Raw genomic sequence first — 496,381 nt, forward strand, 5'->3', positions numbered from 1 at the left:
TGTCCAATCTTCCTGGGTTGGGGGGAGAAGTGCTTTATCCTGATTAGGACTGGGCTGCTGCAACCTCAGTGGGGTGTAAGGGTTGGGGTTAAGTGGAAGTTCCTGGGGCAGGGGATCACGTTCTCCTGAGCCTTTTGTGATGGTGCTGAGCTTGACCAGCCCCAGAACCCTGACCAATTTCCTCTGTCCCCAAGAAATGGGAGTGTCCTCTCTCGCGGCACCCAGAAGGGGAGCCCGGTTTGCCTGGGTCTGAGCAATAACTTTGGGACGGAACAAGTGTTGTACCCAAGGGTTATCCATTTCTTTTTTCCCCGGGGTAGGCTGCCATGCTTAAATGAGCAACCTTTTTGATGGGTGGTCTTGTGATAGCCCTACCCCTTTTTCCTGAGCGGTCCTGGTTGTCGGGGTGGGTCCCCTGATGCTGGGGGTGTGGGGAAGGTTGGGCGTGCTGACTCTCCCTCCCAGGGCACCGCTCTTTCAGGGGATGCCCTGACAGCCCCCTTCTCCCTGGGGCAGGGTTCCCCCTTTCCGGCTGGGATCTGTTGATGTCCTTCTTGGCGTCGAGCCTTATGGTTATTCTGGTGCCCCCGAGGGGATGTGTCTTTGTTCATCGGGTGGTTTGTTCTTCCCTTGGACCTGGGACCCAGTGGGTGGGGTTTGGTAGCTAGGTTCTTGCTTGCTGTTTGTTTCTTACTCTTTAATCTTTTCTTAATTCTCTACGGGAGACCCTGGGTTTGAGGTTTGAGACCTAAGATTTCCTTGGACTGTGGTGCTCGATCCTCCTTATTGAATTGTAGCTGTACCAATGGTTGTCTGTTCTGTCCTGGGCCTGGAAGGGAGTTTTGATTGAGTTGTGGGTGTCAGTGTAATTCCCCCATAGCTCTGGGTTCCCAGGATTTTTTATTCTTTTTGAAGCTAATGCAATCCCAAACCAGACCCCAACAGGCTAGGATACTGGACAGAAACCCCAATATTTTAATTTTGTAAGACTGAGGAAAGGACACCTCGCTCCCGGAGAGATTACCTGCAAAAGAGGGATATGGTATATTAAAATAAACTTTATTACTTACACAGTATTAGAATATCGTTAACATCACACAAGAAAATACCCCTTCAATAATACTATTCAATTCAGTGAATACAATACCCTTAACTGCTATCTTTATTCCCACTCAAACAACAAGAAAAAATATCTCCGCTCTCAATCCACTTAAATATCATTGGCACAATCAAATATCTGCTTGACAGAGATGTGTTTTTGAGAAAGAAAGATCTTGTGCCACTGCTTTAAAGAAAAGATCTGACTCCTGTCAAACCCATGCAGAAACTCTGGCTGTATTTCTTCTGAAGAAGCTTCTCAGCTTGTTTGAGCTCACCTTGTTCTCAGACAAGTCTGCACTGCTCGGAAAGACTGTTAATCTCTTTTAACTGAACTCAGTGAGAGCAAACTGTTTGACGTCTGTCCACAGCTTCATCTAGAACTCCAGTGACCTGCTTTTCCTGAAAAATGCCTGACACCTTAGCTCCACTCATTAGCAGCATCATCTTACCAAGCTGAAATCTAATTAACCACAGGGAATCCCCCCAATCCAAACAAAACTGTTTTAGCCAAGTTTTTTTAATGATGGTTTAATTACACCCCGTCTCACAAAGCCTCTGTTGTTTTAAAAAACAGGATTCTTTTAAAACATGATTTCAACAGTCATTCACATACTAACACAGGCTTTTAACCCTTACTGCAGCAAATACATATAATACAATATATCTGAAATTCCTACATTGATCACAAAGCTATGGGTATGATATAACTCTGTCTTTCGCTGTATACAGCTTAGAATCATTGCATCCCTACAGTGCACGATTCGGCCCAACGGGTCTGCACTGACCCTTTGAATGTGCATTCTACCCACGTCCACTCGCCCTATCCCCATAACTCCGGAATCTAACCTGCACATCCTTCAACAGCAAGGGTCAATTTCGCATGGCCATTCCACCTGCCCTGAACATCTTTGGACTGTGGGAGGAAACCGGAGCACTCGGAGGAAACCCACGCACACACGGGGAGAACGTGCAGACTCCGCAAAGCCAGGGACCCAAGGCCGGAATTGAACCCGGATCCGTGGCGCTGTGAGGCAGCAGTGCTAAGCACTGAGCCACCGTGTCACACCACCCACTTGGTGCAGATGAATCTTTTATCTGTGGAGCGAACACGTTGGTGATTTAGTCCTTGTCTTATCTGTTCCTATGTTTTTGATTACTTCTGTTGTCTGCTGTACCTGTTTTGCATTGATACCAATGGCTTTTTTTCTCTATTTCCTTTGTTTTGATGCAACCCCTGTTAAAAGCTTGAAAACTTCAATAAAAATGCATTAAAATAGATTGGGGTAAGACCCTAATTAAAGGAGTGCAGAGATCTGAGAGTTGTGGGACTGAAGAAGTTTGCGGAGATAGGGATAGATGAGTCCATTGATGGATTTGAAAACCAGGATGAGAATTTTAAATTTGAGGTGTTGCCAGACCTATTGATAATAATGAAGGTGGCGGAGGGATCAGAGAAGCATATGTCACAATTTAGTTATAATGGGAGATTTATCCAAATGTAGGCTGGGAGAAGCAGGAGACGTCAAGTAGTATTGGCAATAAACACATTGTTATGACACCCTGGGCTAGTGCGCGGTCAATTCCAGTCCCCGGAGTCCCAACTTAAGTGAATTAACCAATAATTCATGTAAAATTTGTGGGAGTTTTGTCCCTCAACTGCTCCAATGACTTACAGGCACCAGATTTGTAAGTAAAACACAAAATAACTTTATTTATAACGATAAGAGTTAAACATGTAATGCGATAATAGAACAACGGTCTGCTAATCTAATTACTCCACAACCACCGTCCTGCCCTTCACCCACACACACAAGACAGATGCACAGTGGGGCAGGGATGGATGAAAATAATAGGGATTAAAAGGGCGTGAGAGATGAGCATTTTCGCTGCTGAGATTGTGGTCTTTGTAGTCGGCGATCTTGGGACGCAAAGTGTTGGAACGGACCTTCTACTTTGTGCCTTCAATTAGAACCTGCAGGCTGTGGAATGTTCTCTGGGAGTCACATTCACTTGACTGACCTCCAAATTGGTTCTCAGTCCCACTGAGACTATCTTAGAACTCGCTGCCTGAGAATTTGAAAGAGGGTTTACATTGCATTTACTCTGCCTCTCGAACGCGTGTCTGGCTTTTGTGCAAGTTTCTGGCTGCAGGGTAGAGTAAAAGGAAAGAGAAACCAAAGAGAAAATGCTGGAAAATCTCCTTAGGCAGGAAAGAGGTTCTTCTTCCAGACCCTCAGAGGTCTCAGGAGGGAGCTACAAGCGCCGTGCTTTCCTCAGCCTTTCAAACAGAGGTTAGGCTTTGGCAGACCTCGCCGCAGAGACTGCTTGCAGTCTTTTAATCAGAAGTTAAACGCCAGCCTCAGCTGATAGAGAGAGTCCAAACCTGCTCTCTCCTGGGCTACAACAGAACTGAACTCAAAATGGAGTCTGCCTTCTTTGCCAGACTGTTCTGGAACTCCTTCAATCGATCAGGATCGAAAACCAACAAGGCCCGGGATTCCAGAGGAGCCAATTGGCTGCTAACCACATCCTTCAAAATGTGACATCACTGGACTATGCCAAATAGCACTGATGGGGATCCTCGAACCAGTTCAAGTAGCACCTTGTACCGGGGGGTGTTTCAATTTATAACCTGCAGAATTATGGAATCCAGCATCAAGGAACATAAAGGGGATTACACCGGAAAGCCAGAAAGGGAATCAAGGTTTAAACATGAGGTTCCTTACAACATCAATGAGCGGAGTTAAAAAAGCTAATGACGAAAATAATGGCAGAGCTGCCAACTAGCACGGATTTTCCGTATTTCGCATGGAAATTCGATTTGCCACATTGAAATACGGAATTGGGGAAATTTACAGCAACCCAGTGGGGTGGGGGGGGGGGGGGAGATAGAGCTGCGTTATTTGCAACCATCATCCAAATTAATAAGCGAAGTGTTGTAGGAGAGGTAGAGTGTCTCCTGTCTAATTCTGACTGATCTTTCTTTTTTTTGGGGGGGGGAGGGGGCTCGCCGCACCACGGTGCCAGCGATGTTGGTCGGTTGCTCTGGAGAACAGGGTGTGGGGCAGGAGAGGCCTATCCGCGGGCACGGAGATGGGCAGGGAATATGTCAATGAGCTGGATGGGGGCGGTTCTCTGACCACATGGTGCGTGTGCTCCCATTTTCAGAGCCATTTGCAATGGGATCCAGTCCTAGTTCGTGGAGAGTGGGAGTGGGTTGGGAGAAGAGGAGGGGGTGGGGGCAACCAGAGATCTTCATTTTGTTTGATATTGGTTATATTCGACACAATTTGTTGCATTACAGAAGGGCTTACAGTGCAAAAGGAGGCCGCACAGTCCATCCTACAGAGCTGCCAGCTAGCACGGATTTAGAATACGGAAATATGATTTGTCATGTTGGAATACGTAATTGGGGAAATTTGCAGCAACCCAGTTACATGAACGTCCTGTGGAAAAGATAGCAGTACAACACCCAGTTATTGTAATCAAAAAATTCAAGTTGACGGTCTACACAATCACATGTAGTTACCTATTCCATATGTAAACATCACGCCTGCGTGTTGATATACTAAGCTAGTGTTACTGTCCGTAGGTGTAGATCTACATCACGAATGCCTGGACTGACAGCGTTGTCACGTTTGAGTGGTTGAGTGGAAGAAAGCCCATGCAATGTTGAGTAGCGATCAAGACTTTGTTATCTGGTGCTACATCTAGAAAACAGACTTTCAAGAAGGACTATAGATCAAGATGGTCCTTCATTGCACCATCGAGAAAGGGTGAATACACTGCGTGATGTAACGTCTGCTCATCGGACTTCAGCATCGCTCACGGAGGAGCAAATGACATACAGGCACATATGCGATCCAAGGAACATAGTGCTGTGGCACAAGTTTCTGAAAGCACCCGCGACGTCAAACCTTCCATGCAACAGAAAGGCAACTTAGTCGTACGAGCAGAAACTTTGATGACACATTTCGTGATTAAACACAATGTGGAGTTTTCTGCTGCCGATCATTTGACTCATCTTGTGAAAGTAATGTTTCTGGGCAGTTCGATTGCTTCTAAGTTTGCTTCACGCCGGACCAAGATAGCAGCAATTGCCAAGACTCAAGACCAAGAGACGGAAGGTGGCATCCTTGAGAAAATCAGGAAAATCCCGTTCTCCATATTATCCGATGGGAGTTTTGACCATGGTGTGGAGGAACAACTCGATCCTATCGTTCGGTTCTTTGACACAGATGTGGACAGGGTGATCAGTGAGCTGCTTGAAATAGCGACAACGAAAGAGAGATCAAGCGGCAAAATCTTCTGGACAATGTTCTTGAGAAAAACAACATTTCTTGGAGAAACTTGACATGCTTTTCCGCAGACAATGCAGCAGGAATGATGGGAGTCCACAATGGTGTCGCTTCCTTTGTGAAGAAAGAAAAGACGGATATTTCCATTTTTGGATGTCCGTGCCACCTTCTTCACCTGGCTGCAGAGAGAGGGGCAAGTCAGCTGCCATTCTCTCCAATGGACCTGCTTGTACTGGTCTATTACCACCTTGAGAAGTCTAGCAAGCACCACAAAGAGTTGAAGGAAATACAAATATTGTGCAATCTCGAAAATCACAGAATACATGTCTGCACAAGATGGTTGACCTTAGAAAGATCACCAGACAGAGTTCTGGAACAATGGTCTGCATTGCAATACTTCTTCCAAGAAGCAGAATCTGAGAAAGGAGGAAGGAAGAATGAAGGGGGCTTGAGAGACGCTGAACAACTGAAGGTTGACATTTCTGGAAAGACACCTACCAAGCCTCCAGCGGCAGAAACCATCACCAAGGAGAATGCTCAACCTCCACACACAAAGGGTAGTGTTACATTTAGCACATCCTCTACAACAAGAACATTGATTGCAGGAACATAAACCAGCGTTCATGTTGTGAAAGCAGAGTGTGGTTGCCTGGTTTTAGCTGCTGACAGGAAACAGGCCCCTGCAACAGTCAGACCCCAAAAGACCAGTGCAGGATTTTTTCAGAAAACTGCTGTTCTTGTGCATGGTACAAGACTGACAATGAAACAAAGATGGAAAAAGCGGCAGTTCAAGTGCTGGTAGCAAAAAGAAGTCTCCCACAGCTAGCAACCCTGTTGCTACTACAACACTACAGCCATCTCAAGGCAAAGCTTTGTCACAGAAGCAAGCAGCATTGTGCCTTTCTTCAATATACACTTCCTGTGTTCAACAGACTCACCTCGAGCTCCAAGAATAAGCTCCCAAGATACAAACTCTACATCAGAAGTTGCTTGACTTTCTTCAGGACCTGCTACTTCGCGTTGCCTGCTAGCTGCATGTACAAGGACAACTGTAATCAGAAGTCCAACGAATGGAAGTGGTATATCTAGACTTCCAGAAGGCGTTTGACAAGGTGCTGCGTAAAAGACTGATCCAGAAGGTGAGATCGCAGGGGATGGGGGTAGAGTATTAGATTGGATTGAGGATTGGCAGACTGACAGAAAGCAGAGGGTCGGGATAAATGGGTCCTTCTCTGGTTGGCAAGCTGTAACTAGCAGGCTGCCGCAGGGGTCAGTCCTCGGACCTCAACTGTTTACAATCTAAATAAATGATCTGCAAACAGGGACAGAGTGTAACAGAACAAAATTTGTGGATGATACTGTAGCCACCTGAGTTGGCCAAGTCCCGATTTAAAATGGAGAACAGCAAAGGCTGAAGGGAAATTCAGCCAACACAGGCAGAAACCAGCAGGTGCAGGTTTGCTTTGTATTTAACTCTGCAAAAGCCCAGACAGCATCGATACCAGCGACCATCAGCATAATAATGTAGCAGCCATCTACATACTAATGAGCAATCCCCGGGAACAATAGCAACATTTTGGACAAACAAAACTAAGCCAGACTCCCTGGCGCCAGCAGAAGCCAACACAAAAGAGGTTAACGGACACCTCAAGACCGCCCATCGATCAGGGAACCGCTCCAGTATTGGAGAAATTGAACCAAGCGATTGGAACGAAGTCCAATCACCTAGAACCAGGTACAGGGTCCGCCTCGAAAGGCGGGAAGCCCCTGGGGACTATAAAGTTAAGCCCCCAAGTTCAAATCGGCCCTCTTCTTCTTGACCGGGTCACCCAGCAACGCAAACCAACATTGACCGTGACCGGTCCAGCGGCCGCCGAGAGATCGTAAGTCGTAAGTCAACGCTCGCTACGAGATAGGCGCTCCTAGCTATCAATCCGTACCAACTTCGAATCCCGCAGACTCAGAACCCGAACAAAAGGCTATTTGTTCCCCTGACCTGGTGGGCCAGTCCGAAGTTAAGTACAGGCCTGTTAGTTGTACAAGTAGCTTAGACGTAGAATTTGTGCATGAGTCGCGATAACTGTGTATAATAAATGTGCTTTGATTTAAATCTTACTAATCAGAACATAGAACATAGAAAATACAGCACAGAACAGGCCCTTCGGCCCACGATGTTGTGCCGAACCTTTGTCCTAGATTAATCATAGATTATCATTGAATTTACAGTGCAGAAGGAGGCCATTCGGCCCATTGAGTCTGCACCGGCTCCCGGAAAGAGCACCCCACCCAAACTCAACACCTCCACCCAACACCAAGGGCAATTTTGGACATTAAGGGCAATTTATCATTGGCCAATTCACCTAACCCGCACATCTTTGGACTGTGGGAGGAAACCGGAGCACCCGGAGGAAACTCACGCAGACACGGGGAGGACGTGCAGACTCCGCACAGACAGTGACCCAAGCCGGAATCGAACCTGGGACCCTGGAGCTGTGAAGCAATTGTGCTATCCACAATGCTACCGTGCTGCCTTTAAGAACAAATAAATCTACACTATATCATTTTACCGTAATCAGTGTATTGAGTTATTGGTCATTACTCGAACTTGAACCTCGTGGCGGTATCATAAAGATACCTGGCGACTCGAGAGCAAAGGTTATAAAACGAGCTAAGTGAACCAACCAAAAGTTAGCAACATATTACTGGCGACATTCTGACGGGACCCGAACGAGAAGTGGCTTCACCACTCCGGGAGAACTCAAAAATTTGAATTAGAGATCCAATTGGGAACAGAAAACCACAAGTGTTCAAGCAGTTCTGACCAATCCTCATAATTCGGAAGTGTGTGTATGCGTAACTAACAGGGCTATAAGGTAAACTGATAGATTTATTGTTGCGACAAAACTGTCGGGAGTTTGTAGTCCGGAAAATAGCGAAAGCTGTACCCGTATTTACAGCACCGCCTTAGTACCCCTGTCCCAAATTTAAAAGATGCATTCGGACAAGAAAGATGGCAATGCAGCGCCTCATGAACCCACAGGAATTTGCGGTCGCAGCGACCAGCAGCAGTAGAGTAGGACAATGTCCCGTATGGGAGGAAGAAATCAGGAAGTACCTCAAAGGGAAAGGATGGCCCCTTTGGAGCGAATTCTGTAACAACGAGGAAACAGGTCCCGGGAGTATAGGACATACTTGGTGGGAGAACCTGAGCGAGATCCACAAGAAGAGCTTAGGGAAAGCTCGCAAGCCGATGGCAATCGTGTCCTGCTTGGCACAGTTGCGAGGCACAGAGGAGGTCGTTAGGACGCTCCGGAAAGAGGTATAAGGCATACATCGAATGAGTAATGTCGATGTAAGTGAGGTAGAAAGAGAGAATTTAGAGTTGAGGAGGAAGTTGGCGGCAAAAGATGGAGAGGTGGATGATGCCAAGGGGTCTCACCAGTCTTGTCTGGCACACTTAAGCAGCTTCCAGTCCCAGGATGAAAAGGCCTGTCAGGACACGCAACATGCAGTCCTGGTACGTGAAGAAACCGAGAAGCAGGTAGAAGCATTGCAGAGGCAGCGTAGTGACCTGAAGGCAGCGTTAAGAGCACTCCATGCTGCCACCACGGAGCAAAGACAAAGGTCACTAGACCACGCAAAGTGCTAGAAGCAGATTGCAGAGCTGCAATCGCTGCTTTCAGTCCAAAAAGGATTCCAGGAAACCTTTGGAACAAAATTAGATGAGGAAGACGGCCCTGATTGGGAAGAGTTAAACGAGACAGTGCAGAGAAATGTTCAGGGAACATGTGCGCAGGGAAAGCCCCAAAAGAGGAAAGCGCCCCAACCCCCCACAGAGCAGATAGTTCAGGCTCCAATGAACCCAGTCACCACCCACCGCACAGCCACATCAGACGACACGGAATTTTTGTATACCACCACCTTAACAGTGACCCAATTACGGGATGCGTGCGATAAAATCAAACCGTTCCTCCCCACCTCAGACCCCCACCATTTCTTTGCCAGAGTAAAGCAGCAGGTGACCATGTACGGCCTGGATGAGCGAGAGCATGTAAAGCTCACAGTTTTGAGTTTAGACCCTTCAGTCGTAGCAGCCCTTCCCGACTCACAGAATGTAGGAGGAGGCACCCTTGCAGAAATGCATACCGCGATCCTAGATGCGAAGGGGTATAACCGGGGTGACCCCGTAGATGGCCTCAATAAATGCAGGCAAAAGAAAATCGAGCGTTTGCTGGACGCCTGTGGATCCACTTTGCAGCAGTTTTTGGAGACTTAGACCACGCCCATTTGTCCCCAGACAACATGGCCAAATGGACCCGCACCCTTATCTCCCATGCCACAGAAACAGGACAGAAAGCGTGCGCGAATTATGATCCCTCAGAGGAGGCTCATAATGAAAAATTGGTAGTAAAAAGATTGTCCCGTGCCTGGGAGCAGTCTGTACAAAGCAAACCCGCAGTTAAAAATCCCGAAGAAAAGCAGGCAGGAGCAGACATACAAGCAGTTAAAACACACCAGAACCCCGCATGGGTAAATGAAGGAAAGAACAGCCCCCCACAAAAGTCACAGGAGTGTTACAACTGTGGACAATTGGGACACTTTGCAAGGGAGTGCAATGCCCCACGAAAGCCACAGAGAGCCCAGCAGACGGGCACTCTAAGTAGGAATAAGACAGAGCCCATTCATAGTGTTAGCACCCGTTCCGATCAGACGGACCTGACCGGAACGGACTGACGGTGTTCGGGCTCCCCCAGTTGGGTCTGCGACACCCTTTGGGATAGGTCCGGACGACCCGTAGTCGCAGCAAAGATACGGGGACAGCCCATCGAGTTTCTCTGGGACACACGAGGGTCCCGCACAACAATAAATTCCTCCACCCTGTTTCAAAAAGACACGTAGCCCACTACAGCCACTATCACCCTCAGCGGCTTCACAGGCCACTCACAGCAGGGACACATCACAGCCCCTGTACCCATTCAAATCGGAACCATCACCACCAAACACCCCGTGGTTTTAGTTGACCTGCCCCACACAGCAGAACACATTCTGGGAAACGATGTTATGAATTCCCACAACTTATCATTCGATCCAGTCAACCAATGTGTCTGGAAAATGGCAAAGTCTGCAAGAGCCCCTGCAACGCTCACCATAGGAGAATACGCCAACAAAATCAGCGCAGTAGGCAAATTTTGGTTTAACCCGACCACGCTTAGCACGGACAAGCAGGTTAGGGCAGTGTTACAAAAGAACAGGACAGCATTCGCGACCCACAAACACGACTGTGGCCGGATGGCTGGCTCCGTACAAATCACAGGACCTGACCCAAGACCCCCAAAACAGTATGGATTTCCCCAAGAGGCAGAGGGAGAAATCGCAAAAGTAATCGAAAGCTTATTAGAGCAGGGCGTACTTAGATCAGTCGCCTCTGTAGCCACGTAAAATGGCTGATTCCCGATTAGAATGGTCAAACCCCGATCCAAAATGGTGAACGGCAGAGGCTGATGGGAAAATCAGCCAACAGGACTCAAACGGACGGCTGCAGGTAAAACAGTGTATTCGCCTCTGAGGGAATCCAGACAGATCGATACCTGCAGCCATTAACATCACAACAACCCAGCCACCTGCATAGCAAACAGCCATCTCCGGGAACAATTGCTACAAATGAGCAATTGTAAAGCTACTCCAGACCTCTCGGCGCCAGGGAGGCTAACAAAGAAAGGTGGGCAACCACCCCCCCGATCAAGGAATCGCCCCATTATTGGAGCATATTGAACCGAGTGATTGGGACCAAGTCCAATCACTTGGAACCAGGGTCAAGGTCCGCCCCGAGAGGCGGGAAGCCCCTAGGAACTATAAAAATAGGGGCCAAGTTCAGATCGACCCTTCTCTTCCTGCTCGCAACCTTCGCAAGAACCTTCGACCAAGAAACAGTAAGTTTGACTCCAGCGATCGCTACCAGATAGACACTCCTAACCATCGACCTGTATCAGCCTTTGAATCCCGCGGGCTCAGGACCAATTCGAAAGACCATTCGTTTCCCTGACCTGGTGGGCCATTCCCAGAGTTAAGTATTGGCCTGTAGTGGTAGGTAGTAGTCTAGAAAGTAGGATTATTGTATAAGTATTTATTGCTGTATATAATAAATGATCGTTGATTTAACTCTTACTAAGCGGTGTGCTGCATTATTAATCATAACTTGAACTTGAACCACGTGGCGGTATCAGAAGATACCTGGCGACTCGTGAGCAAAGGTGACAGAATTAGAGCTAATAAAACTAAGGCTAATAAGAGCAACGCCTCCACTAATAATGCTCCGATTTGGCCAGTGAGAAAGCCCGATGGATCATGGCGACTGACCATCGATTACCGGGAACTCAACAAAATCACCCCGCAGCAGCCCCCACAGTAGCCACAAGTCCCGAGACCATGCTCAAGCAGGGACTCAATTCCCGATTCTTTACGGTTTTGGACATCAGTAATGGATTCTGGTCCATTCCATTGACAAAGGCGTGCCAGTACAAATTTGCCTTCACCTTTAAAAACCAACAGTACACGTGAACATGCCTTCCACAAGGATTCCACAACTCCCCCTCCATTTTCCACCGACAGCTGGCAAATGGCTTAGCCAAATTTTCTCGCCCCGAATGTCTGGTCCAGTATGTAGACGACCTACTACTGCAGACAGACACCAAGGAAGAGCACATTGAGCTTCTGTCCGAACTCCTGGAACTCTTACACTCAATTGGTTGTAAAGTTAACCCCAAAAAGGCCCAGATTCTGGAAGATAAGGTGATATATTTGGGTACAATTATCACACATGGTAAACGCGAGATCGAGCATAAAAGGATTGACTCGATTGCTAAATTGCCCCTTCCCCAGAACGTTTCAGCCCTCCGGTCGTTTTTAGGACTGGTTGGCTACTGCCGAAACCACATTGACGGTTTCGCCAGCAAGGCAGCACCCCTCTCAGACCTCCTAAAGAAAGGAGCCCCCTGGGAATGGCTTCCGCAGCATACGGATGCTGTGGATGCGTTGAAGCAAGCACTCATAGCAGCCCCCACACTACAAGTTTCAGACCCGCTTTCCCCCTACGCGATAGAGATAGCAAGCACAGACCGCACCCTTTCGGCCGTGCTCCTTTAGGAACGGCACGAACAGTTAAGGCCCGTGGCTTACGCCTCCAGAGTTTTAGATGCTGTGGAGCAGGGATTTTCAGTCTGTGAAAGGCACCTGCTCGCAGTATTCTGGGCAGTACAGTATTTTTCGTACATTCCCGGACTGAACCCCATCACCATCCTCACGGAACACACCCCCACCCAACTTTTACTGGACGGACGACTAAAGGACGGTACAGTTAGTCAGATAAAAGCAGCTAGATGGACCCTTCTTTTGCAGGGACGGGACATCACTGTTAAAAGGACAAAGACCCACACTTTTTTAGCCGATAACTTACAGTACCCCGGAACCCCCCATGAATGTGAACTTATCTCTCCACACCACAACACAGGCCCCTTTATTGCTAAAACACCCCCCAGAAAGATAGGTAGTTCAACCCAGAGCCCCAAGCACACAGACACGTGCGAACCCATAAAGATATATGTGGATGGATCTTCCACAATATTAGAAGGGAAGCGCATAACAGGATGAGGTATTTATGTCGAGGACGCGCAGGGACGCGCCCTAGAAGAAATAGCAATAAAACTTCCAGGACACTTAGGCGTGCAGGTGGCAGAACTTGCGGCCATCGCATACAGAGTGGAACACCCAGATTCCTTCCCCAGCCTAGCAGACATCTACTCGGACAGCCTCTATGTCTGCAACAGCCTTACGGAATTCCTACCCCTGTGGAAAGCAAGAGGATTTGTTTCCGCAGACGGAAAACCCCTCCCTTCAGCCCCATTGCTCCGTCACATCTTAGAGAGAGCACAGAACAGGACTTTGGGATAGTCAAAGTTTGTAGCCACCACCGTTCCTCCCCCCCTGGAAATGTAAAAGCTGACGCACTGGCAAAAGCAGGTTCCAGGCACAGATATTTTTGGACACCCCCCGAGAGCACACCAGTGAATGCAGTTCAGGTCTCGCAGACTAAGATCGAGGGTCTAGTGCAGGCCCAGAAGCAGGACAGCAATCTCAAGGAGATTTTCAAAGGAAACTGTCCAGCCCCCTATGATAGGTTTAGAAATGCACTGACCACACATGACGGTGTGGTGTTAAAAGACACCCTTTATGTGGTTCCTGAACAGGACAGGAATCAACTGATTTGTTTATTCCATGACGGTCATGGACATCAGGGAATCGATCCCACTACCACCCACTTCAGGCAGCTCTGCTGGTGGCCGAGTTTAAAAGAAGATGTTACTCACTACGTTGAGAATTGTCTTATCTGTGCCCAGAATAATCCGGACAGATATGCCAAGAAGGCTCAGCTCAGTCACACCCGACCCGTTAATGGCCCCTGGACTAACCTCCAGATTGATTTTATAGGACCATTGCCCCCTTGTAGGAATGGTTATAAGTATGTACTCGTGGTGATAGACACGTTTACCAAATGGGTGGAAGCATTCCCATCCAGAACTAACACGACAAAGACCACAGCCAAGATTTTAACCCACCACATCTTTACGAGATGGGGACTCCCCCGCAGCATTGAATCCGACCAAGGTTCCCATTTTACGGGACGTGTCATGAAGAAGGTCCTCACGATATTTGGCATTACCCAAAAATTCCACATAGCATACCACCCCCAGTCAAGTGGTATCGTGGAGCGCATGAATCGGACCCTAAAATCCACCCTCAGAAAAATAGTCCAGCAAAACAACACCACTTGGGACTCAGTCCTCCCTTTTGCGCTGATGTTTCTGCGAAATACAGTTTCCACATCCACCGGTTACACCCCACACACCCTCATGACCGGACGCCCTATGAAAGGCACAGAATTTTTATTAGGTTTAGATTTGACCAGCCCCGAAGTGCCGGCCCTCACACACGAGAAAGCAGTAGAACAATTGGTGGAGAATGTTAAAATGGCTCAGCTAGCAGCCGCAGTGAAATTGGGCTCAAGAAAGAAACAGGGCAAGGCTTGTTTCGATAAGACAGTGCATGCGACTGAGTTCAGTGTAGGACAGCAAGTCATGCTCTCCGTATACAACCCCAGCACATTCCTGTCACCAAAGTACTCGGGTCCGTACTCCATTGCGGACCAAGTAAGCCCTTCCGTCTACAAAATAAAGTACCCCAATGGAAAGACCGCGTGGTTCCATATCAACCAGCTGAAGGCATATGGAACACAGTCTAACCACGCACACCACGTCATTCTCGAAGCAGCAGACCACGCCCCGCCCACAGCCAACGTAACCCTACCATCCCCCAACACGTCCAGCCCAGCCACGGACTCAACCTCGACTCCACCCCCGAAATATACACTCCGCCCCGGAACGCCCACAGACAGCAGCAGCAGCGACTGTGACTCGGACAATAGCCACAGCACGCCTCCCTACTATCCCTATGCAATAGGACCCACACCCAGCGAATCTGACCACGATTCGAGTGATCCCTTCATGATCACTTTCCTAAACAAACCCCACCACCGACCATCGACCTACAATGACGACCCCGATTCCGTCCCCACAGAACTAGACACCACCTTTTGGCACCGAGATAATTCGTACAGACTCGTCCGGAATGACGAGACTGATCCCAAATCACACCAAGCAGCCCTATCAGCCCTGATACACTCGAGAGTTTGGCATCCGGGAGAAGATGACGACCTTGAGTCTGACTCCCAAAACGCGAACCCCTTTGCGACCCTGTTCGCAACCGATAACTGAGGTATCCAGATGATGTTTTAAAAGGAACCGTTTGGGAGAAAACGGTGTCGTATCTGATGGAACCTGCAGCATGTTTTATGTTGTTTGTACTTGTACTGTTAAATGTTGTATGTCAGACCGGAATTTTTTTTTCCACGGCCCCACGCCACCACCCCTCTGACGCCCACTGGCAGTCAGAGAAACTAGTTTGGCCAGACGCTAGTTCAGAGGAACTAGTTTGTCCGCAGAGACTTGTTAAGGTCCCAGACTCCAGTTCAGCGGAACTTGTCTGTCGACGGAAACACAGACCCCCGTTCGTAACTGCTCTTCTGGTTCGAGGAAGGAACCAATACGGCAGCCCCCCCCACGATGACTACATTTTTGCCCGTTCTTGTCGGTTGCTCAGGCAGTGGAGAAACAGCATTGGGACCCGCCCTGCCTGGAAACCCCCCCTCTGGTCAGCTACACTCGTGTAGGGCACACACGGCATTGGTCACCGTCCTACCCGGGGACTCCATCCAAATCTTACCCGTCGCGGCCCATACGCACCTCATTTTGGAAAATTTGGTTCAAAAAGTTTTGTTTTGTTTCAGATGACCCTTAGGTTGCCAACCCTCTGCTATTTACATCCTGAAACATTGGGATGGTGGACCGCACAGTCTGCGAGACGGCTCACACTGGTTCATTATCTGTATGTGTGTCTTGTCCTGAAATTCGGTTTTTGAAAAAAAATGAGGGAGTCACACATAGTGACCAATTCTAAAGGGAGTAATTAGCACTAAAGGACAGACAGGCTATCGTACGAGATATTAACACAAGATAGTTACTGACACTATGCTTGTTTCCACAGAACCCCAGAAGCTCCAGGACCAGAGAAGAGAAGAGAAAGAAGAAGAAGAACCATGAGGACATCCTCCGTGTTGCTCATCGCCCTAATGGACATTTGGTTGCGCGCGAACGCGAACCCCCTCACCCCAAACCCCCCCAGCCGTTAATGATTCACTTCCCCACAGTACCCAGAGCCCAGTCACAAGCAACACCACACCATCTTGGTGTGACAGGTTTATAACCTGGTACTCCCTATCCTACGTGATAGAATCCTTGTTGGTATTGGCGATACTCTGCTGCATCGTGCAGACTACTCGTCTGAGAAAATTGAGAAGGAGAGCGCACCGTGCTCGCACCCCGGTATATAGAATAAGACCCCCTATTTTCAGATACGACCAGACCCCCGACCCCCACGATCTATAATAAAGAGCATTCATTTGCGATTTGTTGTAAATAAAGAAATGTTCATGAGCAATTGTACGATCCTGAGCTTGACTGCTAAGGTAGGAAAATGTGTATAAAACTGCTATGATTTTGTTTCTATGATTGAGGAAGTTAGAGTGATGAAATATTTGAGTGAGTGTAGTTTATTAAGGATAGTTAGAGATTCCCATTTTCTTGTTTTGTAATGCATGTCCCTGTTTTGACATAGCGCCCCTCAGAATTGTTAGTTAAAATTTTTTTGCATAGTTATGGCCATCGAAGAGTGCTCGCCGGGTCAGGGAATGGAAAGCAACGCAGTTATGTGATCCTTCACGCTTCACGTTAGGATCACAAGGAGGGAGTGTAGCCACCTGAGTTGGCCAAGTCCCGATTTAAAATGGTGAACGGCAAAGGCTGAAGGGAAATTCAGCCAACACAGGCAGAAACCAGCAGGTGCAGGTTTGCTGTGTATTTAACTCTGCAAAAGCCCATACAGCATCGATACCAGTGACCATCAGCATAATAATGTAGCAGCCATCTACATACTAATGAGCTGTACTGCTGAACTACTGTACTGTGCTGTATCGTTCTATGTTCTATAGTGTAGGTTAGATGGCTTTTGTTTCGGTGCAACATCGTGGGCCGAAGGGCCTGTACTGCGCTGTATCGTTCTATGTTCTATGAGCAATCCCCGGGAACAATAGCAACATTTGGGACAAACAAAACTAAGCCAGACTCCCCGGCGCCAGCAGGAGTCAACACAAAAGAGGTTAACGGACACCTCAAGACTGCCCATCGATCAGGGAACCGCTCCAGTATTGGAGAAATCGAACCAAGCGATTGGAACAAAGTCCAATCACCTAGAACCAGGTACAGTGTCCGCCCCGAAAGGCGGGAAGCCCCTGGCGACTATAAAGTTAAGCCCCCAAGTTCAAATCGGCCCTCTTCTTCTTGACCGGGTCACCCAGCAACGCGAACCAACATTGACCGTGACCAGTCCAGCGGCCGCCGAGAGATCGTAAGTCTTAAGTCAACGCTCACTACGAGATAGGCACTCCTAGCTATCAAGTCGTAGAAGTAGCTTAGATGTAGAATTTGTGCATGAGTAGCGATTACTGTGTATAATAAATGTGCTTTGATTTAAATCTTACTAATCGGTGTATTGAGTTATTGGTCACTACTCAAACCTGAACCTCGTGGTGGTATCATAAAGATACCCGGCGACTCGAGAGCAAAGGTTATAAAACAGAGCTAAGTGAACCAACCAAAAGTTAGCAACAATACTAAAATAGGTGGGAAAGCAGGCAGGGAAGAGGAGATACAGATTTTACAGCTGGATATAGATAGGCTAGGAGATTGGGACAAAGTTTGGCAGACGGAGTTTAATGCGGATAAGTGTGAGGTTATCCATTTTGGCCGAAAGAATAGGCAAATTATTATCTAAATGGAAAGCAGATTCAAAATGCGTCTGGGCAGAGGAATCTGGGTGTCTTTGTTCATGAATCGCAGAAAGTTGGTATTCAGGTACAAAATGTAATAAGAAAGGTAAATGGAATGTTAGCGTTTATTGCAAAAGGACTGGAGTATAAAAGTCGAGAAGTGTTTTTGCAATTGTATAGGGTGTTGGTGAGACCACATCTGGAGCATTGTGTCCAGTTTTGGTCTCCTTATTTGAGGAAGGATGTGGTGGCATTGGAGGCAGTTCAGAGGAGAGTCACCAGATTGATTCCGGGGATGAAAGGATTGACGGATGAGGAGAGATTAAACAGTTTGGGTTTATACTCGCTGGAGTTTAGAAGGATGAGAGGGGATCTGATCGAGGTGTATAAAATACTCAGTGGAATTGATAAAGTAAACGTAGAACAAATGTTCCCCCCTGTGGGGCAATCTGGAATAAGAGGTCACGGAAGTAGGTTGAAAGGCAGTAGATTTAGAACTGAGATGAGGAGGAACTACTTCTCGCAGAGGGTGGTGAATTTGTGGAACTCACTGTCCCATAGTGCGGTGGAATCTGAATCATTAAATGTTTTCAAGAAAGAGATAGATATATTTCAGATATAAAAAAAACAGGTTAATGAGATATGAGCAACAGGCGGGGAGGTTGATTTGAGACCAGGAAGAGATCAGCCATGACCTGATTGAATGACAGAGCAGGCTCGAAGGGCTGAATTGCCGACTTTGGTTCCTAATTCCTACGTTCTTATGAAGACCTCATCATTGGTGGGCAAGCGAGGCAGTTTCTCAAGATGGGACACCTCACCTCGCAAGATAGGAGTAACTGTGACTCATCAGTACAAAAGTACCATGTTGCAGTGTGTGACCATGACTACCACCAGATTTCGCTTTCAAGACGAATTGCTGCTACATGCAAGAGTGGCAAATCGAAGGGGGGGGATGGAGGGAAACTTTACGTCAGTTTGTTACTTTGCAAAGCGATTCCATGTCATGGAAGATGTTCTGGATGATGTAGCAGTGGAATTTGCTCAATTCCAGGTTGACACATGGGAAGGTATTGCATTAGACAGGATGATCCGACAAGGTTTGGGTGGATATCTCCCAGCTGAGGGGAAAATCAATCGGTGTGAGCTGAAATATCGTCACTTTCCAAGAATCATGCTGGCGGTCTCGTCAATTACGCTCAAGGTGAACGAATCTTCAGTCTGGTCAGGAAGAACTCCACTGAGCTTCGTCCCAGTTTAGGAACCAAGACACTTGCTGACTGCCTCACTCACAAAGTCTCCGCTCAAGCCAAAGGACAGTGCTGTCACAAAATGCAATTCAATGCAAAACTGCTTGGTAAGTACAAAAGAGCTACATGTACATCTTTAAGCCTGAGGTAAACTCTGAAATTAAGATGCAGTGTAGCTTGAAGGACCATTCCACATGAGAGCAGGTGATTGTAAGACTGTTTGACAAATGCAAAAGAGCTGCATCAGTCAAGTTGAACTGAGCTCTGAGGACAGGTGTAAAGCCAATAAAATTAATTATGAAAGCAGGTGATTTTCTAAATGTAAGTAAATATTCAGACCCACTGCAGTCCATTTTTCAGATGCTTACATGTACATACCCTCTCCGCATCACTCAGGAAGACCGGCCAAATTGTCAACACAATTGCATATACAGGGCCTACTATAAACTACACGAGTCCTTGAATTGTCAGCAGATCAAGAATATTGTGTAACAAACTAACTTCCTTTAGCTCGATAATACCAGGAGAATTTCCTTACATTTTTTCAAGATGACAGTGAAGCGAATTCCATGTATCAGAACACCAGTTAACCCAAAATTGAGTAGATGCCAAAGTTTCACCAATGTAAATGTTTATGTTTGTTTGAATGGTCAGATCGCCATAACTTGTTAGTTGTTGACATCCGATACCCTATCACTGATTTTTTGTTTGTTTACATTTTTTTTCATTAAAGGGCAATTTAGCGTGTCCAATCCACCTAGCCCGCACGTCTTTGGGTTGTGGGGGTGAAACCCACGCAGACACGGGGAGAATGTGCAAACTCCACACGGACAGTGACCCAGAGCCGGGATCGAACCTGGGACCTCGGCGCCGTGAGGCAGCAGTGCTAACCCACTGCACCACCGTCCTGCCCCGTGAGGCAGCAGTGCTAACCACCACCCCACCGTCCTGCCATGATTTAATGTATGTTTGAAACTTAATTTGAAAACACACGCTCATGACGCTGTACATGTAAACACGTGAGGTTTACACAATCCATTCGTGTTTTGGAAAAGTTGATTGACCAATGATGTTTAAGACGTCCACTGTACAACAGGTTGTTTAATCTTATCATATGCAGGGTGCAAGGAAGCAGATTTGGAATATTTAAAATAATAAAATCAAAGACTTTGCTTCATCATCGCACGCATGGCTGAATGTGATTGGCCACTGATTTGTGCACTGAGCTGTACTGCAGACTGATGGGCACTTTTTCTTTGAAATGAAGATACTGAATTTACTGCCAAAGTACTATTTCTGGTAGCTACTGATGATTCCTGTTGGAAAAGGTTGGCAGCTCTGCAATAGGATTAAAGATGGACAGCTTTCCCAGACCTGATGAGTTCCAATCTAGGCCATTACAAGGCTATGGATCAAGTGCTGGAAAATGGGATTAGAATAGCTAGGTGCTTGATGGTCGACCCAACGCAATGGGCCGAAGGGCCTCTTTCTATGCTGTAAAACTCTGTGACACAAAGTGAGGTTATTGCCAAGCTCTCCAGATTCAGGAATTGTCCCTTCTGGTTTGGGAAATTGGATTTGGGAAGAGAATGTTCCATCTGATTAACCTAATTGATTTTTTAAAAAATAAGTTGTGAGGATTTTGGATCAGAGTGTGTGTATCAGCCATTGACAGCGCCCGTGATCCTGAATCCGAATGTAATGTCTTCCAGCCCCAACCACCAGCTGCTCACCGCTGCCCTCAAGTGGGCAGTGATGATACAGCAGGATGATTCATGGAATCCACAATTTCACCTCTCATCCAAGGGGAGGTCAATCAATTTAAAACCACTTAATGTGAATTTCTCAAAACAGCCAACTTGGACGGTGGAAGAAATGAAAGGCAGCCGATGCTGGAAGGCAGCAAGGAGGCAGAAATTGCTGCAGGCAGCATCACTGGGGCGAATAGATGGGTTGACCAACAGGATCATGTAATAATGGACAGGAACATTAATCTAATCACAAACACCATCATAAAATACTATCACTAACTCCAGAAAGAGTTGCATGAAAGCCTGTCATCACCTCAGTGTTTCACAACCAATGAAGTACTTTTGAATTGTACTCACTGTCTGTCTTTTTCAGGGTGGCAGCCGGTGACTAGTGGTGTGCCTCAGGGGTCTGTGCTGGGACCACAACTTTTCACAATATACATTAATGATCTGGAAGAAGGTACTGTTGCTAAGTTTGCAGATGATATAAAGATCTGTAGAGGGACAGGTAGCATTGAGGAAGCAGGGGGGCTGCAGAAGGACTTGGACAGGCTAGGAGAGCGGGCAATGAAGTGGCAGATGAAATACAATGTGGGAAAGTGTGAGGTTATGCACTTTGGAAGGAGGAATTTAGGCATAGACTATGTTCTAAATGGGGAAATGCTTCGGAAAGCAGAAGCACAAAGGGACTTGGGAGTCCTTGTTCACGATTCTCTTAAGGTTAACGGCACGTTCAGTCGGCAGTTAAGAAGGCAAATTCAATGTTAGCATTCATGTCTAGAGGACTAGAATACAAGACCAGGGATGTACTTTTGAGGCTGTATAAAGCTCTGGTCAGACCCCATTTGGAGTATTTTGAGCAGTTTTGGGCCCCGTATCTAAGGAAGGACGTGCTGGCCTTGGAAAGAGTCCAGAGGAGGTTCACAAGAATGATCCCTGGAATGAAGAACTTGTCGTATGCAGAACGTTTGAGGACTCTGGGTCTGTACTCGTTGGGGTTTAGAAGGATGAGAGGGGATCTTATTGAAACTTACAGGATACTGCGAGGCCTGGATAGAGTGGGCGTGGAGAGGATGTTTCCACTTGTAGGAAAAACTAGAAGCAGAGGACACAATCTCAGATTAAAGGGACGATCCTTTAAAACAGAGATGAGGAGGGTGCTGTACTTTTCTTTGTTCTTTTGTTCTTTGCACTCCCAGCAGGAGCACAAATAAGGTGCAATTCAGCTCCGCCAGGAGAACATAGGGCTGGATTCTCCGGTACCCACGCCGCATGTTCCACTCTGCAGCGCGCTGTTTGCTGGTGAGGAGATTCTCTCTTCCTGCTGCTTGTAAATGGGATTTCCCATTGAAGCCAGCCCACGCTACTGGGAAACCTGTTGTGTGATGCTGCTTCGGATAACACAGGCCGCTACTTGATGCAGTCTTAACTAAAGGATGCTCCAGACTCTGAAATGAGTTCAACGTGTTTATTGAACTATTAACACAGTTCTCAAATGAGTTCGACTCTCTGTAAATCTAACTGTAGTAACTCAGTCTAACTGTACCAGCCTGCTCTAAGCCAGGTGCTGGGGTGTGATGCTGCTGATCAACCCTGTCTAACTCTCTAGATGTCTGTCTGTGGAAAGAGGCAGGGTGTGAGTACCTCATCCCTTTTATAGCGTTTATGTCATGCCCCCTTGTGGTGATGCCACCTTTGAGCGTCCTGACTGCCCATTGGTTGTGTCCTATTCTGAGTGTTCATTGGTTGCATATTTGCCTATCATGCCAAAACCCATGGGTGGGGGGTGCTGGGAAAAGAGAATCCTGACTGCCAGAGAATCCTGGCCATAGTTTCCCAAATGGAGTATCCAGCCCGAATGTCACTCAGATAGAAATATCCAATATAGTATGCCTCTTTATATATTCAATATATAATTCTTTCACTCAATTAGTTTAATTCAAAATCCCTATATTCGTCAGACATTAGGATGATACTACAACATTTTTTTAAATTAATGCTATTGATTAGACCATTAAATTGTTCAAAGTGGGATCTGCGCATGTCAAGGAGAGAAAGCTGCACTGACTCGATATCTGATACAGAAGGAATGATGGTTGTTGGTGATTAATGATCACAGCACTTTTCAGCATGAATTTCTGAGGGCAGTGCCCCCACCCCAACCATCCTTAATTGACTGCTCGGTGACTCTCTAGATCCCAGCATGTTCACTGGGGATTCCAGTGTGCAACTCCATCATTTAACACCTCCCATAATGAAACCATCGATGCCAGTCCACAGAATAGTAACAAGTCTTACAACACCAGGTTCGAGTCTACAGAATGACATGTATAACACCGGGACTTAGGCTAAACGGCAACAATTGTGCCACTCGACTGGCAGGTAACGGCAGACTGTTAGGATCCCAAACAAGAACCCAACTATTTTCAATTTGTAAAACCGTGAGGGATTGTTACTGCACCATGGGAGTGATAACTATCCAATAGCTATCTTTCATGTCAAAACAAACTTTAATTTAATCACAGAATTTACCATTTTAGCAACAAAGAAATAGCTTTACAGTTAACAGTTACAACAGTTCTTCGGTAAAAGTAACTTATTTCCTAAACCTGCCACTATATTCCAATTAAGCAAACCAATATATATATGAAATATTACTCATGAATAAAGTTAACAACCAGGGTTTTACTTGCTTTTCTCTGTGCAGAATCTTTGGAGAGAGAACCTTTTAGGAGGTTCTCTCTCCCGGTGGGCAGCACGGTAGCATTGTGGATAGCACAATTGCTTCACAGCTCCAGGGTCCCAGGTTCGATTCCGGCTTGGGTCACTGTCTGTGCGGAGTCTGCACATCCTCCCCGTGTCTGCGTGGGTTTCCTCCGGGCGCTCCGGTTTCCTCCCACAGTCCAAAGATGTGCAGGTTAGGTGGATTGGCCATGATAAATTGCCCTTAGTGTCCAAAATTGCCCTTGGTGTTGGGTGGGGTTACTGGGTTATGGGGATTGGGCGGATGTGTTGACCTTGGGTAGGGTGCTCTTTCCAAGAGCCGGTGCAGACTCGATGGGCCGAATGGCCTCCTTCTGCACTGTAAATTCTATGATACATTCTATGAAAAAGGACCAAACTGAAATTCCTCTGTTCAAATTAGAGTTCTAGAACCCACTGTCTCTTCAGAGAGACCTGGCTCCTCCCATTAACTAGGGGGCTACCATCGTTGGGGGGGTGGGGGGGGGTGGGGGGGGGGGGGGAGTGGGGTTGTCCCCTAGTCCTGGGAAGGCGCAGAGCCCACAAGTCTGCCACGCCACCCCCAGATCATTTACACCCATTACAGAGGCAGCTCCATCTGCTGCCTGTCAATCCCACCGAACACTCCCGTGACAGAGCGCTGCCCGTGGTAATATGGTGATGGTCACTCCCACTGACCATGGTGGCCGCTGGTTACATAGCTGAAGGCTATCGCTAATGGGGAATTGGCAATTCTAGTCATGTGAGCACTTCACAGCTCCGAAAGGGATTCCTGTAGGTACACGTGCCGTAACGCAGGCGGTTCTTACTGCCAAACATCTCAATCAGGCTGTGAGGCCTGGACAATTCTCCTGAGCGCCAGAGGCACCAATACCACAGAAGCAGCAGGCAACATTAGAGCTGGCCCTCAGCACTGGGGACATCCCACGACCAGAGGGTGGGTGTGTGGACCGGGGAGGGAACCAGCAGCCAGCCCAGGTAGCTTTACCAGTGTGTGCCTGGGGTACAGGCCTGGTGCCTACGGTGCACCACTGCGGCCAGGGGTGCGTGTGCAGAGTGTGTTGGATGGCACCACGAGGGATGGGAAGGGATGCGATGGCGGGGACGCTTGGGAGATCCAAGGTACCAGAGAGGATGCTATATCTGATAGTCAGTCTCATACCCTCTCCACTTCCTTACAGATATTACACTCTGGATGATATCTTGAACCCCACGGAAGTTGCCCCCGTGGTATCGTTGGAAGGCCAGGTGGCCAGATGCCGGAAAAGGCGGCGACAGCAGCGTCGACAGAGGCTCGAGTCGACGGCTGCCCATGTGCCGGACCCCGCCCCACATCCTGAGGACCCGGCCGCCCATCAGGCCAAGGAGGGTCCCAGAGGGGGAGTCCCGCAACGGCCCAGGGTGCACAGGCATCGCTGGTCCTTCGAACAGATGATGGACAGCGTGTGTTGCAGGAGGCTTGGCCTCAACAAGGAGACGGTGTGTCACCTGTGCCATGTCCTTGCAGACTTGGCATCATGTGAAGGAGGAGGATACCCTCTCCCAGTGACCGTCAAGGTCATCGTACCCCTGATTTTCTGTGCCTCAGGATCATTCCAGGGCTCGAGCCCTCAAGCGCACCTGTGAGGTCACGGATGCCCTGTTTGCATGGACAGCTGAAAGAGCACCCTACTTAAGCCCACGCCTCTACCCTATCCCTTTAACCCCACCTAACCTTCTAGACACTAAGGGGCAATTTAGCATGTCTAATGTACCTAACCTGCACATCTTTGGACTGTGCCCTCCACAACGTGACACAGCAGCAGGGCACTATGGTGGAGGAGGAGGAGGAGGACAGGGACCTTCCCATGGCGCATTTGGGCTGGGGGCAGGTCGGGGATTGCTTTGGGGGCCTCGGAGATTGCGAGTGCCGGGAAACATGCGGCTAAACGTGCTCGCTATGGGACTTTGTTCCCATTTGGTTGAATCGATCCCTCAGAAATAGAAAACAAAATGATGCACAATATTCCAAGTGTGGCCTCACCAAACATTGCTTCTGCCCAGAGAACATATTCAAAGAAAACTCCTCTGCCACAATTAATTCCTCTGTTACACTTACGGCATTTTCCATTCTGTTTTTTTATGTTTAACCTCTATTTCTTTTGTACCTAAAATGGAAAGTATCCTATAACAATGATACTTTCACCATTGCGAGCATCAGTGTATTTCCCATTGATAATTTCCCCTGCCCTCCATCCCAGGTATTTGGAAGAAGAACTGGAATGCCGAGCAGTTCAGGCTGCGTGCGAAGACCCTCTGTGCTCACCACCACGTCCCTGACACATATCTGCAGACAGAAGTGGGCAAACGTCACTTTGGCAGGTAATTTGAATGTAAAATGGCTCGTATTCCTCAGAGCCGCTGATGCTGCAGACTTCACGGCACCACCTAGGAAAAACTAAAAGCGGAGGACACAATCTCAGACTAAAGGGACGATCCTTTAAAACAGTTTAAATGTAGCTCTGTGGGAGGCAGGTCAGGTACACAATTCCTGGAAGTTCACAGATACACTGGCAGGAGAGCCCCAGACTGAACCTAGAGATCGGAGAATTGCATTGAGTCACATTCCAGAAGAAGGGGTTTATCCCATCGAGAGGACTTCAATAGAATGCTCATTCCCTCCAGTAATTTACGATTTTAATCTCTCAAGTGAGTATTCTCTCAACTAACCTCCCACATTTAACTCCAAGGATTAGGCACAGAGGGTTCATACAACACAAGTTGAGGTAAACAGCTGCTAACAAAGCAAAGGTTTTGGAGAACAGTTCCGACAGAGACTAGCTCCGTGCCTGTCACAGTAAGCAGTCCTAATGTCTTTTCACCTGCAAGGGGAAGAAAATGTTTGTGGAGACTTCACTTTTTCATAGAATCCCTACAGTGTAGAATGAGGCCTTTCAGCCCATTGAGTCTGCACTGGCCCTTGGAAAGATCACTCGACTTTGACAAATTTCTATCAATCTCAGATTCCTGCACTCCTCAGATTTCAAACAGATGCCACTGTTAAATTCATCACTCTCGTCCTCTTCGAGGTCCTCCTCATCGAAGGAGACATACAGCTCCTCCATCTCATCATCTGGCAACTCCTCACTGTGGTGCCAATTCTTGGAGAATGTGGCAAATGTCGCCAGATCCCTTGATATGTAGAGCCATTGCGCCACTGGTTCTCACTCATTTGCAGAAAAGCAATGCAAGTTCTCTACACTCTGGGTCTTGTGAGCCACCTACGCACAGTGGGCGTGATTCTCCGTCCCGCTGCACCCGCTTTTGGGTACAGTGCGCCCCGGCTGGCAGCAGGATCCTCCATCCCAGAAGCCGGCAAATGGTGTTTCCCATTGTGGACACCCCACGGCATCGGGGAATCCACGGGCATGAGTGCGCTGTCGCCGACGGTGAATCCAGCCCAATGTCTGTGAGCCTTGTCCTCTGTGTCTGGAGGAGGCCCTCCTGGCCCTTGGTCTTCAGTGTTTTGCTCCTCTCTTTGGGGAGCCAGGCACAATGTTCTCTGCCTTCCCTCCGGTCTGTATGTGCAGGCAGTTATAATTCCAGGCTTCATCCTCCGATAACCTCCTCTCTGCAATATCAATGAGACCCGACAGTGGCTCAGATACTGGACAGAAACCCCAATATTTTATTTCAATTTTGTCAGACTGTGAGGTAAGGATTCTTCGCTCCAGGAGTGAGTTCACAAAGAAATAGGGATCTGGTTTATTAAAACAAACCTTATTACTAACACAGTGTTAAAATATCCTTAACGTCACACCAGAAAATAGCTTACCATTACCCTTAATACTACTCAACACAGTGAATACAATACCCTTCACTGCTATCTTTACTCTCACTTTAACAACAAGAAAGTAGACCATCTCAGCTCTCAATCCCCTTTGAATATCAATAGCACAGAGGAATACTTGCTTTACAGCATTATTCTTTGAGAAAGAGAGATCTCTTGACACTGATTTACAGAACAGATCTGACTCCGGTCCGAATTCCCTGCAGAAACTCTGGCTGGATATCTTAAAAAGCTGTTTTCAACTGGCTTGTTTCAACTCCCCCTTGTCCTCAGACAAGTCTGCACTGCTTTAAATACAGTTAATCTTGTTTAACTGATTTATGGTGAGAGCAAAACTGTTGCACAAAGCTTCAGTGAACTGAAACTGAAAAATGCTTTCTGAAAATGCCTGATGCCTTAGCTCCATCCAGCAATGTCATCATCTCACCAAGCTTAAAACGAATTAACTCCCCAGGGAATCCCCTTCATCAAAACAAAATTGCATCAGCCCAAGCTTTTATGATGGTTAATTGCACCTCCGGCTACTAAAAGCTTTGTTGTCTTTCAAACCAAGATTCTTTTAAAAACGTGACTGCAGCAGTCAAACACACTCTAACCCAGGCTTTTACCCCTCACTGGATCACATTCTTACAATCCAATATATCTAAAACCTTACATTTATCACACCGCCCGCACCCTCCACCCCCCCCCCCCCACCCTACAGTTAAGCCCTTGTCCTGTAGTCCATTAAAAGCCACCCCACCTTACTGCTGGTCTGGTTGGTCGAGACTTGCCTGCGACAACTCCTTGGAAGCGATGTGGACCTGCCTGCGAAGCCTGATGCAGATATCCATGAGTGCTGCGTGATGTCGTAGGCAAGGCAACCACAAAGTCCTGGGAAAAATGACAATTCATGTCGTTTGTTTACCGGTGTCATTCAAATTCCACTCTGACTTGCCCAGATGATCCAGCATTGGTGGGGGGGGGGGCAATTCCAGAGAGGAGTCTTTACAACGTGATGCAAATGTATTCATAGAATCATAGAATCCTTACAGTGCAGCAGGAGTCTGCGCAAACCCTCTGAAAGAGTATCCAAGCTCACTCCTCCACCCTAACCCATTAACCCCTTAATTTAACCGACACATCTTTTTGGACACTAAGGTAAATCGATACAGGCCGATCCACCTAACCTGAGCATCTTTGGACTGTGGGAGGAAACCGGAGCACCCGGAGGAAACCCACGCACACACGGGGAGAACGTGCAGACTCCACACAGTCACCCAAGGCTGGAATTGAACCCGGGTCCCTGGCGCTGTGAGGAGAGTGCTAACCACTGTGCCACCACAAATGAAATGATGTTCTCAAGGTGCCGCCAGTAACGTTGGAGCCTGCAATCGCAACCTGATTTTACAACACCATAACAACGGTTTTCACCTTCTCACCATATTTTCTACCGCGGCCCACCTGGAATGGGAGCATAACATCCCGGCCACATGTCAGTTGATTTGAAAATGTCAGACGTTGAGGTGTTTGGGTACTGTTAATTCTGATCTGATTTCTCATGTCCTTCCACACTCAGCTGCTGTCAGTGTTCTTAGTTCTGGCCAGAGGTTTAGCATCAAGTTGAGCATGCTGGAGAGGTGTCCCCACCAAACACATCCCATTCTTTCCAACCCATCTCAAACCCCCAGGCTTCTGGCCAGGAAAGTTTCACAATATAAATAGAGAAGTCGAGAGTCCAGAGAAATCACGTACTCTCTCTCATCTAACTCCTCCTCAATCCTGTTATTCGCCTCTGTCTTCGAAGCTTCGACTCATTCTGTGATACAGGCCCTGTCACATTGCCTGTCCCTGGTCCGGGAAGTCAATCTTGGTTTGTGAGATTCGGCAGTGAATGTCAGAAGGTTTTTTGACCACAGGAACCACCACAGCAGTGCCCAATCCTGTCATTGAGAGACCATCCATTAGCCCTACTTCTAACAACCCCCCCCCCGGACCCCCCCCAAAAGACTGCACCCCCCAGCACCCTCACACACAGTGCCCAAAGCCCCACAAAAACACTGTTAGGACGTATCAGGAAGTTCATTGGCCCCCAGTGAGGAGGGGAGAGTTGAATTATTATTTCCCATTTCAGGGACACTGGAATTGATTGTCACAATGACTGAACCAGCTGACCAAAGCAACGGCTGAAATCAACATGTGTTCCTGTCCACTGTTGCAAGTTGCATGTAGTGGGTTTGGTCTCATGAAAAGGTGCCGAGTCATATATAGTTTAACAGTCAGTGTTTATTCATGACTCTATACATATTTACAAATTGGATTGAATTTTTCAAGGTGGGGTTGAGGTGTGTAGATGAGGGCAGTGTAGTTGATGTAGTCTTCAAGGACTTCGGGAAGGCTTTTGACAAGGTCCTCGCATGGGAGCCTGATCAAGAAGATAAGAGCCCATGGTGTCCAGGGCAATTTGGTGGGTTGGATCCACAATTGGCTCGTGGCAGGAGGCAGAGGGTGGCATACCGCAGGCATCTTGCTGGGGTCCTTGCTGTTTGCCGTGTACATTAATGATCAAGGTGTGGAAGTAGTAGGTACGATCAGTAAGTTCGCAGATGACACGTAAATTAGGGGTGTGTTAATCAGAGAGTTAGAATTTACACTGCAGAAGGAGGCCATTCGGCCCATTGAGTCTGCAACAGCCCTTGGAAAGAGCACCCTACTAAAGCCCACACTTCCACCCTATCCCCATAACCCAGTAACCCCACCTAACCTTTTTGGACACTGAGGGCAATTTATCATGGCCAATCCACCTAACCTTTGGACTGTGGGAGGAAACCGGAGCACCCGGGGGAAACTCACGCAGACACGGGGAAAACGTGCAGACTCCGCACAGACAGTGACCCAAGCCGGGAATCGAACCTGGGACCCTGGAGCTGTGAAGCGACAGTGCTAACCACTGTGCTACGTGCTGCCCCCCTACCGTTAAATAGCGAGGAGGAAAGCCTTAGATTACAGGACAATATAGACGGGCTGGTCATTGGGCAGAAGAGTGGCAAATGGAATTTAACTCGGAAAAGTGTGAGGTGATGCATTTTGGGAGGACTGCCAAGGCTCGGGAATATCCAATAAATGGTAGGATGCTGGGAGGTACAGAGGATCAGAGAGACCTTGGAATACATGTCCAAAGATCTCTGAAGGCAGCAGGAGAGGTAGATAAGATGGTTCAGAAGGCATATGGGATACTTGCCTTTATTAACTGAGGCTTAGAATATAGGAGCGGGGAGGTTATGATGTATAAAACACTGGTTAGGCCACAGCTGGAGTGCTGTGTGCAGTTCTCGTCGCCACTCTATAGGAAGGATGTGATTGGACTGGGGAGGGTGCAGAGGAGATTCACCAGGATGTTGCCTGGTCTGGAGTGTCTCAGCTATGGGGAGTGGCTGGTTAGGCCGGGGTGCTCCTTGGAGCAGAGAAGGCTGAGGGGGGACCTGATTGAGGTGTACAGAAGTATGAGGGACATAGATAGAGTAGGTAGGAAGAAACTTTTCCCCTTAGTAGAGGGGACAATAACCAGGGGGGCAGAGATTTACGGTAACGGGCTGGAGATTTAGAGGGGATTTGGGGAAAAACGTTTTCATCCAGAGGGTGGTGGGAATCTGGAACTCGCTGCCTGAGAGGGTGGGAGAGGCGGGAACCCTCACAACATTGAAGAAGTATTTGGATGAGCATTTGAAATGCCACAGTGTACAAGGCTACGGACCAAGTGTTGGAAAATGGGATGAGAATGGATAGGTGCCTGATGGCCGGCACAGACAGGATGGGCCGAAGGGCCTGTTTCTGAGCTAACTCTATGACTTTCTGAATGTTAGCTCTCAGCTCGGTGTTGTCACCATGCTTGCCTCTGCACTCTTCCAGTACAAGACTGCCCTCTAGAATCGGGCCACGTGTTCCTTGACATTACATTGTGGCCAGTGCTGTACCCAGTCCCATGTTAACCCTTTCAATGCCAGACCATTATACTACATCCAGAAGGATCACTTGCTTTTGTCTGAGGGGCGACAGGGATGGGTGAACAGGTTTCGTCATTTCTCCAAAGAGCAATGCCACAAATTGCTGGTGAGTCCTTTAGAACAGTAAAACCTGCTTTACATGTTAACGTTGCAATTTATCAGATGTCAGATTAGGATGGATTCCTCGGCAGGTTCTCAGCCCTGTGCTGTGCTGTTTCACTGCACTGGATGGGGGAAGAGATTAATTTTTACACCGGTAGTTAATTCAAAATTTGTGGTGAATGGTGTCTCAATATCTCCAGCCAGCACTGCCTTCAATTTTGTCCATACATCACACATCCTACCTCCTGCAGCTGATCTTTTATATTCTTGCGCTATGCTTGAATCTACAGCACAGTGTTCACATTCCATCAGTGGGGATATATATTGGTAACTAACGGCAGGAATCTCTGAGCATTGTCTGCACATTGCTAGAGTGATGACCTCCAGTGAGAGTGAGAAAAATGTTTTCGAACAGTGAAACATGAATGGACAAAGTCTGTTAGTGAATGACTGTCAAGAGGATGATGGGGACAAAGAACAAAGAACAAAGAAAAGTACAGCACAGGAACAGGCCCTTCGGCCCTCCAAGCCCGTGCCGACCATGCTACCCATCTAAACGAAAATCTTCTACACTTCCGGGGTCCGTAGCCCTCTTTCCCATCCTATTCATGTATTTGTCAAGATGCCCCTTAAAAGTCACTTTTGGCCCTGCCTCCACCACCTCCTCCGGCAGCGAGTTCCAGGCACCCACTACCCTCTGTGTAAAAACCTTGCCTCGGACATCTCCTCTAAACCTTGCCCCTCGCACCTTAAACCTATGCCCCCTGGTAAGGGTCGCCCCTCAACCTCCTTGGTTCCAGTGAGAACTAACCAAGTTTATTCAACCTCGCCTCATAGCTAATGCCCTCTATACCAGGCAACACCCTGGTAAATCTCTTCTGCACCCTCTCTAAAACCTCCACATCTTCTGGTAGTGTGGCGACCAGAATTTAACACTATACTCCAAGCGTGGCCTAACTAAGGTTCTATACAGCTGCAACATGACTTGCCAATTTCTATACTCAATGCCCCGGCCAATGAAGGCAAGCATGCCGTATGCCTTCTTGACTACCTTCTCCACCTGTGTTGCCCCTTTCAGTTGCCTGTGGACCTGTACTCCTAGATCTCTCTGTCTTTCAATACTCTTGAGGGTTCTACCATTCACTGTTTATTCCCTATCTGTATTAGACCTTCCAAACTGCATTACCTCACATTTGTCCGGATTAAACTCCATCTGCCATCTCTCCGCCCACGTCTCCAAACAATCTAAATCCTGCTTTATCCTCTGACAGTCCTCATCGCTATCCGCAATTCCACCAACCTTTGTGTCGTCCGCAAACTTACTAATCAGACCAGTTACATTTTCCTCCAGATCATTTATATACACTACGAATAGCAAAGATCCCAGCATTGATCCCTGCAGAACACCACTAGTCACAGCCCTCCAATCAGAAAAGCACCCTTCCATTGCTACTCTCTGCCTTCTATGACCTAGCCAGTTCTGTATCCATCTTGCCAGCTCACCTCTGATCCCGTGTGACTTCACCTTTTGTACCAGTCTACCATGAGGGACCTTGTCAAAGGCCTTACTGAAGTCCATATAGACAACATCCACTGCCCTACCTGCATCAATCATCTTTGTGACCTCCTTGAAAAACTCAATCAAGTTAGACACGACCTCCCCTTCACAAAAGCATGCTGCCTCTCGCTAATACGTCCATTTGCTTCCAAATGGGAGTAGATCCTGTCTCGAAGAATTCTCTCCAGTAATTTCTCTACCACTGACGTAAGGCTCACTGGCCTGTAGTTCCCTGGATTATCCTTGCTCCCCTTCTTAAACAAAGGAATAACATTGGCTATTCTCCAGTCCTCCGGGACATCACCTGAAGACAGTGAGGATCCAAAGATTTCTGTCAAGGCCTCAGCAATTTCCTCTCTAGGATCCTTCAGTATTCTGGGGTAGATCCCATCAGGCCCTGGGGACTTATCTACCTTAATATTTTTCAAGACGTCCAACACCTCGTCTTTTTGGATCTCAGAGGAACTGGAGGAGTCCATTCAGCCCCTCAACCCTGTTACAGTATGCAATCAGATCACGGCTGATTTGCATCTTGGCTACATTTACCGACCTCTTCTCCAAATTCTTCCATCGATTGAAAGTTTCAATTCTTCACCCCCAGCATCCAGAGCCTTCTAAATCTGTCTCTTCAATTGCCTGATTCTAATTTTAAGGTATTTATTTTCCCTTTTGTTCTTTAATCCCCACCAGAGGAAATGGCTTCTCTGTATTTACAATGCCCTAATCATTTCAAACACTTTGATCACCACCCCCACCATCCCCGCAACTTCTATACTCAATAAAGTACAGGCTAAATTTAAGCAGCTTGTCTTTATAATTCAGGCCATGGTATCATTCTGGGGTCCTGTGCTGCTTTCTTTCTAAGGCCAATATCTCCTTACTGAGATGCGTGTCCAGAATGGGGCAACCTTTTATATCTGTGTGCACATCATTTTCCAGGCTTCTCTATATGGCTCTTTTTCCTAATAAAAGTCTATCAATCTCAGTCTTGAAAATTTTCAATTAACCCACAACATCTGCCAGGCTTGTTATGAGAGGAGCGGGTTCACTGACATTTGTTGTAACATTTATTGATTTCAGCCTATGAGCTGTCTCTGCTCCAAGTAGCAGCTGAACAAGGACATAAACTGTGATGCAGAGAATCCACCACCAGGACTGTGGGATGGAACACATGGGGCCAACGGACAATTATAGTAATTTTTATTATTGACACAAGTAGGCTGAGATTAACACTGCAATGAAGTTACTGTGAAAAGCCCCTAGTCGCCACATTCCAGCTCCTGTTCGGGTACACAGAGGTAGAATTCAGAATGTCCAATTCACCTAACAGCACGTCTTTCGGGGCTTGTGGGAGGAAACCGGAGCACCCGGAGGAAACCCAAGCAGACACGGGGAGAACATGTAGATTCCGCACAGACAGTGACCCAAGCCGGGAATCGAACCCGGGACCCGGCGCTGTGAAGCAACAGTGCTAACCACTGTGCTACCATGCCGCCCATATTGCGTGGCGGTGGGGAAAGAAATGTAAGTTCCCCCCCTTATTTGTGAGCATGTTGGCCACAGGGATACATCTGATCTGGCATCAGTTCAACGTGATTTCCTGCTCTGTGTGTTTAGTGGAAATGAGTGGAGTAAGTGAGTGTTTTGCACACTCAGTCCGCCTCTCTGAATGACAAGCTCTAGCTCACTACAAGTTGCACACAACTTTATAACAGCAGAAAAGAATGGATTGTCTCTGTTCATGAAGCAACCAGGCAGGCTCGAGACTTGTGTACAACACAGGCAGGAGAGGTGTCTTGTAACAGTGTGTCGGGGTGTGTAGAATTATCTGACGCGTTCATGACAGCCCCTATATATTAAATCCTTTGCTGAATCCCTGAGGAGATTTCAACAACTTTTACACTGTTGTCCTGCCCATTTATTTTAAAAAATGAAAGAAAGATGTTTTATGGCATTTTTAAGACAAGCTACCATGGAGTTTATTGTATTGCAGTTTCTTGCTACAGAGCACAGTGGGACTGTGAAATGTATTCATAGTGTGGGAGCCTTGGAAACTGAAAATTTATGGCATTTCATTTGGATTAGGCTTAATTCTGCTGTGAACATGAAGTTGATTGGACTCCAGAAGAGCCTTGGAGCCCTCTCACACTACAGCCTTTGATCCTTCACCCACCCACTGCCACTATCCACACCCTCCACAGCATTTAACCTTCTCGTCCAGCTAACATACACCCATGCCTTGGTCACTCACCGTCTCTCTCTCTCCATCTGTAACCCATTCATACATATGACACTCTCCTTCCCTCTCCCTGCATCTCATTCCAGCGACAGTTCCAGCAGTGTCCACACATTCTTCGTGTCCTACTGGACCTCATTCAGATAGCAAAAGAGATATTATTAGTGATGAAAGGGTTAAGCTAGAATCGGTTAGAGTAGTGGGGCTGGTTTAGCACAGTGGGCTAAATAGCTGGCTTGTAATGCAGAACAAGGCCAGCAGCGCGGGTTCAATTCCCGTGCCAGCCTCCCCGAACAGGTGCCGGAATGTGGCGACTAGGGGATTTTCACAGTCACTTCATTGAAGCCGACGTGTGACAATAAGCAATTATTATTATTATTATTAAACACTTGGGGAAGTGCCTGGAGTTTAGTAAGGGAAGCAGTGTGTAGAAGATGTGGGATATTCTGGGATAATCTGGAATGCTGAAGGCATGTACCCTCTTGTTATGCTGTGTGCCTTTTCAAGCACTCATTACTGACCTTTGTGACTTTCTTTGGAATTCTGTTTGTTTCAACGTAAAACGCGGGCGAAGAACTAAATCAAATTGAAAGGCAGCTTTATGGTTGAGAGGATTTTATTTCTCTCACTGTGGTTTTAACTCCACAGTAATTTCAATAGAATGTGCTGGTCATGAATAATTAAATAACAGACGCTCAGCCGATTCCTAGAAAGCGTTGATGTTTCCTGGTACAATTAACCAATGTACACGTGGGTGTGGGAGGAGAATGTCATTACCGTAATTCACGGCTTAGATGACTCTGCAAATACTGTACAAACAGATATCCAATCTGCAGAGGAAGGTTGTCTTTGCTTTTCCCTGATGCTCAGACTTTGGTAAATGATGAAAGTAGTAATTTCCGACCGTATTGTCCCCCTCTGAATGCTACAGTTATTATTATACCAGGTAATATAATGGGAGACAATATCAAGTGAACTCAACCTATCAGCTAGATTGGTTACTATCTACAGAGGCTGTCCTTGAGAAATACCACCCATCTCTCAGACCCCCTTCCTTTTCAATCTCACAGAATGGTCTCAGTGCAGAAGGAGACCATTCAGCCCATTGTGTCCATGCTCACCATTGAGTCCCATTCCCCACACCTTTCCCGCAGCCCTGCAAATGTTTTAGTTTCAGGTAATTATCAAATTCTCCTCCTGACTCTGCCTGCGCCACACTCTCAGGACAGCACACTCCAGATCCTAGCCACTCACTGCATGAAAATGTTTATCCACATGTCCCCATTGATTATTTTACTAATAATCTGCTGCTAATGGAAGGAGTTTTCCCCCATCTACTCTGTCCAGACCCCTCATGGTCCTGAACACCTCTATCAAATCACCTCTCAATCTTCGTCCCTCCAAGGGGAATAGCCCCAACTGAAGACCATAAAACATAGGAGCAGAATTAGGCCACTCGGCCCATCAAGTCTGCTCCGCTATTCAATCATGGCTGATAGGAATAACAGGAATGCGGAATATTTGGCTAATGGTAAAGTTCTTGAAAGTGTGGATGAGCAGAGGGATCTAGGTGTCCATGTACATAGATCCCTGAAAGTTGCCACCCAGGTTGATAGGGTTGTGAAGAAGGCCTATGGAGTGTTGGCCTTTATTGGTAGAGGGATTGAGTTCCGGAGTCGGGAGGTCATGTTGCAGCTGTACAGAACTCTGGTACGGCCGCATTTGGAGTATTGCGTACAGTTCTGGTCACCGCATTATAGGAAGGACGTGGAGGCTTTGGAGCGGGTGCAGAGGAGATTTACCAGGATGTTGCCTGGTATGGAGGGAAAATCTTATGAGGAAAGGCTGATGGACTTGAGGTTGTTTTCGTTGGAGAGAAGAAGGTTAAGAGGAGACTTAATAGAGGCATACAAAATGATCAGGGGGTTGGATAGGGTGGACAGTGAGAGCCTTCTCCCGCGGATGGATATGGCTGGCACGAGGGGACATAACTTTAAACTGAGGGGTAATAGATATAGGACAGAGGTCAGAGGTAGGTTCTTTACGCAAAGAGTAGTGAGGCCGTGGAATGCCCTACCTGCTACAGTGGTGAACTCGCCAACATTGAGGGCATTTAAAAGTTTATTGGATAAACATATGGATGATAATGGCATAGTGTAGGTTGGATGGCTTTTGTTTCGGTGCAACATCGTGGGCCGAAGGGCCTGTACTGCGCTGTATTGTTCTATGTTCTATGTTCTATATTCTCATCCCCATTCTCCTGCCTTCTCCCCGTAACCCCTGATCCCCTTATTAATCAAGAACCTATCTATCCCTGTCTTAAAGACACTCAGTGATTTGGCCTCCACAGCCTTCTGCGGCAAAGAGTTCCACAGATTCGCCACCCTCTGGCTAAAAATTCCTCCTCATCTCTGTTTTGAAGGATCGTCCCTTTAGTCTGAGATTCTACAGTCTATCCACATAACTGAAGTTCCTCTTCCCTGGACGCATTCCCATCAATCTTTTCTGCCTTCTCTCTATAGTCTCTATAATCCTTCCTAAAGTGTGATGCCCAGAACTGGATGGAATACGCTAGCTGGAGTCGAACTAGGGTTTTACATTGCCAGGAATAAGAGGTAGTTTTAAATTATCTATATTTGTATTTTTTGGTACTCGAAATAGTGTTTAGCTCCAGGTAAGTTAAATTTTTTGTTTCTGGATAAGAAAGGGTTGAAACTTCAGTTAATTCATGTTAATGTAAGATGCTTATATGTTTGTGGGGTTTGGTTTCATTTTAAACTGTACCTGCATTGTGAATAAATGCTTTACGATGTGAAAACAGTTTAAAGAAAGACTAAGCAGTTGCTTAGCAACCAGGGGCTCACACTGAAATACATAAGCACTTGTGGTTCAGTTGGAACCAGGTACCTGAGAAAAAGAAGCTCTCAGAGAAACTACCGACAGAGAGGGGGGACAACAGAGTTAGGGGAAGAAAGCAAGTCTCAGAAGGTAAAGAACAAATAATTCTAGAAACCACAGAATGAAAGAGAAATCCCAGGAAGACAAACAACACAGAGCTGACATCTGATAACGGTACTGTTCACTGAAATTACAGAAAGGGGCAAAGAGAGGCTGCCCATTAAAGATTAGTGGAGGAGATACTCCAGGTGGACAGGAGATACTTGGCGGCCCTGGATGTGGGGCTACTGAGGGATCGGCGGAGGTTACAGGCGGAGTTTGGGCTGTTGACCACCGGGAAAGCAGTGGAGCAGTTGAGGAAGACAAGGGGGGGGGCGATCTATGAGTACGGGGAAAAGGCAAGCAGAATGTTGACGCACTAGCTCAGGAAAAGGGAGGCGGCCAGGGAGATAGATAAAGTAAAGGGTAGAGACGGTAATACTGTCCTGGACCCAGCAGGGGTGAACGAGGTGTTTAAGGACTTTTATCGTAAATTCTATGAGTCGGAACCCCCGGCTGGGGTGGAGGGAATGAGGCAGTTTCTGGATCAGTTGGGGTTCCCGAGGGTGGAGGAGGACCTGGTGGAAGGGATGGGAGCCCCAATTGAGATTGAGGAAATAATCAAGGGCATGCAGTCGGGCAAGGCCCCGGGGCCTGACGGCTACCCGGTGGAATTCTATAAGAAATTTTCAAAGATATTGACTCCACTGCTGGTGAGGACATTTAACGAAGCAAGAGAGAAGGCAGTCCTCCCCCCAACAATGTCGCAGGCCTCGATTTCATTGATCCTGAAACGGGAGAAGGATCCGGAGCAATGCGGGTCATACAGGCCAATTTCTCGACTGAATGTGGATGCCAAACTGCTGGCTAAGATGCTGGCCACAAGGATAGAGGACTGTGTCCCAGGGATGATAGGGGAAGACCAGACAGGATTTGTTAAGGGCAGGCAACTCAAGGCCAATGTTCGAAGGATTCTAAATGTTATTATGATGCCCTCAGAAGGAGAGGGTGGAGGTGGTGGTAGCGATGGATGCGGAGAAGGCTTTTGATCGGGTGGAGTGGAATTACCTGTGGGAGGCGCTGGGAAGGTTTGGGTTTGGTGAGGGCTTTATTGACTGGGTGCGGTTGCTCTGTCAGGCACCAGTAGCGAGTGCGCGTACTGATGCTCGATCAATGACTCCAGAAGTGAGATTGGAGACAATTGAAGGCTTTATTGGACTAGATGTTTCCCCCAGCAGCGCAGGTACAGAATGCAGCTGCTAGGGAGACACAGGCTCTTATACTCCGCCTAACTGGGCGGAACCAGCAGGCAGGCTTCACCAATGATATTGCTGTCTCGGGTACCTCCCACACCAATGGTCTTACAGCATCAACCTGGGTACCGTAATACCCCTAATACCGACTACCACACGTACGAACCGGCTGAGGTCGGGGTATTTTGAACGACACCGAGGGATGAGGCAAGGATGCCCCCTCTCCCCGTTACTGTTTGCTCTGGCCATAGAGCCATTGGCCACGGCGTTAAGAGCCTCTAGGAACTGGAAAGGGCTGGTCCGGGGTGTGGGGGTGGGGGGGGGGGGCTGTTAGCACCAGGTCTCGCTCTATGCAGATGACCTGCTCTTGTACATTCCGGATCTGTTGGAGTGGATGGGGGAAATAATGCGAATCTTGGGGGAATTTGGCAATTTTTGGGGTGTAAATTGAACCTGGGGAAAAGCGAGATGTTTGCGATTCAGGCAAGAGGACAGGAGGAGAGACTGGGAGAGCTGCCGCTTAGAATGGTCGGGAAGAGCTTTCGGTATCTGGAAATCCAGAAGGCCCGGAAATGGGAGGTACTACACAAGTTAAACCTATCCCAGTTGGTAGAACAAATGGAAGGGGACTTTAAGAGATGGGACATGCTCCCGCTGTCACTGGCGGGGAGGGTACAGACTGTGAAAATGACGGTCCTCTCCAGATTTCTGTTTGTCTTTCAGTGCCTCCCCATCTTCACCCCGAGGGCCTTTTTCAAGCGGGTGAATAAGATTATTTTGGGCTTTGTGTGGCCGAATAAAACCCCGCGAGTGAAGAACGTGTTGCTGGAGGGCAGTCAGGGGGAGGGTGGGTTGGCACTGCCAAACGTCAGCAATTACTACTGGGCGGCTAATATAACCATGGTCAGGAAGTGGGTAGTGGGGGGGGAGTCGGCATGGAAGCGGATGGAGACGGCGTCATGTAAAGGCACCAGTCTGGGAGCATTGGTAACGGCACCTCTGCCGTTCTCGCCGGCCCGATACTCCACAAGTCCGGTGGTAGTGGCGGCTCTGAGGATCTGGGGGCAGTGGAGGAGATATTAAGAGAGTGGAGGGAGCATCGGTTTGTACCCTGATTTATAACAACCACAGGTTTGTACCGGGTAGGCTAGATGGCGGGTTCGGGAGGTGGCAGGGGCAGGAATCAGAAGGATTAGAAGGATCTATTTATAGACGGGAGCTTTCTCAGCTTGACAGCTTTGGAGGATAAATTTAAATTGCCAGCAGGGAATGGTTTTAGGTATTTGCAGGTGCGAAACTTCCTGAGAAAGCAGGTTCCGGCCTTTCCGCTGCTGCCTCCACGGGGGATACAGGATGGAGTAGTCTCCAGTACCTGGGTGGGAGAGGGGAAGGTATCGGATATTGACCAGGAGCTTTCGGAGGCAGAGGAAACTCCGGTGGAGGAGCTTCAGGGCAAGTGGGAGGACGAGCTTGGAGGAGAGATAGAGGCGGGTCTAAGGGCGGATGCCCTAGGCAAGGTTAATACCTCCTCATCTTGCGCCAGGCTTAGCCTGATACAATTTAAGGTAGTCCACCTGGCACAGATGACAGTGGCTAGGATGAGCAAGTTTTTTGTGGTTGAGGATAGGTGTGCGAGTGCGTGGGAAGCCCAGCAAATCATGTCCACATGTTTTGGGCATGCCTAAAGCTTCGAGGGTTTTGGTAGGGTTTTGCTAAGGCAATGTCCACGGTGCTGAAAACACGGGTGGTGCCGAGTCCGGAGGTGGCGACCTTTGGAGGGTCGGAAGATCCGGGAGTTCAGAGGGCGAAAGACGCCGACGTCTTGGCCGTTGCCTCCCTGGTAGCCCGGAGACGGATCCTTTTAATGTGGAGGGACTTGAAGTCCCCGAGTGTAGAGACCTGGGTTAGTGACGTGTCTGGGTTCCTCAGTCTCGAGAAAATAAAGTTTGCCTTAAGAGGGTCAATGGTCGGGTTCACCCGGAGGTGGCGGCCGTTCGTCGACTTTCTCGGGGGAAATTAAAAATGTCAGCAGATGCAGTAGTCCGGGGCGGGGGAGGGGAGGGGTGTGGGGGGGGGGAGGCAGATTGTTGTTGTATGGTTGAGGTGCGTGAAGATTGGGCTGGAGGGGGAAATGTTTATTTTACCATGTTGATGTCATTGTTTTTGTTACTGTTATAAACATTTTCAAATACCTTAATAAAATATTATTTAAAAAAAAGAAAAAGACACAGCTGAAAGGTGCGGCCTGGTGAAGTAGGCTAGCAAGAAGCCAGATATCAGAAGTAATCCTGAGGTTGGTGATGCTTCAATACAGTCTGCGAAGCAATGGTGTTCTGTTGGTGTGGCCGGGTACCTGAGAGATTGTGTGGAAGCTTGAATGCATGTAGTGAACAAGGCAGAGGAATACTGAAAGGAGGGTTTGAGATCCTGGAAGTGGATCCTTGGTGAAGGCGTTATGTGGGAGAAGATTGCAAGGTGTGTTTTTTGAGAGTGGAATTTGTAAACCCTCGTGTGGACATCAGAGTTCCAGAGAGACCAATCGGCTCGCAGTTTGAGGAGCACCTCGGGGGGGGGGGATTTGATGAGAAATCCACAGAGGTTGTATTTGGTGGAACATGTCACTTATAATAATAATCTTTATTAGTGTCACAAGTAGGCTTCCATTAACACTGCAATATAGTTACTGTGAAAATCCCCCAGTCGCCACATTCCGGCGCCTGTTCGGGTTCACAGAGGGAGAATTCACCTAACAGCACATCTTTCGGGACTTGTGGGAGGAAACCGGAGCATCCGGAGGAAACCCTCACCCCCCCCCACAGGCCGCCACCCGACCCTTATACGCCGAGGTCCCGCCGGCCCAGAGCAGGTTAGAACGGCGCCAGCGGGACCTCGGCGTGTAAGGGTTGGGTGGCGGCCTGTGGGGGGTGGACAGACCCCGTGGGGGCCACCGATGTGACCTGGCCCGCGATCGGGGCCCGCTGATTAGTGGGCCGGTCTCTGTGGCTGGGGGCCTCCTTTCCTACACGCCGCGCCCTGTAGTCCTGCGCCATGTTGGAGCGGGGCCGGCGCGTTGAAGGAGGTCACTGCGCATGCACGGATCCTGCCGCGCACAGGCCGCGCACCGGGACCAGCAGCTGGAGCGGCGCGAACCGCTCCAGCGCCGTGCTGGCCCCCTGTAGGGACCAGTATTAGTCCTGGGAGCAGCCCGGCGTTTACGACGGCGTGGACACTCTGCCGCGGGATTGGAGAATCCCACCCACTGACTCTCACTGGATACAGTTCCACACACACTGACTCTCACTGGGATACAGTTCCACACACACTGACTCTCACTGGGATACAGTTCCACACACACTGACTCTCACTGGGATACAGTTCCACACACACTGACTCTCACTGGGATACAGTTCCACACACATTGACTCTCACTGGGATACAGTTCCACACACACTGACTCTCACTGGGATACAGTTCTACACACACTGACTCGCACTGGGATACAGTTCTACACACACTGACTCTCACTGGGGTACAGTTCCACACACACTGACTCTCACTGGGGTACAGTTCCACACACACTGACTCTCACTGGGGGACAGTTCTACACACACTGACTCGCACTGGGATACAGTTCTACACACACTGACTCTCACTGGGATACAGTTCCACACACACTGACTCTCACTGGGGTACAGTTCCACACACACTGACTCTCACTGGGGTACAGTTCCACACACACTGACTCTCAATGGAGTACAGTTCCACACACACTGACCCTCACTGGGATACAGTTCCACACACATTGACTCTCACTGGGATACAGCTCCACACACACTGACTCTCACTGGGGTACAGTTCCACACACACTGACTCTCACTGGGATACAGTTCCACACACACTGACTCTCACTGGGGTACGGGTCCCACACACACTGACTCTCACTGGGATACAGTTCCACACACACTGACTCTCACTGGGATACAGTTCCACGCACACTGACTCTCACTGGGATACAGTTCCACACTCACTGACTCTCACTGGGATACAGTTCCACACACACTGAATCTAACTGGGATACAGTTCCACGCACACTAACCCTCACTGGAATACAGTTCCACAAACATTCTCACTGGGAAACAGTTACACACACACTGACTCTCACTGGGAGACAGTTCCACACACACTGACACTCACTGGGGTACAGTTCCCCACACACTGACTCTCACTGGGGCACAGTTCCCCACACACAGACTCTCACTGGGATACAGTTCCACACACACTGACTCTCACTGGGATACAGTTCCACACACACTGACTGTCACTGGGATACAGTTCCACACACACTGACTCTCACTGGGATTTAGTTCCACACACACACTGACACTCACTGGGATACTGTTCCACACACACTGACTCTCACTGGAGTACAGTTCCACACACACTGACTCTCACTGGGATACAGTTCCACACACACTGACTCTCACTGGGGTACAGTTCCACACACACTGATTCTCAGTGGGATACAGTTCCACACACACTGTCTCTCACTGGGATACACTTCCACACACACTGACTCTCACTGGGATACAGTTCCACGCACACTGACCCTCACTGGGATACAGTTCCACACACACTGACTCTCACTGGGTAACAGTTCCACACACACTGACTCTCACTGGGATACAGTTCCACACACACTGACTCTCACTGGGGTACAGTTCCACACACACTGACTCTCACTGGGGGACAGTTCCACACCCACTGACTCTCACTGGGAAACAGTTCCACAAACACTGACTCTCACTGGGATACAGTTCCACACACACTGACTCTCACTTGGGTACAGTTCCACACACACTGACTCTCACTGGGGGACAGTTCCACACACACTGACTCTCACTGGGAAACAGTTCCACAAACACTGGCTCTCACTGGGAAACAGTTCCACAAACACTGACTCTCACTGGGATACAATTCCACACACACTGACTCTCACTGGGATACAGTTCCACAAACATTGACTCTCACTGGGATGGAATTCCACACACACTGACTCTCACTGGGATTTAGTTCCACACACACACTGACTCTCACTGGGATACAATTTCACACACACTGACTCTCACTGGAGTACAGTTCCACACACACTGACTCTCACTGGGATACAGTTCCACACACACTGACTCTCACTGGGGTACAGTTCCACACAATCCGACTCTCACTAGGATAGAGTTCCACACACACTGACTCTCACTGGGATACAGTTCCACACACACTGACTCTCACTGGGATACAGTTCCACACACACTGACTCTCACTGGGATACAGTTCCACAGACACTGACTCTCACTGGGTACAACTCCACACACACTGACTCTCACTGAGATACAGTTCCCCACACACTGACTCTCACTGGGATACAGTTCCACGCACTGACTCTCGACTGGGATAGAGTTCCTCACACATTGACTCACTGGGATACAGTTCGACACACACTGACTCTCACTGGGATACAGTTCCACAGGCACTGACTCTCACTGGGTACAACTCCACACACACTGACTCACTGAGATACAGTTCCACACACACTGACTCTCACTGGGATACAGTTCCACGCACTGACTCTCGACTGGGATACAGTTCACACACTGACTCTCACTGGGATACAGTTCCACACACACTGACTCTCACTGGGATACAGTTCCCCACACACTGACCCTCACTGGGATACAGTTCCACACACACTGACACTCACTGGGAAACAGTTCCACACACACTGACTCTCACTGGGATACAGTTCCACACACACTGACTCTCACTGGGATACAGTTCCACACACACTGACTCTCACTGGGATACAGTTCCACACACACTGACTCTCACTGGGATTTAGTTCCACACACACTGACTCTCACTGGGATACAGTTCCACACACACTGACTCTCACTGGGATACAGTTCCACACACACTGACGCTCACTGGGATACAGTTCCACACACACTGACTCTCACTGGGATACAGTTCCACACACACTGACTCTCACTGAGATACAGTTCCACACACACTGACTCTCACTGGGATACAGTTCCACACACACTGACTCTCACTGGGATTTAGTTCCACACACACTGACTCTCACTGGGATACAGTTCCACACACACTGACTCTCACTGGGATACAGTTCCACACACACTGACGCTCACTGGGATACAGTTCCACACACACTGACTCTCACTCTGATACAGTTCCACACACACTGACGCTCACTGGGATACAGTTCCACACACACTGACGCTCATTGGGATACAGTTCCACACAATCTGACTCTCACTAGGATAGCGTTCCACACACACTGACTCTCACTGGGGTACAGTTCCACACACACTGACTCTCACTGGGGTACAGTTCCACACACACTGATTCTCAGTGGGATACAGTTCCACACACACTGACTCTCACTGGGATACAGTTCCACACACACTGACTCTCACTGGGATACAGTTCCACACACACTGACTCTCATAAGAACATAAGAACTAGGAGCAGGAATAGGCCATCTGGCCCCTCGAGCCTGCTCCGCCATTCAATGAGATCATGGCTGATCTTTTGTGGACTCAGCTCCACTTTCCGGCCCGAACATCATAACCCTTAATCCCTTTATTCTTCAAAAAACCATCTATCTTTATCTTAAAAACATTTAATGAAGGAGCCTCTACTGCTTCACTGGGCAAGGAATTCCATAGATTCACAACCCTTTGGGTGAAGACGTTCCTCCTGAACTCAGTCCTAAATCTACTTCCCCTTATTTTGAGGCTATGCCCCCTAGTTCTGCTTTCACCCGCCAGTGGAAACAACCTGCCCGCATCTATCCTATCTATTCCCTTCATAATTTTATATGTTTCTATAAGATCCCCCCTCATCCTTCTAAATTCCAACGAGTACAGTCCCAGTCTACTCAACCTCTCCTCGTAATCCAACCCCTTCAGCTCTGGGATTAACCTAGTGAATCTCCTCTGCACACCCTCCAGTGCCAGTACGTCCATTCTCAAGTAAGGAGACCAAAACTGAACACAATACTCCAGGCGTGGCCTCACTAACACCTTATACAATTGCAGCATAACCTCCCTAGTCTTAAACTCCATCCCTCTAGCAATGAAGGACAAAATTCCATTTGCCTTCTTAATCACCTGTTGCACCTGAAAACCAACTTTCTGCGACTCATGCACTAGCACACCCAGATCTCTCTGCACAGCAGCATGTTTTAATATTTTATCATTTAAATAATAATCCCTTTTGCCGTTATTCTTACCAAAATGGATAACCTCACATTTGTCAACATTGTATTCCATCTGCCAGACCCTAGCCCATTCACTTAGCCTGTCCAAATCCCTCTGCAGACTTCCAGTATCCTCTGCACTTTTTGCTTTACCACTTATCTTAGTGTCGTCTGCAAACCTGGACACATTGCCCTTGGTCCCCAACTCCAAATCATCTATGTAAATTGTGAACAGTTGTGGGCCCAACACTGATCCCTGAGGGACACCACTAGCTACTGATTGCCAACCAGAGAAACACCCATTAATCCCCACTCTTTGCTTTCTATTAATTAACCAATCCTCTATCCATGCTCCTACTTTCCCCTTAATGCCATGCATCTTTATCTTATGCAACAACCTTTTGTGTGGCACCTTGTCAAAGGCTTTCTGGAAATCCAGATATACCACATCCATTGGCTCCCCGTTATCTACCGCACTGTTAATGTCCTCAAAAAATTCCACTAAATTAGTTAGGCACGACCTGCCCTTTATGAACCCATGCTGCGTCTGTCCAATGGGACAATTTCCATCCAAATGCCTCGCTATTTCTTCCTTGATGATAGATTCCAGCATCTTCCCCACTACCGAAGTTAAGCTCACTGGCCTATAATTACCCACTTTCTGCCTACCTCCTTTTTAAAACAGTGGTGTCACGTTTGCTAATTTCCAATCCGCCGGGACCACCCCAGAGTCTAGTGAATTTTGGTAAATTACCACTCGTGCATTTGCAATTTCCCTAGCCATCTCTTTTAGCACTCTGGGATGCATTCCATCAGGTCCAGGAGACTTGTCTACCTTTAGCCCCATTAGCTTGCCCATCACTACCTCCTTGGTGATATCAATCCTCTCAAGGTCCTCACCTGTCATAGCCTCATTTCCATCAGTCACTGGCATTTTATTTGTGTCTTCCACTGTCAAGACCGACCCAAAAAACCTGTTCAGTTCCTCAGCCATTTCCTCATCTCCCATTATTAAATCTCCCTTCTCATCCTCTAAAGGACCAATATTTACCTTAGCCACTCTTTTTTGTTTTACATAGAACATAGAACATAGAAAATACAGCACAGAACAGGCCCTTCGGCCCACGATGTTGTGCCGAACCTTTGTCCTAGATTAATCATAGATTATCATTGAATTTACAGTGCAGAAGGAGGCCATTCGGCCCTTTGAGTCTGCACCAGCTCTTGGAAAGAGCACCCTACCCAAACTCAACACCTCCACCCAACACCAAGGGCAATTTGGACATTAAGGGCAATTTATCATTGGCCAATTCACCTAACCCGCACATCTTTGGACTGTGGGAGGAAACCGGAGCACCCGGAGGAAACCCACGCAGACACGGGGAGGACGTGCAGACTCCGCACAGACAATGACCCAAGCCGGAATCAAACCTGGGACCATGGATCTGTGAAGCAATTGTGCTATCCACAATGCTACCGTGCTGCCCTTAAGAACAAATAAATCTACACTGTATCATTTTCCCATAATCCATGTACCTATCCAACAGCTGCTTGAAGGTCCCTAATGTTTCCGACTCAACTACTTCCACAGGCAGTGCATTCCATGCCCCCACTACTCTCTGGGTAAAGAACCTACCTCTGATATCCCTCCTATATCTTCCACCTTTCACCTTAAATTTATGTCCCCTTGTAATGGTGTGTTCCACCTGGGGAAAAAGTATTTGACTGTCTACTCTATCTATTCCCCTGATCATCTTATAAACCTCTATCAAGTCGCCCCTCATCCTTCTCCGCTCTAATGAGAAAAGGCCTAGCACCCTCAACCTTTCCTCGTAAGACCTACTCTCCATTCCAGGCAACATCCTGGTAAATCTTCTTTGCACCTTTTCCAAAGCTTCCACATCCTTCCTAAAATGAGGCGACCAGAACTGTACACAGTACTCCAAATGTGGCCTTACCAAAGTTTTGTACAGCTGCATCATCACCTCACGGCTCTTAAATTCAATCCCTCTGTTAATGAACGCTAGCACACCATAGGCCTTCTTCACAGCTCTATCCACTTGAGTGGCAACTTTCAAAGATGTATGAACATAGACCCCAAGGTCTCTCTGCTCCTCCACAATGCCAAGAATCCTACCGTTAACCCTGTATTCCGCATTCATATTTGTCCTTCCAAAATGGACAACCTCACACTTTTCAGGGTTAAACTCCATCTGCCACTTCTCAGCCCAGCTCTGCATCCTATCTATGTCTCTTTGCAGCCGACAACAGCCCTCCTCACTATCCACAACTCCACCAATCTTCGTATCGTCTGCAAATTTACTGACCCACCCTTCAACTCCCTCATCCAAGTCATTAATGAAAATCACAAACAGCAGAGGACCCAGAACTGATCCCTGCGGTACACCACTGGTAACGGGGATCCAGGCTGAATATTTGCCATCCACCACCACTCTCTGACTTCTATCGGTTAGCCAGTTCGTTATCCAACTGGCCAAATTTCCCACTATCCCATGCCTCCTTACTTTGTGCAGAAGCCTACCATGGGGAACTTTATCAAATGCCTTACTAAAATCCATGTACACTACATCCACTGCTTTACCTTCATCCACATGCTTGGTCACCTCCTCAAAGAATTCAATAAGATTTGTAAGGCAAGACCTACCCCTCACAAATCCGTGCTGACTATCCCGAATCAAGCAGTGTCTTTCCAGATGCTCAGAAATCCTATCCTTCAGTACCCTTTCCATTACTTTGCCTACCACCGAAGTAAGACTAACTGGCCTGTAATTCCCAGGGTTATCCCTAGTTCCTTTTTTGAACAGGGGCACGACATTCGCCACTCTCCAATCCCCTGGTACCACCCCTGTTGACAGTGAGGACGAAAAGATCATTGCCAACGGCTCCGCAATTTCATCTCTTGCTTCCCATAGAATCCTTGGATATATCCCGTCAGGCCCGGGGGACTTGTTTATCCTCAAGTTTTTCAAAATGCCCAACACATCTTCCTTCCTAACAAGTATTTCCTCGAGCTTACCAATCTGTTTCACACTGTCCTCTCCAACAATATCGCCCCTCTCATTTGTAAATACAGAAGAAAAGTACTCATTCAAGACCTCTCCTATCTCTTCAGACTCAATACACAATCTCCCGCTACTATCCTTGATCGGACCTACCCTCGCTCTAGTCATTCTCATATTTCTCACATATGTGTAAAAGGCCTTGGGGTTTTCCTTGATCCTACCCACCAAAGATTGTTCATGCCCTCTCTTAGCTCTCCTAATCCCTTTCTTCAGTTCCCTCCTGGCTATCTTGTATCCCTCCAATGCCCTGTCTGAACCTTGTTTCTTCAGCCTTACATAAGTCACCTTTTTTCTCTTAACAAGACGTTCAACCTCTCTTGTCAACCATGGTTCCCTCACTCGACCATCTCTTCCCTGCCTGACAGGGACATACATATCAAGGACACGTAGCACCTGTTCCTTGAACAAGTTCCACATTTCACTTGTGTCCTTCCCTGCCAGCCTATGTTCCCAACTTATGCACTTCAATTCTTGTCTGACAACATCGTATTTACCCTTCCCCCAATTGTAAACCTTGCCCTGTTGCACGTACCTCTCCCTCTCCATTACTAAAGTGAAAGTCACAGAATTGTGGTCACTATCTCCAAAATGCTCCCCCACTAACAAATCTATCACTTGCCCTGGTTCATTACCCAGTACTAAATCCAATATTGCCCCTCCTCTGGTCGGACAATCTACATACTGTGTTAGAAAAGCTTCCTGGACACACTGCACAAACACCACCCCATCCAAACTATTTGATCTAAAGAGTTTCCACTCAATATTTGGGAAGTTAAAGTCGCCCATGACTACTACCCTATGACTTCTGCACCTTTCCAAAATCTGTTTCCCAATCTGTTCCTCCACATCTCTGCTACTATTGGGGGGCCTATAGAAAACTCCTAACAAGGTGACTGCTCCTTTCCTATTTCTGACTTCAACCCATACTACCTCAATAGGGTGATACTCCTCGAACTGCCTTTCTGCAGCTGTTATACTATCTCTAATTAATAATGCCACCCCCCCACCTCTTTTACCACCCTCCCTAATCTTACTGAAACATCTATAACCAGGGACCTCCAACAACCATTTCTGCCCCTCTTCTATCCAAGTTTCCGTGATGGCCACCACATCGTAGTCCCAAGTACCGATCCATGCCTTAAGTTCACCCACCTTATTCCTGATGCTTCTTGCGTTGAAGTATACACACTTCAACCCATCTCCGTGCCTGCAAATACTCTCCTTTGTCAGTGTTCCCTTCCCCACTGCCTCATTACATGCTTTGGCGTCCTGAATATCGGCTACCTTAGTTGCTGGACTACAAATCCAGTTCCCATTCCCCTGCCAAATTAGTTTAAACCCTCCCGAAGAGTACTAGCAAACCTCCCTCCCAGGATATTGGTGCCCCTCTGGTTCAGATGCAACCCGTCCTGCTTGTACAGGTCCCACCTTCCCCAGAATGCGCTCCAATTATCCAAATACCTGAAGCCCTCCCTCCTACACCATTCCTGCAGCCACGTGTTCAACTGCACTCTCTCCCTATTCCTAGCCTCGCTATCACGTGGCACCGGCAACAAACCAGAGATGACAACTCTGTCTGTCCTGGCTTTCAACTTCCAGCCTAACTCCCTAAACTTGTTTATTACCTCCACACCCCTTTTACTATCTGTTTTTATATTCTGAGCAAGTTTACTCTCATAATCTATCTTACTCTTCTTTATAGCTTTTTTAGTAGCTTTCTGTTGCCCCCTAAAGATTTCCCAGTCCTCTAGTCTCCCACTAATCTTTGCTACTTTGTATGTTTTTTCCTTCAATTTGATACTCTCCCTTATTTCCTTAGATATCCACGGTCGATTTTCCCTCTTTTTACCGTCCTTCCTTTTAGTTGGTATAAACCTTTGCTGGGCACTGTGAAAAATCACTTGGAAGGTTCTCCACTGTTCCTCAACTGTTTCACCATAAAGTCTTTGCTCCCAGTCTACCTTAGCTAGTTCTTCTCTCATCCCATTGTAATCTCCTTTGTTTAAGCACAAAACTCTAGTGCTTGATTTTACCTTCTCACCCTCCATCTGTATTTTAAATTCCACCATATTCTGATCGCTCCTTCCGAGAGGATCCCTAACTATGAGATCCTGAATCAATCCTGTCTCATTACACAGGACCAGATCTAGGACCGCTTGTTCCCTCGTAGGTTCCATTACATACTGTTCGAGGAAACTATCGCGGATACATTCTATAAACTCCTCCTCAAGGCTGCCTTGACCGACCTGGTTAAACCAATCAACATGTAGATTAAAATCCCCCATGATAACTGCTGTACCATTTCTACATGCATCTGCTATTTCTTTGTTTATTGCCTGCCCCACCATAATGTTACTATTTGGTGGCCTGTAGATTACTCCTATCAGTGACTTTTTCGCCTTACTATTCCTGATTTCCACCCAAATGGATTCAACCTTATCCTCCATAGCACCGATGTCATCCCTTACTGTTGCCCGGATGTCATCCTTAAATAACAGAGCTACACCACCTCCCTTACCATCCACTCTGTCCTTCCGAAAAGTTTGATACCCTCGGATATTTAACTCCCAGTCGTGACCATCCTTTAACCATGTTTCAGTAATGGCCACTAAATCATAGTCATTCACGATGATTTGCGCCATCAACTCATTTACCTTATTCCGAATACTACGAGCATTCAGGTAAAGTACACTTATGTTGGCTTTTTTACCTCTGTTCTGAATCTTAACACCTCGATCAGTAACCTCTCCTAAGTTATATTTCCTCTTAACCTTTCTCCTAATTTTCCTTGTCATCGAACCCACATCTTCCTGTAACAACCTGCCGCATCGCTTACCATTAATGTTTTCACTTCCCGTTTTATTTCTTTTAGTATTCCTGGTCCTATTCACTGAGCTCCCCTCAGTCACTGTACCTTGTACTGTCGCCCTTTTTTATTTTTGACTATGGCTTCTCTGCCTTACACTTTCCCCCTTACTGCCTTTTATTTCTGTCCCTGTTTTACTACCTTCCAACTTCCTGCATCGGTTCCCATCCCCCTGCCACATTAGTTTAAACTCTCCCCAACAGCTCTAGCAAACACCCCCCCTAGGACATCGGTTCCAGTCCTGCCCAGGTGCAGACCGTCCGGTTTGTACTGGTCCCACCTCCCCCAGAATCGGTTCCAATGTCCCAGGAATTTGAATCCCTCCCTCTTGCACCATCTCTCGAGCCACGTATTCATCCTCTCTATCCTGACATTCCTACTCTGACTAGCTCGTGGCACTGGTAGCAATCCTGAGATTAAAACCTTTGAGGTCCTACTTTTTAGTTTAACTCCTAGCTCCCTAAATTCAGCTTGTAGGACCTCGTCCCGTTTTTTACCGATATCGTTGGTGCCTATGTGCACCACGACAGCTGGCTGTTCACCCTCCCCCCCCCAGAATGTCCTGCAGCCGCTCCGAGACATCCTTGACCCTTGCACCAGGGAGGCAACATACCATCCTGGAGTCTCGATTTCGTCCGCAGAACCGCCTGTCTATTCCCCTTACAATTGAGTCCCCTATCACTATAGCCCTGCCATTCTTCTTCCTGCCCAGCTGCGCAGCAGAGCCAGCCACGGTGCCATGAACCTGGCTGCTGCTGCCTTCCCCTGGTGAGTCATCTCCCTCAACAGTATCCAAAGCGGTATATCTGTTTTGCAGGGAGATGACCGCAGAGGACACCTGCACTGCCTTCCTACTCTTGCTCTGTCTTTTGGTCACCCATTTACTATCTCCCTCAGTACCTTTCACCTGCGGTGTGACCAACTCGCTAAACGTGATATCCACGACGTCCTCAGCATCGCGGACGCTCCAAAGTGAGTCCATCCGCAGCTCCAGAGCCGTCAAGCGGTCTAACAGGAGCTGCAACTGGACACACTTCATGCACATGAAGGAGCCAGGGACAGTGGACGTGTCCCTGTGCTCCCACATCGCACACGAGGAGCATGACACGGGTCTGAGATCTCCTGCCATGTCTTAAACCTTCGGTATAGTGGTACAGTGACACAGTTCCACACACACTGACTCTCACTGGGGTACAGTTCCACACACACTGATTCTCAGTGGGATACAGTTCCACACACACTGACTCTCACTGGTATACAGTTCCACACACACTGACTCTCACTGGGTACAGCTCCACACACACTGACTCACACTGAGATACAGTTCCATACACACTGACTCTCACTGGGGGACAGTTCCACACACATTGACTCTCACTGGGATACAGTTCCACACACACAGACTCTCACTGGGATACAGTTCCACACACACTGACTCTCGACTGGGATACAGTTCCTCACACACTGACTCTCACTAGGATACCGTTCCACACACACTGACTCTCACTGGGATATAGTTCCACACACACTGACTCTCACTGGGATACAGTTCCACACACACTGACTCTCACTGGGATACAGTTCCACACACACTAACTCTCACTGGGATACAGTTCCTCACACACTGACTCTCACTGGGATACCGTTCCACACACACTGACTCTCACTGGGATATAGTTCCACACACACTGACTCACTGGGATACAGTTCACACACTGACTCTCACTGGGGTACAGTTCCACACACACTGACTCTCACTGGGGTACAGTTCCACACACACTGACTCTCACTGGGATACAGTTCCACACACACTGACTCTCACTGGGATACAGTTCCACACACACTGACTCTCACTGGGGTACAGTTCCACACACACTGACTCTCACTGGGATACAGTTCCACACACACTGACTCTCACTGGGATACAGTTCCACACACACTGACTCTCACTGAGATACAGTTCCACACACACTGACTCACTGGGATACAGTTCACACACTGACTCTCACTGGAATACAGTTCCACACACACTGACTCTCACTGGGATACAGTTCCACACACACTGACTCTCACTGGGATACAGTTCCACACACACTGACTCTCACTGGGATACAGTTCCACACACACTGACTCACTGGGATACAGTTCACACACTGACTCTCACTGGGATACAGTTCCACACACACTGACTCTCACTGGGGTACAGTTCCACACACACTGACTCTCACTGGGATACAGTTCCACACACACTGACTCTCACTGGGATACAGTTCCACACACACTGACTCACTGGGATACAGTTCACACACTGACTCTCACTGGGATACAGTTCCACACACACTGACTCTCACTGGGGTACAGTTCCACACACACTGACTCTCACTGGGATACAGTTCCACACACACTGACTCACTGGGATACAGTTCACACACTGACTCTCACTGGGATACAGTTCCACACACACTGACTCTCACTGGGGTACAGTTCCACACACACTGACTCACTGGGATACAGTTCCACACACACTGACTCTCACTGGGGTACAGTTCCACACACACTGACTCTCACTGGGATACAGTTCCACACACACTGACTCTCACTGGGGTACAGTTCCACACACACTGACTCTCACTCGGATACAGTTCCACACACACTGACTCTCACTCGGATACAGTTCCACACACACTGACTCTCACTGGGATACAGTTCCACACACACACTGACTCTCACTGGGGTACAGTTCACACACTGACTCACTGGGATACAGTTCACACACTGACTCTCACTGGGATACAGTTCCACACACACTGACTCTCACTGGGATACAGTTCCATACACACTGACTCTCACTGGGATACAGTTCCACACACACTGATCCCTCACTGGGATACAGTTCCACACACACTGACTCTCACTGGAGTACAGTTCACACACTGACTCACTGGGATCCAGTTCACACACTGACTCTCTCTGGGATACAGTTCCACACACACTGACTCTCACTGGGATACAGTTCCACACACACCGACTCTCACTGGGAGACAGTTCCACACACACTGACTCTCACTGGGATACAGTTCCACACACACTGACTCTCACTGGGATACAGTTCCACACACACTGACTCTCACTGGGATACAGTTCCACACACACTGACTCTCACTGGGATACAGTTCCACACACACTGACTCTCACTGGGATACAGTTCCACACACACTGACTCTCACTGGGATACAGTTCCACACACACTGACTCTCACTGGGATACAGTTCCACACACAATGACTCTCACTGGGATACAGTTCCACACACACTGACTCTCACTGGGATACAGTTCCACACACACTGACTCTCACTGGGATACAGTTCCACACACACTGACTCTCACAGGGGTGGAAACCAATAATCAAGCTTACTTTTGCTTCTTGCTGTTTAAGACAGTCATGTTTGCCATTCTGTGGGGATATGCAATGCAGCTGCATCGAGGGAAATGCACTTTGTACAATCTTAGAATTAAGAAACCAGAATGAGAAATGCATTGAGCAAATGCTCACTGCTTGTGATTTCGAGCTGTTGTGGAGGAGTAGACTTGCTGTGTCATTTTATCAACAGCAGGTAGCACTCCAGGGAGTATACAGGCCAGCGGATTGTACCCATTAAGTTACAGCACTCACTTTGCCTGGAGTTGCTGCCAAGTGCTGTTTACTAGTAGAGAACGAGTGGACTGCTTGTGAGGTGGAGGAGTTTTACTGCAGAAATACCAGGGTTTTAGAGCAAGTTTTCTTCACCAGCTCCCAGATGTTTGAGGTATTCACATTCAACTCTCTGAAATGCTGTGATTCTTGGCTTTGTAAAATATTTGTCGGACTCACGAGTTTCGTCATTGTGGTCAGTAACTGATAGATCTTTGCCTCAGTGTTAAACAAACCAGCAAGACAGCATTCTGCTGGCAATGAGAATAAAATATTAACAGAACAAATGTACAGCTGGAAAAGTAGCGCGATATTTGGCTGAATTGGTGACATATTGTGGACAAATGAAAAACTTTGAACCTGGTATTTATTTTATGGTGGGGCTGAAAAAATTACATTGCAACAGTTGTTAAAGGGGGCAGTAGTTTAATGTGTGAAGCATGAAAGGGATTGTGTATTCAGGGAGGAGAAGCTCTCAGCTGTGTGCACGAATCTTGAGTCCTGTTCCAAGGCCCCAGCTAAATTCATAAAATCTGAAGCTTGTGAAACACTCAGCTACACTTGTGAAAGGTGCCAGGCTCCATCTTGATCTGGGCAGATGCTGCAACTATGCTCTAGGCTAGAGAAAGGGAAGTAATCATTCGCCTCCCTGTTCAAAGGATCATACTCTTGTCATTTCTGCCAACTCCAGCATGCCACCTGAAGACACATCTTCTTCTCACCCCATACCCCTTACCCCCGTCAGCATTCCGCTGGTACCACTTCCTCCGTGTCACCCGGCTCCACTTCTCCATCATTCCCAATTCCCCATCCCCTTCCCACAGCACCTTCCCTTGCAATCCCAGAAGGTGCAACACCTGCCCCTTTACCTCATCATTCAAGGCCCCAAGCACTCCCTTCAGGTTAAGCAGCATTTCACTTACGCTGCTCCCAGGGCCGTCTCCTCTACACTGAGGAGACTAAACACAGGCTGGGTGTTTCTTGCCATTTTAACCCAGCACCTTGCTCTCATTCCCACATGTCTGTCCTTGGCCTGCTGCAAAGCTGCAGCGAAGTCCAGTGCGAGCTGGAGGAGCAGCATGCCATCTTCTGTTTATACAATTTACAGTGCAGAAGGAGGCCATTCGGCCCATCGGGTCTGCACCGACCCTTGGAAAAACACCCTATTTAAGCCCACACCTCCACCCTATCCCCGTAACCCAGTAACCCCACCTAACCTTTTGGACTCTAAGGGGCAATTTATCATGGCCAATCCACCTTTGGACTGTGGGAGGAAACCAGAGCACCCGGAGGAAACCCACGCAGATACGGGGAGAAAGTGCAAACTCCACACAGTCACCCGAGGCTGGAATCGAATCCGGGACCCTGGTGCTGTGAGGCAGCAGTGCTAACCATTGTGCCGCCTCAACGTTGAGCACGTTGTGACCCTCGGGATTCAGTGTTGAGTTCAAAAACTTTAGACTGTGAACTTCCTTCACCATCTTGACCCCTCTTTTTAATATCCCACACATTTTTGTCTCAATGAACAAGCAGTTTGCCGAGTGTGGCTCAAGGCCACTTGCAGGAGGAACTGGGGCATTTGGGTGGCCGTGAGGTTGATGCCAGCAAGTTGTTCAGGGAAGTAGAGGAGAAAGCTGGGTTTTGAGTATGGATTGGGATGGGATTGAATGTTGCACCCAGTCAAACTCCCGGGAGTGTCAGAGATGCCTGTCTGTGAACATAGGAGCAGCACATCCTCGAGGACTATGTAATTGGAACTATCAGCTGCCTAGAAAAACAGCACGGTGCAGCTACAAGTAAAAGCATTAAGAACTCGAGGACGGTGTAAAACTCACAGTTTGGCTGCAGAAGGGTTATTTCCACAGCACATTTCACAACTTCGGGACATTGTGAAGTGTCTTACAGCCAATTAGGCACTTCTGGAGTGAAGTCACTCAGTCACTGGGCCATTGTTTTAATGTAGGAAATGCAACAGCCAATTTATGCACAGGAAGATCCCACAAACAGCAACGTGATATTGACTAGATAATCCGCCTTTATGAAGTTCGTTAAGGAATAGATATTGGCCAGAAGACCGGGAAAAATACTGCTCTTCTTCAAATAGTGCCATTTGAACATTTACATCCAGCTGGAAGGGCAAATGCAGCCTCAGTTTAAACATTTCACTCAGAGTACAGATCTCTGACAATGCAACATTCCCATTGCAACATTCCCATTGCACTTTACTGAACTGTCAACTGGAATTTTGTGCTCAATTCTTTGGACTGGGAACTGAACTCACAACCTTCAGAATCAGAGAGAAGTGAGTGCTGGCCACGCACAGGCAGTGTTGCATTTATTTCCGTGAGGGAGTTCAGCCTCAACACAGCATCAACCACATATTAAGAAAAGTCAGTCCTGGGCATGATGCTGGTTGGGATACTTGACTTAAACTCGCCAGATTTAGAGACATTGGGAGGATCACAGTGCGAGCATCAACCTGTCAGGTCTGGAATGTGGCTGCACGTGTCTACAGGTATCTTGGGCAGGTTCTCTAATCCCGCGGCAGAGTGTCCACGCTGTCGTAAATGCCGTTGCGTTTTACGACGGCGAGAGCGGGCTGCTCCCAGGACTAATTGTGGCCCATACAGGGGGCCAGCACGGCGCTGGAGCGGTTCGCGTCGCTCCAGCTGCCGATCTCGGCGCAAATTGTGCGCCGCAGGATCCGCGCATGCGCAGTGGCCTCCTTCAACGCGCTGGCCCCAACGCAACATGACGCAGGGCAACAGGGGCCGGTGCGTAGAAAAGGAGGCCCCCAGCCAGAGAGGACAGCCTGCTGATCGGTGGGCCCCAATCGCGGGCCAGGCCACATCGGAGGCCCCCCTGGGGGTTGGACCCCCCCACAGGCCGGCACTCGACCCTTCAACGCCGAGGCCTGCTGGCTCAGAGCAGGTTAGAACGTGGTCGGCGGGACTCGGTTTTTTTCTCACGGCCACGCGGCCCATTCGGGCCGGAGAATTGTGGGGCAGCCGCGTAGAGCGGCCCACGACCGGCGCCGTGCCAACCACACCGGCGCCAATGGCACCAATTCTCTGCTCTGCGGAGAGTCGCGTGCCGACATCGGGGCGGTGTGGCCCGGTCGCGGGGATTCTCCGGCCCGGCCCAGGGCTGGGAGAATCCCGCCCCTTACACCTTGTTAATATAAACTCTGTGTTGTGTGATGCTGCTTCGGATAACACAGGGTGATACTTGATGCAGTCTTAACTAAAGGATGCTCCAGACTCTGAAATGAGTTCAACGTGTTTATTGAACTATTAACACAGTTCTCAAATGAGTTTGACTCTCTGCTAATCTAACTGCAGTAACTCAGTCTAACTGTACCAGCCTGCTCTAAGCCACGTGCTGGGGTGTGACGCTGCTGATCAACCCTGTCTAACTCTCTAGATGTCTGTCTGTGGAAAGAGGCAGGGTGTGAGTGCCTCATCCCTTTTATAGCTTTTATGTCATGCCCCCTTGTGGTAATGCCACCTCTGAGTGTCCTGACTGCCCATTGGCTGTGTCCTATTCTGAGTGTTCATTGGTTGCATGTTTGCATATCATGACAAAGGCCAATTTATCACGGCCAAACCACCTAACATGCACATCTTTGGACGGTGGGAGGAAACCGGAACACCCGGAGGAAACCCACGCAGACACTGGATGCTCCGGTTTCCTCCCACAGTCCAAAGATGTGCAGGTTAGGTAGATTGGCCATGATAAATTGTTCTTTTGTGTCCAGGGAAGTGTAGGTTAGGTGGGGTTACAGGGATATGGTGAGGGGCCTAGGTTAGGGTGCAGTTTTGGAGGGTCGGTGCAGACTCGATGGGCCGAATGGCCTCCTTTTGCACTGTAGGGATTCTGTGGACCATGGCTGAAAATCCACCTGAAAACCTTTCCCCACACTATTTCCATATCTATCATGTCATTGGCATTTAGAATTCTGTCAATCACTGCTTGAAGCATACTCAGTGACTGAGCTTCCACAGCCTCTGGGATAGAGAATTCCAAAGATTCGCATCCCTCTGAGTAAAATACATTCTCTTCATCTTGGTCCAAGGTAGCCTCCGCCTTATTCTGAAATTATGTCCCCTGGTTCTAGACTCTCCAACAGGGGGAACATCTTGCCTTCATCCATCCTGTCTCTGTCTTTAAGTATTTTGTAGGTTTCAAAAAGATCACCTCTCATTCTTCTAAACTCCAGAGGATACAGGCCCAATATCCTCAACCTCTCTTCATTAGACAGTCCTGCCATCCCTGGAACAAGACTGGTGAACCTTCGTTGCATTCCTGCTATGGCAGTAATATCCTTCCAAAGGTAAAGGGACCAAAACTGCACCCAGTATTCCTGGTGCAGTCTAACCAAGATTCAATACAACTGAAGCAAGATTTTGTTATACTCACACTCAAGCCCTTTAACGGTAAAGGCCAACAGACCATTAGCCTTCCTAATTGTCTGCTGCATCTGCACGTTAGTTTTCAGTGACTTAGGACATCCAAATCCTTTTGTACATCTACACTTTCTAATCGTTTACCATTTAAGAAATACTCTGACATCATGGGCAGCACGGTAGCACAGTGGGTAGCACTGTTGCTTCACAGCGCCAGGGTCCCAGGTTCAATTCCCCGCTGGGTCACTGTCTGTGCGGAGTCTACACGTTCTCCCCGTGTCTGCGTGGGTTTCCTCCGGGTGCTCCGGTTTCCTCCCACAAGTCCCGAAAGACGTGCAGGTTAGGTGGATTGGCCGTGATAAATTGCCCTTAGTGTCCAAAAAGGTTAGGAGGGGTTATTGGGTTACGGGGATAGGGTGGAAGTGAGGGCTTAAGTGGGCCGGTGCAGACTCGATGGGCCGAATAGCCTCCTTCTGCACTGTATGTTCTATGTTATCTTTGTTATCTGTTCCTCTTCCCAAAGTGGATAACGTCACAATTCTCCACATTATATTCCATCTGCCATGTTCTTGTTCACTCACTAATTCTGTCCAAATCGTCCTGTAGCTGCTCCTTACAACATTCGTCCGCTCCTAGCTTTGTGTCATCCACAAACCTGGAAATGTTATATTTGGTCCCACATCCAAATCATTGATATATCAATGAAGAGGGCGTGCCAGGAGCAGCACAAGGCATGTCGAAAAATGAGGTGTCAACCTGGTGAAGCTAAAACACCGGACTACCTGTGTGCCAAACAGCAGAAACAGCAAGTAACAGACGGAGCTCAGCCATTCCACAACAAATGCATCAGATCTGAGCTCTGTTGTCCTGCTACATCCAGCTGTGAATGGTGGTGGACAGTTAAACAACTCACTGGAGGAGGAGGCTCCACAAATATCCCCATCCTCAATGATGGAGGAACCCAGCACATCTGTGCAAAAGACAAGGCGGAGGCATTCGCAACAATCTTCAGCCAGAAGTGGCGAGTGGATGATCCATCTCGGTCTCCTCCGGGGGTCCCAGCATCACAGATGTCAGTCATCAGCCAATACGATTCACTCCCCCACCCGTGATACTAAGAAATGACTGAAGGCACTGGATACTGCAAAGGCTCTGGGCCCTGACAATATTCCGGCAATAGGACTGAGGACTTGCGATCCAGAACTTGCTGTGCCCCGAATCAAGTTGTTCCAGTACAGCTACAACACTGGCATCTACCCGGCAATGTGGAAAATTGCCCAGGAGTCCTGTACACAAGAAACAGGACAAATACAACCCGGCCAGTTACCGCCCCATAGTTCTGCTCTCAGTCATTAGTAAAGTGATGGGAGGAGTCATCAACAGTGCTAACAAGCGGCACTTACTCAGCAATAACCTGCTCACGGACGCTCAGTTTGGGTTCCGCCAGGGTCACTCAGCTCCTGATCTCATTGCAGCCTTGGTCCAAATATGGACAAAGAGCTGAATGCCAGAGGTGAGGTGAGAGTGACTGCCCTTTGACATCAAGGCAGCATTTTACCGAGTGTGGCATCAAGGAGCCCGAGCTAAACTGGAGTCAATGGGAATCAGGGGGAAAACTCTCCGCTGGTTGGAGTCAGACCCGGCACAAAGGAAGATGGTTGTGGTTATTGGAGGTCAACCATCTCAGTCCCAGGACATCACTTCAGGAGTTCCCTGGGCCCAACCATCTTCAGCTGCCTCATCAATGATCTTCCATCCAATGTAAGATCAGATATGGGGATGTTCACTGATGATTGTACAATGCTTAGCACCATTCATGATTCCTCAGATAATGAAGCAGTCCCTGTCCAAATGCAGCAAGACCTGGACAATATCCAGGCTTGGGCTGACAAATTACACGTAACATTCCCGCTACACAAGTGCCAGGCAATGTGCTGGCCTTGGAAAGGGTCCAGAGGAGGGTCACAAGAATGATCCCTGGAATGAAGAACTTGTTGTATGAGGAATGGTTGAGGATTCTGGGTCTGTACTCGTTGGAGTTTCGAAGGATGAGGGGGGATCTTATTGAAACTTACAGGATACTGCGTGGCCTGGATAGAGTGGATGTGGAGAGGATGTTTCCACTTGTAGGAAAAACTAGAAGCAGAGGAACCATCTCAGATTAAAGGGACGATCCTTTAAAACAGAGATGAGGAGGAATTTCTTCAGCCAGAGGGTGGTGAATCTGTGGAACACTTTGTCGCAGAAGGCTGTGGAGATCAATTCACTGAGTGTTTTTAAGACAGAGATAGAAAGGTTCTTGATTAATAAGGGGGTCAGGGGTTATGGGGAGAAGGCAGGAGAATGGGGATGGGAAAAATATCAGCCATGATTGAATGGTGGAGCAGGCTCGATGGGCCGAGTGGCCTGATTCTGCTCCTATGACTTATGATCTTATGGTCTTCCACAGACATTCACTTCTTCTACCACCGACGAACAGTAACTGCCGTGTAAACTCGCTACAAGATGCACTGCAGGAACTCACCACAGTTTCTTAGACAGCACCTTCCAAACCCACGACCTCTACCATCTAGAAGGACAAGAGCAGCAGATATCTGGGAACCCCACCACCTGGAGGTTCCCCTCCAAGTCATTCACCACCCTGACTTGGAAATATATCGCTGTTCCTTCACTGTCGCTGGGGCAACATCCTGGAACTCCCTCCCTAACAGCACAGTGGGTGTACCTACACCTCAGGGACTGCAGCGGTTCAAGAAGGCAGCTCACCACCACCTTCTGAAGGGCAACTGGGCATGGGCAATAAATGCTGTTCTAATCAGCGAAGCCCACGGCTTGTAATAATGAATTTTTAAAAACAGCTGAGGTCCGCGTACCGATTCCTGTGGTACCCTACTTGTCAGAGCCTGCCAGTGTGAGAATGGCCCATTTATTCCTACTCTCTCGTTTCTGCCAGTTATTCAACCCTTAATCCATGACAGTGTGTTGCTTCCTATCCAATGTGGTTTAACTTTGATAACCAACCTCCAGTGCAAACCTTGAACAAAAGCCTTTTGAAAATCTAAGTTACTACATCCATCGACTCCCCTTTATCAATTCTGCTAGTAAAATGCTCAAAGTACTCCCAACAAGTTTGTCAAACATGATTTCTCACTCATAAATCCATGCTGACCATGCCCAATCAGATCATTATAATCCAAGTGTCCTTTCATCACATCCTTTATAATAGATTGTAGCATTTTCCCTACCACTGATGTAAGGCTAACGGGCCTGTAGTTTCCTGGTTTCTCTCTCTCTTTCTCCCTTCTTAAATAGTGGGGTGACATTTGCTACCTTCCAATCTGCAGGAACCACTCCAGATTCTATGAAATTTTGGAAGATGATCACCATGCATCCACTAACTCCACAGCAACCTCTTTCAACATTCTGTGATGTCGATCATCACGCCTGGGGACGTATCAACCTTAAGTTCCATTGATTTCTCCAAATATAACTTTTTACCAATCCTATTTCTTTCAGTTCCTCATGATCCCTAGTTCCTTGGATCTCTACATCTAGAGGATGTCCTGTATCTTCCTCAGTGAAAACACACACAAAGTACCCATTTAGCTTCTCTGTCATTCCGCGTTATAAATCCTGCTGACTCACTGCTTGTGATGGACCCACATTTGTCTTCACCAAACCTTTCCTCTTTACATACCGATAGAAGCTTGAACATTCAAATTGTATTCTCCCTTTCATTAACAATTTCTTGGTCCTCCTTTCTTGTATTCTAAAATCCTCGCAAACTTCAGGGGCGAAATTCTCCCCAAACGGTGCGATGTCCGCCGACTGGCGCCCAAAACGGCGCCAATCAGACGGGCATCGCGCCGCCCCAAAGGTGCGGAATGCTCCGCATCTTTGGGGGCCGAGCCCCAACATTGAGGGGCTAGGCCGGCGGCGGAGGGATTTCCGCCCCGCCAGCTGGCGGAAACGGCGTTTGTTGCCCCACCAGGTGGCGCGGAAATGACATGTCGGGGCGGCGCATGCGCAGGAGCGTCAGCGGCCGCTGACTGTTTCCCACGCATGCGCAGTGGAGGGAGTCTCTTCCGCCTCCACCATGGTGGAGACCGTGGCGGAGGCGGAAGGGAAAGAGTGCCCCCACGGCACAGGCCCGCCCGCGGATCGGTGGGCCCCGATCGCGGGCCAGGCCACCGTGGGGGCACCCCCCGGGGTCAGATCGCCCCGCGCCCCCCCAGGACCCCGGAGCCCGCCCACGCCGCCTTGTCCCGCCGGTAAATAGGTGCTTTCATTTACGCCGGCGGGACAGGCAATTTATCGGCGGGACTTCGGCCCATCCGGGCCGGAGAATCGAGCGGGGGGGCCCGCCAACCGGCGCGGCCCGATTCCCGCCCCCGCCGAATATCCGGTACCGGAGACTTCGGCAACCGGCGGGGGCGGGATTCACGGCGGCCAACGGCCATTCTCCGACCTGCTGGGGGGGGTCGGAGAATGACGCCCCAGGTTTATTACTATTTCCAGCATCTTTTTCGGTCTTTTTTTTCAATCTTATATAATCCTTAACTTGTTTGTTAACCACAGTTGACTGGCTTAACTTTTTGTGTTTTTGTACCTTGAAGGAATGTATAGTTGCTGCAAACTATGTAATAATTCCCTAAAGACTATCCATTGCCTCTATCCATTTACACCATTCAATGTATTTTCCCAATTCAACTCAGCAGAATTGTCCCTCATAATCTCAGCTTTAACACCCTGGCTTCAGATTGAACTTCCTCACTTTCAAACATAATGTAAAGTTCTATCATATTATGGTCACTCATCCCTAAAGATTCTTCTGCAACAAGATTATTAATTAGCCTTTTACCGTAATATAATACTCAGGGAGGCGTTGGCATAGTGGTATTGTCACTAGACTGGTAGCCACAGCAGATGGTGGAATTTGAATTCAATAAAATTCTGGGATGAACATGAAATGGTTGTCGTAAAAACCCATGTTCATTAATGTCCTTTAGGGAAGGAAATCGGTCATCCCAGTCTGGCCTACATGTGACTCCCGTCTCCTGGCCCTCCATTCCTCTGCAATGGCCTACCCTAGGTCAGTTCAGAGCGCAATTAGGGATGGGCAATAAATGTTGGCCTAGCCTCAACACCTTCATCTCATGGAAACCATCCCTAACACACTCCAGAATATCCTCCTCCACAGCATTAGCGCTCATCAAGTTTATCCATGATTACTGTATTATCGAGATGCTTCTCTAACCCTTTGATTAATCCCATGCCCCACACTGTAAACTGTGGCCTGTAAGCAACTCCTTCCAATGTTTGCTGCCCCTTGCTGTTTCACAGATGCTGTCTGACCTGCTCAGTATTTCCAGCATTTTTGTTTTGATTTCATATAGCCTCCTACTGCTATTAATTTCTATTTAGTTCAGATGATGTTCATTGAATTTATTTTCAAGTTGTTTTATATTCCTGAGGTCGATCCTCTCATTGATCCTATGTTCTTTTCTCATCTGAACTCTCTTCCCTTTTATTTTGTTCTGGTCCAAGGTTTAGAGAATCCCAAAGTGTATCATGGAGTTTACCTGACCCACAACTTTTACTAGATTGTGGTATGGGGAGCACACGGCCCACTCTACAGGTGTGGGACAGCAGAAATGGAAAAGTATTTTTTAAACAAAACAATGTTTGTTCTATGAACTCAAGTTAACCTTTTTAAAACAAACAGTGAACATCTTAGCAACCATTAATTCAAATACAACCCCCAAAGACTTCAGAGCCTCTGAAAGAGCCATTGTCCACAACACACTCCCTACTTAAACTAGAATTCCACATCTGAAAAGCAACCACAATATGCTCACCCCTCACTGTCTTTAAGTTCACTAAGCCAATCCAATAGATAGACTTTTATCCCCCTCGAGCCCCCAATTTGTTCTGGGCCAGGGTTTAGAGAACCTCAAAGTGTATCATGGAGTTCACCTGACCCACAACTTTTAATATATTGTGGTTTGGGGAGCACACGGCCCACTCTACAGGTGTGGTACAGCAGAAATGGAAAAGTATTTTTTAAAGCAAAACAATGTTTATTCTATGAACTCAAGTTAACCTTTTCAAAACATTCAGTGAACATCTTAGCAGCCATCAATTCAAATACAACCCCCAAAGAATACAACACTAAGTAATCCTTAATAACTTCGCAAACAACATCCAGAAGACAGAAGAAACACCTTTCAACAGAAGCACATTAGGTTTACATTCACTACTGAGAACATTTATAATTCTGAATTCACCAAATGATCAAGAGATAGTCTTTTCATGGCAGAGAGAACAACAGTACACCTGCTCTGTCTGGCTTCAGCTCCAACACTGAAAACGAAACTAAAACACGCCATGCAGCAAACAGCCTAAAATGAAAGTAAAAAGCTGACAGACAGCTCAGCTCCACCTACTCTGACATCACTGCAGCAATACACACCCATTTCTTAAAGGTACTCTCACTGCAGATATTTATATACACACACATTTATAAACACCCATTTATTAAAGGTACTCTCACATGACAATTTCCCAAACTCAAAGCATCAAATCTACACTCTTCCCCTCACTTTTGTGAGGATCACGATTAATCCAGCACGAGTTTGTACAGTCAAACAGAAAGTTACTTTATTTATCACAATATGTACAAAGTACCAACAGTTCACGACTGGTTCCCTCTCTCGCCGGTACCACACTAGCCAGCTCTATTTATACAGCGGCACTGCTAATTATTGCACCCCCCCCACCCCCAACCACTTCATTGGGGGAGTTTGTATTCCTCAAGGAAGCAACTAATTGTCCCCAGCTAATCGGATCCGGGCAGGTTATAACACTCATTCTGCTGATTCTACGCTAACATCCCATCTCATACTCAATTCAATCTTTTCTGTGATTTTGGAGTTGTGGAACACTTCACTTCTCATGTTTTTTTCTTCCTTCCTACAATACACAGCTTTGTAAAATTCATGCCTGGCATCCCTTGCTGAATTTTCAGACTTGCCGCATTCTGCACCTTTGGCCTTGACCTGGACTTTGCAGTAAGTTCAGAAAGAGAGAATCCTGGGCTATATCAACAGATAAAACTCACCCACGAGGAACAGTAGCTGCTGCCAGTTTGTCCAGCATGGCAATGTGGTTCTTATTATATTTAGCATCGTTGTTCCAAAAATTATGGAAGTTTTCAAACAAAGGAGCGAGAATGCTGGAAATCTGGAATGAATTGGGAACAGTCCCAGTCAGCCTGCAAACTCCTGCTCATCCGTCATTCTGATTTTACACCTTGCTCTCACACTGACCTCTCTGTCCTTGGCCTCCTGCAATGTTACAAGTTCAAAAATAAGTTTAAAGAACAACACCTCTTGATTAAAAACTTCTCAGCCTTCCAGATTCAACGCCGAGTTCAACAATTTCAGATGGTATTCCCTTTTCCTTTTCCAGCTCCAGCGTTATTCTCGCTTTTCCCTTGTGGATTTTGCTTTTGGACGGCAGTTGTTTGTCAGTTTGGGAAGCACGACAGCACAGTGGTTAGCACTGTTGCTTCACAGCTCCAGGGTCCCAGGTTCGATTCCCGGCTTGGGTCGCTGTCTGTGCGGTGTCTGCACGTTCTCCCCGTGTCTGCGTGGGTTTCCTCCGGGTGCTCCGGTTTCTTCCCACAGTCCAAAGATGTGCAGGTTAGGTGGATTGGCCATAATGAACTGCCCTTAGTGTCCAAAATGGTTAAGTGGGGGTCACGGGTTATGGGGATTGGGTGGAGGTGTGGGGCTTCAGTAGGGTGCTCTTTCCAAGGGCCAGTGCAGACTCGATGGGCCGAATGGCCTCCTTCTGCCCTGTAAATTCTATGATTCGATGATCCTGCCATTCACACCTCCACTCGACTTATCTTTTTTTCTTTACTTCTTCCATTACCATTTACTTTAATCCTGCACAACTCTTGCTTCAGTTAATAGGACCATAAGGAACAGGGGGAGGCCATTCAGCCCTTCGGGCCTGCTCTAGCATTTAATAAGATTGTCGCTGATCTAACACTCAACTCCACTTTCCTGCCTTCTCTCCGTAACCCTCAATTCCCCAACTGATTAAAAACCTACCGATCTCAGCCTTGAGAATGTTCAAGGACTCGAGCCTCCACCGCTTCCTGGGTAAAGAATTCCAAAGATTCTCCACTCTGAGAGAAGAAATTCTTCCTCAAATCTGTCTTCAATGAGCTCCCCCTAATTCTGCGACTGAGCCCTGGTCCTGCATTCACCCAGGAGCGGAAACATCATCCCAACATTTACCCAGTCTAACCCCCTAAGGATCTTCTATGTTTCAATCCTGTCACCTCTCATTCTCCTGAATGGATTCCTGCATCTACCGGCCTCCCCAGGGAGACCCCAGCCGGACACCGTTCAGTACTGCTCCTCACAATGACCAGGTCGAATGGCACCCGGAGGACTCCCAGGTCATCAGAGGCCTTGTGTGGTCAGGGTCAGGGCAGAGTGACTCCCTGGCCCTCCCCCTTGCATGCGGGCAATTTGGCACTGCCAGTCTGGCACCTTTACACTGCCATCCAGGTACTGATGAGGTGCCCGGGTTTGGATTGGATGTTTTTATTGTCATGTGTACCGAGGTGACAAAGCTGGAAGAAGCACTGCCAGTGTGCCAGAGCGGCAGTGCCAGGGTGCCCGGGTGTCAGGGTGGCATGGCCAAGCAGCAGGGCCTGAGGGGGGCCATGCCCAGGAAAGGAGAATGGAGGGCGGGGTCTGAAGGGTGGGGCGGTGCAAGGCGGACATGAAGGAGCCTCTGGAATGTTGGGGGGTGAAGGCTGGGGGTCCTGGAAGGGGGTCTCAGAAAGGGGGGCCATCAGCGACCCCATAATCAATACTTGGGGGTGTGGGGTAGTGTGAGGGGCGACATTGCCCGTGGGTGGGGATGTGGGGGACCCTCAAACCCAGATCAAGATCAGGGCATCCTTTCATAATGGTGGCTCGACCTTTGAGGAGCCAGACTGGCCAGCGGGTTGAGCTCCCCAGAGATGGAAACAATTCCAAGTGTGGGCTTGACCAGGGAGAAACTCACCAGGGCCCAGAAAAGTGACTAAGTGATTAGAAAGCAGTGGGAAAGTCGTCGACAGAGCTGGGGAGAAACTCCCGCAAAACCTGCCACAAATTACACTTCGAAACTTTCCATTTGATCACGCCCAGAATATCTTTCCTTAAATAAGGCGACTAAAACTACACGGTATTCCAAATGTGGTCTCACTAGTACCTGGTACAGTTGCAGCAATACCTCTTTACTTTTACACTCCAACCATCTAACAAGAGAAGCCAGCTTTCCATTTCCTGATACCTTCTACACCTCTCTGCTATCTTTCTGGGTTTCATGAACAAGTCTCTTTGTGCTACAGCTTTCTGCAGTCTCTCTCAATTTAAATAATAATCCACCTTGGGCAAGATTTGCATTTGGCTGACGCTGAAATCGTGAAACGCGATTGGGCGGAGAATAGATTCTAATGCCAAAATCGTGGTGGGTGCCAATTTGACGCCAAATTGTAATTCTCCATCACCTCCACAGCGGCGTCAATGACGCCCGGAACACACGTACAGTAAACACCGTTTTCATTTCAGTAGCGGGCCTGACCCGGTATTCTCCGAGGCCTCCGCGATGCTCCGTTTCCGCTGGGCCGTGTTCCCGGTGGGACGGTTCATTTGTGCTTTTAAAAATCGTGAAACCGGTGTGGCGGCTGCTGAGGGAGAGAGAGGGGGTTCGGAAAGTGTCCAACATCACCATTGTTTGCTGACAGTTGCGCCGCTGACTGGGGGGCTTCTGTCAGGGCGGGGAGGGGGGTGGTGCTGGAGGGGGGGAGGGGGGGGGGGGAGGTGGTAGCGCGGGGTGGCCAGGAGGTGGGCTGTGGAGTCGGGGTGGACGGGCACGGAGCACCTTTGCTGCAGCCGGAAAGGCAGCCATGCAGCTGCGCACACCGCTGACAGCCCACTGGGAACTCAGGGCCACGGTTTACCCCCTAGGTGTCCACAGCAGGATGGGTGCGCTCCAGCACAGCCAGTGCCATCTTGTTGGCTGGGATGAGTGTGTGTGGGGAGTGTAACGTGTGTGTGCGGCTGGGATGAGTGTGTGTGGGGAGTGTAATGTGTGTGTGTGGCTGGGATGAGTGTGTGTGGGGAGTGTAATGTGTGTGTGCGGCTGGGATGAGTGTGTGTGGGGAGTGTAATGTGCATCTGCGGCTGGGATGAGTGTGTGTGGGGAGTGTAACGTGTGTGTGCGGCTGGGATGAGTGTGTGTGGGGAGTGTAATGTGTGTGTGCGGCTGGGATGAGCGTGTGTGGGGAGTGTAATGTGTGTGTGCGGCTGGGATGAGTGTGTGTGGGGAGTGTAACGTGTGTGTGCGGCTGGGATGAGTGTGTGTGGGGAGTGTAACGTGTGTGTGCGGCTGGGATGAGTGTGTGTGGGGAGTGTAATGTGTGTGTGCGGCTGGGATGAGTGTGTGTGGGGAGTGTAACGTGTGTGTGCGGCTGGGATGAGTGTGTGTGGGGAGTGTAACGTGTGTGTGCGCCTGGGATGAGTGTGTGTGGGGAGTGTAACGTGTGTGTGCGGCTGGGATGGGTGTGTGTGGCGAGTGTAATGTGTGTGTGCGGCTGGGATGAGTGTGTGTGGGGAGTGTAATGTGTGTGTGCGGCTGGGATGAGTGTGTGTGGGGAGTGTAATGTGTGTGTGCGGCTGGGATGAGTGTGCGTGGGGAGTGTAATGTGTGTGTGCGGCTGGGATGAGTATGTGTGGGGAGTGTAATGTGTGTGTGCGGCTGGGATGAGTGTGTGTGGGGAGTGTAATGTGTGTGTGCGACTGGGATGAGTGTGTGTGGGGAGTGTAATGTGTGTGTGCGGCTGGGATGAGTGTGTGTGGGGAGTGTAATGTGTGTGTGCGGCTGGGGTGAGTGTGTGGGGAGTGTAATGTGTGTGTGTGGCTGGGATGAGTGTGTGTGGGGAGTGTAATGTGTGTGTGCGGCTGGGATGAGTGTGTGTGGGGAGTGTAATGTGTGTGTGCGGCTGGGATGAGTGTGTGTGGGGAGTGTAATGTGTGTGTGCGGCTGGGATGAGTGTGTGTGGGGAGTGTAATGTGTGTGTGTGGCTGGGATGAGTGTGTGTGGGGAGTGTAATGTGCGTGTGTGGCTGGGATGAGTGTGTGTGGGGAGTGTAAAGTGTGTGTGGGGCTGGGATGAGTGTGTGTGGGGAGTGTAATGTGTGTGTGCGGCTGGGATGAGTGTGTGTGGGGAGTGTAATGTGTGTGTGCGGCTGGGATGAGTGTGTGTGGGGAATGTAATGTGTGTGTGCGGCTGGGATGAGTGTGTGGGGAGTGTAATGTGTGTGTGCGGCTGGGATGAGTGTGTGTGGGGAGTGTAATGTGTGTGTGCAGCTGGGATGAGTGTGTGTGGGGAGTGTAATGTGTGTGTGCGGCTGGGATGAGTGTGTGTGGGGAGTGTAATGTGTGTGTGGCTGGGATGAGTGTGTGTGGGGAGTGTAATGTGTGTGTGCGGCTGGGATGAGTGTGTGTGGGGAGTGTAATGTGTGTGTGCGGCTGGGATGAGTGTGTGTGGGGAGCGTAATGTGTGTGTGTGGCTGGGATGAGTGTGTGTGGGGGAGTGTAATGTGTGTGTGCAGCTGGGATGAGTGTGTGTGGGGAGTGTAATGTGTGTGTGAGGGTGGGATGAGTGTGTGTGGGGCGTGTAATGTGTGTGTGAGGCTGGGATGAGTGTGTGTGGGGAGTGTAATGTGTGTGTGCGGCTGGGATGAGTGTGTGTGGGGAGTGTAATGTGTGTGTGTGGCTGGGATGAGTGTGTGTGGGGAGTGTAATGTGTGTGTGCGGCTGGGATGAGTGTGTGTGGGGAGTGTAATGTGTGTGTGCGGCTGGGATGAGCGTGTGTGGGGAGTGTAATGTGTGTGTGCGGCTGGAATGAGTGTGTGTGGGGAGTGTAATGTGTGTGTGCAGCTGGGATGAGTGTGTGTGGGGAGTGTAATGTGTGTGTGCGGCTGGGATGAGTGTGTGTGGGGAGTGTAATGTGTGTGTGCGGCTGGGATGAGTGTGTGTGGGGAGTGTAATGTGTGTGTGCGGCTGGGATGAGTGTGTGTGGGGAGTGTAATGTGTGTGTGCGGCTGGGATGAGTGTGTGTGGGGAGTGTAACGTGTGTGTGCGGCTGGGATGAGTGTGTGTGGGGAGTGTAACGTGTGTGTGCGGCTGGGATGAGTGTGTGGCGAGTGTAATGTGTGTGTGCGGCTGGGATGAGTGTGTGTGGGGAGTGTAATGTGTGTGCGGCTGGAATGAGTGTGTGTGGGGAGTGTAATGTGTGTGTGCGGCTGGGATGAGTATGTGTGGGGAGTGTAATGTGTGTGTGCGGCTGGGATGAGTGTGTGTGGGGAGTGTAATGTGTGTGTGCGACTGGGATGAGTGTGTGTGGGGAGTGTAATGTGTGTGTGCGGCTGGGGTGAGTGTGTGTGGGGAGTGTAATGTGTGTGTGCGGCTGGGGTGAGTGTGTGGGGAGTGTAATGTGTGTGTGTGGCTGGGATGTGTGTGTGTGGGGAGTGTAATGTGTGTGTGCGGCTGGGATGAGTGTGTGTGGGGAGTGTAATGTGTGTGTGAGGCAGGGATGAGTGTGTGTGGGGAGTGTAATGTGTGTGTGCGGCTGGGATGAGTGTGTGTGGGGAGTGTAATGTGTGTGTGTAGCTGGGATGAGTGTGTGTGGGGAGTGTAAAGTGTGTGTGGGGCTGGGGTGAGTGTGTGTGGGGAGTGTAATGTGTGTGTGTGGCTGGGATGAGTGTGTGTGGGGAATGTAATGTGTGTGTGCGGCTGGGATGAGTGTGTGGGGAGTGTAATGTGTGTGTGCGGCTGGGATGAGTGTGTGTGGGGAGTGTAATGTGTACGCGGCTGGGATGAGTGTGTGTGGGGAGTGTAATGTGTGCGTGCGGCTGGGATGAGTGTGTGTGGGGAGTGTAATGTGTGTGTGCGGCTGGGATGAGTGTGTGTGGGGAGTGTAATGTGTGTGTGCGGCTGGGATGAGTGTGTGTGGGGGAGTGTAATGTGTGTGTGCGGCTGGGATGAGTGTGTGTGGGGAGTGTAATGTGTGTGTGTGGCTGGGATGAGTGTGTGTGGGGAGTGTAATGTGTGTCTGCGGCTGGGATGAGTGTGTGTGGGGAGTGTAATGTGTGTGTGCGGCTGGGATGAGTGTGTGTGGGGAGTGTAATGTGTGTGTGCGGCTGGGATGAGTGTGTGTGGGGAGTGTAATGTGTGTGTGCGGCTGGGATGAGTGTGTGTGGGGAGTGTAATGTGTGTGTGTGGCTGGGATGAGTGTGTGTGGGGAGTGTAATGTGTGTGTGCGGCTGGGATGAGTGTGTGTGGGGAGTGTAATGTGTGTGTGCGGCTGCAGCTTGTCAGCCTCCTTTGACAAGGTCCCTCATGGTAGACTAGTACAAAAGGTGAAGTCACACGGGATCAGGGGTGAACTGGCAAGGTGGATACAGAACTGGCTAGGCCATAGAAGGCAGAGGGTAGCAATGGAGGGATGCTTTTCTAATTGGAGGGCTGTGACCAGTGGTGTTCCACAGGGATCAGTGCTGGGACCTTTGCTCTTTGTAGTATATATAAATGATTTGGAGAAAAATGTAACTGGTCTGATTAGTAAGTTTGCAGACGACACAAAGGTTGGTGGAATTGCGGATAGCGATGAGGACTGTCTGAGGATACAGCAGGATTTAGATTGTCTGGAGACTTGGGCGGAGAGATGGCAGATGGAGTTTAATCCGGACAAATGTGAGGTAATGCATTTTGGAAGGTCTAATGCAGGTAGGGAATATACAGTGAATGGTAGAACCCTCAAGAGTATTGAAAGTCAAAGAGATCTAGGAGTACAGGTCCACAGGTCATTGAAAGGGGCAACACAGGTGGAGAAGGTAGTCAAGAAGGCATACGGCATGCTTGCCTTCATTGGCCGGGGCATTGAGTATTAGAATTGGCAAGTCATGTTGCAGCTGTATAGAACCTTAGTTAGGCCACACTTGGAGTATAGTGTTCAATTCTGGTCGCCACACTACCAGAAGGATGTGGAGGCTTTAGAGAGGGTGCAGAAGAGATTTACCAGAATGTTGCCTGGTATGGAGGGCATAAGCTATGAGGAGCAATTGAATAAACTCGGTTTGTCCTCACTGGAACGAAGGAGGTTGAGGGGCGACCTGATAGAGGTATACAAAATTATGAGGGGCAGAGACAGAGTGGATAGTCAGAGGCTTTTCCCCAGGGTAGAGGGGTCAATTACTAGGGGGCATAGGTTTAAGGTGAGAGGGGCAAGGTTTAGAGTAGATGTACGACGCAAGTTTTTTACGCAGAGGGTAGTGGGTGCCTGGAACTCACTACCGGAGGAGGTAGTGGAGGCAGGGACGATAGTGACATTTAAGGGGCATCTTGACAAATATATGAATAGGATGGGGATAGAAGGATACGGACCCAGGAAGTGTAGAAGATTGTAGTTTAGTCGGGCAGCATGGTCGGCACGGGTTTGGAGGGCCGAAGGGCCTGTTCCTGTGCTGTACATTTCTTTGTTCTTTGTTCTTTGAGTGTCGATCCCGGACCCGGCCAATCCCGCACCGTTTCCCATGGGAATCGATTGTGTTCCCCGCGGCTTTGGTGCTGCCCCTCAACGGTTGCTGAATCGGTTTAGGTTCAACATCAGTTTCGCTGTGGTGAAAGACCACGAATGTTGCGCCTGCGTCAACAGTTTGTCTCCGGAACGGGGAATCCCGCCCCTTCTCATTCTGTCTTCCAAGGTGAGCAATCTCACATTTTCCACATTTAATTCCATTTGCCAATTTTCTGCCCATTCACGTAACCTGTCAATATCTCTCTGTAAACTACTATACATCCTCCTGACATCCTGCCTTCCCTTTGTGTCATCCACAAATCTGGCCACAGTGCACTCTGCTCCTTCCTCCAAATCACTAATATATATTGTGAAGACTGTGGTCCCGGCACCGATTCCTGTGGCACTCCCCTGGTTACTGCCCTCTGACCTGAGAAAGACCCCTTATCACTGCTCACTGCTTTGTGTTCGTTATCGATCCTCTATTCATGCCAAAATATTACCTCCAGCACCATGAGCTCCTATCTTGCTTTTTGAAAATCCAAATATATACCATCGACTAGTTCTCCTCTATCTACTCTGGCTGATTCCTCCTCAAACACCTCTAGTAAATTTATCTGACATGGTTTCTCCTCCTTGAAACCGTGCTGACTCTGCTTGATCAGACTGTGACTTTCCAAATTTCTCCCTCCTTCCCTCCATTCACAGACTTTCCCAATTGTTCATTTTCGAACACTGCCCTTCCAATTGAACTTCGAACTTTCCCCAGTTATGGTGAAAGGTCATTGACGTGAAACAAAGGGAGAGACAGCTGAGTGGGGTCTCACGCGCTGCCTGGATAGCTGGTGAAAGCCCCACGTTCCCTCCTTGGGGAAGGGTCCAGCATTATTAACTGCCTCTCACACACATTATGAGCCTCGGCTGGCTTTTCCCAGGATTTCCAGGAGTGGAAATCCCATCACCCCTCAGGAGCTTCCAGCCAGTTAGAGATACCAAAATAATGGTGGAAGCTTCTGGAAATATACGCACCAGATGCCTAGGGTTGCCAAGCAATCCAGCCGACAGGCGAGGGAAGGCAGGATGGAGGTCTAGGGTAGGTGTCGCTGGCTGGGGATTGAATAGGGTCGGCAGCCATGACAGGCGGGTGACATCAGTAAGGCTCCTTCCTGATGCCATATCCCTCAATCAGGCACTGATCTACGAGGGATACCCTCCCGAGAGTCGCCCGCAAGTAACCCCAACAGGCTTCCCGACTGGCGACACCCCCATTGTTTGAATACCAGCTGTGATGGGATGAAGTTATTGAATGGGCATCAGTTGCCCGCTGAACGGCCTCGATTGGTGGTGGGGCAGGATGGCATCAATCGGCTTTCTCACGCACACTTAATTAAAGGTGAAACGGGAAGGCCGCTGCATTACCCACCAGCCCCTCCCCCTGATTTAATGATGCCTCTCCTGGCTCCAAACTCATCTTGGAGGAGGGAATTAACACCTGCCTGTTAAATCCAGTTCTCTCGCCACAGATGCTGCCTGCCCGGCTGAATAGTTTTAGCATTTCTATTTGTCTATTGCAAATGGAATCCCTCATTCAATTTGTTTTGTTTGTAGGAGAATGTGGAGAAGACACCAATCTGTAGGTTGCGGGAGTGGATTCGAGGTCAGCACCAGGTACTGTCCAGTGACACCACGACCAAACGCCAAGGTAGGAGAAACACCCTGAATTGCATCAAAAGTTGCCCATAACATTCTTTCCCCTTTAACCAAACTGTGGATTTGGTCACCACAATGAAATAAACCATTTCTGCTGTTGAGTTTGAAGATGTCATTTACAGTGTCGTGCGAGGTGTGACACATGTGTGATTGATGTGAGTCACACATCCAATCGGCCGACAGTAAGGCAATGCAGAAAATGAAAGTGAAGACGGAAATGGATTCTTCTTTGCTGAAGTTGTGTGAAGCAGCTGTACAACCTGAGCAGTTCATAAACTCGCCTGAACCACGTGACCATAACGCCTTCCTGCGTTTCAGTAATTCTCTATCCAAACCCCTCGATTGGATTGCAGTCTATAACATAGGAACAAAAGAAACAGGATGAGGCCATTTTAATAAGAATGCTCCAAACCGAGTAAAAATAAGAACAAAGTTTTATTTACATACAGTATATTTACCCTCCCCGGTAGACCCCTACCAGGTACTTCTCTGGGAGGGGCCTCACTGGTCGACCTTATATACTCTGGGTAATTGAGATACCCCTCCCCTAGCGGAGGAGTTTGTACTCCGCAAGGTGCACAGGGAAGACATGCATTCCCACACTGTAGGCCCCATGTGGGTATTACATTCCTCCATCACAAAGACAGAAGACCCCCTCTGCGAGTGATGAGACGGAGAAGGAGGGGAAGGGGGAGGGCGTTGGTGTCTCTTCGGCCCCAGTGAGTCCTCATGGAGCTGATGCACTGGGTCAGTCCGTGTATATATCGCGCCAGTGAACACCGTCAGCGACAGGAATGACATGGTGGACAATTATCAGGAGGCAGCTGAGCGGAGTCGGCGTCTGAAACCTCCGAGGTCTGCGTCTCCATCCCGGAATCGGATGGGACAATGTTGGCCACGTTGGCGTTGAGAGAGACTGGAAACGTCACAGCAGCCAGAGGATCCAGGGCAGGATTCTATCGGGGTACTTCCCGAGGGAGCAACCACCAAGAGCGAATGTGATCCAGGTGTCGTTTCATTAGTTGCCCCCGGACCCGAACTTGGTAAGAGATGGATCCCATTTGTTAGACAACAATCCCAGAGAGCCAGTGAGCACCGTCATTGACGTTACAAACGAACACCGCGTGGTCAAGTGTGAAGCGGCGAAGACGTTGACGTTGAATTGGGCAACGTGCTTGTGAATCTTGGTTACGGCGCACCTTTACACCGATGTCTGCCAGAACCAAACTCAGTCGTGTACGAAGTCCACCACCCATTAATGTCTCAGCGGGGGCTACCCCAGTCACTGTGTGTGGCAGGGTCTTGTATGAAAATAAAACTCTTGCCAGTCACGTGTCCATCAAGCTGGACATCTGTCAAACCATTCAATGGACGATGGTATGGGCGATGCAGACATGGTGAATTCCGGCGCTCTTCACAAAAGTGGCAAGTTCCTCAGTCATAAAGGAGGCCCCGTTTTCAGACACAAGTACCACTGGGATTCCATGGATGGAAAAGGAAATGCACAGTCGCTCTATGGTCACCTGGGAGGTGATCGTCACCATCTTGTGGACCTCCAGCCACTTCGAGTGGGTGCCCACCAGGATGGGGAACATAGTATTCAAGAAAGGACTGGCGAAATCGGAGTGGACACTGGCCCAAGGGCATTCCGGCCACTTCCACGGATGCAGGGCAGTCGCCACAGGAGCTCCTGGTAGATGGAGCACTGCGAGGGCAACGTCTCGATATCCGTGTCCAATCACGGCCTCCAGACATACCCTCTCGCCAGCATCTTCAGTTTGGACACTCCAGCATGTCCATTGTGAAGGTCCTTTAGCACGGCAGCATGTCCCTCTGCCGGGGCAACAGCCCTGGTGCCCCACAGTAGGATGCCGTCCTCCATGGTCAAATCCGACAATTGTGAGGCGAAAGCCTTCAGCTCCCCTGGTAGATGCCGATACTGCCCACCCGTACAGCACCAGATGCCACACCTTGGCAAAGATGGGGTCGGTCTGATTTCCAGTCACGAACATACAAGGCAGTGACAGGCAAGAAGCCTATGAGGTTCAGGACAGCAATCACTTTGTCCGCTGTAGGATTCAATCAGCATGCACAATCTGGGTCCTTGGGCGGTGATCGAAACAGTATTCGTAGGCAGCCAATAACAACCCAGTGACGAACTGTCGCAGACGGTATTGGCGGGACCGGCTTGTCCTCACGGAAGAGGCCTAGCAACGGCTTGTGATCAGTGATCGTAAAACAATGGCAGCCATCGACGTGTTGGTGAAATCGCTTTACCCCAAATACGACCGCCAGACCCTCTTTCTCGATCCGGGCATACTTTCTTCGGCCGCAGCCAGCGCCAGGGAGGCAAAAGCGATCGGACGGCCATGGCTGTCGTTCATTCTATTGCACAAAACTGCCCCAATGCCAGATGGAGAAGTATCGCCCGTGGTGTATGTAGCACAATCAATCACTCACGAGACGAGATGAGAAGAAGTCAATCAATGGCTTTATTACGCAGACTTGTTCCCCAGCAGCACAGTTACAGAATGCGGCTGCTGGGAGAACCCGGGCTCTTATACTCCGCCTTATTGGGTGGAGCCAGTAGGCGGCTGATCCAATCGGGACCTAGCGTCTATCCACCAATAGCCTCTCGGCATCACCGGGTACCGCAATACCCCTAATGCATACTAGCACAGTGTACAACGGCTTTGAGGAGTCAAAATATGTCAACCCCCCGAGGACGATACCCACCGCTTCCCCTTGTTAAACACCGTATCCTGGGCCTTGCCCCAATCCCAAGGCTGGTGCTTTTTCAGAAGCAAGTGGAGGGGGACGAGGACCGTAGCCAGATTCGGAATGAAGCGCCCATAATAATTCATTAACCAGGGAAAGAGCGAAGTTCTGTGGCATCTCGCGGAGTGAGGGCCATTTTGATTATACGTACCTTCTCGGTGACTGGGTGCAGGCCATCCCGGTCCACCCAATGTCCCAAATATTCCACTTCTTACGCACAGAACATACACTCCACGCAGCGCAGGTGGGCCCCATATTCAAAAAACCGTTTTGACACCGCCTCGAGGCTTTGCAAATGTTCTTGTTCCATGGCCCCTGTGACTAACACGTTGTCTAAGTAAACCCAACAGCGGCAATCCACGCAGGATGTTCTACACGATGCACTGGAAGACTGCGCCACGCTGAGGAGACTCCGAACGGAAGCCGTGTGCACTCAGAGAGTCCCTTGTCCGTACTAATGGTGATGTCCGTCCGTGAGGCCTTATCGAGCTCCAGCTGCAGATAAGCGTTGCTCCTGTCATAGTTTGAGGATAAGGGGTAAACATTTAGCACTGAGGTGAAGGAGAATCTGTGGAATTTGCTACCACAGGAAGTAGTTGAGGCCAAAACATTGTGGTAATTACAGCAGCATGCTGACACAGTGGTTAGCACTGCTGCCTCACAGCTCCAGTGACCCGGGGTGGCACAGTGGTTTGCACTGCTGCCTCACAGCTCCAAGGACCCGGACAGCACAGTGGCACAATGATTAGCACTGCTGCCTCACAGCTCCAGTGACCCGGGGTGGCACAGTGGTTTGCACTGCTGCCTCACAGCTCCAAGGACCCAGGTGACTGCCTGTGCAGAGTCTGCACGTTCTCCCCGTGTCTGCGTGGGTTTTCTCCGGATGCTCCGGTTTCCTCCCACAGTCCAAGATGTGCAGGTTAGGTGGATTGGCCATGGTAAATTGCCCCTTAGTGTTCAAAAGGTTAGGTGGGGTTATTGGGTTACGGGGATAGGGTGGAGGTATGGGCTTAAGTAGGGGCTATTTCCAAAGGCCGGTGCAGACTCGGTGGGCCAAATGGCCTCCTTCTGCGCTGAAAATTCCATGAAGAAAGAATTAGATACAGCTCTTGGGGCTAAAGGGATAGCGGGATATGGGGGGAAGGCGGGATCAGGGTATTGAACTTGATGATCAGCCATGATCATAATGAATGGCAGAGCAGGCTCGAAGGGCCGAATGGCCTCCTCCTGCTTCTATGTATGTTTCTGTGTCTATCCAATTTTGTGAATGCACTGCCACCAGCCAATGTTGCATACAAATCCTCGATGCGAGGTAAAGGGTGACAGTCTAACCTCGAAGCCGTGTTCACTGTCAATTTATCGTCTCCGCAGAGGCGGACTGACTTAACTGGCTTCATTACGGGGACCACTGGCGTTGCCCAATCAGTGAACTGCACTGACAGAATAATGCCCAAACTTTCCAAACACTGAAGGTCGGTCTCAACCTACTGCACTACAGCATAGGGACCGGCCGGGCACAGAAATATCAGGATAGGGCGCCCGGATCCACCTGGATTATCCATCACCCCAAACTTCCAATGGCAATACTGTTGCTCAATCACCCACCATCAACATCCTGAGGATTGCCATTGATCAGAAATTCAACTGGACCAGCCATATAAATACTGGGGCTCCTAGAACATATCGGAGGCTGGGAATCCTGAGGCAAGTAACTCGCCTCCTGACTCCCTAAAGCCTGTCCAACAAGGCACAAGTCAGGAGTGTGATGGAATACTCTCCACTTGCCTGGCTGAGTGCAGCTCCAACAACTCTCAAGGCGCTCGACACCATCCAGGACAAAGCAGCCCCGCTTGATCTGCACACGATCCACCATCTGAAACATTCACCCTTTCCACCACCAACACACCGTGGCAGCAGTGTGCCATCTACAGGATGCACTGCAGCAACTCACCAAAGATCACTGAAAGCACCTTCCAAACTCGTGAACTCTACTGCTAAGAAGGGCAAGGGTAGAGTATAACTGGGACCCCCACCACCTTCCAATTCCCCTCCATCCTGACTTGGAAATATATCAGTCGTTCCTTCACTGTCGCTGCGTCAAAATCCTGGAACTCCTTCCCTAACAGCACAGTGGGTGTACCTACACCACATGGACTGCAGCGGTTCAAGAAGGCAGCTCACCACCACCTTCTCAAGGGTAATTAGGATGGACAACAAATGCTGGTTTTCCCAGCAACACCCACATGGCGTGAAAAATTAAAAAAATAAACACAGAACTTTCTCTGTGACTTTTTCTATCAGGGCAGATTTGTTGCTGGAGATCTGTGCAAGGCTAGGTAAATACTGTCCAGTATTTGGTACCAGCTCTGATGGGAACAGGGCCTGCAGGTGATAGTCAGATAGTTCCTTTCCTCTCACTGTGGACTCACAAGTCTTGGGAGTTACCACTCTCAGGTCAAAGTCTGGGGATTTTGCTGTGGGTAACTCACCTCCAGACTCCCTAAAGCTATTCAGTCACCTCCAAGGCACAAGTCAGGAGTGTGAGAATCTCAGCACGGAATTTGAAATTGTGATAGAGTTAGGTTTTTAAACTTGGAAGAGAAGTGGAGAGGGAGAGTATAATTGCCCATTGGCAGGTTTCTTCCAGCCTACCCTTTAGCAGCTTGCATTGTGTTTTAAAAGACATTCAGAAATGCCAAGAGTAACTCACCTCCTGACTCTCCAAACCCTGCCCAACACCAACAAGGCACAAGTCAGGAGTGCGATGGAATACTCCCCACTTGCCTGGATGAGAGCAGCTCCAACAACACTCGAGAAGCTCAACACCATCCAGGACAAAGCAGCCCCGCTTGATTGCTCCCCTTCCACAAACATTCACTCCCTCCCCCACCGACACACAGTGGCGGCAGTGTCGCTGGATCAAGATCCTGCAACTCCCTCCCTAACAGCACAGTGGGTGTACCTACATCATATGGACTGCGGCGGTTCAAGAAGGCAGCTCACCACCACATTCTCAAGGGCAATTAGGGATGGTCAGTAAATTCTGGACGAGTCAACGAAGCCCACATCCCATGGATGAATACATGAGACATGTTCAGCATTTGTTTTATTGCTCACAGGTGCAGTGTATTTAGTATCAGTCCCTAGTCCCTTACCCCGCTGGGTGAAATGCTATGAGATAAGGAATTACTGCCAATGATGCAGCATGACTTGACGGAAAGGAACATTGTTACTCTCAACATTTGTCCCCTGTATTGGCTCAAACTTTCTTCAGGTTACTGATTCATGCAAACAGAAACCGCCAGACACAAAAGTCCTTTTAACAACAGAAGTGTGGCTCATTTACTGCCAAACAACATCACTCAAATCTTTGCTGGGTGGCACATTACCATGGAAACAAAAGTTAATTTAAGTGCTGACATTTCCACGGTTGACATTCACTGCTCAAGAATCACAAACCGAGAACACTGCCCAAGAACGGGCAGTTTGGATTGGATTTGTCACGGGTTGGATCGGATTGGATTGGATTTGTTTATTGTCAGGTGTACCGAGGGACAGTGAAAAGTATTTTTCTGCGAGCAGCTCAACACATCATTTAGTTCATGGGAAAAAAAGGGAATAAAAGAAAATACATAATAGGGCAACACAAGGTATACAATGTAACTACATAAGCACCGGCATCGGGTGAAGCATACAGGGTGCAGTGTTAATGAGGTCAGTCCATAAGAGGGTCATTTAGGAGTCTGGTAACAGTGGGGAAGAAGCTGTTTTTGAGTCTGTTCGTGCGTGTTCTCAGACTTCTGTATCTCCTTCCCGATGGAAGAAGTTGGAAGAGTGAGTAAGCCGGGTGGGAGGGGGTCTTTGATTATGCTGCCCGCTTTCCCCAGGCAGCGGGAGGTGTAGATGGAGTCAATGGATGGGAGGCAGGTTCGTGTGATGGACTGGGCGGTGTTCACGACTCTCTGAAGTTTCTTGCGGTCCTGGGCCAAGCAGTTGCCATACCAGGCTGTGATGCAGCCAGATAAGGGGCGCGATTCTCTGCTCCCGCGCCGTTTCAGAGAATTGCCTGGGTCACCAAATTTTCCCGCGACGCCGGTCCGACGCCCTCCCGCAATTCACGGAAGCGGCCAGATAAGCACAATCGCGTTTTGCGCGCCGCGGTCCAGTGAATCGCCCGAGACAGCCGAAATGGCGATTCACCGGTACCCCCGCCATTCTCAGTGCCGGATGGGCCGAGCGGCCTGCCCAAAACGGCGGGTTCCCCCCGGCGCCGTCCACACCTGGTCACTGCCGGCGGGAACAGCGCGGGAATGCTGGGGGAGCGGCCTGCGGGGGGGCGGGGGGGCGGGGGGGTGGGAGGGGGGGATCCTGCACCGGGGGGGGCCTCAAATGGGGTCTGGCCCGCGATTGGTGCCCACCGATCGTCGGGCCGGCCTCTCTGAAGGAGGACCTCCTTTCTTCCGCAGTCTCGCAAGATCCGTCGGACATCTTCTTGCGGGGCGGACTCGGGGAGGACGGCAACCACGTATGCGCAGGTGACGCTGAGTTATGCGGCGCTGGCCACGTCATGTATGTGGCGCCGCTCCTAGCCCATTTTCGGGCCCTGAATCGGTCGGGATAGGGGCCGTTTCGCGCCGTCGTGAACCTCAACGCTGTTCACGACGGCGCGAACACTCTGCCTCCATTTCAGAGAATCACGCCCAAGGTGCTTTCTATGGTGCATCTGTAAAAGTTGGTCAGGGTTAATGTGGACATGCCGAATTTCCTTAGTTTCCTGAGGAAGTATAGGCGCTGTTGTGCTTTCTTGGTGGTAGCGTCGACGTGGGTGGACCAGGACAGATTTTTGGAGATGTGCACCCCTAGGAATTTGAAACTGCTAACCATCTCCACCTCGGCCCCGTTGATGCTGACAGGGGTGTGTACAGTACTTTGCTTCCTGAAGTCAATGACCAGCTCTTTAGTTTTGCTGGCATTGAGGGAGAGATTGTTGTCGCTACACCACTCCACTAGGTTCTCTATCTCCCTCCTGTATTCGGACTCATCGTTATTCGAGATCCGGCCCACTATGGTCGTATCGTCAGCAAACTTGTAGAGTTGGAACCAAGTTTTGCCACGCAGTCGTGTGTGTACAGGGAGTAGAGTAGGGGGCTAAGTACGCAGCCTTGTGGAGCCCCGGTGTTGAGGACTATTGTGGAGGAGGTGTTGTTGTTCATTCTTACTGATTGTGGTCTGTTGGCCAGAAAATTGAGGATCCAGTTGCAGAGTGGGGAGCCAAGTCCTAGGTTTTGGAGCTTTGTTATGAGCTTGGCTGGGATTATTGAAGGCGAAGCTGTAGTCAATAAATAGGAGTCTGATGTAGGAGTCCTTGTTGTTGTGATGCTCTAGGGATGAGTGTAGGGCCAGGGAAATGGCGTCTGCTGTGGACCGGTTGCGACGGTATGCGAATTGCAGTGGATCAAGGCGTTCTGGGAGTATGGAGGTGATGCGCTTCATGATCAACCTCTCGAAGCACTTCATAACGACTGAAGTCAGGGCCACTGGTCGGTAGTCATTGAGGCACGTTGCCTGGTTCTTCTTTGGTACCGGTATGATGGTGGTCTTCTTGAAGCAGGTGGGGACCTCGGAGTGGAGTAGGGACCGGTTAAAGATGTCCGCGAATATCTCTGCCTGCTGGTCCGCGCAGGCTCTGAGTGCACGACCAGGGATCCCGTCCGGGCCCGTCGCCTTCCGAGGGTTCACTTTCAGGAAGGCCGATCTGACTTCGGAAGCTGTGATGGTGGGTATGGGTGAATTATGGGCTGCTGGGGCACTCGACAGCGGATTGTTGGTTACCTGCTCGAACCGAGCATAGAATGCATTGAGTTCATCGGGGAGGGGTGAGCTGCTGCCAGAGATACTGCTCGGCTTCGCTTTGTAGCCCGTTATGTTGTTTAGTCCTTGCCACAACCGCCGAGAGTCTGTCTGTGACTCTAGCTTGGTTTGATATTCTCTCTTGGCATCTCGGATGGCTTTGCGGAGGTCGTACCTGGATTTCTTGTATAGGTCAGGATCGTCTGTCTTGAACGCCTCAGATCTGTCCTTCAGTAGGGAGTCAATCTCGTGATTGAGCCATGGTTTCCGGTTGGGGAACGTACGTACTGCTTTCTTTGGCACGCAGTCGTCCACACATTTACTGATGAAGTCTGTGACGGTGGTGGCATACTCATTTAAGTTGTTGCTGAGTTCTTAAATATGGACCAGTCCACTGACTCTAAGCAGTCACATAAGAGCTCTTCTGTCTCCTCGGACCAGCACTGCACAACCTTCTTAGCTAGATTCTCCCGCTCGAGTTTCTGCTTGTATGCCGGGAGAAGGAGCACCGTCTTATGGTCTGATTTCCCAAAGTGCGGTCGGGGGATGGAACGGTAGTCGCCCTTGATTTTTGAGTAGCAGTGGTCAAGAGTGATGCTGCCCCTGGTGGGACAGGAGATGTGCTGGTGGAATTTTGGCAGTACACTCTTGAGGTTGGCCTTGTTGAAGTCTCCGGCCACGATGAACAAGGCCTCTGGGTGTTCTGTTTTGTAGTTTTTATAACTGTGTATAGTTGGTTCAGAGCCTTCCTCACTTCTGCCTGGGGTGGGATGTAGACCGCTGTGATAATGGCTGAAGTGAACTCACGTGGAAGAGAGGACGGGCGGCACTTCATGGTCAGGTATTCCAGGTCTGGGGAGCAGCAAGTCGCCAGGGTCGCCACATCCAAGCACCAGGAGGAGTTGATGAGGAGGCAAACCCCTCCACCCTTCGCTTTGCCTGATGATGCCGTGCGGTCCGCCCGGTGAATTGAGAAGCCTTCAGGTTGTATGGCACAGTCCGGTGAGGCGGGGGTGAGCCATGTCTCTGTGAAACAGAGCACACAGTAGCCTCTTACTTCCCTTTGAGAGTCAAGTCTGGCGTTAAGTTCATCCAGCTTGTTTTCGATCGCTTGGACGTTTGCCAGGAGTATGCTGCAGAGAGGGGTCTTGAAACCGCGTTGCTTCAGTCTAACCTGCAGACCGCCGCGTTCCCCTCGCTTCCTCGGTCGGCGGCTGCTGCTGGATGATCCTGGGATCCGATGGGAGATGTCTGATCTTGTGGAAAGTAGGTGGTTGCGTCTGGCGGGGTCCAGGGTGCTGGCGGGGACCAGGGTGCTGGTTACATTTCCGGGGTCGCGTCTGGCAGGGTCCCAGGTGCTGGTTGAGGTAGAGGGGTTGCTAGGGGGGCATGTTTGTGATCAATTTAATTGCTTTCAGACTGAGCTCTGAATTAAAAGCTAGCCAGAATGTGTTCAGGTGTTTTAAACCTGACTCATTCCATTCAGAGGTGGGGTAGTATTGGCTGTGAGACTCTGTAAAGCAGGCAAACCATAAGGCTGGGTTTGAGGATTGCCATCCGGATTAACTCTTTGTAACTATGTATCAGGGTGATCCATCGTCAGGACGAAAAGCTCAGACAGAATCAGAGTTCCTTGTTGCTCACGGCCGGTTGCCTCGGAGATTGTGGTGTGGGCAAGGCAAATCCCTGGGGCAGTAAGTGTCAGTTTGGAAATAAGCCAATATTGTGTCAGCATCTCAAAACAACCAAGACTGATCATGTCAGCTCTCATATGCAGTTGTACCTGCAACGTTCCAAATAAAATAATAAGGAAGCACCTTTAATAAGCTCGTTTTTCCACAGATAAAAGTTCAGTGTAGACAAACACCCTTCCTACAGGAGACACAATTATGGTCTGAGTGTAAGGCTGTCTTATCTCTAGCGGATAGATCAATGTCCTCGAGCAGAAGGATATGTTCTGTTTGTGTCTTTCACTCAATGGATGAAGGTGCGAGTCAATTTGTGGTGGTTTTATTTCTCACAGTTAGAAGGAGTTTCTTTGACTACCTTTTGCATTTTTGGGACAGGGCGAATGGACATTTTGACCCAGGATCTGTTATTATGATCCTGGAACAACATTTGATAAAATACCAGACAAGAACCCCAATCAGTTCAGCTTCCAGCAAAACGAATTCACAACCGACTGCAACAGACATGGCTCCTCCCATTAATTACATCACCTTCATTCCACTCCAATCCCATGACCTACTTACTAAATTTAAACACACTCCCCATGCAATCCCCAGAACTCATAACCAAAACCCACTCGGCATCTCTTTTTAAACATATACAAGGTTGGAAAGAAAGATCATCTCACATCTATGACATCTTAATTGCACCTTCTGCAGCCACCAAGTCTGTCTTTCTTTTAAACCAGGATTTTAATTTAAAATGAATACTACTGCAGATATATACACATCCTAACCCAGGCTTTTACAATCATCACTACACCAGATACATACAATACAATATATATACCAATTTCGTACATTCCTCACACTACAGTTATGAAGGAATTAAGAGCCGATTGAAAAAGACTTACTTCGCTGTGACTAATATTACATAACCAGGTTTCACCCAGTTGCTATTGGTTTGCTCAAGAATTAACACACGGCAACACTCACATTGATCTGACTTGATTCCAAACCTCTGCTTCACTATCCAACAGTCAGCTTAAACAGCTACTGATGCCAAAGCAAAAGCATCACGTCCTCAATGTAGACACCCCAAATCCTATGAAATATTATTAAAACTGTACAAATAACAAATCTCTTGGCAAACTTCACCTCTGAGCTCAGACCTCCTGTCTGTAATTCCCAGTTCTGAGTGATTAAAGTGAGTTCCCCCAGTTCTGGAACTGTAGACCTGGTGAATGATCATCTTCTCAACCACCGTTACAGTCGATCTGTCGCATCCTCCACGCCAGACAGTGAAAACCTAAAGCACCAAACAGAAGGAGCTGATGAACGGCTGAAGTAAATGAAATCAGATCAGATGGAGGATAGCTGTGATTTTTGTAAGGATCCTCCAGTTAATCCCTGTCTGTCCCTTGTTTTTCCCTTTTTATTTCCGTTATTCTGCTATTTCAATTTTTGTACCTGGACAATTAATGGGACCTAAGATGGACCTCACCTTTAATTAAAAAAAGACCTCCAGCAGAATGTGCTGTTTGGTCTGATATTAGTGATGATACATCCTGATGGACTTGGCTGGCAGCCAATGAGCTGTTTCAGTGAGATTGCCAGGGCTTAGCTGATTATGCTGATTGGTGCTGACCGTTATGAAATGTTCCTTCCTCTGTGAGACTGTGGTTCCAAGGTTTAAATTTCATTTTGAACTCAGAGCTGAAGGAGGCTCTTTTGAATCTCTCTCTCCCTGAAAGGTTAAATCGCTCTCAAACACTCAGCTGGAGACTCCTTGTTTTCTCCTTGGTGAAGCTGGAGGGTCACAGCCCTGATATCTCTATCACTTAATGGATTCTGTCTAAAGATCCAAAGTAAAGACCTTTCTCTGCTCAGCCAGATTGAACTGCAGGGAGATCCACTCCAGCAGCAGCTGCAAGCGGGTCAATTGTTTAAAACCTCTTTGAAACTCTCGTGTGCAGAACTCAGTTCTTATCTCAGACAAGCTGTTGGTCCTTCTGGTGAAGTTTGAAACAAATACGAATTACACAGGCCTGAGACTGTTCTTTTGTGTGAATGCCCAGGTTAATAAATGTGAAAGTGACTCCCCAGAGGAAAGCCTACAGCCTGGGAGTTCTGACTGAATGCAGCCACCTGAGGATCCTCGTTAACAATCCAATTGGCGGTTTCAAACACTCCACGTCTGGGAGTATAGCCGGCTGCATTGCCTTCAATATCAGCAACAAGAACACTCATCTCTCCTTCCCATTTTACCCCTGTCCCTTCCTCTGTGTGTGTCTGTCCTGAATGTGTTTGGTTAGAGGATGGTAAAAGGGGGGAGTAGTAGATTAGTGGCTGCTGTTTCATTACAGTTATGGCATGCTTCAATTTTGTTCCTGTTATAAATAAACAGTTTTGTGTTCAATTTTCAAACCTGGTGGCTATGCCTTATTGAATAGTCAGGGCGCCAAAGATTGCGCAAATTCTATACAAATTATTGGCTTATTCACTTGTTTTGGGACTATTGGGGTCTGTGGGGCCGGAATTGACCGTGCACTAGCCCAGGGTGTTGTTAGACTTTACATAGTCTTTCTTTGTGTTTACCGAGAGCAACAAATTAACAAATGAAGACAGAACATGCTGAAAATACACAGCAGCTTATCATTAACTCAGAGAGGAAAGGACAGGCTGATGTTTAGGCTGAGATCAGGTCAGTCACACACCCGAGGCAGCAATCTATCTTTCCCCTTTCACACTAATGATGCACGTTCCAGTGTGTCAGTGGATGTTGATTTGTAAATGAGAATTTAAATAATTTATTATTCTGCAAATTTAATTCCCATAAAATAAATCAGTAGCATGACCGTGCAATTCCATAAATGGTAGCTTGTTGGGTTATTGGTAATTCATTTGCTCGTTCAGAGGTTTAGCTGCCCAGGTTTTCCTTATCTCCAGAACACCACAACACAGAACTGAATTTGAATAAGAACTAACAGACAAGTACAGGCAATGTCTGAAGCTCTTAAACCATACCAATAGTCGGGTCAGGAATAGGCTATTCAACCCTTTCAGCCTGTATCAGCATTCACCAAGATCAGGGTTGATCCTCCACGTTCCTGCATTATCTCCATAACCCTGAGTGTCTAAAGATCTATCAATTCCTATCTCGAGCGAGGCGAGGAGGAATGACTTTTGGATTTCGTACTGGGATCCAATCACTGGCAGAGAGCAGGATGCAGAGGTGGGCATTGCTCTTGTCACTACACACATACACGATCAAGTCTCGTCAATCAAACCTTGATGGGAATGCAGATGGACTCTCCCGACTACCCTTACCAAATAGTTTGTCGATAAGCAGTTTGTGGAAACATTTTCTACTCTTGGAGCAAGTAACCGCAGGTCAAATGGTGAAGCATGCCAGAAATGATCGAGTACTCTCAGAGGTGATGGACATGGTGCTTCAAGGCAAGACTTCAGAAGCAAACCCTGAGTTAAAGTCAGATTCCACTCGAAGACTTGAGTTATCCATACGGGCAAATTGTCTCCTCTGGGAATGAGAGTCATCATTCCACCAGCATTAAGAATACACGTATTAAGCCAATTACAGAAAGGCCACTGTGGTATTGTCAGGATGACGGAGGTAACTAGGAGTTATTTTTGGTGGCCGGGCCAAATACCGAAATCGAGGAGAAGGCAGGAATGTGTTAGTCCTGTGCAAAAGTGTGGAACCTGCCGCCATTAGCCCTGTTGCACCATGGGAATGGCCAGAAGACGCTGGGCAACGGGTACCTGTGGATTACAGCAGACTGTTTGAAGGCCGCATGTTTCTCAATCTAGTCGCTGCTCCCTCAAAATGGCCTGAAGTCAATGACATCAGAAAAATCAGAGATTGGGTGAAATCTTCAGCAGATTCAGTTACCCTGGATAACTGGTGAGCGATAATGGACAATAGTTCATTTTATTTTTAAAAAATTTTTTATTGAAGTTTTCACAAAATATCAGCAACAAAATGAAAAAGGAACCCAATAGAATTAAATACAAAACAAACTAAAACAACCCCCGTGCCCCCCTCCCCCCATACATAAATAATAAATTAACACCCCGAATTAACACTTAGCAAACATAGAAAATATATACACCCCCTCAGACCCCCCCAGTGTAGACAAACAAAAATAAAATAGAACCCCCCCCCGGGTTGCTGCTGCTGACCATTGTCTACCGTTCTGCCAGGAAGTCCAAGAACGGTTGCCACCGCCTGAAATATTGCGAGCCCCCAGCTTGGTTTGACCCTGGATCCTACCACCCTCAACACCGTCCTTGCTACGCCCTTCCAAAACTCCTCCAGCGCTGGGCATGCCCAGAATATATGGGTGTGGTTTGCTGGGCTCCCTGAGCACCTAACACACCTGTCCTCACCCCCAAAATACCGGCACATCCTTGTTCCGGCCTTGTGCGCCCTGTGCAGCACCTTAAACTGTATGAGGCTGAGCCTCGCGCACGAAGAGGAAAGGTTCACCCTCCCAAGGGCATCTGCCCACGTCCCCTCCTCGATCTCCTCCCCCAACTCCTCCTCCCACTTACCTTTCAACTTCACCACCGAGGCCTACTCCTCCTCTTGCATCACCTGGTATGTTGCCAAGATCTTCCCCTCTCCAACCCACCCCTCCCCCGAGAGCACCCTGTCCTGTACCGTGCGTGGTGGCAGCAGCGGGAATTCCATCACTTGCCGCCTGGCAAACGCTCTTACCTGTAGATACCTAAAGGTGTTCCCCAGGGGGAGCCCATACTTCTGCTCCAGCTCACCTAGGCTCGCAAACTTCCCATCCACAAACAGGTCCCCCAACCTTCTTATCCCTGCCCCGTGCCACCCCGAAAACCCTCCATCTATTCTCCCTGGGACAAACCGTTTGTTCCCCGGTATTGGGGTCCACACCGAGGCATATAGCAGCAGGTCGTCCGCATAGAGCGACACCTATGCTCTTCCCCACCCCGCACCAACCCCCTCCAGTTCCTCGACTCCCTCAGTGCCATAGCCAAGGGTTCAATTGCCAGTGCGAAGAGCAGGGGGGACAGGGGACACCCCTGCCTCGTCCCTCGATGCAACCGAAAGTACTCAGACCTCCTCTTGTTCGTGGCCACACTCGCCAGCGGGACCTCGTACAACAGCCTAACCCACCTGACGAACCCCTCCCCAAACCCGAACCTCTTCAGCACCTCCCACAACTACCCCCACTCTACCCTATCAAAGTCCTTCTCAGCGTCCATCGCCACCACTATCTCCGCCTCCCCCTCCCTCGCCGGCATCATAATAACGTTCAGGAGCATCCGCACATTCGCGTTCAACTGCCTCCCCTTCACGAACCCCGTCTGGTCTTCGTGGATCACCTGCGGCACCCAATCCTCCATTCTCGTGGCTAAGACCTTCGCCAGCACCTTGGCATCTACGTTTAACAACGAAATCTGCCTGTAAGACCCACACTGCAGGGGATCCTTGTCCCGCTTCAGGATCAAGGAGATCAGTGCCCGGGACATCGTCGGGGGCAAAGCCCCCCCCTCCCTTGCCTCATTGAAGGTCCTAACCAGCAACGGGCCCAACAGGTGCCCATATTCTTTGTAGAATTCGACCGGGAAACCATCCGGCCCCAGTGCCTGCCCCGCCTGCATGCTCCCTATCCCTTTGGTCAGCTCCTCCAGCCCAATCGGGGCCCCCAATCCCGCCACCAGTCCCTCTTCCACCTTCGGGAACCTCAATTAGTCCAGAAAGCAGCCCATCCCTCCCTCCTCCAGTGGGGGCTCGGACCGATACAGTTCCTCATAAAAGTCCCTGAAGACCCCATTGATGCCAACCCCACTCCGCACCACACTCCTTCCCCTATCCTTAACTCCCCCGATCTCCCTAGCTGCGTCCCGCTTCCGAAGCTGATGCGCCAGCATCTGACTTGCCTTTTTCCCATATTCATAAATCACCCCCTGGGCCTTCCTCCACTGCACCTCCGCCTTCCTGGTGGTCAACAGGTCGAATTCGGCCTGGAGGCTACGCCTCTCTCTCAACAGTCTCTCCTCAGGCACCTCCGCATACCTCCTGTCTACCCTCACCATTGTGGGCCCTTATGGAGATCAGCTCTCCCCTAACCACCGCCTTCAGGGCCTCCCAGACCATCCCCACTCGGACCTCCCCATTATCGTTGGCCTCCAGATATCTCTCTATGCTTCCTCGGACCTGCTCACTCACCTCCTCGTCCGCCAACAGCCCCACCTCCAAGCGCCACAACGGGCGCTGGTCCCTCTCCTCCCCCAGCTCTAGGTCTACCCAATGCGGGGCGTGATCCGAAATGGCTATCGCCGAGTACTCGGTATCCTCTACTCTCGCTATCAGCGCCCTGCTCATAATAAAAAAGTCGATCCGGGAATAGGCCTTATGAGTTTGCGAGAAGAAAGAAAATTCCCTAGCCCCCGGCCTCGCAAATCTCCAAGGGTCCACCCCTCCCATCTGGTCCATAAACCCCCTCAGCACTTTAGCCGCCGCCGGCTTCCTACCCATCCTAGACTTGGAGCGATCCAGTGCCAGATCCAGCACCGTGTTAAAGTCCCCCCCCCATTATCAGGCCCCCCACTTCCAAGTCCGGGATCCGACCCAACATGCGCCGCATAAAACCCGCATCGTCCCAGTTCGGAGCATACACGTTGACCAGCACCACCCTCTCCCCTTGCAGCTTAACACTTACCATTACGTACCTGCCGCCATTATCTGTCACAATGCTTGACGCCTCGAACGTCACCCTCTTTCCCACCAAGATCGCCACCCCCCCCGATTTTTGGCATCCAGCCCCGAATGAAACACCTGACCTACCGACCCCTTCCTCAGTCTTACCTGGTCTGCCACCTTCAGGTGTGTCTCCTGGAGCATGACCACATCCGCCTTCAGCCCCTTCAGGTGCGCGAACAACCGGGCCCACTTAACCGGCCCATTCAGTCCCCTTACATTCCAGGTTATCAGCCGGATCAGGAGGCTACCCGCCCCCCTCCCCCGCCGACTAGCCATAACCCCTCCTTGGCCAGCCACGTGCCCGCACCCCACGCCCGGCCCGTTCCCCACGGTGGTAGACCCCCGTCCCAACCCCCTCTACTCGCTCCAGCTCCCCCTTGACCACACCAGCAACAAACCCCCCCCCCCGGCTAGGACCCCTCCTAGCTGCTTTGCTCCCCCCATTGCACTCCCGCAAGTCAGCTGACTCCTGCTAACCCCGGCCACTCCCGCCTCTCCTTCGACTCTTCCCATTGTGGGACATATCCTCCTCCTCCATTACCCATCAGCAGGCTCTCCGCCTCCCCCTTCCATCCCAAGTGCGGGAAACAACCCTCACTTCCCCGCCCAGGCCCCGCCCCCTCCAGCCTTCAGCGCGGGAAAAAGCCCGCGCTTTCCACCTGCCCGGCCTCGCCACCCCTGAAGCAGCTCCTTTTACAGGCCCAGTCCCCTCACCCCCGACTCGGGCCTCACCCTCCCCTGCGGGGCCCCATCCCCCCTACCAGCCATTCACCCCTACTCCATTTACTTACCCCCCTCCAAGAGCCCACCCGACAGACCCAACCAAAACAGTGCCCAACCCACCCTAACCACCCACCCCGAACCAAAAAGAAACAAGAGCAAAGAACCCCCTCAAAATGTAACACACCAACAGCAATCCCCGACCACCCATCCCGACCCTCAGTTTGTGTCCAGCTTCTCGGCCTGAACAAAGGCACACGGCTCCTCCGGGGACTCAAAATAATGGTGCCGGTCCTTGTAGGTGACCCACAGTCGCGCCGGCTGCAGCATGCCAAACTTCACCCCCTTCCTGTGCAGCACCGCCTTCGCCCGGTTGTACCTGTCATAATATACACCAGTATATCAGGGTGCAGACACACACTGATGGACACACAGTGGGACCAATCAACATACACAACACCGCAGCCAATCACCAGTGAGAGCACACGCACTATAAAGACAGGGGACATCAAAGTTCCCCCTCATTCGAGTAGCAGCTAGTTAGGAGCACAGAGCTCACAGCCTGCAACACAGACATTCACCATGTGCTGAGTGCATCGACTGATTAGGACAAGGCAGAGGTCTTTAGTGAAAGTCAGTATCGTATTTACCCACAGTTCAAGTATGTTTAAATAGTTAACCTTTTAATAAAATAGTGTTGCACTACTTCAAGTGTTGGCGACCTGTGTGTGATCCAGAACACCCAATACATCAGTACCTGGCCCTCTTCTTCGCCACCTCCGCGCTCCAGTCCTGATATATTTGAACCTCCGCGTTCTCCCACCTGCTGCTCCTCTCTTTCTTGGCCCATCTGAGCATACACTCCCGATCAGCGAACCGATGAAACCGCACCAGCACCGCCCGCAGCGGCTCGTTAGCCTTGGGCCTCCTCGCCAGCACTCTATGGGCCCCTTCCAGCTCCAGGGGCCCCTGGAAGGACCCCACTCCCATCAGCGAGTTTAACATGGTGACCACATAGGCCCCCACGTCCGACCCCTCCAGCCCCTCCAGGAGGCCCAGGATCCGCAGGTTCTTCCGCCTCGACCGATTCTCCATCTCCTCGAACCGCTCCTGCCATTTCTTGTGGAGCGCCTCATGCGCCTCCACCTTTACCGCTAGGCCCAAGATCTCGTCCTCGTTGTCGGAGATCTTTTGTTGGACCTCACGGATTGCCACCCCCTGGGCCGTCTGGGTCTCCAGCAGCTTATCGATAGAAGCCTTCATCGGCTCCAGCAGGTCCGCTCTGAGCTCCCTGAAGCAGTGCTGGATACCCTCCTGCTGCTCCTGCGCCCACTGCATCCACGCTGCCTGGTCCCCGCCCGCCGCCATCTTGCTCTTCTTCCCTCGCACTTTCTTTGGGTTCACCACCACTTTTTTAGTCGCCCCGTTCCTGGCCCAAGCCATACACTGTTGGGGGAATGTTGCAGTCTTCTTCCCACACCGGGAAATGTTGAAAAAATTCCGTTGGGGGCCCTAAAAAGAGCCCAAAAGTCCGTTCCAAGCGGGAGCTGCCGAACGTGCGACTCAGCTCTGCATAGCCGCACCCGGAAGTCAATGGACAATAGTTCATATATATCAAGAGCTCAGGAACTACTTGAAGGAGAACGGAATTCAACACATCCGATCCACTCCTCATCACCCTGCTGCAAATGGGCTGGCAGAACATTTTGTACAAACAATGAAACATTCATTGAAGGTAACTAAAGAAAAGGTTCATTATCTAAATGCTTGAGTCAATTCCTGCTCACGTACGGGAATACTGAGCAATCAACAACCCAAGTATCTCCGGCATTGCTAATAGTTAAACGTCAACCAGGCACAGCATTCAATTTGCTTAAACCACCCGGACAAAAGAAATTCATGAGAAAAAGTAGCAGGATCAGACCATCTGGCGAGAGAACAAGGCAAAACTTTGTGTTTCCCACTGGGGCCAAGAGGTTCTGGCAAGAAATGATCCCACAAGTGAAAAGTCAACTCCTGCCACCATCCTCGCACAGACAGGACCGGTCTCCACACCGTACACACCCGAGACAGGACCGGTCTGCTACACCGTACACACCCGAGACAGGACCGGTCTCCACACCGTACACACCCGAGACAGGACCGGTCTCCACACCGTACACACCCGAGACAGGACCGGTCTGCTACACCGTACACACCCGAGACAGGACCGGTCTCCACACCGTACACACCCGAGACAGGACCGGTCTCCACACCGTACACACCCGAGACAGGACCGGTCTCCACACCGTACACACCCGAGACAGGACCGGTCTGTTACACCGTACACACCCGAGACAGGACCGGTCTCCACACCGTACACACCCGAGACAGGACCGGTCTCCACACCGTACACACCCGAGACAGGACCGGTCTGTTACACCGTACACACCCGAGACAGGACCGGTCTCCACACCGTACACACCCGGGACAGGACCGGTCTCCACACCGTACACACCCGAGACAGGACCGGTCTGCTACACCGTACACACCCGAGACAGGACCGGTCTGTTACACCGTACACACCCGAGACAGGACCGGTCTGTTACACTGTACACACCCGAGACAGGACCGGTCTGCTACACCGTACACACCCGAGACAGGACCGGTCTCCACACCGTACACACCCGAGACAGGACCGGTCTCCACACCGTACACACCCGAGACAGGACCGGTCTGCTACACCGTACAGACCCGAGACAGGACCGGTCTCCACACCGTACACACCCGAGACAGGACCGGTCTCCACACCGTACACACCCGAGACAGGACCGGTCTCCTACACCGTACACACCCGAGACAGGACCGGTCTGCTACACCGTACACACCCGAGACAGGACCGGTCTGCTACACCGTACACACCCGAGACAGGACCGGTCTCCACACCGTACACACCCGAGACAGGACCGGTCTCCACACCGTACACACCCGACACAGGACCGGTCTCCACACCGTACACACCCGAGACAGGACCGGTCTCCACACCGTACACACCCGAGACAGGACCGGTCTGCTACACCGTACACACCCGAGACAGGACCGGTCTGCTACACCGTACACACCCGAGACAGGACCGGTCTGCTACACCGTACACACCCGAGACAGGACCGGTCTCCACACCGTACACACCCGAGACAGGACCGGTCTCCACACCGTACACACCCGAGACAGGACCGGTCTCCACACCGTACACACCCGAGACAGGACCGGTCTCCACACCGTACACACCCGAGACAGGACCGGTCTCCACACCGTACACACCTGAGACAGGACCGGTCTCCACACCGTACACACCCGAGACAGGACCGGTCTGCTACACCGTACACACCCGAGACAGGACCGGTCTGTTACACCGTACACACCCGAGACAGGACCGGTCTGCTACACCGTACACACCCGAGACAGGACCGGTCTCCACACCGTACACACCCGAGACAGGACCGGTCTGCTACACCGTACACACCCGAGACAGGACCGGTCTGTTACACCGTACACACCCGAGACAGGACCGGTCTGTTACACTGTACACACCCGAGACAGGACCGGTCTGCTACACCGTACACACCCGAGACAGGACCGGTCTCCTACACCGTACACACCCGAGACAGGACCGGTCTGCTACACCGTACACACCCGAGACAGGACCGGTCTGTTACACCGTACACACCCGAGACAGGACCGGTCTCCACACCGTACACACCCGAGACAGGACCGGTCTCCACACCGTACACACCCGAGACAGGACCGGTCTGCTACACCGTACACACCCGAGACAGGACCGGTCTGCTACACCGTACACACCCGAGACAGGACCGGTCTGCTACACCGTACACACCCGAGACAGGACCGGTCTCCACACCGTACACACCCGAGACAGGACCGGTCTGTTACACCGTACACACCCGAGACAGGACCGGTCTGCTACACCGTACACACCCGAGACAGGACCGGTCTGCTACACCGTACACACCCGAGACAGGACCGGTCTGCTACACCGTACACACCCGAGACAGGACCGGTCTCCACACCGTACACACCCGAGACAGGACCGGTCTGCTACACCGTACACACCCGAGACAGGACCGGTCTCCACACCGTACACACCCGAGACAGGACCGGTCTGCTACACCGTACACACCCGAGACAGGACCGGTCTCCTACACCGTACACACCCGAGACAGGACCGGTCTGCTACACCGTACACACCCGAGACAGGACCGGTCTGCTACACCGTACACACCCGAGACAGGACCGGTCTCCACACCGTACACACCCGAGACAGGACCGGTCTGCTACACCGTACACACCCGAGACAGGACCGGTCTGCTACACCGTACACACCCGAGACAGGACCGGTCTCCACACCGTACACACCCGAGACAGGACCGGTCTGCTACACCGTACACACCCGAGACAGGACCGGTCTCCACACCGTACACACCCGAGACAGGACCGGTCTCCACACCGTACACACCCGAGACAGGACCGGTCTCCACACCGCACACACCCGAGACAGGAACGGTCTGTTACACAGTACACTCCCGAGACAGGACCGGTCTGTTACACCGTACACACCCGAGACAGGACCGGTCTGCTACACCGTACACACCCGAGACAGGACCGGTCTCCACACCGTACACACCCGAGACAGGACCGGTCTGCTACACCGTACACACCCGAGACAGGACCGGTCTGCTACACTGTACACACCCGAGACAGGACCGGTCTCCACACCGTACACACCCGAGACAGGACCGGTCTACTACACCGTACACACCCGAGACAGGACCGGTCTGCTACACCGTACACGCCCGAGACAGGACCGGTCTCCACACCGTACACACCCGAGACAGGACCGGTCTACTACACCGTACACACCCGAGACAGGACCGGTCTGCTACACTGTACACACCCGAGACAGAACCGGTCTGCTACACCGTACACACCCGACACAGGACCGGTCTACTACACCGTACACACCCGAGACAGGACCGGTCTGCTACACCGTACACACCCGAGACCGGACCGGTCTCCACACCGTACACACCCGAGACAGGACCGGTCTACTACACCGTACACACCCGAGACAGGACCGGTCTGCTACACCGTACACACCCGAGACAGGACCAATCTGCTACACCGTACACACCCGAGACAGGACCAGACTGCTACACCGTACACACCCGAGACAGGACCGGTCTGCTACACCGTACACACCCGAGACAGGACCGGTCTGCTACACTGTACACACCTGAGACAGGACCGGTCTCCACACCGTACACACCCGAGACAGGACCGGTCTACTACACCGTACACACCCGAGACAGGACCGGTCTGCTACACCGTACACAGCCGAGACAGGATCCGTCTGCTACACCGTACACACCTGAGACAGGACCAGACTGCTACACCGTACACACCCGAGACAGGACCGGTCTCCACACCGTACACACCCGAGACAGAACCGGTCTACTACACCGTACACACCCGAGACAGGACCGGTCTGCTACACCGTACACAGCCGAGACAGGATCCGTCTGCTACACCGTACACACCTGAGACAGGACCAATCTGCTACACCGTACACACCCGAGACAGGACCAGTCTCCACACCGTACACACCCGAGACAGGACCGGTCTCCACACCGTACACACCCGAGACAGGACCGGTCTGCTACACCGTACACACCCGAGACAGGACCGGTCTGCTACACCGTACACACCCGAGACAGGACCGGTCGCCCACACTGTACACACTCGAGACAGGACCGGTCTCCACACCGTACACACCCGGGACAAGACCGGTCTGCTACACCGTACACACCCGAGACAGGACCGGTCTCCTACACCGTACACACCCGGGACAAGACCAGTCTGCTACACTGTACACACCCGAGACAGGACCGGTCTGTTACACCGTACACACCCGAGACAGGACCGGTCTGCTACAACGTACACACCCGAGACAGGACCGGTCTCCACACCGTACACACCCGAGACAGGACCGGTCTGCTACACCGTACACACCCGAGACAGGACCGGTCTGCTACACCGTACACACCCGAGACAGGACCGGTCTCCACACCGTACACACCCGGGACAAGACCGGACTGCTACACCGTACACACCCGAGACCGGACCGTCTGCTACACCGTACACACCCGAGACAGGATCGGTCTGCTACACAGTACACACCCGAGACAGGACCGGTCTCCTACACCGTACACACCCGAGACAGGACCGATCTGCTACACTGTACACACCCGAGACAGGACCGGTCTGCTACACCGTACACACCCGAGACAGGACCGATCTGCTACACTGTACACACCCGAGACAGGACCGGTCTGCTACACTGTACACACCCGAGACAGGACCGGTCTGCTACAACGTACACACCCGAGACAGGACCGGTCTCCTACACCGTACACACCCGGGACAAGACCGGTCTGCTACACCGTACACACCCGAGACAAGACCGGTCTCCTACACCGTACACACCCGAGACAGGACCGGTCTCCACACCGTACACACCCGAGACAGGACCGGTCTGCTACACCATACACACCCGAGACAGGACCGGTCTCCACACCGTACACACCCGAGACAGGACCGGTCTCCTACACCGTACACACTCGAGACAAGACCAGACTGCTACACCGTACACACCCGAGACAGGACCGGTCTGCTGCACCGTACACACCCGGGACAAGACCAGACTGCTACACCGTACACACCCGAGACAGGACCGGTCTGTTACACCGTACACACCCGGGACAAGACCAGACTGCTACACCGTACACACTCGAGACAGGACCGGTCTCCTACACCGTACACACCCGAGACAGGACCGGTCTGCTATACCGTACACACCCGAGACAGGATCGGTCTGCTACACTGTACACACCCGAGACAGGACCGGTCTCCTACACCGTACACACCCGAGACAGGACCGATCTGCTACACTGTACACACCCGAGACAGGACCGGTCTGCTACACCGTACACACCCGAGACAGGACCGGTCTCCTACACCGTACACACCCGGGACAAGACCGGTCTGCTACACCGTACACACCCGAGACAGGACCGGTCTGCTACACCATACACACCCGAGACAGGACCGGTCTCCACACCGTACACACCCGAGACAGGACCGGTCTACACACCGTACACACCCGAGACAGGACCGGTCTCCACACCGTACACACCCGAGACAGGACCGGTCTCCACACCGTACACACCCGAGACAGGACCGGTCTCCACACCGTACACACCCGAGACAGGACCGGTCTGCTACACCGTACACACCGAGACAGGACTGGTCTGCTACACTGTACACACCCGAGACAGGACCGGTCTGCTACACCGTACACACCCGAGACAGGATCGGTCTGCTACACCGTACACACCCGAGACAGGACCGGTCTGTTACACCGTACACACCCGAGACAGGATCGGTCTGCTACACTGTACACACCCGAGACAGAACCGGTCTCCTACACCGTACACACCCGAGACAGGACCGGTCTGCTACACCGTACACACCCGAGACAGGATCGGTCTCCTACACCGTACACACCCGAGACAGGTCTGGTCTGCTACACCGTACACACCCGAGACAGGACCAGTCTGCTACACTGTACACACCCGAGACAGGACCGGTCTGCTACACCGTACACACCCGAGACAGGACCGGTCTCCTACTCAGTTGTTTCACCACCCAGGGCGAGTGTGCGGTCAATTCCAGCTCCATGTGTCCCAGAGTCACAACATAAGTGAATTCTCCAATCATTTATCAAAAATACCCAAAGTTTTTGGCCCTTGGCTGCCCAATAACCAGTCACCAGGTTTGTAAGTTTAAACGCAATTACTGTTTATTTATACCAGGAACTATTATAAAACGTTCTGACAGTACAACTGGATAGCAACAAGCTAATACCTACTGACCCCTTTAACTGTCGCACCCTGTTCTCACACACACAAGACAAACAAACACAGAGGTGTTGAAAGGTGTAAAGATAATAAGTCGATAAAAGACTGTGCACCAGATGGTGGTTCTTTAGCACACTTTCTTCCCAGCATGCTTGCTGATTAAAGTCTCTGGTTTACAGCCAGCAAGGGTCTTCTTTGTAGAGTCATTCATTCAGGGTCCCCACAGGTCAGAAAATACAGCACTGACAGACAGCAGGCTTTCTGGAAGAATACCGTGGGTGAGATTCGGCGTTTGGGAGGCTATGAGCAGGATTCCCGATCTGCCGACGACGAAATCGAGAAAGGCGATTAGGCAGAGAATTGATTTTGATGGCAAAATCATGCCGGCCACTGGGTTCATGCCAAATCACAATTCTCGATCGCCTCGACAGCGGCAACAATGCGCTCCACTCTGCACATACAGTAAACACTATTTGCATATGATTAGTGGGCCAGACCCGGTTGTCTCCGGGGCCTCCGCGTTTCTCCAGCCCTGCTGGGGGGCATTCCCAATGGCGAGGGCCACATGTGCTTTTAAAAATTGAGAAACAGGGGCCTTGGCAGATGAAGGAGAGAGAGGAGGTAGGACCCAGGCTGGCTGGGAAGGGGGCTTCTGCCAGGGCCAGGGGGGGTGGGGGGGGATGTTGATGGGGGAATGGGCTCTGAGGCCGGGGTGATCCCTCACAGGTCTGGGGCGGTGCCCAGCCACGGGCCACCATTGCCGCGGCCCGCAAGGTGGCCATCTTGCAGCACACCCCACTGACCACCCACCTGGGCCCCTGGTTCTACAGAGTGCCACCGGCCATATGGGTGTCCCCACTCTACCACTCCAGCCTCCATGCTCTCACCCACCCTCTGTCATGCCACCTCCCCCCCCCCCCCCACACCCTTCTAGGTGAGTCGAGACTTTGGGGAGGGTGTTTGGGGTCCCGTCTGGAGTCCCGGTGAGCAGAGCAGGAACAGGACTAAATGCAGCCTCATCGGGGAATTCCCCTCTGAGGCCCCAAATCTACCCAAATGGGAACAGAGTCTCATCAGATAGCAACGTTCCGTTCATTATTGGACTCTGTTCCCATTGTGTAGATCGCGTTCTTCATTTTAAAACCACCACACCTTATTCTAAGATTGTGACCCTGTGTTCTGGATTCCCCCGCCATGGGAAACAATATCCCCACCTCCACCAACCCTGTCAAGGCCCAATGTGGTTACCTCTACCCAATATCGCCTCATAGGACAACTCTCTCACCCCAGGAAACCTTTGTTGTACTTCTGTAGGTAAGAGAAACCAAACTATATATAGTTCTCCGGATGTGACCTTATATAATAAACCCTATACCGCGCTCCAGCTGTGACGTTATATAATAAGTTAAGTGCTGTCAATTTCTAGCTCAGCACTTCAAAATCACACAAGTGTGAAGGGGGTGGGGGGGTGATTGGAATGCACTTAACTCTCTTTGAAGCGGTTGATGTTTGTAAACATTGTGGTTGCAGCACTTCTGACTTAGCTCCTCCTGTCTGGGGGTTCTCTGGGGGATATCCCTATCCAGGGGATCGCTGTGTGGGATCTCCCTATCTAGGGGGTCTTGAGGAGTCTCCCTATCCAGTGGTTCTCTGGGGGTGTCTCCCATTTTAGGGGGTCTTGGGGGGGGGGGTGGTGGGGGAGTCTGGTAGGGGAGCTTTGGGCAGGTTGTGCATTGCGAGTGGGAGAGTGGCCCTCTGGTATACTTTGGGTCACTCCCTTAAGGGGTTACCCCCTTGGCTCCCGTGAGGTCCACCGTATCAGGGCCGTGCTGGTAAATACCAGTAGTGATCCCCGCCCAAGTGATTCCTGGTCCAGGGGACTGGAGAGTCACGAGGGTCCAGAGAGTTTGGTGCTGGACCCGCTAAGTTTGTGCAAATGGGGCATTCGGACCCATTCGCATCCTCCCACTCGGCACAGGCGTCAACCCTGATCCCGCCAACAGCGGGGAGCCGCAGCATAGCGGTTGGTATGGTGCCGAACACAAACCTCGATTGGACGCATGATTCTCCACCCAATCATAATCCGTTTTGCTGGCATCGCGGGGCGGAGAATCCAGACCATAAAGTAGATCAGGAGGCCTATTTCATTTCCATGTTTCATTGGTATGATTATCATCAGCAAGGCAAACGCCTACAAACTCTCTCTCCCTTGAGTTATGACAGTCCTGATAGTGTAACTTCCCAGAATTCCTTTTCGACCAACTAACCAATAAAACCCAGGTTAATGGTTTGGCCGCTTCCAGGAGGAGATCAGCTCTTTGGCTTTCTGAACAATTCACACATTACCAGATAATAAGGAAAGGAAATGGAATGTTGGCTTTTAGCAAAAGGAATTGAGTATAAAGGTAAGGAAGTGTTTCAACTGTACAAGGCATTGGTAAGACAGCACCTGGAGTATTGGGCACAGTTTTGGTCTCCTTATTTGAGGAAAGATGCAGTGGCATTGGAGGCAGTTCAGAGGAGGGTCACTAGATTGATTCCGGGGATGGTGGGCTGGATTCTCCGATCCTGGGGCGATGTCCCGGCGCCGGTACGGGAACGGCCAGAAGAAATGGTGTAAAACGCCCACCGATTCCCCGTGTTGCTGGGGGCCAGCATGCCGGCAGTGCCGAGCACCCGGCTCCAGCTGCCGATACGGCCTGGAGAATTGCCGGGTCCGTGGCCGCGCACGGCAGCGGCCTACAGCAGCTGCACTGTGCCACATGGCGGAGGCCGCTCTTGGACCAGGCCCGCGAAATAGTGCCCCATCCCTTTAGCCGGCTCGCTTGCCCCGGATCAGCCGTAGGCAGCACGGTAGCACGGTGGTTAGCACTGTTGCTTCACAGCTTCAGGGTCCCAGGTTCGATTCCCGGCTTGGGTCACTGTCTGTGCGGAGTCTGCACGTTCTCCCCGTGTCTGCGTGGGTTTCCTCCGGGTGCTCCGGTTTCCTCCCACAGTCCAAAGATGTGCGGGTTTGGTGGATTGGCCAATGATAAATTGCCCTTAGCGTCCAAAAAGGTTAATTGGGGTTACTGCATTAAGGGGATGGGGTGGAGGAGGAGTGTGCTTGGGTGGGGTGCTCTTTCAAAGAGCTGGTGCAGACTCAATGGGCCGAATGGCCTCCTTCTCCACTGTAAATTCTATGAATTTATGAACCCCTCACAGTGCCCCAAGCCCCCCTAATAAAGTACCCCCCTGCCCGCGGATCGCCCCTCCCCCGACTGTGGTAACGCTGGACTGAGTCCGCAGCTGCCAGGCTGAGTTCCCGACGGATAAGACCACATGTGACAGATTCCGTCGGGAACTCGGCCAGTCGGGGGCGGAGCGTCGGGGGGGGGGCGTGCCTCAGGCAATGACCTGAGGCCGTCGATGCGTGGCGCGGCTTACTTGCCGCATACACCGCTTTGGAGGGGGCGGAGCATCACGAAAGCGGCGCCGCCCCTGATTTGTTAGGGAACTGTGATTGTCCGGCCGATCGCTGAACGTGGTTTTGCCGTCAGTGACCGGGGAATCCAGACCATGGGGTTTGTCGTTTGAGGAGAGATTGAACAGTTTAGGCCGATACTCTCTGGAGTTTAGAAGAATGAGGGGAGATCAAATTGAGGTATACAAGATGCTACAAGGTTTGGATAAATAAACATGGAGCGGGTGCTTCCTCTCGTGGGGCAATCTGGAATGAGAGGTCACTGTCTCAGGATAAGAGAGAGTAAATTCAAAACAGATTTGAGGAGAAACTACTTCTCCCAAAGGGTCCTGAATCTGTGGAATTCGCTACCCCGGAGTGCGGTGGATGCTGGGACAGTGAGTCAATTTAAGGAGGAGTTGGACAGATTTTTAATTGGTAATGGGTTGAAGGGTTATGGAGAACGGGCAGGACGGTGGAGTTAAGGCCAGGATGGGGTCAGCCACGATCGAATGGCGGAGCAGACTCGATGGGCCGAATGGCCTCATTCTGCTCCTATATCTAATGAACTTATGAACATTTTCAACTTTTTTCGCCAACTCTCGCAATACATCCAAGAGCTCCTGTCTCCTTTTCATCCAAACAGAAGATGCAGACTTCTTCCCCAGAGTGAGTTACCTTTTCTCCTCACAAATATTCCGTGTGTTCCTGTTTATGTCTCTGACTGCTTTCTCTTTCAGTCTCCAAACATGCCTTCATCCTCCAGCTACTTTGCATATAGCTGTCCTTTGGGTCTGTCGCTGTCCTTTGGGTGTGTAGCTGTCCTTTGGGTCTGTAGCTCTCCTTTGAGTCTGTAGCTGTCCTTTGGGTCTGTAGCTGTCCTTTGGGTCTGTCGCTCCCCTTTGAGTCTGTAGCTGTCCTTTGGGTCTGTCGCTGTCCTTTGGGTCTGTCGCTCCCCTTTGGGTCTGTAGCTCTCCTTTGAGTCTGTAGCTGTCCTTTGGGTCTGTCGCTGTCCTTTGGGTCTGTCGCTCCCCTTTGAGTCTGTAGCTGTCCTTTGGGTCTGTAGCTGTCCTTTGAGTCTGTAGCTGTCCTTTGGGTCTGTAGCTCTCCTTTGAGTCTGTAGCTGTCCTTTGGGTCTGTAGCTGTCCTTTGGGTCTGTCGCTCTCCTTTGGGTCTGTCGCTCTCCTTTGGGTCTGTCGCTGTCCTTTGAGTCTGTAGCTGTCCTTTGGGTCTGTCGCTCTCCTTTGGGTCTGTAGCTGTCCTTTGGGTCTGTCGCTGTCCTTTGGGTCTGTCGCTCCCCTTTGAGTCTGTAGCTGTCCTTTGGGTCTGTCGCTGTCCTTTGGGTCTGTCGCTGTCCTTTGGGTCTGTCGCTGTCCTTTGGGTCTGTAGCTCTCCTTTGGGTCTGTCGCTCTCCTTTGGGTCTGTCGCTGTCCTTTGGGTCTGTCGCTGTCCTTTGAGTCTGTAGCTGTCCTTTGGGTCTGTCGCTCTCCTTTGGGTCTGTAGCTGTCCTTTGGGTCTGCCAGACCGCGGCACTGGAGGCTGCACTGGCAGCGGCACTGGAGGCTGCACTGGCAGCGGCACTGGAGGCTGCACTGGCAGCGGCACTGGAGACTGCACTGGCAGCGGCACTGGAAGCTGCACTGGCAGCGGCACTGGAGGCTGCACTGGCAGCGGCACTGGAGACTGCACTGGCAGCGGCACTGGAGGCTGCACTGGCAGCGGCACTGGAGGCTGCACTGGCAGCGGCACTGGAGGCTGCACTGGCAGCGGCACTGTAGGCTGCACTGGCAGCGGCACTGGAGGCTGCACTGGCAGCGGCACTGGAGGCTGCCTGCTGTCCCAGTTGCTGTGATGACCTTGACGGTTGACCTCTGGCCGCTGCAGAATGAACAGGCTCCATCTGGGAGGGTGCGTCCAGCACGATGGTCAGGTACACCTCAGTCGCCACGGCAACATCAGATGCTACAGCCACTGGCAGAGGGGCTGGTGCTCCCAATTCGGAGCCCTCTGTGAGGGGCCATGGAGATGACAGGCAGCCCGTCTGCCCGCGTGAGGTACATTTGGACCTTCCTGCTCACCATTGATGGACGGGCGCCCTGCCGAGAGACTAAGTGCCTCACCCAGCACTCACACTGGCATCCTTACCCACTTTAGGCCTATACGTGATCCCAGTCCCACACTGATTGACTGTTAAGTGGCCTAACATGTTACCCATATTGCAGCAAACCATTTGAAGGACAACTAATTTGCCACATCTCTGGAATTATCTTTTTAAAAAACACAAATCACCACAAGGTCAGTTTCATTTTTTAAGTTACAAGAATGAGAAGCGCGCAGATTGTGAACTCATTCCGCTGCTGTTTTCTGTCCTTTAATCGGCAGTTCTGGCCCTGCACATTGTGTGAGGAACCAGAGACTGTGACATCTATGTTCTAACCAGGTCAATGCCATGCGTGCCTGCACTCCATGCTACTTTTCTTTAATGAAAGTTTGTAGTTCTTGTGCCAAACATTTCCTGTTGAAGGAGCAGTATTGATGGAGAGGAGTTTTTGGAGATCTTTACTTGTGAGTTTTAATTTGGAGTTAAGATGGAAATGTGTTGTGTATTCCCTGGTTTGCTGGTGGATTTATCACGGTTAAAGACACGGGTGGAATCAGAGGGAGTTTCTCGTCTCCGTTTGAAGTTTCACTGCAGTCCCTCACTGAGCTCACTGTACAATCACAGAGCCAAACAAACAATAGGGAGGCAAGCTTAGCCCTTCCAGTGCCAATGCGGCTTCAACCTCCGATTGGACCAAAGTGGGGAGGAGAGTCGATGGGCTTAATATTTTGCAGAGAGCAATGTCTCACTAACGCTGTGTGAATTATTTTATAATCAAACTCCTTGTCATTTTTAAAAAATTGAAACATTTCTTCTCAGTCAGTCCTGGTCTGCGATCACTGTCCCAATCAAGGTCTCACCTTGGAAACATCAGAGTGCAAAATCGGACAACCTTCTGAGGCACTTCACTGAAATCCGCTGCATTGGACAAATGAGAATCTTCAAGGACTGGGAGCAGAATTTCATTTTGCAATTAACAGGAATGTGAATGACAAACTACACTCACACATTCACACTCATTTACACACTCATACTCACACATACACACTCCCTTACACACCCACACATACACACCCCCTTGCACACTCATACTCACACATTCACACTCATTTACACACTCATACTCACACATACACACTCCCTTACACACCCACACATACACACACCCTTACACACTCATACGCACACATTCACACTCATTTGCACACTCATACTCACACATACGCACTCCCTTACACACCCACACATACACATCCCCTTACACACTCATACTCACACATTCACACTCATTTGCACACACATCCACACTCATTTACACACCCACACATACACACCCCCTTACACACTCATACTCACACATTCACACTCATTTACACACCCATACTCACACATACACACTCCCTTACACAGATACTCACGCATTCACACTCATTTACACACTCACACATACACACTCCCGTACACACTCATACTCACACATTCACACTCATTTACACACTCATACTCACACACACATGCTCCCTTACACACATACTCGCACATTCACACTCATTTACACACTCACACATACACATCCCCTTACACACTCATACTCACACATTCACACTCATTTACACACTCATACTCACACACACATGCTCCCTTACACACATACTCACACATTCACATTCATTTACACACTCACACATACACACTCCCGTACACACTCATACTCACACATTCACACTCATTTACACACACCTTACACACTCATACTCACACATTCACACTCATTTACACACCCATACTCACACATACACACTCCCTTACACACATACTCACACATTCACACTCATTTACACACTCACACATACACACTCCCGTACACACTCATACTCACACATTCACACTCATTTACACACTCACACATACACATCCCCTTACACACTCATACTCACACATTCACTCATTTACACACCCATACTCACACATACACACTCCCTTACACACATACTCACACATTCACATTCATTTACACACTCACACATACACACTCCCGTACACATTCATACTCACACATTCACACTCATTTACACACCCGCACATACACACACCCTTACACACTCATACTCACACATTCACACCCATTTACACACTCACACATACACACTCCCGTACACACTCATACTCACACATTCACACTCTTTGCACACTCATACTCACACATACACACTCCCTTACACACATACTCATGCAGGCACACTCATTTACACATTCACACATACACACTCCCTTACACACTCATACGCACACATTCACACTCATTTACACACCCATACTCACACATACACACTCCCTTACACACATACTCACACATTCACACTCATGTACACACTCACACATACACACTCCCATACACACTCATACTCACACATTCAACCTCATTTGCACACTCATACTCACACATACACACTCCCTTACACACATACTCACACATTCCCGCTCATTTACACTCACACATACACACTCCCTTACACACTCATACTCACACATTCACACTCATTTACACACCCATACTCACACATACACACTCCCTTACACGCATACTCACACATGCACACTCATTTACACACTCACACAATCACCCCCGTACATACCCATACTCACCCATTCACGCTTATTTACACACTCATACGCACACATACACACTCCCTTACACACACTCACACATTCACACTCATTTACACACTCATGCTCACGCATACACACTCATTTACACACACACTCACACATACACACGCCTTTAACACTCATACTCACACATAAACACTCACCTGCACACTCATACTCACACATCCACACTCCTTTACACACTCATTTTCAAACATACACACTCATTCACACACTCATACTCACACATACACACTCATACTCATGCTCTCACACATCCTCTCCCACTCATACTCACACATAAACACTCCCTTACACAGTCATACTCACATTTTCATACCCTCTCACACTCATATTCATACATTCACACTGCCTAACACACTCGTACTCACACATACACACTCCCTTATACTCACATATAACACCCTCTCCCTCTCATACTCACACCCACACTCATTTACACACTCATACTCACACATTCACACTCATTCACACACTCATACTCACATATACACACCCTCTCACACTCATATTCATACATTCACACTGCCTAACACACTCATACTCACACATACCTACTCATTTACACACTCATACTCACACATCCACACTCCTTTACACACTCAAACTCGCGCATTCACACTCATTCACACACTCATACTCACACATTCACACTCCCTTACACACTCATACTCACATATACACATCTCTCACACTGGTACGCATGCATACACACTCCCTGACACTCTCATAGTCACGTATACAGGCCTTCTCACATTCATACTCACAAATCAAAACGCCCTTGAACACTCATCCCATGCATATGTTCTCCCTTACACACACATACACACATATACTCACACATATACACTTCCTTACATACACTCCAACCAGCAGGTGGCAGTACAGGCACACCATGGGGTTTCGAGACCAAGGTCATGCGACCTGTGACTCCGATATAAGGGGAGACACATCCGGCCATCTTCAGAAGAAGATTAAGAGGGTAATAAGACATACATGTGAATGGTCAGTGCCAGGTGCAAGTTCCACAGGACTAGTTAGCAGACTCCATGATAAGATGCTCTGTATCATAGAATTAGAATTTACAGTGCAGAAGGAGGCCATTCGGCCCATCGAGTCTGCACCGGCTCTTGGAAAGAGCACCCTACCCAAGGTCAACATCTCCACCCTATCCCCATAACCCAGTAACCCCACCCAACACTAAGGGTAATTTTGGACACTAAGGGCAATTTAGCATGGCCAATCCACCTAACCTGCACATCTTTGGACTGTGGGAGGAAACCGGAGCACCCGGAGGAAACCCACACACACACGAGGAGGATGTGCAGACTCCGCACAGACAGTGACCCAAGCCGGAATCGAACCTGGGACCCTGGAGCTGTGAAGCAATTGTGCTATCCACAAGGCTACCGTGCTGCCCAGATTGCTATCTTACCACACGAGACCCAATAAAAGATTCTGGTTTGGACAAGTCGCAGTGTTTGGTGGATTCCTTCGTAAAGCACTTGGTGATGCCGGTTTCTTACATAATGAGCACTGTCCTGGGCTATTTTGGCTGTGGGACATGGCTGTGTATCACCACCAGTTTGTAGTGGTCAAGTGTGGTCTGGATCCTGACCATTTGGCCAGATACTAAAGGGCAGAGTGTTCTAGCATTGCGACCGTAATAGCTCTTTCCCCTTCGACACCACTTCATGAGGGTGGCATTCACGTTGGTTTCTTTGTTGGGCCCTGGTGGGTCTGGAGAACATTTGCTGTGTTAACAATGACAGACTCTGTCTCTGCACATTCGGCAAGCCGAGGAGTGCCACATAGACATCTTGGGCACATTTCTCAAGAAGGTGCTTGGCTGAGTGCCAGACCATTGGATTGGGTTATAGGGAGCTACTTGGAATGTGCTAAAGTCCCATGTCTGTGCAAAGTCCTTGAACGCGCTGGAGAGGAACTAACGAGAGTTGTCCATCATTATCTTCTTGAGGGATGCCACGTATGGCAAAGTGGCCAATCAGCTTGCCTATGACTGTGTTGCTCTTCATGCCTCGCAGATAATCGATTTTGAACCACCCAGAGTAGGAGACAATCAGGACAAAGTGCTTTATTTCATTCCTTTCAAAAATATCAACCATTGTGATTGGCCATGGGTGATCCGGGACCTCATGTAGGTGCAGTGGCGTTTTGGCTGATGTGGCTTAATCATGTTACATGGTGCAACCTGGAAGGGCGAATCGCTGGCCTCGCAGTATCAGCCCGTCTCCCACAGAGAAGGGCGAATCGCTGGCCTCGCAGTATCAGCCCGTCTCTCACAGAGAAGATTGTGTGGAGTTTGGGGGGAAGCTCCTCTGAAGACTCGGGCCAGCCTTTCAGAATGACATCAGGGAGCTGCCTGCATGCGAGATCCTCAACTTCCTCCATTCAACAAGACAAAAGTACCAGTAAGGTCAGGCTGTCAATGTCCTCTCCACACTCTTAGCATTGTTGCTTCACAGCTCCAGGGTCCCAGGTTCGATTCCGGCTTGGGTCACTGTCTGTGCGGAGTCTGCACATCCTCCGCGTGGGTTTCCTCCGGGTGCTCCGGTTTCCTCCCACAGTCCAAAGATATGCGGGTTAGGTGGATTGGCCATGATCAAAAAGTTAGACAGGATTATGGGGCTAGGGTGGCTATGTGGGCTTAGATAGGTTGATCTTTCCATGGGCCGGTGCAGACTCGATGGGCCGAATGGCCTACTTCTGCACTGTAAATACTATGATCTATGAATCTGCGCACGGTGGATCTCAGTGTCAGTGAGGGCCTTTAATGCGAAGGCTGCTGGTCTGCCATTCTCGATGTAGACTGCGCAGACTCTGTGCTCGGAAGCACCTGCTGATAGGACTACAGCCCCTCGAATGTTGAAATATTGTAGCACTGGAGGGTCTGGGAGTGCCTGCTTGAGCTGGTTAAACCCATTATTATGGTGGTCCTGCCAACACCATTCGCCATCTTGCTGGAGGAGTAGGCAAAGTGGCCCAGTGACCCCACTGTCACAAGCAATGAACTTGGAAAGATAATTTGTCACACCAAGGAAGCACTGCAGGGTGTGCTTGAGCACGGGAGTGGATATCTGTCATACAGCCGTTATCTTGTCTGGATCGGGCTTCACACCATCAGTTGTGAGCAGATGACCCATGTGAGGGACCCAGTTTACCGTGAATTTGTATTTAGCAGGACTGAACTTTACCTGTATGGTCCTTGTTCTGTCAAGGATGAAACAAAGACGTGCATCATGTTGTTGCAGTGTATGAGCCCAGACCAGAATGCCATTGACAATGATTTTGGGTTTTCCTCCAAAGCGTTGCCCCATGCACCGTTGGAAGACCTCACTGCAGCTACCATTGCTGAAACGCACTCTGGAGCCTCATCTATGGCAGCAATGACACGCAGTCTTGTCATCTGGTCCAACTCATCGACTCCTTTCTGCCGCACCTCCAGGAGACCCCTCTTCGAAGCACTGACCACGGGTGGTAATGAGTCATCCAGCCTCATCTGGTATATTGCAGGTAGCCGCCCAATGATATTGCCACTGAATAGATCTTTGTACACCAGCATTTCTGGAGTCCGGTGCTGCAGGGGGTGTCTATCTGGACTCACTCCAGCGTGTTGTTGTCCTGAAGGCCCAAGAGCGGCTTTACGTTTTGGTCAAAGACGATGGTGTCAGCGTTAGATTTTTATCGCAAAGAAGCTGCTTGTGGACAGCATCATTGTGGATCCCACAGACGATACGATCTCTCACAAGTTTGTGCTGAATGTGTATTGTTTTGCTCGGATCGTTAAGAGTTGCGATGAACAATTGAATCGATGGCATCAAGTTTCTGGATGGGAGTACTGAATGTGTGTCTATCCAATATAATGTTCTTTATTGCCATGCATATATGCAAATATTGGCAATATTTTGGGGTGTCCCTTCTCTTCCTCCGTTTGAAAAACAAAAGACAGCTTCTCTATCACTCGGGACCTGCTGCGTTTAAGAGAGTGATGCCTGTACCTTCTTCCATTGTCTGATTGGTCTGCACCGCAGAAGATGCACTATTCCTTCGCAAAGTTAGTCCAATTGTCTGAGATGTTTTAATCAAACGCAAGCAGGTTCCTGTAGTGAAGTCCCTGCCTCATCTCAGCCAGCTCCTAATAGTGCTCCCTCAGCATTGACCCTCTGACAGTGCGGCACTCCCTCAGTACTGACCCTCTGACAGTGTAGCACTCCCTCAGTAATGTCCCTCTGACAGTGCGGCACTCCCTCAGTACTGACCCTCTGACAGTGTAGCACTCCCTCAGTACTGACCCTCTGACAGTGTAGCACTCCCTCAGTACTGACCCTCTGACAGTGCAGCACTCCCTCAGCATTGACCCTCTGACAGTGCGGCACTCCCTCAGTACTGACCCTCTGACAGTGCGGCACTCCCTCAGTACTGACCCTCTGACAGTGCGGCACTCCCTCAGCATTGACCCTCTGACAGTGCGGCACTCCCTCAGTACTGACCCTCTGACAGTGCGGCACTCCCTCAGTACTGACCCTCTGACAGTGCGGCACTCCCTCAGTACTGACCCTCTGACAGTGCGGCACTCCCTCAGTACTGACCCTCTGACAGTGCGGCACTCCCTCAGTACTGACCCTCTGACAGTGCAGCTCTCCCTCAGTACTGACCCTCTCACAGTGCAGCACTCCCTCAGTACTGACCCTCTGACAGTGTAGCACTCCCTCAGCATTGACCCTCTGACAGTGCGGCACTCCCTCAGTACTGACCCTCTGACAGTGCAGCTCTCCCTCAGTACTGACTCTCTGACAGTGCAGCACTCCCTCAGCATTGACCTTCTGACAGTGCAGCACTCCCTCAGTACTGACCCTCTGACAGTGCAGCACTCCCTCAGTACTGACCCTCTGACAGTGCAGCACTCCCTCAGTACTGATCATCTGACAGTGCAGCACTCCCTCAGTGCTGACCCTCTGACAGTGCAGCACTCCCTCAGTACTGACCCTCTGACAGTGCAGCACCCCCTCAGTACTGATCCTCTGACAGTGCAGCACTCCCTCAGTAGTGACCCTCTGACAGTGCGGCACTCCCTCAGTACTGACCCTCTGACAGTGCGGCACTCCCTCAGTACTGACCCTCTGACAGTGCGGCACTCCCTCAGTACTGACCCTCTGACAGTGCAGCACTCCCTCAGTACTGACCCACTGACAGTACAGCACTCCCTCAGTACTGACCCTCTGACAGTGCGGGACTCCCTCAATACTGACTCTCTGACAGTGCGGCACTCCCTCAGTACTGACCCTCTGACAGTGCGGCACTCCCTCAGTACTGACCCTCTGACAGTGCGGCACTCCCTCAGTACTAACCCTCTGACAGTGCGGCACTCCCTCAGTACTGACCCTCTGACAGTGCGGCACTCCCTCAGTACTGACCCTCTGACAGTGCAGCACTCCCTCAGTACTGACCCTCTGACAATGCAGCATCATCTCAGTACTGACCCTCTGACAGTGCAGCACTCCCTCAGTACTAACTCTCTGACAGTGCAGCACTCCCTCAGTACTGACCCTCTGACAGTGCAGCACTCCCTCAGTACTGACCCTCTGACAGTGCAACATCATCTCAGTACGCACCCTCTGACAGTGCAGCACACCCACAGAACGCACCCTTTGACAGTGCAGCACTCCCTCAGTACTGACCCTCTGACAGTGCAGCACTCCCTCAGTACTGACTCTGACAATGCAGCACTCCCTCAGTACTGACCCTCTGACAGTGCGGCACTCCCTCAGTACTGACCCTCTGACAGTGCGGCACTCCCTCAGTACTGAGCCTCTGACAATGCAGCACTCCCTCAGTACTGACCCTCTGACAGTGCAGCACTCACTCAGTACGCACCCTCTGACAGTGCAGCACTCCCTCAGTACTGACTCTCTGACAATGCAGCACTCCCTCAGTACTAACTCTCTGACAGTGCAGCACTCCCTCAGTACTGACTCTCTGACAATGCAGCACTCCCTCAGTACTGACCCTCTGACAGTGCAGCACTCACTCAGTACGCACCCTCTGACAGTGCAGCACTCCCTCAGTACTGACCCTCTGACAGTGCAGCACTCCCTCAGTACTGACTCTCTGACAGTGCAGCACTCCCTCAGTACTGACCCTCTGACAGTGCAGCATCATCTCAGTACGCACCCTCTGACACTGCGGCACTCCCTCAGCACGCACCCTCTGACAGTGCAGCACTCCCTCAGTACTGACCCTCTGACAGTGCGGCACTCCTTCAGTACTGACCCTCTGACAGTGCGGCACTCCCTCAGTACTGACCCTCTGACAGTGCGGCACTCCCTCAGTACTGACCCTCTGACAGTACGGCACTCCCTCGCAGTACTGACCCTCTGACAGTGCGGCACTCCCTCAGTACTGACCCTCTGACAGTGCAGCTCTCCCTCAGTACTGACCCTCTCACAGTGCAGCACTCCCTCAGTACTGACCCTCTGACAGTGTAGCACTCCCTCAGCATTGACCCTCTGACAGTGCGGCACTCCCTCAGTACTGACCCTCTGACAGTGCGGCACTCCCTCAGTAGTGACCCTCTGACAGTGCGGCACTCCCTCAGTACTGACCCTCTGACAGTGCGGCACTCCCTCAGTACTGACCCTCTGACAGTGCGGCACTCCCTCAGTACTGACCCTCTGACAGTGCGGCACTCCCTCAGTACTGACCCTCTGACAGTGCAGCACTCCCTCAGTACTGACCCTCTGACAGTGCGGCACTCCCTCTCAGTACTACACTGGAGTGTGAGACTGGTATATGCTGAAACTCTAGAGTGTGACTTGATTGTGTAACATTCTGAGTTCGAGGTGTGGGTGCTGCCCACTGTCACTGAGAATGAATGCTGCCATTCTGGTTTTGAATGTTTTGCCGTTCTGGTTAGGGGCAGCACGGTCGCCTTGTGGATAGCACAATTGCTTCACAGCTCCAGGGTCCCAGGTTCGATTCTGGCTTGGGTCACTGTCTGTGCGGAGTCTGCACATCCTCCCCGTGTGTGCGTGGGTTTCCTCCGGGTGCTCCGGTTTCCTCCCACAGTCCAAAGATGTGCAGGTTAGGTGGATTGGCCATGATAAATTGCCCTTAGTGTCCAAAATTGCCCTTAGTATTGTGTGGGGTTACTGGGTTTTGGGGATAGGGTGGAGGTGTGGTCTTGGGTAGGGTGCTCTTTCCAAGAGCTGGTGCAGACTTGATGGGCCGAATGGCCTCCTTCTGCACTGTAAATTCTATGATATCAGCATTTCCATGATGTTAATATGAAATTTAATTGTACAAGTTTGAACTTACCAACATAACTCCTTACAGTTATTAACAAATTCACTGTACATATTATATATGTTGAATGAGGAGCTGATTTTAAAAGTTTGTCCCCTGTTTACTGACTGGGCAATAAGTAATAGATTGAGAAAGAAATATTCAGTCTGGGTCAAACCTGTCGATATAAATAGGTCCGTTACAAATCTTTGTACCGCAGGCTGTTTAATCATTCATTTTAGCAAGACAACTAAACTCCGACTCTCAACACACGCCATTGAATTTCTGAACAATATCGGGGTGAGGCCTGAATCACAGGGATGTTATGGAGCAAAGCTGGTTCTGGCAGCAGGAATCTGGGTGCAAGTGAAGAGAAGGAGCTTTGACTGTCAAAATCCTGCCTTTCAATTCACTGTGGCTTGATGCAAAACGGACCTTAATCCAGCTTTGGAGGACATATTCTAGAACAATCTCGTTGTTGTGTTAATACTATATTGGACCGGGCATACAAGTACTGTGGCTACAAGAGCAGGTCAGAGGCTGGGAATCCTGCGGAGAGTAACTCACCTCCTGACCCCCCCAAAGCCTGTCCACCATCTACAATGATCTACAATGACCATCTACAAGGCACAGGTCAGGAGTGTGATGGAATACTCTCCACTTGCCTGGATGAGCGCAGCTCCAACAACACTGAAGAAGCTCGACACCATCCAGGACAAAGCCTTGGTGAGTTGATGCAGTGCATCTTTCACAGGGTCAGTGCAGACTCGATCAGCACTGTAGGAACTCTATGATTCAGCAATGGTAATGCCACTGAATGTCAAGTGGCAATGATTAGATTCTATTTTGTTGGACATGGTCATTGCCTGGCACGTGTGTGGCATGAATGTAACTTGCCACTTGTCAGCCCGAGCCTGGATATTGTCCAGGTCTTGCTGCATTTGCAGATGGACTGGCTGCTTCAGTTTGAGGTGTGGCGAATGGTGCTGAACATTGTGCTATCATCCGCAAACATCCCCACTTCTGACCTTATGGTGGAAGGGAGGTCATTGATGAAGCAGCTGAAGATGGTTGGGTCTAGGACACTATCCTGAGGAACTCCTGCAGTGATGTCCTGGAGCTGAGATGATTGACCTCCAACCACCACAACCACCTTCCTTTGTGCCGGGTATGACTCCGACCAGCAGAGAGATTTCCCCCTGATTCCATTGACTCCAGTTTAGCTCCGTCTCCTTGATGCCACACTCGGTCAAATGCTGCCTTGATGTCAAGGGCAGTCACAATTACCACCCCCGGACCAGACCCCCAACAGTGGCTCAGATACTGGACAGAAACCCCAATATTTTATTTTAATTTTGTGAGACTGTGAGGAAAGGATGCCTCGCTCCAGGAGTGAGTTCTTGCAAAATAGGATACTATTTTAGAGAGGCTGATGTAGCACAGTGGGCTGAACAGCTGGTTCTAAGACAGAACAAGGCCAGCAGCGCGGGTTCAATTCCCATACCAGCCTCCCTGAACAGGCACCGGAATGTGGCGACTAGGGGCTTTTCACAGTAACTTCATTGAAGCCTACTCGTGACAATAAGCTATTATTATTATTTAACAAATATTAAAATATCTTTCACACCACACAAGAAAATAGCTTATAATTACCTCTTAAACAATTCTAATCAATACAGTGACAAAAGGCCCTTAACTGCTATCTTTATTCCCACTCAAACAACAAACCATCTCAGCTCTCAATCCACTTTTAAATACAATTAGCAGGCCCAAGCATAATTGCTTTTCAGATGTTCTTTGAGACTGTTTTAAAGAAAAGACCTGAACACCGTCAGAACCATGCAGAAACTCTGGCTGTATTGCTTCAGAAGCTGCTTCTCAGCTTGTTTCAGCTCACCGTCCAGCCACACAATTCTGAACTGTTTGGAAAGTAACTGCTGATCTGCCTGCAGACCTACCTATCTTTAACTGAACTACAGTGAAACCAGGTGCTTAACTTCTGCTAACATCCCAATCTAAAACTCAACTAAACTGCTTTCCTTCATAATTCCTCGTGCTGTAACTCCTCCCATTAATTGCATAATTTTACCAAGCTGAAATAACAATCTGTGGGATTCTCCATCGCGAGATCCTCCGCCCCGCCTGCAGCGTACCCACGCCTGCACTTTTCCCGATGGTGTGGGGTGGGATACAATGTGAAACCCCATTGGCCGACTGCAGGAGGGAGAATCTTGCTGCCAACAGGGGTGCACCACACCGGAAAACAGGGGTAGTGGATGTATCTAATTAACTCCACAGGGAACCATTTGCCTAAGCTTTTACCATGCCTTAATTGCACCTCTGGCTCTCAAAATCTTTCAAACCATAATTCTTTAAAACACTACTGCAGCAATCATACACATAGTAACCCAGGCCTATGACCATTTCTGCACCAAATACATATAATACAGGGGGCGGGATTCTCTGACCCCCTGCCGGGGGGGAGAATCGCCGGGGGTCGGCGTGAATCCCGCCCCCGCCGTCCTCCCAATTCTCCCGCCCCCCCCCAAAAAAACTGGCGTGGCAGAAATCGCACCGCCCACCTCGGAGAATGGCGGGGTCCGGCGCGACTCATTGGGCCCCGGGGCTGTCCGGATTTTCCGGCCCGCGATGGGCCGAAGTCCCGCCCGTTCTATGCTGGTCCAGCCGGCGTAAATTAGTGTAGGTCCCCTACCGGCAGGACCTGTCGGCGCGGGCGGGCGGGTTCTTAGGGGGTGGCGGGGGATCTCGCCTGGGGAGGTGCCCCCACGGTGGCCTGGCCCGCGGTCGGGCCTGTGCTGTGAGCGCACTCTATTCCTTCCGCACCGGAGGCCGTGGTCATCCGCTATTCCCGGTGCTGAAGTGACTCCATGTGCGCATGCGCGGGGATGACGGCAGCAAGCGCTGGCGCTGCCCGCATGCGCCGACTCGCGCCACCGGCGGAGGCCTTTCGCCGCCGGTTGGCATGGCGCAGGCCTCTATCCCGCTGGCCGGCGGGGTGCCAACTACTCCGGGGCGGGCCTAGCCCCTGAAGGTGCAGAGGTTCCGCACCTGTGGGGCGGCCCGACGCCGGATTGGTTCACGCCACTCCGTCACACCGGGATGCCCCGCCGGGTACGGGAAAATCCCGCCCAATATATCTGAAAGACTGACATTCATCACATCACTCTCACCTCATCTCTTTTCTTCATGTTTTAACTCAGGAGTGAAGTGATGAAGTCAGGAGTTGAGTGGCCCTGCGGAACCCAAACTGAGTGTCCATTTGTTGAAGCGATCAGTTCCTAGAGAGGCTGATTACAGGACTCAGAATATGGGACGTAGTCTGTGCTTATCTCATCTCAATTTGGAAATGGCATTTGCCTTCAGCGAGTTAGCAGGGGTGTGGGAAGGAATTCTCTAGAATATGGGGAAAGGAGGATTGTGGGAGGAACATTGGCCATGGTTTGGAAATTGGAATCTTCTTTACGGCGACCCTATAAAGACATTTTCTGAATTTTTAAGTGACCTATTGGTTCACTGTCCAGTTTTCACTTTTAGAGAGCAAATCACCACAGATAAGGGGCAGGATTCTCCAGTCCCATCGCTGCGCCTTTTTCAGCGGCGCACCATTCGCTGGCGGTGGGATTCTATCCTCTCGCTGCTTGTCCCATTGAAACCACCCCACGGGGGTGCACTGCCGGTGGGAAAAGTGAATCACAACAAACGGAGAATTTCGGCCGAGTTTACATATCTGTGAAGAAGCAGCAGTCTCTTGGGTGGAGTGGGTTTAGCTTTGTTGAAAATCCCTCGGGTAGTTCAGGGTTTGCAGCTCAAGCACTGACAGCTCATGAGGGCAGTGGCAATGCAATTGGGTAGTTCATGCACAGAAACCAGCCTGACCAGTACAACTGGTTCCTCACTGGGCCCTGCCAACCTCACCACCTCTCATTACTTTCAGTAAGTCACACATGCCTAAGTTACATCACTATGGACGACCATAGACTCAACCCTCAACAGGTTGTGCAAAGAGACAATAGAGGCATTATGAATGTTGGCTGCAATACAATCGTCCCATCAAGAAATGAACAACTTAAACTAGAAGAGGAAAATTTGTTCTACTCTCGGAAACATTGCACACCACTTCACAAGCAATTAATTGCAGACCCTAAGGGCCGAATAGCCTCTTCCTGCATTGTAGGGATTCTATTTTTTATGCTTGTTTCTGTGTCAGGTGGATGTAGTTTTAAACTTCAGGATTTGCAGTCATATGGCTGATATCCCAATGCAGTGCCGGAGGAATATTGCTGAGTCAGAGCTGCACAACTTTCTTGTCCCTTTACCGGGTTTAAAATTCCAATGCACCATTGGCTGAAGAACTGGGAGTGGGCCAAGAACTGGGAGTGTTTGATGTGTGTATGATGGGGACAGTGTAGAGGGCTCCTTAGGGAAGGAAGAGATCGGGGTGCCGTTTTTAAATGGCCCTAATTTACCTCTCAGCAGTTCCTCAAGCCCTCCCGCACCCCACCTTTCAAGGGCAGGGCCTGATCCCTGGCACGGGCGACCTGACAGCCTGACACCAGGCCTTAAGAGAATCGGGCAGCGACATATTTAAATGAGTCGACTTTCTCACTTAAATATCTAAATCTGGATCTGGATCTTGCCCAGCAAGGGCAAGGAGGAAGAAACACGCTAAGGGGAGGACGAGGCCACTGTGGCTGACAAGGGAAGACAAGGACAGCATAAAAGCAAAAGAACAAGGTGGTGAAGATTAGTGGGAAGCCAGAAGATTGGGAAGCCTTTACATGTGATCAGAGGAGGACAACTAAAAAAGCAACGGGGAGTTGGGGGAGTTGGGGGGGGGGCTGCAATATGGTGTAAGCTAGCTAGTAATATAGAAGATAGCAAGAGTTTTTTTCAATATATAAAATGTAAGAGAGAGGCAAAAATAGACATTGGACCACTGAAAAATTAGGCTGGAGAAGTAATAATAGGAAACAAAGACATGGCAGAGGAACTGAATAGTTACTGCGCATCAATCTTCACGGTGCAGAAACACCAGTGGAATACCAGAACTTCAGGAGAACCAGGGGGCTGAGGTGAGTGCAATGGCCTTCACTAAGGAGAAGGTCCCGGGGAAACTGAAAGATCTGAAGGTGGTAAGTCACTTGGACCAGATGGACTACACCCCAGGGTTCTAAAGGAAGAGCTGAGGAGATTGTGGAGGCATTGGTGGTGATCTTTCAGGAATCACTAGAGGCAGGAAGGGGCCCAGACGTCTGGAAAATGGCTAATATACCACCGCTGTTTAAGAAGGGAGGGAGGCAGAAGATGGGAAGACAGAGAGTGGGGATAAAGGGGTCTTTTTCAGGATGGCAGCTGGTGACTAGTGGTGTGTGTTACGTTGTGGTGCTTGGCCGGTAGGAATCATGCACTAGAGAACGTCTGGTTCTTGACTAGTTAAATGTTTATTGTAAAACAATTACGTGGGTTCGATAAACATGAGAAAAATATCAAAAACTACTAACTATAATAAATTATCTAAGAGCAACTACAAATATGACTATCCACTATGATGACTATCTCCAGACTCCCTGAGGTAACAGAGTCACGTGGTTGTTCTCTACTTGGTTGGAGATTGTATACATTACTATTTACATGATTGCTTATGCATATAATCACATCCCCTTTCCTTTGGAAATGTAAAATATTTACATAAATGTTTTCAATTTACTACACAATACACATAATGCTTTTGATTATTGACATGTTTACAGTACATCACAAATTCAATCTGCCTGGCTTTCTTCTGTGTCTTGTCGACATTCTGAGCATTGGGTGAACTTGTGAGTTTGCTTGACTTTCTGTTGTTGAAGATGGTTCCTGCTGTGTTTCTGGGTTCTGTACACTTTCCGCTTGTTCTGTTTCTGTGTGCTGAGGTAGCATTTGTTCAGTTGTCCTGAGGTAGCTTTCCACATCATCCTGTGGTTCTGAAACAATGGGTTACTGAACCTTCAGCAAGACTCTCCTGTTTCTTCGCAGAACTGTCCCGTCATCGGTGACGATGATATGTGACTGAGGACCTGATTGTTGTATTACCTTTGCAAACTTCAACCATCCACATCCATCAGGATCTTCTCCCTGACGGTGCCATCCTTTACTAATGGTTGCAACCTTTTTGTGGATTTGTCATAATATCTCTTCTGACTCCTCTTTGGAAATGTGAGTTTCCCCACAAGTTTTCAATCCTTTGGTTCCTTTGGGACGTATGGCAAGGTTGTTCTGAGCTGTCGATTCATCAACAATTGTGATGGTGATAGTTCATTCATCAATGGTGCTGCTCTATAGCTAAGTAACTCGAGATATGGATCTTCCTGGCTGTCCTTAGCGTTTTTGAGTAGCTGCTTCACAATGTGAACACCTTTTTCAGCCTTTCCATTGGATTGCGGATACAGCCGACAAGAAGGAACATGTTGAAAATCATAGCTCTGTGCAAACTCTGTCCATTTGTGACTATTAAAACATGGGCCATTGTCGCTCATGACAATTTGTGGTATTCCATTGTGAGCACCAATGCCTTTGGTATTTTTGATAACACACCTAGCCAATGAGTTTGCTAACTGTACCACTTTTGGCAGGTTGGAGAAATAGTCAATCACTAACAGGTATTCTATTCCTGCCAGGGAGAACAGATCCATCCCCACTTTCTGCCATGGAATCGTTATTGTTTCACACATTTGCATTGGTTCTTTCTCCTGTTTGTACTGAAATTTCTGACAAGTTGCACAGTTTTCTACCATGACTTGAATATTTGATTGCTGCCTGGCTGTATACCGTTTCCCTGGCTCTACGCTTACATTTTTCTATGCCTAAGTGCCCTTCATGAATCTTTTTTAGAATCATTGATCGTAAAGATTGCGGATCAGCAAAGATCGATTGGCTGCACTCAGCTCTGCTCTAATTTTATAATATTTGGAACAGGATCCTTTTACCATCCCTCACTGGGATATTTTATTATCATCTGTAAGATTTCATCTTTGATGGTATCGTCTCTGATTAGTTTTAACGTCCTCATCAAATACTGGAAAGGATTCTGTTACAAGATTCACGTGTGCTTGCACATCTTCATCCATATGTTGTTCTCCCTTCATGTCCGTAGCACGAAGTAGTGCGTCAGCCACTACGAGATGTTGACCTGGCATGCAGAGATCGAAATCGTACCTTTGTAACTTCATCATCGTACATTGTATTCTTGGTGACATCTCATTTAGATTTTTCATTATTATCGCCACAAAGTGGTCTATGGTCAGTTTCCACTAAGAATGTTGGTAGGCCACATACATAATCATGGAATTTGGTTAATCCATTTATCCAGCCCAAGCATTCTTTTTCTATTTGAGCCTATCTGCGCTCTGTGCCAATCACTGACCTTGAGGATTAGGCAATTGGAAGCCAATTTTCACCATTGTTTTGTTGCAATAACGCTGTTCCCACCCATCTTTCAACGCATCTGCCGATATTTTTGTCTTCTTTGTAAGGTCCAAAATGTTCAGCACTGGAGCTGATGTCAATGCTTCCTGTAACACTCATGTCCATGTCTGTTAGACCACTGGAAAATACCGGGCCGGATTCTCCGTTTCTGTGACCAAGTGCTGACGTCAACGGAGAATCCGTGGACTTTCACCACACCTGGCGACACACCTGCACTGATTCTGTTATTGGTGAGGGGCTAGCACCGGCGGCACGTGGAACACCATCAAACCCACAAAAAACGTTGCGGGAATCGCCGGGTCCGTGATGGACACTCGCAGGGCTGACAAGCTGCAGCCGCTCTTAAACTATACACCCCCCACACACACTGATCGGGGCTGAAAAGATGGGACAGATTGTGCTGGAGCGCCCACACAACTGATGGGTCAGCTGGGGCCAGAGGGCACGGGGGGGGGTCACCTATACGACCCAGGGCACCAGGTTTATAGCGGACTGTCAGCGGCATGCGCAGCTGCATGGCTGCCCTGCCGGAGGTGGTAATGGTGTTGCGTACCCGTCTACCCCAACCCCACAGGTCACCTCCTGGCCACTCCCCACTACTCCCACCAGCCCTGGCAGAAGCCCCCGGCCAGCGGCATGACTGTGGCGGTGCCGGACATTGTCCGTACGCCCTCTCTCTCACAGTAGCCGCCACGCCAAATTCACGATTTGTGAGAACACACGTGGACTGCGCCGTCGGGAACTCGGCCCATCGGAGGCGGAGAATCGCAGGTGAGCCCGCTAATCATATGAAAACAGTGTTTCAACTATGCATGGCATGTGTCACATTGACCCCGTTTTCAGGGAGGCAGAGCATCGCGATTCGGCGTCAAACTGGCGCCCTCCGCGATTTCAGCGTCGGGAGCTATTCTCCGCCCGATCACACGCCCCAATTTTGGTGTCTGCCGATGGAAAATCCCGCCCACTATCTTTCTTGATGATTTCACCCAAGCATGTCGTTCTTGCTGTGAAATTAGGAATACATTTTCCTGCGAAATTTACCATACCTAGTATCCTGAGGACTCATTTCTCATCTGTAGGACGTGGCATATTTAATATCGCCGTTATCTTCTCTTGGTCAGGTTGTTTACCTTTTGCAGAATGTTTGTCTCCCAAGAATGTAATTTTGTCAACACCAAACTGACATTCGGCTTTATTCAGTTTCAATCCAGACTTTTTGATGTTTCTCAGCATTTTGATGAGCCTTTCTTATACAAAACATACAAAGTGGCAAAGATCAGTGGGAGACTAGAGGACTGGGAAATCTTTAGGGGGCAACAGAAAGCTACTAAAAAAGCTATAAAGAAGAGTAAGATAGATTATGAGAGTAAACTTGCTCAGAATATAAAAACAGATAGTAAAAGCTTCTACAAATATATAAAACAAAAAAGAGTGGCTGAGGTACATATTGGTCCTTTAGAGGATGAGAAGGGAGATTTAATAATGGGAGATGAGGAAATGGCTGAGGAACTGAACAGGTTTTTTGGGTCGGTCTTCACAGTGGAAGACACAAATAACATGCCAGTGACTGATGGAAATGAGGCTATGACAGGTGAGGACCTTGAGATGATTGTTAAGCAAAGAGAACAAAGAAAATTACAGCACAGGAACAGGCCCTTCGGCCCGCCCAGCCTGCGCCGATCCAGATCCTTTATCTAAACCTGTTGCCTATTTTCCAAGGATCTACGACCCTCTGTTCCCCGCCCGTTCATATATCTGTCTAGCTACATCTTAAATGATGCTATCGTGCCCGTCTCTACCACCTCCGCTGGCAAAGCGTTCCAGGTTATCGCTAAAGAGGTAGTGATGGGCAAGCTAATGGAGCTAAAGGTAGACAAGTCTCCTGGCCCTGATGGAATGCATCCCAGGGTATTAAAAGAGATGGCGAGGGAAATTGCAAATGCACTCATGATAATTTACCAAAATTCACTAGACTCTGGGGTGGGGTCCCGGCGGATTGGAAATTAGCAAACGTGACACCACTGTTTAAAAAAGGAGTTAGGCAGAAAGCAGGTAATTATAGGCCAGTAAGCTTAACTTCGGTAGTAGGAAAGATGCTGGAATCTATCATCAAGGAAGAAATAGCGAGTCATCTGCATGGAAGTTGTCCCCTTGGGCAGACGCAGCATGGGTTCATAAAGGGCAGGTCATGCCTAACTAATTTAGTGGAATTTTTTGAGGACATTAACAGTGCGGTAGATAACGGGGAGCCAATGGATGTGGTATATCTGGATTTCCAGAAAGCCTTTGACAAGGTGCCACACAAAAGATTGCTGCATAAGATAAAGATGCATGGCATTAAGGGGAAAGTAGTAGCATGGATAGAGGATTGGTTAATTAATAGAAAGCAAAGAGTGGGGATTAATGGGTGTTTCTCTGGTTGGCAATCAGTAGCTAGTGGTGTCCCTCAGGGATCAGTGTTGGGCCCACAACTGTTCACAATTTACATAGATGATTTGGAGTTGGGGACCAAGGGCAATGTGTCCAGGTTTGCAGACGACACTAAGATAAGTGGGAAAGCAAAAAGTGCAGAGGATACTGGTGGTGAGATTCTCCGACCCCGCGCCGGCACGCGATTCTCCGCAGAGCGGAGCGCCATTGGCACCGGCGTGGTTGGCGTGGTGCCGGTCGCGGGCTGCTCTACGCGGCCGGCCCACCGATTCTCCGGACCGGATGGGCCGAGCGGCCAGAAGAAAAGAGCCGAGTCCCGCCGGCGCCGTTCTAACCTGCTTTGGGCCGGCGGGACCGCGGCGTGGAAGGGTCGGGTGGCGGCCTTTGGGAGGTAGGGGGGGTCCGACCCTGGGGGGGCCTTCCAATGTGGCCTGGCCCGCGATCGGGGCCCACCGATCGGTGGGCCGGCCTCTGTGGTTGGGGGCCTCCTTTCCTATGTGCCGGCCCCGTAATCCTGCACCATGTTGCGTCGGGGCCAGCGTGTTGAAGGAGGCCACTGCGCATGCGCGGATCCCGCGGCGCACAGTTCCCGCTGGGATCTGCAGCTGGAGCGGCGCAAACCGCTGGCCCCCTGGAGGGGCCAGCATTAGTCATGGGAGCGGCCCATTCACGCAATCGTAAAACGCGACGACATGGACACTCTGCCGCGGGATTGGAGAATCCCGCCCTGGAAGTCTGCAGAGGGATTTGGACAGGCTAAGTGAATGGGCTAGGGTCTGGCAGATGGAATACAATGTTGACAAATGTGAGGTTATCCATTTTGGTAGGAATAACTGAAAGAGGGATTATTATTTAAATGATAAAATATTAAAACATGCTGCTGTGCAGAGGGACCTGGGTGTCCTAGTGCCTGAGTCGCAAAAAGGTGGTTTACAGGTGCAACAGGTTATTAAGAAGGCAAATGGAATTTTGTCCTTGATTGCTAGAGGGATGGAGTTTAAGACTAGGGAGGTTATGCTGCAAATGTATAAGGTATGATTGAGGCCACACCTGGAGTATTGTGTTCAGTTTTGGTCTCCTTACTTGAGAAAGGACGTACTGGCACTGGAGGGTGTGCAGAGGAGATTCACTAGGTTAATCCCAGAGTTGAGGGGGTTGGTTTACGAGGAGAGGTTGAGTAGACTGGGACTGTATTCATTGGACTTTAGAAGGATGAGGGGGGATCTTATAGAAACATATAAAATTATGAAGGGAATAGATAGGATAGATGCGGGCAGGTTGTTTCCACTGGCGGGTGAAAGCAGAACTAGGGGGCATAGCCTCAAAATGAGGGGAAGTAGATTTAGGACTGAGCTTAGGAGGAACTTCTTCACCCAAAGGGTTGTGAATCTATGGAATTCCTTGCTCAGTGAAGCAGTTGAGGCTCCTTCATTAAATGTTTTTAAGATAAAGATAGATAGTTTTTTGGAGAATAAAGGAATAAAGGGTTATGGTGTTCGGGCCGGAAAGTGGAGCTGAGTCCACAAAAGATCAGCCATGATCTCATTGAATGGCGGAGCAGGCTCGAGGGGCCAGATGGCCTACTCCTGATCCTAGTTCTTATGTTCTTATGTACACTCTGACGCCTGGAATTCCTCTTGATGTTCTCTCTTGATGTTCCAATAGAGATCTTTGGGATCCATTCTCAGGTCATTATTTCTTTTCTTTACGCAGAACATAGAGTTCGCCCAATCCATTGGTTCTTCAATTCGTTTTATCAACCCCAGATTTGACATTCTGTCAAGCTCATTTTTCTTGAGCAAAGTAAAGACTGACGGACTGGCTTGATAGACGTCTTTCAGATTATGAAAGAGTTTGATAGTTTAAACACTGACAAAGGGTTTCCACTTGTGGGGAACATCAGAATTAGAGACCATCCGTATAAAATATCTGCTAATAAATCCATCAATACAAGATAAAGACAATGGGGAATTCAGGAAAAACTTCTTTACCCAGAGAATGGCGAGTGAATGGAACTCACGACCACAGGAAGTGGATGAGCTGAATAAAGGTGTTGAAGGGGAAGCTGGATAAACCCACGAGAGAGAAGGGAATAGAAGTACATTCCGAGACAGTGATTGGGAGAAGGTAGGAGGGTGCTTGTGTGGAGCATCAACACCAGCATTGATCAGAGAGGCTGAATGGCCAGATCCTGTGCAATTCTCTGATTAAATGTAAGCTCGTTGTCATCTATGTTCGTCCAAACCCCCAATTCTATCTGTGAAAACATAGCCCCAGGTAGTGGGATCACTAGAGAGGTGTTCAGCAGAGGATCGCGAGTCCTCACTATGACTGCATTACAGCAAATGATGTTAGAGTGAGTTGACCTTTGCAGGTGATAGGATAGTGACAACAGAGAGCTTTAAAAACAGCTGTTGGTGTCAGCTGTTTGCTGGGTGATTTCTGTGCCTGTGCAAACACACTCCCGCTCCCTCCCGTGCCTGCCAGGTGGCTTTGTGATTTGCATCGTGACTCATTCAGGTAACCTGGCTCTCTGCCATTTTCCTGCTCTTAAGCGTCACTCCAGAAACACCTGAAACTCTGTAATGACATGGGCGCCAGTCTTGTCCACTAACACAACAACTGCCAAAGAAACAGGTAAACTTCAAACAGATTCTCGATTCTGTTTTTCTATTTAAGCTCAGTACTTGAAGTTGTATTATGCTTGGAGCCCATAGGGTTTAATTAGTGTTTAGTTGTGGTTTACCTGAATTGAATATTAACCTTTAAAACTTTTAACCTTTATTGTTTTACATCCGGCTAAATCCTTTCTAGTTGCTGTGAAGGCACTTAAAGCACCGAGTTTCATATTGGAATCCTTTGCACAAAATGTCTCTCATTAATAAACAGAGCAGTCACTATTCACACTTACTGATGTGTCAAATGTGCAATATTAGGGGCTGTACTGGTACTGGGATGGAATTGATATTTTAATGAATTGCTGAAGATTTGGAGCAGAATCATATATCCCTTTTAGGCAGCACTTTATCTCTCTCGCAGACGTATGTGGCCTGGACGAGTAGGTTGAGATCGGAGGAAGATTTTGGCCACGATCTGAGTTTACTTCTTCCCTTTCAGATGCTGACCTACCTGTTGTGTGGATCCAACACTTTCAATTTGTTCTGATGTCATTATTTCAGATTCTTAGTTTACTGAGAATTTTATTAACAATCATGAGTTCAGTATTATTAAAAGCGCTGATAAAATTGTTAGTATAATTAGTATCACTGCCTATTCTAGCTCACCAACTAAAGTTCCTCAAACTTTGAGCAAGGTCCCTTGCATCAAGAATTGTGATTGGATTTCTGCCTATTTGTAATTTGTATTTCTCACCCAGGGGGTGAGAATGGTTATCTTCCCTGTGGCCTGTGCTGAGTACCAGCTCTCCGTTAGGGGCAGGGAATTTCTATTAACCTCTGTATTAAACGTCCAGTAAGGCACCGGGTTGGGATGTACTGGGCTCTGTGTATATTGTGCTGTAAATAAAACCTTTGGGTGCGATTCCCTGGCCGCGTTGAGCTCGAGCGAGTACACAACGGGATCGGAGAATCTTGGCAGAGCCTCAGCAGGATTCTCGGCAGCCTCCAGCGGGACATTGGAGTCGGAAGTCCACCCAAAAGGGCCGAGACCAAACTGTGCTCCCGGAAGTAGGTCTTAAACCTACTTAAGACCTACTTACCCGAGATCCACCGGCCTCCATTGATTTACCGGCCTCCCCCAGAGAGGCTGCAGCCGGGCGCCAATCAGTACTGGTCCACAAGAACGTGGACCAGTCACAACGGCACCCAGGGGGTCTCCTGGGCCATCGGAGACCCCTGGGTGGTCAGGGTCAGTGCAAGGAAACACCCTGGCCCTCCCCCTTGAATGTGGGCACTGTGGCATTACCCAGCTGGCTAGAGCACTGCCAGGGTGCCGCTGCCAAGGGCCAAGGGGAGCCATGCCCATGAAAGAAGGGTGGAGGGGGGTTGAAGGGTGGAGGTGTGCAGGGCAGGTATGTAGGGGCTGCAGGAGGTTGGGGGGGATGACAGGTATGGGTCCTATAAGGGAGAGGGTGCTGTAAGGGGACTGTGGAGGGGCCTGAAGAGGGTCAGCCACAGGGCAGCCAGTGCTGCCTGGGACGAGGGCACGGCAACCGTGAGCTCCAGGGGTGTGGCCAGGAGGACTGACCTGCAGTGCCGAAAATAGGTCAACGACGTACACCGGGCAGCAAGGGTGAGTAGACACCAATGCCCCCAACCCCCTCCAAGGGAGCATCCACCCCCATCGCACCCTCAACCCCCTCCTCCTTCAACCTCCCAACCCTCCCTCCACTCCCTCCTCCCACACTTTGAACCACACGTGTGAGAGGGCCCAGACTGGTGGTGGGAGCCAGACTTAAGAATCCTCACCCCTTTTGAGGAGCGGGCCCTGGAGGTGACCTGTGTGGCCGAGAACAGAGCGGTCACCAACGCGGAGGTGGGCGGGCGCCGCAGAGGTGAGGGACCACAAGGCTCCACTGGAGGACCTGTCAAACGTGAGTTCTTATTGCCGAACTGACTGGCCCATCCCTCCCACTGACCACATGTCCATTCTCCCGCAGGTCCTCCAGCCGACGGCACCGGCCCATCCCGGGCGGCCCCTCTCCTGCCTCCCAGGGGAACACGTCGCAGGGGAGCTCCCAGGATGCGCTGATCGGAGCGTCAGAGCTGTCACCCCCACCCTCCCCCAGCGCAGAGACACACACCTCGGTGGGACATGTCAGTGGACAGGCTCCTGGGGCACAGTCTGAGCACCACACAGCTGCTGATGCACATCAGGTGGAGGCAGGAACCCCCCCAGGCGGGACAGCAGTGGGAGAGCTGCTGGTCCCAGGACCCAGCTGGGTCCCAGCCTGATGCTGAGCCTCTGGAACAGGGTTACCCGGAGCTGATAGAGACAGAGGGACATGTCAGCGTCACTCCAGCAGATCCATGGCTGATTGGAGGAGTCCCAGAGGCTACGGGCACAGGAGATGTCGCCGGCAATGAGTGGCAACGAGGCCAACACTGCGAGGGTGGCGACCGCAGTGGAGAGCCTGGTGCACGATGTCGGCACCGTGAGTGAAGGTGTCCAAGACGTCGCGCAGTCGGTGACGGTCACAGCTGAGGGTCTCGGCAGAATGTCCGACTCACTGGGGGATGTCACCCAGTACCAGGCCGACCTTGATGAGGCTCAGGGGCATGTCCGGATCTCACATGGGAATGGCCGAGGCGCTACGGAGCTTGTCCCAGTCGCAGGTGGGCATTGCCGAGGACGTCAACACGGTGGTGCAGACCATGGGGAGCCGCCAGGACTGGCAGAGTGGACGATGCAGGGCAGTCGGGGCTCAAACCAGCTTCCCCACCGTCCCAAGGTGAACCCCACGGCCCTATGGACACTGACCGGGAGGAGGAGGCGCTGATTGCCAGCATAAACTCCATCCATGGAGTAGCGACGGTGCCATCAGCTCCCCCGAGTTCCACCCCTCTGGTCAGGCGGCGTCTCGCAGTCAGCACAAGGGGCCGGGTGGCCACTATTCACCGGCCTCATTTCGCTTGAGTGAGAGCGTAACGATGCCGGGAATCGCACCCTAAATATGGGCTAAACAGGTGAGGAACTCCCCAGGGTCCAAAAAAGCGACTAAGTGTCATTGAATAGCAGTGGGGAACTCGCTGGCAGAGCGGCGGGTGGGGAACTCGCTGGCAGAGCGGCGGGTGAGGATCTCGCTGGCAGAGCGGCGGGTGAGGATCTCGCTGGCAGAGCGGCGGGTGGGGAACTCGCTGGCAGAGCGGCGGGTGAGGAACTCACTGGCAGAGCGGCGGGTGGGGAACTCGCTGGCAGGGCGGCGGGTGGGGAACACACTGGCAGAGCGGCGGGTGGGGATCTCGCTGGCAGAGCGGCGGGTGGGGAACTCGCTGGCAGAGCGGCGGGTGGGGAACTCGCTGGCAGGGCGGCGGGTGGGGAACACACTGGCAGAGCGGCGGGTGGGGATCTCGCTGGCAGAGCGGCGGGTGGGGAACTCGCTGGCAGAGCGGCGGGTGGGGATCTCGCTGGCAGAGCGGCGGGTGGGGAACTCGCTGGCAGGGCGGCGGGTGGGGAACTCGCTGGCAGAGCGGCGGGTGAGGAACTCGCTGGCAGAGCGGCGGGTGAGGAACTCGCTGGCAGAGCGGTGGGTGGGGAACTCGCTGGCAGAGCGGCGAGTGGGGAACTCGCTGGCAGAGCGGTGGGTGGGGAACTCGCTGGCAGAGCGGTGGGTGGGGAACTCGCTGGCAGAGCGGCGGGTGAGGAACTCGCTGGCAGAGCGGCGGGTGAGGAACTCGCTGGCAGAGCGGCGGGTGGGGATCTCGCTGGCAGAGCGGCGGGTGAGGAACTCGCTGGCAGAGCGGTGGGTGGGGAACTCGCTGGCAGAGCGGCGAGTGAGGAACTCGCTGGCAGAGCGGCGGGTGGGGAACTCGCTGGCAGAGCGGTGGGTGGGGAACTCGCTGGCAGAGCGGCGAGTGGGGAACTCGCTGGCAGAGCGGCGGGTGAGGAACTCGCTGGCAGAGCGGCGGGTGGGGATCTCGCTGGCAGAGCGGCGGGTGAGGAACTCGCTGGCAGAGCGGCGGGTGGGGAACTCGCTGGCAGAGCGGCGGGTGGGGAACACGCTGGCAGAGCGGCGGGTGGGGAACTCGCTGGCAGAGCGGCGGGTGGGGATCTCGCTGGCAGAGCGGCGGGTGAGGAACTCGCTGGCAGAGCGGCGGGTGAGGAACTCGCTGGCAGAGCGGCGGGTGGGGAACTCGCTGGCAGAGCGGCGGGTGAGGAACTCGCTGGCAGAGCGGCGGGTGGGGATCTCGCTGGCAGAGCGGCGGGTGGGGAACTCGCTGGCAGAGCGGCGGGTGGGGATCTCGCTGGCAGAGCGGCGGGTGAGGAACTCGCTGGCAGAGCGGCGGGTGGGGAACTCGCTGGCAGAGCGGCGGGTGGGGAACTCGCTGGCAGAGCGGCGGGTGGGGATCTCGCTGGCAGAGCGGCGGGTGAGGAACTCGCTGGCAGAGCGGCGGGTGAGGAACTCGCTGGCAGAGCGGCGGGTGGGGAACTCGCTGGCAGAGCGGCGGGTGGGGAACTCGCTGGCAGAGCGGCGAGTGGGGATCTCGCTGGCAGAGCGGCGGGTGGGGATCTCGCTGGCAGAGCGGCGGGTGGGGAACACACTGGCAGAGCGGCGGGTGGGGAACTCAAAGAACAAAGAACAAAGAACAAAGAAATGTACAGCACAGGAACAGGCCCTTCGGCCCTCCAAGCCCGTGCCGACCATACTGCCCGACTAAACTACAATCTTCTACACTTCCTGGGTCCGTATCCTTCTATTCCCATCCTATTCATATATTTGTCAAGATGCCCCTTAAATGTCCCTATCGTCCCTGCCTCCACTACCTCCTCCGGTAGTGAGTTCCAGGCACCCACTACCCTCTGCGTAAAAAACTTGCCTCGTACATCTACTCTAAACTTTGCCCCTCTCACCTTAAACCTATGCCCCCTAGTAATTGACCCCTCTACCCTGGGGAAAAGCCTCTGACTATCCACTCTGTCTATGCCCCTCATAATTTTGTATACCTCTATCAGGTCGCCCCTCAACCTCCTTCGTTCCAGTGAGAACAAACCGAGTTTATTCAATCGCTCCTCATAGCTTATGCCCTCCATACCAGGCAACATTCTGGTAAATCTCTTCTGCACCCTCTCTAAAGCCTCCACATCCTTCTGGTAGTGTGGCGACCAGAATTGAACACTATACTCCAAGTGTGGCCTAACTAAGGTTCTATACAGCTGCAACATGACTTGCCAATTCTTATACTCAATGCCCCGGCCAATGAAGGCAAGCATGCCGTATGCCTTCTTGACTACCTTCTCCACCTGTGTAGCCCCTTTCAGTGATCTGTGGACCTGTACTCCTAGATCTCTTTGACTTTCAATACTCTTGAGGGTTCTACCATTCACTGTATATTCCCTACCTGCATTAGCCCTTCCAAAATGCATTACCTCACATTTGTCCAGGTTAAACTCCATCTGCCATCTCTCCGCCCAAGTCTCCAGACAATCTAAATCCTGCTGTATCCTCAGACAGTCCTCATCGCTATCCGCAATTCCACCAACCTTTGTGTCGTCTGCAAACTTACTAATCAGACCAGTTACATTTTCCTCCAAATCATTTATATATACTACAAAGAGCAAAGGTCCCAGCACTGATCCCTGTGGAACACCACTGGTCACAGCCCTCCAATTAGAAAAGCATCCCTCCATTGCTACCCTCTGCCTTCTATGGCCTAGCCAGTTCTGTATCCACCTTGCCAGTTCACCCCTGATCCCGTGTGACTTCACCTTTTGTACTAGTCTACCATGAGGGACCTTGTCAAAGGCCTTACTGAAGTCCATATAGACAACATCTACTGCCCTACCTGCATCAATCATCTTAGTGACCTCCTCGAAAAACTCTATCAAGTTAGTGAGACACGACCTCCCCTTCACAAAACCGTGCTGCCTCTCACTAATACGTCCATTTGCTTCCAAATGGGAGTAGATCCTGTCTCGAAGAATTCTCTCCAGTAATTTCCCTACCACTGAAGTAAGGCTCACCGGCCTGTAGTTCCCGGGATTATCCCTGCCACCCTTCTTAAACAGAGGAACAACATTGGCTATTCTCCAGTCCTCCGGGACATCCCCTGAAGACAGCGAGGATCCAAAGATTTCTGTCAAGGCCTCAGCAATTTCCTCTCCAGCCTCCTTCAGTATTCTGGGGTAGATCCCATCCGGCCCTGGGGACTTATCTACCTTAATATTTTTTAAGACACCCAACACCTCGTCTTTTTGGATCACAATGTGACCCAGGCTATCTACACCCCCTTCTCCAGACTCAACATCTACCAATTCCTTCTCTTTGGTGAATACTGATGCAAAGTATTCATTTAGTACCTCGCCCATTTCCTCTGGCTCCACACATAGATTCCCTTGCCTATCCTTCAGTGGGCCAACCCTTTCCCTGGCTACCCTCTTGCTTTTTATGTAAGTGTAAAAAGCCTTGGGATTTTCCTTAACCCTATTTGCCAATGACTTTTCATGACCCCTTCTAGCCCTCCTGACTCCCTGCTTAAGTTCCTTCCTACTTTCCTTATATGCCACACAGGCTTCGTCTGTTCCCAGCCTTTTAGCCCTGACAAATGCCTCCTTTTTCTTTTTGACGAGGCCTACAATATCATTCGTCATCCAAGGTTCCCGAAAATTGCCGTATTTGTCTTTCTTCCTCACAGGAACATGCCTGTCCTGTATTCCTATCAACTGACACTTGAAAGCCTCCCACATGTCAGATGTTGATTTGCCCTCAAACATCCGCCCCCAATCTATGCTCTTCAGTTCCCGCCTAATATTGTTATAATTAGCCTTCCCCCAATTTAGCACATTCATCCTCGGACCACTCTTATCCTTGTCCACCAGTACTTTAAAACTTACTGAATTGTGGTCACTGTTACCGAAATGCTCCCCTACTGAAACATCTACCACCTGGCCGGGCTCATTCCCCAATACCAGGTCCAGTACCGCCTCTTCCCTAGTTGGACTGTTTACATATTGTTTTAAGAAGCCCTCCTGGATGCTCCTTACAAACTCTGCCCCGTCTAAGCCCCTGGCACTAAGTGAGTCCCAGTCAATATTGGGGAAGTTGAAGTCTCCCATCACCACAACCCTGTTGTTTTTACTCTTTTCCAAAATCTGTCTACCTATCTGCTCCTCTATCTCCCGCTGGCTGTTGGGAGGCCTGTAGTATACCCCCAACATTGTGACTGCACCCTTCTTATTCCTGATCTCTACCCATATAGCCTCACTGCCCTCTGAGGTGTCCTCTCGCTGTATAGCGGTGATACTCTCCTGAACAAGTAGCGCAACTCCGCCTCCCCTTTTACATCCCCCTCTATCCCGCCTGAAACATCTAAAACCTGGAACGTTTAGCTGCCAATCCTGCCCTTCCCTCAACCAGGTCTCTGTAATGGCAACAACATCATAGTTCCAAGTAGTAATCCAAGCTCTTAGTTCATCTGCCTTACCCGTAATGCTCCTTGCATTAAAACATATGCACTTCAGGCCACCAGACCCGCTGTGTTCAGCAACTTCTCCCCGTCTGCTCTGCCTCAGAGCCACACTGTCCATATTCCCTAGTTCTCCCTCAACGCTCTCACCTTCTGACCTATTGCTCCCGTGCCCACCCCCCTGCCATACTGCCATACTCGCTGGCAGAGCGGCGGGTGGGGAACACGCTGGCAGAGCGGCGGGTGGGGAACTCGCTGGCAGAGCGGCGGGTGGGGAACTGGCAGGCAGAGCGGCGGGTGGGGAACTCGCTGGCAGAGCGGCGGGTGGGGATCTCGCTGGCAGAGCGGCGGGTGGGGATCTCGCTGGCAGAGCGGCGGGTGGGGAACTCGCTGGCAGAGCGGCGGGTGGGGAACTCGCTGGCAGAGCGACGAGTGGGGAACTCGCTGGCAGAGCGGCGGGTGGGGATCTCGCTGGCAGAGCGGCGGGTGGGGAACTCGCTGGCAGAGCGGCGGGTGGGGAACACACTGGCAGAGCGGCGGGTGGGGATCTCGCTGGCAGAGCGGCGGGTGGGGAACTCGCTGGCAGAGCGGCGGGTGGGGAACTCGCTGGCAGAGCGGCGGGTGGGGAACTCGCTGGCAGAGCGGCGGGTGGGGAACACACTGGCAGAGCGGCGGGTGGGGATCTCGCTGGCAGAGCGGCGGGTGGGGAACACACTGGCAGAGCGGCGGGTGAGGATCTCGCTGGCAGAGCGGCGGGTGGGGAACACACTGGCAGAGCGGCGGGTGAGGATCTCGCTGGCAGAGCGGCGGGTGAGGAACTCGCTGGCAGAGCGGCGGGTGGGGAACTCGCTGGCAGAGCGGCGGGTGGGGAACTGGCTGGCAGAGCGGCGGGTGGGGAACACACTGGCAGAGCGGCGGGTGAGGAACTCGCTGGCAGAGCGGCGGGTGGGGAACACGCTGGCAGAGCGGCGGGTGAGGAACACACTTGCAGAGCGGCGGGTGGGGAACTCGCTGGCAGAGCGGCGGGTGAGGAACTCGCTGGCAGAGCGGCGGGTGGGGAACACGCTGGCAGAGCGGCGGGTGAGGAACACACTTGCAGAGCGGCGGGTGGGGAACTCGCTGGCAGAGCGGCGGGTGGGGAACTCGCTGGCAGAGCGGCGGGTGGGGAACTCGCTGGCAGAGCGGCGGGTGGGGAATTCGCTGGCAGAGCGGCGGGTGGGGATCTCGCTGGCAGAGCGGCGGGTGGGGATCTCGCTGGCAGAGCGGCGGGTGGGGAACACACTGGCAGAGCGGCGGGTGAGGAACTCGCTGGCAGAGCGGCGGGTGGGGAACACGCTGGCAGAGCGGTGGGTGGGGAACTCGCTGGCAGAGCGGCGGGTGGGGAACTCGCGGGCAGAGCGGTGGGTGGGGAACTCGCTGGCAGAGCGGCGGGTGGGGAACTCGCTGGCAGAGCGGCGGGTGGGGAACTCGCTGGCAGAGCGGCGGGTGGGGAACTCGCTGGCAGAGCGGCGGGTGGGGAACTCGCTGGCAGAGCGGCGGGTGGGGAACACACTGGCAGAGCGGCGGGTGGGGAACTCGCTGGCAGAGCGGCGGGTGGGGATCTCGCTGGCAGAGCGGCGGGTGGGGAACTCGCTGGCAGAGCGGCGGGTGGGGATCTCGCTGGCAGAGCGGCGGGTGGGGAACTCGCTGGCAGAGCGGCGGGTGGGGAACTCGCTGGCAGAGCGGCGGGTGGGGATCTCGCTGGCAGAGCGGCGGGTGAGGAACTCGCTGGCAGAGCGGCGGGTGGGGAACATGCTGGCAGAGCGGCGGGTGGGGAACTCGCTGGCAGAGCGGCGGGTGGGGAACTCGCTGGCAGAGCGGCGGGTGGGGAACTCGCTGGCAGAGCGGCGGGTGGGGATCTCGCTGGCAGAGCGGCGGGTGGGGATCTCGCTGGCAGAGCGGCGGGTGGGGAACTCGCTGGCAGAGCGGCGGGTGGGGAACTCGCTGGCAGAGCGGCGGGTGAGGAACTCGCTGGCAGAGCGGCGGGTGGGGAACTCGCTGGCAGAGCGGCGGGTGGGGAACTCGCTGGCAGAGCGGCGGGTGGGGAACTCGCTGGCAGAGCGGCGGGTGAGGATCTCGCTGGCAGGGCGGCGGGTGGGGAACTCGCTGGCAGAGCGGCGGGTGGGGATCTCGCTGGCAGGGCGGCGGGTGGGGAACTCGCTGGCAGAGCGGCGGGTGGGGATCTCGCTGGCAGAGCGGCGGGTGGGGAACACACTGGCAGAGCGGCGGGTGGGGAACACACTGGCAGAGCGGCGGGTGGGGAACTCGCTGGCAGAGCGGCGGGTGGGGATCTCGCTGGCAGAGCGGCGGGTGGGGATCTCGCTGGCAGAGCGGCGGGTGGGGAACTCGCTGGCAGAGCGGCGGGTGGGGAACTCGCTGGCAGAGCGGCGGGTGGGGATCTCGCTGGCAGAGCGGCGGGTGGGGAACTCGCTGGGAGAGCGGCGGGTGGGGAACTCGCTGGCAGAGCGGCGGGTGGGGAACTCGCTGGCAGAGCGGCGAGTGGGGAACTCGCTGGCAGAGCGGCGGGTGGGGAACTCGCTGGCAGAGCGGCGGGTGGGGAACTCGCTGGCAGAGCGGCGAGTGGGGAACTCGCTGGCAGAGCGGCGGGTGGGGAACTCGCTGGCAGAGCGGCGGGTGGGGAACTCGCTGGCAGAGCGGCGGGTGGGGAACTCGCTGGCAGAGCGGCGGGTGAGGAACTCGCTGGCAGAGCGGCGGGTGGGGAACTCGCTGGCAGAACGGCGGGTGGGGAACTCGCTGGCAGAGCGGCGGGTGGGGATCTCGCTGGCAGAGCGGCGGGTGGGGAACTCGCTGGCAGAGCGGCGGGTGGGGAACTCGCTGGCAGAGCGGCGGGTGGGGAACTCGCTGGCAGAGCGGCGGGTGGGGAACTCGCTGGCAGAGCGGCGGGTGGGGAACTCGCTGGCAGAGCGGCGGGTGGGGATCTCGCTGGCAGAGCGGCGGGTGGGGAACACGCTGGCAGAGCGGCGGGTGGGGATCTCGCTGGCAGAGCGGCGGGTGGGGAACACACTGGCAGAGCGGCGGGTGGGGAACACGCTGGCAGAGCGGCGGGTGAGGATCTCGCTGGCAGAGCGGCGGGTGGGGAACTCGCTGGCAGAGCGGCGGGTGGGGAACTCGCTGGCAGAGCGGCGGGTGGGGAACTCGCTGGCAGAGCGGCGGGTGGGGAACACACTGGCAGAGCGGCGAGTGGGGAACTCGCTGGCAGAGCGGCGGGTGGGGAACTCGCTGGCAGAGCGGCGGGTGGGGAACTCGCTGGCAGAGCGGCGGGTGGGAAACTCGCTGGCAGAGCGGCGGGTGAGGAACTCGCTGGCAGAGCGGCGGGTGGGGAACTCGCTGGCAGAGCGGCGGGTGGGGAACTCGCTGGCAGAGCGGCGGGTGGGGAACTCGCTGGCAGAGCGGCGGGTGGGGAACTCGCTGGCAGAGCGGCGGGTGGGGAACTCGCTGGCAGAGCGGCGGGTGGGGAACTCGCTGGCAGAGCGGCGGGTGGGGAACTCGCTGGCAGAGCGGCGGGTGGGGTACTCGCTGGCAGAGCGGCGGGTGGGGAACTCGCTGGCAGAGCGGCGGGTGGGGAACACGCTGGCAGAGCGGCGGGTGGGGAACTCGCTGGCAGAGCGGCGGGTGGGGAACTCGCTGGCAGAGCGGCGGGTGGGGAACTCGCTGGCAGAGCGGCGGGTGGGGAACTCGCTGGCAGAGCGGCGAGTGGGGAACTCGCTGGCAGAGCGGCGGGTGGGGAACTCGCTGGCAGAGCGGCGGGTGGGGAACTCGCTGGCAGAGCGGCGGGTGGGGAACACACTGGCAGAGCGGTGGCAAACTGCCTGAAAAACACGCCGCAAATTAACTCAGAGATTTTTTGGGAGAATTTGTTTCCTTTGTTTCCTTATTTTACTCAGTGGAGACTCCCAATATTCTTATTAAACTATTGTTCACTGACAGCTTTCTGCCATTATTAATATTTAACGGAATTTATTTAAAATATTCAGAACAGTTGCTTTGTTACAGGGAATGGTGGAAAATATGAGATAGAATGACCCTGAGCCATCTCCATCACTAAGATTGCCTACTTCCATCTCCAGAGCATCACCTGACTTCACTCCTGCCTAATTTCAGCTGCTGCTGAAAGCTTGTTACCTCTCCACTGTTACCTCTCCACTGTTACCTCTCCACTTGCCTATTCCTGACTGGCTTTCCATATTATAAACTGGAGCTCCTCCAATTTGCAGTGGAAACTGAAGTTGGAAGCTGTATATGAAACATTCACAATGCAGACTGAGTGGACGTTATGTGACAATTCTTTGTAAAATAAAATGAGGATAAAAGGAAATAACTTGCATTTATTTGGCCCCTTTCACAACCTCAGGACATTGCAAAGTGTTTCATAACCAATTAAGTGCTTTTAGAAATGTTGCCACTGTTGTAATAAAAGGAGCTGGATAATAACGAGTAGCAAGGAGAATTAATGTTTGTGAATGTTGGAATTTGAGCTCCCGTGCACATTGACATAATCCAGAGTTGTCTCGGGCAGCCAGTGCAAAGAGGAAGTTTACAAAGACAGGAGGCAGCTGTTACCTTAAGTTTATGGAATAACTGACCCAAGCAGAACAGTCCTTGGCAAAGAGTTTCTATCTTTATCAGGATGCACCATGCTAATCCAGGACTGAAAACTCAGGACTGAGTACCCAGATGAATACACCGGGAATAATCGCAACAACTCTGTTATAGCCTGAGTAACAGAATCACAGTGACACCAGGAGCTACCACACGCCGATGCTGCATCTGCCGAGATTTCTCTCACTGTTCAATAAACTGATGTCTGCTTGAGAATGGCTCAACTCCCCAGTCTCCACCTCCCAGCCTCGACCAACCACAATGCAGCTCCACTGGCAGGATCTATCGCCAACCAGTCTATCTGGCCGGGAAACAGAGAGAGAAGAAGTGTGGGGAAGAGAGATGGAGATAGAGAGAGACAAGAGAGAGTTGGGGTAGGGAGGGAGAGTGGGGAATGGAGTGGGGGAGAGGGGAATGGAGTGGGGGAGAGGGGTAGGGAGGGGGGAGAGGGGGACGGAGTGGGGGAGAGGGGGATGGAGTGGCAGAAAGGGGGAGGGAGAGGGGGATGGAGTGGGGGAGAGGGGAGGGGAGTGGGGGAGAGGGGGACAGAGTGGGGGAGAGGGGAATGGAGTGGGGGAGCGGGGGAGAGGGGGAGGAAGTGGGGGAGAGGGAGGGAGAGGGGGAGGGAGAGGGGGAGGGAGAGGGGGATGGAGTGGGGGAGAGGGGAAGGGAGTGGGGGAGAGGGGAGGGAGAGGGGAAGGGAGTGGGGGAGAGGGGGATGGAGTGGGGGAGAGGGGAAGGCAGTGGCGGAGAGGGGAAGGGAGTGGGGGAGAGGGGGACGGAGTGGGGGAGAGGGGGACAGAGTGGGGGAGAGGGGAAGGGAGTGGGGGAGAGGGGAAGGGAGTGGGGGAGAGGGGGACGGAGTGGGGGAGAGGGGGACGAAGTGGGGGAGAGGGGGACGAAGTGGGGGAGAGGGGGACGGAGTGGGGGAGAGGGGGACGGAGTGGGGGAGAGGGGGACGGAGTGGGGGAGAGGGGGACGGAGTGGGGGAGAGGGGGACGGAGTGGGGGAGAGGGGGACGGAGTGGGGGAGAGGGGGACGGAGTGGGGGAGAGGGGTAGAGGAGTGGGGAAGAGGGGAACGGAGTGGGGGAGAGGGGAACGGACTGGGGGAGAGGGGGAGGGAGTGGGGAGAGGGGGAGGGAGTGGGGGAGAGGGGGAGGGAGTGGGGGAGAGGGGGAGGGAGTGGGGGAGAGGGGGACGGAGTGGGGGAGAGGGGGACGGAGTGGGGGAGAGGGGAATGGAGTGGGGGACAGGGGGAGGGAGTGGGGGAGAGGGGAATGGAGTGGGGGAGAGGGGAATGGAGTGGGGGAGAGGGAAATGGAGTGGGGGAGAGGGTGAGGGAGTGGGGGAGAGGGGGAGGGAGTGGGGGGGAGGGGGACGGAGTGGGGGAGAGGGGAATGGAGTGGGGGAGAGGGGAGGGAGTGGGGGAGAGGGGTAGGGTGTGGGGGAGAGGGGGACGGAGTGGGGGAGAGGGGAACGGAGTGGGGGAGAGGGGGAGGGAGTGGGGGAGAGGGGGACGGAGTGGGGGAGAGGGGGAGGGTGTGGGGAGAGGGGAATGGAGTGGGGGAGAGGGGAACGGAGTGGGGGAGAGGGGAATGGAGAGGGGAATGGAGTGGGGGAGAGGGGAATGGAGTGGGGGAGAGGGGGTGGGGGAGAGGGGGAGGGAGAGGGGGAGAGGGGAATGCAGTGGGGGAGAGGGGGAGGGAGTGGGGGAGAGGGGAACGGAGTGGGGGAGAGGAGGAGGGAGTGGGGGAGAGGGGGACGGAGTGGGGGAGAGGGGGACGGAGTGGGGGAGAGGGGAAGGGAGTGGGGGAGAGGGGGATGGAGTGGGGGAGAGGGGGAGGGAGTGGGGGAGAGGGGAAGGGAGTGGGGGAGAGGGGGATGGAGTGGGGGAGAGGGGAAGGGAGTGGGGGAGAGGGGGATGGAGTGGGGGAGAGGGGGAGGGAGTGGGGGAGAGGGGGAGGGAGTGGGGGAGAGGGGGAGGGAGTGGGAGAGAGGGGGAGGGAGTGGGGGAGAGGGGGACGGAGTGGGGTAGGGGGGGAGGGAGTGGGGGAAGAGGGGTTGGGAGTGGGGGAGAGGGGGACGGAGTGGGGGAGAGGGGTAGGGAGTGGGGGAGAGGGGGAGGGAGAGGGGGAGGGAGTGTGGGAGAGGGGGAGGGAGTGGGGGAGAGGGGGACGGAGTGGGGGAGAGGGGGAGGGAGTGGGGGAGAGGGGGACGGAGTGGGGGAGAGGGGGAGGGAGTGGGGGAGAGGGGGACAGAGTGGGGGAGAGGGGAACGGAGTGGGGGAGCGGGGGAGAGGGGGAGGAAGTGGGGGAGAGGGAGGGAGAGGGGGAGGGAGAGGGGGAGGGAGAGGGGGATGGAGTGGGGGAGAGGGGAAGGGAGTGGGGGAGAGGGGAGGGAGAGGGGAAGGGAGTGGGGGAGAGGGGGATGGAGTGGGGGAGAGGGGAAGGCAGTGGCGGAGAGGGGAAGGGAGTGGGGGAGAGGGGGACGGAGTGGGGGAGAGGGGGACAGAGTGGGGGAGAGGGGAAGGGAGTGGGGGAGAGGGGAAGGGAGTGGGGGAGAGGGGGACGGAGTGGGGGAGAGGGGGACGAAGTGGGGGAGAGGGGGACGAAGTGGGGGAGAGGGGGACGGAGTGGGGGAGAGGGGGACGGAGTGGGGGAGAGGGGGACGGAGTGGGGGAGAGGGGGACGGAGTGGGGGAGAGGGGGACGGAGTGGGGGAGAGGGGGACGGAGTGGGGGAGAGGGGGACGGAGTGGGGGAGAGGGGTAGAGGAGTGGGGAAGAGGGGAACGGAGTGGGGGAGAGGGGAACGGACTGGGGGAGAGGGGGAGGGAGTGGGGAGAGGGGGAGGGAGTGGGGGAGAGGGGGAGGGAGTGGGGGAGAGGGGGAGGGAGTGGGGGAGAGGGGGACGGAGTGGGGGAGAGGGGAATGGAGTGGGGGACAGGGGGAGGGAGTGGGGGAGAGGGGAATGGAGTGGGGGAGAGGGGAATGGAGTGGGGGAGAGGGAAATGGAGTGGGGGAGAGGGTGAGGGAGTGGGGGAGAGGGGGAGGGAGTGGGGGGGAGGGGGACGGAGTGGGGGAGAGGGGAATGGAGTGGGGGAGAGGGGAGGGAGTGGGGGAGAGGGGTAGGGTGTGGGGGAGAGGGGGACGGAGTGGGGGAGAGGGGAACGGAGTGGGGGAGAGGGGGAGGGAGTGGGGGAGAGGGGGACGGAGTGGGGGAGAGGGGGAGGGTGTGGGGAGAGGGGAATGGAGTGGGGGAGAGGGGAACGGAGTGGGGGAGAGGGGAATGGAGAGGGGAATGGAGTGGGGGAGAGGGGAATGGAGTGGGGGAGAGGGGGTGGGGGAGAGGGGGAGGGAGAGGGGGAGAGGGGAATGCAGTGGGGGAGAGGGGGAGGGAGTGGGGGAGAGGGGGAGGGAGTGGGGGAGAGGGGAACGGAGTGGGGGAGAGGAGGAGGGAGTGGGGGAGAGGGGGACGGAGTGGGGGAGAGGGGGACGGAGTGGGGGAGAGGGGAAGGGAGTGGGGGAGAGGGGGATGGAGTGGGGGAGAGGGGGAGGGAGTGGGGGAGAGGGGAAGGGAGTGGGGGAGAGGGGGATGGAGTGGGAGAGAGGGGAAGGGAGTGGGGGAGAGGGGGATGGAGTGGGGGAGAGGGGGAGGGAGTGGGGGAGAGGGGGAGGGAGTGGGGGAGAGGGGGAGGGAGTGGGAGAGAGGGGGAGGGAGTGGGGGAGAGGGGGACGGAGTGGGGTAGAGGGGGAGGGAGTGGGGGAAGAGGGGTTGGGAGTGGGGGAGAGGGGGACGGAGTGGGGGAGAGGGGTAGGGAGTGGGGGAGAGGGGGAGGGAGAGGGGGAGGGAGTGTGGGAGAGGGGGAGGGAGTGGGGGAGAGGGGGACGGAGTGGGGGAGAGGGGGAGGGAGTGGGGGAGAGGGGGAGGGAGTGGGGGAGAGGGGGACGGAGTGGGGGAGAGGGGGAGAGAGTGGGGGAAGAGGGGTAGGGAGTGGGGGAGAGGGGGACGGAGTGGGGGAGAGGGGAAGGGAGTGGGGGAGAGGGGAATGGAGTGGGGGAGAGGAGGACAGAGTGGGGGAGAGGGGAACGGAGTGGGGGAGAGGGGGTGGGAGTGGGGGAGAGGGGGACGGAGAGTGGGAGGGAGTGGGGGAGAGGGGAATGGAGTGGGGGAGAGGGGGACGGAGTGGGGGAGAGGGGAAGGGAGTGGGGGAGAGGGGGAGGGAGTGGGGGAGAGGGGGAGGGAGTGGGGGAGAGGGGGAGGGAGTGGGGGAGAGGGGGAGGGAGTGGGGGGAGAGGGGTAGGATGTGGGGGAGAGGGGGGCGGAGTGGGGGAGAGGGGAATGGAGTGGGGGAGAGGGGGACGGAGTGGGGGAGAGGGGAATGGAGTGGGGGAGAGGAGGACAGAGTGGGGGAGAGGGGGACGGAGTGGGGAGAGGGGGGTGAGAGTGGGGTAGAGGGGGACGGAGTGGGGGAGAGGGGAATGGAGAGGGTGAGAGGGGGACGGAGTGGGGGAGAGGGGGACGGAGTGGGGGAGAGGGGAATGGAGTGGGGGAGAGGGGGACGGAGTGGGGGAGAGGGGGACGGAGTGGGGGAGAGGGGGACGGAGTGGGGTGAGGGGTAGGGAGTGGGGGAGAGGGGAATGGAGTGGGGGAGAGGAGGACAGAGTGGGGGAGAGGGGGACGGAGTGGGGGAGAGGGGGTGGGAGAGGGGGACGGAGTGGGGGAGAGGGGAATGGAGTGGGGGAGAGGGGGACGGAGTGGGGGAGAGGGGTAGGGAGTGGGGGAGAGGGGGACGGAGTGGGGGAGAGGGGAATGGAGTGGGGGAGAGGGGGACGGAGTGGGGGAGTGGGGAATGGAGTGGGGGAGAGGGGGACGGAGTGGGGTAGAGGGGGAGGGAGTGGGGGAGAGGGGGACGGAGAGGGGGAGGGAGTGGGGGAGAGGGGGAGGGAGTGGGGGAGAGGGAATGGAGAGGGGGAGGGAGAGGGGGAGGGAGTGGGGAGAGGGGTAGGGAGTGGGGGAGAGGGGGACGGAGTGGGGGAGAGGGGAATGGTGTGGGGGGAGGGGGAGGGAGTGGGGGAGAGGGGGAGGGAGTGGGGGAGAGGGGGACGGAGTGGGGGAGAGGGGAATGGAGTGGGGGAGGGGGAGGGAGTGGGGGAGAGGGGTAGGGAGTGGGGGAGTGGGGGGAGGGGAACGGAGTGGGGGGAGGGGGAGGGAGAGGGGGAGGGAGTGGGGGAGAGGTGGACGGAGAGGGGGAGGGAGTGGGGGTGGGGGAGGGAGTGGGGGAGAGGGGGACGGAGTGGGGGAGAGGGGAATGGAGTGGGGGAGGGGGAGGGAGTGGGGGAGAGAGGGATGGAGTGGGGGAGAGGGGGACGGAGTGGGGGAGAGGGGGACGGAGTGGGGGAGAGGGGGAGGGAGTGGGGGAGAGGGGATGGGAGTGGGTGAGAGGGGGAGGGAGTGGGGGAGAGGGGGAGGGAGTGGGGGAGAGGGGGAGGGAGTGGGGGAGGGGGAGGGAGTGGGGGAGAGGGGATGGGAGTGGGTGAGAGGGGGAGGGAGTGGGGGAGAGGGGAATGGAGTGGGGGAGGGGGAGGGAGTGGGGGAGAGAGGGATGGAGTGGGGGAGAGGGGGACGGAGTGGGGGAGAGGGGGACGGAGTGGGGGAGGGGGGAGGGAGTGGGTGAGAGGGGGAGGGAGTGGGGGAGAGGGGGAGGGAGTGGGGGAGAGGGGGAGGGAGTGGGGGAGAGGGGGACGGAGTGGGGGAGGGGGGAGGGAGTGGGTGAGAGGGGGAGGGAGTGGGGGGAGGGGGAGGGAGTGGGGGAGGGGGGAGGGAGTGGGTGAGAGGGGGAGGGAGTGGGGGAGAGGGAGAGGGGGAGGGAGTGGGGGAGAGGGGGAGGGAGTGGGGGAGAGGGGGAGGGAGTGGGGGAGAGGGGGACGGAGTGGGGGAGGGGGGAGGGAGTGGGTGAGAGGGGGAGGGAGTGGGGGGAGGGGGAGGGAGTGGGGGAGGGGGGAGGGAGTGGGTGAGAGGGGGAGGGAGAGGGGGAGGGAGTGGGGGAGAGGGGGAGGGAGTGGGGGGAGGGGGAGGGAGTGGGGGAGAGGGGGACGGAGTGGGGAGAGGGGGACGGAGTGGGGGAGAGGGGGAGGGAGTGGGGGAGAGGGGGAGGGAGTGGGGGAGAGGGGGACGAGTGGGGGAGGGGGGAGGGAGTGGGTGAGAGGGGGAGGGAGTGGGGGGAGGGGGAGGGAGTGGGGGAGGGGGGAGGGAGTGGGTGAGAGGGGGAGGGAGTGGGGGAGAGGGGGAGGGAGTGGGGGAGAGGGGGAGGGAGTGGGGGAGAGGGGGAGGGAGTGGGGGAGAGGGGGACGGAGTGGGGGAGGGGGGAGGGAGTGGGTGAGAGGGGGAGGGAGTGGGGGAGGGGGAGGGAGTGGGGGAGGGGGGAGGGAGTGGGTGAGAGGGGGAGGGAGTGGGGGAGAGGGGGAGGGAGTGGGGGAGAGGGGGAGGGAGTGGGGGGAGGGGGAGGGAGTGGGGGAGTAAGCAAGATTGGGCATTTCAGCAGCACCGGTTCTCCACAATCAGTGACCAGGGGAATTATGGGTTCAGCCAGTAGAGTTAAGACAAGAGATAAATTAAAAAACAAAAACTTTGAGGGCAGGGGTGGTAATGTAGGGTGGGCAATGTAGGGGTGGGCAATGTAGGGTGGGTAATGTAGGGTGGGCAATGTAGGGTGGGCAATGTAGGGTGGGTAATGTAGGGTGGGTAATGTAGGGTGGGTAATGTAGGGTGGGCAATGTAGGGGTGGGCAATGTAGGGTGGGTAATGTAGGGTGGGCAATGTAGGGTGGGCAATGTAGGGTGGGCAATGTAGGGTGGGTAATGTAGGGGTGGGCAATGTAGGGTGGGTAATGTAGGGGTGGCAATGTAGGGTGGGTAATGTAGGGTGGGCAATGTAGGGTGGGTAATGTAGGGTGGGTAATGTAGGGGTGGGCAATGTAGGGTGGGTAATGTAGGGTGGGTAATGTAGGGTGGGCAATGTAGGGTGGGTAATGTAGGGTGGGCAATGTAGGGTGGGTAATGTAGGGGTGGCAATGTAGGGTGGGTAATGTAGGGTGGGCAATGTAGGGTGGGTAATGTAGGGTGGGTAATGTAGGGGTGGGCAATGTAGGGTGGGTAATGTAGGGTGGGTAATGTAGGGTGGGCAATGTAGGGTGGGTAATGTAGGGAGGGTAATGTAGGGGTGGGTAATGTAGAGTGGGCAATGTAGGGTGGGCAATGTAGGGTGGGTAATGTAGGGGTGGGCAATGTAGGGTGGGTAATGTAGGGCGGGCAATGTAGGGTGGGCAATGTAGGGTGGGTAATGTAGGGGTGGGCAATGTAGGGTGGGTAATGTAGGGGTGGGCAATGTAGGGTGGGTAATGTAGGGCGGGCAATGTAGGTGTGGGCGATGTAGGGCGGGCAATGTAGGGTGGGTAATGTAGGGTGGGCAATGTAGGGTGGGTAATGTAGGGTGGGTAATGTAGGGTGGGTAATGTAGGGTGGGTAATGTAGGGCGGGCAATGTAGGGTGGGTAATGTAGGGTGGGTAATGTAGGGTGGGCAATGTAGGGTGGGTAATGTAGGGAGGGTAATGTAGGGGTGGGTAATGTAGGGTGGGCAATGTAGGGTGGGCAATGTAGGGGTGGGCAATGTAGGGTGGGCAATGTAGGGTGGGTAATGTAGGGGTGGGCAATGTAGGGTGGGTAATGTAGGGTGGATAATGTAGGGTGGGCAATGTAGGGGTGGCAATGTAGGGTGGGTAATGTAGGGTGGGCAATGTAGGGGTGGGCAATGTAGGGTGGGCAATGTAGGGTGGGTAATGTAGGGGTGGGCAATGTAGGGTGGACAATGTAGGGGTGGGCAATGTAGGGTGGGTAATGTAGGGGTGGGCAATGTAGGGTGGGCAATGTAGGGTGGGCAATGTAGGGTGGGCAATGTAGGGTGGGTAATGTGGGCACTGACGTCTGTCAGTAAGAGCTGCCTGAGGCATTGTAGAAACATATTGTGATGTCATTCAGCAGTGTAGCCCAGAACCCCAATTTACCAGCAGGAAAGGCTCGATGGATAGGCCACATCTGGAATAAAGAGGGTTGGTGATGAATGGTGAGACAGCAGATATTACATGAAGACTTTCTTTTGGAGGGTGAAATTGTTGTAGACAATTTGAGGCAGTGATTAGACATAAAAATTAGAGCTTCAGAATAATCCGGAAACAACGCCGCAACTCATTCCTCTAAAAAGAATGTTTTTTTTTTAATTTAGAAAACCCAACTCATTTTCTCCAATTAAGGGGCAACTTAGCGTGGCCAATCCACCTGCCCGGCACATCTTTGGGTTGTGGGGGTGAAACCCACGCAGACACGGGGAGAATGTGCAAACTCCACACGGACAGTGACCCGGGGCCGGGATCGAACCTGGGACCTCGGCGCGTGCTAACCACTGCGCCACCGTGCGGCCCGACTCATTCTGAACAGATTAACTAACATAACTAACATAACATAACGGTCAAAACACAGCAGTGTGGTTGTGTCTTCAGGTTTGAGATCACCTCAGTTTTTGGGCAGTCCACTGATGCATGAACTAACAAGCCCCTGTTATGTACATTGTTCAGCTGTTAGCTAGGATGGAACAAGCAGCCACTCACCTCCCAGGTTTGGACAGCTTATTAAATCCATATCAGAAACTTGAGCACATAATCCAGGCTGATGCTCTAGGTGCAGCACTGAGAGCGTTAAACTGAGACATCACCGACCCTCGCTGGATGTGAAAGGTCTCATGGACTTTTCCACATAGAGCATTGTGTCCTGGGGACAGTATTTATATAACATTATTGAAAAATCTGATCTGGTCATTAGTCACATTGCTTTTTGTGGGATTTTACTTGTGTGCAAATTAACTGCTGCATTTCCTGCATTATTACACTGATAGAGTTAACATTTCTATATTAATGCAAGTTCTTCCTTTTTATTGCAGTGAAGTTAAAATCAAATTGTTTGGAAGTTCTGGACTACAAGCCTCCTTGTCCACAATGTGAGTAGTGAGTGTTGGTGAGAAATGTCAATGCTATGACTGGTCCTGGGTTTGTAAAGAATGTTGATATTGTAACAAGCCTTGATGTTGTAATGACTCTGTGTTACAATATGTGTCAGTGTCATAACTAATGTTAACACATGTCAGTGCCACGCGTATCGGTGTAACGTATGTCAGTGTAACACATGTTGATGCAATGAATGTTTGTCTTCTAACAAGCATTGACATTTGAAAGTTTAAACTCTATTAATTCAGTGAGGTATATTAAGTTAGTTTTTGACTGCAAATAGTTTTTTGATAACTGTAAACAACCACTCAAATTCATGGAATCATAGAATTTACAGTACCGAAGGAGGCCATTCGGCCCATCGAGTCTGCACCGGCCCTTGGAAAGAGCACCTACTTAAACCCACGCCTCCACCCTATTCCTACAACCCAGTAACCCCAGCTAACCTTTTGGACACTAAGGGGCAATTTGGCGTGACCAATCCACCTAACCCGCACATCTTTGGACTGTCGGAGGAAACCGGAACACCCGGAGGAAACCCATGCAGACGCAAGGAGGAAGTGCACAGACAGTCAACCGAGGCCGGAATTGAACCCGGGACCCTGGCGCTGTAAGGCAGCAGTGCTAACCACTGCGCCATCGTGCCGCCTGGGTTCCTGGTGCTGTAAGGCAGCAGTGCTAACCACTGTGTCACCGCGCCGCCCGGGTTCCTGGCATTGTAAGGCAGCAGTGCTAACCACTGCGCCACCGTGCCGCCCGGGTTCCTGGCATTGTAAGGCAGCAGTGCTAACCACTGCGCCACCGTGCCGCCCGGGTTCCTGGCGCTGTTAAGCAGCAGTGCTAACCACTGCGCCACCCGGGTTTCCCACATTACAGCAATGACCACACGTCGGAAACACCTCACTGGCTGTAAAGTGCTTTGAGGCACCCTGCCAATGTGAAAGGTGCTCCAGATTGCAAGTGTTTTGTCAAATTGGAAGCATTGGCTGACACCCCGGACCCAGAAACATTGAAATATAGAAATAGCAGCAGGACAGGCTGTTTGGCCCTTTGAGCCCGCTCTACCATTCATTATGATCATCCAGCTCAGTAGCCTAATCCTGCCTTTCCCCACATATCCTTTGATCCCCTTCACCCTAAGTGCTGTATCTAACTGCTTCTTGAAAACAGTGTTTTAGCCTCAGCTGCTTTCTGTGGTAACAAATTCCACTGACTCCCCCCTCTCTGGGTGAAGAAGGCGTATGGGCTGCGTTGTGAGTTTGCTAGTTTTGTTTCACCCCAGCAGGTTCATGCACATTCTGTTAGAATTCTTTTATTACACTCCTGTATTATCTTAATATGCTTCGGAGTGTAATATGTGTTACTCAAACCTTGGTTACTGATGAGGTCTTCTGAATCTCGATGAAGAAGACTCGAACTCGTCCAGTGGTAACAAAAGGTTTATTGAGTAACTATAACAATAATTGTGTGAGTTCTTTACTTTAACATTGACACTAGTGATAAGGTTAACAAGATCTAACTGCAGTAACTGACTCCACTAACTATCTGAGCTAATCTGATGCTCCTGTCCTGGTCACAGTCCATCCAAAAGAGAGCGAGACCCAGCGGCGGGATTCTCCGATATTGAGGCAGGGTGTCCGCGCCGTCGTGAACCCCGTCGCATTTCACGATGGGGCGAAACGGCCGTGGGCACGATCGATTCAGGCCCCGAAAAGGGGCCAGCAGCAGGGCCGCGGGAAACGCGGTGGGCGTGGTGCCAGAGTGATCTCGAGACGCTGCTGGACGCTGTAGAAGAGCGCAGGGCCATCTTGTGCCCAAGACGTGAAGCGCGGCTGGTGTGAAGTGGGCATCACCGGCAGCGCAGTGGGGCACTTCCCCCGCTCTGGAGACCAGCGGCGAAAGAAGCACCATGACCGCACGAGGGCTGCCAGGGTAAGTACCCCGAGAGTTCCCCCGGGCCCCCCCCCCCCCCGTCCACCATGTCTTGCGGGACCCGTCCGTCCGTCCACGCAGGAGGGGGCGGGGTACCATACACCATATTGTACCCGACCCACATGGGCAACACAACCCCCTTGAGAGCTGCCATGGCATGGTGCCCAGTGTCCCCCACCCAGTCATAATGTTGCCAACATCTGCGCGTCTTGATGCTGACCGCCTAAATCTGCTGCCCCCTCCCCCCCCCCGCCCCGCAGGATAAGACTGCTCACAACCAATGTGAGCGTACAAGAACTGGAGGGGGATCACCTGTGCTGCACCCCCTCACCGTCCATGAGCAGAGGGCTCTGGACCTCGCTGGGAGAGCAGCCACCCGGAGGCAGAGCCATGCCAGATCGGAGGTGCAGGACCAAGTGAGACTCCCCTGCCTGGCTACAACCCCTCACCCCGTCAGCTCCCCCCCCCTCACACTGCACCCCATACCACTGCCCCCAAGCATCCCCCCTTTCAACCCACCCCGTGACACATACCCCTTCACCCTCTAACCCCTCCCGACACTCCTCCCCCTCACACTGCCCCCTCCACCCCCTCACACCCGACTCCGTGTGTCTAACGATACATGCCTCATTGTCTTTGTGATGAGTGATATCTGAACACACATACCTTGAATGCAGAGGCCCCTTTAAGACTGGGTTTGGAACCCTGGGGACTCCGCCTCCGGCTCCGCCCCCAGGGAACTGTATATAAGGTTACGTTCAGTGGGCAGCGTGCAGTGAGCACACTTCTCGGCAGCTGTCTGGTTCTCTGGTAATTAAAGCCTTTAAATTATCAATCTTCTCTCCTGAGCCGTAATTGAGGGTATCTCAGTCTTCCCCAGGGCCAGGAGCCAATCGTCCAGGGACATCTCGGACAAGACCCCGCCGTCCAACTGCAAGCTTATCCGCCCCCACGGACGCACGGCAGAGGGGGGAAGGAAGACGGACAGGAGGGCCCTCCCCTGAGGCGGTGGCACTGGAGGGGGACGCACAGCCACGACACGGACGAACACAGGACGGACAGTCAGGATACTGATGGCCGTGAGCCGGATGAGGCGAGGGCTGTGAGCCAGGACAGTGGCGGAGAGAGGACAGGGACTCTGGCCAGTGACGCACAGAGGACGGACAGACAGTCGACGGACACACCGGACATGGCACCAAACCTGGGTCGCGGACTAGTTGCATCGGTCCAAGGATCAACACAGGAGACCGCACACCTGGGGACAGATGAGGAGCTCGAGTTTGGGTCACTTCTGTCACCCACAACATCCACCATCGCAGATTCACTCACCTCGGTTGGGCACATTAGTGATGAGGCTTCGGGGACACTGACTGGTGCGCAGCACACAGTCGACCCGGTGCAGCAGGTGGAGGTCGGAGCAGCCGAGGGGCTGGACGGTCGGAGGGCAGCCCAGGCCCAGCACCCAGACGGTTCCCGGGTTCCTGGACTTACTACACCCACCCACAGACCCGATGCACTTGGAAACCTAGGGAGTGGACAACAGGATGACGGTCGCCTTCCAGCATCTGCAGAGGCAGTTGGAGGAGTCCATCCGCGTCCAGGAGCAGGGAGTGGTGCTGGTCATGTTTGCCACCCAGGCCGACACCGCACGGTTGGCGTCCGCGGTGGAGGCAATGGGGGCAACGGTTTCGGCCATGGGTCAGGCTCTGCAAGGCGTGGGGCTTGATGTGCACACGTCATGCGTGGCCCACGACAGGGCTGCCCTCTCACAGGCAGCCATGCACCAGAGCTAGCTGGACATTGCCGCCGCACTCTGGGATCTGGCCCAGTCTCAGCAGGCCATGGACCAGTCCCAGCAGGCCATAGCCTAGTCTCTGCAGGCCATGGCCCAGTCCCAGCAGGCCATGGCCCAGTCCCAGCAGGCCATGGCCCAGTCTCTGCAGGCCATGGCCCAGTCTCAGCAGGCCATGGCCCAGTCCCAGCAGGCCATGGCCCAGTCTCAGCAGGCCATGGCCCAGTCTCAGCAGGCCATGGCCCAGTCTCTGCAGGCCATGGCCCAGTCCCAGCAGGCCATGGCCCAGTCTCAGCAGGCCATGGCCCAGTCCCAGCAGGCCATGGCCCAGTCCCAGCAGGCCATGGCCCAGTCCCAGCAGGCCATGGCACAGTCCCAGCAGGCCATGGCCCAGTCTCAGCAGGCCATGGCCCAGTCTCAGCAGGCCATGGCCCAGTCTCTGCAGGCCATGGCCCAGTCCCAGCAGGCCATGGCCCAGTCTCAGCAGGCCATGGCCCAGTCCCAGCAGGCCATCGCTAAGAGCATCGGCGGCCTTGCCCACGTGTTGGATGGCGTCGCAGAATCCCAGCGGGAGGTTGAGCGGTCCTGGACAGGGATGGCACACTCCCTGAGCTCCATCGCCGGGAAGATTCAGATCCTGGTCGGTTCCACAGCGGGCCTCCAGGACTGGCAGCGCCAGGTGTCGGTGGTGCCACGGCGCATGTCTTCACGGGCACCACTATCCCACAGTGAGGCCCGGGCTCCCCGAGGGAGGAGGAGGTTCTGGTGCCCGTCCCGGTTACACCAGCAAGGGAGGTCCTGGAGCACTCGGACTCCCCCCGTTCCATCCCTGGTGCATCTGGTGGGCAGCGGGCAGTGCAGGGTGGCACCACGCCATCCAGCACGCCCGCCGAGCAGCCTGGCCCATCCAAGCCGGGCCGCCCCAGCAAGCGCGCGCCGACGGGGAACAACGTGGCAGGGCAGGAGTCTCAGCAGTCCCCACTCCTGCTGTACCGCCTGGGGAAACACCAAGGCGGAGTGGTAGGGCCCATAAGGCCAAGAAGTTAGACACGTAGTAAGTTGGCACGGGTGCAGGGCACAGCTTAGTTGTAGGGCTAGGGCACTTGTATGTGAATGTCACGATTAAAGTCACTATTACACCAAACCTAGATGCGTCTGTGCTATGTCCAGTGCCTGAGGGGTCGTGAAGGGGACCGAGTGACGCTGAGGGTCGAAGTTCTGTACAACGGTGAGGCCGGGTGTGTGTTTCTCCCCCCCCACCCCCCCCCCCCCCCCAAACACCCCGTCGCCCTCAGCTCACCAACGCCAGCTGCCCCACATGGTCATGTGGTGGAGTGTCCGTGACGCATACAGGGACCACCGAAGTGGAGGGTTCAGATATGGCCATGAGTCAGACATTGTCTAGCGATCCGGAGCTCACAGCTCATCGCAGAGCGGGTTGTCATCATTCAACATGGCACTGATCACACCCGCTAGCACAAGCAACTGTGTTAAAACATTCACGATGTGCCGTAGGTGTAAGGTGCTGTGAAAGTGGTGGTGTGGGCGGTAGGGATGTGCGATGGTGCGGGAAGTGGGGGGTGCTGGGTGGTGCGGTTGTGCGCGATCCGTGGTGCAAGTGCCTTGCTCAGCGATGCCCTCCCCCTAGTTAGTGAAACATGCGGCGATCAACGCCTCGCGTGCTCGCTCTCCTAGCCGGTGTCGTCGTGCGGCATCCCGGCCATATCCCGCACCCAGGTCGTATCTGTGCTCACCCCCCCTCCCCCTTCCCCATCCTCCTACTCCTCCTCCTCATGTGCAGAGGCATCGCCCTCATCGGGCTCCCCCTGTGCATCCTCCTCCAGGACATCGCCCCTCTGTTGGGCAATGTTGTGCAACACACAGCAGACCACAACTATGTGCCCGCCCCTGTCGGGGTGGTACTGCAGGGCCCCTGCAGAGCGGTCCAGGCACCGGACTCTCATCTTCAGGAGGCCAAAGCACCTCTCCACAACACCCCTGGTTGCTGCATGGGCCTCATTATAGCGGGTCTCTGCGTTGGTCTGTGGCCTCCGGATAGGCGTCATCAGCAACGGGTAACCCCTGTCGCCCAGCAACCAGCCCCTCAGCCGGGGGGGGTGTCCCTCGAAAATAGCGGGGATGAAAGAATGAGCCAGTATGAAAGCATCATGCACGCTGCCAGGGTATTGGGCGCACACGTGCATAATCTTCATGCGATGGTCGCAGACCACCTGAATGTTCATCGAGTAGTTCCCCTTCCTGTTCAGGAAAACGTCCCTGTTATCCGAGGGTGGACGCATGCCGCCGTGCACCCCATCAATCACCCCCTGAAGCAACGGCATCCCGGCCACGGAGGACAATCCCGCTGCCCGGTCAGCCTGGTGTGCGCGGTCCACCTGGAAATTTATGTATCTGTTGGCAATGTCACACAGGGCGCGGTGACGGCCCGGGTGCACCGGTGCACCGCTGCCTGCGAGATTCCAGACAGGTCCCCGCTCGGCGCCTGGAAGGACCCCATGGCGAAGAAATTGAGGGCAACCGTGACCTTCACGGTCACCGGGATAGCATGTCCTCCCCCCGTTCCACGTGGTGCCAGATGCGCCATGAGGTGGCATCTATGTGCCCCGGTCTCCCGACTCAATCGGAGTCTCCTCCTGCATGCCGTATCCGGAAGCTCCTGGAACGACATGCGGTCCCGGTACACTCGAGGCCGCATGGGGCGCCTCCGGTGCCTTGGCACCACCACCTGCTCCTGCCCCTCCCCCTGCGCCCCATCAGGATCCAAATCCTCGTCCTCCGCATGCCCGACGATGTGGTGGTCATTGTCACCCTCCGCCTCCTCTTGCACCTGTCGGGCGGGAGGGCCTGCAGCCTGAGCGGGTGGCACGGGGCCCTCTGCAGCCGGTCCCTCAGCTGCACCCGCTGCTCCAGCAGCTGCTCTGAGCCGCCTGCATCGGCGGCACCGAATGGCTACCAGCAGGGCAGCAGCTCCCGCCACGGCGGCAAACACAGCTGGCTGGTGCGCAAACAAGACGAACTACACGAAGGTGGGGGGTGGGGTTTGGGAAGGAGAGACAACAACATGTTTAACGATGGCACTTTGACACCTCGACAGCCAGGGCCCATGGGATACATGGGGGCCCCGGCTGCCTGGTTTCGCTTCAGACACACATCCAACCCTCGCCCTGCCCACCGCCCACTTCACCCCGTCCCTCCTCATTGCGGCACCACTGGCCTCAGCCCATCACCATGACCTGCACTTGGAAGCTTGTCTTCGCCACCGTCCTGCTATGGCAGGCAGGCTGGCATGTCGCTCCCGCAGGTAACCTTGCCCCCCCCAGCATGGCGGCATCATTTCCTCCACCCCCTCCTCATTCCTCCCCCCATCCTTTCCCCACCCCCTCCTCCTTTCCCCACCCCCTCTCCTTACCCCACCCCCTCCTCATTCCTCCAGCCCCTCCTCCTTTCCCCTCCCCCTCCTCCTTCCTCCATCCCCTCCTCATTCCTCCAGCCCCTCCTCCATTCCCTGCCATAATATACACATGTATATGATGGTGCAGAGACACACACTGACTGACACACTGCAAGACCAATCAACACACACAATATAGCAGCCATTCACCAGTTAGGGCACGGTCACTATAAAGACCGAGGGCACTAGTTTTCCCGCTCATTCGGGATGCAGCCTCTGAGACAGACAGAGCCCGCAGTCAGTAGCACAAACATCCACCATGTGCCAGCAGTATAGGCTGGTCAGGTTAGGCATAGGTCTTCAGTCAATCTAACATAGTGTCGACCCACAGTGCAAGTATGTTTAACAGCTCTTAGTTAAATAAAATAGAGTTGTACTATTACAAATGTTGGTAGCCTGTCTATGTTACTCCTAAGGTAACCGCAGTCTCCACAGATCCAGAGTACCCAACACATCATTCCCCACCCCCTCCTCCTTTCCCCACCCCCTCCTCCTCCCTCCTCCCTCCTCCCCCCCCCCCCCCAGCATTGCGGCATCCTTCTCCGAGAACCCTCCCCCCGCCCCCAGCATTGCGGCATCCTTCTCCGAGAACCCTCCCCCCGCCCCCAGCACCGGCCGTGGACGCCACTTCTTGCTGCCTACGGTGAGGCCGGCCACTCCCCTCCTTCCTCCACATCGTCAGCAGCATGACTGGCCGACAAGTTTATTGAGCAGGGGAGAACGGCGACAGCATGACCTGTGGTCACGCCATCGGGACTTCGGCCCATATGGGCCGCTGAATAGTGGGGGTTCCGGAGAATCGCCGTACTTAGTACCTCGGGCGATTCTCCGGCAGGCGTGGCGCCAACCTCGATGACGCCATTCTCGCCGGTTGGGAGAATGGCGGAACGGCGTTAGACCGGCGCCGCGGGAAACATTGGCGCAAACGGCGATTCTCCCATCAGGGACAATCCCGCCCAATATGTGGTCTCTTTAATACCCCTGTTGGTCCCGCCCTCCGGTGATCATGTGGTGCTACTGATTACACATTAACCCCTTGTGTACATGCACAGACAGAGATCACTACAAGAATCTTAGATTTTAAACTGATAACTGCGTTCAGTAAATGTATAACAAAGCTTGACTTGTGCAGGTGTGAAAAAGCTTGAGGAGCCAGTTTTTCATGTGCGATCAGTGTCAGATCTTTGCAGATAAACTTGTTTTGTGTGAAATCACACTAACAGAATCAGAATGAGCTGAGAAAAATGTAAACAAGCAGAATCTAGGCTGGTGGGTGTGAGTGTCAGAAAGCTGCAGCCAGTCTATGCTGCTGACTTTACAGAATTCCCGTTTAGACGTTGCTCCTCAAGCCACAGGTTATGTTTAGAGTCAGCTCCTCAGTCTCTTGGCCATTCCTCAGATATAATTTCAGCGTTATATCATTGAATCACTCACCTCAAACATCCATTACGGACAAAGCACTGTCTTGCAGGCAGTCACTCTCCCATCTCCATTCAGTAGCCTAGGTTGCTGAGCAATGGTATGTCCGTGCAATTTAAAGAACGACTTGCATTTATGTAGTTGTGGGACCAAAGTGCGTCCCAAAGCACTTTACAGTCAGTGAAATTAAAGCAAAATACTGCAGATGCTGGAAATCTGAAATAAAAACAGGAAATGTTGGATAAACTCAGCAGGTTCGGTAGGATGTGCGGAGAGAGGTACACAGTTAACGTTCCAGATCCAAATGAACTTTTCTTCAGTTATTCGGACTCGAAACTTTAACTCTGGGCGCGAACCAGTGGGCCTGCTGCGGTGGAAAAGCAGCTCGCTACGGCGCAGCGTGCACGATGAAAGCTTGGAGAACCCGCTCCTGGGATCTACCCAACTCGCAACACCTCACGAGATTCAGCGCGATCTTGCGATGTAAATCCCGTCCACAAAGGACGGGATCACTTTTTCCCAAATCTGCATATCAGAACGCATTCACCCTCCGCAGGGCCTCAGCCCACGTCCCGGCCTCCACCTCCCCTCCCAGCTCCTCCTCCCACTTGCGCTTTATATCCCCCACCAGGGTGCCCTCCCCAGCTCCTCGTAGACCTCGGGCACCTTCCCCATCCTATCTCGTCCTTCGACAATACCTTATCCTGCAACCCCAAGGAAGGTAACCCAGGAAAGGACGGCACCACTGCCTCACGAAATCCCAAACCGGCAGGTACCTAAAACCATTCCCCCTCGGCAGCTCATACTCTGCCTCCAGCTCCTTCCATTTTGCGAAACTTCCCCTGATCAACAGGTCTCCAAATCGCAGAAACCTTGCCAGCCCCCATCCCCGAAACCTCGTACCCAGCTCCCCTCTCCCCCCATCCCCGAAACCTCGTATCCAGCCCCCCTCTTCCCCCCCATCCCCGAAACCTCGTATCCAGCCCCCCTCTCCCCCCATCCCCGAAACCTCGTATCCAGCCCCCCCTCCCCCATCCCCGAAACCTCGTATTCAGCCCCCCTCTCCCCCCATCCCCGAAACCTCGTATCCAGCCCCCCCTCTCCCCCCATCCCCGAAACCTCGTATCCAGCCCCCCCTCTCACCCCACCATCCCGAAACCTCGTATCCAGCCCCCCCTCTCCCCATCCCCGAAACCTCGTATCCAGCCCCCCCTCTCCCCATCCCCGAAACCTCGTATCCAGCCCCCCCAACCCCCATCCCCGAAACCTCGTATCCAGCCCCTCCTATCCCCCCCACCACCCCATCCCAGAAACCTCGTAACCAGCCCCCCCATCCCCGAAACCTCGTATCCAGCCCCTCTCTCCCCCCACCCCTACACCATCTCTGAAACCTCGTAACCAGCCCCCTCCATCACCGAAACCTCGTATCCAGCCCCCCTCTCCCCCCACACCCCCACCATCCCCAAAACCTCGTATCCAGTCCCCCCATCCCCGAAACCTTGTATCCAGCCCCCCCTCTCCCCCCACCCCCATCCCGAAACCTCGTATCCAGTCCCCCCATCCCCGAAACCTTGTATCCAGCCCCCCCTCTCCCCCCACCCCCATCCCCGAAACCTCGTATCCAGCCCCACCATCCCCGAAACCTCATATCCAGTCCGCCTCTCCCCCCACCATCCTGAAACCTCGTATCCAGCCCCCCCTCTCCCCCACCATCCTGAAACCTCGTATCCAGCCCCCCCTCTCCCTCCCATCCACGAAACCTCGTATCCAGCCCCCCTCTCCCCCTATCCCCGAAACTTCATATCCAGCCCCCCCTCTCCCCCATCCCCGAAACCTTGTATCCAGTCCCCCTCTCCCCCCACCATCCTGAAACCTCGTATCCAGCCCCCCCTCTCACCCCCATCCCCGAAACCTTGTATCCAGCCCCCCTCTCCCCCCACCATCCTGAAACCTCGTATCCAGCCCCCCCTCTCCCCCTCATCCCCGAAACCCCGTATCCAGCCCCCCTCTCCCCCTATCCCCGAAACCTCGTATCCAGCCCCCCCTCTCCCCATCACTGAAACCTCGTATCCAGTCCCCCTCTCCCCCCACCATCCTGAAACCTCGTATCCAGCCCCCCCTCTCCCCATCCCCGAAACCTCGTATCCAGCCCCCCCAACCCCCATCCCCGAAACCTCGTATCCAGCCCCTCCTATCCCCCCCACCACCCCATCCCAGAAACCTCGTAACCAGCCCCCCCATCCCCGAAACCTCGTATCCAGCCCCTCTCTCCCCCCACCCCTACACCATCTCTGAAACCTCGTAACCAGCCCCCTCCATCACCGAAACCTCGTATCCAGCCCCCCTCTCCCCCCACACCCCCACCATCCCCAAAACCTCGTATCCTGTCCCCCCATCCCCGAAACCTTGTATCCAGCCCCCCCTCTCCCCCCACCCCCATCCCGAAACCTCGTATCCAGTCCCCCCATCCCCGAAACCTTGTATCCAGACCCCCCTCTCCCCCCACCCCCATCCCCGAAACCTCGTATCCAGCCCCACCATCCCCGAAACCTCATATCCAGTCCGCCTCTCCCCCCACCATCCTGAAACCTCGTATCCAGCCCCCCCTCTCACCCCCATCCCCTAAACCTTGTATCCAGCCCCCCCTCTCCCCCATCCCCGAAACCTCGTATCCAGCCCCTCTCTCCCCCCACCCCTACACCATCTCTGAAACCTCGTAACCAGCCCCCTCCATCACCGAAACCTCGTATCCAGCCCCCCTCTCCCCCCACACCCCCACCATCCCCAAAACCTCGTATCCAGTCCCCCCATCCCCGAAACCTTGTATCCAGCCCCCCCTCTCCCCCCACCCCCATCCCGAAACCTCGTATCCAGTCCCCCCATCCCCGAAACCTTGTATCCAGCCCCCCCTCTCCCCCCACCCCCATCCCCGAAACCTCGTATCCAGCCCCACCATCCCCGAAACCTCATATCCAGTCCGCCTCTCCCCCCACCATCCTGAAACCTCGTATCCAGCCCCCCCTCTCACCCCCATCCCCGAAACCTTGTATCCAGCCCCCCCTCTCCCCCATCCCCGAAACCTCGTATCCAGCCCCCCTCTCCCCCCACCATCCTGAAACCTCGTATCCAGCCCCCCCTCTCCCCCTCATCCCCGAAACCCCGTATCCAGCCCCCCTCTCCCCCATCCCCGAAACCTCGTATCCAGTCCGCCTCTCCCCCCACCATCCTGAAACCTCGTATCCAGCCCCCCCTCTCACCCCCATCCCCGAAACCTTGTATCCAGCCCCCCCTCTCCCCCATCCCCGAAACCTCGTATCCAGCCCCCCTCTCCCCCCACCATCCTGAAACCTCGTATCCAGCCCCCCCTCTCCCCCTCATCCCCGAAACCCCGTATCCAGCCCCCCTCTCCCCCTATCCCCGAAACCTCGTATCCAGCCCCCCCTCTCCCCCATCCCTGAAACCTCGTATCCAGTCCCCCTCTCCCCCCACCATCCTGAAACCTCGTATCCAGCCCCCCTCTCCCCATCCCCGAAACCTCGTATCCAGCCCCCCCAACCCCCATCCCCGAAACCTCGTATCCAGCCCCTCCTATCCCCCCCTCCACCCCATCCCAGAAACCTCGTAACCAGCCCCCCCATCCCCGAAACCTCGTATCCAGCCCCTCTCTCCCCCCACCCCTACACCATCTCTGAAACCTCGTAACCAGCCCCCTCCATCACCGAAACCTCGTATCCAGCCCCCCCCATCCCCGAAACCTCGTATCCAGCCCCCCTCTCCCCCCACACCCCCACCATCCCCAAAACCTCGTATCCAGCCCCCCCTCTCCTTCCACCCCCCATCCCAAAACCTCGTATCCAGTCCCCCCATCCCCGAAACCTTGTATCCAGCCCCCCCTCTCCCCCCACCCCCATCCCGAAACCTCGTATCCAGTCCCCCCATCCCCGAAACCTTGTATCCAGCCCCCCCTCTCCCCCCACCCCCATCCCCGAAACCTCGTATCCAGCCCCACCATCCCCGAAACCTCATATCCAGTCCGCCTCTCCCCCCACCATCCTGAAACCTCGTATCCAGCCCCCCCTCTCACCCCCATCCCCGAAACCTTGTATCCAGCCCCCCCTCTCCCCCATCCCCGAAACCTCGTATCCAGCCCCCCTCTCCCCCCACCATCCTGAAACCTCGTATCCAGCCCCCCCTCTCCCCCTCATCCCCGAAACCCCGTATCCAGCCCCCCTCTCCCCCATCCCCGAAACCTCGTATCCAGTCCGCCTCTCCCCCCACCATCCTGAAACCTCGTATCCAGCCCCCCCTCTCACCCCCATCCCCGAAACCTTGTATCCAGCCCCCCCTCTCCCCCATCCCCGAAACCTCGTATCCAGCCCCCCTCTCCCCCCACCATCCTGAAACCTCGTATCCAGCCCCCCCTCTCCCCCTCATCCCCGAAACCCCGTATCCAGCCCCCCTCTCCCCCTATCCCCGAAACCTCGTATCCAGCCCCCCCTCTCCCCATCCCTGAAACCTCGTATCCAGTCCCCCTCTCCCCCCACCATCCTGAAACCTCGTATCCAGCCCCCCCTCTCCCCATCCCCGAAACCTCGTATCCAGCCCCCCCAACCCCCATCCCCGAAACCTCGTATCCAGCCCCTCCTATCCCCCCCACCACCCCATCCCAGAAACCTCGTATCCAGCCCCCCCATCCCCGAAACCTCGTATCCAGCCCCCCTCTCCCCCCACCCCCCCACCATCCCTGAAACCTCGTAACCAGCCCCCTCCATCACCGAAACCTCGTATCCAGCCCCCCCAGTCCCCGAAACCTCGTATCCAGCCCCCCTCTCCCCCCACACCCCCACCATCCCCAAAACCTCGTATCCAGCCCCCCCTCTCCCTCCACCCCCCATCCCAAAACCTCGTATCCAGTCCCCCCATCCCCGAAACCTTGTATCCAGCCCCCCCTCTCCCCCCACCCCCATCCCGAAACCTCGTATCCAGCCCCCCCATCCCCGAAACCTCGTATCCAGCCCCCCCCTCTCCCCCCACCCCCATCCCGAAACCTCGTATCCAGCTCCCCCATCCCCGAAACCTCGTATCCAGCCCCCCCATCCCCGAAACCTCGTATCCAGCCCCCCCCTCTCCCCCCACCCCCATCCCGAAACCTCGTATCCAGCCCCACCATCCCCGAAACCTCATATCCAGTCCTCCCCACCCCCCATCCCCGAAACCTCGTATCCAGCCCCCCCTCTCCCCTCACCCCTCTATCCCCGGAATCTCGTATCCAGCCCCCCCTCTCCCCCCACCCCCCACCCCGGAATCTCGATCCAGCCCCCCCCCGTCCCCGAAACCTTGTATCCAGCCCCCTGCCCCCGCCATCCCCGAAACCTTGTATCCAGCTCCCCCTACCCCCCCAACCCCGAAACCTCGTATCCAGCCCCCCGTCCCCGAAACCTCGTATCCAGCCCCCCCCGTTCCCGAAACCTCGTATCCAGGCCCCCCCATCCCCGAAACCTTGTAACCAGCCCCCGCCCCCCCCATCCCCGAAACCTTGTATCCAGCCCCCGCCCCCACCATCCCCGTAACCTTGTATCCAGCCCGCCCCTCTCTCCCACCCCCCCAACCCCGAAACCTCCTATTCAGCCCCCCCCCATCCTCGTATCCAGCCCCCCCTCTCCCCCATCCCCCGAAACCTCGTATCACAGTCAGTGAAATAGGTGTCACTTAGGCCCCCCCCCCCCCCCGCCCAGGAGGCGGGGTATAAATATGCGTGGCCTCCAGCTCGCAGCCATTTCGTCAGCTGCTGTGGGAGGCCACACTTCAGATACTAATAAAGTCTCAGTTTGAATTTAACTTCGTCTCCAGTCAAATTGATCGTGCCTCACCCCCCACCTAACGACAGGTCCATATTGGACCCAGCGCACAACGCGTTCCCACCACCACCCACTGAAAGACCCAACCAGCAGATGTGTTACATGCTGGGCCCCAGCGTAATACCACGTTAACAACGCAATCGCGGCGGGAGCAGGTTTCACATCCACTCCCATCTGCCCTGACCTCAGACGTGCCGTGACTTGAAACAAAACCCCAAATGGTGCCATGTCTAAGGTCAGCTCCGTTGACTTGGAGCTAGCAGAGGGGCCTGGCTGTTCTGAGTCACAGAGAAGCTAGGGATAAGTGAACACATTAGCTGTGTTTCAGTCTTTCAGTTCCCTGTCTTCAGAATATGCTGAGGTCACACACCTTTCACTGATGCATTTTGAGTGCATTGGTGATTCTCTATTTTGCTGCAGTCACCTTCACTGAGCAGAGACGTGTCCGTCTGCTGTGTGATTAAAATGAGGGTGAAAATCACCTCCATTCTTTTGACACTTGGCAGGATTATAGATTTTGGACGCGCTAGGAGATAAAGGAATAATCATAAAACAGCATATTGTTATCTCCAGAACTTTACTTCATCTCCTCACAACGTAACCCATTCCCAGTGCCCTCCAGCCGGGCCCAGTGCCCTCCAGCCGGGCCCAGTGCCCTCCAGCCGGGCCCAGTGCCCTCCAGCCGGGCCCAGTGCCCTCCAGCCAGGCCCAGTGCCCCCAGCCGGGCCCAGTGCCCTCCAGCCGGGCCCGATGCCCTCCAGCCAGGCCCGATGCCCTCCAGCCGGGCCCAGTGCCCTCCAGCCGGGCCCAGTGCCCTCCAGCCAGGCCCGATGCCCTCCAGCCGGGCCCAGTGCCCTCCAGCCGGGCCCAGTGCCCTCCAGCCAGGCCCGATGCCCTCCAGCCGGGCCCAGTGACCTCCAGCCGGGCCCAGCGCCCTCCAGCCAGGCCCGATGCCCTCCAGCCGGGCCCAGTGACCTCCAGCCGGGCCCGATGCCCTCCAGCCAGGCCCAGTGACCTCCAGCCGGGCCCAGCGCCCTCCAGCCGGCCCGATGCCCTCCAGCCGGGCCCAGTGACCTCCAGCCGGGCCCAGTGCCCTCCAGCCAGGCCCGATGCCCTCCAGCCGGGCCCAGTGACCTCCAGCCGGGCCCAGTGCCCTCCAGCGGGGCCCGATGCCCTCCAGCCAGGCCCAGTGACCTCCAGCCGGGCCCAGTGCCCTCCAGCGGGGCCCGATGCCCTCCAGCCGGGCCCAGTGACCTCCAGCCGGGCCCAGTGCCCTCCAGCGGGGCCCGATGCCCTCCAGCCGGGCCCAGTGCCCTCCAGCCAGGCCCGATGCTCTCCAGCCGGGCCCTGTGACCTCCAGCCGGGCCCAGTGACCTCCAGCCGGGCCCAGTGACCTCCAGCCAGGCCCAGTGCCCTCCAGCCAGGCCCGATGCCCTCCAGCCGGGCCCAGTGCCCTCCAGCCGGGCCCAGTGACCTCCAGCCGGGCCCAGTGACCTCCAGCCGGGCCCAGTGACCTCCAGCCGGGCCCAGTGCCCTCCAGCCGGGCCCGATGCCCTCCAGCCGGGCCCAGTGCCCTCCAGCCGGGCCCAGTGCCATCCAGCGGGGCCCGATGCCCTCCAGCCGGCCCGATGCCCTCCAGCCGGGCCCGATGCCCTCCAGCCATGTCCAGCGCCCTCCAGCCGGGCCCAGTAACTTCCAGCCGGGCTCACACACACAGACACACACACTCACACACACTCTCACACACACACATTCTTACACTTTCACACTCACACACCCACTCTCAGACACACACACACTCTCACTCTCACACACACTCTCACTCACACACACTCTCACTCACACACACTCTCACTCACACACACTCACACTCTCACTCACACACACTCTCACTCACACACACTCTCACTCACACACACAGACACACACACTCACACACACTCTCACACACACACATTCTCACACTTTCACACTCACACACACACTCTCAGACACACACACACTCTCACTCTCACACACACTCTCACTCACACACACTCTCACTCACACACACTCTCACTCACACACACTCACACTCTCACTCACACACACTCTCACTCACACACACTCTCACTCACACACTCTCACTCACACACACTCTCACTCACACACACTCTCACTCACACACACACTCACACACACTCACTCACACACACTCTCACACACTCTCACACACTCTCACACACTCACACACACTCACACACACTCTCACACTCTCTCTCACTCTCACACACACACTCTCATGCACACACTCATACACACACTCTCACTCACTCACACACATACTCACTCTTACTCTCGCACTCTCATTCACACACACTCACTCTCACTTACACACACACTCACTCTTACTCTCACGCTAACTCACACACGCTCACTCTTACTCTCACACACACACACACGCACATCCTCACACACACACACTCACTCTTATGCACACACTCACTCTCACACTTGCACTCACATATTCACTCTTACTCTCACACTCAATCTCACACTCATTCTCAATCTAACTCTCACACTCACTCACTCTCGTATTCACTCACGCTCAGCTGCATTCTCAGCCTCATGCTCACTCTCACATTTACATTCACTTACTCTCGCACTCACTCACTCTTGCTATCACTCTCACACTCACTCTCACACGCTCGATATCTATGCATCCCTCTCACTTTACATCCAGTTTACTCTCATACTCACGCGCTCACTCCCGCGCTCACTCTCGCACTGACTCACTCTTGCACTACCTAACAACTAAGTACCCATCTTCTGTACACAGCCCTGTCTAATACATCCTTTTTGTTACCCAATCTTGTCCAGTAATCAGATCCTCCCATTTGCTATCTAATCTCATCTACCAATAGGATCACTGGATAATCTGACTCCACCATCGGGGGAATCTGAAACAGAAAATGCTGGATAAATTCAGCAGGTCTGGCAGCACCCGTGGAGGTAGAAACGAGGACACTGAGCCACAAGGAGACCAAAATCTCAATTTAAGAAGTAGGTTTTAAAGAGATTCATAAAGGAGCGAGAAGTGGAGAGGTTTCGGGAGGGAAGCTTAGGGCCCCGACAGCTTAAGGCACGGATACGAGTGGTGGAATGAAGGAAGCTGGGGACTGGGATTCGTCAAGAGGCCAGAATTGGAGTGCAGAGATGTGGGAGTTTAACTGCTGCCTGTGAGATCTCTCCTGGATAATTGAAACTTTCCTCCTTGTCTATAGAATTAAGCGAAACATAAACTTACTTCTCACTTCCTGTAGCAGCGCTGCTGAGGGGCACGGCAGAGCTTCAAAAAGCTCTGGGTTTGTCTGTTGCTCGCTGAGCACTCTTTCTGCAGATCACATATGAGGAGGTATCCATGTTACAGATGTTTCCAGATGTCACCACCTGACAACAGTGTCACCTTTTATGTATCCATGATGACAGGAGAGCTCAAAAAATCTATTTCTTTTGACTTGCTGCCGCTATTGTGTTTTAGGCAAATAAGAAGAGTGAGCTTCAAGTTGCAATGAAGTCACCACTTTGGAAAGCAGTGAAGATGACTTTCCGTGGGGGTGGGGGGGGGGGGGGGGGAGGAGGAAGGAGCAGGAGGTGAACAACCTGCCATGGACGGTGCCAGCATTCCCCCACTCTTCTCTGTAAGTCAGGAAACATTTCTCTTCCCGTCACTCGACCTGCCCAGCTGCCAGGGGGGAAAGTGAGGGATGACTTTGCCAGTGGAGTTGGTTCAAGAAAAGACCATTGGGATTAAATTCCTGCAGGATTACTCCCAAGAATCCTATATTTTCCAGTCTAATCACCAATCTTTCATGAAAATCCCACTGGCCGACTGAGAGGACAGCTTGTTAGGGTTGAACTGCAAATTGTTTGTGTCTTCAGAGTTTTCCAGATTTTCCATTTATTGGCAGCTGCAGATGTTTCTCTTGGCCTTTATTGCCAGGTTAACCTCACCAACAGCAGGAAATGGCAAAGGTTTAATGGAACTCCTGCAATTGGTTAATACTCACAGATTTAACATGCTTTAAAATTTCAGGGTCCGTCATTATTTTGATTTTAAAATTCCAGCATTGGGATGTGTTGAAACAGATTAGATTCTGGCAGGTCGCTGAAGGCTGACAAGCTTGTTTAAACTGATGGTGTTGGACAAACTCCAACCACACAAAGAAGTACAAATACTTCAACTCTTTCAAATATGTTAAAGAAAAAAGACTTTGGGTACAAAGTTTTCTGATTCATAAACCACTTCTGGGCTCTGGTTGGTGAGTTAGTTGATCATTGGGCCCTGTGGAATGGAACCTCCCGTTCTCACTTTCTATACCCACAGCAAGATTATACAAACAAACTTGTTGCTGGTGATGGTGGGGGGCCATTGTCCAGGACACTGGGAAAACATTCTTCAACTTTAACATTCAATTGTTCTTGTAGATAATACACGGGTTAACCTCTCATCTCGAACAGTGCAGTGCTCCCTCAGTACTGACCCTCTGACAGTGCAGCACTCCCTCAGTACTGACCCTCTGACAGTGCAGCACTCCCTCAGTACTGACCCTCTGACAGTGCGGCGCTCCCTCAGTACTGACCCTCTGACAGTGCAGCGCTCCCTCAGTACTGACCCTCTGACATTGCAGCACTCCCTCAGTACTGACCCTCTGACAGTGCGGCACTCCCTCAGTACTGACCCTCTGACAGTGCAGCGCTCCCTCGGTACTGACCCTCTGACAGTGCGGCACTCCCTCAATACTGACCCTCTGACAGTGCAGCACTCCCTCAATACTGACCCTCTGACAGCGCAGCACTCCCTCAGTACTGACCCTCTGACAGTGCAGCACTCCCTCAGTACTGACCCTCTGACAGTGCAGCACTCCCTCTGTACTGACCCTCTGACAGTGCGGCACTCCCTCAGTACTGACCCTCTGACAGTGCAGCACTCCCTCAGTACTGACCCTCTGACATTGCAGCACTCCCTCAGTACTGAGCCTCTGACAGTGCGGCACTCCCTCAGTACTGAGCCTCTGACAGTGCAGCACTCCCTCAATACTGACCCTCTGACAGCGCAGCACTCCCTCAGTACTGACCCTCTGACAGTGCAGCACTCCCTCAGTACTGACCCTCTGACAGTGCAGCACTCCCTCTGTACTGACCCTCTGACATTGCGGCACTCCCTCAGTACTGAGCCTCTGACAGTACAGCACTCCCTCAGTACTGACCCTCTGACAGCGCAGCACTCCCTCAGTACTGACCCTCTGACAGTGCAGCACTCCCTCAGTACTGACCCTCTGACATTGCGGCACTCCCTCAGTACTGAGCCTCTGACAGTACAGCACTCCCTCAGTACTGACCCTCTGACAGCGCAGCACTCCCTCAGTACTGACCCTCTGACAGTGCAGCACTCCCTCAATACTGACCCTCTGACAGCGCAGCACTCCCTCAGTACTGACCCTCTGACAGTGCAGCACTCCCTCAGTACTGACCCTCTGACAGTGCAGCACTCCCTCAATACTGACCCTCTGACAGCGCAGCACTCCCTCAGTACTGACCCTCTGACAGTGCAGCACTCCCTCAGTACTGACCCTCTGACAGTGCAGCACTCCCTCTGTACTGACCCTCTGACAGTGCGGCACTCCCTCAGTACTGACCCTCTGACAGTGCAGCACTCCCTCAGTACTGACCCTCTGACATTGCAGCACTCCCTCAGTACTGAGCCTCTGACAGTGCGGCACTCCCTCAGTACTGAGCCTCTGACAGTGCAGCACTCCCTCAGTACTGATCCTCTGACAGTGCGTACTCCCTCAGTACTGACCCTCTGACAGTGCAGCACTCCCTCAGTACTGACCCTCTGACATTGCGGCACTCCCTCAGTACTGAGCCTCTGACAGTACAGCACTCCCTCAGTACTGACCCTCTGACAGTGCAGCACTCCCTCAATACTGACCCTCTGACAGCGCAGCACTCCCTCAATACTGACCCTCTGACAGCGCAGCACTCCCTCAGTACTGACCCTCTGACAGTGCAGCACACCCTCAGTATTGACCCTCTGACAGTGCAGCACTCCCTCAGTACTGACTATCTGACAGTGCGGCACTCCCTCAGTATTGACCCTCTGACAGTGCAGCACTCCCTCAGTACTGACTATCTGACAGTGCGGCACTCCCTCAGTACTGATCCTCTGACAGTGCAGCACTCCATCAGAACTGACCCGCTGACAGTGCAGCACTCCCTCAGTACTGACCCTCTGACAGTGCAGCACTCCCTCAGTACTGACCCTCTGACAGTGCGGCACTCCCTCAGTACTGACCCTCTGACAGTGAAGCACTCCCTCAGTACTGATTCTCTGACAGTGCAGCACTCCCTCAGTACTGATCCTCTGACAGTGCAGCACTCCCTCAGTACTGACCCTCTGACAGTGCTGCACTCCCTCAGTACTGACCCTCTGACAGTGCAGCACCCCCTCAGTGCTGACCGTCTGTCAGTGCGGCACCCCCTCTGTACTGACTCTCTGACAGTGCGGCACTCCCTCAGTACTGAACCTCTGACAGTGCGGCACTCCCTCAGTACTGATACTCTGACAGTGCAGCACTCCCTCAGTACTGACCCTCGGACAGTGCAGCACTACCTCAGTACTGACCCTCTGACAGTGCAGCACTCCCTCAGTACTGACCCTCTGACAGTGCAGCACTCCGTCAGTACTGACCCTCTGACAGTGCAGCATTCCCTCAGTACTGACCCTCTGACAATGCAGCACACCCTCAGTACCAACCCTCTGACAGTGCGGCACTCCCTCAGTACTGACCCTCTGACAGTGCGGCACTCCCTCAGTACTGAACCTCTGACAGTGCGGCACTCCCTCAGTACTGATCCTCTGACAGTGCGACACTCCCTCAGTACTGACCCTCTGACAGTGCAGCAGTCCCTCAGTACTGACCCTCTCACAGTGCAGCACTCCCTCAGTACTGATCCTCTGACAGTGCGGCATTCCCTCAGTACTGACCCTCTGACAGTGCGGCACTCCCTCATCACTGACCCTCTGACAGTGCGGCACTCCCTCAGTACTGACTCTCTGACAGTGCGGCACTCCCTCAGTACTGACCCTCTGACAGTGCAGCACTCCCTCAGTACTGACCCTCTGACAGTGCAGCACTCCCTCGGTACTGACCCTCTGACAGTGCAGCACTTCCTCAGTACTGACCCTCTGACAGTGCGGCACTCCCTCAGCACTGACCCTCTGACAGTGCAGCACCCCCTCTGTACTGACTCTCTGACAGTGCGGCACTCCCTCAGTACTGAACCTCTGACAGTGCGGCACTCCCTCAGTACTGATACTCTGACAGTGCAGCACTCCCTCAGTACTGACCCTCGGACAGTGCAGCACTACCTCAGTACTGACCCTCTGACAGTGCAGCACTCCCTCAGTACTGACCCTCTGACAGTGCAGCACTCCGTCAGTACTGACCCTCTGACAGTGCAGCATTCCCTCAGTACTGACCCTCTGACAATGCAGCACACCCTCAGTACCAACCCTCTGACAGTGCGGCACTCCCTCAGCACTGACCCTCTGACAGTGCAGCACTCCCTCAGTACTGACCCTCTGACAGTGCAGCACACCCTCAGTACTGACCCTCTGACAGTGCGGCACTCCCTCAGTACTGACCCTCTGACAATGCAGCACACCCTCAGTACCAACCCTCTGACAGTGCGGCACTCCCTCAGCACTGACCCTCTGACAGTGCAGCACTCCCTCAGTACTGACCCTCTGACAGTGCAGCACACCCTCAGTACTGACCCTCTGACAGTGCGGCACTCCCTCAGTACTGAACCTCTGACAGTGCGGCACTCCCTCAGTACTGATCCTCTGACAGTGCGACACTCCCTCAGTACTGACCCTCTGACAGTGCAGCAGTCCCTCAGTACTGACCCTCTCACAGTGCAGCACTCCCTCAGTACTGATCCTCTGACAGTGCGGCATTCCCTCAGTACTGACACTCTGACAGTGCAGCACTCCCTCTGTACTGACCCTCTGACTGTGCGGCACTCCCTCAGTACTGACCCTCTGACAGTGCGGCACTCCCTCATCACTGACCCTCTGACAGTGCGGCACTCCCTCAGTACTGACTCTCTGACAGTGCGGCACTCCCTCAGTACTGACCCTCTGACAGTGCAGCACTCCCTCAGTACTGACCCTCTGACAGTGCAGCACTCCCTCGGTACTGACCCTCTGACAGTGCAGCACTTCCTCAGTACTGACCCTCTGACAGTGCGGCACTCCCTCAGCACTGACCCTCTGACAGTGCAGCACTCCCTCAGTACTGACCCTCTGACAGTGCAGCACTCCCTCGGTACTGACCCTCTGACAGTGCGGCACTCCCTCAGCACTGGCCCTCTGACAGTGCAGCACTCCCTCGGTACTGACCCTCTGACAGTGCAGCACTCCCTCAGTACTGACCCTCTGACAGTGCAGCGCTCCCTCAGCACCGACCCTCTGTTACCTTGGATTTTCTGCTCAAATGCTGTAGTGAGGCTTGACCTCAGGCCTGTGTCTAACGTGACAGTGCTTTCTATGTATTATTTGGGATGGTTGTTCTCCAGTATCAGACGGTGATGAGTGTAAACTAGACATTCAGTGAGATCATTTCAAAATTGCTCAAAAAGATCAAATTCCACCAGGAAGACTAATAAACGTCAGCGCAATTCTTATCCTGAGAATTACTGTCAAGTTTAAATATCCTTGACAAGCCGGGATATCGAGCTGATTAGAACGCCTTGTCCCATTGCAATTGTCTTCCTAACTTACTGGACTGCATATCAAGAATACATCTGACACCAAAACTGTTACGTGGTTTTGTTAAAAGTAGTAATGTGTTTTCAGTCTACAAAAAAGTCACAAATAAGTGATTAGGCTGGCTTCCAATCTTGGCAACTTTTCTAAAATGTTTGAAGTGTTGTTACCTGCACCCATGTTACAAAAGAATCGGCTGCTACAATTCTGAAAGCAATAACCTGCTGGTAAAACTCTGCGGGTTGAGGCTAAAGTTCCTCAAGTCTCACCACCTCCCAGTCCCATCACATAGTGTCCCAATTGACCTGCCGTGTAACTAATTGGGGCGATGGGTGGCTTAAATTCAGGTCCCATCATTCAGTTTTGCCGTCACCTATGATGAAAGATTCTCTACTCCTGGCCTCACAACTTCGCTGATTCCCCACCCCTCGCGATAGAGGCATCTGCTCTGTTATGTTTTGGTTGTTTCTCTGACCCTCTGCTTTGGGGTTGGGCAGTGTGATGTAGTATTTGTTCAGTAAAATTTTTCTCCTGCTTCGAATCATACCCCCGAGGCCATTCACCCGGTTCAATTCAACAATGTCTTAAGTTTCTAAATACGGTAACTCCTCATCGCATCTCCCATCATCAGGGAATCGCAGCAAACGTGGCAACTATTTTACACACAGCAAGATCCCACACAACAGGAAAGTGATGAATAGCTCACTGTTTCATTGGCGGAGATAGAAACATTGCTCAGGACATAGGGGAGCACGGCCATGCTCGTCCATGGGAACTTTTTCACCCAGGAATTAAAATATTTTTAGACACTGGGCGGGATTCTCCGCCCCGCCGCGCCACATTTCTGCCCCGACTGACCGGCGGGATTCTCCGTTACGCCGTCCGGTCAACGGGGTTTCCCAGTGTGGTACACCGTCGGGAAACCCCCGGGCGCTGGCACAACGGAGAATCACGCCGGCGGAGAATCCCGGCCAGTGGGTTGTTTGGGTATGGGGAACAGAATGCAGAGGACATTGTCTCAGTGGATAAGTTTGCTTGGGGTACAAGTACCTTTATTCAGGTGTTGTTTGCTTGCCGAACCTTTCCCCTCGGTTATTTCTATGATTCTGAAAGATCCTTAGTCCTCTCAGCAGACTTGAAGCTTCAGCATTCTCTTTCTGAGTCTGTTTCAAAGCAGAATGTCGCTGCAGTTCCACTGCAGTCTTCTCCCATTTCCCAAAATGAGGGACAAGAAAAGTCCCTGAAGAATTTCAGAGCTTCCTTGAAGAATTCCCTTCGGCGAAGCACATTTAACTCCAAGTTTAAGTTTGTTAATCAGCCCGGGAATCCTCACACTGTTCGACACAGAACAACATGAGAAATGATATTGAAGGAAAATAACTTCTAATTAACCACAGACAGGTGCAAACGCACAAGGAATAATTCTGTGAAGCACAGTGTTGTTAGACGGGGTTGGTGGAGTTGTGGAGAGTGCAGGTTCCACGGGGTGGGTGGAGTTGTGGAGAGTGCAGGTTCCAGTGTAGCAGCCTTATCCTGAAACCTTCGCTCCCTGTACTGATGGCGAGATTCCCCTGACACCTGCCACTCCTGGACAGGCAGAAACCCACATATTAATCTCAAACAGATTAAAGTCTGCAGGAAATAAAGAGGAATACTGTGCCAGCAGAAAGAGAGAAATTCTGCTGCAGTTAATCATTTTACGGGTGAGTTTGATGATTTCAGTGCAAGCCATTTAATTTTTAACGTGTTTATCATGTTTGTTTTTCTGTCTTTATATTCATTTAATTTTATATTTAAATATTTACCTGACTCAGGAATCAGGATAAGAATATGAGTCGACCGATGTGATTAGTTTAGTTTGCAGGATTTCATTGGTTGTGTTTCTGCAGAGCGTTCCTGATCTTTATTTCACCAGTTCCATTGGGTAAGTTCTGAGCAGCCACACAACTGTTTGCTATTTGATTCTTTTTTTTGTTTGATTTGACGTGGCTCCGTGTCCATTCATTGTGTAGCCCGTTATATACAAGACTTCTAATTATTTTTTAAATGAATTTATGGGATGTGGGCGTCGCTGGTTAGGCCCAGCATTTATTGCCCATCCCTAATTGCCCCTTGAGAAGGTGGTGGTGAGCTGCCTTCTTGAACCGCTGCAGTCCGTGTGGTGTAGGTACACCCACTGTGCTGTTAGGAAGGGAGTCCCAGGATTCTGACCCAGCGACAGTGAAGGAACGGCCGATATGTTTCCCAGTCGGGGTGGTCAAGAGTTGGAGGGGACCCTCCAGGTGGTGGGGTTCCCAGGTATCTGCTGCTCTTGTCCTTCTAGATGGTGGTGGTTGTGGGTTTGGAAGGTGCTGTCTGAGGAGCCTTGGTGAGTTTCTGCAGTGCATCTTGTAGATGGTACACACGGCTGCCACTGTGCATCAGTGGTGGTGATAATTATACTATTTTATCATTAAATCCTCCTGTGCAGCTTCGTACTCCTTGAGGTTTTCCTGCTTTAAACTATTTATGGTGTAGCCGTTTTTGATCAACTATTTCTGGGATTTTAATCTCCCTGTGAGCTATTTTTACTGCTCTGGTGAACACATCTGTGTTCAATTCCCGTCTGGGCTATTTTAATGTTACAGCCTTTGGGGGAACCGTTATCTTTCTGCGGTCCAGTGTCTGCTCGGAACGTGTATTACAAAACTGCACCATCCTGGTCCACAGATTTTCTCTTTCTTAAAATAACTGGCAGAATTCTGCGGCCTGTGTATCTGAGAGTTTACAAGTTATGTCCCCGATGTGAGTCAGAATGAGAAGATTGCAAAGCTGCTGAGAGGTGTGGTCTGGCGAATCTCCGTCTGCTCCTCCTCTCAATGTCCTTGTGCAACTTATTTGTCTGTTGTGTCAGTTGCTACCCTGCAGTGGGCCAGTCTATTCACATACAGCTCAGCGTTTTTTCCTGCCATCTATTAACCCTTCATTATCTGATTCTCTTTTTACTTTAACATTGATGCTTAATATCCTCACATCAACATTAAATAGAACTACTGCTCGATTTGCTCAATGACTGTGGCTCTTTGAACAAATATCACCTTCCTCCTCAACTAGGTCATAGAGGCAAAGAGTAGCAATGGAAGGATGCTTTTCTGATTGGAGGGCTGTGACTAATGGTGTTCCGCAGGGACCAGTGCTGGGGCCTTTGCTGTTCGTAGTATATATCAATGATTTGGAGGAAAATGTAACTGGTCTGATTAGTAAGTTTGCGGACGACACAAAGGTTGGTGGAATTGCGGATAGCGATGAGGACTGTCAGAGGATACAGCAGGATTGAGATTGTTTGGAGACTTGGGCGGCGAGATGGCAGATGGAGTTAAATCGGACAAATGTGAGGTTATGCATTTTGGAAGGTTTAATACAAGTAGGGAATATACAGTGAATGGTAGAACCCTCAAGAGTATTGAAAGTCAGAGAGATCTAGGTGTACAGGTCCACAGGTCACTGAAAGCGGCAACACAGGTGGAGAAGGTAGTTAAGAAGGCATACGGCATGCTTGCCTTCATTGGCCGGGGCATTGAGTATAAAAATTGGCAAGTCATGTTTTCATAGAATTTACAGTGCAGAAGGAGGCCATTCGGCCCATCGAGTCTGCACCGGCTCTTGGAAAGAGCACCCTACCGAGGCCCACACCTCCACCCTATCCCCATAACCCCTTAACCCAGTAACCATACCCAACACTAAGGGCACTTTTGGACACCAAGGGCAATTTAGCATGGCCAATCCACCTAACCTGCACATCTTTGGACTGTGGGAGGAAACCGGAGCACCCGGAGGAAACCCACGCACACACGGGGAGAACGTGCAGACAGACAGTGACCCAAGCCGGAATTGAACCTGGGACCCTGGAGCTGTGAAGCAATTGTGCTGACCACCATGCTACTGTGCTGCCCATGTGTTGCAGCTGTATAAAACCTTAGTTAGGCCACACTTGGAGTATAGTGTTCAATTCTGGTCGCTACACTACCAGAAGGATGTGGAGGCTTTGGAGAGGGTGCAGAAGAGATTTACCAGGATGTTGCCTGGTATGGAGGGCATTAGCTATGAGGAGAGGTTGAATAAACTCGGTTTGTTCTCACTGGAACGAAGGAGGTTGAGGGGCGACTTGATAGAGATCTACAAAATTATGAGGGGTATAGACAGAGTGGATAGTCAGAGACTTTTCCCCAGGGTAGAGGGGTCAATTACTAGGGGGCATAGGTTTAAGGTGCGAGGGGCAAGGTTTAGAGGAGATGTACGAGGCAAGTTTTTTACGCAGAGGGTAGTGGGTGCCTGGAACTCGCTACCGGAGGAGGTGGTGGAAGCAGGGACGATAGTGACATTTAAGGGGCATCTTGACAAATACATGAATAGGAAATGGAATAGAGGGATACGGACCCCGGAAGTGTAGAAGATTTTAGTTTAGACAGGCAGCATGACCGGCACAGGCTTGGAGGGCCGAAGGGCCTGTTCCTGTGCTGTACTTTTCTTTGTTCTTTAACCATGTGTTAACTTAAAACCTGAACATTCTCCTTCTGAACCTGAAATCAAATGAGAAAGTTCTGGACGTGTTCAGCTGTTTCGTGAGAATGTGACAGAAGAGTGAGATTGGTACATGATGTGATTCTGATGTAAGATCCAATTGAGATTTGATTAGTTTTCACTGTCCAGGGCCAGGATACAGGGACAGTGATGCCTAAAACCACCTGGCTGGGCCTAGCTGCAGTTTCCACAATGTCCACATTGTTTGAGATTTCTACAAGGTCCCCATTTAGACACCTCCTCATTTCCTCGGAATTTTCAGTCACTCAATCTCGGGATGTTGTGAACATTGTGTTGGATCCGACCAGAGTGACCACAAGGAAACGATAGATAGGAATAATAAACAAAGATTTAATGAAACATACAATTACTCTACTCCAACCCCCGAAGGGTTCTCCTGCCCTGACCTTCGCTTTGGCTGGGGTTTTTATACTAGACAGGCTCTCCTTGTTAAGGAGAAGACCTGCATCATCAACGGGGAAGTTCATACTCTGCTGAGGGGAACCTGATATCCATATCCTCTGACCTCCGTGAGGATTGTAACACATAGGAAAAAGAAAAGGTTTGTATTTCTATAGAACAGGACATCTCAAAGTGTTTTGCAGCAATAACGTGCTTTCGAAGTATATTGACTGTTGTTGTGCAGGAGCAGTCAATTTGCACACAGCAAGTTTAAGCTCTGAGTGAGGTTGTGCCTTTGACTTTCAATTAGCTTTGTGCCTCTTTGACATCAGTAATAAAGATCAGGGATTGCTCTGTGTGATAGTCCAAATAACCATGGGGAAAATTGAGGCTGTGATGATAACTCATAAAAAGGAGACAGATACAAAGTCAAGCAGCAGAAATCACTGGAATTATATCTTAGAAGCAGTGATTTAGACACTGACACAGCGATGGTTAAGAGGATGATCTAGAATCAAATTATAGATTGCTGTGTTGAGGTGCGTTTGAACAAACAAAATGATGGACAGAAGAATATCACCAGTTGTGTCAGTGTTGAAATGGGCCTGTAAGGCAGGCTTTTCTTTCCAAGAAGCCTTGTTAAGAGGGTCGAATGACATGTTTCCCTCTGATCATAACTTGAGTTTCACAGGATCTCGTCGAACATCTTCCAGACGGCCAATAGGCCGCTGAGAGTTACGTTGATGCGTCATTTTGATAGGCCCTGCTTCCTCACTTCTCAATCATCCTCATTTTGAAAATCGAACTACATGAGATAGATTCCAGCCCTGTGGGGGCTAGCCCTAACTCAATTCAACCTATTCAGAGCACCTGTCCCAGCTCCTTAAACACCCCCGGATCCATGTCACCTGGACCTGCAGATCCCCATGTTCTGTTCAAGTCGATTAGCGCGATTCTCCGGAACGATTTCTAAATGTGGCAGCGAGCGGGAATTGCCGTGAGCTTCCCGCCGATTGCCACAGTGAGGACGGCAACGCTCTTCAACATTAATTGGTCCACTTAACGAGACCCCACGGGCTTCTCGCCGCAAATGAAGGCTCGCCAGCCGATGTGCCGGCACCGCGCTCGCCAACCCCCCACTAACAAGGTCGAGCAGCACTTGCACAGCCAACCCCACTCAGTGAGGGTGAGCCACAGGGCAGCCAGTGCTGCCTGGGACCAGGTGGCGGTGGCTTTAAGCTCCGGGAGTGTGTCCAGGAGGACTGGCCTCCAGTACCGAAAAACAACGACCCACACCGGGCAGCATGAGTGAGGAGATACCAAGGCCCCCTCCCCCCCCCCGGCCAACCCCCCCACCCCCCCCCCCCACCCCCCACCAGAGTCCTTTCCAACCCCCCACGAGCATCCAGCCCCCAACTCTCCATGCAGCTCCCAACCCTCCTTTCAAACCCCTCAACCTTTCCAACAACCCCCCCCCCCCCACCACTGTGAACCATGCATGTGGCTAACGATGCCCTCTCTGTGTCTGGGGGGGACACTGAACGACGGGAGGCCGTTGGTTATGGGTGGCTCTCATTAATTGTGTGGAAATGGGGCTTAAGTGGTGATAATTGTTTTCTCGCCACGCTACGGCGAGATCCCGATTTCGCCAATGGGAGCGGCTGGTTGTATCTCGAGCTGTTTGCCGCCTAGCGCGGTTCTCGATTTCGGCATCTTCGAGCGAGAGCGCAATGAGGCCGGGAAATCAAGCCCAATATCTCTATCTACGTCTGCCTGAAAATAGTGAAAACCTTTGCTCACTCAGCCAATCAGACAGAACCACAAACTCAGAGTGAGTGATAGAAACCAAAAGAGCAAGACGGAGAGATTCTTTAAATTCAAAGTCTCAATGAAATACGGACTATTGCACCCTAAATGACCACAGCACTTCAGGGCGATTAAGTAACTAATTCAAGTATAAATATCAAAAAGAGAAGTTTTGAAAAACAGGTTGATGTAGCTGGGGGTCTTGTCAAAACAATAGGGAATGATTGGAATCCCATTCTGCTGTCACCTGTCTAAGCAAAAAGAGGTTTGAGGAGGGCAGGACAGTGTTAACATTTTTCCTTATGCCCCGAGCAAACATCATTCCCACGGTGTTTGACTCCATGCCAAGAACAACATTTCATCATAGGATCATGTTGGCGTGTCTACTATGAATAGGCCACATAGATTTGAAAATATGTGGTGCAACTCACATGATATGAATGTAATTAAAGAGAATGTCATTTTACACTCCCTCTGTCAGAGCAGTCAGACTTTGCAATAAGCTCAAAAAAGCACAATTATCTCCAGCGAGCTGGTGGTTTGCAGTGTCCTGGGTCCCTAATCCTCCCTCTCCGGGATGGCCAATGTCGCTCAGCATTGAGAACTGTTTGTCTTCACGTTCTGGAAGAGCGAGTGGGGTGGAAGGGGGTAAGACAGGGAGTTTGGGGGGTGCAGTTGTAGATGTTTGGGTGTCAGTGGCCCCTCTGACTTTAGCACCATCTCCCTCACAGAGGATAGAATTGTAGCCCCTGTGAAGCATCCATGTGGGAGGGAGCGAGACGAGGAGAGTGCGAGGAGTTTCTGTTACTTGACGTTGTAATTGCTTCCTTTGAGTGAGTGACCAGCGCAGCCAGAATAGTACTCAATATTCCCCATGGTTGCTTAATTGGATGATCTCACAGCAGGTTGTTGGTTTCAGCTGCTCAGGAGAGCTTAAACGTATCAAAAGGGAGAAGAGAGATGATAATGGAGTGGTGATATCACTTCTCTAGTAATCTCGAGGTCCAGGCCAATGGTCTGGGCAAAACAGGTTCACATCCCACCAGCTGGTCATGAACACCCATCTGGTTCACCAATGTCCTTTAGGGAAGGAAATCTGCTGTCCTTACCCGGTCTGGCCTACACGTGACTCCAGGCCCACAGCAATGTGGTTGACTCTGAAATGCCCTTGGAAATGGTCTATCAAACCAGATTAAGGGCAATTGGGGATGGATAACAAAGGACCACCGTGGCCAGTGTTGCCCAGCACCCAGTAAAGAATGAAAACAGAGATTGACACCAGCTGAGAGCTGATTAGGGCCTGATGTCACCTGTATATTCTGATGACCCGAGGACACTACTCTGTTCACTCCTTATGCCAAAAGCTTCATATCTGAAGCTTCAACACACTCCCTGGTTTCAATCAGCTGTCATGGGAGATGACACAACATCCCTGTGGGAAGAATTAAATGCATTTCTTAAAATAGAAGTTCCTATAAACAAAACTCAGCTTGGCCTTCTACAAGTTGCTGTAGTTGTTACCAGACCTGTTTGACTTCCTAATATCTATAAATATAGGTATTCAGAATAAACTTGTCATAGTGTTCAATAGCATCCAGTTCCTTGCTGCAACCCCTGTGCAGACCCCAGTGCAACCCCTGCGCAGTCCCCCTGCGCATCCCCCAGTGATGCCCCTGTGCAGTCCCTCAGTGCAACCCCTGCACAGTTCCCCAGCAGTGCCCCTGCGCATCCCCCAGAGCAACCCCTGTGCAGTCCCCCTGCGCATCCCCCAGAGCAACCCCTGTGCAGTCCCCCTGCGCATCCCCCAGTGATGCCCCTGTGCAGTCCCTCAGTGCAACCCCTGTGCAGTCCCCCTGCGCATCCCCCAGTGGTGCCCATGCGCATTCCCTCAGTGCAACCCCTGTGCAGTCCCCCTGCGCATCCCCCAGTGGTGCCCCTGCGCATCCCCCAGAGCAACCCCTGTGCAGTCCCCCTGCGCATCCCCCAGTGGTGCCCCTGCGCATCCCCCAGAGCAACCCCTGTGCAGTCCCCCTGCGCATCGCCCAGTGGTGCCCCTGCGCATTCCCTCAGTGCAACCCCTGTGCAGTCCGCCTGCGCAGTCCCACAGTGGTGCACCTGTGCAGTCCCCCAAACCTCCCCCTGCGCAGTCCCTCAGTGGTACACCTGTGCAGTCCCCTAATGCAGCCCAGTGCAGCAACTCACATGATATGAATGTTTAGACTGTAATTAAAGAGAATGTCATTTTACACTCCCTCTGTCAGAGCGGTCAGCCTTTGCAATAAGCTCAAGAAAGCACAATTATCTCCAGCGAGCTGGTGGTTTGCAGTGTCCTGGGTCCCTAATCCTCCCTCTCCGGGATGGCCAATGTCGCTCAGCATTGAGAACTGTTTGTCTTCACGTTCTGGAAGAGCGAGTGGGGTGGAAGGGGGTAAGACAGGGAGTTTGGGGGTGAAGTTGTAGATGTTTGGGTGTCAGTGGCCCCTCTGACTTTAGCACCATCTCCCTCACAGAGGATAGAATTGTAGCCCCTGTGAAGCATCCACGTGGGAGGGAGCGAGACGAGGAGAGTGCGAGGAGTTTCTGCTACTTGACGTTGTACCTACTTCGTCTTCTACTAAGGCCCCTGGACAGGCTCACAGTGCGGCCCCTATGTGGTCTCCCAGTGCCAGCCACCAGTGCACCCTGCTTGGCCCCCCAGTGCCACCCCCCAGTGCCACACCCCTGTGCCACCCCCAGTGTGGCCGCCATGCGGTTCCCCACTGCGGCACCTGCACAGTCTCCCAGTGCGCCCCTGCACAGTCTCCCAGTGCGCCCCTGCACAGTCTCCCAGTGCGCCCCTGCACAGTCTCCCAGTGCGCCACTGCACAGTCTCCCAGTGCGCCCCTGCACAGTCTCCCCGTGCGCCCCTGCACAGTCTCCCAGTGCGCCCTGCACAGTCTCCCAGTGCGCCCCTGCACAGTCTCCCAGTGCACCCCTGCACAGTCTCCCAGTGCGCCCCTGCAGAGTCACGCAGTGCGCCCCTGCACAGTCCCCCAGTGCGCCCCTGCACAGTCTCCCCGTGCGCCCCGCACTGTCTCCCCGTGCGCCCTGCACAGTCTCCCCGTGCGCCCTGCACAGTCTCCCCGTGCGCCCCTGCACAGTCCCCCAGTGCGCCCCTGCACAGTCTCCCCGTGCACCCCGCACTGTCTCCCAGTGCGCCCCTGCACAGTCTCCCAGTGCGCCCCTGCACAGTCTCCCCGTGCGCCCCTGCACAGTCCCCCAGTGCGCCCCTGCACAGTCTCCCCGTGCACCCCGCACTGTCTCCCAGTGCGCCCCTGCACAGTCTCCCAGTGCGCCCCTGCACAGTCTCCCAGTGCGCCCCTGCAGTCTCCCAGTGTGTCCCTGCACAGTCTCCCAGTGCGCCCCTGCAGTCCCCCAGTGCGCCCCTGCACAGTCCCCCAGTGCGCCCCTGCACTGTCTCCCAGTGCGCCTCTGCACAGTCTCCCAGTGCGCCTCTGCACAGTCTCCCAGTGCGCCCCTGCACAGTCTCCCAGTGTGTCCCCTGCACAGTCTCCCCGTGCGCCCCGCACAGTCTCCCAGGGCGCCCCTGCACAGTCTCCCAGTGTGTCCCCTGCACAGTCTCCCCGTGCGCCCCTGCACAGTCTCCCAGTGTGTCCCCTGCACAGTCTCCCCGTGCGCCCCGCACAGTCTCCCAGGGCGCCCCTGCACAGTCTCCCCGTGCGCCCCTGCACAGTCTCCCAGGGTGCCCCTGCACAGTCTCCCAGTGTGTCCCCTGCACAGTCTCCCAGTGTGTCCCCTGCATAGTCTCCCCGTGCGCCCCTGCACAGTCTCCCAGGGCGCCCCTGCACAGTCTCCCAGGGCGCCCCTGCACAGTCTCCCAGTGTGTCCCCTGCACAGTCTCCCCGTGCGCCCCGCACAGTTTCCCAGTGTGTCCCCTGCACAGTCTCCCAGTGTGTCCCCTGCACAGTCTCCCCGTACGCCCCGCACAGTTTACCAGTGTGCCCCTGCACAGTCTCCCCATGCGCCCCGCACAGTCTCCCAGGGCGCCCCTGCACAGTCTCCCAGTGTGTCCCCTGCACAGTCTCCCCGTGCGCCGCTGCACAGTCTCCCCGTGCGCCGCTGCACAGTCTCCACGTGCGCCCCTGCAGTCTCCCAGTGTGTCCCCTGCACAGTCTCCCCGTGCGCCCCGCACAGTTTCCCAGTGTGCCCCTGCACAGTCTCCCAGGGTGCCCCTGCACAGTCTCCCAGTGTGTCCCCTGCACAGTCTCCCCGTGCGCCCCGCACAGTTTCCCAGTGTGCCCCTGCAGTCTCCACGTGCGCCCCTGCAGTCTCCCAGTGTGTCCCCTGCACAGTCTCCCCGTGCGCCCCTGCACAGTCTCCCAGGGTGCCCCTGCACAGTCTCCCAGTGTGTCCCCTGCACAGTCTCCCCGTGCGCCCCGCACAGTTTCCCAGTGCGCCCCTGCACAGTCTCCCCGTGCACCCCGCACAGTCTCCCAGTGTGTCCCCTGCACAGTCTCCCAGTGTGTCCCTGCACAGTCTCCCCGTGCGCCCCGCACAGTCTCCCAGGGCGCCCCTGCACAGTGTCCCCGTGCGCCCCGCACAGTCTCCCAGGGTGCCCCTGCACAGTCTCCCAGTGTGTCCCCTGCACAGACTCCCCGTGTGTCCCCTGCACAGTCTCCCAGTGTGCCCCTGCACAGTCTCCCAGTGTGTCCCCTGCACAGTCTCCCCGTGCGCCCCGCACAGTCTCCCAGTGTGTCCCCTGCACAGTCTCCACGTGCGCCCCTGCACAGTCTCCCCGTGCGCCCCGCACAGTCTCCCAGTGTGTCCCCTGCACAGTCTCCCAGTGTGTCCCCTGCACAGTCTCCACGTGCGCCCCTGCACAGTCTCCCAGTGCGCCCCGCACAGTCTCCCAGTGTGTCCCCTGCACAGTCTCCCAGTGCGCCCCTGCACAGTTATGAACATATGAATAGGAGCAGGAGAAGGTCACATGGCCCCTTCTTGGCGATTCAATAAAATCCTGGTTACTCGTTGATCTCAACTCCACCTTCCCATCTAATCCCGTTATTCCTTACTTCCCCTGGAACAGCGGTTCCCAACCTGTGGCCCGCGAGAGTACTGCAGGTTGTCCGTCGAAAAAAAAATACAATTACGAGTGAGCATCAGAAACTATCAGAAACAGCTGCACTTTTAATACCCGTTGATATATGTTTCACTCCCGTCAGCTGTAAACTATGTAAAAAAACATGTTTAAAACGGTTTGTGGATCCTGTGGTCCGCAAAAGCTTTTGATGACAATCTATGGTCTGCATAAAGATAAAGGTTTGGAACCGTCGCCCGAATCAGAATCCTGAATGTGTCAATGATGCCACCTCTCAAACTTCTAAACTCCATTTTCCTCAATCTCCCCTCACAGGGCAATCCTGCAATCCCAAGAATCAATCGATTGAATCATTGCCAGGTGTAGACTCACTGAGATTTCCTTACATTTGTAGGCCAACCCCCTGCAGTAAAGGCCAAAAACCACTTGCTTTCCTAATTGTTTGATGTACCTGCAAATTAACTTTCTGTACTTCATGTATGCTGTCACCTCAATCCACTGCCAACTTTTAATAGCTTTTCACCATTTTCAAGGTCTGTATTTCCATTCTTCCTACCTCACATTTTAGCACGTTACATTCCATCCATCACCTTGCTGCCCGCTCGGGCAGCACGGTAGCACAGTGGTTATCACTGCTGCTTCACAGCTCCAGGGTCCCAGGTTCGATTCCCAGCCTGGGTCACTGTCTGTGCGGAGTCTGCACGTTCTCCCCGTGTGTGCGTGGGTTTACTCAGGGTGCTCCGGTTTCTTCCCACAGTCCAAAGATGTGCAGGTTAGGTGGATTGGCCATGCTAAATTGCCCTTAGTGTCCAAGAAAAGGTTAGATGGAGTTACTGGGTTATGGAGATAGGGTGGAGGTGTGGGCTTAATTAGGGTGCCTTTCCAAGGGCCGGTACAGACTCGATGGGCCGAATGGCCTCTTTCTGAACTATAAATTCTATGATTCTATGTCTTCAATTTTTTGCAAATTATTTCTGTCTTCCCACCTAGTTTTGTATTGTCAACAAACCTGGATGTATTACACTCAGACTCCTCAACTAAGTCATTCTTCCAAACTGTACAGAGCTGAGGCTTGTAGCACTCCACTAGTCACGGCCTTCCAACCTGAAAATAACCTGCTTATTCCCACTGCCTACTTCCTGTCCATTAACCAATCCTTTCTCAATGCTAATAAACTACCCCTGACTCCACCAGCACTTATCTTGTCCAACAACTTTGGTGTGGTATGCTGAAAATCAAAATATGCAACATCCACTGTTTCCCATTTATCTGCCCACTTAGTCACATCCGCACAAGAGATAACAGGTTTGTCAATCACCATCTCTGTTTTAGAAAACCATGCTGCCTAATTGTATTGTGATTATCTCAGTGTCCCTGTTGACACAGCCTTAATAATGGATTCCAACATTTTCCAAATGGCTGATTTCAGGCTAACTGAAATGAAATGAAAGAAAATGGCTTATTGTCACAAGTAGGCTTCAATGAAGTTACTGTGAAAAGCCCCTAGTCGCCACATTCCGGCGCCTGTTCGGGGAGGCTGGTACAGGAATTGAACCGTGCTGCTGGCCTGCCTGGGTCTGCTTTAAAAGCCAGCGATTTAGCCCAGTGTGCTAAACTGGCCTATAGTTCCCTGTTTTCTCTCTCTCTCCTTTCCTGAATTCCGTTGTTACATTTTCTACCTTTCAATTCATGAGGATCATCCCAGAAACTAGGGAATTTTGTAAAATCACAAGCAGTGTATCCATTGTATCCACAACCACCTCTTTCAGAACTCTGGGATGTAAGCCATCAGTTCCAGCTTTTAGTCACAAATTTCTCCAGGAATATTAAGACCATAAGACATAGGAGTGGAAGTAAGGCCATTCGGCCCATCGAGTCCACTCCACCATTCAATCATGGCTGATTTCAACTCCATTTACCCGCTCTCTCTCCATAGCCCTTAACCTTGAGAAACAAGAATTTATCAACTTCTGTCTTAAAGACACTCAACGTCCCGGCCTCCACCGCCCTCTGTGGCAATGAATTCCACAGACCCACCACTCTCTGGCTGAAGAAATTTCTCCTCATCTCTGTTCTAAAGTGACTTCCTTTTATTCTAAGGCTGTGTCCCCGGGTCCTAGTCTCCCCTGCTAATGGAAACAACTTCCCTACATCCACCCTATCTAAGCCATTCATTATCTTGTAAGTTTCTATTAGATCTCCCCTCAACCTCCTAAACTCCAATGAATATAATCCCAGGATCCTCAGATGCTCATCGTATGTTAGGCCTACCATTCCTGGGATCATCCGTGTGAATCTCTGCTGGACCCGCTCCAGTGCCAGTATGTCCTTCCTGAGGTGTGGGGCCCAACATTGCTCACAGTATTCTAAATGGGGCCTAACTAATGCTTTATAAAGCTTCAGAAGTACATCCCTGCTTTTATATTCCAAGCCTCTTGAGATAAATGACAACATTGCATTTGCTTTCTTAATTACGGACTCAACCTGCAAGTTTACCTTTAGAGAATCCTGGACTAGGACTCCGAAGTCCCTTTGCACTTCAACATTATGAATTTTGTCACCGTTTAGAAAATAGTCCATGCCTCTATTCTTTTTTCCAAAGTGCAAGACCTCGCACTTGCCCACGTTGAATTTCATCAGCCATTTCTTGGACCACTCTCCTAAACTGTCTAAATCTTTCTGCAGCCTCCCCACCTCCTCCATACTACCTGCCCCTCCACCTATCTTTGTATCATTGGCAAACTTAGCCAGAATGCCCCCAGTCCCATCATCTAGATCGTTAATATATAAAGAGAACAGCTGTGGCCCCAACACTGAACCCTGCGGGACACCACTCGTCACCGGTTGCCATTCCGAAAAAGAACCTTAATTGAAGTTCCGCGCTCTCATTGCCCTTTCATTTTCCTTTATTTCTGATACGTTTTTGTGCTGTGAAGTCAGGCAGAAAATACTTGTTTACGATCTCTCCCATTTCTTTAATCATTTTTATCATTTCTCCTGTCTCAAAACTCATGTTTATTTTCATTACTCTATTCCTGTTCACAAACTATAATCTGTTTTGGGTTTGTCATTAGTTTAATCTCATATTCTCTTTTCTCCTTTATCAAACTTTTGGTCATTCTTTGTCGGTATCTAAATCTCTCCCAGTCATCGGACTTATTTACTTTTCTTGGCAATATTATAGCCCACTTATTTTATTCTAATACCATCTTTAACTTCTTTACATAGTCATGGATCATGAGTGGATGGCAAGGTGGTGCAGTGGTTAGCACTTCTGCGCTGAGGATCCGGGTTCGATCCTGGCTCTGGGTCACTGTCCGTGTGGAGTTTGCATATTCTCCCCATGTCTGCGTGGGTTTCGCCCCCACAACACAAAGATGTGCAGGGTAGGTGGATTGGCCTCGCTAAATTTCCCCTTAATTGGAAAAAGATAATTGGGTAGTATAAATTAATTTTAAAAAACATAGTCGTGAATGGATTTCTAATGGAATTTCTATTTCTCGAGGGAATATATATCTGATGACAATTCTGAATTATTTGATTCAACGTTTACCATTTCCCATCTACCATCACGCAGGGCAGGGGTGGAGAGGGCAATGTGATGGAGGTCTCAGAGATGGTGTGGATATGTGGTCAAAACTTCACCTTGAGCTAAAATATTACACCAAATTTGTGATTAGTCTGATTCAGCCCCAGAGGCGAAGTGAGTGGCTGAAGAAAGGAATTTGTGTCAGTAACCAAACACCTTTGGTCTTCCCAATATTTAGTCGAAGGGAATTTCTGCTCATCCAATCCAGGATGTTAGATGGGGAGTCTGATAAATCAGAGAGAGTGGAGGGGTCAAGACAGGCAGGTGGAGGTGAGATTGGGCTGTGTATCGACAGCATATACGTGGAAACTTATGTAGGGGACAATTTTGCACCTGCATTAGCTGTTGGTGAGATCTCGTTTTCTATATATCCCCATCCCCCACCAGTGACATAACTAGGTTCCTGCCCTCTCATTTCAATAATTTTGATACAATTGGTGGGCTTCCCTGCCTTAACATCCTCCACATTTAGAATTCCCCTCTCGTCAAAGAAATGTCACGTCGTCGAGGGTTACAACAGCTTTTCACAAACGTGAAGCAGTCACGGGAACCCACTACAGACACACATACGTACAGCCCCTAGGGGGGAGGGACATGTCTGCACAGTGCCCTTAAGGGCCCTCTGGGGAGCTGCATAGGGGAGTGTCTCCCTCGGGTCTGGGGGGGGGGGGTTGCCCTGGTGATGGTGATTGGCATGTATCCGTGGCGGGGGATGCATTTTTTAAGCGCAGATCAAGGCTCCCTTTAGAAATGGTGACCCAAACTCTGGGGAGCCAGTGTTGCTGATTCCATCTGACTCCCCCCCCCACACCCACCCTTCCCCCACCCAGCCCCACCCCTCCCCACCCTTCCCCCCTCCCCCTTCACCCACCCACCCCCACCCCTCCCCACCACAACCCCTCCCCCACCCCCACCCCTCCCCCCACCCCCTGGGATTACACACTGGATGCTGGGATTACACACTGGATGCTGGGATTACCCACTGGATGCTGGGTTTACACACTGGATGCTGGGTTTACACACTGGATGCTGGGTTTACACACTGGATGCTGGGATTACACACTGGATGCTGGGTTTACGCACTGGATGCTGGGATTACGCACTGGATGCTGGTATTACACACTGGATGCTGGGATTACACACTGGATGCTGGGATTACACACTGGATGCTGGGTTTACGCACTGGATGCTGGGATTACACACTGGATGCTGGGATTACACACTGGATGCTGGGATTACACACTGGATGCTGGGATTACACACTGGATGATGGGATTACACACTGGAGGCTGGGTTTACACACTGGATGCTGGGTTTACACACGATGCTGGGTTTAACACTGGATGCTGGGATTACACACTGGATGCTGGGTTTACATGCTGGAGGCTGGGATTACACACTGGATGCTGGGTTTGAACACTGGATGCTGGGATTACACACTGGATGGTGGGACTACACACTGGATGCTGGGTTTACACACTGGATGCTGGGTTTAACACTGGATGCTGGGATTACACACTGTATGCTGGGTTTACATGCTGGAGGCTGGGTTTACACACTGGAGGCTGGGTTTACACACTGGATGCTGGGTTTACACACTGGATGCTGGGTTTAACACTGGATGCTGGGATTACACACTGGATGCTGGGTTTACATGCTGGAGGCTAGGTTTACACACTGGATGGTGGGATTACACACTGGTTGCTGGGTTTACACACTGGATGCTGGGTTTACACACTGGATGCTGGGATTACACACTGGATGCTGGGATTCAACACTGGATGGTGGGATTACACACTGGATGCTGGGTTTACACACTGGATGCTGGTATTACACACTGGATGCTGGGTTTACACACTGGATGCTGGTATTACACACAGGATGCTGGGACTGCACACTGGATGCTGGGTTTACACACTGGATGCTGGGTTTACACACTGGATGCTGGGATTACACACTGGATGCTGGGATTACACACTGGATGCTGGGGTTGAACACTGGATGGTGGGATTACACACTGGATGGTGGGATTACACACTGGATGCTGGGTTTACACACTGGATGCTGGGTTTACACAGTGGATGCTGGGATTACACACTTGATGCTGGGATTACACACTGGATGCTGGGTTTACACACTGGATGCTGGGTTTACACACTGGATGCTGGGTTTACACACTGGATGCTGGGTTTACACAGTGGATGCTGGGATTACACACTGGATGCTGGGATTACACACTGGATGCTGGGTTTACACACTGGATGCTGGGTTTACACACTGGATGCTGGGTTTACACACTGGATGATAGGTTTAAACACTGGATGCTGGGTTTACACACTTGATGCTGGGATTACACACTGGATGCTGGGTTTACACACTGGATGCTGGGTTTACACACTGGATGCTGGGTTTACACAGTGGATGCTGGGATTACACACTTGATGCTGGGATTACACACTGGATGCTGGGATTACACACTGGATGCTGGGATTACACACTGGATGCTGGGATTACACACTGGATGTTGGGATTACACACTGGATGCTGGGATTACACACTGGATGCTGGGTTTACACACTGGATGCTGGGATTACACACTGGATGCTGGTATTACACACTGGATGATGTGTTTCCACACTGGATGCTGGGATTACACACTGGATGCTGGGATTACACACTGGATGCTGGGTTTACACACGTTGCTGGGATTACACACTGGATGCTGCTATTACACACTGGATGCTGGGTTTGCACACTGGATGGTGGGTTTACACACTGGATGCTGGGATTACACACTGTATGATGGGATTACATACTGGATGCTGGGTTTACACACTGGATGCTGGGTTTACACAGTGGATGCTGGGATTACACACTGGATGCTGGGATTACACACTGGATGATGTGTTTACACACTGGATGTGGGGTTTACACACTGGATGCTGGGATTACACACTGGATGCTGGGATTACACACTGGATGCTGGGATTACACGCACTGGATGTGGGGTTTACACACTGGATGCTGGGATTACACACTGTATGATGGGATTACACACTGGATGCTGGGTTTACACACGTTGCTGGGATTACACACTGGATGCTGCTATTACACACTGGATGCTGGGTTTGCACACTGGATGGTGGGTTTACACACTGGATGCTGGGATTACACACTGTATGATGGGATTACATACTGGATGCTGGGTTTACACACTGGATGCTGGGTTTACACAGTGGATGCTGGGATTACACACTGGATGCTGGGATTACACACTGGATGATGTGTTTACACACTGGATGTGGGGTTTACACACTGGATGCTGGGATTACACACTGGATGCTGGGATTACATGCTGGATGCTGGGATTACACACTGGATGCTGGGTTTACACACTGGATGCTGGGATTACACACTGGATGCTGGGTTTACGCACTGGATGCTGGGATTACACACTGGATGCTGGGTTTACGCACTGGATGCTGGGTTTACGCACTGGATGCTGGGATTACACACTGGATGCTGGGTTTACACACAATGCTGTATTTACACACTGGATGCTGGGATTCAACACTGGATGGTGGGATTACACACTGGATGCTGGTGCTGGGTTTACACGCTGGAGGCTGGGTTTACACACTGGAGGATGGGTTTACACACTGGATGCTGGGATTACACACTGGATGCTGGGATTACACACTGGATGCTGGGTTTACGCACTGGATGCTGGGATTACACACTGGATGCTGGGTTTACGCACTGGATGCTGGGTTTACGCACTGGATGCTGGGATTACACACTGGATGCTGGGTTTACACACAATGCTGTATTTACACACTGGATGCTGGGATTCAACACTGGATGGTGGGATTACACACTGGATGCTGGTGCTGGGTTTACACGCTGGAGGCTGGGTTTACACACTGGAGGATGGGTTTACACACTGGATGCTGGGATTACACACTGGATGCTGGGATTACACACTGGATGATGGGTTTACACACTGGATGCTGGGTTTACACACTGGATGCTGGGATTGAACACTGGATGCTGGGTTTACACACTGGATGCTGGGATTACACACTGGATGGTGGGATTACACACTGGATGATGGGTTTACACACTGGATGCTGGGTTTACACACTGGATGCTGGGATTGAACACTGGATGCTGGGTTTACACACTGGATGCTGCGATTACACACTGGATGCTGGGATTACACACTGGATGCTGGGTTTACACACTGGTTGCTGGGATTACACACTGGATGCTGGTATTACACACTGGATGGTGGGATTACACACTGGATGATGGGTTTACACACTGGATGCTGGGTTTACACACTGGATGCTGGGATTGAACACGATGCTGGGTTTACACACTGGATGCTGCGATTACACACTGGATGCTGGGATTACACACTGGATGCTGGGATTACACAGTGGATGCTGGGATTACACACTGAATGGTGGGATTACACACTGGATGCTGGGTTTACACACTGGATGCTTGGTTTACACACTGGATGCTGGGATTACACACTGGATGCTGGGATTGAACACTGGATGGTGGGATTACACACTGGATGCTGGGTTTACACACTGGATGCTGGGTTTACACACTGGATGCTGGGTTTACACACTGGATGCTGGTATTACACACTGGATGCTGGGATTACGCACTGGATGCTGGGTTTACACACTGGATGCTGGGATTATACACTGGATGCTGGTATAACACACTGGATGCTGGGTTTACACACGTTGCTGGGATTACACACTGGATGCTGGGACTGGATGCTGGGTTTACACACTTGATGCTGGGTTTACACACTAGATGCTGGGATTACACACTGGATACCGGGATTACACACTGGATGCTGGGATTACCCACTGGATGCTGGGATTAAACACTGGATGCTGGGATTACACACTGGATGCTGGGATTACACACTGGATACCGGGATTACACACTGGATGCTGGGATTACCCACTGGATGCTGGGATTAAACACTGGATGCTGGGATTACACACTGGATGCTGGGATTACACACTAGATGCTGGGATTACACACTGGATACCGGGATTACACACTGGATGCTGGGATTACCCACTGGATGCTGGGATTAAACACTGGATGCTGGGATTACACACTGGATGCTGGGATTACACACTGGATGCTGGGATTACAAACTGGATGCTGGGGTTACACACTGGATGCTGGGATTACACACTGGATGATGGGATTACACACTGGATGATGTGTTTCCACACTGGATGCTGGGATTACACACTGGATGCTGGGATTACACACTGGATGTGGGGTTTACACACAGGATGCTGGGATTACATGCTGGATGCTGGGATTACACACTGGATGCTGGGATTACACACTGGATGCTGGGTTTACACACTGGATGCTTGGATTACACACTGGATGCTGGGATCGCACACTGGATGATGGGATTACACACTGGATGCTGGGATTGAGCACTGGATGCTGGGATTACACACTGGATGCTGGGATTACACACTGGATGCTGGGTTTACACACTGGATGCTGGGTTTACACACTGGAAGCTGGGATTACACACTGGATGCTGGGTTTACGCACTGGATGCTGGATTTACGCACTGGATGCTGGGATTACACACTGGATGCTGGGTTTACACACAATGCTGGGTTTACACACTGGATGCTGGGATTACACACTGGATGCTGGGTTTGAACACTGGATGCTGGGATTACAAACTGGATGGTGGGACTACCCACTGGATGCTGGCTTTACACACTGGATGCTGGGTTTAACACTGGATGCTGGGATTACACACTGGATGCTGGGTTTACACGCTGGAGGCTGGGTTTACACACTGGAGGCTGGGTTTCACACTGGATGCTGGGATTACACACTGGATGCTGGGATTACACGCTGGATGGTGGGATTACACACTGGATGCTGGGTTTACACACTGGATGCTGGGTTTACACACTGGATGCTGGGATTGAGCACTGGATGCTGGGATTAAACACTGGATGCTGGGTTCACACACTGGATGCTGGGTTTACACACTGGATGCTGGGATTACACACTGGATGCTGGGATTACACACTGGATGGTGGGATTAAACACTGGATGCTGGGTTCACACACTGGATGCTGGGTTTACACACTGGATGCTGGGATTACACACTGGATGCTGGGATTACACACTGGATGCTGGGTTTACACAGTGGATGCTCGGATTACACACTGGATGCTGGGATTACACACTGGATGCTGGGATTACACACTGGATGCTGGGATTACATACAGTTAGAGTTGTGGGGTGAGGTGGTAACTGTTGTGTTACGTTACTTCGTGTAACACAGGCTGCTACTTGATGCAGTCTTAACTAAAGGATGCTCCAGACTTTGAAATGAGTTCAACGTGTTTATTGAACTATTAACACAGTTCTCAAATGAGTTTGACTCTCTGCTAATCTAACTGTAGTAACTCAGTGTAACTGTAGCAGCCTGCTCTAAGCCACGTGCTGGGGTGTGATGCTGCTGATCAACCCTGATGTACTCTCCAGATGTCTGTCTGTGGGAAGGGGCAGAGCATGTGTGCCCTGTCCTTTTATATGGGTCGTGTAGTGCCCCCTTGTGGTAATGCCACCTCTGAGTGTCCTGATTACCCATTGGTTGTGTCCTGTTGTAATAACCCATTGGCTGTATGTCTGCATGTCATAATATCTCTGGTGTTCCCTCTAGTGGTTAATTAATTGTAGTGCACTTACATTAACCTCTTGTGTATATACAGTGATGCATATCAGTACAGTAACAAGGCTGCAAACCCTAACATGAGGGCATCACTGGTACAGGTTGGTCTGTGCTTGAAGCTGAATGTGAGAAGTATTCCAACCCCCTGGATTTTATGATTGAGATGGAGCCGGGCACAGCAGGCTCTGCACCAACACGCAATGGTGCTGTGCCAGGCTCTGCGCCAACACGCAATGGTGCTGTGCCAGGCTCTGCGCCAACACGCAATGGTGCTGTGCCAGGCTCTGCACCAACACGCAATGGTGCTGTGCCAGGCTCTGCGCCAACACGCAATGGTGCTGTGCCAGGCTCTACACCAACACGCAATGGTGCTGTGCCAGGCTCTGCGCCAACACGCAATGGTGCTGTGCCAGGCTCTGCGCCAACACGCAATGGTGCTGTGCCAGTTTACGGTTAAATTGAAACATTGAAGGCAAAGAGCAAAGTTCGAGTCTGTGCTTCTCGCAAATCCAACCACAAAGTCCATTGTTGCTGCTCACTCCTCGCTGAATAACTTTCCTGCTGTTGTAATTAATCAAGCTCTTTTATTGTACTGTGTGTGCTAAATGCTCTGAGGCTGGTCGAGGTGTGAGGTCCAGAACAATGAGTTGGAACGTCACCGCTCAGCACTGCTGCCAGCTCACCTGACCGCAGCTCCGTTTCCCACCTCAGAGCAAAGTCTTTACCCTACTTTGTTCTTCCGTCCATTTTGGGGTGATAATGATAAAATATTCCCTAATTAATCAAATAGGGAATTCAGGAGAAACTTCTTTTACTCCGAGAGTGGTTAGAATTAGAAAGTCACTACTGCAGAGAGTAGTTATGGGGAATATTGTAGATGCATTTAGGAAGAAGCTAGATAAGGTCTGGAGGGAGAAAGGTACAGATAGGGTGAGATGAACGCTATTGGGTTGGATTTGATTTATTGTCACGTGTACCAAGGTACAGTGAAAAGTATTGTTCTGCGTACAGTCCAGGCAGATCGTTCTGTACATGAAAAACATACATTGGGCAAACATAAGTACACAATGTAAATACATCGACACAGACATCGGGTGAAGCATACAGAGTGTAGTACTACTCAGTAGGGAAGATGTGTGAAGAGCTGAGATTAGTCCACAAGAGGGACATTCAGAAGTCTGGTAACAGTGGGGGAGAAGCTGTTTTGAATCTGTCAGTGCGTGTTCTCAGACTTTTGTATCTCGATGGTGTCTGTGGTGGTATGTGAATTGCAGTGGATCAAGTCATTCTGGGAATATGGAGTTCATGTGGCTCATGACCAATCTCTCGAAGCACTTCATTACGATCGATGTCAGGGACACTAGTCATTGAGGCACTGTGGTGGTATGTATCAGGGGTATTAAGGTACCCTGGGATGCCGAGAGGCTATTGGTGGATAGACACTGGATCCCGATTGGATCAGCCACCTGCTGGCTCCACCCAGTAAGGCGGAGTATAAGAGCCCGGGTTCTCCCAGCAGCCGCATTCTGTAACTGTGCTGCTGGGGAACAAGTCTGCGTAATAAAGCCATCGTTTGACTCCTTCTCATCTCGTGAATGATTGATTGTGCTACAGGCACGTTGCCTGGTTCTTCTTTGGCACCGATATGATGGTGGTCTTCTTGAAGCAGGTGGGTACCTTGGAACGGAATATGGAGACGTTTTGATTGGTTGGGTTGAACTGTGTGTTTCTGTGTTCTCTGCGCAGCTCCTGTTTCTACATCACCGCCCCTTAGGAAGACTGTCCATTGTACTCACGGCTCCTCCATCATTTACCATTTCCCTGTCACCAGCCAGCCCGGAATGAGTGCTCACAGACATTAGGATCCACACTCCGACCACAATGAAACTCGGATTTGCACTAAGAATGTCACTGAGGCGGAGTTTAAAGTTCAGTGTAGAACATCCTCAGGAGTTAAGTAGCTAATCACTGCAGCTGTAAATTCACCAAATCTTATTTATTTGAAACTTTTGTTTGTTGAAAGAAACACTTGGTGTTTTTGGCATTCCCCACACACTGCACATTGCGCTCTTAGCGAACAAAGATTAATTTTCTTTTAATAAACACGGAAAATACTGGAAACACTCAACAGGTCTGACAACATCTGTTCAGAGAAAGAGAGTTAATGTTTCAGGCTTTCTGCCTAACCTGCTGAGTATTTCCAGCATTTTCTCTTTTTATTTCCGATTTCCAGGTGCGCAGTATTTTGCTTTTGTCCAGCTTCCTTTCAAAATGCGCTGTCAAACTATCACTTCTCAGTCAGCTGTCTCATCCTCTGTGGTTCTAAAGCATCTCTAACGGTGTCACACTCTACCCAACTTCACTGCTTACACAGAGTGAAACCATTGGCATTTTATAATAATAATCGTCATTAGTGTCACAAGTGGGCTTACATTAACACTGCAATGAAGTTACTGTGAAAATCCCCTAGTCGCCACACTCCGGCGCCTGTTCGGGTACACAGAGGGAGAATTAGGAATGTCCAATTCACCTAACAGCACGTCTTTCGGGACTTGTGGGAGGAAACCAGAGCACCCGGAGGAAACCCACGCAGACACGGGGAGAACGTGCAGACTCCGCGCAGACAGTGACCCGAGCCGGGAATGGAACCCGGGACCCTGGCGCTGTGAAGCAACAGTGCTAACCACTGTGCTACCGTGCCTCCCCCACTGTTTCATCATTTTCTTGTTTTGAGAGTGGCCTCACACCTATAGAATAGACAAAAAGTTTTCCGCTTTCCGACCAGCACTGCCCTTAGTGCAGTGGCACTGACAGTTTCAACCAACCACATCTCTGCTGCCTGGCTTTGGAACATGATGCCCTTCTGTCCAATTTGCCCAGGATTACTTGCACACACCCAGCGTAATGAGATCCCAAGGTCCCCAGTCCTGAACGTGTGCACTCAAAGGGACTTGTAAAGTGAGTACGGAATGTCATTAGCACCATCCGATTTCCCCAAATCTGCGTGGTAAAACCGGGCCTCAAACGTTGTCCATAATCTCCAGCACTGCCAATCAGCCACTGCTATTCAACCTGGAAACCAAGACAACTATCAACATGCTATCTGAACCAGCCAAATCTGTGCCATTTAACACATTTTAGCCCAAGAAAGGGACTGGAATGTAGCAAACCCATTGAGTCCTAGTTGGACACCTAATTCAATGTGATGATAGATCTCAGCACAGAGCAGTGTCAAGGCTGCCAAGAAGAATTGAAGAACATTCACTCCCAGTACCGTTGACATATTTTCTGTGTGTGTCGAATGTGAGTTTAAAAGCCATTGATTGACATTCTCCATTCTTTGATTGGATTGGATTTGTTTATTGTCACGTGTACCGAGGTACAGTGAAAAGTATTTTTCTGCGAGCAGCTCAAGAGATCATTAAGTACATGAGAAGAAAAGGAAATAAAAGAAAATACATAATAGGGCAACACAAGGTACACAATGTAACTACAGAAGCACTGGCATCGGATGAAGCATACAGGGTGTAGTGTTAATGAGGTCAGTCCATAAGAGGGTCTTTTAGGAGTCTGGTACCAGTGGGGTAGAAGCTTTTTTGAGTCTGTTCGTGCGTGTTCTCAGACTTCTGTATCTCCTGCCCGATGGAAGAAGTTAGAAGAGTGAGTAAGCCGGGTGGGAGGTGTCTTTGATTATACTGCCCGCTTTCCCCAGGCAGCGAGAGGTGTAGATGGAGTCAATGGATGGGAGGCAGGTTTGTGTGATGGACTGGGCAGTGTTCACAATTCTCTGAAGTTTCTTGCGGTCCTGGGCCGGGCAGTTGCCATACCAGGCTGTGATGCAGCCCGATAGGATGCTTTCTATGGTGCATCTGTAAAAGTTGGTAAGAGTTAATGTGGACATGCTGAATTTCCTTAGTTTCCTGAGGAAGTATAGGCGCTGTTGTGCTTTCTTGGTGGTGGTGTCGACGTGAGTGGACCAGGACAGATTTTTGGAGATGTGCACCCCTAGGAATTTGAAACTGCTAACCATTAGGGGTTGTTTAGCACAGGGCTAAATCGCTGGCTTTGAAAGCAGACCAAGGCAGGCCAGCAGCACGGTTCAATTCCCGTAACAGCCTCCCTGAACAGGCGCCGGAATGTGGCGACTAGGGGCTTTTCACAGTAACTTCATTTGAAGCCTACTTGTGACAATAAGTGATTTTCATTTTTCATTTTCATCTCCACCTCGGCCCCGTTGATACTGACAGGGGTGTGTACAGTACTTTGCTTCCTGAAGTCATGACCAGCTCTTTAGTTTTGCTGGCATTGAGGGAGAGATTGTTGTCGCTACACCACTCCACTAGGTTCTCTATCTCCCTCCTGTATTCGGACTCGTCGTTATTTGAGATCCAGCCCACTATGCTCGTATCGTCAGCAAACTTGCAGATGGAGTTGGAACCAAATTTTGCCACTCAGTCGTGTTTGTACAGGGAGTAGAGTAGGGGGCTAAGTACGCAGCCTTGCGGGGCCCCGGTGTTGAGGACTATTGTGGAGGAGGTGTTGTTGTTCATTCTTACTGATTGTGGTCTGTGGGTTAGAAAGTCGAGGATCCAGTTGCAGAGTGGGGAGCCAAGTCCTAGGTTTTGGAGCTTTGATATGAGCTTGGCTGGGATTATGGTGTTGAAGGCGGAGCTGTAGTCAATAAATAGGAGTCTGATGTAAGAGTCCTTGTTGTCGAGATGCTCTAGGGATGAGTGTAGGGCCAGGGAAATGGCGTCTGCTGTGGACCGGTTGCGACGGTATGCGAGTTGCAGTGGATCAAGGCGTTCTGGGAGTATGGAGGTGATGCGCTTCATGATCAACCTCTCGAAGCACTTCATTACGACTGAAGTCAGGGCCACTGGACGTCTACCCAGTAAGTGCTAGGGCAATCCTTCATATCTCCCTCCTCTTCTTCTCCCTCCTCTCCTTTTCCTCACTTCCCCCTTCTCCTTTCCCCTTCCCACCCTCCTCTCCTCACCTCTTTCCTCTTTTCTGTCTCTGATGGCATTTGATTTTTTTTTCTCACTACTTTGTGAAATGGAATTTCCCCCACTGCTGGTTCCAAGGTGGATAAGCATTGACCTCCCAGGGCTACTGTGGATTTGGAGAGTTTTAGCTGATGATCTCCACACATTACTGAGTGCACCGTGGAATGGTTATATTTGGGGCAGCGCGACGTCTGCCATCAATTCCAATTTTCCCTTTTAAAATCTTTAAGGAACCCATGAGAACCCTTCAATGCGGACCTTTTAGTGTCACACATATTTTATATTTTTAAGTTGATTAGTTATCTGAATCTGCTGAGAGTTCCCGGGAGATGATACATTCCTGTGACAGTAAAATGGAGTGAGCCCTGACACCAAAGCATCTTCTTTCAATGTCTAGAGATTGATTTGTGACCTTTGATCAGTGCGTAACACTGAATGTTAAAACTCTTAATACAGTTATAGAAAAGCAAATATACATATTTAATAACATAAACACATTCTTTGGGTCTTCCACATAGAATAACCTCTTTGTTTTCAGTTATCTGATACCTGATTGACTCGGTCTAACTTGAAAAATAATTGGCTGATTGGAATGTGGGTCAACTAACACTGTTGCTGGGACAATGTCCTGCTTTGTGCTGGTGTCTCACACAAACAGGCTTTTCCTCACCTGTACAGCTGATATTCAGCATTCAGGAACCACCGCACACCAGGCCTCAGCATTGCAGCTGCCACCACAACAGGTGTTGATAGTTCCTTTGAAGATCTTCCCTTGGGACCTGTTTTAAGGGTCCTTCCTGTTTATTTCCTGTTTGTTCCCTTATTTTCCCTTTTCTTTTATTTTGCTGTTACATTTTTGATGTGCCTTTAAGTCAAGCAGAAGAATTACGTCGGTGCCAGCCCTGAATTGTGGAAACCACCGTTTTGTGGCGGGAGTTTTGGATTCGACTTGGGGGGGACGAAGGGTTAGAGCGGTTTGGTGACTTGTTTGTCGGTGGTAAGTTTGCGAGTTCTGAGGAGTGGCTGGTGAAGTACAAGCTTCCAAGAGGTAATCAGTTTCGGCGGGTGCGAGACTTTGTGCGCAAGGAGGTCACTTCCCTCTCTTTGGCCTTCCCCGCCCTCATTGATTGACATACTTCAGTCCATGGTTGGCATGGTGAGGGGAGGGTGTCGGGGATCTATGGTCAGCTGGTGGCGATGGAGCATGTGCTGTTGGATGACAATAAAGGAAATGTGAGGAGGAGTTGTGCCTGGAGTTTGAGGGAGGGGTGTGGAGCGAGGTTCTATATAGAGTCAACTCTACCTCCTCATGCGCCAGGCTCATAGTACATAGAACATACAGTGCAGAAGGAGGCCATTCGGCCCATCGAGTCTGCACCGACCCACTTAAGCCCTCACTTCCACCCTGATGCACGATCAATTACGCTCAAGACAAAGTGATTTCATAACTGAAGGCTTTAATCGACTAGAACTTGTTCCCCAGCAGCTTCGGTACAGAAAGTGAAGGCTGCTGGGACGGCACCGGTTCTTATACTCTGCCTGTCAGGGCGGAGCTACGTATCAACAGCCAATGGTAGACTCCTGGGTTTAACCAATGGTCATCAGCCTCTTAGGTACCGCAATACCTGGTAATACCACACACCCTATCCCCGTTACTCAATGACCCCTCCTAACCTTTTTGGACACTAAGGGCAATTTACCATGGCCAATGCACCTAACCTGCACGTCTTTGGTCTGTGGGAGGAAACCGGAGCACCCGGAGGAAACCCACGCAGGCGCGGGGAAAGCGTGCAGACTCCGCACAGACAGTGACCCAGCGGGGAATCGAACCCGATCCCTGGCGCTGTGAAGCCACAGTGCTAACCACTGTGCTACCGTTCTGCCGTGAACCTGATTGAATTGAAGCTGGTGCATTCGGCACATTTGACTTGGGAATGAATAAGTGGTTTTTTTTCGGATGTAGAGAACAAAGAACAAAGAAAAGTACAGCACAGGAACAGGCCCTTCGGCCCTCCAAGCCCGTGCCGACCATGCTGCCCGTCTAAACTACAATCTTCTACACTTCCTGGCTCCGTATCCCTCTATTCCCATCCTATTCATGTATTTGTCAAGATGCCCCTTAAATGTCACTATCGTCCCTGCTTCCACCACCTCCTCCGGCAGCGAGTTCCAGGCACCCACTACCCTCTGCGTAAAAAACTTGCCTCGTACATCTCCTCTAAACCTTGCCCCTCTCACCTTAAACCTATGCCCCCTAGTAATTGACCCCTCTACCCCGGGGAAAAGCCTCTGACTATCCACTCTGTCTATGCCCCTTATAATTTTGTAGACCTCTATCAGATCGCCCCTCAACCTACAGATAGATGCGGGCGGTGCTGCCTGGCACATCACACACACAGATTCTGTTCAGTACTAAGCTCGTAAGCTCTGGTTCTCATTCTTCAGCCCCATGTCAGGAATTTTGGGGCTTGATTTGGAACGCTGCCCTTTGGTGGCTATTTTGGGGATCTTCGACTTACGGGAGTTGCGGACAGAGCGGAGGCGGATGCTCTTTCCTCCGCCTCCTTAACAGCTCGAATGCGGGTTTTGTTTGACGGGATGTCTCCTGCCCCGCCCAGTCCCACAGTGTGGTTAAACAACCTCATCGAGATTTTGTACTCGGAAAAAATCAAGTCTGTAATGTGAAGGTCGACTGAAAGGTTCTAGCTGAGGAGGCAGCTGTTTATTTCCTAGTTCAGGGAGTTAGTCACGTCAGATGTTGGAGGAAGTGGGGTAGAGGGGATTGGTTGTTGTTTTTTTGGGTTGGTGATGGGGGTAGATAGGGTTGGAATATTGTGAACTTTTGTTTGTATATGGATGGAAAGATATGGGCGGGTCTCCGCTGGCCGATGTCGAAATCGGGAAATGCAATTGGGCGGAATATCGGTTCCGACATCAAAATCACGACAGGTGCTGATTTGACGCCAAATCACAATTTTCCATCACCTTGACAGCGGCGCCAGTGCGTTCCGGAACGCACCTACAGTAAACACCGTTTGCATATCATTAGCGGGCCTGAGCCGGTATTCTCCGGGGCCTCCGCGATTCTCCGCCTCCGATGGGCCGAGTTCCCGATGGCGCGGTTCACTTGTGAAACCGTCATCGTGGCCAGAGAGGAGCGACTGTGGGCTGCCGGGCCAGACGCTGGCTGGCTGGGTGGTGGCCCTGCCACGGCCCAGAGGAGGGGGGGGGGGGGGGTGACGGGGGAACGGGCCGTGAGGCTGGGGTGAACCCCCAAGGGACTGGGGCAGTGCCCGGGCATGGACCGCCATTGCCGCAGCCTGCAAGGTGGCCATCTTGCTGCGCACCCCACTGACCACCCACCTGGGCCCCTGGTTCTGCAGAGCGCCACCGACTATATAATAATAATAATCACTTATTGTCACAAGTAGGCTTCAATGAAGTTACTGTGAAAAGCTCCTAGTCGCCACATTCCGGTGCCTGTTCGGGGAGGCTGGAACAGGAATTGAACCCGCGCTGCTGGCATTGTTCTGCATTACAAGCCAGCTGTCTTAGCCCACTGTGCTAAACCAGCCCCTAATGGGTGACCCCCCCCCCCAGACGCCACGGAGTGGACCTCCGGCATGGGTAGCGCCAGCTGACGGTACTCCTGGCAGCAGGGACGGGTGTCAGGACCAGACGCACCAAGTTGCTAGGCATTGATGGGGCCGGGGTGCGGGGATGGAAGAGGGGGTGCAGTACCAAGACCACCATGTAGCCCGGTGGACCTGCTTGGACACGGGGGTACGCGCCATGCTAACATGTCGGCTTTTCACTCCCTGCAGACAATGGATATTGGAATACAGCCAGCAATGGGGGCCTTCCTGCTGGTCGCCGCGGCCCTGGGGGATGCCCTGCGGCTGTACGAGCTGGAGCTGCTCGAGGAGCAGGAGGAAGCTGCAGCAGCGGAGTGTGCCCCACAGGAATAGGAGGCAGCCACCCAGCTTGGAGAGCCGGCTGCCCAGCGGGCCGAGGAGGAGGAGGTGCCAAGGAGGCGCCGCATGAGGCCCCGTGAGTACCGGCAGCGCCTGTCATTCGAGGACCTGCCGGACAGGGTATGCCATCGGAGACTCCGGCTGAGCAGGGAGATAGTGCGACAAATGTGCTGGATCGTGGCACACCTGGCACCGCGGGGGTATGGGGGAGGACACCCGCTCCCGCTGGCCGTCAAGGTGACGGACCCCTGAACTTTTACGTGAGAGGGTCCTTCCAGGCGCCGAGTGGGGACCTGTCCGGGATCTCACAGAGCTCGGTGCACAGGTGCATCTGCACTGTCACGGAGGCCCTATATGCCCAGTCGGCACAATACATCCATCTCAATGTGGACCGAGCCCACCAGGATGCCCGGGCAGTGGGTTCATCGCCATCACCGGGATGCCCCGGGTCCAGGGGGTGATCAACGGGATGCATGTCCCCCCACGGGCACCTGCAGATGACAGGCCGCTCGACACCAACCAAAAGGGTTCCACTCGATAAACCTGCAGCTGATATGTGGTCATCAGATGCGCATCATGCACATCTGCACCGATAGCCGGGCAGTGTGTCCAATGCCTTCATCCTGGCACACTCGACAATTCCCGGACTCTTTGAGGTGCGCCCCCGGCTGCGGTGTTGGCTCCTGGGCGACAGGGGTTATCCACTGTGGTCGTGGCTGGTGATACCTATCTAGAGGCCATAGACCGACACGGAGAACCGCTACAACGACACTGATGAAGCGATCATGGGAATGATCGAGCAGTGCTTCAACCTCCTGAAGATGCGGTTCAGGTGCCTGGACCACTCTGGAGGGGCCCTCCAGTACAGCACTGGGAGGGCCGCCCGCATTGATGCGGCCTGCTGCATCCTCCACAACATCACACAGTAGAGGGACGACGTGCTGGAGCAGGAGCATGAATGCCAGGCCTTGTCCGATGAGGAAGATGCGGGGAAGGGGGAGAATGGGCAGGACGTGAGGCCCAGGCAGGCGGAGGCCGCACGACACACGTGCCAGGGCCAATGTGCACAGGATGGACTGATCACCTCCAGATTCACTGACTTGTGAAGGGGGGGTGCGCAGGGCACCCCCCCCCCCCTCCTGCCTGCAACTCCCTCCGTGACACACACCTGCCGCACTACAGGGTGGGGGCCCTGGGTTGGCAGTAACATGGGGTCTGGTCCATGGGATGGAGGATGATGACAACGCGCTCTGCGATGAGCTCCGATGTTCCACATCGTTTGACAATGTCTGACTCCGCCCCACGGTAGCACCTTCCACCTGAGTGATCCCTGCATGCGAGCTGGCCATTCCATCACACGGTCCTGTCGAATCTCTGGGGTAAAGGTGGTGAGAACGGTCGGGAGGAGGATGGGGAGCCCAGCCCACCCACAACGTACACCCAGTTCCTCCCCAACACCCCTTCTCTGGCCAGACCAGATCCAGCCCACCCCTCATACCCATCTGACAGAGCACTGAGACAGTTGTAACAGTGTGAACAGGTGTTTAATGTGCACAAATATATATAGGTTTGTGCCCTAACCCCTATCACTAAACTGTGCCCTGCACCCGTGCCAACTTAACTGGTGTCTGAATTTCTGACCTTATGGTGGATCCCCAGATGGTACAGCACGAGTGGAGGCGGCCTGCTCTGATTCCCACCCTGTGACCTGGGTCCCCTTCTGGGCCAAATGGGCTTGGATGGGCCCGGCTGCTGCTCGGGTGTCCCAAGTGGCATGCTGCCACCCTCTCTGCCTGCTGCACACCAGATGTGCCACGTCAGGAAGGGGGGGGGGGGGGGGGTCTCTCCAGAAAGCTGCTGCTACTCTCTCCAGAAGGCTGCGGTGAGGGCTGTCTCTCTTTCCAGAAAGCCTGCGGATGTTGGATTCATGGAACTAAAGAAGCCTGAAGACAAACCGTGAACTGAATGCAACGTTTGATGAAATAAAGACTCTGCCTTTCAAGGAAGGTTATGAGTACAGTATTTTAAAATTACAGAAAAGACCAGTACAGGCTGCAAAACAAAGACTGTAATCTACAAGCTCACTGTGAAGAGATCAGGCTGAGAATCATCATCTGAGGCAAAGGCTCCTTTCTCTTTCACATGGTTTTTTCCCCCCCTTTCCACCCCTCTGTGTTTTTCTGTTTTGTGTGTGTACAAGGTGGGCTGCAAGTTAATGTGGGAGTTAGGTTAGTGAATAGGTAACCAACGGTATCTGCTGCGTATTTGATTATTGTTCTTGTTATAAAATAAACAGTGGGTAGCTAATGTAATTCCACTATTTAAAAAGGGAGGTAGTGAAAAAACAGGGAATTATAGACCAGTAAGTCTGGCATCAGTAGTGGGGAAAATTCTAGAATCCATTATCAAAGATTTTCTTGCGGAGCACTTAGAAAACAGTGACAGGATCGGGAAGAGTCAGCATGGATGTATGAAGGGAAAATCATGCTTGCCAAATCTCCTGGACATCTTTGAGGATGTAACTAGTAGAGTTGATAAGGGGGAGCCAGTGGATGTGGTATATTTGGATTTGCAGAAGGCTTTTGACAAAGTCCCGCATGAGAGTTTATGTAAAATTAAAGCGCATGGGATTGGGGTTAGTGTATAGAGATGGATAGAAAACTAATTGGCAGACAGGGCTGTGACTAGTGGGTACCACAGGGATCGGTGCTGGGAATCCAGCTATTCACAATATATATTAATGATTTAGATGAGGGAACTCAATGTAATATCTTCAAATTTGCAGATGACACCAAGTTGGGTGGGAGGGTGAGCTGTGAGGAGGATGCAGAGATCCTGCAGTGTGATTTGGACAAGTTGAGTGAGTGGGCAAATGAATGGCAGATGCAGGATAATTTAGATAACTGTGAAGTTATCCACTTTGGTAGCAAAATCGAGAAGGCAGATTATTTTATGAATGGCCATAAATTAGGAGAGGGGAATGTGCAACGAGACCTGGGTGTCCTTGTGCACCAGTCACTGAAGGTAAGCAGGCAGGTGGAGCAGGCGGTTAGGAAGGCAAATGGTATGCTGGCCTTCATAGCGAGAGGATTCGAGTGCAGGAGCAGGGATGTGTTGCTGCAATTGTACAGGAGCCTTGGTGAGGCCACACCTGGAATATTGTGTGCAGTTTTGGTCTCCTTATCTGAGGAAGGATGTTCCTGGTCTGGAGGGAGTGCAGCGAAGGTTTACCAGGCTGATTCCTGGGATGGCAGGACTGACGAATGAGGAGAGATTGAATCGGTTAGGATTGTTCTCGCTGGAGTTCAGAAGAATGAGACTTATAAAATTCCAACAGGACTGGACAGGGTAGATGCAGGAAGGATGTTCCTGTTGGTGGGGGTGTCCAGAACCAGGGGTCACAGTCTGAGAATATGGGGTAGGCCATTTAGGACAGAGATGAGGGGACATTTCTTCATCCAGTGAGGGGTCGGCCTGTGGAATTTGTTACCACAGGAAGTAGTTGAGGCCAAAACATTGAAGTTGTGATCGTATGGCCATGCTGCACTCGGAAAGCAGCTCGTTCGCCGATAGAAGACCCCGCACCCGGGATCTCGCAAGACAGCTCGTCTCACTTTAATATACAGTTTCCCATTGGACATCCTCCCCGTGTCTGCGTGGGTCTCACCCCGAAAGATATGCAGGGTAGGTGGATTGGCCACGCTAAATTCCCCCTTAGAAAGAAAATAATTGGAGACTCTGAATGTATTTTGAAAAAAGTTTAAAATAATAACAATAATAACATGCAGTTTCGTGAGGCACCCGAGGCGTTGGGATCTGTCCCCTTCGGCTCGGAGACCTCGGGCGACCGCCGTTCAGTACTCCACAAACGGGACCAAATGGAATAGCACTGGGGGTGGGGGTGAGACCTCCAAGGGATCGGAGGCCCCGACGTGCATGTCCTTTGGGTGGGGTGGTATCCTGGCACTGCTGAAGCTACCTGGGTGCCAACCTGGCACTACCAAGGTGCCCAGGTGGCACTGCCAAGGTGCCAGCCTGGCACTGCCAAGGTGCCCAGGTGGCACTGCCAAGGTGCCCAGGTGGCACTGCCAAGGTTGCCAAGGTGCCCAGGTGGCACTGCCAAGGTGCCCAGGTGGTACTGCCAAGGTGCCCAGGTGGCACTGCCAAGGTGCCCAGGTGGCACTGCCAAGGCACCCAGGTGGCACTGGCAGGTGGCAGGGGCACTACCTGGGGACACATTTGGGACTGTCAAGGTGCCAAGCTGCTGTTTTTCACGCGGTGGCAATCAGGCCGGGTGTGCCCTGTGCGGGAGGAGCGGGGTGGCCCAGGGCCCCCTCATAGTGAGTTGGGGCTTTGGGGGGCGGGGGAGTCAGGGGTTGCGTCGGAGACTCCAGCGATCGGGAGGCCATTTAAAAATGACGTCTCGATCTCTGACTACACTGAGGAGTTCCTGCGAGCGGAGCTCTCAGTGCAGAAAAGGAGGCTGTGCGCAGCCTGGGCAGCGCATTCCCCACTGAGGCCCCGATCAAACCCGAGTGACAGAAATAGCCTCGTGATCCTCGGCACTGTGAGCGCCAGGAAGCATGCAGCGAAACGTGCTCAGCGTGGGGCCCTGTTCCCATTTCGTTAAATCGTGCCCTGTATGTTTTCAAGAAACAATTCGATTTAGCACTTGGGGAGAATGGGATCAAAGGATAAGGGGGAAAGCGGGATCAGGGTATTGAGTTGGATGATCAGCCATGATCATACTGAATAGTGGAGCAGCCTCGAAGGGCCGAAGGGCCTCCTCCTGCTCCTCTTTTCTATGTTCCGAAATGGCTCGGCAGTGCCCAGACCACAAAACCAGAAGACGTAGGAGCAGAAGTCGGCCATTCGGCCCATCGAGTCTACTCCGCTGTTCAATGAGACCATGACTGATGTGATAATCCTTCATCTCACCCGGGGGGCCGGGTGGCCTCCTTCTGCACTGTAGATTCAATGATAATCTATGATTAATCTAGGACAAAGGTTCGGCACAACATCGTGGGCCGAAGGGCCTGTTCTGTGCTGTATTTTCTATGTTCTATGTTCTATCTACTTTCCCGCCTTATCCCCACAACCCTTGAATCCCTTACGGATTAAAAATCCGTCTATCTCCTCAGAAAAGAAACGTAGAATGAATATCTGTGGAAAGATTTTAAAAAGAGGCCCTTCAGTGTCCAGCAAATGGATGCTCTGTGCAGAGATGCATTGAGAAACACAGATTTGAAACATCGCAAAGTAGATTCCTAACTATTGCTAAGTTAGCCAATTGGAAAGCAGTGGAAAGGCTGCAGTGGGATAGAGAGTCTTTGGATTAAAGGCAAGAGGCACGGTTTATCAGTGCATCTGGTGTGTACTGTTTGTACGGACTTGAGGACTGACAGGAGTGAATTCTGATTCATCCCACAGGCTAGACGTACAGCAGCAGCCACCCTGCAGTCTCTATAGACACAGATAAAGTACCGAACAGTGCCATTGTCTGTGGAACTAGACAGCAGTGAGAATCATCACCCTCAGCAGCACAAACACAGGAGGAAACAGACAGTCAGTGTAAACACAGATGGATAAATTTGTGATTCAGTGGGAATCAAAGCGATATGTGCTTGGTGTCTGGGCAAAGAGTAGCTGATAGATCTGAGCCAGGCGATATGTGAAGCTCACCCTGATGTATGTTTCTCATTTCCTTTAGTCCGGCTGAAGCGAGTGCTCAAACTCCAGTTCAGATTTTCAGCTGTTCAATAATTGTCCTACGCAGAGTGGGACTGTCATCTTCTGAGGCTTTCGATATCTCGCCAGATGGATGAGATTCTTGATTAGAAAGTTGATTAATTATCTGTCATTCTATCTGCTAGATGCTGATATGGACTTTATGGCGTTGAAGCAGAATGTGAGCACCAGACTGGACAATTTATACCAAATGGAGAATCTGCAGAAGGATGTAGCACCCAATTTACCCAATGGTCACATGGCCTCAAGCCAACCTGGACCTCGGCCCACACTGCTGCCTCAGAGGTCGAAGCCTGTTCACATACAAACAAAAAGGTAACCGAAAGCAATCTCAGCCCACGCGAACTCTCCCACCTTCACAGAATGCGAGCATAAATTCAAATGAAAATGGCCGATGCGGTTTTAAAAAGCTGTACGTAAACATCAACCATCAGCCCAATTGTAAAGCTGGACAGTGATGGAGGAGTGAGAATAGGGAAGAGGTGATGCAAGTTTTATTTACCTCAGTTAATGGACCTGATTTACCCGAGTTGGGCCATTAAGGAGAGAGGTGTCTTTGTTTTAGGATTCGGTTTTGGAAGGTCGGTGAGGGAGATTCCAATGGAGTTTGAAGACAATCTTATTCTAAACTCTTCTCAAATTCCCAAATCTGAACTGTCTTTGATTTTAGCCGAAGATCACCAACCTGCTTTAATACTTTTTGTACTGATGGGTTTTTAATTTATTACAGACAGCTGAAGGAGGAAGAGCTTCAAACAACATCACTCCCAATCATCCCAAATCCTTTCCCTGAACTCTCCACTCTGCCCAGTTCTCCAACTTTCTGCGATGCCTCCAAGGCTCCGGCAAGTAAAGGCATACATGTAAGTACGAAAGCCCGAGTGGATTATTTATCACCCACTGCCCCCTCTTCTCGGCATCACCTGGCAAATCAGAGGGATGGTGCAAAGCTGAGGGGAGAGGGATGCACCTTAGAGGGTAGTGAGGGAGCGAGGGAAGAGAGGTGAGCGGAAGTTAGGCATCGTGTGGGAGGGTCCTATGTGCCACTAAGACATTAACATGACTGTACTGTGCATCGGTGATGGAGGGTTTGAATGTTTGTGGAAGGGGGAGCAATCAAGCGGCTGCTTTGTCCTGGATGGTGTTGAGCTTCTTGAGTGTTGTTGGAGCTGCACTCATCCAGGCAAATGGAGAGTATTCCATCACACTCCTGATTGCGCCTTGTAGAGGGTGGACAGGCTTTGGGGGGTCAGGAGGTGAGTTACTCGCCAGGATTCCTAGCCTTTCACCTGATCTTGTAGCCACAGTATTAATGTGGCTGGGTCCAGTTCAGTTTCTGATCAATGGTAATCCCCAGGATGTTGACAGTGGGAGATTCAGCGATGGTAATGCCATTGAATGTCATGGGGCTGGTTGTTAGATCCTCTCTTGCAGGAGATGGCCATTGCCTGGCACTTGTGTGGTGCGAATGTAACTTGTCCCTTGTCAGCCCGAGCCTGGATATTGTCCAGGTCTTGCTGCATTTGGACAGAGACTGCTTCATTATCTGAGGAGTCGCGAATGGTGCTGAACATCCACAGTTCTGACCTTATGATGCAAGGGGGCTCCCTGAAGATGGTTGGGCCGAGGACACTACCATGAGGAACTCCTGCAGTGATGTTCTGGAGCTGAGATGATTGACCTCCAACCACCACAACAATCTTCCTTTGTGCCGGGTATGACCGCAACCAGCGGATAGTTTTCCCCCTGATTCCCATTGGCTCCAGTTTAGCTCGGGCTCCTTGATGCCACACTCGGTCACATGCTGCCTTGATGTCCAGGGCAGTCACTCTCACCTCACCTCTGGCATTCACCTCTTTTGTCCATGTTTGAACCAAAGCTGTAATGAGGTCAGGAGCTGAGTGACCCTGGCGGAACCCAAACTGAGTGTGACATTGAATGACATTGCAAAGATTTCATTTAACACCTGTTTTTAAAAAATGCAGGATCCAGGCTGACTTTGGTGTCAGGTTGCACAGTTCAGAATCCAGTTAAAGTTGTTGTAAATATTGACTCAAGGGGTTTACAAGGGCCTGTGTCTGAGCAGATCTGTGATCTGAAGCAGTCGGATGATTGTGATCATTTCCACGGTGGCTGGTAGACACTCATACCCCACCTGGGAAAGATTAGGGACAACCACCCCAGGAGTTGTGAGCACGTTTCATAGTCCAAGTTTCAAAACTTCATCAACTTGTACCCTCTGTTATCTCTCTCGCATTCATTTTCTACAACAGCAACTGCATTTGAAAATATTGAATTAGGTTTGATAGATCCATGGGCACCACGGTGGTTAGCACTGCTGTTTCACAGCGGCGAGGTCCCAGGTTCGATCCCAGCTGTGGGACATGTCCATGTGGAGTTTGCACATTCTCCTCCGTGTTTGCTTGGGTTTTGCCCCCAAAACTCAAAGATGTGCAGGGTAGGGTGATTGGCCACGTGAAATTGCCCCCTAATTGGAAAAAAAAATGAATTGGGTACTCTAAATCTATTTTTAAAAAAGGTTTGGAACATCCTGTGGTTGTAAAGACTTTCCTTTCGTACTGTTTTTACACCCGCATTGATTAGTAATTACGATGTAATAATCAGGTCAGTTTCTCCACTGTTACAACCCCCATGGAGGTCTCATGGTGCGGGCCATCAGGTTCCCCGTGACCTCTGCTGTGTGTGAACTTCCCCGGTAACGGAGCAGGGCTTCCCCTTAACGAGGAGAGCCTGTGCAGTAATAACACCCCGACCTGAGTGAAGGTCTGGGTGGGAGAACCCTCCGGGGAGAGGAGCCTAATTTACGTATGTCAATAAACCCAGTTTTTGCATCCTACCCATCGTTTGCTTGTGGTCACTCTGTGCGATTCTGCACACACCTACACTGACAACACGCAGCTCGCTCGCCATCTCTCCATTGCCTTCAAATTATCAAATTGTTTTGTTGGATGCACAGAAATTTCAGACTGAAGCCATTGTGTGGTTTTTAATGGAGGTCCTCGTCCTCTGGCTGGAGAGCTGGTGAGAATCCCGCATCACCTCTTCCTGGGAAGGCCCACTGTATTCAGTGCCAATCGGGCACTTCCCTGGGATCACGACCTGTAGGGCTGGAAATCCCGCCCCTTGAGAGCTGCCAACCAATCGCTGTTGGATCCCAACCCAGACACGTGATAGTGAGATAGGGAGGGGGGTCACTGGCTGCGATTGAGGAGGGGGTTTGCAGTTTGGCAGTAAGGGCGGGGGCCAGTGGGGTGGTCTCAGCACCCCCACCTTTCCTGATGCCAGATGCCTCAATCAGCAGAGAGGTTGCACCGTCCTTTAGCACCCACGGGATTCCAGAGATGATTGTCACTGACAATGGGACCCACTTTACCGGTGAGGAAGCTCAAGGGTTTATGCACACTAATGGGGTGAAACACACCCAAACCACCCCATGTCACCCATCTTCCAACGGCCTGGCAGAACGGGCAGTCCAGACAATTAAACAGGGCATGAAGAAAACCGACTGCAGGGTCAGTGGATGCAAAGCTGGCACGGTTCCTGGTTACTTACTGGCCCACACCACGCTCTACCACCAGGGTACCACTGGCAGGTTTGCTGATGGGCCGACACCTCGGGATCCGCTTGAACCTTGGCGGGAAGGTTGAAAAGAAGCGGGGCCTCCGGAAGAAATACTGCAATCATCGAATGTGCCACAGAGGGTTTAAACCAGGGGACATGGTCCATGTTCGGAATTTCTGGGATGGCGTCCAGTGGATCCTCGGTGAAGAGAATAGAGTCAATCTCTTAGATGGTCAAGACTGAGATAGAAATCAGACCAGTTGAATCGGTCTCTTGACGCCCCCCTCCCCGCCCACCCCCCCCTCAAATCTGCCATCCTCAAACCAGAGACCTGTACCCAGGCCAGCAGGAAGTGGATAACCGAGCATCTGATATGGACACGGAATCCTCAGCACTTTCTGAGGAATTACGGTCGGATACGGACCTCCGACAGGACCCTCTCAATGCTCGGCGTGAATAATGTGCCCCCCAACACGATACACGCCCCCACCACCCAGCCCCACAGTTGCAAGAAGCACATCCATGGGCAAAATGGCAAAGGAGACAGCCCTGTGCAACCAGCTACCGAGGATCATTTGAACTTTGGGGGGAGGGATGTAATAACCTACAGAAGACCCACGGGGACACCGTAATAGATCTCCCCATCGGACTCATGGAAACAAAGCACCAACACCCACACCCCCCCCTCCTACCCCACCCCCCGCTGGTGGGCGGTGGCCCATTGGCTGGGGCCATTGAAATCGCCTTATAAAAGCCGGCCCGCATTGGGACCGGCTGTAATGGAAGAGGCACCAATAGTCCCGGGTCACTGGGAGAGGGAAGGACCCTTAATTCTTCATGATTCTCAGTGGCTCTGTCAAAGAAAATGACATCAAGGGGATGTTGTTCAGGGCAGTCAAAGGTCCAAGTGAGAGCATTCCATTTCCTACTCTCCAACCTGACTTCATCAAACGGTCTGCTGCTTGTACAAAATCCCAGCAGCCCTGTGCTGCTCACCCACAGGTCTGGCAAAGTTTCAACGGTCGTCCTGTTTGGAGCTGTAAGCCACAATGCAGCCTTTACGTTTGTTGTTGAATTAAACCTCTTGTGGGATGTACCCTCTCAGGCCTCCTGAACTTCCATACAGCTGAGTTTTATCTTTGTTGCCTCGAGACTCGACTATTCCAATGTGCTCCTGCCCAGCCTCCCACACTCTACCCAAAAATAAGCTCATCCCAAACTCTGCTGCCTATGTCCCAACTCGGACAAAGTCCCGTTTCCCCTATCACCTCGGTGCTCGCTGACTCCCAGTTAAACAACTCCTTGATTTTAAACGTCTCATCCTCATTTTCCAATCATTCCATGATCTCACCCTTCCTAATCCCTGATAGCTTTGTCAGTCCCACAACGCTCTGAAACATCTGTCCTCATCCAATACCCCTGTTACTCCTCTCCAGGATAAATCAAGACTTTGCCAGACCTGTGAGGAGTGAGCACAGGGCTGGTGGGATTTTGTACAAGCAGCAGACCGTTTGATGAAGTCAGGTTGGAGAGTAGGAGTTGGAATGCTCCAACCTGGACCTTTGACTGAACAACATTCCCTTGATGTAATTTTCTTTGACAGAGCCACTGAAGAATCCTGAAGAATTAAGGGTCCTTCCCTCTCCCAGTGACTCAGGACTAATGGTGCCTCTTCCGGTTACCTGGCCCCTGACCCCCAGCTTTTAGGCCAGGGTGGAAGATGTAGCAGGGCAGATGGGAAACTCCTGACATCACTAATAGCTCACAGTCGGCGGTTATGAAAAATTGGTAGATTTTTAACTACATAAATGACACAAAAGTTTTCAAGTACTGGGCCACCTTGATACCAAGGCGGAGGCACGACACCACAGCCTGCTATTGAGTTCAGTTTCAACAGTGATAAAACCACAACGTGGTGGAACTGACTCTAGCTGCGGGACATTGTGGGTTTATAATTAGCGTGTCAGTCAGAAGTGGGAGCATTAAAACATCGGCTCACACATTCCAGGTGTGGATATATGTCCCTGCACAGTTTCCCCAATCAGACGTGTCAGTGCTTCTTGTCATTGCGTGGGTGTGATTGAGTGATGCTCCTGTGTACAGAGCACCGCTGTCAGCACTGACAGCACACTCTGCATTTCCATCCACCACAACCTTAATCCGATTAGTTACACTCAGCAGAAAGCAATGAAATTTCCTTCTCACTACACCTCTCCTCCTTTAAGATGCTCCTTAAAATCGACTTTGCCATGTGTCCCAACATCGATCTCTGGTTTGGTGCCAAATTTTGTTGGGACAGATCGTAAGATCATTAGACACAGGAGCAGAATTAGGCCATTCAGCCCATCGAGTCTGCTCCGCCATTCAATCATGGCTGACATGTTCCTCATCCCCATTCTCCTGCCTTTTCCCCATAATCCCTAATCCCCTCATTAATCAAGAACACCAGATTTGTGCTGGAGGTGCTGTTACCCACAGGGCTACAGACCAAGAGCTGGAAGGTGGAATTGGACAGAACATTGCCAGGCCAAGGTGAATGTTGGGTTGCGGCACGTGGAAATGTTGGGCATCATCTGCCACATGCAATTTTCAGAGAGGGCCACACCTGTGGTCCCAGTGATGATGCCAGGCAGGTCTGTCCGCCTCTGTGGGGATGATAAACTAACTGTAAACATGGGCAGCACGGTAGTATGGTGGTTAGCACAATTGCTTCACAGCTCCAGGGTCCCAGGTTCGATTCCCGGCTTGGGTCACTGTCTGTGCGGAGTCTGCACGTTCTCCCCGTGTGTGCGTGGGTTTCCTCCGGGTGCTCCGGTTTCCTCCCACAGTCCAAAGATGTGCAGGTTAGGTGGATTGGCCGTGATAAATTGCCCTTAGTGTCCAAAATAGCCCTTAGTGTTGGGTCGGGTTACTGGGTTATGGGGATAGTGTGGAGGTGTGGGCTTGGGTAGGGTGCTCTTTCAAAAAAAAAGAGTCGGTGCAGACTCGATGGGCCGAATAGCCTCCTTCTGCACTGTAAATTCTATGATTCTATGACATCGTGCCTGGACTGTTCCCCTATGCCTCGTGTGGAGGGTGTGTGTGAAAAACCGGCTGAAGGATACTTGTTCACCAAACTGGACATGAACCACACATATCTGCAGTTAGACCTGTACAACACATCGCGGAAGTACGTGACTATAAATACCTCACCTCTCTTCAGCCCCTGCAATCTTTCAAAGGGAGAGAGAAGGAATCCTCTGGGGACTACCCAAAGTGACAATGTATTAGATGAGCGGTTTATTACGGGAGCCACCGTGGATGATCCAGGGGTGGTCCTCAGACGATTCTCCCAGGTAGGCGCCCGCCTGAAGTGAGGCAAGTGCCATTTGCGAGCAAAGGCTGTGACATTTTGAGGTATTGGGTGGGTAAAGACGACGGCACCGTGTGGAGGAGAAGGTTCAGCCACGAGAGGGGCCCCGACTCCGCAGAATGCCACGGAATTAAGATCATTTCTCGGATTTGTAAATTATTCCGGGGAAGTTCATTCCAAACATGGCCACCTGCCAGCACTCCTTCGCATCTTGTTAAGGAAGAACCAGAAGTGGGACTGGGGAACTTCACAGGAGGAGGTATTCGCAGGAGTGAAGATGGGGATGTCACCCTCCCAGCTGCTCATCTGCTATGATCCATCCTGGCCGGTCGTACTCACTTGTGACGCATCTCCATATGGCATGGGGGCGGTGCTGTCCAATAGATGGAACAATGGCACAGAGCGCCCATAACATTCACATCCAGAACTCTGACAGACGCAGAGTGCTGCTCTGCCCAGGTAGAAAAAGAAGGCTTGTCAGTGATATTCACCATGAAAATATTTCATCAGTATGTTTACGGGCGAATCTTCTTCATAATCGTCTTGGGCTTAAATGGGGTGCTCTTTCCAAGGGCCGGTGCAGACTCAATGGGCCGAATGGCCTCCTTCTGCACTGTAAATTCTATGATTCTATGATTTATAATCACTGACCACAAGCCACTGCAGGGTCTCTTTCAGGAGGCCAAGGGAATTCTCCCCATAACCTTGGCCCTAATTCAGAGGGGGCCTCGATTACTGGCAGTGTGTGAATACACCTTTCAACATCGACCAGGGACCAGATAGCCCACGCTGATGCCCTCAGTGTCTTCCGTTGTCCGTGAGCCCCCCGTCTACCCTAGTCGTGGATGATGTCATGGCAACTTTGAACTTTATGGACATTCTGCCGGTGATGGCCGTACAGATACGAGAATGGGCACAGAACGATCCCAAATAGGCAAAGCTCCACCACATGCTATTCTATGGCGGATTACAGAGGAACCCCACCCCAGTAGCCCCACAGCCCTATATCCAAAAGAAGCAGTAACTGAGTGTTGAAGATGGCATGCTTGCAGAGGGGAAAGTTCGGACCCGAGGGGGGGGAGGGTGTAATAACCCCCACGAGGCTGACGGGGAAACTATAATTATTCTCCCATGGGGTCCGTGGAATCAGAGCCTCCTCGGTGCTGGCCCGAGGCCCACCCAGCCGGGTTTGTAAGATCAGGCACAAAACCGGCCTGAGCAGGGACCGGCAGGTTGGTTGTCCCAACGGGGAATGCAAAGTATAAATAGTTACTGCCGTGGGCAGACTTTGTGTAACTGTAATTAAAATCTATCTTCTTCCCACCACCAGCAGCCTGCTCATTAAAATCGAGGAGTTTTGTTTCGGCAACATTCAAGGACAGGTTTAGTCTTTACCACAAAGAATTGAAGAGACCCAGGGTGTAGAGTGGACGATACTACAACCACCCAAACTGTAGGTCATGTATTTCCACGGTGGGCAGGTTAGTTTTGGTACAGATGCAACTGAAGCTAAAGATTTTTCCCTCCAGACCGTATTTGACGCTGACACCAGAGGGCGATTGATTGTTTTTGAGGTGAATGGTCATTGTCCAGTAGATTGTAAATGGCGTGGTGGCTTGAGGGAGGGCGGCGGAGGGGGCCCAGCCTTGCTTGACCTTGGTCTGAATTTTTAAGGTGTCGCATTAAGATATTTGCAATCAAAGGGCGGCACAGTGGCACAGTGGTTAGCACTGCTCCTTCACGGCACCAAGGTTCCAGGTTCGATCCCGGCTCTGGGTCACGGACATTCTCCCCGTGTCTGCGTGGGTTTCACTCCCACAACCCAAAGATGTGCAGGGTAGGTGAATTGGCCACGCTAAATTGTCTCTTAATTGGACAAAAGTAATTGGATACTCTAAATTTAAAAAAAGATATTTGCAATCATATCATCATGAAGCAATTATCTTAATAATATTATGTTAAAGGTGCTATATAGTACAAGTTGTTTTTTACTTGGAAGAAGGAAAAAGGTGCCATGGGGAAGGGGGAGGGGCAGATGTTCGGGCCTTTGATTCTTGTGCGTCTTGGAACTGATATCGCTGGGCGTGGAGTCAGAGGCAGGTCCCCATGTCGCTGGGCGTGGAGTCAGAGGCAGGTCTCCATGTCGCTGGGCGTGGAGTCAGAGGCAGGTCCCCATGTCGCTGGGCGTGGAGTCAGAGGCACAGTTTTCCTGAGGGTTAACAGGGATGGGAAGGCTCCCAACCCCACCCTAAGGTCAAAGGTGGGTGAAAGTCAGACCCTTGGACCCAATTCCCAGAAAGAAGTTAATAACTCAGAATCATTGGGCAAACGAATTGAGGGGGAGTGCAGAGTTCCTCTGTATTGAGGCGGGCCAAAGGGCCTTTGTTATTCGTGAGGATCATGTGATCACATGGGTTACTGCTTGTATCAGGTTGAGCTGCCTATTATACGCCTTCTCCAATAACACTCTCAATAGTGGCAGTGGAACGATAGTGGAGACGGCTGTGTACATTTGACGATTCAGATCCGTTTTACATTATTGTCAATTGTCAAGGAGCCCGGTGTGTTAAAGTCCTGGCTCTTTGTCAGTGATGTCACCGTCTTAATAGCTGCCAAAGTTATGCCTGAAAGGTCAAATCCAGACCTACGATTTGCAGCCTGTTTGTGGTTGCCTAGTGACATTAAATATGTCTAGACACAGGTCATGCGCCATGATTTATGGCCACTATAAATAGGTTTAGTGCTGAGGTAAGAGAACCTAATGTAAACAGCTCACTGCTTAACCCAATGTCTCAAAGTTACAGTCCTTACTCTGGCCCTCTGGCAGGTTTGAGTGGAGTGAGGGAGAGACATGAGGCTGTGTCCTTTCTGTACAGTTTTGTAATATTTCCTGGCCAGCGAAGCACTGGCACATGGCAGCTACGAAAACAGCTATTACCCTACATGTGCCAGGTATGTGCTGCAGCAATCAACACCTGGGAACAACACTCACCTGGCCACTGCTGAACTTTGGACATCTTGATAATTAAGTTTCTGTTCACCCTTAGATTATGTCGATTTATTCAGCCTGAGCACTATCATTTGAATCAGAAGTGAATGTCAGTCTATTTCACTGTGTGAGAGGCAGGAGCAGGTACAGTATAGGGTCTGCTCTATTCGGGAGGTCCTTAGATTTTGCACTGTTTGCATTTCTTATGCTAAGGCCTGATGTTGTAACCTCCAGATATGCAGTACCTGTACCCAGGACTGGTCTCGATGTAGCAGCCCCCCACAATATTAGGTTAAACCTCAAGATTGAATTTATATTTTTGCAGATAACGTGGGCAGGAGCACAGTTTTACAGATTCTATTCTCCCCTCTCCTCTCCAGTCTGTCTGTATTTAACAAGTACATAGGCCCCAGTCGGCTGTTGCCAACCCTCCATGATTGAATCTCCAAACGTTGAGGATTAATCTCCAAAATTAATCCCCAGGATTAAACCCGAGAATTCTGCAGAGAACAAAGGCCAAAGAGAATGACCATTGGACCTTTCAAAAACAGTGGTTGTGATTTTCTGGTGCCGTGTGTGGTGGGTTTTGCCGCAGTGGATGAGGCGAGCCAGTGGCCACCAATGGGATCTTGCTCTCTCGACAAAGTCTATGAGCTTTTGTGTGGCTAACCCACTCCACCAGCGGGGAACCCACTGCAAAGAGTCGCCTTTGGCAGGACTGGAACATTCCGCTGTCGGGAAGGGCTAGAAAATCACACCCATTGTTCTTTTTCAATTTTCTTTGAATACTCTCATTCATTAAAAAAATAAAGTTTGGAAAAGCAGGAAAGAATCATTCAATAGGATTATTGGGACAGGCTCTGGGGAGGTGGTGTACAGTTCTTGTCGGATGGCCTGATTTATTACAAGAACACTTGTAGCTAAAGCTATAAACGATTTGTTGACATTAACTGTGGGTCAAATATATACAAAACAACAGATGAATAACAGTATGAACATGCACAAGCAACCTCTCTCACAGCTCCCTAGTCAGACTGAGGTCACCTGACTCTAACATTCACTGATATATTAATGAGACTCTTAGTGGCCAGTCAGTGAATTACAACACAACCATGATATCACTGCAGGCGGGACCTGTACAAGCTGCATGGGTTACACCTGGGCAGGACTGGGACCGATGTCCTTTGGGGTGGCGGGGGGGGGGGGAGCGCGGAGAGACTTGCTAGAGTGTTTGGGGAGGGTTTAGACTAATATAGCAGGGTGATGGGAACCTATGTAAGGACTCAGAGCAACGGGAATCAAGAACACGAGAAAACGATAATAAGGCTAATCAGCAAAGTGGTCGACAGAGATATCAAGGGCCTGTAACACATGATGACACTGTATAACATAGTAGGGACAGGACAAGGAACGTTAAAAGGACTAACCTTAAGGTTTTGTACCTGTACGCACGAAGCATTGAAATAAAATGGATGAATTAGTTGCGCAGGTAGATGCAAAGAGGTATGATATCGTTGGGATTACGGAGACATGGCACCAAGGTGACCAAGGATGGGAACTAAACATTGAGGCTATTCAGTTTTTAGGAAGGACAGACAGAAAGGAAAAGGTGGTGGAGTTGCATTGTCGATTAAAGAAGATATTGATACAATATTGAGGAAATATATTAGTTCAGATTATGTGAAATTTGTCTGGGTCGAGTTAAGAAACACCAAGGGGCAAAATACATTCGTAGGGGTTGTATACAGACCCCCAAACTGCAGTGGCAATGTTGGGAGTATCATTACACAGGAAATCAGGGATGAATGGGATAAAAGAACATCTGTGATTATGGGTGACTTTAATCTATATACAGATTTGGTGAGTCAAATTAGTCACAGTACATTAGAGGAGGAATCTCTGGAGTGTGTGCAGGATGGTTTTCTGGGCCAATACATTGAGGAACCAACAAGGGAACAGGCCATCTTGGACTGGGTATTGTGCGATGAGAAAGGATTAGTTAGCAATCTAGTTGTGAGAGAACCCTTGGGGATGAGTGATCATAATATGGTAGAATTCTTTATCAAGGTGGATAGTGAGGTAGTTCAGGGTCCTGAACCTCAATAAAGGTAACTATGATGGTATGAGGTATGAGCTGGCTATGGTGGACTGGGAAACATTACTGAAAGGAAGGACAACGGGCAGGCAATGGCAAGCATTCAAGGAACGAATAGGTGAACTCCAATAGTTTTTTATTCTTATTTGGTGCAAGAGTAGAAAGGGAACTGTGTCCAAGCCACAAGGCTCACAAGGAAAATTAGAGATAGTATTAGATTCAAAGAAGAGGCATACAAATTAGCAAGAAAAGCAATAGACCTGAGCATTGGGGACAGTTTAAATTCAGCAAAGACAGACCAAGGGTTTGATTAAGAAGGAGGAAAATACAATATGAAAGTAAGCTAGCGGGGAACATAAAAACTGACTGTAAAAGTTTCTGTAGGTATATAAAGAGAAAAATATTGATTAAAAATTGATGTAGACCCCCTTACAGTTAGATTTAGATTTATTGTCACGTGGACCGAGGTACAGTGAAAAGTATTGTTCTGCGTACAGTCCAGGCAGATCGTTCCATACATGGAAAAACATAGCACATACGATAAACACACAATGTAAATACGTAGACTCAGACGACAGGTGAAGCATACGGAGCGTAGTACTACTCAGTAGAGAAGATGTGTGGAGAGATCAGTTCAGTCCATAAGAGGGTCATTCAGGAGTCTGGTAACAGCGGGGAAGAAGCTGTTTTTGAGTCTGTTCGTGCGTGTTCTCAGACTTTTGTGTCTTCTGCCCGATGGAAGAGGTTGGAAAAGAGAATAACCCGGGTGGGAGGGGTTATTGATTATGCCTGATTTCCCAAGGCAGTGGGAGGTGTAGATGGAGTCAATGGATGGGAGGCAGGTTCGTGTGATGGACTGGGTGGTGTTCACGACTCTCTGAAGTTTCTTGCGGTCCTGGGCCTAGCAGTTGCCATACCAGGCTGTGATGCAGCCCAATAGGATGCTTTCTATGGTGCATCTGTAAAAATTGGTAAGAGTCAATGTGGACATGCCAAATTTCCTTAGTTCCCTGAGGAAGTAAAGGTACTGTTGTGCTTTCTTGGTCGTAATGTCGACGTGAATGGACCAGGACAGATTTTTGGTGATATGCACACCTAGGAATTTGAAACTGCTAACCATCTCCACCTCGGCCCCGATGATGCAGACAGGGGTGTGTACAGTACTTTGCTTCCTGAACTCAATGACCAGCTCTTTAGTTTTGCTGACACAGAGGGAGAGATTGTTATCATTACAACACGCCACTAGCCTCCCTCCTGTATTCTGACTCATTGTTGTTCGAGATCCGACCCACTGTGGTTGTGTTATCAGCAAACTTGTAGATGAAGTTGGAGCTGCATTTTGCCACGCAGTCATGTGTGTACAGGGAGTATAATAGGGGGCTAAGTACGCAGCCTTATGGGGCCCCGGTATTGAGACTATGATGGAGGTGGTGTTGTTGTTTATCTTTACTGATTGTGGTCTGTGGGTCAGGAAGTCGAGCATCCAGTTGCAGAGGAGGAGCCAAGTCCTAGGTTTTGGAGTTTGATATGAGTTTGGCTGGAAACTAGCGAAATCATAAAGCGGAACAAAGAAATAGCTGAGGAACTAAATTCGGACTTTGCTTCTGTCTTCGCAAAGGAAGACATGAATACTGTACCGGAAATTCTGAGAAACACAAGTTTCAGTGAGGAGCTGAAGGAAATTAGTACTAGTAAAGAAATGGTTTTGGGGAAATTAATGAGATTGAAGGTGGATAAATCTCCAGGGCCCAATAATCTTCATCCCGGAGTACTTCAGGAAGTGGCCCTGGAAATAGTAGATCAATTGGTGGTCATTTAAAAAAATTCTTTGGACTCTGGAATGATTCCTACAGTTGGAGGGTAGCGAATATAACCCCGCTATTCAAAAAGGGAGGTAGAGAGAAAACAGGAAAGTACAGGCCAGTGAGCCTAACGTCGGTAGTAGGGAAGTTGCTGGAGTCCATTATCAAGGATTTCATAGCACAGCATTTGGAAAGCAGGGGTGTAATCAGACAACGTCAGCATGGATTTACAAAAGGAAAATCATGCTCGACAAATCAACTAGAATTCTTTGAAGATGTAACCAGTAGAGTTGACCAGGGAGAACTGGTGGATGTGGTTTATTTAGACTTTCAGAAGGCTTTCGACGAGGCCTCACATGGCAGATTACAATGTAAAGTTAAAGCACATGGGATTGTGGGTAATGTCTTGAGATGGAATGAAAGCGGGTTAGTAGATAGGATGCAAAAAGTTGGAATAAGTGGGTCTTTTTCTGATTAGCAGGCAGTGATTAGTGGGTACCACAGGGATCTATGCTAAGGCCCCAACTGTTCACATTATATATTAATGACTTGGACAAGAGAACTAAATGTATTCGGCTGGATCCTCCAATTTTGGGGCTATGTCCACAGGATCCGTCTGGTTTTACGACCAGAACGTCGGACCCATCCCCGCACCGATCCTCTGGGGTCCGGTGGGTCCAAGCAGCCGCACAGCGTAAAGCCCCCGGCTTGACCTGCGGACACAGCTGCAGAATGGTCGGGTCCGTGGCCACAAATGTGCACGGCAGCGGCCTGCCAAAAACTGCCCCCCTGTAACCCCCCTCGCCACCCCCGGACCACCTCCCACCAGTCTCCCCAGCCCCCGCCGAAGCCCCCCTGCCAGCGGAATTGCTCCCCACGACTGTGGTGGCGCTGGACGCAGTCTGCAGCCGCCATGCGAGGTCCCCGAACGGCCCATTAGGGGCAGAGCATCGGGGGACGGCCTCAGGTGTGGACCTGAGGCCGTCCATACGGCATGCTCCCCGACTACGCTGTTTTTGAGGGGCGAAGCATCGGAAAACAGCCCCGCCCCCGATTCCAGCGTAAACGGGGAGTCTCCGGCCGATCGCCGAACACAATTTTGGCGTCAGTGATCGGAGAATCCCGCCCATTATCTCCAAATTTTCAGATGATAGAAAGTTGGTTGGGAGGGTGAGCTGTGAGGAGGATGCAGAATGGCTTCAGCGGCATTTGACAGGCTGAGGGGTGGAGATGAGGAGGAATTTCTTCACCCAGAGAGTGGTGAATCTGTGGAATTCACTGTCACAGAAAATAGTTGTGTAATTTCAAGAAGGAATTTGATACAGCTCTTGGGGCTAAAGGGTATCAGGAGGATACCCTTTAGCCCCAAGGGGGGGAGGATCAGGGTATTGAACTTGATGATCAGCCATGATCATAATGAATAGCGGAGCAGGCTCGAAGGGCCAAATGGCCTCCTCCTGCTTCTATTTTCTATGTATATTTCTATGTATAATGTTTGCCTTCCAATTGGTTAGGGGCAACGGGGGACTGTCTGGATGGGTGTTTCAGGCATTTGATTGTAGCATTGTAGCAGTGTAAATAGGCTATTGGAGGCAGGAAGTGACTCACTGAAACCTTGAGGACTATGGGACTATGTGCAACCAGAATTTCAACTCTACCCCATCCCTTGTATCGATTACTGTAATTATAAGGAGCATTTCACTTCAGGGAGTCAAGTCATGGAAAACCCTCGCTTAGTGACCAGAGTCCTGGTGACAAGCAGTCGGAAAGGGTGTGGAAAAATCAGGGAACGAAAGCAATGACCATATGGCATCAAAGAGAGCCTGTGGGAAGGATAACACCAGTCGTCCTTGGACCAACGCTATTCAACTGATCCAGTGTGTGGAAGGGGCTGCCAGTCACAAATCAGCATCTACAACCACAACAGACAACATTCAATACAAAGGTTACATACACCCTTGGCACAGTTCATCATCTGTCGAAACAGATGGAGCTTTACTACAGGGATCGAGGAAGATTGTCCTCAAGATGATGCTGGCAAGGCCAGCGTTCATTGCATCTTGCTTATCCCACACTTAGTAGACGGTGACCCACTCTCATCTCCATATTAGAAAATCCATTTAGAGATAGGGGGACTGGAGAAGGTGGAAATAATATTTACCAGAACAGTATTGGAACTGCAAGCTTGTATCTATCTGAGAAAGAGTGGGGTTCTTCCCGCCACAAGAAACGAGAGGGTTAAGGGTTGACTTGAAAGAGACCTTTGAAAGGGTTTTGACTGAGTGGACAAGGAGAAGATTTTCCACCAGTAAGGGGAAATCAGAATTAGGGATCATCAAAATCAGACAATCACTAATAAATTCAATAGGGAATTCCGGAGGAAAATATTTACCCAGAGAATGATGAGAATGTGGCAAATGGCACTGGGAGTGGGTGAAGTGAATAGCATATTGATAGGTTTAAGGGAAAGCTGTCCATGTACACAAGGAGGAAGAAATAAAAGGACCTGCTGATAGGGTGAGGTGAAGAGACGTCGGAGGAGGCTTGTATAGAACACAAGCACTGACGTGGAGCAGGTGGGGCAGCACAGTAGCACAGTGGTTAGCACAGTTGCTTCACAGCCCCAGGGTCCCAGGTTCGATTCCCGGCTTAGGTCACTGTCTGTGCGGAGTCTGCACATTTTCCCCGTGTCTGCGTGGGTTTCCTCCGGGTGCTCCGGTTTTCTCCCACAGTCCAAAGATGTACGGGTTAGGTGGATTGGCCATGCTAAATTGCCCTTAGTGTTCAACTAAAAAGGTTGGGTGGGTTGATGGGTTACGGGGAGGTTGGGGGTGTGGGCTTCGGTAGGGTGCTCTTTCCAAGGGCCGGTGCAGACCCGATGGGCCGAATGGCCTCCTTCTGCACTGTAAATTCTATGAAATCTATGAATGGCCTGTTTCTGTGTGTAAATTCTTTGGAATTAATTTCCACATTGCCTCTGCTGATCAGCCACTGAGAGTGGAAAGTCTGTAACGTGAGCTACCTAACAATGTGAAACTGCTCTCTGATCAACAATTCGTTTCATGGCCTCTATCTGCACAGAAACACAATCTGGCTCTTGTACAGACTCATCTGTCAGTGTCTGCTTCAGTGTGACAAAGGCACAGCCATGGTCTGTGCGTCTGATAACAATCGTTACGGCTGACGTGTTTCACCTGCCTAAGGTACACCAAGCTGTCTCGTCTCCGCGGTTACAGTGATGCTGTGAATTTTTTAAAATAAATTTAGAGTATCCAATTATATATATTTTTCCAAATAAGGGGCAATTTAGCGTGGCCAATCCACCTACCCTGCGCATCTTTGGGTTGTGGGGGCGAAACCCACGCAGACACGGGGAGAATGTGCAAACTCCACACGGACAGTGACCCGGGGCCGGGATCGAACCCGGGTCCTCGGCGCCATGAACGCTGTGAATTCTGATGAGTGGACCCCAGATTTCTTTTAAAAGTTAAAATATTATATACACACACAACCCATGCACAGAATCAAAGACAAATACATCCGTCAAAGTCAAATCTCCACAGCTTTGACAATGAGTCACCCAGACTCGAAACGTTCGCTCCCTTCTCTCTCTCCAGACACTGTCAGACCTGCTGAGATTGTCCAGTATTTGCTGTTTTTGCTCCACATTTATGGCTCTTGGATTGTAATGTGTCAGACAATACATCAAAGTTTCTCTTCATTCTTTCGTCAGCCCCTTAGCCACACATCTTTAATGTCTGTATGTTAACAAGGAGACAATTGTAATGTGAAAACTCTCCTTGGCAAGCTGCCAACAGGAGTGGATTGGCAACAAGGGCCATGTACAGGTTGGATGAGAGCATGTGGAGAGAAACACAAAGCTGCAGAGGTAAAAATCAGGCCCAATGTTCCTCCGTGAGTGGAGCTTGCACCTGAAAACTCCTGCCCAAGGCTGATGTCACTCAAATTTCAGAAAAATCCTGTTAGACTTCTCCATTCTCTCGCTATCCTTCTATTCTCTCTCTCTCTTTAACACAGGTTATTACTATCTTCAGTGAAGATGGAATGAAGAAGTCACTTGAAATCACGGCTGCAGTAAAAGCTCAGGACATTTGCCACTTGCTAGTGGAGACGAATCGCTGTCTCGATGAGGAGAACTGGACCATAGTGGAGGTTCACTCCAACACTGCACTAGGTAACCACAGCAACTGGGTAACCACAGCAACTGGGTAACCACAGCAACTGGGTAGACCTCATCCCTCATCCTCACCTTCGCCCCTCACATCCTCACTTTATTCTTTCATGGGGATCTGGGCATCGCTGTCAAGGTCAGCATTTGTTGCCCGTCCCTAATTGTGCTTGAACCAAGTGGTTTCTAGGCCATTTCAGTGGGCAGTTCAGAGTCAACCACATTGCTGTGGTTCGGGAATTGTATGTAGGCCAGACCAGACCAGGTAGAAGGCAGATTTCCCTCCCTACAATGGTCACCGTTACTGAGACGAGCTTTTATATTCCAGGTTTATGAATTGAATTTAAATTCCACCATCGGCCATGCTGGCAATTGAACTCATGTTGCCAGAGCGTTAGCCTGGCCCTCCAGGTTACTGGGCCAGTGACATTACCAGTATGAGACCATTAACCGCCCCCTCCCCCCACCTAAATAAAGCTGGGACAAATAATAATAATAATTGCTTATTGTCACAAGTAGGCTTCAATGAAGTTACTGTGAAAAGCCCCTAGTCGCCACATTCCGGCGCCTGTTCGGGGAGGCTGTTACGGGAAGGGTTGTATTCCACCTGTGCTCCTGCTCAGCTGCATTTGAAATAAAAGTACAGCGGTGATGACCCACATGACTGAATATCCTGATACGACTCGGCCTCTGTCTCAGACATGGGACAGACAGTACACAGGATTCCAGTGCCAGTCTGAGATTGTGCCCTCAGAAAGTGAGTGTGGGCATAAACACACAAACATTCTCACCCCAGACTCTGCACAAACACAGTTGTCTCACAGTATCTCCCCAGGATTTTGTTTCAAGGACAACCTAGATTTTCTTTTCCCCAGCTAAGAATAAATCATGTTGCTCAGTGGAACCGAGTACAGGCCTCACATTCCCATTTAGTATCGAATGAAGAAATTTCTCTAAATAAACCTGCATTCGCCTTTCCCTACACCTCTGCTCAAATGGATTGTTCAATGAAACTGTGAGGATGCAAACTTTGTATTTGTTGACAAACTGTTTGGGTCCCTTGGTGGGCAGGAGTTGTAGGATTTATTTGGAGGGTGAGGTGATGCTGGCTAACTCCCTCCTTGCTTTTCACCCCATGACTAATACATGCAACCTGTTTCTGACTCTCTGTCTGTCCCAGAAAGATGTCTAGAGGACCATGAGTCATTGATAGAGGTGCAGGAAACCTGGCCAGTTAACAGTGGAAGCAGATTCATCTTCAGAAAGCATTACGCAAAGTACGAATTCTTCAGGAATCCTGAGGTAAGATCTGTTTGAAAGTTACTGAGATCGGGTTTGTTTTTAACCTGGACTCTCAAAATCAGTGCTTTGTTAGTATGGGTACGGGACCACTTTCATATCATCATTGAGGTCAACATTTCTTAAAGACCGAGTGCGAGTGTGGGATATTTCAGCCACTGACAACAAAGCACCCAGTCAGTGGCGATCTTTTCAAAACTTAGGCAACTTCTAATTAAATCCTTAGCTGTTTGAAGTTGTGGCCCCAATTGCAACAGGGAGAGGATTTGATTGCAAATTGCTGCTAAGTTTGAAAAAAATCTGACTCTTTAAATAAATGTTATGCCTGATTTCTGTAGAACACAAACACCAGGAGGAGGTTTCTACAGAACACAAACACCAGAAGGAGGTTTATACAGAACACAAACACCAGGAGGAGGTTTCTGTAGAACACAAACACCAGGAGGAGGTTTCTGTAGAACACAAACACCAGGAGGAGGTTTCTGTAGAACACAAACACTAAGAGGAGGTTTCTGTAGAACACAAACACCAGGAGGAGATTTATACAGAACTCAAACACTAGGAGGAGGTTTCTACAGAACACAAACACTGGGAGGAGGTTTCTGTAGAACACAAACACTAGGAGGAGGTTTCTGTACAACACAGACACTAGGAGGTGGTTTCTGTAGAACACAGACACTAGGAGGTGGTTACTACAGAACACAAACACCAGGAGGAGGTTTCTGTAGAACACAGACACTAGGAGGTGGTTTCTGTCGAACACAAACACCAGGAGGAGGTTACTACAGAACACAAACACCAGGAGGAGGTTTCTGTAGAACACAGACACTAGGAGGTGGTTACTACAGAACACAAACACCAGGAGGAGGTTTCTGTAGAACACAAACACCAGGAGGAGGTTTCTGTACAACACAGACACTAGGAGGTGGTTTCTGTGGAACACAAACACCAGGAGGAGGTTTCTACAGAACACAAACACTGGGAGGAGGTTTCTGTAGAACACAAACACCAGGAGGAGGTTTCTGTAGAACACAAACACCAGGAGGAGGTTTCTGTAGAACACAAACACCAGGAGGAGGTTTCTGTAGAACATAAACACTGAGAGGAGGTTTCTGTAGAACACAAACACCAGGAGGAGATTTATACAGAACACAAACACTAGGAGGAGGTTTCTGTAGAACACAAACACTAGGAGGAGGTTTCTGTACAACACAGACACTAGGAGGTGGTTTCTGTCGAACACAAACACCAGGAGGAGGTTACTACAGAACACAAACACCAGGAGGAGGTTTCTTTACAACACAGACACTAGGAGGTGGTTTCTGTCGAACACAAACACCAGGAGGAGGTTTCTGTAGAACACAAACACCAGGAGGAGGTTTATACAGAACACAAACACCAGGAGGAGGTTTCTGTAGAACACAAACACCAGGAGGAGGTTTCTGTGGAACACAAACACTAGGAGGAGGTTTCTGTAGAACACAAACACCAGGAGGAGGTTTCTGTGGAACACAAACACCAGGAGGAGGTTTATACAGAACACAAACACCAGGAGGAGGTTACTACAGAACACAAACACCAGGAGGAGGTTTCTGTAGAACACAAACACCAGGAGGAGGTTTCTGTGGAACACAAACACTAGGAGGAGGTTTCTACAGAACACAAACACTAGGAGGAGGTTTCTGTAGAACACAAACACCAGGAGGAGGTTTCTGTGGAACACAAACACCAGGAGGAGATTTATACAGAACACAAACACTAGGAGGAGGTTTCTACAGAACACAAACACTGGGAGGTGGTTTCTACAGAACACAAACACTAGGAGGAGGTTTCTGTGGAACACAAACACCAGGAGGAGGTTTCTACAGAACACAAACACCAGGAGGAGGTTTCTGTAGAACACAAACACCAGGAGGAGATTTATACAGAACACAAACACTAGGAGGAGGTTTCTACAGAACACAAACACTGGGAGGAGGTTTCTGTAGAACACAAACACTAGGAGGAGGTTTCTGTACAACACAGGCACTAGGAGGTGGTTTCTGTGGAACACAAACACCAGGAGGAGGTTTCTGTAGAACACACACACCAGGAGGAGGTTTCTGTAGAACACAACACCAGGAGGAGGTTTCTGTAGAACACAACACCAGGAGGAGGTTTCTGTGGAACACAAACACGAGCAAAGACCTGTTGGGCTGTAAATTGTATTTAATTCCTTTTTGACTTCTCATTGGATAAAACATTTATCAGTTCTTGAAGCTCGCTATGTGCCTAAGCTGTATATCCTATAGCTCTCTACCCTATAGCTGTATATCCTATAGCTCTCTACCCTATAGCTGTATATCCTATAGCTCTCTACCCTATAGCTGTATATCCTATAGCTCTCTACCCTATAGCTGTGTATCCTATCGTATATACCCTATAGCTGTATATCCTACAGTTCTATATGCTATAGCTCTGTATCCGAGAGCTATATATCCTAGTTTTCTCCCCAGCTGTGTGCTGCATCTGAACAGCTTAATTAGGAGGAGGCCATTCGGCCCCTCGAGCCTGCTCTGCCATTCAACAAGATTGTGGTTGATCTGATTTCAACCTGAACTGTACCTTCCACCGACACCCGATAACCTTTCACTCTGAACTGTACCTTCCACCGACACCCGATAACCTTTCACTGCCTTGTTAGTCAGGAATATATCTACATCTGCCTTAAAAATATTTAAGCACACTGCCTTCACCGCTTTCCAGAGACGAGAGTTCCAAAGGTTTACGAGCCAGCGAGAGAAGAACATGTCCTCTCATCTCCATCTTAAATAGGGGACCCTGGATTTGTAAACTGTGTCCCCCTAATTCTAGTTCCTCCCACAAGGGGAAACATCCTCTCAGAATCCACCCCGTCAAATCCCTTCCGGATCTTACATGTTTCAATAAGATCACCCCTCAGTCTTCTAAACTCCTGTACACACAGGCCCAGCCTGTCCAAACTTTCCTCGTAAGATATAAGCCCTTCATTTTGGGAATGAGTTGAGTGAACCTTCTGTGAACTGCTTCTAATGGATTTACATATTCTTCCAAATAAGGAGACCAAATCCATACACTGTACGCTAGATGCGGGGCAGGATTCTCTGTTTGGGAGCCTAACTGCTGTCGGCGGGAGTGAATAGCGTGCGGTTCACATTCCCGCTGGGGGGCTATTCGGTAAGTGAGTCAGGACATGCTGATAGGCCAGCACTCTGCCAGCAACAACTCAGAGCAATTCCTGGCCGGGTGCTGTACCCCTGGGGCCAGAGTTAGCACCAAAGAGCCTGACAGCTGGAACTGGTTTAAAGCGCCCCACTTACCGCACACTCACTGCAGCCACCAAGATGGCTCACAGAAGACCTGTCCCCTGAGGTGGACCCACAGCCCCAGGCCAGCGGAGAGACACCCTCTTCCCCAGGGTGGGGCACAGACTCAAGCCCATCCTCCTGGTGCCAGAGGCAGTCAGTGCTGCCAGCCTCACCAGGAGAGGACAGCTGGTGATCCTAGGGGGTGGGGGTCAGTGGTGAGGCCAGTGCCCAGAGTCAGGCAGAGAACCAGGGAGGGTTCCAAAGGCCCTGGTGCAGGTGTGGGTTTGGGGTGAGCTCTGCTGGTGCCCTGCTTCCTCTGCAGCGGGGCAGCGCTTCTGAGGAGTGCCAACACCTGGTGAGCCCCTAGTTCAACTTGGCCATGCCCCATCACCAGCGGGTCCTGCAAGACACAAGACAAGACACATGATTAGACAGTGGGTCAGGGGGAGTGTCGTGGTGGGTTTCCGGGTGGTGTGGGGAGGAGGGTGAGAGTCGAGTGGGAGTTGGTGAGGGTGAGGGTGGTGTGGGGAGGAGGGTGAGGGTGGTGTGGGGAGGAGGGTGAGGGTGGTGTGGGGAGGAGGGTGAGGGTGGTGTGGGGAGGAGGGTGAGAGTCGAGTGGGAGTTGGTGAGGGTGAGGGTGGTGTGGGGAGGAGGGTGAGAGTCAAGTGGGAGTTGGTGAGGGTGAGGGTGGTGTGGGGAGGAGGGTGAGAGTCGAGTGGGAGTTGGTGAGGGTGAGGGTGGTGTGGGGAGGAGGGTGAGAGTCGAGTGGGAGTTGGTGAGGGTGAGGGTGGTGTGGGGGGTTTGATATATGTGTCACGTGTAACCGCAACTCATCAGGGTCTCAGTTCCTTGTCCGCGGCCGACCTCCACCCCGGCAACCTCCCTTTCCTCCGCGCTGCCAACCACATTCAGGACCCTCTGCCCTGCTGAAGGTCCGCCGGTCCCCTTCCAGTTTTCTCCTGTTCCCGATGGTTATGAGTGGCCCCCTCCTTGGCGGCCGGTATGGGTGCCAGCATGCGGTGCAGGGTGGGTGTTCGGCCACCCTCCGGGTTGGGGGGGGGGGGGGTTGGTGCCAGAGGCACAGTGCTGCCTACTCACCCTGGCTGCCCTGAGGAGGGCGTGCAGTTTTCTTCGGCACTGTGGCCGGTCCGGACGGAGCTGACCACCTCTGCCACCTGCGTCCAGGAAGGGTGACTGGCAGCAGCTGGCAATCATGTCCCAGGCTGGGGCGCAGGGTCAACCGCCTCTCCTCCACCGCATCCGGGAGGGATCCAGCTCGACACGGTGAATCTCGGGGCCGCTCTCCTCGCTGCCATCGTGTTGGCTGGGATGGAGTATGTGGGGAATGAAGTGTGTCCCTGCGGCTGCAGCTTGTCAGCCTCCTGAGTGCCAATCTCGGACCCGGCCAATCCCGCACCGTTTCCCATTGGAATCGATTGTGTTCCAGGTGCGGTTTCAACGCTTAGGTCTGGATTCTCCGATTTCGAGGCTGTGTCCGGAGCTATGTCTAGTCTTACGCACAAAAGGTCGGCGCCACCCCTGCACCCATGCTCCGCCTGGTGGGGGTTTAGCAGCTGCGTCGCGTAAACCCCCCGACTTCACCGCAGATACGGACGCAGATACGTACAACATGGCGCTGGCCGCGTGCAGACCCCACCTGCCAGATTGTGCCCCCCTGTAAACCCCCCTTGCCACCCCCGGACCACCCCTCCATCAGTCCCCCCAGCTCCCGCCGAAGTGTCCCCCCCCCCCAGCCGACTGTGGCGATGCTGGACACAGTCCGCAGCCGCCACGTGAGGTTGACGCACCCACAGACCACAAGTGACCCACGCCTCAGGATGTCTGCCCATCGGGGGCGGTGCATCGGGGGCGCTGCATCGGGGGCGCTGCATCGGGGGCGCTGCATCGGGGGCGGTGCATCGGGGGCGGTGCATCGGGGGCGGTGCATCGGGGGCGCTGCATCGGGGGCGGTGCATCGGGGGCGGTGCATCGGGGGCGCTGCATCGGGGGCGGTGCATCGGGGGCGGTGCATCGGGGGCGCTGCATCGGGGGCGGTGCATCGGGGGCGGAGCATCGGGGGCGGTGCATCGGGGGCGCTGCATCGGGGGCGCTGCATCGGGGGCGGTGCATCGGGGGCGGTGCATCGGGGGCGGTGCATCGGGGGCGGTGCATCGGGGGCGCTGCATCGGGGGCGGTGCATCGGGGGCGGTGCATCGGGGGCGGTGCATCGGGTGCGCTGCATCGGGGGCGGTGCATCGGGGGCGGTGCATCGGGGGCGGTGCATCGGGGGCGGTGCATCGGGGGCGGTGCATCGGGGGCGGTGCATCGGGGGCGGTGCATCGGGGGCGCTGCATCGGGGGCGCTGCATCGGGGGCGGTGCATCGGGGGCGGTGCATCGGGGGCGGTGCATCGGGGGCGCTGCATCGGGGGCGCTGCATCGGGGGCGCTGCATCGGGGGCGGTGCATCGGGGGCGCTGCATCGGGGGCGGTGCATCGGGGGCGCTGCATCGGGGGCGGTGCATCGGGGGCGCTGCATCGGGGGTGGTGCATCGAGGGCGGTGCATCGGGGGCGGTGCATCGGGGGCGGTGCATCGGGGGCGGTGCATCGGGGGCGGTGCATCGGGGGAGGGTCTTCAGGTGACGTCCTGAGGCCGTCCCAACGGCGTGCGGCGTACTCAGCGCTGACGGCGTTTTGGAGGGGGCGGAGCATCCAAAAAACAGCGCCACCCCCGATTTCGCCGTCAAAACAGATTCTCCAGCCAATCGATGAATGCGATTTCGCCGTCGGCAATCGGAGAATCCCGCCCTTAGTCTCAGAAACGGAGAATCCAGAACTTTATTTCTTGTCAGATTGGGCCTTCAGCTCGAGGTTCACATTCTGGACGACATCTTTCTGGAGGGGCACTTTATTTCACATCAAACTTTGCTTTCAGTTCATGGTTTGACTTCAGGGGCGAGATTCTCCGACCCCCCGCCGGGTCGGAGAATCGCCAGGGGCTGGCGTGAATCCCGCCCCCGCCGGTTGCAGAATTCTCCGGCACCGGAGATTTGGCAGGGGCAGGAATCGCGCCGCGCCGGTTGGCGGGCCCCCCTCCCCCCGTGATTCTCCGGCCTGGATGGGCCGAAGTCCGGCTGCTGGAATGCCTGTCCCGCCGGCGTGGATTAAACCACCTCTCTTACCGGCGGGACAAGGCGGCGCGGGCGGGCTCCGGGGTCCTGGGGGGGGGGCGCAGGGCAATCTGGCCCCGTGGGGTGCCCCCACAGTGGCCTGGCCCGCGATCGGGACCCACCAATCCGTGGGCAGGCCTGTGCTGTAGGGGCACTCTTTCCCTTCCGCCTTCGCCACGGTCTCCACCATGGCGGAGGCAGAAGAGACCCCCTCCACAGCGCATGCGCGGGGATGCCGTGAGCGGCCGCTGACGCTCCCGTGCATGCGCCGCCCGGCAATGTCATTTCCGCGGCAGCTGGCGGGGCACCAAAGGCCTTTCCCGCCAGCTGGCGGGGCGGAAATCAGTCCGGCACGGGCCTAGCCCCTCAAGGTTAGGGCTCGGTCGGTCAAGATGCGGAGGATTCCGCACCTTTGGGGCGGCGCGATGCCGGACTGATTTGCACCGTTTTTGGCGCCGGTCGGCAGACATCGCGCCGATTATGGAGAATTTTGCCCCGGTATCTTCTGTTTGAATTAAAGGCACAGGACACTGCTTGGTTTGCTTGAATTAAAGAAACAGGCGGCCTTAAAGACACATGTCCATAAATCATCCATGGATCAAAAATGTAATGGCAAAAATAAAAAAAAGGGGAAATATGGGAATAAACAGAGAATGAACAAGAGCTTACTGGGAGGACCCTTACTGGGAGGACCCTTGCTGGGAGGACCCTTACTTGGAGGACCCTTACAATTTGTATGCTAACATTTTGTGATTTATGTGCAAAGACACCCAGATCCCTCTGTACCTCAGAGTTTGCAATCTCTCGCCATGTAAATAATTTGCTGCTTTTCTATTCTTCTTGCCGAAGTGGACAGGCTACATGTTCCCACATTATACTCCATCTGCTAAATTTCTGCCCACTCTCTGTCCATTTGCAATCTCCTTTTGTCCTCTTCACAATTTTCTTTCTCCCTTTCTTTGTATCATCAGCAAATTTAGCAACTATACATTTGGTCCCACCATTCAAGTCATTGATGTAAATTGTAAATAATTGAGGCCCCAGCACTGATCCACTCATCAGTCTTGCCAACACAAGAACCACCCATTTATGCCTACTCTCTGTTTCCTGTTAGCTAACCAATCCTCTGTCCATGGCTAATATGTTACCCCCTACACCATGATCTCTTATTCTGCACATTAGCCTCTGATGTGACACCTTTTCAAATACTTCCTAGAAATCTAAGTACATCCACAGGCTCCTCAAAGAACTCCAACAGTGGTTAGCACTGTTGCTTCACAGTACCAGGGACCCGGGTACAATTCCCGGTTTGGGTCACTGTGCGGAATCTGCATGTTCTCCCCGTGTCTACGCAGTTTCCTCCGGGTGCTCCAGTTTCCTCCCACAAGTCCCATAAGCCCACACCTTCACCCTTTCACCCGCAACCTCGTAATCCGACCTAACTTTTTGGACACTAAGGGGCAATTTAACATGGCCAATCCATCTAACCTGCACATCTTTGGGCTGTGGGAGGAAACCGGAGCAGACACGGGGAGGAAGTACAAACTCCACACTGACAGTCACCTGAGGGGGGAATTGAACCCAGGTCCCTGGCGATGTGAGGCAGCAGTGCTAACCACAATGCTACCGTGCCACCTAAACAGATTCTACACCTTGATCTCCAGAACTAAAGTAATCACTTTCCATTGTACCAATTTCATCCTTACTTAACAGAGCTGCCCCTCCACCTATACCTAACTTCCTGTCCTTCCTAATCCCATGTACCTTTGAATTTTCAGGTCCCAGCCTTTGTCAACCTACAGCCATATTACATTCCATCTGTGTGCTGTAGAGCTATACATTCCGTCTGTGCGCTGTATAGCTATACATTCCGTCTGTGTGCTGTATAGCTATACATTCCGTCTGTGTGCTGTATAGCTGTACATTCTGTCTGTGCGCTGTATAGCTATACATTCCGTCTGTGCGCTGTATAGCTATACATTCCGTCTGTGTGCTGTATAGCTATATATTCCGTCTGTGTGCTGGAGAGCTATCCATTCTGTTTCTGTGCTGTATAGCTATACATTCTTTCTGTGTGCTGTAGAGCTATACATTCTGTGTGCTGTATAACTATACATTCTGTCTGTGCTGTATAACTATACATTCTGTCTGTGTGCTGTATAGCTATACATTCCGTCTGTGCGCTGTATTGCTATACATTCCGTCTGTGTGCTGTAGAGCTATGCATTCTGTCTGTGTGCTGTATAGCTATACATTCCGTCTGTGTGCTGTAGAGCTATCCATTCTGTTTCTGTGCTGTATAGCTAAACATTCTACCTGTGTGCTACATCGCTATACATTCTGTTTGTGTGCTGTAGGGCTATCCATTCTGTCTGTGCGCTGTATAGCTATACATTCTGTCTGTGCTGTATAACTATACATTCTGTCTGTGTGCTGTATAGCAATATATTCTGTCTGTGTGCTGTGTACACTATCTGTGTTGACCCTATTGTAGGAGGGGAATTTCAAATCTAGGATGAGGGTGTGGGGTAGGAAATGTATCAGAACAAAGAAACTCAATGAGAAAAACCAGCCACAGGTCAAACTCGGGGATTTTCACAGTAACGTCATTGCAGTGTTAATATAAGCCTACTTGTGACACTAGTAAAAATTATCATTCTTAGCTTTACCAAACTTTTCCTTTGACAGGAATCAGCCAGGTAAAGTTACACAGCGAAAGTATTTGCCGTTAGGTAGGGATAGAGAAAAAGTTGGTTGCCTGTTTCCCGCCAGGTCCACATTCAGGAATTACAGACACAGATAGCCACATGGGACAGTGATGTTGGGATTACAATGGAGGCCTGGCTAAAAGAAGGGCAGGGCTGAATATTAAATATTCCTGGATACAGGAGGGTATTGAAAAGGAGCAACGTGCAGGGCTACGGGGAGAATGCAGGGGAATGATACTTGGTAAATGGTTCTAATAGAGAGCTAGCACAGACACAATGGCCTGAATGGTCTTCTGTGAATCTGTGCACCAGAGCGCCTGGCGAGACGGAGATTTGTCAAACGGGATGATTGATCACATTTCTCTTCCTTGAACAGCTATTTTTCCCGGTGCAGTTGGTGTCAGCAAGCCTGGATGTGAATGCAGGAATACAACACTCACAGCTGATACAGGTGAGTCACATTCTGACACACTCACAGCTGATACAGGTGAGTCACACTCTGACACACTCACAGCTCACACAGGTGAGTCACACTCTGACACACTCACAGCTGATACAGGTGAGTCACACTCTGACACACTCACAGCTCACACAGGTAAGTCATACTCTGACACACTCACAGCTGATACAGGTGAGTCACACTCTGACACACTCACAGCTGATACAGGTGAGTCACACTCTGACACACTCACAGCTCACACAGGTGAGTCACACTCTGACACACTCACAGCTGATACAGGTGAGTCACACTCTCACACACTCACAGCTGATACAGGTGAGTCACACTCTGACACACTCACAGCTGATACAGGTGAGTCACACTCTGACACACTCACAGCTGATACAGATGAGTCACACTCTGACACACTCACAGCTGATACAGGTGAGTCACACTGTGACACACTCACAGCTCACACAGGTGAGTCACACTCTGACACACTCACAGCTGATACAGGTGAGTCACACTCTGGCACACTCACAGCTCACACAGGTGAGTCATACTCTGACACACTCACAGCTGATACAGGTGAGTCACACTCTGACACACTCACAGCTCACACAGGTGAGTCACACTCTGACACACTCACAGCTGATACAGGTGAGTCACACTCTGACACACTCACAGCTCACACAGGTGAGTCACACTCTGACACACTCACAGCTGATACAGGTGAGTCACACTCTGACACACTCACAGCTGATACAGGTGAGTCACACTCTGACACACTCACAGCTGATACAGGTGAGTCACACTCTGACACACTCACAGCTCACACAGGCGAGTCACACTCTGACACTCACAGCTGATACAGGTGAGTCACACTCTGACACACTCACAGCTGATACAGGTGAGTCACACTCTGACACACTCACAGCTGATACAGGTGAGTCACACTCTGACACACTCACAGCTCACACAGGTGAGTCACACTCTGACACACTCACAGCTGATACAGGTGAGTCACACTCTGACACACTCACAGCTGATACAGGTGAGTCACACTCTGACACACTCATAGCTGATACAGGTGAGTCACACTCTGACACACTCACAGCTGATACAGATGAGTCACACTCTGACACACTCACAGCTGATACAGGTGAGTCACACTCTGACACACTCACAGCTGATACAGGTGAGTCACACTCTGACACACTCACAGCTGATACAGGTGAGTCACACTCTGACACACTCACAGCTCACACAGGTGAGTCACACTCTGACACACTCACAGCTGATACAGGTGAGTCACACTCTGACACACTCACAGCTCACACAGGTGAGTCACACTCTGACACACTCACAGCTGATACAGGTGAGTCACACTCTGACACACTCACAGCTGATACAGGTGAGTCACACTCTGACACACTCACAGCTCACACAGGTGAGTCACACTCTGACACACTCACAGCTGATACAGGTGAGTCACACTCTGACACACTCACAGCTCACACAGGTGAGTCACACTCTGACACACTCACAGCTGATACAGGTGAGTCACACTCTGACACACTCACAGCTCACACAGGTAAGTCATACTCTGACACACTCACAGCTGATACAGGTGAGTCACACTCTGACACACTCACAGCTGATACAGGTGAGTCACACTCTGACACACAGCTCACAAAGGTGAGTCACACTCTCACACACTCACAGCTGATACAGGTGAGTCACACTCTGACACACTCACAGCTGATACAGGTGAGTCACACTCTGACACACTCACAGCTGATACAGATGAGTCACACTCTGACACACTCACAGCTGATACAGGTGAGTCACACTCTGACACACTCACAGCTCACACAGGTGAGTCACACTCTGACACACTCACAGCTGATACAGGTGAGTCACACTCTGGCACACTCACAGCTCACACAGGTGAGTCATACTCTGACACACTCACAGCTGATACAGGTGAGTCACACTCTGACACACTCACAGCTCACACAGGTGAGTCACACTCTGACACACTCACAGCTGATACAGGTGAGTCACACTCTGACACACTCACAGCTCACACAGGTGAGTCACACTCTGACACACTCACAGCTGATACAGGTGAGTCACACTCTGACACACTCACAGCTGATACAGGTGAGTCACACTCTGACACACTCACAGCTCACACAGGCGAGTCACACTCTGACACTCACAGCTGATACAGGTGAGTCACACTCTGACACACTCACAGCTGATACAGGCGAGTCACACTCTGACACACTCACAGCTGATACAGGTGAGTCACACTCTGACACACTCACAGCTCACACAGGTGAGTCACACTCTGACACACTCACAGCTGATACAGGTGAGTCACACTCTGACACACTCACAGCTGATACAGGTGAGTCACACTCTGACACACTCATAGCTGATACAGGTGAGTCACACTCTGACACACTCACAGCTGATACAGATGAGTCACACTCTGACACACTCACAGCTGATACAGGTGAGTCACACTCTGACACACTCACAGCTGATACAGGTGAGTCACACTCTGACACACTCACAGCTGATACAGGTGAGTCACACTCTGACACACTCACAGCTCACACAGGTGAGTCACACTCTGACACACTCACAGCTGATACAGGTGAGTCACACTCTGACACACTCACAGCTCACACAGGTGAGTCACACTCTGACACACTCACAGCTGATACAGGTGAGTCACAATCTGACACACTCACAGCTGATACAGGTGAGTCACACTCTGACACACTCACAGCTCACACAGGTGAGTCACACTCTGACACACTCACAGCTGATACAGGTGAGTCACACTCTGACACACTCACAGCTCACACAGGTGAGTCACACTCTGACACACTCACAGCTGATACAGGTGAGTCACACTCTGACACACTCACAGCTCACACAGGTGAGTCACACTCTGACACACTCACAGCTGATACAGGCGAGTCACACTCTGACACACTCACAGCTGATACAGGTGAGTCACACTCTGACACACTCACAGCTCACACAGGTGAGTCACACTCTGACACACTCACAGCTGATACAGGTGAGTCACACTCTGACACACTCACAGCTCACACAGGTAAGTCATACTCTGACACACTCACAGCTGATACAGGTGAGTCACACTCTGACACACTCACAGCTGATACAGATGAGTCACACTCTGACACACAGCTCACAAAGGTGAGTCACACTCTGACACACTCACAGCTGATACAGGTGAGTCACACTCTGAGCTGATACAGGTGAGTCACACTCTGACACACTCACAGCTGATACAGGTGAGTCACACTCTGACACACTCACAGCTGATACAGATGAGTCACACTCTGACACACTCACAGCTGATACAGGTGAGTCACACTCTGACACACTCACAGCTCACACAGGTGAGTCACACTCTGACACACTCACAGCTGATACAGGTGAGTCACATTCTGACACACTCACAGCTCACACAGGTGAGTCATACTCTGGCACACTCACAGCTGATACAGGTGAGTCACACTCTGACACACTCACAGCTCACACAGGTGAGTCACACTCTGACACACTCACAGCTGATACAGGTGAGTCACACTCTGACACACTCACAGCTCACACAGGTGAGTCACACTGACACACACAGCTGATACAGGTGAGTCACACTCTGACACACTCACAGCTCACACAGGTGAGTCACACTCTGACACACTCACAGCTGATACAGGTGAGTCACACTCTGACACACTCACAGCTCACACAGGTGAGTCACACTCTGACACACTCACAGCTGATACAGGTGAGTCACACTCTGACACACTCACAGCTGATACAGGTGAGTCACACTCTGACACACTCACAGCTGATACAGGTGAGTCACACTCTGACACACTCACAGCTGATACAGGTGAATCACACTCTGACACACTCACATCTGATACAGGTGAGTCACACTCTGACACACTCACAGCTCACACAGGTGAGCCGTACTCTGACACACTCTGACACACTCACAGCTGATACAGGTGAGTCACACTCTGACACACTCACAGCTCACACAGGTAAGTCATACTCTGACACACTCTGACACACTCACAGGTCACACAGGTGAGCCGTACTCTGACACACTCTGACACACTCACAGGTCACACAGGTGAGCCGTACTCCGGCACACTCTGACACGCTCACAGCTGATACAGGTGAGTCACACTCTGACACACTCACAGCTCACACAGGTGAATCATACTCTGACACACTCTGACACACACAGCTGATACAGGTGAGACACACTCTGACACACTCACAGCTGATACAGATGAGCCACACTCTGACACACTCACAGCTGATACAGGTGAGTCACACCCTGGCACACTTACAGCCGATACAGGTGAGACACACCCTGACACACTCACAGCTGATACAGGTGAGACACACTCTGACACACTCACAGCTCACACAGGTGAATCATACTCTGACACACTCACAGCTGATACAGGTGAGACACACTCTGACACACTCACAGCTCACACAGGTGAATCATACTCTGACACACTCACAGCTGATACAGGTGAGTCACACTCTGACACACTCACAGCTCACACAGGTGAGTCACACTCTGACACACTCACAGCTGATACAGGTGAGTCACACTCTGACACACTCACAGCTGATACAGGTGAGTCACACTCTGACACACTCACAGCTCACACAGGTGAGTCACACTCTGACACACTCACAGCTGATACAGGTGAGTCACACTCTGACACACTCACAGCTCACACAGGTGAGTCACACTCTGACACACTCACAGCTGATACAGGTGAGTCACACTCTGACACACTCACAGCTCACACAGGTGAGTCACACTCTGACACACTCACAGCTGATACAGGCGAGTCACACTCTGACACACTCACAGCTGATACAGGTGAGTCACACTCTGACACACTCACAGCTCACACAGGTGAGTCACACTCTGACACACTCACAGCTGATACAGGTGAGTCACACTCTGACACACTCACAGCTCACACAGGTAAGTCATACTCTGACACACTCACAGCTGATACAGGTGAGTCACACTCTGACACACTCACAGCTGATACAGATGAGTCACACTCTGACACACAGCTCACAAAGGTGAGTCACACTCTGACACACTCACAGCTGATACAGGTGAGTCACACTCTGAGCTGATACAGGTGAGTCACACTCTGACACACTCACAGCTGATACAGGTGAGTCACACTCTGACACACTCACAGCTGATACAGATGAGTCACACTCTGACACACTCACAGCTGATACAGGTGAGTCACACTCTGACACACTCACAGCTCACACAGGTGAGTCACACTCTGACACACTCACAGCTGATACAGGTGAGTCACATTCTGACACACTCACAGCTCACACAGGTGAGTCATACTCTGGCACACTCACAGCTGATACAGGTGAGTCACACTCTGACACACTCACAGCTCACACAGGTGAGTCACACTCTGACACACTCACAGCTGATACAGGTGAGTCACACTCTGACACACTCACAGCTCACACAGGTGAGTCACACTGACACACACAGCTGATACAGGTGAGTCACACTCTGACACACTCACAGCTCACACAGGTGAGTCACACTCTGACACACTCACAGCTGATACAGGTGAGTCACACTCTGACACACTCACAGCTCACACAGGTGAGTCACACTCTGACACACTCACAGCTGATACAGGTGAGTCACACTCTGACACACTCACAGCTGATACAGGTGAGTCACACTCTGACACACTCACAGCTGATACAGGTGAGTCACACTCTGACACACTCACAGCTGATACAGGTGAATCACACTCTGACACACTCACATCTGATACAGGTGAGTCACACTCTGACACACTCACAGCTCACACAGGTGAGCCGTACTCTGACACACTCTGACACACTCACAGCTGATACAGGTGAGTCACACTCTGACACACTCACAGCTCACACAGGTAAGTCATACTCTGACACACTCTGACACACTCACAGGTCACACAGGTGAGCCGTACTCTGACACACTCTGACACACTCACAGGTCACACAGGTGAGCCGTACTCCGGCACACTCTGACACGCTCACAGCTGATACAGGTGAGTCACACTCTGACACACTCACAGCTCACACAGGTGAATCATACTCTGACACACTCTGACACACACAGCTGATACAGGTGAGACACACTCTGACACACTCACAGCTGATACAGATGAGCCACACTCTGACACACTCACAGCTGATACAGGTGAGTCACACCCTGGCACACTTACAGCCGATACAGGTGAGACACACCCTGACACACTCACAGCTGATACAGGTGAGACACACTCTGACACACTCACAGCTCACACAGGTGAATCATACTCTGACACACTCTGACACACACAGCTGATACAGGTGAGACACACTCTGACACACTCACAGCTGATACAGATGAGTCACACTCTGACACACTCACAGCTGATACAGGTGAGTCACACTCTGACACACTCACAGCTGATACAGGTGAGTCACACTCTGACACACTCACAGCTGATACAGGTGAATCACACTCTGACACACTCACATCTGATACAGGTGAGACACACTCTGACACACTCTTGCACACTCTGAAATACTGTGACACACTCACAGCTCATAAGAACATAAGAACTAGGAGCAGGAGTCGGCCATCTGGCCCCTCGAGCCTGCTCCGCCATTCAATGAGATCATGGCTGATCTTTTGTGGACTCAGCTCAACTTTCCGGCCCGAACACCATAACCCTTAATCCCTTTATTCTTCAAAAAACTATCCATCTTTATCTTAAAAACATTCAATGAAGGAGCCTCTACTGCTTCACTGGGCAAGGAATTCCATAGATTCACCACCCTTTGGGTGAAGAAGTTCCTCCTACACTCCGTCCTAAATCTACTTCCCCTTATTTTGAGGCTATGCCCCCTAGTTCTGCTTTCACCCGCCAGTGAAACAACCTGCCCGCATCTATCCTATCTATTCCCTTCATAATCTTATATGTTTCTATAAGATCCCCCCTCATCCTTCTAAATTCCAACGAGTACAGTCCCAGTCTACTCAACCTCTCCTCGTAATCCAAGCCCTTCAGCTCTGGGATTAACCTAGTGAATCTCCTCTGCACACCCTCCAGTGCCAGTACGTCCTTTCTCAAGTAAGGAGACCAAAACTGAACACAATACTCCAGGTGTGGCCTCACTAACACCGTATACAATTGCAGCATAACCTCCCTAGTCTTAAACTCCATCCCTCTAGCAATGAAGGACAAAATTCCATTCGCCTTCTTAATCACCTGTTGCACATTGTATTCCATCTGCCAGACCCTAGCCCATTCACCTAACCTACCCAAATCCCTCTGCAGACTTCCGGTATCCTCTGCACTTTTTGCTTTACCACTTATCTTCGTGTCGTCTGCAAACTTGGACACATTGCCCTTGGTCCCCAACTCTAAATCATCAAACACTCTGACACACTCTTACACACTCTGAAATACTCTGACACATTCACAGCTCATACAGGTGAGACACAACCTGACACACTCTTACACACTCTGAAATAGTCTGACACACCCACAGCTCATACAGATGAGTCACACCCTGACACACTCACAGCTGACACAGGTGAGACACACTCTGACACACTGACACATTCTGACACACTCACAGCTCATACGGTGGAGCAGTAGCGCAGATGGGGGTGGGGCATCTGACTGATGAACCCAGGTGGACTGATTGGCAGGACCACACAATGGATACAAAATATCTCCGAATGTAGAGAGAAACTCAGAATAATTTTAGGGCAAGTAGCTCTTTGCATATTTAAAGGTTGAAGAGCAGCTACCTCTATTCACAAAGAAAACATTTTCTTTCTTGCAGAATTTCCTCAATACTCGCAACTATCCTGAGATACAAGGTTTACTCCACATTAAAGATAAAGGAAAGAAAACATGGAGGCGCCTGTATTTCTTCCTGAGGAGGTCTGGCTTCTATTATTCCACAAAAGGGACATCCAAGGTGAGTGAGTATTCCTGGCATCATTTCTGTCCTTTATATTCAACAAGGTCTTGTTTCACATCACCAGAAACGTGTCATGTGATACTATTTGCCGTAACATAGTGTGACACTTTAAAATCTTACATAGCGACTAAAGAATAAAAATCTGGTTGAACAGGGAGACAAAAGCTGCTGAAGTTTTTCATCGTGCATTCATCAGGACAAAAACAAGGGGCGGGATTCTCCGACCCCACGCCGGGTCGGGGAATCGCCGGGGGGGCGGCGTGAATCCCGCCCCCGCCGGCCGTCGAATTCTCCGGCACCGAAAATTCGGCAGGGGAGGGAATCGCGCCGTGCCGGTCGGCGGGCCCCCCCCAGCGATTCTCCGGCCCGCGATGGGCCGCAGTCCCGCTGCTGTCATGCCAGTCCCGCCGGCGTGAATCAAACCACCTATCTTCCTGGCGGGGCGGGTGGGCTCCGGGGTCCTGTGGGGGGAGCGCGAGGCGATCTGGCCCCGGGGGATGCCCCCACGGTGGCCTGACCCGCGATCGGGGCCCACCGATCCGCGGGCGGGCCTATGCCGTGGGGGCACTCTTTTCCTTCCGCCTCGGCCATCACCTCTGCGATGGCCGATGCAGAAGTGACCCCCCCCCCCCCGCGCATGCGTGAACTTCCGCCGCGGAGACCCTTCGCCCCGGCTGCTGTGGCGCCAAAGGCCTTTCCCGCCGGCCGGCAGCGCGCCAACCACTCCGGCGCGGGCCTAGCCCCTCACGGTGAGGGCTTGGCCCCTAAAGGTGCGGAGAAATCCCCACCTTTGGGGTGGCCCGACGCTGGAATGGTTCCCGCCACTCCATCCCGCCGGGGCCCCCCACCGGGTAGGGGAGAATCCCGGCCAAGAGTACCAAATTTCAAATGATCGCAACTGACTGCCCTTGACATCAAGGCAGCATTTAACCAGGTGTGGCATCACGGAGCCCAAGCTAAACGAGAGTCAAAGGGAATGGGGCGAATCCTCTCCGCTGGTCAGGGGTACACCTGGCACAAAGGAAGGTGCCAGTGCTGGTTGGAGGTCAATCATTTCGCTGCATAATCATTTACAACTCCTCACACACTGAAGGAGTCCCTGTCCAAATGCAGAAAGACCAGGATGATATTCAGGCTTGGGCTGGCAAATGGCAAGTAACATTCGCGTCACACAAGTGCCAGGCAATGACCATCCCAAACAAGAGAGGATATAACCACCGTCCCTTATCACTCCATGGCATTACCATCGCAGAATCCCCCACTATCAACATCCTGAGGGTTACAATTGATCGGAAACCAAACTGGACTAGCCGCTTAATACTGTGGCTACAAGAGCAGGTCAGAGGAATCCTGCACTGAGTAATTCACCTCCTGACTCCCCAAAGCCTGTCCAACATCTACAAGGCTCAAGTCAGGAGTATGATGGAATACTCTCCTCTTGCCTGGATGATTTCAGTTCCAGCAACACTCAAGAAATTCAACATCCAGGACAAAGCAGCCCGTGTGATTGCTACCCAGTCTACAAACATTCACTCCCTCCACAGTAGCAGCCGTGTGCACCATCTACAAGATGCACTGCAGGAACTCGCCAAGGCTCCTTAGACAGCACCTTCCAAACCTACGACCACTGCCATCTGAAAGGACATGAGCAGCAGATACCTGGGAACCCCACCACCTGGAGGTTCCCCTCCAAGTCACTCACCACCCTGACTTAGATCGTCGTTCCTTCACTGTCACTGGGTCAGAATCCTGGAACTCCCTCCCTAACAGCACTGTGGGTGTACCTACACCTCAGGGACTGCAGCGGTTCAAGAAGGCAGCTCACCCCCACCTCCTGAAGGGCAACTAGGGATGGGCAATAAATGCTGGCCTAACCAGCGAAGCTCAACTCCCATAAAAAAATTTTTTTTAAAGTTTATAACACAGAAGAAAAAGGTGCTAATTGGTTAGAATATCGACCCTGGCAAAGAAAAAGCACTGGGGAACCATAGACTCCCCAAGATCTCGAATAACTCAAAAAGGTGCAAGGCTTGAATAAATGCCTTTTATTCACAGAGAACACGTTCCTGCTATAAATGTATGTCCCTTCTGGCAAGTGTAACTGAACCGCGTTGTGAGTTCCACTGATTATCTTGCCAGCAGCTAGAAAATGATTTGGCACCAGAAGCACGTGCAGGCAGGGCGCTTGACAGCGAGTGTACGTGCAGGGTGCGTGACGTGCTCGCTGCTGCCGCCTATGGCCAGAAGAAGCCTGATTTTGTTTTCCTTTAAAAGGGGGCAGCCGGTAGTGGCGTGGGCGCTTCTCCTGCCACCGCGGCATCGCCACGGCCAGACCGATTGCTCCATGACCCACCCGACACCCGCCCACCACTCACCCACGGGTTGTTACCTGCACTTTGAAAAAACCTGTTCTAGTTTATTGCTGGCCTGTTGAAAATCTAGATTTATTACATCTACTGAATTACCCTTATCTGCGCTTTCCATTACTTCTTTAAAGAATTTAGTAAGTTAAATCACGAATGACCTATTTCAGAATCAGTCCTGACCATTCTTTATTATATCTTTGATTTCTCTATTTTTTATATTGCAGCTTTGAGTAAAGATTCCATTATCTTTCTTACTTTGACTTTAAGCTAATGAATCTACAGTTTCCAAGACTTGTTCTCTCTCTTCTTAAACACAAGAGTAACATTAAATGTCCACCAATCCTCAGGCATGATTTCCTTTTTTAATGAATGTTTATGTCTGTAAAAATACTCTGCTATCCCCTCCCTATCTTCCTTTCAAATCTATGATGCAATCCATATTGGCCAGGCATTTTTATCCTCTCAAAGTTTGACTAGTTTACTCCTTGTCTCTCTCCCATTCCCCATCATACCCCGCCTGCAACTTTCTGATTTAAATGCCTTGATCTTTAATCATAGAATTTACAGTGCAGAAGGAGGCCATTCGGCACATCGAGTCTGCACCGGCTCTTGGAAAGAGCACCCTACCCAAGGTCAACACCACCCACCCTATCCCCATAACCCAGTAACCCCACCCAACACTAAGGGCAATTTTGGACACTAAGGGCAATTTATCATGGCCAATCCACCTAACCTGCACATCTTTGGACTGTGGGAGGAAACCGGAGCACCCGGAGGAAACCCACGCACACACGGGGAGGATGTGCAGTCTCCGCACAGACAGTGACCCAAGCCGGAATCGAACCTGGGACCCTGGAGCTGTGAAGCAATTGTGCTATCCACAAGGCTACCGTGCTGCCCCTGTATTCTTCTCCTGTGACGTTCACCGTGTTACGTTCATCCTGTTAGCCTCCTTGATAATCGTGTTGCTCTGTATTTATGGGGTGTCAAACTGAACATTCCCCAGTCTGTTTCAGCTCCATTGATGTAGTGTGAAGTCTTCCAATAGACAACACTTAATATTTGGCTAGAGTAAATTCCATTTGCCATCGGTCTGCTCTCTCAGACTTGTTTTTCAATCCGTGTTGGCTGTTGTTTTAAATTATAGTTGTACAGATGATGCTCAAGGTTACTCCTGATAACCAATTCCACCAATTTACATGGAATGAATGAATCTGCAGTTACCCGGATCTAATACAAACCACTCATTTCAATCTGTGCATCCACTACATTCTCAACAACTAATCTCACAAGTTAATTATGACGAAAGAGGAAACTCGAGCTGTTCCATGAGCCGGGAATCTGCCAAATTCAACCCTGAAATTAACGTTAATGACAGGGATAAGAACTAAAGCAGCTTTCAAACACACACAAGAAAATAAAGACCGATGATTCCTTTCCACGTGTCTGCTTCAAAAATCTTGAAAGGCTTTTGAGAGATTAAAGAATCATTCAGTTGTTGTTTCTCTTCTTGTTGATCTGTTGAAGTGAATGATGGGGGAATTGTGGTCAGGGGCGAGATTCTCCGACCCCCCGTCGGGTTGCCGGTTGCTGAATTCACCGGCACCGGAGATTCGGCAGGGGCGGGAATCGCGCCGCGCCGGTTGGCGGCCCCCCCCGCGATTCTCCGGCCCGGATGGGCCGAAGTCCCGCTGCTAGGATGCCTGTCCCGCCAGCGTGGATTGAACCACCTACCTTACCGGCGGGACAAGGCGGCGCGGGCGGGCTCTGGGGTCCTGGGGGGAGCGCGGGGCGATCTGGCCCTGGGGGGTACCCCCACAGTGGCCTGGCCCGTGATCGGGGCCCACCGATCTGCGGGCGGACCTGTGTCGTGGGGGCACTCTTTTCCTTCCGCCTTCGCCACGGTCTCCACCATGGCGGAGGCGGAAGAGACTCCCTCCACAGCGCATGCGCGGGGATGCCGTGAGCGGCCGCTAACGCTCCCGCGCATGCGCCGCCCGGCAATGTCATTTCCGCGCCAGCTGGCGGGGCACCAAAGGCCTTTTCCACCAGCTGGCGGGGCGGAAATCAGTCCTGCGCAGGCCTATCCCCTCAAGGTTAGGGCTCGGCCGCTCAAGATGCGGAGGATTCCGCACCTTTGGGGCGGCGCGATGCCCGACTGATTTGCGCCGTTTTTGGCGCCGTTCGGCGGACATCGCGCCGATACCGGAGAATTTCGCCCCTGTATCCCATTGCTGACACACACAATCACAACACTCAAGTGTTCATTTAGTGCACGTTGTTCTAATTGACAAGACTAATTAAAATTAGCAAAGCAGAATATTTTTTTTAAATGTTGAGACTGGGAAATGTTGTTATTCAGAGGAAACTCGGGTGACCATTTACACAAATCACAAAGTTAAGTTGCAGATACAGCGAGCAATTAGGAAATAAAACGTTGGGCTGGATTTACTGACCACCCCGCTGCGTGTTTTTCGGCGTGGGAGGTAACCCGCCAGTGGGATCTACCGGTCCTGCCATTGTCAACGGGACTTCCCGGTGACAGCAACCCATGCCGCCAGGAAAGCCGCGCGCCGGCTTGGCACCGGAATTTCACGCTGGCATGAAGAGCCGGAAAATCCCACCTGTTGTGTTACCCTTTATGACAAAGGGATTGGAGAATAAGAATAGAGAAATCCTACTGCAATTATACAGAGCATTAGCGAGACCACACCTGGAGGGCAGTTTCCCTCCTGGTGGAGTCTGGAAGTAGAGGGTGCTGTTTAACATGAGTGCAACTCCAACAACACTCAAGAAGCTCGTCAACATCCAGGACAAAACAGCCCCACTTGATTGGCATCCCTTCTACAAACATTCAGTCCCTCCACCATCAGCAGTGGCAGTGTGTGTACCATTTACAAGATGCACTTCAGAAACTCACCAACAGCCCTGAGACAGTACCTTCCAAACCCACGACCACTACCATCTAGAAGGACGAGAGCAGCAGATACCTGGGAACCCCACCCCCTGGAGGTTCCCCTCCAACTCACTCACCACCCTGACTTGGAAATATATCGCCGTTCCTTCACTGTCGCTGGGTCAACATCCTGGTACCCCGTTCCTAACAGCACAGTGGGTGTACTGTTGCTCGTTTTAGCTTAGTTTATTTGCTCTAATTCTGTCACCTTTGCTCTTGAGTCGCCAGGTATCTTTCTGATACCGCCACGTGGTTCAAGTCCGAGTAATGATTAATAATCCAACACACCGTTTAGTAAGAGTTAAATCAACGCTCATTTATTATATACAGCAATTAATACTTATACATCAATTCTACTTCTAGGCTACTTCCTACTACTAACAGGCCAATACTTAACTTTGGAAATGGCCCACCAGGTCAAGGAAACAAATGGCCTTTCGAATGGGTTCTGGGCCTGCGGGATTCAAAGCTGGTACTGGTCGATAGTCAGGAGTGCCTATCTGGTAGCGATCGTTGGAGTAAAGCTTACGTTCTCTTGCAGAAGGGTCTCGAAATGTGCGGAGAGGAGAAGAAGGGTCGATTTGAACTTGGACCCTATTCTTATAGTCCCCAGGGGCTTCCCGCCTCTCTGGGCGGACCTTGTACCTGGTTCCAAGTGATTGGACTTGGTTCCAATCACTTGGTTCGATATTCTCCAATGCTGGAGCGATTCCTTGATCGAGGGGTGGTCGTTTACCTCTCTTTGTGCCAGCTCCTGCTGGTGCCTAAAGGTCTGGGTTGGCTTTGTGTGTCTATTTTGTATCAATTGTTCCCGGGGATGGCTGATTAAAATGCAGATGGCTGGGTTGTTGTGATGTTGATGGCTGCAGGTATCGGTCTGGACTGGCTTCCCCAGAGCCGAATACACTGTTTTACCTGCAGCTGTCTGTTTGAGCCCTGTTGGCTAATTTTCCCATCAGCCTCTTCCGTTCGCCATTTTAAATCGCGGTTTGGCCATTCTAATCGGGAGTCAGCCATTTTACATGGCTACAGTACCTACACCACATGGACTGGAGCGGTTCAAGAAGGCAGCTCACCACCACCTTCTGAAGGGCAACTAGGGATGGGCAATAAATGCTGGCCTAACCAGCGACTCCCACGTCCCGGAAATTAATAAAAATAATTATCATAACCTCCCTCCTTTTGAACTCTAAAAGCTGCTGTTTATAAAATGAAGGATCCTGTCTGTTTTTTTAACAACCTTCTCAACTTAATAATAATAATAATAATCGCTTATTGTCACAAGTCGGCTTCAATGAAGTTACTGTGAAAAGCCCCTAGTCGCCACATTCCAGCACCTGTTCGGGGCCTGTCCTGCCAACTGAAATATTTGTGTACATACAACCCCAGCTCGCCCTCTTTCTGCATATCTCCAAAGATGTACCGTTCAGTTGGCACTGCCTCTCCTCATTGATCCGACTAGAATGTGTCACTTCACGTTGCTCTGCTACACCTTTCAGCTGATGGTTCTGTCCATTTCACCACTCTGTCTGTTACTATCCTCACACTTGCTACTTTTCCCAGTTTTGTGCTATCTGCAACCTTTGAAATGATGCTCTCTATATCCAGCAGAGGCCATGAATTTATATCAAGAACAGCAATGATCCCAATGCTGAGCCCTAGCGAACACCATTCAAAGCCTCACTCCAGTCTGAATGGCTCTGTGCTTACTGTCCCTTCGTCAAATCTGCATCCATTCTGCCACAGTCCTTTCAATTCCATGGAGTTTAATTTTGCTATCTATTGTGGTCTATTGTGTCTGAAATACAATTAGAGAACACTGGAATCATCATGTGAAGGCAGCTGTCTCCAAAGGAAGAACAGGTGGGCTCCACCACTGAGGGTTCAATCTTCCTCCTTCGGGTCTAATCAGGAGGCAGGAGAGTCAGTATCCCGATAACACAGAGTTAAGACAATTGGTGAAAGGTCTAGTGAAAAGGTGAGGAGAATGCTTTTACTTAGCAAGCTGTTGTAATCCGTTATGCACTCGATGGTGAACACCATAAGCAATAGGAACAGGGGGAGGCCATTCAGCCCTTCGGGCCTGCTCTAGCATTTAATAAGATTGTCGCTGATCTAACACTCAACTCCACTTTCCTGCCTTCTCGCTGTAACCCTCAATTCCCCAACTGATTAAAAACCTACCGATCTCAGCCTTGAGAATGTTCAAGGACTCGAGCCTCCACCGCTTCCTGGGTAAAGAATTCCAAAGATTCTCCACTCTGAGAGAATAAATTCTTCCTCAAAACTGTCTTCAATGAGCTCCCCCTAATTCTGCGACTGAGCCCTGGTCCTGCATTCACCCAGGAGCGGAAACATCCTCCCAACATTTACCCAGTCTAACCCCCTAAGGATCTTCTATGTTTCAATCCTGTCACCTCTCATTCTCCTGAACTCTGAGCAGTGCAGACCCAACCTGTTTAATCTTTCCTCATTTGGCAGTCTCTACATTCCTAGGATCACCCTGGTAAACATCCTCTGTACTGCCTCCAGTGGCAATATATCTGTACTTAGAATCCCTACAGTACAAAAGGTGGACATTCAGCCCATCGAGCCTGCACCGAACCTTAGAAAGAGTACTCCCCATGTCCACTCCCCCGTCCACCACACCATATCCCCAGAGCCCAAATTGAACATCCATGGACACTAAGGGGTAATTTATCATGGCTAATCCACCTAACCCGCACATCTTTGGACTGTGGGAGGAAACCGGAGCACCCGGAGGAAACCCACGCAGACACGGGGAGAACGTGCAGACTCCGCACAGACAGTGACCCAATGCCAGAATTGAACCCGGGTCCCTGGCACTGTGAGGTAGCAGTGCTAACCACTGTGCCACCGTGCCGCCCCTTTCCTTAAATAAGGGAACCAAAACAGCTGCAACGTATCCTAAATTGGCCTCACTAGTACCTTGTACAGTTGCAGCAACATCTCTTTACCTTTATGCTCCAGCCCCCTTGAAATAAAAGCCAGAGTTTGATTTGCCTTCCCTTTTACCTCCTGCACCTAGATGCTCGCTTTCTGGGTTTCAGCAATGACAACCTTGTGTTCTCCATTTAAATAATAATCCACCTTCTCATTCTTTAAAAAAAATAAATTTAGAGTACCCAATTATTATTTTTCTCCAATTAAGGGGCAATTTAGCGCGGCCAATCCACCTACCCGGCACATCTTTGGGTTGTGGGGGCGAAACCCACGCAGACATGGGGAGAATGTGCAAACTCCACACAGACAGTGACCCAGAGCTGGGATCGAACCTGGGACCTCAGCGCCGTGAGGCAGCAGTGCTAACCACTGCGCCACCTTGCTGCCCTCACCTTCTCATTCTTTGCTCCAAAATTAACAATCTCACATTTTCCACATTAAATTCCATTTGCCAATTTTCTGCCCATTCACGTAACCTGTCAATATCTCTCTGTAAACTACTATACATCCTCCTGACATCCTGCCTTCCCTTTGTATCATCCACAAATCTGGCCACAGTGCACTCTGCTCCTTCCTCCAAATCACTAATATATATTGTGAAGACTGTGGCCCCAGCACTGATCCCTGTGGCACTCCCCTGGTTACTGCCCTCTGACCTGAGAAAGACCCCTTATCCTGTCAGTTATCGATCCTCTATTCATGCCAAAATATTACCTCCAGCACCATGAGCTCCTATCTTGCTTAGTAATTTTTTGTGTGGCATCTTATCAAATGCCTTTTGAAAATCCAAATATATAACATTGATTGGTTCTCCTCTATCTACTCTGGCTGACTCCTCCTCAACAAGCTCTAGTAAACTTGTCAGCATTACTTCTCCTCCATGAAACCGTGCTGACTCTGCTTGATCAGATTCTGACTTTCCAAATGCATTGCTATTCTCTCCTTCATAATCAATTCTAATATTTTACTGATAACTGAAGTTAGACTAACGCCTCTGCCATTTCTTTGTTCTACATAATTACTTCCCAGTTTCATTCTCTAAGGGGCCAATGCTTTATTTTTCTTCTCTCTCCCTTTTATTGTCTGTTTTATGTTTCTTGCCACTTTGCCCTCTGTCATGTGAGAGCACCTTTTAAGAAATGGAGGTTTATTGATTAGCTGTACTGGGTGTACCTTTAAGAAATGGGTGTTTATTAGCGAGCTGCAGTGATGTCAGAGAGTGGGTGGAGCTGGGCTGGGCTTTACTTTCGTTTTTTGAGCAGGCTGCTATAGAGTGAGTTTTTAGTTTTGTTTTCAGAGAGAAGAGATGCAGTGAAAGGCAGCAGATGTGCATGGATCTCTCTGCAAACTAAAGACTGTCTCCAAATCAATTGGGTGATTTCAAAGTCCTGACTGCTCTCAATGATGAATTTAAACCAGGGGCGAAATTCTCTGGTATCGGCGCGATGTCCGCCGACTGGCGCCCAAAACGGCGCAAATCAGTCGGGCATCGCGCGCCCCAAAGGTGCGGAAGGCTCCGCATCTTTGGGGGCCGAGCCCCAACCTTAAGGGGCTAGGCCCGCGCCGGACGAATTTCCGCCCGCCAGCTGGCGGAAAAGGCCTTTGGTGCCCCGCCAGCTGCCGCGGAAATGACATCTCAGGGCGGCGCATGCGCGGGAGCGTTAGCGGCCGCTGACGGCATTCCCGCACATGCGCAGTGGAGGGAGTCTCTTCCGCCTCCGCCATGGCGGAGACCGTGGCGAAGGCGGAAGGAAAAGAGTGCCCCCACGGCACAGGCCCGCCCGCGGATCGGTGGGCCCCGATCGCAGGCCAGGCCACCATGGGGGCACCCCCCGGGGCCAGATCGCCCCGCGCCCCCCCCAGGACCCCGGAGCCCACCCGCGCCGCCTTGTCCCGCCGGTAAAGTAGGTGGTTTAATCTACGCCGGCGGGACACGCATTTTAGCGGCAAGACATCGGCCCATGCGGGCCGGTGAATCGCGGGGGGGGGGGGGGCCGCCAACCGGCGCAGCGCGATTCCTGCCCCCGCCAAATCTCCGGTGCCGGCGAATTCGGCAATCGGCGGGGGCGGGATTCACGCCAGCCCCCGCCGATGGGGTCGGAGAATCTCGCCCCATATCTCTGTTAAAAAGGGTCTTTTGTCTTCCGGATGTTGTTTGGAAATTTATTAAGGGTTATCTGTCGAGTACTGTATTCTTTGGGGATTTATTGGTGTTGATAGTTGTTAAGATGTTTCCTGTGCAGAGGAAACCCGTGTGTTCCCCATAACCACTATTAAAAGTTGTGGGTCAGATGAACTCCATGATACCCTTTGGGGTTCTCTAAACCCTGGCCCATAACACCCTCAAAGCTTATTTTATCCTTCCTGAGTATTTTTTGAGTCCAGCTTTGTTGCATTCGCTCCTCTGACAGGCATTTATTATTTCTTGACTTAAACTCTTTCCTGCAATGCGGCTACCTTTTGGGGGCTGACACAATCCTCCTTCAACCACTTTCCTCCTTCCTTTGGTATGTGTCACTTCCACCCAAATCGACTCCATATCCTCTGAGCCTAGATTGACGCTCAGAACTGTACTTATTTCCTCTTATTAGCAGCGCTACCCCACCATCTTTTCCTTCCCATCTATCCTTCCTAAAAGTCAAAAAACCCTGAATATCAAATACCCAGCTTTGATCTCATTACAACTTTCAAAATAGAATTTGGTGAATGCGGCCCAGGACTGCAGTATTCCTCTACTGGGAGCATCTGGGGTGGAGTTTGAATCTTGTCCCGTCAGAATCAGAGCCACAAATAGAAAGACCAATCAATGATTTGCTTCAGTGCCCAGGTAAGACAGAATTAACTCTGTGCTCTGACACTGCCTTTGCCCCGGAGATTATTCCATTTTTGCTGCCTCCTGCAGAAGACACATGTTATGGGTTTACAGAACCCCAAAGTGTTTCATGGAGTTCAACCGACCCACAACTTTTCATAGATTATGGTGTGGGAAGCACACGGCGTACTCTCCAGGTGTGATACAGCAGAAATGGACAAATAGTTTTAAAAACAAAACAATGTTTATTCTATGAACTCAATTTAACGTTTTAAAAACAAACATTGAATATCTTAACACCCATTACTTCAAAGATAACCCCAAAAGACTACAACACTAAATAATCATTCAAACTGTTGCTTTAAACATCCAAAAGACTTCAAACCTTCAAAAACAGATATGAGGTTACATTCAATATATTTATAGTCTTTGGATTTGCAGACATCAACAGACCAGTTCTGTGTTTTCCTGCAGCTCACAGCAAAATACACAGACACTCCCAGCTGCCTCCTCAAACTGAAACCAAAAGCAGAAGTGAGCTCAGCTCCCCCCACCCTCTGACATCACTTCAGTAATATGATCAGCTCCATTTCTTAAAGGTACATTGTTTAAACATCCATTTCTTAAAGGTACTCTCACATGACACACACCAGCGAAATATCAACTTCCAACGCACTTGGGATTGCCCAGAGCCGAGGATCCGGCACTGGATGAGACATCAAACCAAGGTCCCATCTGCCTCTCGGAGTAAGTGCAAATAAGCCCATGGCACGAAAGGTATCCAGGGAGCTTGGGATGGGTGTATAGTGTTTATGGGGATTTTATAGATTTTGGACCCTGGGCTGGGGATCGGGGGATAGAATAACTGAATCCAGGTTGATTTATATCCCAAGCTTGACAGGGAAAGGAAGGGATGAGGAGCAGACCAGACCAGCCTCCACCGTTAATCCCGGATGGAAAGAGCACGGGATCAGATCGCTGTGACTCAGATGTAACAGAGAGCAACGCCTGATGGAGATTGTGTTTCCAGAGGAGGATCGGATTTTCAGGCTCTGTCTGGAATTGGGATGCTGGATAAGGAATCCAGGACCTGTATTTTCAAGAAGAGCAGGGAGTCACCCCCGTGTCCTGGCCAGTGAACATCACTGAAACAGATTGTCTGCTCCTTATCACAATGCTGTGTGGGGGATTTTGCCGTGCGCAAATTGGCTGCTGAGTTTCCTACTTTACAACAGTGACCACACTTCAAAAATACGTAAGTGGCAGAAAAACATATTGGGATGGCCAACGGTTTGAAAAGTACAGCAGAAACCACGGGCGGGATTGTCTGGTCGGCAACGGCAAAATCACTTTCACCGATCGGCTGGAGAATCAACAGTCACGCCGAAATTGGGGGCGGCGCTGCTTTCGCGATGCTCCGCCCCCTTATTTGTCGGGAAGTCGGTGTGGCGGGTGCGGACTGACTCCAGCGCCGCATGTGCAAGCGCGGCTACGGACACGGCAATTCTCCGGCCATATCCACAGCTGGATCCGGGGGCTCTTCGCTGCGTGCCTGCTAGCCCCGCACCAGACGGAGGATCGGTGACTATTTTGTGCCGTTTTTTTGGTCATAAAAGGCCACCTTTCCCACGCCGGCATGGGGACATAGTCTCAGAATCGGGGAATCCAGCCCCATGTTCTGGGTTTTTTAGCCCTGCTAACCGCACTAACTCTGACAGACCCGATGCCATTAACCCTCTAACCCTTGGATTGGCAGAATGTCTGCCGCTTGTACCTGCATGGACCAGAAGGGGTAAAAGTCTCCAACCTTTTTCAGGAGAGCCTGGGCACGATTAAAGGGGCAGTGCCCAGGATTAGTGTTGATCCATTGCTGCCACTGCACTATTTCCATGCTGGGCCTCAGACCGGACCAATCTACAAAGTGTAAGCACAAGGTGGTGAATTGAATCCACCCCCCCCCCCCAATCTTTCATCCACTACCCCCTCCTCGAACTTTCATCCACTGCCCCCCTCCCCCTCCTCCCCCTCGAACTTTCATCCACTGCCCCCCTCCCTCCCTCGAACTTTCATCCACTGCCCCCCTCCCCCTCCTCCCCCCTCTAACTTTCATCCACTGCCCCCCTCCCCCTCCTCCCCCCCTCAAACTTTCATCCACTGCCCCCCTCCCCCCCCTTTAACTTTCATCCACTGCCCCCCTCCCCCTCCTCCCCCCCCCCCTCTAACTTTCATCCACTGCCCCCTCCCCGATCTTCCATCCACCGCCAGTCTAAACATTCGGACGGGATGGGAAACGACCCAGAAATGGCCATTCACTGGCCACTTCAGGGCTTCAATTGGGATAAGGGTGGGCCTCTCTGGCTGAGACCCTGCCGCCCCCACGGAAAATCGCTAAGAGGCTGGGGCGGATGGCAACCTGGATATGTATATATGAATATATAAAGGATTAATGACTACATTATAGTGTAAGACAACCACTAGATGGCAGCAGTAGATCCATGTATAAATATAATGAACTCCGAGGATCTTGCTCTCTTCGAACCAGGAGTGAATAGACAACAGTGTGTTGGAGAGATAGATAATAGCATAGTTAGCACATGTAGTTAAATATAGTTAATACTTATTCTCAATTACTTTATCACCAGTTATAGTTCTGTAAGAGTGAACAAACTCATCTCAATATTATTTAATTCTTTATTCAATTAAACCTATTTGCTTTAAGTTGAAGATTGCTAGTTTCTTTTGAATCTAACCATCAGACCATTCTGGAAGTGTAAAGCAAAGAGTAACAACATATTACAAACAGGTAATATAACACCATCCATGCAATTGCACGCTCCCCGCCATCTCGGAACTAACCGGGGGGAGTGGGGGGGGAGCATTACATTCTGCCCATGAATTTCGTTATTTTTGTAATTCAGCTCTGCCAATTGCCCGTCTGTATATTCCTGTTCATTTTTCTTCTTTTATTTTGCTCATCAGGAACCAAGGCACCTTCAGTATTTCGCTGATGTGAAAGAGAGTGACATTTACACAGTAACAAACAGAAAGATGTACAACTCACCAACAGATTTTGGGTTCTGTATTAAGGTATACGTGTGTGCGTTGGTATTACAGACCCTGACCACTGGATGGTAGTATTTGCTGCATGTTTTATTTGGCGTGTTTAAACTTTGGCATTCTCAGGGTTGATTCTGCATCTGAAAGGTGATAAATGTCTGATACTCATCCAGTTCCATCACATCACCCAGAAATCAAAACTTCCTCTGGGATAACTTTGAAATTAACCATTATGCTCAGCACCAGTGTGTTCAATTATCCAGTGTGCCTGCACCCCAACACACTTCTGCGTGTGGGCCTCTGTACGAGTCTCTGTGTGGGTCTGTCTGTCTGGGTGTTTCTCTGTGGGTGCCTCTCTGCGGGATCTGTCCTCAACTCTGTTTAACTTGTGCTAAAGTCTCCATCTCAGGTCAGACTAAACTGAAACCAAGATCAAGCTATCCCACTCCCTGTCATTCTGGTGAGCTCCATGTGACTATCCAAAAAACGCTTGAAAGTTCCTAAAGTGTCCGACTCCACTATCACAGCAGGCAGTCCATTCCACACCCTAACCACTCTCTGAGTAAAGAACCTACCTTGGACATCCCTCCTATATCTCCCACCCTGAACCTTATAGTTATGCCCCCTTGTAACAGCTACAGCCACCCGAGGAAATAGTCTCTGATCATCCACTCTATCTATCCCCCTCATTATCTTATAAACCTCTATTAAGTCGCCTCTCATCCTCCTCCGCTCCAAAGGGAAAAGCCCTAGCTCCCTCAACCTTTCCTCATAAGACCTATCCTGCAAACCAGGCAGCATCCTGGTAAATCTCCTTTGCACCCTTTCCAATGCTTCCACATCCTTCCTATAATGACGGACAATGCTCGGCACAACATCGAGGGCCTAAGGGCCTGTTCTGTGCTGTAATGTTCTATGCAGACCCTGCCCCAGTCTCTGGCTTGGCTGTGTCTCTAGAAATCAGCATTCTGAATGGACCTCATTACCTCAGGCAGTGCTCCCCTCGTTAAATCATCACCTCAACCCACTTCAACCTGTTCACAATACCCTCGCCCACTGAACACTCCAAATCTGTCACCCTGAAGCGCTTTGTCCCAAACCAATTGGCTCTCTGGCTCATCAAACTAAACTCATCATATTAAACTCCTCTGATTGTTCGATTTTTCAGCTCGCTCACACTGCCACTCGGTAACCCCCCCCCCCCCCCCCCCACCCCCCATTAATGAGCAATTTAGTGTGGCCAATCCACCTAGCCTGCACATCTTTGGGTTGTGGGGGCGAAACCCACGCAAACACAGGGAGAATGTACAAACTCCACACGGACAGTGACCCAGAGCCCGGATCGAACCTGGGACCTCGGCACCGTGAGGCAGCAGTGCTAACCACTGTGCCAGCGTGCACCGTGCTTATTTATTGCCCAAAGAACTCTAATAAATTATTTGAACACAATTTTCCTTTTACAGAGCCATGTTGGCTCTGTCTGGCCACATTGTGATTTTCTAAGTTTCCTGCTGTAACTTCCTTGATAATGGATTTGACCAAGTTCCCTATGACAGATGTTAGGCTAACTGGCCGAGCGTTTCCTACTTTCTGTTTCCCTCCTTTCTTGAATAAAGGAATTTGCTATTTTCTAATCTGTTGAGACCCTTCCAGAATCTAAGGTATTTTGTAAGATTGTAACCAATGCCTTCACTGTCTCTGGAGCCACTTATTTTAAGATCCCAAGATTCAGGCCATCTGGTCCTGGGGACTTGACAGCCTTTAGAGCTGATAGCTTGCCCCAGCACCTTTACCCTGGTGATGGTGATTGCTTTAAGTTCCTCCTTCCCTATCACCTATTGATTTTCAAGTATCTTTGGGAAGTTTTCTAAGTTCTCTTCATAAAGACAGACACATTGGGATGGATTCTCCGCCGTCAGGATTCACTGTTTCGCCGGCGTGGGGCTTCCCACAATGGGAAAGCCTATTGGCCGGGATGCAAGGTGGAGAATCCCGCCCAATATATCTGCTCAATGCCTCTGCTTTTTCCTTGTTTTCCATTAATAATTTCCCAGACTCACTCTCTCGAGGAATTACATTACCTTCCGTTATCGATTTAAAATTTAGGTGCTAGCTTTCTGTCCCACTCTACTTTCTTCCTCTTTTTTTTTCGCCATTCTTTGCTGGTTCTTCAATCTGGCCGATCCTCTGACTCACTGTAATCTTCACAGATTGGTAGTGTTTCTTTCAATTTGATTCAATCCTTAACTTCCTTATTCAGCCATGGATGATGCATCCTTCTCTTTTTTTCAACAAACATTTTATTTAGGCATTTATGGTTTTATAACAACAAAAGATACGAATACAAATGTAAACATAATTTAGTGCAAAACACCCCCCCCCCCACAATCTCCCACTGTTCCCGCCTAAGCTAGACAAAAGTAGCCTAACTCCCCCTACCCCCTTACTCCCTAACCCCCCCCCCCCCCTCTTATTGAATCTGCTAACAGTTTTGTTTTCTCCGAGGAAGTTGATAAACGGCTGCCACCTCCGGACGAACCCTAACGTTGACGCTCTCAGGGCAAAATTAATTTTCTCAAGACTGAGAAACCCAGCTATGTCGCTAACCTAAATCCCCGATTTGGGGGCTTCGAGTCCCTCCACGCTAGTAAGATCCGCCTCCGGGCTACCAAGGAGGCAAAGGCTAAAACATCGGCCTCTCTCGTCCCCTGGACTCCAGGTTCTCCCGACACTCCAAAATCGGCATCTCTGGACTCGGTGCCACCCTCGTTTTTAGCACCGTGGACATGAGATCCGCAAATCCCTGCCAAAATCCCCTGAGCTTCGGACATGCCCAGAACATGTGGACATGGTTTGCAGGCCCCCCTGCACACCTCACACACCTGTCCTCCACCCCCAAAAACCTGCTCATTCCGGCCACCGTCATGTGTGCCCAGGGAACCACCGTGAATTGTATCAGGCTGAGCCTGGCACATGATGAGGGCGAGTTGACTCTACTCAGAGCATCCTCCCACAGACACGCCTCTACCTCCTTACCCAGCTCATCTTCCCATTTACACTTTAGCTCACCTATCTGAGTTTCCTCCCACTCCATAAGTTCTTTATAGATTTCCGATACCTTCCCCTCCCCACCCCCCGTTCTAGAAACTACCTTGTCAGATGATGCATCCTTCTCAAAGACTCTTTATTTCTCACTACATTTTTGCTATGGGTTATTAAATATTTCCTTGAACATCAGCATCTCTGCTCTCGTCCCTTTTAACCTAATTTCCCAGTCCAGTTAATCAGGTCTGTCTTCATCTCTTTACAGTTACTTTCATGTAGGTTTAACATAGAAACAGCAGGAGGCCATTCGGCCCTTCGAGCCCGCTCCGCCATTCATTACGATCTTGGCTGATCATCCAACTCAATACCCTAATCCCACTTTCTCCCATATCCTCTGGTCACCTTCACCTCAAGTGCTATATCTAACTGCTTTGTGAAAACATTTGGCCTCAATTACTTCCTGTGGCAATGAATTCCACAGGCTCACCACTCTCTGGGTGACAAAATTGATATTCATCTCTGTCCTAAACGATCTACCGTGCATTCTCAGACTATGGCCCCTGATTCCGGACCCACCATCCTTCCGGCATCTACCCTGTCCAGTCCTGTTAGAATTTCATAGGTTTCTATGAGATCCCCCCTCATTCCTCTAAACTCCAGCAAATATAATCCTAACCGACTCAATCTCTCCTCATTCGTCAGTCCTGCCATCCCAGGAATCAGCCTGGTAAACCTTCGCTGCACTCCCTCCAGACCAGGAACATCCTTCCTCAGATAAGGAGACCAAAACTGCCCACAATATTCCAGGTGTGGCCTCACCAAGGCTCCTGTACAATTGCAGCAACACATCCCTGCTCCTGCACTCGAATCCTCTCGCTATGAAGGCCAGCGTACCATTTGCCTTCCTAACCGCCGGCTCCACCTGCATGCTTACCTTCAGCGACTGTTGCACGAGGACAACCAGGTCTCGTTGCACATTCCCCTCTCCTAATTTATGGCCATTCAGATAATAGTCTGCTGTCCCCTTTCTGCTACCAAAGTGGATAACCTCACATTTCTCCAAATTATACAGCATCTGCCACACATTTGCCCACTCACTCAACTTGTCCAAATCACACTGAAGGATCGCTGCATCCTCCTCACAGCTCACCCTCCCACCCAACTTGGTGTCATCTGCAAATTTGGAGATATGACATTTTGTTCTCTCCAAATCATTAATGTGTATTGTGAATAGCTGTGGTCCCAGCACGAGTCACTGCCTGCCAATTTGAAAAACTTTTAGGCTCTTACTGGGGTGAAGTATTGCATATAAGGTGACCCTTTTAAATCGGCCACTTGGGCATCTGTCAGCCCCACTCGCTGCCTTCAAATTCCTCCCTGGGTCGATGGCCTGATTGCAGACTGATCCCAAGAATGAAAATTCTAATATTTTCCTGACACTTTCTCCCAAAGCAGGCAGGTCATGCTGGGAATTTTCCCAACTCCCATTACCCATCTCAAGGATGCAAACCCAGCCCTAAATCTCTCCTGATGTTAATCCAGCTCCCTCACACTGTCACTCGGTAACCCCTCTCCCCCAGCACCCTGTGTTACTGACTGTATCTCTACTGATGTTAATCCAGCTGCCTCACACTGTCACTCAGTAACCCCTCTCCCCCAGCACCCTGTGTTACTGACTGTATCTCTACTGATGTTAATCCAGCTCCCTCACACTGTCACTCAGTAACCCCTCTCCCCCAGCACCCTGTGTTACTGACTGTATCTCTACTGATGTTAATCCAGCTCCCTCACACTGTCACCCAGTAACCCCTCTCCCTCAGCACCCTGTGTTACTGACTGTATCTCTACTGATGTTAATCCAGCTCCCTCACACTGTCACTCAATAACCCCTCTCCCCCAGCACCCTGTGTTACTGACTGTATCTCTACTGATGTTAATCCAGCTCCCTCACACTGTCACTCAGTAACCCCTCTCCCCCAGCACCCTGTGTTACTGACTGTATCTCTACTGATGTTAATCCAGCTCCCTCACACTGTCACTCAGTAACCCCTCTCCCCCAGCACCCTGTGTTACTGACTGTATCTCTACTGATGTTAATCCAGCTCCCTCACACTGTCACTCAGTTACCCCACCCCTATGTGTCTCTGCTTTTAACAATGTTCTTCCCTGTACACAGCTCCACACGGTGGGCAATGGCGGGAATGATGTTGGAGTGCTGTGTTCCGAGGACGAGCAGAGTCGAACATGCTGGATGACAGCGTTCCGTCTCTTCAAGGTTAGTCTGACTGATGGAAATGAATGAACAAATTGCTGATGAAGAGAGTGAGTATGATCGGGTGGGTCATGGATCCAGACAGGATCCATGGGCAAGGGGCATTAATAGTCTTGGGTGGAGGGGGGAGCGGTTTTTGGGGTGGTTTTTGTACGAGGTGTGTGGGGAAGGGGTCTTAACAGACCATCTGTATGCGGGGGTAAATTACTCTTTAAAATCAGGATTTCATACTCATGAATCCAGGACCCCAGCACCTCTGGGACCCCAGCACCTCTGGGACCCCCGTGCCTCTGGGACCCCAGTGCCTCTGGGACCCCCGTGCCTCTGGGACCCCAGCGCCTCTGGGACCCCAGCACCGCTGGGACCCCAGCACCTCTGGGACCCCCGTGCCTCTGGGACCCCCGTGCCTCTGGGACCCCAGCACCTCTGGGACCCTGATCCAAATTGGACAAATACACCAAGAAGGAAAATGCATTTTTCGGAGGTTAGACCAAGAAGGTGGGATGACTGGTTCAAAGTGCCGGGAGTGACATGATGGACTCGATAGCTCCCTTTTGCACTGGATGTTTCGATGATCTCCCCAATTCTATTTGTGCCTATCTGTGGTGAATGTATAGTGCTAATAATTCACCAGTGCATTTGTATCATGTCCTGCTGTGTTATGTTGTTAACCCTGTGGGCTCCACCTATGGGCCATTGTGTGGCTTCACCCACAGGGGGATATGTTGGGGCAAATACGGGCTCCGCCCCTGGCTCCTCCCCTTTAGAGGAAGTATAAGAGCTGCTGTCCTGCAGGCAGTTCCCAGTATTGTACCAGTAGCAGGCAGGCACTGTTCTAAGCTGATTAAAACCACGGTTTACTTCTCCACGTGTCTTTGAGTGAATTGATGGTCGCTGTCATGATATTCAAACACACACATCATGATGGACACACTAACAGGCAAATCAGAGTACACAACACCACAACCAATCACAGACAAGAACACCAACCACATAAAAAGCACGAGCACGACACCTGGAGGTCAGTAGGTCTGGGGAGAAGGAAGCATGAAAGAGCTGTTGAAACACCACAAGCAGGGAGCCCCCCACGTGCAGAGTGCAAAGACCAAGTTGTAAATAGTGAGTTTAAATAAACAAGTGTTGTACCATATGCAACTGTGTTGGCTCTTCTGTGTGTTAGAACACCCAACACCACATGGTACAGGAGTGGATCGATACCTGCCTACCAACCTGCCATTCTGGACATGGACCACACCGGCAAACCGCAGCCGATGCAAGTCACGGGGAACCTAGGCACCAACTGGAAGCTCTACAGGCAGCGATTTGACCTGTACATCCGTGCCACCGAAAAACAGAATGTCTCGGATGATTCGAAGATTGCAATGCTCCTCTTCTACGCAGGCCCCCACCCAAATGATGTCTTTAATTCACTGGTGTTCGAGGAAGGCGAAAACCAGGCCAAATATGACACGGTCATCCTCAAAATGGACCAGCACTTTCAAACTGAAGTAAACGAAACTTTCGAAAGATACATCTTTCAGCAACGCCTGCAAGGTAAGGAGGAGCTTTTTCAACCCTTTTTGACGCACCTCCGGATTCTAGCGCAGTCCTGCGGTTACGGCACCACCACAGAGTCCATGATCAGGGACCAGATTGTTTTTGGCGTTGCCTCCAGTGGCCTACGCCAGCAGCTTCTTAAAATAAAGAGCCTCACCTTAGCGTCTGCTGTGGAAGCCTGTGTCCTCCATGAAAATGCGACCTGCCGTTTTGCCCGATTCCAGGCGTCCGAGTTGGCACGGAGGGGGTCCCCAGCCGTCGAATCGGCAAGCCAGGCCGCCCACGACGTTGAACGCATCCAGGCCGTCGATTTCTTCCCGCCCCACGGCCCGGACGACAGCGGCCGCTTCCCGCGCTTTTCGCGGTCTCCCGCGCAGGTGCGCGCCAAGAATAACGGCCACAACGAGGGACGCACTGCGCAGGCGCGCCCACCGCAAGATCGCACTGCGCATGCGCAGTGGCGCAACGAACGCCGTGACGTCATGACGTGCAGCAAGTGTGGAGGTCTACACTTAAAAGGGCAATGTCCTGCAAAATACCAACAGTGCAACAGATGTGCCATGATAGGCCACTACGCAGCCCGCTGTCGTGCGGCTCAACCCATGGATCCGGCGCATCCTCGACAACCTCGCACACGAGTCAGGACCGTCCAGCCCACGCATCAAGACTTCCAGTTAAGTGATGCAGATGACCAGGATGACTTCAGAGTTGCCGTCATTGATGTCAACAAGGTCAATGCCATCAATCCAGACGATGAGTGGTGTGCCACCCTGACGGTCAACCGATCGCGCGTCGCCTTCCGTCTGGACACCGGCGCATCCGCCAACCTGATTGCTTACTCTGCAGTCCAGGCCATGAAGGTCAAACCACTCATCACACCATCCCGGCTTAAGATGGTTGACTATAACGGGAACGTTATCCCGTCCGTAGGATCTTGCCAGCTACAGGTGACTCACAAGGGGTACACGGCCACACTCCCCTTCGAAGTTGTGGGCTCATCAAAGGACTCGTTACTGGGCGCACAAGCGTGTAAGGTCCTTCACCTGGTACAGCGCATCATGTCTCTCTCTCCAGATGAGATATCCGACTTCCCGGATGCTGAGTTCCACGCGAATCTCCATTCCCTCCTCGCTCACAACCAGGAGGTTTTTGAAGGCATGGGGACATTGCCACACACGTACAAGATTCGACTCAGACCGGACGCCATCCCTGTCGTTCACGCACCTCGCAGGGTTCCTGCGCCTCTCAAAGACCGCCTCAAGGCACAACTGCAGATTCTTCAGGACCAAGGGGTCCTATCCAAGGTCACGGAGCCCACGCCATGGGTCAGCTCCATGGTCTGTGTAAAGAAGCCCTCTGGCGAGCTCCGTATATGTATAGATCCAAAAGATCTGAACAACAACATCATGCGGGAACACTATCCCATCCCAAAACGAGAAGACCTCACCAGCGAGATGGCGCGAGCCAACATATTCACTAAATTGGATGCGTCCAAAGGATTCTGGCAGATCCAACTGGACCCGGCCAGCCGAAGACTATGCACATTCAACACCCCTTTTGGCAGATTCTGCTACAACCGGATGCCATTCGGCATCATTTCGGCATCTGAAGTATTCCACCGCATTATGGAGCAGATGATGGAAGGCATCGAAGGGGTACGTGTATATGTGGACGATATCATCATTTGGTCCACCACTCCGCAGGAACACATGCATCGTCTTCGACGTGTCTTCACCCGCATACGGCAAAATGGCCTGCGTCTCAACCGTGCGAAGTGTGCTTTCGGCCAGACGGAGCTGAAATTCCTCGGGGACCACATCTCAAGGTCCGGGGTCCGTCCCGATGCAGACAAGGTTAGCGCCATCACAGCCATGCCACGACCGGCTGACAAGAAGGCTGTCTTAAGATTCCTGGGCATGGTCAACTTCCTTGGGAAGTTCATTCCCAACCTGGCTTCTCATACAACAAACATGCGCCATCTCGTAAAAAAATCGACGGAATTCAACTGGCACCAGTCGCATCAGCAGGAATGGGAGGAGCTCAAGCACAAACTGGTCACGGCACCAGTGCTGGCCTTCTTTGACGCGACTCGCCCTACAAAGATCTCAACAGACGCCAGCCAATCTGGTATTGGAGCGGTACTCCTGCAAAAAGACAGCACGTCATCATGGGCCCCGGTTGCGTATGCCTCACGAGCCATGACCCCTACCGAACAGCGCTACGCGCAAATCGAAAAAGAATGCCTGGGCTTGTTAACTGGACTGGACAAGTTCCACGACTATGTGTATGGCCTGCCACGATTCACGGTCGAAACTGACCACCGCCCCCTGGTCAACATCATTAACAAAGACCTGAACGACATGACTCCTCGCCTCCAGCGCATCTTACTCAAACTCAGGAGGTACGATTTTGAACTGATCTACACTCCGGGGAAGGAACTCATAGTGGCGGACACTCTTTCCCGAGCAGTGAGCACACCACCAGATGCGGAGGGGTTCGTGCGTCAAATTGAGGCACACGTGACTCTGACAGCAGCAAATATGCCAGCTGATGATCCTTGTCTGGCCCACATACGCGCAGAGACGGCGACTGACCCTCTGCTGCAGCGAGTGATGCGCCACATGACGGAAGGGTGGCTAAAAGGGCAGTGCCCCCAGTTTTACAATGTGCGAGATGATCTCACCAATATAGACGGGGTCCTTATGAAATCGCATAGGATCGTCATTCCACACAGTGTGCGCCAGATGATTCTTCGTCAACTACACGAAGGCCACTTGGGTGTCGAAAAATGCAGACGAAGGGCCCGGGCGGCGGTATATTGGCCGGGTATTAATGAAGACATAGCCAACATGGTGCTCAACTGCACAACCTGTCAGAGGTTTCAGCCGGCGCAACCTCCGGAAACACTTCTACCACACGAGATGGTGACGTCCCCCTGGGCGAAGGTGGGTGTTGACCTATTTCACGCGCTCGGCAGAGATTACATTGTTATTATAGACTACTTCTCAAACTACCCGGAAGTCATGCCTCTCCATGATCTGACGTCGTCCGCAGTCATTGGGGCCTGCAAGGAAACGTTTGCTCGCCATGGCATTCCAAGGACTGTCATGTCAGACAATGGACCTTGTTTTGCCAGCCGTGAATGGTCGTCCTTTGCCGCAGCATATGGTTTCACTCATGTGACATCCAGCCCTCTGCATCCACAATCGAACGGGAAGGCTGAAAAGGGTGTCCACATCGCAAAGCGGCTCCTGTGCAAGGCGGCTGATGCCGGATCGGACTTTAACCTTGCCTTGCTGGCCTATCGATCGGCCCCGTTATCCACGGGCCTCTCGCCAGCGCAGCTACTAATGGGTCGCTCCCTCAGGACGACGGTACCTTCCGTCCTGGCACCGACAACAGACCATGAGGCGGTTCTTCGGGACATGCAACTGCAGCGTGATCGCCAGAAAGGTCGGTACGACACACGAGCGACGGACCTGCCCCCCCTGTCCTCCGGAGACAAAGTACGCGTCCATCAACCGTATGGTGGCTGGTCAGCACCGGCCGAAGTCCTCCGACAAGTGGCTCCCCGCTCGTTCCTGGTTCGCATGCCGGATGGTTCCGTGCGTCGCCGCAATCGGCGCGCCCTTCGCCGACTTCCACGTTCACAGCCACACAACACGCCAGATCCTCAACAGGCTTCCGAGGATGACTTTGTGGAGCTGCCGCACATCACGCCCTTTCCATCGCCACCCATGGCCATGCCTGCACAGCAGCCGGTGGTTCTTGATCCACCCTTAAGGCGGTCAACCCGAATTCGTCGCAAACCCATTAGAATGGACTTATAATACAGTTCATATGTTTAATAAGTTGGACAATTTTACATGATAACCTGTTGTTGTTTATCGTTCCAGATGTCGTCTGACTGGACAACTGTTCAAAATTTTTTTTCTTCTTCTCTCGTTCGCATTTCTGTTATGTTATGGTACAACTGGATTCATGTGACGCACTCGACATCGCCCCATGTACATAGTTCCGTCATAGACACATGCTGCACACGACACACACACACTCTTAGATGCACTCACGTCACGATCATATTTATTACCACGTAGGCACATATCTTTGTAAAAAGGGGGGATGTCATGATATTCAAACACACACATCATGATGGACACACTAACAGGCAAATCAGAGTACACAACACCACAACCAATCACAGACAAGAACACCAACCACATAAAAAGCACGAGCACGACACCTGGAGGTCAGTAGGTCTGGGGAGAAGGAAGCATGAAAGAGCTGTTGAAACACCACAAGCAGGGAGCCCCCCACGTGCAGAGTGCAAAGACCAAGTTGTAAATAGTGAGTTTAAATAAACAAGTGTTGTACCATATGCAACTGTGTTGGCTCTTCTGTGTGTTAGAACACCCAACACCACAGTCGCATCACTATCCTTGCTGGGATTCTCGGTGGTAACAATGTTAATTTCTTCCCCAGCTGGGTGAGCAACTCTGCCTCAACTATCAGATAGCAGAACAGAAGAAGAAACAGCAATCCTGGATCCAGCCATCCTTTGTGGTCAGTCTTCACCTACAACCCCCTCTCTCCCTTTCCCCCTCTCCCCCTCTCCACCCTTTTCCCCACTCCCCCCTCGTCTACCCTCTCCTCCCTCTACCCAGGTACCCCTACTACCCTGGACACACATCAGTGATTCCATCCAGCCCCTGTACCTCAGACACAGCCCCTAACCCCAGACACAGCCCCTAAACCCCAGACAGAGCCCCTAACCCCAGACAGAGCCCCGAACCCCAGACACAGCCCCTAAACCCCAGACAGAGCCCCTAACCCCAGACACAGACCCTAAACCCCAGACACAGCCCCTAAACCCCAGACAGAGCCCCTAACCCCAGACACAGTCCCTAAACCCCAGACACAGTCCCTAAACCCCAGACACAGCCCCTAAACCCCAGACACAGCCCCTGTACCCCAGACAAAGCCCCTAACCTCAGACACAGCCCCTAAACCCCAGACACAGCCCCTAACCCCAGACACATCCCCTAACCCCAGACACATCCCCTAACCCCAGACACATCCCCTAACCCCAGACACATCCCCTAACCCCAGACACAGCCTCTGTACCTCAGACACAGCCCCTGTACCTCAGACAGAGCCCCTGTACCTCAGACACAGCCCCTGTACCCCAGACACAGCCCCTGTACCCCAGACACAGCCCCTAACCCGACACATCCCCTAACCCCAGACACAGCCCCTAACCCCAGACACAGCCCCTAACCCCAGACACATCCCCTAACCCCAGACACATCCCCTAACCCCAGACACATCCCCTAACCCCAGACACATCCCCTAACCCCAGACACAGCCCCTGTACCTCAGACACAGCCCCTGTACCTCAGACACAGCCCCTGTACCCCAGACACAGCCCCTGTACCCCAGACACAGCCCCTAACCCGACACATCCCCTAACCCCAGACACAGCCCCTAACCCCAGACAGAGCCCCTAAACCCCAGACACAGCCCCTAACCCCAGACACATCCCGTAACCCCAGACACATCCCCTAACCCCAGACACAGCCCCTGTACCTCAGATACAGCCCCTAACCCCAGACACAGCCCCTAAACCCCAGACACAGCCCCTAAACCCCAGACACATCCCCTAACCCCAGACACATCCCCTAACCCCAGACACATCCCCTAACCCCAGACACAGCCCCTGTACCTCAGACACAGCCCCTATCCCCAGACACAGCCCGTAACCCCAGACACAGCCCGTAACCCCAGACACAGCCCGTAACCCCAGACACAGCCCGTAACCGCAGACACAGCCCGTAACCCCAGACACAGCCCGTAACCCCAGACACAGCCCGTAACCCCAGACACAGCCCCTAACCCCAGACACAGCCCCTAACCCCAGACACAGCCCCTAAACCCCAGACACAGCCCCTAAACCCCAGACACAGCCCCTAAACCCCAGACACAGCCCCTAAACCCCAGACACAGCCCCTAAACCCCAGACACAGCCCCTAACCCCAGACACAGCCCCTAACCCCAGACACAGCCCCTAAACCCCAGACACAGCCCCTAAACCCCAGACACAGCCCCTAAACCCCAGACACAGCCCCTAAACCCCAGACACAGCCCCTAAACTCCAGACACAGCCCCTAAACCCCAGACACAGCCCCTAAACCCCAGACACAGCCCCTAACCCCAGAAACAGCCCCTAACCCCAGAAACAGCCCCTAACCCCAGACACAGCCCCTAACCCCAGACACAGCCCCTAACCCCAGACACAGCCCCTAACCCCAGACACAGCCCCTAACCTCAGACACAGCCCCTAACCCCAGACACAGCCCCTAACCCCAGGCACAGCCCCTAAACCCCAGGCACAGCCCCTAAACCCCAGGCACAGCCCCTAAACCCCGGACACAGCCCCTAAACCCCGGACACAGCCCCTAAACCCCTGGCACAGCCCCTAACCCCAGACACAGCCCCTAACCCCAGACACAGCCCCTAACCCCAGACACAGCCCCTAACCCCAGACACAGCCCCTAACACCAGACACAGCCCCTAACACCAGACACAGCCCCTAACCCCAGACACAGCCCCTAACCCCAGACACAGCCCCTAACCCCAGACACAGCCCCTAACCCCAGACACAGCCCCTAAACCCCAGACACAGCCCCTAAACCCCAGACACAGCCCCTAAACCCCAGACACAGCCCCTAAACTCCAGACACAGCCCCTAACCCCAGACACAGCCCCTAACCCCAGACACAGCCCCTAACCCCAGACACAGCCCCTAACCCCAGACACAGCCCCTAACCCCAGACACAGCCCCTAACCCCAGACACAGCCCCTAACCCCAGACACAGCCCCTAACCCCAGACACAGCCTCTAACCCCAGACACAGCCCCTAAACCCCAGACACAGCCCCTAAACCCCAGACACAGCCCCAACCCCAGACACAGCCCCTAACCCCAGACACAGCCCCTAACCCCAGACACAGCCCCTAACCCCAGACACAGCCCCTAACCTCAGACACAGCCCCTAACCCCAGACACAGCCCCTAACCCCAGGCACAGCCCCTAAACCCCAGGCACAGCCCCTAAACCCCAGGCACAGCCCCTAAACCCCGGACACAGCCCCTAAACCCCGGACACAGCCCCTAAACCCCTGGCACAGCCCCTAACCCCAGACACAGCCCCTAACCCCAGACACAGCCCCTAACCCCAGACACAGCCCCTAACCCCAGACACAGCCCCTAACACCAGACACAGCCCCTAACACCAGACACAGCCCCTAACCCCAGACACAGCCCCTAACCCCAGACACAGCCCCTAACCCCAGACACAGCCCCTAACCCCAGACACAGCCCCTAAACCCCAGACACAGCCCCTAAACCCCAGACACAGCCCCTAAACCCCAGACACAGCCCCTAAACTCCAGACACAGCCCCTAACCCCAGACACAGCCCCTAACCCCAGACACAGCCCCTAACCCCAGACACAGCCCCTAACCCCAGACACAGCCCCTAACCCCAGACACAGCTCCTAACCCCAGACACAGCCCCTAACCCCAGACACAGCCCCTAACCCCAGACACAGCCTCTAACCCCAGACACAGCCCCTAAACCCCAGACACAGCCCCTAAACCCCAGACACAGCCCCAACCCCAGACACAGCCCCTAACCCCAGACACAGCCCCTAACCCCAGACACAGCCCCTAACCCCAGACACAGCCCCTAAACCCCAGACACAGCCCCTAAACCCCAGACACAGCCCCTAAACCCCAGACACAGCCCCTAAACCCCAGACACAGCCCCTAAACCCCAGACACAGCCCCTAAACCCCAGACACAGCCCCTAAACCCCAGACACAGCCCCTAAACCCCAGACACAGCCCCTAAACTCCAGACACAGCCCCTAAACTCCAGACACAGCCCCTAAACCCCAGACACAGCCCCTAACCCCAGACACAGCCCCTAACCCCAGACACAGCCCCTAACCTCAGACACAGCCCCTAACCCCAGACACAGCCCCTAACCCCAGACACAGCCCCTAACCCCAGACACAGCCCCTAACCCCAGACACAGCCCCTAACCCCAGACACAGCCCCTAACCCCAGACACAGCCCCTAAACCCCAGACACAGCCCCTAACCCCAGACACAGCCCCTAACCCCAGACACAGCCCCTAACCCCAGACACAGCCCCTAACCCCAGACACAGCCCCTAACCCCAGACACAGCCCCTAACCCCAGACACAGCCCCTAACCCCAGACACAGCCCCTAACCCCAGACACAGCCCCTAACCCCAGACACAGCCCCTAACCCCAGACACAGCCCCTAACCCCAGACACAGCCCCTAACCCCAGACACAGCCCCTAACCCCAGACACAGCCCCTAAACCCCAGACACAGCCCCTAAACCCCAGACACAGCCCCTAAACCCCAGACACAGCCCCTAAACCCCAGACACAGCCCCTAAACCCCAGACACAGCCCCTAAACCCCGGACACAGCCCCTAAACCCCAGACACAGCCCCTAAACCCCAGACCCAGACCCTAACCCCAAGACACAACCCCTAAACCACAGACACGGCCCCTAAACCCCAGGCACAGCCCCTAACCCCCAGACAAAACCCCTATACCCCAGACACAACCCCTATACCCCAGACACAGCCCCTAAACCCCAGGCACAGCCCCTAAACCCCAGACACAGCCCCTAACCCCAGACACAGCCCCTAACCCCAGACACAGCCCCTAACCCCAGACACAGCCCCTAACCCCAGACACAGCCCCTAACCCCAGACACAGCCCCTAACCCCAGACACAGCCCCTAACCCCAGACACAGCCCCTAACCCCAGACACAGCCCCTAACCCCAGACACAGCCCCTAACCCCAGACACAGCCCCTAAACCCCAGACACAGCCCCTAAACCCCAGACACAGCCCCTAAACCCCAGACACAGCCCCTAAACCCCAGACACAGCCCCTAAACCCCAGACACAGCCCCTAAACCCCGGACACAGCCCCTAAACCCCAGACACAGCCCCTAAACCCCAGACCCAGACCCTAACCCCAAGACACAACCCCTAAACCACAGACACGGCCCCTAAACCCCAGGCACAGCCCCTAACCCCCAGACAAAACCCCTATACCCCAGACACAACCCCTATACCCCAGACACAGCCCCTAAACCCCAGGCACAGCCCCTAACCCCCAGACAAAACCCCTAACCCCCAGACAAAACCCCTAAACCCCAGACACAGCCCCTAAACCCCAGACACAGCCCCTAAACCCCAGACCCAAACCCTAAACCCCAGACACAACCCCGAAACCCCAGACACGGCCCCTAAACCCCAGACACAGCCATTAAACTCCAGACACAGCCCCTAAACCCAAGACACAGCCCCTAAACCCCAGACACAGCCCCTAAACCCTGCCCGCATTCCCTGACCTTCGCCCGCAGTCCCTGATCCCTGCCCACAGTGCTTGAACCCCGGACACATCCGATGCAGCTGTCAACACACAACCTGATTATTTAATAATTTCCAGAATCATTTGATTATTGAAAAACCGTTTTCTGTTTTTATGCTTTCTCAGTTTCACTTCTGACAGTTGTGTGAATTTGGCGGAACATCACGTTTTACATTTATTACATTTCAGAAATGACGGGTAATTTAAAATCTCTCTGATCTCAGCAATTTCTCAGCAGCAGAAATCCTCCATTTCACTCCAGTAAGCAAACTGCGGCAGTGGCTCAGTGATGGGACCTGAGGCTGAGACACACAGACTGGCTGAAATCTCTCACTGGAGCTGAGCTATAGCGGGGTTCTGGGACGTGGGTCGAGCGTCTGTTATTATGGGGGGTGGATGTGGGGGCGGGGGTGGTGAGGGGAATGGTGGTATCAATGAACTGGTCGAGGGAGCAGAAACCAATCACTGTCTCAACACCCATCACTGCTCAGTGTGTGTGTGTGTGAGGGAGTCACGAGGAATGGGGGCTGGGATGTTGGAGGAGGACAGAAGTGGGTTCTCTGTGATGCTCCTATTGTTGAATAGCCTGTCAATTCACTCTGAGAGACAGTCTTGGGCCAAAGCACCGAACATTAAACTTCAACTCAAAGTAAAATTGGATAGGGCTAAATATGATTGGGGTCAAAGGGGGCTGGGGCAAACCAGGGAGTAAACTGGGAAATGATAAAGAAGTTGAGTGTAGATCAGATGGAGATAAATCTGGTGCAAGTTAAATTGCGCAGGGATTGAATCAGGCGGGGTCAAATTGAACGGGGGTTAGATTGGACAGGAGGTTAAATCGGGACAGGGTAAATAAGCATTCAGTCAAACAGTGGATAAATTGGGGGTAAGTTAGAGGGGGGGAAATGTGGGGAAATAGTACACTCACTATCTTGTTATCCTGTCCTGTGTGTTCAGACATGAGGGTGACAGTCGGGATGGTTTGGACTGAGCTGAGAGTGAATGCTGTCACTGAACACCTGATTGACAATGTTCCCATTTCCCTTTCACCTTGGTCACAGAGAAATGTCCCGGAGAATTGCCTGGTTCCCATGGATTTCTCCGGATGCACGGGCAGAGTGATCGAGAATGCGAAGGAAGCGTCGCTGGTCGCTGAGGAAGAGGCTCATGCTTGGAGGGTACGGATCCCAGTGCCCGGGCCTGTGAGCGCTGCTCCTGTTTGGCAGATATTTGGGATGGGGGGAGAATGGTGCAGGAGGCGAGTGGATCCTGCGTTATCCAAGTGATCCTCTCTGTAACCGCGTGTTCCTCATCATTCCCCACACCCTGAAAATGCTTTCCAATTATTATTGATCTTTGTGAAATTTGCCGTTGAATCTGATTTCACTGTCCTTCCAGACGGCACAACGCAGATCACAACAACTGGCTGAGTAAAACATATTTCCCTCAGTTCCTCTCAGTTCTTTTACCGATGATCTTAAATCTGAATCCTCTGCTGGCCAACCCTTCAGCCACTAGAAACCATGGGCGCAGTTTGATGGACACGATTCCCGTTCTGGGCAGCAGGGTGTTTCCTGGCGCTTGCAAAGCCGGGAACGACCCACTATTGAACGGAACTCTGCTTCATTTCTCGGCCTGAGCGGGTAACGCTCTGCTGAGGCCGCGCTTGGCCTCATTTCCTGCACCAATGACCCCAGCTCGCCATTTAAAAATGGTGCCCCGATCTCTGGACCCCCAACGCCCCAACTTACCAATTAGGGGGTCCTCGAACCCCCTGCACCCTCTTCTGCAGGGCTGGGCACCCCTGGTCCTGCCCACTGTCAGCCAGGTACCCGACAGTGCCACCCTGCCAGTGCCACTTGGACACCCTGGCATTGCCACAGTGCCCACGTGGCATTAAGAATGCCAGGGTACCACCCTGCCCAGAGCACAGGGCAGGGTAACACCCAGGGCCCCCTGATCCCCCAAGTGCCAGTACACCTGGTTCACGTTTGTGGAGACCAGTGTCAAAGGGCACCTGCTCAGGGTCTCCGAGGCGAGGCCATTATCCGAGGGTAACTCCGAGCCTAACTGCTCACCTGAATGTTCAAATATGAACCACGCCCATTGAGGGCGAGATGTAGATTATGATGACCCACGGGATCTCATTAGATCTCGTGAGGCGTAACGAGTGTTTTACAAGATTTACTGGCCTTGTCACGTCCAGAGTCTGGCGATACGAGACCGTTAGATTGCGCCCCATTTCTCCATATTTACTCTATCAAAGCTATTCATGATTTTGATAGCTCTATTAAGCCTCTTCTTAACCTTCTTCACTCAAAGGAGAACAAGGCTGGTTTCTGCAATCTCATCGCTGCTACCACTACAGTAAATCTCTCCAGAGCACTAACATCCTGCTTAAAGTGTGCTGCTCAGAACTGGACAAGGTACCCCAGGCCGGTGCTCTGTGTCTCTGTTTATAAAGCCATGGATCCCCTCTGCTTTTTAACAGGCTTTTCAACCTGTCACCATCAATGATTTGTGTACTAAGCCCCCCCCCCCCGTCTCTCTGTGCCTGCATCCCCTGTAACATCGTCTATTTCACCAACAGACAAGTATTCTCAGCAACTTGCATTTATAAAGCACCTGTAATGTAGTTAAATGTCATAAACCGCTTTCAGGAGCGATTATCAAAATAAATTGACGGTGAAGGACTTAAAGAGATATTAGCACAGGTGATCAAAACGCAGTCAAAGAGGTGGATTTTTTAGAAGCAGTCTGTGTCCATAGCAAGATCTGGGACAACATTCAGGATTGATCTGATAATTGGCAAGTAACATTGCACCACACAAGTGTGAGGTGAGAGGGAATCTAACCATCTCCCCTCGATGCACACTGGCATTTCCATTGCTGAATCCCTTACTATTAACATCCTGGGGGTTACCATTAAGCAGAAACTGAACTGAACCAGCCACATAAATACTGTGGCTACACTGAGGCTTCGGAATCCTGCAGCGATTCCCAAAGCCTGTGCACCATCAACAAGGCACAGGTCAGGAGTGTGATGGAAGACTCCCCACTTGCCTGGATGAGAGCAGCTCCAACAACACTCGAGAAGCTCATCACCATCCAGGACAAAGCAGCCCCGCTTGATTGCTCCTCCTTCCACAAACATTCAAACCCTCCCCCACCGACGCACAGTGGCAGCCGTGTGTACCGTCTACAAGATGCACTGCAGCAACTCACCAAGGTTCCTTAGAAAGCACCTTCCAAACCCACGACCACTACCATCTAGGAGGACAAGAGCAGCAGATACCTGGGAACCCCACCACCTGGAGGTTCCCCTCCGAGTCACTCACCATCCTGACTTGGAAATATATCGCCGTTCCTTCACTGTCGCTGGGGCAAATTGCTGGAACTCACTCTCTAACAGCACTATGGGTGTACCTACACCACATGGACTGCAGCGGTTCAAGAAGGACTGCAAGTGGTCAAAAACTTGTCAGGATCAATTAGGGTTGGGGCAATAAATACTGGCCCAGCCAGTGACTACCCAGAGTAATATATATTTTTTAAATTAAGCAGTGTTTTAACAGACAAGAGAGGGGTGGATTGCAGACGGCACGGTGGTGCAGTGGTTAGCACTGATGCCTCACGGCAACGAGGACCCGGGTTTGATCCCGGCCCCGGGTCACTGTCCGTGTGGAGTTTGCACATTCACCCCATGTCTACGTGGGTCTCACCCCAACAACCCAAAGATGTGCAGGTTAGGTGGATTGGCCACGCTAAATTGCCCCTTAAGTGAAAAAATTAACAAAAGAGAGAGAGGTAGATTTAGGGATAAAATGACAGACTTGTGTCCCAGACAACTGAAGACACAGTGCCATGTTTGGAGGGATGAAAATTGGGAATGTGCAGCTGGCCAGAAATGGAGAAGTGGGAGATCGCAGGGGGTTGGATGAAGGATGAAGGGTGATTGAAGAGGATAGCGTGGTCATTCATGTCGAAGACTGCAGGGAAGTCAAGTAGAATGGAGAACTCGCCGCAGTTACAGAGGATGTCGTTTGTGACTTTGATTCATGCTGTTTTATCTCACCAGCTGGCACTCATGTATTCAGTGTGTGTGAAAGCAACCTCTCAGCTGATCAGCTGACTGGGGAAAGGCAGGCACGATATACATGAGCATCAGGAGTGGGATTGAATTTGCTGTAATGCCTGTAGCTTAGTGTCTGGGCCCCTACAGGAAATGCAATCACTAATGTATACAGGCATGACTCAGTGGGCACACACCTACAGTCCTCTCCTGATTACTTAGGCGTTGAACCCCTTCAGGTTATTACCAAACCTAGCAGGAACTGAACGTGAGACTATCAGTATTAAGCTGCATCAACACAGTGTTACACTGCATAAATACAGTGTTACACTGCAGCAATAGAGTTATGCTGAATCAATACAGAGTTACACTGCATCAATAACGAGTTATGCTGCATCAATACAGTTCCACTGCATCAATACAGAGTTATGCTGCACCAATACAGAGTTACACTGCACCAATACAGTGTTACACTGCATCTATACACAGTTATGCTGCATCAATACAGAGTTACACTGCATCAATACAGTGTTACACTGCATCAATACACAGTTATGCTGCATCAATACAGAGTTATGCTGCATCAATACAGTGTTACACTGCATCAGTACAGAGTTACATAGCATCAATACACAGTTACACAGCAGCAATACAGTGTTACACTGCATCAATACAGAGTTACACTGCATCAGTACAGAGTTATGCTGCATCAATACATAGTTACACTGTATCAATACAGAGTTACACCACATCAATACAGAGTTACACTGCATCAATACAGAGTTACACTGCATCAATACAGAGTTACACTGTATCAATACAGAGTTACACTGCATCAATACAGAGTTATGCTGCATCAATACACAGTTACACTGTATCAATACAGAGTTACACTGCATCAATACAGAGTTACACAGCATCAATACAGAATTACACAGCATCAATACAGTTATGCTGCATCAATACAGAGTTACACTGCATCAATACAGTGTTACACTGCATCAATACACAGTTATGCTGCATCAATACAGCGTTACACTGCATCAATACAGAGTTACGCTGCATCAATACACAGTTCCACTGCATCAATACAGTGTTACACTGCATCAATACAGAGTTATGCTGCATCAATACAGAGTTACACAGCATCAATACAGAATTACACTGCATCAATACACAGTTATGCTGCATCAATACACAGTTACACTGTATCAATACAGAGTTACACCACATCAATACAGAGTTACACTATCAATACAGAGTTACACTGCATCAATACAGAGTTATGCTGCATCAATACACAGTTACACTGTATCAATACAGAGTTACACTGCATCAATACAGAGTTACACAGCATCAATACAGAATTACACAGCATCAATAGAGTGTTACACTGCATCAATACAGAATTACACAGCATCAATACAGTGTTACACTGCATCAATACACAGTTACACTGCATCAATACAGAGTTACACTGCATCAATACAGAGTTACACAGCATCAATACAGAATTACACTGCATCAATACAGAGTAATGCTGCATCAATACAGAGTTACACTGCATCAATACAGAGTTACACCACATCAATACAGAGTTACACTGCATCAATGCAGTTACACCACATCAATACAGAGTTACACTGCATCAATACACAGTTACACTGCATCAATACAGAGTTACACTGCATCAATACACAGTTACACTGCATCAATACACAGTTACACTGCATCAATACACAGTTACACTGCATCAATACACAGTTACACTGCATCAATACACAGTTACACTGCATCAATACAGAGTTACACTGCATCAATACAGAGTTACACTGCATCAATACACAGTTACACTGCATCAATAGAGAGTTACACTGCATCAATACACAGTTACACTGCATCAATACACAGTTACGCTGCATCAATACAGAGTTACACTGCATCAATACACAGTTACACTGCATCAATACAGAGTTACACTGCATCAATACACAGTTACACTGCATCAATACAGTGTTAAGCTGCATCAATACAGAGTTACACTGCATCAATACAGTGTTACACTGAATCAATACAGTGTTACACTGAATCAATACAGAGTTACACTGCATCAATACAGTGTTACACTGAATCAATACAGAGTTACACTGCATCAATACAGTGTTACACTGCATCAGTACACAGTTACACTGCATCAATACACAGTTACACTGCATCAATACACAGTTACACTGCATCAATACAGAGTTACACTGCATCAATACAGAGTTACACTGCATCAATACAGTGTTACACTTCATCAGTACACAGTTACACAACATCAATACTGAGTTACACTGCATCAGTACAGAGTTACACTTCATAAATACAGAGTTACACTGAATCAATACAGAGTTACACAGCATCAATACAGAGTTACACTGCATCAATACAGAGTTACACAGCATCAATACAGAATTACACTGCATCAATACAGAGTAATGCTGCATCAATACAGAGTTACACTGCATCAATACAGAGTTACACCACATCAATACAGAGTTACACTGCATCAATACAGTGTTAAGCTGCATCAATACAGAGTTACACTGAATCAATACAGTGTTACACTGAATCAATACAGAGTTACACTGCATCAATACAGTGTTACACTGAATCAATACAGTGTTACACTAAATCAATACAGAGTTACACTGCATCAATACAGTGTTACACTGAATCAATACAGAGTTACACTGCATCAATACAGTGTTACACTGCATCAGTACACAGTTACACAGCATCAATACAGAGTTACACTGCATCAATACAGAGTTACACTGAATCAATACAGAGTTACGCAGCATCAATACAGAGTTACACTGCATCAATACAGAGTTACACTGCATCAATACAGTGTTACACTGAATCAATACAGAGTTACACTGCATCAATACAGTGTAACACTTCATCAGTACACAGTTACACAGCATCAATACTGAGTTACACTGCATCAGTACAGAGTTACACTGCATCAATACAGAATTACACTGAATCAATACAGAGTTACACAGCATCAATACAGTGTTACACTGCATCAATACAGTGTTACACTGCATCGATACAGAGTTACACTGCATCAATACAGAGTTACACAGCATCAATACAGTGTTATACAGAATCAATAAAGAGTTACACTGCATCAATACAGAGTTACACTGCATCAGTACAGTGTTACACTGCATCAATACAGAGTTACACTGCATCAATACAGAGTTACACTGCATCAATACAGAGTTACACAGCATCAATACAGAATTACACTGCATCAATACAGAGTTACATTGCATCAATACAGAGTTACACCACATCAATACAGAGTAACACTGCATCAATACAGAGTAATGCTGCATCAATACAGAGTTACACTGCATCAATACAGAGTAATGCTGCATCAATACAGAGTTACACTGCATCAATACAGAGTTACACTTCATCAATACAGAGTTACACTGCATCAATGCAGTTACACCACATCAATACAGAGTTACACTGCATCAATACACAGTTACACTGCATCAATACAGAGTTACACTGCATCAATACAGAGTTACACTGCATCAATACAGAGTTACACTGCATCAATACACAGTTACACTGCATCAATACACAGTTACACTGCATCAATACACAGTTACACTGCATCAATACACAGTTACACTGCATCAATACAGAGTTACACTGCATCAATACAGAGTTACACTGCATCAATACACAGTTACACTGCATCAATAGAGAGTTACACTGCATCAATACACAGTTACACTGCATCAATACAGTTACGCTGCATCAATACAGAGTTACACTGCATCAATACACAGTTACACTGCATCAGTACAGAGTTACGCTGCATCAATACACAGTTACACTGCATCAATACAGTGTTAAGCTGCATCAATACAGAGTTACACTGCATCAATACAGTGTTACACTGAATCAATACAGTGTTACACTGAATCAATACAGAGTTACACTGCATCAATACAGTGTTACACTGAATCAATACAGAGTTACACTGCATCAATACAGTGTTACACTGCATCAGTACACAGTTACACTGCATCAATACACAGTTACACTGCATCAATACAGTGTTAAGCTGCATCAATACAGAGTTACACTGCATCAATACAGTGTTACACTGCATCAGTACACAGTTAAACACCATCAATACAGAGTTACACTGCATCAGTACTGAGTTACACTGCATCAATACAGAGTTACACTGAATCAATACAGAGTTACACAGCATCAATACAGAGTTACACGGCATCAATACAGAGTTACACTGCATCAATACAGTGTTACACTGAATCAATACAGAGTTACACTGCATCAATACAGCGTGACACTTCATCAGTACACAGTTACACAGCATCAATACTGAGTTACACTGCATCAATACAGTGTTAAGCTGCATCAATACAGAGTTACACTGCATCAATACAGAGTTACACTGCATCAATACACAGTTACACTGCATCAATACAGTGTTAAGCTGCATCAATACAGAGTTACACTGAATCAATACAGTGTTACACTGAATCAATACAGAGTTACACTGCATCAATACAGTGTTACACTGAATCAATACAGTGCTACACTAAATCAATACAGAGTTACACTGCATCAATACGGTGTTACACTGAATCAATACAGAGTTACACTGCATCAATACAGTGTTACACTGCATCAGTACACAGTTACACAGCATCAATACAGAGTTACACTGCATCAATACAGAGTTACACTGAATCAATACAGAGTTACACAGCATCAATACAGAGTTACACTGCATCAATACAGAGTTACACTGCATCAATACTGTGTTACACTGAATCAATACAGAGTTACACTGCATCAATACAGTGTAACACTTCATCAGTACACAGTTACACAGCATCAATACTGAGTTACACTGCATCAGTACAGAGTTACACTGCATCAATACAGAGTTACACTGAATCAATACAGAGTTACACAGCATCAATACAGAGTTACACTGCATCAATACAGTGTTACACTGCATCAATACAGAGTTACACTGCATCAATACAGAGTTACACAGCATCAATACAGTGTTATACAGAATCAATACAGAGTTACACTGCATCAATACAGAGTTACACTGCATCAATACAGAGTTACACTGCATCAATACAGAGTTACACTCCATCAGTACAGTGTTACACTGCATCAATACAGAGTTACACTGCATCAATACAGAGTTACACTGCATCAATACAGAGTTACACAGCATCAATACAGAATTACACTGCATCAATACAGAGTAATGCTGCATCAATACAGAGTTACACTGCTTCAATACAGAGTTACACCACATCAATACAGAGTAACACTGCATCAATACAGAGTAATGCTGCATCAATACAGAGTTACACTGCATCAATACAGAGTTACACCACATCAATACAGAGTTACACTGCACCAATACAGTTACACCGCATCAATACAGAGTTACACTGCATCAATACAGAGTAATGCTGCATGAATACAGAGTTACACTACATTAATACAGAGTTACACCATATCAATACAGAGTTACACTGCATCAATACAGAGTTACACTGCATCAATACAGAGTTACACTGCATCAATACAGAGTTACACTGCATCAATACACAGTTACACTGCATCAATACAGAGTTACACTGCATCAATACAGAGTTACACTGCATCAATACACAGTTACACTGCATCAATACACAGTTACGCTGCATCAATACAGAGTTACACTGCATCAATACACAGTTACACTGCATCATTACAGAGTTACACTGCATCAATACACAGTTACACTGCATCAATACAGTGTTAAGCTGCATCAATACAGAGTTACACTGAATCAATACAGTGTTGCACTGAATCAATACAGAGTTATACTGCATCAATACAGTGTTACACTGAATCAATACAGTGTTACACTGAATCAATACAGAGTTACACTGCATCAATACAGTGTTACACTGAATCAATACAGAGTTACACTGCATCAATACAGTGTTACACTGCATCAGTACACAGTTACACTGCATCAATACACAGTTACACTGCATCAATACAGTGTTAAGCTGCATCAATACAGAGTTACACTGCATCAATACAGTGTTACACTGCATCAGTACACAATTACACAGCATCAATACAGAGTTACACTGCATCAGTACTGAGTTACACTGCATCAATACAGAGTTACACTGAATCAATACAGAGTTACACAGCATCAATACAGAGTTACACTGCATCAATACAGAGTTACACTGCATCAATACAGTGTTACACTGAATCAATACAGAGTTACACTGCATCAATACAGCGTTACACTTCATCAGTACACAGTTACGCTGCATCAATACAGAGTTACACTGCATCAATACACAGTTACACTGCATCAATACAGAGTTACACTGCATCAATACTGAGTTACACTGCATCAGTACAGAGTTACACTGCATCAATACAGAGTTACACTGAATCAGTACAGTGTTATACAGCATCAATACAGAGTTACACTGCATCAATACACAGTTACGCTGCATCAATACAGAGTTACACTGCATCAATACACAGTTACACTGCATCAATACAGAGTTACACTGCATCAATACACAGTTACGCTGCATCAATACAGAGTTACACTGCATCAATACACAGTTACACTGCATCAATACAGAGTTACACTGCATCAATACACAGTTACACTGCATCAATACAGTGTTAAGCTGCATCAATACAGAGTTACACTGAATCAATACAGTGTTGCACTGAATCAATACAGAGTTACACTGCATCAATACAGTGTTACACTGAATCAATACAGTATTACACTGAATCAATACAGAGTTACACTGCATCAATACAGTGTTACACTGAATCAATACAGAGTTACACTGCATCAATACAGTGTTACACTGCATCAATACACAGTTACACTGCATCAATACAGTGTTAAGCTGCATCAATACAGCGTTACACTGCATCAATACAGTGTTACACTGCATCAGTACACAGTTACACAGCATCAATACAGAGTTACACTGCATCAGTACACAGTTACACAGCATCAATACAGAGTTACACTGAATCAATACAGAGTTACACAGCATCAATACAGAGTTACACGGCATCAATACAGAGTTACACTGCATCAATACAGTGTTACACTGAATCAATACTGAGTTACACTGCATCAGTACAGAGTTACACAGCATCAATACAGAGTTACACTGCATCAATACAGTGTTATACAGCATCAATACAGAGTTACACTGCATCAATACACAGTTACGCTGCATCAATACAGAGTTACACTGCATCAAACACAGTAACACTGCATCAATACAGAGTTACACTGCATCAATACACAGTTACACTGCATCAATACAGTGTTAAGCTGCATCAATACAGAGTTACACTGAATCAATACAGTGTTGCACTGAATCAATACAGAGTTACACTGCATCAATACAGTGTTACACTGAATCAATACAGTGTTACACTGAATCAATACAGAGTTACACTGAATCAATACAGTGTTACACTGCATCAATACAGAGTTACACTGCATCAATACAGAGTTACACTGCATCAATACAGAGTTACACTGCATCAATACAGAGTTACACTGAATCAATACAGAGTTACACTGCATCAATACAATGTTACACTGCATCAGTACACAGTTACACTGCATCAATACACAGTTACACTGCATCAATACAGTGTTAAGCTGCATCAATACAGAGTTACACTGCATCAATACAGAGTTACACTGCATCAATACACAGTTACACTGCATCAATACAGTGTTAAGCTGCATCAATACAGAGTTACACTGAATCAATACAGTGTTACACTGAATCAATACAGAGTTACACTGCATCAATACAGTGTTACACTGAATCAATACAGTGTTACACTGAATCAATACAGAGTTACACTGCATCAATACAGTGTTACACTGAATCAATACAGAGTTACACTGCATCAATACAGTGTTACACTGCATCAGTACACAGTTACACAGCATCAATACAGAGTTACACAGCATCAATACAGAGTTACACTGCATCAATACAGAGTTACACTGCATCAATACAGTGTTACACTGAATCAATACAGAGTTACACTGCATCAATACAGTGTTACACTTCATCAGTACACAGTTACACAACATCAATACTGAGTTACACTGCATCAGTACAGAGTTACACTGCATCAATACAGAGTTACACTGAATCAATACAGAGTTACACAGCATCAATACAGAGTTACACTGCATCAATACAGTGTTATACAGCATCAATACAGAGTTACACTGCATCAATACAGAGTTACACTGAATCAATACAGAGTTACATTGCATCAGTACAGTGTTACACTGCATCAATACAGAGTTACACTGAATCAATACAGTGTTACACTGCATCAGTACAGTGTTACACTGCATCAATACAGAGTTACACTGCATCAGTACAGAGTTACACTGCATCAGTACAGAGTTACACTGCATCAATACAGTGTTACACTGCATCAATACAGTGTTACACTGAATCAATACAGAGTTACATTGCATCAATACAGTGTTACACTGCATCAGTACAGAGTTACACTGCATCAATACAGAGTTACATTGCATCAGTACAGTGTTACACTGCATCAATACAGAGTTACACTGAATCAATACAGTGTTACACTGCATCAGTACAGTGTTACACTGCATCAATACAGAGTTACACTGCATCAGTACAGAGTTGCACTGAATCAGTACAGAGTTACACTGCATCAATACAGTGTTACACTGCATCAGTACAGAGTTACACTGAATCAATACAGTGTTACACTGCATCAGTACAGTGTTAAGCTGCATCAATACAGAGTTACACTGAATCAATACAGAGTTACACTGCATCAGTACAGTGTTACGCTGCAAAAAATACAGTGTTACACTGTATTAACATAGTTACACTGCATCAATACAGTGTTAAGCTGCATCAATACAGAGTTACACTGAATCAATACAGTGTTGCACTGAATCAATACAGAGTTACACTGCATCAATACAGTGTTACACTGAATCAATACAGTGTTACACTGAATCAATACAGAGTTACACTGCATCAATACAGTGTTACACTGAATCAATACAGTGTTACACTGCATCAATACAGTGTTACACTGCATCAGTACACAGTTACACTGCATCAATACACAGTTACACTGCATCAATACAGTGTTAAGCTGCATCAATACAGAGTTACACTGCATCAATACACAGTTACGCTGCATCAATACAGAGTTACACTGCATCAATACACAGTTACACTGCATCAATACACAGTTACACTGCATCAATACAGAGTTACACTGCATCAATACACAGTTACACTGCATCAATACAGTGTTAAGCTGCGTCAATACAGAGTTACACTGAATCAATACAGTGTTACACTGAATCAATACAGAGTTACACTGCATCAATACAGTGTTACACTGAATCAATACAGTGTTACACTGAATCAATACAGAGTTACACTGCATCAATACAGTGTTACACTGAATCAATACAGAGTTACACTGCATCAATACAGTGTTACACTGCATCAGTACACAGTTACACTGCATCAATACACAGTTACACTGCATCAATACAGTGTTAAGCTGCATCAATACAGAGTTACACTGCATCAATACAGAGTTACACTGCATCAATACACAGTTACACTGCATCAATACAGTGTTACGCTGCATCAATACAGAGTTACACTGAATCAATACAGTGTTACACTGAATCAATACAGAGTTACACTGCATCAATACAGTGTTACACTGAATCAATACAGTGTTACACTGAATCAATACAGAGTTACACTGCATCAATACAGTGTTACACTGAATCAATACAGAGTTACACTGCATCAATACAGTGTTACACTGCATCAGTACACAGTTACACAGCATCAATACAGAGTTACACAGCATCAATACAGAGTTACACTGCATCAATACAGAGTTACACTGCATCAATACAGTGTTACACTGAATCAATACAGAGTTACACTGCATCAATACAGTGTTACACTTCATCAGTACACAGTTACACAACATCAATACTGAGTTACACTGCATCAGTACAGAGTTACACTGCATAAATACAGAGTTACACTGAATCAATACAGAGTTACACAGCATCAATACAGAGTTACACTGCATCAATACAGTGTTATACAGCATCAATACAGAGTTACACTGCATCAATACAGAGTTACACTGCATCAATACAGAGTTACACTGCATCAATACAGAGTTACACTGCATCAATACAGAGTTACACTGAATCAATACAGAGTTACATTGCATCAGTACAGTGTTACACTGCATCAATACAGAGTTACACTGAATCAATACAGTGTTACACTGCATCAGTACAGTGTTACACTGCATCAATACAGAGTTACACTGCATCAGTACAGAGTTACACTGCATCAGTACAGAGTTACACTGCATCAATACAGTGTTACACTGCATCAATACAGTGTTACACTGAATCAATACAGAGTTACATTGCATCAATACAGTGTTACACTGCATCAGTACAGAGTTACACTGCATCAATACAGAGTTACATTGCATCAGTACAGTGTTACACTGCATCAATACAGAGTTACACTGAATCAATACAGTGTTACACTGCATCAGTACAGTGTTACACTGCATCAATACAGAGTTACACTGCATCAGTACAGAGTTGCACTGAATCAGTACAGAGTTACACTGCATCAATACAGTGTTACACTGCATCAGTACAGAGTTACACTGAATCAATACAGTGTTACACTGCATCAGTACAGTGTTAAGCTGCATCAATACAGAGTTACACTGCATCAATACAGAGTTACACTGCATCAATACACAGTTACACTGCATCAATACAGTGTTAAGCTGCATCAATACAGAGTTACACTGCATCAATACAGTGTTACACTGAATCAATACAGTGTTACACTGAATCAATACAGAGTTACACTGCATCAATACAGTGTTACACTGAATCAATACAGAGTTACACTGCATCAATACAGTGTTACACTGCATCAGTACACAGTTACACTGCATCAATACACAGTTACACTGCATCAATACAGTGTTAAGCTGCATCAATACAGAGTTACACTGCATCAATACAGAGTTACACTGCATCAATACACAGTTACACTGCATCAATACAGTGTTAAGCTGCATCAATACAGAGTTACACTGAATCAATACAGTGTTACACTGAATCAATACAGAGTTACACTGCATCAATACAGTGTTACACTGAATCAATACAGTGTTACACTGAATCAATACAGAGTTACACTGCATCAATACAGTGTTACACTGAATCAATACAGAGTTACACTGCATCAATACAGTGTTACACTGCATCAGTACACAGTTACACAGCATCAATACAGAGTTACACAGCATCAATACAGAGTTACACTGCATCAATACAGAGTTACACTGCATCAATACAGTGTTACACTGAATCAATACAGAGTTACACTGCATCAATACAGTGTTACACTTCATCAGTACACAGTTACACAACATCAATACTGAGTTACACTGCATCAGTACAGAGTTACACTGCATAAATACAGAGTTACACTGAATCAATACAGAGTTACACAGCATCAATACAGAGTTACACTGCATCAATACAGTGTTATACAGCATCAATACAGAGTTACACTGCATCAATACAGAGTTACACTGCATCAATACAGAGTTACACTGCATCAATACAGAGTTACACTGCATCAATACAGAGTTACACTGAATCAATACAGAGTTACATTGCATCAGTACCGTGTTACACTGCATCAATACAGAGTTACACTGAATCAATACAGTGTTACACTGCATCAGTACAGTGTTACACTGCATCAATACAGAGTTACACTGCATCAGTACAGAGTTACACTGCATCAGTACAGAGTTACACTGCATCAATACAGTGTTACACTGCATCAATACAGTGTTACACTGAATCAATACAGAGTTACATTGCATCAATACAGTGTTACACTGCATCAGTACAGAGTTACACTGCATCAATACAGAGTTACATTGCATCAGTACAGTGTTACACTGCATCAATACAGAGTTACACTGAATCAATACAGTGTTACACTGCATCAGTACAGTGTTACACTGCATCAATACAGAGTTACACTGCATCAGTACAGAGTTGCACTGAATCAGTACAGAGTTACACTGCATCAATACAGTGTTACACTGCATCAGTACAGAGTTACACTGAATCAATACAGTGTTACACTGCATCAGTACAGTGTTAAGCTGCATCAATACAGTGTTACGCTGCAAAAAATACAGTGTTACACTGTATTAACACAGTTACACTACATCAATACAGTGTTAAGCTGCATCAATACAGAGTTACACTGAATCAATACAGTGTTACACTGAATCAATACAGAGTTACACTGCATCAGTACAGTGACACTGCATCAATACAGTGTTACGCTGTATCAATACAGAGTTACACTGAATCAGTACAGAGTTACACTGCATCAGTACAGAGTTACACTGCATCAGTACAGTTACACTGCATCAATACAATTACACTGCATCAATACAGAGTTACACTGTATCAATACAGAGTTACACTGCATCAATACAGAGTTACACTGAATCAATACAGAGTTACACTGAATCAATACAGAGTTACACTGCATCAATACAGTGTTATACAGCATCAATACAGAGTTACACTGCATCAATACAGAGTTACACTGCATCAATACAGAGTTACACTGCATCAATACAGTGTTACACTGAATCAATACAGAGTTACACTGCATCAGTACAGAGTTGCACTGAATCAGTACAGAGTTACACTGCATCAATACAGTGTTACACTGCATCAGTACAGAGTTACACTGAATCAATACAGTGTTACACTGCATCAGTACAGTGTTAAGCTGCATCAATACAGAGTTACACTGAATCAATACAGAGTTACACTGCATCAGTACAGTGTTACGCTGCAAAAAATACAGTGTTACACTGTATTAACACAGTTACACTACATCAATACAGTGTTAAGCTGCATCAATACAGAGTTACACTGAATCAATACAGTGTTACACTGAATCAATACAGAGTTACACTGCATCAGTACAGTTACACTGCATCAGTACAGTGTTACGCTGTATCAATACAGAGTTACACTGCATCAGTACAGTTACACTGTATCAATACAGAGTTACACTGCATCAATACAGAGTTACACTGAATCAATACAGAGTTACACTGAATCAATACAGAGTTACACTGCATCAATACAGAGTTACACTGCATCAATACAGAGTTACACTGCATCAATACAGTGTTACACTGAATCAATACAGAGTTACACTGCATCAGTACAGAGTTGCACTGAATCAGTACAGAGTTACACTGCATCAATACAGAGTTACACTGCATCAGTACAGAGTTACACTGCATCAATACAGTTACACTGCATCAATACAGAGTTACACTGTATCAATACAGAGTTACACTGCATCAATACAGAGTTACACTGAATCAATACAGAGTTACACTGAATCAATACAGAGTTACACTGCATCAATACAGTGTTATACAGCATCAATACAGAGTTACACTGCATCAATACAGAGTTACACTGCATCAATACAGAGTTACACTGCATCAATACAGAGTTACACTGCATCAATACAGTGTTATACAGCATCAATACAGAGTTACACTGCATCAATACAGAGTTACACTGCATCAATACAGAGTTACACTGCATCAATACAGTGTTACACTGAATCAATACACAGTTACACTGCATCAATACAGAGTTACACTGCATCAATACAGAGTTACACTGTATCTATACAGAGTTACACTGCATCAATACAGAGTTACACTGCATCAATACAGAGTTACACTGCATCAATACAGTGTTACACTGAATCAATACACAGTTACACTGCATCAATACAGTGTTACACTGCATCAATACAGAGTTACACTGCATCAATACAGAGTTACACTGTATCTGTACAGTGTTACCCTTAACTCTGCATCCATGTGAAGGAATATTCACCCCAGTTTAGGTCCAAATCAAGTTTTTATTTTACATGTCTGCGACCAAATGTATCTTTTTGCAAACTTTGTTCTTTGTTTGTGCAGATGAAGGGAGCCCAGAGACACAGCTTGCCTAGCCCCTGCCAAGGCTCAGTACTCAGTGCAGGTGAGTTGCATCAATACAGAGTTACACTGCATCGATACAGTGTTATGGAAGGAGGTATAACATTCCAGAGTGGTAAAAATAGATTGAATGAATGAGAAAACTGGCAAATAGATTTCAATGTAGAGAAGTGTGAGGTATCCTGCTCTGAACTATAGGGATAAAACAGGACTTCTTAAATGGGGAAAAGTTAGAAACAGTGAGATCCAAAGAGGCTTACATCTCGGTCCTTTACCAACTCATTGTCTGTGGAACATGTTTCGTATTTCCTCTACAAAACCCTTCATGATTTTCAACACATGTTTAAATCGTCCAAAGATGTACAGGTTGGGTGGATTGGCCACGCTAAATTGCCCTTAGTGTCCAAAATTGCCCTTAGTGTTGGGTGGGGTTACTGGGTTATGGGGATAGGGTGGAGGTGTGGGCTTTGGTAGGGTGTTCTTTCCAAGGGCCGGTGCAGACTCGATGGGCCGAATGGCCTCCTTCTGCACTGTAAATTCTATGATTCTATGATTCTTAACTTTCGCTGCTCTAAGGCGAACAATCCCAGCTGCCCCAGTATCTCCACATTAACTAAAGTTTCCCATGCCTTGTACCATTCCAGTAAATCACGTCTGCATCCTCTCTGAGCATGTCATTTTATTTAATAAATTGATATTGAAGTTCTGAGAAATTAAGTTGAGTCTTTCCGATGATTCGTGCGAAATGAAGCGGCAACAACAAAATGTGATTTCCATGGGTGTGAAAACTGCAAACTAGCTGCCAGCCAGTTGTCCCAGGCTGCAAAAACACACTCGTTCATTCAAATCATAAACCTCAAAGAGTTAGAATCAAAACTTCCAAAACTAAGCCTTTCCATAGGAGCCGGAGGAAGCCATTCAACCCCTATTCAAACCTGGCCCTCCATTCAGTTAGATCGTGGCTGACCTGTACCTGACCTCCCTATAACCAGCTGGGATCCATAACAGATACCAACAAATAATCTGTCCGGTTCGGTGTTGACATTTTCAATTGATTCACAGACTCACCAGGTTTTATGGGGTGAGGGATGATGCTGAATGACACCAGAAACATTGGGCTTTATATTTCACTCTCCCCTTCTCAACATTAATCTGTTTAATAGGCGAGTTCAGGTCTCCATTGTCATTTTGAACAGAAAGTTATCAGCGTCGGGAAGGCCGGGTGCCTGAGTCCAAAAGGAACGGCAAAGTGCCGATAAACAACAGGGTGATTCTCAACACTGTAGCCACCAAGAAAAACCATGCCAAACGCGCCCAAAACCAAACATTTCCATTCAATCGCACCCTCTGTGTCTCCCTTTTTTGCCTTCTGTCATTGTCTCTCTCCCCCTCTGTCTGTCTCTCTTTCTTTCTCTCTCTCTCTGTCTCTCCCTCTCCCTCTCCCTGTTCCCCACTCCCTTTCCCTTTCTTTCTCTCTGTCTCTTTTTCTCCCTCTTTGTGTCTTTTTCTGTCTCTGTCTATTTCTCACTCTCTATCTCTCCATCTCATTGAATCTTCAACTGCCTCTCCCTGTCTGTCTTCTCACATTCCCTCACTCTCTGCTGTCTTTCTATCTCCCTATCTCTACCCCCTCTCTCTCTACCTCCCTCATTCCCTCTTTCTCCCCCTCTCTCTCCCTCTCTGAGTCTTTGCCTCTTACTGTCACTGCCTCTGTCTTTGTCTGCTTGTCTGTCTCTCCCTCTCTTTCACTCTCTCTCTATTCCTCATTTTCTGTCACAGCCCGCGTGTCTCTCTTTTTCTGTCTTTCTGTCACTCTGTCTGTCTCCCTGCCTCTATTTTCTGTCTTTGACCCTATCCCTCTGTCTGTCCCTCTCTCTCCTGTCTCTCGTTTCTGTTTCTCTGTTTTTTGTCTTTCTCTCTCTCTTACTCTCTACTAGTGCTTATCACGGAGGTTTTTCCCCCACCTACTCTCAAGATTACACAGATCACTTTGTTAGTGGAGAAACAGTAAGAGGTGGTGCTGCATTTGTCTCTGTTTTTTAACCATGATGTGGAGATGCCGGCGTTGGACTGGGGTGAGCACAGTAAGAAGTCTTACAACACCAGGTTAAAGTCCAACAGGTTTGTTTTGATGTCACTAGCTTTCAGAGCGAAAGCTAGTGACATCGAAACAAACCTGTTGGACTTTAACCTGGTGTTGTAAGACTTCTTACTATTCTGTTTTTTAAATATTATAATCAGTGTTGCAGCAGACAGGAACCCTCAGAGACGCCATTGTGAGTACTGAGGGCACAACGGGAACAGGCATCATAAAACATAGAACATAGAAAAATACAGCACAGAACAGGCCCTTCGGCCCACGATGTTGTGCCGAACCTTTGTACTAGATTAAGAACAAATAAATCTACACTATATCATTCTACCATAATCCATGTACCGATCCGATTGCCGCTTGAAGGTCCCTAATGTTTCCGACTCAACTACTTCCACAGGCAGTGCATTCCATGCCCCCACTACTCTCTGGGTAAAGAACCTACTTCTGACATCCCCCCTATATCTTCCACCATTCACCTTAAATTTATGTCCCCTTGTAATGGTTTGTTCCACCCGGGAAAAAGTCTCTGACTGTCTACTCTATCTATTCCCCTGATCATCTTATAAACCTCTATCAAGTCGCCCCTCATCCTCCTCCGTTCTAATGAGAAAAGGCCTAGCACCCTCAACCTTTCCTCGTAAGACCTACTCTCCATTCCAGGCAACATCCTGGTAAATCTCCTTTGCACCTTTTCCAAAGCTTCCACATCCTTCCTAAAATGAGGCGACCAGAACTGTACACAGTACTCCAAATGTGGCCTTACCAAAGTTTTGTACAGCTGCATCATCACCTCACGGCTCTTAAATTCAATCCCTCTGTTAATGAACGCTAGCACACCATAGGCCTTCTTCACAGCTCTATCCACTTGAGTGGCAACTTTCAAAGATCTATGAGCATAGACCCCAAGATCTCTCTGCTCCTCCACATTGCCAAGAACCCTACCGTTAACCCTGTATTCCGCATTCATATTTGTCCTTCCAAAATGGAAAACCTCACACTTTTCAGGGTTAAACTCCATCTGCCACTTCTCAGCCCAGCTCTGCATCCTATCTATGTCTCTTTGCAGCCGACAACAGCCCTCCTCACTGTCCACAACTCCACCAATCTTCGTATCGTCTGCAAATTTACTGACCCACCCTTCAACTCCCTCATCCAAGTCATTAATGAAAATCACAAACAGCAGAGGACCCAGAACTGATCCCTGCGGTATGCCACTGGTAACTGGGCTCCAGGCTGAATATTTGCCATCCACCACCACCCTCTGACTTCTATCGGTTAGCCAGTTCGTTATCCAACTGGCCAAATTTCCCACTATCCCATGTCTCCTTACTTTCTGCATAAGCCTACCATGGGGAACCTTATCAAATGCCTTACTAAAATCCATGTACACTACATCCACTGCTTTACCTTCATCCACATGCTTGGTCACCTCCTCAAAGAATTCAATAAGACTTGTGAGGCAAGACCTACCCCTCACAAATCCGTGCTGACTATCCCTAATCAAGCAGTGTCTTTCCAGATGCTCAGAAATCCTATCCTTCAGTACCCTTTCCATTACTTTGCCCACCAGCGAAGTAAAACTAACTGGCCTGTAATTCCCAGGGTTATCCCTATTCCCTTTTTTGAAGAGGGGCACGACATTCGCCACTCTCCAATCTCCTGGTACCACCCCTGTTGACAGTGACAACGAAAAGATCATTGCCAACGGCTCTGCAATTTCATCTCTTGCTTCCCATAGAATCCTTGGATATATCCCGTCAGGCCCGGGGGGACTTGTCTATCCTCAAGTTTTTCAAAATGCCCAACACATCTTCTTTCCTAACAAGTATCTCCTCGAGCTCACTAGTCTGTTTCACACTGTCCTCTCCAACAATATGGCTCCTCTCATTCGTAAATAATGAAGAAAAGTACTCGTTCAAGACCTCTCCTATCTCTTCAGACTCAGTACACAATCTCCCGCTACTGTCCTTGATCAGACCTACCCTCGCTCTAGTCATTCTCATATTTCTCACATATGTGCAAAAGGCCTTGGGGTTTTCATTGATCCTATCCGCCAAAGATTTTTCTTTGGGTTCTTAGCTCTCCTAATCCCTTTCTTCAGTTCTCTCCTGGCTATCTTGTATCCCCCAGCACCCTGTCTGAACCTTGTTTCCTCAGCCTTACTTGAGGATCCTTCTTCCTCTTAACAAGACATTCAACCTCTCTTGTCAACCATGGTTCCCTCACTCGACCATCTCTTCCCTACCTGACAGGGACATACATATCAAGGACACATAGTATCTGCTCCTTGAACAAGTTCCACATTTCACTTGTGTCCTTCCCTGACACCTATGGTCCCAACGTATGCACTTCAGTTCTTGTCTGACAGCATCGTATTTACCCTCCCCCCAATTGTAAACCTTGCCCTGTTGCACTCACCTATCCCTCTCCATTACTAAAGTGAAAGTCACAGAATTGTGGTCACTATCTCCAAAATGCTCCCCCACTAACAAATCTATCACTTGCCCTGGTTCATTACCAAGTTCTAAATCCAATATGGCCTCCCCTCTGGTCGGACAATCTACACACTGTGTTAGAAAAGCTTCCTGGACACACTGCACAAACTCCACCCCATCCAAACTATTTGATCTAAAGAGTTTCCACTCAACATTTGGGAAGTTTAAGTCACCCATGACTACTACCCTGTGACTTCTGCACCTTTCCAAAATCTGTTTCCCAATCTGTTCCTCCACATCTCTGCTGCTATTTGGGGGCCTATAGAAAACTCCTAACAAGGTGACTGCTCCTTTCCTATTTCTGACATCAACCCATACTACCTCAGTAGGCAGATCCTCCTCGAACTGCCTTTCTGCAGCTGTTATACTATCTCTAATTAACAATGCCACCCCCCCCACCTCTTTTACCATCCTCCCTAATCTTATTGAAACATCTATAACCAGGGACCCCCAAAACCATTTCTGCCCCTCTTCTATCCAAGTTTCCGTGATGGCCACTGCATTGTAGTCCCAAGTACCGATCCATACCTTAAGTTCACCCACCTTATTCCTGATGCTTCTTGCGTTGAAGTATACACACTTCAACCCATCTCCGTGCCTGCAAGTACTCTCCTTTGTCAGTGTTCCCTTCCCCACTGCCTCACTACACGCTTTTTTAAATTTTTTTATTTTTTATTAAAGTTTTTCGATCAAACTAAAACAAAAATTTCCCATTTTACAACTTTGTAATAATATATACATTGATCGTTTTTTAAATAAATAATATGCTAACTAACGGCAACTGCCAACAACAAAATAAGAAACAACAGAAATAGTAACTAAAATAGTAACTTCGTAAAATCTAATATAAATAACTAATATATAAACACACACATAAAACCCCATAGGACCCAAATGAGTCCTCCCCCCCCCCCCCCCCCCTCCCCCCTGGGCTGCTGCTGCTACCTTTCCTATTTTCCCTTATCGCTCTGCGAGATAGTCGAACGGTTGCCACCGCCTGGTGAACCCTTGAGCCGAACCTCTTAGTGCGTACTTTATCCGCTCCAATTTTATGAACCCTGCCATGTCATTGATCCAGGCCTCCACACCCGGGGGCTTAGCTTCTTTCCACATAAGTAGAATCCTTCGCCGGGCTACTAGGGACGCAAAGGCCAAAACATCGGCCTCTCTTGCCTCCTGCACTCCCGGCTCATCTGCAACCCCAAATATAGCCAACCCCCAGCCTGGTTCGACCCGGAACCCCACCACCTTTGAAATCACTTTTGCCACACCCACCCAGAACCAATGCAATACCGGACATGACCAAAACATGTGGGTGTGGTTCGCCGGGCTTCCCGCGCATCTCCCGCACCTATCCTCCACTCCAAAAAATCTACTCAGCCTTGCTCCAGTCATATGCGCCCTGTGTAGAACCTTAAATTGTATCAGGCTGAGCCTGGCACATGAGGACGAAGAGTTTACCCTACTTAGGGCATCTGCCCACAGCCCCTCCTCTATCTCTTCCCCCAGTTCCTCATCCCATTTTCCCTTCAGCTCCTCCACCATCGTCTCCCCCTCGTCTCTCATTTCCCTATATATATCTGACACCCTGCCATCACCCACCCATGCCCCCGAAATCACTCTGTCCTGGATCTCTTGCACCGGGAGCTGCGGAAATTCCCTCACCTGTTGCCTCACAAATGCCCTCACTTGCATATAGCGAAATGCATTCCCAGGTGGCAGCCCATATTTTTCTGTCAGTGCTCCCAGACTCGCGAACGTCCCGTCTAAGAACAAGTCCTTCAATTTCGCGATTCCTGCTCGCTGCCAAGATTTAAATCCCCCATCTATCCTTCCCGGGACGAACCTATGATTGTTCCTTATCGGGGACCACACTGAGGCACCCGTCACTCCCTTATGTCGTCTCCACTGCCCCCAAATTTTCAGCGTTGCCACCACCACTGGGTTTGTGGTGTATTTTTTCGGGGAGAACGGTAACGGCGCCGTCGCCAGTGCTTTTAGACTAGTTCCCCTACAGGACGCCATCTCCAGCCTTTTCCACGCCGCTCCTTCCCCTTCCCTCATCCACTTACATATCATTGACACGTTGGCGGCCCAATAATAATCACTTAGACTCGGCAGTGCCAGTCCCCCTCTGTCCCTACTGCGCTGCAGGAACCCCCTCTTTACTCTTGGGGTCTTTCCAGCCCACACAAAGCTCATAATACTCTTGTCCACCTTCTTAAAAAAGGCCTTTGTAATCAGTACAGGGAGGCACTGGAACACAAAAAGAAACCTCGGAAGGACCACCATTTTAACCGCCTGCACCCTGCCCGCCATTGACAGGGGCGCCATGTCCCACCTCCTAAAGTCCTCTTCCATCTGCTCTACCAGTCGTGCCAAGTTAAGTTTATGCAAGGTTCCCCAGTTCCTGGCCACCTGGATCCCTAAATACTGGAAATCCCTTGTTATCCTCCTCAACGGTAAATCGTCTATTCCCCTGCCCTGTTCCCCGGGGTGCATCACAAACAGTTCACTCTTCCCCATATTCAATTTATATCCTGAAAATTCTCCAAACTCCCTGAGTGTCTGCATTATCTCAGGCATCCCCTCCACTGGGTCCGCGACATACAACAACAAATCATCCGCGTATAATGACACCCGATGCTCTTCTCCTCCTCTGAGCACCCCCCTCCACTTCCTGGAGCCCCTCAGCGCTATGGCCAGTGGCTCAATTGCCAACGCAAACAGTAACGGGGACAGGGGACATCCCTGTCTTGTGCCCCTATATAGTCGGAAGTGGTCAGATCGTTGCCTATTTGTAATCACACTTACCACCGGGGCCCTGTACAGGAGCTGAACCCATCTAATGAACCCCTCTCCAAATCCAAATCTCCTCAGTACTTCCCACAGGTAGTCCCACTCCACTCTATCAAATGCTTTCTCTGCATCCATCGCCACCACTATCTCTGCCTCCCCCTCCGGCGGGGGCATCATCATCACCCCCAGCAGCCTCCGTATATTAGCATTCAATTGCCTCCCTTTAACAAACCCCGTTTGATCATCATGCACCACCCCAGGGACACAGTCCTCTATCCTCGTCGCCATCACCTTGGCCAAAAGCTTGGCATCTACATTCAAGAGGGAAATAGGCCTGTATGACCCGCACTGCAGCGGGTCTTTGTCTCTTTTCAAGATCAGCGATATCGTCGCCTCCGACATCGTCGGGGGTAGTGTCCCCCTTTCCCTAGCCTCATTAAAGGTTCTCGTCAGAAGTGGGGCCAGCAGGTCCACGTATTTCCTATAGAACTCTACCGGGAACCCATCCGGTCCCGGGGCCTTCCCTGCCTGCATGTTCCCAATTCCTTTTACCACCTCCTCCACCTCAATCTGCGCTCCCAGTCCTATCATCTCCTGTTCCTCAACCTTCGGGAACTCCAGCTGGTCTAGGAAACGCATCATTCCCTCTTTCCCTTCCGGGGGTTGAGCCTTATATAGCCTCTCGTAAAATACCTTAAACACCCCGTTCACCCTCTCCGCTCCCCGTTCCATCTTACCCTCCTCATCTCTAACCCCTCCGATCTCTCTCGCGGCCCCCCTCTTCCTAAGTTGTTGGGCCAGCAGCCGGCTCGCCTTCTCTCCATATTCATACTGCACTCCCTGTGCCTTCCTCCATTGTGCCTCCGCCTTACCCGTGGTCACCAAGTCCGTGTGCAATCTCCGTCTTTCCCTGTATAGCCCTTCATCTGGAGCCTCCGCATATTGCCTATCCACCCTCAAAATCTCCCTCAACAATCTCTCCCTTTCTTCACCCTCTTGTTTCCCCTTATGGGCCCTTATGGAGATCAGCTCCCCTCTAACCACCGCCTTCAGCGTCTCCCAGACCACTCCCACCTGGACCTCTCCGTCATCATTAATCTCTAGGTACCTTTCAATACATCCCCTCACCCTTACACATACCCCCTCGTCCGCCAACAGTCCCATATCTAATCTCCAGAGTGGGCGCTGTTCCTTTTCCTCTCCTACTTCCAGATCTACCCAATGTGGGGCATGATCTGAAATGTCTATAGCCGAATACTGCGTTCCTGCCACCTTCGGGATCAGCGCCCTTCCCAGGACAAAGAAGTCTATCCGGGGGTACACTTTGTGGACATGGGAGAAGAAGGAAAACTCTTTACTCCTTGGCCGAGTAAATCTCCAGGGATCCACTCCTCCCATCTGCTCCATAAAGCCCTTAAGCAGCTTGGCCGCTGCCGGCCTCCTCCCGGTCCTAGATCTGGACCGGTCCAGCCCTGGGTCCAGCACCGTGTTGAAGTCCCCCCCCCCCCCCCCCATTACCAACTTTCCCATCTCCAGGTCCGGGATGCGCCCCAACATACGCTTCATAAAGTTCGCGTCATCCCAGTTCGGGGCATATACATTCACCAGCACCACCGCCTCACCTTGCAGTCTGCCACTCACCATCACGTATCTACCCCCACTGTCCGCCACTATGGTCTTCGCCTCAAACAATACCCGTTTCCCCACCAGTATTGCCACCCCTCTATTTTTCGCATCCAAGCCCGAGTGGAATACCTGTCCCACCCATCCTTTCCTTAATCTGACCTGATCCGCCAGTTTCAGGTGCGTCTCCTGAAGCATGACCACGTCTGCCTTTAGCTTCTTTAGGTGCGCAAGTACCCTTGCCCTCTTAATCGGCCCGTTCAACCCTCTCACGTTCCACGTGATCAACCGGTTTGGGGGGCTCTTTACCCCCCCCCCCTCGTCGACTAGCCATCCCCTTTTTTAGACCAGCTCCTCACCCGGTTCCCACGCACCCGCTTTTCCCCCCGACGGCGCCCTCCCGTCCCGACCATCCCATCCCCTTAGGGATAGCTCCCCCTTCCCCTTAGCAGCAGCAACCCAGTTAACCGCCCCCCCCTCCCCCCCCCCCGCTAGATCCCTCTCTAGCTTAGTTGCTCCCCCCATATTGCTTCCGGAAGTCAGCAAACTCTGGCTGACCTCGGCTTCCCCCGTTTATCCTTAGCCTCCCATCATGTGAGGCCCCTCCTTCCTGCGCCCCCTTTTCCCGCCACAATTTCCATAGCGCGGGGACAAAGCCTGCGCTTCCCTCTCGGCCCCGCCCCTGATGGCGCAGCTCCCTCTCTCCTTCCCCCTCCCCTTCCCCACCGGCGCCCACATTTCTTCGTGTGTCCCCCCTTTGAGGGGAAAGAAATCCCTTCCCCTTCCCCCCCCCCATCTGATTCACAGTCCCTTGCCACCACCTCACTACTTCATTTCAACCACTCTTTCTCCAATCTAGTCCAACTTCTCCTCTTCAATAAATGTCCACGCCTCTTCTGCCGTTTCGAAGTAGTGGTGTTTACCCTGGTGTGTAACCCACAGTCTTGCCGGCTGCAACATTCCGAACTTCACTTTCCTCTTGTGGAGCACCGCCTTGGCCCGATTGAAACTCGCCCTCCTTCTCGCCACCTCCGCACTCCAATCCTGATACACGCGGATCACTGCGTTCTCCCACCTGCTGCTCCGAGTCTTTTTCGCCCATCTCAGGACCATCTCCCTGTCCTTGTAGCGGTGGAACCTCACCACTATTGCTCGAGGTGTTTCCCCTGCCTTTGGTCTTCTCACGAGGACTCGGTACGCTCCCTCCACTTCCAGGGGGCCCGTCGGGGCCTCAGCTCCCATTAAGGTATGAAGCATCATGCTCACATACGCCCCAACGTCCGCTCCCTCTGCCCCTTCGGGAAGACCCAAGATTCTTAAGTTCTTCCTCCTCGAGCTATTTTCCAGGGCTTCCAGTCTCTCCATACACCACTTATGCAGTGCCTCGTGCGTCTCCGTCTTCACCACCAAGCCCTGTACCTCGTCCTCATTTTCGGCAGCTTTTGCCTTCACTCCACGGAGCTCCATCTCTTGGGTCTTCTGCGTCTCCATTAACCCCTCAATCGCCTGCAGCATCGGCGCCAGCACCTCCTTCTTGAGCTCCTCCACACATCGCCGGAGGAACTCCTGCTGTTCCAGGCCCCATACCAACTGGCCTCCCTCCGCCGCCATCTTGCTTCTCACTTCCCTTCTTTGCCGCTGCTCCAGAGGATCCTCCGCAATCTGGCCACTATTATCTCTTCTGTCCATTCACATCCGGGGGGACTCCCTTCTATGTCGTCTCACAGTGGGTTTAGCCTTCGAAAATTGCCATTGGGGCTCCCGATAAGAGCCCAAAAGTCCGTTAAAATGGGAGGTGCCGAAACGTGCGACTTAGCTGGTCATCGCCGCACCCGGAAGTCCTCACTACATACTTTGACGTCCTGAACATCGGCTACATTAGTTGCTGGACTACAAATCCGGTTCCCATTCCCCTGCCAAATTAGTTTAAACCCTCCCGAAGAGTACTAGAAAACCTCCCTCCCAGGATATTGGTGCCCCTCTGGTTCGGATGCAACCCTTCCTGCTTGTATAGGTCCCACCTTCCCCAGAATGCGCTCCAATTATCCAAATACCTGAAGCCCTCCCTCCTACACCATTCCTGCAGCCACGTGTTCAGCTGTACTCTCTCCCTATTCCTCGCCTCGCTATCACGTGGCACCGGCAACAAACCAGAGATGACAACTCTGTCTGTCCTGGCTTTTAACTTCCAGCCTAACTCCCTCAACTTGTTTAGTACATCCACACCCCTTTTCCTACCTACATCGTTGGTACCAATGTGCACCACGACTTCTGGCTGCTCCCCCTCCCCCTTAAGGATCCTGAAGACACGATCCGAGACATCCCTGGCCCTGGCACCCGGGAGGCAACATACCTTCCGGGAGTCTCGATCGCGACCACAGAATCTCCTATCTATTCCCCTAACCATTGAATCTCCTACAACTATTGCTTTTCTATTCTCCCCCCTTCCCTTCTGAGCCCCAGAGCCAGACTCAGTGCCAGAGACCTGGCCGCTAGGGCCTTCCCCCGGGAGGTCATCCCCCCCAACAGCATCCAAAACGGTATACTTGTTTTGAAGGGGAATGGCCACGAGGGATCCCTGCACTGTCTGCCCGTTCGTTTTCCTTCACCTGACTGTTACCCTGCTACGCTTGTCCTGTACTTTGGGTGTGGTTACCTCCCTGTAATTCTTGTCTATTACCCCCTCTGCCTTCCGGATGATCCGAAGTTCATCCAGCTCAGCTCCAGTTCCCTAACACGGTCTCTGAGGAGCTGGAGTTGGGTGCACTTCCCGCAGGTATAGTCAGCGGGGACACCGGTGGTATCCCTCACCACCCACATCCTACAGGAGGAGCATGCAACTGGCCTAGCCTCCATCCCCTCTTACCTTACAGAATATAGCTGCCCTGTGGACCAACTGGATCTCCGTCCTCCGACTCTGCTCCCAGTCAGCTGCACTCTCTGTAAACTCCCGGCTCCCTTCACGCTCTTTGAGGAAATGTACGAAATGAAATGAAAGGAGCACCTTCCTCCCTCCTCACCTAACTCCCTCAGTCACCAAACTCTCACTATAGCACTCAAATGCACCCAAATTCAGTACTCCCTCAGTCACCAAACTCTCACTATAACACTCAAATGCACCCAAATTCAGTACTCCCTCAGTCACCAAACTCTCACTATAGCACTCAAATGCACCCAAATTCAGTACTCCCTCAGTCACCAAACTCTCACTATAACACTCAAATGCACCCAAATTAAGCACTCAGTGCAAACAAAGTCAGCACTGTAGCTAGATAGTGTGAATCTAGCCTCCCACAATCTGATGCATTCGGCAGGAATTCAGGTTCCACAAGGGGCAGTCGGGTCTCTATTTAAACATAAGGGATAATCCAGGTAGAGATGGGGAGAGTGGATCTTCGCGGTCACTGCCATAGGCTCAGTGCGGGCGTAATGTGCAGATGTTTTTAGCCCAATGCCAGCTGTTGCAACAGATAGATTCCTGCGATAAATATGGGTGGGGAGAAGAGTGTGAGGGGTAACAACTACAATAACAGTTTTGTTTATCATGAATCCAGCAATACACAGGAGTCAGCCCTGGTTTCATGGACGGATCTCGAGAGAGGAAGCGCACAGACTGATTATCCAACATGGCCACATTGATGGGTGAGAACACAGCACTGGGACTAAGTTACAACCTGGGGGGCGTTTAAATAGTTTAATTTCAGAAGAATTTTGCAAGTGAGCAGTGATTGAGAGGGAACAAGGAAATCACTGACTACAAATAAACACAGAAACAGCGAACCAGCTTGGAGCCCCCGGGTGAGTGAGTGAGTTGGGGAGGCATCACAATCCCAGGTAAAGCAGTAATGGCCTGCGAGTTAGGTGAAATAGCCTCCTTACACCATTACCAGTAGTGTATGTGAGTCACTGACTGCAGGATCGGGGGGGTCAGAGCTGACAGCAGCATTGCCTCAGATCCTCATATCCAACTGAAGGGATGAAGACAGTTTGCTGAGAAACCGATCCCCCAGGTCCAGACTCGGGGCAAGCAAATTAACTGAGGCTACTGGGGGGTCACTCCGACTGCACAAGGACCGATTGGGGCTGTAACTAACCACCAAAATCATCCACATCTTTTAACATGAAATGCACGGTCCCATCTCACTGACTGTCTATCGATTCTGCACACTACGGGTGCTCTTCCAGCCAGTTTTGTGTCACCAACCCTCTGTAAACATTGTCACAATGAGTGAGTTCAGCCAAACCTCTGCCACCCAAATCCTAAATGACAGCAAGTCCTCTTTCCATATCACGCCGTTACTCACTGATTTACATTAACAACTCAACTTTAAAATTCTCATCCATGTTCCCTGTGTGGCTTTGTGATTCCCTATCCCCGTAACCTCCCCCAGCCCGACAACCTTCCCTTCCCTCTCTCTGAAATACCATCCTGCCCCACAATACTCCTTATCGCTGTAACTTGTACAAGAAGGGCAGGTTGCACCTGAACTGGACGGGCACCAATATCCTGGGCAGGAGGTTTGCTAGTGCTGTTCGGGAGGGTTTAAACTAGTGTGGCGGGGGTTAGGACCCAGAGCAGCAGGACAGTGAGTGTAGAGACTGGGGAACAGTGAGACTGCGATAATCATGGCGCAGAGTAAGCGCAGGCGGAGGGACACATGGCTCAGCGGGACTGGACGTCTGGAGTGCGTTTGCTTCAATGCAACAAGTATAAAATGTAAAACAGACAGACTGAGAGCCTGGATCACTGCATGGAACTATGATGTAATTGCAATTACGGAGACACGGTTAAAGGAGGGACAGGACTGGCAGCTTAACGTTCCGTGATATCGGTGTTTTAGACGGGACAGAAGGGGAAACGAAGGAGGTGGGGGAGTGGGATTGCTGATTAGGGAGCAGATCACAGCTGTGTTGAGTGAGGACACATTGGAGGGATCTTGTAGTGAGGCATTATGGGTGGAGCTCAGGAATAAGAAGGGTGAAGTCACAATGTTGGGAGTGTGCAATAGACCTCCCAACAGCCCTCAGGAGACAGAGGAGCAGTTGTGTAGTCAGATACTGGGTAGTTGTGATGGGCGACTTTAACTCCCCCCATATTGACTGGGAATCCCTCACAGCCAGGAACTCGGATGGAGAGCAATTTGTTAGATGTGTCCAGGAGGGCTTTTTGATCCAGTGTGATGACAATCCAGCCAGGGAAGAGGCCATACTAGACTTGGTATTGGGGAGTGAGCCAGGCCAGGTGATTGATGTTTCTGTGGGGGAGCATTTTGGGCTTAGTGACCATAATTCCATAAGATTTTGAGGAATCATGGATAAGGACAAGAGTGGCCCGCGGGTGAGGGTGCTGAATTGGGCGAGGGCCAATTACATCTAATTTAGACAGAAACTGGGCAATGTGGGTGGGAGCGGCTACTTGAGGGCAAATCCACGTGTGACATGTGGGAGGCTTTAAAAGGCCAGTTCATTGAAGTGCAGGCCAGGCATGTCCCCGCAAAAATGAAGGATAGAAATGGCAGGATTCGGGAACCATGGGTGACAAATGAAATTGTAAACTTAGTCAAAAGGAAAAAGGAAGCATACGATCGGCCTAGGCATCGAAAAACTGACGCAGATCTTGAGGAGTACAGTGAAAGTAGGAAGGAACTTAAATTTGGAATTAGAAGGGCTAAAGGGACCATGAAATGTCTTTAACGAACATGGTCAAGGAGAATCCCAAGGCTTTTTATGCATATATTAGGAGCAAGAGGGTAGCAAGAGAAAGAGTAGGCCCACTCGAGGACAATGGAGGGAAGTTATACGTGGAACCACAGGAAGTGGGTGAAATCCTTTGCATTGGTATTCACCAGAGAGAAGGACATGACGGAGGCTGAGCTCAGGGATGGGTGTGTGAATGCTCTTCAGAACTCAATATATCAAAGGAGGAAGTGTTGAGTATCCTGAATTGCATTAAGATAGACAAGTCCCCGGGGGCCGGATGGGATCTATCCCAGGTTACTGCGGGAGGCAAGGGGAGAAATAGCTGGGGCCTTAACAGATATCTTCACATCCTCTTTGACCACAGGCGAGGTTCCAGAGGACTGGAGAATAGCCAATGTTATTCCCTTGTTTAAGAAAGGAAGCAGGGACAATCCAGCAAATTATAGGCCGGTGAACCTGGCATCAGTGGTGGGGAAGCTTTTGGAAAAGATACTGAGGGACAGGATATATGCACATTTGGAGGAAACTGGACTAGTTAGTGACAGGCAGCATGGTTTTGTACGGGGAAGGTCATGTCTCACCAACTTGATTGAGTTTTTTGAAGAGGTGACAAAGAAAATTGATGTGGGAAGGGCTGTGGGTGTGGTTTCTATGGACTTCAGTAAGGCATTTGGCAAGGTTGCACATGGCAGACTGGTACAAAACCTAAAATCACATGGGATTCGGGGTTGGGCTGGCTATATGGATACTGAACTAGCTCGGTTGTAGAAAACAGGGAGTAGCGGTGGAAGGGTGTTTTTCTGAATGGAGATCTGTAGCTAGTGGTGTTTGCAGGGATCAGTGCAGGGACCTCTGTTGTTTGTAGTAAATATAAATGATTTGGAGGAAAATGTGGGTGGTCTGATTGGTAAGTTTGTGGATGACGCGAAGATTGGTGGAGTTGCTGATAGTGCCGAGGATTGTCAGAGGATACAACGGGATATAGATAAATTGGAGTCTTGGGCACAGAAATGGCAGATGGAGTTTAATCCAGACAAATGCGAGGTGGTGGATTTTGGAGGATCAAATCTAGGTATGAATTATATTGTAAATGGCAGAACTCTTGGGAACATTAACATACAGAGGGATCTGGGCGTGCAGGTCCACAGTTCCATAAAAGTGGAAACCCAGGTGGCTAAGGTGATTAAGAAGGCATGTGGCACGCTTGCCTTCATCAGCCGGGCATTGAGTACAGGAGTTGGGAACTCATGTTGCAGCTATATAAAATGCTATATAAAACCTTGGTTAGGCCGCATTTTGGAGTGTTGCGCGCAGTTTTGGTCACATTGTCAGAAGGATGTGGAAGCTGGAGAGAGTGCAAAGAAGGTTCACCAGGATGTTGCCTGGTCTCGAGGGTGTCGGCTATGAGGAGAGGTTGAATAAACCAGGATTGTTTTCACTGGAAAGACAGAGGCTGAGTGAGACCGGATAGAGGGCTATAAAATTATGAGAGGCATAGACAGGGTGGATAGTCAGAGGCTTTTTCCAAGGGTGGAAGTGTCAATTACACAGGGGGCACAGGTTCACGGTGAGAGGGGGAAAGTTTAAGGGATTTGTGCGGGGTATGTTTTTCACAGTGTTAGGTGCCTGGAACGCACGGCCAGAGGATGTGGTGGAAGCAGCACATTAGCAACATTTAAGAGGCATCTGGACGGGTCCATGAATAGGGAGGAAATAGAGGGTCAAGGACCGAGTAAGGGCAGGTTTGTTTTTTAGTGAGGGCATCATGGTCTGCACAGGCTTGGAGGGCCGAAGGGCCTGTTCCTGTGCTGTAATGGGCTTTGTTCTTTCACTCCATAACCCCCCCTATCTCTGTAACCTCCTCCAGCCTCACAACCCTCACTATCTCTGTAACCTCCTCCAGCCTCACAACCCTCACTATCTCTGTAACCTCCTCCAGCCTCACAGCCTCCCTATCTCTGTAACCTCCTCCAGCCCCTACAACCCTCCCTATCTCTGTAACCTCCCCCAGCCTCACAACCCTCCCTATCTCTGTAACTGTCTCCAGCCTCACAAACCTCCCTATCTCTGTAACCTCCCCCAGCCTCACAACCCTCACTATCTCTGTAACCTCCCCCAGCCTCACAACCCTCACTATCTCTGTAACCTCCCCCAGCCTCACAACCCTCACTATCTCTGTAACCTCCCCCAGCCTCACAACCCTCCCTATCTCTGTAACTGTCTCCAGCCTCACAACCCTCCCTATCTCTGTAACCTCCTCCAGCCTCACAACCCTCCCTATCTCTGTAACCTCCCCCAGCCTCACAACCCTCCCTATCTCTGTAACTGTCTCCAGCCTCACAACCCTCACTATCTCTGTAACCTCCTCCAGCCTCACAACCCTCCCTATCTCTGTAACCTCCTCCAGCCTCACAACCCTCCCTATCTCTGTAACCTCCCCCAGCCTCACAACCCTCCCTATCTCTGTAACCTCCTCCAGCCTCACAACCCTCCCTATCTCTGTAACCTCCTCCAGCCTCACAACCCTCACTATCTCTGTAACCTCCCCCAGCCTCACAACCCTCCCTATCTCTGTAACCTCCTCCAGCCTCACAACCCTCCCTATCTCTGTAACCTCCCCCAGCCTCACAACCCTCCCTATCTCTGTAACTGTCTCCAGCCTCACAACCCTCCCTATCTCTGTAACCTCCTCCAGCCTCACAACCCTCCCTATCTCTGTAACCTCCCCCAGCCTCACAACCCTCCCTATCTCTGTAACTGTCTCCAGCCTCACAAACCTCCCTATCTCTGTAACCTCCCCCAGCCTCACAACCCTCACTATCTCTGTAACCTCCCCCAGCCTCACAACCCTCACTATCTCTGTAACCTCCCCCAGCCTCACAACCCTCACTATCTCTGTAACCTCCCCCAGCCTCACAACCCTCCCTATCTCTGTAACTGTCTCCAGCCTCACAACCCTCCCTATCTCTGTAACCTCCTCCAGCCTCACAACCCTCCCTATCTCTGTAACCTCCCCCAGCCTCACAACCCTCCCTATCTCTGTAACTGTCTCCAGCCTCACAACCCTCACTATCTCTGTAACCTCCTCCAGCCTCACAACCCTCCCTATCTCTGTAACCTCCTCCAGCCTCACAACCCTCCCTATCTCTGTAACCTCCCCCAGCCTCACAACCCTCCCTATCTCTGTAACCTCCTCCAGCCTCACAACCCTCCCTATCTCTGTAACCTCCTCCAGCCTCACAACCCTCACTATCTCTGTAACCTCCCCCAGCCTCACAACCCTCCCTATCTCTGTAACCTCCTCCAGCCTCACAACCCTCCCTATCTCTGTAACCTCCCCCAGCCTCACAACCCTCCCTATCTCTGTAACTGTCTCCAGCCTCACAACCCTCCCTATCTCTGTAACCTCCCCCAGCCTCACAACCCTCCCTATCTCTGTAACCTCCTCCAGCCCCTACAACCCTCCCTATCTCTGTAACCTCCCCCAGCCTCACAACCCTCCCTATCTCTGTAACTGTCTCCAGCTTCACAACCCTCACTATCTCTGTAACCTCCTCCAGCCTCACAACCCTCCCTATCTCTGTAAACTCCCCCAGCCTCACAACCCTCCCTATCTCTGTAACCTCCTCCAGCCTCACAACCCTCCCTATCTCTGTAACCTCCTCCAGCCTCACAACCCTCCCTATCTCTGTAAACTCCCCCAGCCTCACAACCCTCCCTATCTCTGTAACCTCCTCCAGCCTCACAACCCTCCCTATCTCTGTAAACTCCCCCAGCCTCACAACCCTCCCTATCTCTGTAACCTCCCCCAGCCTCACAACCCTCCCTATCTCTGTAACCTCCCCCAGCCTCACAACCCTCACTATCTCTGTAACCTCCCCCAGCCTCACAACCCTCCCTATCTCTGTAACCTCCCCCAGCCTCACAACCCTCCCTATCTCTGTAACCTCCCCCAGCCTCACAACCCTCACTATCTCTGTAACCTCCCCCAGCCTCACAACCCTCCCTATCTCTGTAACCTCCCCCAGCCTCACAACCCTCCCTATCTCTGTAACCTCCCCCAGCCTCACAACCCTCACTATCTCTGTAACCTCCCCCAGCCTCACAACCCTCCCTATCTCAGTAACCTCCTCCAGCCTCACAACCCTCCCTATCTCTGTAACCTCCCCCAGCCTCACAACCCTCACTATCTCTGTAACCTCCCCCAGCCTCACAACCCTCCCTATCTCTGTAACCTCCTCCAGCCTCACAACCCTCACTATCTCTGTAACCTCCTCCAGCCTCACAACCCTCACTATCTCTGTAACCTCCCCCAGCCTCACAACCCTCCCTATCTCTGTAACCTCCTCCAGCCTCACAACCCTCCCTATCTCTGTAACCTCCCCCAGCCTCACAACCCTCACTATCTCTGTAACCTCCCCCAGCCTCACAACCCTCCCTATCTCTGTAACCTCCTCCAGCCTCACAACCCTCACTATCTCTGTAACCTCCTCCAGCCTCACAACCCTCCCTATCTCTGTAACCTCCTCCAGCCTCACAACCCTCCCTATCTCTGTAACCTCCCCCAGCCTCACAACCCTCCCTATCTCTGTAACCTCCCCCAGCCTCACAACCCTCCCTATCTCTGTAACCTCCCCCAGCCTCACAACCCTCACTATCTCTGTAACCTCCTCCAGCCTCACAGCCTCCCTATCTCTGTAACCTCCTCCAGCCCCTACAACCCTCCCTATCTCTGTAACCTCCCCCAGCCTCACAACCCTCCCTATCTCTGTAACCTCCCCCAGCCTCACAACCCTCCCTATCTCTGTAACCTCCCCCAGCCTCACAACCCTCCCTATCTCTGTAACTGTCTCCAGCCTCACAACCCTCCCTATCTCTGTAACCTCCCCCAGCCTCACAACCCTCACTATCTCTGTAACCTCCTCCAGCCTCACAGCCTCCCTATCTCTGTAACCTCCTCCAGCCCCTACACCCCTCCCTATCTCTGTAACCTCCTCCAGCCCCTACAACCCTCCCTATCTCTGTAACCTCCCCCAGCCTCACAACCCTCCCTATCTCTGTAACCTCCCCCAGCCTCACAACCCTCCCTATCTCTGTAACCTCCTCCAGTCCCTACAACCCTCCCTATCTCTGTAACCTCCCCCAGCCTCACAACCCTCCCTATCTCTGTAACCTCCTCCAGCCTCACAACCCTCCCTATCTCTGTAACCTCCTCCAGCTTCACAACCCTCACTATCTCTGTAACTGTCTCCAGCCTCACAACCCTCCCTATCTCTGTAACCTCCTCCAGCTTCACAACCCTCACTATCTCTGTAACTGTCTCCAGCCTCACAACCCTCCCTATCTCTGTAACCTCCCCCAGCCTCACAACCCTCCCTATCTCTGTAACCTCCTCCAGCCTCACAACCCTCCCTATCTCTGTAACCTCCCCCAGCCTCACAACCCTCCCTATCTCTGTAACCTCCCCAGCCTCACAACCCTCCCTATCTCTGTAACCTCCCCCAGCCTCACAACCCTCCCTATCTCTGTAACCTCCTCCAGCTTCACAACCCTCCCTATCTCTGTAACCTCCCCCAGCCTCACAACCCTCCCTATCTCTGTAACCTCCCCCAGCCTCACAACCCTCCCTATCTCTGTAACCTCCCCCAGCCTCACAACCCTCCCTATCTCTGTAACCTCCCCCAGCCTCACAACCCTCACTATCTCTGTAACCTCCTCCAGCCTCACAACCCTCCCTATCTCTGTAACCTCCCCCAGCCTCACAACCCTCCCTATCTCTGTAACCTCCCCCAGCCTCACAACCCTCCCTATCTCTGTAACCTCCCCCAGCCTCACAACCCTCCCTATCTCTGTAACCTCCTCCAGCTTCACAACCCTCCCTATCTCTGTAACCTCCCCCAGCCTCACAACCCTCCCTATCTCTGTAACCTCCCCCAGCCTCACAACCCTCACTATCTCTGTAACCTCCTCCAGCCTCACAACCCTCCCTATCTCTGTAACCTCCCCCAGCCTCACAACCCTCCCTATCTCTGTAACCTCCCCCAGCCTCACAACCCTCACTATCTCTGTAACCTCCTCCAGCCTCACAACCCTCACTATCTCTGTAACCTCCCCCAGCCTCACAACCCTCACTATCTCTGTAACCTCCTCCAGCTTCACAACCCTCCCTATCTCTGTAACCTCCCCCAGCCTCACAACCCTCCCTATCTCTGTAACCTCCTCCAGCCTCACAGCCTCCCTATCTCTGTAACCTCCCCCAGCCTCACAACCCTCACTATCTCTGTAACCTCCTCCAGCCTCACAACCCTCCCTATCTCTGTAACCTCCTCCAGCCTCACAACCCTCCCTATCTCTGTAACCTCCTCCAGCCTCACAACCCTCACTATCTCTGTAACCTCCTCCAGCCTCACAACCCTCCCTATCTCTGTAACCTCCCCCAGCCTCACAACCCTCACTATCTCTGTAACCTCCTCCAGCCTCACAACCCTCCCTATCTCTGTAACCTCCTCCAGCCTCACAACCCTCCCTATCTCTGTAACCTCCTCCAGCCTCACAACCCTCACTATCTCTGTAACCTCCCCCAGCCTCACAACCCTCCCTATCTCTGTAACCTCCTCCAGCCTCACAACCCTCACTATCTCTGTAACCTCCCCCAGCCTCACAACCCTCACTATCTCTGTAACCTCCCCCAGCCTCACAACCCTCACTATCTCTGTAACCTCCCCCAGCCTCACAACCCTCACTATCTCTGTAACCTCCTCCAGCCTCACAACCCTCCCTATCTCTGTAACCTCCCCCAGCCTCACAACCCTCCCTATCTCTGTAACCTCCTCCAGCCTCACAACCCTCACTATCTCTGTAACCTCCCCCAGCCTCACAACCCTCACTATCTCTGTAACCTCCCCCAGCCTCACAACCCTCACTATCTCTGTAACCTCCCCCAGCCTCACAACCCTCACTATCTCTGTAACCTCCTCCAGCCTCACAACCCTCCCTATCTCTGTAACCTCCCCCAGCTTCACAACACTCCCTATCTCTGTAACCTCCCCCAGCCTCACAACCCTCCCTATCTCTGTAACCTCCTCCAGCCTCACAACCCTCCCTATCTCTGTAACCTCCTCCAGCCTCACAACCCTCACTATCTCTGTAACCTCCCCCAGCCTCACAACCCTCCCTATCTCTGTAACCTCCCCCAGCCTCACAACCCTCCCTATCTCTGTAACCTCCCCCAGCCTCACAACCCTCCCTATCTCTGTAACCTCCCCCAGCCTCACAACCCTCCCTATCTCTGTAACTGTCTCCAGCCTCACAACCCTCCCTATCTCTGTAACCTCCTCCAGCCTCACAACCCTCCCTATCTCTGTAACCTCCTCCAGCCTCACAACCCTCACTATCTCTGTAACCTCCCCCAGCCTCACAACCCTCCCTATCTCTGTAACCTCCCCCAGCCTCACAACCCTCCCTATCTCTGTAACCTCCTCCAGCCTCACAACCCTCCCTATCTCTGTAACCTCCCCCAGCCTCACAACCCTCCCTATCTCTGTAACCTCCTCCAGCCTCACAACCCTCACTATCTCTGTAACCTCCCCCAGCCTCACAACCCTCACTATCTCTGTAACCTCCCCCAGCCTCACAACCCTCCCTATCTCTGTAACCTCCCCCAGCCTCACAACCCTCCCTATCTCTGTAACTGTCTCCAGCCTCACAACCCTCCCTATCTCTGTAACCTCCTCCAGCCTCACAACCCTCCCTATCTCTGTAACCTCCTCCAGCCTCACAACCCTCACTATCTCTGTAACCTCCCCCAGCCTCACAACCCTCCCTATCTCTGTAACCTCCCCCAGCCTCACAACCCTCCCTATCTCTGTAACCTCCTCCAGCCTCACAACCCTCCCTATCTCTGTAACCTCCCCCAGCCTCACAACCCTCCCTATCTCTGTAACCTCCCCCAGCCTCACAACCCTCACTATCTCTGTAACCTCCCCCAGCCTCACAACCCTCCCTATCTCTGTAACCTCCTCCAGCCTCACAACCCTCCCTATCTCTGTAACCTCCTCCAGCCTCACAACCCTCACTATCTCTGTAACCTCCCCCAGCCTCACAACCCTCACTATCTCTGTAACCTCCCCCAGCCTCACAACCCTCACTATCTCTGTAACCTCCCCCAGCCTCACAACCCTCCCTATCTCTGTAACCTCCCCCAGCCTCACAACCCTCACTATCTCTGTAACCTCCCCCAGCCTCACAACCCTCCCTATCTCTGTAACCTCCTCCAGCTTCACAGCCCGAGGGGAAGGGATTTAAATCCCAAAGCCTCAGATACCTCGGGAATCTGCACATTAGAGTGAGGCTTTGCCAAAACGTGATCCCGCCCGTTGTGGACGGGAATGATCTTGCAACGCCTCATGAGATTGTGTTGAATCTCGCTAGCCGTTGCGAGCCGGGTGGAGCGGGGGTCTCCTGGCTTTCACCAGCCAGGCTGCACCGGGGCGAGCTGCTTTTCGGCGCAGTGTGCCCGGAGGATCCCGCCCTGAGTCTCAGAAACAATAAAATCCCGCCGTACTTCTTTGACCGGTCTCCTTTCCTATTATCTCCTTGCAGAGTTCAGTATTATAGTTTCCAGCCTCCTCTGTTCATTCAATACTGTTGCCAATGTCCAATCAGCATTTGAAATCTCAGAGAACAATCACCATTTGGCTGGGATATAAAGAGGCTCACTGCGCACCACAAACACAATTCTAACCCATATTTACCACTGGCTGTACATTATCGCAAAGATTCCAGCGGTGATGGTGGTCAGAGATTGAACAGACACACAACGGGATTAACGGCATGACTGAATGAGAATTGACTTGGGTTTCGGTATAGTTCTGATTGCGAGATATTTATTTATGTCCTTTTCTCTTGATACAGTGTTTTTCTGATTAGGGAGAGTCAGAGGACACCTAAAGGGTTTGTGCTGACACTCAGCCATCATCACAAGACCAAGCACTTCCTGGTTGTTCCGGTAATTTCCTTCTGTAGAATTATTCGGTCATATTCGGTTAAAGATTTCTCCTGCTCGTCACTGATCACAATCCCCAAAAACCAAACACACCGCAGACTGAACAAATTATGCAACCGGCATTTTATAAACACAATAAGTCTCCACTCTGGCTGGACATAAGAAGTACGCATTTACATAATAATATAAGGCAACAGCAGCCAGAGCTGCTCGGGGGGAGTTGTGTGGAACTGTATCCCAGTGAGAGTCAGTGTGTGTGGAACTGTATCCCAGTGAGAGTCAGTGTGTGTGGAATTGTATCCCAGTGAGAGTCATTGTGTGTGGAACTGTATCCCAGTGAGAGTCAGTGTGTGTGGAACTGTATCCCAGTGAGAGTCAGTGTGTGTGGAACTGTATCCCAGTGAGAGTCAGTGTGTGTGGAACTGTACCCCAGTGAGAGTCAGTGTGTGTGGAACTGTATCCCAGTGAGAGTCAGTGTGTGTGGAACTGTATCCCAGTGAGAGTCAGTGTGTGTGGAACTGTACCCCAGTGAGAGTCAGTGTATGTGGAACTGTATCCCAGTGAGAGTCAGTGTGTGTGGAGCTGTATCCCAGTGACAGTCAGTGTGTGTGGAACTGTATCCCAGTGAGAGTCAGTGTGTGTGGAATTGTATCCCAGTGAGAGTCATTGTGTGTGGAACTGTATCCCAGTGAGAGTCAGTGTGTGTGGAACTGTACCCCAGTGAGAGTCAGTGTGTGTGGAACTGTATCCCAGTGAGAGTCAGTGTGTGTGGAACTGTATCCCAGTGAGAGTCAGTGTGTGTGGAACTGTATCCCAGTGAGAGTCAGTGTGTGTGGAACTGTATCCCAGTGAGAGTCAGTGTGTGTGGAACTGTACCCCAGTGAGAGTCAGTGTGTGTGGAACTGTATCCCAGTGAGAGTCAGTGTGTGTGGAACTGTATCCCAGTGAGAGTCAGTGTGTGTGGAACTGTACCCCAGTGAGAGTCAGTGTATGTGGAACTGTATCCCAGTGAGAGTAAGTGTGTGTGGAGCTGTATCCCAGTGACAGTCAGTGTGTGTGGAACTGTATCCCAGTGAGAGTCAGTGTGTGTGGAACTGTATCCCAGTGAGAGTCAGTGTGTGTGGAACTGTATCCCAGTGAGAGTCAGTGTGTGTGGAACTGTATCCCAGTGAGAGTCAGTGTGTGTGGAACTGTACCCCAGTGAGAGTCACTGTGTGTGGAACTGTATCCCAGTGAGAGTCAGTGTGTGTGGAACTGTACCCCAGTGAGAGTCACTGTGTGTGGAACTGTATCCCAGTGAGAGTCAGTGTGTGTGGAACTGTATCCCAGTGAGAGTCAGTGTGTGTGGAACTGTATCCCAGTGAGAGTCAGTGTGTGTGGAACTGTACCCCAGTGAGAGTCAGTGTGTGTGGAACTGTATCCCAGTGAGAGTCAGTGTGTGTGGAACTGTATCCCAGTGAGAGTCAGTGTGTGTGGAACTGTATCCCAGTGAGAGTCAGTGTGTGTGGAACTGTATCCCAGTGAGAGTCAGTGTGTGTGGAACTGTACCCCAGTGAGAGTCAGTGTGTGTGGAACTGTATCCCAGTGAGAGTCAGTGTGTGTGGAACTGTATCCCAGTGAGAGTCAGTGTGTGTGGAACTGTATCCCAGTGAGAGTCAGTGTGTGTGGAACTGTATCCCAGTGAGAGTCAGTGTGTGTGGAACTGTATCCCAGTGAGAGTCAGTGTGTGTGGAACTGTACCCCAGTGAGAGTCACTGTGTGTGGAACTGTATCCCAGTGAGAGTCAGTGTGTGTGGAACTGTACCCCAGTGAGAGTCACTGTGTGGAACTGTATCCCAGTGAGAGTCAGTGTGTGTGGAACTGTATCCCAGTGAGAGTCAGTGTGTGTAGAACTGTATCCCAGTGAGGGTCAGTGTGTGTGGAACTGTACCCCAGTGAGAGTCAGTGTGTGTGGAACTGTATCCCAGTGAGAGTCAGTGTGTGTGGAACTGTATCCCAGTAGGGCAGTAGATGTTGTCTATATGGACTTCAGTAAGGCCTTTGACAAGGTCCCACATGGTAGACTAGTACAAAAGGTGAAGTCACACGGGATCAGGGGTGAGCTGGCAAGGTGGATACAGAACTGGCTAGGACATAGAAGGCAGAGAGTAGCAATGGAGGGATGCTTTTCTAATTGGAGGGCTGTGACCAGTGGTGTTCCACAGGGATCAGTGATGGGACCTTTGCTCTTTGTAGTATATATAAATGATTTGGAGGAAAATGTAACTGGTCTGATTAGTAAGTTTGCAGACGACACAAAGGTTGGTGGAATTGCGGATAGCGATGAGGACAGTCGGAGGATACAGCAGGATTTAGATTGTCTGGAGACTTGGGCGGAGAGATGGCAGAGGGAGTTTAATCCGGACAAATGTGAGGTAATGCATTTTGGAAGGTCTAATGCAGGTAGGGAATATACAGTGAATGCTAGAACCCTCAAGAGTATTGAAAGTCAAAGAGATCTAGGAGTACAGGTCCACAGGTCATTGAAAGGGGCAACACAGGTGGAGTAGGTAGTCAAGAAGGCATACGGCATGCTTGCCTTCATTGGCCGGGGCATTGAGTATAAGAATTGGCAAGTCATGTTGCAGCTGTATAGAACCTTAGTTAGGCCACACTTGGAGTATAGTGTTCAATTCTGGTCGCCACACTACCAGAAGGATGTGGAGTCTTTAGAGAGGGTGCAGAAGAGATTTACCAGAATGTTGCCTGGTATGGAGGGCATTAGCTATGAGAAGCGATTGAATAAGCTCGGTTTGTTCTCACTGGAACGAAGGAGGTTGAGGGGAGACCTGATAGAGGTCTACAAAATTATGAAGGGCATAGACAGAGGGGATAGTCAGAGGCTTTTCCCCAGGGTAGAGGGGTCAATTACTAGGGGGCATAGGTTTAAGGTGAGAGGGGCAAGGTTTAGAGTAGATGTACGAGGCAAGTTTTTTACGCAGAGTGCAGTGGGTGCCTGGAACTCACTACCGGAGGAGGTAGTGGAAGCAGGGACGGTAGGGACATTTAAGGGGCATCTTGACAAATATATGAATAGGATGGGAATAGAAGGATACGGACCCAGGAAGTGTAGAAGATTGTAGTTTAGTCGGGCAGCATGGTCGGCACGGGCTTGGAGGGCCGAAGGGCCTGTTCCTGTGCTGTACATTTCTTTGTTCTTTGTTGTTCTTTGAGTCAGTGTGTGTGGAACTGTATCCCAGTGAGAGTCAGTGTGTGTGGAACTGTATCCCAGTGAGAGTCAGTGTGTGTGGAACTGTATCCCAGTGAGAGTCAGTGTGTGTGGAACTGTATCCCAGTGAGAGTCAGTGTGTGTGGAACTGTATCCCAGAGAGAGCCAGAGTGTGTGGAACTGTATCCCAGTGAGAGTCAGTGTGTGTGGAACTGTACCCCAGTGAGAGTCAGTGTGTGTGGAACTGTACGCCAGTGAGTGTCAGTGTGTGTGGAACTGTATCCCAGTGAGAGTCAGTGTGTGTGGAACTGTATCCCAGTGAGAGTCAGTGTGTGTGGAACTGTATCCCAGTGAGAGTCAGTGTGTGTGGAACTGTATCCCAGTGAGAGTCAGTGTGTGTGGAACTGTATCCCAGTGAGAGTCAGTGTGTGTGGAACTGTATCCCAGTGAGAGTCAGTGTGTGTGGAACTGTATCCCAGTGAGAGTCAGTGTGTGTGGAACTGTATCCCAGTGAGAGTCAGTGTGTGTGGAACTGTATCCCAGTGAGAGTCAGTGTGTGTGGAACTGTTTCCCAGTGAGAGTCAGTGTGTGTGGAACTGTACCCCAGTGAGTCAGTGTGTGTGGAACTGTACCCCAGTGAGAGTCAGTGTGTGTGGAACTGTATCCCAGTGAGAGTCAGTGTGTGTGGAACTGTATCCCAGTGAGAGTCAGTGTGTGTGGAACTGTATCCCAGTGAGGGTCAGTGTGTGTGGAACTAAATCCCAGTGAGAGTCAGTGTGTGTGGAACTGTATCCCAGTGAGAGTCTGTGTGTGTGGAACTGTATCCCAGTGAGAGTCAGTGTGTGTGGAACTGTACCCCAGTGAGAGTCAGTGTGTGTGGAACTGTATCCCAGAGAGAGTCAGTGTGTGTGGAACTGTATCCCAGTGAGAGTCAGTGTGTGTGGAACTGTATCCCAGTGAGAGTCAGTGTGTGTGGAACTGTATCCCAGTGAGAGTCAGTGTGTGTGGAACTGTATCCCAGTGAGAGTCAGTGTGTGTGGAACTGTATCCCAGTGAGTGTCAGTGTGTGTGGAACTGTACCCCAGTGAGAGTCAGTGTGTGTGGAACTGTATCCCAGTGAGAGTCAGTGTGTGTGGAACTGTATCCCAGTGAGAGTCAGTGTGTGTGGAACTGTACCCCAGTGAGAGTCAGTGTGTGTGGAACTGTACCCCAGTGAGAGTCAGTGTGTGTGGAACTGTATCCCAGAGAGAGTCAGTGTGTGTGGAACTGTATCCCAGTGAGAGTCAGTGTGTGTGGAACTGTATCCCCGTGAGAGTCAGTGTGTGTGGAACTGTATCCCAGTGAGAGTCAGTGTGTGTGGAACTGTATCCCCGTGAGAGTCAGTGTGTGTGGAACTGTATCCCAGTGAGAGTCAGTGTGTGTGGAACTGTATCCCAGTGAGAGTCAGTGTGTGTGGAACTGTATCCCAGTGAGAGTCAGTGTGTGTGGAACTGTATCCCAGTGAGAGTCAGTGTGTGTGGAACTGTATCCCAGAGAGAGCCAGAGTGTGTGGAACTGTATCCCAGAGAGAGTCAGTGTGTGTGGAACTGTACCCCAGTGAGAGTCAGTGTGTGTGGAACTGTACGCCAGTGAGTGTCAGTGTGTGTGGAACTGTATCCCAGTGAGAGTCAGTGTGTGTGGAACTGTATCCCAGTGAGAGTCAGTGTGTGTGGAACTGTATCCCAGTGAGAGTCAGTGTGTGTGGAACTGTATCCCAGTGAGAGTCAGTGTGTGTGGAACTGTATCCCAGTGAGAGTCAGTGTGTGTGGAACTGTATCCCAGTGAGAGTCAGTGTGTGTGGAACTGTATCCCAGTGAGAGTCAGTGTGTGTGGAACTGTATCCCAGTGAGAGTCAGTGTGTGTGGAACTGTATCCCAGTGAGAGTCAGTGTGTGTGGAACTGTATCCCAGTGAGAGTCAGTGTGTGTGGAACTGTACCCCAGTAAGTCAGTGTGTGTGGAACTGTACCCCAGTGAGAGTCAGTGTGTGTGGAACTGTATCCCAGTGAGAGTCAGTGTGTGTGGAACTGTATCCCAGTGAGAGTCAGTGTGTGTGGAACTGTATCCCAGTGAGAGTCTGTGTGTGTGGAACTGTATCCCAGTGAGAGTCAGTGTGTGTGGAACTGTACCCCAGTGAGAGTCAGTGTGTGTGGAACTGTATCCCAGAGAGAGTCAGTGTGTGTGGAACTGTATCCCAGTGAGAGTCAGTGTGTGTGGAACTGTATCCCAGTGAGAGTCAGTGTGTGTGGAACTGTATCCCAGTGAGAGTCAGTGTGTGTGGAACTGTATCCCAGTGAGAGTCAGTGTGTGTGGAACTGTATCCCAGTGAGTGTCAGTGTGTGTGGAACTGTACCCCAGTGAGAGTCAGTGTGTGTGGAACTGTATCCCAGTGAGAGTCAGTGTGTGTGGAACTGTATCCCAGTGAGAGTCAGTGTGTGTGGAACTGTACCCCAGTGAGAGTCAGTGAGTGTGGAACTGTACCCCAGTGAGAGTCAGTGTGTGTGGAACAGTATCCCAGAGAGAGTCAGTGTGTGTGGAACTGTATCCCAGTGAGAGTCAGTGTGTGTGGAACTGTATCCCCGTGAGAGTCAGTGTGTGTGGAACTGTATCCCAGTGAGAGTCAGTGTGTGTGGAACTGTATCCCCGTGAGAGTCAGTGTGTGTGGAACTGTATCCCAGTGAGAGTCAGTGTGTGTGGAACTGTATCCCAGTGAGAGTCAGTGTGTGTGGAACTGGATCCCAGTGAGAGTCAGTGTGTGTGGAACTGTATCCCAGTGAGAGTCAGTGTGTGTGGAACTGTATCCCCGTGAGAGTCAGTGTGTGTGGAACTGTATCCCAGTGAGAGTCAGTGTGTGTGGAACTGTATCCCAGTGAGAGTCAGTGTGTGTGGAACTGTATCCCAGTGAGAGTCACTGTGTGTGGAACTGTATCCCAGTGAGAGTCAGTGTGTGTGGAACTGTATCCCAGTGAGTGTCAGTGTGTGTGGGACTGTATCCCAGAGAGAGTCAGTGTGTGTGGAACTGTATCCCAGTGAGTGTCAGTGTGTGTGGGAGTGTATCCCAGAGAGAGTCACTGTGTGTGGAACTGTATCCCAGTGAGAGTCAGTGTGTGTGGAACTGTATCCCAGTGAGTGTCAGTGTGTGTGGGACTGTATCCCAGAGAGAGTCAGTGTGTGTGGAACTGTATCCCAGTGAGTGTCAGTGTGTGTGGGACTGTATCCCAGAGAGAGTCACTGTGTGTGGAACTGTATCCCAGTGAGAGTCAGTGTGTGTGGAACTGTATCCCAATGAGAGTCAGTGTGTGTGGAACTGTATCCCAATGAGAGTCAGTGTGTGTGGAACTGTACCCCAGTGAGAGTCAGTGTGTGTGGAACTGTATCTCAGTGAGAGTCAGTATGTGTGGAACTGTATCCCAGTGAAAGTCAGTGTGTGTGGAACTGTATCCCAGTGAGAGTCAGTGTGTGTGGAACTGTATCCCAGTGAGAGTCAGTGTGTGTGGAACTGTACCCCAGTGAGAGTCAGTGTGTGTGGAACTGTATCTCAGTGAGAGTCAGTGTGTGTGGAACTGTATCCCAGTGAGAGTCAGTGTGTGTGGAACTGTATCCCAGTGAGAGTCAGTGTGTGTGGAACTGTATCCCAGTGAGAGTCAGTGTGTGTGGAACTGTATCCCAGTGAGAGTCAGTGTGTGTGGAACTGTACCCCAGTGAGAGTCAGTGTGTGTGGAACTGTATCTCAGTGAGAGTCAGTGTGTGTGGAACTGTATCCCAGTGAAAGTCAGTGTCTTTGGTAATGGCGCATATAATCTACGATGGTCAGTATTGTGGAATGGGGATGGGTGGTTGGGATTAAATATTGAATATGTGGGAATTAAATTACATTGTTTTCACATATGTGAATCCTTCCTGTTGGTTCTGTGCTGCGAGTGATTGATTTTGTGAGCATGTGTTGGGCGTTTGTTCCAGGGCAGGGTTGGTGGGGAGGAGGGGTTCCAGTCAATCAGTCCTGGCTTTATCGGCAACCCTAGCCTGATCGGAGCTTCAATAGATCCCAACCAGGATTTGCAATTGGTCAAGGGTGAGGCAATGAAAACAACGAATAACATTGTGGATACCAAGCTTTTTTTGGAGTAGATTTTAAATGTGTGTTTTCTCTCCCTGAGGCAGTGCGAGGAAGATGGTCAAACATACTTCACTGTGGACACTGGCCAGACTAAATTCATTGACCTCATTCAGCTGGTGGACTTCTATCAGATCAACAGAGGTGTGCTGCCGTGCAGCCTGAAACATTACTGTACCCGCCTGCCACTCTAACCAGGGCATTTGCACATCAGACATCAAGCACTGCCTTGCACACCTGCCTTATTTATGCCCTTGCTACGCACTGCTGTTTTCTTCCGCCGTGCTCTCAGTGATCCACTCGCTAATCTGCAGAGTTGACCCAGCGTGCAGGTACAGCGGATGTGAAGGAGCGTCTCGTTCCCAACTCCTATTCGACTTTTAAACAACCTGCTGAGGAATTTCGCTCTATTTTCTGAATGGATTCAGACCTCACGTCCGGGCATTTCCTCAATCTGGAGACTGTGGCAGTAACAGGGATTCGTCCTTTCTGAAAGGCCCCAAGTGATTCAGGGTCACTGCGTCACTGCTTTTAGAGTAGGAATGTAAATCATGTGATCATTAGGGATATTATTTAATCAGGGGACTGTGTGCTGGTGTGGAAGGTGAGAAGATATTCGGAGCCGACCGCCCCAAGGCAGAGATAGCAGCCGTGATAACAGCACCACATGTGTGGACAATTACTGTCATGGCAAGGACACAACAATTGGCCAGTAACAACTCAGCCTTTCCCAAGATGTGTCCCGAAGACAACAGGAATACAACTCTCTATTTCACACACAGGCTACCAGGCCGGACTGGAGTGTTCCGGTGTTACTCTTACTTGTAAATGGATTTTAGTTTAGTCAGCATTCAGAAATCAGAACTGCTGTAAAGAGTTTGTGGATCGCTCTCTCTCTGGCACATTAACATAACCGGCTCCTCATTAACATAACCGGCTCCTCATTAACAGAACCGTCTCCTCATTAACAGAACCGTCTCCTCATTAACACAACTGGCTCCTCATTAACGTAACCGGTTCCTCATTAACGTAACCGGTTCCTCATTAACATAACCGGCTCCTCATTAACGTAACCGGCTCCTCATTAACAGAACCGTCTCCTCATTAACATAACCGGCTCCTCATTAACACAACTGGCTCCTCATTAACGTAACCGGTTCCTCATTAACATAACCAGCTCCTGATTAACATAACCGGCTCCTCATTAACGTAACCGGCTCCTCATTAACATAACCGTCTCCTCATTAACACAACTGGCTCCTCATTAACGTAACCGGTTCCTCATTAACATAACCAGCTCCTGATTAACATAACCGGCTCCTCATTAACATAACCGTTCCCCATTCACGTAACCAACTCCTCATTAACATAACCAGCTCATTAACATAACTATCTGCTCATTAAGATATACCGCTCCTCGGTAACATAAACCACTCCTCATTAACATAACTGGCTCCTCATTAACATAACTGGCTCCTCATTAACATAAACCACTACTCATTAACATAACTGGCTCCTCATTAACATAACTGGCTCCTCATTAACATAGACCACTCCTCATTAACATAAACCGCTCCTGTGAACAGACTGACTCCAGAGTTAATGAAATCGATCAGTAATTAGCCATTCAGTGAAGAGTTACCACAGCAACAGAGAATGAATATTCACCAATTCCCATCTTTACAAGGGGAGAGTGACCGAACGGGGGGAGGGGGTGTTTCGAGAGTGACTGGGGGGCTAGGGGAGAGTGAGCGATGAGCGGGAGTGAGCGAGAGTGAGCAAGGAGCAAGAGGGAGCAAGAGTGTGCGAGGAGCGAGAGTGAGCGAGGAGCGAGAGTGGGCAAGGAGCGAGAGTGAGCGAGGGGTGAGAGTGAGCAAGGAGCAAGAGTGCCATGGACACTGAGGGTGGGTCAGTGCTGTGAACACTGAGGGTGGGTCAGTGCTGTGGGTACTGAGGGTGGGTCAGTGCTGTGGGTACTGAGGGTGGGCCAGTGCTGTGGGTACTGAGGGTGGGTCAGTGCTGAGGGTGGGTCAGTGCTGTGGACACACAGGGTGGGTCAGTGCAGTGCACAATGAGGGTGGGTCAGTGCTGTGGGTGCTGAGGATGGGTCAGTGCTGTGGGCACTGAGGGTGGGTATGTGCTGTGGGTACTGAGGTGGGTCAGTGCTGTGGACACTGAGGGTGGGTCAGTGCTGTGAACACTGAGGGTGGGCCAGTGCTGTGGGTACTGAGGGTGGGTCAGTGCTGAGGGTGGGTCAGTGCTGTGGACACACAGGGTGGGTCAGTGCAGTGCACAATGAGGGTGGGTCAGTGCTGTGGGTGCTGAGGATGGGTCAGTGCTGTGGGCACTGAGGGTGGGTCAGTGCTGTGGGTGCTGAGGTTGGTCAGTGCTGTGGACACAGGGTGGGTCAGTGCTGTGGGTGCTGAGGGTGGGTCAGTGCTGTGGGTGCTGAGGTTGGGTCAGTGCTGTGGGTGCTGAGGGTGGGTCAGTGCTGTGGGCACTGAGGGTGGGTCAGTCCTCTGGGTACTGATGGTGGGTCAGTGCTGTGGGTGCTGAGGGTGGGTCAGTGCTGAGGGTGGGTCAGTGCTGTGGGTGCTGAGGTTGGTCAGTGCTGTGGACACAGGGTGGGTCAGTGCTGTGGTTGCTAAGTGTGGGTCAGTGCTGTGGGTGCTGAGGTTGGGTCAGTGCTGAGGGTGTGTCAGTGCTGTGGGTGCTGAGGGTGGGTCAGTGCTGTGGACACTGAGGGTGGGTCAGTCCTCTGGGTACTGATGGTGGGTCAGTGCTGTGGGTGCTGAGGGTGGGTCAGTGCTGAGGGTGGGTCAGTGCTGTGGGTGCTGAGGTTGGGTCAGTGCTGTGAGTGGTGAGGGTGGGTCAGTGCTATGGGTGCTGAGGGTGGGTCAGTGCTGTGGGTGCTGAGGGTGGATCAGTGCTGTGGGCACTGAGGGTGAGTCAGTGCTGTGGGTGCTGAGGGTGGGTCAGTGCTGAGGGTGGGTCAGTGCTGTGGACACTGAGGGTGGGCCAGTGCTGTGGTGACTGAGGGTGGGTCAATGCTGTGGACACTGAGGGTGGGTCAGTGCTGTGGGTGCTGAGGGTGGGTCAGTGCTGTGGGCACTGAGGGTGGGTCAGTGCTGTGGACACTGAGGGTGTGTCAGTGCTGTGGACACTGAGGGTGGGTCAGTGCGGTGGACACTGACGGTGGGTCAGTGCTGTGGACACTGAGGGTGGGTCAGTGCGGTGGACACTGAGTGTGGGTCAGTGCTGTGGATGCTGAGGGTGGGTCAGTGCTGTGGTTGCTGAGGGTGAGTCAGTGCTGTAGGTACTGAGGGTGGGTCAGTGCTGTGGACACTGAGGGTGGGCCAGTGCTGTGGTGACTGAGGGTGGGTCAATGCTGTGGACACTGAGGGTGGGTCAGTGCTGTGGGTGCTGAGGGTGGGTCAGTGCTGTGGGCACTGAGGGTGGGTCAGTGCTGTGGACACTGAGGGTGTGTCAGTGCTGTGGACACTGAGGGTGGGTCAGTGCGGTGGACACTGACGGTGGGTCAGTGCTGTGGACACTGAGGGTGGGTCAGTGCGGTGGACACTGAGTGTGGGTCAGTGCTGTGGATGCTGAGGGTGGGTCAGTGCTGTGGTTGCTGAGGGTGAGTCAGTGCTGTAGGTACTGAGGGTGGGTCAGTGCTGTGGACACTGAGGGTGGGTCAGTGCTGTGGGTGCTGAGGGTGGGTCAGTGCTGTGGGTGCTGAGTGTGGGTCAGTGCTGTGGGTGCTGAGTGTGGGTCAGTGCTTTGGGTGCTGGGGGTGTGTCACTGCTGTGGGTGCTGAGGGTAGGTCAGTGCTGTGGGTGCTAACGGTGGGTCAGTGCTGTGGGTGCTGTGGGTGGGTCAGTGCTGTGGACACTGAGGGTGGGTCAGTGTTGTGGACACTGAGGGCGGGTCAGTGCTGTGGGCACTGAGGGTGGGTCAGTGCTGTGGGTGCTGAGGGTGGGTCAGTGCTGTGGGTGCTGAGGGTGGGTCAGTGCTGTGGGTGCTGAGGGTGGGTCAGTGCTGTGGACAGTGAGGGTGAGTCAGTGCTGTGGACACTGAGGGTGGGTCAGTGCTGTGGGTGCTGAGTGTGAGTCAGTGCTGTGGGTACTGAGGGCGGGTCAGTGCTGTGGACACTGAGGGTGGGTCAGTGCTGTGGACACTGAGGGTGGGTCAGTGCTGTGGATGTTGAGGGTGGGTCAGTGCTGTGGGTGCTGAGGGTGGGTCAGTGCTGTGGACACTGAGGGTGGGTCAGTGCTGTGGGTGCTGAGGGTGGGTCAGTGCTGTGGGCACTGAGGGTGGGTATGTGCTGTGGACACTGAGGGTGGGTCAGTGCTGTGGACAATAAGGGTGGGTCAGTGCTGTGGGCACTGAGGGTGGGTCAGTGCTGTGGGAGCTGAGGGTGGGTCAGTGCTGTGGGTGAGTCAGTGCCGTGGGTGCTGAGGATGGGTCAGTGCTGTGGGTGCCGAGGGTGGGTCAGTGCTGTGGGTGCTGAGGTTGGGTCAGTGCTGTGGGTGCTGAGGGTGGGTCAGTGCTGTGGGCACTGAGGGTGGGTCAGTCCTCTGGGTACTGATGGTGGGTCAGTGCTGTGGGTGCTGAGGGTGGGTCAGTGCTGAGGGTGGGTCAGTGCTGTGGGTGCTGAGGTTGGTCAGTGCTGTGGACACAGGGTGGGTCAGTGCTGTGGGTGCTGAGGTTGGGTCAGTGCTGAGGGTGTGTCAGTGCTGTGGGTGCTGAGGGTGGGTCAGTGCTGTGGACACTGAGGGTGGGTCAGTCCTCTGGGTACTGATGGTGGGTCAGTGCTGTGGGTGCTGAGGGTGGGTCAGTGCTGAGGGTGGGTCAGTGCTGTGGGTGCTGAGGTTGGGTCAGTGCTGTGAGTGGTGAGGGTGGGTCAGTGCTATGGGTGCTGAGGGTGGGTCAGTGCTGTGGGTGCTAAGGGTGGATCAGTGCTGTGGGCACTGAGGGTGAGTCAGTGCTGTGGGTGCTGAGGGTGGGTCAGTGCTGAGGGTGGGTCAGTGCTGTGGACACTGAGGGTGGGCCAGTGCTGTGGTGACTGAGGGTGGGTCAATGCTGTGGACACTGAGGGTGGGTCAGTGCTGTGGGTGCTGAGGGTGGGTCAGTGCTGTGGGCACTGAGGGTGGGTCAGTGCTGTGGACACTGAGGGTGTGTCAGTGCTGTGGACACTGAGGGTGTGTCAGTGCTGTGGACACTGAGGGTGGGTCAGTGCGGTGGACACTGACGGTGGGTCAGTGCTGTGGACACTGAGGGTGGGTCAGTGCGGTGAACACTGAGTGTGGGTCAGTGCTGTGGATGCTGAGGGTGGGTCAGTGCTGTGGTTGCTGAGGGTGAGTCAGTGCTGTAGGTACTGAGGGTGGGTCAGTGCTGTGGACACTGAGGGTGGGTCAGTGCTGTGGGTGCTGAGGGTGGGTCAGTGCTGTGGGTGCTGAGTGTGGGTCAGTGCTGTGGGTGCTGAGTGTGGGTCAGTGCTTTGGGTGCTGTGGGTGTGTCACTGCTGTGGGTGCTGAGGGTAGGTCAGTGCTGTGGGTGCTAACGGTGGGTCAGTGCTGTGGGTGCTGTGGGTGGGTCAGTGCTGTGGACACTGAGGGTGGGTCAGTGTTGTGGACACTGAGGGCGGGTCAGTGCTGTGGGCACTGAGGGTGGGTCAGTGCTGTGGGTGCTGAGGGTGGGTCAGTGCTGTGGGTGCTGAGGGTGGGTCAGTGCTGTGGGTGCTGAGGGTGGGTCAGTGCTGTGGACAGTGAGGGTGAGTCAGTGCTGTGGACACTGAGGGTGGGTCAGTGCTGTGGGTGCTGAGTGTGAGTCAGTGCTGTGGGTACTGAGGGCGGGTCAGTGCTGTGGACACTGAGGGTGGGTCAGTGCTGTGGACACTGAGGGTGGGTCAGTGCTGTGGATGTTGAGGGTGGGTCAGTGCTGTGGGTGCTGAGGGTGGGTCAGTGCTGTGGACACTGAGGGTGGGTCAGTGCTGTGGGTGCTGAGGGTGGGTCAGTGCTGTGGGCACTGAGGGTGGGTATGTGCTGTGGACACTGAGGGTGGGTCAGTGCTGTGGACACTAAGGGTGGGTCAGTGCTGTGGGCACTGAGGGTGGGTCAGTGCTGTGGGAGCTGAGGGTGGGTCAGTGCTGTGGGTGAGTCAGTGCCGTGGGTGCTGAGGATGGGTCAGTGCTGTGGGTGCCGAGGGTGGGTCAGTGCTGTGGGTGCTGGGGGTGGGTCAGTGCTGTAGGTACTGAGGTTGGGTCAGTGCTGTGGACACTGAGGGTGGGTCAGTGCTGAAGGTGGGTCAGTGCTGTGGGTGCTGAGGGTGGGTCAGTGCTGTGGACACTGAGGGTGGGTCAGTGCTGTGGACACTGAGGGTGGGTCAGTGTTGTGGACACTGAGGGCGGGTCAGTGCTGTGGGCACTGAGGGTGGGTCAGTGCTGTGGGTGCTGAGGGTGGGTCAGTGCTGTGGGTGCTGAGGGTGGGTCAGTGCTGTGGGTGCTGAGGGTGGGTCAGTGCTGTGGACAGTGAGGGTGAGTCAGTGCTGTGGACACTGAGGGTGGGTCAGTGCTGTGGGTGCTGAGTGTGAGTCAGTGCTGTGGGTACTGAGGGCGGGTCAGTGCTGTGGACACTGAGGGTGGGTCAGTGCTGTGGACACTGAGGGTGGGTCAGTGCTGTGGATGTTGAGGGTGGGTCAGTGCTGTGGGTGCTGAGGGTGGGTCAGTGCTGTGGACACTGAGGGTGGGTCAGTGCTGTGGGTGTGTCAGTGCCGTGGGTGCTGAGGATGGGTCAGTGCTGTGGGTGCCGAGGGTGGGTCAGTGCTGTGGGTGCTGGGGGTGGGTCAGTGCTGTAGGTACTGAGGTTGGGTCAGTGCTGTGGACACTGAGGGTGGGTCAGTGCTGAAGGTGGGTCAGTGCTGTGGGTGCTGAGGGTGGGTCAGTGCTGTGGACACTGAGGGTGGGTCAGTGCTGTGGACACTGAGGGTGGGTCAGTGCTGTGGGTGCTGAGGTTGGGTCAGTGCTGTGGACACTGAGGGTGGGTCAGTGCTGAAGGTGGGTCAGTGCTGTGGGTGCTGAGGGTGGGTCAGTGCTGTGGACACTGAGGGTGGGTCAGTGCTGTGGGTGAGTCAGTGCCGTGGGTGCTGAGGATGGGTCAGTGCTGTGGGTGCCGAGGGTGGGTCAGTGCTGTGGGTGCTGGGGGTGGGTCAGTGCTGTAGGTACTGAGGTTGGGTCAGTGCTGTGGACACTGAGGGTGGGTCAGTGCTGAAGGTGGGTCAGTGCTGTGGGTGCTGAGGGTGGGTCAGTGCTGTGGACACTGAGGGTGGGTCAGTGCTGTGGACACTGAGGGTGGGTCAGTGCTGTGGGTGCTGAGGTTGGGTCAGTGCTGTGGACACTGAGGGTGGGTCAGTGCTGAAGGTGGGTCAGTGCTGTGGGTGCTGAGGGTGGGTCAGTGCTGTGGACACTGAGGGTGGGTCAGTGCTGTGGACACTGAGGGTGGGTCAGTGTTGTGGACACTGAGGGCGGGTCAGTGCTGTGGGCACTGAGGGTGGGTCAGTGCTGTGGGTGCTGAGGGTGGGTCAGTGCTGTGGGTGCTGAGGGTGGGTCAGTGCTGTGGGTGCTGAGGGTGGGTCAGTGCTGTGGACAGTGAGGGTGAGTCAGTGCTGTGGACACTGAGGGTGGGTCAGTGCTGTGGGTGCTGAGTGTGAGTCAGTGCTGTGGGTACTGAGGGCGGGTCAGTGCTGTGGACACTGAGGGTGGGTCAGTGCTGTGGACACTGAGGGTGGGTCAGTGCTGTGGGTGCTGAGGGTGGGTCAGTGCTGTGGGTGCTGAGGTTGGGTCAGTGCTGAGGGTGGGTCAGGGCTGTGGGCACTGAGGGTGGGTCAGTCCTCTGGGTACTGATGGTGGGTCAGTGCTGTGGGTGCTGAGGGTGGGTCAGTGCTGAGGGTGGGTCAGTGCTGTGGGTGCTGAGGTTGGTCAGTGCTGTGGACACAGGGTGGGTCAGTGCTGTGGTTGCTAAGTGTGGGTCAGTGCTGTGGCTGCTGAGGTTGGGTCAGTGCTGAGGGTGTGTCAGTGCTGTGGGTGCTGAGGGTGGGTCAGTGCTGTGGACACTGAGGGTGGGTCAGTCCTCTGGGTACTGATGGTGGGTCAGTGCTGTGGGTGCTGAGGGTGGGTCAGTGCTGAGGGTGGGTCAGTGCTGTGGGTGCTGAGGTTGGGTCAGTGCTGTGAGTGGTGAGGGTGGGTCAGTGCTATGGGTGCTGAGGGTGGGTCAGTGCTGTGGGTGCTGAGGGTGGATCAGTGCTGTGGGCACTGAGGGTGAGTCAGTGCTGTGGGTGCTGAGGGTGGGTCAGTGCTGAGGGTGGGTCAGTGCTGTGGACACTGAGGGTGGGCCAGTGCTGTGGTGACTGAGGGTGGGTCAATGCTGTGGACACTGAGGGTGGGTCAGTGCTGTGGGTGCTGAGGGTGGGTCAGTGCTGTGGGCACTGAGGGTGGGTCAGTGCTGTGGACACTGAGGGTGTGTCAGTGCTGTGGACACTGAGGGTGGGTCAGTGCGGTGGACACTGAGGGTGGGTCAGTGCTGTGGACACTGAGGGTGGGTCAGTGCGGTGGACACTGAGTGTGGGTCAGTGCTGTGGATGCTGAGGGTGGGTTAGTGCTGTGGTTGCTGAGGGTGAGTCAGTGCTGTAGGTACTGAGGGTGGGTCAGTGCTGTGGACACTGAGGGTGGGTCAGTGCTGTGGGTGCTGAGGGTGGGTCAGTGCTGTGGGTGCTGAGTGTGGGTCAGTGCTGTGGGTGCTGAGTGTGGGTCAGTGCTTTGGGTGCTGTGGGTGTGTCACTGCTGTGGGTGCTGAGGGTAGGTCAGTGCTGTGGGTGCTAACGGTGGGTCAGTGCTGTGGGTGCTGTGGGTGGGTCAGTGCTGTGGACACTGAGGGTGGGTCAGTGTTGTGGACACTGAGGGCGGGTCAGTGCTGTGGGCACTGAGGGTGGGTCAGTGCTGTGGGTGCTGAGGGTGGGTCAGTGCTGAGGGTGCTGAGGGTGGGTCAGTGCTGTGAGTGCTGAGGGTGGGTCAGTGCTGTGGACAGTGAGGGTGAGTCAGTGCTGTGGACACTGAGGGTGGGTCAGTGCTGTGGGTGCTGAGTGTGAGTCAGTGCTGTGGGTACTGAGGGCGGGTCAGTGCTGTGGACACTGAGGGTGGGTCAGTGCTGTGGACACTGAGGGTGGGTCAGTGCTGTGGATGTTGAGGGTGGGTCAGTGCTGTGGGTGCTGAGGGTGGGTCAGTGCTGTGGACACTGGGGGTGGGTCAGTGCTGTGGGTGCTGAGGGTGGGTCAGTGCTGTGGGCACTGAGGGTGGGTATGTGCTGTGGACACTGAGGGTGGGTCAGTGCTGTGGACACTAAGGGTGGGTCAGTGCTGTGGGCACTGAGGGTGGGTATGTGCTGTGGACACTGAGGGTGGGTCAGTGCTGTGGGAGCTGAGGGTGGGTCAGTGCTGTGGGTGAGTCAGTGCCGTGGGTGCTGAGGATGGGTCAGTGCTGTGGGTGCCGAGGGTGGGTCAGTGCTGTGGGTGCTGGGGGTGGGTCAGAGCTGTAGGTACTGAGGTTGGGTCAGTGCTGTGGACACTGAGGGTGGGTCAGTGCTGAAGGTGGGTCAGTGCTGTGGGTGCTGAGGGTGGGTCAGTGCTGTGGACACTGAGGGTGGGTCAGTGCTGTGGACACTGAGGGTGGGTCAGTGTTGTGGACACTGAGGGCGGGTCAGTGCTGTGGGCACTGAGGGTGGGTCAGTGCTGTGGGTGCTGAGGGTGGGTCAGTGCTGTGGGTGCTGAGGGTGGGTCAGTGCTGTGGGTGCTGAGGGTGGGTCAGTGCTGTGGACAGTGAGGGTGAGTCAGTGCTGTGGACACTGAGGGTGGGTCAGTGCTGTGGGTGCTGAGTGTGAGTCAGTGCTGTGGGTACTGAGGGCGGGTCAGTGCTGTGGACACTGAGGGTGGGTCAGTGCTGTGGACACTGAGGGTGGGTCAGTGCTGTGGATGTTGAGGGTGGGTCAGTGCTGTGGGTGCTGAGGGTGGGTCAGTGCTGTGGACACTGAGGGTGGGTCAGTGCTGTGGGTGCTGAGGGTGGGTCAGTGCTGTGGGCACTGAGGGTGGGTCAGTGCTGTGGACACTGAGGGTGGGTCAGTGCTGTGGGCACTGAGGGTGGGTATGTGCTGTGAACACTGAGGGTGGGTCAGTGCTGTGGGAGATGAGGGTGGGTCAGTGCTGTGGGTGAGTCAGTGCCGTGGGTGCTGAGGATGGGTCAGTGCTGTGGGTGCCGAGGGTGGGTCAGTGCTGTGGGTGCTGGGGGTGGGTCAGTGCTGTAGGTACTGAGGTTGGGTCAGTGCTGTGGACACTGAGGGTGGGTCAGTGCTGAAGGTGGGTCAGTGCTGTGGGTGCTGAGGGTGGGTCAGTGCTGTGGACACTGAGGGTGGGTCAGTGCTGTGGACACTGAGGGTGGGTCAGTGCTGTGGGTGCTGAGGTTGGGTCAGTGCTGTGGACACTGAGGGTGGGTCAGTGCTGAAGGTGGGTCAGTGCTGTGGGTGCTGAGGGTGGGTCAGTGCTGTGGACACTGAGGGTGGGTCAGTGTTGTGGACACTGAGGGCGGGTCAGTGCTGTGGGCACTGAGGGTGGGTCAGTGCTGTGGGTGCTGAGGGTGGGTCAGTGCTGTGGGTGCTGAGGGTGGGTCAGTGCTGTGGGTGCTGAGGGTGGGTCAGTGCTGTGGACAGTGAGGGTGAGTCAGTGCTGTGGACACTGAGGGTGGGTCAGTGCTGTGGGTGCTGAGTGTGAGTCAGTGCTGTGGGTACTGAGGGCGGGTCAGTGCTGTGGACACTGAGGGTGGGTCAGTGCTGTGGACACTGAGGGTGGGTCAGTGCTGTGGATGTTGAGGGTGGGTCAGTGCTGTGGGTGCTGAGGGTGGGTCAGTGCTGTGGACTCTGAGGGTGGGTCAGTGCTGTGGGTGCTGAGGGTGGGTCAGTGCTGTGGGCACTGAGGGTGGGTCAGTGCTGTGGACACTGAGGGTTGGTCAGTGCTGTGGGCACTGAGGGTGGGTATGTGCTGTGGACACTGAGGGTGGGTCAGTGCTGTGGGAGCTGAGGGTGGGTCAGTGCTGTGGGTGAGTCAGTGCCGTGGGTGCTGAGGATGGGTCAGTACTGTGGGTGCCGAGGGTGGGTCAGTGCTGTGGGTGCTGGGGGTGGGTCTGTGCTGTAGGTACTGAGGTTGGGTCAGTGCTGTGGACACTGAGGGTGGGTCAGTGCTGAAGGTGGGTCAGTGCTGTGGGTGCTGAGGGTGGGTCAGTGCTGTGGACACTGAGGGTGGGTCAGTGCTGTGGACACTGAGGGTGGGTCAGTGCTGTGGGTGCTGAGGGTGGGTCAGTGCTGTGGTCATTGAGGGTGGGTCAGTGCTGTGGGCACTGAGGGTGGGTATGTGCTGTGGACACTGAGGGTGGGTCAGTGCTGTGGATGTTGAGGGTGGGTCAGTGCTGTGGGTGCTGAGGGTGGGTCAGTGCTGTGGACACTGAGGGTGGGTCAGTGCTGTGGGTGCTGAGGGTGGGTCAGTGCTGTGGGCACTGAGGGTGGGTATGTGCTGTGGACACTGAGGGTGGGTCAGTGCTGTGGATGTTGAGGGTGGGTCAGTGCTGTGGGTGCTGAGGGTGGGTCAGTGCTGTGGACACTGAGGGTGGTCAGTGCTGTGGACACTGAGGGTGGGTCAGTGCTGTGGACACTGAGGGTGGGTCAGTGCTGTGGACACTGAGGGTGGGTCTGTGCTGTGGGTGCCGAGGGTGGGTCAGTGCTGTGGGTGCTGAGGGTGGCTCAGTGCTGTGGGTGCTGAGGGTGGGTCAGTGCTGTGGGTACTGAGGGTGGGTCAGTGCTGTGGGTGCTGAGGGTGGGTCAGTGCTGTGGACACTGAGGGTGGGTCAGTGCTGTGGGTGCTGAGGGTGGGCCAGTGCTGTGTACACTGAGGGTGGTCAGTGCTGTGGGTGCTGAGGGTGGGTCAGTGCTGTGGACACTGAGGGTGGGTCAGTGCTGTGGGTGTTGAGGGTGGGTCAGTGCTGTGGGCACTGAGGGTGGGTCAGTGCTGTGGGTGCTGAGGGTGGGTCAGTGCTGTGGGTGCTGAGGGTGGGTCAGTGCTGTGGACATTGAGGGTGGGTCAGTGCTGTGGACACTGAGGGTGCGTCAGTGCTGTGGACACTGAGGGTGGGTCTGTGCTGTGGGTGCTGAGGGTGGGTCAGTGCTGTGGGTGCTGAGGTCAGGACAGTGCTGTGGGTGCTGAGGGTGGGTCAGTGCTGTGGGTGCTGAGGGTGGGTCAGTGCTGTGGGTACTGAGCTTGGGTCAGTGCTGTGGACACTGAGGGTGGGTCAGTGCTGTGGGTGCTGAGGGTGGGTCAGTGCTGTGGGTGCTGAGGGTGGGTCAGTGCTGTGGGTGCTGAGGGTGGGTCAGTGCTGTGGATACTGAGGGTGGGTCAGTGCTGTGGGTGCTGAGGGTGGGTCAGTGCTGTCGACACTGAGGGTGGGTCAGTGCTGTGGGTACTGAGGTGGGTCAGTGCTGTGGTTGGGTCAGTGCTGTGGGTGCTAAGGGTGGGTCAGTGCTGTGGGTGCTGAGGGTGGGTCAGTGCTGTGGGTACTGAGGTGGGTTAGTGCTGTGGGTACTGAGGGTGGGTCAGTGCTGTGGACACTGAGGGTGGGTCAGTGCTGTGGGTACTGAGGTGGGTCAGTGCTGTGGGTGCTGAGGGTGGGTCAGCGCTGTGGACACTGAGGGTGGGTCAGTGCTGTGGGTACTGAGGTGGGTTAGTGCTGTGGGTACTGAGGGTGGGTCAGTGCTGTGGATACTGAGGGTGGGTCAATGCTGTGGACACTGAGGGTGGGTCTGTGCTGTGGGTGCTGAGGGTGGGTCAGTGCTGTGGGTGCTGAGGTCGGGACAGTGCTGTGGGTGCTGAGGGTGGGTCAGTGCTGTGGGTGCTGAGGTTGGGTCAGTGCTGTGGACACTGAGGGTGGGTCAGTGCTGAAGGTGGGTCAGTGCTGTGGGTGCTGAGGGTGGGTCAGTGCTGTGGACACTGAGGGTGGGTCAGTGCTGTGGACACTGAGGGTGGGTCAGTGTTGTGGACACTGAGGGCGGGTCAGTGCTGTAGGTGCTGAGGGTGGGTCAGTGCTGTGGGTGCTGAGGGTGGGTCAGTGCTGTGGGTGCTGAGGGTGGGTCAGTGCTGTGGACAGTGAGGGTGAGTCAGTGCTGTGGACACTGAGGGTGGGTCAGTGCTGTGGGTGCTGAGTGTGAGTCAGTGCTGTGGGTACTGAGGGCGGGTCAGTGCTGTGGACACTGAGGGTGGGTCAGTGCTGTGGACACTGAGGGTGGGTCAGTGCTGTGGATGTTGAGGGTGGGTCAGTGCTGTGGGTGCTGAGGGTGGGTCAGTGCTGTGGACACTGAGGGTGGGTCAGTGCTGTGGGTGCTGAGGGTGGGTCAGTGCTGTGGGCACTGAGGGTGGGTCAGTGCTGTGGACACTGAGGGTGGGTCAGTGCTGTGGGCACTGAGGGTGGGTATGTGCTGTGGACACTGAGGGTGGGTCAGTGCTGTGGGAGCTGAGGCTGGGTCAGTGCTGTGGGTGAGTCAGTGCCGTGGGTGCTGAGGATGGGTCAGTGCTGTGGGTGCCGAGGGTGGGTCAGTGCTGTGGGTGCTGGGGGTGGGTCAGTGCTGTAGGTACTGAGGTTGGGTCAGTGCTGTGGACACTGAGGGTGGGTCAGTGCTGAAGGTGGGTCAGTGCTGTGGGTGCTGAGGGTGGGTCAGTGCTGTGGACACTGAGGGTGGGTCAGTGCTGTGGACACTGAGGGTGGGTCAGTGCTGTGGGTGCTGAGGGTGGGTCAGTGCTGTGGTCATTGAGGGTGGGTCAGTGCTGTGGGCACTGAGGGTGGGTATGTGCTGTGGACACTGCGGGTGGGACAGTGCTGTGGATGTTGAGGGTGGGTCAGTGCTGTGGGTGCTGAGGGTGGGTCAGTGCTGTGGACACTGAGGGTGGGTCAGTGCTGTGGGTGCTGAGGGTGGGTCAGTGCTGTGGGCACTGAGGGTGGGTATGTACTGTGGACACTGAGGGTGGGTCAGTGCTGTGGATGTTGAGGGTGGGTCAGTGCTGTGGGTGCTGAGGGTGGGTCAGTGCTGTGGACACTGAGGGTGGTCAGTGCTGTGGACACTGAGGGTGAGTCAGTGCTGTGGACACTGAGGGTGGGTCAGTGCTGTGGACACTGAGGGTGGGTCTGTGCTGTGGGTGCCGAGGGTGGGTCAGTGCTGTGGGTGCTGAGGGTGGCTCAGTGCTGTGGGTGCTGAGGGTGGGTCAGTGCTGTGGGTACTGAGGGTGGGTCAGTGCTGTGGGTGCTGAGGGTGGGTCAGTGCTGTGGACACTGAGGGTGGGTCAGTGCTGTGGGTGCTGAGGGTGGGCCAGTGCTGTGTACACTGAGGGTGGTCAGTGCTGTGGGTGCTGAGGGTGGGTCAGTGCTGTGGACACTGAGGGTGGGTCAGTGCTGTGGGTGTTGAGGGTGGGTCAGTGCTGTGGGCACTGAGGGTGGTTCAGTGCTGTGGGTGCTGAGGGTGGGTCAGTGCTGTGGGTGCTGTGGGTGGGTCAGTGCTGTGGACATTGAGGGTGGGTCAGTGCTGTGGACACTGAGGGTGCGTCAGTGCTGTGGACACTGAGGGTGGGTCTGTGCTGTGGGTGCTGAGGGTGGGTCAGTGCTGTGGGTGCTGAGGTCAGGACAGTGCTGTGGGTGCTGAGGGTGGGTCAGTGCTGTGGGTGCTGAGGGTGGGACAGTGCTGTGGGTACTGAGCTTGGGTCAGTGCTGTGGACACTGAGGGTGGGTCAGTGCTGTGGGTGCTGAGGGTGGGTCAGTGTTGTGGGTGCTGAGGGTGGGTCAGTGCTGTGGGTGCTGAGGGTGGGTCAGTGCTGTGGACACTGAGGGTGGGTCAGTGCTGTGGGTGCTGAGGGTGGGTCAGTGCTGTGGACACTGAGGGTGGGTCAGTGCTGTGGGTACTGAGGTGGGTCAGTGCTGTGGGTGGGTCAGTGCTGTGGGTGCTAAGGGTGGGTCAGTGCTGTGGGTGCTGAGGGTGGGTCAGTGCTGTGGGTACTGAGGTCGGTTAGTGCTGTGGGTACTGAGGGTGGGTCAGTGCTGTGGACACTGAGGGTGGGTCAGTGCTGTGGGTACTGAGGTGGGTCAGTGCTGTGGGTGCTGAGGGTGGGTCAGCGCTGTGGACACTGAGGGTGGGTCAGTGCTGTGGGTACTGAGGTGGGTTAGTGCTGTGGGTACTGAGGGTGGGTCAGTGCTGTGGATACTGAGGGTGGGTCAATGCTGTGGACACTGAGGGTGGGTCTGTGCTGTGGGTGCTTAGGGTGGGTCAGTGCTGTGGGTGCTGAGGTCGGGACAGTGCTGTGGGTGGGTCAGTGCTGTGGGTGCTGAGGGTGGGACAGTGCTGTGTGTACTGAGCTTGGGTCAGTGCTGTGGACACTGAGGGTGGGTCAGTGCTGTGGGTGCTGATGGTGGGTCAGTGCTGTGGACACTGAGGCTGGGTCTGTGCTGTGGGTGCTGAGGGTGGGTCAGTGCTGTGGGTGCTGAGGGTGGGTCAGTACTGTGGGTGCTGAGGGTGGGTCAGTGCTGTGGGTGCTGAGGGTGGGTCAGTGCTGTGGACACTGAGGGTGGGTCAGTGCTGTGGGTGCTGAGGATGGGTCAGTGCTGTGGACACTGAGGGTGGGTCAGTGCTGTGGGTACTGAGGTGGGTCAGTGCTGTGGGTGGGTCAGTGCTGTGAGTGCTAAAGGTGGGTCAGTGCTGTGGGTGCTGAGGGTGGGTCAGTGCTGTGGACACTGAGGGTGGGTCAGTGCTGTGGGTGCTGAGGGTGGGTCAGTGCTGTGGACACTGAGGGTGGGTCAGTGCTGTGGGTACTGAGGTGGGTCAGTGCTGTGGGTGCTGAGGGTGGGTCAGTGCTGAGGGTGGGTCAGCGCTGAGGGTGGGTCAGTGCTGTGGACACTGAGGGTGGGTCAGTGCTGTGGGTGCTGAGGGTGGGTCAGTGCTGTGGACACTGAGGGTGGGTCAGTGCTGTGGGTACTGAGGTGGGTCAGTGCTGTGGGTGCTGAGGGTGGGTCAGTGCTGAGGGTGGGTCAGCGCTGAGGGTGGGTCAGCGCTGTGGACACTGAGGGTGGGTCAGTGCTGTGGGTACTGAGGGTGGGTCAGTGCTGTGGATACTGATGGTGGGTCAGTGCTGTGGATACTGAGGGTGGGTCAGTGCTGTGGGTACTGATGTGAGTCAGTGCTGTGGACACTGAGGGTGGGTCAGTGCTGTGGGTACTGAGGTGGGTCAGTGCTGTGGATACTGAGGGTGGGTCAGTGCTGTGGATACTGAGGGTGGGTCAGTGCTGTGGATACTGAGGGTGGGTCAGTGCTGTGGGTGCTGAGGGTGGGTCAGCGCTGTGGACACTGAGGGTGGGTCAGTGCTGTGGGTACTGATGTGAGTCAGTGCTGTGGACACTGAGGGTGGGTCAGTGCTGTGGGTACTGAGGTGGGTCAGTGCTGTGGGTACTGAGGTGGGTCAGTGCTGTGGGTGCTGAGTGTGTGGTCAGTGCTGTCGACATAGTCTGTGACAGAAAGTTTGATGAACAATTGTAAATGTCAAAGGAAACTGTGTTATTGGCACTCAGAATGCAACTCGTTCTTTTAAACTTAGTGTTTATTTTGCAGTCTGTTTGCATGTGTCGCTCGACCCTCTTTGCTCGGCTGGGGTCCTGAACCAATGTGCCTGTTGATGCCCCACATTAGTGATGGCAAGAATGATTTCCAGGGCCGTTAATAGGAAGGATGATTGCCATTTCTTTTACTTTGTTATTTCTTAGTCATAATGAAGGGTTTTGTGTCTCCGCAGCATCAGTGAGATCTGCATTGCCTCTCACCCAGAACCCCACATTCATCTGCTTGACATTTGGAATAGTCACATTTCCGACAAAGATAGTCTGTTGCAATAGACTAATGGGGCAAAGTTCTCCCTAATTAACAACTTGAATGAAATCCAGAGAACAGATAATTGATAAAGAGTAAAAATTATCAGAGAAGAACAAGCAAGAAAGGAGTTTTAGAATTTGATACTCGACCACATCACGTGATCTCCACAATCGAATGCTGGAACTCAGCCTGACTAAATCAAGTACAACAGCAGACACGGTACATGCTCAATCAGATAGCTACCATCTCAAGAATGACTGCCTTGAAATGCAGTCTCGTAGACAGACGAGCAAATAGCTGCTCCTCACATGGTTTTTCAGTGAGGAATGAATGTCAAGGATCGAGTCCAACACGGATCAAGGTTAGCCAGCGGGAGCACAGGAGGTTGAGCAAGTTACTGTCAGAACTATTCTCAAGGTTTTTTTTGTTCATGGGATGTGGGTGTCGCTGACTAGACCGGCATTTATAGCCCATCAATCATTGCCCTTTAGAAGGTGGTGGTGAACTGCCTCCTGAACTGCTGCAGCCCCTGAGGTGTAAATACACCCACTGTGCTGTTAGGGAGGGAGTTCCAGGATGTGAGGCGAGATACCGCCGGGTCGGAGAATTGCCGGGGGCTGGCGTGAATCCCGCCCCCGCCGGTTGCCGAATTCTCCGGCACCGGAGATTCGGCGGGGGCGGGAATCGCGCCGCACCGGTTGGCGGGCCCCCCCCCCCCGGCGATTCTCCGGCCCGGATGGGCCGAAGTCCCGCTGCTAGGATGCCTGTCCCGCCGGCGTGGATTAAACCACCTCTCTTACCGGCGGGACAAGGCGGCGCGGGCGGGCTCCGGGGTCCTGGGGGGGGGCGCGGGGCGATCTGATCCCGGGGGGTGCCCCCACGGTGGCGTGGCCCGCGATCGGGGCCCACCGATCCGCAGGCGGGCCTGTGCCGTGGGGGCACTCTTTCCCTTCTGCCTTCGCCACGGTTTCCACCATGGCGGAGGCGGAAGAGACCCCCTCAACTGTGCATGCGCGGGGATGCCGTGAGCGGCCGCTGACGCTCCCGCGCATGCGCCGCCCGGCAATGTCATTTCCGCGCCAGCTGGCGGGGCACCAAAGGCCTTTCCCACCAGCTGGCGGGGCGGAAATCAGTCCGGCGCGGGCCTAGCGCCTCAAGGTTAGGGCTCGGCCGCTCAAGATGCGGAGGATTCCGCACCTTTGGGGCGGCGCGATGCCCGACTGATTTGCTCCGTTTTTGGCGCCGGTCGGCGGTCATCGCGCCGATTACGGAGAATTTCGCCCATGGTCCCAGCGACAGTGAAGGAACGGCGATATATTTCCAAGTAAGGATGGTGAGTGACTTGGAAGGGAACCTCCAGAGGGTGGTGTTCCCAGGTCGCTGCTACTCTTGTCCTTCTAGATGATAGTGGTCCCGGATGTGGATGGTGCTGTCTGCGGAGGTTTGATGAGTTCCTGCAACGCATCTTGTAGATGTTGCCACTGTGCACCAGTGGTGGAGGGAGTGAATGTTTAAGGTGCTGAATGGGGTGTTGATGAGCGAGCTGCTTTATCCTAGATTTTGCAAGTGTCTTGAGTGTTGGAGCTGCACTCATCCAGGCAAGTGGAGATTATTCCATCACACTCCTGACTTGTGCCTTGTAGATGGTGGACTGGCTTTGTGGGGTCAGGAGGTGAGTTACTCCCCGCAGAGTTCCCAGCCACTGACTTGCTCTGTAGCCACAGGATTTATATGGCTGGGTTTCTGGTCAATGGTAACCCCCCCAGGATGTTGATGGTGAGGGATTCCGGAATGGAGAATTTGGTATTGCTGATTGGTTAAGCACCGTAGTCTATATCCAGCCTGGAGATTGGGGGAGGGGCAACTGAGAGTTCCCCAAATCAAACACATCCGACCATTTTATGCTCAGTGAGGTTTCCACAAAAGTTGACTGACATTATCAAACCCGTCCTGTAATTACACTGCGCAAGCAGCAGCTGAACATATCACATTCAGAATGGTCCAAGCAAAAACTATTGTACAATTTGAAAAGATCCTCTGCAATTCAGAAACAGTTCTGACTTCCAGAGACATGTGGCCCAGTACTGGGAGGCAGAAAAAAGTTTAGAATGAAACTTAATAAAACAGAACTTTTGAAAAGATTAAGTATGAAGATTTCACTTTCACTTCAAACATTAGAGATTTCTTCAGTGAACAAGTTTGAAGATTTTATTGGGGATAATATTTAGTGTTTAAAATAAATGGAAAAGTGAATTACCTCGGCTCAGTGTGATATTATTACTGTAATGATGCATTTACTTCAATGGTTTTGCCACGGTATCCAATTTTCTCATTCCCGCTTATTCTCTTTTCAGGATTTGTGGAATAAAATACATTTTACTGATAATTTCACTTCCAATTACATCATTTCCTTTGACGGTAATGCTGTTTCCTGTTCTCTTATTTCCTGGTACAGTGTATATTCTCAAGGCCAGTGAACGGTTAATGTATTTTTCTACAAAAGATTGGTTTGTGTTTAAAATGATTTTAAATAAACTTCCTTTGCTACTGTTACAGCATGCATACCAGTGTTTTACTGTTACCGCATGCATACCAGTGTTTTACTGTTACCGCATGCGTATCAGTGTTTTACTGTTCCCGCATGCGTACCAGTGTTTTACTGTTACAGCATGCGTATCAGTGTTTTACTGTTACCGCATGCGTATCAGTGTTTTACTGTTACCGCATGCGTACCAGTGTTTTACTGTTACAGCATGCGTATCAGTGTTTTACTGTTACCGCATGCGTATCAGTGTTTTACTGTTACAGCATGCGTATCAGTGTTTTACTGGTACAGCAAGCGTATCAGTGTTTTACCGTTACAGCAAGCGTATCAGTGTTTTACTGTTACAGCAAGCGTATCAGTGTTTTACTGTTACAGCATGCGTATCAGTGTTTTACTGTTACAGCATGCGTATCAGTGTTTTACTGTTACCGCATGCGTATCAGTGTTTTACTGTTAACGCATGCGTATTAGTGTTTTACTGTTACAGCGTGCATACCAGTGTTTTACTGTTACCGCATGCGTATCAGTATTTTACTGTTACAGCATGCGTATCAGTGTTTTACTGTTACAGCATGCGTATCAGTGTTTTACTGTTACCGCATGCGTATCAGTGTTTTACTGTTAACGCATGCGTATTAGTGTTTTACTGTTACAGCGTGCGTACCAGTGTTTTACTGTTACCGCATGCGTATCAGTGTTTTACTGTTACAGCATGCGTATCAGTGTTTTACTGTTACCGCATGCGTATCAGTGTTTTACTGTTAACGCATGCGTATTAGTGTTTTACTGTTACAGCGTGCGTACCAGTGTTTTACTGTTACAGCGTGCGTATCAGTGTTTTACTGTTACCGCATGCGTATCAGTGTTTTACTGTTACAGCAAGCGTATCAGTGTTTTACTGTTACAGCAAGCGTATCAGTGTTTTACTGTTACCGCATGCGTATCAGTGTTTTACTGTTACAGCAAGCGTATCAGTGTTTTACTGTTACAGCATGCGTATCAGTGTTTCACTGTTACAGCAAGCGTACCAGTGTTTTACTGTTACAGCATGCGTACCAGTGTTTTACTGTTACAGCATGCGTATCAGTGTTTTACTGTTACAGCGTGCGTATCAGTGTTTTACTGTTACAGCAAGCGTATCACTGTTTTACTGTTACAGCATGCATACCAGTGTTTTACTGTTACAGCATGCATACCAGTGTTTTACTGTTACAGCATGCGTATCAGAGTTTTACTGTGACAGCAAGCGTATCAGTGTTTTACTGTTACAGCATGCGTATCAGTGTTTTACTGTTACAGCATGCGTATCAGTGTTTTACTGTTACAGCAAGCGTATCAGTGTTTTACTGTTACAGCATGCGTACCAGTGTTTTACTGTTACAGGATGCGTATCAGTGTTTTACTGTTACAGCAAGCGTACCAGTGTTTTACTGTTACAGCATGCGTATCAGTGTTTTACCGTTACAGCATGCGTATCAGTGTTTTACTGTTACAGCATGTGTACCAGTGTTTTACTGTTACAGCGTGCGTATCAGTGTTTTACTGTTACCGCCTGCGTATCAGTGTTTTACTGTTACAGCAAGCGTATCAGTGTTTTACCGTTAGAGCATGCGTATCAGTATTTTACTGTTACCGCATGCGTATCAGTGTTTTACTGTTACCGCATGCGTATCAGTGTTTTACTGTTACCGCATGCATACCAGTGTTTTACTGTTACAGCATGCGTATCAATGTTTTACTGTTACAGCATGCGTATCAGTGTTTTACTGTTACCGCATGCGTACCAGTGTTTTACTGTTACAGCAAGCGTACCAGTGTTTTACTGTTACAGCAAGTGTATCAGTGTTTTACTGTTACAGCATGCGTATCAGTGTTTTACTGTTACAGCATGCGTATCAGTGTTTTACTGTTACAGCGTGCGTATCAGTGTTTTACTGTTACAGCGTGCGTATCAGTGTTTTACTGTTACAGCATGCGTATCAGTGTTTTACTGTTACAGCAAGCGTACCAGTGTTTTACTGTTACGGCATGCGTATCAGTGTTTTACTGTTACCGCATGCGTATCAGTGTTTTACTGTTACAGCATGCGTATCAGTGTTTTACTGGTACAGCAAGCGTATCAGTGTTTTACCGTTACAGCAAGCGTATCAGTGTTTTACTGTTACAGCGTGCGTATCAGTGTTTTACTGTTACAGCAAGCGTATCAGTGTTTTACTGTTACAGCATGCGTATCAGTGTTTTACTGTTACAGCGTGCGTATCAGTGTTTTACTGTTACAGCATGCGTATCAGTGTTTTACTGTTACAGCATGCGTATCAGTGTTTTACTGTTACCGCAAGCGTATCAGTGTTTTACTGTTACAGCAAGCGTATCAGTGTTTTACTGTTACAGCAAGCGTATCAGTGTTTTACTGTTACAGCATGCGTATCAGTGTTTTACAGTTACAGCAAACGTATCAGTGTTTTACTGTTACAGCGTGCGTATCAGTGTTTTACTGTTACAGCATGCGTATCAGTGTTTTACTGTTACAGCGTGCGTATCAGTGTTTTACTGTTACCGCATGCGTATCAGTGTTTTACTGTTACAGCAAGCGTATCAGTGTTTTACTGTTACAGCATGCGTATCAGTGTTTCACTGTTACAGCAAGCGTACCAGTGTTTTACTGTTACAGCATGCGTACCAGTGTTTTACTGTTACAGCATGCGAATCAGTGTTTTACTGTTACAGCGTGCGTATCAGTGTTTTACTGTTACAGCAAGCGTATCACTGTTTTACTGTTACAGCATGCATACCAGTGTTTTACTGTTACAGCATGCATACCAGTGTTTTACTGTTACAGCATGCGTATCAGAGTTTTACTGTGACAGCAAGCGTATCAGTGTTTTACTGTTACAGCATGCGTATCAGTGTTTTACTATTACAGCATGCGTATCAGTGTTTTACTGTTACAGCAAGCGTATCAGTGTTTTACTGTTACAGCAAGCGTATCAGTGTTTTACTGTTACCGCATGCGTACCAGTGTTTTACTGTTACAGCAAGCGTAACAGTGTTTTACTGTTACAGCGTGCGTACCAGTGTTTTACTGTTACAGCATGCGTATCAGTGTTTTACTGTTACCGCATGCGTACCAGTGTTTTACTGTTACAGGATGCGTATCAGTGTTTTACTGTTACAGCAAGCGTACCAGTGTTTTACTGTTACAGCATGCGTATCAGTGTTTTACCGTTACAGCGTGCGTATCAGTGTTTTACTGTTACAGCAAGCGTATCAGTGTTTTACTGTTACAGCATGCATACCAGTGTTTTACTGTTACAGCATGCGTATCAGAGTTTTACTGTGACAGCAAGCGTATCAGTGTTTTACTGTTACAGCATGCGTATCAGTGTTTTACTGTTACAGCATGCGTATCAGTGTTTTACTGTTACAGCAAGCGTATCAGTGTTTTACTGTTACCGCATGCGTACCAGTGTTTTACTGTTACAGGATGCGTATCAGTGTTTTACTGTTACAGCAAGCGTACCAGTGTTTTACTGTTACAGCATGCGCATCAGTGTTTTACCGTTACAGCGTGCGTATCAGTGTTTTACCGTTACAGCAAGTGTATCAGTGTTTTACTGTTAGAGCAAGCGTATCAGTGTTTTACTGTTTCAGCAAGCGTATCAGTGTTTTCCTGTTTCAGCAAGCGTCTCAGTGTTTTACTGCTACAGCAAGCGTATCAGTGTTTTACCGTTACAGCAAGCGTATCACTGTTTACTATTACAGCATGCATACCAGTGTTTTACTGTTCCAGCATGCATACCAGTGTTTTCCTGTTACAGCAAGCGTATCAGTGTTTTACTGTTACAGCAAGCGTATCACTGTTTTACTGTTACAGCAAGCGTATCACTGTTTACTATTACAGCATGCATACCAGTGTTTTACTGTTCCAGCATGCATACCAGTGTTTTCCTGTTACAGCATGCGTATCAGTGTTTTACTGTCACAGCATGCGTATCATTGTTTTACTGTTACAGCATGCGTATCAGTGTTTTACTGGTACAGCAAGCGTATCAGTGTTTTACTGTTACAGCAAGCGTATCAGTGTTTTACTGTTACAGCATGCGTATCAGTGTTTTACTGTTACCGCATGCGTATCAGTGTTTTACTGTTACAGCATGCGTATCAGTGTTTTACTGTTACAGCATGCATACCAGTGTTTTACTGTTCCAGCATGCATACCAGTGTTTTACTGTTACAGCATGCGTATCAGTGTTTTACAGTTACAGCATGCGTATCATTGTTTTACTGTTACAGCATACGTATCAGTGTTTTACTGTTACAGCATGCGTATCAGTGTTTTACTGGTACAGCAAGCGTATCAGTGTTTTAATGTTACAGCAAGCGTATCAGTGTTTTACTGTTACAGCATGCGTACCAGTGTTTTACTGTTACAGCGTGCGTATCAGTGTTTTACTGTTACAGCAAGCGTATCAGTGTTTTACTGTTACAGCGTGTGTACCAGTGTTTTACTGTTACCGCATGCGTATCAGTTTTTTACTGTTACAGCATGCGTATCAGTGTTTTACTGGTACAGCAAGCGTATCAGTGTTTTACTGTTACAGCAAGCGTATCAGTATTTTACTGTTACAGCAAGCGTATCAGTGTTTTACTGTTACAGCGTGCGTATCAGTGTTTTACTGTTACAGCATGCGTATCAGTGTTTTACTGTTACAGATTGCGTACCAGTGTTTTACTGTTACAGCAAGTGTATCAGTGTTTTACTGTTACAGCAAGCGTATCAGTGTTTTACAGTTACAGCATGCGTATCAGTGTTTTACTGTTACAGCATGCGTATCAGTGTTTTACTGTTACAGCAAGCGTATCAGTGTTTTACTGTTACAGCATGCGTACCAGTGTTTTACTGTTACAGGATGCGTATCAGTGTTTTACTGTTACAGCAAGCGTACCAGTGTTTTACTGTTACAGCATGCGTATCAGTGTTTTACCGTTACAGCATGCGTATCAGTGTTTTACTGTTACAGCATGTGTACCAGTGTTTTACTGTTACAGCGTGCGTATCAGTGTTTTACTGTTACCGCCTGCGTATCAGTGTTTTACTGTTACAGCAAGCGTATCAGTGTTTTACCGTTAGAGCATGCGTATCAGTATTTTACTGTTACCGCATGCGTATCAGTGTTTTACTGTTACCGCATGCGTATCAGTGTTTTACTGTTACCGCATGCATACCAGTGTTTTACTGTTACAGCATGCGTATCAGTGTTTTACTGTTACCGCATGCGTATCAGTGTTTTACTGTTACCGCATGCGTACCAGTGTTTTACTGTTACAGCAAGCGTACCAGTGTTTTACTGTTACAGCATGCGTATCAGTGTTTTACCGTTAGAGCGTGCGTATCAGTGTTTTACTGTTACAGCGTGCGTACCAGTGTTTTACTGTTACAGCGTGCGTATCAGTGTTTTACTGTTACAGCAAGCGTACCAGTGTTTTACCGTTACAGCAAGTGTATCAGTGTTTTACTGTTACAGCATGCGTATCAGTGTTTTACTGTTACAGCATGCGTATCAGTGTTTTACTGTTACAGCGTGCGTATCAGTGTTTTACTGTTACAGCGTGCGTATCAGTGTTTTACTGTTACAGCAAGCGTATCAGTGTTTTACTGTTACAGCATGGTATCAGTGTTTTACTGTTACAGCAAGCGTATCAGTGTTTTACTGTTACAGCAAGCGTATCAGTGTTTTACTGTTACAGCAAGCGTATCAGTGTTTTATTGTTACAACAAGCGTATCAGTGTTTTACTGTTACAGCAAGCGTATCAGTGTTTTACTGTTACAGCAAGCGTATCAGTGTTTTACTGTTACAGCAAGCGTATCAGTGTTTTACTGTTACAGCAAGCGTATCAGTGTTTTACTGTTACAGCAAGCGTATCAGTGTTTTACTGTTTCAGCGAGCGTACCAGTGTTTTACTGTTACAGCAAGCGTACCAGTGTTTTACTGTTACAGCAAGCGTATCAGTGTTTTACTGTTACAGCAAGCGTATCAGTGTTTTACTGTTACAGCAAGCGTATCAGTGTTTTACTGTTTCAGCAAGCGTACCAGTGTTTTACTGTTACAGCAAGCGTTTCAGTGTTTTACTGTTACAGCAAGCGTATCAGTGTTTTACTGTTACAGCAAGCGTATCAGTGTTTTACTGTTACAGCAAGCGTATCAGTGTTTTACTGTTAGAGCAAGCGTACCAGTGTTTTACTGTTACCGCATGCGTATCAGTGTTTTACTGTTACCGCATGCGTATCAGTGTTTTACTGTTACAGCGTGCGTATCAGTGTTTTACTGTTACAGCAAGCGTACCAGTGTTTTACTGTTACAGCAAGCGTATCAGTGTTTTACTGTTACAGCAAGCGTATCAGTGTTTTACTGTTACAGCGTGCGTATCAGTGTTTTACTGTTACAGCAAGCGTACCAGTGTTTTACTGTTACAGCAAGCGTATCAGTGTTTTACTGTTACAGCAAGCGTATCAGTGTTTTACTGTTACAGCATGCGTACCAGTGTTTTACTGTTACCGCATGCGTACCAGTGTTTTACTGTTACAGCGTGCGTATCAGTGTTTTACTGTTACAGCAAGCGTATCAGTGTTTTACTGTTACAGCAAGCGTATCAGTGTTTTACTGTTACAGCAAGCGTATCAGTGTTTTACTGTTACAGCAAGCGTATCAGTGTTTTACTGTTAGAGCAAGCGTACCAGTGTTTTACTGTTACCGCATGCGTATCAGTGTTTTACTGTTACAGCGTGCGTATCAGTGTTTTACTGTTACAGCAAGCGTACCAGTGTTTTACTGTTACAGCAAGCGTACCAGTGTTTTACTGTTACCGCATGCGTACCAGTGTTTTACTGTTACAGCGTGCGTATCAGTGTTTTACTGTTACAGCAAGCGTATCAGTGTTTTACAGTTACAGCAAGCGTACCAGTGTTTTACTGTTACAGCGTGCGTATCCGTGTTTTACTGTTACAGCGTGCGTACCAGTGTTTTACTGTTACAGCAAGCGTATCAGTGTTTTACTGTTACAGCAAGCGTATCAGTGTTTTACTGTTACAGCAAGCGTATCAGTGTTTTACTGTTACAGCAAGCGTATCAGTGTTTTACTGTTACAGCAAGCGTATCAGTGTTTTACTGTTACAGCAAGCGTATCAGTGTTTTACTGTTACAGCAAGCGTATCAGTGTTTTACTGTTACAGCGTGCGTATCAGTGTTTTACTGTTACAGCAAGCGTACCAGTGTTTTACTGTTACAGCAAGCGTATCAGTGTTTTATTGTTACAGCGTGCGAACCAGTGTTTTACTGTGACAGCAAGCGTATCAGTGTTTTACTGTTACAGCGTGCGTACCAGTGTTTTACTGTTACAGCAAGCATATCAGTGTTTTACTGTTACAGCAAGTGTATCAGTGTTTTACTGTTTCAGCAAGCGTATCAGTGTTTTACTGTTACAGCGTGCGTATCAGTGTTTTACTGTTACAGCATGCGTATCAGTGTTTTACTGTTACAGCAAGCGTATCAGTGTTTTACTGTTACAGCAAGCGTACCAGTGTTTTACTGTTACAGCCTGCATATCAGTGTTTTACTGTTACAGCGTGCGTACCAGTGTTTTACTGTTACAGCAAGCGTATCAGTGTTTTACTGTTACAGCAAGCGTACCAGTGTTTTACTGTTACAGCGTGCGTATCAGTGTTTTACTGTGACAGCAAGCGTATCAGTGTTTTACATTTACAGCAAGCGTATCAGTGTTTTACTGTTACAGCAAGCGTATCAGTGTTTTACTGTTACAGCAAGCGTACCAGTGTTTTACTGTTACAGCAAGCGTATCAGTGTTTTACTGTTACAGCAAGCGTATCAGTGTTTTACTGTTACAGCAAGCGTATCAGTGTTTTACTGTTACAGCAAGCGTATCAGTGTTTTACTGTTACAGCAAGCGTATCAGTGTTTTACTGTTACAGCAAGCGTATCAGTGTTTTACTGTTACAGCATGCGTATCAGTGTTTTATTGTGACAGCAAGCGTATCAGTGTTTTACTGTTACAGCGTGCGTACCAGTGTTTTACTGTTACAGCAAGCATATCAGTGTTTTACTGTTACAGCAAGTGTATCAGTGTTTTACTGTTTCAGCATGCGTATCAGTGTTTTACTGTTACAGCAAGCGTACCAGTGTTTTACTGTTACAGCCTGCATATCAGTGTTTTACTGTTACAGCGTGCGTACCAGTGTTTTACTGTTACAGCAAGCGTATCAGTGTTTTACTGTTACAGCAAGCGTATCAGTGTTTTTACTGTTACAGCAAGCGTATCAGTGTTTTACTGTTACAGCAAGCGTACCAGTGTTTTACTGTTACAGCAAGCGTATCAGTGTTTTACTGTTATAGCAAGCGTATCAGTGTTTTACTGTTACAGCAAGCGTATCAGTGTTTTACTGTTACAGCGTGCGTATCAGTGTTTTACTGTTACAGCAAGCGTATCAGTGTTTTACTGTTACAGCAAGCGTACCAGTGTTTTACTGTTACAGCAAGCGTATCAGTGTTTTACTGTTACAGCAAGCGTACCAGTGTTTTACTGTTACAGCAAGCGTATCAGTGTTTTACTGGTACAGCAAGCGTATCAGTGTTTTAATGTTACAGCAAGCGTATCAGTGTTTTACTGTTACAGCATGCGTACCAGTGTTTTACTGTTACAGCGTGCGTATCAGTGTTTTACTGTTACAGCAAGCGTATCAGTGTTTTACTGTTACAGCGTGTGTACCAGTGTTTTACTGTTACCGCATGCGTATCAGTTTTTTACTGTTACAGCATGCGTATCAGTGTTTTACTGGTACAGCAAGCGTATCAGTGTTTTACTGTTACAGCAAGCGTATCAGTATTTTACTGTTACAGCAAGCGTATCAGTGTTTTACTGTTACAGCGTGCGTATCAGTGTTTTACTGTTACAGCATGCGTATCAGTGTTTTACTGTTACAGATTGCGTACCAGTGTTTTACTGTTACAGCAAGTGTATCAGTGTTTTACTGTTACAGCAAGCGTATCAGTGTTTTACAGTTACAGCATGCGTATCAGTGTTTTACTGTTACAGCATGCGTATCAGTGTTTTACTGTTACAGCAAGCGTATCAGTGTTTTACTGTTACAGCATGCGTACCAGTGTTTTACTGTTACAGGATGCGTATCAGTGTTTTACTGTTACAGCAAGCGTACCAGTGTTTTACTGTTACAGCATGCGTATCAGTGTTTTACCGTTACAGCATGCGTATCAGTGTTTTACTGTTACAGCATGTGTACCAGTGTTTTACTGTTACAGCGTGCGTATCAGTGTTTTACTGTTACCGCCTGCGTATCAGTGTTTTACTGTTACAGCAAGCGTATCAGTGTTTTACCGTTAGAGCATGCGTATCAGTATTTTACTGTTACCGCATGCGTATCAGTGTTTTACTGTTACCGCATGCGTATCAGTGTTTTACTGTTACCGCATGCATACCAGTGTTTTACTGTTACAGCATGCGTATCAGTGTTTTACTGTTACCGCATGCGTATCAGTGTTTTACTGTTACCGCATGCGTACCAGTGTTTTACTGTTACAGCAAGCGTACCAGTGTTTTACTGTTACAGCATGCGTATCAGTGTTTTACCGTTAGAGCGTGCGTATCAGTGTTTTACTGTTACAGCGTGCGTACCAGTGTTTTACTGTTACAGCGTGCGTATCAGTGTTTTACTGTTACAGCAAGCGTACCAGTGTTTTACCGTTACAGCAAGTGTATCAGTGTTTTACTGTTACAGCATGCGTATCAGTGTTTTACTGTTACAGCATGCGTATCAGTGTTTTACTGTTACAGCGTGCGTATCAGTGTTTTACTGTTACAGCGTGCGTATCAGTGTTTTACTGTTACAGCAAGCGTATCAGTGTTTTACTGTTACAGCATGGTATCAGTGTTTTACTGTTACAGCAAGCGTATCAGTGTTTTACTGTTACAGCAAGCGTATCAGTGTTTTACTGTTACAGCAAGCGTATCAGTGTTTTATTGTTACAACAAGCGTATCAGTGTTTTACTGTTACAGCAAGCGTATCAGTGTTTTACTGTTACAGCAAGCGTATCAGTGTTTTACTGTTACAGCAAGCGTATCAGTGTTTTACTGTTACAGCAAGCGTATCAGTGTTTTACTGTTACAGCAAGCGTATCAGTGTTTTACTGTTTCAGCGAGCGTACCAGTGTTTTACTGTTACAGCAAGCGTACCAGTGTTTTACTGTTACAGCAAGCGTATCAGTGTTTTACTGTTACAGCAAGCGTATCAGTGTTTTACTGTTACAGCAAGCGTATCAGTGTTTTACTGTTTCAGCAAGCGTACCAGTGTTTTACTGTTACAGCAAGCGTTTCAGTGTTTTACTGTTACAGCAAGCGTATCAGTGTTTTACTGTTACAGCAAGCGTATCAGTGTTTTACTGTTACAGCAAGCGTATCAGTGTTTTACTGTTAGAGCAAGCGTACCAGTGTTTTACTGTTACCGCATGCGTATCAGTGTTTTACTGTTACCGCATGCGTATCAGTGTTTTACTGTTACAGCGTGCGTATCAGTGTTTTACTGTTACAGCAAGCGTACCAGTGTTTTACTGTTACAGCAAGCGTATCAGTGTTTTACTGTTACAGCAAGCGTATCAGTGTTTTACTGTTACAGCGTGCGTATCAGTGTTTTACTGTTACAGCAAGCGTACCAGTGTTTTACTGTTACAGCAAGCGTATCAGTGTTTTACTGTTACAGCAAGCGTATCAGTGTTTTACTGTTACAGCATGCGTACCAGTGTTTTACTGTTACCGCATGCGTACCAGTGTTTTACTGTTACAGCGTGCGTATCAGTGTTTTACTGTTACAGCAAGCGTATCAGTGTTTTACAGTTACAGCAAGCGTACCAGTGTTTTACTGTTACAGCAAGCGTATCCGTGTTTTACTGTTACAGCGTGCGTACCAGTGTTTTACTGTTACAGCAAGCGTATCAGTGTTTTACTGTTACAGCAAGCGTATCAGTGTTTTACTGTTACAGCAAGCGTATCAGTGTTTTACTGTTACAGCAAGCGTATCAGTGTTTTACTGTTACAGCAAGCGTATCAGTGTTTTACTGTTACAGCAAGCGTATCAGTGTTTTACTGTTACAGCAAGCGTATCAGTGTTTTACTGTTAGAGCAAGCGTACCAGTGTTTTACTGTTACCGCATGCGTATCAGTGTTTTACTGTTACAGCGTGCGTATCAGTGTTTTACTGTTACAGCAAGCGTACCAGTGTTTTACTGTTACAGCAAGCGTACCAGTGTTTTACTGTTACCGCATGCGTACCAGTGTTTTACTGTTACAGCGTGCGTATCAGTGTTTTACTGTTACAGCAAGCGTATCAGTGTTTTACAGTTACAGCAAGCGTACCAGTGTTTTACTGTTACAGCGTGCGTATCCGTGTTTTACTGTTACAGCGTGCGTACCAGTGTTTTACTGTTACAGCAAGCGTATCAGTGTTTTACTGTTACAGCAAGCGTATCAGTGTTTTACTGTTACAGCAAGCGTATCAGTGTTTTACTGTTACAGCAAGCGTATCAGTGTTTTACTGTTACAGCAAGCGTATCAGTGTTTTACTGTTACAGCAAGCGTATCAGTGTTTTACTGTTACAGCAAGCGTATCAGTGTTTTACTGTTACAGCGTGCGTATCAGTGTTTTACTGTTACAGCAAGCGTACCAGTGTTTTACTGTTACAGCAAGCGTATCAGTGTTTTATTGTTACAGCGTGCGAACCAGTGTTTTACTGTGACAGCAAGCGTATCAGTGTTTTACTGTTACAGCGTGCGTACCAGTGTTTTACTGTTACAGCAAGCATATCAGTGTTTTACTGTTACAGCAAGTGTATCAGTGTTTTACTGTTTCAGCAAGCGTATCAGTGTTTTACTGTTACAGCGTGCGTATCAGTGTTTTACTGTTACAGCATGCGTATCAGTGTTTTACTGTTACAGCAAGCGTATCAGTGTTTTACTGTTACAGCAAGCGTACCAGTGTTTTACTGTTACAGCCTGCATATCAGTGTTTTACTGTTACAGCGTGCGTACCAGTGTTTTACTGTTACAGCAAGCGTATCAGTGTTTTACTGTTACAGCAAGCGTACCAGTGTTTTACTGTTACAGCGTGCGTATCAGTGTTTTACTGTGACAGCAAGCGTATCAGTGTTTTACATTTACAGCAAGCGTATCAGTGTTTTACTGTTACAGCAAGCGTATCAGTGTTTTACTGTTACAGCAAGCGTACCAGTGTTTTACTGTTACAGCAAGCGTATCAGTGTTTTACTGTTACAGCAAGCGTATCAGTGTTTTACTGTTACAGCAAGCGTATCAGTGTTTTACTGTTACAGCAAGCGTATCAGTGTTTTACTGTTACAGCAAGCGTATCAGTGTTTTACTGTTACAGCAAGCGTATCAGTGTTTTACTGTTACAGCATGCGTATCAGTGTTTTATTGTGACAGCAAGCGTATCAGTGTTTTACTGTTACAGCGTGCGTACCAGTGTTTTACTGTTACAGCAAGCATATCAGTGTTTTACTGTTACAGCAAGTGTATCAGTGTTTTACTGTTTCAGCATGCGTATCAGTGTTTTACTGTTACAGCAAGCGTACCAGTGTTTTACTGTTACAGCCTGCATATCAGTGTTTTACTGTTACAGCGTGCGTACCAGTGTTTTACTGTTACAGCAAGCGTATCAGTGTTTTACTGTTACAGCAAGCGTATCAGTGTTTTTACTGTTACAGCAAGCGTATCAGTGTTTTACTGTTACAGCAAGCGTACCAGTGTTTTACTGTTACAGCAAGCGTATCAGTGTTTTACTGTTATAGCAAGCGTATCAGTGTTTTACTGTTACAGCAAGCGTATCAGTGTTTTACTGTTACAGCGTGCGTATCAGTGTTTTACTGTTACAGCAAGCGTATCAGTGTTTTACTGTTACAGCAAGCGTACCAGTGTTTTACTGTTACAGCAAGCGTATCAGTGTTTTACTGTTACAGCAAGCGTACCAGTGTTTTACTGTTACAGCAAGCGTATCAGTGTTTTACTGTTACAGCAAGCGTACCAGTGTTTTACTGTTACAGCAAGCGTATCAGTGTTTTACTGTTACAGCAAGCGTATCAGTGTTTTACTGTTACAGCATGCGTATCAGTGTTTTACTGTTACAGCAAGCGTATCAGTGTTTTACTGTTACAGCAAGCGTACCAGTGTTTTACTGTTACAGCAAGCGTATCAGTGTTTTACTGTTACAGCAAGCGTACCAGTGTTTTACTGTTACAGCAAGCGTATCAGTGTTTTACTGTTACAGCAAGCGTATCAGTGTTTTACTGTTACAGCAAGCGTATCAGTGTTTTACTGTTACAGCAAGTGTATCAGTGTTTTACTGTTTCAGCATGCGTATCAGTGTTTTACTGTTACAGCGTGCGACCAGTGTTTTACTGTTACAGCAAGCGTATCAGTGTTTTACTGTTACAGCAAGCGTATCAGTGTTTTACTGTTACCGCATGCGTATCAGTGTTTTACTGTTACAGCAAGCGTAACAGTGTTTTACTGTTACAGCAAGCGTATCAGTGTTTTACTGTTACAGCATGGTATCAGTGTTTTACTGTTACAGCAAGTGTATCAGTGTTTTACTGTTACAGCAAGCGTATCAGTGTTTTACTGTTACAGCAAGCGTATCAGTGTTTTACTGTTACAGCAAGCGTATCAGTGTTTTACTGTTACAGCAAGCGTATCAGTGTTTTACTGTTACAGCAAGTGTATCAGTGTTTTACTGTTACAGCAAGCGTATCAGTGTTTTACTGTTACAGCAAGCGTATCAGTGTTTTACTCTTACAGCATGCGTATCAGTGTTTTCCTGTTACAGCAAGCGTATCAGTGTTTTACTGTTACAGCATGGTATCAGTGTTTGACTGTTTCAGAAAGCGTATCAGTGTTTTACTGTTACAGCATGCGTATCAGTGTTTTACTGTTACAGCGTGCGTACCAGTGTTTTACTGTTACAGCAAGCGTATCAGTGTTTTACTGTTACAGCAAGCGTATCAGTGTTTTACTGTTACAGCAAGCGTATCAGTGTTTTACTGTTACAGCATGGTATCAGTGTTTTACTGTTACAGCAAGCGTATCAGTGTTTTACTGTTACAGCATGCGTATCAGTGTTTTACTGTTACAGCAAGCGTATCAGTGTTTTACTGTTACAGCAAGCGTATCAGTGTTTTACTGTTACAGCATGCGTATCAGTGTTTTACTGTTACAGCATGCGTATCAGTGTTTTACTGTTACAGCAAGCGTATCAGTGTTTTACTGTTACAGCATGCGTATCAGTGTTTTACTGTTACAGGAAGCGTATCAGTGTTTTACTGTTACAGCATGGTATCAGTGTTTTACTGTTACAGCAAGCGTATCAGTGTTTTACTGTTACAGCATGGTATCAGTGTTTTACTGTTACAGCAAGCGTATCAGTGTTTTACTGTTACAGCAAGCGTATCAGTGTTTTACTGTTACAGCAAGCGTATCAGTGTTTTACTGTTACAACAAGCGTATCAGTGTTTTACTGTTACAGCAAGCGTATCAGTGTTTTACTGTTACAGCAAGCGTATCAGTGTTTTACTGTTACAGAAAGCGTATCAGTGTTTTACTGTTACAGCAAGCGTATCAGTGTTTTACTGTTTCAGCGAGCGAACCAGTGTTTTACTGTTACAGCAAGCGTACCAGTGTTTTACTGTTACAGCAAGCGTATCAGTGTTTTACTGTTACAGCAAGCGTATCAGTGTTTTACTGTTACAGCAAGCGTATCAGTGTTTTACTGTTTCAGCGAGCGTAGCAGTGTTTTACTGTTACAGCAAGCGTATCAGTGTTTTACTGTTACAGCAAGCGTATCAGTGTTTTACTGTTACAGCAAGCGTATCAGTGTTTTACTGTTACAGCAAGCGTATCAGTGTTTTACTGTTAGAGCAAGCGTACCAGTGTTTTACTGTTACCGCATGCGTATCAGTGTTTTACTGTTACCGCATGCGTATCAGTGTTTTACTGTTACAGCGTGCGTATCAGTGTTTTACTGTTACAGCAAGCGTACCAGTGTTTTACTGTTACAGCAAGCGTACCAGTGTTTTACTGTTACCGCATGCGTCCCAGTGTTTTACTGTTACAGCGTGCGTATCAGTGTTTTACTGTTACAGCAAGCGTATCAGTGTTTTACAGTTACAGCAAGCGTACCAGTGTTTTACTGTTACAGCGTGCGTATCCGTGTTTTACTGTTACAGCGTGCGTACCAGTGTTTTACTGTTACAGCAAGCGTATCAGTGTTTTACTGTTACAGCAAGCGTATCAGTGTTTTACTGTTACAGCAAGCGTATCAGTGTTTTACTGTTACAGCAAGCGTATCAGTGTTTTACTGTTACAGCAAGCGTATCAGTGTTTTACTGTTACAGCAAGCGTATCAGTGTTTTACTGTTACAGCAAGCGTATCAGTGTTTTACTGTTACAGCGTGCGTATCAGTGTTTTACTGTTACAGCAAGCGTATCAGTGTTTTACTGTTACAGCAAGCGTACCAGTGTTTTACTGTTACAGCAAGCGTATCAGTGTTTTATTGTTACAGCGTGCGTACCAGTGTTTTACTGTGACAGCAAGCGTATCAGTGTTTTACTGTTACAGCGTGCGTACCAGTGTTTTACTGTTACAGCAAGCATATCAGTGTTTTACTGTTACAGCGTGCGTATCAGTGTTTTACTGTTTCAGCATGCGTATCAGTGTTTACTGTTACAGCGTGCGACCAGTGTTTTACTGTTACAGCAAGCGTATCAGTGTTTTACTGTTCCAGCAAGCGTATCAGTGTTTTACTGTTACCGCATGCATATCAGTGTTTTACTGTTACAGCAAGCGTATCAGTGTTTTACTGTTACAGCAAGCGTATCAGTGTTTTACTGTTACAGCAAGCGTATCAGTGTTTTACTGTTACAGCAAGCGTATCAGTGTTTTACTGTTACAGCATGGTATCAGTGTTTTACTGTTACAGCAAGTGTATCAGTGTTTTACTGTTACAGCAAGCGTATCAGTGTTTTACTGTTACAGCAAGCGTATCAGTGTTTTACTGTTACAGCATGCGTACCAGTGTTTTACTGTTACAGCAAGCGTATCAGTGTTTTACTGTTACAGCATGCGTACAGTGTTTTACTGTTACAGCAAGCGTATCAGTGTTTTACTGTTACAGCAAGCGTATCAGTGTTTTACTGTGACAGCAAGCGTATCAGTGTTTTACTGTTGCAGCAAGCGTATCAGTGTTTTACTCTTACAGCATGCGTATCAGTGTATTACTGTTACAGCAAGCATATCAGTGTTTTACTGTTTACAGCATGGTATCAGTGTTTTACTGTTACAGCAAGCGTACCAGTGTTTTACTGTTACAGCATGCGTATCAGTGTTTTACTGTTACAGCATGCGTATCAGTGTTTTACTATTACAGCAACGTATCAGTGTTTTACTGTTACAGCGTGCGTACCAGTGTTTTACTGTTACAGCAAGCGTATCAGTGTTTTACTGTTACAGCAAGCGTATCAGTGTTTTACTGTTACAGCAAGCGTATCAGTGTTTTACTGTTTCAGAAAGCGTACCAGTGTTTTACTGTTACAGCAAGCGTATCAGTGTTTTACTGTTACAGCGTGCGTATCAGTGTTTTACTGTTACAGCATGCGTATCAGTGTTTTACTGTTACAGCGTGCGTATCAGTGTTTTACTGTTACAGCAAGCGTATCAGTGTTTTACTGTTACAGCAAGCGTATCAGTGTTTTACTGTTACAGCAAGTGTATCAGTGTTTTACTGTTACAGCGTGCGTACCAGTGTTTTACTGTTACAGCATGCGTATCAGTGTTTTACTGTTACAGCAAGCGTATCAGTGTTTTACTGTTACAGCAAGCGTATCAGTGTTTTACTGTTACAGCAAGCGTATCAGTGTTTTACTGTTACAGCGTGCGTATCAGTGTTTTACTGTTACAGCAAGCGTATCAGTGTTTTACTGTTACAGCAAGCGTATCAGTGTTTTACTGTTACAGCAAGCGTATCAATCAGTGTTTTACTGTTACAGCAAGCGTGTCAATCAGTGTTTTACTGTTACAGCAAGCGTATCAGTGTTTTACTGTTACAGCAAGCGTATCAGTGTTTTACTGTTACAGCAAGCGTATCAGTGTTTTACTGTTACAGCAAGCGTATCAGTGTTTTACTGTTACAGCATGGTATCAGTGTTTTACTGTTACAGCAAGCGTATCAGTGTTTTACTGTTACAGCAAGCGTATCAGTGTTTTACTGTTACAGCAAGCGTATCAGTGTTTTACTGCTACAACAAGCGTATCAGTGTTTTACTGTTACAGCAAGCGTATCAGTGTTTTACTGTTACAGCAAGCGTATCAGTGTTTTACTGTTACAGCGTGCATATCAGTGTTTTACTGTTTCATCGAGCGTATCAGTGTTTTACTGTTACAGCATGCGTATCAGTGTTTTACTGTTACAGCGTGCGTATCAGTGTTTTACTGTTACAGCGTGCGTATCAGTGTTTTACTGTTACAGCATGCGTATCAGTGTTTTACTGTTACAGCGTGCGTATCAGTGTTTTACTGTTACAGCGTGCGTATCAGTGTTTTACTGTTACAGCAAGCGTATCAGTGTTTTACTGTTACAGCGTGCGTATCAGTGTTTTACTGTTTCAGCAAGCGTATCAGTGTTTTACTGTTACAGCAACGTATCAGTGTTTTACTGTGACAGCAAGCGTATCAGTGTTTTACTGTTACAGCAAGCATATCAGTGTTTTACTGTTACAGCATGCATATCAGTGTTTTACTGTTACAGCGTGCGTATCAGTGTTTTACTGTTACAGCGTACGTACCAGTGTTTTACTGTTACAGCGTGCGTATCAATGTTTTACTGTTACAGCAAGCGTATCAGTGTTTTACTGTTCCAGCAAGCGTATCAGTGTTTTACTGTTACAGCGTGCGTATCAGTGTTTTACTGTTACAGCGTGCGCATCAGTGTTTTACTGTTACAGCATGCGTAGGGCTGAAGGAGCAGAAGGGCTGGAGGATGCAGAATCCCATGTATGAAAGAAAATGTGGAACATTTCTTTATACAGAGGGTGATTAGTTACACTGTAGGTCAGAGTGTACATCAAGAAATAATGGGGGCTCGCAAGAAAGGTACGGGACAAATTGGCACGGTGAGTTGCTAGATTCTCGGTGAGATAGTTTCTGAGAATAATACATACTATCAGTTAACAGGCTGTTTTGGACCTGGTATTGTGCAATAAGGCAGGATTAATTAAAGACTTAATAGTCAAGGATCCTTTGGGCAAGAGTGATCATAACATGTTAGAATTTCACATTCAGTTTGAGAGTGATGTGTGGGTCCATGCAAAGTGTCTTCAACTCAAATTACAAGCATATGAAGACAAATTTAACTAAAGCATACAAGAGGATGGTAGATTACCAGTGACAGATATTTAAGGATATATTTCAGCCATTTCCAGGATTTTCCTCACAACTGTCTGTATGGTGTTTACATTGACCACACGTTCTCCCAGTGGATCTATTACTTGTAACTTCCAAAAAGTACCTAGATTCAATAAAGGAAAACCGTAAATGTAACACTTCTGTTCAAGAAGGAGGGAGATGGAAAACAGACAACTATAGATCAGTTTGCCTTATGTCTGTTGTTTGGAAAATGCTAAAATCCATTATTAAAGAGATAGTAGCAGGACATTTAGAAAAAGATAATGCAATCAGACAGAGTCAACATGGTTTTGTGAAAGGTAAATCGTATTGGACAAATTCTGGAAGTTCTGTGAGGGTGTAACAAGCAGAGTAGCTAAAGGAGAACCCGTAGATGTAATATATTTGGATTTCCAAAAGGCAATCAACAAGGTCCCACATAAAAGGTCCCACTGCTGCTAATGTTTGGGGACTGGTTTCGCTCAATTGGCTAGTTCATGATGCAGAACAAGGCCAGCAGCGTGGGTTCAATCCCCAGACCGGCTGAGCTTATTCATGAAGGCCCTGCCTTCTCAACCTTGCCCTTCACCCAATGTGTGGTGATCCTCAGGTTAAATCACCACCCTCAGAGGGGAAAGCAGCCTATGGTCATCTGGGACTAGAGCGACTTTACTTAGTATAAAATATTAATTTATGGTGTTGGTGGTGATATATGAGCACAGATAGAGCATTAACTAACAACAGGAACAGAGAGTTGGGATTGCAAACTGTAACTACTAGAGTGCCACAGGGATCAGCGCTGGGATCCCAAACTATTTCCAATTTATATTAATCACTTGGACAAAGGGACCAACTATTCGGAGTCAAATTTGCTGATGATACGAAGATTGAAAGAAAAACCAGGTGTGGGAAGGATACAAATGTTGTGTTTAGTTCCTTGTACTTTATATGAACTCACCAAACACTTTGATCTATCCAAATCAAGATCCTTTTATTGTGTCTCATGCAGCAGGATGGCAATCTGATACAGACCACGTTATCATGGAGTCTTGCTACTCCTCTGGAATTTACACCTTCTGCCGACCTGTTACACATACATCTTATTACCCTCTACCTCGTGTTCTCCTGCCGATGGCCGGATGAGCCTCTCTTTATATCCAGGTCCCAGCTCACATAACCTCGGTCTGGAGACCGCATGGTGTGTCTGTAATGCCACCTGCTGGTTGGAGGTCTCACACCATCCAGCTATGATATAGCCCATAGGCATATCACCACAACAAAGAGTCAACAAAGCGATATTGATAGGTTAAGTGAGTGGGCAAAAACCTGGTGGACAGGGTGGAATCTTACCCAAAAATGGCAAAGTTTCGGTTCCGATGATAAAAACGGTATGAATGCAGGATTTCTCATGGAACCTTGAACCTCTTAAAGAAACATTTCTTTCCCCATGTGAATTGCACCATGTTCTGGATGGCCTCCCCTTGATTGGCTCACCTGGACTAAACCTAATGACTGCAATCACTGTGGAGTTCCATATAAAGACCACCCCTGCACTCATTGCAGATCCATAGGGCCAGCACCTTGTTTCTCACAGGGAACCCTGACCATATTCCAGGGTGGAGTGCAGCAGAGGCAAGATATCTGTACCCTCAGTCTAGGAAGCAGCCCACCAGTAATATGATCACCTCTGCCTGGGAGGGGATTGCAGCTTTAGTCAGTGCCAGCTCCCTGCAGAAGAGGCAGGGCCACAAAAAATGAATGAGCTGCATACGGCCAGGGCAGGTGTGCCACCTGCAGTCTCTCACTGCACCCCTCACCCACCCCTCCCACCTCCAACGTGATCTCTCACCCAGTCACCTCGCCCTCTTCCCCCAATCCCTCCCCAACCACCTTGGTGCCCCCCAGTCCCACCTCCACTCCTCATATCCCCCTTCCCACTCCAGTTCCACACATGCCACTGCTCAACTATCTAAACTGGCAGGACTGTCGCTGCACCCTCCCCATCGGTCTCCCCGCAGGACAACATCCAACACAACCGACGGAAGAGGGCACAGCCACCCAGAACCATGAGAGAGTTCACACCCTCAACTACCCCATGAGACATGAGCCCTTGAGTTGGCTGAGCAGGAGCAAGACCATGTCTGTGCTGATGCAAAATGGGGGCAGCGAGCAAATGTGAGAACCCCGAGGACAAACAGTCATTCCCCAAACCTCTCGTCAGTAAACATCTCGCATCATTTATCCCCGTGGTGAACAAATGCCGTCTCCCTTCCCTTGCAAGACATTCAGGAGAGCAGCCCCTGCAAACCAAAGACCAGAGCGGGAATTCTCGGACATAACCGTCAAGGAGGCGTCACATCTGTCACCCAGTGCAGACGCTCACGCCTCGGTGGGGTTCAGTAGCTTCTGGTTCACTCACAGGTGAGCAGTTCACAGCTGATGTTCCTCCACAGGTGGAGGCCCGGACATCCCAGGGATCCAGCACTTGGAATGATGCCAGATCCCAGGAAGCTGCCAGACACGTCTCTGGGTCCAGTCACGAGCATCAGGAAGGGATGGTAGTGTCTCTCCTCGGCCTGGAGGAGTCCCATCGCCTTCTGTCAGAGGGGATGGTACAGTCAGTGCAAGACAATAAGGCTGACAGTGCGAGGGTGGCATCCACAGCAGAGACTTTGGTCCAGGACGTGCATTGCATGGCACGGGATGTCTGCTCACTGGCTGAGGGCATGGGCTCCGTGGTACAGGGCTTCAGCTGCATGGTGCAGGCTCTGGTAGCAATCAGCGGAGAGGCAGCGAGAGAGGAAATGGGGGCAACTTGATCTCAGTCCAGCTGCCTCTCTATCCTATGGAGGAGCCCAGGGGCCCCCAGGCCACTGACAGCCCGGGGCGTTCCATCCAGGGGACCCTGGGGGTGCCCAGCCCATCTGACATCTACCTCCCTGTGACTGACACAGTCCCGAACACTGAGGAGGGCAGCACTGCACACCCGTGCTCAAGGTCCAGGCCCCAGGGACTCCCCGTAAAGATCATCTCAGGCAACAGGGCATGGAAGAGAGCAGACCACCTCGACCCCAGCTGTGGATCCTGGGGAGACACCCAGGTGAAGTGTGAGGGTTAGGAAGAGTCAGAAACTGGAGACACCTGGTGGGCTCGGCAGAGGCACGAGGTAAGATTGGTCATCACTGTGAAAAAAGCGCATGTAAATAAACATCACTTTGTTCACCAGCCTCCACTCTGCCCTTTAATGGCACCAAGATCCGCAAACACTCGGTGCTTCACCCCCGTACAATGTGAGACAGGGGTAGATATCTCCCACCTCCCACAATGAAGATGTGCCCTGCTGGCATACCCCCCCCCCCCCCCCCGCTCTGCACCCCCCTCTCTCCCACCTCCCCATGCATCCCCACCCTCTCCACCCACCACCCGTTCCACACACACCCTCTCTCCCACCCCTGCCATGCACCCCCCTCTCTCCCAACCCCCCCACCCGCTCCGCACCCCCCTCTCTCCCACCCCCGCCATGCACCCCACCCTCTCTCCCACCCCTTCAGCCACACATCCTCACCCTCTGTCCCATCCCAACCACTGTCTCCCCCACCCCCAAACGCACCCCTCCCTCTCTCCCACCCATCCCTGCTGCACCCCCCCCCCCCACCCACCCTTTCCCCCCCAAAGATGAACAGGTGTCCCAGGTCAGGTGGAGAGGCGGGTGGGTGACTTGTACATCTTTCTCAGTCACTGGATGGGAGGATTGGGTCTTCAGCCCAGGAGGGTCCCAGCCAAAATTTCACAAAGGTTCTTTTCTTCACCTCCCATCTCTGTTCCAGCAAAATTTTAAAAAGATAGGAAATCGCCCCCCCTCTTTCAGAGAAAAAGTACTAACCTTCCTCTCCCTGGGCTGCAGGCTTCAATGTTTCAGGCTTCTGTAGGTTTTGAAATTAATCCCAGACTCTCCAATCCTCCTGCGCCTCCCACTCTCGCAGGCTATGAGTCCTCAGCCTTCGGCCTCTGTGGATGTCGGGATTGGAGGTCCCACTCTCTGTAATGTAATCCTCCTTCACCCTCCACCTCAGGTCCCTGATGTGAAGAACATAAGAACCTAAGAACTAGGAGCAGGAGTGGGCCATCTGGCCCCTCGAGCCTGCTCCACCATTCAATGAGATCATGGCTGATCTTTTGTGGACTCAGCTCCACTTTCCGGCCCGGACACCATAACCCTTAATCCCTTTATTCTTCAAAAAACTATCTATCTTTATCTTAAAAACATTTAATGAAGGAGCCTCAACTGCTTCACTGGGCAAGGAATTCCATAGATTCACAACCCTTTGGGTGAAGAAGTTCCTCCTAAACTCAGTCCTAAATCTACTTCCCCTTATTTTGAGGCTATGCCTAGTTCTGCTTTCACCCGCCAGTGGAAACAACCTGCCCGCATCTATCCTATCTATTCCCTTCATAATCTTATATGTTTCTATAAGATCCCCCCTCATCCTTCTAAATTCCAACGAGTACAGTCCCAGTCTACTCAACCTCTCCTCATAATCCAACCCCTTCAGCTCTGGGATTAACCTAGTGAATCTCCTCTGCACACCCTCCAGTGCCAGTACGTCCTTTCTCAAGTAAGGAGACCAAAACTGAACACAATACTCCAGGTGTGGCCTCACTAACACCTTATACAATTGCAGCATAACCTCCCTAGTCTTAAACTCCATCCCTCTAGCAATGAAGGACAAAATTCCATTTGCCTTCTTAATCACCTGTTGCACCTGTAAACCAACTTTTTGCGACTCATGCACTAGGACACCCAGGTCCCTCTGCACAGCAGCATGTTTTAATATTTTATCATTTAAATAATAACCCCTTTTGCTGTTATTCCTACCAAAATGGATAACCTCACATTTGTCAACATTGTATTCCAATGAGAACTCCTCCATCGAGGGACCTCCACCGGCGGACGGCTACAAGACGTGTTCGATTGAGGGCCGAGAGCAAACAAGTGAAGGGTGTGCAGAGCAGCCCATACAGGAAACCCGCCCGTGCCGTGCGATAGGGCACCAAGGGCATTGATGTGAGACGGACCAAGCTCTGGGGCTCTCTCCCGAGGGAGGGTTCAGAGTTTGGGGTCAATGTGAAGTTCAATCCACCTAACCTGCACATCTTTGGGTTGTGGGGGTGAAACCCACGCAAACACGGGGAGAATGTGCAAACTCCACACGGACAGTGACCCGGGGCCGGGATCGAACCTGGGACCTCGGTGCCATGAGGCAGCAGTGCTAACCACTGCGCCACCGTGCTGCCTGAACTTATGCACTTATGAATGAGGAGACCTATATGGATCATCCATTCGGCACTTCTGGCTGAAGATTGTTGCGAATGCTTCAGCCTTGTCTTTTACACAGATGTGCTGGGCTCCTCCATCATTGAGGATGGGGATATTTGTGGAGACCCCTGTTCCAGTGAGTTGTTTAATTGTCCACCACCATTCACAGCTGGATGTGGCAGGACTGCAGAGCTTGGATCCGATGTGTTGGTTGTGGAATCACAGAATTTACAGTGCAGAAGGAGGCCATTCAGCCCATTGAGTCTGCACCGGCTGTTGGAAAGAGCACCCTACGTAGGCCCACACCTCCACCCTATCCCCACACCTCCACCTTATCCCCATAACTCCACCTTGCCTTACCTTTTTTTTTGTGCACTAAGGGCTATTTATCATGGCCAATCCACCTAACCTGCACATCTTTGGACTGTGGGAGGAAACCTGAGTACCCGGAGGAAACCCACGCACACACGCAGAGAACGTCCAGACTCCGCACAGACAGTGACCCAAGCCGGGAATCGAACCTGGGACCCTGGCGCTGTGATTCATTGTGCTAACCACTATGCTACCGTTCCTCCCTAATCCCTTAGCTCTGTCTATCACTTGCTGCTTATGCTGTTTGGTTCACAAGTAGTCCTGTGTTGTAGCTTCACCAGGTTTACACCTGATTTTTCAGTCTGCCTGGTGTTGCTCCTGGCACGCTCTCCTGCGCTCTTCATTGAACCAGGGTTGACCCCTGGCTGGGCGGTAATGGTAGACTGGGGGATACGCTGGGCCATGAGGTTACAGGTTGGGGTTGATACAATTCTGCTTCTGCTATTGGCCCACAGGACCTCATGGATGCCCAGTCTTGAGTTGCTAGATCTGTTTGAAGTCTATCCCATTTAGCACAGTGGCAGTGCCACACAACACGATGGAGGGTGTCCTCAATGTGAAGACGGGACTTGTCTCCACAAGGACTGTGCGGTGGTCACTGCTACCGATACTGTCATGGACAGATACATCTGCAGCAGGCAGGTTGGGGAGGATGAGGTCAAGTATGTTTTTCCCTCTTGTTGGTTCCCTCACCACCTCAGTCCCAGTCTCGCAGCTTTGTCCTTTAGGACCCGGCCAGCTCAGTCTGTGGTGGTACTACCGAGCCATCCTGCTGGTGAGAGAGTGCAAAGAAGGTTTACCAGGATGTTGCCGAGTCACGAGGGTGCTAGCTATGAGGAGAGGCTGAATAAGCTCGGATTGTTTTCGCAGCGGAGAATTGATTGAGGTCTACAAAATTCCGAGAGGTATAGACAAGGTGAATAGTCAAAAGCTTTTTCCCCAGGGTGGACGACTCAATTACAAGAGGGCAGAGGTTCAAGATGAGAGAGGGAATGTTTAGGGGAGATGTGCGGGGAAAGTTTTTCACTCAGAGGGTGGTGGTGCCTGGAAGTTGTTGCCAGTGGTGGTGGTGGAGACAGACACGATACCAGTGAGCAGGCGGGGAATGGCGGGGTACAGATTGTTAGAGCAATAAGCAGTAGGTCTAAATAAGATGCTGGCTTGGTGGGCCGAAGGGCCTGTTCCTGTGCTGTAATGTTCTTTGAATGGTGATAGTGGTGTCTGAGACATTGGGCGCAATTCTCCGACCCCCCACCGGGTCGGAGAATCACCGGGGGCCGGCGTGAATCCCGCCCCTGCCGTGTCACGAATTCTCCGCCACCGGAGATTCGGCGGGGGCGGGAATCCCCCGGCAATTCTCCGGTCCGCGATGGGCCGAAGTCCCGCCGCTGTCAACCCACGCCAGCCGGTGTGGATTAAACCACCTTTGGGACGGCGGGACAAGGCAGCGCGGGCGGGCTCTGGGGTCCTGGGGGGGGGCGCGGGGCGATCTGGCCCCGGGGGGTGCCCCCACGGTGGCCTGGCCCGCGATCGGGGCCCACCGATCCGCGGGCGGGCCTGTGCCGTGGGGACACTCTTTTCCTTCGGAAGAGACCCCCCTCCACTGCGCAAGCGCGGGGATGCCGTCAGCGGCCGCTAGCGCTCCCGCGCATGCGCCGCACGGCAAAGGCCGTTTCCGCGCCAGCTGGCGGGGCGGAAATCAGTCCGGCGCGGGCCTAGCCCCTCAGGGTGAGGGCTCGGCCCCTCAAGATGCGGAGACTTCCACACCTTTGGGGAGGCGCGATGCCGGACTGATTTGCGCCGTTTTTGGCGCCGGTCGGCGGACATCGCGCCGATTACGGAGAATTTCACCCATTGTCTCTAAGGTCTGATTCTGTGAGTGTGACTATGTCTGGCTATTGCTGACTAGTCTGTGAGAAGCTCTCCCAACTTTGACACAAGCCCCCAGATGTTAGTGAGGAGGATTTTGCAGGGTCGGCAAGGCTGGGTTTGCCGTTGTCGTTTCCGGTGCCTGGGTCGATGCCGGGTGGTCCGTCCGGTTTCATTCCCTTTTTGTGTTTTCGTCGCGGTTGGATGCAACCGAGTGTCTCGCTCGGCCATTTCTGAGGACATTTCAGAGTCAACCACATTGCTGTGGGCCTGGAGTCACGTGTAGGCCAGACCGGGTAAGGACGGCAGATTTCCTTCCCTAAAGGACATTAGTGACCCAGATTTCAACAATCAACAATGGTTTTGTGCTCATCATTAGACTTTTAACTCCAGATATTTTACTGAGTTTAAATTCCAGCACCTGCCGGGGTGGGATTCGAACCCGGGTCCCCAGATCATCATCCTGCCTCTCTGCATTACTAGTCCAACGACAATACCACTACATCACCTCCTCCTCGAATGTCCTATTCCTACTCGTGTTATACCGTTATTAAAAACTGGAGGAGTGAGGACCTGGGTTCGAATCCCGACCCCGGGTCACTGTCCGTGTGGAGTTTGCACATTCTCCCCCCGCGTCTGCGTGGGTTTCGCCCCCACAACCCAAAGATGTGCTGGGTCATTGGGTTGGCCACGCTAAATTGCCCCTTAAGTGGAAAAAAAAAATTGGCTACACTAAATTATAAATAAATTTAAAAATAAATAAAAACTGGAGTAGATTGCGGAAGGATGGTTGAGGCAAAGTGGTTGTTATAACCTGTCCGGATCCTATTGGCTAGGGACAATTGGTTTACCCAGATTCCTTGGGGAATATGAGCTCCCCCACTTGGGTGGGACAATGATAGGCAATGATTGTATAAATAGAGCTGGCCAGTGTGGTACCGGCGAGAGAGGGAAGCAGCAGTCAACGGTTGGTACTATGTACATATTGTTGTAAATCTAGTTACTTTCTGTTCGACTCCACAAACTCGTGCTGGATTAATCGTGGCCCTCACAAACGTGGTGATTCAGTTGAGTGCTGTAGGAAGAAAGACTTGCAGCCCTGTAGCTTCTCCCATGGGCACAGGATCTTCCAAACTACTTTAGAGCCAATGCAGAGTTGTTAATGTGTAGTGACTGCTGTGATGGGGAGAGCAGCAGCCAGTTTACACACAGCAAGCTCCCACAAACAGCAACATGATGATGGTGGTCTGGGAGGATCACCTGATCTCACAGTTAAAATCCTGGCCACCAGTTTCATATCTTTGTAAAACTAATAGCGAGTTCTCAATCTGACACAGGGAGCTGTCGGGAGCAATAGTCGATGAGAAACAGAGTTGAAGTGTTGCTATTGATCCAAGCACATATAAAACCTCTCAGTTTGGAAAAGGGGTTGTTATGAGTTTCATGAACACGGTCTGGACCGACCACAATGACACTCGATGGTAACTGGGTTTCAATAAATGACTAACCTCCCCCCTCCCTAACAGTTAGCTGACTGCGTCTCTGCTAAATGTGCAAAACATTAGTCTTCTCTGATGATTGCAAACTGACTCCTCTGGGAGAGCTGCCCTCAGCATTTTTACAAAGCACCAAACTTGCCACGAACCCGAGATCATCCCATTAACCAGCTGCTCCCAGCTCCGAGGTACTGACAGATCACCAATACCACTAATCCCCACATAACTGAAACACCACCCAAACCTGCTTTAAAACAACACACCAAATCCTGACACCTGGGGCGAAATTCTCCCCCAACGGCGGGATGCCCGCCGACTGCCGCCAAAGCCGGCGCCAATCAGACGGGCATCGCGCCGGCAAAAAGGTGCGGAAGTCTCCGCATCTTTGGCGGCCTAGCCCCAACATTGAGGGGCTAGGCCGACGCCGGAGGGATTTCCGCCCCGCCAGCTGGCGGAAATGGCGTTTGTTGCCCCGCCAGCTGGCGCGGAAATGCGGCGCATGCGCGGGAGCGTCAGCGGCCGCTGTCAGTTTCCCAGCGCATGCGCAGTGGGGAGAGTCACTTCCGCCTCCGCCATGGTGGAGGCCGTGGTGGAGGCGGAAGGGAAAGAGTGCCCCCACGGCACAGGCCCGCCCGCGGATCGGTGGGCCCCGATCGCGGGCCAGGCCACCGTGGGGGCACCCCCCGGGGTCAGATCGCCCCGCGCCCCCCCCAGGACCCCGGAGCCCGCTCACGCCGCCTGGTCCCGCCGGTAAATACCAGGTTTGATTTACGCCGGCGGGACAGGCAATTCCTGGGCGGGACTTCGGCCCATCCGGGCCGGAGAATCCAGCGGGGGGTCCCGCCAACCGGCGCAGCCGGATTCCCGCCCCCGCCCAATCTCCGGGAGCGGAGACTTCGGCGGGAGCGGGGGCGGGATTCACGGCGGCCAACGGCCATTCTCCGACCCAGCGGGGGGTCGGAGAATGACGCCCCTTATTCTTGACCAACGAGATATTGGCAAATCCCTCAGTCACCCTGCCCCTCGGTCACCTTGCCCCTCGGTCACTCTGTCCCTCGGTCACTCTGCCCCTCGGTCACCCTGCCCCTCAGTCACTCTGCCCCTCGGTCACCCTGCCCCTCGGTCACTCTGCCCCTCGGTCACCCTGCCCCTCGGTCACCTTGCCCCTCGGTCACTCTGTCCCTCGGTCCCCTGCCCCTCAGTCACCCTGCCCCTCGGTCACCTTGCCCCTCGGTCACTCTGCCCCTCGGTCACTCTGTCCCTCGGTCACTCTGTCCCTCGGTCACTCTGCCCCTCGGTCACCCTGCCCCTCAGTCACTCTGCCCCTCGGTCACCCTGCCCCTCGGTCACTCTGCCCCTCGGTCACCCTGCCCCTCGGTCACCTTGCCCCTCGGTCACTCTGCCCCTCGGTCACCTTGCCCCTCGGTCACTCTGCCCCTCGGTCACCTTGCCCCTCGGTCACTCTGCCCCTCGGTCACCCTGCCCCTCGGTCACCTTGCCCCTCGGTCACTCTGTCCCTCGGTCACTCTGCCCCTCGGTCACCTTGCCCCTCGGTCACTCTGCCCCTCGGTCACCTTGCCCCTCGGTCACTCTGCCCCTCGGTCACCCTGCCCCTCGGTCACCTTGCCCCTCGGTCACTCTGCCCCTCGGTCACCTTGCCCCTCGGTCACTCTGCCCCTCGGTCACCCTGCCCCTCGGTCACCTTGCCCCTCGGTCACTCTGTCCCTCGGTCCCCTGCCCCTCAGTCACCCTGCCCCTCGGTCACCTTGCCCCTCGGTCACCTTGCCCCTCAGTGACCCTGCCCCTCGGTCACTCTGTCCCTCGGTCAGCTTTCCCCTCAGTCACCCTGCTCCTCAGTCACCCTGTCCTTCAGTCACCCTGTCCCTCGGTCACTCTGTCCCTCGGTCAGCTTTCCCCTCAGTCACCCTGTCCCTCGGTCACCCTGCCCTTCGGTCACTCAGTCCCTCGGTAACCCTGTACCTCGGTCACCCTGTCCCTCGGTCACCCTGCCCCTCGGTCACCTTGCCCCTCGGTTACTCTGTCCCTCAGTCACCCTGTCCCTTGGTCACCCTGCCCCTCGGTCACCCTGCCCCTCGGTCACCTTGTCCCTCGGTCCCCTGTCCCTCAGTCACCTTGTCCCTCGGTCACCTGTCCCTCAATCATCCTGCCCCTCGGTCACCTTGTCCCTCGGTCACCTTGCCCCTCAGTGACCCTGCCCCTCGGTCACCCTGCCCCTCGGTCACTCTGTCTCTCGGTCACTTTGCCCCTCGGTCACTCTGTCCCTCGGTCACTTTGCCCCTCGGTCACCTTGTCCCTCGGTCACTCTGTCCCTCGGTCACTTTGCCCCTCGGTCACTCTGTCCCTCGGTCACTCTGTCCCTCGGTCACTTTGCCCCTCGGTCACTCTGTCCCTCGGTCACTCTGTCCCTCGGTCACTTTGCCCCTCGGTCACTTTGCCCCTCGGTCACTCTGTCCCTCGGTCACTCTGTCCCTCGGTCACTCTGTCCCTCGGTCACTTTGCCCCTCGGTCATTCTGTCCCTCGGTCACTTTGCCCCTCGGTCACCTTGTCCCTCGGTCACTCTGTCCCTCGGTCACTCTGTCCCTCGGTCACTTTGTCCCTCGGTCACTCTGTCCCTCGGTCACTTTGCCCCTCGGTCACTCTGTCCCTCGGTCACTCTGCCCCTCAATCACCCTGCCCCTCGGTCACCTTGTCCCTCGGTCATTTTGCCCCTCGGTCACTCTGTCCCTCGGTCACTCTGTCCCTCGGTCACTCTGTCCCTCGGTCACTCTGCCCCTCGGTCACTCTGTCCCTCGGTCACTTTGCCCCTCGGTCACTCTGTCCCTTGGTCACTCTGTCTCTCGGTCACTCTGTCCCTCGGTCACTCTGTCCCTCGGTCACTTTGCCCCTCGGTCACTCTGCCCCTCGGTCACTCTGTCCCTCGGTCACTCTGTCCCTCGGTCACCTTGTCCCTCGGTCACCTTGCCCCTCGGTCACCTTGCCCCTCGGTCACTCTGTCCCTCGGTCACTCTGTCTCTCGGTCACTCTGCCCCTCGGTCACTTTGCCCCTCGGTCACTCTGTCCCTCGGTCACTCTGTCCCTCGGTCACCTTGTCCCTCGGTCACCCTGTCCCTCGGTCACCTTGCCCCTCGGTCACTCTGTCCCTCGGTCACTCTGTCCCTCGGTCACTTTGCCCCTCGGTCACTTTGCCCCTCGGTCACTTTGCCCCTCGGTCACTCTGTCCCTCGGTCACTCTGCCCCTCGGTCACTCTGTCCCTCGGTCACTCTGTCCCTCGGTCATCTTGTCCCTCGGTCACCTTGTCCCTCGGTCACCTTGCCCCTCGGTCACTCTGTCCCTCGGTCACTCTGTCTCTCGGTCACTCTGCCCCTCGGTCACTTTGCCCCTCGGTCACTCTGTCCTTCGGTCACTCTGTCCCTCGGTCACCTTGTCCCTCGGTCACCTTGTCCCTCGGTCACCTTGCCCCTCGGTCACTCTGTCCCTCGGTCACTCTGTCCCTCGATCACTCTGCCCCTCGGTCACTCTGCCCCTCGGTCACTCTGTCCCTCGGTCACTCTGTCCCTCGGTCACTCTGCCCCTCGGTCACTTTGCCCCTCGGTCACCCTGCCCCTCGGTCACTTTGCCCCTCGGTCACCCTGCCCCTCGGTCACTTTGCCCCTCGGTCACTCTGTCCCTCGGTCACTTTGCCCCTCGGTCACTCTGTCCCTCGGTCACTTTGCCCCTCGGTCACTCTGTCCCTCGGTTACTCTGTCTCTCGGTCACTCTGTCCCTCGGTCACTCTGTCCCTCGGTCACTTTGCCCCTCGGTCACTCTGCCCCTCGGTCACTCTGCCCCTCAATCACCCTGCCCCTCGGTCACCTTGTCCCTCGGTCACTCTGCCCCTCGGTCACTCTGTCCCTCGGTCACTCTGCCCCTCGGTCACTCTGTCCCTCGGTCACTCTGCCCCTCGGTCACTCTGTCCCTCGGTCACTCTGTCCCTCGGTCATCTTGTCCCTCGGTCACCTTGTCCCTCGGTCACCTTGCCCCTCGGTCACTCTGTCCCTCGGTCACTCTGTCTCTCGGTCACTCTGCCCCTCGGTCACTTTGCCCCTCGGTCACTCTGTCCTTCGGTCACTCTGTCCCTCGGTCACCTTGTCCCTCGGTCACCTTGTCCCTCGGTCACCTTGCCCCTCGGTCACTCTGTCCCTCGGTCACTCTGTCCCTCGATCACTCTGCCCCTCGGTCACTCTGCCCCTCGGTCACTCTGTCCCTCGGTCACTCTGTCCCTCGGTCACTCAGTCCCTCGGTCACTTTGCCCCTCGGTCACCCTGCCCCTCGGTCACTTTGCCCCTCGGTCACTCTGTCCCTCGGTCACTTTGCCCCTCGGTCACTCTGCCCCTCGGTCACTTTGCCCCTCGGTCACTCTGTCCCTCGGTCACTCTGTCCCTCGGTCACTTTGCCCCTCGGTCACCCTGCCCCTCGGTCACTTTGCCCCTCGGTCACTCTGTCCCTCGGTCACTTTGCCCCTCGGTCACCCTGCCCCTCGGTCACTTTGCCCCTCGGTCACTCTGTCCCTCGGTCACTCTGTCCCTCGGTCACTCTGCCGCTCGGTCACTTTGCCCCTCGGTCACTTTGTCCCTCGGTCACTCTGTCCCTCGGTCACTCTGTCCCTCGGTCACTTTGTCCCTCGGTCACTCTGTCCCTCGGTCACTTTGTCCCTCGGTCACTCTGTCCCTCGGTCACTTTGTCCCTCGGTCACTCTGTCCCTCGGTCACTCTGTCCCTCGGTCACTTTGCCCCTCGGTCACTTTGCCCCTCGGTCACTCTGTCCCTCGGTCACTTTGCCCCTCGGTCACTCTGTCCCTCGGTCACTTTGCCCCTCGGTCACTCTGTCCCTCGGTCACTTTGTCCCTCGGTCACTTTGCCCCTCGGTCACTTTGCCCCTCGGTCACTCTGTCCCTCGGTCACTTTGCCCCTCGGTCACTCTGTCCCTCGGTCACTCTGTCCCTCGGTCACTTTGCCCCTCGGTCACTCTGTCCCTCGGTCACTCTGTCCCTCGGTCACTTTGCCCCTCGGTCACTTTGCCCCTCGGTCACTCTGTCCCTCGGTCACTCTGTCCCTCGGTCACTCTGTCCCTCGGTCACTTTGCCCCTCGGTCATTCTGTCCCTCGGTCACTTTGCCCCTCGGTCACTCTGTCCCTCGGTCACTTTGTCCCTCGGTCACTCTGTCCCTCGGTCACTCTGCCCCTCGGTCACTCTGTCCCTCGGTCACTTTGCCCCTCGGTCACTCTGTCCCTCGGTTACTCTGTCTCTCGGTCACTCTGTCCCTCGGTCACTCTGTCCCTCGGTCACTTTGCCCCTCGGTCACTCTGCCCCTCGGTCACTCTGCCCCTCAATCACCCTGCCCCTCGGTCACCTTGTCCCTCGGTCACCTTGCCCCTCGGTCACTCTGTCCCTCGGTCACTCTGTCCCTCGGTCACTCTGTCCCTCGGTCACTTTGCCCCTCGGTCACCCTGCCCCTCGGTCACTCTGTCCCTCGGTTACTCTGTCTCTCGGTCACTCTGTCCCTCGGTCACTCTGTCCCTCGGTCACTTTGCCCCTCGGTCACTCTGCCCCTCGGTCACTCTGCCCCTCAATCACCCTGCCCCTCGGTCACCTTGTCCCTCGGTCACCTTGCCCCTCGGTCACTCTGCCCCTCGGTCACTCTGTCCCTCGGTCACTCTGTCCCTCGGTCACTCTGCCCCTCGGTCACTTTGCCCCTCGGTCACTCTGTCCCTCGGTCACTCAGTCCCTCGGTCACTTTGCCCCTCGGTCACCCTGCCCCTCGGTCACTTTGCCCCTCGGTCACTCTGTCCCTCGGTCACTTTGCCCCTCGGTCACCCTGCCCCTCGGTCACTTTGCCCCTCGGTCACTCTGTCCCTCGGTCACTCTGTCCCTCGGTCACTCTGCCCCTCGGTCACTTTGCCCCTCGGTCACTTTGTCCCTCGGTCACTCTGTCCCTCGGTCACTCTGTCCCTCGGTCACTCTGTCCCTCGGTCACTTTGTCCCTCGGTCACTCTGTCCCTCGGTCACTTTGTCCCTCGGTCACTCTGTCCCTCGGTCACTCTGTCCCTCGGTCACTTTGCCCCTCGGTCACCCTGCCCCTCGGTCACTTTGCCCCTCGGTCACTCTGTCCCTCGGTCACTTTGCCCCTCGGTCACCCTGCCCCTCGGTCACTTTGCCCCTCGGTCACTCTGTCCCTCGGTCACTCTGCCCCTCGGTCACTTTGCCCCTCGGTCACTTTGTCCCTCGGTCACTCTGTCCCTCGGTCACTCTGTCCCTCGGTCACTCTGTCCCTCGGTCACTTTGTCCCTCGGTCACTCTGTCCCTCGGTCACTTTGTCCCTCGGTCACTCTGTCCCTCGGTCACTCTGTCCCTCGGTCACTTTGCCCCTCGGTCACTCTGTCCCTCGGTCACTTTGCCCCTCGGTCACTCTGTCCCTCGGTCACTTTGCCCCTCGGTCACTCTGTCCCTCGGTCACTTTGTCCCTCGGTCACTTTGCCCCTCGGTCACTTTGCCCCTCGGTCACTCTGTCCCTCGGTCACTCTGTCCCTCGGTCACTCTGTCACTCTGCCCCTCGGTCACTCTGTCCCTCGGTCACTTTGCCCCTCGGTCACTCTGTCCCTCGGTCACTTTGTCCCTCGGTCACTTTGCCCCTCGGTCACTTTGCCCCTCGGTCACTCTGTCCCTCGGTCACTCTGTCCCTCGGTCACCTTGCCCCTCGGTCACTCTGCCCCTCGGTCACCTTGTCCCTTGGTCACTTTGCCCCTCGGTCACCCTGCCCCTCGGTCACTCTGTCTCTCGGTCACTCTGTCTCTCGGTCACTCTGTCTCTCGGTCACTTTGCCCCTCGGTCACCCTGCCCCTCGGTCACCCTGCCCCTCGGTCACTTTGCCCCTCGGTCACTCTGTCTCTCGGTCACTTTGCCCCTCGGTCACCCTGCCCCTCGGTCACTCTGTCTCTCGGTCACTCTGTCTCTCGGTCACTCTGTCTCTCGGTCACTTTGTCCCTTGGTCACTTTGCCCCTCGGTCACTCTGTCCCTCGGTCACTCTGTCCCTCGGTCACTTTGCCCCTCGATCACTCTGTCCCTCGGTCACTCTGCCCCTCGATCACTCTGTCCCTCGGTCACTTTGCCCCTCGGTCACTCTTTCCTTCGGTCACTTTGCCCCTCGGTCACTCTGTCCCTCGGTCACTTTGCCCTTCGGTCACTCTGTCCCTCGGTCATTTTGCCCCTCGGTCACTCTGTCCCTCGGTCACTTTGCCCCTCGGTCACTCTGTCCCTCGGTCACTTTGCCCCTCGGTCACTCTGTCCCTCGGTCACTTTGCCCCTCGGTCACTCTGTCCCTCGGAAACTTTGTCCCTCGGTCACTCTGTCCCTCGGTCACTCTGTCCCTCGGTCACTCTGTCCCTCGGTCACTTTGCCCCTCGGTCACTCTGTCCCTCGGTCACCCTGTCCCTCGGTCACTTTGTCCCTCGGGTTTTTGTTGAATTACGACGTAGCCCTGGTTGTCGGTGGAATCACTCCTGGGGTGAAGTTTCCTTTCCTCACAGTTTACAAATTGGCGCTGCCCTCTCGGAGAACTGAACTGGTTTGATTGTGCCCAGCTCTTTACCTCTGCTTCAACAGTCTGCAGCAGGGCATGTGGCTGTGGTCTAGCCAGAGGAGGAACTTGGGTGTCAAATTCGGATTGACATAGATTTTGTCTTTGGAACATTTGATCCATCCCAGTTACTTGTGAAAACCTCCTCTTGGAGGATTCTGTTGGACATTTTGAAAATTTCCAGCCCGTTGAGGCGGATCTTCTGGAACCATCTCTTCCCACTAGGCCAGGTCTGTGCCCTTCACATCAACCAGGGGCAGATTGGCCTCCCGCCTTTTGTACACCACGAGGGTGTTGGTGGTTCCATGGATTTTCAAAGTTTCCCCAGTATCAGTGGAAGGTTTGGCTGTTGTACTGTCGAAACGTAAAGACTGAGTTCCTGCACGAAGACTTTGGAAAGTCTGCTCTCCCACAATGACCACCCAAGCCCCGTCTTCCATTGTGAGGGGTTTGCCGGTTACATTCAAGACAATTTCAATTAGGTCCATCTTATTCACTGGACTGCATTTAACCGATTCATTGCAGGCTCCTCTTCAGAGATTTTCTCCACTATGTTAAGTGGCGCTATGGGCTGCTGCTGTTATTTTTTGCATTGGTGCCTTTTGCCGAACACAGCAACGAGCTTGAATGTGATCTCTGTGATTGCATCAGAAACGCACAAACCCCCGAACATGGAAGGCATCTTGGGGATGGCCCCCTCACAGTGAAAACCGTCCGCCTCAGATTTGGGTAGGTGCCTGGACCGCTGACTCTGGTCCGGTCCCGAGGACCGGGTCTGTTTCTCTGCTGTGCCTGTTGATCCTTCCATGTCCCTCGCTGCCATACCACCTCATACTTGATTGATCTCCCCTTCAGCCTGGCTTTGGAGCTCAGTGGCCTGAGCTATCTCGATCGCTTTTTCCAATGTGGTTTCAGCCAGGAGCTTCTTCTGGATTGGATTTGTTTATTGTCACGGGTACCGAGGTACAGTGAAAAGTATTTTTCTGCGAGCAGCTCAACAGATCATTAAGTACATGGGAAGAAAAGGGAATAAAAGAAAATACATAATAGGGCAACACAACATATACAATGTAACTACATAACACCGGCATCGGATGAAGCATACAGGGTGTAGTGTTAATGAGGTCAGTCCATAAGAGGGTCATTTAGGAGTCTGGTGACAGTGGGGAAGAAGCTGTTTTTGAGTCTGTTCGTGCGTGTTCTCAGACTTCTGTATCTCCTGCCCGATGGAAGAAGTTGGAAGAGTGAGTAAGCAGGGTGGGAGGGGTCTTTGATTATGCTGCCCGCTTTCCCCAGGCAGCGGGAGGTGTAGATGGAGTCAATGGATGGGAGGCAGGTTCGTGTGATGGACTGGGCTGTGTTCACGACTCTCTGAAGTTTCTTGCGGTCCTGGGCCGAGCAGTTGCCATACCAGGCTGTGATGCAGCCCGATAGGATGCTTTCTATGGTGCATCTATTGAGCTTGTGGATGCCACACACCAGCCGGTCATGCAACATGTCACTAAGTGCAGTCCCGAACTCACAGTGCACAGTGACTGACAAAGCCTGGCTATGAAGCTGAGACAGACTCTTCATGGTCCTTCACTACAGAGTTAAACTTGGAACGTTGGAGGATAATTAAGGGCCTTGGATTGACCTTTGACCAATTTCATTATCTGGTCAAAGGTCTTTGAGGTGAGCACCTCTGGGGACGTGAGACTTCTAATTGAATTATATGTTTGCAGCCTGCAAACGTTCACACTGCCTGAGGACCTGCACATTCTCCACAGGTCAGCAGGGTCCGTGAACATGAGGAGAAGATCAGCGTAAGCCCAGAGGACCACCCCGATGCCCGGCCTGTGCAGAGTCAGTCCCGACAACTGCTCCGCAAGAGGCGCTGAAAAGGCTCCGGCGCAGATAGTGTATCGTTTTCCAGACAAGGAGCAGCCAGGATGAACTCCTCTCCCAAAGTGAAGGGGACCTGGGAAGGGGACATTCTGCGGCCTCCTACAGAAGTCAGATCTGGGTGGCAAAGTGCATCCGAACCGGAATAGCCATCAAGTTCAGAATAGAAATTCGGGATCCAGCCTGTTCAATGCCTTCTCCTGGTCAAGATACAGGAAGACGCTTGACAGGCCAGCCCCCTGGGAATGAGGGATCAGGTCCCGGACCAGGTGAATGTTGTCATAGATAGAACATAGAACATACAGTGCAGAAGGAGGCCATTCGGCCCATCGAGTCTGCACCGACCCACTAAAGCTCTCACTTCCACCCTATCCCCGTAACCCAATAACCCCATCTAACCTTTTTTGGTCACTAAGGGCAATTTACCATGGCCAACCCACCTAACCTGCACGTCTTTGGTCTGTGGGACGGAACCGGAGCACCCGGAGGAAACCCACGCACACATGGGGAGAACGTGCAGACTCCGCACAGACAGTGACCCAGCGGGGAATCGTACCTGGGACCCTGCCGCTGTGAGGCCACAGTGCTAACCACTATGCTATCGTGCTGCCCGTGGCAGATGGTTGAGCCCGGGACTGTGTAGGACTGGTCAGCAGAGCCAAGGCGGGACTTTCTAGTCGGAGCTGAGGAGGGAGACTAGGCGGAGATCTCCCTTCCTGGGCAGAAAAATCCAAGGCATCCAACTAACTTAATGAGCACAAATAACCAAGTAAATGAAATCAAATAAACTGAGGAACAGGTTAAAGTGACAATCCCTGAAAGGCTAAACGGGAATGTTAGGATTGGGTTAAAAATTGGGCGCCAATCAGTCGGACACTCAAGTAATGCGGTACTGACTAAATTGGCACAATTTAATTTTCATTAAGGGTCAGGGAGCTGATTAGGCAACTGGCTTCAAGTTGTGGCAGGCGAGATAGACCTGATGTGGGTGAAGACTGAAATTAGCATGTTAACTACACCTTAGAGGATCGAGCCACCCAGGCACTATTCCTTGACAGCCTGGCCTCCGTAACCTGTGCCTTTGACATTCCAGACATCTCACACAATGCTGCCTGAGTGTGGGGGGTGGTCACTCACACTGCTGTTGTCCAACCCGCTGTGTGAGGGGCTTCAGGCCTCATGAGGCAGGAAATCGCCCCTTTTCAGAGTCCCCCCCACTCGGCCCGTGCAGCCTGGCATCTCATGGGACCCCACCCAGGGGCTTTGCAGTCTTCCCAGTGCTGACCCTGGTGATTCATCTGTTGCCACCCACTTTCAGCTGTCACTCTGGAGGGCGAATCCCTCAGTGTTGTTACCCCCAGAAGCCCAGCAAGGAGCACATGTCAGACCACCTTAAACCTAAAGGCTCATGTTGGGCTGGGGAGGCTCGGCGAGATGCCGATACTAACAACCCCGCCCCCCCACCGGCCCCGAGTTGAACTTATCAAGTTCTCCTTTGTCCAATCTGCTGCCCTCGCTGTGACCCTGGAGGGTGAAGGTGACCTGATCCCTTACCTCCCGTGGGAGGGGAGATTACCAGCTTCTCGTTTCCACTGTTGTAAATCGCGCCAGCGTGACAACATGCAGTGACCACTAGTGACCGATGAATATTCAGTGACTGGGGATGTCCCAGTGGGAGGACTCACTAATGATATTATAATGTATGCAAATGAGGTTGCCAGTGGTGGGATTCCCCATATGCCTCTGTGTCGCCCTTCATTACAACGAAATTGACGAGTAATGACCTTTACTATTTTCACTGTCGCTGGGTAAAATTCCTGGAACTCCCTCCCTAACAGCACTGTGGGTGTACCTACACCTCAGGGACTGCAGCGGTTCAAGAAGGCAGCTCACCCCCACCTTCTGAAGGGGCAATTAGGGATGGGCAATAAATGTTGACCTCACCAGCAACGCCCACATCCTGTAAGAGAATTAAAAAAAAGATAGTCTGCCCCTTCCTGCTTCAATGGAAAGTTTTGGGACATTTTATTGTATTAAAAGCAATGATATAAATACAACTTGCTGTTGTTTAACTAATGCTTGGGCTTTGTTGGTTTAACCAGTACTAATCCTGCCCCTAAGAGCAGCAACTTGTCGGTTTAGCTGAGTTGGCTAGACAGCTGGTTGGTGATGCAGAGCGAGGCCGTCAGCGTGGGTCCCATCCTCTGTACCGGCTGAGGTTATTCATAAAGGCCCCGTCTTCTCAACCTTGCCCCTCGCCCGAGGTGTGGTGATCCTCGGGTTAAATCGCCGCCAGTCAGCTCCCCCGCTCAAAGGGGAAAGCAGCCTATGGTCACCTGGGACTGTGGCCACTTTACCTTCACTCTCCGTGACTTCTCACCTAGTGTTCTTACTCCTGGGTGGAGTTTCATGAGAGTTAATCTGGGACCTGGTACAGGTCAATGGGCCGCAGACACCATAGGGTCAGAGAACAAGTGCAACCAGAACATTCTAGATCAATGTTTACATAGGCTGAACTGGAGAATCAGCTCGAACAGGGTCCAACATCACCCCCTCTGACAAGCAATGACCCTATTGATCTCAAGACAAAGCCAAACAACCTGGATAGGGTTCAATCCAGGAAGATGTGCGAGTGAGATCGACGTGGCGCCAAAGGCCAGAGAGGTCATGGGCAGGGTTCTCCATTGGCTGACTCCAAGATCGGGTGGAGAATTCCTCCCGACGCCAAAATCACGGCAGCCGTCGGTTTGACGCCGAATCGTGATGCTCCGCCCCCTCGAAAACGACATCATTACGACGCATGCCATGTGCAGTTGCAACCGTATTCGCACCTCACTAGCGGGTTCTCCACGATTCTCCGCCTCCGATGGGCCGAGTTTCCGATGACGTTGTCCACGTGTGTTCTCACAAATGGCTGCGGAGAGCGAAAGAGGAGGTCCGGACAGTGTCCACCACCACCATACTTCACCGACAGTCGTGCCGCTGGTCGGTGGGGCTTCTGCCAGGGCTGGGGGGAGTAGTAGGGGGTGGCCAGAAGGTGGGCTGTGGGGTTGGGGTGAAGAGGGATGCGGTCCAGCACAACAAGTGCCATCTTTCCGGGCGCGATCGGTGTGTGTGTGGGGGGGTGTATAGTGTACGCACAGCTGCAGCTTGTCAGCCCTTCGCGTGTCCATCACGGACCCGCCGCTTCTCCCACCGTTTTTCGGGTGTTCCATGCGGTGCCGGTGCTAGCTGCTCACCGGTAGTGGAATCGGCGCGGGTGTGGCGGCGAGTTTTCTGACGTGGAACTTAGTCAATGAGACGGAGACTCTGCCTGCACCGTACATGGAGGCTACAATTGCCTGTGGTATACACAGGAGCTGTTAATTGCTAGAACACGTGTAGGGGTTGTTACTCGATAACATACAGAGACTACTACCCCCAATAACAGATACAGGGGCTGCTGTTCTCGATAAAGCACACTCTGGCTGATCATGTCTGCGACTGTGCGGAAACTTTGCAGAAAGGATTCAGACACAAACACACTTTCAGAATCTACAGAATGGAAGCCACTCAGTCACTGCATTATTGAAGGATGTCTAATTTTAGGCCTGTACAAGTGAACAGCCTCTGGAAAGTAATTTCACAAAGAGATTTGTGATCATCTGTACTTTTCACATTCACTATTTAAAACTTAACAGATTTAAATCTTTAAACCCAAGGTCAGCTTGAAGCAATGTTGATTTTTAGTCACTTGTTGTTTTCAGTGGTAGGGCCTCAGAGTCAAGCATCCATCTCAGTTTGCCAAATCAAAGTGTAGATAAGTGTGGGATTACAATCTTATTTTCTGGATTGTGTGTTCTTGGAATCCTGGAAGAAACCCATAAGGAAAAATGGAACAAAATATTGTCCTGGTAACTGACAGTCCCCAGGGATTGGGCCGACTTTGCTCGTACAAGTCATTGATGAACAGAAGCGGTTTAAAGGTGAGATTCCCATTGTGTGTTTTTGGCTGCTATTCCCCCATCACCCATTGAGCTTGTTTGATCTACATTGACCCCTTGCCCAATTGACCCCTTGAGGGTTTTGGCCAAGGTTGGTATCATGACCGGTTCAGCTCCTTGAATGTAGCTGAACATGACGTGCCACAAAGTGACAAGGCCTCTCTGAAACCTGAGGATTGCTCCCTCCCATCACTGGGCCGCCCTCAGGAGCTGAGGAACAGATTAAGGAGTCCTAAGGGGCAGCACGGTGGCACAGTGGTTAGCACTGATGCCTCACAGCGTCCTGGGTTCGATCCCGACTCTGGGTCACTGTCCATGTGGAGTTTGCACATTCTCCCCGTGTCTACGTGGATTTCGCCCCCACAACCCAAAGATGTGCAGGCTAGATGGATTGGCCATGCTAAATTGCCCATTAATTGGAAAAAATTAATTGGGTACTCTAAAAAATGTTTTAAATTAAGGGGCGAAATTCTCCGTAATCGGTGCGATGTCTGCCGACCAACGCCAAAAATGGCGCTAATCAGTCCGGCATCGCGCCGCCCCAAAGGTGCGGAATCCTCTGCATCTTGGGGGGCCGAGCCCTAACCTTGAGGGGCTAGGCCTGCGCCGGACTGATTTCCGCCCCACCAGCTGGCGGGAAAGTCCTTTGGTGCCCCGCCAGCTGGTGCGGAAATGACATCTCCAGGTGGCACATGCGCGGGAGCGTCAGCGGCCGCTCACGGCATCCCCGCGCATGCGCTATGGAGGGAGTCTCTTCCGCCTCCGCCATGGTGGAGACCGTGGCGAAGGCGGAAGGAAAAGAGTGTCCCCACGGCACAGGCCCGCCCGTGGATCGGTGGGCCCCGATCGCGGGCCAGGCCACCGTGGGGGCACCCCCCCGGGGCCAGATCGCCCCGCGCCCCTCCCCAGGACCCCGGAGCCCGCCCGCGCTGCCTTGGCCCACCGGTAAGAGAGGTGGTTTAATCCACACCGGTGGAACAGGCATTCTTGCAGCGGGACTTCGGCCCATGCGGGCCGGAGAATCACGGGGGGGGCGGGGCCCGCCAACCGGCGCGATTCCTGCCCCTGCCGAATCTCCGGTGCCGGCGAATTCGGCAACCGGCGGGGGCGGGATTCACGCCAGCCCCCGGCGATTCTCCGACCCGGCGGGGGGTCGGAGAATCTCGCCCAAGGAGCCCTATATTTTTCTGTTTTCAATTTTCGCACAAACTGCTCCATATGACAGGGTAGTTAAACACAGCTTCTTCCTGCACGCACACATCTTGGGACTTGATATCAAATGTAATCTAATCAGTGGTTTCAGCACTTGTGAGTCATATAATCATTACATTGAAATAAAGTCAAACCGCACAGACCTGGGTTCAAGGTTCTCTCTTAATCTTTGTCTATTGGTGCAAAGTGACTGGGATATTCTCTAATGGAAAGAAACAGAGTTATGGTGACTGCTGAGGCAATCCAATGTCAAATTGCCTTTCACCCCTGAGCTGGACAATGGTCAGGTCCCAGCTAGAATATTGCCCAGTCCCTCTCACAGGAACAGAAGGGTCAAGACAGGGTGAGCTGGGTAAAATCTCATTGAAAAACCTTCAGCTATCTGTGGTAGTCAGCACTGTTTGTATAATACGTATATGAGAGGTAATACAGTAAGGCTCCTGTACTACAGGTACGGGGGTAGATCCCTGCCTGCTGGCTCCGCCCAGTAGGCGGAGTATAAATGTGTGTGCTCCCCGAACTGCAGCCATTTCGGCAGCAGCTGTAGGAGGCCACACATCTCTGCTTAATAAAGCCTAGATTACTCTCTACTCTCGTCTCGTCGTGATTGATAGTGCATCATTATCATAATCCGCCAGAGAGACGGGCCTTTCTCCTCGAGTAAACACCAATTTCACAGAGACCAGATTGAAGTATTTCAAATAATCAGCTGGTGCAGGAAGAATATTTCAAAGACATTTCAGCAGAACAAAGAGGCAAAGTGTCTGAGTTACATCAACATTGAGTTCGGGGTTTCTCTTTCCCCGAAGGCTGAACGGCCTCGTCAGTGCTGTATTATTTATTCACAGACTGGGTCTGTTGTTGCCAACTTGTGCAAATGGGCAAGTTATGAGAGGTCTGGATGTTGTGATAATTAGTTCATCATCACTATTCCCCCAGAACAATGTTCTAGGGTTGTCGAGGAATTGTCCAGCGACCATTTTGGAATCTGCTTTTCTGAAATTAGTTTTCCTTTCTCTCTCAGGAGCCGCAGGATTGCTCATGCCTGGGGAGAGCTCGCTGCTCAGCGAGAACATCTGGGGATAGGGCAGCTTCCATTCTCTTTTAGATACTTGTTTCATATTTCTCTGCCCCGTGTTTAACACAAGTAGTAAGTGTCCTGCTTCACCACAACTAACAACAAGTGAGGATTTTGAGAGGAGGCCATTGACTGTTCCAAATGGGCGTGGTTTGTGTGTCTGTGTGTGTGTGTCTGTGTTTCCTTGTGTGTGTCTGTGTTTCTGTGTGTGTGTGTGTTTCTGTGTGTGTGTGTCTGTGTTTCTCTGTGTGTGTGTGTCTGTGTATGCTGTGTGTGTCTGTGTTTCTGTGTGTGTGTGTCTGTGTTTCTGTGTGTGTGTGTTTATGCGTCTGTGTGTTTTTGTGAGTGTTTATGTGAGTGTGTTTATGTGAGTGCCTGTTTGTCTGAGGATTGAGGATTTGCGTATGATGTATTTCAGCGTTTGTGTGTTTCTGTGTGTGTGTGTCTGCGTTTCTATGTGTGTGTGTGTTTCTGTGTGTGTGTGTGTTTCTGTGTGTGTGTGTCTGTGTTTCTGTGTGTGTGTCTGTGTATGCTGTGTGTCTGTGTCTGTGTTTCTGTGTGTTTGTGTCTGTGTATGCTGTGTGTGTCTGTGTCTGTGTTTCTGTGTGTGTGTGTTTGTGCGTCTGTGTGTGTTTTCGTGAGTGTTTATGTGGGTGTGTGTGTGTGCGTGTGTGTGTTTATGTGGGTGTGAGTGTGTGCGTGTGTGTTCATGTGAATGTGTTTTTGTGAGTGTGTAGCGTGTGTGTGTTTATGTGGGTGTGAGTGTGTGCGTGTGTGTTTATGTGAGTGTCTGTTTGTCTGAGGATTGAGGATTTGCGTATGATGTATTTCAGCGTGTGTGTGTTTCTGTATGTGTGTTTCTGTGTGTGTGTGTCTGCGTTTCTATGTGTGTGTGTGTGTGTGTTTCTGTGTGTGTGTGTTTCTGTGTGTGTGTGTCTGTGTTTCTGTGTGTGTGTCTGTGTATGCTGTGTGTCTGTGTCTGTGTTTCTGTGTGTGTGTGTCTGTGTATGCTGTGTGTGTCTGTGTGTCTGTGTCTGTGTTTCTGTGTGTGTGTGTTTGTGCGTCTGTGTGTGTTTTCGTGAGTGTTTATGTGGGTGTGTGTGTGTGCGTGTGTGTGTTTATGTGGGTGTGAGTGTGTGCGTGTGTGTTCATGTGAATGTGTTTTTGTGAGTGTGTAGCGTGTGTGTGTTTATGTGGGTGTGAGTGTGTAGCGTGTGTGTGTTTATGTGGGTGTGAGTGTGTGCGTGTGTGTTTATGTGAGTGTGTTTTTGTGAGTGTGTAGCGTGTGTGTGTTTATGTGGGTGTGAGTGTGTAGCGTGTGTGTGTTTATGTGGGTGTGAGTGTGTAGCGTGTGTGTGTTTATGTGAGTGTCTGTTTGTCTGAGGATTGAGTATTTGCGTATGATGTATTTCAGCGTGTGTGTGTTTATTGGTGGGTGTGTTCCCCATTCCCCCCTGTATTTCACCCCACATTCCCCCATCCCCCAGTTATGGGCCAGGGTTTAGAGAACCCTAAAGTGTATCATGGAGTTCACCTGCCCCACAACTTTTAATAGATTGTGGTATGGGGAGCACACGGCCCACTCTACAGGTGTGGGACAGCAGAAATGGAAAAGTATTTTTTAAAGCAAAACAATGTTTATTCTATGAACTCAAGTTAACCTTTTTAAAACATACAGTAAACATTTTAGCAACTATCAATTCAAATACAACCCCCAAAGAATACAACACTAAGTAATTCTTACTTTCCTTTTAACATCCATAAGACTTTTAAAAAAACTTTTAACAGAAGCACATCAGGTTAAAGTCACTACTGAGAGCAGTTATTAGTTTTAAATCACCAAAGGATCGATTTACAGTCTTTAGATTACAGAGAGAGAGACCCTTCTGGCTGTGACTGCAGCTATCCAGCTCTGAAAACGAAACTAAAACACACCCTGCAGCAAACAGCCTAAAACGAAAGTAAAAAGCTGACAGACAGCCCAGCTCCACCCACACTCTGACATCACTGATAAACACTCATTTCTTAAAGGTACATTTCTTAAACACCCATTTCTTAAAGGTACTCTCACATGACACCCCCCACCCATTCCCCCAAACCCCTCCTCCCTGTCACATCGTCCCCCCCCTCCCGACCACCCTGTTCCCCCCTCCAAGTGTCTGTGTAACATCACTCCAGGGTGCTGGTCCTGTGTCGGCTCAGTCAGTGAGGCCCCATCACCGTCAGCGGGTCGCTGTACAAGGCAGAAGAGAGATGCTCACTCGCTGTGAGGGAAGCTCTGGTGCTCCTCAGTTTGTGATAAAGTCTGACTCCTGTCTTTCCGCTGTCAGCGCCTCACACCCTCCCTCTGGACGGGGTCTGCACCGGGGGTGTTTGATCTCGGACCACTGCGCGGGGAGGGGGGAGCTGATCCGCTGCGAAGATTAACGTGACAAAGGCTTCACATATATCAGGTGTGACATGTTTTAATGGTGAAGAGTTTACTGTGACAGATTTCAATTCCCCCCCAGCTACAGATAGTGACCCCACCAGTGCTCACTCAGTGCCCCTCACTCCTCTTGGTCTTCTGTGATCTACCGCTACGTCTCGGTGTGTCCCCAGGATGCACATCGCAGGTGGAGGCAGCCACTGCTCGCCACGCCCTGGGGAACCAAAGGACATCCTCCTGTAGCCGGAAGGCACAGGCCGAACCTGCTGGTGTGACTGGCATCGCCATGCCACCCTGTTCTGCCCACTGCCCTTGAGGTGGGCCGGTGTCAGGGGGGCATTCAGAAGAACTGGAGACCGTCATCGTATCCTTGGTGCCAGGGCCCATGGTTGGCCTCCAGCACTACCTCCTCCCTGACGGCGCTCATAGGGCCCTGGGGGACTCCAGTGGATAGAGGGGCATCTGGAGTGAGCTCAAGGGTCCTCAGAGTCAACTGGAGGCTCCCCACTGTCTGCACCATGGTGTTGCCATCCTCAGCTATGGTCCTCAGTGACTCCGTCATGCTCTGGAGTGCCTCGGCAATGTCCACCTGCACCTGGGACATACCCCTCATTGACTGCGACATGATGTCGAGGCCCTCAGGTTGTCACAGACTGAGCCATGCTTTGGACACCACCACGTAAGCCGTGGATGTCGTGCTCCAAGGTTTCCACTGCGGTCACCACCCCAGCTGGGTTGGCCTCAGTGCCACGTACTGTTGGCACCATCTCCTGCACCTGACAGCTTTGGGATTCCTCCAATCAGCCTTGTGGAGTGTCACTGACAGACCCTCCTGAATCTCGGGGCTCTGGCCTATCATCTGCATCAACTCTGGGAGAACCTTGTCCACAGGCTCAGCATCTGGCTGGGACCCAGCTGGGTTCTGGGATCCAGCAGCCCTCCCACTGCTGTCCCGCCTGGGGGGGTTCCTGCCTCCACCTGATGTCCATCAGCAGCTGTGTGGTGCTTAGATTGTGCCCCCGAAGCCTGTCCACTAATTTCTCCCACCGAGCTGTGTGTGTCTGCGATGGTGCAGGGCGCGGGTGAGGGCTGTGTGCCTTGCCAATGGTGTCCTCGGAGTTCACCTCCGAGCTGGTCTCTTGGGTGGCGGCACTCCCAACGAGGCCGCACTCAACCCCGTCTCGGGTGATCGGGACGTCATTTTCGCTCGGAGTTCCGGTGAGCAGAGCTCCATTAGTACCGAAGACGGAGTTGAGTGCGGCCTCGTCGGGGAGTCCCTCACTGATGCCCCCGATCTACCTGGATGGGCATTAGATGGCGGGGTGTTTCTTGGTGCTCTGACCACCGGGTAACACCCGACTAATCTCTTACTTTGGGTCTCTGTCCCTATTCAGGTAGATCGCGATGTGAACTATTGCTAAGTTCAAATGAAAAAGGATCAAGTTCTTCCAATCTTTCCTTGGGTACAATGCACTCACCAAATGACTGCGGCGCCATTCAACGGGAAAAGTTCAAAGTGTAATGTTGGGTGAATTTTGCGGGCTATTTCGCACCGGCCACATTGGTGAGGTTGTGACCTGTATTCAATTGCACCTAGTCCCAAATTTGAGCCCCCCTCACCCTCCCTCCCCCCCCGCCCACAGCCCCCCCCCCCCCATGCCCACACGGGGCACCCCAGTCCGATCACCATTGCACAGAAAATGCCAGCTTAGCAGTGCCACCCTGGCAGTGCCAAGATCCTGTCCCTGGCCGACCAGGGCACTGTTACGCCTGGTCCCCGTTTGTGGAAGCCAACGGCACCCTGGCAAGTTCTCGCGGTGAAGCCGGTGACTCCAGGGCACGGGGTTCATCCGGAGACCGGGTATTTGAATGAATCTAATAGTTCATATGCAGAACTGGAACTCCCCCAGCGAGGGCGAGATCCAGATCGTGCGGGACGGAGCAAGTCGGGTGACACGCGATTGGCCTGGCACGGAGACCGATTTGGAGTTCTCGCGGGACTCACCCCTTGCCCTGGATCCGCGGTAGGCTCAAGGCGGTCGCTGAATCGCGCCGGACATCCACATTCAAGACGAGATTGGATATGTAGATGAGGAGGTGAGACGCAGTGGAGAAGTGTGATTGGGGGAGGAGGGTGTAAACACTGGCAGTGATTGGTTGGCCACGTGGTTTGGAATATGGCTGTTTCTCTGCTCTGGGCGAATCTCTGTCCCGTTCTCTGAGTGAACCAGGACCAGTAATGACAGTCACGATGTGGAGATGCCGGCGTTGGACTGGGATAACTCACCTGAGGAAGGGGCTGCGCTCCGAAAGCTAGTGATTCCAAACAAACCTGTTGGACTTTAACCTGGTGTTGTCAAACTAGTAATGATACTGTTTGAGGAGGAGGTTACTGAGGAGGCACCAAATGCTGATTAATCACGTACGGCTATCAGGTTTGTGAAGGTTTACCTGGAAAGAACATTCCTGAGCAGAGGTGTGAACATAAATATCATTAACATTATCATTAGAGAGAATTGCAGCAACATCAAAGTTGCTCAGAGTGTCTGTCACTGAACCTCAGCAACACATTAAACCAAGCTGAGATTCTCGCATTGACAAACTGTACTAGGACAGCATTGTCTGTACGCAGAAACAACTGACATTCCGCACACAGTCATTGACTTGGGCAATATCCGAGCACGACTGCAGCATGGTAGCACAGTAGCACAGTGGTTAGCGCTATTGCTTCACAGCTCCAGGGTCCCAGGTTCGATTCCCGCTGGGTCACTGTCTGTGCGGAGTCTGCACGTCCTCCCCGTGTGTGCGTGGGTTTCCTCCGGGTGCTCCGGTTTCCTCCCACAGCCCAAAGATGTGCAGGTTAGGTGGATTGGCCGTGATAAACTGCCCTTAGTGTCCAAGAAAAAAAGGTTAGGTAGGGTTACGGGGATACAGAGGAGGTGTGGGCTTAAGTAGGGTGCTCTTTCCAAGGGCCAGTGCAGACTCGATGGGCCAAATGGCCTCCTTCTGCACTGTAAATTCTATGATTCTATGATACTGCAGGGAATTAAGCACAAAACTACAGGCTCACAATTCAGTGTAGTACTGAGGGAGTGCCGCACTGTCAGAGGGTCAGTACTGCGGGAGTGCCGCACTGTCAGAGAGTCAGTACTGATGGAGTGCTGCACTGTCAGAGGGTAGGTACTGAGGGAGAGCTGCACTGTCAGAGAGTCAGTACTGTGGGAGTGCCGCACTGTCAGAGGGTCAGTACTGAGGGAGTGCTGCACTGTCAGAGGGTCAGTAATGAGGGAGTGCTGCACTGTCAGTGGGTCAGTACTGAGGGAGTGCTGCACTGTCAGTGGGTCAGTACTAAGGGAGTGCTGCACTGTCAGTGGGTCAGTACTGAGGGAGTGCCGCATTGTCAGAGGGTCAGTACTGAGGGAGTGCCGCACTGTCAGAGGGTCAGTACTGAGGGAATGCTGCACTGTCAGACGGTCAGTCCTGAGGGAGTGCCGCACTGTCAGAGGGTCAGTACTGAGGGAGTGCTGCACTGTCAGTGGGTCAGTACTGAGGGAGTGCTGCACTGTCAGTGGGTCAGTACTAAGGGAGTGCTGCACTGTCAGTGGGTCAGTACTGAGGGAGCGCCGCATTGTCAGAGGGTCAGTACTGAGGGAGTGCCGCACTGTCAGAGGGTCAGTACTGAGGGAATGCTGCACTGTCAGACGGTCAGTCCTGAGGGAGTGCCGCACTGTCAGAGGGTCAGTACTGAGGGAGTGCTGCACTGTCAGTGGGTCAGTACTGAGGGAGTGCCGCTCTGTCGGAGGGTGAGTACTGAGGGAGTGCCGCACTGTCAGAGGGGCAGTACTGAGGGAGTACTGCACTGTCAGAGAGTCAGTACTGAGGGAGTGTTGCACTGTCAGTGGGTCAGTACTGAGGGAGTGCTGCACTGTCAGAGGGTCAGTACTGAGGGAGTGCCGCACTGTCAGAGGGTCAGTACTGAGGGAGTGCCGCACTGTCAGAGGGTCAGTACTGAGGGAGTGCCGCACTGTCAGAGGGTCAGTACTGAGGGAGTGCCGCACTGTCAGAGGCTCAGTACTGAGGGAGTGCTGCACTGTCAGTGGGTCAGTACTGAGGGAGTGCCGCATTATCAGTGGGTCAGTACTGAGGGAGTGCCGCACTGTCAGAGGGTCAGTACTGAGGGAGTGCCGCACTGTCAGAGGGTCAGTACTGAGGGAGTGCCGCACTGTCAGAGGGTCAGTACTGAGGGAGTGCCGCACTGTCAGAGGGTCAGTACTGAGGGAGTGCTGCACTGTCAGTGGGTCAGTACTGAGGGAGTGCCGCATTATCAGTGGGTCAGTACTGAGGGAGTGCTGCACTGTCAGACGGTCAGTACTGAGGGAGTGCTGCATTGTCAGTGGGTCAGTACTGAGGGAGTGCCGCATTATCAGTGGGTCAGTACTGAGGGAGTGCTGCACTGTCAGAGGGTCAGTACTGAGGGAGTGCCGCACTGTCAGAGGGTCAGTACTGAGGGAGTGCCGCACAGTCAGAGGGTCAGTACTGAGGGAGTGCCGCACTGTCAGAGGGTCAGTACTGAGGGAGTGCTGCACTGTCAGAGGGTCAGTACTGAGGGAGTCAATTACAAGGGGCACAGGTTTACGGTGAGAGGGGGAAAGTTTAAGGGAGATGTGAGGGGTAAGTTTTTCACACAGAGTGGTGGGTGCCTGGAACGCGCTGCCAGAGGATGTGGAGGAAGCAGCACATTAGCAACATTTAAGAGGCATCTGGACGGGTCCATGAATAGGGAGAAAATAGAGGGACACGGACTGAGTCAGGGCAGAAGGTTTTTTCTTTAAGTTAGGGCACCGTGGTCGGCACGGGCTTGGAGGGCCGAAGGGCCTGTTCCTGTGCTGTACTTTTCTTTGTTCTCTTTGTTCGTTGAAACCAATTAAGTCGGTCATGCACAGTCGCACAGTGGTTAGCACTGCTGCCTCACAGCGCCAGGGACCCGGGCGGCACGGTAGCACAGTGGTTAGCACTGCTGCCTCACAGCGCCAGGGACCCGGGTTCAATTCCGGTCTCGGGTGACTGTCCTTGTGTCTGCGAGGGTTTCCTCCCACAGTCCAAAGATGTGCTGGTTAGGTGGATTGGCCACGGTAATATTGCCCAAAGGTTAGGTGGACCCTCTGTAAATACTCAGACCCTCACACGGACCCTCTGTAAATACTCAGACCCTCACACGGACCCTCTGTAAATACTCAGACCCTCACACGGACCCTCTGTAATTACTCACACCCTCACACGGACCCTCTGTAATTACTCAGACCCTCACACGGACCCTCTGTAATTACTCAGACCCTCACACGGACCCTCTGTAAATACTCACACCCTCACACGGACCCTCTGTAATTACTCACACCCTCACACGGACCCTCTGTAATTACTCAGACCCTCACTGGACCCCCTGTAAATACTCAGACCCTCACTGGACCCCCTGTAAATACTCAGACCCTCACTGGACCCCCTGTAAATACTCAGACCCTCACTGGACCCTCTGTAAATACTCAGACCCTCACTGGACCCCCTGTAAATACTCAGACCCTCACTGGACCCTCTGTAAATACTCAGACCCTCACTGGACCCCCTGTAAATACTCAGACCCTCTCTGGACCCCCTGTAAATACTCAGACCCTCACTGGACCCTCTGTAAATACTCAGACCCTCACTGGACCCTCTGTAAATACTCAGACCCTCACTGGACCCTCTGTAAATACTCAGACCCTCACTGGACCCTCTGTAAATACTCAGACCCTCACTGGACCCTCTGTAAATACTCAGACCCTCACACGGACCCTCAGTAAATACTCAGACCCTCACTGGACCCTCTGTAAATACTCAGACCCTCACTGGACCCTCTGTAAATACTCAGACCCTCACACGGACCCTCTGTAAATACTCAGACCCTCACACGGACCCTCTGTAAATACTCAGACCCTCACTGGACCCCCTGTAAATACTCAGACCCTCACCGAACCCTCAGTAATTATTCACACCCTCACTGGACCCCCTGTAAATACTCAGACCCTCACTGGACCCTCTGTAAATACTCAGACCCTCACACGGACCCTCTGTAATTACTCACACCCTCACACGGACCCTCAGTAAATACTCAGACCCTCACACGGACCCTCTGTAAATACTCAGACCCTCATACGGACCCTCAGTAAATACTCAGACCCTCACACGGACCCTCTGTAAATACTCAGACCCTCATACGGACACTCAGTAAATACTTATGAACCTTTGGGAGGATTAGAATTATTGAGAAACCTTTGATTGAAAACTTGCACTGTCCCTGGAATCCACTTGTCAAGCCAATGGGCTCAATTCTCCGATTCAGAGGCTATGCCTGGAGCACGTGTCAGCGGCGCCCCCCCACCGATGCTCTGCCCTGTGGGGGGCTGGGAGCCGCGCCACGTACAACCCCCGGTGTTCCCAACAGAAACGGCCCGCGCCACCTCCGGACCACCCTCACCAGTCCCCCCAGTCCCCCGCCAAAGCCACCCTTGGCTAGCAGAACGGCTCTCCCCGACTGTGGCGACGCTGGACACAGTCCGCAGCCGCCACGCGAGGTTGACGAAACCTCAGAGCACACGCGCTCCACGCCATCGGGACGTCAGCCCATCGGGGGCGGGGCATCGGGGGAGGGCCTTCAGGTGGCGTCCGGAGGCCGGCCCAATGGCGTGCGGCGTAGTCACCGATGATCCCGTTTTAGAGGGGGCAGAGTATCCAAAAACAGCCCCCCCCCCCCACCTGACTTTGGCGTTCAAAGGGATTCTCCGCCCAATCGTCGAATGCGATTTCGGCATCGGAAATTGCAGAACCCCGGCCAAAGTTCAGTCAAAAACGTTGAATGGGACCCTGTGCCCTGTGCTGACTCTGTTACTATCAGTGACAGAAACGACAGCCGAGTAAATAGAGAATTCTGGAGAAGCAGAAACCCAACAACCCTGTAGCCTTGAAATGTTTCCTGAACGAACTGAGAAGGTGGAGAATCTGACTGTCACTCTGCGATTGGAGGACAAAGAGTTTGTTTTCCAATCCTTCGAGCCAGCTCCATAGCTGATCTTGATATCATCGGCACTTCACTAAACCACAGCCTGCGTTCCATTAGAGCCTAAACTCTGGTGCGGCCGTATTTGGAGTATTGCGTGCAGTTCTGGTCGCCGCATTATAGGAAGGATGTGGAAGCATTGGAAAGGGTGCAGCGGAGATTTAGCAGAATGTTGCCTGGTATGGAGTGAAGATCTTATGAGGGAAGGCTGAGGGACTTGAGGCTGTTTTCGTTAGAGAGAAGATGGTTAAGAGGTGACTTAATTGAGGCATACAAGATGATCAGAGGATTGGATAGGGTGGACAGTGAGAGCCTTTTTCCTCGGATGGTGATGTCCAGCACGAGGGGACATAGCTTTAAATTGAGGGGAGATAGATATAGGACAGATGTCAGAGGTAGGTTCTTTACTCAGAGAGTAGTAAGGGCGTGGAATGCCCTGCCTGCAACAGTAGTGGACTCGCCAACACTAAGGGCATTCAAATGGTCACTGGATAGACATATGGACGATAAGGGAATAGTGTAGATGGGCTTTAGAGTGGTTTCACAGGTCGGCGCAACATCGAGGGCCGAAGGGCCTGTACTGCGCTGTAATGTTCTATTCATCGACCTCTGTTTTGAAGATACTCAAAAGCCAAATTTCCACAGCCCAATGCGGTGGAGAATTCCAAAGATTCTTAGCCCTCTGAGTGAAGACATTCCTCCTCACTGCAATCCTAAATGTCCATCTCCTTGTCCTGACGCTGTGACTCCCAGTTCTAGATTCTCCAGCTGGCCGCGGGGCAGTGGATGTTGGAGTGGGTGTTGGGGTGGGTGTTGGGGTGGGTGTTGGAGTGGGTGTTGGAGTGGGTGTTGGAGTGGGTGTTGGAGTGGGTGTTGGAGTGGGTGTTGGGGTGGGTGTTGGAGTGGATGTTGGGGTGGGTGTTGGAGTGGGTGTTGGAGTGGGTGTTGGAGTGGGTGTTGGAGTGGGTGTTGGAGTGGGTGTTGGGGTGTGTGTTGGAGTAGATGTTGGGGTGGGTGTTGGAGTGGGTGTTGGGGTGGGTGTTGGAGTGGGTGTTGGAGTGGGTGTTGGAGTGGGTGTTGGAGTGGGTGTTGGGGTGGGTGTTGGAGTGGATGTTGGGGTGGGTGTTGGGGCGGGTGTTGGGGTGGGTGTTGGAGTGGGTGTTGGGGTGGGTGTTGGGGTGGGTGTCGGGGTGGGTGTTGGAGTGGGTGTTGGGGTGGGTGTTGGGGTGGGTGTTGGGGTGGGTGTTGGAGTGGGTGTTGGAGTGGGTGTTGGGGCGGGTGTTGGGGTGGGTGTTGGAGTGGGTGTTGGGGTGGGTGTTGGGGTGGGTGTTGGGGGGGGGGTTGGAGTGGATGTTGGGGTGGGTGTTGGAGTGGGTGTTGGGGTGGGTGTTGGAGTGGGTGTTGGAGTGGGTGTTGGGGTGGGTGTTGGAGTGGGTGTTGGGGTGGGTGTTGGAGTGGATGTTGGGGTGGGTGTTGGGGTGGGTGTTGGAGTGGGTGTTGGGGTGGGTGTTGGGGTGGGTGTTGGGGTGGGTGTTGGAGTGGGTGTTGGAGTGGGTGTTGGAGTGGGTGTTGGGGTGGGTGTTGGAGTGGGTGTTGGGGTGGGTGTTTGGGTGGGTGTTGGGGTGGGTGTTGGGGTGGGTGTTGGGGTGGGTGTTGGAGTGGGTGTTGGAGTGGGTGTTGGGGTGGGTGTTGGAGTGGGTGTTGGAGTGGGTGTTGGAGTGGGTGTTGGGGTGGGTGTTTGGGTGGGTGTTGGAGTGGGTGTTGGAGTGGGTGTTGGGGTGGGTGTTGGGGTGGGTGTTGGAGTGGGTGTTGGGGTGGGTGTTTGGGTGGGTGTTGGGGTGGGTGTTGGGGTGGGTGTTGGAGTGGGTGTTGGAGTGGGTGTTGGAGTGGGTGTTGGGGTGGGTGTTGGGGTGGGTGTTGGAGTGTGTGTTGGAGTGGGTGTTGGAGTGGGTGTTGGGGTGTGTGTTGGAGTGGGTGTTGTGGTGGGTGTTGGAGTGGGTGTTGGGGTGGGTGTTGGGGTGGGTGTTGGAGTGGGTGTTGGGGTGGGTGTTGGGGTGGGTGTTGGAGTGGGTGTTGGGGTGTGTGTTGGGGTGGGTGTTGGAGTGGGTGTTGGAGTGGGTGTTGGAGTGGGTGTTGGAGTGGGTGTTGGGGTGGGTGTTGGAGTGGGTGTTGGGGTGGGTGTTGGAGTGGATGTTGGGGTGGGTGTTGGGGCGGGTGTTGGGGTGGGTGTTGGAGTGGGTGTTGGGGTGGGTGTTGGGGTGGGTGTTGGGGTGGGTGTTGGAGTGGGTGTTGGAGTGGGTGTTGGAGTGGGTGTTGGGGTGGGTGTTGGAGTGGGTGTTGGAGCGGGTGTTGGGGTGGGTGTTGGAGTGGGTGTTGGGGTGTGTGTTGGGGTGGGTGTTGGAGTGGGTGTTGGAGTGGGTGTTGGGGTGGGTGTTGGAGTGGGTGTTGGGGTGTGTGTTGGGGTGGGTGTTGGAGTGTGTGTTGGGGTGGGTGTTGGAGTGGGTGTTGGGGTGGGTGTTGGAGTGGGTGTTGGGGTGGGTGTTGGGGTGTGTGTTGGGGTGTGTGTTGGGGTGGGTGTTGGAGTGGGTGTTGGGGTGTGTGTTGGGGTGGGTGTTGGAGTGGGTGTTGGAGTGGGTGTTGGGGTGGGTGTTGGGGTGGGTGTTGGAGTGGGTGTTGGAGTGGGTGTTGGAGTGGGTGTTGGAGTGGGTGTTGGAGTGGGTGTTGGGGTGGGTGTTGGAGTGGGTGTTGGGGTGGGTGTTGGGGGTTGGGAGATAGCTCCTCCGCACGATCCTGTCCATTTTCTCTGTTTCATGAGCTCATCCCTCATTCTTTCAAACTCAGAGAATATAGACCCACTCTGCTCAATCGCTACCTCATAAGAGAACTCTCATCCTGTGAATCAATCTGGTGAACCACATTGCACCCACCATAAGGCAGGATTATCATTTCTTGGACACAGGTTGAAGGTGCTGAGTGGCGTGCTCCTGATGTTGACAGTTATTATGCACGGGGTCAGTATACACATGATTGATCTTTTGTTCAATTTCTTCAGATTTACACTCTATTAAGTTTGATTAACTACTGAGACATTGATTAGTTAGTTTTGTATTTGACGATTGTACAGCACATTGAGTTAGTTGTTGTATTTGTTCAGTGTCCAGGTTATACACATTCTGACTGATTGGTGTCAGTGTTGTCTTGTACACAATGGTTCTCAGCCTCTATTTCTTTGATTTTAATCAACTCCAGTGCAAAAAACAGATGGTCGAAAGAAGGAAAAGTTTAGTGAATCTTTTGAAATGTGGCTCAGACTTTACCTCATCTCAACAGTTTGATGTGGTGATTTGCTCCTTATCCTAATAATGTTTCGATTGAAAATGAAATTCAAGCCGCGAGATGGCGTTGAGATTGTGTCGCAGAGTGAGAGAGCCTCTGTGTGACCACTTTACACCCGCTCCCAGTCTGGCAATTCCTCAAATTTGAAACGGCCATCCTTGTTTATCCAATCCATGGCTCTGCCTCGCTCTCTCCGCCACCTCCTCCAGCCCCATAACCCTCCGGGATCTCTGCACTTCTCGAATTCGGGCCTCTTGAATATCCCTGATTTGAATTATTCTACCACTGGTAACCGTGCCTCCATCTGCCTGGGGCCTAACTCAGGAATGTGCTCCCTAAATGTCTGCGCTTACCTCTGTGACTGAGATTTTGCCCACATGTTCCAATATCTCCTTAAGTGGCTGATTGTCCACATTTGTCTGATCACACTCCTGTCAAGTTCCTGGGAATGTTCCCCGGATCGGAAAGTCGGCTGGTAAATTAACACCCTTGTTTTTGTTATACTTAAGAAGTGGCGATGTAGAGCTGACAGACGCAGTGAGCAGACATGGGCACTGGGGCAGAATGCTGGGTAAGAGGGTGACTGTGTTGACAGATGTGAGGAAGGCAGGATTGTTTTTGTGGCTAAATGTCTCTCTTCACTCACATACGGAATTGTAGAATCACCGAGTGTGACAAACACAGTTTCACTTCCCAATCAACAATTAAAATAAACTAAAATGAGAATTTCTAATTTTATCCTGTGTTATATTTACTTCCATCTGAAGTAGAAATAGGTTTATGTATAAAGGTGCAGAGATGTGGTCACGCAGTAGAATAACCTTGCATCTGTCAGACCGGTGATAAAAATCCTCCTGGGCACTGGGGTCAGAACGGCACGTTCAGTTTTCAAAGCTTTCCCGTGTAATCCAACCCAATTCTCTGACCTTTGGTCATTGAGAGAATTAAACTTTCAAATTATTTCTATGATGGTCAAGGGTGTGAAATGGTCAGGGGTGTGGGGTGGTCAGGGGTGTGGGGTGGTCAGGGGTATGGGGTGGACAGGGGTGTGGGATGGTCAGGGGTGTGGGATAGTCAGAGGTGTGAGATGGTCAGGGGTGTGGGATGGTCAGGGGTGTGGGATAGTCAGGGGTGTGGGATGGTCAGGGGTGTGGGATGGTCAGGGGTGTGGGATGGCCAGGGGTGTGGGATGGTCAGGGGTGTGGGATGGTCAGGGGTGTGGGATGGTCAGTGGTGTGGGATGGCCAGGGGTGTGGGATGGTCAGGGGTGTGGGATGGTCAGGGGTGTGGGATGGTCAGGGGTGTGAGGTGGTCAGGCATGTGAGATGGTCAAGGGTGTGAGATGATCAGGGGTGTGGGGTGGTCAGGGGTGTGAGATGGTCAGGGTGTGAGGTGGTCAGGGGTGTGAGATGGTCAAGGATGTGGGGTGGTCAGGGGTGTGAGATGGTCATGGGTGTGGGATGGTCAGGGGTGTGAGATGGTCAAGGGTGTGAGATGGTCAGGGGTGTGAGATTGTCAGGGGTGTGAGATGGTCATGGGTGTGGGATGGTCAGGGGTGTGAGATGGTCAAGGGTGTGAGATGGTCAGGGGTGTGAGATTGTCAGGGGTGTGGGATGGTCAGGGGTGTGGGATGGCCAGGGGTGTGGGATGGTCAGGGGTGTGAGACGGTCAGGTGTGTGAGACGGCCAGGAGTGTGAGATGGTCAGGGGTGTGAGATGGTCAGCGGTGTGGGATGGTCAGAGTTGTGAGATGGTCAGGGGTGTGGGGTGGTCAGGGGTGTGGGGTAGTCAGGGGTGTGGGATGGTCAGGGGTGTGGGATGGTCAGGGGTGTGGGATGGTCAGAGGTGTGAGATGGTCAGGGGTGTGGGGTGGTCAGGGGTGTGAGATGGTCAGGGTTGTGGGATGGTCAGGGGTGTGAGATGGTCAGTGGTGTGGGATGGTCATGGGTGTGGGATGGTCAGGGGTATGAGATGGTCAAGGGTGTGAAATAGTCAGGGGTGTGAGATGGTCAGGGGTGTGGGATGGTCAGGGGTGTGGGATGGTCAGGGGTGTGAGATGGTCAGGGGTGTGGGATAGTCAGAGGTGTGGGATGGTCAGGGGGGTGGGATGGTCAGGGGTGTGGGGTGGTCAGGCGTGTGGGGTGGTCAGGGGTGTGGGATGGTCAGGGGTGTGGGATGGTCGGGGGTGTGGGATGGGCAGGGGTGTGGGGTGGTCAGGCGTGTGGGGTGGTCAGGGGTGTGGTTAACAAGTTGAAAGAGCATCATGTATCCTCGCTATACAATATCCTCGGTATACAGTATCCTCGATATACAGTATCCTCGATATATAATATCCTCAATATACAGTATCCTTGATATACTGTATCCTCGATATACAATATCCTCAATTTACAATATCCTCGATATACAGTATCCTCGATATTCAGTATCCTCGATATAAAATATCCTCGATATACAATATCCTCGATACACAGTATCATCGATATACAGTATCCTCGCTGTACAGTATCCTCGATATACAATATCCTCGATATACAGTATCCTCGATATTCAATAGTCTCGGTATACAGTATCCTCGATATACAATATCCTCGATATACAGTATCCTTTATATACCAGGTTCTCGATATACAATATCCTCAATATACAGTATCCTCGATATACAATATCCTCCATATACAATATCTTCAATATACAGCATACATGATATACAATATCCTCGATATACAATACCCTCAGTATAGAATATCCTCGATATACAATATCCTCAGAATACAATATCCTCGATATACAATATCCTCGATATACAATATCCTCGATATACAGTTTCCTCAATATACTGTATCCTCAATATACAGTATCCATGCTATACAGAATCCTCGATATAAAATATCCTTGATATACAATATCCTTGATAAACACTGTCCTCGATATGTAGTACCCTCGATATAAAATATCCTCGATATACAATATCCTCAATATACAGTATACTCGAGAAACAATATCCTCGATATACAATATCCTCGATACACAGTGTCCTCGATATACAATATCCTCGATATACAGTAGCCTCGATATACAATATCCTTGATATATAGTATCCTCGATATACAATATCCTTGATATACAGTATCCTTGATATACAATATCCTTGATATACAGTACGCTCGATATACAATATCCTCGATATACAGTATCCTTGGTATACAATATCCTCGATATACAGTATCCTCGATATACAATAGCCTCGATATACAGTAACCTCGATATACAGTATCCTCGATATACAAATCCTCAATATACAATATTCTCAATATGCAGTATTCTCGATATACAATATCCTCGATATACAATATCCTCGATATACAGTATCCTCGAAAAACAGTATCCTCGATATACAATATCCTCGATATACAGTATCCGCAATATACAGTATCCTCGATATACAGTATCTTCGATATACAGAATCCTCGATATACAATATCCTCTATATACAGTATCCTCGATATACAATATCCTCGATATACAAAATCCTCGATATACAAAATCCTCGATTATACAGTATCCTTGATATACAATATCCTCAATATACAATATCCTCGATATACAGTATCCTCGATATACAATATCCTCGATATACAATATCATCAATATACAATATCCTCAGTGTACAATATCCTCGATATACAATATCCTCGATATACAGTATACTCGATATACAATATCCTCGATATACAGTATGCTCGAAATATAATATCCTCGATATACAGTATCCTCGATATACAAATCCTCGATATACAATATCCTCAATATACAGTATCCTCGATATACAGTATCCTCGATATACAATATCCTCTATATACAGTATCCTCGATATACAATATCCTCGATATACAAAATCCTCGATATACAAAATCCTCGATTATACAGTATCCTTGATATACAATATCCTCAATATACAATATCCTCGATATACAGTATCCTCGATATACAATATCCTCGATATACAATATCATCAATATACAATATCCTCAGTGTACAATATCCTCGATATACAATATCCTCGATATACAGTATACTCGATATACAATATCCTCGATATACAGTATGCTCGAAATATAATATCCTCGATATACAGTATCCTCGATATACAAATCCTCGATATACAATATCCTCAATATACAGTATCCTCGATATACAGTATCCTCGATATACAATATCCTTGATATACACTATCCTCGATATGCAATATCCTTGATGTACAGTTTCCTCGATATACAATATCATCGATATACAGTATCCTCCATATACAATATCCTCAATATCCTCGATATACAGTATTGTCGATGTACAGTGTCCTCGATATTCAATATCCTCAATACACAGTATCCTCGATATATAATATCCTTGATATACAGTATCATCGATATACAGTATCGTCGATATACAGTATCCTCGATATACAATATCCTCAATATACAGTATCCTTGATATACAATATCCTTGATATACAATATCCTCAACATACAGTATCCTTGTTGTACAATATCCTTGATATACAATATCCTCAACATACAGTATCCTTGTTGTACAATATCCTTGATATACAGCATCGTCGATATACAATATCCTCGATATACAGTATCTTCAATTTACAGTATCCTCAATATACAGTATTTTCAACAGACAATATCCTCGATATACAGTATCCTCGATATACAATATCCTCAATATACAGTATCCTTGATATACAATATCCTCGATATACAGTATCCTCAATTTACAGTATCCTCGATATACAGTATCCTCAATTTACAGTATCCTCAATATGCAATATCCTCAATATACAGTATTTTCAACAGACAGTATCCTCGATATACAGTACCCTCAATATGCAATATCCTCACTATACAGTATCCTCAATTTACAGTATCCTCAATATACAATATCCTCGATATACAGTGTCCTCAATATGCAATATCTTCGATATACAGTATTTCCGACAGACAATGTCCTCAATTTCATTGATAAGAGCAAGTTGGTTATGTTGAACTCTGAAAAGTCATTAGTTTGGCCTCAGCTGGAGTGCTGTGTCCTGTTCTGGGCCCCAGACTTTAGAAAGGTTGTGTGGGCAATAGAGAGAGTGCAGAAAAGATTCATGAGAGTGGGTCCTGGGATGTGATGGGAATGGTTCATGATCTCACAGTGAAGATGCCCTGAGGAGGAGTGACCATAATATGATTGAATTTTACATTCAGATTGAAGGAGAGAGGAGTGGGTCCGGGTCTCTGGGTATGATTCAGCAACCCTATTTCACTCCGGGCCAAACTGGGGAAAGGGCCAGGCTCGAAACCTCACGCAAGGCACTCAACACATTCCGCCTTCCGTGATCCGCATCTTACTCTCGCTGGATTCACCCGCTGCCCGGGAGTCACCTCCTGTGCCTGGGAGACCTCACCAGGCTGCCGTGAGGTACTGCTCCACACAACTGTGTACTTCCCCAGCACCCGTGAACCTTGGTGCTTCAAGCCAGCTAGCACTGCCAAGATGCTGGGGCACTGCCAGTGTGCCAGGTGGCACTGCCAGGGTGCCAGGGCACTGCCAATGTGCCAGGTGGCATGGTCAGGGGGCACAGGTGCCAGGTTGACACTGCCAGAGGTCAGGCCGATGGGACCATTGTCAGTTTTGGGGGGAGGCTCACGGGGGTCATCTAAAGGTTTGGGGGGTGTCGAGGGGGTGCAAAATAGCCGAGGGGGGCTGAAGGTGGCGGATGGGGGTAGAGGATTGGGGTAGCCTTCCAAAATGGAACCCCAATCCACAAGGAACTTTCACCATCAGGAACTCCCTCAAAGGCAGGAGAAATCCAGGCTAGGCTGGGCTGGGCTGGGCTGGGTTGGGTTGGGTTGGGCTGGGTTGGGCTGAGTTGGGCGGGGCTGGGTAGGACTGGACTGGGTTGGGCTGAGTTGGGCGGGGTTGGGTAGGACTGGGTTGGGTTGGATTGGGTTGGGTTGGGTTGGATTGGGTTGGGCTGGGTTGGGTTGGGTTGGGCCGGATTGGGCTGGGTTGGGCTGGGCTGGGTTGGGTTGGGTTTGATTGGATTGTGTTTTGTTGGGCTGGGTTGAGCTGGGCTGGGTTGGGTTGGGTTGGGTTGGGCTGGGTTGGGCTGTGCTGTGTTGTGTTCAGCTGGGTTGGGTTGGGTTGGGCTGGGCTGCACTGGTCTGGGTTGGGTTGGGTTGGGCTGGGTTGGGCTGGGCTGGGTTGGGCTGGGCTGGGTTGGGTTGGGTTGGGTTGGGCTGGGTTGGGCTGGGCTGGGTTGGGCTGTGCTGGCTTGGGTTGGGCTGGGTTGGGCTGGGCTGGGCTGGACTGCACTGGTCTGGGTTGAGTTGGGTTGGGCTGGGCTGGGCTGGGCTGGGCTAGGTTGGGTTGGGTTGGGCTGGGTTGGGCTGGGCTGGGTTGGGTTGGGTTGGGTTCAGCTGGGTTGGGTTGGGCTGGGTTGGACTGGGCTGGGTTGGGCTGGGCTGGGTTGGGCTGGGTTAGGCTGGGCTGGGTTGGGCTGTGCTGGGTTGGGCTGTGCTGGGTTGGGTTCGGCTGGGCTAGGCTGCACTGGTCTGGGTTGGGCTGGGTTGGGCTGGGTTGGGCTGGGCTGGATTGTGCTGTGCTGGGTTGGGTTCGGCTGGGCTGGACTGCACTGGTCTGGGTTGGGTTGGGCTGGGTTGGGTTCGGCTGGGCTGGACTGCACTGGTCTGGGTTGGGCTGGGCTGGGTTGGGCTGTGCTGGATTGGGTTGGGCTGGATTGGGTTGGGCTGGGTTGGGTTGGGCTGGACTGGGCTGGGCTGGGTTGGGCTGGGCTGGGTTGCGTTGTGTTGGGCTGGGCTGTGTTGGGCTGGGCTGGGTTGGGTTGGGTTGAGTTGGGCTGGGCTGTGTTGGGTTGGGTTGGGCTGGGTTGAGTTGGGCTGTGTTGGGCTGAGTTGGGTTGGGCTAGGCTGGGCTGGGTTGGGCTGTGCTGGGTTGGGCTGTGCTGGGTTGGGTTCGGCTGGGCTGGGCTGCACTGGTCTGGGTTGGGCTGGGTTGAGCTGGGCTGGGCTGGGTTGGGCTGCACTGGTCTGGGTTGGGCTGGGTTGGGCTGGGCTGGGCTGGGTTGGGCTGGGCTGGATTGGGCTGTGCTGGGTTGGGTTCGGCTGGGCTGGACTGCACTGGTCTGGGTTGGGCTGGGCTGGGTTGGGCTGTGCTGGATTGGGTTGGGCTGGGTTGGGTTGGACTGGGCTGGGTTGGGCTGGGCTGGGTTGGGCTGGGCTAGGCTGGGCTGTGCTGGGTTGGGCTGTGCTGGGTTGGGTTCTACTGGGCTGGGCTGCACTGGTCTGGGCTGGGTTGTGTTGTGTTGGGCTGGGCTGGGTTGGGTTGGGTTGGGCTGGGCTGAGTTGGGCTGGGCTGGGCTGGGTTGGGCTGGGCTGGGTTGAGTTGCGTTGTGTTGGGCTGGGCTGGGTTGGGTTGGATTGGGTTGAGTTGGGCTGGGCTGGGTTGTGTTGGGTTGGGCTGGGTTGAGTTGGGCTGGGCTGGGCTGGGCTGGGTTGAGTTTCGTTGTGTTGGGCTGGGCTGGGTTGGGCTGGGCTGGGTTGGTTTGGGTTGGGTTAGGTTGGGTTGGGTTAGGCCGGGTGGGCTGGGCTGGGCTGGGTTGGGTTGGGTTGGGCTGGGTTGGGCTGGACTGGGCTGGGCTGGGTTGGGTTGGGTTGGGTTGGGCTGCACTGGGCTGGGCTGGGCTGGGTTGGGTTCGACTGGGTTGGGCTGGGCCAGGCTGCACTGGGCTGGGGTTGGGCTGGGTTGGGTTGGGCTGGGTTAGGCTGGGCTGGGTTGGGCTGTGCTGGGTTGGGCTGTGCTGGGTTGGGTTCGGCTGGGCAGGGCTGCACTGGTCTGGGTTGGGTTGGACTGGGTTTGGTTGGGTTGCACTGGGCAGGGTGGGACTGGCCTGGGTTGGGCTGGGCTGGGCTGGGTTGGGCTGGGCTGCACTGGCTGGGTTGGGCTGCACTGGGCTGTGTTGGACTGGGCTGCACTGGCTGGATTGGGCTGTGCTGGGTTGGGTTCGGCTGGGCTGGACTGCACTGGTCTGGGTTGGGCTGGGTTGGGCTGGGCTGGGTTGGGCTGTGCTGGATTGCGTTGGGCTGGGTTGGGTTGGGTGGACTGGGCTGGGCTGGGTTGGGCCGGGCTGGGTTGCGTTGTGTTGGGCTGAGCTGTGTTGGGTAGGGTTGGGCTGGGTTGAGTTGGGTTGGGTTGAGCTTGGTTGGGTTGAGTTGGATTGGGCTAGGCTGGGCTGGGTTGTGCTGGGCTGGGTTGAATTGCGTTGTGTTGGGCTGGGCTGGGTTGGGCTGGGCTGGGTGGCGTTGTGTTGGGCTGGGCTGGGTTGGGTTGGGTTGGGCTGGGCTGAGTTGGGCTGGGCTGGGCTGGGTTGCGTTGTGTTGGGCTGGGCTGGGCTGGGTTGGGTTGGATTGGGTTGAGTTGGGCTGGGCTGAGTTGGGCTGGGCTGGGCTGGGTTGAGTTGTGTTGTGTTGGGCTGGGCTGGGTTGGGTTGGATTGGGTTGAGTTGGGCTGGGCTGGGTTGGGTTGGGTTGGGCTGGGCTGAGTTGGGCTAGGCTGGGCTGGGTTGGGTTGAGTTGGGCTGGGCTGGGTTGGGTTGGGTTGGGCTGGGCTGAGTTGGGCTAGGCTGGGCTGGGTTGTGCTGGGCTGGGTTGAATTGCGTTGTGTTGGGCTGGGCTGGGTTGGGCTGGGCTGGGTGGCGTTGTGTTGGGCTGGGCTGGGTTGGGTTGGGTTGGGCTGGGCTGAGTTGGGCTGGGCTGGGCTGGGTTGCGTTGTGTTGGGCTGGGCTGGGTTGGGTTGGGTTGGGCTGGGCTGAGTTGGGCTGGGCTGGGCTGGGTTGCGTTGTGTTGGGCTGGGCTGGGTTGGGTTGGGTTGGGCTGGGCTGAGTTGGGCTGGGCTGGGCTGGGTTGCGTTGTGTTGGGCTGAGCTGGGCTGGGTTGGGTTGGGTTGGGCTGGGCTGAGTTGGGCTGGGCTGGGCTGGGTTGGGCTGGGCTGGGTTGAGTTGTGTTGTGTTGGGCTGGGCTGGGTTGGGTTGGATTGGGTTGAGTTGGGCTGGGCTGGGTTGGGTTGGGTTGGGCTGGGCTGAGTTGGGCTGGGCTGGGCTGGGTTGTGCTGGGCTGGGTTGAATTGCGTTGTGTTGGGCTGGGCTGGGTTGGGCTGGGCTGGGTGGCGTTGTGTTGGGCTGGGCTGGGTTGGGTTGGGTTGGGCTGGGCTGAGTTGGGCTGGGCTGGGCTGGGTTGCGTTGTGTTGGGCTGGGCTGGGTTGGGTTGGGTTGGGCTGGGCTGAGTTGGGCTGGGCTGGGCTGGGTTGCGTTGTGTTGGGCTGGGCTGGGTTGGGTTGGGTTGGGCTGGGCTGAGTTGGGCTGGGCTGGGCTGGGTTGCGTTGTGTTGGGCTGAGCTGGGCTGGGTTGGGTTGGGTTGGGCTGGGCTGAGTTGGGCTGGGCTGGGCTGGGTTGGGCTGGGCTGGGTTGAGTTGTGTTGTGTTGGGCTGGGCTGGGTTGGGTTGGATTGGGTTGAGTTGGGCTGGGCTGGGTTGGGTTGGGTTGGGCTGGGTTGAGTTGGGCTGGGCTGGGCTGGGTTGAGTTTCGTTGTGTTGGGCTGGGCTGGGTTGGGCTGGGCTGGGTTGGTTTGGGTTGGGTTAGGTTGGGTTAGGCCGGGTGGGCTGGGTTGCGTTGGGTTGGGTTAGGCCGGGTGGGCTGAGCTGGGCTGGGTTGGGTTGGGTTGGGCTGGGTTGAGTTGGGCTGGGTTGGGCTTGGTTGAGTAGAGTTGCGTTGGGCTGGGCTGGGCTGGACTGGGCTGGGTTGGGTTGGGTTGGGCTGCACTGGGCTGGGCTGGGCTGGGCTGCACTGGGCTGGGCTGGGTTGGGTTGGGTTGGGTTGGGCTGCACTGGGCTGGGCTGGGCTGGGTTGGGTTCGACTGGGTTGGGCTGGGCCAGGCTGCACTGGGCTGGGTTGGGCTGGTCTGCACTGGGCAGGGTAGGACTGGGTTGGGTTGGGCTGGGTTAGGCTGGGCTGGCTTGGGCTGTGCTGGGTTGGGTTCGGCTGGGCAGGGCTGCACTGGTCTGGGTTGGGCTGGGTTGGGCTGGGCTGGGCTGGGTTGGACTGGGCTGGGTTGTGTTCAGCTGGGCTGGACTGCACTGGTCTGGGCTGGGTTGGGCTGGGCTGGGTTGGGCGGTGCTGGATTGGGTTGGGCTGGGTTGGGTTGGGCTGGGCTGGGCTGGGCTGGGCTGGGCTGGGCTGGGCTGGGCTGGGCAGGGCTGGGCTGGGCTGGGCTGGGCTGGGCTGAGCTGGGTTGGATTGGGTTGTGTTTGGCTGGGCTGGGCTGGGTTGGGTTGGGTTGGGCTGCACTGGGCTGGGCTGAACTAGGCTGGGCTGAGCTGGGCTGGGCTGGGCTGGGTTGGGTTGGGTTGGGTTGGGCTGGTTTGGGCTGGGCTGGCCTGGGCTGGGCTGGGCTGGGCTGCACTGGCCTGGGTTGGGTTGGGCTGCACTTGGTTGGGCTGGGCTGGGCTGGCCTGGACTGGGCTGCACTGGGCTGGGCTGGGCTGGGCTGGGCTGGGTTGGGTTGGACTGGGTTTGGTTGGGTTGCACTGGGCAGGGTGGGACTGGCCTGGGTTGGGCCGGGCTAGGCTGGGCTGGGCTGGGTTGGGCTGGGCTGGGCTGCACTGGCTGGGTTGGGCTGCACTGGGCTGGGTTGGGCTGGGCTGGGCTGGGTTGGGCTGGGCTGGGCTGAGCTGGGTTGGGTTGGGTGGGCTGGGCTGGGCTGGTTTGGGCTGGGCTGCACTGGCCTGGGTTGGGCTGGGCTGGGCTGGGTTGGGCTGGGCTGGGCTGGGCTGGGCTGGGCTGGGCTGGGCTGGCCTGGGTTGGGCTGGGCTGGGCTGGGTTGGGTTGGGCTGGGCTGGGCTGGGCTGGCCTGGGATGGGCTGGGCTGGCCTGGCCTGGCCTGGGTTGGGCTGGGCTGGGCTTGGCAGGGTGGGGTTGGGTTGGGCTGGGCTGGGCTGGGCTGGGCTGTGTTGCACTGGGCTGGGCTGGGCTGGGCTGGGCTGCGCTGGGTTGGGCTGGGCTGGGCTGGGCTGGGTTGGGCTGGGCTGGGCTGGCCTGGGCTGGGCTGGCCCGGCCTGGGCTGGGCTGGGCTGGGCTGGGCTGGCCTGGGCTGTGTTGCACTGGGCTGGGCTGGGCTGGGCTGGGCTGGCCTGGGTTGGGCTGGGCTGGGCTGGGCTGGGTTGGGCTGGGCTGGGCTGGCCTGGGCTGGGCTGGCCCGGCCTGGGCTGGGCTGGGCTGGGCTGGGTTGGGTTGGGTTGGGCTGGGCTGGGCTGGGTTGCGTTGTGTTGGGCTGAGCTGGGCTGGGTTGGGTTGGGTTGGGCTGGGCTGAGTTGGGCTGGGCTGGGCTGGGTTGGGCTGGGCTGGGTTGAGTTGTGTTGTGTTGGGCTGGGCTGGGTTGGGTTGGATTGGGTTGAGTTGGGCTGGGCTGGGTTGGGTTGGGTTGGGCTGGGTTGAGTTGGGCTGGGCTGGGCTGGGTTGAGTTTCGTTGTGTTGGGCTGGGCTGGGTTGGGCTGGGCTGGGTTGGTTTGGGTTGGGTTAGGTTGGGTTAGGCCGGGTGGGCTGGGTTGCGTTGGGTTGGGTTAGGCCGGGTGGGCTGAGCTGGGCTGGGTTGGGTTGGGTTGGGCTGGGTTGAGTTGGGCTGGGTTGGGCTTGGTTGAGTAGAGTTGCGTTGGGCTGGGCTGGGCTGGGTTGGGCTGGACTGGGCTGGGTTGGGTTGGGTTGGGCTGCACTGGGCTGGGCTGGGCTGGGCTGCACTGGGCTGGGCTGGGTTGGGTTGGGTTGGGTTGGGCTGCACTGGGCTGGGCTGGGCTGGGTTGGGTTCGACTGGGTTGGGCTGGGCCAGGCTGCACTGGGCTGGGTTGGGCTGGTCTGCACTGGGCAGGGTAGGACTGGGTTGGGTTGGGCTGGGTTAGGCTGGGCTGGCTTGGGCTGTGCTGGGTTGGGCTGTGCTGGGTTGGGTTCGGCTGGGCAGGGCTGCACTGGTCTGGGTTGGGCTGGGTTGGGCTGGGCTGGGCTGGGTTGGACTGGGCTGGGCTGGGCTGGGCTGAGCTGGGTTGGATTGGGTTGTGTTTGGCTGGGCTGGGCTGGGTTGGGTTGGGTTGGGCTGCACTGGGCTGGGCTGGGCTGGGCTGCACTGGGCTGGGCTGGGTTGGGTTGGGTTGGGTTGGGCTGCACTGGGCTGGGCTGGGTTGGGTTGGGCTGCACTGGGCTGGGCTGGGCTGGGCTGCACTGGGCTGGGCTGGGTTGGGTTGGGTTGGGTTGGGCTGCACTGGGCTGGGCTGGGCTGGGTTGGGTTCGACTGGGTTGGGCTGGGCCAGGCTGCACTGGGCTGGGTTGGGCTGGTCTGCACTGGGCAGGGTAGGACTGGGTTGGGTTGGGCTGGGTTAGGCTGGGCTGGCTTGGGCTGTGCTGGGTTGGGCTGTGCTGGGTTGGGTTCGGCTGGGCAGGGCTGCACTGGTCTGGGTTGGGCTGGGTTGGGCTGGGCTGGGCTGGGTTGGACTGGGCTGGGTTGTGTTCAGCTGGGCTGGACTGCACTGGTCTGGGTTGGGCTGGGTTGGGCTGGGCTGGGTTGGGCGGTGCTGGATTGGGTTGGGCTGGGTTGGGTTGGGCTGGGCTGGGCTGGGCTGGGCTGGGCTGGGCTGGGCTGGGCTGGGCTGGGCTGGGCAGGGCTGGGCTGGGCTGGGCTGGGCTGGGCTGAGCTGGGTTGGATTGGGTTGTGTTTGGCTGGGCTGGGCTGGGTTGGGTTGGGTTGGGCTGCACTGGGCTGGGCTGAACTAGGCTGGGCTGAGCTGGGCTGGGCTGGGCTGGGTTGGGTTGGGTTGGGTTGGGCTGGTTTGGGCTGGGCTGGCCTGGGCTGGGCTGGGCTGGGCTGCACTGGCCTGGGTTGGGTTGGGCTGCACTTGGTTGGGCTGGGCTGGGCTGGCCTGGACTGGGCTGCACTGGGCTGGGCTGGGCTGGGCTGGGCTGGGTTGGGTTGGACTGGGTTTGGTTGGGTTGCACTGGGCAGGGTGGGACTGGCCTGGGTTGGGCCGGGCTAGGCTGGGCTGGGCTGGTTTGGGCTGGGCTGGGCTGCACTGGCTGGGTTGGGCTGCACTGGGCTGGGTTGGGCTGGGCTGGGCTGGGTTGGGCTGGGCTGGGCTGAGCTGGGTTGGGTTGGGTGGGCTGGGCTGGGCTGGTTTGGGCTGGGCTGCACTGGCCTGGGTTGGGCTGGGCTGGGCTGGGTTGGGCTGGGCTGGGCTGGGCTGGGCTGGGCTGGGCTGGGCTGGCCTGGGTTGGGCTGGGCTGGGCTGGGTTGGGTTGGGCTGGGCTGGGCTGGGCTGGCCTGGGATGGGCTGGGCTGGCCTGGCCTGGCCTGGGTTGGGCTGGGCTGGGCTTGGCAGGGTGGGGTTGGGTTGGGCTGGGCTGGGCTGGGCTGGGCTGTGTTGCACTGGGCTGGGCTGGGCTGGGCTGGGCTGCGCTGGGTTGGGCTGGGCTGGGCTGGGCTGGGTTGGGCTGGGCTGGGCTGGCCTGGGCTGGGCTGGCCCGGCCTGGGCTGGGCTGGGCTGGGCTGGGCTGGCCTGGGCTGTGTTGCACTGGGCTGGGCTGGGCTGGGCTGGGCTGGCCTGGGTTGGGCTGGGCTGGGCTGGGCTGGGTTGGGCTGGGCTGGGCTGGCCTGGGCTGGGCTGGCCCGGCCTGGGCTGGGCTGGGCTGGGCTGGGTTGGGTTGGGTTGGGCTGGGCTGGGCTTGGCTGGGCTGGGCTGGGTTGCGTTGTGTTGGGCTGAGCTGGGCTGGGTTGGGTTGGGTTGGGCTGGGCTGAGTTGGGCTGGGCTGGGCTGGGTTGGGCTGGGCTGGGTTGAGTTGTGTTGTGTTGGGCTGGGCTGGGTTGGGTTGGATTGGGTTGAGTTGGGCTGGGCTGGGTTGGGCTGGGCTGGGCTGGCCTGGCCTGGGCTGGGCTGGGCTTGGCTGGGCTGGGCTGGGTTGGGTTGGGTTGGGCTGGGCTGGGTTGGGCTGGCCTGGGTTGGGCTGGGCTGAGCTGGGCAGTGGGTGCGAGAGAGAGCAGAGGCCAGATAGCCAGCCCAACCACCAGCAGGAGCTCTGCGAGGCAGTGATTTGGTTTCTGTGCCGAGCTGAGGGTGGGCCTGGTCAGGAGGGCATTGTTATTGTTCAGGATGGGACTCCTGGCATTGTGGGCGGGGCTCGGCCTCATTGAGGGTGGGGCTTGTTGAGATTGGGATGTGGCTTGATATCATTGGGGGGGGGGGGGAGATGTGGGGACCCCAAACCTGTGAGGGCTTGATTTAACAGAAACCTTTGTCAGTGTAATTTTGTGTGAGTTTCGTCGGGTGGCCCCGTTGGTTTTTGGGTGAGATCCATACCTGTTTTCAACCACACTTGAAGTGATCTAACGACCGCGTCCCACCGGAACCAGGGACCTCACTAGGGATTCCCGACGACCGGATCTCGCAAGACGTTGCAACTTAGCCATCCGGCATCTCCCGGCCTGACTCAGGAGGCCCCTGCTGGATGCCGTTCAGTACTGGTCCCCACAAACAGGGACTCGGTGGAACGGTACCTGATGGACTTCATCCTCGGGTCTGAAAAGAAATGTCTAATCAGATTGTCGATGTATTTCCAAAACTCCCAAGGTTTGAGGAATATCCCACTAGATTGGAAGAAGTAAATGTAGCTGCATTGTTCAAAAAGGGAGACAGTAAGTGGGAATTTTCAAAAATTAGTCCAGGGAATGGCATCGCTGGGCTGGGCCAGCATTTAGCGCTCATCCCTTACTGCCCTTCAACTGAGTGGCTTGCTACTCGGCACTTTCCGAGGGAAGTTAAGACTGGGTCTGGAGTCACATGTAGGCCAGACAGTGTAAGGACGGCAGAAGGACATTAGTGAACCAGATGGGTTTTTGCAACAATTGTTTCATGGTTAATTCCAGATTTTTATTGCACTCAAATTTCACCATCTGCTGTGGTGAGATTTGAACTCAGGTCCCCAGAGCAGCACTAGTCCAGTGACAATACCACTACTCCACTGCCTCCCCTAATACTGCATGCCAATCTGCCGTGAGGAAAATGTTGGAGGCTGTTATTAAAAAAGCTACAGCAGGGCACTTAGATCAGTTCAAGATAATCAGGCAGTTAACATGGTTTTGTGAAAGGAAAATTATGTTTAACCAACTTATTAGAGCTCTTTGAGGAAGTAACATGTCTTGTGGATAAAGGGGAGCCAGTGGATGTGCTGTACTTAGACTGCCACAAGGCATTTGATAAAATGCCACATCAAAGGTTATTGCAGAAAATAAACGCTCATGGGGGGGTAACATATTGACATGGATTGAAGATTGGCTCGCTAACAGGAAGCCGAGACTAGGCATAAAGGGTCTTTTTCAGATTGGCAGGATGTGACACAGGGATCCGTTCTGGGACCTCAACTGGTTATAATTTATACAAATGACTTGGATGAAGGGTGAGTGGATGATTGCTAAAGTTACGATGGCAGAAAGATAGGTAGGGAAGTAAGTTGTGAAGAGGATGGAAGGAAGCTACAAAGGGACAGGGATCGGTTAAGTGAGTGGGAAAAGATCTGACAAATGGAGAATAATGTGGGAAAATGTCAAATTGTCCATTTTGACAAGAAGAATAAAAAATATGTTTATCATTTAAATGATGAGAGATTGCAGAATTTTGAGATGCAGAGGTTTCTGGGTGAGTACATGAATCACATAAGACTAGTTTGCAGGTACATTTATAGAACGTTGAAATGAAATGAAATGAAAATCGCTTATTGTCACAAGTAGGCTTCAAATGAAGTTACTGTGAAAAGCCCCTAGTCACCACATTCCAGCGCCTGTTCGGGGAGGCTGCTATGGGAATCATTGATTACATTGTCATTGATTACGAGGGGAATTGAATAGAAAATTCATGCTTCAGTTGCACAGGCCACTAGAGTGACCACATCCAGAGTATTGGGTATTGTATTGGTCTCCTTATTTAAGAAGATGTGTATTAGAAGCAGTTCAGAGACGTTTTACCAGACTAATATCTGGAATGGGTGGGTTGTCTTCTGAGGAAAAGTTGGCAGGCTGGGCTTGCATCTGTAGAGTTCAGAAAAATGAGAGGCAACTTGATTGAAGCAAAAGATCCTGAGGGGTATCGACAAGATGGATGTGGAGAGCATGTTTCCTCAGACACTCCTGAGTCTCTGCAGCTCTCTTGCGAAAAAGGCAATGCCAGCAGAATCTTTGAATATTTTTAAGGCAGAGGTGGATAGATTTTGGATAAGCAAGGGGGTGATCAGTTATCGGGGGTCGGCAGCAATGTGGAATTGAGGCTACAATCGGATCATCCATTATCTTATTAAAGGCGGAGCAGGTTCGAGGGGCCTCTCTTCCTGCTCCTTGCCATGTCTGTATGAGAAATTGGAATTCTGAGGTTTGCCGGAGACTGTTCTCCTTGGAGAGAAGGGGTTTTAAAAGAATATTTTATTCAAGGCATTTTCATATAAACAAACAAAAGCAGAACAACCAAACAACTCAATAAACAACCTACCCCCCCCCCCACCCCGCTCCCCTAACATCACCCTTCTAACATCACGCCTTCCCCAATTTAACCCCCTTACTCCCCCATTCCCCCTCCCTTCCTCACTCCTTAAACCTCCTGAAAAAAATCAATAAACGGCCTTCACCTCCGAGTGAACCCATGCAAGCTGAACTTAATTCGGGCAAGTCGCTCACACCACACTCCCGCTTTCGGCAGCTCCGAGCAAAATCCATCTCCAGGCTATCAGGGAGGCAAAGGCCAAAACATCGGCCTCTCTCACCCCCTGGACTCCCGGATCCCCCGAATATCGCCACCTCTGGGCACGGGGCCAGCTTTACCCCCAGCACCTCGGACATCACGTCCGCAAACGCCCGCCAGAATCCCTTCAACCTTGGACACCCCCAGATCATGTGGATATGATTTGCAGGCCTCCCCGCACAGCGCTCACACCTATCCTCTACCCCCTCAAAGAATCTGCTCATCCTCGCTATCGTCATATGTGCCTTTTGTATCACTTTAAACTGAATGAGGCTTAACCTCACACATGACGGGGACGCATTCACCTTCTGCTGGAGAGAAGAAGGTTGAGAGGAGATTTGATTGAGATGTTCAAAATCATGAGAGGGCTGGACAGAGTAGGCAGGAGGGAAGTATTCTCACTCGTGAAAGGATTGCAAAACGAGAGGGCACAAACAGGAGGGAAAACATTTTCACACAGCGAGTGGTTGGGGTCTGCAATGATCTGTCTGAGAATGTGGTGAAGGCAGGTTCCACTGAAACATTCACAAGGGAGTTAGACTGTAATCTGAAAAGGAAGAGTGTGCCGAGTGATGTGGGAAAGGTGGGAGAATGTCCCCTTCGTGGGGTCAGTGCAGATGTGAGGGGCTGAATGGCCTTCTCGTGCACCGTAACAATTCTGTCATTCGGAGTCCAGGCTGGTGTCTCTGATGTTTCCACGACAACAGACAAGGCTATTTGCAGATTCAATCATTTGAAAGTAAAAATGAGAATCTGTTAGTTTTCCAAATGACCTGAACTGTCATACCTCCCGTACCCTAACCTGGTCACCACCACTCAGAGTGAGCCTCCGTGGGCAGTGAACACCAGAAAATAACTTCTGGCTTCAGTCACACATGTTTTGAACTCTGTGACCAGATTCCAATTCTCAGGAAGGTTGGAGATACAGCGGGGAGGATTCTCCGATAATGGGGCTAAGTGGGGGCTGGAGCGTTTTACACCGGCGTCACCTGGCCGCTAGGAGCTGCGATCCTGGGCCGCACAGGGGGTCAGCACAGCACTGGAGCGCCAGCTGCCGATACAGGCGCCAGCACGGGCGGCACGGTAGCCCCCGATCGCAGGCCTGGCCAATGAGAAGCCCCCCCCCGGAGTCGGTAGTCCCTCCCTCCCACCAGGACGGCCCCCGCAGCCAGACGGCGAGGTCCCGCCGGGTAGGACCACACGCGAATGACGCCGGCGAGACTCGTCCGAACTGGGCGGGCATTCAGGCTGTCGAGGGTGGAGAATCGCCATGGGGGGGCCGCATTGAGCAGCCCCTGACTGGCGCCACAGCGCCCGCGCCGGCGCCATTGCCGCTGATTCTCCGGTCTCCAGAGCGGCGTCGCAAGATTCACGCGCCCCCCCCCCCCCCCCCCACCCCCCCCCCCGGAGATTCTCCGACCCGGCGGCGGATCAGAGAATCCTGCCCAGTGTTCCTGAATCTCCGTGGGATTGCGAGCTGGAGAACGGGCAGCTGATCAGAACCAAATTTCAGCAAGAATGAATACCCCGTGTTGGTTATGTGCGGGTAACACACAGCACACCCGTCTCGCCTTGTGCGAAAGGGATAATGGGCCAGTATTTAAAAGCAGCCACTCAATATCCAAGTGGTTTGGGTGGGATTTGCACAAAGGGGAGTTTAGCTCCTCAGGTTATTTTTCAAGGTTTTAAACTGGGAAAAATGTCTGGTACCATCACAGTGAATCCGGTGAGAATCCCGTAAATCCTGGTATGTGGAGACATATGAGTAAATCGGGAGAATGTTTTGGGTGAAGGAATATACCATTCAACTCAGCAAGTCTCTGTGACTCTTACCCTAATCCTGACTCCCCTCAGTCCCCTGACACGTTCTCAGTTGCTTGGTAAAATGATTAATACATCTTCACTGGGGGGGGGGGGGGGGGTGGGGGGGGGGGGGGGGGGGCATGGGGGGACAGTGGGAGGGGCATTGGGAGGGGCATTGGGAGGGGCTTCAATAGCCTCTCTGAGGAGCCTCACTACAATTACAATGACAGTTTCTATTTACAATGTTGATTCCATGTCTACATGTCTACGTTTGACATGTTTCCAACCTCTCAGAGTGTGACAGCAGGAGACTCTTTCCCCATTGAGTCTCTGTGGCGGCTGCCCCAAGCTTGAGTGCGTCCCTCAAACGTAGTCCTGGACTTTGGAATGTGCCCGTCTGCAACACTCGGTACCCATCAGCTCCTCGCACTGGAAAACCAACAATGTCCGGAGAGAACAAGGAGGGTGTTTCACCACTCTTCCTCCAGCAACAGTTGGTGTTTAACCCAGTGTGTGTGCCTGGGAACAGCCCATTGAGCACATAGTCCTGCATCATGGATCTGCTCATGATTAACCGTGACAAAAACCCCAGCATCTCTACCCTGACCTGCTTTGCAATAGCACATTCCCGGGAGGAGGTGAGCGACAGACTCTGCCCCAACATGGCCCCTTTGAGGGTAACACGGGAAGCGGGTGAGACTCCGAGAATCTATTGGGAGGTCATTACCAGCCCAAGATATGTCTTGGTGCTTGTTTGAAAGTTCTGGTGATAAAGCGTTCCGACAGTCTGCACAGGGAATCATCCAACGGGAACCCCTATCCCCATTACCCTGCCGAGTCTCGCAGACGTAATGGGCAGACCACTCGCTGATGGACTTACGGTCAAAGATGCTTTTTTGCGTAAACCTTTCCATGAGGGACAGGTTATTCAGTGCTGTCCAACGGACTGGAGTGTTCATAGAAATGAGATCAGACCCATTCTTTGTAATATCTGCTAATGTTCCCTCCCACTTTCCCATATTCAGCCTGCACTCTGGTACATATCCCGCTCCTTGTATGTTCACCCACTCATGTTTCAGTCATTCTGTATCTGAGCCCAGCCTGGTCAGAGAGAGCCAAGATTCCACAAACCCCCGAGCCCAGCCCCTACAGTGGCAAACGGACAGATTCACATCCAGCCAGTTTTATTCTGCTGCAGCTAGCCTGATAGCCAGCAGATTGCCACCAGACGCAACCTGTTAAAGCTTCCCCAGGGTTTTAATTAAACCCTCCTGTTTTCTGTGGAAGGATTCAGTGCTAAACTGTCTCTTTAGCCGACCTTGAGCAGAGTGGATCCATCACTCGTCTCACTGCAACAAACAGTAACTGATTCTGCACAAAACAATGACTCAAATAAAAAAATCATTAATTAGCAGAAAAATTGGAAGGCCTGTGTGTGGTTGAAATATATGATCAGCAGTGCGGATTTCCAGGGAAATAAACCACTAATTGACATCACCTATCATCTGTGGGTTATGAGGTTATGTTATTAGTGTTTATATTTCAGTAAATCTCCGTTTTTGGTATCAATAATGGTCCTTGTTTTTTTACTGCTTCGCTCACAATACAAACCATATGAAACAGCCAGTATCACGCCCCCCCATTGTAATAGTCCCCGAAACACCACATCCTCCAGTGCACAGGTCCACCTGCAAAACAGAAACCAGAACAAAACAGATTGAGGGAGACGCCTAGAACTGAACTCACAACAGTTGCTCACTGCAAAGCCATCCCATTGCTCCAAGACACTTTAAACAAGCAACTGGCGCAATGAGGTGGCTCAGTCCTCAACGATGGCAGAACCGAGCAAACAAATGCAAAATCCAGCAACAAATGTCAGCCAGCATTGCCAAGTGGATGATTCATCTCAGTCCCCCAGTCTTTAGACAATTCGATTCACTCCACATGATATTGGGAAGTAAATGAAGGCCTGGATACTGCAAAGGTAATTGGCCCCGACAATATCACATTGTATTGCTGAAGATTTGTATTCCGGAATTAGCCATTCCTCTAGCCAAGCTTCCCAGGACAGCTACAGCAATGGTACCAATCTGACAGTGTAGAAAGCTGCCCACATAGGTCCAGTCCACAAACAGCAGGACAAATCCAAACTGCCAGTTATCACCCCATCAGTCTAGTCTCGATTGAGTCAGAGTTAGGAGGAGTTTTGATAAAGACAAACCATATGAATCAGCGGCTACAGAGTTTCAGCAAGTCATTTGTCAACTCATCCGCTCCCATCTTGGAGGGGATGCTGAGAGGTCTGACCAGACTGCCAAGCCTGCTTCAGATGGGATACCACTACCCCGGTACCTCCCCCTCCCACATCCCGCTGCTCCTCCTACTGCCTTTCCCACTGTCCTTCCCACTGTCCCTCCCACTGCCCCTCCCACTGCCCTTCCCACTGCCCCTCCCACTGCCCTTCCCACTGTCCCTCCCTCTGTCCCTCCCACTGCCCCTCCCACTGTCCTTCCCACTGTCCCTCCCACTGCCCCTCCCACTGCCCCTCCCACTGCCCTTCCCACTGCCCCTCCCACTGCCCCCTCCCACTGTCCTTCCCCACTGTCCCTCCCACTGCCCCTCCCACTGCCCCCTCCCACTGCCCTTCCCACTGTCCCTCCCTCTGTCCCTCCCACTGTCCCTCCCACTGCCCTTCCCACTGCCCTTCCCACTGTCCCTCCCACTGTCCCTCCCTCTGTCCCTCCCACTGCCCTTCCCACTGTCCCTCCCTCTGTCCCTCCCACTGCCCTTCCCACTGCCCTTCCCACTGTCCTCCCTCTGTCCCTCCCACTGCCCTTCCCACTGTCCCTCCCACTGTCCCTCCCTCTGTCCCTCCCACTGCCCTTCCCACTGTCCCTCCCACTGCCCTTCCCACTGTCCCTCCCTCTGTCCCTCCCACTGCCCTTCCACTGTCCCTCCCTCTGTCCCTCCCAATGCCCTTCCCACTGCCCTTCCCACTGTCCCTCCCTCTGTCCCTCCCACTGCCCTTCCCACTGTCCCTCCCACTGTCCCTCCTCTGTCCCTCCCACTGCCCTTCCCACTGCCCTCCCCTCCCCACTGCCCTTCCACTGTCCCTCCCTCTGTCCCTCCCACTGCCCTTCCCACTGCCCTTCCCACTGTCCCTCCCACTGCCGTTCCCACTGTACCTCCCACTGTCCCTCCCTCTGTCCCTCCCACTGCCCTTCCCATTGTCCCTCCCACTGCCCTTCCCACTGTCCCTCCCTCTGTCCCTCCCACTGCCCTTCCCATTGTCCCTCCCACTGCCCTTCCCACTGTCCCTCCCACTGTCCCTCCCACTGCCCTTCCCATTGTCCCTCCCTTTGTCCCTTCCATTGCCACTCCCACTGCCCTTCCCACTTCCCCTCCCACAGCTCATCCAACTGCACCTCTCACTGCTCACTTGGGTTGAAGGAACCTTGGTGAGTTGCTGCAGTGCATCTTGTAGACGGTACACACGGCTGCCACTGTGCATCGGTGGTGGAGGGAGTGAATGTTAGTGGATGGGGTGCCAATCAAGTGGGTTGCTTTGTCCTGGATGCTGTCAAGATTCCTGAATGTGATCAGAGCTGCCCCAGAGTTTATTCTGGGTCCTCTGCTGTTTGTGATTTTCATTAATGACTTGGATGAGGGAGTTGAAGGGTGGGTCAGTAAATTTGCAGACGATACGAAGATTGGTGGAGTTGTGGATAGTGAGGAGGGCTGTTGTCGGCTGCAAAGAGACATAGATAGGATGCAGAGCTGGGCTGAGAAGTGGCAGATGGAGTTTAACCCTGAAAAGTGTGAGGTTGTCCATTTTGGAAGGACAAATATGAATCCGGAATACAGGGTTAACGGTAGAGTTCTTGGCAATGTGGAGGAGCAGAGAGATCTTGGGGTCTATGTTCATACATCTTTGAAAGTTGCCACTCAAGTGGATAGAGCTGTGAAGAAGGCCTATGGTGTGCTCGCGTTCATTAACAGAGGGATTGAATTTAAGAGCCGTGAGGTGATGATGCAGCTGTACAAAACTTTGGTAAGGCCACATTTGGAGTACTGTGTACAGTTCTGGTCGCCTCATTTTAGGAAGGATGTGGAAGCTTTGGAAAGGTTGCAAAGAAGATTTACCAGGATGTTGCCTGGAATGGAGAGTGGGTCTTACGAGGAAAGGTTGAGGGTGCTAGGCCTTTTCTCATTAGAACGGAGAAGGATGAGGGGCGACTTGATAGAGGTTTATAAGATGATCAGGGGAATAGATAGAGTAGACAGTCAGAGACTTTTTCCCCAGGTGGAACAAACCATTACAAGGGGACATAAATTTAAGGTGAAAGGTGGAAGATATAGGAGCGATATCAGAGGTAGGTTCTTACCCAGAGAGTAGTGGGGGCATGGAATGCACTGCCTGTGGAAGTAGTTGAGTCGGAAACATTAGGGACCTTTAAGCAGCTGTTGGATAGGTACATGGATTACGGTAAAATTATATGGTGTAGATTTATTTGTTCTTAAGGGCAGCACGGTAGCATTGTGGATAGCACAATGCTTCACAGCTCCAGGGTCCCAGGTTCGATTCCGGCTTGGGTCACTGTCTGTGCGGAGTCTGCACGTCCTCCCCGTGTGTGCGTGGGTTTCCTCCGGGTGCTCCGGTTTCCTCCCACAGTCCAAAGATGTGCGGGTTAGGTGGATTGGCCAATGATAAATTGCCCTTAATGTCCAAAATTGCCCTTGGTGTTGGGTGGAGGTGTTGAGTTTGGGTAGGGTGCTCTTTCCAGGAGCCGGTGCAGACTCAAAGGGCCGAATGGCCTCCTTCTGCACTGTAAATTCAATGATAATCTATGATTAATCTAGGACAAAGGTTCGGCCCAACATCGTGGGCCGAAGGGCCTGTTCTGTGCTGTATTTTCTATGTTCTATGTTCATGTTAAACAGCACCTCTCGCTCTAGATTCCCCTAAACAGGTAGCATCCTCCCAGCGTCTATCTTGTCAAGCCTCCTCAGAATCTGCTAGAATAACCACATCACCTCTCATTCTTCTAAACTCAATGACTATAGGACCAACCTGCTCAACATTTCCTCATAAGACAACCCTTTCATCCCAGCAATCATCCCGGTGAACCGCCTTTGAATTATTTCCAATGCAGGTATATTCCTCCTTTAATAAAGAGATCAAGACTGGGACTTCCGGGTGCGGCGATGACCAGCTGAGTCGCACGTTTCGACAGCTCCCTGTGAAACGGACTTTTGGGCTCTTGATAGGAGCCCCAACGGCAATTTTAACGGCTGAAAACACCGTGCGGTAAACCAGAAGGGTGTTCCCCCTGGACACGGATGGAAAAAGGAGAGGAAAGTGGCCGGATTGCAGCGGATCCTTTGGAACAACGGCAAGGAAGGCAAGCAGAAACCAAGATGGCGTCGGAAGGTGGCAGTTTCATATGGGGCCCTGAACAACAAGAGTTTTTGAAACGCTGCGTGGAGGAGATAAAAAAGGAAATGAAGAAAGAGTTGTTGGCCCCGATATTACAGGCGATTGAAGGGCTGAAAGAGGAACAAAAGACCCAGGAGCAGGAGCTTCGGGTCGTGAAGGCGAAAGCAGCAGAGAATGAAAACGACATACAGGGCCTGGTGGTGAAGTCGGAGATACAGGAGGCACACCAGAAACGATCTGTGGAGAGGTTGGAGGCACTGGAAAATAACGCAAGGAGGAACAACTTGAGGATTCTTGGCCTTCCTGAAGGTGTGGAGGGGGCGGACGTCGGGGCATATGTGAGCACGATGCTGCACTCGTTAATGGGAGCGGAGGCCCCGACGGGTCCGTTGGAGGTGGAGGGAGCATACCGAGTTATGGTGCGAGGACCGAGAGCAGGAGAAGCTCCCAGAGCCATAGTGGTGAGATTTCTCCGTTTTAAGGATAGAGAAATGGTCCTTAGATGGGCGAAGAAAACTCGGTGTAGTAAATGGGAGAACGCGGTGATCCGCGTCTATCAAGATTGGAGTGCGGAGGTGGCGAGAAGGAGGGCGAGCTTTAATCGGGCCAAAGCGGTACTTCACAAAAAAAAGATAAAGTTTGGAATGCTGCAACCGGCAAGACTGTGGGTCACATATCAAGGGAGGCACCACTACTTTGAGACGGCGGATGAAGCGTGGACTTTTATTGTAGAAGAAAAATTGGAATGATTGGACTACGAAAATGAACGTTTGGACAAAGTGGTGGGACGAGTGGGGGGGGGGGGCGAAGAGGGATTGTATGATTAATCCTGCGGTATGGTAACTTTTCTTTCTCCCACAGGTGGTGATGGGGGGAGGTGGGGAGGGAGAGGAGATGGGGCGTTGGCCATGGGAGGCGGGGCCGAGGGAGAGGCGCGGGCTTGGTTCCCGCGCTATGATAATTATGGCGGGAATAGAGAAGCAGGAAGGAGGGGGCGCCGCACGGGGCGAGCCGTGATCACGGGGGGAAGCCGAGGTCAGCCAGAGTTTGCTGACTTCTGGGAGCAACATGGGGGGAGTAATTACGCTAGCGGGGGGTCTAGCGGGGGGGGGGGGAGGGGGGAATTACTGGGTTGCTGCTGCTGGGGAAAGGGGGGAGTGGGTGCGGGAAAGGATGGGCGGGGGGGCACCGTCTGGGAGAAATACAGCCGCGTGGGAACTGGGCGAGAAGCTGGAAAAAGATGATGGCTAACCGGCAAGGGGGGGGGGGTGGGAAGCCCCCCAACTCGGCTGATCACGTGGAACGTGAGGGGGCTTAACGGGCCGATAAAGAGGGCACGAGTACTCGCACACCTTAAGAAACTTAAAGCAGATGTGGTCATGTTACAGGAAACGCACCTGAAACTGATAGATCAGGTTAGGTTGCGCAAAGGATGGGTAGGGCAGGTGTTCCATTCGGGGCTGGATGCGAAAAACAGGGGGGTGGCTATATTAGTGGGGAAGCGGGTAATGTTCGAGGCAAAGACTATAGTGGCGGATAACGGGGGCAGATACGTGATGGTGAGTGGCAAATTACAGGGAGAGATGGTGGTGTTGGTAAACGTGTATGCCCCGAATTGGGACGATGCCAATTTTATGAGGCGAATGCTAGGACGCATCCCAGACCTAGAGACCGGAAAGCTGATAATGGGGGGAGACTTTAACACGGTGTTGGAACCAAGGCTGGATAGGTCGAAGTCCAGGACTGGTAGGAGGCCGGCAGCAGCCAAGGTGCTTAAGGATTTTATGGAGCAGATGGGAGGGGTGGACCCGTGGAGATTCAGTAGACCTAGGAGTAAGGAGTTCTCGTTTTTCTCCTATGTCCATAAAGTCTATTCACGCATAGACTTTTTTGTGTTGGGTAGGGCATTGATCCCGAGGGTGAGGGGAACGGAATATACGGCTATAGCCATTTCGGATCATGCCCCACACTGGGTAGACTTGGAGATAGGGGAGGAAACAAGAGGGCGTCCACCCTGGAGAATGGATATGGGACTAATGGCGGATGAGGGGGTGTGCTTAAGGGTGAGGGGATGCATTGAAAAGTACTTGGAACTCAATGACAATGGGGAGGTTCAGGTGGGAGTGGTCTGGGAGGCGTTGAAGGCGGTGGTTAGGGGGGAGCTGATATCAATAAGGACACATAAAGGGAAGCAGGAGAGTAAGGAACGGGAGCGGTTGTTGCAAGAACTTTTGAGGGTGGACAGACAGTATGCGGAAGCACCGGAGGAGGGACTGTATAGGGAAAGGCAAAGGCTGCATGTGGAATTTGACTTGCTGACCACAGGCACTGCAGAGGCACAATGGAGGAAGGCGCAGGGTGTACAGTATGAATATGGAGAGAAGGCGAGCAGATTGCTGGCACACCAATTGAGGAAAAGGGGAGCAGCGAGGGAAATAGGGGGGGTGAGAGACGAAGATGGAGAGACGGAGCGGGGAGCGGAGAGAGTGAATGAAGTGTTTAAGACATTTTATAAAAAATTGTATGAAGCTCAACCCCCGGATGGGAGGGTGAGAATGATGGAGTTTTTGGATCGGCTGGAAATTCCCAAGGTGGAAGAGCAGGAAAGGATGGGATTGGGAGCACAGATCACGGTAGAAGAAGTGGTGAAAGGAATTAGGAACATGCAGACGGGAAAGGCCCCGGGACCGGACGGATTCCCAGTTGAATTTTACAGAAAATATTTGGACTTGCTCGCCCCGCTACTGACGAGGACCTTCAACGAGGCAAAGGAAAGGGGACAACTGCCCCCGACTATGTCAGAAGCAACGATATCGCTTCTTTTAAAGAAGGAAAAGGATCCGCTACAATGTGGCTCCTACAGACCAATCTCCCTCCTCAATGTAGATGCCAAGGTCTTGGCCAAGGTAATGGCAATGAGAATAGAGGAATGTGTCCCGGGGGTGGTTCATGAGGACCAAACTGGGTTTGTGAAGGGGAGACAGCTGAACACGAACATACGGAGGTTGTTAGGGGTAATGATGATGGCCCCACCAGAGGGTGAAACGGAGATAGTAGTGGCGATGGATGCCGAGAAAGCATTTGATAGAGTGGAGTGGGATTATCTGTGGGAGGTGTTGAGGAGATTTGGGTTCGGAGAGGGGTATGTTAGATGGGTGCAGCTGTTGTATAGGGCCCCAGTGGCGAGTGTGGTCACGAATGGACGGGGATCGGCATATTTTCGGCTCCATAGAGGGACAAGGCAGGGATGTCCTCTGTCCCCATTACTGTTTGCACTGGCGATTGAGCCCCTGGCGATAGCGCTGAGAGGTTCCAAGGGATGGAGGGGAATACTTAGGGGAGGAGAAGAACACCGGGTATCTTTATATGCGGATGATCTGCTACTATATGTGGCGGATCCAGCGGAGGGGATGCCAGAAATAATGCGGATACTTGGGGAGTTTGGGGATTTTTCAGGGTATAAATTGAATATGGGAAAGAGTGAGCTGTTTGTGGTGCATCCAGGGGAGCAGAGTAGAGAAATAGAAGACCTACCGTTGAGGAAGGTAACAAGAGACTTTCGTTACCTGGGGATCCAGATAGCTAAGAATTGGGGCACATTGCACAGGCTAAATTTGACGCGGTTGGTGGAACAGATGGAGGAAGATTTCAAGAGATGGGACATGGTAGCATTGTCAATGGCAGGGAGGGTGCAGGCAGTTAAGATGGTGGTCCTCCCGAGATTCCTTTTTGTGTTTCAGTGTCTCCCGGTGGTGATCACGAAGGCTTTTTTCAAAAGGATAGAAAAGAGTATTATGGGTTTTGTTTGGGCCGGGAAGACTCCGAGAGTGAGGAAGGGATTCTTACAGCGTAGTAGGGATAGGGGGGGGCTGGCACTACCGAGCCTAAGTGAGTATTATTGGGCCGCTAATATTTCAATGGTGAGTAAGTGGATGGGAGAGGAGGAAGGAGCGGCGTGGAAGAGATTAGAGAGGGCGTCCTGTAGGGGGACCAGCCTGCAGGCTATGGTGACAGCCCCATTGCCGTTCTCACCAAGGAACTATACCACGAGTCCGGTGGTGGTAGCTACACTGAAGATGTGGCCTGAGACAAGGCAGTTGCCAATTAGGGCTAGTTTTTATTTTTTGTTATTTAATATTTATTTATTTGTTGTTGTTTTTGTTTAAATTTAAAAAAGGTCATTATTATCTGTATTGTTACAATGTTGTGTAAAGGATGCACAATGTACTGTGTTGGTTGACCAAAAATTTTCAATAAAATATTATTTAAAAAAAAAGAGATCAAGACTGTACGCAGTACTCCAGGTGTGGTCTCACCAATACCCTGCACTGTTACAACAAGGTTACTCTACTTTTATATTCCATTCCCCTTGGAAAAAATGCCAACATTCCATTTGCTTTCCTAATCATTTCCTGTACCTGCAAACTGACTATTGTGTACAAGGACACCCAGATTCCTCTGTATCTCAGTATTCTAGCGTTTCCCCCCCATTTTAATAATATTCTGCTTCTTTATTCTTCCTAACAAAGTGAACAACCTCGCATTGTACTCCATCTGCCAAACCTTTGCAAATTCTGTATCCTCACAATTTACTTTTCTATCTATCTTTGGCTTATCAGCAAATCTTGTCCCTTCATCCAAGTTATTGGTATAGATTCTAATTGTTTGAGGTTCCAGCACTGATTCCTGGGGGACTCCACTAGTTACAATTTGCCAACCTGGAAATGACTGATTTATACCAACTGCCTTACATTTATCCATGCTAATATATCACCGACATCAGCAGCTCTCAACATGTGCAGTAACATTTTATGTGGAACCTTTTCAAATGCCTTTTGGAAATCCAAGTACATCACATCCCCAGGTTCTCCTTTAACCGTTTTTCTTGTTAAAACTCAAGGAATTCTAATAATTTTGTCAAATATGATTTCCCTTTCAGAAAACCATGCTGGCCCAGCCTGATTCTGTGATGAATTTCTAAATCTCCTCCTTAATAGTGGATTCTAGCATTTTCCCAACGACAGATGTTTGACTAACTGGCCTATAAATTCCCGACTTTCTTGAATAGTGGTGTTACACTTGTGCTTTTCCAATCTACTGGGGCCTCTAGAATTTGAGGAATTGTGGAAGATTACAACCTGTGCATCATGATCACTTCAGCCGCCTCTCTCAAGGCTCCTCGATGAAGCCATTGGGGCCCAGGACACATGTCAGCCTTTAGTCCTTTTATTTTACTGATCGTTTTTCTCCGGTGATTGTGATTGGTTTAATTTCCCTCCCTTTTGAAACTGATTCCCTCATATTCATGAGTTGCTTTTTGTTTTCTACTGGGAAGATAGATAAAAATAGCAGAGAACATAAGAACCAGGAGCTGGAGTTGGCAATTCAGCCTCTCGACCCGCTCCACCATCCAAAGCGATCATGGCTGATCTCATCTCGGCCTCATCTCCACCTTCCTGCCCACTCCCCATTATCCTTCATCTCACCACTAATTAAAAATCGATCCCCTCCTTAAATTTGTTTAGTGTTCCAGCGTCCGCTGCACTCGGAGAATCCCCAGACTCACGGCCCTCTGAGTGAAGTAATTCCTCCTCATTTCTGTTTAACTCTGCTGCCTCTTAGCCTAAAATTATGTTGCTTCGTTCCAGAATGTCCAACGTGGGGAAACATCTGCTCTACATCTGCCCTGTCAAATCCTCAATTAGATCTCCTCTCATTCTTCTAAATTCCAGTGAGTACAAAGAACAAAGAACAATACAGCACAGGAACAGGCCCTTCGGCCCTCCAAGCCTGTACCAGTCATGATACCAACCTTGGCCAAAACCCTCAGCTCTTCCTTGTGCCGTATCCCTCTATTCCCATCCTATCCATGTGTTTGTCAAGATGCCTTTTGAACATCGTTAATGTATCTGCTTCCACAACCTCCCCCGGGCAACGCGATCCGGGCACTCTCCACCCTCTGCGTAAAATACCTGCCTCCCACATCTCCTCTAAACTTTGCCCCATGGACCTTAAACCCATGCCCCCTGGTGACTGACCCCTCCACCCTGGGAAAGAGTGCCTGCCCATCCACTCTATCCATGCCCCTCATAATCTTAGAACATAGAACATAGAACATACAGTGCAGAAGGAGGCCATTCGGCCCATCGAGTGTGCACCGACCCACTTAAGCCCTCACTTCCACTCTATCCCCGTGACCCAATAACCCCTCCTAACCTTTTGGTCACTAAGGGCAATTTATCACGGCCAATCCACCTAACCTGCACGTCTTTGGACTGTGGGAGGAAACCGGAGCACCCGGAGGAAACCCACGCAGACACTGGGAGAACGTGCAGACTCCGCACAGACAGTGACCCAAGCCGGGTATCGAACCTGAGATCCTGGCGCTGTGAAGCCACAGTGCTAACCACTGTGCTACCGTGCTGCCCACTAGACTGCCATCTTGTAGACCTCTATCAGGACACCCCTCAACCTCCGTCTTTCTTTCGAGTCTATTCAGCCTCTCCGCATAGCTAACACCCTCCAGACCAGGCAACATCCTGGTGAACCTCCTCTGCACCCTCTCCAAAGCCTCCACATCCTTCTGGTAGTGTGGCGACCAGAATTGTGCGCAATATTCCAAGTGCCGCCTTACCAAGGTTCTATAGCATGACTTGCCAGTTTTTCTACTCGATGCCCCGTCCAATGAAGGCAAGCATTCCGCCTGCTTTCTTGACGACCTCATCCACTTGTGCTGCCGCCTTCAAAGATCTGTGGAGCTGCACGCCCAGATCTCTCTGACTTTCTATATTCCGAAGAGTTTTGCCATTTACGGTATATTTCCCCTCTATGTTAGACCTACCAAAATGCATTTCCTCACATTTGTCCAGATTAAACCCCATAGGCCTGAACTGCTCAATCTTTCTTCGTAAGGGTGGCACAGAGGTTGGCACTGTTGCCTCACAACACCAGGGACCCAGGATCAATTCCCGGCTTGGGTGACTGTGCAGCGTCTGCACGTTCTCCCCGTATCTGCGTGGGTTTCTTACGGGTGCTCCGGTTTCCTCTCACAGACCAAAGATGTGCAGATGAGGTGGATTGGCCGTGCTAAATTGCCCCTTAGTGTCCAAAAGGTTAGGTGGGGTTACTGGGTTACGGTGATAGGGTGGGGACATGGGACGAGGTTGGGTGCACTTGCAGTGGGTCAGTGCAGAGTTGATGGCTGAATGGCCTCCTTCTGCACTGTAGTGATACTATGATTCTATAAGACAAGTCCTTCATCCCTGCAATCAATCTAATGAACCTTCTCTGCACTGCCTCTAATGTATTTACATCCTTCAAGTAAGGGAACCAACGTAGTGCTTGGTACTCCAGGTACAGCCTTCCAATGTCCTATTGTTACAGCACTCTGGCACACACATAAAACAGACAAACACAGAGGGGTAGAAAAGGGTAAAAACCAGAAGTGGAGGGAAGAAAGAGTCTTTCTTCCAGGGGATGGTTTCAGCACACTTTTCTTCACAGCAAGCGTGCGGATTAAAGTCTTTGGTTTACAGCCTGCAATGATCTTCTCTGTGGATTCATTCATTCAAGTTCTCTGTAGTTTAGGAATGCATTACCCCCAACTTTCCCTGGAGAAGCATCTTATTTCTCATCAAACGGTACTTTCAGTTTGTGGTTTGTATCAGGCCTCTGTAGTTCCAGCAACTCAGCCCCCACACGATTTCTGGAGAGAGTCAGCCCTCACAGTGGCCTTCTAGAGAGAGTTAGTGCGATCTTTCTTTCTCCAGGCTGCCAGAATCAAAACTAAAACCAAACTCAAACCTTGGACGCCGTAAATCATTCCAGGGGGATCAGATCCCATCACCACCTGTTACCGAGCAGAGAACAGCCTTTTGGGCCAATCCAATGGCCACCAGACGATCAATCAAACCGAGTACCAGCCCATCTCTCTGATGCTGGCCAGTCTGCAACTCTCGTTTAAACCAGCATAACCTACCGGAATCTTCCTGTTTGAGTTAGAGATACAGGCTGCTTGCCTTAAAGAGACATCTCCATTAATGTTACAACAACCTGGGCTAGTGCGCAGTCAATCCCAGCCCCACAGGCCCCGGAATCCCCACAGAAGTGAATTAACCGTTAATTTGTATATTTCCCTGAGATCTTCGACCCTCGACTGCTCCAATGACTTACAGGCACCAGATTTGTAAGTAAAACATTTTAAAAACTGTTTATTTAACCAGATAAAATATCAACCTGTAATGGTAATAATAGAACAATGGTCTGCTAATGATTCCCCATGCCCCGTCCCACCCTCCACCCAGACACACGCAAGACAGGCACATGGTTGGGGTAGGGAAAGGATCAAAAAATAACAGGGGGTCAAAACGACGTGAGGTAAATCTTTGCTGCTGTTGTGGTAATCTTTACAGTTGGCACTCTTCCATGGGTGCAAAGTGTTGGTTTAGATCTTCCAATGTTTGTCTTCAATTAGAACATGCAGGCTGTTGAATTTTCTCTGGGGAGTCACTTTCATTTGAATGACCTCCATCAGACTGCCTCTCAGTCTCACTAAGATAATATTACAGCTCTTCACCTGAGGATTTAAAATAGGTTTTAAGACAGCCCCCTCTTCCTGCAGGTGGCGCTAGACTGGATCCTCCCGCAAGTTGAACTGACTCCAGAAAGAAACGTCTTTAAACAGAGGCCATCAGTTGAGAGCAATCAGACTCCCTAACCTTTTAATCAGAAGTGAACCTTTCACAGGCCGAGCTGAAAAATATTTTAACCACCAACCTTAGCTGATAGAACCTGCTGTTTGCTAGGTTTTCACAGAGCTGGCTGCCGACTGCTTGCAGCGTTTTAATTAGAGGTTAAAATTTCACGGGTCTGACTGGATAGAGAGAGTGTTTTAAACCTGCTCTCGATGTCTAAACAGAACTGAGAGCCAAAATGACATCTATCTTCTGTTCCAGAATCTCCTGAAGGGCTCTACCAATCACAGTCAAAAACAGGATATGACCCAGAATTTCAGAAGAGCCAATTGGCTGCCAACCAAGTCCATCAAAATGGCTTCCTGAGACCCTGCCACACAGCACACTGCACGGAGGGAATCTCCTTGGGTCAGTTCAAATAGCAGCTTGCAGCAGGGGTGTGGAGGAGGAGGGTGGCGGCATTCAAAAGTCTGTATTAACAGGGACACACAATGATCAAACAAGGATTTAAAAGGGGTTCCTTACATACCCGCCCGAAAAGAATAAATGTCAGGACACCGACATTTCATTATGAGATATATGAGACACACAACACCCACACATACTAGTCCCATGATACAAGTCCCTTGCCCAGTTTTTAACTTTTAAACGCATGACAAAGTACAATCACATTATTGTTTTGCAGGAAATATATACAGTCTTCAAATAACTGTAATCACAGAATTTACAGTGCAGAAGGAGGCCATTCGGCCCATCGAGTCTGCACCGGCTCTTGGAAACAGCACCCTACCAAAGCCCACACATCCACCCTATCCCCACAACCCAGTAACCCCACCCAACACTAAGGGCAATTTTGGACACTAAGGGCAATTTATCATGGCCAATCCACCTAACCTGCACATCTTTGGACTGTGGGAGGAAACCGGAGCACCCGGAGGAAACCCACGCACACACGGGGAGGATGTACAGACTCCACACAGACAGTGACCCAAGCCGGGAATCGAACCTGGGACCTTGGAGCTGTGAAGCAATTGTGCTAACCACCATGCTACCATGCTGCCCATACTGTAATATTAACTCTGTTGAAAAATCTTGCGTTCTGGGTTTTAAATGTCTGGATAAAGGCAGGTAAAAATTAAAAGTCCAAGGCAGCCAGCACGGATTCATCCTCCTCTATGCCCATCATGTGGCCCCACTATTTAAGAAAGGTGGTCGAGATAAACCCGGGATCTACAGACCAGTGAGTCTCATGTCAGTGGTGGGGAAATTAATGGAGGAAATTCTGAAGGAGATAATCTATCTCCACTTGGAGACCTAAGGTTTGATCAGGAATAGTCAGCGTGGCTTTGTCAGAGGGATTGCATTTTCTGAGCATGTGACTGGGTGTGTAGATCAGGGTAGTGTAGTTGATGTAGTTTACATGGATTTTAGCAAAGCCTTTGACAAGGTCCCATTTGGGGGACTGATAACGAAGGTAAATGGGATACAGGATAATTTGATACGGTGAATTTAAAATTGGCTTAGTTGTGGGAGACAGAGGCTGCGATTCAGCCGTCACAGATCCGGGTGCAGCAGGGGAATCGTGCGAGAACCCCACACTGGGCCAATAGCGAGCCATCCAGCTGGTTTGCCTGGTGGAATCTGGATCTCGCCCTCGCTGGATGAGATCCACATCTGTCTATTTAAATGAGCCGAATGAAAAAGCGAGGTCTGAAAAGGGGTAAGATCGGAGCTACCGATCAGAATGGCGGCCCGGTCTGTGAACAACCGTTCACGCTGGCAAAATCCGCTCACCATCAGTAAATCTCACCCAAGCCAAAGAAAACGGCAGTGCTACAGCCACCCAGAAACACCTCGCCAAATGCCAATCCGCTGAGTTGCACCCAGAGGGCGATGACAGACGGTTGCTTTAGTGACTGGACGCTCGTGCCCAGCAGCGCCCAGCAGCATCCAGCAGCGCCCAGCAGCGTCCAGCAGCGCCCAGCAGCGTCCAGCAGCGCACAGCAGCATCCAGCAGCGTCCAGCAGCGCCCAGCAGCGTCCAGCAGCGTCCAGCAGCGCCCAGCAGCGTCCAGCAGCGTCCAGCAGCGCCCAGCAGCGTCCAGCAGCGCACAGCAGCATCCAGCAGCGTCCAGCAGCGCCCAGCAGCGCCCAGCAGCGTCCAGCAGCGCCCAGCAGCGTCCAGCAGCGTCCAGCAGTGCCCAGCAGCGCCCAACAGCGTCCAGCAACGCCCAGCAGCGTCCAGCAGCGCCCAGCAGTGTCCAGCAGCGCCCATCAGCGTCCAGCAGCGCCCAGCAGCGTCCAGCAGCGCCCAGCAGTGTCCAGCAGCGTCCAGCAGCGCCCAGCAGCGTCCAGCAGCGCCCAGCAGTGTCCAGCAACGCCCAGCAGCGTCCAGCAGCGCCCAGCAGCGCCCAGCAGTGCCCAGCAGCGTCCAGCAGCGCCCAGCAGTGTCCAGCAGCGCCCAGCAGCGCCCAGCAGTGCCCAGCAGCGTCCAGCAGCGCCCAGCAGTGTCCAGCAGCGTCCAGCAGTGCCCAGCAGCGTCCAGCAGCGCCCAGCAGTGTCCAGCAGCGCCCAGCAGTGTCCAGCAGCGCCCAGCAGCGTCCAGCAGCACCCAGCAGTGTCCAGCAGCGTCCAGCAGTGTCCAGCAGCGCCCAGCAGTGTCCAGCAGCGTCCAGCAGCGTCCAGCAGCGCCCAGCAGTGTCCAGCAGCGTCCAGCAGCGTCCAGCAGCGCCCAGCAGCGCCCAGCAGTGTCCAGCAGCGTCCAGCAGCGTCCAGCAGCGCCCAGCAGCGTCCAGCAGCGCCCAGCAGCGTCCAGCAGCGCCCAGCAGCGTCCAGCAGTGTCCAGCAGCGCCCAGCAGCGCCCAGCAGTGTCCAGCAGCACCCAGCAGCGCCCAGCAGTGTCCAGCAGCACCCAGCAGCGCCCAGCAGTGTCCAGCAGCGCCCAGCAGTGTCCAGCAGCGCCCAGCAGCGTCCAGCAGCATCCAGCAGTGCCCAGCAGCGTACCACAGGGATCTCTGCTGGGCTCCCTATTAATCATCATTCATATCAATGACACAGGTGACTATGTGGTGTAGGCTCAGTAAGTTTGGCCGGGTGGTTAACAGTGAGGTTGAGTGTCTTGGGTTGTAGGAAGGGTGTGATTGCTCTGGAGGGGGTGCAGAGGAGATTCACCAGGATGTTTCCTGGGTTGTTTTCTCTGGAGCAGAGACGACTGAGGGGTGACCTGATCGAGGTGGACAAGATTCTGAGGGGCGAGGACAGGGTGGAGAGGGAGCAGCTGTTCCCCTTAGTTGAAGGGTCAGTTACGAGGGGGACACATGCTCAAGGTGAGGGGTGGGAGGTTTAAGGGGGATTTGAGGGAAAACGTTTTTACACAGAGGGTGGTGAGGGTCTGGAACGCGCTGCCTGGGAGGGGGGTAGAGGCGGGTCTGGAACGCACTGCCTGGGAGGGGGGTAGAGGCGGGTCTGGAACGCGCTGCCTGGGAGGGGGGTAGAGGCGGGTTGCCTCACATCCTTTAAAAAGTAGCTGGATGGGCACTTGGCGCGTCAGAATGTTCAAGGCTCTGGGTCTATGCTGGTAAATGGGACGAGCAGACAGGCCAGGTGTTTTTCATGTGTCAGTGCGGGCTCGGTGGGCCGAAGGGCCTCCATCTGCACTGTGATTCTGTGAAGCCTTTAATGGATTGTCCACTGTTGCAGCACTCCAACTATTGGCCCAACTATTGGTCCCGTGCTGTAGCTCGCAATGATTCTCTGCTGCATTCAAATTGTAAGAAATTTAATTTCCAATTCATATTTGAATGATAAATGTAACTCAGGATATGCATTAAAGTTGTGATTGTAATTAAAATCCCTAATTGTATCCAGCTGGAGCCAGACTTGCACAGATGGTTAAAGAGGTGATATTCAGCATCGAAACAGTTACAATCCAGACTCTCGGTGCAAACTGCAACGACAGAAAGAATTTTATCAGATTGGACTCGTCTGCGAGGCAACAGCCAGATACACTTTCAGCTTCGCTACGAACTGTAGAACCAATACTCCAATCCTAGCTCTTTAATCTATATTTAATGCAATGCTATCACCACTCGGTCTGAGCACTGCAATTTCCACTGCTCCCCACAGAAATTACTGTAGATCGAAGATAAAGAACAGAAAGAAGTTAACCACTAAATGTAACGCTTCAAATTGTTAGTTTGAACAGACTTCAGCACTTGGCCCAGATGCAATTCATTTTTGCAAAACTATATTATTAAAGATGCAAATTACTTCTGCTTTGGGGAGTTGCTGCTATTTTTATTTCAACATCAACAGCTTGAATCGTTCCCAAATTTTATTTTTACAGAAAACTTCTCTGGCTGATACCATCTCGCGCCGAGCATAATATTGTGACTTTGTCACTTTCGGCCAAAAAAGTGTGTTTGTGTGTGTGTGGGGGGGAGGGGTCATGTGTATGTGTGTGTTGGGGGGGGGTGGTTGGTGGTGGAGGTGAGTGTGTGTGTATGTGGGGTGGGTGTGGATGAGTGTGAGTGTGTATGTGAGTGTGTGTGTGAGTGAGTGTGGGTTTTTGTGAGTGAGTGTGAGTGTGTGAGAGTGTGTGTGTGAATGAGTGAGTGTGTGTGAGTGAGTGTGAGTGTGAGAGTGTGTGAGTGTGGGAGTGTGTGAGTGTGTGTGGGAGTGTGTGTGAGTGAGTGTGAGTGTGTGAGTGAGTGAGTGTGAGAGTGGGAGTGTGGGAGTGTGTGTGGGAGTGTGTGAGTGAGTGTGAGTGTGTGCGTGTGAGTGTAAGTGAGAGTGAGTGAGTGTGTGTGATGAGAGTGTGTAAGTGAGAGTGTGTGAGTATGAGTGAGTGTGAGAGTGTGTGAGTGAGTGTGTGTGGGAGTGTGTGTGAGTGAGTGTGTGCGTGTGAGTGTGTAAGTGAGAGTGTGATGAGAGTGTGTAAGTGAGAGTGTGTGAGTATGAGTGAGTGTGAGAGTGTGTGAGTGAGTGTGTGTGGGAGTGTGTGTGAGTGAGTGTGAGTGTGTGCGTGTGAGTGTGTAAGAGAGTGTGATGAGAGTGTGTAAGTGAGAGTGTGTGAGTATGAGTGAGTGAGTGTGTATGTGGGTTTTTGTGAGTGAGTGTATGTGAGTGTGTCTGTGAGTATGAGTGAGTGTGTGAGTGAGTGAATGAGTGTGTAAGTGAGTGTGTCTTTTTGTGAGTGAGGGTGAGTGAGTGTGTGTGAGTGTGCATGTCTGGGAGTGGGTGAGTGAGTGTGAGTGAGTGCATGTGGCAGTGTGCGTAAGAGCGACTGAGTGAGTGATTGAGTGAGTGAGTGAGTGATTGAGTGCGTGAGTGAGTGATTGAGTGATTGAGTGAATGAGTAAGTGAGTATGTGAGTGAGTTAGTGAGTGAGTGAGCGAGAGTAAATGAGTGACGATTGAGTGAGTGAGCGAGCGAGAGTGATTGAGTGAGTGAGTGATTGAGTGAGTGAGCGTGAGTGTGAGTGAGTGAGTGAGTGAGTGTGAGTGAGTGTGAGTGAGTGAGTGTGATCATGAGTGAGTGTGAGTGAGTGAGTGTGAGTGAGTGAGTGTGATAGTGAGTGAGTGAGTGTGATAGTGAGTGAGTGAGTGTGAGTGAGTGAGTATTAGTGAGTGAGTGTGATAGTGAGTGAGTGTGAGTGAGTGTGAGTGAGTGAGTGTGTGTGAGTGTGAGTGAGTGCGTGTGATAGTGAGTGAGTGAGTGAGTGAGTGAGTGTGATAGTGAGTGAGTGAGTGCGAGTGAGTGTGAGTGTGATAGTAAGTGAGTGAGTGTGAGTGCGTGAGTGTGAGTGAGGGAGTGAGTGTGATAGTGAGTGAGTGAGTGAATGTGAGTGAGTGAATGAGTGAGTGAGTGTGAGTGAGTGAGTGAATGAGTGTTAGTGAGTGAATGAGTGTGAGTGAGTGTGAGTGAGTGAGTGTGAGTGAGTGAATGAGTGAGTGAGTGTGAGTGAGTGAGTGAGTGAGTGTGAGTGAGTGAGTGTGAGTGAGTGAGTGAGTGTGAGTGAGTGAGTGAATGAGTGAGTGTGAGTGAGTGAGTGTGAGAGTGAATGAGTGAGTGTGAGTGAGTGAGTGAGTGTGAGTGAGTGAGTGTGAGTGAGTGAATGAGTGAGTGAGTGAGTGAGTATGATAGTGAGAGTGTGAGTGAGTGAGTGAGTATGATAGTGAGTGAGTGTGAATGAGTGAGTGTGAGTGAGTGAGTATGATAGTGAGTGAGTGAGTGTGAGTGAGTATGATAGTGAGTGAGTGTGAGTGAGTATGATAGTGAGTGAGTGTGGGTGAGTGAATGAGTGAGTGTGAGTGAGTGAGTGTGAGTGAGTGAGTGAGTATGATAGTGAGTGAGTGTGAGTGAGTGAGTGAGTATGATAGTGAGTGAGTGAGTGTGAGTGAGTATGATAGTGAGTGTGAGTGAGTGAGTATGATAGTGAGTGAGTGTGAGTGAGTGAGTGTGAGTGAGTGAGTATGATAGTGAATGAGTATGATAGTGAGTGAGTGAGTGCGAATGAGTGAGTGAGTATGATAGTGAGTGAGTGTGAGTGAGTGAGTATGATAGTGAGTGAGTGTGAGTGAGTGTGAGTGAGTGAGTGAGTATGATAGTGAGTGAGTGAGTATGATAGTGAGTGAGTGTGAGTGAGTGAGTGAGTATGATAGTGAGTGAGTGAGTGTGAGTGAGTGTGAGTGAGTGAGTATGATAGTGAGTGAATGAGTATGATAGTGAGTATGAGTGAGTGAGTGTGAGTGAGTGAGTATGATAGTGAGTGAGTGTGAGTGAGTGTGAGTGAGTGAGTGTGAGTGAGTGAGTGAGTGCGAGTGAGTGAGTGAGTATGATCGTGAGTGAGTGAAAATGATAGTCAGTGAGTGTGAGGGAGTGAGTGAGTATGATAGTGAGTGAGTGAGAGTGTGAGTGAGTATGATAGTGAGTGAGTGTGAGTGAGTGTGAGTGAGTGAGTGTGAATGAGTGAGTGTGAGTGAGTGAGTATGATAGTGAGTGAGTATGATAGTGAGTGAGTGTGAGGGAGTTAGTGAGTATGATAGTGAGTGAGTGTGAGTGAGTGAGTATCATAGTGAGTGAATGAGTATGATAGTGAGTGAGTGTGAGTGAGTGAGTATGATAGTGAGTGAGTGTGAGTGAGTGAGAGAGTATGATAGTGAGTGAGTGAGTGAATGAGTGAGTGTGAGTGAGTGAGTGAGTGAGTATGATAGTGAGTGAGTGAGTGTGAGTGAGTGAGTATGATAGTGAGTGAGTGAGAGTGAGTGTGAGGGAGTATGATAGTGAGTGAGTGTGAGTGTGAGTGAGTGAGTATGATAGTGAGCGAGTATGATAGTGAGTGAGTGAGTGAGTATGATAGTGAGTGAGTGAGTGTGAGTGAGTATGATAGTGAGTGAGTGTGAGTGAGTGTGAGTGAGTGAGTGTGAATGAGTGAGTGAGTGAGTGTGATAGTGAGTGAGTGAGTGTGAGTGAGTGAGTATGATAGTGAGTGAATGGGTATGATAGCGAGTGAGTGTGAGTGAGTGAGTGTGAGTGAGTGAGTGAGAGTGAGTGAGTGTGAGTGAGTGCGAGTGAGTGAGTGAGTATGGTAGTGAGTGAGTGAGTATGATAGTGAGTGAGTGAGTGTGTGAGTATGATAGTGAGTGAGTGAGAGTGATAGTGAGTGAGTGAGTATGATAGTGAGTGAGTATGATAGTGAGTGAGTGAGTGAGTGTGAGTGAGTGAGTGTGAGTGAGTGAGTGAGTATGATAGTGAGTGAGTGAGAGTGAGTGTGAGTGAGTATGATAGTGAGTGAGTGAGTGTGAGTGAGAGTATGATAGTGAGTGAGTGAGTGCGAGTGAGTGTGGGTGAGTGAATGAGTGAGTGTGAGTGAGTGCGAGTGAGTGAGTGAGTATGATAGTGAGTGAGTGACTATGATAGTGAGTGAGTGTGAGTGAGTGAGTGAGTATGATAGTGAGTGAGTGAGTGAGTATGATAGTGAGTAAGTGAATATGATAGTGAGTGAGTGTGAGGGAGTGAGTGAGTATGATAGTGAGTGAGTGAGTGAGTGTGAGTGAGTATGATAGTGAGTGAGTGTGAGTGAGTGTGAGTGAGTGAGTGTGAATGAGTGAGTGTGAGTGAGTATGATAGTGAGTGAGTGAGTATGATAGTGAGTGAGTGTGAGGGAGTGAGTGAGTATGATAGTGAGTGAGTGTGAGTGAGTGAGTATGATAGTGAGTGAATGAGTATGATAGTGAGTGAGTGTGAGTGAGTGAGTGTGAGTGAGTGAGTATGATAGTGAGTGAGTGTGAGTGAGTGAGAGAGTATGATAGTGAGTGAGTGTGAGTGAGTGAGTATGATAGTGAGTGAGTGAGTATGATAGTGAGTGAGTGTGAGTGAGTGAGTATGATAGTGAGTGAGTGAGAGTGAGTGTGAGTGAGTATGATAGTGAGTGAGTGTGAGTGAGTGAGTGTGAGTGAGTGAGTATGATAGTGAGCGAGTATGATAGTGAGTGAGTGAGTGAGTGCGAGCGAGTGAGTGAGTATGATAGTGAGTGAGTGAGTGTGAGTGAGTATGATAGTGAGTGAGTGTGAGTGAGTGAGTGAGTGTGAGTGAGTGCGAGTGAGTGAGTGAGTATGATAGTGAGTAAGTGAGTATGATAGTGAGTGAGTGTGAGTGAGTGAGTATGATAGTGAGTGAGTGAGAGTGAGTGTGAGTGAGTATGATAGTGAGTGAGTGTGAGTGAGTGAGTGTGAGTGAGTGAGTATGATAGTGAGCGAGTATGATAGTGAGTGAGTGAGTGAGTGAGTGCGAGCGAGTGAGTGAGTATGATAGTGAGTGAGTGAGTGAGTGTGAGTGAGTATGATAGTGAGTGAGTAGGAGTGAGTGAGTGTGAATGAGTGAGTGTGAGTGAGTGAGTGAGTATGATAGTGAGTGAGTGAGTGTGAGTGAGTATGATAGTGAGTGAGTGTGAGTGAGTGTGAGTGAGTGAGTGTGAATGAGTGAGTGTGAGTGAGTGAGTGAGTATGATAGTGAGTGAGTGAGTGTGAGTGAGTGAGTATGATAGTGAGTGAATGAGTATGATAGTGAGTGAGTGTGAGTGAGTGTGAGTGAGTGAGTGAGTATGATAGTGAGTGAGTGTGAGTGAGTGAGTATGTTAGTGAGTGTGAGTGAGTGAGTGAGTGAGTATGATAGTGAGTGAGTGAGTATGATAGTGAGTGAGTGAGTGTGAGTGAGTGAGTGAGTATGATAGTGAGTGAGTGTGAGTTAGTGAGTGTGAGTGAGTGAGTATGATAGTGAGTGAGTGAGTATGATAGTGAGTGAGTGTGAGTGAGTGAGGATGATAGTGAGTGAGTGTGAGTGAGTGAGTATGATAGTGAGTGAGTGTGAGTGAGTGAGTGTGAGTGAGTGAGTGAGTGCGAGTGAGTGAGTGAGCGTGAGTGAGTATGATAGTGAGTGAGTGAGTGAGTGTGAGTGAGTGTGAGTGAGTGAGTATGATAATGAGTGAGTGAGTATGATAGTGAGTGAGTGTGAGTGAGTGAGTGAGTGTGAGTGAGTGCGAGTGAGTGTGTGAGTATGATAGTGAGTGAGTGAGTGAGTGCAGCTCCAATAACACACAAGAAGAATGACATCATCCAGGTCAAAGCAGCCAGCTTGACTGGGACCGCATCCTCCGCCTTCGACATCCGTTACCCCCACCTGTCATGAATGAGTGAGTGAGAGTGAGTGAGAGATTGAGTGAGTGATTGAGTGAATGAGTAAGTGAGTATGTGAGTGAGTTAGTGAGTGAGCGAGAGTAAATGAGTGACGATTGAGTGAGTGCGTGAGCGAGAGTGATTGAGTGAGTGAGTGATTGAGTGAGTGAGCGAGCGAGAGTGAGTGAGCGAGCGAGAGTGAGTGAGTGTGAGTGAGTGAATGAGTGAATGTGAGTGAGTGAGTGTGAGTGAGTGAGTGTGAGTGAGTGAGTGTGATAGTGAGTGTGAGTGAGTGCGAGTGAGTGAGTGTGAGTGAGTGAGTGTGATTGTGAGTGAGTGTGAGTGAGTGAGTGTGATAGTGAGTGAGTGTGAGTGAGTGAGTATTAGTGAGTGAGTGTGATAGTGAGTGAGTGTGAGTGAGTGAGTGTGTGTGAGTGAGTGTGTGAGTGTGAGTGAGTGAGTGTGATAGTGAGTGAGTGTGAGTGAGTGTGTGTGATAGTGAGTGAGTGAGTGCGAGTGAGTGTGAGTGAGTGTGATAGTAAGTGAGTGAGTGTGAGTGTGAGTGTGAGTGAGTGTGATAGTGTGTGAGTGAGTGAATGTGAGTGAGTGAATAGTGAGTGAGTGTGAGTGAGTGAGTGTTAGTGAGTGAATGAGTGTGAGTGAGTGTGAGTGAATGAGTGAGTGAGTGTGAGTGAGTGAGTGTATTGAGTGAGTGAGTGAGTGAGTGTGAGTGAGTGAGTGAATGTGAGTGAGTGAGAGAGTGCGAGTGAGTGTGAGTGAGTGAATGAGTGAGTGTGAGTGAGTGAGTATGATAGTGAGTGAGTGAGTGAGTTTGATAGTGAGTGAGTGTGAGTGAGTGAGTGAGTGTGTGAGTATGATAGTGAGAGAGTGAGCGAGTATGATAGTGAATGAGTAAGTGCAAGTGAGTGTGGGTGAGTGAATGAGTGAGTGTGAGTGAGTGAGTGAGTATGATAGTGAGTGAGTGTGAGTGAGTGTGTGAGTATGATAGTGAGTGAGTGAATGAGTGAGTATGATAGTGAGTGAGTGTGAGCATGATAGTGAGTGAGTGTGAGTGAGTGTGAATGAGTGAGTGAGTGAGTGCGAGTGAGTGAGTGAGTATGCTAGTGAGTGAGTGAGTATGATAGTGAGTGAGTGTGAGGGAGTGAGTGAGTATGATAGTGTGTGAGTGAGTATGATAGTGAGTGAGTGTGAGGGAGTGAGTGAGTATGATAGTGTGTTAGTGTGAGTGAGTGAGTGTGAGTGAGTGAGTGTGAGTGAGTGAGTATGATAGTGAGTGAGTGTGAGTGAGTGAGTGAATGAGTGAGTGAGTGTGAGTGAGTGAGTATGATAGTGAGTGAGTGAGTGTGAGTGAGTATGATAGTCAGTGAGTGAGTGTGAGTGAGTGAGTGTGAGTGAGTGAGTGCGAGTGAGTGAGTGAGTGCGAGTGAGTATGATAGTCAGTGAGTGTGAGTGAGTGAGTGAGTCAGTGCGAGTGAGTGAGTGTGAGTGAGTGAGTGTGAGTGAGTGAGTGTGAGTGAGTGAGTGTGAGTGAGTGAGTGCGAGTGAGTGAGTGTGAGTGAGTGCGAGTGAGTGAGTGTGAGTGAGTGAGTGCGAGTGAGTGAGTGTGAGTGTGTGAGTGTGAGTGAGTGTGAGTGAGTATGATAGTCAGTGAGTGAGTGCGAGTGAGTGAGTGTGAGTGAGTGAGTGCGAGTGAGTGAGTGTGAGTGAGTGAGTGAGTGCGAGTGAGTGAGTATGATTGTGAGTGTGAGTGAGTGAGTATGATAGTGAGTGAGTGAGAGTGAGTGAGTGTGAGTGAGTATGATAGTCAGTGAGTGAGTGTGAGTGAGTGTGAGTGAGTGAGTGCGAGTGAGTGAGGGTAAGTGAGTGAGTGCGAGTGAGTGAGTGTGAGTGAGTGAGTGCGAGTGAGTGAGTATGATTGTGAGTGAGTGTGAGTGAGTGAGTATGACAGTGAGTGAGAGTGAGTGAGTGTGAGTGAGTATGATAGTCAGTGAGTGAGTGTGAGTGAGTGAGTGCGAGTGAGTGAGTGTAAGTGAGTGAGTGCGAGTGAGTGAGTGTGAGTGTGTGAGTGCGAGTGAGTGAGTATGATAGTGAGTGTGTGAGTGTGAGTGAGTGAGTGAGTGTGAGTGTGTGAGTGAGTGAGTGTGAGTGAGTGAGTGCGAGTGAGTGAGTGAGTATGATAGTGAGTGAGTGAGTATGATAGTGAGTGAGTGAGTGTGAGTGAGTGAGTGAGTGCGAGTGTGTGAGTGAGTGAGTGTGAGTGTGTGAGTGAGTGAGTGTGAGTGAGTGAGTGAGTGAGTATGATAGTGAGTGAGTGAGTATGATAGTGAGCGTGTGAGTGAGTGAGTATGATAGTGAGTGAGTGAGTATGATAGTGAGCGTGTGAGTGTGTGAGTATGATAGTGAGTGAGTGAGTGTGAGTGAGTGAGTGTGAGTGAGTGCGAGTGAGTGAGTGAGTATGATAGTGAGTGAGTGAGTGCAGCTCCAATAACACACAAGAAGAATGACATCATCCAGGTCAAAGCAGCCAGCTTGACTGGGACCGCATCCTCCGCCTTCGACATCCGTTACCCCCACCTGTCATGTGAGAGTACCTTTAAGAAATGGGTGTTTAAGAAATGTACCTTTAAGAAATGGGTGTTTATCAGTGCTGTCAGAGTGTGGGTGGAGCTGGACTGTCTGTCAGCTTTTTACTTTCGTTTTAGGCTGTTGCTGCAGGGTGTGTTTTAGTTTCATTTTCAGTGTTGGAGCTGAAGCCAGACCAAGCAGGTGTACTGATGTTCTCTCTGCCATCAAAAGACTATCTCTTGATCATTTGATGAATTCAAATTATAAATGTTCTCAGTAGTGAATGTAAACCTGATGTGCTTCTGTTGAAAGGTGTTTCTTTTGTCTTCTGGATGTTGTTTGGGAAGTTATTAAGGATTGCTTAGTGTTGTATTCTTTGGGGGTTGTATTTGAATTAATGGTTGCTAAAATGTTCACTGTTAGTTTAAAAAGGTTAACTTGAGTTCACAGAATAAACATTGTTTTGCTTTAAAAAATACTTTTCCATTTCTGCTGTCCCACACCTGTAGAGTGGGCCGTGTGCTCCCCATACCACAATCTAGTAAAAGTTGTGGGTCAGGTAAACTCCATGATACACTTTGGGGTTCTCTAAACCCTGGCCCAAAACAAACCACTGACGCACAGTGGCAGCGTGTATACCATCCACAACAGTGGCAGCGTGTGTACCATCCACAACTGAGGCAGCGTGGATACCATCCACAACTGAGGCAGCGTGTGTACCATCCACAACGGAGGCAGCGTGTATACCATCCACAACTGAGGCAGCATGTGTACCATCCACAACTGAGGCAGCGTGTATACCATCCACAACTGAGGCAGCGTGTGTACCATCCACAACTGAGGCAGCGTGGATACCATCCACAACTGAGGCAGCATGGATGCCATCCACAACTGAGGCAGCGTGTGTACCATCCACAACTGAGGCAGCGTGTGTACCATCCACAACTGAGGCAGCGTGTGTACCATCCACAACTGAGGCAGCGTGTGTACCATCCACAACTGAGGCAGCGTGTGTACCATCCACAACAGTGGCAGCGTGTATACCATCCACAACTGAGGCAGCGTGTGTACCATCCACAACTGAGGCAGCGTGTGTACCATCCACAACTGAGGCAGCGTGTGTACCATCCACAATTGAGGCAGCGTGTGTACCATCCACAACTGAGGCAGCGTGTGTACCATCCACAAATGAGGCAGCATGTGTACCATCCACAACTGAGGCAGCGTGTATACCATCCACAACTGAGGCAGCGTGTGTACCATCCACAACTGAGGCAGCGTGTGTACCATCCACAACTGAGGCAGCGTGTATACCATCCACAACTGAGGCAGCATGGATACCATCCACAACTGAGGCAGCATGGATACCATCCACAACTGAGGCAGCATGGATACCATCCACAACTGAGGCAGCGTGTGTACCATCCACAACTGAGGCAGCGTGTGTACCATCCACAACTGAGGCAGCGTGTGTACCATCCACAAATGAGGCAGCATGTGTACCATCCACAACTGAGGCAGCGTGTATACCATCCACAACTGAGGCAGTGTGTGTACCATCCACACATGAGGCAGTGTGTGTACCATCCACAACTGAGGCAGCGTGTGTACCATCCACAACTGAGGCAGCGTGTGTACCATCCACAACTGAGGCAGTGTGTGTACCATCCACAACAGTGGCAGCATGTGTACCATCCACAACTGAGGCAGCGTGTATACCATTCACAACTGAGGCAGCGTGTGTACCATCCACAACTGAGGCAGCGTGTGTACCATCCACAACTGAGGCAGCGTGTGTACCATCCACAACAGTGGCAGCATGTGTACCACCACAACTGAGGCAGCGTGTATACCATTCACAACTGAGGCAGCGTGTGTACCATCCACAACTGAGGCAGCGTGTATACCATTCACAACTGAGGCAGCGTGTGTACCATCCACAACTGAGGCACCGTGTGTACCATCCACAACTGAGGCAGCGTGTGTACCATCCACAACAGTGGCAGCATGTGTACCACCACAACTGAGGCAGCGTGTGTACCGTCCACAACAGTGGCAGCGTGTATACCATCCACAACTGAGGCAGCGTGTGTACCATCCACAACAGTGGCAGCGTGTGTACCATCCACAACAGTGGCAGCGTGTGTACCATCCACAACTGAGGCAGCGTGTATACCATCCACAACTGAGGCAGCGTGTGTACCATCCACAACTGAGGCAGTGTGTATACCATCCTCAACTGAGGCAGCGTGTGTACCATTCACAACTGAGGCAGCGTGGATACCATCCACAACTGAGGCAGCGTGTGTACCATCCACAACAGTGGCAGCGTGTGTACCATCCACAACTGAGGCAGCATGGATGCCATCCACAACTGAGGCAGCGTGTGTACCATCCACAACTGAGGCAGAGTGTGTACCATCCACAACTGAGGCAGCGTGTGTACCATCCACAACTGAGGCAGCGTGTGTACCATCCACAACTGAGGCAGCGTGTGTACCATCCACAACAGTGGCAGCGTGTATACCATCCACAACTGAGGCAGCGTGTGTACCATCCACAACTGAGGCAGCGTGTGTACCATCCACAACTGAGGCAGCGTGTGTACCATCCACAATTGAGGCAGCGTGTGTACCATCCACAACTGAGGCAGCGTGTGTACCATCCACAAATGAGGCAGCATGTGTACCATCCACAACTGAGGCAGCGTGTATACCATCCACAACTGAGGCAGCGTGTGTACCATCCACAACTGAGGCAGCGTGTGTACCATCCACAACTGAGGCAGCGTGTATACCATCCACAACTGAGGCAGCATGGATACCATCCACAACTGAGGCAGCATGGATACCATCCACAACTGAGGCAGCATGGATACCATCCACAACTGAGGCAGCGTGTGTACCATCCACAACTGAGGCAGCGTGTGTACCATCCACAACTGAGGCAGCGTGTGTACCATCCACAAATGAGGCAGCATGTGTACCATCCACAACTGAGGCAGCGTGTATACCATCCACAACTGAGGCAGTGTGTGTACCATCCACACATGAGGCAGTGTGTGTACCATCCACAACTGAGGCAGCGTGTGTACCATCCACAACTGAGGCAGCGTGTGTACCATCCACAACTGAGGCAGTGTGTGTACCATCCACAACAGTGGCAGCATGTGTACCATCCACAACTGAGGCAGCGTGTATACCATTCACAACTGAGGCAGCGTGTGTACCATCCACAACTGAGGCAGCGTGTGTACCATCCACAACTGAGGCACCGTGTGTACCATCCACAACTGAGGCAGCGTGTGTACCATCCACAACAGTGGCAGCATGTGTACCACCACAACTGAGGCAGCGTGTGTACCGTCCACAACAGTGGCAGCGTGTATACCATCCACAACTGAGGCAGCGTGTGTACCATCCACAACAGTGGCAGCGTGTGTACCATCCACAACAGTGGCAGCGTGTGTACCATCCACAACTGAGGCAGCGTGTATACCATCCACAACTGAGGCAGCGTGTGTACCATCCACAACTGAGGCAGTGTGTATACCATCCACAACTGAGGCAGCGTGTGTACCATCCACAACTGAGGCAGCGTGTATACCATCCACAACTGAGGCAGCGTGTGTACCATCCACAACTGAGGCAGTGTGTATACCATCCACAACTGAGGCAGCGTGGATACCATCCACAACTGAGGCAGCGTGTGTACCATCCACAACAGTGGCAGCGTGTGTACTATCCACACCTGAGGCAGCGTGTATACCATCCACAACTGAGGCAGCGTGTGTACCATCCACAACTGAGGCAGCGTGTATACCATCCACAACTGAGGCAGTGTGTATACCATCCACAACAGTGGCAGCGTGCGTACCATCCACAACTGAGGCAGCGTGTATACCATCCACAACAGTGGCAGCGTGTGTACCATCCACAACTGAGGCAGCGTGTGTACCATCCACAACTGAGGCAGCGTGTGTACCATCCACAACTGAGGCAGCATGTGTACCATCCACAACTGAGGCAGCGTGTGTACCATCCACAATAGTGGCAGCGTGTACCATCCACAACAGTGGCAGCGTGTGTACCATCCACAACTGAGACAGCGTGTATACCATCCACAACTGAGGCAGCGTGTGTACCATCCACAACTGAGGCAATGTGTATACAATCAACAACTAAGGCAGCGTGTGTACCATCCACAACTGAGGCAGTGTGTGTACCATCCACAACAGTGGCAGCGTGTATACCATCCACAACTGAGGCAGCGTGTGTACCATCCACAACTGAGGCAATGTGTATACAATCAACAACTAAGGCAGCATGTGTACCATCCACAACTGAGGCAGCGTGTATACCATCCACAACTGAGGCAGTGTGTGTACCATCCACACATGAGGCAGTGTGTGTACCATCCACAACTGAGGCAGCGTGTGTACCATCCACAACTGAGGCAGTGTGTGTACCATCCACAACAGTGGCAGCATGTGTACCATCCACAACTGAGGCAGCGTGTATACCATCCACAACTGAGGCAACGTGTGTACCATCCACAACTGAGGCAGCGTGTGTACCATCCACAACTGAGGCAGCGTGTGTACCATCCACAACTGAGGCAGCGTGTATACCATCCACAACTGAGGCAGCGTGTATACCATCCACAACTGAGGCAGCGTGTGTACCATCCACAACTGAGGCACCGTGTGTACCATCCACAACTGAGGCAGCGTGTGTACCATCCACAACAGTGGCAGCATGTGTACCACCACAACTGAGGCAGCGTGTGTACCGTCCACAACAGTGGCAGCGTGTATACCATCCACAATTGAGGCAGCGTGTGTACCATCCACAACTGAGGCAGTGTGTATACCATCCACAACTGATGCAGTGTGTGTACCATCCACACACGAGGCAGTGTGTGTACCATCCACAACAGTGGCAGCATGTGTACCATCCACAACTGAGGCAGCGTGTATACCATCCACAACTGAGGCAGCTTGTGTACCATCCACAACTGAGGCAGCGTGTGTACCATCCACAACTGAGGCAGCGTGTGTACCATCAATAACTGAGGCAGCGTGTGTACCATCCACAACAGTGGCAGCGTGTGTACCATCCACAACAATGGCAGCGTGTATACCATCCACAACTGAGGCAGCGTGTGTACCATCCACAACTTAGGCAGCGTGTGTACCATCCACAACTGAGGCAGTGTGTGTACCATCCACAACAGTGGCAGCGTGTGTACCATCCACAACTGAGGCAGCGTGTATACCATCCACAACTGAGGCAGCGTGTGTACCATCCACAACTGAGGCAGTGTGTATACCATCCACAACTGAGGCAGCGTGTGTACCATCCACAACTGAGGCAGCGTGTATACCATCCACAACTGAGGCAGTGTGTGTACCATCCACACACGAGGCAGTGTGTGTACCATCCACAACAGTGGCAGCATGTGTACCATCCACAACTGAGGCAGCGTGTATACCATCCACGACTGAGGCAGCGTGTGTACCATCCACAACTGAGGCAGCGTGTGTACCATCCACAACTGAGGCAGCGTGTGTACCATCCATAACTGAGGCAGCGTGTGTACCATCCACAACTGAGGCAGTGTGTGTACCATCCACAACAGTGGCAGCATGTGTACCATCCACAACTGAGGCAGCGTGTATACCATCCACAACTGAGGCAACGTGTGTACCATCCACAACTGAGGCAGCGTGTGTACCATCCACAACTGAGGCAGCGTGTGTACCATCCACAACTGAGGCAGCGTGTATACCATCCACAACAGTGGCTTTGTGTATACCATCCACAACTGAGGTAGCGTGTGTACCATCCACAACTGAGGCAGCGTGTGTACCATCCACAACAGTGGCAGCGTGTATACCATCCACAACTGAGGCAGCGTGTGTACCATCCACAACTGAGGCAGCATGGATGCCATCCACAACTGAGGCAGCGTGTGTACCATCCACAACTGAGGCAGCGTGTGTACCATCCACAACTGAGGCAGCGTGTGTACCATCCACAACTGAGGCAGCGTGTGTACCATCCACAACAGTGGCAGCGTGTATACCATCCACAACTGAGGCAGCGTGTGTACCATCCACAACAGTGGCAGCATGTGTACCATCCACAACTGAGGCAGTGTGTATACCATCCACAACTGAGGCAGCGTGTGTACCATCCACAACTGAGGCAGCATGTGTACCATCCACAACAGTGGCAGCGTGTATACCATCCACAACTGAGGCAGCGTGTGTACCATCCACAACTGAGGCAGCGTGGATACCATCCACAACTGAGGCAGCATGGATGCCATCCACAACTGAGGCAGCGTGTGTACCATCCACAACTGAGGAAGCGTGTGTACCATCCACAACTGAGGCAGCGTGTGTACCATCCACAACTGAGGCAGCGTGTGTACCATCCACAACAGTGGCAGCGTGTATACCATCCACAGCTGAGGCAGCGTGTGTACCATCCACAACTGAGGCAGCGTGTGTACCATCCACAACTGAGGCAGCATGGATACCATCCACAACTGAGGCAGCATGGATACCATCCACAACTCAGGCAGCGTGTGTACCATCCACAACTGAGGCAGCGTGTGTACCATCCACATCTGAGGCAGCGTGTGTACCATCCACAAATGAGGCAGCATGTGTACCATCCACAACTGAGGCAGCGTGTATACCATCCACAACTGAGGCAGTGTGTGTACCATCCACACATGAGGCAGTGTGTGTACCATCCACAACTGAGGCAGCGTGTGTACCATCCACAACTGAGGCAGCGTGTGTACCATCCACAACTGAGGCAGTGTGTGTACCATCCACAACAGTGGCAGCGTGTATACCATTCACAACTGAGGCAGCGTGTGTACCATCCACAACTGAGGCAGCGTGTGTACCATCCACAACTGAGGCAGTGTGTGTACCATCCACAACAGTGGCAGCGTGTATACCATTCACAACTGAGGCAGTGTGTGTACCATCCACACATGAGGCAGTGTGTGTACCATCCACAACTGAGGCAGCGTGTGTACCATCCACAACTGAGGCAGCGTGTGTACCATCCACAACTGAGGCAGTGTGTGTACCATCCACAACTGAGGCAGCGTGTATACCATTCACAACTGAGGCAGCGTGTGTACCATCCACAACTGAGGCAGCGTGTGTACCATCCACAACTGAGGCACCGTGTGTACCATCCACAACTGAGGCAGCGTGTGTACCATCCACAACAGTGGCAGCATGTGTACCACCACAACTGAGGCAGCGTGTGTACCGTCCACAACAGTGGCAGCGTGTATACCATCCACAACTGAGGCAGCGTGTGTACCATCCAGAACAGTGGCAGCGTGTGTACCATCCACAACAGTGGCAGCGTGTGTACCATCCACAACTGAGGCAGCGTGTATACCATCCACAACTGAGGCAGCGTGTGTACCATCCACAACTGAGGCAGTGTGTATACCATCCACAACTGAGGCAGCGTGTGTACCATTCACAACTGAGGCAGCGTGGATACCATCCACAACTGAGGCAGCGTGTGTACCATCCACAACAGTGGCAGCGTGTGTACTATCCACACCTGAGGCAGCGTGTATACCATCCACAACTGAGGCAGCGTGTGTACCATCCACAACTGAGGCAGCGTGTATACCATCCACAACTGAGGCAGTGTGTATACCATCCACAACAGTGGCAGCGTGCGTACCATCCACAACTGAGGCAGCGTGTATACCATCCACAACAGTGGCAGCGTGTGTACCATCCACAACTGAGGCAGCGTGTGTACCATCCACAACTGAGGCAGCGTGTGTACCATCCACAACTGAGGCAGCATGTGTACCATCCACAACTGAGGCAGCGTGTGTACCATCCACAATAGTGGCAGCGTGTACCATCCACAACAGTGGCAGCGTGTGTACCATCCACAACTGAGGCAGCGTGTGTACCATCCACAACTGAGGCAATGTGTATACAATCAACAACTAAGGCAGCGTGTGTACCATCCACAACTGAGGCAGTGTGTGTACCATCCACAACAGTGGCAGCGTGTATACCATCCACAACTGAGGCAGCGTGTGTACCATCCACAACTGAGGCAATGTGTATACAATCAACAACTAAGGCAGCATGTGTACCATCCACAACTGAGGCAGCGTGTATACCATCCACAACTGAGGCAGTGTGTGTACCATCCACACATGAGGCAGTGTGTGTACCATCCACAACTGAGGCAGCGTGTGTACCATCCACAACTGAGGCAGTGTGTGTACCATCCACAACAGTGGCAGCATGTGTACCATCCACAACTGAGGCAGCGTGTATACCATCCACAACTGAGGCAACGTGTGTACCATCCACAACTGAGGCAGCGTGTGTACCATCCACAACTGAGGCAGCGTGTGTACCATCCACAACTGAGGCAGCGTGTATACCATCCACAACTGAGGCAGCGTGTATACCATCCACAACTGAGGCAGCGTGTGTACCATCCACAACTGAGGCACCGTGTGTACCATCCACAACTGAGGCAGCGTGTGTACCATCCACAACAGTGGCAGCATGTGTACCACCACAACTGAGGCAGCGTGTGTACCGTCCACAACAGTGGCAGCGTGTATACCATCCACAATTGAGGCAGCGTGTGTACCATCCACAACTGAGGCAGTGTGTATACCATCCACAACTGATGCAGTGTGTGTACCATCCACACACGAGGCAGTGTGTGTACCATCCACAACAGTGGCAGCATGTGTACCATCCACAACTGAGGCAGCGTGTATACCATCCACAACTGAGGCAGCTTGTGTACCATCCACAACTGAGGCAGCGTGTGTACCATCCACAACTGAGGCAGCGTGTGTACCATCAATAACTGAGGCAGCGTGTGTACCATCCACAACAGTGGCAGCGTGTGTACCATCCACAACAATGGCAGCGTGTATACCATCCACAACTGAGGCAGCGTGTGTACCATCCACAACTTAGGCAGCGTGTGTACCATCCACAACTGAGGCAGTGTGTGTAGCATCCACAACAGTGGCAGCGTGTGTACCATCCACAACTGAGGCAGCGTGTATACCATCCACAACTGAGGCAGCGTGTGTACCATCCACAACTGAGGCAGTGTGTATACCATCCACAACTGAGGCAGCGTGTGTACCATCCACAACTGAGGCAGCGTGTATACCATCCACAACTGAGGCAGTGTGTGTACCATCCACACACGAGGCAGTGTGTGTCCCATCCACAACAGTGGCAGCATGTGTACCATCCACAACTGAGGCAGCGTGTATACCATCCACGACTGAGGCAGCGTGTGTACCATCCACAACTGAGGCAGCGTGTGTACCATCCACAACTGAGGCAGCGTGTGTACCATCCATAGCTGAGGCAGCGTGTGTACCATCCACAACTGAGGCAGTGTGTGTACCATCCACAACAGTGGCAGCATGTGTACCATCCACAACTGAGGCAGCGTGTATACCATCCACAACTGAGGCAACGTGTGTACCATCCACAACTGAGGCAGCGTGTGTACCATCCACAACTGAGGCAGCGTGTGTACCATCCACAACTGAGGCAGCGTGTATACCATCCACAACAGTGGCTTTGTGTATACCATCCACAACTGAGGTAGCGTGTGTACCATCCACAACTGAGGCAGCGTGTGTACCATCCACAACAGTGGCAGCGTGTATACCATCCACAACTGAGGCAGCGTGTGTACCATCCACAACTGAGGCAGCATGGATGCCATCCACAACTGAGGCAGCGTGTGTACCATCCACAACTGAGGCAGCGTGTGTACCATCCACAACTGAGGCAGCGTGTGTACCATCCACAACTGAGGCAGCGTGTGTACCATCCACAACAGTGGCAGCGTGTATACCATCCACAACTGAGGCAGCGTGTGTACCATCCACAACAGTGGCAGCATGTGTACCATCCACAACTGAGGCAGTGTGTATACCATCCACAACTGAGGCAGCGTGTGTACCATCCACAACTGAGGCAGCATGTGTACCATCCACAACAGTGGCAGCGTGTATACCATCCACAACTGAGGCAGCGTGTGTACCATCCACAACTGAGGCAGCGTGGATACCATCCACAACTGAGGCAGCATGGATGCCATCCACAACTGAGGCAGCGTGTGTACCATCCACAACTGAGGAAGCGTGTGTACCATCCACAACTGAGGCAGCGTGTGTACCATCCACAACTGAGGCAGCGTGTGTACCATCCACAACAGTGGCAGCGTGTATACCATCCACAGCTGAGGCAGCGTGTGTACCATCCACAACTGAGGCAGCGTGTGTACCATCCACAACTGAGGCAGCGTGTGTACCATCCACAATTGAGGCAGCGTGTGTACCATCCACAACTGAGGCAGCGTGTGTACCATCCACAAATGAGGCAGCATGTGTACCATCCACAACTGAGGCAGCGTGTGTACCATCCACAACTGAGGCAGCGTGTATACCATCCACAACTGAGGCAGCGTGTGTACCATCCACAACTGAGGCAGCGTGTGTACCATCCACAACTGAGGCAGCGTGTATACCATCCACAACTGAGGCAGCATGGATACCATCCACAACTGAGGCAGCATGGATACCATCCACAACTGAGGCAGCATGGATACCATCCACAACTGAGGCAGCGTGTGTACCATCCACAACTGAGGCAGCGTGTGTACCATCCACAACTGAGGCAGCGTGTGTACCATCCACAAATGAGGCAGCATGTGTACCATCCACAACTGAGGCAGCGTGTATACCATCCACAACTGAGGCAGTGTGTGTACCATCCACACATGAGGCAGTGTGTGTACCATCCACAACTGAGGCAGCGTGTGTACCATCCACAACTGAGGCAGCGTGTGTACCATCCACAACTGAGGCAGTGTGTGTACCATCCACAACAGTGGCAGCGTGTATACCATTCACAACTGAGGCAGCGTGTGTACCATCCACAACTGAGGCAGCGTGTGTACCATCCACAACTGAGGCAGTGTGTGTACCATCCACAACAGTGGCAGCGTGTATACCATTCACAACTGAGGCAGTGTGTGTACCATCCACACATGAGGCAGTGTGTGTACCATCCACAACTGAGGCAGCGTGTGTACCATCCACAACTGAGGCAGCGTGTGTACCATCCACAACTGAGGCAGTGTGTGTACCATCCACAACTGAGGCAGCGTGTGTACCATTCACAACTGAGGCAGCGTGTGTACCATCCACAACTGAGGCAGCGTGTGTACCATCCACAACTGAGGCACCGTGTGTACCATCCACAACTGAGGCAGCGTGTGTACCATCCACAACAGTGGCAGCATGTGTACCACCACAACTGAGGCAGCGTGTGTACCGTCCACAACAGTGGCAGCGTGTATACCATCCACAACTGAGGCAGCGTGTGTACCATCCAGAACAGTGGCAGCGTGTGTACCATCCACAACAGTGGCAGCGTGTGTACCATCCACAACTGAGGCAGCGTGTATACCATCCACAACTGAGGCAGCGTGTGTACCATCCACAACTGAGGCAGTGTGTATACCATCCACAACTGAGGCAGCGTGTGTACCATTCACAACTGAGGCAGCGTGGATACCATCCACAACTGAGGCAGCGTGTGTACCATCCACAACAGTGGCAGCGTGTGTACTATCCACACCTGAGGCAGCGTGTATACCATCCACAACTGAGGCAGCGTGTGTACCATCCACAACTGAGGCAGCGTGTATACCATCCACAACTGAGGCAGTGTGTATACCATCCACAACAGTGGCAGCGTGCGTACCATCCACAACTGAGGCAGCGTGTATACCATCCACAACAGTGGCAGCGTGTGTACCATCCACAACTGAGGCAGCGTGTGTACCATCCACAACTGAGGCAGCGTGTGTACCATCCACAACTGAGGCAGCATGTGTACCATCCACAACTGAGGCAGCGTGTGTACCATCCACAATAGTGGCAGCGTGTACCATCCACAACAGTGGCAGCGTGTGTACCATCCACAACTGAGGCAGCGTGTATACCATCCACAACTGAGGCAGCGTGTGTACCATCCACAACTGAGGCAATGTGTATACAATCAACAACTAAGGCAGCATGTGTACCATCCACAACTGAGGCAGCGTGTATACCATCCACACATGAGGCAGTGTGTGTACCATCCACAACTGAGGCAGCGTGTGTACCATCCACAACTGAGGCAGTGTGTGTACCATCCACAACAGTGGCAGCATGTGTACCATCCACAACTGAGGCAGCGTGTATACCATCCACAACTGAGGCAGCGTGTGTACCATCCACAACTGACGCAGCGTGTGTACCATCCACAACTGAGGCAGCGTGTATACCATCCACAACAGTGGCTTTGTGTATACCATCCACAACTGAGGTAGCGTGTGTACCATCCACAACTGAGGCACCGTGTGTACCATCCACAACTGAGGCAGCGTGTGTACCATCCACAACAGTGGCAGCATGTGTACCACCACAACTGAGGCAGCGTGTGTACCACCACAACAGTGGCAGCGTGTATACCATCCACAACTGAGGCACCGTGTGTACCATCCACAACTGAGGCAGCGTGTGTACCATCCACAACTGAAGCACCGTGTGTGCCATCCACAACTGAGGCAGTGTGTGTACCATCCACAACTGGGGCAGCGTTTGTACCATCCACAACAGTGGCAGCGTGTATACTATCCACAACTCAGGCAGCGTGTGTACCATCCACAACTGAAGCAGCGTGTATACCATCCACAACTGAGGCAGCGTGTATACCATCCACAACTGAAGCAGCGTGTGTACCATCCACAACTGAGGCAGCGTGTATACCATCCACAACTGGGGCAGCGTTTGTACCATCCACAACAGTGGCAGCGTGTATACTATCCACAACTCAGGCAGCGTGTGTACCATCCACAACTGAAGCAGCGTGTATACCATCCACAACTGAGGCAGCGTGTGTACCATCCACAACAGTGGCAGCATGTATACCATCCACAACTGAGTCAGCGTGTGTACCATCCACAACTGAGGCAGCGTGTATACCATCCTCAACTGAGGCAGCGTGTATACCATCCACAACTGAGGCAGCGTGTGTACCATCCACAACTGAGGCAGCGTGTGTACCATCCACAACTGAGGCAGCGTGTGTACCATCCACAACTGAGGCAGCGTGTGTACCATCCACAACTGAGGCAGCGTGTGTACCATCCACAACTGAGGCAGCGTGTATACCATCCACAACTGAGGCAGCGTGTGTACCATCCACAACTGAGGCAGCGTGTGTACCATCCACAACTGAGGCAGCGTGTGTACCATCCACAACTGAGGCAGCGTGTGTACCATCCACAACTGAGGCAGCGTGTGTACCATCCACAACTGAGGCAGTGTGTGTACCATCCACAACTGAGGCAGCGTGTATACCATCCTCAACTGAGGCAGCGTGTATACCATCCACAACTGAGGCAGCGTGTGTACCATCCACAACAGTGGCAGTGTGTATACCATCCACAACTGAGGCAGCGTGTGTACCATCCACAACTGTGGCAGCGTGTGTACCATCCACAACTGAGGCAGCGTGTGTACCATCCACAACAGTGGAAGCATGTGTACCACCACAACTGAGGCAGCGTGTGTACCGTCCACAGCAGTGGCAGCGTGTGTACCATCCACAACGGAGGCAGCGTGTGTACCATCCACAACTGAGGCAGTGTGTGTACCATCCACAACTGAGGCAGCGTGTGTACCATCCACAACTGAGGCAGCGTGTATACCATCCACAACTGGGGCAGCGTTTGTACCATCCACAACAGTGGCAGCGTGTATACCATCCACAACTGAAGCAGCGTGTGTACCATCCACAACAGTGGCAGCGTGTATACCATCCACAACAGTGGCAGCGTGTATACCATCCACAACTGAGGCAGCATGTGTACCATCCACAACTGAGGCAGCGTGTATACCATCCACAACTGAGGCAGCGTGTATACCATCCACAACTGAGGCAGCGTGTGTACCATCCACAACTGAGGCAGCGTGTGTACCATCCACAACAGTGGAAGCGTGTATACCATCCACAACTGAGGCAGCGTGTGTACCATCCACAACTGAGGCAGCGTGTGTACCATCCACAACGGAGGCAGCGTGTGTACCATCCACAACTGAGGCAGTGTGTGTACCATCCACAACTGAGGCAGCGTGTGTACCATCCACAACTGAGGCAGCGTGTATACCATCCACAACTGGGGCAGCGTTTGTACCATCCACAACAGTGGCAGCGTGTATACCATCCACAACTGAAGCAGCGTGTGTACCATCCACAACAGTGGCAGCGTGTATACCATCCACAACAGTGGCAGCGTGTATACCATCCACAACTGAGGCAGCATGTGTACCATCCACAACTGAGGCAGCGTGTATACCATCCACAACTGAGGCAGCGTGTATACCATCCACAACTGAGGCAGCGTGTGTACCATCCACAACTGAGGCAGCGTGTGTACCATCCACAACTGAGGCAGCGTGTGTACCATCCACAACTGAGGCAGCGTGTATACCATCCACAACTGAGGCAGCGTGTGTACCATCCACAACTGAGGCAGCGTGTGTACCATCCACAACTGAGGCAGCGTTTGTACCATCCACAACAGTGGCAGCGTGTGTACCATCCACAACAGTGGCAGCGTGTGTACCATCCACAACTGAGGCAGCGTGTATACCATCCACAACTGAGGCAGCGTGTGTACCATCCACAACTGAGGCAGTGTGTATACCATCCACAACTGAGGCACCGTGTGTACCATCCACAACTGAGGCAGCGTGTATACCATCCACAACTGATGCAGTGTGTGTACCATCCACACACGAGGCAGTGTGTGTACCATCCACAACAGTGGCAGCATGTGTACCATCCACAACTGAGGCAGCGTGTATACCATCCACAACTGAGGCAGCGTGTGTACCATTCACAACTGAGGCAGCGTGTGTACCATCCACAACTGAGGCAGCGTGTGTACCATCCATAACTGAGGCAGCGTGTGTACCATCCACAACAGTGGCAGCGTGTGTACCATCCACAACAATGGCAGCATGTGTACCATCCACAACAGTGGCAGCGTGTATACCATCCTCAACTGAGGCAGCGTGTGTACCATCCACAACTTAGGCAGCGTGTGTACCATCCACAACTGAGGCAGCGTGTGTACCATCCACAACAGTGGCAGCGTGTGTACCATCCACAACTGAGGCAGCGTGTATACCATCCACAACTGAGGCAGCGTGTGTACCATCCACAACTGAGGTAGTGTGTATACCATCCACAACTGAGGCAGCGTGTGTACCATCCACAACTGAGGCAGCGTGTATACCATCCACAACTGAGGCAGTGTGTGTACCATCCACACACGAGGCAGTGTGTGTACCATCCACACCAGTGGCAGCATGTGTACCATCCACAACTGAGGCAGCGTGTATACCATCCACAACTGAGGCAGCGTGTGTACCATCCACAACTGAGGCAGCGTGTGTACCATCCACAACTGAGGCAGCGTGTGTACCATCCATAACTGAGGCAGCGTGTGTACCATCCACAACTGAGGCAGTGTGTGTACCATCCACAACAGTGGCAGCATGTGTACCATCCACAACTGAGGCAGCGTGTGTACCATCCATAACTGAGGCAGCGTGTGTAACATCCACAACTGAGGCAGCGTGTGTACCATCCACAACAGTGGCAGCATGTGTACCATCCACAACTGAGGCAGCGTGTATACCATCCACAACTGAGGCAGTGTGTGTACCATCCACACATGAGGCAGTGTGTGTACCATCCACAACTGAGGCAGCGTGTGTACAATCCACAACTGAGGCAGCGTGTATACCATCCACAACTGAGGCAGCGTGTATACCATCCACAACTGAGGCAGTGTGTGTACCATCCACACACGAGGCAGTGTGTGTACCATCCACAACTGAGGCAGCGTGTGTACAATCCACAACTGAGGCAGCGTGTATACCATCCACAACTGAGGCAGCGTGTGTATCATCCACAACTGAGGCAGCGTGTGTACAATCCACAACTGAGGCAGCGTGTGTACCATCCACAACTGAGTCAGTGTGTGTACCATCCAAAACAGTGGCAGCATGTGTACCATCCACAACTGAGGCAGCGTGTATACCATCCACAACTGAGGCAGCGTGTGTAGCATCCACAACTGAGGCAGCGTGTGTACCATCCACAACTGAGGCAGCGTGTGTACCGTCCACAACAGTGGCAGCGTGTATACCATCCACAACTGAGGCAGCGTGTGCACCATCCACAACTGAGGCAGCGTGTATACCATCCACAACTGAGGCAGCGTGTGTACCATCCACAACTGAGGCAGCGTGTGTACCATCCACAACAGTGGCAGCATGTGTACCACCACAACTGAGGCAGCGTGTGTACCGTCCACAACAGTGGCAGCGTGTATACCATCCACAATTGAGGCAGCGTGTGTACCATCCACAACTGAGGCAGTGTGTATACCATCCACAACTGATGCAGTGTGTGTACCATCCACACACGAGGCAGTGTGTGTACCATCCACAACAGTGGCAGCATGTGTACCATCCACAACTGAGGCAGCGTGTATACCATCCACAACTGAGGCAGCTTGTGTACCATCCACAACTGAGGCAGCGTGTGTACCATCCACAACTGAGGCAGCGTGTGTACCATCAATAACTGAGGCAGCGTGTGTACCATCCACAACAGTGGCAGCGTGTATACCATCCACAACAATGGCAGCGTGTATACCATCCACAACTGAGGCAGCGTGTGTACCATCCACAACTTAGGCAGCGTGTGTACCATCCACAACTGAGGCAGCGTGTATACCATCCTCAACTGAGGCAGCGTGTGTACCATCCACAACTTAGGCAGCGTGTGTACCATCCACAACTGAGGCAGCGTGTGTACCATCCACAACAGTGGCAGCGTGTGTACCATCCACAACTGAGGCAGCGTGTATACCATCCACAACTGAGGCAGCGTGTGTACCATCTACAACTGAGGTAGTGTGTATACCATCCACAACTGAGGCAGCGTGTGTACCATCCACAACTGAGGCAGCGTGTATACCATCCACAACTGAGGCAGTGTGTGTACCATCCACACACGAGGCAGTGTGTGTACCATCCACACCAGTGGCAGCATGTGTACCATCCACAACTGAGGCAGCGTGTATACCATCCACAACTGAGGCAGCGTGTGTACCATCCACAACTGAGGCAGTGTGTATACCATCCACAACTGAGGCAGCGTGTGTACCATCCACACATGAGGCAGTGTGTGTACCATCCACAACTGAGGCAGCGTGTGTACCATCCACAACTGAGGCAGCGTGTGTACCATCCACAACAGTGGCAGCATGTGTACCATCCACAACTGAGGCAGCGTGTATACCATCCACAACTGAGGCAGTGTGTGTACCATCCACACATGAGGCAGTGTGTGTACCATCCACAACTGAGGCAGCGTGTGTACAATCCACAACTGAGGCAGCGTGTATACCATCCACAACTGAGGCAGCGTGTATACCATCCACAACTGAGGCAGTGTGTGTACCATCCACACACGAGGCAGTGTGTGTACCATCCACAACTGAGGCAGCGTGTGTACAATCCACAACTGAGGCAGTGTGTGTACCATCCACAACTGAGGCAGCGTGTGTACAATCCACAACTGAGGCAGTGTGTGTATCATCCACAACTGAGGCAGCGTGTGTACAATCCACAACTGAGGCAGCGTGTGTACCATCCACAACTGAGTCAGTGTGTGTACCATCCAAAACAGTGGCAGCATGTGTACCATCCACAACTGAGGCAGCGTGTATACCATCCACAACTGAGGCAGCGTGTGTAGCATCCACAACTGAGGCAGCGTGTGTACCATCCACAACTGAGGCAGCGTGTGTACCGTCCACAACAGTGGCAGCGTGTATACCATCCACAACTGAGGCAGCGTGTGCACCATCCACAACTGAGGCAGCGTGTATACCATCCACAACTGAGGCAGCGTGTGTACCATCCACAACTGAGGCACCGTGTGTACCATCCACAACTGAGGCAGCGTGTGTACCATCCACAACAGTGGCAGCATGTGTACCACCACAACTGAGGCAGCGTGTGTACCGTCCACAACAGTGGCAGCGTGTATACCATCCACAATTGAGGCAGCGTGTGTACCATCCACAACTGAGGCAGTGTGTATACCATCCACAACTGATGCAGTGTGTGTACCATCCACACACGAGGCAGTGTGTGTACCATCCACAACAGTGGCAGCATGTGTACCATCCACAACTGAGGCAGCGTGTATACCATCCACAACTGAGGCAGCTTGTGTACCATCCACAACTGAGGCAGCGTGTGTACCATCCACAACTGAGGCAGCGTGTGTACCATCAATAACTGAGGCAGCGTGTGTACCATCCACAACAGTGGCAGCGTGTGTACCATCCACAACAATGGCAGCGTGTATACCATCCACAACTGAGGCAGCGTGTGTACCATCCACAACTTAGGCAGCGTGTGTACCATCCACAACTGAGGCAGTGTGTGTACCATCCACAACAGTGGCAGCGTGTGTACCATCCACAACTGAGGCAGCGTGTATACCATCCACAACTGAGGCAGCGTGTGTACCATCCACAACTGAGGCAGTGTGTATACCATCCACAACTGAGGCAGCGTGTGTACCATCCACAACTGAGGCAGCGTGTATACCATCCACAACTGAGGCAGTGTGTGTACCATCCACACACGAGGCAGTGTGTGTACCATCCACAACAGTGGCAGCATGTGTACCATCCACAACTGAGGCAGCGTGTATACCATCCACGACTGAGGCAGCGTGTGTACCATCCACAACTGAGGCAGCGTGTGTACCATCCACAACTGAGGCAGCGTGTGTACCATCCATAACTGAGGCAGCGTGTGTACCATCCACAACTGAGGCAGTGTGTGTACCATCCACAACAGTGGCAGCATGTGTACCATCCACAACTGAGGCAGCGTGTATACCATCCACAACTGAGGCAGCGTTTGTACCATCCACAACTGAGGCAGCGTGTGTACCATCCACAACTGTGGCAGTGTGTGTACCATCCACAACTGAGGCAGCGTGTGTACCATCCACAACTGAGGCAGTGTGTGTACCATCCACAACAGTGGCAGCGTGTGTACCATCCACAACTGAGGCAGTGTGTGTGCCATCCACAACAGTGGCAGCGTGTGTACCATCCACAACACTGGCAGCGTGTGTACCATCCACAACTGAGGCAGTGTGTGTACCATCCACAACTGAGGCAGTGTGTGTACCATCCACAACTGAGGCAGCGTGTGTACCATCCACAACTGAGGCAGTGTGTGTACCATCCACAACAGTGGCAGCGTGTGTACCATCCACAACACTGGCAGCGTGTGTACCATCCACAACTGAGGCAGTGTGTGTACCATCCACAACTGAGGCAGCGTGTGTACCATCCACAACTGAGGCAGCGTGTGTACCATCCACAACTGAGGCAGCGTGTGTACCATTCACAACTGAGGCAGCGTGTGTACCATCCACAACTGAGGCAGCGTGTATACCATTCACAACTGAGGCAGCGTGTGTACCATCCACAACTGAGGCAGCGTGTATACCATCCACAACTGAGGCAGCGTGTGTACCATCCACAACTGAGGCAGCGTGTGTACCATCCACAACTGAGGCAGCGTGTGTACCATCCACAACTGAGGCAGTGTGTGTACCATCCACAACAGTGGCAGCATGTGTACCATCCACAACTGAGGCAGCGTGTATACCATCCACAACTGAGGCAGCGTGTGTACCATCCACAACTGAGGCAGCGTGTGTACCATCCACAACTGAGGCAGTACGTGTACCATCCACAACTGAGGCAGCGTGTGTACCATCCACAACTGAGGCAGCGTGTGTACCATCCACAACAGTGGCAGCGTGTGTACCATCCACAACACTGGCAGCGTGTGTACCATCCACAACTGAGGCAGTGTGTGTACCATCCACAACTGAGGCAGCGTGTGTTCCATCCACAACTGAGGCAGTGTGTGTACCATCCACAACAGTGGCAGCGTGTGTACCATCCACAACTGAGGCAGCGTGTATACCATCCACAACTGAGGCAGTGTGTGTACCATCCACAACTGAGGCAGCGTGTGTACCATCCACAACTGAGGCAGGGTGTGTACCATCCACAACTGAGGCAGCGTGTGTACCATCCACAACTGAGGCAGCGTGTATACCATCCACAACTGAGGCAGCGTGTGTACCATCCACAACTGAGGCAGCGTGTATACCATCCACAACTGAGGCAGCGTGTGTACCATCCACAACTGAGGCAGTGTGTATACCATCCACAACTGAGGCAGTGTGTGTACCATCCACAACTGAGGCAGCGTGTATACCATCCACAACTGATGCAGTGTGTGTACCATCCACACACGAGGCAGTGTGTGTAACATCCACAACAGTGGCAGCGTGTGTACCATCCACAACAATGGCAGCGTGTATACCATCCACAACTGAGGCAGCGTGTGTACCATCCACAACAGTGGCAGCGTGTGTACCATCCACAACAGTGGCAGCATGTGTACCATCCACAAATGAGGCAGCATGTATACCATTCACAACTGAGGCAGCGTGTGTACCATCCACAACTGAGGCAGCGTGTGTACCGTCCATAACTGAGGCAGCGTGTGTACCATCCACAACAGTGGCAGCGTGTGTACCATCCACAACAATGGCAGCGTGTATACCATCCACAACTGAGGCAGCGTGTGTACCATCCACAACTTAGGCAGCGTGTGTACCATCCACAACTGAGGCAGCGTGTGTACCATCCACAACAGTGGCAGCGTGTGTACCATCCACAACAGTGGCAGCGTGTGTACCATCCACAACTGAGGCAGCGTGTATACCATCCACAACTGAGGCAGCGTGTGTACCATCCACAACTGAGGCAGTGTGTATACCATCCCCAACTGAGGCAGTGTGTGTACCATCCACAACTGAGGCAGTGTGTATACCATCCACAACTGAGGCAGTGTGTGTACCATCCACACAGGAGGCAGTGTGTGTACCATCCACAACAGTGGCAGCATGTGTACCATCCACAACTGAGGCAGCGTGTATACCATCCACAACTGAGGCAGCGTGTGTACCATCCACAACTGAGGCAGCGTGTGTACCATCCACAACTGAGGCAGCGTGTGTACCATCCATAACTGAGGCAGCGTGTGTACCATCCACAACTGAGGCAGTGTGTGTACCATCCACAACAGTGGCAGCATGTGTACCATCCACAACTGAGGCAGCGTGTATACCATCCACAACTGAGGCAGCGTGTGTACCATCCACAACTGAGGCAGCGTGTGTACCATCCACAACTGAGGCAGTGTGTGTACCATCCACAACTGAGGCAGCGTGTGTACCATCCACAACTGAGGCAGTGTGTGTACCATCCACAACAGTGGCAGCGTGTGTACCATCCACAACTGAGGCAGTGTGTGTACCATCCACAACAGTGGCAGCGTGTGTACCATCCACAACAGTGGAAGCGTGTGTACCATCCACAACTGAGGCAGTGTGTGTACCATCCACAACTGAGGCAGTGTGTGTACCATCCACAACTGAGGCAGCGTGTGTACCATCCACAACTGAGGCAGTGTGTGTACCATCCACAACAGTGGCAGCGTGTGTACCATCCACAACTGAGGCAGCGTGTATACCATCCACAACTGAGGCAGTGTGTGTACCATCCACACATGAGGCAGCGTGTGTACCATCCACAACTGAGGCAGCGTGTATACCATCCACAACTGAGGCAGCGTGTGTACCATCCACAACTGAGGCAGCGTGTGTACCATCCACAACAGTGGCAGCGTGTGTACCATCCACAACAGTGGCAGCGTGTGTACCATCCACAACTGAGGCAGCGTGTATACCATCCACAACTGAGGCAGCGTGTGTACCATCCACAACTGAGGCAGCGTGTGTACCATCCACAACTGAGGCAGCGTGTGTACCATCCACAACAGTGGCAGCGTGTGTACCATCCACAACAGTGGCAGCGTGTGTACCATCCACAACAGTGGCAGCGTGTGTACCATCCACAACTGAGGCAGCGTGTATACCATCCACAACTGAGGCAGCGTGTGTACCATCCACAACTGAGGCAGCGTGTGTACCATCCACAACAGTGGCAGCGTGTGTACCATCCACAACAGTGGCAGCGTGTGTACCATCCACAACTGAGGCAGCGTGTGTACCATCCACAACTGAGGCAGCGTGTGTACCGTCCACAACTGAGGCAGCGTGTGTACCATCCACAACTGAGGCAGCGTGTGTACCATCCACAACTGAGGCAGCGTGTGTACCATCCACAACTGAGGCAGTGTGTGTACCATCCACAACAGTGGCAGCATGTGTACCATCCACAACTGAGGCAGCGTGTATACCATCCACAACTGAGGCAGCGTGTGTACCATCCACAACTGAGGCAGCATGTGTACCATCCACAACTGAGGCAGTACGTGTACCATCCACAACTGAGGCAGCGTGTGTACCATCCACAACTGAGGCAGTGTGTGTACCATCCACAACAGTGGCAGCGTGTATACCATCCACAACTGAGGCAGTGTGTGTACCATCCACAACAGTGGCAGCGTGTGTACCATCCACAACACTGGCAGCGTGTGTACCATCCACAACTGAGGTAGTGTGTGTACCATCCACAACTGAGGCAGTGTGTGTACCATCCACAACTGAGGCAGCGTGTGTACCATCCACAACTGAGGCAGCGTGTGTACCGTCCACAACAGTGGCAGCGTGTGTACCATCCACAACAGTGGCAGCGTGTGTACCATCCACAACACTGGCAGCGTGTGTACCATCCACAACTGAGGCAGTGTGTGTACCATCCACAACTGAGGCAGTGTGTGTACCATCCACAACTGAGGCAGTGTGTGTTCCATCCACAACTGAGGCAGTGTGTGTCCCATCCACAACAGTGGCAGCGTGTGTACCATCCACAACACTGGCAGCGTGTGTACCATCCACAACTGAGGCAGCGTGTGTACCATCGACAACTGAGGCAGCGTGTGTTCCATCCACAACTGAGGCAGTGTGTGTTCCATCCACAACTGAGGCAGTGTGTGTCCCATCCACAACAGTGGCAGCGTGTGTACCATCCACAACACTGGCAGCGTGTGTACCATCCACAACTGAGGCAGCGTGTGTACCATCCACAACAGTGGCAGCGTGTGTACCATCCACAACAGTGGCAGCGTGTGTACCATCCACAACTGAGGCAGCGTGTATACCATCCACAACTGAGGCAGTGTGTGTACCATCCACAACTGAGACAGCGTGTGTACCATCCACAACTGAGGCAGCGTGTGTACCATCCACAACTGAGGCAGCGTGTGTACCATCCACAGCTGAGGCAGCGTGTATACCATCCACAACTGAGGCAGCGTGTGTACCATCCACAACTGAGGCAGCGTGTGTACCATCCACAACTGAGGCAGCGTGTGTACCATCCACAACAGTGGCAGCGTGAGTACCATCCACAACAGTGGCAGCGTGTGTACCATCCACAACTGAGGCAGCGTGTATACCATCCACAACTGAGGCAGCGTGTGTACCATCCACAACTGAGGCAGTGTGTATACCATCCACAACTGAGGCAGCGTGTGTACCATCCACAACTGAGGCAGCGTGTATACCATCCACAACTGATGCAGTGTGTGTACCATCCACAACTGAGGCAGTGTGTGTACCATCCACAACAGTGGCAGCGTGTGTAACATCCACAACAATGGCAGCGTGTATACCATCCACAACTGAGGCAGCGTGTGTACCATCCACAACTTAGGCAGCGTGTGTACCATCCACAACTGAGGCAGCGTGTGTACCATCCACAACTGAGGCAGCGTGTGTACCATCCACAGCTGAGGCAGCGTGTATACCATCCACAACTGAGGCAGCGTGTGTACCATCCACAACTGAGGCAGCGTGTGTACCATCCACAACTGAGGCAGCGTGTGTACCATCCACAACAGTGGCAGCGTGAGTACCATCCACAACAGTGGCAGCGTGTGTACCATCCACAACTGAGGCAGCGTGTATACCATCCACAACTGAGGCAGCGTGTGTACCATCCACAACTGAGGCAGTGTGTATACCATCCACAACTGAGGCAGCGTGTGTACCATCCACAACTGAGGCAGCGTGTATACCATCCACAACTGATGCAGTGTGTGTACCATCCACAACTGAGGCAGTGTGTGTACCATCCACAACAGTGGCAGCGTGTGTAACATCCACAACAATGGCAGCGTGTATACCATCCACAACTGAGGCAGCGTGTGTACCATCCACAACTTAGGCAGCGTGTGTACCATCCACAACTGAGGCAGCGTGTCTACCATCCACAACAGTGGCAGCGTGTGTACCATCCACAACTGAGGCAGTGTGTGTACCATCCACAACTGAGGCAGTGTGTGTACCATCCACAACTGAGGCAGCGTGTCTACCATCCACAACAGTGGCAGCGTGTGTACCATCCACAACTGAGGCAGCGTGTGTACCATCCACAACTGAGGCAGCATGTGTACCATCCACAACTGAGGCAGCGTCTGTACCGTCCATAACTGAGGCAGCGTGTGTACCATCCACAACAGTGGCAGCGTGTGTACCATCCACAACAATGGCAGCGTGTATACCATCCACAACTGAGGCAGCGTGTGTACCATCCACAACTTAGGCAGCGTGTGTACCATCCACAACTGAGGCAGCGTGTGTACCATCCACAACAGTGGCAGCGTGTGTACCATCCACAACAATGGCAGCGTGTGTACCATCCACAACTGAGGCAGCGTGTATACCATCCACAACTGAGGCAGCGTGTGTACCATCCACAACTGAGGCAGTGTGTATACCATCCCCAACTGAGGCAGCGTGTGTACCATCCACAACTGAGGCAGTGTGTATACCATCCACAACTGAGGCAGTGTGTGTACCATCCACACAGGAGGCAGTGTGTGTACCATCCACAACAGTGGCAGCATGTGTACCATCCACAACTGAGGCAGCGTGTATACCATCCACAACTGAGGCAGCGTGTGTACCATCCACAACTGAGGCAGCGTGTGTACCATCCACAACTGAGGCAGCGTGTGTACCATCCATAACTGAGGCAGCGTGTGTACCATCCACAACTGAGGCAGTGTGTGTACCATCCACAACAGTGGCAGCATGTGTACCATCCACAACTGAGGCAGCGTGTATACCATCCACAACTGAGGCAGCGTGTGTACCATCCACAACTGAGGCAGCGTGTGTACCATCCACAACTGAGGCAGTGTGTGTACCATCCACAACAGTGGCAGCGTGTGTACCATCCACAACTGAGGCAGTGTGTGTACCATCCACAACAGTGGCAGCGTGTGTACCATCCACAACAGTGGCAGCGTGTGTACCATCCACAACTGAGGCAGTGTGTGTACCATCCACAACTGAGGCAGTGCGTGTACCATCCACAACTGAGGCAGCGTGTGTACCATCCACAACTGAGGCAGTGTGTGTACCATCCACAACAGTGGCAGCGTGTGTACCATCCACAACTGAGGCAGCGTGTATACCATCCACAACTGAGGCAGTGTGTGTACCATCCACACATGAGGCAGCGTGTATACCATCCACAACAGTGGCAGCGTGTGTACCATCCACAACTGAGGCAGCGAGTGTACCATCCACAACAGTGGCAGCGTGTGTACCATCCACAACTGAGGCAGCGTGTATACCATCCACAACTGAGGCAGCGTGTATACCATCCACAACTGGGACAACGTGTATACCATCCACAACTGAGGCAGCGTGTGTACCATCCACAACTGAGGCAGCGTGTGTACCATCCACAACAGTGGCAGTGTGTGTACCATCCACAACAGTGGCAGAGTGTGTACCATCCACAACCGAGGCAGTATGTGTACCATCCACAACTGAGGCAGCGTGTGTACCATCCACAACAGTGGCAGCGTGTGTACCATCCACAACTGAGGCAGCGTGTGTACCATCCACAACTGAGGCAGCGTGTGTACCATCCACAACTGAGGCAGCGTGTATACCATCCACAACTGGGGCAGCATGTATACCATCCACAACTGAGGCAGCGTGTATACCATCCACAATTGGGGCAGCGTGTATACCATCCACAACTGAGGCAGCGTGTGTACCATCCACAACTGAGGCAGCGTGTGTACCATCCACAACTGAGGCAGCGTGTATACCATCCACAACAGTGGCAGCGTGTATACCATCCACAACTGAGGCAGCGTGTGTACCATCCACAACTGAGGCAGCGTGTATACCATCCACAACTGAGGCAGCGTGTGTACCATCCACAACTGAGGCAGCGTGTATACCATCCACAACAGTGGCAGCGTGTGTACCATCCACAACTGAGGCAGCGTGTATACCATCCACAACTGAGGCAGCGTGTGTACCATCCCCTATACAGTTGTATAGGACTTTGGTTAGGCCACATTTGGAATACTGCGTGCAGTTCTGGTCGCCACATTACCAGAAGGATGTGGATGCTTTAGAGAGGGTGCAGAGGAGGTTCACCAGGATGTTGCCTGGTATGGAGGGTGCTCGCTATGAAGAAAGGTTGAGTAGATTAGGATTGTTTTTGTTGGAAAGACGGAGGTTGAGGGGGGACCTGATTGAGGTCTACACAATTATGAGAGGTATGGACAGGGTGGATGGCAACAAGCTTTTTCCAAGAGTGGGGGTGTCAATTACAAGGGGTCACGATTTCAAGGTGAGAGGGGGAAAGTTTAAGGGAGATGTGCGTGGAAAGTTTTTTACGCAGAGGGTGGTGGGTGCCAGGAATGCTTTGCCAGCGGAGGTGTTAGAGGCGGGCACGATAGCATCATTTAAGATGCATCTAGACAAATATATGAACGGGGGGGGGGGGGGGGGGAGAGGGAAGTAGATCCTTGGAAAATAGGCGACATGTTTAGATAAAGGATCTGGATCGGCGCAGGCTGGGAGGGCCGAAGGGCCTGTTCCTGTGCTGTAATGTTTTTAAAAAGCTGGAAAAGAACCAAATTGACCAGAAACCAGCCTGATAAATGCTCCAAATATCCTTCTCAAACTCAGCCACTGTCTCCTCTTTCTGTGGCCTGGGTTGGTGACAATCTGGAAACATGCAGCATTTGGAAACAGGAGGAAGAGTTTGTGTTTCAGACAGAAACCCGACAAACTCTGCAACTGAAACGCTCTTCACAGTTTTACCGATTCCGTTCTGCGATTCTGTTTAGCACAGGGCTAAATCGCTGGCTTTGAAAGCAGACCACGGCAGGCCAGCAGCACGGTTCAATTCCCGTAACAGCCTCCCCGAACAGGTGGCGGAATGTGGCGACTAGGGGCTTTTCACAGTAACTTCATTGAAGCCTACTTGTGACAATAAGCCATTTTCATTTTCATTTCACCTGTTGATCCATCGTATCTGTGAGCTCCATCCACCGCCTCCTCCTTCAACATTGTTCTCTGAAATAGGCCGGAATTCTCCAGCCGCAGGAATTCTCTGGTCCCGCTGGCAGTTCGTTCCCGCCCATGTGTTTGCCGGCAGTGTGGGGTGGGCGGCTTCAATGGGAAATCTCATTGACGAGCAGCGGGAAGAGGGAATGCAGCCGGCAGTGAATGGTTCGGCCGAGAGACAGGCATCTGGGGAACTGGGGAATTCCGCCCACGGTCTTCACTTTGACACCAGTGGGTGGCACTCGGGAACGCGAGTAAAAGGCAATAAGGGGAGTCTCCTCCTCATTGGACTGGTGACAGCCCAGCGGAGACCCTTCAACCTGAAAGAGCCGCCCAACTCCCCAGCTTTCTACACACGTCCAATTGCTTTCTGAAAGTTCCTTCATAATCAGATTCTATCCCATTTTCAGGTCACGTGTTCCAGATTTTAACAGTCCGGGGCTGACAGCCAGTGGCAGGAATCTCGCTGCCCAGTGAACCCAGTGTCGGGCAAAAAATGGATTTACCGCCAGTCATGAAAACCATTGCGGGTCGTCCCCCCCAACCCCACCCCCCCCCCACCCCACCCCACCTCAATTAAAAGATTGTAAACGGTAATGGTCTGTGAAATTGAATGTAAACAACACAGTTCAAAGCTTTTAGACTCCCTGAGCGTAGATTCAATAATTCTCCCTACTTGTTCTAACAAAACTCCTTATAATTTTGAACACCTCTATTAAGTCTCAATCTTCTGATCTGTTACTAAGGAAAACAATCCCAGCCTCTCCAGTCTGTCCACATTAACTGAACTTCCTCATTCCTGAAATCATCCTGGTAAATCTTCACCAATTCTGAGGCCTTGACATCCATCCTAAAGTTTGGTGCCCAGGATTTGACACAGTACTTCAACATGGGCCTAACTGGGGATATGTAAATGTTTGTATTCTATTACCTATTTATAAAATCAGCTTAGCCTAATGTAGTTACATAGTTCATTATATTGAATGGACCTTCAGTAAAAGAAGCGGCGGGCAAAACATTTAAGTAACATTAAGGTATCGTGCTGGATTCTCCGTTCTCCCAGCCACCTGTTTCACGGCGTGCCATTCGCTGGCATCGGAATTCTGTCTTCCTGTCGCTTGTCAATGGAAGTTTCCATTGAAACCCACCTCTCGCCACTAGGAAATTCCCGAGCCGTAGAATTCTGGCCATTAAGTCCACTTGCCAACCAATCAGCACTCTCCTCTTATGCGGTAGGAAGTTGCCGTTTCCCCTCCCACTGATGAGATTGTCGTGATGAGTGCAAGGTGAAAAGTTTTGACGAAACATCTTTTTTCAACAATACTCAAGTTCTCTATTACCAAACAATACAAGATGTTGTGATGGGCCTTTCTGAATGGATTAATTAGAAAGGCTGAATGATCCTACTCTGCTGTAACTACCTTGTGATCCTGTGAAGAGCTTCACACGCCACACGGTCATGAGATAGACTGAGAAAGTCATGAGAGTTGATTTTAACACAATGAAAATCATAGAATCCCAACAGTGCAGAAGGAGGCCATTCAGTCGATCAAGTCTGCACTGACTCTCCGAAAGAGCACCCCATCTACGCCCACGCCCTCGCCCTAACCCCATAACTCCACCTAACTTGCACATCTTTGGACTATGGGAGAAAACCGGAGCACCCGGAGGAAACCCACGCAGACACGGGGAGAACGTGCAGACTCTGCAGTCACCCGAGGTTGGAATTGGATTGGATTTGTTTATTGTCACGTGTACCGAGGTACAGTGAAAAGTATTTTTCTGCGAGCAGCTCAACAGATCATTAAGTACATGGGAAGAAAAGGGAATAAAAGAAAATACATAATAGGGCAACACAACATATACAATGTAACTACATAAGCACCAGCATCGGATGAAGCATACAGTCCATAAGAGGGTCATTTAGGAGTCTGGTGACAGTGGGGAAGAAGCTGTTTTTGAGTCTGTTCGTGCGTGTTCTCAGACTTCTGTATCTCCTGCCCGATGGAAGAAGTTGGAAGAGTGAGTAAGCCGGGTGGGAGGGATCTTTGATTATGTTGCCTGCTTTCCCCAGGCAGCGGGAGGTGTAGATGGAGTCAATGGATGGGAGGCAGGTTTGTGTGATGGACTGGGCGGTGTTCACGACTCTCTGAAGTTTCTTGCGGTCCTGGGCCGAGCAGTTGCCATACCAGGCTGTGACGCAGCCCGATAGGATGCTTTCTATGGTGCATCTGTAAAAGTTGGTAAGAGTCAATGTGGACATGCTGAATTTCCTTAGTTTCCTGAGGAAATATAGGCGCTGTTGTGCTTTCTTGGTGGTAGCGTCGACGTGGGTGGACCAGGACAGATTTTTGGAGATGTGCACCCCTAGGAATTTAAAACTGCGAACCATCTCCATCTCGGCCCCGTTGATGCTGACAGGGGTGTGTACAGTACTTTGCTTCCTGAAGTCAATGACCAGCTCTTTAGTTTTGCTGGCATTGAGGGAGAGATTGTTGTCGCTCCACCACTCCACTAGGTTCTCTATCTCCCTCCTGTATTCGGACTCATCGTTATTCGAGATCCGGCCCACTATGGTCGTATCGTCAGCAAACTTGTAGATGGAGTTGGAACCACGTTTTGCCACGCAGTCGTGTGTGTACAGGGAGTAGAGTAGGGGGCTAAGTACGCAGCCTTGCGGGGCGCCGGTGTTGAGGACTATTGTGGAGGAGGTGTTGTTCATTCTTACTGCTTGTGGTCTGTTGGCCAGAAAATCGAGGATCCAGTTGCAGAGTGGGGAGCCAAGTCCTAGGTTTTGGAGCTTTGATATGAGCTTGGCTGGGATTATGGTGTTGAAGGCGGAGCTGTAGTCAATAAATAGGAGTCTGATGTAAGAGTCCTTGTTGTCGTGATGCTCTAGGGATGAGTGTAGGGCCAGGGAAATGGTGTCTGATGTGGACCGGTTGCAGCGGTACGCGAATTGCAGTGGATCAAGGCGTTCTGGGAGTATGGAGATGATGCGCTTCATGATCAACCTCTCGAAGCACTTCATTATTAGGGGCTGTTTAGCACAGGGCTAAATCACTGGCTTTGAAAGCAGACCAAGACAGGCCGGCAGCACGGTTCAATTCCCGCAACAGCCTCCCTGAACAGGTGCCGGAATGTGGTGACTAGGGGCTTTTCACAGTAACTTCATTTGAAGCCTACTTGTGACAATAAGCGATTTTCATTTCATTTTTCATTATGATGAAGTCAGGGTCACCGGACAGTAGTCATTGAGGCACGTTGCCTGGTTCTTCTTTGGCACCGGTATGATGGTGGTCTTCTTGAAGCAGAGTAGTGGAGTGGAGTAGGGACCGATTAAAGATGTCCGCGAATACCTCTGCCAGCTGGTCCGTGCAGGCTCCGAGTGCATGACCAGGGATCAATTTGTGCACCCGAATTGCATCCGGGTCCCTGGCGCTGTGAGGCAGTAGTGCGAATCACTGTGCCATCCTCAAAGAGGGAGTGGGGAGAGTATGTGGGACTAAGAGGAGTAGAGTGCAAGACAGGGGGAGAAACTATGGGATGGGGCATTTGGAGTTTAGGGGAAAGAAATAGGAATAATCTCTGAGAGTCAGATACCTTTGGCAAAGCAGAAGCAAGAATAAAAGGAGGGAGAGAGAGGGAGAAAGAGAGAGAGAAAGAGAGAGAGAGAGTGAGATGGAGAAAGAGAGATAGAGAGAGAGGTATATATGTATGTATGAGAGAGGGAGAGAGAGAGAGGGCTGGAGTAAGAGAGAGAGAAAGAGATGAAGAATGGAGTCTAGTGGTGAGAGTGGAATCACAGCATTGGGTTCTGTTAATATATCTGACAAGATCTGTTGGTTATCCTTTTATGACTTGTAATGTTTTATTAAATCCAATTCCTCTTTCAAAAAGAGTGTCTTTGAGCAGGTGTAACCGCAGTGTCTGAGAATCTTTGAGCTGCCAGTCAGGTCCCTGATGAATGGATCGTTTATTGTTTGAGTGTCAGATTAGAAGTTGAAACTGAGAGCAGAGGGGATTCCACACATTAAACAGACATCAGCATTAACCAACCCAGGACTGGGCTCAGGGTGTGTGTTTCCTGGGAATAGTACGCCAACTCACCTGAAACTGAACTGGTGACAGTCGGCCATGGGGTGGAGAGGAGCAAATCAGAACAGTCCCAATAACCAGGAAAATATGAGTTTAAAAAGAGTCATTGCTTCATTAAGCATTTTCTAACATTTCTTTAAACATTGTCACATTCTGAATTACTTTGAACTGTTCACACCGTTTATACGTCCTACAGTTGCCGCTTTGGAGGGGGTGGAGCATCGCGAAAGTGGCGCTGCTCCCGATATATTCAGGAAAATCGGATTCTCCGGCCCCTCGCCGAACACGATTTCGGCATCGGCGGACGGACAATCCAGCCTCGTATCTTTTCTGAAATTGCAATTCTGTATTTCTTATATACTGTAAAAAAAGTGTCATTTCATGAAGAAACATTTCATTGAGTATGGATAATTTATGTCTGCATGCTTAGCTCATCATCTAAATACTTTGTCAATTTAAGATGCTTTTCTTTAAGTCATTGTTTGAAGTCCTTTCTCAAAGCTTTCTTGCCGATTTTGTATATAAATTTGTACAGATCATGGCTGATCTTTGATCTCAACTCCAAAATCCCACCCGACACACATAACTCTTGATTCCCTTAGTGTTCAGAAATGTACCAATCTCAGCCTTGAATCTGAGACGTTCAGTATTTTCCACAGCCCTCTGGGGTAGAGAATCCCAAAGCTTCGCAACAGCTTAAAGAAACTGTTCCTTCTCTCAGACTGAAGTGGCCACCTTCTCTTTTCTGAAACTATGCCTCCAGCTCTCAACTTTTCAGCCAGGGAAAGCAGCCTCTTGGCATTTACCTTGTGTAGGCAGCAGGGTAGCACAATGATTAGCACGGTTGCTTCACACGCCAGGGTCCCAGGTTCGATTCCCCGCTGGGTCACTGTCTGTGCAGAGTCTGCACGTTCTCCCCGTGTCTGCGTGGGTTTCCTCTGGGTGCTCCGGTTTCCTCCCACACACATCCCGAAAGACGTGCTGTTACGTAATTTTCACATTCTGAATTCTCCCTCGGTGTACCTGAACAGGTGCCGGAGTGTGGCGACTAGGGGCTTTTCACAGTAACTTCATTGCAGTGTTAATGTAAACCTACTTGTGACAATAAAGATTATTAAAAAAAAAAAAAATTATTATTAAATGGGTGTTTTTCATCCAAAGATGAGGTAGAGAGCACAGTCTCACGCTATGCAGATGACCTGCTCCTCTACATTTTGGACCCACAAGGCAGCATGGACGGAATCATCGCGCTCCTGAAAGAGTTTGGCACCTTCTCGGGCTACAAACTCAACATGAGCAAAAGCGAGATCTCCCCGGTACACCCACAAGTAGGGGGGACAGCCCCAACGGGACTGCCCCTTAAACAAGCCCGACACAAATTCCGCTACCTGGGGATCCAAATAGCCCATGACTGGAAAGGGATCCACAAATGGAACCTCACCAGTCTGACAGAGGAAGTAAGAAAGGACCTGCAGAGTTGGAGCACACTCCCACTCTCCCTCGCGGGGAGGCCAGACGATCAAAAAGAACGTGCTGCCCAGGTACCTCTTCCTATTCAGGTCCATCCCGATCTACATCCCCAAGGCCTTTTTCAAAGCATTAGACAAACAATCATGGCATTCGTATGGGGGAGAAAGAATGCGAGGATCCCAAAGAAGGTCTTACAAAAAACAAAATCCAGGGTGGGGGGGGACTTTCCCTCCCAAACCTACAACTTTACCACTGGGCGGCGACGGCCGAGCGAATAAGGGGATGAATCAAGAAGCCAGAAGCCGAGTGGGTGCGTGCGGAAGAGGCCTCCTGCAGGGGGCCCTTCCTCCGGGCCCTCGCCACGGTGGCGCTCCCATCCCCACCCAAACAACACTCCAGCAGCCCGGTGGCGATAGCCACCCTCCAGTCCTGGAACCAATTACGGCAGCAATTTGGCCTGACCAGAATGTTGGACAAAGCTCCCATCTGCAACAACCATAGGTTCGCACCAGCACTGACTGACGCCACCTTCAAAAGGTGGGGACAGGACAGAAGGACACTGACAGTCAGGGACCTATACACGGACGGCAGGATCGCAACACTGGACGAACTAACAGACAAATTCCAGCTGGCCAGGGGGAACGAGCTAAGGTACCTGCAACTAAAAAGCTCACTACAAAAGGAGACAAGGACGTACCCACAACCGCCTCGACAGACATTACTGGAAGAGTTACTGGACGCAAGCATCCGAGATAAAGGGAACTGTAGCGACATGTATGGCCGACTGGGAGAAAAGGCCGACACCGTACTGGACGCAACAAGAATGAAGTGGGAGGAGGACCTGGGGATTGAGATAGGATGGGGACTCAGGAGCGAAGCACTGCATAGGGTCAACTCCACCTCCACGTGCACAAGGCTCAGCCTGATGCAGCTAAACCTAAGAGAAAAGAAAGGTGAACCACAGGAGAAGGGGAGGGGGGGAGGGTTGGAAGAGGGAGGAGACAGGGAATAATAGAGGGGAACCAGTGAGGTGGGAGGGAGGCAAGGGAATGACAGCCGGAAGGAATGCACGGGAAACAATAACAAACTTGGCATCTACAGGAGCAGAGAACAAGGAAAATCCGGGGGAAAGACGTGAGGAACGGCTGAAGCGGAGGTGAACGCGAGACGATAACGGCAGCGAGATCCGTCCGGGAGGAGCGAGCAACAAACACCAACACCAGATCCATTTGCGTATTGCCCTCTGTAATTGTTCTGTATTTGTTACCCCGGCGCCCAAATGTATATGTACCCCCCCCCAAACACAAACAGCAGCACGGTAGCATTGTGGATAGCACAAATGCTTCACAGCTCCAGGGTCCCAGGTTCGATTCCGGCTTGGGTCACTGTCTGTGCGGAGTCTGCACACCCTCCCCGTGTCTGCGTGGGTTTCCTCCGGGTGCTCCGGTTTCCTCCCACAGTCCAAAGATGTGCGGGTTAGGTGGATTGGCCATGCTAAATTGCCCATAGTGTCCAAAATTGCCCTTAGTGTTGGGTGGGGTTACTGGGTTATGGGGATAGGGTGGAGGTGTGGACCTTGGGTAGGGTGCTCTTTCCAAGAGCTGGTGCAGACTCGATGGGCCGAATGGCCTCCTTCTGCACTGTAAATTCTATGATAATCTATGAAGCAGATGCCTACTTCTGTGCTAAAAACAATACAGCCAATTGGGGACTCGATAGTCAGGGGCACAGATAGGAGATTTTGTGGGAGCGTGAGAGACTCACGTTTGGTATGTTGCCTCCCAGGGGCAAGGGTACGTGATGTCTCGGATCGTGTTTTCCGGGTCCTTCGGGGGGAGGGGGAGCAGCCCCAAGTCGTGGTCCACATTGGCACTAACGACATAGGTAGGAAAGGGGACAAGGATGTCAGGCAGGCTTTCAGGGAGCTAGAATGGAAGCTCAGAACTAGAACAAACAGAGTTGTTATCTCTTGGTTGTTGCCCGTGCCATGTGATAGTGAGATGAGGAATAGGGAGAGAGAGCAATTAAACATGTGGCTACAGGGATGGTGCAGGCGGGAGGGATTCAGATTTCTGGATAACTGGGGCTCTTTCTGGGGAAGGTGGGACCTCTACAGACAGGATGGTCTACATCTGAACCTGAGGGGCACAAATATCCTGGGGGGGAGATTTGTTAGTGCTCTTTGGGGGGGTTTAAACTAATGCAGCAGGGGCATGGGAACCTGGATTGTAGTTTTAGGGTAAGGGAGAATGAGAGTATAGAGGTCAGGAGCACAGATTTGACGTCGCAGGAGGGGGCCAGTGTTCAGGTAGGTGGTTTGAAGTGTGTCTACTGGAAATTACTGGAGAGAATTCTTCGAGACAGGATCTACTCCCATTTGGAAGCAAATGGACGTATTAGTGAGAGGCAGCACGGTTTTGTGAAGGGGAGGTTGTGTCTCACTAACTTGATAGAGTTTTTCGAGGAGGTCACTAAGATGATTGATGCAGGTAGGGCAGTAGATGTTGTCTATATGGACTTCAGTAAGGCCTTTGACAAGGTCCCTCATGGTAGACTAGTACAAAAGGTGAAGTCACACGGGATCAGGGGTGAACTGGCAAGGTGGATACAGAACTGGCTAGGCCATAGAAGGCAGAGGGTAGCAATGGAGGGATGCTTTTCTAATTGGAGGGCTGTGACCAGTGGTGTTCCACAGGGATCAGTGCTGGGACCTTTGCTCTTTGTAGTATATATAAATGATTTGGAGGAAAATGTAACTGGTCTGATTAGTAAGTTTGCAGACGACACAAAGGTTGGTGGAATTGCGGATAGCGATGAGGACTGTCTGAGGATACAGCAGGATTTAGATTGCCTGGAGACTTGGGCGGAGAGATGGCAGATGGAGTTTAATCCGGACAAATGTGAGGTAATGCATTTTGGAAGGGCTAATGCAGGTAGGGAATATACAGTGAATGGTAGAACCCTCAAGAGTATTGAAAGTCAAAGAGATCTAGGAGTACAGGTCCACAGGTCATTGAAAGGGGCAACACAGGTGGAGAAGGTAGTCAAGAAGGCATACGGCATGCTTGCCTTCATTGGCCGGGGCATTGAGTATAAGAATTGGCAAGTCATGTTGCAGCTGTATAGAACCTTAGTTAGGCCACACTTGGAGTATAGTGTTCAATTCTGGTCGCCACACTACCAGAAGGATGTGGAGGCTTTAGAGAGGGTGCAGAAGAGATTTACCAGAATGTTGCCTGGTATGGAGGGCATAAGCTATGAGGAGCGATTGAATAAACTCGGTTTGTTCTCTCTGGAACGAAGGAGGTTGAGGGGCGACCTGATAGAGGTATACAAAATTATGAGGGGCATAGACAGAGTGGATAGTCAGAGGCTTTTCCCCAGGGTAGAGGGGTCAATTACTAGGGGGCATAGGTTTAAGGTGAGAGGGGCAAGGTTTAGAGTAGATATACGAGGCAAGTTTTTTACGCAGAGGGTAGTGGGTGCCTGGAACTCGCTACCGGAGGAGGTAGTGGAAGCAGGGACGATAGGGACATTTAAGGGGCATCTTGACAAATATATGAATAGGATGGGAATAGAAGGATACGGACCCAGGAAGTGTAGAAGATTGTAGTTTAGTCGGGCAGTATGGTCGGCGCGGGCTTGGAGGGCCGAAGGGCCTGTTCCTGTGCTGTACATTTCTTTGTTCTTTGTTCTTTGTTGTACTTCAATGCCAGGAGTATGCAAAATAAGGTAGGGGAACTGGCAGCATGGGTTGGTACCTGGGACTTCGATGTTGTGGCCATTTCGGAGACATGGATAGAGCAGGGACAGGAATGGATGTTGCAGGTTCCGGGGTTTAGGTGTTTTAGTAAGCTCAGAGAAGGAGGCAAAAGAGGGGGAGGTGTGGCGCTGCTAGTCAAGAGCAGTATTACGGTGGCGGAGAGGATGCTAGATGGGGACTCATCTTCCGAGGTAGTATGGGCTGAGGTTAGAAACAGGAAAGGAGAGGTCACACTGTTGGAAGTCTTCTATAGGCCTCCAAATAGTTCTAGGGATGTAGAGGAAAGGATGGCGAGGATGATCCTGGATAAGAGCGAAAGTAACAGGGTAGTTATTATGGGAGACTTTAACTTTCCAAATATTGACTGGAAAAGATATAGTTCGAGTACATTAGATGGGTCGTTTTTTGTACAGTGTGTGCAGGAGGGTTTCCTGACACAATATGTTGACAGGCCAACAAGAGGCGAGGCCACGTTGGATTTGGTTTTGGGTAATGAACCAGGCCAGGTGTTGGATTTGGAGGTAGGAGAGCACTTTGGGGACAGTGACCACAATTTGGTGACGTTTACGTTAATGATGGAAAGGGATAAATATACACCGCAGGGCAAGAGTTATAGCTGGGGGAAGGGCAATTATGATGCCATTAGACGTGACTTGGGGGGGATAAGGTGGAGAAGTAGGCTGCAAGTGTTGGGCACACTGGATAAGTGGAGCTTGTTCAAGGATCAGCTACTGCGTGTTCTTGATAAGTATGTACCGGTCAGGCAGGGAGGAAGGCGTCGAGCGAGGGAACCGTGGTTTACCAAAGAAGTGGAATCTCTTGTTAAGAGGAAGAAGGAGGCCTATGTGAAGATGAGGTGTGAAGTTTCAGTTGGGGCGATGGATAGTTACAAGGTAGCGAGGAAGGATCTAAAGAGAGAGCTAAGACGAGCAAGGAGGGGACATGAGAAGTATTTGGCAGGTAGGATCAAGGAAAACCCAAAAGCTTTCTATAGGTATGTCAGGAATAAGCGAATGACTAGGGAAAGAGTAGGACCAGTCAAGGACAGGGATGGGAAGTTGTGTGTGGAGTCTGAAGAGATAGGTGAGATACTAAATGAATATTTTTCGTCAGTATTCACTCAGGAAAAAGATAATGTTGTGGAGGAGAATGCTGAGCCCCAGGCTAATAGAATAGATGGCATTGAGGTACGTAGGGAAGAGGTGTTGGCAATTCTGGACAGGCTGAAAATAGATAAGTCCCCAGGACCTGATGGGATTTATCCTAGGATTCTCTGGGAGGCCAGGGAAGAGATTGCTGGACCTTTGGCTTTGATTTTTATGTCATCATTGGCTACAGGAATAGTGCCAGAGGACTGGAGGATAGCAAATGTGGTCCCTTTGTTCAAAAAGGGGAGTAGAGACAACCCCGGCAACTATAGACCGGTGAGCCTCATGTCTGTAGTGGGTAAAGCCTTGGAGGGGATTATAAGAGACAAGATTTATAATCATCTAGATAGGAATAATATGATCAGGGATAGTCAGCATGGCTTTGTGAAGGGTAGGTCATGCCTCACAAACCTTATCGAGTTCTTTGAGAAGGTGACTGAACAGGTAGACGAGGGTAGAGCAGTTGATGTGGTGTATATGGATTTCAGCAAAGCGTTTGATAAGGTTCCCCACCGTAGGCTATTGCAGAAAATACGGAGGCTGGGGATTGAGGGTGATTTAGAGATGTGGATCAGAAATTGGCTAGCTGAAAGAAGACAGAGGGTGGTGGTTGATGGGAAATGTTCAGAATGGAGTTCAGTTACAAGTGGAGTACCACAAGGATCTGTTCTGGGGCCGTTGCTGTTTGTCATTTTTATCAATGACCTAGAGGAAGGCGCAGAAGGGTGGGGGAGTAAATTTGCAGACGATACTAAAGTCGGTGGTGTTGTCGATAGTGTGGAAGGATGTAGCAGGTTACAGAGGGATATAGATAAGCTGCAGAGCTGGGCTGAGAGGTGGCAATTGGAGTTTAATGTAGAGAAGTGTGAGGTGATTCACTTTGGAAGGAATAACAGGAATGCGGAATATTTGGCTAATGGAAAAGTTCTTGAAAGTGTGGATGAGCAGAGGGATCTAGGTGTCCATGTACATAGATCCCTGAAAGTTGCCACCCAGGTTGATAGGGTTGTGAAGAAGGCCTATGGAGTGTTGGCCTTTATTGGTAGAGGGATTGAGTTCCGGAGTCAGGAGGTCATGTTGCAGCTGTACAGAACTCTGGTACGGCCGTATTTGGAGTATTGCGTACAGTTCTGGTCACCGCATTATAGGAAGGACGTGGAGGCTTTGGAGCGGGTGCAGAGGAGATTTACCAGGATGTTGCCTGGTATGGAGGGAAAATCTTATGAGGAAAGGCTGATGGACTTGAGGTTGTTTTCGTTGGAGAGAAGAAGGTTAAGAGGAGACTTAATAGAGGCATACAAAATGATCAGGGGGTTGGATAGGGTGGACAGTGAGAGCCTTCTCCCGTGGATGGAAATGGCTGGCACGAGGGGACATAACTTTAAACTGAGGGGTAATAGATATAGGACAGAGGTCAGAGGTAGGTTCTTTACGCAAAGAGTGGTGAGGCCGTGGAATGCCCTACCTGCTACAGTAGTGAACTCGCCAACATTGAGGGCATTTAAAAGTTTATTGGATAAACATATGGATGATAATGGCATAGTGTAGGTTAGATGGCTTTTGTTTCGGTGCAACATTGAGGGCTGAAGGGCCTGTACTGCGCTGTATTGTTCTATGTTCTATGTTCTATAATTGTACAGAGCTGCTGTTGTTGAGCTAGCTCATAATACCCGACCAGTTATTTTATTCTAACTTTTTTGTTGTTGTTGTTTGTTTTGTTTTTTGTGCGTGTTCCCTTCTCGTATATGTATATATATATATGTATACGTATTCTATTTTGTGTACAGAAGGGTAAATATACTTTATTCAAAAACTCAATAAAAAACATGGGTGTTTCTCTGGTTGGCAATCAGTAGCTAGTGGTGTCCCTCAGGGATCAGCGTTGGGCCCGCAACTGTTCACAATTTACATAGATGATTTGGAGTTGGGGACCAAGTGCAATGTGGCAAAGTTCGCAGATGGCACTAAGATGAGTGGGAGAGTAAAGTGTGCAGAGGACACTGAAAGTCTGCAGAGGGATTTGGATAGTTTAAGTGAGTGGACAAGGGTCTGGCAGATGGAATACAATGTTGATAAATGTGACGTCATCCATTTTGGTAGGAATAACAGCAAATAGGATTATTATTTAAATGGTAAAAAATTGCAACATGCTGCCATGCAGAGGGACCTGGGTATCCTTGTGCATGAGTCGCAAAAAGTTGGTTTGCAGGTGCAGCAGGTAATTAAGAAGGCAAATGGAATTTTGTGCTTCATTGCTAGAGGGATGGAGTTTAAAAAAAGGGAGGTTATGTTGCAGCTGTATGGGGTGCTAGTGAGGCCACACCTGGAGTACTGTGTACAGTTTTGGTCTCCTTACCTGAGAAAGGATGTACTGGTGCTGGAGGGTGTGCAGAGGAGATTCACTGGATTGATTCCAGAGTTGAGGGGATTGGCTTATGAGGAGAGGTTGAGTAGACTGGGACTATAGTCATTGGAATTTAGAAGAATGAGGGGGAATCTTATGGAAATATATAAAATTATGAAGGGAATAGATAAGATAGAAGCAGGGAGGTTGTTTCCACTGGCGGATGAAAGCAGAACTCGGGGGCATAGCCTCAAAATAAGGGGAAGTAGATTCAGGACTGACTTGAGGAGGAACCTCTTCACCCAAAGGGTTGTGAATCTGTGAATTCCCTGCCCAGTGAAGCAGTTGAGGCTCCTTCATTAAATGTTTTTAAAGCAAAGAAAGATAGACTTTGAACAATAAGGAATTCAGGGTTATGATGATCGGGTGGGAAAGTGGAGCTGAGTCCACAGAAAGATTGGCCATAATCTCATTGAATGGCGGAGCAGGCTCGAGGGGCCAGATGGCCTACTCCTGCTCCTAGTTCTTATGTTCTTATGGATGAGTGACCATAATATGGTAGAATTAATTATCAAGGTGAATAGTGAGGTAGTTGATTCTGGGACCAAGGTCCTGAACCTCAATAAAGGTAACTATGATGGTGTGAGGCATGAGCTGGCTATGACGGACTGGGAAACATTATTAAAGGAAGGACAGTGGACAGGCAATGGCAGCATTCAAGGAATAAATAGGTGAACTCCAAAAGTTTTTATTCCTATTTGGTGCAAGAGCAGAAAGGGAACTGTGGCCAAACCCTGGCTCACAAAGGAAATTAGAGAAAGTATTAGATTCAAAGAAGAGGCTTACAAATTAGCAAGAAAAAGCAATAGACTGGAGCATTGGGAACAGATTAAAATTCAGCAAAGGCGGACCAAGGGTTTGATTAAGAAGGAGAAAATACGGCCCTGAGAGTCTGGGGGCAATGGAGAAGACGTGTGGGAGCAGAGGGAGCATCGGTCTGGTCCCCAATCTGTAACAATCACCGGTTTGTCCCGGAACGTATGGACGGGGGATTCCGGATATGGCGGAGAGCAGGGATTGAGAGGATGGGGGACATGTTTATTGAGGAGCTTTCCGAGTATGAGGGCGCTGGAGGAGAAGTTTGGGTTGGCGAGGGGAAACAAATTCAGGTATCTTCAGGTGTGGGACTTCCTACGTAAACAGGTGTCAACCTTCCTGCTCCTACCGCTGAGGGGGATTCAGGACAGGGTAGTTTCCAGAGGGTGGGTCGGAGAAGGGAGCACCTCGGAAATTTACAAGGAACCTATGGGGTCAGAGGAGACGCAGACTGAGGAGCTGAAGCGCAAGTGGGAGGAGGAGCTGGGAGGAGAGATAGAGGATGGTCTATGGGCGACGCGTTGAATAGAGTCAACGCGTCCACAACATGTGCCAGGTTCAGCCTGATACAATTTAAGGTCATTCACGGGCTCACATGACAGTGGCCTGGATGAGCAGATTCTTTGGGGTGGAAGACAGGTGTGCAAAATGCACGGGAGGACCAGCGAACCATGTCCACATGTTCTGGGCATGTCCGAAGCTTTGGGGATTTTGGCAGGGGTTTGCAGATGTCATGTCCACGGTGTTAAAAACAAGGGTGGCACCGAGTCCGGAGGTGGCGATTTTCGGGGAGTCGGAAGACCCGGGAATCCAGGAGGAGAAAGAGGCAGACGTTCTGGCCTTTGCTTCCCTGGTAGCCCGGAGACGGAGACTATTAGCTTGGAGGGACTCAAAGCCCCCGAAGTCGGAGACCTGGCTATTGGACACGGCTAGCTTTCTCTGTTTGGAGAAAATCAAGTTCGCCTCGAGAGGGTCAGTGTTAGGGTTCACCCGGAGGTGGCAACCGTTCATCGACTTCTTCGCGGAAAATTAATCGTCAGCAGAAGGGGGGAGGGGGGTTAGTTTAGCTTAGAGTAGGGGGTTAGTAAAGGTGGGACCTGTAAGGGGGGGGGAGACGGCTTTTGCACTATGTTTATAGTTTCATGTACATTGTTTATTGTGTTGTTGTTATAATACCAAAAATACCTCAATAAAATGTTTATTAAAAAAAAAGGAGAAAGTACAATCTGAAAGTAAGCTAGCGGGGAACAGAAAAACTGACTGTAAAAGTTTCTATCGGTGCGTAAAGAGAAAAAGAAACGGGGAATTCATAACAGGGAACAAAGAAATTGGTGAGGAACTAAATTTGTACTTTGCTTCAGTCTTCGCAAAGGAAGACATGAATAATGTACCGGACGTTCTAAGACATGGATAATGTACTGGAAATTCTGAGAAACATAAGTTTCAGTGAGGAGCTGAAGGAAATCAATTTTAGTCGAGAAATAATTTTGGGGAAATTAATGGGATTGAAGGTGGATAAATCTCCAGGGCCGGATAATCTTCTACTTCAGGAAGTGGCCCTAGAAATAGAAAATCCATTGGTGATCATTTTCCAAAATTATTTGGACTCTGGAATGGTTCCTACAGTTGGAGGTTTGTGAATATAACCCGCTTTTAAAAAAGGGAGCTAAAGAGAAAATAGAGAACTATAGACCAGTGAGCCTAACATCGGTAGTAGGGAAGTTGCTGGAGTCCATTATGAAGGATTTCATAGCACAGCATTTGGAAAGCAGGGGTGTAATCTGACTAAGTTGGCATGGATTTACAAAAGGAAAATCATGCTCGACAAATCTACGAGAATCCTTTGAAGATGTAACTAGTAGAGTTGACCAGAGAGAACCGGTGGATGTCGTTTATTTTAGAAGGCTTTCGACAAGGTGAGGTGAGAGTGACTGCCCTTGACATCAAGGCAGCATTTGACCGAGTGTGGCATCAAGGAGCCCGAGCTAAACTGGAGCCAATGGGAATCAGGGGGGAAACTCTCCGCTGGCTGGAGTCATACCCGGCACAAAGGAAGGTGGTTGTGGTGGTTGGAGGTCAATCATCTCAGCTCCAGGACCTCACTGCAGGAGTTCCTCAGGATAGTGTCCTCGGCCCAACCATCTTCAGCTGCTTCATCAATGACCTCCCTTCCATCATAAGGTCAGACGTGGGGATGTTTGCGGGTGACAGCACAATGTTCAGCACCATTCGCGACTCCTCAGATAATGAAGCAGTCCCCGTCCAAATGCAGCAAGACCTGGACAATATCCAGGCTCGGGGCTGACAAGTGGCAAGTTACATTCACACCACACAAGTGCCGACAATGACCATCTCCTACAAGAGAGGATCTAACCATCACCTCTTGTCATTCACTGGCATCCTCCACAATCAACATCCTGGGGGTTACCATTGATCAGAAACGGAACTGGACTAGACACATTAATTTAAATTTAAAAAAAATGTTATTAAAGGTTTTCATAAAATATCAATAACAAAATGAGAAAGAAAAAGAACCCAACAGGGTTAAGTACAAAACACAATCAAAAAAAGCAACCCCCCAAACCCCTCTCCCCCGTGCCTAAATAATAAATTAACATTAACACCCCGACTAAAGACAACAGGTGTATACACCCCCTCAGACCCTTCAGTGTAGATAACATAAACAAAAATAAAGTAACCCCCCCCCCGCGAGCTGCTGCTGCCATTGACCAATGTCTATCGTTCTGCCAGAAAGTCTAAGAACGGTTGCCACCGCCTAAAGAACCCTTGTACCGACCCTCTCAAGGCAAATTTCACCCTCTCCAATTTAATGAACCCTGCCATATCGCTGATCCAGGATTCCACGCTTGGGGGCCTCGTATCTTTCCACTGAAGAAGAATCCTTCGCCGGGCTACTAGGGATGCAAAGGCCAGAATTCCAGCCTCTTTCGCCTCCTGCACTCCCGGCTCCTCTGCCACCCCAAATATTGCGAGCCCCCAGCCCGGTTTGACCCTGGATCCTACCACCCCCGACACCGTCCTCGCTACGCCCTTCCAAAATTCCTCCAGTGCTGGGCATGCCCAGAACATATGGGTGTGATTTGCTGGGCTCCCTGAGCACCCCCAAAGAACCGGCTCATCCTTGTCCCGGTCATGTGTGCCCTGTGCAGCACCTTAAACTGTATGAGGCTGAGCCTCGCGCACGAAGAGGAAGAGTTCACCTTCCCTCAGACATCTGCCCACGTCCCCTCTTCGATCTCCTCTCCCAACTCCTCCTCCCACTTACCTTTCAACTCCACCACCGAGGCCTCCTCCACCTCCTGCATCACCTGGTACATTTCCGAGATCTTCCCCACTCCTACCCCCCCGCCCCCCCCCCGAGAGCACCCTGTCCTGTACTGTGTGTGGCAGTAGCCGCTGGAATTCCACCACCTGCCGTCTGGCAAACGCCCTTACCTGTAAGTACCTGAAGGTGTTCCCCAGGGGGAGCCCGTACTTCTCCTCCAGCTCACCCAAGCTCGCGAACTTCCCGTCCACAAACAGCTCCCCCAGCATTCGTATGCCTGCTCTGTGCCACCCCGAAAACCCTCCACCTGTTCTTCCTGGGGCGAACCGGTGGTTCCCCCGTAATGGGGTCCACGCCGAGGCCCCAACTTCCCCCCTATGCTGCCTCCACTGCCCCCAAATTTTGAGGGCCGCCACCACCACCGGGCTTGTGGTATACCTCCTTGGAGGGAGTGGCGGCGGCGCCGTTGCCAGCGCCCCCAGACTCGTACCCACACAAGATGCCGTCTCCAGCCTCTTCCATGCGGTCCCCTCCCCCTCCATCACCCACTTGCGCACCATCGTCGCATTGGCGGCCCAGTAGTACCCACAGAGGTTGGGCAGCGCCAGCCCCCCCCTATCTCTACTCCGCTCCAGGAATACCCTTCTCACCCTCGGAGTCCCTCGCGCCCACAATAACCCCATTATACTCCTGTTAACCCGCCTGAAAAAAGCCTTCGGGATAAACACGGAGAGGCACTGGAACAGGAACAAAAACCTTGGGAGCACCGTCATTTTGATTGACTGCACCCTACCCGCCAGGGACAGCGGCAACGTGTCCCACCTCTTGAACTCCTCCTCCATTTGCTCCACCAGCCTTGTAAAGTTAAGCCTATGCAGGGCCCCCCAGCTCCTGGCCACCTGGACCCACAAATATCTGAAGCTCCTCTCCGCCCTTTTTAGTGGGAGCTCACCAATCCCCCTCTCCTGGTCCCCTAGCTGAACTACAAACAGCTCGCTATTCCCCATATTGAGCTTGTACCCCGAAAAGTCCCCGAATTCCCTAAGGATCCTCATTACCTCTGGCATTCCTCCCACCGGGTCCGCCACATACAGCAGCAGGTCGTCCGCATAGAGCGACTCCCTATGCTCCTCCCCACCCCGCACCAACCCCCTCCAGTTCCTCGACTCTCTCAGTGCCATAGCCAGGGGTTCAATCGCCAGTGCGAAGAGCAGGGGGGGACAGGGGACACCCCTGTCTCGTCCCTCGGTGCAACCGAAAGTACTCGAACCTCCTCCTATTTGTGGCCACACTCGCCATCGGGACCTCATACAACAGCCTAACCCACCTGACAAATCCCTCCCCAAACCCGAACCTCTTCGGCACCTCCCACAGGTACCCCCAATCTACCCTATCGAAGGCTTTCTCAGTGTCCATCGCCACCACTATCTCCGCCTCCCCCTCCCTCACCGGCATCATGATAACGTTCA

The 496,381-nt window shown here is 51.4% G+C and overlaps 1 protein-coding gene and 1 long non-coding RNA gene across 5 annotated transcripts; one reads left to right on the forward strand and one right to left on the reverse strand.

Annotated features, from left to right (window-relative positions):
* The first annotated feature begins 56,469 nt into the window (after positions 1–56,469).
* LOC140398688 (growth factor receptor-bound protein 7-like) lies at positions 56,470–331,109 on the forward strand. Of its 4 annotated transcripts, XM_072487677.1 has the most exons (17): positions 56,470–56,567; positions 77,116–77,209; positions 152,127–152,183; positions 212,547–212,736; positions 213,152–213,284; positions 230,280–230,436; positions 231,611–231,732; positions 241,308–241,382; positions 249,339–249,476; positions 263,557–263,664; positions 268,856–268,954; positions 274,991–275,071; positions 281,047–281,163; positions 298,335–298,395; positions 310,919–311,006; positions 321,978–322,071; positions 329,475–331,109. In XM_072487677.1, exons 1-17 carry the CDS (start codon positions 56,559–56,561, stop codon positions 329,619–329,621), a joined length of 1,770 nt encoding a protein of 589 aa, XP_072343778.1. In that variant the 5' UTR covers positions 56,470–56,558; the 3' UTR covers positions 329,622–331,109. The 4 variants fall into 4 exon arrangements, with proteins under 4 accessions (XP_072343778.1, XP_072343779.1, XP_072343781.1 ...); XM_072487678.1 differs by lacking the exons at positions 56,470–56,567; positions 77,116–77,209 and adding an exon at positions 130,959–131,032; XM_072487680.1 differs by lacking the exons at positions 56,470–56,567; positions 77,116–77,209 and adding an exon at positions 151,113–151,256.
* LOC140398689 (uncharacterized) lies at positions 77,499–161,005 on the reverse strand. The gene is made up of 3 exons (XR_011937537.1): positions 160,821–161,005; positions 88,671–88,821; positions 77,499–77,571 (listed from the first exon to the last, which is right to left on the reverse strand). It is a non-coding gene; the product is annotated as an uncharacterized lncRNA (long non-coding RNA).
* Positions 331,110–496,381: the final 165,272 nt, after the last annotated feature.

Source organism: Scyliorhinus torazame, chromosome 21 (genome assembly GCF_047496885.1).
Source record: "Scyliorhinus torazame isolate Kashiwa2021f chromosome 21, sScyTor2.1, whole genome shotgun sequence".
Lineage (NCBI taxonomy): Eukaryota > Metazoa > Chordata > Chondrichthyes > Carcharhiniformes > Scyliorhinidae > Scyliorhinus > Scyliorhinus torazame.

Excerpts from the sequence above, each read along its gene's own strand:
- LOC140398688 (XM_072487677.1), top strand. Across the intron at positions 213,285-230,279 it reads CGGCAAGTAAAGGCATACAT|GTTATTACTATCTTCAGTGA; the intron begins GTAAGTACGAAA and ends TCTTTAACACAG. Across the intron at positions 230,437-231,610 it reads TCACTCCAACACTGCACTAG|AAAGATGTCTAGAGGACCAT; the intron begins GTAACCACAGCA and ends TGTCTGTCCCAG.